Source organism: Staurois parvus, unplaced genomic scaffold (assembly GCF_062004578.1).
Source record: "Staurois parvus isolate SC_StPar_1 unplaced genomic scaffold, SC_StPar_1.0 ptg000077l, whole genome shotgun sequence".
NCBI classification, from domain to species: domain Eukaryota; kingdom Metazoa; phylum Chordata; class Amphibia; order Anura; family Ranidae; genus Staurois; species Staurois parvus.
Window position 1 is genome coordinate 5,003,168 of NW_028317873.1, and position 576,716 is coordinate 5,579,883.

The 576,716-nt window shown below is 41.9% G+C and overlaps 3 protein-coding genes across 3 annotated transcripts in view; 1 reads left to right on the forward strand and 2 right to left on the reverse strand.

The window, feature by feature from the left end:
- Positions 1 to 13,542: 13,542 nt before the first annotated feature.
- On the forward strand, positions 13,543 to 26,570 carry SNRPD1 (small nuclear ribonucleoprotein D1 polypeptide). Its single transcript, XM_089669480.1, has 4 exons — positions 13,543 to 13,702; positions 13,864 to 13,940; positions 23,237 to 23,428; positions 26,307 to 26,570. Exons 1-4 carry the CDS (start codon positions 13,689 to 13,691, stop codon positions 26,381 to 26,383), a joined length of 360 nt encoding a protein of 119 aa, XP_089525606.1. The 5' UTR covers positions 13,543 to 13,688; the 3' UTR covers positions 26,384 to 26,570.
- Positions 26,571 to 47,604: 21,034 nt separating this feature from the next.
- TNS3 (tensin 3) lies at positions 47,605 to 373,566 on the reverse strand. Its single transcript, XM_089669481.1, has 25 exons — positions 373,352 to 373,566; positions 310,241 to 310,409; positions 294,546 to 294,596; positions 292,559 to 292,681; positions 272,704 to 272,768; positions 266,255 to 266,338; positions 260,314 to 260,426; positions 248,751 to 248,811; positions 244,636 to 244,711; positions 236,964 to 237,093; positions 232,933 to 232,998; positions 160,716 to 161,900; positions 145,829 to 145,992; positions 145,096 to 145,222; positions 119,080 to 119,221; positions 117,404 to 118,005; positions 105,371 to 105,460; positions 101,051 to 101,182; positions 79,172 to 79,267; positions 72,752 to 72,829; positions 66,822 to 66,899; positions 63,692 to 63,860; positions 59,364 to 59,432; positions 59,256 to 59,282; positions 47,605 to 52,712 (listed from the first exon to the last, which is right to left on the reverse strand). The coding sequence occupies exons 2-25, from the start codon at positions 310,385 to 310,387 to the stop codon at positions 52,571 to 52,573; spliced, it is 4,017 nt and encodes a 1,338-aa protein (XP_089525607.1). The 5' UTR covers positions 310,388 to 310,409; positions 373,352 to 373,566; the 3' UTR covers positions 47,605 to 52,570.
- A 21,612-nt stretch (positions 373,567 to 395,178) lies between these two features.
- Positions 395,179 to 576,716, reverse strand: part of PKD1L1 (polycystin 1 like 1, transient receptor potential channel interacting) — a gene marked incomplete at its 5' end in the record, with an annotated part of 209,426 nt that continues 27,888 nt past the window's right edge. The window contains 41 exon segments of the mRNA XM_089669435.1: positions 395,179 to 396,058; positions 408,803 to 408,882; positions 417,883 to 418,062; positions 421,410 to 421,574; positions 423,870 to 424,109; positions 427,460 to 427,594; positions 428,450 to 428,590; positions 434,239 to 434,343; positions 437,260 to 437,494; positions 437,596 to 437,774; positions 440,000 to 440,083; positions 443,099 to 443,222; positions 446,428 to 446,538; positions 448,209 to 448,327; positions 448,577 to 448,747; positions 454,122 to 454,206; positions 455,636 to 455,768; positions 456,943 to 457,129; positions 459,019 to 459,198; positions 461,629 to 461,748; positions 465,431 to 465,604; positions 467,805 to 468,021; positions 473,627 to 473,733; positions 478,230 to 478,437; positions 484,362 to 484,445; positions 487,473 to 487,665; positions 508,394 to 508,494; positions 510,899 to 511,059; positions 512,354 to 512,467; positions 517,731 to 517,973; positions 522,716 to 522,910; positions 527,550 to 527,606; positions 529,263 to 529,458; positions 531,609 to 531,729; positions 535,858 to 535,978; positions 543,246 to 543,388; positions 550,229 to 550,306; positions 554,725 to 554,871; positions 554,947 to 555,012; positions 566,142 to 566,450; positions 574,662 to 574,822. Of these exon segments, the coding sequence (XP_089525561.1) occupies positions 395,398 to 396,058; positions 408,803 to 408,882; positions 417,883 to 418,062; positions 421,410 to 421,574; positions 423,870 to 424,109; positions 427,460 to 427,594; positions 428,450 to 428,590; positions 434,239 to 434,343; positions 437,260 to 437,494; positions 437,596 to 437,774; positions 440,000 to 440,083; positions 443,099 to 443,222; positions 446,428 to 446,538; positions 448,209 to 448,327; positions 448,577 to 448,747; positions 454,122 to 454,206; positions 455,636 to 455,768; positions 456,943 to 457,129; positions 459,019 to 459,198; positions 461,629 to 461,748; positions 465,431 to 465,604; positions 467,805 to 468,021; positions 473,627 to 473,733; positions 478,230 to 478,437; positions 484,362 to 484,445; positions 487,473 to 487,665; positions 508,394 to 508,494; positions 510,899 to 511,059; positions 512,354 to 512,467; positions 517,731 to 517,973; positions 522,716 to 522,910; positions 527,550 to 527,606; positions 529,263 to 529,458; positions 531,609 to 531,729; positions 535,858 to 535,978; positions 543,246 to 543,388; positions 550,229 to 550,306; positions 554,725 to 554,871; positions 554,947 to 555,012; positions 566,142 to 566,450; positions 574,662 to 574,822 (6,631 nt within the window).

Sequence of the window (576,716 nt, forward strand, 5' to 3'; positions counted from 1 at the left end):
TGCTGGCATCATTTCTTAAGGTTAATTTACCATTGACACCTGCTATAGATTGCAACTGCAGTGCGTTTGGAATGTGGTGCGGAAAATGCACATGAAACATGGGTTTCCCACACCGCGTTCTCGTTTGAATGGGCACTAAGATCACTAAGGCACTAAGGTGTGCCTCCTGATGACATCACTTCTGTTTTAACTAGTTTTGTCATTCGACTTCCTAAGTCTGTCATGAGGGGCCATAGGAATCTAATGAGCCTTTCATCTGTTTATATTAAACAGAGCGTTAAGATGGAAATATGGTGTGAAATTGAAGGCTAAGGATTTTTAATCACTGATGATAGTTCTGTGTTTTTTGACAGGAATTAGTGTTGCACTTTAAACATTTTTGTTAAGCTTGTGTGTTGATATGGTGCATATATACAGTACTGTGCAAAAGTTCGAGATAGATGTGAAAAAATACCAGGCTTGAATTCACTGCGCTCCTGAGAGCGAGCCATTCTTTCACAAATGTTTGTAGAAGCAGTCTACAAGCCTAGGTGCTTGATTTTATACACCAGTGGTCATGGAGGTGATTGGAACACCTGAATTCAAAGATTTGGGGGGTGTCCCAATACTTTTGGCAATATAGCGTGTGTTTTTATTATATATATATATATATATATATATATACACACACATAAATATATATATATACACACACACAGGTGAACCTCGATTTCCTTGGTTAACGTAATTTTCGGTTTACGAATGAAATCCATTGAAAATAATGCTTCGGTTTACTAAATGTTTTACAAATTTTTTTTCGCAATACGAAGTGTATGTTGCTCCGGATTTTTAAATGCAATTGCCAACTTTTTTTTTTTCTTCACTATAGCTCACAGAACTAGCTGTCACTTTCCCAGAGCTAAAGGATACTTTGTTTCTTTTAACTCATGGAAATAAACTAAAAGGAAACTTTCTTTCTTTTAGCTGGGGGAAAGTGACAGCTGATTCGCTGAGCTATAGTGAAGAAGAAAAAAAAAAAAAGCTGGTAAGTACATTTAAAAACCAGCACTGACCTATAGTGACAGCGACTTTTTCAAAACTTTTTTTCTGACCTTCAATGCATTCCTATGGGAAACCGAGTTTCGGTTTACGAATTTTTCACAATACGAAACGTCCCGGAGAATGCATTAATTTAGTAAACCGAGGTACACCTGTGTGTGTGTGTATATATATATAATATTATTATTATTATACAGTATTTATATAGCGCCAAAGAGTTTGCTCAGCGCTGTACATTAGCGAGGGGGACAGAACATGAGACAATACAGTAACAATACAATACAAGAGGGGTTCGAGGGCCCTGCGAGCTTACAATCTAGGAGGGAGGGGATAGTGGTACAGGAGGAAGTGGCTGTGGGGGATGGAGTGGTGGGAGGAGTGGAGGAGATCGGTTGTTAGGTGAGGGTGGGGTAGGCTTCCCTGAAGAGATGGGTTTTCAGGGTGCGCCTGAAGGTGAGGAGGGTAGGTGACAGTCTGATGGATTGGGGTAGGGAGTTCCAGAGGATGGGGGAAGTCCTGGAGAAGTCTTGGAGTCGGGCGTGGGAGAAGGAGACCAGGGAGCTAGAGAGTAGGAGGTCCTGTGAGAAGTGAAGGGCACGGGTAGGGTGGTATTTGGGTATCAGGTCAGTTAGGTAGTTTGGGGCGGCATTGTGAATGGCTTTGTAGGTCAGAGTTAGTAATTTGAATTTAATGCGTTGGGCAATCGGGAGACAGTGATGGGATTGGCAGAGGGGGGTGGCAGATGTGGAGCAGTTGGTGAGGTGGATGAGCCTAGCCGCTGAGTTCAGGATAGACTGGAGTGGGGATAGCATTTGTTTGGGTTGGCCAGTGAGGAGGGAGTTGCAGTAGTCCAGGCGTGAGATGATGAGGGAGTGTACGAGTTGTTTAGTAGTGTCTGGGGTGAGGAATGTACGTATCTTGGAGATGTTGCGGAGGTGGAGCCTGCATGATTTTGATAGTGATTGGACATGAGGTTGGAAGGAAAGGTTTGAGTCCAGGGTGACACCCAGGATTTTGGCGTGTGGGGTGGGATTGATGGTGGCGTTGCTAGTCGTGATAGAGAGGATGGTGTGGGGGGACACGGGCTGGGGGGAAAACCAGGAGCTCAGTTTTGGACAGGTTTAACTTGAGGAAATGGAGGGACATCCAGTCTGATATGTCGTTCAGGGGGTGGGCGATGCGGGCGGAGAGAGAGGGGGTGAGGTGAGGGGTGGAGAGGTAAATTTGAGTGTCGTCGGCATAGAGGTGATAGTTGAAGCCATGGGAGTGTATCAGTATGCCAAGGGAGGAGGTGTAGATGGAGAAGAGGAGGGGTCCAAGGACAGAGCCTTGGGGGACTCCAACAGAGAGGGGGAGAGAGGGGGAGGTGGCACTGTTATAGGTGACGCTGAAGGAGCGTTAGGATAGGTAGGAGGAGAACCAGGAGAGAGCAGCGTTCCTGATGCCAAAGGAGTGCAGTTTGGTAAGGAGGAGGGGGTGGACTGAGTAGTGGCCATTAGCTTTGGCGGTTAGCAGGTCATTAGTGATTTTGAGTAGGGCTGTTTCGGTGGAGTGTAGGGGACGGAAGCCAGACTGTAGTGGATCAAGGTGGGTGCTTAGGCGATTGTAGGCTAAGCGCTCAAGGGGCTTGGAAGTGAATGGTAGCAGGGAGATGGGTCTAAGGTTGTTTAGGTCAGTGGGGTCAAGGGAAGGTTTTTTGAGTATGGGGGTGATGTGTGCGTGCTTTAGGGGGGAGGGGAATGTGCCAGTAGAGAGGGAGAGATTGAAGATGTGGGTGAGGGAGCGAATGATGGAGGGGGGGGTGACTGGAGGAGTTGTGCGGGGATAGGGTCCAGGGGGCAAGTGGTGAGGCGGGCTTCAGTGGAGACCTTAGTGACCTCCTCAGTGGTAGCAGGGCTGAAGGAGCGGAGCGTTGGGGATGTGATAGTGTGCCGGGCGTTAGGTATGGTGGGGGCAGTGCCGTTACGAAGTCAGAGGAGGGGAGAGTTGAGGGGGTGATGGAGGGAGGGGAGCTATGTGGAGAGGTAGATTGTGAATTGACATTGTCCTTACGGATTGCGTCAATCTTGTTTTGGAAATGATTGGCAATCTCGTGGGCGGTGAGTGAGGTACTGAGTAGAGGTGGGGGGGGAGAGAGCAGGGATTTGAAAGTGGAGAAGAGCCGGCGAGGACAGGTGGAGAGGGTGTTGATGAGGGTTACGAAATAGGCTTGCTTGGTGGCGTGGAGGGAGGTGGTGTAGGTGAGGAAGGCGGATTTGTAGAGGGAGAACGCACGAGGGGATCTGGTTTTGCGCCATAATCGCTCCAGCGCGCGACTGCGTCATTTGAGACATTTTGTATGGTCATTCTGCCAGGGTTGAAGCGGTCGGGGTCTCATCTTACGCGTGGTCAGGGGTGCCAGGGAGTCGAAGGCAGCTGACAGTGAGTCGTTGTACGCAGTAGTGGCCAGGTCAGGGCATGACAGTGGAAGGATACTGTCGTACAGACGGTCAGCTGCCGGGTGGAGATGGGCCGTGTTCACGTTGCGGAGGTTACAGCTGGTGATGGTTTGACGCTTTGGGGGGGTGGGAGTTAGAGGAGGGGGAGATGGAAAACGTGAGGAGGTGGTGGTCAGAGAGAGGGAAGGGGGTGTTAGTGAAGTTGTGGAAGGTGCAGAGGTGGGAGAAAAGGAGGTCCAGGGTGTTCCCATCGGTGTGGGTGGATTACTGTGTGTGCTGTGTGAGCGCGAAAGAGGAGGTTAGGAGGAGGAGTTGGGAAGTAGCCAGGTTGTTGACGTTGATGGGGATGTTGAAATCCCCGAGGATGATGGTCGGTAGCTCGGAGGAGAGGAAGAAGGGAAGCCAGGCGGCAAAGTCGTCCAGGAAGAGGGATACGGATCCAGGAGGCTGATAGATTACTGCAATCCTCAGGGGGGTGGGAGAGAAGAGCCGGATGCAGTGGGCTTCGAAGGAGGAGAAGGATAGGGAGGGGGGGTTAGGGAGGACCTGGAAGGTTCTCAGCGGTGGCAGGAGCATGTCGACCCCACCGCCTCTGCGACCACTCGGTCTGGGTGAGAGGGTCCAGACGAGGCCTTCATAGGTGAGTGCTGCAGGGGAGGTGGAGTCAGTGGCTTGGATCCAGGTTTCGGTGACTGCCAGGAGGTTGAGGGAGTGGCAGACAAAGAGGTCATGGATGGCGGTGAGCTTTTTGCAAACCGAACGGGCGTTCAGGAGTGCAACTGAGAGAGGAGGGGTGGATGTGGGGAGGAAGGGGACGGGTATAAGGTTGAGGGGGTTGCGGCGGCTGGCAGGAGCAGGGGGGTGCCAAGAGGGGGAGGTGGGGGGCCAGGGTTCTGGGAGATGTTCCCGCGGTAAGGAGAAGGGTGAGGAAGGTGGCATGGGAACGGGATGTGCAGGAGCGTGTGGAACTGTTAGTGGTGGCGTGTGGGTCGGCGGGAGAGTGGAGTATCAGGAGGAGGTGGTGAGAGCTGTAGTGGTGAGAAGGAAGGAGTGAAGGAGCAATGTAGAGCTGTTTTGGGGGAGTAGGGGGGTAGAGGGAGGCGATTTTGGGAATGGAGGAGAGGAAAACGAGGAGGAGGAGTGGAGATGGCATGTTAGGGTGAGCGGAGAACTGGTCAGATCGGGGAGGTGAGAGGACGTGATGATGCGGAGAGTCTGTCATGTCGTGGCGGAGTTCATCTGTGTCCATCTGTAGGAGGAGAGTGGTGGGCTGCTGGGTCAGCAGCTGGCTAGTTGCAGTCTGTGGGTGCTGTAGACCGGTGCCCGAGGGTGCTGTGGCACGGCGTCGGTGGGTACAGTGGTTCGGCGACAGTATCCTTCCACTGTCATGCCCTGACTGGCTCATAAGGCGCGGTGATTGGAGGTGCTGTAGGCCCGGTGTCAGGAGGTGCTGAGGGCCTGGCGTCAGGAGGTGTTGAGGCCCGACGTCAGGAGGTGCTGAAGGCCCGACGTCGGGGGGTGCTTAAGGCCCGGCGGCAGGAGGTGGTGTAGGCCGATGTCTGGAGCTGGAGTGGGCTAGGCGTTGGTGGGCGCGATAGGGCCCAGCGTCAATGGGTGCTGTGGGCCAGTGCGTGTGGATGCTGCAGGCCAGCGAATGAGGGTGCTAAGGGGCCCAGCATCTGTGGGAGCGGTAGGGTCCAGCGATCGTAGGTGTTGTATGGCCCGGCGTCAGGGGGTGCTGGAGGCCGCGTGGCAGGCTCGTTTCCGCCGGATTGGACAGGGCTCAGGGCTGTGCGGTGGCAGGGGCACGGCTGTGTTGAACACGGTGGGGAGCAGGGCAGCAGATGTGGTAGCGGTGACTTACCCTCTCCGTGCCGGTGGCGGCTTACCCTCTCTGTGCCGGTGGGGGTGATTGCTGCTTCCCTTTCTGCGGCGGCTGTAGGTAGGGGAGGCGGTGATGGTTCCCCTCTCGTTGGCGCGGGCGGCGGCATCCTGGTTCAGGCGTTGGGGGGTAGGGAGGCTTAGGCCGCAGGGGACAGGGCGTCCAGTACCCCTCCTGGGCGATGGCAGGACCTCCGGAGCGGCTGGTGAGGTTACCGACGGGGTGGTTCACCGCGGCCGGAAGGAAAGGCCGTGGCTTCAGGGGCTGTGGTAGCCCGCAAGTCGCTGGGGCTCTGCCAGAGGGACAGAGCGCCCAGCACCCCTTCTGGGTGTTGGGAGGACCTCCAAGGGATGCTCCGGAGCCCAGAGCGGGGCGTCTCGGTTGGCAACGGTTCTCCGCGGTCCTCCGTGGTTCGCCGCGGCCCGTAGGAAAGGCCACGGCTTCAGGGGCCGTGGTAGGCCGCAAGTCACCGGGGCTCTGCCAGAGGGACAGAGCGCCCAGCACCCCTTCTGGTGGGTACACTGGACCCTTCTACCGCCCGGATGGCGGCGGATTCGGCGGGGGGCGCCGGACACCATCTTAGGCATCGAATGCCTATATATATATATATATATATATATATATATATATATATATATATATATACACACAGTTGCAAGAAAAAGTATGTGAACCCCTTGGGATTACGTGGAGTTTTGCATGAATTGGGCATAAAATGGGCTCTGAACGTCATCTAAGTCACAACAATAGAAGAACACAGTCTGCTGAACATAATACTACACAAACATTAGATGTTGCCATGGTTTCATTGCACATAACATGTAAACATTCACAGTGCAGGGAGGAAAAAGTATGTGAGGCCCTAGCTTAATGACTTCTCCCAGAGCTAATTGGAGTCAGGAGTGAGCCAACCTTGACTCCAATCAGTGTGATGATATTGGATGTGTTGCTGACAGCTGTCCTGCCCTTAAAAAACACACACCTGTTTTGGGTTTACTGGTTTCAAGAAGCAATGTCTGATGTGAACCATGCCTCACAGAAAAGAGCTCTCAGAAGACCTATGATCAAGAATTGTTGACTTGCATGAAGCTGGAAAGGGTTACAAAAGTATCTCCAAAAGCCTTGATGTTCGTGTGTCCACGGTAAGACAGACTGTCTACAAATGGAGAAAGTTTAGCACTGTTGCTACTCTCCCTAGGAGTGGTCGTCCTGTAAAAATGACTGCAAGAGCACAGCGCAGAATGCTGCATGAGGTAAAGAAGAATCCCAGAGTGTCAGCTAAAGACCTACAGAAATCTCTGGCACATGCTAACATTTTTGTTGACACATCTACAATAAGGAAAACATTAAACAAGAATCGAGTACATGGGAGGACACCACAGAGGAAGCCATTGCTGTCCAAAAAGAATATTGCAGCACGTTTGAAGTTTGCAAAAGAGCACCTGGATGTTCCACAGCACTACTGGCAAAATATACTGTGGACAGATGAAACCAAGATTGAGTTGTTTGGGAAGAACACACAACACTATGTGTGGAGAAAAAAAGGCACAGCACACCAACATCAAAACCTCATCCCCACTGTAGAACATGGCGGAGGGAGCATCATGGTTTGGGGCTGCTTTGCTGCCTCAGGGCCTGGACGGATTGTTGTCATTGATGGGAAAATGAATTCCAGAGTTTATCAAGACATTTTGCAGGAAAACATACGACCATCTGTCCGCCAAACGTTTGGTTGAGGTTATTGCTGCCAAAGGAGGGTCAACCAGTTATTAAGTTCAAAGGTTCACATACTTTTTCCTCCCTGCACTGTGAATGTTTACATGTTATGTGCAATGAAACCATGGCAACATCTAATGTTTGTGTAGTATTATGTTCAGCAGACTGTGTTCTTCTATTGTTGTGGCTTAGATGACGTTCAGAGCCCATTTTATGCCCAATTCATGCAAAACTCCACGTAATCCCAAGGGGTTCACATACTTTTTCTTGCAACTGTGTGTGTATATATATATATATATATATATATATATATGCTTATGTATATTTCAAAAAAATACTTTGAAAACACATCAGATCTCAATGGGAAATAAATATCATGCTAGATATCTATACTGATATGGACTGGGTAATGTGTTAGGAATATAAGAATGCCCCATCGTTTGATGGAAATTAAAATTATCAACCTACAGAGGTTTGAATTCAAAAACACCCCAAAAATTAAAGTGAAAAAATTATGCACCAGACTAGTCCATTTTGATGAAATTTCATTGCAGCAACTCAAAATGGTATTCAGTAGTGGCCCCCACGTGCTTGTATACATGCCTGACAACATCGGGGGAGGCTCCTAATGAGACGACGGATGGTGTCCTGGGGTATTTCCTCCCAGATCTGGACTAGGGCATCACTGAGCTCCTGGACAGTCTGAGGTGCAACCTGGCGGCGTCGGATAGACCGAAACATGATATCCCAGAGGTGTTCTATTGAATTTAGGTCAAGCGAGCGTGGGGGCAATTCAATGGTATCAATTTGTTCATCCTCCAGGAACTGCCTGCATACTCTCGCCACATATCCTATTGCCTCTCGGGGGATCAGGAAGGAGTTTTTTCCCCTGCAGGAGCAATTTGGATCATGCTTTGCTGGGTTTTTTTTTTTGCCTTCCTCTGGATCAACTGTGGGTGTAGGATTATAACGTTTTTCTTTTTTGATTGAAATGAATGAACTTTTGTCTTTTTTCAGCCAGACTAACTATGTAACATGAGTCTGGGTATTGTTGTGTACCAGGAGGAACCAAGGACCCACTGCACCAGCATGTAGGATCTGACAATGGATCCAATGATTTTATCTTGATACCTAATGGCAGTCAGAGTGCCATTGTCAAGCCTGTAGAGGTCTGTGCTTCCCTCCAGGATATGCCTCCCCAGACCATCACTGACCCACCACCAAAACAGTCATGCTGAACGATGTTACAGCCAGCATAACGTTGTCTATGGCTTCTCCAGACCCTTTCCTGTCTGTCACTTGTGCTCAGGTTGAACCTGCTTTCATCTGTGAAAATCACAGGGCGCAAGTGGCCACTTCTGGTGTTCAATGGAAAATACCAATTGATCTCTATGGTGCCGGGCAGTGAGCACAGGGCCCACTAGAGGACATGGGCCCTCAGGCCACCCTCATGAAGTCTGTTTCTGTTAGTTTGGTCAGAGACATTCACACCAGTGGCCTGCTGGAGGTCCTTTTGTAGGGCTCTGGCAGTGCTCAACCCGTCCTCCTTGAACAAAAGAGCAGATACCGGTCCTGCTGATGGGTTAAGGCCCTTCTACGGCCCTGTCCACCTCTCATAGAGTCTCCTGGAATCTCCTCCATGCTCTTGAGACTGTGCTGGGAGACACAGCAAACCTTCTGGCAATGGCACGTATTGTTGTGCCAAACTGGAGGAGTTGGACTGTCTGTGCAACCTCTGTAGGGTCCAGGTATCAGCTCATGCTACTAGTAGTGACACTGATCCTAGACAAATGCAAAACTAGTGAAAAACAGTCAGAAAAAATTAGTAGGGAAAAAAATGTCAGTGGCCTCCACCTGTAAAAGCATTCCTGTTTTGGGGGTCATCTCATTTCTGCCCATCTAGTGCACCTGTTGTTAACTTCACTAACACCAAGGCAGCTGAAACTGATTAACAACCCCTCTGCTACTTAACTGACTAAATCAATATCCCAGGAGTTTATTTGATTTGATGCTATACTCTGATTAAAAACACACACACATACATACATACTTTTAGTCCGTAAGGTTCAATATTGATTTGGCTCACCCTTTGCAACTAGAACATCTTCAACTCTTCTGGGAAGGCTGTCCACAAGGTTTAGGAGTGTGCCTATGGGAATATTTGACCATTCTTTCAGAAGCGCATTTGTGAGGTCACTGATGTCGGACGAGAAGGCCTGGCTCCCAGTCTCCACACTAATTCATCCCGAAGGTGTTCTATCGGGTTGAAGTCAGGACTCTGTGCAGGCCAGTCAAGTTCCTCCACCCAACTCACTCATCCATGTCTTTATGGTCCTTGCTTTGTGCACTGGTGTGCAGTCATGTTGGAACAGGAAGGAGCCATCCCCAAACTGTTCCAACAAAGTTGGGAGCATGAAAATGTCCAAAATGTCTTGGTATGCTGACACCTTAAGAGTTCCCTTAACTGGAACTAAGGGACCAGGCCCAACCCCTGAAATACAACAGTTTGTGAATTCTGTGCACTGGGCGCTTCAGCATGCGCTGACCCTGCTCTGTCATTTTACATGGCCTACCACTTCGTGGCTAAGCTTCTGTTTTTCCCAGGTGCTTCCACTTTGTTATAATACCTCTAACAGTTGAGCGTGGAATATTTAGTAGCAAGGAAATGTCACGGATGGACTTATTGCACAGGTGGCAACCTATCACGGTATCACGCTTGAATTCACTGAGCTCCTGAGAGCGACCCATTCTTTCACAAATGTTTGTAGAAGCAGTCTGCATGCCTAGGTGCTTGATTTTATACACCTGTGACCATGGAGGTGATTGGAACACATAAATCCAATGATTTGGAGGGTTGTCCCAATACTTTTGGCAATATACTGTGTGTGTGTATACAGTCAGGTCCATAAATATTGGGACATCGACACAATTCTAACATTTTTGGCTCTATACACCACCACAATGCATTTGAAATGAAACGAACAAGATGAGGTTTATCTGCAGACTGTCAGCTTTAATTTGAGGGTATTTACATCCAAATCAGATGAACGGTGTAGGAATTACAACAGTTTGCATATGTGCCTCCCACTTGTTAAGGGACCAAAAGTAATGGGACAATTGGCATCTCAGCTGTTCCATGGCTAGGTGTGTGTTATTCCCTCATTATCCCAATTAAAATGAGCAGATAAAAGGTCCAGAGTTCATGTCAAGTGTGCTATTTGCATCTGGAATCTGTTGCTGTCAACTCTCAAGATGAGATCCAAAGAGCTGTCACTATCAGTGAAGCAAGCCATCATTAGGCTGAAAAAACAAAACAAACCCATCAGAGAGATAGCAAAAACATTAGGCGTGGCCAAAACAACTGTTTGGAACATTCTTAAAAAGAAGGAACGCATCGGTGAGCTCAGCAACACCAAAAGACCCGGAAGACCACGGAAAACAACTGTGGTGGATGACCGAAGAATTCTTTCCCAGGTGAAGAAAACACCCTTCACAACAGTTGGCCAGATCAAGAACACTCTCCAGGAGGTAGGTGGATGTGTGTCAAAGTCAACAATCAAGAGAAGACTTCACCAGAGTGAATACAGAGGGTTCACCACAAGATGTAAACCATTGGTGAGCCTCAAAAACAGGAAGGCCAGATTAGAGTTTGCCAAACAACATCTAAAAAAGCCTTCACAGTTCTGGAACAACATCCTATGGACAGATGAGACCGAGATCAACTTGTACCAGAGTGATGGGAAGAGAAGAGTATGGAGAAGGAAAGGAACTGCTCATGATCCTAAGCATACCACCTCATCAGTGAAGCATGGTGGTGGTAGTGTCATGGCGTGGACATGTATGGCTGCCAATGGAACTGGTTCTCTTGTATTTATTGATGATGTGACTGCTGACAAAAGCAGCAGAATGAATTCTGAAGTGTTTCGGGCAATATTATCTGCTCATATTCAGCCAAATGCTTCAGAACTCATTGGACGCTTCACAGTGCAGATGGACAATGACCCAAAGCATACTGCAAAAGCAACCAAAGAGTTTTTTAAGGGAAAGAAGTGGAATGTTATGCAATGGCCAAGTCAATCACCTGACCTGAATCCGATTGAGCATGCATTTCACTTGCTGAAGACAAAACTGAAGGGAAAATGCCCCAAGAACAAGCAGGAACTGAAGACAGTTGCAGTAGAGGTCTGGCAGAGCATCGCAGGGATGAAACCCAGCGTCTGGTGATGTGTATGCGTTCCAGACTTCAGGCTGTAATTGACTGCAAAGGATTTGCAACCAAGTATTAAAAAGTGAAAGTTTGATTTATGATTATTATTCTGTCCCATTACTTTTGGTCCCTTAACAAGTGGGAGGCACATATGCAAACTGTTGTAATTCCTACACTGTTCACCTGATTTGGATGTAAATACCCTCAAATTAAAGCTGACAGTCTGCAGTTAAAGCACATCTTGTTCATTTCATTTCAAATCCATTGTGGTGGTGTATAGAGCCAAAAATGTTAGAATTGTGTCGCTGTCCCAATATTTATGGACCTGACTGTATGTATGTATATATATATATATATATATGTGTGTGTGTGTGTATATATATATATGTGTGTGTGCGCGCGCGCGTGTGTGCGTATATATACATATATTTGGACAAAAATATAGAAACACTACATGATTTGCAGATGTGAAAGTGACAGCATGTTTCACGTTAAAAGAGGAAGTGATGTAACTTTCTTTTGCTTCCGCTGTGTGATGAGACACCTAGCTAACAGGTGGGAAGTCTCACTTTCGTCATTCACTGGGTGCACTATGGTAATACAGAGTCAAGCTTACTGAGCTTCAAAGACAGCAAATTGTTGGTGCTGCTTAGCTGGATCTTGATTTTTCCAGGCATGTGCTCCCTGGATCTGGTCACAAAGAGACTTCTGTGGCTTAAATTGCTGGTTTTCCATGTTGGTTTTGTACCAACACTCTGTGATGTTGCTTTGTACTCTTTATTATTTAAGTGTGGTAGACAGTATATTCTATTTATATGTTGGATGGAATTTATATTTTCCAATAAAACAAATGAAAATTTAAAATTCTAATTAAAATAAGTGCACACAGGATACACAAACATACTATGCACTGTGTATGTGTGTGTGTGTATATATATATATATATAAATAACATTTTGTGAGTGCAGCATAAGGCTCTTTTCAGGGAAGACACTGTTTGGATCAGAAGGTGATCTGTCTGCTTATCTCTGCTGATCATAGCAGAGCAGGTGAATGACAGGTCCACGTCCACTCAGCAGGCCTGAACTGGCCATAGAGCACAACAGGTACTCGCTCAGTGGGTTGGGGCTGCTGGGCCTAAGAAGAGCAGCCTGTTGATGACCAGGCTGCGCAATGGGAGGTAAGCAGGCGACCGCTGTCTGGGCAGGTCCAACACAGACCGTGGCTGCCTCTTACCTCCCGCTATGCCAAAAGCAGGGCCGACAGGAGGAGAGACAGAGACGGCTCCAGCGACAAGCTGGAAGCGCCACAGGGGATACAGAAACACCTCCCAGGCCAGCTGCTGCACACACAGCGGCACTGATAGGATAATGGTGGCCTCTCTCTTTCTCTGGTCAGCACACTGTGACAGCCAAAAAATCCCGCTCTGTAGCGGCGGTGGATTGGACTCTCTTTGCTGGGTGGGCTGTCTTTTTGCTGGACGGGATGTCTCTTTGCTGGACGGGATGTCTCTTTGCTGCACGGGGATGTCTCTTTGCTGGACGGGGATTCCTCTTTGCTGTATGGGGATGCCTCTTTTTTGGATGGGAGGTATTTGCCGGTTCCCCATCCAGCAAAGAGACATCTGGTCTCTTTGCTGGATGGGAATGTCTTTGTTATATGGGGATGTCTCTTTGGTGGTTTGGGATATCTCTTTACTGGATTGGGTTATTTCTTTGCTATATGGGGCTGTCTCTTTGCTATACAGGGATATCGCTTCTGTATTGTGCTGTCTCTTTGCTGGATGTGGATGTATCTTTGCTGAATATATAGGGGGCACTGTGGTTAGATTTCTAGGGGCTCTGTAATATAAAGGGAACTGCACTGTAATCAATACAGTCCCCCTTTACAGTGCAGTCCCCTTTATATCACAGAGCCCCTTTACATTACAGCAGGGGGGCCCGACTCTGCGAAGATTAGATCCCCAAAGCCCTTGTATTTCTGTAGAAACTCGTAGGTTTTCTTCCAAGTATCTATTATTACAGCACACAGTAATGCTTGAAGATTTTTCTTCATTCAGATTATATACAGAACTGTAAACAACCTCGGCCGTTTTTCCATAATGCATTTTTTGTTGAGTTTTAAAAAGATAGCCGTGTATTGTTCGTTCTCTCCAGCCCACATTGCACTCAGTAAGTCCACACCATGATGGCCTCCGCTCCGGAAATGAAGACACGTATACTATGGTAGTTGTACACCTAGCAATGCAAAGCAACTTCCGCCCAAACCTATTTTAACTTCCGGTGCAGCTCGGCTTCCGTTTTGTGTTTCAGTTTATTTGAACGTCGGCTTTTGTCATCAATCTCTCAGTGTGGTGATAAAGGTGTGAGGTCCATCGGCCCGGGTGGTGTGCTGCGTGCGAGCCGTCATGAAGCTGGTCAGGTAGGTGAGGGAGGGGAGCCGGATGGACATGGATTGTGGACGGCGGGAAGGGAGATTTGGAGCTGCGCTGAGTGCTGCGATCTCGGCGGCGCCACAAAATGCCGGGGGTGGGCTGTCCGTCGCCTGGTAGCCGGAGTTCATTGTATTCGTCTGTGTTCCAGGTTCCTGATGAAACTCAGTCATGAGACGGTGACGGTGGAGCTGAAGAATGGCACTCAGGTGCATGGCACCATCACAGGTGGGATGAATGAATGAAACCTCACTTGTAGGGTATGGCGGGTCTCCGGGGCTCAGCTCTGACCATCGGCCTGTATAGAATACACCCCTGAGCTGAGGGAAGAACAATGGCAGCCCCTTCCTCACCCTGCACTGATCTCATCCCTGGGGACACCCCAGTCCTCTGCTCAGTGCAGGCCTGTGTACACCCGGGGACAGGACAGACTTGTGTCACCACTCTGCATGGATCCTCACATGGAAGGGCTAAAACCCCTGTCACATCCCCCCCCCCCCCATCCGTTTCCCATTTAGGAGATTTCCTTTTACTTCCTGTCCAATAACCTAAACAGGAAGTGAGAAAATCCTTTTCGACCCGGTTCACACTAATGCGGTGAGAGAAACGCAGCGAGTCCCGTGCGTTTTCCACACATTGCAATTGCATCACGTTCATGTGATCTGGTGCGGGTGTCAGTGATAAATGAATGACACCCCGAAATGTGATTGCCAGAAAAGCCCATGGAATGCGATTCGGATGCAGATTTAAAAAAAGGGTCCTGCACAGTTTTTGGTGCGGATGCAATGTGATTTGAGCCATCCAAAGTGTATGGCTCAGATCGCACCGCACGGATATTTGCATGTAATTTGCACTGGAATGCGGTGCGCTTCCTGCGGTGTCCCACACTTCATAGTGTCGACCGCGGCTTAAAGTGAGGGAACCCTGGTTGTCACCACACCTAGTTTCCCCGTTGAAAGATTTCCCTTCTCTGAGGGCTCATTCACAGCATGGTGCAGAACAGTCAGTTTTTCTGCCCGTTTTCTGCAAAGGCACAGCAAAATCAATTGTAAGCTCCAAGGGTCAGGGCCCTCCTAACCCTCTTGTATTGAACTGTATTGTAAAGCGCTGTATATGTATGTATATATTGTAAAGCACTGTATATATGTGTAATGTGTGTGTGTGTGTGTGTGTATATATATATATATATATATATATATACATACATACATACATACATACATACATACATACATACACACACACATATATACAGTGCTTTACAATATATACATATATATATATGTGTGTGTGTATATATATATATGTGTATATATTGTAAAGCACTGTATGTGTGTGTGTGTGTGTGTGTATATATATATATATATATATATATATATATATATATATAGTAAAGCGCTGTATAAATGTATATATTGTAAAGCGCTGTGTGTGTATGTATGTATGTATGTATGTATATATATATATATCACTATGACTCACATAAAAAGATATATATAATATATATATATATATATATACAGTGTAATATTCAGTGCAATATAAACACTCAGTGCTCTGATCCACTTGGATCTAATCAGGTGCCATTAAGGTGAAATACACAGGATAACCTGTTACAGATATAGTGGATCCCTTTTTCCTAATGGAAAACAATCAAACCTCCCCCTGTCCCTAGAGGGACTTGAAGTGGTTATTATGTGACCCCTTACGAGGGGTAAAAAAAACAATGCACAAGTGTATAGTGCCAATAATTGATGAACAAAAGTCCAGCAAACATTTATACACATATATGAATCTAAATAGTCCACCAACTTCCAGTGACGCACTTCTGGTTGGACGCCATATTGGTACACTATACAGACCCATGCAGTACCCCCATATTATGAGGTGTAAAAGCGCTTTCTGGAGGAGACAAATGTGAGTGGGCTAATTGACTTTCATTGTTATATATTGCCTAATAAACGTTATTGCACTATGAAGGATGTTCCTGCTTGTGTCTTAACAACATGGCCCTGATGGGAATGTGACCTGAGAGGGGTATTGAGAAAAGGACCCTAAGCGGTATCTCCACCTGGATGAGTTCAGTTTCCTCAGGATCGTGATGTGTGATCCTCTAAGACGAGTTGGCCCTTGTGGTCAAGGTTTGGAGGTGAGGGGGCATTTCTGCCATTTGGAGGATTTTGTCACCTGAGTGAAGACCACCTGATCACGTGCACCAGTGTTTGTTTAAAGACCACATCTATATGATATTGGACCATTTAGATTCATATATGTGTTTAAATGTTTGCTGGACTTTTGTTCATCAATTATTGGCGCTATACACTTGTGCATTGTTTTTTTACCCCTCGTAAGGGGTCACATAATAACCACTTCAAGTCCCTATAGGGACAGGGGGAGGTTTGATTTTTTTTCCATTAGGAAAAAGGGATCCACTATATCTGTAACAGGTTATCCTGTGTATTTCACCTTAGTGGCACCCGATTAGATCCAAGTGGATCAGAGCACTGAGTGTTTATATTGCACTGAATATTACACTGTATCTATCTTTTTATGTGAGTCATAGTATTGTTGTCATACTCCAGTAATATCTTTTATTTTAGTGTGTAACATGATTAGCGCTTCACCATTTATTTAATCATTGCTAACAAATCGCCTCCTAAATGATAGCATGCTGTAGTAACAGGTTGTCTTCATCAAGACTGAGACTAATGGTGTAGATGGCTGGGTGGAAAGTGGAAATTTCCCCTTATTTAAAAAAAACAAAAACAAAACAAACCACAATTTTTGGTAACTGACTGAAGAGGTAGATTTTTCTCCTGTGTATATCTGTCAGGGATTTCCAGTTATCCTCTATAGTTCACATTTAGGCACTTTAACCACCTCCCACCCGCCATATAAGGAAATGACTGGTGGGCGGTTCTGGGAGGACGTCATATGATGTCCTCCCATTTCAACTGCACGTGCGCGCCCCCGAGGGTCCGCTGTGTCCCTAGGACGCAGTGGTTCACCGATCAGAGTAAAGGGCTGATGACGTCGGCTCTGTCTTGATCAGCTATGTCCCAATCACAGCTGATCACATTTAAATAGGAAATGCCAGTTATTGGCAGATCTTTCCTCAAGCTGACAGTGCGTGAGGAGAGCCAATAATCGGCATTCCTCAGAGGGGACATCTACACTGATCATCAGGACACTGGTGATCAGTCACCCGATTATCAGCGTAGCCCCGTCAGTGCCACCTGTCAGTGCCCATCAATGCCACATACCAGTGCACATCAATCCCACATATCAGTGCCGCCTATAAATGCCCGTCAGTGCGGCCTAACAGTTGCAATCAGGGCCACCTTTCAGTACTCATCATTGATGCCTATCAGTGCCCATCACTGCAGCCTCATTAGCACACATCAGTGAAGGAGAAAAATTACTTATTTACAAGATTTTATAACAAACTTTTTTTTTTTTTCTCTCCAAATTTTTCAGTCTATTTTTGTGTTGCAAAAAATAAAAATCCCAGTAGTGATTAAATACCACCAAAAGAAAGCTCGATATATCTAAAAAAAAGTAAAAAAAATTGTTTGTGTACAGTGTTGCATGATCGTGCAATTGTCATTCAAAGTGCGACAGCGCTGAAAGTTGGAAATTGGCCTGGGCAGGAAGGGGGTAGAAGTGCCCTGTAGGCAGGAAGGGGGTAGAAGTGCCCGGTAGGCGAGGGGTTAAGTTTAAAGCTAAACAGAAGTAATGTCTAAATAAAGTCTGTAGGAGTTGATGAAATTGTAGGTACATGGAAAGGAAGCTGGTTATATGAACAAGCTTAGAAAGAATTGATAAATGACTGATTCTCTGAATGATCTAAAGTTGAGTGGGGTGCCCCTCAGTCCTTTCTTGGGGTCAGTGATGTTTGATTTGTTAACAATCTAGAGGTTGAAATCAAGAGCTTAACTCTAGTATTGGACAAATTATGCCAGGAAGTAACTTTGGCACAAAATGCAGCATCATTACAGGGAGGTCTAGGCAGCTACAAGGCAATAGTCCTAGCACCAGACGACCTCCATAACAGGAAACTGATAACCTATAAGGGATTTTAAGTGTCACCTATAGAAAGTATAGGGTACTAAAGTTTGTTGCCATTTCATGAGCGCACACAAATTTAAGGTTTGGCTTATTGGGTATCTATTTACTCGGTGCAACCTCATTTTGTTTTATATTTTACATAAAAAATGTGGGTAATTTATTGTGTTCTTGTGCCCTAAAATTAAATTGTGATGTTTTTTACTAAAAGTTTGTATTCCTTAGAGCTTTTTGGTAATATTGTTAGAGAATAAAATAGAGGTAGTTCCAATTTTTTATGTCAAAGGTTTCTGCTTTCAGAAAATTTATAATGTTTTGGGCGTTTACAGTAAAGGAAATAAGTATTTGATCCCCTGCAGATTTTGAATGTTTGCCACTCACAAAGAAATGATCAGTCTAAAAATCAAATGGTAGGTGTACTGTAACACTGCGAGACAGAATAGAAACAAACAATTCAAAAGAAATGCATGTCTAACATATTATGCACTGATTTGCATGTTCATGAGGGAAATAAGTATTTTGATCCCCTATCATTCAGCAGGATTTCTGGCTACCAGGTGTCTTTCATACAGATATCAAGCTGAGATTAGAAGCAGTCTCTTAAAGGGAGTGCTGCAAATCTCATTTTGTTACTTGTATAAAAGACCCCTGTCCACAGGAGCAATCAAACAATCAGCTTCTAAACTCTCCACCATGGCAAAGACCAAAGAGCTGTCCAAGGATGTCGGGGACAAGATTGTAGCCTAAACAAGGCTGGACTGGGCTACCAAACTATGGCCAAGCAGCTTGGTGAGAAGGTGACAACAGCTGGTGCAATCATTTGGAAATGGGAGAAATACAAAGCAACTGTCTGTCTCCCTAGGTCTGGTGCACCATGCAAGATCTCACCTCGTGGAGTGTCAATGATCATGAGAACAGTGAGGAATCATCCCAGAACTACATGTGAGGATCTTGTCAATGATCTCCAGGCAGCTGGGACCACAGTCACCAAGAAAACAATTGGTAACACACTACGCCGACAAGGACTGAAATCCTGCAGTGCCCGCAAGGCCCCTCTGCTCAAGAAAGCACATGTCCAGGCCCGTCCGAAATTTGCCACTGAACATCTGAATGATGCAGAGGAGGACTGGTTGAAAGTTGTGGTCAGATGAGACCAAAATCCAGCTCTTTGGCATCAACTCAACTCGCTGTATTTGGAGGAGGAGGAATGCTGCCTATGATCCCAAGAACACCATCCCAACTGTCAAACATGGTGGTGGAAACATTCTGCTTTAGGGGTGTTTTTCTGATAAGAGGACAGGACAACTGCACCGCATCAAAGGGACGATGGACGGGACAATGTACCGTCAAATCTTGGGTGAGAACCTTCTTCCCTCAGCCAGGGCATTGAAAATGGGTTGTGGATGGGTGTTCCAGCATGACAATGAGCCAAAACACACGGCGAAGGCAACAAAGGAATGGCTCAAGAAGACGCACATTAAGGTCCTGGAGTGGCCTAGCCAGTCTGATTGAAAATCTGTGGAGGGAGCTGAAAGTTCGAGTTGCCGAACATCAGCCACCAAACCTTAAAGACTGGGAGAGGATCTGCCAAGAGGAGTGGGCCAAAATCCCTCCTGAGATGTGTGCAAACCTGGGGGCTAACTCCAGGAAACGTATGACCTTTGTGATTGCCAACAAGGGATTTGCCACCAAGTACTAAGTCATGTTTTGTGAAGGGGATCAAATACTTATTTCCTTCGTGAACATGCAAATCGGGGCATAATCTATTAGACAAGCTTTTCTTTTGCATTTTTTGTTGTTTGATTTTTAGACTGGTCATTTCTTTGTGAGTGGGCAAACATTCAAAATCAGCAGGGGATCAATTACTTATTTCCTTCACTGTATGTAAGCTTCAGGCCTAAAGTAATTTTTAAAATGTGCAAAAAAACACAAAAAGGGCTCTGGCAGCGAAAGGGATAAAGGATAGGTTCACCTCTAGGAACATGTGACATGTTCCACTTGTTTTTACGGTTTAACCAATAACCTGTTCCTGCAGCAGCTCAGCGATCCTAGCCATCAGTGTGATAGCAGTGCAGGGAGAAGTTCCCCATACCAGCTATCCGTTTTTTGAAAAGAGTGCGGCTGTGTGGGTCTCCACTCTCGCAGCCCCGTCATCCATTCACAGAATTGTGTGAATGAATCATCTATGAGTATCGAAATCCTTTGCGGCTGTCGGCTTGTAGTTCTCAGTGAACTGCCACGGCACTGTCGAGCGCTCTGGTAGTTGATTCATTCTTCCTGTCTGTCTGCCTGTATGATGTACAAGATCTGCTGATCGCTGGTGCAACGCTTTATAGGCTTTTTTTTTACCTGCAAAAAAAAGTGCATTCTTTGTTTTGGTTTTAAAGGTGAACTTGTCCTTTAACCGCTTGCCCACTGCCCTATAGCAGATGTACTGCTAGAGGGAGGCATGGTTGCGCAAAATCACGTGTGTGTGTGTATATATATATGTGATTTGCAGTTCTGGGTAGGGGGCGTGTGCCGCTATTGGCTGCTGGGGATGTCAATCACTGGGTCCTGGCCAGCGATTCTCGTCTGGGATTCAGTGATCGTTGGCAGGGCTGAGAGGGGAGAGATCTGTGTATAAACACAGGTTTCTCTCCCAGTCAGCATGGACATGCTGCTTTGTATCTCTCTGCACAGCAAAGCAGCAGGTCTCCCAAGTAAAACCGCACACAATGTAAAACACAGCACACACTTAACCCTTTGATCGCCCCAGATGTTACAGTACAGTGTCAGACCTTTTTATTAGCACTGATCACTATATTAGTGTCACTGGGGATGTCAGTGGCAGTTAGCCAGCTCCCACCCAATGTCAGAATGCCCACTGCACTCCCGCTACAAGTCGCTGATTGCCATCATTACTAGTATTAAAGAAAAAAATTCCACTATATAAACCGCCATTTGTAGGCTGTAACATTCACGTAAACCAATTAATGTACACTCATTTCATTTATGTACAGCGTTGCATGACCGCACAATTGTCAGTTAAAGTAACGCAGCACCGTATCGCAAAAAATGGGCTGGTCAGGAAGGGGAGTAAATACTCTGGAGGGCAAATCATTAACCTCTTCCCTAAGAGACTGCTACAGCGCGGTTGTCTAGTTCTGGGAGGATGTCCATGGACGTCCTCCCAGAACACGCCCCCTGCGTGCTGCCAGTGATCGCTGTGTCCTATGGTAAACGGCCAATCACAGCGTCCTTTTACCACGTGATCAGCTGTGTCTAATGATCACAGGGTAAATACAGTTGCCGGTTATCGGCTGCAATTTTCTCATGCTGTCACAACGTGAGGAAAGTACTGCCGATAACTGGGCTCGTTCACACTTGACTGTTTTACCAACGCTTGCCAAACACCCCTATAGCGTTTGCAAGAGTTGGTCCGGCGTTTGCGGAGCGTTTTTTAATGCTCGGCAAACGCATGCGCGGTTCAGCGGCGTTTGCTAGGCGTTTGCTGAGTGTTAAAAATGCCCCACAAACGCCTGTAATGAAGTTTGAATGGTGTTACCGCTCCGCAAACGAGCGGCACTATAGGCTAGAATAGGAGGCTTCAACGCCTCCTGACTCAACCAGAGGCGTCCGTTTTGCCGTAACGCTCCCGTTAGAACAGCACCATGTGCTGCAATGTGCAGAATTGTCAGAGGTGTTTGGGAAGCAGTAAAAACGCTTCCCAAACGCCTCTCTGCCGCCTGCACACAACGCTAGTGTGAACGTAGCCTTAATCTTATGCCTCATACACACTATAAGAAAATCGTATGAAAATTTTCGTACGAGGACCGATCGTCCGATAATCGGATCGTTAGTACACAGCTTTTGAGAGCCGATCACGACAATTCATACGACAATATCCGAAGGGACACGCGCAAAACTTTTTATCGTACGATTTTCGTTTAATCGGTACAGTAATCGTCTGAAAATACAATACAAATACAACGCAATACATGACATCACTTTCGAAATTCTTTTCTTTCATAGGAGAATTTTCGTATCTTTAGTAACCTCTTCACTTTCGATGTGAGACTAGCAGACGAAAACAAAACGGCCGATCGTTCGTCTGATATTCTCATCGTGTGTACAGGGCATTCGATTGCAGAAAGAGTTCTTTACTTTTAGAGCAGTAAAAATGCGGAACTCCCTCTCTCAGGAAGTGATGCTAGCCGAGTGTCGACAACTTTCATATGTCTTCCTCAGGAAGCAGAATATACATGGCTATGGGAATTGTCAGAAAATAATCACATGTATATGCACACAGAGATTGAAATGGATTGACCTGTCTTTTTCAACCTTACAAACTTTGTAACTATGTAATACAAGAAGGGTTCCTATTTGTATCTTGGTCTCTGCTTTGTGTATTTCTTCCATATATGTGAGGTGAACAAGTGTGAAAAGGCTTCAGCACTTCGCCTCTGTGCAGGTAGCTCCAAGACATCAGCGGCATTGCAGTGATGGTATCAAATGTCGCAGAAAGTTGATCATTCGGCAGCTGTGCCCACACTATGGACATTGCACTAGTTACATATTGACAAACAGTAAAATGGCTATAATCAAGCCATCCCTGACCTCTCTACCTGCTTGCAATGTGAAGTTAGGCCTGGTTCACACCAATGCAATTTGTTTTTGCTTTTTGCAGAAACGCACTACAGTCCATTTAACATGGTTTCCTATGGGACACGTTCACATCTATGCTTTTTTGAGCTGCTGTGTTTTTGGAAAGGGTCAGGGTCTTTTTTTTTTTTTTAACATGCAAAACGTTGCGGTTTTCCTTCAATAGCCTTCAGTGCAGATGCTGCAGAAAACGAATGTAGTGCATTTTTGATGAGTTTTTAATCTGCCCAGCAACAAGTTGGCCCAAAAATAAAGAAACCTGCAAAACGCGTCACTCGTGTGAAAAAACGCACCACCAAAAAGCTTTGCAAAATGGACAAATCGCATACTGCATTGGTGTGAACCAGGCCTTATTCATTGTCAGAATCCCAGAAAAGACTGAAGCCTGGTTTCAGTTGGTTTCTAGTAGTTTAGCAACACCTGCTGATTTGGATGGCTGATAGGCTGCCTAGATTCTGTTCTAATACAAAAGAAAAAAAAAAAGTGTCTGTGTTATGAAATTTGAAAATTCATTTGTTCACGGTGCTTAAAGGTACAGAGGTGAATGAGGGTCTGTTTTTAAAATTCAAATGTGTAAACATTGTAGTGTGTATGGGCACATGTTCTCTAAATCCTTCCGTGGCAAGATACCCAGCTCAACCTTGTGGCCCTAGATTAAAGTGTGCTACACATTTCACCTGTTCTTCTATAAGTAGTGATCTGGAAAGAAGTGGCTTCTGAGAACTGACGGTTTATGGTGTATCTTAATGTCTTTGTGGTTACTTCCTATCCTTCCTACATCCTTCCTAGTGTAACATTTTCTCTTCTGTTTTCAGGGGTTGATGTAAGCATGAATACACATTTGAAAGCTGTCAAAATGACTGTAAAGAACAGAGAACCTGTCCAGCTGGAGACTTTGAGTATACGGGGCAATAACATCCGATACTTTATTCTACCAGACAGTTTGCCCCTTGATACCTTGCTTGTTGATGTTGAACCAAAAGTTAAGTCTAAGAAAAGAGAAGCTGGTAAGTACTGGTGTTACTTATTTTATGTTTCACTTTTATTTTTTTCATTCTTTTTTTTTTTTTATTTTTTTATTTATTCATTTCATAGTTTTCATAAGTTTTCATAATGTTTTTAAGTTTGTGGTACAGACACTCCATCAAAAATACAGTAGACCACTTCTGACAAATACAGCAAAATGTTAAATGTTGGGAATCTGGTGTCTAGGAGTGGGCTTGAGACTGAGCTCAGAGCTAAAACCGTTAAAGGGCCACAATGCAAGCCTAAAGATCAGATCTAATTCTACTCTTCACCGATGGCATAAGAGGGTCATCTACTAGTTATCAACATACAAAAGGAGAACCTTACATAAAATAGGGCATAGAACCCTTTTTTGTGAAATGAAAGCTGCAAAAATAGAAAGGAATAAAGGCAAAAGGAAGTAATCTGTCCTCTAAGTCAGGGACACGCTTCCCCAAACATAAGTAGGGAACTATCAATAAGGAAAATATATGCGAGCGCACACAAAGAAAATATAGCAGCTGTGCACCAGGTAACCATAAAACCTCTAAAAAAACAATATAAATCAGGAGTGCAGCGCTAGAAGAAAACACAATATGAATATAAATCATTAGGTAAACCGGTCATATAGTGACTTGAAGTGACGTCAGGTGCTTTCATGTAACTGTATCCTCCTGTTGGTAAGGTGCTGTGATATAAAGTGCGGAAAGAATGCGCACTCACCAGAACGCACAATTAAATGAGCGTTTATATATATATTTCTTTCTCCTGATGCCATCTGCCAGTCTGGGTAGTGTCTGGAATCCAGTATATTCCCTTCAATGATCCTGGATGCTTTTAATAGGACATCAGGGTGGTCCAGAGTTTCCCTCAGATGATAGCCTAGGGACTGCTCTATAGGGGTTGTAAAGGCTCCCTCTCCGGTGGTCAGCTGTGGATTAATACTCCCCAGGGGAGTCAAAGCAGAGACATCTCCATAGTGTAGTAAGGTATATGGATTTATTGAGGTATACGAAGATTCTTTAGCAAATGAATGGATAAAAACAACAACAACATGGACTAACCATCCAGTGCATAAGATGGCCGCCGGAGCTCCACGATGCTCTGGCGGCGTGACGTCACGGCGTTGCTGGCTCCTCCTACGCGTTTCGTGCGCACGCACGTCGTCTGGGGGGACTTGCCAAACTAGGGAAGTAGGGAACTGTATATAGTGCATCCACAGGTTCCTCTTAGATCTGTTTATCCTGTAAAATGCTTGCCAAGTTTTCACGTGGCATAATCCAGGAGATTTTATGTTTGGTCACCACAATATCCACCACTGCTAACAGACATGTAAAAGAAGAGTGCCTGGGAATATCTGATATTGATTGCACAGGGAGAGCTCCAGGAACTGTTTTGGGGATATTGATATTGGTGGAGTGGATCAGAGTATATATATTCTTTTCCAAAACTTCTTCGTTTTTGGACAGGTCCACCACATGTGGAAAACTGTACTTTTTTGTTTGCAGTCTATACAAAAAACTGGAAAGGCTTTGGAATAGATCTTATTTAACCTAGCAGAGATGGGGGATGAATTACTATATGGGGGATGAATTACTATATGGGGGATGAATTACTATATGGGGGATGAATTACTATATGGGGGATGAATTACTATGGGGGATGAATTACTATATGGGGGATGAATTACTATACGGGGAATGAATTACTATGGGGGATGAATTACTATATGGGGGATGAATTACTATATGGGGGATGAATTACTATATGGGGGATGAATTACTATATGGGGGATGAATTACTATAGGGGGGATGAATTACTATATGGGGGATGAATTACTATATGGGGGATGAATTACTATATGGGGGATGTATTTTCAGTTTTAAAAATAAATTTCAATTGTGGTTTTGGCGAGATTTGGCTCAGTTGAAAAAAAAGGTTGCCCACCACTGACCTAAGGCTATGATTGTGATTATGACGATACACTGTGGCCCTGATTAACCCTTTGCTTACTGGGCCCTTAAACCCCCTTCATGACCAGAGCGCTTTTTGCAATATATGCAGTGTCGGATTTGTTTTAAATGTTGCAATGGTTTTGCGGCTCCCAGTCTTTTTTTCCCTCTCGGAAACAGGTCCAAGTGGCTCTTTATGTCATAAAGGTTGCAGACCCCTGGCCTAGAGGAACCCCATTCTAAAATTTAAACAACTATTCTAATTGTTTTATATAATGAATCAACATCCACACAATGTAGGACACCCAACAATTCGAAAGGATTTATTCTTCCAAATCAAATGCACTTTTGCACACTGGTACTAACTAGACATAAGAGGGGTGGTAGACAAGATATAGGGGCTCTCTAGGGCAATGTGAGCAAGCGTGGATTAAGAGGCGGTACTGCCACAAACAGAAGACCAATGCTCCCCAGTCCAGGGAGGTCCTCATAGACAACTGCAGGGATGTGAGGAACATTTTTAGGGTACAAAGAAAATGCCCCAGTGATTGGATACCTCCAACAGTGTCTGTCTGATACGACATACTGTAAGTCTTTGTCCAACAACAATTTGATCCACTGAGTTTCCCTACTTGGCAGGAACACAGGGTTATTGAAGAATGGAGGCACTGGGGTGTATAGAGATTTGCAGAAGGTGTGATAAGATGCAAGGAGTGGGAAATGGTAGGGCACCCCATGAGCCTCAATAGTCGCCCAATTGGTACATAAGAAGTGAAATAGAACTTTGTTAGCTTGGTTAAAGTGGTAGTAAACGCTATTTTCTTATAATAATGTAATTTGCCATGATAGCATGTATAAACAGAGGGTCTTTGTTGTTCTTGTAATTGTGATTTGGACCAAATACCTAATTTAGATTTTCACCATCAGTTGCAGGCCGTGGCAGAGGAAGAGGTCGTGGGCGAGGAAGGGGCCGTGGTAGAGGAAGAGGAGGACCAAGGCGATAGGTTTGCTAAGAAGATTAGTTTCACAATAATGAGAAATATCATTTTGTACAGATTTTGTTAACTTTTAACAAAGGATTGTTGAACTTGTGCTCATCCAAGCTGAGGTTTACTTACAATTTTCTTCTCCCTGTATTTGTTTTTTGTTTTTGTTTTATTTTTTTGAATAAAACTGTTAAATTTTCAATAAGTCCCCTATGTTTTGAGTTTATTTTATACCTTCTATGTCAGTGGGATGTGTAATATACTCCCAAATGCTATAGCAGCCAGAAGCGTTTACATTTTGTTTTTTTCTTCTGGCTACCAGCTTTCTAGCAGAAGTTATTTGGGTGGCTTTATAGCCACCTGACCACTTCTGTATGCTCAGAATCGTGCACTTAGCTCTGAGCACATCCAGGTTCAGAGCTGTAATTTCATAGTTGCTTTGCTCAGCTAAGAAGGTAATGAAGTACAATATGCACAATGCAGGGGTGTCAGTAGGGGTCTAATAGACTCCTTCTGTGTTAATGTGCGTGTAAACGTTACATATATTGTGGCTTACCAATTCTCAAATGTAGCGCTTGTGTTCATTCCACACCCTTAGTTTTACCTGGTGATCCAGCCAGTATCATACTTCCTGTCTTGGGGTGGTTTCACCCTACGAAGGCGCAGTGGAGCCACCCTTGGACAGCAGCGTGTTCAACCTCTGGAGAGGGGAGTGTTAGTCATTTTCATCTAAACTTCCTCATGTACCTAAAAGCTGAACTCTGGCTAACACTTTTATGCAATTACAAGTTGTTTTTTTTTTTTTTTTTTTCCTTTTGGGATAAAGGTTTTGCATAAATAAAAGATAACCAACGTAAGCACCCCTGTCAGCTTTGAAGGCTGTTCACCTTTTACATGATACAGTAGTTAAAATAAACTCTGCAGTTTGTAATATGTATCATTTCATGCAAGTGCCACCTGTAGGCCTTTTCTGTCATCCTTTGAGACCCGGCAGAAATACCCTGTGTGTGTGCGTGCGTGTGTGTGCAAATTATATATCTACATGGCAAATAATCTCTTAGTAGTTGTAGAACAGGGGTCTCTAATCTATGGCCTTCAAGCTGTAGAGGTACTGCAAGTCCCGTTCTGCCTCTGGGAGTCTTGCCTGTGGCTGTCAATCTTGCAAAGCCTCATAGGACTTGCAGTTCCTCAGCAGCTGGAGGGCCATAGTTTGGAGACCCCTGTTATAGAGTAATAGAAAACCAACGGTCATGACATTCATACTGCTGATTCAGTGTAATTGAATCATTAATTGAAAGGGGTGTGTTAAATAATAACAGTGTGGTGTTCAATTGGTGAACTCATTCAGTCTGTGGAAAAAGGCAACGAATGTTGTACATGCTGGGTATAGTGCATTTCTCTCTGAAAATCTTGAGTAAAATGGGTCATTCCAGACATTGTTCAGAAGAACCGCATACTTTGATTAAAAAGTTTATTGGAGAGGTGAAAACACAGAAGTGCAGAAACTGATAGGATGCTCTGCTAAAATGATCTCAAATGCTTTAAAACGGCAACCAAAACCAGAAAGACATGGAAGAAAATTGAAAATTACCATTCAAACGGATCGAAGAATAGCCAAAATGGCAAAGACTAAGCCAATGATCATCTCCAGGGTGATCAAAGAAGGTCTAAAGTTACCTGTGAGTACTGTAACAATTCGAAGACTGTGAAGCCAAGCTAGATTGTAACCTCTTCAGCACATCGTTTTTTCAACAATTTGCCAAAGAACACATTGACTGGCCTAAAGACAAATGGTGCAAAATTTTGTGGACTGATGAAAGCAAAATTGTTCTTTTGGGCCTATTTATCACATACCAGGGATCATGGATCAGTTTGAATACATCAGAATACTTGAAGAGGTCATGTTGCCTTATTCCGAAGAGGAAATGCCCTTGAAATGGGTGTTCCAACAAGACAACGACCCCAAACACACTAGTAAGGAAGATGCCAACAAAATTAACATGGAGTGGCCAGTCCAATCCCCGAACCTTAATCCACTAGAAAACTTGTGGGATGACATAAAAAAATGCTGTTTCTGAGGTAAAACCAAGAAATGAAGAGGAATTGTGTAATGTGGTGCAATTGTCCTGGGTTGGAATAACTGTTCACAGGTGCCAGAAGTTCAACTCCATGCAACACATGTGAAGCAATTTTCAGAAACTGTGCTTATACAACTTTAGTTCAGTGATTCACAGGAAAGCTAAATCTTCAAATATTTTTCAGTTTATACAGTAAATGTTTGAGTTTGTAAAGAAAAATGCAGACACTTTTTTTTTTCCCAATAGCCTACTATTCCTTTTTCCTCACTTTTTGTAACGTAATAACAAATTTGAACCGTTTTTCTGCATGTTTTGATTTGGAATAGACTACAGCAGGCCTTGAAATTTCCGCTTGCCAATGGCGAGTGGAAATTATGTTGGGGGCGAGTTTGCCCCCCAGGGGCGTATTTGCCGCAAGGTAAACAAGGTGTTTGCCTAGGGTGGCACTTTTTAGGGGGGCGGCACAGCGGCAACGCCGCCCCCCTCTTTCCCACGGAAGGGTCACTTAGTGGTGGGCTGCTGTGTCTTACCTGGGTCCGCGACTCCCATGTCGATCCAGTCCACATTCGTTGCTGGAGGAGAGGGGTAGGGAGGTTGTCAGCAGGTCCGATGTCTTCATTTCCCTGGATTGCGATGTGTGCCACACCCCTGGGATCACTCAACAGCCTATGGCAGTTTGTCCCTCCCTCTGCAAGCTCCACCTCCTTGCCGATGATTGGCCGCCGGAACCGTAGCTCAGGAAAGGCACACACGCAGCCAATCAGCGGTGAGGAGGTAGAGCTTGGAGAGGAGGAGCCGAGCAGGAGAACGAAGATCAAAGAAGGGAGGGAGCAGCCGGCGCAAGTGAAGAGGAGAGCGGCCAGAGAAGGAAGACAGCTGACCGGTAAGTGTCTGTGCCGTGCAGATGGAGCTGCTGCTGCAGCCAGGTATGCTGGCTGTGGATGAGGGAGGGAGCGAGCCCAGGCTGGAGCAGGGGTCAGCAAGGTAAGCATCATTGGTGTCAGTGCGAGGAATAGTGTCCCATCATTGGTGTCACTGATAACAATGATGGGGCACTATTCCTCCCACTAACACCAATAATGGGGCATTATTTCCCCCCCACTGACACCAATGATGGGGCACTATTCCTGACACTAACGATGGGGAACTATTCCTCCCCGCACTGACACCAAGGATGGGGCACTACCCCCCCCCCCCCACTGACACCAATGAAGGGGCCCTATTTCCCCCCCCCCCCCCCCCCCCCCACTGACACCAGTGATGGGCCACTATTCCTGACACCAACGATGGGGCACTATTCCTCCCCGCACTGACACCAAGGATGGGGCACTATCCCCTCCCCCCCCACTGACACCAAGGATAGGGCACTATCTCCCCCCCCCCCCCCCCCCACTGACACCAATGATGTACATGTATCTGTGTATGCGTGTCTATGTGCGTGTACATGTGTCTCTGTGCATGTATGTGTGTATGTACATGTCTGTGTGTGTGTGTATAGGTGTCTCTGTTTGTGTGTGCTTGTTGGTGGTGAGTAACTCTTAAGGCCTGGCTAGTAGCTCAGGACTTGAAATTTTAAGCCCTTGACTATAGTGTTCACAATGCATTTCTGTGTATGGAAATAAAAGCTATTATAAGGATTTTGATCTTTATTCACTTTTTAAACACACTGCTCTTATTTTTGTATTTCAATAGTTTTTATTAGTAATTTTAAACGTTTTAGACAAGGAAAACTGCAGCAAAAGGCACGCTCCCGTAGGAGCTGTCAATGGCACATAAAACACAAAAGAAACAATGCTGTACCACCAGCAGTACAAAAGGCACGCCCACGCAGGGGCTATCAATGGATGAGAAAATACAAAAATACAGTGTTATAACAGCAAAGCAAAGGTAGATATCTACCGCCTCACAAAAATCAGACAAGGGGAAAAAAAAGAGTAAGGAAAGAAGAAGCCAAGACCAACAGCAGAGATCCGGGAACTCCAATACTGATCAAAAACCTGAACCCAGACTAGCCGGGGGGAGAGTGGAAAAAGTCTATGTCAACCACGGCTCCCAGATTTTCAAAAATTTGCGTTGGGAGTCATTACGGATACTCAACATTTGTTCATTAAGAATCAGAATGGTCATCCGGTCCTGCACCACCTGAAGAGGGACAGATGTACTTTTCCAAGCTTGGGCAATTGTTCCAGTTCCTGACAAGAACAAATAGGAGGCCAAATTCTGCTGGTGAGCCAACAAGCCTGGTATGGGGCAATGAAGCAAAGCATATCAGGCTTTGCAGCATATGGAAAGATGGAACAAGGTGTAAAGAAGGCCAAATACACGAGACCAAAACTAAATCAGTCTCGGGCATGACCACCATATATGTAACACATCTCCACAATGGCCACAACCCCGAAAGCAGCGATTGCTATAGGTAGAGTTCGCCTGGACTATACGAGCCGGGACCCATTACCAACGGAACAGTACTTTGTATGCCACCTCCAGCATGTTTGTGTTTAATGAACATTTAGCTATAAACGACCAGGCCTTATTCCAGTCCTCTGGATACATGACTACCCACAAATTGCGCTCCCATTGATCAACATACAATAGATAAGTACGTGTCGAGCGCCCATTCAAAGATGTATAGAGGAGGGAAACAAGACCCAGGGCGCTGCTGGAAAAGCTGTTCAAAGGCAGATTTCTGATATGGGAAAGTGGAAGTGCCACGCAGTGGTCAGCCAATGCTGCAATTGAAGATAACGGAAAAATTCCACCTGGGGAACATACAGTGATTCTCAAAGAGAATTCCAGGTGGGAAAAGACCAAGAAGTCTTGAAATGTAGCACCTGCGAAAAACCATTGGCCACCCCCCAAGAGAACGTCCCAGGTTGGTCTAAACCTGGTGGGAAGAGAAGATTATTAGCGATTGGAAGCAGGGGTAGAAAGGGTAACATCAAGCCACTAGAGCAGTGATGGCGAACCCGTGGCACGCGTGCCACAGCCGGCACGCCGAGCCTTATCTGTGGGCACGCCAGGAGAATACCGTATTTTTCGCTCCATAAGACGCACTTTTTTTTCCCCCAAAAAAGGGGGGAAAATGTCAGTGCGTCTTATGGAGCGAATATAGAGCGGCCGGTCCGGTATTTCCACCGCCGCCGTGTCAGAATACCGAGCCGGCCGCTCAGCTCTGCAGTGGGACCTTACCTGTCCCTCTATCCAGCGGCACGCTGTCTTCCCGGCTTCTGTAGTGTGCGTGACAGCCGGGTCCCAAGTGCGCATGCGCAAGAAGCAGTGCTCTTTGTGAATGGTAAGGCGGTACCTGGGACACATGACAGATCCCAGAAGCCGCCGGACCAATCACAAAGCGCAGCGCTTCTCGCGCATGCGCACTGGGCATCCGGCTGTCCGACGAGCGCCCACACTACAGAAGCCAGGAAGACAGCGCGCGGCTGGATAAAGGAACAGGTAAGATAAAAAAAAAACTCTGCGGAAGTAAGAGCGGGTACCTGTCAAATTCAGGTACCCGCTCCCCCTCCCTCCCCAAAGGTCAGCAGTCATCTGTACTGTCCGCAGTCTCTGGTCATCTCCTGTACTGTCCGCAGTCTCTGGTCATCTCCTGTACTGTCCGCAGTCTCTGGTCATCTCCTGTACTGTCCGCAGTCTCTGGTCATCTCCTGTACTGTCCGCAGTCTCTGGTCATCCCTGTGCTTTCCGCAGTCTCTGGTCATCCCTGTACTGTGTCCGCAGTCTCTGGTCATCCCTGTACTGTGTCCGCAGTCTCTTGTCATCCCTGTACTGTGTCCGCAGTCTCTGGTCATCTCCTGTACTGTGTCCGCAGTCTCCGGTCATCCCTGTACTGTCCGCAGTCTCCGGTCATCCCTGTACTGTCCGCAGTCTCCGGTCATCCCTGTACTGTCCGCAGTCTCCGGTCATCCCTGTACTGTCCGCAGTCTCCGGTCATCCCTGTACTGTCCGCAGTCTCCGGTCATCCCTGTACTGTCCGCAGTCTCCGGTCATCCCTGTACTGTCCGCAGTCTCCGGTCATCCCTGTACTGTCCGCAGTCTCCGGTCATCCCTGTACTGTCCGCAGTCTCCGGTCATCCCTGTACTGTCCGCAGTCTCCGGTCATCCCTGTACTGTCCGCAGTCTCCGGTCATCCCTGTACTGTCCGCAGTCTCCGGTCATCCCTGTACTGTCCGCAGTCTCCGGTCATCCCTGTACTGTCCGCAGTCTCCGGTCATCCCTGTACTGTCCGCAGTCTCCGGTCATCCCTGTACTGTCCGCAGTCTCCGGTCATCCCTGTACTGTCCGCAGTCTCCGGTCATCCCTGTACTGTCCGCAGTCTCCGGTCATCCCTGTACTGTCCGTAGTCTCCGGTCATCCCTGTACTGTCCGTAGTCTCCGGTCATCCCTGTACTGTGTCCGCAGTCTCTGGTCATCCCTGTACTGTGTCCGCAGTCTCTGGTCATCCCTGTGCTGTCCGCAGTCTCTGGTCATCCCTGTACTGTGTCCGCAGTCTCTGGTCATCCCTGTACTGTCCGCAGTCTCCGGTCATCCCTGTACTGTCCGCAGTCTCTGGTCATACCCTGTACTGTCCGCAGTCTCTGGTCATCCCTGTACTGTCCGCAGTCTCTGGTCATTCCTGTACTGTCCGTAGTCTCTGGTCATCCCTGTACTGTGTCCGCAGTCTCTGGTCATCCCTGTGCTGTCCGCAGTCTCTGGTCATCCCTGTACTGTGTCCGCAGTCTCTGGTCATCCCTGTGCTGTCCGCAGTCTCTGGTCATCCCTGTACTGTGTCCGCAGTCTCTGGTCATCCCTGTACTGTGTCCGCAGTCTCCGGTCATCTCCTGTACTGTGTCCGCAGTCTCCGGTCATCCCTGTACTGTCCGCAGTCTCCGGTCATCCCTGTACTGTCCGCAGTCTCTGGTCATCCCTGTACTGTCCGTAGTCTCTGGTCATCCCTGTACTGTGTCCGCAGTCTCTGGTCATCCCTGTACTGTGTCCGCAGTCTCTGGTCATCCCTGTGCTGTCCGCAGTCTCTGGTCATCCCTGTACTGTGTCCGCAGTCTCCGGTCATCCCTGTACTGTCCGCAGTCTCCGGTCATACCCTGTACTGTGTCCGCAGTCTCTGGTCATCCCTGTACTGTCCGTAGTCTCTGGTCATCCCTGTACTGTGTCCGCAGTCTCTGGTCATCCCTGTACTGTCCGCAGTCTCCGGTCATCCCTGTACTGTCCGCAGTCTCTGGTCATACCCTGTACTCTGTCCGCAGTCTCTGGTCATCCCTGTACTGTCCGCAGTCTCTGGTCATCCCTGTACTGTCCGCAGTCTCTGGTCATCCCTGTACTGTCCGTAGTCTCTGGTCATCCCTGTACTGTGTCCGCAGTCTCTGGTCATCCCTGTGCTGTCCGCAGTCTCTGGTCATCCCTGTACTGTGTCCGCAGTCTCCGGTCATCTCCTGTACTGTGTCCGCAGTCTCCGGTCATCCCTGTACTGTCCGCAGTCTCTGGTCATCCCTGTACTGTCCGCAGTCTCTGGTCATCCCTGTACTGTCCGCAGTCTCTGGTCATCCCTGTACTGTCCGTAGTCTCTGGTCATCCCTGTACTGTGTCCGCAGTCTCTGGTCATCCCTGTGCTGTCCGCAGTCTCTGGTCATCCCTGTACTGTGTCCGCAGTCTCCGGTCATCCCTGTACTGTCCGCAGTCTCTGGTCATACCCTGTACTGTGTCCGCAGTCTCTGGTCATCCCTGTACTGTCCGTAGTCTCTGGTCATCCCTGTACTGTGTCCGCAGTCTCTGGTCATCCCTGTACTGTCCGCAGTCTCTGGTCATCCCTGTACTGTGTCCGCAGTCTCTGGTCATCCCTGTACTGTCCGCAGTCTCTGGTCATCCCTGTACTGTCCGCAGTCTCTGGTCATCCCTGTACTGTCCGCAGTCTCTGGTTATCCCTGTACTGTCCGCAGTCTCTGGTCATCCCTGTACTGTGTCTGCAGTCTCTGGTCATCCCTGTACTGTCCGTAGTCTCCGGTCATCCCTGTACTGTGTCCGCAGTCTCCGGTCATCCCTGTACTGTCCGCAGTCTCTGGTCATACCCTGTACTGTGTCCGCAGTCTCTGGTCATCCCTGTACTGTCCGTAGTCTCTGGTCATCCCTGTACTGTGTCCGCAGTCTCTGGTCATCCCTGTACTGTCCGCAGTCTCTGGTCATCCCTGTACTGTCCGCAGTCTCTGGTCATCCCTGTACTGTGTCTGCAGTCTCTGGTCATCCCTGTACTGTTAATTAGTTTGCACTACTGTACGAGTTGTTTTTTCTAAACCAAAAGCTCGATATTCAGGTTTCATTGCAGTGTTGGCACTTTGAAAGAAATAAGTTGGTTTTGGGTTGCAGTTTGGGCACTCGGGCTCAAAAAGGTTCGCCATCACTGCACTAGAGTAATAAATGACACAGTGCAGCGCTGACAAAACGAAATAATAAATAAATGAATAGTGATCATATAAACCAACTTGGTGCATAATAATCAATCCCCTTGATATCCACATCAGGGAGATCCACATATAAATAAATATAAGTGTATATTAATATATAAATGATTGTGTAATATGTGAATCCCCTCTCACTGGGAATATACAGTGCACATAGTGAAATATTAACCATACACATAATACTGTGAAATGACACACAAAAAAATGTGCAGACCAACTGTGGACAAATGGTTATAAATGGTCCCAAAATTAACAACATTTATAGTGGTACTCCAACTTCACTCATGCAGTTGTAGTGCTGTGTGAAGTGAAGAGGAAGCCTATTTGTAGGGAAAGTGGAGACTGTAAGCATGTAACTAAATCCGAGGCCAAGGTGATATTAAGAGTGACAGTCTTTATCCAAATATATACGGAGACCTGAAATCAAAGAGAAACGTGCAAGAACCTGTTGCAAGTTTGGGAGCGTTATCAATGGATTAGTGAAAGTCAAGAGGGCATCGTCCACAACAATGTTCAACTTATATTCCTGACCCACGTAAGGGACCCCTGATATGTTACAATCAGCCTGGAGCGCCAAGGCCAACGGCTCAAGTGCCAGGACAAATAGCACCGGAGACGGGACATTCCTGTCTCGTCCCTCGCCAAATAGGAAAGAGGAAGAATACAGGGCCTGAATCCAAAAAAGGATGGAATCCCCAAAGCCCCAGTGGGACAACACGAACCGCAGGTATTTCCAGGATAAGGAATCAAAAGCTTTATATACAGTTGTGTTCAAAATAATAGCAGTGTGTTGAAAAAAGTGAATAAAGCTCAAAATCCTTCTAATAGCTTTTATTTCCATACACACAAATGCATTGGGAACACTATACATTCCCAGCCCTCTGCCTGCAGACCCCCAACAACCTCCGTCCAGGGTTGTGGGAAGAGGCCCTTGTCACCATCAACATGGAGACAAGGTGCTTTGAAGGGGAGCCCCCCCTGCCCCAAAGCACCCCCCTATGAGCTGCTTGCTCATCCCCCCTTTCCTGACCTGTCGGGCTGCATGCTTGGATAAGGGTTTGGTATGAATGGAGGGGGGGACCCCACGCTGTTTTTTTTTTATTATTTTTTAATTGCTGGCAATTTTATTTTCACATTAAGCTGTCTGCAGGGAACCCCACTGACAGCAGATGACTCATAGGTTGTTAAGAACTCCGTGGCCGCCCATTCCTTAACCCATGACACTACTGAAATATACCAGTATATACTGCATACTTGGACCACTGCTTAATTATTGCATACATTTAATTATTTATTTCCTTTTGTGAATTGACTTTAAGGTCTTATGTGGTATTTACTGAGTGTTTTTGCTATTTTCAGCAAATATCGCATACTAGCATTAATGAATTGACATTTTCAGTTGCACATGCGACATGTGGTCATGTGACTGACTTAACTCGTGCGATAAGCTTTAGTGAATTGCTCCCAGTGTACCGGTTGAGTCCAGTGCATAAGAGTTGCATATTAAGATATGTTAACTGCAAAACAGACTTGTAGAGAGAGAGCCTAAAGAGACTGGGTCAAAACAAAGGATTTGTACAAGTCTGAATTTGGAAAGTAGTCTGAAGCTAATTAATAGTAACCAAGGGTCTGGAAAGTGCCAAAATATACAATCTGGAGGTCACATAACAGGCTTATATCATAGTATTCAGAGGTTCTCTCAGAAGTGTTCAAAGACTGGTCTCCAGAAGTTCTGTTATGGATCTGGACTTGAGGAGTGCAATGTTGTAAAGTAGCTTAGCACACAGTGTGGAAAGTGCCACAATTCAGAGCTCAGTGTTCAAAAATGACAAATACCAGGATATTACTGTGTATTACTAGAGGCTTACATACAGAACACAGGCTATATGAGCGCTGGGTTGTGGTATAGATGGAGAGCTGCCAGCATAAAGAGGGAAACCTCAAGATCCTCCAATGGAAATATACAAGTAAAAATGTTATCGATAAATTTTATTATGGATCTACATTTTTCTTATCCCCTCTGACATTTTAGCTGTATAATCATTGTACACCTTAGCCCTGTACAATGCTACTTTGATTTATCACACATTCTACATCCACTTGCATATAGGTAAATTGGATTCTGGACGTTTATCCTGTGTTTATCTTATTTTATTGAATTGAATTTATATGTGTGTTTGATATCTATGTATTTTGTATTGATTTACTGATCTTATACACCTATTTTTATGACTTATCACGCATATATCATGTGGAATGGAGCCACCATATATCCGTTTAACAACCTCCGGTCAATAGGGGGCAATATTAATGTAGTGTGCATAGTGCCAGTGCACACTTCTTTTAACTTACTATGATCATTCAATATCTACTAATATGTCCCCATAATGTTCCTCCTATATTAAAGGAGTGCTATTTAGGCATTAAGAGATATTCTGGCCATGTAGATACACGGATTGTGGCATTGCTCCATCCCAGTACACATAATGTGTTTCTTCTTTTAGCCTGCATGTCTTTTTTCCCCACAACAAAATGGCCGCCGCCGACGCTCAGCGCGCATGCGCGATTGACGATCGGTGTCTAGTGACCGCAGTCAACAAAATGGCCACCGTTCGCATGCACTGCGCATGCGCGAAAATACCGCCATAACGCGGCAACAAATTAGGGCGCATATGCGCCGATCAGTATATATTTGGGGCTAGTATACTGAGCACTCTCCCTTTGATAAAGTGTTTGTTATACGAAACGCATTAGGGAGGTGCCCCTAACCATTACCAGCACACCGCACGGCCCCACACATGGCCGGTGCCCCTATTGGATCATTTTATGTAAGTGTCTGATTTTTTTGTTTTTTGATGTCACCTTTATCTGAAGCAATAAAACTACTACACTATTGGAGCTTCTCTTCTCTTGGGCTCGTTTCTTTCACCGGCGAGCCCCCCCTCTCCTAAGGTGCTTCTTCCAACCTCATCTATGCATATTTGCGTGATCCCCCTGATGGCTTGGATCTGTATTGCGTGAGACTGATAACCTATCCTGATGGCTGGGATCTGTACTGCTGGGGACTGGTGACCTGTCCTGGATGGATGACACCTGGTGGTTAGTTCCTGCCTTGACGACTTCATCCGTGTGCAAAGGTTCCGTTCCCCGAGTACCAAGGAGTAGGTCTTATATACTCCAACGCACAATCATTTGTGCTGTCTGGTTAGTGCATTGTACACCTATTTTCACAGCCACAGCAATCACGGAAATTCGCAATATTTATCATACTGACTAGAGCACAATTGTCACTATATGCACCTTATGGGATTTTACCTAAGTCTGTTCTTTTTAGCGTTGTTAAACGCCAGTTTGGATCACCATTATTTTATTTATTAACTTTTATATTTATATATACGCATATTTATTGCTCATCAATATCATTCTAGCGCTGCATATTTTTACTCTTTACACATTTTTTTCTTGCCACACTGGAGTTGTAAAGGGATAGTCTTCATAAAGGTAGATCAGAGCTTAGGAGTGTTACTGGGCTAACTGATTTGGATATGGTAGAGTTGATTTACTAAAGGCAAATTGGCTGTTCACTTTCCAAGGCAGTTTTCCTATAGCTAAATGCAGTGAAAACTTACTTTGCAAAGAATAACCAATAACATGCAAAAAAAAAAAAAAAAAAGGAAAGAAAAGACATAAAAACCCCACAGTATTTCCTTACACATGATTGGATGTTTGTAGTCTTCACCTCATGCTCTAAGCTAAAGGGAAAATGTACCTTTCAAAGTGAAAACTCCCTTGCATGGCGAGCCGCCTATCTTATCTGAAATCAGAACCATTTTGAAATGTTCTTATACCAGAGAAACAATGAAATTCAAAAGTTCATGAAATACAACTATTTTCTGTCACACTTGAGTGGTGAAGCTTGTAAATGCTCACATGCCCTTGTAACCACTTATAGGTGCTCTGCTGGTGAAGAATCTGGAGTCTCACAGCAATGGTAGGGTGCAGCCTGTCTTGTGTTTGATCCAGAAAGCAGTGATGCATGAGGGGATGAAAGACACTGCACGCCACTAGCTCAACAGGTGGAGATTAACGTGAACATCCTCATCCTTGAACTCCTCCTAAGCCACGCCCCTCTGATGCATTTCACCCTGCCCACCGGGGCTTAGTCATAGAGGACCTCTATGACAAAGCCCTGGTGGGCGAGGCGAAGAGCATCAGAGAGGCGAGGCTTAGGACAAGGTTGTAAATGGTTAGGATATATTGACAGTAATCATAGCTTATGAGCGTTATTGAGCAATATACCATTGCCTCTTCTAACCACTTGCCTACCAGGCACTTATACCCCCTTCCTTACCAGGCCAATTTTCAGCTTTCAGCGCTGTCGCACTTTGAATGACAATTGCGCGGTCATGCAACATTATACCCACATGAAATTTTTATAATTTGTTTCTCACAAATAGAGCTTTCTTTTGGTGGTTTGAGTGTTTTACTTTTTGCGCTATAAACAAAAACAGAGCAAAACATCTGAAAAAAGAAAAGTTTCTTTGTCTCTATTATAAAATTTTGCAAACGGGTAATTTTTCTCCTTCACTGATGTGCTTTGATGAGGCGGCACTGATAGGCGGCACTAATGAGGTGGCACGGATAGGTGGCACAGATGATGGGTACTGATAGTCGGCACTGCTGGGCACTGACTGGTGCAACTGCTAGGCACTGACTGGTGGCACTGCTGGGCACTGACTGGTGGCACTGCTGGATGGCAATACTGTGCACTTTTACCCCCTTCCTGCCCAGACCAATTTTCAGCTTTCAGCGCTCACACTTTAAATAATTACTCAGTCATGTAACATTGTACCCAAATTAAATTTTTGTCCTTTTTTTCACACAAATAGAGCTTTCTTTTTGTGGTATTTAATTAGCACTGGATTTTTTATTTTTTGGGCTGTAAATTAAAAAAGACCAAAAAATTAGAAAAATAAACACATTTTTCTTCGTTTCTGTTACAAAATTTTGCAAATAAGTAATTTTTCTTCATAAATTTGGGCCAAAATGTATACTGTTACATTGCTTTGGTAAAAATAATTCCAATCGGTGTGTATTATTTGGTCTCTGTGAAAGTTAAAGAGTCTACAAGGTATGGTACCAATCACTGTAAATTGTGTGAGGCTGAAGTATTGTGGGTGGAACTGCACATGGGGGTGCGTACTACAAAGGTAATCATTGGACTTTGTTATAGGCTTCCCAGTGTTAATGAGGAGGTGGAGACTCAGCTCCTTGCACAGATCGAAAGGGCCGGGACAGTGATAATAATGGGAGATTTTAACTACCCGGAAATTGACTGGAGTAATAGTACTGCAGGAACAGTTAAAGGGCAAACGTTTTTAAACCTACTACAGGACAATTTTATGGTACAGTTCATAGAGGCCCCAACTAGGAATGATGCTCTGCTGGACCTGGTAATCTCAAACCATACAGAGCTTATTACAAATGTCCATATAAAAGAACATCTGGGTAGCCGTGACCATAACATGATTTAATTTATTGTTAGCTGTAAACAGCAAGCACATACGGGAAAAAAAACGCTCAATTTCAAGAGAGGTAATTTTCCAAGACTGAGAGCTGCTCTCCAAGACTTAGACTGGGAGGGAATATTTGCATTGATGAACACAACACAGAAATGGGAGTTCTTCAAAAAGACTGTATGTGAACACACTGCAAAATATATTCCCATGGGCAACAAGTATAAAAGGCTAAAAATCAAACCGATGTGGCTTATGGCCAAAGTTAAAAAGGCTAATAGTAAAAAGGTCCAATCGAGCATGTAGACCCTTTATAAAATAATCTAGAGTGGGTGACTGGGGACAAAGAGAAGGCAAATTTATTTAATACCTTCTTCAGCTCTGTGTATACAAAGGAGCATGGGGGAGCTCTTGTCCATAATGGGCATGGTATTGACACGGCTCCAGATGATCCACATTGGCTCACAACTGATATGATCCAAAAATATTTAAATGAGTTCTTGCTGGAAAAAACAGACAGCATGGATTCATGAAAGACAGAAGTTGTCAAACAAATCTGATTTCTTTTTATGAGGAGGTGAGCAAAACCTTGGACAGAGGGGTGGCGGTGGACGTGGTATACTTGGATTTTGCAAAAGCGTTTGGCACAGTTTCCCACACATGGCTAATGTGTAAGGTAAAGTCTACAGGCTTGGAAAAATCCATATGTAAATGGATAGAAAACTGGCTAAAAGATTGTATTCAGAGAGTAGTGGTTAATGATTCATACTCTGAATGGTCTAGGGTCATCAGTGGTGTACCCCAAGGTTCAGTGTTGGGACCCTTACTCTTTAATATATTTATAAACGATATAGAGTCTGAGATTAGAAATCCCATTTCAGTCTTTGCAGATGACACCAAGCTGTGCAGTGGAATAACGTCCTTACAGGATGTCTTCAACTTACAAGCCAACCTCAATGCACTATTTAATTGGGCAACTATGTGGCAAATGACGTTTAATGTTGATAAATGTAAGGTTCTGCACTTGGAGGCTAAGAATATGCATGCATCATACATACTGGGGGAGTACAACTGGGGGAATCAATGGTGGAGAAGGATCTGGGAGTTCTGGTAGATCACAAGCTTAATAATGGCATGCAATGCCAAGCTGCGGTTTCTAAAGTGAGCAAAATCCTCTCTTATTAAAAGAGTTGTAGATTCCAGAGAGAGAGATATCATTTTACTTCTGTACAAATCATTAGGAAGACCTACGTCTGGAGGAAAAGAAATTCAATCTTTAAACTCAGGTTTCTTCACAGTGAGAGTGGTGAAAATGTGGAATAGACTCCCTCAAGAGTTGGTTCTGGCCAGCTCAGTGGATTGCTTCAAAAAAGGCCTGGATTCTTTCTTAGATACACAGAATATAACTGGATACTAACATTTATAAGTAATGTTGATCCAGAGAATATCTGATTGCCTCTTGGGGGATCAGGAAGGATTTTTTTGTCCCTGCAGGAGCAAATTGGATCAGGCTTTGCTGGGTTTTTTTTTGCCTTCCTCTGGATCAACTGTGGGTGTAGGATTATAACTTTTTTTTTTTTTTAATGGTTGAACTGGATGGACTTTTGTCTTTTTTCAGCCAGACTAACTATGGCTTAAAATTTGCACCGCCCTGGCCATTAAATAAATTTGAAACGCTCATGGACATTCATAAGTACATTAGGAAATTGAATATTAAGAGGTATTTCATTACTAACCCATCAAGGGCTGGCAGATGTGATATGGATCCCTTTAAAAGCTCATCTCTCTCTAACACTTCTCTCTTTAATCCCCCGGTTAACACTGCTGCTTCAATTTCAGTCTTTAGGGATTTGGAGAATCTCAAACTTAAAAAGCCCTATTCTAATTTTAATTCAAGCGGGGCATGGACTCTTTGAAGTCACGCAACGATATCAAGCGGGGCATGGACTCTTTGAAGTCACGCAACGATATATTAGTCTGTCTGGCCGAAAAGGGAGGGGGAATTGTTATTTTAGACCGCAAAGCTTAATATCAAGAATTGGAAAGACTACTAGGGGATAGAGACACTTATTCCCCACTTAATGGGAATCCTATGGGTAAATTTAAGAGAGAATTAGAGTATAGTTGTTACTGGTTTTGCCAAAAAGATTTTTACTAAAAAGAGAATTTGTTTCTAATTCCAGCAGCTCCCTGTGTCCCGGGGATTTATTACCTACCCAAAATACACAAAAGTCTATCCAACCCTCCAGGTAGACCGATGATCAGTGGAATAGACTAGGTCACCTCAAGGGTTGGCAAATATATTGATTCTTTTTTACCCTGTAGTGTGTACATCCCCCTCCTTTTTGAAAGACACTACCCAAGTGATTAACATATTGAATACTATTGAATGGAAGGAGACCTATATTCTGGCCACGGCTGAAGTAGCCTCCCTTTATACCATTATTTCACATGAACATTGAAGGAAACAATCCACAGCCTTCCTCCTAAGGAATGCCACGTTAAAAGTGCAACAGCAAGAGTTTATTCTTTCTTTATTAGACTTTGCCATAGGGCACAATTATTTTTGGTTTAAAGGTTCATACGTTTTACTACAGGGGGGGTTGGTATGGTGCAAAGTTTGCACCAAGCATGGACAATTTGTTTATGGCCAAATGGGAGGAGGATGTCATCTATCAGGATCGGAGGCCTGAGTTGGTGTTATGGAAAAGATACATAGATGACGTCCTCCTCCTATGGGAGGGGAGTGTTGATTCCCTTGACCAGTTTATGGCCCACTTGCATTCCAACAATAGGGGCATCAACCTCCAACATGAGGCCAGTCACACTGAGATCCACTTTTTGGATCTCACTAATAAAATTCAGAATGGTGACAGTGACCTCGATGTGTTTCAAAGAAACAGACCGTAATGGTTATATTGATGTAAAAAGCTGCCATCATGCATCGTGGCTTAGGTCAGTCCCTAATTGTCAATTCTATAGACTGAAGAGGAATTGTACCCACAATGATTTTTTGCGAGAGGCTAATTTTTTTAAAACACGGTTTTTGTATAGGGGTTATAAATCAGACGCTTTGGAGGAGGCTCTCCTTCAAGTTGATGCAATTTCACAGGAGGAGATGTTGAAACCGAAACAGCCAGTGGAGGTTAATTCCTTCTTCAACCATGTGTTTTCACGGCATTTTCTACACAACACTGTGCAGTGAAAAAAATTCTCCGTAAACGTATGTTATTGGAGAGGTAATCACGTTAGAAGAGAAATCTCTAATTTAGAGACCTTGTGGATTTACTCTCTCTAGACCTACGCCCCTTTCGACCTCAACATAGAATGGGATGTTAATGCTTTCATTAACAATAGCTGAGTACATTGTTTTTATTTTATTATTTTATATATTATTTCTTATTTATCATTGTTACTGTTTTTAGTAAGATTATAATGTAATTTGCTTTTGTACCACAAGATGGCTCTGTCCCTTCATTATTACTGTTATTCCCGTATGTTTTATAAGATGGTCTAGTTCTTAGTGATTGAACCATGGAGTTTTTCTATTATATTATTATTAAATTATGTTTTGTTTGGTAATTCCCTTGTATTGGATTTGTTTCCCATATAAGGCTGTTTTTTCCTTCAACTTGTGAATATATTGTGATGTATATCGACTCCCTGCCGCTGGATTGCGTTCCAGTGTGTGGGTGGGTCCTCATGTGGTCTGTTCCATCTTCACTTCCTGTTTCGGATATGCCTTCCACTAAGTGTAACGCATCCCGATTATGGGGAGTGTCCCTCCGAGCCCTATATAGAGGTAGTGGTGTGTGCGTCGCATTGCACGGGCAGCAGGAAGGAATACTGCCCATAGTCCCGCTACTCTCATCCGTTAGTATCTGGAAAGCCTCCTCGGTGGTGTATGATTTTCTAGACATTTTGATGTTCACTGGTACAGATGTTGATTTGACACTGGTACACTGGTACAGATATTGATCCCTGGTACTGATGTGGATTTTACACTAGTACTGTGTGACAGATAATGAGCACTGGTAAACTGTGACAGATGTGGATTTGACCCTGGTAGGCCATGACAGATGTTGATCACTGGTACGTATGTGGATCACTGGTGCAGATGTAAATTTTACACTGGTACACCGTGACAGATGTGGATCACTGGTACAGATATGGATGACCACTGGTACACTGTGACGGATGTGGATTATTATTATTTTACAGTATTTATAAAGCACCAATGGTTTGCCCAGCGCTGTACATTACAAAGGGGGACACTGATACTGTGTGACAGATGTGGATCACTGGTACGGTGACAGATGTGGATCACTGGTACAGTGACAGATGTGGATCACTGGTACTGTGACAGATGTGGCTCACTGGCGCTGTGACAGATGTAGATCACAGGTACGGTGACAGATGTGATCCACTGGCACAGTGACAGATGTAAATCACAGATGTGGATCACTGGTACTGTGACAGATGTGGATCACTGGTAGTGTTACAGATGTGGATCACAGATGTGGATCACGGGCACTGTGACAGATGTGGATCACGGGCACTGTGACAGACGTGGATCACAGATGTGGCTCACTGGTACAGATATGGATGACCACTGGTACACTGTGACGGATGTGGATTATTATTATACAGTATTTATAAAGCACCAATGGTTTGCCCAGCGCTGTACATTACAAAGGGGGACACTGATACTGTGTGACAGATGTGGATCACTGGTACTGTGACAGATGTGGATCACTGGTAGTGTTACAGATGTGGATCACTGGCACTGTAACAGATGTGGATCACTGGTAGTGTTACAGATGTGGATCACAGATGTGGATCACTGGTACTGTGACAGAAGTGGATCACTGGTACTGGCAGGGTGCTTTGTAACTCACAGATCGGCTCTACTTCTCACTAGCGGGCACTGTGTGGAGGCAGAGCCGTTCATCTAAATGGCGGCTTTGTTGACATCACATGACGGCTGTGATTGGACACAGACGTCATGTGATCAGAAGGGCCAATCATAGAGGCCTTCTGCCGAGCGGCGTTGCGCTGTATCCAAGGGACACAGGCACACTGAGAGCGCACAGCTGCGCAGCCACGAGGCCACGCATGCACCCATGTTCTGAAGGACAATCAGGAATGTCCACTCAGAACGGTGAAGCTCCCACCTGGCCATTTATGTGCAGTGGCCAGGTGGGAAGTGGTTAAAATATTGATGTTGATGTAAATGACCTGGTACTGGGCAGGCAGCTTTTACACCCTAGAGCAGTGGTCTTTAAACTGCGGCCCAGGGGCCAGATGTGGCATTTGCTTGCCTTTATCTGGCCCTTGGAGCACTATTCCACCAATTGACACCAATGATGGGGCACCATTCCTTCTACTGACACCATCATTGGGGCACTATACATCTTATTGATATCAACAATGGGATATCATTCCTCCCATTAAAACCAATGATAGGACACTGTATCAGGGTATTTTCTCCTTCCACTGGCTACAGTCTGGCCCTCTTAAAGCCTGAAGGTCAGTAAACCGGCACCTTGCTTGGAAAGTTTGGAGAGCCCTGCCCTATAGGATCTCCGCAGTCTGCTTGGCTTGTTGTGTAATGTAACAAAATTTGAAATAAGTTACAACTGAAGTGAACTGGACCTACAAAGGTATTTTCTTCAATGTGAATTACAAGCACACACCTTGTCAGCAGCTTGTATGGCCTGCGCTTGTAATTCACACTGGAAAAAAATATAATTGTAGGTCCAGTTCACTCTTCTGGTTTGTTCATATTGTTATCAATCAAGCCCTGATGAAGGGGGTACCCTTGGACCCCCAAAATTAGTTGGCTACTCCATTATGTGTGAACGCAGACATTGGCAGCCAGAAAATGAACAGCAATGTGTCCATATGTAGGTCAGATTGTGTTGCACACCTGCAATGCAGTCTGTAAGGAAAATGCACAAACCAAATTTCCTGGAAAACCTCTTTAACAAGGTAGTTGGGCAGTTTTTGAGTGATCAGTTCAGGAACCTGCACGTTGCTACCAAGGAAAACTATGTCTGCCTGCATGCAGATACTGTGGCTTCTATTAGTAAATTCATTTAAATGCATATGTTCAGTCAAACCTTTTTTCTTAGTTTAAGATGGAATGGAGAATGGTTAGATCCCCGGTCTAGTTTTTCGTGCGGAGAGAGATTTACCTTCACTTCTTGTCCTGCTGAACATTTTTACTAGACAGGAAGTGAGGAGAAATCTCAAACAGCAGACGGAAATACAAATACTTTTTTGTTAAGTACGAAAAAGTGGCCCGGCGACCATCTTTGATCTTGGAGGGTCAGTCATTCACTTGCATCTGGCACTATTGTGATTTTTAACCCACGCTTCTTTGATGAATAAAGTATCTATTTACATACTACACTATGAGTTTCTCCTTGTGTCTCCTGTGAGGAGCTTTTCAACCTTTACGGCCCCGTTGTGACCCTATACCAGTTCCAGAGAGAGGGAACGTTTTATTCCATACATCTCTGCAAGGATACTTCTGGCCTGTGGGATCTCATCTTTACCACACGAGGGCGCTTCATCTCTACATTTTCCAGTTCCTATCTACTCTCTGACCAGAAAGAGAGGGGAATCTTCAGGATATTTATATATGCGTATTACCAATACGCTTCTGGTTAGTGCGCATGTCTATCATTTGCACTGGAAAAACAGCGAGCACCATTACAGGACTGCATTTTATTTGTGACTTTTTACTTCTAGTTTGCAACTGTCATCTTTACTAATATTATACAGCGCTGCATTTACATATATGTACTTATATTAGGATTTTATATGCGTTTTCCTTGAATGTTCAGCTGCTGACACTTTGGAGCGCTCACTGTAGCATTTCTTTCTACAGGAAAAAGCTATAACCCCAGTCAGATTTGTATTTCTGTCTGTCAGACTTTCTATCATTTCTTGACTCATGAAATTGTTCTGAGCAGGACAGGAAGTGAGGTTAAATCTCACTAACAGAGCACTGGAGAGCAGTTAATGTCTGACAGGAGTTCTAATCCTTCCCCCACCCAGAAAATTTTTTTTGGGTTAACATACACTACAATTTTTACACAACAGACACAGCTTGGTATAGGAAAAGTGTTTAGAGCATCCAAGTTAGCCATATATAAATGACATTATAACAGAGATAAATATACAAACAATATTTTATTTAAACATAAATTGAGTAAATTTGTACTTAGTAATGCTGAGTAACAAAAGCATTACAGTCATAAAGCAATAGGTAATTTGTATAAAGCACTGCAGTACCTGTGTACATTCTTAGAATGGACATAGTAAATGAATCTACTGTATATTCACATTTAATAACTATGATTACTTCTCTAATATGTCATATTAAAAATATATAATTAAAATAAAGCATACACTACAAAAATATTTCAATATTTTAAAAAGATGTGTGATTTCCGATTGGTCCATAAGAAGTCTATCATTAAAACAATATATTTAGAGTGAGTTTATTTTGTTAACGTAGATGTAGTATATCCATAGGGAAAGAACAATATGCAAAAAGAAAAAAAAGGATGCAAGAATAAGCAACACAACAATAAACAATACAAAACAGACAAAAAACAAGTAATTTTGGAGATAGCAGTCCACATAAGTGCCAAGCTTTTAAAAAGATAGCACTAGGACGATGAATGCATGTACTGTTGTGGCGTAATATGCCTTTGCGAATTCACTGACCTGTCAGTCATGATTTTAAGAGAAACCCTCAACATAGAATATAGGATCTGGCCTGTTTTTGAAGGTGCATGGTAGAGGGCATTATCCTTCCTTCCTTATGAAGAAGTAGTTACATTTTGGACCGATTCACACCATGGAGTGTCGTTAACTTTTTTTTGACACCTGATGCAGATTGCAAATGTAGTGCATTTTGCAAGCAGTTTGAATCACACAGGAATGCATAGCGCGATCTTGTGCGATTCAGAGGTGGGCATGGCATGAACTGGGCTTTCAGGTGTCACAACACCTGATATACTCACTCTTGTTTGTTGGTCAGTGACTTACCAAATACTGAAGAGAGACAGCTGGAATGCATCTTTAAAATCGGGTCAGAAGATTTATAACTTCAAGGGTTCATTTTAAATATTTAAACATTTTAGGATAAAAGTCATTACACACAGAGAGACCTTAGAATCTTCCATCTTGGCACACAAAACTTACAAAACAAATATAAGAAACACACAAGCAATTCATTTGCATAGCATATAAAAATAAGGTTTTAATTTTCTTCTATATTTTGACTGCATCATGGACTAAAGTGTGCAATGGTTTGGAAACAATAGGTTAATTAGAAATGTATATAAAAATACTGTCAATTCCCCCGCTCCCAAAAATATCATGTTTTAAGAGCAACACTTGAAATAAGAATACTGGGGAAGTAAAAAAAAATCATAACTCAATTTCTTGTAATTAGTTAAATAACTTTATGGTTAGCAATTCAAAGGCACTTCTTAACATTTTTTACGTGGAGGTAAGGTACCACACCAAGGTACAATCTCCACTAATGAGGACTACTAACTTCATTACATGAATTAGAAAATCTGCTTACATGAAAATATTTCTGATTCATGGCTTGAATCTGTCAATGCTAATATGCAATTTCAGTAATTAGTATTTATTGCACATAGTTATGTTTATCCAGCCGTATGATAAATTATACTGCAACAGGTAATTTATCTCTATTGTAGACCACCAACCTTCAATGACAACTAGCCAGAGTTAGATAAATGCTGTGGTAGAAAACAGGGGCGGACTGACCTTTTGGAAACTCGAGCACTGCCCGAGGGCCTGGGATCAGTAGGGGGCCCTATGAGATGCCCCTGGTATCTTTTTCATAGGCTTTTTTTGAGTTTGGGCAAGGACACAGGGGCCCCATGATCCCCTATTGCCCGGGGGCCCCATGAGTTGTCAGTCTGCCCCTGGTAGAAAACAAGAAGCCTACAGGTGTGTTTTGTGATCATTGATATTATTCATACTTTGCAGTCAGACATCCCAAGTACTGCGTGATCCTATCACTGCTCTATTTCAGGCTGAATATCCTACTATTTTTAAAAAAGCACCCAGCACTAGAAGTCAACTAGAATTAGGCTGGACAATGCAGGAGTTAAAAAAAAAAAGGTTCCACGACTTCACAATGTCTGTGATATATTGTTATCTTTTGATAAGTTTCAAGCCCTTTTAAGCTAGGGTGCAAAAACAGATATATTGGAATATAGAAATATGGGAAACAGGTCTGTAATTTGCAATACAACCTATTGTAAGGAATGTCTACTAACGGTGCCATGTGTGAATCATTATAGGAAACCTGTATTGAGGAGGTATGCAGGTCGCAAATGCTAACTTTTTCTTCTGAATGTACTAGTTGGCTTTCACACTCATCCAACAGCTTCAACACTTTCCAAGGCAGGCCACAGACAATGCGATTTTCTTTTCTGTAACCACAGGTTGCAGGAAGGAAAATCACTCGATTCCCTCATCAACACAGTCAGTGTTGATAGGGGAATCCCTCCCATGGAGCTATTTACTGTGTACTTCCAGCAGGGGGGAGCAGTTTCTGCCAGGAGAACACAGTGATTAGTGGTAATGGCTATAGCCACCAGCAATAATTGCATGGAAACTCTGACAGACTGGTTGTATCCAAGTCGTACAACAATCAAATTGGGTACAATCAGCCTGCCCATAGACAGTTCAAATATAGGCAGGTCCCTGCTGAACCAGACAATATTCGAACCATCTATGGTTGGATTAAGTCACTGACATAGAACAAGTTATAAAGATTTGGGGCTCTTATAGCAATGCCAGCATCCATATTTCTGTCTGATTTACTTTAGAAATATTTGAAGTTTATGCAAGAATATGAACATTTCAGTGTAATTTACCTTTCACAGGCTTACTAACTCTTATTTATCATTTTATTTACATTTACTTAGGAGTTTACTTAAAATCCAGCAATACTTCCATAAGAAAATGCTCTGCACAATAATTAAGCACATTAGTGTACTTTAGAAGCATGCACTGCGCTCCTCTGGCTTGAAGAGTCTGAAGCTGGCAGAGTGCATTAAAAGTAAATAGCAATTTAAAAAAACAAAAACCTGTAAGCCGGGCTACATGACTTATCCACTACAAACATGTAACATGTATAACTTCATAGGTTACAGCAGGCTGCATATTGTTGCCTGCTTTTTGTGAATAGGTAAGCTATGGTATGCAGTAGTACTGCGAAATATAATAAAGCTGATAGGGATTTATGCTCTCCATAATAAATAGGTACATTAGTTTGTCTAAGGGATGACTGTTAGCGATAAGAGTCAGAAATGTGAAGCTCTACGGTCTGCAAGTTACTGCTCATCGTCTTCCAGCTCCCAAGTAACCCTACCATCATCAAAACAGATTTCTGTAGCTACCGCATATCTTTTAACTGTAGGGATTGGTTATGGTATACTTTTATGCTTGCTTGTATACATTTACACAAGACACTGGGTATTACCATGAGGTCAGGCAGTTGGCAGAGCAGCAACTGTGATATCTCACTTCTAACTCAGGAGGCCTACAGTCATCATCTCATAATGTAGGTTATGCTAAATAAGGTGGCAAATATGTCGTTTATGCTACTGATTGAGTGACTGATTTTATTCATTAATCAGTTATATTGGCTATCTCTGAGAGTTGAAAAGGCACATGGTAAACCACAACGTATTTGCACTGAAGACATATTGTACAAACAAAAATAAAGACAATTCTTAGAGTTGGCACATTACAGCAGCTATGGGTTGATTCTATGTTTACCTTTATCAATATAGAAGCCAGAATACAATTAATATCCCATCTCTGTAAAGTTATTTACAGTTGTGTGCCCGTGTGAGTTCCGTCCATTGCAGGGTGTAAAGGTGTTTACATAGCTCCGCTAGTAATGTGCATTTTCACTATGACGAACATATTGTACCTGACCTTTTAGAATCCATAAATAATTGAAAAGTACGGACATATCTTAATATTTCTATACATGTGCTAAACAGGTGTTAAAGAACCTTACGTGTTATTTGAATGAAATCTGCTCATAACAGACCACAACTGGAAGACAGCATACACAAACATTAACATTTAGCCAATGCACAGTTACCATTGATAAACAATACAAAATGAAATGATGAAGTAACCCATTTATCTTTATAGGCAATGACTTGCCTATAAAATGTCACTTACAAATGTGCCTTCAGCAGCTTACAGTAAACCTATAACTTCCAAATTATCAGTAATCCAAACTAAGCATATGATAAAAACAAAAAATCATAAAATACCACATCAAAACAATCAGAGGATTCAAAGAAATAGACAGTGGGGTTCTATACACGTTTCCTGTGACTGTTGAGTCCGGCCCTTCTTCTACCACCCTGTTTGATCATCAAGTATGATTAGTTTGACCAAATGGCGGTTTGAAGAAGACAAGGGGCTAAGCTCAACTTTTTCCAGAAAAAAAAAAAAAAAATCAAGCTTTGTATAGAATAACAGATGCCTATATCTGTGAAATGTACTCATCTTTTTGATATGCAGTTTTCAAAGGATAAGTGCTGCTTATGGATTTTTTCATAACACGCTCAGCTTGAATTGCCCAGTTTTGGGGCAGATTTTTGTTACGTTTTTCAACCAATCTACCACTGTACATTCTCAATTCTGTCAAAAACACTTGCACATTCATTTTCATTAACATTCCTTTAACTCCAACAGTTTTAAATTCTATTAGTTATTAAGGACAAATACAGAGCAAATATCGGACATAAAATTAGTACGCTAAAAGTGTATGCGCCCCACTATCTGTACATACTGGATACAATTAAAATTAATAAGGCATGATACACTTTCCTTACATGTACAAAACAATGTACAAGAATGGCTTTAATCTGTTAACTTCTTGTGTTCTGCAGAGATATAATATTTTCTTAACATTTTGCAAATTTCAAATCACTTCAAGATATGAATTGTATTCAACTCCCTCCCTTCTTGTAGGAATGCAATGGAAATGTGATTGTGTCATTATTATGAAAACCAAATTAAAAACGTAACCAACTTTTTTGTTTCCCCAAAGCACAACTACATTTTCTTCAGGGAACCAATCATGACTTTCGACACAAAATTCACTATAGCACTAGCCGGCTGTTCTGGATCATGTTCTGCAAAGAGGTGGCAGATGTTCTCATTTCCATTGCCTTTTCTGGCTACAAAGCCAAAGACTCTGCAGGGAAAAATAAAAAAAATTTATATTATACTACATAATGCTTATTGTGCAATATAAGTCTTTAATTCATTGTCTTTATTTATCATGGTGAGGAATAAAAAAAAATATACCTTTTTTTTAGTGAGGTACAGTGGGGCAAAAAAGTATTTAGTCAGCCACCAATTGTGCAAGTTCTCCCACTTAAAAAGATGAGAGAGGCCTGTAATTGGCATCATAGGTAGACCTCAACTATGAGAGACAAAATGAGAAAAAAAAATCCAATCACATTGGCTGATTTGGAAAGAATTTATTTGCAAATTATGGTGGAAAATAAGTATTTGGTCAATATCAAAAGTTCATCTCAATACTTTGTTATATATCCTTTGTTGGCAATGACAGAGGTCAAACGTTTCCTGTAAGTCTTCACAAGGTTGGCACACACTGTTGCTGGTATGTTGGCCCATTCCTCCATGCAGATCTCCTCTAGAGCAGTGATGTTTTGGGGCTGTCGCAACACGGACTTTCAACTCCCTCCAAAGGTTTTCTATGGGGTTGAGATCTGGAGACTGGCTAGGCCACTCCAGGACCTTGAAATGCTTCTTACGAAGCCATTCCTTCGTTGCCCGGGCGGTATGTTTGGGATCATTGTCATGTTGGAAGACCCAGCCACGTTTCATCTTCAAAGCCCTTGCTGATGGAAGGAGGTTTGCACTCAAATCTCACGATACTGGCCCCATTCATTCTGTCCTGTACATGGATCAGTCGTCCTGGTCCCTTTGCGGAGAAACAGCCCCAAAGCATGATGTTGCCACCCCCATGCTTCACAGTAGGTATGGTGTTCTTTGGATGCAACTCAGCATTCTCTCTCCTCCAAACACGACGAGTTGTGTTTCTTCCAAACAGTTCTATTTGGGTTTCATCTGACCATATGACATTCTCCCAATCCTCTTCTGGATCATCCAAATGCTCTCTAGCGAACTTCAGACGGGCCCGGACATGTACTGGCTTAAGCAGGGGGACATGTCTGGTACTGCAGGATCTGAGTCCCTGGCGGCGTAGTGTGTTACTGATGGTAGCCTTTGTTACGTTGGTCCCAGCTATCTGCAGGTCATTCACTAGGTCCCCCCGTGTGGTCCTGGGATTTTTGCTCACCGTTCTTGTGATCATTTTGACCCCACGGGGTGAGATCTTGCGTGGAGCCCCAGATCGAGGAAGATTATCAGTGGTCTTGTATGTCTTCCATTTTCTAATTATTGCTCCCACAGTTGATTTGTTCACACCAAGCTGCTTGCCTATTGCAGATTCAGTCTTCCCAGCCTGGTGCAGGTCTACAATTTTGTTTCTGGTGTCCTACGACAGCTCTTTGGTCTTCACCATAGTGGAGTTTGGAGTGTGACTGTTTGAACTTGTTATCAGTATAAAAGACACATGTCCACAACCTCAAACAGGTGCCATTGATACAGGTAATGAGTGCAGGACAGAGGAGCCTCTTAAAGAAGAAGGTACAGGTCTGTGAGAGCCAGAAATCTTGCTTGTTTGTAGGTGACCAAAAACTTATTTTCCACCATAATTTGCAAATAAATTCTTTCCAAATCAGCCAATGTGATTGTCTGGATTTTTTTCTCATTTTGTCTCTCATAGTTGAGGTCTACCTATGATGCCAATTACAGGCCTCTCTCATCTTTTTAAGTGGGAGAACTTGCACAATTGGTGGCTGACTAAATACTTTTTTGCCCCACTGTAAATAGAAATAATAGGGGTTTATTTACTAAAATTGGAGAGTGCAAAATCTGGTGCAGCTCTGTAAAGAAACCAATCAGATTCCAGGTTTTATTGTCAAAGCTTAATTGGACAAGCTGAAGTTAAAAGCTGATTGGGTACCATGTACAGCTACTCCAGATTCTGAGTAACCCCCCCCCCCCCACATGTTTTCAGTTGTAGCCAGCAAATGAAGCTCTAGGCTCCTTTTCTCATGTTTTCCAGGTTATCCTTACCAGCTTTCCTTTTAAAAAGACTGCTGCCGCTCACAGAGCTCAATAGCTGAAACTCTAATGTACATATAGAAATCAATGATCAGAGGAGATTCATCCCCCCTCCCTCTACTTGCCTTCCTGCTGTGTTCTGAAGAGACCCTATTAAGTTGCAATCAGAGGGGGGAGTCGGAAGAAAAATAGCTTGTATTAAATGTTTATTTGTAAAACAAAGCTTTTCTACAGATGAAAAAAAAAAAAAGATATAAACCAGTCAAGGTAGTATTGTCAGGTAACACCAGCATTTTATTGATTTTACCCATTTGAATGATAAGAGTTTTGAGTATGTTTTTAAAGGCAAAGTTCACCTTTTTTATTCTAAATTCCATATCCCCTATGTAGCAATATAGCATTAATGTTCTTCTTTTGCAGAAATAAAAAAGCTTTCCATTTATTCTACACACCCTTACCTGCCATGTCCACATGGCTGTATAAAAAAGCTTATCCATTATTTCTCCCTTAGTTCCTAGACAGACTTTAGGTCATGACCCAGGAAGGAGTTGACCAGCTGACCTCATTAGCACACCCCCTGCATCATCTACCTTTCTATCTACCACCCACTTCCAGGTGCACAGTTTTTTTTTAATGAAATGCAATAAATCGATCAGTAATCACTTGCATAGATCATTCATTTGGCAGAGTGTCCTGAGTGGACAGCCTATGTGGATAGCTGTAGTATTGAAACCAGGAGAAGTGTGTTCTAGGTTCTGTAAAGTTTACCATACACTATACAATTTGATTGTACAATCTCCTTTAGATCTACCATCAACTATGTAGTGCAAGGACCTGCCTGATTGGATAGAGTGATTGGATAGATGGTGTGTCCTCCTAATATATAATTTTGGTAAATCTAAAAGAGATCATACAGAGATTGTACATCATACATCAGATTGCATTGTGTATGGCCATCTTTAAACAAGTTCCCTCCTTTGTTCAGTGAGGGATAACTCATGCCAGACATGCTTTACAGCGGTTTAAATGTAAGGTTATGCACTTGGGGGCTAAGAATATGCATACATCATACATACTAGGGGGAGTACAACTGGGGGAATCAATGGTGGAGAAGGATCTGGGAGTTCTGGTATATCACAAGCTTAATAATGGCATGCAATGCCAAGCTGCGGGTTCTAAAGCGAGCAAAATCCTCTCTTGTATTAAAAGAGGTGTAGACTCCAGAGAGAGAGATATCATATTACCCCTGTACAAATCATTACACAAAAAGAACATTGGGGAACTGGAGAAAGTACAGAGAAGGTCAACGAGACTGACAAGAGGCATGGAGGAGCTCAGCTACGGGGAAAGATTAGAGGAACTGAATTTATTCTCTCTTGAGAAGAGGAGATTAAGGAAGGATATGATGAACATGTATAAATACATCAGTGGGTCATATAGTGAACTCGGTGTAGAGTTATTCACCCTGAGGTCATCACAGAGGACAAGGGGGCACTCTTTACGTCTGGAGAAAAAGAAAATTAATCTCCAAACACGGAAAGGTTTCTTCACAGTGAGAGCTGTGGAAATGTGGAATAGACTCCCTCAAGAGTTGGTTCTGGCCAGCTCAATGGATTGTTTTAAAAAAAGTCCTGGATTGTTGCTTAGATACACAGAATATAACTGGATACTAACATTTATAGAATATCCAATTGCCTCTCAGGGGATCAAGAAGGAATTTTTTCCCCTGCAGGAACAAATTGGATCATGCTTTGCTTCGTTTTTTTTTGCCTTCCTCTGGTTCAACGGTGGGTGTAGAATTATAACTTTTTTTTTTTTTGCTATGGTTGAACTGGATGGACTTTGGTCTTTTTTCAGCCAGACTAACTAAAAAGGAGTGGATGGAGACACTCAACTGTCGAGCCCTGTTCACACCACTGCATTGGGGCATTTTGGAGCATTTTTTCTTGTCATGCATAGGGCTGCCCATTCACTTGAATTGGCTTCCCTACATGCAAAGCAATTAGTCTAATTATTACAGAGTAATTCCATGCAACAAGTGAAACAAATAAATGAACTGTTAGTGCTATTCAGCCAACACTGTCATAACATAAGAAATATCACTCAATTTGCCTTAACCCTTTCTCTCCTGCCAACAACTTTTAGGTACTTAAACTACCAACCACTATAGCAGCCGGGAGTTTGTTTATAACTTTATCCCTGGCTAATGGCTTTTTTTTGCAGAAGTGAAGCCACCTGATTACTTCTTTATGTGGAAAAATGTGTCGTTACCCCTGCCTCAGCCCCCCAGTCAACGCGCCCTAGGCTTACCTGTAATAAGACACAGAGCAGTGTAAAATTAACAGGATTTCGAGCAACATCTTTTATATTTTACCAAACAATTTGGTGCTATAACATGTTTGTGTACAATAATTTGAGTTTTTTTAAATAAAATATAGATTTGATAAATAGTAGCACACTTTAGTATATACAGTGGTGTTCAAAATAATAGCAGTGTGTTGAAAAAAGTGTATAAAGCTCAAAACCCTTCTAATAGCTTTTATTTCCATCCACACAAATACATTGGGAACACGACACATTCTATTCCAAATCAAAACATGAAGAAAAATATATCAAATTTGTGTTGTTCCTCTAAAAAAAATTGAAGAAAAGTGAATATTAGACTGTTCAAAAAAATCGCAGTGTTTGTATTCTTCTTTACAAACTCAAACATTCACTATATAAACTGAAAAATGTTTGAAGATTTTGCTTTCCTTTGAATGACTTCATGAATATTTGGTTGTAGTCGCACTGTTTCTGAGAACTGCTGTACATCTGTGTTGCATGGAGTCACCCAACTTCTGGCCCCTGTGAACAGGTATTCCAGCCCAGGATGATTGGACTACATTCCACAGTTCTTCTCTATTTCTTGGTTTTGCCTCAGAAACGGCATTTTTGATGTCACCCCACAAGTTTTCTATTGGATTAAGATCCGGGGATTGGGCTGGCCACTCCATAACGTCAATCTTGTTGGTCTGGAACCAAGATGTTGCACATTTACTGGTGTGTTTGGGGTCATTGTCTTGTTGGAACACCCATTTCAAGGGCATTTCCTCTTCAGCATAAGGCAGCATGACCTCTTCAAGTATTCTGATGTATTCAAACTGATCCATGATCCCTGGTATGCGATAAATAGGCCCAACACCGTAGTATGAGAAACATCCCCATATCATGATGCTTGCACCACCATGCTTCACTGTCTTCACAGTGTACTGTGGCTTGAATTCAGTGTTTGGGGATCGTCTGACAAACTGTCTCCGGCCACTAGACCCAAAAAGAACAATCTTACTTTCATCAGTCCACAAAATGTTGCGCCATTTCTCTTTAGGCCAGTCAATGTGCTCTTTGACAAATTGTAACCTCTTCAGCACACGTCTTTTTTCAACAGTGGGACTTTGCGGGGGCTTCTTGCAGATAGCTTGGCTTCACATAGGTGTCTTCTAATTGTAACAGTACTCACAGGGAACGTCACACCTTCTTTCATCTTCCTGGAGCTGATTGTTGGCTGAGTCCGCGCCATTTTGGCTATTCTTCTATCCATTCGAATGGTAGTTTTTTGCTTTCTTCCACGTCTTTCAGGTTTTGGTTGCCATTTTAAAGCATTTGCGATCATTTTAGCTGAGCAGCCGATCATTTTCTGCACTTTTTTATATGTTTTCCCCTCTCCAATCAACTTTTTAATGAAGGTACGCTGTTCTTCTGAACAATGTCTGGAACGACCCATTTTCCTCAGAATTTCAGAGAGAAATGCATTGTAACCAGCATGTACAACATTTGCTGCCTTCCTTCCTTAAATAAGGGCAATAATTGCCACCTGTTTTTCAAAGAATGAATGACCTCACTAATAGAACTCCACACTGGTATTATTTTGAACACGCCCCTTTCAATTAGTGATTCAATAACACAGAATCAGCAGCATGCATGTCATGACTGTTGGGTCTGTTGGATTTCTATTACTCTACTACACCTGCTAGGAAATTATTTGCCATGTAGAAATATCATTTCTGCCAAAAACAGTGATTGATCCGGTTAGTTGATGTCTGACTGCTATTATTTTGAACACAACTGTATTACTGAGTCACATAAAAAATAGCAACTAAAAAAGGTATGAGCAGCAAAAATGTTAATCTGAGTTAGTGTAACTGTGGCCAAATTCCCAGAGGTTCACTGGGGGTATACTTTTAAATGTTTGTCCTGTGCGAGATCTAAGTTTGCTAATTGTATTACCAACTATAGTTGATATACATTTATAAGGCATAACCCATTCTAAATGGCAACAGTAAGAAATGGCTTAGTACTGAATTTCTTTCATATCAGAGATTTCATATGTTAGGACAGCAAGGAGCTTATAATAGGTACAGTATCTTTAGTATTAGCTCTCCCCTGTACACATTCCAAGGTTTATTTTTACATTTTGACTGAAGTGTACCTTTATACTCATCCTGTTTTTTAATTTATAGAATTTTTTTTAGACATTCTATCTGCACAAACTGCATTATCACTAAAACTGTACACATAATTCAATACAATCAATACTTACTTTGCAGAAAGTCCATCTCTCTTCCACCTAAACGGAAAAACAAAAATTAGCTGAAAACTTTGGATGGATATTCAATATTAGCTTCTGAGTGACAGAAATAGTTCTTACTTTCTGTCCTGTGGATCCAGGGCACAGAATATTACAGTATTAACTGGATAATGTCTTCGAAAGAAGAGCCTAGTAGAGAAAGTTGGGGGAAAAAAATAAACTTTTGTTTTAGGATATATTAATATTTTAGCTGCATAATATTATGTGTATGCTCAGGTGCTCAATGAAACAATTCTATACAACAATGCATGCCAGATATTTCTGCTGTTTGCCTGCATTATTAATTCAGAAACAACAGCACTGAGATTAGAGATAATTTGACAAATTATATTTTAGGTGGCATTGCAATATGCTACCTCTTTCCCAGCTAGGTGAACAGCAAAAATACATTCTAAATGAGTCATGTTTTTATTGAAAGCAGAAACAGCAATGTGCGCAATATCTTTGAGAACCATTTCTTTTATCACATTGCTGTTATCTTCAATTCCAGTGGTGCTTTCACATATCTTTGTGCCTCCATGAAAAAAAAAAAAAGACAGGTTGGTCACAGGGGTGGACTGACCATTTGGAAACTCAGGCACTGCCCGAGGGCCCGGGGACAGTAGGGGGCCCCATGAGATGCCCCTGGTACCTTTTTCATAGGCTTTTTTGAGTTTGGGCAAGGACACAGGGGCCCCATGATCTTCTATTGCCCGGGGGCCCCATGAGTTGTCAGTCCGCCCCTGGTTGGTCAGACTTCCTGGGTTACTGTAATACACATTCATAATGACAATTACTTTTAGGATTTAGAACATACCCAATATTCCAAATTTACTCTATTTTTCATAGAATCCTATTGGGAATTATTTGAGACTGACCACTGCACTTCAGTAATAATAGACCAATCAGTAAGTGGTAGGATATACAGGAACTCCAGCGTGCTGAAGGGTTTGTTTAACCCCTTGCCCTCCAGAGGATTTACCCCCCTTCCTGACCAGGCCATTTTTTGTGATACGATTCTGTGTTACAGTAACGGACAATTGCGTGGTCATGCAACGCTGTACATAAATTAAATTTATGTCCTTTTTTATCCACATATATATGTGATTTTACACAGTCCTGATGCCCTGTAGCAGTAGTTTTACTATAGGGCGGCAGGAAAGAGTTTAACCAGCGATGGGTTCCCGTGGCTTTTCTGCACAAAGTGGTCATACAAATGCTTGTTGCAAAGTTTTAACTAAATGTTGTTAAAGAAAGTGGCATAAAGTAAGGTGGTACCAAAGTTGCTGATGAATTAACAATTACCAGGATGGTTTTCCAATGCTGATCTAGAACAGTCTCTTTCAAGCAGGGTGCCTTCTGGGTTCTTCAGTGATGCCTTGGAAAAATGCTTAAAAATTGCCCCAAATTCCCCAAAAACTGTAAACAAGACAGCAAGTGGATCAAGCCTGACTTTTTGTTACACAAACCACAAGTTTGTATTATTCAGCATTACGACCTTGGGCACTGTGGGGGTCATCCGCTGACATCCTAACAACCAATGATGTAATTGGTTGATAAGGAGGACGTCAGTTGCCTGAATCCTTGTTTGCCTCTCTCCATCAGCACTGGGGTCACTTTAGCTGAGTGAGGGAGAAAAGGAACATTGGAATACATGTTGGTAGCAGTGTGCAAAGGTGCAATAGCTTTGAAAGAATAAACCACTTCTAATGTTGGGTGTCCTACGTGTGTGGATGTTACTGCATTACATAAAACTATTTGTTTAGTTCTTTACATTTTAGAATGGGGTGCCTCAAGACAGTGTGGAATTTTAGAGGGTGCTTTGACTGAAAAAAGGTTGAGAAACACTGATCTAGAACACCGGTTTGAAACTGCTGCAAATCCACAGTTATCAGTCAGGGCTCAAATCAATATTAATTTATAAAAATCATATAATAAACTTCTAGGAAAACGTTTTCTACAAGCAGGTATGCTGAATAGTTCCTAGCTTTTTTTTGTACAAATTCTTTTTACCTAATCCTATATGTTAGAGCAAAAGAAAACATATTCAGTACATCTCTGTAATACATGCAAATTTCCCTGTTTTATTCCTTTTAAATACCCTACAAGTACAAAACAGAAGTACCTGTTGATCTTCCAGAAATGCACTCAGCTATAATGAGCTGACAACACACAATCAGGGGAATTCAATAAAGCACTCATGACACTTTTCTGGCAGTATGACCCTTTAAAATGGCCTGAGGCAGACTGAAAATGCTGCCAGTTTTGTCAGCTTTACCAAAATATTTGGCAAAGTTGGGTAGTTGCTAAAAAGTGGTTGTAAAGTCTATTTTTTAAAATAAAATATTAAACAGGTTCATACATACCTGCTCTGTGCAATGGTATTGCACAGAACGGCCCATAACCTCATCATCTGGAGACCCCCGCTGGCACTATGGGCGCCTCCTCTTTTGTAGCCGCTTGCTATGGTGGCAGACATGCAGGTTCAATCATGGACTGATCTCTGTGTGTCTATTGACACACACAGCACGGCTCTGCCCGGTCCCTCTCTCTCTGCTCACTGCATTTGACTGACAGCAGCAGGAGCCAATGGTTCTCGCTGTTTTCAGCAAAACCTGTGAGACCAGGGAGAGAAGACCTGCAGCCGGGCAGAATGCTGGATCGAAACAGGAGTCTGCAAAGTGTTGGAGGGGCGGGGGTGGAGTGACACAATGGTAGGATTTTTACCTTAATGCAAAGAATGCATTAAAATAATAATAAAAAAAAACTTTAGACTAAATTAAAGAATTAATTCTTTTTCATAGATAACAAAGTTGGAGAAAATTGGGATTAATTCTAACTTGGTGTGCACTTGTCTTGTACACTACTATGTAGCAGAGCAGCATGGTTGCTGCTACTATCCTCTCCCATCACTGGCTGTCAAGGACATTGTTGGCTTCACAGTCTCTTAATCTGTGGCACTGACTGGTGGAGCATAACGCTTAGGCTAAGGGACTAGTTCTCCATCAGGTCCGCTCTTCTCTTCACAGCACGCAGTGGATGGATTTTGTAGCCAATAGCAAGTTGTCTTTTGGCTATGAAACGCACTCAATGCCTGCTGTTAATGACAAGGGGAGCAAATCTCCACCCACTCAGATACAGAACTCACTGCTGCTGCGCTGTCTCTGGGACACGGCTGAATATATACTAGCGATATCTAGAAAGCCCTGTTTGACCTTCCTATACAAGTGGGGGTTAAAGGGTCTGGTAAATAGTTTTGTGTGATCCCTGGTGGTGGTAGAGTCCCTGAGGAACTCTTAATTTTCCATCAAAGGTGGAGGCCTACCATACACTAGCAGAGGAATATTGCAGCCTGTTTCAAATTGTTCAGACTGCAGCCTTTACATGGACTTATAATTTAAACAAATTTTTATTAAATATCATCTACATAACTGTCTTGGAATATAAACTAGATTTACTATAGGAGTTTGTATCCTTCTATATATAGTCTTTTAAAAGTATATTTTTGTGTTTGTTTTTTTTTTTTTTTTTTTTTTATTAATAAGGGATCATGGTGAAAATTCTCTGGTTGCTTAAATGGGGATCCATTCTGGTTTGATGATGGTGGTCCATTCAAGGAGATAATTTTTTTTAGAAGGCTTTTGGGTGTTGTTCAGAAAAGCCATTGTCTTCTCCTATATTGTGTTGTCCAGGGGCGGACTGACCATTTGGAAACTCGGGCACTGCCCGAGGGCCCAGGGTCAGTAGGGGGCCCCATGAGATGCCCCTGGTACCTTTTTCTTAGGCTTTTTTGAGTTTGGGCAAGGACACAGGGGCCCCATGATCCCCTTTTGCCCGGGGGCCCCATGAGTTGTCAGTCCTTCCCTGGTGTTGTCCATTATATTGGTTGCATCCAGGCTTTCATGATTGTTTGTTCAGAAGCCCCCCCCGTTCACGAGTGCAAAGGCGAAAACACACATTGGTCCTGTATGCATTTGTAGACAGGTGATCACACCACACATGTGAAGTGTTGCTGCAAACGTCAGAGTGAGAGCAATAATTCTAGCACCAAACCTCCTCTGTAACTCTAAACTGGTAACCTGTACACACTTATAAAGTATTTGGTCTGTGTAAAGGTTGAGTCTACAAGCTATGGTAGCAGTCATTGAAAATATATCACAACTGATGTACTGACATCTCATTTCTTGAGGCCCTAACATGCCAGGACAGTACAAATACCTCACAAACTAAAATATCTAACTAATATGTAGGCCCAAAATGTCTGCTTAGATCCTTAGATCAACTTTTTTTTGGCACTTATCAAACAGATAAATATACTATTGAAAACAGTATGTTATATAACAGATAACAAGGGAGTAAATGGTTAGAATTTACACTTTAGCATAAAAATGAAGGTATAACATTCTTACTTCCGTTGATTGTCTGTTAGAGTGATTCCTTGAGCAGACACCTTGAAATGCACCACAGTGGACACGGGAGGTGGATCCTGATTTTGGGTTATGCTGAGAGCTTTCTGCACTGCTTGATACCCTGTAAGGGACTCCATTTCCACAGAATTCAGATACCAGACATTACATGCTGCAAGTGATAAATTAGATCAGAAAATTAATAATTAAAATAGAATATGATTGTAGTTTATTGGGCTAGGTTTATGTCCTTGTGATTCAACCTGTTTTGATGTGTGTTTTGCTGTGAGTTGTGTTAGGAAGCCCATTAAAAAAAAAACATACAGAAATTGTGCCAGAGAAGTGCACGTAAAAAGGATTAGTAAGACCTCATTTGGAATATGCAATTCAATTTTGGGCACCAGTTCACAAAACTGGTTGGAGAACTGGAGAAAATGCAAAGAAGGGCAACCAAACTAATAAGAGGCATGAAGGACCATGGCTATGAGGAGAGATTAGCTGAACTGAATTTATTCTCTCTTGAGAAGAGGTGATATGATCATCATGCATAAATACATAAGTGGTCCATATAGTGAGCTTGGTGTAGAGTTATTCAGTAGTCATTACAAAAAGACAAGGGGCACTTGGAGGTAAAGTAATTTAACCTCCACATACGGGAAGGCGTCTTTACCATAAGAGCTGAGAAAATGTGGAAAAGACTCCTTCAGGAACTAATCCTGGCCAGCTCAGTAGATTGTTTTAAAAGACAGCTAGATGCATTCTTAAATGCACAAAATATAATTAGGTATTAAATGCACAAAATATACCTGAACACTGAACATAAGTAATTGTGGATCAAGGGAATAGTCGATTGCCTTGTGGGGGGATCAGGAAGGAATTTATTTTTCCCCTGCTGCAGAAAACTGGATAATGCTTTATTGTTTTTATTTTTTTTCCCTCTGGTTCAATTGCGGATATAGGATTCTCTGTATGGAAGATTCCAATTTATTTTTATTGGTTGAACTAGATGGAATTGTGTCTTCTCAACCTACATACCTTTTTTTTAAAACAAGAAGCACCACAAAGGATGGTAAGTTAGCATGCGTTGTGGTCCACTGCAATACATGTGCCTTAGCAAGGTGAATTGGGGTGTCATTAAGAATAAATAGCACTGCAGTGTGCCTACAATAAACACTCATGCACAGATGTGAACGCAGCCTAAATGGACAAGCAAGACACCATAACTGCATATTTTTACATCTTATCATTATAACAAGTGCAATGAAAGTCATAAGCATCATTGTTTTCATTTTGGATAGAGTTGGAAAGGATTGAGGTGTCCGTTTATGAACCAGCAGTAATAGATCGCTGCTCAGTTCTCCGGCATTCTCGGAGAACACAGTTCTCCTGTGAATGCAGTTTATGAAGCAGTTCTCCGAACGAAGGGAGAACGGTCTCCAAACGCTGGAGAACGGTCTACAAACTCTGGAAAACGGCTGATTTTACAATAATCTCGCGAGATTACAGTAACAGATCAGTTTACTAAGCAGAGGTAAATTATCTCTGCTTAGTTTGCGGTCCCTCTGATTCTCCAGCTCTGGGCTGGAGAATCTGGAGGGAGAACACAGATCTCCAGTGAAGGGCTGACATGATCTCCTGAGTGTCATAAACTGTGAATGACCAGAGAATAGCTGAGATCTGTTGAATCGCAGCTATTCTCTGTGTCATAAACGGACACCTGAAACCCCTGTCTCTTTGCCAGAGAGAGAGAGAAAATCTATACAAAGTGAGGTAAGTCCCTTCTTCAGAACAGATGCCCTGATTGAAAGATTTCTCCTCTATTCCCATTCTCGTAACAACTCAAAGTGTTGGGTTTTCCATCATGTTTAGTCCCAGAGAATGGTTATCAGGACAAATAAGGAGAGCGAATCTCTTGGAGGGGCATAAACAGCAATATAATGCTGACAAGGTTCTAACCCCCACCACTCCATTCACAATTTTAAAAAGTTTAGCCTTGAGATAAACTTTAATCTTTGTAAACTTATATACCAGGAAAGGTAAAAATGACAGACAAAAAAAAAAAAAAGAAATAGAATAATATACATCAGATCATTTGCATGCATTCTGAAGCTAATTTGGGGCTATCTCCTTTCTTTGCAAATACAAATTGATGTGGTTTCAGAGTCTAAATGAATATTATAGGACCTCATATAGGACCTTATGGATGAAACATACAATCCCTTGCACATATAACAAAATATATAAGCAGCATTAAATATTTCTATGACCTCATGGACTGTCCACTGCCCTCTAATAAAGTCAAAGGCAAATCTTCTGAAAAAGTTACGCAGTGGTGCATAAAGTTTGTGAACTGGAAGGCCTTGAAAAAAGAGGGGGTTGAGCAGCTATATGGCAGATGAGGTTCAATATTGCGTACAGTTATGCACCTGGGTGTCAAAAATACATATAAAAAATGCACATTAGGAGAGGCTCCCCTGGGAGAAATCAGTGATGGAACAGGATCTGGGATTGCTTGTAGATCACAGACTTAGCAATAGCATTCAATGCCAAGCTGCAGCTAACCAAGCTAGCAAAATACTTTCATGCATTAAAAAGGACATACATTCCAGAGATAAATCATTATCTACCCCCTTACAAAACACTTGTTCAGCCTTATCTTGAATATGCAGTTCAGGGTTATCAGGAAAAAGCTGCTGAATTGGAAAGAATTGCATGACAGATCGTTAATTCCCCAATTAAATATTTGATTTATTTTATGAAACTCTGCAATATTCTTTTGTATTTGACGGATATAGTGCATATGTATTCTTATTCCTTTGTCCAAAATCTGGAAGAAACCAGTTTCCCGCTAGTCACTACTATGCTTAAAGCTAATTCCGAAAAATTCTCTGGAGAAGTTTTCAATCTGGACTAAAGTAAACAGCAATTTCTTGGGCTTGGAATCTCAATCACACCACGGTTAGAGCTGACATCATCTAACTGAGGAAATTTGCAAAAGTAAGCAGTCCACCTAGAAGTGGCCATCCTGACAGAATCTCTGTAAGCAAATATTATTATTTCAATAGTAATGTTTTTTTTTACATTTATGTGTCATAGATGTACAGTAGTTAGAATCCACAGTTATAGGACCAACCTGCTCCTTGTTTGAGTAATTCTGCAGCAGAATTGGCAGCAGTCTGAGGAACGGTCTCTGCAATCTCTTCCAAAGGATCTAAAACACGAAATTTACGTATAAAAACTGAACACTGATAAAAATATCCGAACTGTAAATATAGTTAAAACACACACAGTGGACAAAGAGGCACATTTATTATATACAGGTGAGTGGTCATAATGTTACGGCTGAGATATATATATATACATACACACACTATATTGCCAAAAGTATTGGGACAACCTTTTATGTATTTTTTAACTATTTGCTCTGTTAGAATTGACCAAGTTTATGATAAGATTAAACAAAGTACCGTATTTTTCGCTCCATAAGACGCACTTTTTTCCCTCCAAAAAAGGGGGGAAAATGTCAGTGCGTCTTATGGACCGAATGTAAAGCGGCCGGTCCGGTATTTCTGCCGCCACCATGTCAGAATATCGGGCCGGCCGCTGAGCTCTTCCCTCCTGCAGGACCTTACCTGTTCCTCCATCCGGCGCTGCAGTCTTCCCGCGGTGGCTTCTGTGACAGCCGGGTGCCCACTGCGCATGCGCGAGAAGCGCCGCGCTTTGTGAATGGTCCGGTGTCTTCTGGGACACATGACAGGTCCCAGAAGGCTCCGGGCCATTCAAAAAGCGCAGCGCTTCTCGCGCATGCGCAGTGGGCACCCGGCTGTCACAGAAGCCACCGCGGGAAGACTGCAGCGCCGGATGGAGGAACAGGTAAGGTCCTGCAGGAGGGAAGAGCTCAGCGGCCGGCCCGATATTCTGACATGGTGGCGGCAGAAATACCGGACCGGCCGCTTTACATCTCTGGTCATCTCCTGTACTGTGTCTGCAGTCTCTGGTCATCTCCTGTACTGTGTCTGCAGTCTCTGGTCATCTCCTGTACTATGTCCGCAGTCTCTGGTCATCCCCTGTACTGTGTCCACAGTCTCTGGTCATCTCCTGTACTATGTCCGCAGTCTCTGGTCATCCCCTGTCCTATGTCCGCAGTCTCTGGTCATCCCCTGTACTGTGTCCGCAGTCTCTGGTCATCTCCTGTCCTATGTCCACAGTCTCTGGTCATCCCCTGTACTGTGTCCGCAGTCTCTGGCCATCCCCTGTACTGTGTCCGCAGTCTCTGGTCATTCCCTTTACTGTGTCCACAGTCTCTGGTCATCTCCTGTACTATGTCAGCAGTCTCTGGTCCTCTCCTGTACTGTGTCCGCAGTCTCTGGTCATCTCCTGTACTATGTCAGCAGTCTCTGGTCCTCTCCTGTACTGTGTCTGCAGTCTCTAGTCATCCCCTGTACTATGTCCGCAGTCTCTGGTCACCCCTGTACTATGTCCGCAGTCTCTGGTCATTTCCAGTACTGTGTCCGCAGTCTCTGGTCATCCCCTGTACTGTGTCTGCAGTCCATTGGTTCAGAATATTTTTTTTCTTGTTTTTCTCCTCTAAAACCTAGGTGCGTCTTATGGAGCAAAAAATACGGTATATGTGAAGTTTACAGTGAACCTTTCTTGGTTTATTTTAATAGCTTGATTTTACATGTAGCTTGCTGTTATTATTTCAATGACTGATATGTTTACATACCTCGCATAGCTCAGAGGTTTCAGCTGCACAGTTTAACTTTGTTCATAAGCGTACTTACAGGTATATCACAGGTTGAAACATGTCATTCAACCATATAGCGTAAATCCTAGACAAGCTTTGTTAATCAGGATGAATAAACGTTACTGACAGCAGTCTCTTTCACTTCGGCTAGATATTATTATTATTCTAGTACATTATAGTTATAGTGCCAAGAGTTTGCACAGCAGTTTACAAAATAAAGTGAGAGTACAATTACAATACCATGCAGGATGAGAGGGTTAGGAAGGCTTTGCTGGTGAGCGCTTACATAGTAAAAATAATGAAAAACAGATCCACAGAACTACCTCCTGGTGCTTCAATATCAAAAACCCTTTCAGCCCCACTCCAGTACACTAAATACATGTATACAATTTAGGATGGGTGTGAAAAAAAGGCAGGCAAATAAGTCAAGAAATCAGGGTTACAAACCACTGTCTTACTGAAACTCCTCCATATTTCTGTACACAGTTATGAGTGTAACTTGAAGCAAATACTGACTAAATGCAAGAGGCATCCATAACAGCCCTGGGACTGATGAAATCGATTTGGAACTTTTGCAAATAGTACTAAAGATGCGAAGGGTTGGGTAAATTAAAGGGTTGGTCTTTGCTTCTTCAGGAGTATGGTGAACGTGCAACCAAGGCATAGAAGCAAGAGGCGTGCGTAAGAAAGAAGCCTCGAGAGAGACCCAGTCTTTAACAGTGTCATGAGTGTTGCAATCTACTATCCAGGAGAGATGGCACGCATGGAGATAATTCTGGATGTCGGGTAGGCCTATTCCCCCTTTGTGTCTCGGAAGCACCAGTCTAGCGTAACTAATTCGTGGTCTGTGATTGTTCCACAGGAAATTGGAGCAGAGGCTCCTGTAAGAGAATAAGAAATTGCGAGGTAGGTGGATGGGTATAGTTTGTAATAGGTAGAGGAATCGCGGGAGAGCATTCATTTTGAGAATAGCAGCTCTGCCAAACCAGGAAAGGATAGGTTTGTTCCATCGTTTGAAATCATTAACTCTCGCAGGATGGGTAGATAATTCTTACTGTAGAGGTCTCGTAGGTTCTTAGGGAGCTGAATGCCTAAATAAGTCCTGTTTCCATAAAAATGGAAAGTTTCTCTGACAGCGGATTACATCTGTAGAAGAGAGGGTCGTTGAGGGCATAAGACTTCGAAAAGTTGATTGAGGTTGGACAAGGATTGAAAGTGACAAAATTCTGCTAGGAGGACTGGAAGAGTAGTGTGGGGGGCTGCTAAAAAAGCAGAATGTCGGCAAATGCAGCTAATTTATACTCCTTACCAGCAGAGCTAAGACCTTTGATATCAAGGTTGTGTCTGAGACAGAGAAAAGGTTCCAGCATCAGGATAAAAAGGATAGGGGAGAGTGGGCATCCCTGTCTGGTACCATTACACATTTCTTTTGAATTTGTTGTTGCTATTCTGTCTCTCAGTGTTACAATACACCTACCATTCGATTTTTAAACTGATAATTTTTTTGTGAGTGGGCAAACATCCAAAATCAGCAGGGGATCAAATACTTATTTCCTTCACTGTGTTTATATATATATATATATATATATATATATACACACACACACACATACACACGTGATTTGCATTTCCGGGAAGGGGGCACCCTGGCGGCTAGGGATGTAAATCACGATCGTTGGGGAAAGCTGACAGGGGAGCGACCTGTGTGTAAACAACACAGGTCTCTCTCCTACCAGCAAGGATATACTGCTTTGTATTTCTCTGCACAGCAAAGAAACACAAAGCAACATGTTTCCTTAGTAAAAGACACACAGCGCATCATGTAAAACAGCACACAGTTAATCGTTTTATAGTCCCAGATGTTAACCCCTTCTTGCCCAGTGTCATTAGTACAGTGTCAGTGCTTTTTTTTTTAGCACGGATTACTGTATTAGTGTCATTGGGATGTCAGTGGCAGTTCGTCAGTTCCTACCCAGTGTCAGAATGCCCGCCACAGTCCCTATATAAGTCGTTGATCGCTGCTATTACTAGTTTAAAAAATTTTAAATAAAAAGTCCAGCATATATACCGCCATTTGTAGACCTTATAACTTTTACGTAAACTAATTAATTTACATGTATTTGGGATTTTTTTTAGCAAAGACATGTAGCAGAATAATTTTGGCCTAAATTTATGAAGAAATTTGATTTTTTAACGTTTTTTTACTGGATATGTTTTATAGCAAAAAGTAAAAAATATAGTTTTTTTTTTCTTTTCAAAATTGCCGATGCTTTTTGTTTGTAGCGCAAAAATACCACCAAATACCACCAAAAGAAAGCTCTATTTGTGGGGAAAAAAGGACATAAATTTAATTTATGTATAGCATTGCATGACTGCACAATTGTTAGTTAAAATAATGCAGTGCCATATCGCAAAAAATGGCCTGCTCAGGAAGGGGGGTAAATCCTCTGAAGGGCACTCTGGAGGGCAAGTGGTTAAAGTGTTACTAAACCCAGGATCCTGCATTCACTATATCTGGTCTCCCACAGTACACAGAACACGGAAATGCAATTATTTTAGTAAATATAAACTACTAAATATCTTTTCTCATCAGCAGTTCGAGCTGTCTTGTGACTTCTATCAGTGTTTTCATTCTCCCCTGATTATCTTATGAGGCTGCAGGACCCCAGACCCTCTGTCTGGACAGTTCTGATTGGTCCTGTGCTTATCACATACACCCCCCCCCCCCAAAAAAAAGCTCTAGCAATACACACCAAACTAAATGTGCAGCTTGCCCCAAGGTTCTGTTCTATCAGCAGATGGATTGGGGACTGTGGAAGAAGGGGAGGATTAGAGAAGCCAGGATTAAAGCTCCTTTTTAAACAATGCAGAGAATTAAAACCTTAGGTTGCACAGTGGGTATAACAAGCATGGTTTACTGCATATACAGACTGACTTTACTATTGTGGGTTTAGTAACACTTTAAAATATGCCTCTAAATGACCTAATGTGCATGGACACATAGGATAACATTAATTGCTTCTACAGGCAAAACACTAAACTTCTCTAGAAGCAGCATTTTTTTAAGCCAGTGTGCAACACTTATCGTTTTTGTAATTTTCTTGCCTACAAATTATTTTAGGCCTGAAGTTTAGTTAAAACCCTCAAAACATTATATATTTTCTGAAAGCCAACAACCTGGAGAATTAAACATTGGTAGCTCAGTTTTTTATGTCACATGATTTTGAGCAATGGATTATCAACCACAATATACACTAAAGCCCCCCACTGTACAGGGGCTTTAGTGTATATTTAAACTGCTTAAATTGTTAGGAAATTTTGGGAAGAAGACTCACAACAATCCTTCACTGGTGACCTGTGTCAGAAAATACGGCAATTCTCTCTTCAAGTGGTAGTGAAGGTCTTTTTATGATTTATCCCTTCAGGTAAGTCCAAAATGAGGCTTACCCGTAGTTACAGTAACTATCTCCTAAAAGACTGGAGTAGCAAACATTGGAATCCTGGAAGTGATTGCAGGGCTAGGAGATATTTACTTTAGCAGCACCGGTGACGTCACTGGCGCATGTGCACTGCGCTCTCCCTGGACGGCGTGCTGTCCTTTGAGAGAGCCATGCCAGGGCTGTGACTCTCTAGCGCACATGTGGTAGTGACATCATTGTGGCCCGACTAGTCAAATGCCCGCAACTTGTGAACCGGAAGGAAGACTGGGTGAAGATGGAAGTCCCGGAGAGCTGTGACAGTGCTCCACTGGAGGGCTTCATTTTCAGGCAAGTCTTTTATAATGTGCCAGTATGCGATGCATACCAGTACATTATGCTCTTAACTCCAGCCTGATCCAATGCCTGCTACTCTAGCCCAGCCTGCCTCCGATGGTCCTGAGCCTGCTGCCCAGAGTTCCTCAAATAGTCCTGAGCCTGCTGCCCAGAGTTCCTCAAATAGTCCTGAGCCTGCTGCCCAGAGTTCCTCAAATAGTCCTGAGCCTGCTGCCCAGAGTTCCTCAAATAGTCCTGAGCCTGCTGATCTGGTGCCTGCTACCCAGCCAGGCTCTGATACTCGGGTTAAGTTCTCACCAGCTGTTGGGTTTGATACCTGTGAGGCTCCACATTTTGTGCATATCTGGCATGAGTTATCCCTCACTGAACAAAGGAGAAATACACATTTTCCCTTAAGTTTAAGTAGATATACTCATGTTTACACAGATCCCCTTAAATCTGTTACTCTTTACATGGAACATTTTATGTGATCAAGATTTGAGGAAGATTACAACACAAAAACAAAACAAAAATGTGCTGTGAAAGTACATTTAACATGCATACCTTTGTCTGGGATGAGTAATTTACAAGGCAATGCCAGAGGTGTAATGGAATGTTGGTAAATCAAAGCTGTCAAACTCCCTAAGTCAAGAAAAAAAACATAGATAAAGATTTAAAAACAAAGCAAAACTGCTCTGGTTACCATTCAGACAGCAACATGGGTTTTCCTCAAACTGTATATCCACACAATTTCCATCTAATAAAAACAAAAATTGACATTCTTATTTCATTCATATCATTAAGAATCCTATTTATAACATTAAAACCAAAGTTTTATGGGATAAACTTTAGACTGAGAGTTAATTGAACACCAACACAAACAGGCTCGATTAATTATTAAAAGGAATATGTTGAAGATGCTGTGAATAATAGCAGCCAGTCATATTTCACATTTTATTTGTTTACAAAGTCAAAACAATGAGACTACAAATTTGTTGCTTGGTGTTACCTCTGTTTTCACATTGCCTTCTCCCTGTAAATGAGATATTTGCCAGCAATTGATAGGAGAAATTTTGTTTCGCTGCTATATTCACCTAAACTTATGATCCAAAGAGCCTTCTGCATGATTTCTCAGATTCCTCTGTCTATCCCCTAGATTGTAAGCTCGAAAGAGTAGGGCCCTCTAACCCCTCGTGTACTGTTGTTGTTGCTGTTCTGTTTCTTGTATTGTCCCCCCCCTCTATTGTACAGCGCTGAGTAAACCCTTTGGCGCTATATAAACTCGATATAATAATAATAATAATAATCTGCCTATACAATTCTAAAGCAATGTTAGGTTGGTTGTACAGAGCAGAAAGAACAAAGGTTTCTGTACTCACTGTAAAATCCTTTTATTGTAGTCAAACTAAGAGACATGGGAAATCAAATACTGTTGGGTTATACTTCTGGCTATAGGAGGATTGAACACTGGCAAATAAAAAAAAGTGTAAGCAGACTTAGGATAACCCTTTCTCTACCCAACATGCCTCAGTTTGTAGCAAGCAGTACCAAAAGCATGAACATAAAACACAGAGGGGTCAGACCTGTGTTCTTCAAAGGACAACATAAAAAGCATTTTATGGGGAGTACAAAAATCCTATTTTCTTCCTTGGCCACTAAGGGACAAATAAATTCAGATACTGTAAGTACATACAAAAAGCAGTCCAACTAAGAGTTGGACATCTCAGTAACAACTGCTATCAGGCCCAACAAAACAGAAAGAGGGCTGCCTGTACCCAAGAGCTGCCTGAAGGACCAACTCCTGAATTGGCTACCAGATGAGGCTGAGCCTCTCTACCTGAAAGGGGAACCTGTCAGCAGACCAAAGGGAGGACAAGAAGAAATCAACCTGATACTCGGGACCAAGATAGAGTGTCAACACTAGAGGGGAATGGCTCCGTGCAGAAGAGAGTCCTGGACCAAGTAATAAACCTGAACCCACCAAAAACAAGTAGAACAACAAATCACATGTAGGGAATAAAAGACACACCAACCTGAGGAAATCAGCCATGTGTTAAGTCCCTAGGAGGAACAGGTCCCTCAGAAGAACCTGAGAAAAACTAGGTATTTTCTAGGAAGGCCAAATTGTCTAAATAGGAAGGCCCAGAGCCTTAACATTCCTGACCCCCCAGGATCAAGGGACAAGAACACAGTGTTTATAGAAATTATCTGGCCAAACAACTAACCTCGCTAAACAAGACTTATCTATGGAAAACCTTGTATACAGCTATAACACAACAGCTTACAAGAGCTGGGAAATTACTCTGAGTCTGCCAGAGAACCTTGGACTCATTCCTGTGAAGTCTTAACTTAAGTGATAAGGTGCATGGAAGAACCCCCATAAGGGTAGGAAAGAGATGAAATTTAGCTAACACCAGAATGGTGATTTGGGAATGAGCTGAGGATGATGCTAATACAGGCTTACTAGTATGCAACCCCCTTCCTAAAGGGTCTGTGAATCAGTCTTGGAAAGAGGACTTTACTCCAGATGAACAGGACCCCAAAGTGATTAAGGCATTTGCCCTTCTTTTTAGAGGAAACCTCCAACAGGAGACTACAGTGACAGAGGAGGGAAACACAGAAGTCAATATTGAGAAGATCCATGTGTGCCTGGGTGACCATGAGGAATCAGATCCCCATCTGGGTAAGGAAGAGTCAAAACATGCCCCAGTTGAGGGCCTTCAAATATAAGGTAGAGTGTATTACCTCAATAAGTAATGACCTCTTGCAGTTGTGAGGTGACACAGGGGGACACTGTGGTGCCTCCAAAACAGTTTAATCAAAGACAGACTGTGAAGGAGGAGTTTGAATTAAAAATGGTCACCACGACTGGTGGCCCAGCTCTTGTTTCTAATGCCTCGGGAAGGCCTACAGCCTTTTGTTTGATAGTATCCAATCCTCCTGCAGGCAGCAGTATACCATAACAGTATCTGAATTGCTGGGTCCCACAAAAGTTGGAAAAGAAACTAATTAGTTATCTTGCCTAAAATTTCTGCTTGTGCAAGCTCCACTAGTTTTGATTTTCTATATCTTAAGTTTTTTGCATTGTTGGAAACAAGTAGAAAACTCCACTTTTTCATTTTGTTAGCCTCTGTATAAAGAAACTACTGACATTTTTATGCAAAATAATTCAGGAAGCTTTCCGGTAGAGATTCAGGCACACTCAACTCAGGCTATGGCTACTTGAGCATTTTTCAGGGTCTCAGCTGAGACTATTGGTACAAATCCCACTGTATGCTACCATGATGCACCAGGAAAATTTATATTCACCATTCTGAATGTTTTTATATTCCTGGTGTATCTAATGGCAGCATAATTTACCCTTTCCTAATTTTCTGCCAATGCTTGTTATGGTTCCAGAAATGGTATTTCTGGCAGAGGAAACTTTTATATAGGTACAGTCATGGCCGAAATTGTTGGCACCCTTGATATTTCTCCAGGAAATCATGTATTTCTCACGAAACGTATTGCATTAACACATGTTTTGCTATACACATGTTTATTCCCTTTGTGTGTATTGGGACAAAACAAAAAAAGGGAGGAAAGAAAGCAAATTCGACATAATGTCACACAAACCTCCAAAAATGGGCTGGACAAAAGTATTGGCACCCTTTCACAACTGCGGATAAATAAGAATGTTACAAGCATGTGATGCTCCTGTAAACTCACCTGGGGCAAGTAACAGGTGTGGGCAATATAGAAATCACACCTGAAAGCAGATAAAAAGGAGAGACGTTCACTTAACCTTTGCATTGTGTGTCTGTCTGTGCCACACTAAGCATGGACAACAGAAAGAGGAGACGAGAACTGTCTGAGGACCTGAGAACCAAAATTGTGGCAAAATATCAACAATCTCAAGGTTACAAGTCCATCTCCAGAGAACTAGATTTGCCTTTGTCCACAGTGCGCAACATTATCAAGAAGTTTGCAACCCATGGCACTGTAGCTAATCTCCCTGGTCGTGGACGGATGAGGAAAATTGATGAAAGATTGCAACGCAGAATAGTCCGGATGGTGGATAAGCAGCCCCAAACATGTTCCAAAGACATTCAAGCTGTCCTGCAGGCTCAGGGAGCATCAGTGTCAGCGCGAACTATCCGTCGACATTTAAATGAAATGAAACGCTATGGCAGGAGACCCAGGAGGACCCCACTGCTGACACAGAGACATAAAAAAGCAAGACTACAGTTTGCCAAAATGTACTTGAGTAAGCCAAAAGCCTTCTGGGAAAACGTCTTGTGGACAGATGAGACCAAGATAGAGCTTTTCGGTAAAGCACATCATTCTACTGTTTACCGAAAACGGAATGAGGCCTACAAAGAACAAAACACAGTACCTACGGTAAAATATGGTGGAGGTTCAATGATGTTTTGGGGTTGTTTTGCTGCCTCTGGCACTGGGTGCCTTGACTGTGTGCAAGGCATCATGAAATCTGAGGATTACCAAAGGATTTTGGGTCGCACTGTAGGGCCCAGTGTCAGAAAGCTGGGTTTGCGTCCAAGATCCTGGGTCTTCCAGCAGGACAATGACCCCAAACATACGTCAAAAAGCACTCAGAAATGGATGGCAAAGAAGCGCTGGAGAGTTCTGAAGTGGCCAGCAATGAGCCCAGATCTAAATCCCATTGAACACCTGTGGAGAGATCTTAAAATTGCTGTTGGGAAAAGGTGTCCTTCCAATAAGAGAGACCTGGAGCTGTTTGCAAAGGAAGAGTGGTCCAAAATTCCGGGTGAGAGGTGTCAGAAGCTTATTGATGGTTATAGGAAGCGACTGATTTCAGTTATGTTTTCCAAAGGGTGTGCAACCAAATATTAAGTTAAGGGTGCCAATACTTTTGTCCAGCCCATTTTTGGGGTTTTGTGTGACATTATGTTATATTTGCTTTTCTGCCTCTGTTTTATATTTGTTCCAATACATACAAAGGGAATAAACATGTGTATAGCAAAACATGTGTTAATGCAATACCTTTTTTGTGTGAAATACTTGATTTTCAGGAAAAATATCAAGGGTGCCAACAATTTCGGCCATGACTGTAACTGGTCCTATGAGGTTAAAAGGCAGAGCTTCAACCCACAGTATGCTTCTCTTACGTACACCAGGAAAGGAAATTATGCAAAGATGAGTATACAATTTTCCAATTTATATGTAAACACCTGCACCAATTACCTTCTAAAGATGCTAATTAAATCTAAGATGGTAGAAGGTATTTTGGTCCTTTCCAATGAACCAGTGTTTCTCGAATCCAGTTCTGAATTACCCACAAAATGACATATTTTCAGAAATTTCATTGGCTAAAACAGCTGTGGCAATTGCTAAATTGGAGACACTGATAGAATTACTTTTGAAAGAAAAAAAAAAAAAGAGATCATTCCCATGCATATTTATGAGCGGTTTGATGGATTGCCAAGGCATTTGCGCCAATCTGTTGTTGATTAATTATTGTGCTTTGAAACATTATTATGTTGCATAACACAACTTAAATTTAAATAATGGACAAATATCCCAGCTTCTTCTGCAGACTTTTCTGACACAACCTGCAATTAAATTGGATTCCCAGTGATCGTAGGCTGAATAAAAGAAATCTATGCGTGTATGGCCAATTGTCCCGTGTTATCATACCCACTGGCTTCACATGAAAGAGTATTTGCATGGCTGTCTTATTACTGATATAACGCTATACTTGTTTTAAAGTACAGTGACATTATTTTGTATATGTCTTGTATGTGTCTTCAGGAGGGTCCACCAAAAAAAGAGTGGTATCCTTCTGTTTAAGAACAGTTTGTGTTTTGGACCTATTGGCTGCTTTTATCTCTGGATCCATCAGTCATAGTGACATGAAATGTTCACTGAATGTATCATTCTCAGCTTTTTTTTGTGCTATTTTTGAATTTCCAGTTTGTCACAGGTTAATTTAACCACTGTAAAACTTCACCGCAGCACCTAAACAAAATTTTATAGTTCTCTATATTTCGTTCTCAAGAATGGAGGTTAAAAAACCCTGAATCTCAAACTAAATATGGAAACTCTAAAACTTGTCCCCAGTTTTAAATGTTTTTGTTCAAGAGCTGGACCCTAGGAATCAGATACCAATGAAGCCTGGAGGGGAAGTCTAGTAGACCACTGCTGTTCCATTTCAAGTGTCTAGAGCAGTGGTCTCCAAACTGTAGCCCTTTGCTACCTTTTATCTGGCCCATGGGCCATTATTCTCCCTACTGTCAGCGGGGCATAGTTCCTGCCACTGACACCGACAATGAGGCACTATTTCTCCCACTGACACCAAGGATGGGGCACTATTCCTCCAAGTGATACAAAGGATATGGCGCTATTCCTTCCACTAACACCAAGAATGAGGCACTATTCCTCCCACTGATACAAAGGATGGGGGACTATTCCTCCCACTGACACCAAGGATGGTGAACTATTCATCCCACTAGTACCAACGAAAAGGCACTATTCCTCACATTAACACCAACGATGGGAACATGTTTACTCCCACTGACACAAAACTTTTTCTACGTCTGCTGGCCACAGTCCAGTCCTCCTAAAGTTTGAAGGCCAGTAAACTGGCCCATTGTTTACAAAGTTTGGAGACCCCCGGTTTAGAGGAATTTGAAATTTTAATGTTTGGCTGTGAAACTGCTAAACACCTGCAAGAGCATTATGTCATTATTCTCAAAGTGGATTTAATCAAACACTTTAAACAAAGTGGATTTAAATCAAAGATATTATACAAAACTGTATATATATATATATATATATATATATATATATATATATATATATATTTCACAATGTACTACAGTGAAAACAGTTAACTATTGATATCAGTTATATACTGTACATCAACTGATTGAAAATTTTAGGCTTTTCCTTGAGACGAATTGTCTATACAAAGCTTCATTATTCTAAAAAAATAACACTACATCTGTGAGAAGTAATATTTACCAAAATATGGTTCATTTGGACATCCCTTCAGTCGAACTCCTTTCTGAACGCATTCAATAAGAAAGTGGCGTACCAACTCATTGGTCATATCGCCAACTAAAGAAAGAAAACACAAAAACATACAATTATAATTACCAAGCTAAGTTTCCAAGCAAATAGTTACATAGTCTGACTGAAAAAAGACAAAAGTTCATCCAGTTCAACCATTAAAAAAAAAAAAAAAAAGAAGTTATTATCCTACACCCACAGTTGATCCAGGGGAAGGCAAAAAAACCCAGCAAAGCATGATCTAATTTGCTCCTGCAGTGGAAAAAATTCCTTCCTGATCCCCCGAGAGGCAAATCGGATATTCCCTGGACCAATGTTACCTATAAATGTTAATAACCAGTTATATTCTGTGTATCCAAGAAAGAATCCAGGACTTTTTTTTAAAGCAATCCACTGAGCTTTCCAGAACCAACTCTTGAGGGAATCTATTCCACATTTTCACAGCTCTCACTGTGAAGAAACCTTTCCTTGTTTGGAGAATAAATTTCTGTTCCTCCAGATGTAAAAAGTGCTCCCTTGTCCTCTGTGATGACCTCAGGGTGAATAGCTCTACACCGAGTTCACTATATGAACCACTGATGTATTTATACATGTTGATCATATCCCCCCTTAATCTCCTCTTCTCAAGAGATAATAAATTCAGTTCCTCTAATCTTTCCTCATAGCTGATCTCCTCCATGCCTCTTATCAGTTTGGTTGCCCTTCTCTGTACTTTCTACAGTGACCCAATGTTCTTTTTGTGAATTGGTGCCCAAAACTGAACTGCATGTTCCAGATGAGATCTTACTAATGATCTGTACCGGGGTAATATGATATCTCTCTCTGGAGTCTACACCTCTTAATACAAGAGAGGATTTTGCTCGCTTCAGAAACAGCAGCTTGGCATTGCATGCCATTATTAAGCTTGTGATCTACCAGAACTCCCAAATCCTTCTTCACCATTGATTCCCCCAGTTGTACCCCCCCTAGTATGTATGATGCATGCATATTCTTAGCCCCCAAGTGCATAACCTTACATTTATCAATATTAAATCTCATTTGCCACATAGTTGCCCAATTAAAAAAGTGCATTGAGGTCGGCTTGTAAGTTGAAGATATCCTGTAAGGACGTTATTCCACTGCACAGCTTGGTGTCATCTGCAAAGACTGAAATTTTTTTTTTAATACCAGACCCTATATCGTTTATAAATACATTAAAGAGTAAGGGTCCCAACACTGAACCTTGGGGTACACCACTGACAACCCTAGACCATTCAGAGTATGAATCATTAACCACTACTCTCTGAATACGATCTTTTAGCCAGTTTTCTATCCATTTACATACAGATTTTTCCAAGCCTGTAGACTTTACCTTACATACTAGCCGTGTGTGGGGAACTGTGTCAAACGCTTTAGCAAAATCCAAGTATACCACGTCCACCACCACCACCCCTCTGTCCAAGGTTTTGCTCACCTCCTCATAAAAAGAAATCAGATTTGTTTGACAACTTCTGTCTTTCATGAATCAATGCTGTCTATAATTACTTGGTAAAGATTTTGACCCTTTTTTTAAACCTAGGCACTACATTGGTCTTACGCCAATCCAGTGGTACTATGCCAGTCATTAAAGAGTCCCTAAAAATTAGAAACAATGGCTTTGAAATGACAGAGCTCAATTCTTTAAGGACCCGTGGGTGTATGCCATCCGATCCAGGTGCTTTATTCAGTCTAAATACTTTTGGATCATATCAATTGTGAGCCAATGTGGATCATCTGGAGCTGTGTCAATACCATGCCCATTATGGACAAGAGTTCCCCCATACTCCTTTGTATACACAGAGCTGAAGAAGGTATTTAATAAATTTGCCTTCTCTTTGTCCCCAGTCACCCACTCTAGATTATTTTGTAAAGGGCCTACATGCTCGGACCGGACCTTTTTACTATTAATATATTGGAAAAAATTTTTGGGGGTTGGTCCTACTATCTTTTGCAATCTGTCGTTCGTATATTCTTTGTAACACTTAAATGAAGATAGCGTTCCTTCATTTTTATATTTAATAAAAGCTCTTTTCTTATGATTTATAGCTTTTATACTTTTGGCCGTAAGCCACATAAGTTTGATTTTTAGCCTTTTAAACTTGTTGCCCATGGGAATATATTTTGCAGCGTGTTCACATACAGTCTTTTTGAAGAACTCCCATTTCTGTGTTGTGTTCATTGATGCCAATATTCCCTCCCAGTCTAAGTCTTGGAGAGCAGCTCTCAGCCTTGGAAAATTAGCTCTCTTAAAATTGAGTGTTTTTATTTTTCCCATATGTGCTTTCTGTTTACAGCCAGCAATAAATGAAATCATGTTATGGTCATTGCTACCCAGATGTTCTTTTATATGGACATTCATAATAAGCTCTGCATGGTTTGAGATTACCAGGTCCAGCAGAGCATCATTCCTAGTTGGGGCTTCTATGAACTGTACCATAAAATTGTCCTGAAGTAGGTTTAAAATTTTTTTGCCCTTTAACTGTTCCCGCAGTACCATTACTCCAGTCAATTTCTAGATAATTAAAATCCCCCAATATTATCACTGTCCCAGCCCTTGCAGTCCTTTCAATCTGTGCAAGGAGCTGAGTCTCCACCTCCTCATTAACACTGGGAGGCCTATAACAAACTTCAATGATTACCTTTGTAGTATGCACCCCCATGTGTAGTTCCACTCATAATACTTCAGCCTCATTGCACACTCCATCAACTAGGTCCTCTTTTACACTCGCTCTGAGATCACTTCTCACATAGAAACAAACACCACCACCTTTCCTATTTACCCTGTCTCTCTGAAAGAGAACATAGCCAGGAATATTAATGGCCCAGTCATGTGAAAAATGAAGCCAAGAATAGGATGGAAATAATAATAATGATCGATTGATGAATTTGGGTACAACCAGCCTGTCGGATTTTTACATGCGATTATTGCTAGCAGCTATTATAATCGCTATCAGTAATCACTGTGTTCTCCCCGAAAAGATGGACCCCCCCCCCCGCCCCAAGGTTGCAGGAAAGAAAATCGCTCAGTCTATGGCCGGCTTTAGTGTCCTATTACTACGTTTTATACAATGGACAATGGGGATGTGACCAAACTTTATTTGTGTTTTTGGATGGGCAGTATAAATGATATTCAATTTACCTTGTTACCAAAGCTGGTCTACTATTTATGAGCATTTTCCATGAAATTACTGATTAAATCCAAAGCATTAAAATTCATCTGGGGCCAGAAAGGATGTAAACTCCTTACTGAATGCTATTTATGACAAAGCACCCTGGGGGACTGGACATACCCAACTTCCTTAACCTCCCTAGCGGTCTGATTATGTCCATATTTCTGTGCTCAAAGCGGTACATTTTTTTGCATATGTATTTTTTTTCATTGTAGGCCTGTAATTTTTAGGAATAACTCACTGAAATCTGTCCGAACAAGAGTCTAGTAAACATCCCGGGTAGGATAAAACTTGAAACACGAAATCATAAATTATAATTTAATAAATAATCGTAAAAAATATAATAATAATAAATTTAATTCAATAATATAATCAAACCAAAAACACTGAAATTTGAAATATAGCGCCAAGTTCGCACATCACTGAGCAAAGTCGCAAAATCGTTTTCAGTGTCTGATGACAAATTTCCCCACAGATCATTATCACTCAATTCTGCAAGTGGTTCTGATTTACTATCGCTGTTCTCTAGCCGGTCTAAAACTGCTTTTGACCTAAAGGGACGCTTTTTGGACGCCATGGACGTTTCTCAGTTTCCAGGCAGAAAGAACAGTAAAATGCAGGCAGGGCGCAGGACAAAGCACTCGGGACAAAATGTATGTGAAATGGTTTGATACAGGAATGTTATACTATGTGATTTTAGTGAATGTCACTTTTTGTTATTTTCAAATTTCCCGCCGTTCCCTCCCCTGTACGCCCCGACGCTCGCAGGGGACGGAACCCAAATGACAGATGCCGGCATCCGCCGGATTACATTACAGGGGACACTGCAGGAGGGATATCGCGGGAGCGCAGGACAAGGTAAGTGATTGCGGGATCGTGGAGCAGAGCTGCATGGTAAGCCCGAGTGTAGCTCGAGGTTACCGCTTGTGGTACTGAAACTTTACCCCGAGCTACACTCGGGAATACCGCCAGGGAGGTTACAGTGTATATTCAGGGCAAGAGAAAAAAAAAGAAAAGAAAAAAAAACAACATACTTATTTAATTCTGATGCTTTATTGTAAACAGTACAGATGGGGCTCTATTTACAAAACATTTGTTGCATGAATGTCAGAAACATTGCTGCAAGTTGACTAAAATGTCCAGTATTTTCCCTAGAAGATTAATGCTTATGTCTTCGGCTCCATCTCGTGGCCAAAATGCAATATAGTTTTTCGAATACCTCAGTGAGCAATTATACTGCATTTTGGCCAATGGGTATAGAGCACAATATAGAAATAATATGGAACATGTCGTTCAACTTGCATGTGAATGCTTCTGAACTTCATGCAGTGAATTGTTTATAAACAGACCCCTTAATGCTTTTTTAGAAATAAACAAAAACAATAAAACGCATAAAGCAGATAATAAATTGTATATAAAATAAACAGCCAAACCTCTACTTACCATTTTTTCTTTTGTTTTTTTTAACAGAAAGAAAAGTCTATAGTTCTGATTGTGATTTTGATTGCAATATTTCTGTTTAAATAGCTCCTAATATAGGATTTGCACTTTATTTAAGCCATAATAAAGACATAAAATGACAGGGACAAACAATTTTTCATTGCCTTATCTTTGTTTTAAAATGTATTAAAGAATCAAAGATGTGACTCTATACCAGCAATGGGCAAACTACGGCCCGGCGGACCTTTTAATCCGGCCCGCGGAGCGTGATACATTGGCTGTCAGGATGTGTGTAGGCGGGGCAGCGTGACAAACGTGAGGGGAGCTAGGCTCCTCTCACAGTCCGCCCTGAAGACCGGAACGGCGCGGGAACACGGCGAGAGGAACGCGCGGAGCAGAGGTAAGTAAATTGACACAGGGGGGACTTGGCTTACTACTTGGGGGGGAATGGTACTATGGGGGATGAATTAATATGGGGAATGAATTACTATAGGGGGGATGAATTACTATGGGGGATGAATTACTATATGGGGGATTAATTACTATGGGGGATGAATTACTATATGGGGGATGAATTACTATGGGGGATGAATTACTATATGGGGGGTGAATTAATATATGGGGGATGAATTACTATAGGGGGGATGAATTACTATGGGGGATGAATTACTATAGGGGGGATGAATTACTATATGGGGGATGAATTACTATGGGGGATGAATTACTATATGGGGGATTAATTACTATAGGGGGGATGAATTACTATGGGGGATGAATTACTATAGGGGGGATGAATTACTATATGGGGGATGAATTACTATGGGGGATGAATTACTATATGGGGGATTAATTACTATGCTTACTATGGGGGAATATTACTATACTTACTATGGATGACACATACACATCATTCATCTACTCTTGGTCCGGCCCCCGGGTCCAATATATGAACCCATTGCGGCCCTCAAGTCAAAAAGTCTGCCCACCCCTGCTCTATACCTTCACCAACTACAGTAACCTACTTTTCTATTCTTAGCCCCAATCAAATGCTTTTTGCAGCTGAACAACAACACTAAGAGGTATTTTGGTTCATTCTGTATACAAAATATTTAGTGCATTTAACTATCTTGGATATTGAGTTTGATTTACTGGCTACAGATTAACACAAGGCATTTCAGCTGGGCTATTCTTTATGGATCATTCTTCTCAATAAGTGCTGTGACTTGTGTTTTTCCACACTGGATAAAAGAAAGGCACTGCTAGAGCGCATTGTTTTCTATGGGCCTCGTTCATACCACAACACTGGTGTCTGCATTGTTCCACAGCGCGCTGATGGCATCACAGGTCTTCGTGCTGCTATGCAGTGACATGATTTAAGTGTGTGTAACAATTCAAACAAAGCTTTTTTTTTTTTTTAAAGTAATCAGGTCAGTGAAACGCATTGCACCACTCCCTGCTGGAGCCAACATGGATACTAGCCTGTGAACCAAACCTATCTTTTTCCACTAAAATAGGGTATCAAAAGTTCTGGAAGTGATGGAAGTTCTCCTTGAAGTGGACAGAAACAGCAACTAAAGCCTGTTTATTTAGTAGTGTGAGAAATAATTTGAACAGCTATCAGATTTTTATTACTCTCTGTGTCTTTCTGTTCCATTGACATCTGCAGCCTCTTGTCCTGTTGTCACCAAGATAGGCCGAAAGGAGAAATCTCCCCCAGCCTTACCACTCTATTAAAAAAATCTAAAAAAAAAAAAAAGTGCCTGGAGTTGAGCATTTTTAATGTTGGTATGCAATACACATTTTAATAAAATACTAGCTCAAGCAGAAATATACACAAGCAAGTGAATTAGTGACAGGAGTATTGAGAGCTCTGTTCAAAGTTTCCAAGGCAGAGGTCCTAGCTAAAAACAAAGAGTACCGTATTCTCATTTTAACTAACCCGCAGTACTCTGGGAATCCTGTGGCATACTTATTAGTAAAACAAAGATTTTGTGTATACAATATATATATAAGGGATGCAGCGATACCATTTTATTTTTTTAACACCGAGTACGGATTCTTTTTTTAAAGTACTCGCTGATACAGATTACTGATACCTATCGCCTTTGAAGAGTAGGTAGAGGGGTGGTGTGATATGTGAAAACATGTGATTTTGCGTGTTACTGCACTGCACTTGGTGTGAACAAACCCTAAAGTGTACTCTGTGAGGCAGACTTCAGTTATCTGTTGGTTGTAAAGCCCCCTTCCCCCCAAATCCCCCCTCTTAGCACAAATCCCCCCCATTCCCCCTCCAAGCACAACCCACATAAATCCCCCTTCCTAGCACAGAGAGCAGGGGAGGTGCGGGATCTCTGCATCTCAACAGGATTTTACAGTACTCTCTGCTTCGCTTAGGACAGGAGCTAACAGAGGATCAGAGGATTGAGAAAAACTAATGCCAGCATTCTTCTTTTTACATTTCAGCTGTCAGCAGGGGAATCCAGCTGACAGCTGAAATGTCATCAGTTGTTAAGGATGGGGAGGACCCCTCCTCAACGACACATAAATTGCCAGCATTCTATTGTTGACATTTCAGCTGTCAATGGGTGAATTCCGCTGACAGCTGAATGAACTGAACATAAAGGTATCGGTTTTTAGTATCGGAGCATTTGAACGAGTACTGATACTCGTATAAATGCTCAGTATCGACACCGATAATATATATATATATATATATATATATACATACACACACACACTCACCGGCCACTGGTTGGACCCCCTTTTGTCTTCAGAACTCCCTTAATTCTTCGTGGCATAGATTCAACAATGTGTTGGAAACATTCCTCACAGATTCTGGTCAATGTTAACATGAGTTACTGTTGCCTTTCTATCATCTCGAACCAGTCTGCCCATTCTTCTCTTACATCAACGAGGCATTTTCCTCCACACAACTGCCGCTCACTAGATATTTTCTCTTTTTCTGACCATTCTCTGTAAACCCTAGAAATGGTTGTGCATGAAAATCCCAGTAGATCAGCAGTTTTTGAAATACTCAGACCAGCCCATCTGGTACCAACAACCATGCCACGTTCAAAGTCACTTAAATCTGCTTTCTTCCCTATTCTGATGCTCAGTTTGAACTTTAGCAAGTTGTCTTCACCACATCTAGATGCCTAAAAGCACTGAGTTGCTGTCATGTGATTGGCTGATTAGCAATTTGTGTTACCAAGCAATTGAACAGGTGTGCCTAATAAAGTGGCTGGTGAATGTGTATATTATTATTATTATTATTATCATACAGATTTATATAGCGCCAACAGTTTGCTCAGCGCTTTACAATATATAGGGAGACAATACAGCAACAATACAGTTCAATACAAGAGGGATAGGAGGGCCCTGCTCATTGGAGCTTACAATCTAGGAAATTATATATATATATATATATATATCAGAAATAAAGAACCAAGTACAGCTCTTTATGAAAAATTTCTTAGCTTTAATTTAGAGTAACCACATGATAGCGACAAAGCACACAACAGTTTTGGCTATCAAAGCTCACCAGCTAGATCTGCAGCTGTTATGTGGTTACTGAAGAATGCATGAGCGCTTCAATGCCATAGACAACATTGTAAAAAAAATAAACATGAAAAACTGAATCACAATCAGATCCTCTTTGGGGATATTATTATTGGTATTATTATACAGTATTTATATAGCGCTAAAAGGTTTGCTCAGCGCTGTACATTATAGTGGGGGACAGAACATGAGACAGTACAGTAACAAAACAAAACACGAGGGGTTCGAGGGCCCTGCTCTTTCGAGCTTACAATCTAGGAGGGAGGGGATAGTGGTACAGGAGGAAGTGGCTGTGGGGGATGGAGTGGTAGGAGGAGATCGGCTGTTAGGTGAGGGTGGGGTAGGCTTCCCTGAAGAGATGGGTTTTCAGGGTGCGCCTAAAGGGGAGGAGGGTAGGTGACAGTCTGATGGATTGGGGTAGTGAGTTCCAGAGGATGGGGGAAGTCCTTAAGAAGTCCTGCAGTCGGGCGTGGGAGGTGGAGACCAGGGAGCTAGAAAGTAGGAGGTCTTGTGAGGAGCCAGGATTACGGGTAGGGTGGTATTTGGGTATCAGGTCGGTGAGGTAGTTTGGGGCAGCATTATGAATGGCTTTGTATGTCTGTGAATTTAATGCGTTGGGCAATCGGGAGTCAGTGGAGGGAATGACAGAGGGGGGTGGCAGAAGCGGAGAGGTTGGTAAGGTGGATGAGTCTGGCCGCTAAGTTCAGGATAGACTGAAGCGGGGATAGTCTGCGATGAGGTAGGCCAGTGAGAAGGGAGTTACATTAGTCCAGACGTGAGATAATAAGGGAGTGAACGAGTTGTTTAGTAGTGTCTGGGGTTAGGAATGGACGTATTTTGGAGATGTTGCGGAGGTGGAACCTGCATGAGTTTGCTAGCGATTGGACTTGGGGTTGAAAGGACAGGTCTGAGTCTAGAGTGACACCTAGGACTTTGGCTTGCAGGGTGGGACTGATGGTGGCGTTGTTGGTCGTGATGGAGAGGGTGGGTGGGGGGTCACGGGCTGGGGGGAAAATCAGGAGCTCGGTTTTGGAAAGGTTCAATTTGGGGAAATGGAGCAACATCCAGTCTGATATGTCGTTGAGTAGGTGGGTGATACAGGCGGAGACTGAAGGTGTGAGGCGAGGGGAGGAGAGGTAAATTTGCGTGTCATTGGTGTAGAGGTGATAGTTGAAGCCGTGGGAGTGTATCAGTTTGCCGAGGGAGGAGGTGTAGATGGAGAAGAGAAGGGGCCCGAGGACAGAGCCTTGGGGGACCCCAACAGAGAGGGGGAGGTGGTAGCGTTATAGGTAACGCTGAAGGAGCGTTGGGATAGATAGGATGAGAGTCAGGAGAGAGCGGAGTCTCTGCTGCCGAGGGAGTGTAGTTTGTTAAGGAGGAGGGGGTGGTCGACTGTGTCGAAAGCCCCGGAAAGGTTGAGGAGTAAGAGGACTGAGTAGTGGCCATTAGCTTTGGTGGTTAGCAGGTCATTAGTGATTTTGAGTAGGGATATACAGTGGGGCAAAAAAGTATTTAGTCAGCCACCAATTGTACAAGTTCTCCCACTTAAAAAGATGAGAGAGGCCTGTAATTGGCATCATAGGTAGACCTCAACTATGAGAGACAAAATGAGAAAAAAAATCCAGACAATCACATTGGCTGATTTGGAAAGAATTTATTTGCAAATTATGGTGGAAAATAATTATTTGGTCACCTACAAACAAGCAAGATTTCTGGCTCTCACAGACCTGTACCTTCTTCTTTAAGAGGCTCCTCTGTCCTGCACTCATTACCTGTATCAATGGCACCTGTTTGAACTTGTTATCAGTATAAAAGACACCTGTCCACAACCTCAAACAGTCACACTCCAAACTCCACTATGGTGAAGACCAAAGAGTTGTCGAAGGACACCAGAAACAAAATTGTAGACCTGCACCAGGCTGGGAAGACTGAATCTGCAATAGGCAAGCAGCTTGGTGTGAAGAAATCAACTGTGGGAGCAATAATTAGAAAATGGAAGACATACAAGACCACTGATAATCTCCCTCGATCTGGGGCTCCACGCAAGATCTCACCCCGTGGGGTCAAAATGATCACAAGAACGGTGAGCAAACATCTCAGGACCCCACGGGGGGACCTAGTGAATGACCTGCAGAGAGCTGGGACCAACGTAACAAAGGCTACCATCAGTAACACACTACATCGCCAGGGACTCAGATCCTGCAGTGCCAGACGTGTCCCCCTGCTTAAGCCAGTACACATCCGGGCCCATCTGAAGTTTTCTAGAGAGCATTTGGATGATCCAGAAGAGGACTGGGAGAATGTCATATGGTCAGATGAAACCAAAATAGAACTGTTTGGTAGAAACACAACTCGGCGTGTTTGGAGGAGAGAGAATGCCAAGTTGCATCCAAACAACACCGTACCTACTGTGAAGCATGGGGGTGGCAACATCATGCTTTGGGGCTGTTTCTCCGCAAAGGGACCAGGATGACTGATCCATGTACAGGACAGAATGAATGGGGCCATGTATCGTGAGATTTTAAGTGCAAACCTCCTTCCATCAGCAAGGGCATTGAAGATGAAACGTGGCTGGGTCTTCCAACATGACAATGATACCAAATATACCGCCCGGGCAACGAAGGAGTGGCTTCGTAAGAAGCATTTCAAGGTCCTGGAGTGGCCTAGCCAGTCTCCAGATCTCAACCCCATAGAAAACCTTTGGAGGGAGTTGAAAGTCCGTGTTGCCCAGCGACAGCCCCAAAACATCACTGCTCTAGAGGAGATCTGCATGGAGGAATGGGCCAACATACCAGCAACAGTGTGTGCCAATCTTGTGAAGACTTACAGGAAACGTTTGACCTCTGTCATTGCCAACAAAGGATATATAACAAAGTATTGAGATGAACTTTTCATATTGACCAAATACTTATTTTCCACCATAATTTGCAAATAAATTCTTTCCAAATCAGCCAATGTGATTGTCTGGATTTTTTTTCTCATTTTGCCTCTCATAGTTGAGGTCTACCTATGATGCCAATTACAGGCCTCTCTCATCTTTTTAAGTGGGAGAACTTGCACAATTGGTGGCTGACTAAATACTTTTTTGCCCCACTGTATGCAAGTTTATTTTTTTAAAAGAATATTGCAGACATTTCAAACTAAAAAGGCCAATTGCAGAAAACCTGTGCTGAGAAAGTTATATTGACACTGAATGTTGAGCTGTCTTTCTGAAAATTACCAGTTGCCTGCCTGTTGTGCTCATCCTTTTACATAGCTACATAATTAGTCTGGTTGAAAAAATAGATAGTCCATCTAGTTCAGCGGTTCTCAACCTGGGGGTCGAACGACCATTTCACAGGGGTCGCCTAAGACCATCAGAAAACACATATTTCCGATGGTCTTAGGAACCGAGACACCGCTCCTGTCTCAGGCGATCTGTGGGCGGGATGATATGCTGCCCCCGAAACCTGGCCACACCTCCGGGATCACTCAACAGGCCAGAGAGAGGCCAGAGAAGGACATAGCTGACACCCACAATTGGGCACTATTCCTCCCACTGACACCAATGATGGGGCACTATTCCTCCCACTGACACCAATGATGGGGCACTATTCCTCCCACTGATACCAATGATGGGGCACTATTCCTCCCACTGACACCAATGATGGGGCACTATTCCTCCCACTGACACCAATGATGAGGCACTATTCCTCCCAATGACACCCACAATGGGGCACTATTCCTCCCACTGACACCCACAATGGGGCACTATTCCTCCCACTGACACCCACGATGGGGCACTATTCCTCCCACTGACACCCACGATGGGGCACTATTCCTCCCACTGACACCCACGGTGGGGCACTATTCCTCCCACTGACACCCACGATGGGGCACTATTCCTCCCACTGACACCCACGATGGGGCACTATTCCTCCCACTGACGCCAATGATTGGGCACTATTCCTCCCACTGACGCCAATGATTGGGCACTATTCCTCTCACTGACGCCAATGATTGGGCACTATTCCTCCCACTGACGCCAATGATGGGGCACTATTCCTCCCACTGACGCCAATGATGGGGCACTATTCCTCCCACTGACGCCAATGATTGGGCACTATTCCTTCCACTGATGCCAATGATTGTACACTATTCCTCCCACTGACGCCAATGATGGGGCACTATTCCTCCCACTGACACCAATGATGGGGCACTATTCCTTCCACTGACACCAATGATGGGGCACTATTCCTCCCACTGATACCAATGATGGGGCACTATTCCTCCCACTGATACCAATGATGGGGCACTATTCCTCCCACTGATACCAATGATGGGACACTATTCCTCCCACTAATGCCAATGATGGGGCACTATTCCTCCCACTGATACCAATGATGGGGCACTATTCCTCCCACTGACACCAACGATGGGGCACTATTCCTCCCACTGACACCAACGATGGGACACTATTCCTCCCACTGACACCAATGATAGGGCACTATTCCTTCCACTGACACCAATGATGGGGCACTATTCCTCCCACTGATACCAATGATGGGGCACTATTCCTCCCACTGACACCAATGATGGGGCACTATTCCTTCCATTGACACCAATGATGAGGCACTATTCCTCCCACTGATACCAATGATGGGGCACTATTCCTCCCACTGATACCAATGATGGGGCACTATTCCTCCCACTGATACCAATGATGGGACACTATTCCTCCCACTAATGCCAATGATGGGACACTCTTCCTCCCACTGATACCAATGATGGGGCACTATTCCTCCCACTGACACCAACGATGGGGCACTATTCCTCCCACTGACACCAACGATGGGACACTATTCCTCCCACTGACACCAACGATGGGGCACTATTCATCCCACTGATACCAACGATGGGACACTATTCATCCCACTGACATCAATGATGGGGCACTAGTCCTCCCACTGCAAAATTACAGTTATGAGGTAGCAACGAAAATAATTTTATGGTTGGGGGTCACCACAACATGAGGAACTGTATTAAGGGGTCGCGACATTAGAAAGGTTGAGAACCACTGATCTAGTTCAACCAACAGAAAAAAAATATACACACTAATAGAACCCCCCCATATACACAATCCTTTAACCAGAGTTGATTCAGAGGAAGGCAAATAAAAAAACCACAATAAAGCATGATCCAATTTTAAAGGCCATATACACTGGGACATACAAGTCAGTACAGAATAATGATACACGAGTCGCTATTCCAGACTAACATGTTGGTATACATAACCATGAGGTTATAATCTCATTTGTACAGCTGTGTCAACATATGCACTGTGAATGGTACATCCAATAGACAATGAGAACCAGCAGCAGATTTTAATTTAAAGTGTTAGTTCACTGTAAAGGTTACCTAATACCAGACCCCTTTCCCACCTCCCCCCACCCCCTAGTCCCACTGTACTTACCTCCTGCGATACGGAGCTGTCAGGGCTCACACAAGCCACTCGGTTTGCAGATTTGAAATCCCTGTTGCTTTCTCTACTATGGAAAAGGACTACGCTGCAACCATGATCTGGATATCATTTGTTAGTGTCAGCGATGGAGTTTCTTTTAAAAGTGACCTGAGTGGCTCAGCTGCCCAATCACTTTTACAAGCAACAGAATAGGCCCCCCTCCTACCCTGCCATTTATGGACTAACCTATCCCACCAGAAAACTTTGTACTGCTGTGGGCAATTGCGCCAGTTGACCATAGTGCTGAAGGAGGAACTTACATAGTTAGTCTGGCTGAAAAAAAGACAAAAGTCCACCCAGTTATAATCCTATACCCACAGTTGATCCAGAGGAAGGCAAAAAAAAAACCCCCCAGCAAAGCATGATCCAATTTGCTCCTGCAGGGGAAAAAAAAAATTATTTCCTGATCACCCGAGAGGCGATCGGATATTCCCTGGATCAACTTTACCTATAAATGTTAGTATCCAGTTATATTCTGTGTATCTAAGAAAGAATCCAGGCCTTTTTTAAAGCAATCCACTGAGCTGGCCACAACCAACTCTTGAGGGAGTCTATTCCACATTTTCACAGCTCTCACTGTGAAGAAACCTTTCCGTGTTTGGAGATTAAATTTATTTTCCTCCAGACGTAAAGAGTGCCCCCTTGTCTTCTGTGATGACCTCAGGGTGAATAACTCTTCACCGAGTTCACTCTATGAACCACTGATGTATTTATACATGTTGATCATATCCCCCCTTAAAGTCTTCTCAAGAATAAATTCAGTTCCTCTAATCTTTCCTCATAGCTGAGCTCCTCCATGCCTCTTATCAGTTTGGTTGCTCTTCTCTGTACTTTCTCCAGTTCCCCAATGTTCTTTTTGTGAATTGGTGCCCAAAACTGAACTGCATATTCCAGATGAGGTCTTACTAATGATTTGTACCGGGGTAATATGATATCTCTCTCTCTGGAGTCTATACCTCTTTTAATACAAGAGAGGATTTTGCTCGCTTTAGAAACCGCAGCTTGGCATTGCATGCCATTATTAAGCTTGTGATCTACCAGAACTCCCAGATCCTTCTCCACCATTGATTCCCCAGTTGTACTCCCCCTAGTATGTATGATGCATGCATATTCTTAGCCCCCAAGGGCATAACCTTACATTTATCAGCATTAAACCTCATTTGCCACATAGTTGCCCAATTAAACAGTACATTGATGTTGGCTTGTAAATTGGAGACATCCTGTAAGGACGTTATTCCACTGCACAGCTTGGTGTCATCTGCAAAGACTGAAATGGGATTTTTAATCCCAGACCCTATATCATTTATAAATATATTAAAAAGTAAGGGTTCCAACACTGAACCTTGGGGTACACCGCTGACAACCCTAGACCAATCAGAGTATGAATCATTAACCACTTCCATTCCCTGATCATCTTTATGGTGCATGGAAAGGGAAGCAATGAGGATTTTATCACTTGTTTCAGTATTTATGTTTAACGGCAGTTACTGACTAATAAAGCATCTGATCAAACCAATCTCTTAGTAAAGAGTACCTGTCATTGCTGATGCCCTTGTGACAGAAATAAAGTTGATCCCAAAAAAAATTAAAGAAATTGTGTTAAAAATAAATTTAAATAAAACAAATAATAAAATTTTAAAAAACTTTAAATGGCTACATCCACCTGTGCTCACTGGCAAATGTGAACATGCACGTAAGTCCCACACGCTGATCGTACCACACATGTAAGGTATCATGGAGAATGTCAGAATGAGAGCAATAATTATAGCACCAGACCTCCGTGTTTAACACTAAATGGGTTACCTGCTAAGATTCTGTCACCTATGGATTTACTGTACTGTAGTTTGCTGCCATTCCACAGGCATGCCCAATTTTAAAGTGTGACATGTTAGGTATGAATTTCCTTGACACAACATTATCTTTTAAATGGTACATTTAAAAAATTGGTTATTATATTGTGTTTATGTGCGCTAACATTTATTAAAATATTTTTTTCCTTAATAATTAGCATTTCAAAAATGACTGTGCAAATATTGTGTGATGTAATAAAAATGCAACCATTTTATTCTCTAGACCCACTTAAAAAATATGTTTGGGGGTTCTAAGTAGGTTTCTAGCAAAAATATGCTGATTTTTTTTACATGTATGTGAGAACTGTCATAATTGGCCTGGGTAGCTAGTGGCTAATTAAACAATGGCAGGAGTGTCATTCCATCTAAGAAAAAGAATATAAGCAGATCTATTCTGGAAGAGTCCATGAGATGAGTAAATACCTATAAAGAAATATCACAATAGAACTAGAAAAACTACAATTTCTGGAGAAATTGTGTGAAGTGTTCTTGCCTCCACCAGTAGTCTACAATTGCAGTGGGCTTAGTAACTGGGTGGAGTGGGTGGAGTAACTGTGAAAAGGTTGGACTGGGCAGAGTAACTTTATGGAGTGGGCAGAGTAAGTGTGTGGAGTGTTTGGAGTGAGTAAATATAGTATACATTACACTAACCAATTGATTGATCAAATTTAAAAAGTGCACATGGCAAGCTTGATAGCGTGAGAAATGCATTTCAACTTTTAATTATTTATATAGCACATTTAATTGCAATGTTGTTGCCCAAAGTGCTTCACAGTTACATTAAAACATACATTTATAAAAACATTAGCAGCATTATCAAGCCTAGAGAATTGCAAGACCCAGACCTATATTTTGATGCATAGTATGTCTCTGAAATATTAAAAATGAAGGCACAGTCGCAGTTTAGAAATTGCCCTTCAAATTTGAGGTGGCTAGAGTGCAGTTTCAATGAATGTCAATGGGCGGCGTGAGTTGCAAACAAATGGTCATATTGTGAAACCTATCAGGACTATGGCTTAGCCGTGAACATTTTTAGTGGCAGCAGAGTTAGCTGAACGTTTTGATATAAGATTTGTGTAGGTGGGCTTGAAAATGAGGGAGTGATGGCAGTTTAGAAGTCATGTCCTGATTTTTCAGCTCACACTCTAGCTTTTGTCAGCTCCAACTCTAGTTTTGAACATTCCGCCATTCATTCCTATGGGACCAATTTCACCACAAAAATGCCAATATTTCGTGAACCATTCAGCGAAACGTTCCACAAAGTAATAGCACACCAATCGGGAACAATCCGCATGTTTCGGTATATTACGGTCTATGTAGTGTAAAAACTGTGGGAGGAGTTAGGGTGGTAAATTTGGCTATAATAATAAGAATATATATGTGAGATAACAGGAAGTGGTCGCCATGCAAGAACACTTAATTATTTGCAAATTGAAGGATCAGAAGTACCTCTACTGTCCAGTCTGTGACTTGCAACAAGGGGAATGTACTACATAACTGACACCAGATTAAAATCTCAAGCTCTTTTTCACATTCAGGAAACTTGCTTATTTTTTTTGCATCACAGCTGAGAAATCAGGGTAGATCGATATGTGGTCCTCATTATATAGAAGCTCTTGTGTAGGTCTTGCAGCTTTGAGGATACTTTATCTCTGAAATGTAATATGCAGACTACACTGGGGAGTGGAACTCTCATTAGAATGCGATGAGCTCTCTCAATGGCAAACAGGCATGAAAACACATTACTGTCTATGACCCCCTTTAGCTATTACTACAAAAATCTTCCAGTTGTTTAGTCTTTGCACCTTCTAGGAAACCTAGCAATCAGATTTATTCTACCTGAGGTGGCCTTGGCCCCCAACTTGTTCTTCTGCTCTGTTAGTTCTTTTTGGGTGTTTCTCATATCACCTCCAAAGGTTGTACTCTAAGTCATTAAGTCTTTTTCTCTTTCTGCAAATACAGTGGGGAAAATCATTATTTAACCCCCTGCAGATTTTGTAAGCCCACTTACAAAGAAATGAAGGGTCCATAATTTTATCATAGGAGTAATTTAAATGATAAATCCAGAAATAAACACGATACAAATGTTATAAACTGAGTTGTAGTTCAGTAAGTAAAATAAGTATTTGATCCCCTACTAACCAACAATAATTCTGGCTCCCACAGGCTGGCTATGTGCTCATGTGGTACACAGATTTGTCCCGTCTATTTAAGGTGCTCCTAATGACAACTAGTTATATATATAAAAGACACCCGTCCACAGAATCGCATTCTTCCTCACCAACATGGACAAGATCAAAGAGCTGTCAAAGGACTTCAGAGACAAGATTGTAGACCTGCACAAGGCTGGAATGGGCTAGAAGACCATCAGCAAGAAGTTTGAGGAGAAGGGGACAACTGTTGGAGTGATTATTTGCAAATGGAAGAAATACAAAATAACCATCAATTGCACTCCATGTGGAGCTCCATGCTAAATTTCACCTCATGGAGTAAGGATGATCACAAGAAAAGTGAGGGAACAGCCCAGAACTACACGGGAGGAGTTTATGAATGATCTCAAGGAAGTTGGGACCACAGTCACCAAACAAACCATTGCGAACACAATATGTCGCCATGGACTGAAATCCTGCAACACATGCAAGGTCCTCCTCCTCAAGAAGGCACATGTACAGGCCTGTATGAAGATTTCCAATGAACATCTAAATGATTCAGAGAAGGATTGAGAGTAAGTGTTGTAGTCAGATGAGACCAAAATTGAGCTTTTTACATGAACTCGACTTGCTGTGTTTGGAGGCAGAAAAATGCTTACTATGACCCTAAGAACACCATCCCTACAGTCAAGCACGGAGGTGGAAACATTATGCTTTAGGGCTGTTTCTCTGCTAAAGGTACTGGCCAACTTTGTCACATTGAAGGGCCAATGGATGGGGCCACGTATTGTAAAAACTTTGATGAGAACCTTCTTCCCTCAGCCAGAACACTGAAGATTCCAGCATGACAATGACCCAAAACATACCGCCAAGGCAACAAAGGAGTAGCTTAAGAATAAGCACATTAAGGTCATGGAGTGGCCTAGCCAGTCTCCAGACCTTAATCCTCTAAACATTTATGGAGGGAGCTGAAACTCTGAGTTCACAAGCAACATCCAAGAAACCTTAAGGATTTACAGAAGATCTGTAAAGAAGAGTGAACCAAAATCCCTCCTGTGATGTGTGTAAACCTGGACCAACTACAAGAAACGTCTTACCTCTGTGCATGCCAACAAAGGTTTCTCCACCCAGTACTAAGTCATGTTTTGCTTGGGAATCATATACTTATTTTACCCACTGAACTGCAACTCAATTTATAACATTTGTATCATGTGTTTGTTTTTGGATTTTTGGTTGATATTTTGTCTGTATCATTTAAAATACACCTATGATAAAAATCATAGACCCTTCATTTCTTTATAAGTGGGCAAACTTCCAAAATCTGCAGGGGGTTAAATATTTTCCCCACTGTATATGAATATTCTGCAAATCTTGTCTGCACAAAGAGCAATCCTATGTGTTCCATCAATGTACTTGGGCATTGATGTATAGCTACCATTATCTGCCTTATGAAGGTTGCCATATTATCAGCAGTTGAAAGCCCTAAAGGCTTTACCTCAAGGTAGTGGGCTTGAATGAAGAAAAAGCTTCTCCTTCCCTGTAGTCTGACTCTGCTGGGTTTCCTCGGCCACGCCTTGAGAATCTGAGTGATTTACGCAGGTCCCACCTTGCGGTGGACCCTAGCAAACTTAGCCCGGTGACAGCCCCAACTAGTCAGTAATGAGGAATGGTTTGGGAGCAGGGCTGAGCAAAGGCCCAACCAGGGCTCACTAGGATCTTTGCAGGATGATTCAGCTATGTTGAAGCTCTGGCTTTGTGCTGCTTATGTGCTGACTGCAATTAGCAAAAGTCTTGAATATGCTAGTCAGTACTGTTCCATGACTTATTAAGGAGTGAAAAAATTCGGGGATCTCTTGATGCCAAGCCAAGGTATTGAGAGACTAAGAAAAACTGCAGCCACAACTGCCTGAAGAATTGTTTTGGATACAAAGAAAAACCCACAGGTAAACTCAGGAGAGATACAGGCTGCTTAGGAAAAAGATGGTGTGGTTGCTTCAAGGAGCACAATACGATGAAAAGTGAACAAAAATTAGCTGTATAAAGATGCCAGAAATAGGCAAGTGACGAGACCAAAATAGAGCTTTATGGCCACAACTATAAGCGATATGTTTAGAGAGGGGTCAACAAGGCCTATAGCGACAAGAATACCATCTCCACTGTGAAGCATGGTGGTGGCTCACTGATGTTTTTTTTTGGGGAGGCGGGGTGAGCTCCAAAAGGCACAGGGTAAATTGATGGCAAGCATGTGACCGAAAAATGCTGCCAATTTGCATTCTTCTGCACGAAAGCTACGCATGGGACAGTCTTGGACTTTCCAGCATAACAGTGCCCTAAGGCCAAGTTGACTCTACAGTGATTACAGCAGAAAAAGGTGAACGTTCTGGAGAGGTTATCATAGTGTCAGGACCTTACTATCATCTAGCCTCTCTGGGGAGATCTCAAATGTGCGGTTCATGTAAGACAACCAAAGACTTCGCAAGACCTGGAGGAATTTTTCCAAAACGAATGGGCAGCTATACCACCTGAAAGAATTTGGGGCCTCATGCACACCTATTACAAAAGACTGCATGCTGTCATTGATGCTAAAGGGGGAAGTACACAGTATTAAGAAATAAGGGTATGCAGGCTTTTGAACAGGGGTCATTTCAGTTGTTTACTTGCTGCCATGTTATGTTTTATGATTTTGCCATTTTGTTATGACATACAGTTGAATATGAATACCATAAGAAATAAAAGGAATGTGTTTTGCTTGCGGATCATGTTTTCTTTAAAATAGTACATACAATATATTACCAATTCTCCAAGGGTTGAGCACAACTGTAATGTGAGGGAAAATGACATTGAGAAAAACCCTAAAACAGAAAATAGCTAAATAGATCTCAAAATACAGCTCAATGAAGCTTTGTCTTTGGCTGGGGAGACAGTAGAATATTAGACAAAGGTTTGCTGCATACTGCAAAAACATTCGATCATCAAACACAAAGTTAGAAAACTAATTTGACCAATATTTCATATTTGTATCAGTTGTTAGCTATCGTTTAGTACCTGTAAAGAAGTGATGTAATTTTGTTCATCAAATCATTATTCAAATATCTTCAATAAGTCTTCCTATTTTGAGACCAATTTGTGCTTTGTTTTCTTTGTCATACAAGTCAATATGTTGATGCCAGGCAAACATCACAAACCTTCAAATCCCTACAATACCTTTAATATGTCCTTTAGATTGTAAGCTCCATGAGCAGGGCCCTCCTATTCCTTTTGTACTGAAATGTATTGTAATTTTACTGTCTCCTTTATATTGTAAAGCTCTGCGCAAACTGTTGGTGCTATATAAATCCTGAATAATAATAATAACAATAATAATAATAATAATATGTCAAATCCTCAAAATGATGCCACTTTGATTTTGGAATCTAGCCACCATTTCTAACTGTACAAATGTAATGTAAAATAAATAATTCAAAAATAAGAGTAACTAATATTGCAGGTGTGGGAAAGGGTTCTGTAATTTGTGACCTTATCAGATAGGTAGGAAGATTGTTCATAGTCATATGAAATAATTTTGTACACATACAGAATGTAAAATAGTTTCTATGTACACAACACCTTAAAAGTGATTGTAAAAGCACAAGTTTTTTTTTTCTTTTACCTTCATGCATTCTATGCATGAAGGTAAAAAACCTTCTGTGTGCAGGAGCTCCTTCCCTAGCCTCCCATCAAAACTTACCTGAGTCCCATCTCATTCCAGCGATGTGTACGAGAGCCTCAGCTCCCCCCGGGTCTCTCCCTCCTCATTAGCTGATACAGCAGCGGGAGCCATTGGCTCCTGCTGCTATCAATCACAGCCAGTGAGCCAATGAGCACAGACAGGGAAGAGGGCCTGAGCTGCGCTCTGTGCGTGAATGGATACACAGAGCAGTGGCTAGGGACCGAGCTGGCTCAGGTGCCTCCATAGCAAGCTGCTTGCAATGGGGAGCACTAGGCAGGAGGGAGGGGCTAGGAGCACCAGAAGGGAACCCAAAAAGAGGAGTATCGAGGCTACTCTGTGCAAAACCACTGCACAGAGCATAGAAGTACAACATGTTTGTTATTTTAAAAATAAAAACTGCTTTTAATATCACTGTAAATATACTCATAAGCCATACCTTTCTTGTTCAGTTGCATTACAGATGGAGGTGGTGTAGCTACTTTCATAGCCAATCCATAGGCTCCTCTGAAGGAATGACTATCTCTAACAATAAAGGAACCAGGTTCTTTGTCCTTAAGAACTGCGATAGCTATAAAAACGGAAAAAATATGATTAACACCATCATGTCAAACAAGCACATCTTTCATGAGTCACATTTAGGTTTTAAAAACACAAGTATTAAGGACAATTATTTCTTGTATTTCTAACCATATCTAGCTAAGCAAAATATTTTTCAGAGAATATATTTTGTTCCCAGATATTTTTTACATTGATAGGCTGTTTTTGTTATATAGAAAATATTGCTAAAAGTAATACAAAATATTGGATGGATTCACATATAAATACTTTACACAGGAGTAACAGTGCAGTATTGTTTCTGAGAACCTAAAGTAGCAATAAATACTTACATAACCCCACAGATGTGATTACCCTTAGGTGATACCAGGGCCATCTTTAATACTGATTGGACCCTGGGCAAACATTTTCTTTTCATAGCCTTATGCTTGAAGATTGTTTCCAATATTTGGTCTGTTGTTTCCAATATCTAGCGATAAAGCTTTTTGCAGAATTTAAAATTAAAGGGGTGGGGAATTTTTTATTTGTCAATAGTTTAATACAGTGAAATTCAATTGCTCAAGGTTCTTATTTAATGCATGCAAGCAGTGGCTTGGGTAAGTATAATTTTCATGACACATCCCTAAACAAAAATGATGCGCCACATTGGGAGGAACTTAAAGAAGTATGGTTAATTAAAACCTGAGCCTACTCGCTGTATACAAAGCACGCAAAGTCCTTTTACCAGCAAAATATGAGTATTTATGGTATAGTATGGTATGATATCTATATATATATGGTATAGAGTAACTCCACTCTTGTTGAGAAAAGAAAACATTACCCTCTGGGTGATCTACAATATGAACATTGCAAGGATTTTTACAATCTTTGTTGCGGATTCTGACCTTTTGTTACTCAGAAGAAATAGCTGTTTGTCTGTGTCCATGGGCAGAGTGAATATGAGTGACTTTATAATCATCAATCAGTGGCTGCACTTGCAGGGTTCTAATGAGGAAAGTGGCAGGGTCTGAATCCCTTTAGACGTGATTTCCCTGTGAGAGTATCTCACTGAAAATGACATTTTTGTTGCAGGGGATGTCCAAAACCTGACGTCTATCTTAGTGCATACTTCTGGGAAAATCAGTAAGCCAATTCCCATGCTTGTTATTACTGTGCCACAAGAAAAAAACTTTTTCTTTTCTGTGCACAGCCTATATGAAGAACTTGCATAGAGTGCAGTGGTCAGCAGTATGAAATAGTGTCTATAGTGCAGTGTCCAGGAATATGAATGTACAACATAGTGTCTATATTGCAGGGATCAGGAGGGGTATGGAAGCAGTTGCCACACAAAAAAGGCAGAGGTCAGGAGGGGGTAATAACAATATATTATCAACATATTAATATAACGTTGATATGTACATAAAAATCATTTATATGCAAATCTGCAGCTAACCTTCTTAGCAATATATTTATAAAGCAGTGAATGTGATATTCACTAAAATGTCACTGCAAGTAAATATTTCTGGTGAAAGTGTTTTACTATACAGTAAATATTTGGGGAATGTCATCTATCCAGGGTTTTCAATATAGTGAAGTTTGTGAAAAGTTGCTACTATATGCAGACGAAATGCTGCTTTTGCTAGTGGACTCTTCTCCTCCTTAGAAGCTGTAATGGATATTATAGGGGAATTTGGCCTGTACTCATGTTTAAGTGGTTGTAAAGGCTGAAGGTTTTCTACCTTCATGCATTCTATGCATGAAGGTAAAAAACCTTCTGTGTGCAACAGCCCCCCTCCCCCCAATACCTACCTGAGTCTACCTGAGCCTCATTGCAATCCAGCGATGTGAATGACAGCCTCGGCTGTTCCGGTTCTTTGCCTCCTCCACCGTCACTCAGTGTCAGTCAGCCAATGAGGAGGGGGGGGGGCGTGCAAAAGCTGCAGCTCCGTGTGTGAATGGACACATGGAGCAACGGGAGCCCCCATAGCAAGTTGCTTGCTGTGGAGACACCTGGCAGACAGGAGGAGCCAGAAGAGCCTGTGGGGGGCCCAAGAAGATGAAGATTCAGGCTGCTCTGTGCAAAACCACTGCACACTGCAGGTAAGTACAGACATGTTTGTTATTTAAAAAAAAAAACATGAACCATTAGAATCGCTTTAACTATTAACTGGTCCAAGTCTGCTCTATTGGATCTAAACAGCCAAATGACTCCTATTCTTCCCCCAGCGTGTCCGGTACCTATTGTTTCTAACTTTAAATACCTGGGCATAGTAATTTACAGAACAATTACTTATTTGGGACTCAATATTAATCTGCAGCTTAAAAGCTACTGGTATGGCGGAAACTGTGGATCTCTCTAATAGACCGGGCCGACTTAAGTTAAAATGACACTTATACCCCAGTTACTGTACCTCCTACACAATTCCCCACTAGGATCTTTCATAGTTACATAGTCTACCTGAAAAAAGACAAAGGTTCATCCAGTTCAACCATAAAAAAAACAAATTTTTAATCCTATACCCACAGTTGATTCAGAGGAAGACAACCCCCCCCCCCCAGAAAAGCATGATCCAATTTGCTCCTGCAGGGAAAAAAATTCCTTCCTGATCCCCCGAGAGGCAAATCGGATATTCCCTGGATCAAATTTGCCTATAAATGTTAGTATCCAGTTATATTCTGTGTATCTAGGAAAGAATCCAGGCCTTTTTTGAAGCAATCCACTGAGCTGGCCAGAATCAACTCTTGAGGGAGTCTATTCCACATTTTCACAGCTCTCACTGTGAAGAAACCTTTCCGTGTTTGGAGATTACATTTCTTTTCCTGCAGACATAAAGAGTGCCCCCTTGTCCTCTGTGATGACCTCAGGGTGAAAAGCTCTACACCGAGTTCACTGAGGTCATGGGGACCTGATCCCTGTTGTGGTGGTGTCCCAAGCTCCATAGATACAGGGACAGTGTCCTAGGCATAATTAACGAGGCTTATCAATTTAATTTATCTTTGGATCCCTTGTCCTGCATATTGGGCGTTCCGGACCCTGTGATCTCTGATGCTTTTGTTAAAGAGGTGGTGTCTAGAGCCCTATTTCAGGCTTGCAAGGTGCTCTTATTGCGCTGGAAGAGCTCTTTGCCCTCATCCACTCAGGACTGAATTGCCATTAGGAATACCATTCTGCGCTTTGAAAAATTTATACAGAAACACAGGGGATGCCCGGATAAATTTGACAAAATATGGGCTGATTGGCTGTCGGTACCTGGCCTAGCACCAGTGGAGTGTTACCAAGTCTGTTAGGCTATGTTTGGGCCCCTCAAATTTTTTTTTCCTCCTGGGCACTACTTGTACTTTTATTGAGATGATGTTCTCCTCTCGCCTTGTCTGTAGGCCAGTGGAGGATGAAGCTGCTGACATGACATCTGTTTTTCACTCTGTACTATGTCTGCATAACTTGTAAGAATGTGCATCTTTAGGCTGACTGTTATTTTTGCTGAAGGCTGCTATTGTGACACAGATACTCTGGAACATGTCTTTGCTTTGTTCAATAAACTATATTTCTGATTTAAAAAATATATTTTTGGGAAATGCTGAATTTACCGCTTTAAAAACATGACCCTTTGCCCCTTATGTCTTGTTTAGGGTCACTAACAGACCACTGAAGCATAATTTTTCTTGAAATTTGCCATCAGTATCTGCTGTACACACCACATCTACTAATATCTGGTAAAACGTGTGCTGTTAAATTCACTGCATGTGAATAAGTCAGCCTGAAGCGGAACTTCACCCAAAAGGGTGAAGCCAAGCCGAAAGGCTTCGCTGCTGGTTTCCCTTACTGAAGAAGCCAGCACCTGGACCCGAAGCTGACGGAAGAAACGGCTCGGGTGACAACATCACTGGATTCCTGAACAGAAAAGTGTACTTATATTAAAAGTCAGCAGCTACAGTATATGTAGCTGCTGACTTTTAATTCTTTTGGGGGGGCCTGGAGCTCCGCTTTAATTATTTTCAGCTCCTAAAATTCAGTGTCCACTGTCAAGTCTATAGGAATGCTGTAGACAGGGTAATTAAAAAATTGCACGATTGTGTGATTATTTTTACATTTTATGTTATACAAAGGGATAATTATATAGTAATGGGAAAAAGAATTGTGAACAATTTGATCTAATCATTTAATATGAACCACTTTCATCTCCCGTCTAGAAACTGAAATAAAGTACTCAGTGACATATACCTTGTTCTCTTGAAATATCCGGCTTATACCAGAATTTGGAAGTGTCTTGCACAAACTTTACTGTCATGTGCTTATTATCTGTTGAGTTATCTGAAAAAAAAGTGACAATAAGTAAAAAGCAATCAATAGAACAATGTTTATATATGCTACTTTTGCTAGCCATAAAGTGTTATTTTTTTTTGCCTGGAATTGGTTGACAGTTGTTATTCCCAATCATTATCAGTCATAATTCCCAATTCAGTCTTAGTTAAAATGTTATTATATTGTAATTAAATACATGTAAACATAAATTATAAATAAGTTTAAAATGTTTTCTTTATTTATGAGCAGGAGAAGTTCATTCTGGGAACAGGAGGAATATTGATCATTTACCAGTCAGGCTTGCAGTGATTTAAACTGGGAAAAAGAAGAGAGCAGGGTTTATAATGTATAGTACAGTACACAAAAGCATTTAATGTACAAAGCAGTGATACAGAGGAGCATATAACACATAACACAGTGTATATGACAGATTAAAGTAGAATATACAACATACAATTTATAAATTGCTGCAGTGTGGAGTATATAACATATAATATTTTGCAAACAAAAAAAAAATAGTGCAGCGCAACCATACAATAAACTTGTAAGAACGTCATAAAAGTCTCAATATCCAGCCACCTAGTAGTGGTTGTTTTCAGTCTTCTTAACATAACACCTGTGTGTTAACCATCTCCACCAAAAAAAAAAAACAATTGGCCGCAAACCTTCAGAGAATGACCACTGAGCCAAAAGAAGGTCAAAAGCGCTTTCCCTTTAAGGGCATAAATAAATTCTTAATCCCAATGCTGCTCTTCTCTGCTCCCTTACAACTCAAACATCCATAATCATCATACAAGAATAAAGAGACGGCCCATAGTGCGCTCCGTATAAATAGATTTAATGCTGCTAAAAAGTGGAATATCACTTACAGGATAAGGCACTCCACCATGTGGGAATACAAGCATAAAATCACATTGCCAATAGTCAACAAGATGGCTGCGGGATAACGTCATGTGCGTGGCTCCGCCCCCTATACACATTATGTCCTGGGCAGCACTTCCTCAGTAGGCATGGAGCCAACGCTAGAACCTGCTACTAAAATACTATCCCTGCCTGTCCCATATCAATTAAATGAACTAATGGACACCAAGGGAGACTGGAACAAAGGCAACAGGAAGAGAACCCTCAGTGACCCAAAGGGTGACATACTACCTTCCTGAAACAGGGACAATAGACTGGTAAGTCAAACATAATCAACCAAAAAATCTAAAAATTGTACTACTGTGATCATGTGGCCATCTTATAGGTAATTCTATACATCAATCAGAACTTATAAATGCGATTCCGGATCATCCAGAAATCGGGGACTTCTACATGCTGCCCAAAGTCCACAAGCCAGGAAATCCAGGCAGACCCATCATAACAGGTATGAATACACTCACTGAACAAATCTCAGGCTTTGTAGAAAAATTTTTAAAACCAAGAATACTGCTAGTTTCCTGCAAGACACAACTGACTTTCTGAACAAGATCAACAACATACAGCAATTACCATCTAATACACTTCTAGTGACTATGGATGTAGTATCCCTGTATAGTAATATCCCTCACAAGGATGGATTAGCTGCATGTCACAGATCCTTATCATCCTCACTAAACCACAAATACACTGCTGAGGATGTTACACGGCTCATTGAATTCATACTTACACACAACTACTTTTTTTTCAATAAGGACATCTATCTTCAATGTATGGGCACTGCGATGGGAAGTAAAATGGCCCCCCAATATGCCAGTTTATTTATGGCTGACATGGAGGAACAATTCCTGAACAGCATGGAACAAAAACCATACAGATACTATCGCTATATTGATGTTATTTTCATCATATGGACAGAAGGTGAAGAAAACCTAAAACAATTTTACTCATTGATCAACACTTTTCATCCATCTATCAAACTAAAAATGGAATACTCAAACACACACGTCAACTTCCTAGACACCACAGTATACATCAGGGATGATACGCTTCACACCTCAATATACAGGAAACCCACTGACAGATGCAACTACCTCCACAGTTCCAGCTTCCACCCCCAACAAACGAAACGTGCCATCATACACAGTCAGGCCATTAGATACCACCGAATATGTTCTGACCCAAGAGACAGAGATAAACATCTCGGGACACTAGCAGACTCCTTCCATAAGAAAGGTTACAAGGACAAAACTATCAACACCGGCATAAACACAGCCTTGAGAACACAAAGGGAAAATCTACTTCAGTACAAAGAGAAAAAAACAAACAACCGTGTACCTCTAGTAACTACATACAACTCAGCACTAGAAGGAATAAGAAAAATAATCAAAGATTTACAAGCCATCATAACAGAGGATGGAACGCTGAAAGAAATATTCCAGCAACCACCAATACTGGCTTTCAGACAACCCCCCAACCTCAGAAATAAACTAATCAGTAGGAAACTTCCTTCTGATTATGATGTCACAAATAATGGAAGCAAACCCTGCAATAAAAAACGCTGCAAACTGTGCAACCAAATCAATCCAGACACTCAAAAGGGATCTTCAATATTTCCGGATCATACAGCTGCACCTCCAGTAATGTTGTGTACCTTATCCAGTGCAGAAAATGCAGCAAAGGATCTTATGTTGGCGAAACAGGACAGAAGTTGCAAACAAGGATGAATCTGCACAGACATACCATCAAGGAACATAAAGAAGGTGACCTCTGCACACCTGTAGGACACCATTTCACACAACCAGGCCACAATATGGAAGACCTCAATGTTTTAGTTCTGAAAGGAAAATTGAAATCTATCCAGGAAAGAAAAACATTTGAACTAAGAATGATAATTCTATTTCACACAAAAGATAACGGCCTTAACTTGGACATGGGATTCCTCAACCATTATCCAACAGTTTCATGACTATCTATTAGCTGAAGCTTGACCCCCTCTATGTGAGTGTAGTATCCCCCCCTCGCTTTTGATGTATCTTATCTGTAGCCTTTTTTTTTTTTTCTCAATCCCTTCTAACATTCTGCTTAAACTTTGTGATCTGTAATAGTACTTTTTGGACTTTGAAGAAGGGGACTTTCCCCGAAAGCTTGTCCTCAAAATTGTATGTTAGTGCAAATAAAAAAAGTATCACGGACAGTACTCAATTATATACCAATAAAACTATAAAAAACAAAACATATATATATAAAAACTGTTATATTAACATATTTAATTTCTAGAATATAACAATATTAGAATGTGTAAAACAGGATCCAGGTGAAGAATAAACAATTAACGGTCACTGATAAAACAATTCAAGTAAAAATCCATATTAAGACCTTTTGGAGATAATACTCTAGTCTCATAAGTACAAAAAGATTCTCTGTGACTCAGACTCCTCACATAATTACACCCCCTCTAGTTTCTTGTAACCTTTTTGATATACCAAAATTTCAAACAGCTGGGATCCTTCATATGGTGATCTCTAAAATGTTTAGAGACACTGATTTTTTTTCCCCTTTCTTAATATTATTCACATGCACTCTCATTCTAACTTGAAGCGGTCTAGATGTCCTGCCCACATACTGAATTTTACAGGGACATTCAATCATATATATTATTCCTTTAGATGTAGATGTAATAATGCGATCCCTTATTTTGTAATTTTTGCCTGTTGCTGTGGCTACAAAATCCTTAAGTCTCTTAATATTGATGTGGTATATCTACAAGCTACACATTTGTAATAAGCCATTTTTCTTCTTAATATTATTATTATTATACAGTATTTATATAGCGCCAAAGGGTATGCTCAGCGCTGTACAGTAGCCAGGGGGACATAACATGAGACAAGACAGTACCAATACACTACACGAGGGGTTCGAGGGCCCTGCTCTTTCGAGCTTACAATCTAGGAGGGAGGGGATAGTGGTACAGGAGGAGATGGCTGTGGGGGATGGAGTGGTGGGTGGAGTGGAGGAGGTTGTTAGGTGAGGTTGGGGTAGGCTTTCCTGAAGAGGAGGGTTTTCAGGGTGCGCCTGAAGGTGAGGAGGGTAGGTGACAGTCTGATGGATTGGGGTAGGGAGTTCCAGAGGATGGGGGAAGTCCTGGAGAAGTCCTGCAATCGGGCGTGGGAGGAGGAGACCAGGGAGCTAGAGAGCAGGAGGTCCTGTGAGGAGCGGAGGGCACGGGTAGGGTAGTATTTGGGTATCAGGTCAGTTATGTAGTTTGGGGCGGCATTGTGAATGGCCTTGTAGGTCAGGGTTAGCAGCTTGAACTTGATGCGTTGGGCAATTGGGAGCCAATGAAGGGATTGGCAGAGGGGGGAGGCAGATGTGGAGCGCTTGGTGAGGTGGATGAGTCTGGCCGCTGAGTTTAGGATCGACTGGAGTGGGGATAGCGTTCGTTTGGGTAGGCCAGTGAGAAGGGAGTTGCAATAGTCAAGGCGTGAGATGATGAGGGAGTGTACGAGTTGTTTGGTGGTGTCTGGGGTGAAGAATGTGCGTATCTTGGAGATGTTGCAGAGGTGGAGCCTGCAAGATCTAGATAGCAGTTGGATGTGGGGTAGGAAGGAGAGGTGGGAGTCCAGGGTGACACCCAGGACTTTGGCGTGTGGGGTGGGAGAGATGGTGGCGTTGCTAGTAGTGATGGAGAGGATGGGGGGGGCACGGGGTGGTAAGGTAAGAGTAAGGTGATCTAGTACGCCAGGAGCTATCCTGTCCCTCAATGTAGGTGTTTTCCTGTAGGCGAACTTAGGAAATAATGGTAATAACGGAACTAACACCTTATCAATTTGTAAATTATTCCAATATTTACTGATAATCTTTTCAATCTCCCTACACTGCATATTATAATCCAATAGAATACTAAAATCTTGCCTATCCCTTACTGCTCTTTGACTGGAATTACTGACCAACAGTGGTCTGTCTATTGCTTTTACTTGTTGAAGAAATTCAGAGGAGCAATTGCATTGCAATCTTATAAATTGCCCCCTAGGTACATTACACAGCCTATGATGGCAACTGTGTAATGTAATATAACTATAGTGGTCAGTGGGCTTAAAATGGTTTCTAATTCTAAAATGCCCATCTTCCTTATAAATTTCCAAGTCTAGAAATGTAATATTAGTAGATTCCTATTTCCATGTAATGTACCTGTCATTGCTATCCATAAATATGTGCAAGGATTCAATATACCCATCCTGTCATTATTCATAAATATTTGCAAGGATTCAATATCCCCATCCCAAACCATAAAAAGGTCATCAAAGAATCTTTTATAGTAAAGAAGTTTTCCAGGGAAATTCTTAAAATCTTTCTCCTCCTCTCAGTAGGCCATAAAAATGTTAGCCACACTGGGAAGAAAACGAGCGCCCAAGGCAACTCTGATTTCTGGTAGAAAATACCTATGATCATACCGGAAATAATTATGCAATAAACAAAAAACTCTAGACGTTGCAATAGATATTTTTTATGTTTCCCAGGGATCTCAGATCTATTGAGTGCCCACTTCACTAACATGATCGCATCTTCATGACTAATGATGGTATACAACGAGCTGAAATCAGCCGCAACTAATATACATGAATCTGAAAAAGGCAAACAATCTATTTGTAGGAGATGCTTGGTGTCTTTCAAGTATGCACTAGTAAATGCAGCCACAGATTACAAAAAATAATCAATATATTGTCCTAGTCTAGAGGTTACAGAGTCAAACCAATTAATGATGGGTCTACAGGGTGGATAAAAATCAATGATTTTTAAAAAATTTTTTTAAAAAATCTGATTTTTTTTATTTAAATCGGATTTTTTTTATTTAAATCGGATTATTTTTTTAAATAAAATGCTTTTTGAGGAAAATATATTACCATCCAAAGGTTATTCCATCATGAAATAAAGATTACTTTTTTAATTATGTAGAATAAGGCTGTATATGTTTAATTTTTTTGGTAAATAAATTCCATGAAGCCATTCACAATGTCATGCTCTTCCAGAGGTTTTTGTAAGATTATTGGGCAGTTTCTCTGCCTACAAGATATTATCACAGATGATCGGTTTACTTTTGCAGTTCTCAAAACTGAATTTGACTCAGCGGAGATCACATGCCTCTTCTTCACAGCAAAAATGTTATAACATGAACAGAGTTAAGAAAAAGACCTTCATCCTAACTTCTACAAACCTATGAATACAGAATCAACCCCTTCAGTGCCAAGTTTCAAGAAGTTCAGTGAATAGAATAGAAACAATATTTTTCTGATTGTTTGGAGTGGAATAGATCTGCACAAGAAGAAAGTGAAACTAAGTGTGAGGAGGAAGGGGCTGACAGTCTAAGTTTCTTAAAATATATATATTTTGTTTAGCCAAATTAGTTACCAAACATGGATGTTTAAGCCAATATCATATGCTGGAATGTTATTGTTTCAGTTGAATAAATCTATTTAAATTGTTATTATTAAGGTAATGATTATTTTTCTCCTTCCTAAGTACAACAGAAAAGTTGTCCAAATATGAATGATTAACCTATTAAATTGGGGATAAAAAAACTAATATGAAAAGTTGTTATTCTGAAAATCTTCATCTACTTGCATATTAAAGTTATACCAGCAAGAATTAGTCTTTATGTAGAAAACTAGGATTTAAATCAAGCCTTACTGACTAGTGATTTAAATTGTGATTTAAATCAGTTTGATTTAAATCAAATCCACCCTGTGGGTCTACCAGGCAGTTTTTCAGCGTTCCTATGCAAAAAATATATAATAGGTATATGGCAAGATATTGGATTCAAATATAAAGCTTCTTTTTTGTTAAGAATCCCTATTTTTTCTCCTTTCCTAACTAATTTATACATCTTTTCTTTATATTCATGGGCAGGTTTATTCGCAGGGTGTATAACCACATCTTTTTTTGTCTTTAAATCCTTGATCCCTTGTTTTATGAAATAGAGGTCGGGCACCCTTTTAACATTTAATTTCTCCAAATCATTCAAAACCATTTTATGAAAGACTTCTATGTGTTTGCTGTGTACATTCTGGGGATTCTGATCTATTTCTTAAATTGGAATGTGCTTCTTCTACCACTCTGCAGTTGGTGCTCACTGGGTTATCCAAAAACTACTTCTGAATATGAAAGGATAAGTTCACCTTTTAGTAAAATATAATAAATGCACATTTTTTGTAGGTAAAAAATGTGCATTTATTATTTTTGTCTGCAGGACCCTGTAAAGCATTGTACCAGTGATCAGCAGATCGCTGGTGCCATGCAGTCTCTGGCAGATCTGTCAGAATATCTGCTTAGTCGTACGGGATGTACAAGCAAGCAGATATACTGATAGGAATAATCAATGAACTACCACGGTGCTCCACAGCACTGTGGAAGGTCACTGAGGAATACTAGCTGACAGCCACTAAGGCTGCCGGAACTTATAGTCTCTCATTCACAGAATGCTGTGAATGAGTGACGCGGCCGGGAGGGCAGAGCCCTGTGTGGCCATGTTTTTTTTTTTAAATTTTGACAGCTAGTGAGAGGGGAGAAAATCCCCCGTTAGCTGTCAAAAGCGGGGATCAAGGGGGAGTGGGGGCCGGTCAGATTGTAAACTTGAAAAAGCAGGGCCCTCAATCCCCTCATGGTTTGCATTGTATTGGTATTGTTCTATCACATGTTCTGTCCCCCTTTGTAATGTACAGCGCTTAGCGAACTATCGGCGCTTTATAAATACTGTATAATAATAATAATGTTACACCCTGCATATGGATGTAACATGTTACAAAAGGTGAAATTATCCTTTAAGTGTCCTCACATATTTTTGTATATTAACCACTTTCAGACCGGACACTTTTACCCCCTTCCTGACCAGGGCAATTTTCAGCTTTCAGCGCTATCACACTTTGAATGACAATTGCGCAGTCATGCAACACTGTACCCAAATGAATTTTTTACCATTTTTTTGAGACAGATAAAGCTTTATTTTGGTGGTATTTATTCACCGCTGGGATTTAAATTTTTTTTGCTATGTAAATGAAAAAGTCCAAAAATTTTGAAAAAAAGTGTTTTTTTTAATAAAATTTTGCAAATAAATAATATTTCATCATAAATCTTTGACAAAATTTATTCCGTTATCTTTTTAGTAAAAAAAAAAAAATCCAAATTAGTTTATAACCAAAAATTATAATTTTTGAACATTTTTATTTTATTTTTTTATATTATTATTATTATTATTTTTTTTACATACTGTCACCCTAGCAGTACAGTGTCACCATGGTGACACTGTACTACTTGTGGGGGGTGATGAAGATTTTTTTTTTTTTTTTTTTTACACTGATTGCTTTTACACCCATATAGGATGTAAAAGCAATCATTTCTCTTTCTCTCTGTCTGCATTCTTGCACTCATTGAGAAGTACTGAGTGAGCTGTGATTGGTCACAGCTTGTCACATGGTGCAAGGCTGTTGTGAATAGCCTTGTACCATGTGACCTCTGTGATCATTCACAGATTTCACATGTAGTAAGCAATGATGTCACAAGTGACATCTTGCTTACTACTTTGCATGTGATCACTGATTGGCCAAGCAGTGATCACATGATCGGGACCTCGTACAGAGGTCCCGTCCGACGATTGGTGTTTCACTGTGTCCGGAGAACACAGCGGGCACCGGATCGCGGTGCTGCGCGGAGCGTGCACAAGCAGGGTGCGGGGAGGCCGTTTATAAACGGCCACCTGACCCTGCACTGCCACCGTCTGGCCGATTATATACAACGGCCGGTCGGGAAGTGGTAATAGACGCGTCGAATTTACTCGGGCACATATTTTAAACCCTTATCCAATACTTTAATTTCATTATGGCTCAAAGGGGTCCCACTGCTATTGAAAATTCATGTTCTTAATTGACACTTCTTCTTTTGTACCCTTCTAGCAGCTCTCTTTCCTCTCTGTCACTTTTCCCCCCATATGTGTTTCCAGCTGGTGTCTGGCTTCTCATGGTATCCTCTATTTGGAGGTTGAGTGTTGGGGGTATCTATTTCTTTTCCAATTTAAATTAGTGTGTCTGGGAGCTCTAGGCTCATAGTTCACCCTTTGAAAAAGATCCCCTATCACCTCCCTTGTTCCCTTCTTGCTGTATGCCTCCATTTAAATTGCAGCTGTAAGATGCAATATTACTATTATAAAAATCCCCATTTCTCCTTTGATGCTGTTGATAGTCATAAAAAGGTTGCCTCCACTCGGGAGGCCGAGCTGGCGGTGCAGTTTCCCTCTCTGGTGTGATTGCCTGGGAAGAAACAACACTAGCGTCTTCTACCACACCAAACTGCCATCTAAAAACTTCCTGATTGTTGTAATCACCTGTATCTCTTATAAAAATGTCTCTTCTCTCTTGTATGTTTATCCAACTTCTCAATTTTAGTTTTCAATTCACCTGATAATTTAATATATTTAGAATTATTTTTCTGTGATTCAATATGGTCCTTAAGCTCCTTAATTTGTGTCTCCAATATTTGCATTTTTTTTTGCTTTTGTTCCCACTTGGGCAAAAATTCCATGAGTTCATAAGGAGGAGAGGAGCTAACCCAAGGATCCCCGTAAAGGGAAACAATCACTTATGACCTGTAAGAGGACAGGTCTAAAAGTGGAGGTGAGCATAGGATTGAAAGGTGGTGGATACATGGTGTGCATGTCTATAGTAACACAGAAGGTGGTACATGGTTATTTTGCAACATAAACAGAAAGCACAATTTATGAACTGTGGACATTATGACACTTGGTTTTTATTTTTTATTGTAAAGATTTTCATATTGTTTTTTATTATTATCCATTCCATTGTTTATGTTGATGAGCTCTCTTGCACAGTATATATAACAGGGTGGCACAACATTACTCTTTTTGGATTACTAGATTTGTAGTTGAATTGTTAAGATGGTAAACACAGATCCACAGACACTGGACTTTAGAGAGACAACACGATGGAACACAACAATTTTAACTGGAGCGAGTTGCCAAAAGAAAAATATTTTGTAGGAATCCTCTAAAGTGACAATGCTTTTTGAGTGTCTAGCAGTTTGGCTTCATATGTCTCTCCCAAATCCTCCTTCTACCTGGGCAAGGATTGTAATTTTAATTTAAAGTGGTTATAAACCTCAAGTGCAAGCAACATAAAAGACCTGCACCATATTACTCATTCATGTTTTGCATTGTATTGTTGTTGTTCTGTCACATGTTCTGTCCCCCTTTGTAATGTACAGCGCTGAGCGAACTATTGGCGCTTTATAAATACTGTATAATAATAATAATAAGAATATTACACATTCATGCCCAAGGGTAAAACAAATCTAAACGCCTAAGCACATTTTTGCAACTTTGACATGTGTTAGTAAAACCGTATATATCATCACAAGTGCATCCAGGTGGATAATACCTTGTTTTTTTCAGGACAAATTGGGCTTTCATTTGGTGGTGAATGGTAATGGATATCTCCTGATTTTTTTTTTTTTTTAATCAAAGGAAATCTGGTCCAAAAGATTTTTTTTTTTAAATTTAGCTGTATATTTCTTGCTGCTGCCATAACCTACCACCAAAAACTCAAAATAGATTCTCCTGCTCTTGACGATCGCAGTGATACCACATTTGTATGTTAGGTGTTTGTACCCATAGTATGACCCAGAAACAATATAGTGAGCAATTTGCTTTTTTTTAAAATCTTTAAATACATAGACACTAATTTAAAAAAAAAAAAAAAAGAAAAAAAAAAAGCTGACCCTGACCCTTGACCCTTACACTATCCCTGGCAGTGACCTAGATCAAACCTTGATCTAGGTTTTTTTTTATATTTTTTTTTTTTCATCCATGTAAACTTAGCCTGTTATCGCATGAAGCAATGTCAGTGGATCTATTTGATTTACTTATTGAGATGAGACACCACCAACTCCTGCATGTTTTCCTTTTTAAACAGTAGATCTGTTAATTCAGAGCATGATGGTGCCCTAGAAAAAACTGAATATTTTGGATTGCAATATCTATTATAGTTTATAATTCTTTATAATTATGATCTCCTTATATTGTATCTCATATGAAGGGTTGTTAAAATACACACAGTATACAAGGTGAATGGTTCTGATCACTGGCAGGTTTTTATTGGTTCCAACAGGCTAACGTGTTTCGAGGACTCAGGCTCTGAGGAAGAGGCTGAGTCCTTGAAACGTGTTAGCCTGTTGGAAGTCCAGGGTTCCATTTATGGACTTATATGTAGTGTGGATTGGACACCGCTGTTTAGTGTGATGTGTTTTTGTCCTGTATGTCAATTGTGAGTACGATACTTACTGTCTGAGAGCAGCAAGAAGTGCATTTTCCAGGACATCTGAATTGTTACCATAGCCTTTGCTGAGTCCATCCCCAAGCTCAGTAGTACAGAGTTTGCTAGGTTTTTATTGGTGTCTGTGTCCTTGTTAGGGAGACTTATGCTCTGATTGTTCTGATCACCAATGTAACTGGGCATGAAAGTGAGGGTGAATCCACTATTCTGATTTGCCATTAAAAAAGGAATAGAGGGAAAATCTTCAAATGGGGACACTTGTTCTTGTGACAACTGGCTAAGAGGGGATTTCCCTCACATTGGAAAGATACATGCTCACTTCCCATTGAGTTTATAAGACAGGAAGTGAAGAGAAAAAACTATTGTGTATTCACACTAGAGGGCTGGCAGAGTGGCAAGTTTATTTTTCAATAAGGGAAAAAAGCTAAAATTTTCAGTGCCCAGGTAGTGAACTTTGAAGAGGAATTTCTCTACAATGTCTATAGCTTTAGAGGTGAATAGGGGTTTGTTTGAAGTGCTTTAATTAATTGTTTAAAACATGTAAATACTATAGTTTGCACATTCTGGGCACAGGTTCACTTTAAAGTTTTAAACATATAGAGAATATTTATAAAGCAGTAAATTCATCAAACAATAACTACAGGTGTATCTTCCTGGTACATGTTTAACCGAAGTAAAGTTAAAACCATTATCTTACCTGAGAGTGAAGAATCAGTTAAGGCCTTTGAAAAATCAGGAAGAAAATTAGGAAATGGAATACTGATTGTACTGCCACTGTGGGGACTTGAGAAGCCACTTGAAGAAGGAGAAATGGAGCCGAATGATCGTTCACTTTCAGAAATTCTTTTTTTCTCTGGAAGAGGTGGCTGTGAATGCTGGGTTTTTCCTACATGCTGTAATATTGGACTGCCTTGGTTATAGGAATTGTCATTGTCCACTGAAAACTGTGACCTTAACATTTTAGGAGAAGCATTTGTAGTAGAGAAAAATGACACCTGCTTCTCACTGAGCACAGGATTATTGTTAGAAAGAACAAAGCCGTCATAATTACAGTTGGCCTGAATAATTTTGCTTCCCGATCGCTCTTGGACATCTGCAGCTACACAGCCTGGATTACTTGTTTCGAGTGTCTGCAGCCCTGGTGCGAGGTCACTGTTCAGTATCGTTTGTACTGGGCTCAAGGACACAGTCAATTCCTGGTTAATCGCTGGCATCCTACTCCTCTCCTTTAATGAATATTGATAAGGCAATGTAGGCTTTAGCGGACTCTCCATCCATACCTGTTCAGCTTCTGAAGCACTGTTTAAAAGAAAAAAAAAACCTTCATATTACTATAGCTCAGTGGTTCTCAACCTTCCTAATGCCGCGACCCTTTAATACAGTTCCTCATGTTGTGGTGACCCCCAACCATAAAATTATTTACCCATTAATTATAATTCATGAAGTGTCGTTTTACCTCCAATACTGCTGCTTTCAACACAGTAGCTGCTTTCAACACAGTAGCTGCTTTCAGCACAGTAGCTGCTTTCTACACAGTAGCTGCTTTCTACACAGTAGCTGCTCTTTACACATTGGAAATATGTGTTTTCTGATGGTCTTAGGTGACCCCTGTGAAAGGGTTGTTCGACCCCCAAAAGGGTCGCGACCCACAGGTTGAGAACCACTGCTATAGCTGGTTTCTAAACAGATTCTACATCAGAGGAGGGCAAAGTCACCCTAAGGATAAGTATCTGTGCAACCAAAATCCCCATTTCTGTTTTCCATAGATGCCATTTATTTGTAGTCTTCCCATGTATCCTTTTGTTTCTCAGATATATCAGTGGTACAATCTCCCCTGCAAAGTTTCTGTCTCTGCACCCACACCACTAAAGAAACTCAGCACGGTTTCTGTGCTCTCTATGAAGATAAATAAACTAGGTCAAGTGAAATTCCCTCACAATTGCCACAGCAGGAAATAGGCATTGTTGGTTACAACCTTCATGCCAGAATTGAAAAATGCAGTGGGTACTTATGTTGCAGTCAAAGTTGACCTTAAAAGGAAATATAACAATATTATATTGTTAAAATATATATATTTTAACAATATAGAGAAATTAGGAAAAAAACGTATGTGAAATATTTTTTAATACAGTGTTGAGAGACTGAATATGTGCACTTTACTTGAGATCCATTTTACAGCTTAAACCCTCCTATCATTTTCAGCCAAGGAGGCCGCCATCTTAGCCTCTGATCTTCAACTGCCATGGTGCTGCACAAGTTATGACACCGATGGTTTGACAGTTTGGGTGAGAGCATAAGCAAATGTGTTTTTTAAAACTGTTAAATTGATGGGTTAAGTTTGGCTTTAATTGCTTTTTTTTTTATAAAACTCACCTTTCTTCTCTGTTTGCAAAATTAGCATTCCTGTGTGAGGAAGATCTTTGCAGCTCTGTCATGAAAAAAACAGAGCTTGTCCCATCAGTGCTGTCAGAGGGAAATTCTCTTTGTTGAAGGCCTTCACTGCAATTCTGCTTGTCTAAAGAAGGAACAAATATTGCAGAAATCATTATGTGTAGGCTTTAACTTTTTTTTTTTTACTGAGATAAAGTTAACAAACAATTTTCAACCGAGATAGTAGTGAGTTGTGTGATTAGTGGTGTGAAACCACTAGTTGCAGATGTGCTGGAAGTCTTCAAAGAAGGTTCAGATGAAGATGTGGAGGCAGGCAGGGGATTTTAAAGCATTGCACGTGGGGTTAATTTACTAAAACAGGAGAGTGCAAAATCTGGTGTTCTGTATAGGAACCAATCAGCTTCCTGGTTTTACTGTCAAAGCTTAACTGAACAATCTGAAGCTAGAAGCTGATTGGCTACTATGCACAGCTGCACCAAATTCTGAGTGCTCCGGTTTTAGTAAATCAACCCCATGAAGTCAGCCCGAGCGCAGTTGAACTCAAGACTACAACTAAGATATGCAGAAAAAAAACTGTGTAAATTAAATACTCACTGACAGCTTAAAGCTGTGTGCCACAATGTACTAATCTTGAGCTGTAGCAGAAATTAGGTACAGACTAAGTCATTGCAGGTTGTACCCAAAGGTAGCTGCACTGTGTCCCCAGCAGAGGAGAGGTCAAGTGGCCATTTGCAGCAGAATAAATTGTAGCAGGACTTCATAAACGTCACCAGGAGCAGTAGAAAAATGTAGTGTGCCTCCCTAGTCAACAATACTACAGTCTGACCATCCTTACCTACTCACTGTTTTAGGGGAGTCTGCAAAGCTATCCAGAAGTCATGTTACCGGTACTCTGAAGCTTATAAGTAACCTGTAATAACTATACAGATTCTCTGAACTGGCCTGTCATACGCAGATTCCCTAAGTGCAAACATTAACTAACAGGCCACTGTCCTGAGCAGGGCCATTACAGTGAAGCACCTTCTGTAATGTCAGGGAGGCACTGCACTCATTGGCTGACTAGAGAGACTAACAGGATCTATATTATCTGGCTATAACTACCAGCAGTTGATATTTGAAAAGTGGAGATTCGGCAGAGCTGGGGAAGAGACACCCTTCCTCTTTAGGACACTAGGATAAAAACTGAGGCTCTGTTGCAGTAATGGAATAAAACCAGAAGGTGGCGCTGTCCTATTTGATTTTTTGTTTTTTGCTAGTGTCCATTTCATCTGCAAGTGACAGCATACAGTATTTGAACACCTAAGAAACAGCAAGAATTCTGTCTCTCAAAGACCTGTTACTGTGCCTTTAAAAAGTCCACCTCTACTCCACTCATGAATCTAACTTAGTAGCACCTGTCCGAGCACTTTAAAGACACCTGTCCACCCCACAGTCAGTCAGACGCCAACTACTACCATGGGCATGACCAAAGAGCTGTCAAAAGACACCAGATACAAAATTGTGGACCTCCACAAGGCTGGAAAGGGCTACAGGGCAATTGCCAAGCAGCTTGGTAAAAATAGATCAACTGTTGGAGCAATTGTTAGAAAATGGAAGAGGCTAAAGACGACTGTCAGTCTCCCTCGGACTGGGGCTCCATGCAAGATCTCACCTCGTGGGGTATCACTGATGATAAGAAAGGTAAGGAATCAGCCCAGAACTACAAGGGAGGAGCTGGTCAATGACATGAAGAGAGCTGGGACCACAGTTTCAAAGGTAACTGTCGGTAGAACACTATGCCGTCATGGTTTCAAATCATGCATTGCACGGAAGGTTCCCCTGCTCAAGTCATCACATGTCCAGGCCCGTCTGAAGTTTGCCAATGACCATCTGGATGATCCAGAGGAGGCATGGGAGAAAGTCATGTGGTCAGATGAGACCAAAGTAGAACTTTGTGGTCTAAACTTCACTCGTCGTGTTTGGAGGAAAAAGAAGGATGAGTTGAATCCCAAGAACACCATCCCTACTGTGAAGCATGGGGGTAGTAACATCATGCTTTGGGGGTGCTTTTCTGCGAAGGGGACAGGACGACTGCACTGTATTAAGGAGAGGATGAATGGGGCCATTTATTGTGAGATTTTGAGCGACAACCTCCTTCCCTCAGTCAGAGCATTGAAGATGGGTCATGGCTGGGTCTTCCAACGTGACAACGGCCCGAAGTACACAGCCAGGATAACCAAGGAGTGGCTCCGTAAGAAGCATATCAAGGTTCTGGAGTGGCCTAGCCAGTCTCCAGACCTAAATCCAATAGAACATCTTTGGAGGGACCTGAAACTCCGTGTTGCTCAACAACAGCCCCGAAACCTGACAGATCTAGAGGAGATCTGTGTGGAGGAGTGGGCCAAAATCCCTGTTGCAGTGTGTGCAAACCTGGTCAGGAACTACAGGAAACGTTTGACCTCCGTAATTGCAAACAAAGGCTTCTGTACCAAATATTAACACTGATTTTCTCAGGTGTTCAAATACTTATGTTCAGCAGTGCAAGACAAATACATTCTTTAAAAATCATACAATGTGATTTCCTGAATTTTTTTCTAAATTCTGTCTCTCAGAGTGGGAATGCACCTACAATGTGAATTTCAGACCCCTCCATGATTTCTAAGTGGGAGAACTTGCAAAATCGCAGGGTGTTCAAATACTTCTGTTCCTCACTGTATACTCACAGGTCTGTATAACAGCACTGTGCCCTTTAAATGTTTTCAATGAATGATGGAGAAATTACTTTTATGCAAGTGTCAAAAAGTCCTTCCCACTAGTCCAAAAATTATCCCCTCTTCTAGTTCCAGCTTCTCACATTCCACAATATACAAGTATGTGTGTCTGTCCGTCACAGTGAATTTTTATTTCGTAGGGTACAGCTATCAGCATCATCACAAAAAGTGAGTTATTTCCTATTTTATGAGATAACCCAGCAATGAAAAATTAGACTCATCAAGGACTATTTCTCTTGGGAAAAAAAACATTTATTCTACAGGTATTGAACAACTCAGTAAATACTGTTACTATGATGTATATCAGGATTTATATTATTCCACACAATATATTAAAATATAACCGTGTATTATACAATTAAAGCTTGTAGTGGAATAAACACTGAGAGGTGCACAATGGTCTGCAGTACGCTATACGTACCACACTTCAGATGTATTCTTATAGAGTTAACAAACTATGGTAAGTTTTTGATATAAATAACAAATCATAACAGTAAACCCACTACCAGCTATTGTACCTTGACAGCAGTACAGGGAGGATTTCTAAAAAACTGGAAAAAAAACAGTAAATAGAAAAAAAAAAAATCACTAAAATAATTAACAGTAGCCCTGCACAATGCAAAGTATTAATTTCAAACATTTCTTCATCTACATATATCAAACATAATCCTAACGTTCCAAGATTTCTGGACTGTAGAATAGAAGACAGACAAACATTTACAATGCCTAGAGATTGTAGCCTAACCAAAATTCCACAGTGAAGCGTAAAAGAACAGACACCTACCAAAAGAAGCAGACATATCAAACATTCTTAGCAATTATGAGAGCTTCAGCTGCTAGGAAAAAGAAGAAAAAAAAAAGTTTCCCAAGTATTGTGCAGATCCGTTACTTTTTCCCAACTATAAAACTTCCTGCAGCCAGTGAACTCAACAAGCGGATGTGTATAGACAGAGGAGGCTCCGGCTGCTGCTGCTGGTGTGCTGCCTTTTCTTTGCACTCCTCCCCCTTCTAAATGTTCTGACACAGGCATTCAGGATAGGGATGTTGGTCTAATCGGCTAGCAAAAGCAAGAGTAAAACATTCTCTCTGAAGGTGGTGGCACACGGGACATTTGTCAGCCAGAACTTTTCTTAGTAAGCTAATTATAGGAAGGGGCGCATAACAGATACTCATGCCAGAGTTTATTTCTTAAAGTGACAGCAAGCAAATTCTTGTCTGAGCTGCAGCCACACTGCGGCATAAATACTATGAGATGGTTTCATTGGGTTTATTTCCTACTTAACCTCCTGAGGATTTACCCCCTTAATGACCAGGCCACTTTTTGCTACTCGGCGCTGCACTAATTCAACTGATAATTGCGCGGTCATGCAACGCTGCACCCAAACAAAATTTACGTCCTTTTTTTCAAACAAAATAGAGCTTTCTTTCGGTGGTATTTGATCACCTGTGCGCTTTTTATTTTTCACGCTATAAACAACAAAGGCCAAACATTTTGAAGAAAAACAATATTTTTTACTTTCAGCTATAAAAAATATATAGTAAACTCAAAGTTGGTTATAAATTTAGGCCAAAATGTATTCTGCTCCATGTTTTTGGTAAAAAAATCCCAATAATTGTATATTGATTGCTTTGTGTGAAAGTTATAGCGTCTACAAACTATGGTATAGATACTGCAATTTACGCCATTTTTTTTGCTATACAGCGCTGCGCTAGTTTAACGGACAATTGCGCGGTCATGCAATATGGTACATAAATTAAATTTACATCCTTTTTTTCCCCACAAATTGAGCTTTCTTTCGGTGGTATTTGATTGCCTGTGCGGTTTTTATTTTTTGCGCTATAAAAAAAAAAAGGCTGACAATTTTGAGGAAAAAAAAACAATATTTTGGACTTTTTGCTATAAAACATGTCCAGTAAAAAAAAATTTAAAAATCAAATTTAGTCATAAATTTCTGTCAAAATGCATTCTGCGACATGTCTTTGCTAAAAAAAACAAAAAAAAACAATACGTGTAAATTAATTGGTTTACGTAAAAGTTATAGCGTTTACAAATGGCGGGAAAGATACTGGGATTTTTAGTTTTTTTTATACTAATAATGGCGTCGATCAGTGACTTATGGCGGTGATCAGCGACTTATGGCGGGACTGCGGCGGACATTCTGACTGATTGGGGGGGGGTACTGACTTGGGGTCACTGACATCCCCAGTGACACCAATACAGTGATCAGTGCAAAAAAAAAAAAAACCACTGACACTGTACTAATGGCACTGGGGTGGAAGGGGTTAAGTTTATTATTCAGGGAAGGGTTAACTGTGTGAGGGGAGTGTTTTACTAGGGGGCGGGGTGTGTACTGCACTCTTCTTCTGTCCCGATCTGTGTGTCCTGCAGCTGTCAGGGAACTGACAGAAAGCACAGCTACTGCAGCTGTGCTCTCTGTCAGTGATTCCCGCCGATCGCCGGGACACAGCCGGTAACGACCGGCTGTGACCCGGCGACTGACATCCGCGGCTGTGATGGGCAGGACAGGTAGGGCGGCGCCCCCTACCTGTTTACAAAACACACGTTTTAAAACGTGCTTTTGCCCAGCCGTGCCGCCCTGCTGCCGTATTTCTACAGTGGCTGGGCGGCATGTGGTTAAGCTACAATTTCAAACCTTACTTCAGCCAAAACACATTTTATTTTGGATAGAGCAGGGAAGGGTCTCTTTCAGGTTTTTGTCGTCATCTGAGTCTTTATTTGGGTAGACAATAAGTGATGAGAAATATCTCCGAAGGAGACACAGTAAGATATTGTAAAGTGCTGAGCAAACTTGATATTATATAAATCCTATATAATAATAATAATAAAAGTGATTATTGCTGTCCCTGGCAATTTCTTTCTGTCCTGGTGCTAACTGAGATGCGATCTCAAACAAATAAACATTTTTTTAACTCGATCAAAAAAAAAAAAAAAAGGGGGGTTATGCTTTATAAGGAAACACTTTTAAAAGTAAGATGTGACTTGCTGTCCTGGAGCAAACTGAGATGAGATCCAAACAACAACAAAAAAAAGGGCTGGAGTCATGCTTTAACCGCTTGCCTACAGGGCACTTATACCCCCTTCCTGCCCAGGCCAATTTCCAGCTTTCAGTGCTGTCGCACTTTGAATGACAATTGCACGGTCATGCAACACTGTACCCATATGAAATTTTTATCATTTTTTTGTGACAGATAGAGCTTTATTTTGGTGGTATTTAATCACCTCTGGGTTTTTTATTTTTTCTTAAACAAACCAAAAACCACTGAAAATTTGAAAAAAAAATGTTTTTCTTAGTTTTTGTTGTAAAATTTTGTAAATAAGTGATTTTTCTCCTTCACTGATGTGCGCTAATGAGGCTGCAGTGATGGGCACTGATAGGCTGCACTGATGGACACTGATAGGTGGCACTGATGGGCACTGATGAGGAGGCACTGGTAGGTGGCACTGATGGGCATTGACAGGCATCACTGATGGCCACTGAAAAGCAGCACTGATATATGGCACTGATAGGCAGCACTGATAGGCGGCACTGACGGGCACTGATAGGCGGCACTGATTGGCAGCACTGATTGGCATTGATAGGTGGCACTGATGGGTGACACTGAAAGGCAGCTCAGATGGGCACTGATATGTGGCATTGATGTGCACTGGTAGGCACTGATATGTGGCATTGATGTGGCATTGATGGGCACTGGCACTGTTCAGCACTGACAGCTGGCACTTCTGGGGCCACACTGATCATCGGTGCCCTGATTATCAGTGTACATGTCCCCTCCGCGGAATGCCGATTACCGGCTCTCTTCTCCTCTTGAGCTGTCAACGTGACAGCTCGTGAGGAGAGAAATGCCGATAACCGGCATTTCCCTGTTTACATGTGATCAGCTGTGATTAGACACAGCTGATCACATGACCGAGCCGACATCTTTGGCTCTTTCCGTAGATCGGTGATCCGATCGCCGTGCTGTGCGCTTCCTGAACCGCGCGTGCGGTGAGAATGGGAGGACGTCATATGATGTCCTCCCAGAACGAGGGAACCACCTTGCGTCTGTCATTGGACTATATGGCGGGCAGGAGGTGGTTAAAAGAGAACACGTTAAACGATAAGTTCACCTTTGGTAACATGTTACACCCATTTCTAGGAAGGAACATGTAACATGTTTTCACTGATGCAGTGTCTGCCAGATCCAGTGCTTCCCTATGACAGCAAGCAGGGAAATCTTTTCCCTGACTTCGCTGTCACTATTTTAAAAAAAACACAGCCATGTGGTGCTCTGCCTACACGGCCACATCATTCATTCTCAAGAGTTCTGTGAATGGGAGAACTGCTTGTAGTTCTCAATGAACTACCAGGGCGCTGCTGAGCGCTCCGTTACTCATTAATGCTTGTGTCATTGTTTAACTGCCTGCTCATATAAGGTATTAGCAGACAGCTTACTGACAGTCTGCAAGAGCCCTGCATAGCACCTGCAATCTGCTGATCACAGATGCAATGCTTTACAGGCTCCTAAAAAAAAATGCACATTCTACCTGCAAAAGATGTCCATTTATTATTTCTTTTAAAGGTGAACTATTCCCAGCATCAACTACTCTTTCGGCATAATGGTATTTTCTAAGGCTAGTTTTGAACTTTCCTCCTGCTAGTATAAAGTCATGTCCCTGTGTTTTTGATATTGGCTTCATATTGAAAATACTGCCTGCCTGAACCTTATTCACCCCCTTGATGTCTCGCCTTTACCTTCTTGCCTCCAAACTATACATATTAAGTTCCTGTAGCCGCTTCTGATATGTTTTACCCCTAAAACCTTTGAACCCCAATCAGTTTATTTTTTTGTAGTTTTGGAAAGAGCGCAGAAAGAGAAGATCCTCACTCAGCTTTTTATTGCTGTCTGTATGAAAGTTTAGGAGGTTTCCCCTCAATAGGAAAGAACAGACCTTGACACCCCCCCCCCCCCCCCATTTTCCTTCTTGAAAGGTGTCAGGAAGTGTGGAAAGAAGAAAAATTTCTTCTCCATGAAAACAAAAAAACACTTAACCTTCCATCTTCTACTAGAAAATGTGTTTTTAAGACCCTATGTGTCCCCATTACAGAGATTTCCCATCAGTTTCTGTCCAGATGATGAGTGTCAGAAAGATCAGGAAATGAGGGGAAATCTCTTCAACAGTGATACAGACAGCATTTAAAACATGAAACAACAGGACATGTTTAGGCAAAACCTTTTTTTTTTAATTTGCTTTATTGTGGATAGAGTTGAAAAGAGTTAAGCTGGCCAACACGTAAAGACTCCGTGATCTAAAAGTGAAATCCATAAGATTCTCCCATCAATGCTAAACAGCATGGATGGACAAATCTCTCACTACCAGCTACTACTCTGTACTCTGACAGCCGCAATAACTGAACAGTGACTGCAGCTGATTGGCTGCAATTACTATTTGGCTAACCGTTTCCCGCCGGCTACTTCAATTTTTCAGTCGAAGTTTGTCAAGCCGGTTAGTGTCGGCAGGGCCAACCACGGCTCAAATTTTAGTCGATTCCTATGAACCTCAAAACTCAAGTTGTGTATCACCAAGCTTTAGATTTTTTTGTCTGGTTTTATTGCTGTTCATTGGGAAGACTTGCCCTCATCCTGGTATATGGATACAAGAAAAAAATCAGAAGAAGATATGTAACCATTTAAGAAGAGAGGTGTTGGCTACCAAGGTCTATTTTGTGAACAGCAGCTGGATAAAAATCCCTCGTAAAGCTTCACTTTCTGAATGCAAGTGGTCATTATGAAATATTAATGGGTAATATTTCATGTTTACTCAGCCAAAGTAACTTATTTAGTACTGAACATAATATAAAAAAATTAAATAAAGTCCTCTTTAGCTTTAAAGGTTAAAAAAATATATTTGTCATGGATAAAACTACACAATCATAACAATTTAAGATAGAATATTTTTTATATGAGCCGAGTATCTCTAAGTCAATAAGGCAAAAATGTTTTAGCTAAGCAGTAACACTTCAAGCTGAGTGAAAAAGCCAGTTTGCCATCCTCCTAAAGTGAACAAGAACCTAGGAAGGATTTCTAAAAAAAATGGAAGATAATTAAATGATTGTTCTGTATGTTATGAGGCTTTGTGTGCCTGCCGTCCTAACTCCACCTCCTCATTTTTTTCAATCACGTCTGCGACCCTTTCTCAATGTCAGTACACAAAGAGCATTGTTTATCACTGGTTTCCACCCAGTCACTACTCTGCTAACTGTGCGAACTAGTGTGCGTGTGTGTGTATATATATATATATATATATATACACACACACACATATATATATATATATACACACACACACATACACCCCTAAAAAAAAGGTTTCACACTACTGGTAATTTTTGTATTTTATTGTCATTACAAACGGAATCACATGGGAATTTACACAGATCAACTGAACGTAACACAGATTAACTCACATTTACTCTTCAAAGCCACATTTCAGATATTTTTTAAAAGGGCTCATAAAAAAAAAAAAAAAGCAGATAAGGCTGCAATAACTACCTTTCATTTGGAGTTGACCCCATATTACTTCTATTCTGCCCAAAATCTTCCGGTTTGAATGATGTAAGCAACACCTAACTTGCGCCTTTGGGACTGTTGTCATGCCACGATTATCTGCATCCAAAGCTTTGCATCCATCACTGTAGAGATGTAAACTCTGGAACCTGTGGGAGGACCTGTAAAGCTACTGCATCTTTCAGGCTGTCATTGATTTTTACAGACTGGCTGCATGGAACACCTGGCATTCCCTAGATGCATAAACATGACCCTCTTTAGAGGTATGGGCCTATGCATCCCTGCGAATGAAAACTAAAGCAGCGGCTCTGTCGATGACCTGGAGTTTCAGCTTCAGGAGAAGAGCAAAACACAGAAGCCACAGCCCAGCTGTGTCTCCATTGACTAACATGGGCAGCTTGTACAAAGCTTCACACTGCTCCAGACCCAAAAACAAATGGCTGCTGCGCCTGTGTGAATGAGCCCCAAGTGTGTGTGTGTGTGTATAGTGCACATTGTGTGTATATGTGTGTGTGTATAGTGCACATTGTGTGTGTATGTATAGTGCACATTGTGTGTATATATGTGTGTATATGTGTGTGTGTGTATAGTGCACATTGTGTGTATATGTGTGTGTGTATAGTGCACATTGTGTGTATATATGTGTGTATATGTGTGTGTGTGTATAGTGCACATTGTGTGTATATATGTGTGTATGTATAGTGCACATTGTGTGTATATATATGTGTGTATATATGTGTGTGTGTATAGTGCACATTGTGTGTATATGTGTGTGTGTGTGTGTATAGTGCACATTGTGTGTGTGTGTGTGTATATATGTGTGTGTGTATATATGTGTGTGTGTGCATAGTGCACATTGTGTGTATATGTGTGTGTGTATAGTGCACATTGTGTGTATATGTGTGTGTGTATAGTGCACATTGTGTGTATATGTGTGTGTGTATAGTGCACATTGTGTCTATGTTTGTCTGTACTGTAGAAATTGTGTGTACAGTGCAGGGCTGTGTGTTTATGTGTAAAATGCAGTAAAGTTAATATCTGAAACATTAAAAAAAAACATGATACATGTATTAAGTGAAAATCAAGTGCCAGTGCCCCCATCGATCACAATAATGTTATGGCCCCAAATGGCATGGAGGAAAGTAGAGGAACTATAGTGCATTAGCTTTTATAAAAACACATTATTTAATTAAAAAGATATTCACAAACATCCTGATAAAAGCAGGGTTTAAATATGAGAGCACATCATTCAACTGAGCGCGCATGCAAGATAACATCACACCCACCGCCTTGCTTGACTAGTTTACATACAGCGAATGTCTTCAGGGGACAATGATAGGTTGGTGGCACCAACAATCCCTTTATACACAGCTAAAGGTAGGCAATAGGTCGGGCTCCTCCCCTCAACAGCTGATCCAAAATTGTTATGTGTCAGCAATATTTGAGCTCAAAGGCATCAAATAGTAAATTCTATCTTACAAAAATTCAATATCAAAAGTAATTCTAAATATAATCCAGATAACAAAATTCCATATAAACTAAAATAATCAAGTTTCTAACAACCCCATCTTGGGGCCAAAAATGTATTACACCCAAAAAAAGAACACATACAGTACATAGATGAAAGCTCAGCAGAAGCTATGAGAAATGCAAAAATGAGGTTGTCAGGAGATCCACTAACTTTCGTAACCTTGTACTCCAAAAAAGCAAATGGCCAATACCATAGAACACATTTGGCAATATACAAAATGAAGTGATCTGCTGCTCCACAGCTGCCTGGGTGGGTCTGGATGTGATCTTCACTGACAAAAAAAAAAAAAAAAATCGGAAGAATATATTTAAAAAAACATTTTTAAAAAATATATTTTTTTACATATATTTTTTTAAAATATATTCTTCAGATTTTTTTTTACATATAAAAAAGTAATTTGAACATGTGTTTACATATATTTGTAAATGCATTCCAAAAATGTAGATTTGTATTTTTAAAGACATACAGGATATTTGAAATGTATTTTTAAAAATATTTTTCATATATTTTGTAATAAAAATGCATTTCAACATGCAGTATATATAGAAATATATATTGAAACATATTGAATATGGCCAAAATTGTACTATTTCAAATATATGTCAGTATATTTGGGAAGAATATTTTTAAAATATATTTCAAATATATTTTTCTTCCGTATGGGAGAGTCCACTATTTGGTTGAAGAATGGCTTTTTTCTGTTCAGTGCCCTGTGTGGTGGGAAGACAAATGTTATCAATGAGCCTGAAAATGATGAATGTTTAATGATGTGAAAAGCTGTTTATATACGAAGTCACTTAAGCATGTGCCCATATAAATGTTGTAAGGGCGACCACTGAAGTATGTGTGCAAATTTCCATAGCAAGTAAGTTAGGCGAAACAGAGGTGTCCCTAGTTACCTCCAATGAGCTTGGAGTGCCAATCTTAGACGTTTCTTAGGACAATTTTGATGCCCGCAGATGAAGGTATAGTCTCAAAAGGTAGAAGAGAAGATGCACTGGTTACATGAAGAGCCAAAGGTAGATAATGTTGAAAATAATCATGTGGGGGGCCTTCGAGAGCAATGAAAACAGATATAAATCTTGTTCCTCGCCACCCAAGTATAATCCAGCAGATCAGCAATTTGGAGATCCTTTTCTGGTCTTACACTTTATCTCTCAGGTCAGCATAGGCAAGAAAAAAGCAGGAAATGCAGCCCGTGCGCAAATCAGAATACAAGTTCAGTTTGAGGCATGGCTTATACTCCCAGCATTGTACCTGGAAAACTGGCAAAGAGAACATCACTCTCATGAAAAGTTTAAAATTATGCTGCATAAAGACCTTGAGACAGGTACAAACTAACTTCAGAAACATAGAAAAGTAGTATAAATCTACGCTTGTCCCAAGCATGTTTGAAGCCATTTACTGTTGACTTGCTCACTACCTTTGCTGGAAGTTTATTCCAAGCACTAACCATCTACCCTTTCATTAAAATAATATTTTCTAAGATTAGTTTTGAAGTTTCCTCCAGTTAATTTTAGATCATGTTCCTGTAAACTTTTCATCTCACTTGGGAGATAAGGAGTTTGTGCAGCCACACTAACAGCAATGAAGGTAATATGGACACTCAATATGGACAATGTCATTACTGTCATAGACAGCCAAGAACAGGACACCGAGACCCTTAGAAGTGAAGCGGACCAGGTTCTTCCACAACTACAGGGATTATGAGAACGAATCACGAGGGGAAACCTCAAGCTATGCGGTCTCGTGGAATCCATAACTAACCTGACATCCACAGCCACCGCTTTTTCAATAACTTGTTCTGCTGATCCCCATTGAGTGGCTAGAATTTGATCACATCCCCAGATCCCTGGGAGTTTTGTCAGGCCAGAAGGATTTGTGGCCATATTAGGCGATTATACTGGCCAGTGTTTACCTGGCAGAAATGCAGCACCAATACACGCTGCTTACCAATTGCCTTATCTGCAATACCCCCATGTGCTGGGCCTCAAAATGTTTCAGAGCTGCAGGGACTGCACCATCAGCAGCATGCCACCAATGAGTATCTGGGAAATTACACTACGAGGGCAGGATTTGGGAAGCTGGGGTTCTTTTCACTGAATCAGAGGCTCCCAAGCATGCTGTAAACTAGCTCATTTGGGTGCAAATTTGGCTTCTATTGCTTCTTAAATTCTTAATCCAGAAATATCTGTAAGCACTTTTAATTTCTCTTGCCTATACAAAACCTCTTTAAAACAAAATGTAGTGCTTCCATAAGGCTACTCGGAAATTAACTGAAATATTGTTTCTACAATAATGGAACCAAATACTTGGCTGCATTTAATGGGCGTAGCTGAACTTTCTTCCGGCTTCCAGCTTAATTGTGGGGGCATGAAAAAGACAGAGGAGCATCAGGTAGATTTAGGTCTATTTTTTTGTGATCTGCGATCTGATTTTAGAACATTCCCACCAAATCTGTATGAGGATTTTCTTTTGCCCGCATCCTCTCCAGGATACTGGAGATATAGAGGGGTAGATAGTGGTCATCCAGGAAGAGATCTGTTGCCATTGAGTCAGGAGCTTATAACAGGTTTCCTGTGTCTTAGAGTCCATACAAGATTTATGGGTCAATTGTAGTATATGTTTCAGGAAGCAGGTACCAAGATTCCTTTCCCAATCCTATACATAAGGCAGGTATACCTTCAAAATCAGGAATAGCAATATTTAATAGAGAGCAGATACAACTTTATCTGGTGGCTCAGAGACGGCACATAATTGCTCAAAAACAGCAAGAGACATCATCGGATGGATAGATACGAGATACACAGGTAATAAAAAAGTGTTGTACTGAACAATATCTCCAAGGATCCATAGGGAAACTCTTATACTGCTCCGTCAAGTTGCTTGGTGGCGTAAGCTTGCCTCCTGTTAGGAACGAACAGCAGCATGTGTCCATATCTGTAGCCCAGTTTTTAAAGAAAGCAATATTTACATCTGGACGAATCCACAAAAATCCTCCTGCCGTGTATAATATGGAGATTGGAGGGTTAGGGAGCCAACTCTATTCATTAAGTCTCACAATTTCAGGGTGTAGTGGGTCAAGAGAGAGAGAAAGTCCTGGATAGGCCTCCAAAGTCAATTAACAGCCAAGGAGCATGTGCTAAATTTCTACCAGCCATACATTTTTCCATGGGTAGCCTCAGTTTAGAGGAAACATGAAGTGCCATTTTAATATCCTCTAAAGCACACCTGCATTTTAATTAAGTTGTATAGAAGGTAACGCCAAACCGCCCATCTCCTAGCTCTCTGCAGAATAAGCATAAGCTAGTCATGAACTAGGTATTTTATGGAACCTAAACTCCAGGAGAAAGAAAGACTTGCAGCAATTTTTTGGACATGGAATGGTATTTTAACCTCATTTTTAACACTGACACACTCCACATTCTAACAGTAAAATCTAAATTTTTCAGGCGATTTCTGAAATAATTAACAAAAGTTGAAAATTCTCTGTATCAGGAGATGCCCCCCTGAGAAGGCCTTGTTTTTTTTTCTCTCGTCCCTTACTTCTTTTCGCATCAGACTCGCATAAGTGACTGGCAAAATTCCCCTTCCAAGGGATACAGACATGACAATCAACGCATTTTGTATCATTACATAGTTAATCTGGCTGAAAAAAGACAAAAAGTCCATCCAGTTCAACCATTAAAAAAAAAAAAAGTTATAATCCTACACCCACAGTAGATCCAGAGGAAGGCAAAAAAAACCCAGCAAAGCATGATCCAATTTGCTCCTGCAGGGGAAAAAATTCCTTCCTGATCCCCAGAGAGGCAATCGGATATTCCCTGGACCAACTTTACCTATAAATGTTAGTATCCAGTTATATTCTGTGTATCCAAGAAAGAATCCAGGAATTTTTTAAGCTATCCACTAAGCTGGCAAAAACCAACTCTTGAGGGAGTCTATTCCACATTTTCACAGCTCTAGCTGTGAAGAAACCTTTCCTTGTGTGGAGATTAAATTTCTTTTCCTGCAGACATAAAGAGTGCCCCCTTGTCCTCTGTGATGACCTCAGGGTGAATAACTCTACTCCTTTTGTATCCCAAACAATTCTGGCAGTTGTGGCTGCAATCCTGACCTTGGCTTGGTATCAAGAGATCCCCGAACTTTCCACTTCTTAATAGACGATTTAACAGTACTGATTGGCATATTCGAGGCTTTGGACATCTTTTCATGTCCTTTTCCGTCTTTATAAAGTTCCATTACCTTGTTACGCAGGACTTTTGACAGTTCTTTTCTGATCCCCATGGCTCAGTATCTAGCCTAGTCAGAGCTTCCACATAAGAGCTAACAAACTCATTGACTATTTATACACTGACACTAATTGCAATTTAAAAAGCCACAGATGTGGGACATTAACCTCTAATTAGCATTTTAACCCGTGTGTGTCACCTTGTGTGTCTGTACCAAGGCCAAACATTCCAGGGTATGTAAACTTTTGATCATGGCCATTTGGGTGATTTCTGTTATCATTATGATTTAAAAAGGAGCCAAACAACTATTTGATAATAAATGGCTTCATATGACCATCATCCTTCAATAAAAGAGCATTTTTTGGCATGATCAGTCATATTTTCAATATCAATGCCAAAATTTCACAGTTTCTGCTAGGGTATGCAAAGTTTTGAGCACAACTGTATAATCTCAGACCCTATACCGTTTATAAATATATTAAAAAGTAAGGGTCCCAACACTGAACCCTGGGGTACACCACTGACAACCCTAGACCATTCAGAGTATGAATCATTAACCACTACTCTCTGAATACGATCATTTAGCCAGTTTTTTATCGATTTACATACAGATTTTTCCAAACCTGTAGACTTTACCATATATGTTAGCCATGTGTGGGGAACTGTGTCAAACGCTTTTGCAAAATCCAAGTATACCACGTCCACCGCCACCCCTCTGTCCAAGGTTTTGCTCACCTCATCATAAAAAGAAATCAGATTTGTTTGACAACTTCTGTCTTTCATGAATCTATGCTGTCTGTTGCTTTAAAAAAAATTTTCCAGCAAGAACTCATCTATGTGGTCTTTTATTAAACTCTCCAGTATCTTCCCAACTATAGAAGTTAAACAAACAGGTCTATAATTACTTGGTAAATATTTTGACCCATTTTTAAATATTGGCACATTTTTAAATATTGGCACATACGCCAATCCAGTGGTACTATGCTAGTCATTAAAGAGTCCCTAAAAATGAGAAACAATGGCTTTGAAATGGCAGAGCTCAATTCTTTAAGGGCCCGTGGATGTATGCCATTCAGTCCAGGTGCTTTATTCACCTTTATTCTGTCTAAATATTGTTGGATCATATCACGTGAGCCAATCTGGAGCTGTGTCAATACCATGCCCATTATGGACAAGAGCTCCCCCATGCTCCTTTGTATACACAGAGCTAAGAAGGTATTTAATAAATTTGCCTTCTCTTTGTCCCCAGTCACCCACTCTAGATTATTTTGTAAAGGGCCTACATGCTCGGACCGGATTTTTTTACTATTAATATATTTGAAGAATTTTTTGGGGTCGGTCCTGCTATCTTTTGCAATTTGTTGTTCGTTTTCAATTTTTGTGGCCTTTATTTCCTTTTGCATATTATGTTATAGTCAGATGTTTAAACGAGGATAGCATTCCTTCATTTTTATATTTAAAAAAAGCTCTTTTCTTATCATCTATAGCTTTTTTTAAACTTTGGTCGTAAGCCACATAGGTTTTTAGCCTTTTAAACTTGTTGCCCATGGGAATATATTTTGCAGAGTGTTCACATACAGTCTTTTTGAAGAACTCCCATTTCTGTGTTGTGTTCATTTATGCCAATATTCCCTCCCAGTCTAAGTCTCGGAGAGCAGCTCTCAGCCTTGGAAAATTAGCTCTCTTAAAATGGAGCGTTTTTATTTCTCCCGCATGTGCTTGCTGTTTACAGCTAACAATAATTGAAATCATGTTATGGTCACTGCTACCCAGATGTTCTTTTATATGGACAGTCGTAATAAGCTCTACATGGTTTGAGATTACCAGGTCCAGCAGAGCATCATTCCTAGTTGGGGCCTCTGTGAACTGCACCATAAAATTGTCCTGTACTAGGTTTAAAATTTTTTGCCTTTTAACTGTTCGTGCAGTACCATTACTCCAGTCAATTTCCGGGTAGTTAAAATCAATAATGGAACAAATGCTATTCTCTGTTTATCAATACCAATTGTCACACGTAGAGCTTCTCATCACTGTGGCAAAACCGGATGTAAACCGATAAATGAATACATTTTTAAAAAAAGGTAGAAAGATGTACTCGTGGCGTTTTTGTTTTTGCCGTAAAGATTCTTGTTCTTATCATAAATGGACCCTATTCTGAATAGTTGGAAGTCATGGACATGCACAATGTCAACACTCTCTCTCCTTTCACACGTAAACTCACGGCTCTGCACTCTGAAGGTTATCTGACTTGACAGCTACGGAATGCAATCTTTCAGTTGGGATAAATGCTAAAGTAAGTGGCAAAGGGGAAGGAAAGGCAAGGTGGGGTCTGAGCTTCCAGGACAATGGACTGATGACAGCCGAAAAAGAAAACTTGCATATTATGCATATCACCCATTTTTGTGCAAGAGCAGTGTGAATGTATTCACAGTTATAAAAAGGAATGAAGAAATCGATACCTTGCAAATGTTTTTATGTGTTATTTATGGATAGCTTTGAGGTTCTAATCTCCTTAGACTGTGAAGTACCTCCGCTATGTGGTGACTGAAAATATATTTCCTCTTAAAGAATGTGCTTTTGTTAAGTAGCAGGAAGCCCAGCAAACAAGGAAATAGACCAATTATGTAAGGTAAGATTTATAGTTAGAAAGCACAAATATTAAAACTGTTTTGCTAAATGTAACATGAAACAAAATGTTTTAAAGTAACTGTCACTAAAAAAAAAAGAACAAAGAAAAACCAAAATCTGCAAAAGACCACCAACAATGCACTTGTACCCTTTAATTTACATGAACCTGGCAACATTTGCAAGATGTGGACCATTTTAAAGAGCGCTCAGACCAAACACATTTTTACTTTTAATGTAATGTACATTTAAAGAGTAACTTCACTTTCTTTAAGAAAAAAACAATCAAAGTTATCTAAGTACATTGCAAGGATTTTAACAAACTTTGTTGCAGAAATAGTTGTTTGTTTGTATTTGTACATGTGCAAAGTAAATCTGTTGACCATGTCTATAGGACAATAGTTTTACAATTATCAATCAGCTGCTGCACATGTGGGGCTCTAAAGAGGAAATTGGCAGGGTCTGCATCCATTTAGATGTGATTTCCCTTTGGAAGCATCTCATCAAAAATTTAATTTTTGCTGCAGGGGATGCCAAACATTTGAATGAGGAAAGAACAAAGAGAGGGCGCACAGGCCTAGTGCATTACCATAAAAAATGTTTAATAAGAAATAAAATAGGTGTTGTACTCACAAACGACAATAAAGTCAAGGCACATCATAAAAGAACAGCTGGGTCAACACCGCGCTGAGTAACAGTCCGCAATGGGGAGTGTAGACATCCAATAGCCTGACGCGTTTCGAGGACTTGCCTCTTCCTCAGGGCTCAGCGCGGTGTTGACCCAGCTGTTCGTTTATGATGTGCCTTGACTTTATTCTCGTTTGTGAGTACAACACCTATTTTATTTCTTATTAAACATTTTTTATGGTAATGCACTAGGCCTGTGCGCCTTCTCTTTGTTCTTTCCTCATTCAGTATATTTGGATTCCCCCGGTCCATTTGAGGGCAGCAAGGTGTGCATGTTTCAGGACATTCTTAATGTGGTTGTAGCCTGCATCAAGTCCATCCCCAAGCGCAGGAGCATTTGTGTTTGCTGGTTCATTGATGCAAAAAATTTGACTTGCATCTTAGTGCAGACTTCTGGGAAAATCAGTGAGCCAAACACATAAGTAGGAAATTACATTTCAGGATGCATTCTGTACACCATCTGTATACAGAACAACTCCAGGTAGCCATATTGCATTGCATTGAACAGAAAATTACAGCGCTGCAGATTAAAAAGGGAAGATCATTTTTAATAACATTCAATTACAATATCACTGGAGTCGCATTTGTATACGCTATATTATTTTTTTTTTGTATTTGCTAATTTTTTTTACCCCTTAACTATAGCATATTTATTAAACAAATCAAATCCAAGAAGGAAAATAATAAATGGTCCCGTTAAGTTGGCATACCTTTATTTCTTGATTTATTTCTTGATGTCATGTACTGTACTCCTTAGCATTCATGGTCTTTTGTGATCATTTTAAATGAGGCCCTTTATGTTCTCATATGGTAAAGCTACCAATTCTTCTTGGCAAAAGGCCTTTAGATCCTGGAAATTTTTGGTTGTCTAGCAAGGACTCCTCAAAGTGGCTCAATCATATTGCGATCAGGAGATAGTGATGGCCATTCTAGACCTAACAGTTCTTCTGCTGCAGACTAAAAAGGGTATATTTTGCCCTATATGAAGAGAGGGACGAGCGCTGGATATGATAGGATTCAAGCTGCTAGCATATAGGTAAACCTCGTATACCCCATTCATCAAAATTCAAATAAAAAAAATACTACACTATCAAGATTTCTTTCTTTTGGGTCTTATTGCTGAGCCCCTGAGATGATCTCCTGATAAGAAAGTACACCAATCCTGGCGATAGAGGATACAAAGTGATTTCGTGTTACTGTAAAGAGGCGCACCCCCCCTGGTGGTAGGAGACGGCAAGAGTGGTGCACTGGTGTCCTTGAGGGCTTCACGCTGAGGACCATCTGGCTGTGACCAGGAGTAGGTCATTATACTCCAATGCGCATGTACTTGCGCTATCTGGTTAGTGCATTATACAGTCATTCCCCTATCACGGAAGTCACGGATTTCTTTGGATACATCACAGAACTTATGATTTTAGCATCACCATCACTATATGCACCTTGATTAGACGGATAGATCTTCATTACTCATCTGATTATTGTTTTAACAATTTAAGAATGTGGAATCTGGTGCATGTTGAAATATGAACATTTAAATCTGTTATTCATGCTAATTCCCTGTATTATACACTCAAGCGCTGCATTTATTTATATTTTGCCCTATGGTTGGGATCATTGTCATATGCGGTGCATGTGCAACTTCTGGGCTGATGAGTGCAAATTTTCTGATTATATGCGGCAACAATCTTGCCATCAATTTTGACAAGGTATCCTGTGCCTCTGTGTCTCACCACCCCTCACCCCCCCAAAACAGCTGAGATTCATCTCTATGCTTTGCAGAAAAGGATGAGATGCTTCTCTTCATAGAACTTTTTCAGCTTCTCTCTAAACAGAGTTCATGGTTAGAGAGTTTAATTTTGGTCTCATCACTTCAAATGACTTTAGAGCAGATGTTTAGAGGATTCTCTAGGTGCTGTTTGCAATATTGTAAGCAAGCTGTTTTGGGGAACTTTTGCAGCACAAATAGCTAACATTTCACACATTCTGTCCTGGGTATGAAAACTTACGAGCATAACTGTAACTTCAATTTTTGGTACCCCCTACCCACACTTTTGGGTGTGCCAGACGCCTGCGTGTCTACGGCTGTTACGTCACTGCCATCCTGGGCTTTACTTGATACTGGTCTATACCGCACCAGTGTGTGGTACACCTTTACTAAAGGTTCAGTCTAGCTTGAGACACCTGTGAAGTATTAGACATGTACTGGTGCATCAAAAAATGCACTAATATGTAAGATTATAACATCAAGTGCAACTAACTTGTGTTTGCTTCATTAACCAAAAGTTACCTATTTTTTAAGGTTTTTTTTTTTATAGTTTTGGACAAGCTAGAAAAAATTACAAACTATGCCGTCCCTTTTGGGAAGACCACCCTCACTGGGGGAAGAAGTGTAAGGTAATCCTCCCAAATATGATAGAGACAACAACAACAAAAACAATAACAAGAGGTTACAACCTTTACCCATTTTTCTAAAAATGTTTTACTCTCTTTGTCCCTGTTGAGGATATTTCTCCTTACTTTCAGTCTTGTGGCCACTATAATTAAGATAGGAAATGATGAAAACTTCCCGGGAGTGCAAAAAAAAAAAAAAAAAAAAAAAACAAAATAAAAAAAAAACCCTAAGCACACTATCCAAAGCTATATGACAAATACTGGAAGAAGTTACAGATTTTATACATGAATTATTATAGCGCACTTCCATGTTTGTGACCAGGGACAGCAATTCCCTTTAACCACCTTCCACCCGCCCTATAGTACAATGACAGGCGCAAGGTGGTTCTCTCGTTCTGATAGGACGTCATATGACGTCCTTCCATTCTCACTGCACATGCGTGGCTCAGTGAGCACGCAGCGTGGTGATCGACAGTGCGTTGTGTCCCTCAGACACAGCGGATCACCGATCACGGAAAGAGCCGAAGATGTCGGCTCGGTCATGTGATCAGCTGTGTCCAATCACAGCTGATCACATGTAAACACGGAAATGCCGGTTATCGGCATTTCTCTCGTCTCGAGCTGTCATTCTGACAGCTCGAGAGGATAGGAGAGCCGGCAATCGGCTTTCCGCAGAGGGGACATGTGCACTGATCATCAGGGCACTGATGATCAGTGTGCCCTGATGATCAGTGTGGCCCCAGAAGTGCCACCTGTCAGTGCTCATCAGTGCCACGTGCCAGTGCCCATCAATGCCACATATCAGTGCATACCAGTGCACAGCAATGCCACATATCAGTGCCCATCTGAGCTGCCTTTCAATGTCACCCGTCAGTGCCACCTATCAATGCCAATCAGTGCCACCTATCAGTGCTGCCAATCAGTGCCACCTATCAGTGCCAGTCAATGTCACCTATCAGTGCGCATAAGTGCCAGTCAGTGACGCCTATCAGTGCCAGTTAGTGCTGCCTATCAGTGCCAGTCAGAGCCGCCTAACAGTGCCAGTCAGTGCCGCCTATCACTGCCAGTCAGTGCTGCCTATCAGTGCAATATATCAGTGCTGCCTTTCAGTGCCCATCAGTGATGCCTGTCAATACCCATCAGTGCCACCTACCAGTGCCTCCTCATCAGTGCCACCTATCAGTGTCCATCAGTGCAGCCTATCAGTGCCCATCACTGCAGCCTCATTAGCGCACATCAGTGAAGGAGAAAAATCACTTATTTACAAAATTGTATAACAACTAAGAAAAAACATTTTTTTTCCAAAATTTTCAGTGGTTTTTGGTTTGTTTAAGAAAAAATAAAAATCCCAGAGGTGATTAAATACCACCAAAAGAAAGCTCTATCTGTCTCAAAAAATGATAAAAATTTCATATGGGTACAGTGTTGCATGACCGCGCAACTGTCATTCAAAGTGTGACAGCGCTGAAAGCTGGAAATTGGCCTGGGCAGGAAGGGGGTATAAGTGCCCTGTAGGCGAGGGGTTAAATACTTTACTGTCATAACAATTAATTCGGTATAGGATAATTATATGATTTTCAGACAATTGCAGTATGTCAAAGCCCACTCCTAAACTTGGCCTTTTCAGTATCTGAAAATTTCACCCTCTTCCTGCCCAATTTTCAGCCTTCAGTGCTGTCGCACATTCAATGACAATTACTTGGTTCTTCAACACAGAAAACAAATGCAATTTTTATAATTTTTTGAAACACAGAGTTTTCTTTTGCTCTTCTTGGCCGCTGCTTTAGAATGGAAGCTTCCATTAGACGAACATAATGAGATCTTCAGTGTGTCACCGTACATGTCTAAGGAAGGTCAACACGTCTCTCTAGGGCAACATGCACAGGAGCACAGCGACTTATATATTTATATACCAGCTGTTGACATGTAATTTTCATTGAGTTTTAGTTACAACTTTCAGGTTGATGTGCATACCCCCCTGATGAAAGCTCATATACACGAGTATACACTCATTGTGATGAACAATGATGATTGCAGCAATTGATCCTCTATGGGTATCTTACCTGTATTTACATCACAATCCTGTTCCATATTACTGTCATCATGCACCTGTATGATGGAGGATCACACGGTTTAGATGATCACTCCTATAAGGTGGTTAATTTATGTGGTTCCACTGTTATACTTAAACTGATAACTTGTTGGACAGTGACTTATTTCATGAACTACTAATCTGATGATCCCCCATAATTTTAGCCCTAGTTATACCTATGCCTACTGGGTTTATTCAGCCAAATGGGTAGGTGACAAGGGAAAACCTGGAGGGTAAGACTGACAGACTAGATGGTAGTTTCATTTACAAAATTAGTATTATTGGGCAATTTGCTCTTTGTTGACCTATATATAGGGCAGCACAGTGGCTAAATGGTTAGCACTTCCGCCTGGCAGTTCTAGGGTCGTTGGTTTGAATCGAAACCATGGCACCACCTGCCTGGAGTTTGCATGTTCTCCCTGTGCCTGGTTTCCTCGCATACTCCAAGGACGTGCTGGTAGGTTAACTGAATCCAACTAAATTAGCCCTAATACAGTATGTAGGAAGTGAAGTGAGTTAGGGACATTAGATTGTACACCCCTTGAGGGTTAGGGACTGATGTGAATGTACAATACTGTATATATGTAAAGTGCTGCGCAAATTGATGACGCTATATAAGTACCTAAAATAAATAAATATATAAGGCACTCTTATACCTAAGGGTATACAAGTGCCCCCACAGAGTAGAGGGTTGTATACTCCTAGGGTTTCCTTTTTGCTTGAGGTTTAAGTGGGTCTATCCAGCCAACGACAAAGCACCTGCAAGATTGTTTTTGGTTTACATAAGTAATGGTGTACGTTATGGGGGGTTCCCCCAATCACTGTTAACTTCATACATCATATGACGGATCTATATCTTATGATCAGCGATGATGCAGCGGAGAGAGATTTATATATGGACGTCCGAACCTTGTTCTAACATTATTGTATTACTTTTTAATTTATGATCACCGAAAAGTGTTGTGTGTTATCCAATTTTTCTAATTATACTGTTTTTGATCTTTTTTTTTGTACTCAAATTTTCATTTTTATAACATATAATCTTCAAGCCACATTTGTCGCCTACAGTAAACACTTTTTCAAACTTCTGCACTTTTGCTGAAGTTTTCACTATTTTTTACAATTATTATGTTATTAAATGTTACTTCAGCTTTACCAAAAAAAACTGTATGCAGATAAGGGGTTGCCTGTAGATAAAAACAAACTGTGCAGCTTTGACTAAAGTCCTTGCTATAGGTATAGACCATTTACATACCTTGTGAAACCTGACTGGAAAACTCCCAGGATGCTGCTAAGAGAGGCCCAGCTGTTAGTGTTCATCTTCATCATCACAGGAGTGAGCTCTCAAATGCTGAGCTCAGAGCTACTGCATCAGGGGAGAGAAAGTACACATAGGGGGGTTGATATCAGAGATAAAGCTCACTCCTCTGATGGTGAACAGCAACAGCAAGCCTCTCTTAACAAGGCCCTGGGAGTTTTTCAGCAAGCTTTAGGAGGCAGGCTTATACCTATAGTAGGGCATTATTCAAATTTGGTCAGAGCTGCACAGCTTGCTTTCATCTACAGACATTCCTTATCTGAAAGGCAGATTTTCTGGTAAAGTATGCCTTTAAGGCTACGTTCACACTAGCCTTGTTTTCAAGCGGCAGAAAGGTGTTTGGGAAGCGTTTTTACCGCTTCCCAAACACCTCGGACAATTCTGCCCATTGCAGCACATGGTGCTGTTCTAACGGGAGCGGTAGCGTCGCGGCGTGCTGCGGCAAAACGGATGCCTCTGGTCGAGTCAGGAGGCGTTGAAGCCTCCTATTCTAGTCTATGGTGCCGCTCCGCAAACGCCGCGCAGTTGCGACGCGATTGCGGGGCGTTTGCGGAGCAGTAACACCATCCAAACCTCATTATAGGCGTTTGTGGGGCGTTTTTAACGCTAGGCAAATGCCTAGCAACCACCGCTGAACCGCGCATGCGGCGTTTGCCGAGCGTTAAAAAACGCTCCGCAAACGCCGGACCAATGCTTGCCAAACGCTATAGGGGCGTTTGGCAAGCGTTGGTAAAACAGTCAAGTGTGAACGAGCCCTAAAGCATATTTACTACTTGGTAGGATAAGTAACTACTTGGTTGTCTAAATCCTAGCTACCTTAACACCCACTGAACACGTACTTTGACTACAACAGTGCAACACAACTTATGGAGGGTGTCCATGGGTGGTCCACAACATCAACCCCAGAAGATAATGTAAAACAAATTAAGCCAATATTTTCTAGGCATTATAAGCATTAACCTCCTCGGCGGTATGATTCTTTCCGATTTTTTGTGCTGAAAGCGGTACCATTTTTTTGCATGGAAATATGTAGTTTTTTATTGTAAGCCTGTAATTTTTAGGAATAACTCCCTGAAATCTGTACGAACAAGAGTCTAGTAAACATCCCGGGTAGGATAAAACTTGAAACCCAAAATCATAAATTATAATTTAATAAATAATCATAAAAAATAATAATATAATAATAATAAATTTAATTCAATAATATAATCAAACCAAAAACACTGAAATTTGAAATACAGAGGCAAATTCGCACATCGCTGAGCAAAGTCGCAAAATCGTTTTCAGTGTCTGATGACGAATTTCCCCACAAATCATTATCACTCAATTCTGCAAGTGGTTCTGATTTACTATCGCTGTTCTCTAGCCGGTCTAAAACCGCTTTTGACGTAAAGGGGCGCTTTTTGGACGCCATGGACTTTTCTAAGTTTCCAGGCAGAAAGAACAGTCAAAATGCAGGCAGGGCACAGGACAAAGCAGTAGGGACAAAATGTATGTGAAATGCATTGAAACAGCAATGACAGCAAAAATTAAATTTTTTTAAAATTTCAAATTTCCCGTACGTCCCGACGTCACAGGGACTGGAACACGGAAGCCGGATGCCGGCATCGGCCGGAGTAGATGGCCGGGACGCTGCAGGGGACACATCGCGGGAGTGAAGGACAAGGTAGGTGCTGCAGGGACCCCCTGAGCAACGCCGCATGGTAAGCCCGAGTGTAGTTCGGGGTTACCACTTTTGGTATTGAAATTTTACCCCGAGCTACACTCAGGATTACCGCTAAGGAGGTTAATGTAAATGTACTTACCATAAAGTGTTTCTGGTGAGACAGGGAAAGCTGGTGTGGGTGGAACATCAATTTCATTCCTGTTTCTTGTGTAACTGAAGAGGTTGTCCGTTTCATCAGCATCTTCTTGGTAACCAGAAAATGATTCCTGAGAATTTGAAAAATAAACGCTTAAAAAAGTAGCATGAACATAATGAAAATAACATATGTTGATTTATCAACAATATTAATAATAATTGTAAAGCTAAGATCTAACTTATTTATGTGATCAAACTGGACCTTTCTGAGAGCCACAAAATCAAAAAATATTAAATTATTTAACAGGTAATTAATTCCTTCCTACAGTCTGTATATTAACGTTTCTTAGTATGATGCCCAGTACCAAGGACATGTTAATAAATGCCCTCCCCCCCAAAAACAAAAAATACACAAATCACTAAAACCTTTCAAAAATGCAAGCAGTGGATAAAAGCATGACTATGCAACAGCACTAATGTGAACCTAGGCTTATCTGTAAAGTTCTTTCTTGGGACTACAGTACTGGACACGGGGTCTTTAGTCTTTACCATGTGTTATATGCACAGGGACAGCCCCTATATATTCTCTCCCACTCCTAGCAATCCTCAATTTTGTAACAAATAATAGGGGGATCAAGGAACAGAGGGGATGCAAACACAACAAACAATGTGTTCCGTGGTGACGAGCATAGTGCAGTAGAGAGTAAACATGAACTAAACAGATTCAGGAAGGATACCTCTCTAGACTGTAAATGCTCCATCCTAGAAAAAGAACTGGATATGGTCTCTTCTTCAGGACTTCTCTTCCATTCAAATCTTTTATACGGAGAACTTGAGGTATTATCATACAGACCAACGCTATGCTTTCTGCTGCTAGCCAATGAAGTATTGGATTTTGAGCCTGTGAACATAAGCAAAATGAAGTTTTTATTAAGTTAAGAATGTCTAAAAGCAGTCACAACATTAAATAATGTAGAAATACTAATTGATTCTGTACTACCTTAACCACTTCCCGACCGGCCGTTGTATATAAACGGCCGGACGGTGGCACTGCAGGGTCGGGTGGCCGTTTATAAACGGCCTCCCCGCACCCTGCTTGTGCGTGCTCCCTGGGAGTGCGCAGCACCGCGATCCGGTGCCCACTGTGTCCTCCGGACACAGTGAAACACCGATCGTCATGTGATCACTGATTGGCCAATCAGTGATCACATGCAAATTAGTAAGCAAGATGTCACTCGTGACATCATTGCTTACTACGTGTGAAATCTGTGAATGATCACAGAGGTCACATGGTACAAGGCTATTCACAAAAGCCTTGTACCATGTGACAAGCTGTGACCAATCACAGCTCACTCAGTACTTCTCAATGAGTGCAAGAATGCAGACAGAGAGAAAGAGAAATGATTGCTTTTACATCCTATATGGGTGTAAAAGCAATCAGTGTAAAAAAAAAATCTTCATCACCCCCCACAAGTAGTACAGTGTCACCATGGTGACACTGTACTGCTAGGGTGACAGTATGTAAAAAAAAAAAAAAAAAAAAAATAAAAAAAATAATATAAAAAAAGTTTAAAAATTATAATTTTTGGTTATAAACTAATTTGGATTTTTTTTTTACTAAAAAGATAACGGAATAAATTTTGGCCAAGATTTATGATGAAATAATATTTATTTGCAAAATTTTATAAAAAAAAACACTTTTTTTCAAAATTTTTGGACATTTCATTTACATAGCAAAAAAAATACAACTCCCAGTGGTGAATAAATACACCAAGATAAAGCTTTATCTGTCTCAAAAAAATGGTAAAAAATTCATTTGGGTACAGTGTTGCATGACCGCGCAATTGTCATTCAAAGTGTGATAGCGCTAAAAGCTGAAAATTGCCCTGGTCAGGAAGGGGGTAAAAGTGTCCGGTCTGGAAGTGATTAAAGTGATATTAAACCCAAAAGCAGTTACTAGATGTGATGGCTGCATTAGTTTCATTTTTAGGCTTTCTTTCCTTTATTTTCATTTGGTGATCCAGCCAGTAAGTCTGCTGTTTTTCAAAAGAACCAGACCTCCTGCAAATGTGTCACTTAAGAATGTTGAGACAAACCATTTAACACTGACACGGGCCCTTACAATGATCAGCTTTTATTTCTACAAGTAAAAATGTTATCCCAAAAGAAAAACTGTTGCTGTAACTGCAGTGTTAGCTGGAGTTTGGCTTGAATTTGTTAGTGTTATCTAAATCTGCTAGTACGTCTAACACTCCGCTCGCCTCAGACTGAAAATGCTGCGGTTCAAAGGTGCATCAGAGTGGGGGCACTCTAATAAAGGTGGAGGTGTGTTACTAGCCAGATCACCAGGAGAAAACAGATTTTCCTTAAAAAAAAAAAAAAGAAAAAAAAGAAAATGAATGCAGCCACCATATCTAATGATTGGTAAGCTGCAATATATTACATTTTAGAGCCAAAAGAACAAAAGGAAACCAGCGCTCAAATCTTCATGCAGACTAAAGGAGATTCTGAATGGCAAACGCTGAGGTGCAGGCCTTCAGAGATCGGGAAATGTAGGTGATGGTGAACAAAAACAAACAAGGGCGCACTCCCATCGTGCATTAACGTGATACACCACGTATTTACTGAAAAATTATAGACAAAACCAAAAGGGATAAAAACAGAACAGGTGATCCGTAAAGACATTTTATACATTATGATACCATTATCATTATTCTTCTTTATTTTTGCCATTGCTGCATTTATTTTCAATATACTATTATTATTATTTTTTTCTCTCGTCTGTTTTGATTGGCTGTTCCTTGATTGGGCGGCCAGTTGTGTGTGTGCGAAGGGAGGTGTGTCCATTTCTTTACACCATTTATTGGACTACTTAAGTTGGACTAGCAGGTCTACCTTTTAGCTCTGAGGAAGGGGGTTCATCTGCTGAAACGCGTTAGCCTATCCCTTACAAAGTGTTTGAATCCATTGGACTGTCCTTACGGATCACCTGTTCTGTTTTTATCCCTTTTGGTTTGTGAGTATTTATCTATAATTTTTCAATAAATACGTGGTGTACCATGTTAATACACGATGGGAGTGCGCCCTTGTTTGTTTTTGTTCACATTTTAGAGCCAGTAAGAAGCTCACAGTGTGCAGTGAAACCTGAGTAACCACAGTACAACTATGCAGAGTAAAGGTAAGTCTGAAATTCAGCTTTAACCTCTATACCTCCTCTGAAAAACCTTGTGAAAGATCCGGCCCTTTATAATTTCCCAGATTTGAATGGGTGCAAAATGCATTATGGGGTGTACTTCAAAGACGCTTTCAAACACGTTTTATGGCTATGACCATAATTTTTTTTTTTTTTTCCAAAAACAAGGAAGGTTTATTGAGATATAGCAATGTACAAATCAACACAATAAAATCAGCATGCGAAGTATGAAGACATTGGGCAATACACATTACAAACTAGAAGTAAATGAAGTCTACTGCACAACTAAACAGTGTGGAGGAACTATGCCACGACAGAGTTGAGTCTGTATTACACGAAGATGCTTGTAGAACGAATTATATAATGAGGCACCGGACCTCCTATGGTAATGTCACTGATTGCGGAACCGTAGAGGGAAGAAGAGCATAAACGAAGTCAAGACCGAAGTATATGGTATAGATTTAATACAATGGAGGTATCCGAGTGCAGATGTGGGAGTGTATGATCAAGGACTGCCAATGAAAAAAAAGGGAAGTGCTGTTGGTATGCCAAACTGTCTTCTGGATAATTGATAAAAACTTACGGGAATGTATCAGGGAAAGAAGAGAGAAGAAAAGAAAGAATGATAAGACGAGAGGGAAGGAGGGAAAAGAGGAGAGAAGGGAGAAGAAAAAAAAAAAAGAAAGGGGGGGGGGGGAGCACGTAAAGTGGTTAGGATGAGACAGGGAGTATCAGAATGATTGTGATTAATATGGTGGTACTAACACGGATGCAATTTAAAGTTCAGACTATCATTAGGTTCAGACGGCTGGGGGTGAAGCATGGGGGGGTTCAGTCCCCCTAGCGTCAAATGAGACTGAATAATACCCTCAGGAATTTCAATTGAGTTCAGACGGAATGGTCCATGAGGGATCGGTATTCAGGGGTAGTCAGAAAATGTATCCAGCAGGCCCATATGTGGGAGACTTTCACAGGGGTATCGAGTGCAGTCGCAATCAGCTCCTCCATTTCCGCCACTTTGCCTACTTGAGTGAGCCAGTCACGCATAATTTTTTGTGATTTTGCTTTTATTTATGGAGATCAGTAATTACCATTTTTGTGAGTCAAAAAGAATAAACTGTTAGGCCTCATTAACACAGGCATACCTATCTCTACACTTGAGTGAAGGGCCATCCTTGCCCATATGGGAGGCACAGATTTTCTCTGCATCTGCTTGCAGGTACCGTATTTTTAGCCGTATAAGACGCACTTTTTCTTCCCCAAAACTGGGGGGGAAAAGTTGGTGCGTCTTATACGATGAATAGAGAGAGAATCCGTGAGGCGCGGCCACGGCCGTAGGAAAGGCCGCGGCTTTGGCCTATCTCTGGAGCGGTCGGCCATCTTGGTACACCCGACGGTGCGTGCTGACGTCATCACCCCCTCTGCTCGTGGATCAGCAATGGGCAAACTACGGGGCGGACAGGATGTAGGCGGGGCAGCGTGACGAACGCCTCTCCTCTCACAGTCCGCCCTGAAGACCGGCACGGAGCGGGAACACGGCGAGAGGAACGCGCGGAGCAAAGGTAAGTGAATTGACACAATATGGGGAATGAATTACTATAGGGGGGATGAATTACTATAGGGGGGATGAATTACTATATGGGGGCCGAATTACTATATGGGGGATGAATTACTATATGGGGGATGAATTACTATATGGGGGATGAATTACTATATGGGGGATGAATTACTATGGGGGATGAATTACTATTGGGTTCAGAATCTTTTTTTTCTAGATTTTCCTCCTTTAAAATTGGGTGTGTCTTATATTCCGAAGCGTCTTATATGGCGAAAAATACAGTAGTTGTAGTCATGTCTACTGAGACACAGCTGCTGGGCACAATTTTTTAGGCATGCAGTTGCGTGACCCTGAATGCAAGAGTGCGTTTTCAAGGACATGCACCCGCACTGCTGTCAAATCGGGTCTGTGCAGCTCTTGTGTCCCAACAGACACGATTATGACTGCCTGTGACAGATGTATGGACAGGTATTCCCTTGTGAATGAGGCTTTAGGCCTGTTTGTCAGTATGTTATACAATTTTTCTTTTAAAGAAGAAACTTCATTTAATGCAAAACTACAGCCAGTAAACTTACAATAAAGCGATTTGCTTGAAATTAAAGTAATTCTAAGGCATTTTTACAGCTGCTCCTAGGTGTGCCTAGCATTTTTTCTTTTCTGCCTCTAAACTCCCTTGCATGTCAGTTTATACAGTTGTGTTCAAAATAATAGCAGTGTGTTGAAAAAAGTGAATAAAGCTCAAAATCCTTCTAATAGCTTTTATTTCCATCCACACAAATGCATTGGGAACACGACACATTCTATTCCAAATCATAACATGAAGAAAAATATATCAAATTTGTGTTGTTCCTCTAAAAAAATTGAAGAAAAGTGAATATTAGACTGTTCAAAAAAATAGCAGTGTTTGTATTCTTCTTTACAAACTCAAACATTCACTATATAAACTGAAAAATGTTTGAAGATTTTGCTTTCCTTTGAATCACTTAATGAATATTTGGTTGTAGTCGCACTGTTTCTGAGAACTGCTGTACATCTGTGTTGCATGGAGTCAACCAACTTCTGGCCCCTGTGAACAGGTATTCCAGCCCAGGATGATTGGACCACATTCCACAGTTCTTCTCTATTTCTTGGCTTTGCCTCAGAAACTGCATTTTTTATGTCACCCCACAAGTTTTCTATTGGATTAAGATCCGGGGATTGGGCTGGCCACTCCATAACGGCAATCTTGTTGGTCTGGAACCAAGATGTTGCACGTTTACTGGTGTGTTTGGGGTCGTTGAGTTGTTGGAACACCCATTTCCAGGGCATTTCCTCTTCAGCATAAGGCAGCATGACCTCTTCAAGTATTCTGATGTATTCAAACTGATCCATGATCCCTGGTATGCGATAAATAGGCCCAACACCGTAGTATGAGAAACATCCCCATATCATGATGCTTGCACCACCATGCTTCACTGTCTTCCCAGTGTACTGTGGCTTGAATTCAGTGTTTGGGGGTCATCTGACAAACTGTCTCCGCCCACTAGACCCAAAAAGAACAATCTTACTTTCATCAGTCCACAAAATGTTGCGCCATTTCTCTTTAGACCAATCAATGTGCTCTTTGGCAAATTGTAACCTCTTCAGCACGTCTTTATTTCAACAGTGGGACTTTGCGGGGGCTTCTTGCAGATAGCTTGGCTTCACATAGGCGTCTTCTAATTGTAACAGTCCTCACAGGGAACGTCACACCTTCTTTCATCTTCCTGGAGCTGATTGTTGGCTGAGTCCGTGCCATTTTGGCTATTCTTCTATCCATTCGAATGGTAGTTTTTCGCTTTCTTCCACGTCTTTCAGGTTTTGGTTGCCATTTTAAAGCATTTGCGATCATTGTAGCTGAGCAGCCTATCATTTTCTGCACTTCTTTATATGTTTTCCCCTCTGCAATCAACTTTTTAATCAAGGTACGCTGTTCTTCTGAACAATGTCTGGAGCGACCCATTTTCCTCAGAATTTCAGAGAGAAATGCACTGTAACCAGCATGTACAACATTTGCTGCCTTCCTTCCTTAAATAAGGGCAATAATTGCCACCTGTTTTTCAAAGAATGAATGACCTCACTAATAGAACTCCACACTGCTATTATTTTGAACATGCCCCTTTCAATTAGTGATTCAATTACACAGAATCAGCAGCATGCATGTCATGACTGTTGGATTTCTATTACTCTACTACACCTGCTAGTAAATTATTTGCCATGTAGAAATATAATTTCTACCAAAAACAGTGATTGATCCGGTTAGTGATGTCTGCTATTATTTTGAACACAACTGTATGTGTCCATGCACACAAGCTTTTAGAGAAGTTTACATGCATATGCATTTAGAGGCAGGAAATAAAGCCACTGCCAACGTGTCAAGGAGCAGCAGAGTTTTGGCAGAAAAAAAGCTTGATGGTTCTAAACATGTGTAAACGCATCTAAATGCGCTTTAAAACTAGGCGTGTTTAGCACTTGAGCATTAATTCATCTTAATTGCCAGAATATTTAATTTCATGGGCCAGAATAAATTTACAACCAAACACTTACATGGCTAAACGCGTTACACATTTTTACAAACGTCAGCTGTTTCTTCTGCCAAAATGCTGCTGCCAGGAGGAAAGGCTTCTAGGAGGGTTTGGAAAATGTCCTGTGTGCATGTGGCCTAAATAATTTACCTGTTCTCCAAAAATAGTCAGTACTTTTCTACTACTTAACCGCTTCCATATCGGGCACTTTTACCCCCTTCCTGCCCAGACCATTTTTCAGGTCTCAGCGCTCTCACACTTTGAATGACAATTGCGCGGTCATACAGCATTGTACCCAAACTAAAATTTTATAATTTTCTTCACACAACTAGAGATTTCTTTTGGTGGTATTTAATCATCACTGGGGTTTTTTTTTTTTGCTAAATTAACAAAAAAAGACCAAAAATTTTGAAAAAAAAAACAAAACACGTTTTTCTTTGTTTCTGTTATAAAAGTTTGCAAATAAATAATTGTTCTTCATAAATTTAGGCCGAGATGTATTCTGCTACATGTCTTTGGTGAAAATAACCCAAATTAGGATGTATTTTTTAGTTTGTAGGAAAGTTACAGAGTTCACAAACTATGGTATAGATCTGAAAATTGATCAATCCTGAAGTACTGACAGCCAATCTAATTTCTTGAGGTCCAAGAATGTCAGAACAGTACAGATATCCCCCAAATGACCCCTTTTTGCAAAGTAGACAGTCCGACGTACTTCATAAGAGGCATGGCAAGTTTTTTGAAGTTGTAATTTTTTTATCATAATTTTTCGGAAAATGAAAAATTTTAAAAATTATTTTTACCTTGTTTTTTTACATACTGTCACCAGTGCAGTACACCGTCATCATATAACTGGCATGGCTGTGATCAGGGACACCAGGGGATATCAGGGACTGGTGACAGTATGAAAAAAAATATAATTGTTTTAATTTTTTTTTTAATTTTTATTAGTTTAAATTTTTTATTAAATTTTTTTCTCTTTTTTTAAGATTTTTTTTTTCATATTTCACTATGACCAAAGTAGTATAATGTTACCAGAGTAACATTGTACTACTTTGGGAAAGTGATCAGTATTTTTTTTGCACAATTTGCTTATAGCAAAGAATTACTTTGCTATAAGCAAGCATTTACCTGAATGACATCGAATAATTCAGGTTTTTTTTTTTTGTGCTTAGCTGTGATTTGGCCACGGCTAATCACATGACACAGCTGGGCTGTGATTGGCCCAGCTTGTGAATGTGATCGCTGTGACAATTCACAGCTAGACACACTTGTATACAATGGATAGCATGAAAGGAAGTCATCCATTGTATACAACTGTCATATGACCTGCTGTGATTGGTCACAGCAGGTCAAATGGTACTGGAAACTGTAGGTACACAGATCTGTCATCGGCCGTGTCCAAGGCACACGATCGTGCCGCAAAGCAGCCCTGCGGGCAGGCACACTGCGCATGCCTGAAAGGACAACATATGGCGTCCATCCGGAGGAACGAGCTGCATGCCCGGCCACCATCTGGCTATAGGCCAGGCGGCAACTGGTTAAAGTGACTTAGCTGCTCTGTGCAATGTTATAGCACAGAGCGGCCCCGAACCTCCTCTACTGCGGTTCCCTGTTGGCACTTGTCTCCTCCACTTCTATTTGCGCCACCATAGGAAGCTGCTTACTATGGAGGTGCATGTGTGGGCACACTCCCAAGCCGTGTGCATCGGTAGACATGCACAGCACAGCCCGTCCCCACCCCCTGCTCACAGGATTTGACTGACAGCAGCAGGAGGCAATAGCTATCCCTGCTGCCTTTCTGCTCAGTGAATGCAGAGAGAGAGCCGCTAAAGACAGGAACAGCACTGGATTGAGTGAGGACTCAGGTAAATATAAAGGAAAGTGAGGAGATGATACAAATACTGGGACATTTTTTACCTTAATGCAGGAGATACATTAAGTTAAAGAAATGACATGGCTTTAGAATCATGTTAATGGCCCTGTAATCTATTTTTCATGAAACCGTTTCTTCGTTTCTGTGTTTTTCTGCCTTCTTGTAAAGTCCTGTGTGAGCTCCTGAACGTCTCTTTTTCTCTCTCACTTCTGTTTGTTTGAAATGAGCAGTGCACATTAGTCGTTGTCATGTGCACCGCTCTATGCCCTCTACACATCTCATAGTCCACTCATCCTATTCCATTTCTGGAGCAATTTAAGTTTCATGCCTTTTTTTTATTGTTATAGTCCTGAATATAAATCATATATCACTACTAACTGACTTTTGCTTGAAAATGCCTTAAAATGTTTTTAATGTGCTCAATCTTCCTTTATTGAAGGGTGCAGCTCTTGAAGATCCATGACTTGTGGGATGTTGAAAAGCAGATCCAACATGAAGGACAGGCAAGAACATACACTTAGCCTTGGTTTACATATATGCGCAGGCATGAGAGCACATTCATTTGAATGGACTCCCGTTCCCCGTGACATGCAGAGAAGAAGTCCCTGCACGCACGATTGTGTTTTCCAGTGCGGGTGGCATGCCATTAGAACAGCACCCGTGGGTCTGCATTTCTCTGTGCGGGTTTTTGTGCGGATCCTCAGCGGCACCACCTGCACAGATGTGAACCTAGCCTTAAAAGGTGAGACCTTGCAACCAAGGGAAATAAGAGGTTGATCACACAGCTGCCTGCAAGACCTTGCAGCTAAGGCCAGAATCCCTTCAGGCAGCCATGTTCATCCTTTAGAACTTGATGTAGTTGTTGATGGCTGAACATGCACAGCCTTACAAACATGGAAATTGCAGCCTGGTGACCAAAAGCCCAGGATTAACTTGCTGCTTTAGTAGAGTGATCAGCGATAAGAAAAGGTGTCTCCGAATGTTTCTAGGTTTGAGAAAGGATTGGTGAATCTATCTAGAAATCGTCACACTGGAAGGTGCAGTATCCTTATGACCCCTAATTACCCATCTAAATGGGTGGAGCTTGAACTCTAGAAAAATACTACGCTGAGGCATCCCACTGACCTGAGAAAATTCAGCCTTCAGAAAAGTTCACTGCCCACCCACCAGTTCTTTGATAACTTGTACTGCAAAGCTAAACAAAAACGAGAAGCGCACCAACCTTGCGCATTACTTGAGGGCATAACCCAATAAAGCATTGTTAATCGGTGGCAAGGTCCAATCGCCTATACAGCTGTGACAAGTTATCAAAGAGGAACGAACTCTCCTGCGCTCTGAGACCCAGGTGGGTGGCAAATGGATGGAACCAGAACTGGAAGATTCGACCACCAGTGCACATAGGGTTGTGCAGCTCCAAACAAGGCAGGGGAAGCCCGACCAGTACTGCAAAGCGAAACAAAAACGAGAAGTGCACCAACCTTGCGCATTACCTCAGTAACCAAAATTTATTAAATACAAAATGATACAAACAGCAAAATAATTCAGGCATGTAAGTCCTCAGAAGAACTTGAAAGTTAGGAAGCATAGGGGTAGACAGCTGACGCGTTTCGAAGGGCATCCCTTCTTCATCAAAGCTTCCTAACTTTCAAGTTCCTCTGAGGACTTACATGCCTGAATTATTTAGCGGTTTGTGAGTATCATTGTGTATTTAATAAATTTTGGTTACTGAGGTAATGCGCAAGGTTGGTGCGCTTCTCGTTTTTGTTTCGCTTTGCAGTACTGGTCGGGCTTCCCCAGCCTTGTTTGGAGCTGCACAACCCTATGTGCACTGGTGGTCGAATCTTCCAGTTCTGGTTCCATCCATTTGCCACCCACCTGGATCTCAGAGCGCAGGAGAGTTTGTTCCTCTTTGATAACTTGTCACAGCTGTATTGGCAATTGGACCTTGCCACCGATTAACAATGCTTTATTGGGTTATGCCCTCAAGTTGAATTTTAGGTCTGTCTGAAGCCTGCCTGGCACTGATGGTAGGGACAGGCCTCTTAGACTATGTCAGGTTATTGTTTACACACGTCCACGGAAAAACCCCGATTGGCAATTATTTGTTATGTTTGAAAAATGTAATAAAGCTGTGGCCTTGCGCTTTTCCAACCTAATCAGCCTCAGTATAATTTTTGGGCAAAGTATGGTATTTAGTTAGTCGAGAATAAACCTATGCTTCTCAGTGGTCATGAAACTTACAGGTACAGGTGCTCCTTTACAATTCTTAAAAACTTCCCCTTTCATTTTATTTGTCTGCTATTCTAGAAATTTTTTAAAATACGTTGTGAATTTTGAATCTATTCATATACACAGTGCAGTGTCACTGTGCAATGCACATAAAATCAATATGTTTGTATACAATCACCATTTATGCTAGAAAATGAATGTGCCAGCATCTCTGTCACACTATGCAGCAAAAATGTCACGCTCACCTCATGCAATATCCGTGTCATGTATGTTATTACTATTAGCTTGTGTCTATCACTGCAGGAACTCTCTGCCCCATGCATTGTAAAAGTGCTAGTATGTAGTTCTTGTCATCCCATTAAGTGATTACTGTTGCTGTACACATACTCAACATGCCCACATGAAGTAACTGTCATCCTTACTCTGCCATATGCTGACATGAAGCACAGAACACGCAAAACATTATATATGTGTCTCCTTACAGATTCTAGTGTCCCCTGAATGAACACACATGGGAAAGGGAAGGACACAAGTCAAACAGTCATCAAGTATCTCTTCCACTGACATCTCTGTGGCATAGGACAAGAGATGCATATGTATGAGAAGGAATAATACGGTATAGTTTTCTGCTTCTCTCTGCAGCTGGGAGACAGGTGGAGGTCCATATGTGGGCCACCCAGTTAGACAGCAGTGATTTGTATTACAAACACATTTTTACCCATGATTTTCAGACATTAGAGAACCGTTCTAATATTTTACTTGTGTCAATATGTTACGGGGGCCTGCAGAGGATTAGTAACCACTTGAAGATCCTTGAATTTGTTCACGGACAACACTGCTCCTAAATCAAGCCCCATAATAGCTATGGGTGTGCGTGATGATTATAGTCCTTTAAAATGCTGAAAATGTGGTCAAATGTATACCTGTTATTTTACGAGGAAAAAGACAACTATGATATAGGTCCCCAAAGGCTGGAAACATTCATAGAACTCTTGCTACAGGTGAAACTCAAAAAATTAGAATATCGTGCAAAAGTTCATTTATTTCAGTAATGCAACTTAAAAGGTGAAACTAATATATGAGATAGACTCATTACATGCAAAGTAAGATAGTTCAAGCCGTGATTTGTCATAATTGTGATGATTATGGCTTACAGCTCATGAAAACCCCAAATCCACAATCTCAGCAAATTAGAATATTGTGAAAAGGTGGAATATTCTCGGCTCAAAGTGTCCCACTCTAATCAGATAATTAAGCCATAAACCTGCAAAGGGTTCCTGAGCCTTTAAATAGTCTCTCAGTCTGGTTCAGTAGGAATCACAATCATGGGAAAGACTGCTGACCTGACAGTTGTGCAGAAAACCATCATTGACACCCTCCATAACGAGGGAAAGCCTCAAAAGGTAATTGCAAAAGAAGTTGGATGTTCCCAAAGTGCTGTATCAAAGCACATTAATAGAAAGTTATGTGGAAGAGAAAAGTGTGGAAGAAAAAGGTGCACAAGCAGCAGGGATGACCGCAGCCTGGAGAGGATTGTCAGGAAAAGGCCATTCAAAAGTGTTGGGGACTTTCACAAGGAGTGGACTGAGGCTGGAGTCAGTGCATCAAGAGCCACCACACACAGACGGATCCTGGACATGGGCTTCAAATGTTGTATTCCTCTTGTCAATCCGCTCCTGAACAACAAACAACGTCAGAAGCGTCTTACCTGGGCTAAAGAAAAACAGACCTGGTCTTTTGCTCAGTGGTCCAAAGTCCTCTTTTCTGATGACAGCAACTTTTGCATCTCATTTGGAAACCAAGGACCCAGAGTATGGAGGAAGAATGGAGAGGCACAAGGACCCCAAGTATGGAGGAAGAATGGAGAGGCACACACTGCAAGATGCTTGAAGTCCAGTGTGAAGTTTCCACAGTCTGTGTTGATTTGGGGAGCCATGTCATCTGCTGGTGTTGGTCCACTGTGTCAATGCAGCCGTCTACCAGGAGATTTTGGAGCACTTCATGCTTCGTTCCGCAGACAAGCTTTATGGGGATGCTGACTTCATTTTCCAGCAGGACTTGTCACCTGCCCACACTGCCAAAAGCACCAAAACCTGGTTCAATGACCGTGGGATGACTGTGCTTGATTGGCCAGCAAACTCGCCTGACCTGAACCCCATAGAGAATCTATGGGGCATTGCCAAGAGAAAGATGAGAGACATGAGACCGAACAATGCAGAAGAGCTGAAGGCTGCTATTGAAGCATCCTGGTCTTCCATAACACCTCAGCAGTGCCACAGGCTGATAGCTTCCATGCCACGCCACACTGAGGCAGTAATAGCTGCAAAAGGGGCCCAAACGAAGTAATGCATGCTTATACTTTTCAGAGGTCCAATATTGTTCTATGTACAATCCTTGTTTTATTGATTGCATGTAATATTCTGAGATTGTGGATTTGGGGTTTTCATGAGCTGTAAGCCATAATCATCACAATGATGACAAATCACAGCTTGAACTATCTTGCTTTGCATGTAATGAGTCTATCTCCGTTTCACCTTTTAAGTTGCATTACGGAAATAAATTAACTTTTGCACGATATTCAAATTTTTTGAGTTTCACCTGTATATCTAGCGTTCTCTGAATAATGTTATCTTCTTTGTTCTCCTAATGCAACGGTTCAAAACCTTTTTTTCTCACTTGTATATTGTCTGGTAGGTCATTTTCATAAATTCCACCCCTCAATAGGGAGGGACACCAAATTGTGGTTTAACCCAACTGTACTTACTGTAAAAGTAGGAGGGTTTTAAACAATAGGTCATGATCACTGTACTGCTGTGGGTCCACGGATGGAGAGTAGAGTGCTACATAACTGGTCCCCTATACATTACCATAAAGGCAACAATGTGTTTCCTGATAACTAGGAGTAAAGTAGGAGTCACCTATCACTGATAAGGACCTCAACAAAACCAAACAAAAACAAAACCACAGTCATGATAACACATCAGAGTCATTCCACTGCATTGTGTCTAAGTGACTGATCTGCCAGGCACTTCCAGCGAATGTTTTCACAACAGGTCTTTAGCCTTGGTGGTGGAGCAGATTGTTTGCTTATCATTGTAAATCCCTCAGCCATATCCCTGCATTTTCCCTTCCGTTGGCGTGAGTAGAAAGTGTTCGGGTAGAAGGAGTGAGACTCCAGCAGTGTACTGGTGTGCACCCCTTAGGATAGGCATACCACAGCTTGGGAACAGCTGCCTTAATGAAATTAAACAATAAAATATTTCATACATGTTTTTTGTAATCAAGTTCTTATTTGTCTTGCAGATCTTCTGTCCTCAGAGGGAGCCAAACTTGGGCCTATGGACAGATACAGCCCTCTTTTAATTTCTTACTTCTCTGCAGATAAAATCACTTGTTCTGTTATGTTCTAAGAAGTAAATTTTTCTGCTGTTAATCTGCGAAGAAACATTTCAACTGCTTCCATTGCTACAGGTCCCAACTTTTGAAAAGTATATTTGGCATAAAAATACACACCTCTGCAGTGCACATTTCCCCATGTTTTGTTTTAAAAAACACTACAAGTACAGAAAAATACCTTTTGATCCTGGCAGAAACGCAGTGAACTCCTAACTTTTTGTCGATAGCTGCCAATACCTCTCAATCTCTGTAGCCCCTCACTGTTTATTCTCCTGCTATCACATACTGTAAATGGTTCATTGGGAGGTGTTCTGCAGTCAAGCTGAGGAGACCTCACACAGGGATGGCAGCACTGCTTAGATAATAGGTGCAGCAGACACAGCATTGTCAACTTATTACAGAAAGTTACAAGCTCACTGGAGTTATGGCAGGGCCAATAATTATTTTTCTGTAGGCGCAGTATTTTTTAAGCAGAGAAAACCATTGGGAAACGTGCATATATTGCAGTGATATAATGCTTGTTTTTTTTCTTTTCTTTTATTGGGTTCTTCCAGTACACAGATGCCAAGGTACACGGTTAGGTACAATAAATCTATTCAATCTTCAATAGTACATATATGAGTAAATAGACCCGCGCTATAATATACTGGAACAGGCATCCAAAAATATATGGTCATTGAAATGATGAAGAAATCACAAAACCGACCTTGGCAGACTGGACACAAATTATTTTTTTTCATGAACACAGCTTATTAATGTTGAATTTATAACATCATTCTTGTTTTTCATATATTTTTAGTAAAATGAAAATATGAAATACAGTTCTTACCTCCTTGAAAGAATTTTCTTTTCTTCTCTGCATCTAAAGGTGAAGAAAGGAGACTATAACTGGAAGCAAGTTTGCTTACACCTGCAGTATTAGAAACCATTTGAACTGGTGCTAGCTCAAAAGTTGGATCCAACTCTAGGATTAACTTATTAAGTTGATCAATTGACTGGTCAATATCCAGTGTTGGAGAGGAAGGCATGTCTTCATTCTTTTCTTCTATCCAATCTGATGATTTTGGTGCCAATAGTAAATTATGGAAAGTTCCAGGTCCATCATCTTGTGTAGACTTTGAGGTGCTCATCTGCACAAGATCTCTGTTGCCAAATCTAGTATTACATATAGGAGGAGGTATTGATGTTTTGGGCATATTGGAAGATGAATCTAATGTGTGAGATATACCAAAACGACTTTCATTACCAGGGGCATAACAGTATTGATGAGAGCTGATCATTTGTTGATGCACCCAAGTTTGAGTAGAATAGTTGCTTTGTATATCAGGAGGTACCTGAGATGCTGTTTGTTGAGTTTGCTTAGGTTCTCTGATATTATATGGCCTTTCATACATTTGATCAATGTTAATTCCCAGGTCAGGTGTGATGTTATAGTTACGTTCATCTGCAGTGTTACTGTAACAACTGTCAGAAAGCAATGAATTTTGACTACTTTTATGGCTGCTCAAATGCAAGGATAAAAGGTTGTTAGACTGTTGCCCTTCAGAGGATGACAAAGTGCCTATGCTGTCAACACTATGCAAATCATGATTTGGCATTTCGTCATCTAAAATATCAGTTTCTCTTTCGCTAAGCTTCATGTTTCCATTTCTGTGAATGTGGATTGGGACAGCATTGTTCGTTCTGCTATACTTGTTTTGCACATCAGTCATATCCTCTTGTGAGCATGAAGGTGTATACACTCCAAAACCACCTAATAACTGATCAAGTTCAGCCTTTTCTTTTGAACTCAGATCTCGCTTGATTTGGGATGTAATATTTTGCACAGTTTTTGTTCTAATGGAATCTGTAGAATGGCCAGAATCGCTGCCAGACAAATGGGGGTCAAGGTTATCAAGGTTGCTCTTCAATGGAACCCCATGATGAGACACTGCAGAAAGAGATCCATCTGGTAGTGTTTTCTTTCCTAGTCTGGCATAGATACTTCCATCAGTAAGGCTTTGGCTGTGAGGCACTGTGAAAGAACAAAAGTAAAAACATTTAAATATTTGTAGAGAGCCACATGAAACAGACATCCTAACCACCGATATCTAAAAAAAACAAAAAAAACAAAAAAAAATTCCTAGATCTTTTGTCTGTATACACAGAACTCTATATCGCTATACAAGTTGGATTCAAATTTATTTCACTTTATTTGGGCCAGTACATTTTTTTTCAAATAAAAGAAAAAAATAAGTAACGATGTTTGAAATTGACAGTATATGAAGTAAAATATGAAAACTACAGTAAAACCATCAATAGATTATTTTGAGACACCCCCGATATTCCAGAGGAAAGAGTGATTGGTCTTGTTGGACATCTTTGGTGAAGCCAGGGCTGAGAAGATAGAGAATTCTCACAACACACATTATTATTATTATTATACTGGACTTGCATAGCGCCAACAGTCTGCTCAGCGCTGTACATTATAATGGGAGACAGTACATGGAACAGTACAGTAACAATACAATTCAATAGACGAGGGGTTTGAGGGCCCTGCTCCTTGGAGCTTACAATCTAGGAGGGTGGTACAGTTGGAAATAGCTGTGGGGGATGGAGTGGTAGGAAGAGTGGAGGAGATCGGCAATTAGCTGAGGGCGGGTAGGCTTCCCTGAAGAGGTAGGTTTTCAGGGTGCACCTAAATGAGAGGAGAGTAGGCGATAGTCTGATGGATTGGGGTAGGGAGTTCCAGAGGATGGGGGAAGCCCTGGAGAAGTCCTCGAGACGGGCATGGGAGGAGACCAGGGAGCTAGAGAGTAGGAGGTCTTGTGAGGAGCGGAGAGTACGTTTTGGGTGGTATTTGGATACCAGATCGGTGATGTAGTTTGGGGCAGTATTATGAACAGCTTTGTACGTCAATGTTAGCATTTTGAATTTTATTTTTGGACAATCGGAAGCCAGTGGAGGGATTGGCAGAGGGCGTTGGCGGATACGGAGCGGGTAGTAAGGTGGATGAGTCTGGCCGCAGTATTCAGGATAGACTGAAGCGGGGATAGCTTGTGGTTATCACACATGTGTTTCCCTAAAAGACCCCCGCCCCCCATCCCCACCGTTTTACATAAGTTAGCATTCTTGCAGAGAATTGCATTTAGGTATAGTTTGTGTTGCATCATTTATCAGGCTCTGCTGAAATGCTGTCCTGTGTTGGGGGTGAGTACAGACAGTCCTGTTTTGTTAGCTGGACAATCGCTGGTGAGTTTATCATCAGTGGGTTGGGCCTAGCTTTGACAAAACAGGAATGCAATGCTCTGGCTTTTGTCAGTCTGCTCCTTCCACAAAGAGAGGCTCTGTTGGGAGAGGTCCCCTGAAAGTTGGCTGTATGCCTGGATAGAGGCCCCTTGGCTGGAGCTGGGGCCCAAAGGGTATCGCCCCTCTGTGTAAGCAGGCTGTGTGCCTGAAGACCATATGGGTCTAAGGGAGCCTGCCAGGCTGGAAAGGAGAAGACTCAAATCTCCCATTTTATGGCTATACTTCAGAGGAACTTGTGTAAGGTTCCTGTATGCTGACATCCAGTCAGAGACTGCTAGCTGAGTAGAAATCTCTGAGTGTTTTGGTTATCTCCTAGATTGTAAGTTCCATGGAGCAGGGCCCTCTAATCCCTCTTGTATTGAACTGTATTGTTACTGTACTGTCTCCCTCCATAATGTAAAGTGCTGAGCAAACTGTTGGCGCCATAAATCCTGTATAATAATAATTTCAGCTCCTCCTGTCCTACCTTCTTACTTCAAGTTTGTAATAAAGACTTAACCTGCATTTAAGTCTGAACCTGCATTCCTGCTACACGAGAATGTAAGTGGAAAATACCTGGCATAAGGTGTTCTTAAGGGGGAGTCCCTCTTGTAATCCTAACACAAGATTTAAGAACTCAGGAATTAAGTGAAACTTACAGTTCTGGTTTTAGTACAGCTCTGATAGTGGGTCACTCGCTCTCTACCTTATTAATTCATTTAAAAAATCTTGTATTCTTCTTGTCACATAATGTAAGGTGTTTTGGGATTAGATGAGGGGAGATTGAGACCTACATCTTCCTCATCTCCATTCACAGAATGCCTTGTGTTCAGTAAAAGGAATCCAAGCTATGTTTTTGAATGGACAAGGTGGAGAGTGAGTGACTCACTATCAGAGCTGTACTAAAGCTGGAACTGTAGGTTTTAGCACTGGGTGTTTGGCAATTGCAGTACTGTAGAGGAGGAATAAAAAGCTTTCCAGAACGCAGGAGCAGCCACACATGGGAAAGGCATCAATACGGTGTACTTTTACAGAGCAAATGTAAAAAAAGTTCAGCTCTTACTAAACCCAAAATAAAAAGTAAGTAAAACAACCAGTCTTACAATTCTGTTTAAATATACTAATTTATGCAACTTTTCTGTAATGGAAAACTAAGTCAACAATTATATAAAAACGATGACTTCTAAATTGTTAAATTGAAAATATTTTTCCCCACATGCTGTTACACATACACAACCTATTAGCTATACACAAACTACATATAAAATGAGGTGGAAATATATTCCAGAAAATGAAAGTCAGAAAACGTAGAATGTGATGTATACATGCAATATATTGTAGAGATTAGTATTATAACAGAGAGCTTGAGAGCCCATTCACACAATGGTGCAGAGACATCAGTTTTTCCTGCATGCGTTCTGCAGGGGCACAACAAAATCAATTGTTCTCTATGTGCCCTGTTCACACCACAACACTAGTATCTTGTGCAGATTTTTTCTGAGCAGGAATTTGCAACATGTATAAAACTCATTAAAGTGCGTATGAAAACTGATGATGTCTCTGCAAGTGAAATTTGCATGTCAGTTTCCATCAGTTTCTCTGCACCGTGGTTTGAACGAGGCTGAAAGCAGCCAGTCTGCACACCAGATCTCGTTTTAGGGCTGTTCGCCCACTTTAATTTACCTGTAGAGCAAAAAGTATCAAAGGTCCACCTTTGCAGGGGTACCGTATTTATCGCTCCATAAGACGCACTTTTTTTCCCCCCAAATATGGAGTGGCTGGTCCGGTATTCCCCCTGTCATCGCCGCTGCCATGTTAGAATACCAGGCAGGCCGCTCGGCTTTTCTGTGCAGCAGAACCTGCAGACCTCCAGGGGTGCTACCTGTTCCTCGGTCCAGCGGTGTCCTCACCGTCTTCTCTCCCCGGCGCCGACATCTTTAGTGTGCGCACCTGGCTGTGACAGCTTGCGGCTTCACGGCCAGGTACCCACTACGCAGGCATGAGAAGCGCTGCGCTTTGTGAATGGCCCTGTAGTCTTCTGGGACCTGTCACGTGTCCCAGAAGACTACGGGGAGGGAGGGGGAAGGACAACTCCACAGAGGTGGGAGCGGGTATCTGTCAAATTTGAGTACCCACTCACCCCCCTCGGCTCCCCAAAGGTCCGCAGTCTCTGGTCATTTCCTGTACTATGTGCACAGTCTCTGGTCATCTCCTGTACTGTGTCCACAGTCTCTGCTCATCTCCTGTAGTATGTCCGCAGTCTCTGGTCATCTCCTGTACTGTGTCCGCAGTCTCTGGTCATCTCCTGTACTGTGTCCGCAGTCTCTGGTCATCTCCTGTACTGTGCCCGCAGTCTCTGGTCATCTCCTGTACTGTGTCCGCAGTCTCTGGTCATCTCCTGTACTGTGCCCGCAGTCTCTGGTCATCTCCTGTACTGTGTCCGCAGTCTCTGGTCATCTCCTGTACTGTGTCTGCAGTCTCTGGTCATCTCCTGTACTGTGCCCGCAGTCTCTGGTCATCTCCTGGACTGTGTCCGCAGTCTCTGGTCATCTCCTGTACTGTGTCCGCAGTCTCTGGTCATCTCCTGTACTGTGTCCGCAGTCTCTGGTCATCTCCTGTACTGTGTCCGCAGTCTCTGGTCATCTCCTGTACTGTGTCCGCAGTCTCTGGTCATCTCCTGTACTATGCCCGCAGTCTCTGGTCATTTCCTGTACTGTATCTGCAGTCTCTGGTCATTTTCTGTACTATGTCTGCAGTCCATTGGTTCAGAATATTTTTTTTCTTGTTTTCCTCCTCTAAAACCTAGTTGCGTCTTATGGAGCAAAACATACGGTAATTTGAAATGGACACTGCAGTGTGTTGTTTCCCACAAAATTGCACTTGAAAAACCACTGCACAAGTACCATGTGATATACAAAATTGCAAAACCCACCAATTTATTCTCTAGAGCCTCTGCTTTAAAATATATGTTTGAGGGTTCTAAGAAATTTTCTAGCAAAAAAAAAAAAAAAAGATTGTTACATGTAAACAAAAGGTGCCAGAAAAGGCCTGGTCCTTAAGTGGTTAATCAGGTGTGAGCTAAAATATTCTTGCTTACTGCTACACAACCTAATTGCAAGGGAGCCAATGTATCTGATATGAGCAACCAACTGGATAACAGACACACCCCATCCTGGATGGTGCCATATCATCTGGGGCCATATATCAGGGTTCTTCAAAAAGTTTCTGTACTTTTTTTTTTTTTTAAATATACACTATATTTCCAAAACTATGACACCTGCCTTTACACACACGTAAAATGTAATGAAATCCCAGTCTTAGTCCGTAGTGTTCAATAGTGAGTTGGCCCACCCTTTGCAGTTATAACAGCTTTGACTCTCCAGGGAAGGCCGTCCACAATGTTTGACCATTCTTCCAGAAGTGCATTTGTGAGGTCGGGCACTGATGTCGGACGAGAAGGCTTGGCTTGCAGTCTCTGTTCTAATTCATCCCAAAGGTGTTCTGTCGGGTTGAGGTCAGGACTCTGTGCATGCCATCCCCAAACTGTTCCCACAAAGTCGGGAGCATGAAATTGTCCAAAATATCTTGGTATTCTGACGAATTAAGAGTTCCCTTCACTGGAACTAAAGGTCCAAGCCCAACCCCTGAAAAACAACCCTAAACCATATTCCCCCCTCCACCAAACTTTACACTTGGCACAATGCAGTCAGACAAGTACCATTCTCCTGGCAAATGCCAAACCCAGACATGTCTATTGGATTGCCAGAGAAGCGTGATTCATCTCTCCAGAGAACACACCTCTAGAGTCCAGTGGTGGCATGCTTTACACCACTGCATCCTACGCTTTGCATTGCACTTGATGATATAAGGCTTGGATGCAGCTGCTTGGCTATGGAAACCCATTCCATGAAGCTCTCTACGCACTGCTGTTGTGCTAATATGAAGGCCACACAAAGTTTGGAGGTCTTTAGCTATTGACTCTGCAGACAGTTGGCAACTCCTGCGCACTGTGTGCTTCAGCATGCACTGACCCCCCTCTTGTCATTTTACGTGGCTTACCACTATATGTATAAAAGTGCATAAACTTTTTGAACACCCCTTGTGTGTGTGTGTGTGTATATATATATATACATATATATATATATATATATATATATACACACACACACACACACACATACACACACACTGCTCAAAAAAATTAAAGGAACATTTTGAAAACACATCAGATCTCAATGGGGAAAAATATCATGCTGGATATCTATACTGATATGGACTGGGTAATGTGTTCAGAACGTAATGATGCCCCATTGTTTGATGGAAATTAAATTATCAACCTACAGAGGACTGAATTCAAAGATACCCTGAAAATCAAAGTGAAAAAATGATGCAGCAGGGTAAGTCCATTTTGCTGAAATTTCATTGCAACTCAAAATGGTACTCAGTAGTTTCTATGGCCCCCATGGAATTGTATGCAGTCTGACAACGTTAGGGCATGCTCTTAATGAGATAACAGATGTTGTCCTGGGGTATTTCCTTCCAGATCTAAACCAGGGCATCACTGAGCTCCTGGACAGTCTGAAGTGCAACCTGGCGGCATCGGATGGACCGAAACATGATATCCCAGAGGTATTCTATTGGATTTAGGTCAGGAGAGCATGGGGGCCATTCAATGTTATCAATTCCTTAATCCTCCAGGAACTGCCTGCATACTCTCCCCACATGAGGCCGGGCATTGTCATGTACCAGGAGGAACCCATGACCCACTGCACCAGCATAGGGTCTGACAATGGGTCTAATGATTTCATCCCAATAACTAATGGCAGTCAGGGTTCTATTGTCTAGCCTGTAGAGGTCTGTGCGTCCCTCCATGGATATGCCTCCCGAGACCATCACTGACCCACCACCAAAACAGTCATGCTGAACGATGTTACAAGCATCATAACATTCTCCATGGCTTCTCCAGACCCTTTCAAGTCTGTCACATGTGCTTAGGGTGAACCTGCTCACATCTGTGAAAAGCACAGAGCACCAGTGGCGGACCTGCTAATTGTACTTCTGCTTGTCCTATGCCATAAATGAGAACTCCGGCACCAGTTAGTTGTGAGGCCCAGTGGTTACAGGTATTTCAACTTCCCTCTCAATATCCCTATCAACATCAATAAGCCGGCTACATCCCAACTCCTCCACTTAACCTCTTCTTTTGCACTCACACAGTGTATACAGTCCACCACACACTCTGACGGGAACACCCTGGACCTTGTTTTCTCTCATCTTTGCAATCCCCATGACCTCACAAACACCCCCTTTCCTCTCTCCGATCACAATCTCATTACCGCCTCCGTCTCCTCGTCCTCAAACACCTATCCCTCCAAACGTCAAACTACCACTAGCAGAAACCTCTGCAACTTGAACCCTGCCCCTTTCCACTCTGCAGCTGACCAACTTTACGACCGTATCCTTCCCCTGTCCTGCCCTGACCACTACTGTTTATAACAACTCGCTATCAGGCGCTCTAGACTCGCTAGCACTCCCAACTACACTAAGCATTAGACCCCGACCGCTACAACCCTGGCAGACTGACCATACCAAAAATCTCAAACAACGCAGTCGTGCGCTGGAGCGACTATGGCGCAAATATTTCATATTATTTCATCATAAATCTTGGCCAAAATGTATTCAGTTATCTTTTTAGTAAAAAGAAAATAACCCAAATTAGTTTATAACTAAAAATTATAAATTAAAAAAAAAATGTTTTTACATTTTGGCCAATCAGTGATCACATGATCACACAGAGGACCTCGCACAGAGGTCCCGTCCGACGATCGGTGTTCCACTGTGTCAGAGGACACAGCGGGCACTGGATCGCGGTGCTGCACGCTCTCAGGGAGCGCACACAAGCAGGGGGCGGGGAGGCCGTTTATAAACAGCCACCTGCCCCTGCACTGCCACCGTCTGGCCGTTTACATACAACAGCCTGACGGAAAGTGGTTAAAGTATAACTAAAGGCAAAACTTTTTTTTTCAGTTTTGGATAGAGTGGAGAGGGATTAGAAAGCTTGTCGATTTTTACTGCTGTCTGTGGCCCGGTTAAGGAGATTCACCCTCTCTATTTGTCCTGTTCATCATTATCATTGAAAGTAAAAGAAAATTCCAAATTTTGGATTGACCTCTGAAATGGGGAAACTAGTTCGGATGACCTGGGGCCCTCAAGGAATTCCCTAAATTTGCAGGGATTTCCTTTCACTTCCTGTTTGGCTTTGGGACAGGAAGTGAAGATAAATCTTTGTAATGGGAGAAAGATGGTGAAAAAAAACCTGACAGGGGTTATAACCCTTCCTTACTCTATCGAAAATGAAAAAACAAAACAAAATTTGCCTATAGTTCTACTTTAAGCCTAGAAAATACAAGAATGAGTAACATATATATATATATACACACACACACACCGTCCACTTTATTAGGTTCAATTGCTTTGTAACACAAATTGCTAATCAGCCAATCACAATGCATTCAGGCACCTATATGTGGTGAAGATGACTTGCTAAAGTCCAAACCAAGCATCAGAATGGGGGAAGAAATGGGATTTAAGTGACCTTTCAATGTGACATGGTTGTTGGTGCAGGACGGGCTGGTCTGAGTATTTCAAAAACTGCTGATCTATTGGGATTTTCAACCTAGCAGGTAGATTGTTCCAAACAGCTTGGAGAACCAACCACGGATCTTCTGTGGATGTAGGCAATTTCTGTCTCTTCATGTAATCCCAGACAGACTCTATGATGTTGAGATCAGGGCTCTGTGAGGGCCAAGCCATCACTTCCAGGGCTCCTTGTTCTTCTTTACACTTAAGATAGTTCCTAAGGACACTGGCTGTATGTTTGGGGTTGTCCTGCTGCAGAACAAATTTGGGGCTGAGAACTATCTGCCTGCATTTCTCAGCATTGAGGACACCACTGATCTCCAATTCCATTTGCAGAAATGTAGCCCCAAACATAAATAAACACATTATATAAAGGGTTCTCTTCATGATTTGGCTGTTTGCAAAAAGGGAGGAACATCTCATTCTAAATTAAGACCCCCAGTCCTCCTAACTAAAGATCCAAAATACCTCAGTTTTGCACAGCAGCCAAAAAACATCACCCCTTCTCTTTGGGATTTTAACCCCTTCTAATTCTTGAATTTGTACTCTAGTAACATCACCACCATGGCATTCAATAAAGTGCTTGGCTGCATTAGTAGCATTGTTATTTTCAATATCTTCTTGTCCTCCTCACATACTGAATTGAGCAAATTCTACATGTAATTAACCACTTGCCCTCTGGAAGATTTAACCCCCTTTATGACCAGGCCATTTTTTGTTGTTCGGCACTGCAGTATTTCATCTGGTAATTACGCAGTCGTGCAACGCTGTACCAAAACAAAATTTAAGTTCTTTTTTGACACAAATAGTTTTCTTTTGATGGTATTTGTTCACCTCTGCGGTTTTTACTTTTTGCGCTATAAACAAAAAAAGACTGAAAAGTTTGAAAATTGTTTTATATTTTTCACTTTTGGTTTTAAAAAATATCCAATAAATTCAAAGTTAGTCATACATTAGGTCTAATGTATTCTGCTACATGTCTTTGGTAACAAAAAAATCCCAGTGCATATATATTAATTATTATACATGTATTGGGATTTTTTGTGGGAAAGTTGTAGCGTCTACAAACTATGGTATACAGTGCCTTGAAAAAAGTATTCATATCCGTGGAAATTTTCCACATTTGGTCATGTTACAACCAAAAACATAAATGTATTTTATTGGGATTTTATGTGATAGACCAACACAAAGCAGCACATAAAATTGTGAAGTGGAAGGAAAATGATAAATGGTTTTCAAATTTTTTTACAGATAAATATCTGAAAAGTGTGGTGTGCATTTTTATTCAGTCCATTCAATCATTTTTAGAACCACCTTTTGCTGAAATTACAGCTGCAAGTCTTTTTGGGTATGTCTCTACCAGCTCTGCACATCTAGAGAGCTAAATTTTTGCCCATTCTTCTTTGCAAAATAGCTCAAGCTCTGTCAGATTGGATGGAGAGCATCCGTGAACAGCAATTTTCAAGTCTTACCACAGATTCACAGTTGGATTTAGGTCTGGACTTTGACTGGGTCATTCTAACACATGAATATGCTTTGGTCAAAACCATTCCATTGTAGCTCTGGCTATATATTTATGGTTGTTGTCCTGCTGGAAGGTGAACCTGCACCCCAGTCTCAAGTCTTTTGCACTGCATATATTGGAATTTACACCACTTTTACTTTCTGACTGCCTATCACATTTCTTGAGGTGCTAAAATGCCAGGGCAGTACAACACTCCATCCCCCCCAAATGACTCCTTTTTGGAAAGTAGACAGCTCAAGGATTTTTCAGAGAGGCATTTTGAGTCCATGGAACATTTTATTTTTTGCCAGAATTTTTTTGAAAATGACTTTTTTTTGCACAAAGTTGTCACTTGAATATTGCTCATGCATGCCATGGGTATATGTGGAATAACACCCCAAAACACATTCTTCTACTTCTCCGGAGTATGGGGATACCACATGTGAGAGACTTTTTGGCAGCCTAGCTACATACAGACCCACAAAATCCAATGACCACTTCCAGGCTTTCAAAGGGCATATATCCTCATATCACTTCCTCACTACCTACCACAGTTTCAGAGGCCCTAAAATGCCAGGATAGTATAAACATCCCCCCCCAAATGACCCCTTTTTGAAGAGTAGACATCCCAAGGAATTTGATAAGAGGCATGGTGAGTATTTTTCAGATATAACTTTTGTCACAGGGTTTTGAAAAAGAAAAAAAAAAGAAAAGAAAAGTACATTCTTGTTTTCTTTCTTCATTTTCCAAAAACTTGTGGCAACAAATGAGATCTGCAATATACTTACCATGCCTCTTAGCAAATACCTTGCAGTGTCTATTTTCCAAAAGAGGAGTCATTTGGAGGGGTTGCTCCTACTATCCTGGCATTTCACTGCCAAAATTAGAAGCTTATACCACATACTACCCACTCTTGAAGACCAAGCCTTTTCTGAAACTTTTTGCTCACATGAAAAAAAACAGTTATTTTTGCTAGAAAATTACTATGAACCCCCAAACATTATATATTTTTTTTTAAAGCAGAGGCCCTAGAGAATATAAAAGTGGGTGTTGACCTTTTTTACATCACACAGTATTTGCTCAGCGATTTTTCAAATGCAAATCTTTTGGGAACAATAAATTTTTAGAATTTTGATGCACAAAAACACAATATATTGCCCAATTGTTTGGTAAATTATAAACCATATTACGGCGAGTAAATGGATACCAAACATGACATGCTTTAAAATTGCGCAAGCCTGTGCAATGGCGACACATACATTATTAATATCGATAGGCAACGCTTTAAAAGCCTTTACAGGTCACCAATTTATATTTACACAGTAGTGCTATAAATTACTGCCCTCTATCTGACATTCGCTGTGATACCTCACATGCATGGGGCAATCTCGGTTTACATACTGACACAGGACAAACGTTTGAGTTCGCCTTTGCACATGAGCAGGGGAAGGGTAAGGGGGTTTTTGTTTTTTTTTTGGGATCACTTTTATTGTTATCACAGGGAATGTAAATATCCCCTGTGATAGCAACAGGCAGTGACAGGTACTCTTTTCTGAGATATCTGGGGTCTATTAGACTCTAGATATCTCCGCTGCCCTTAAAGCATCTGATCACACCAAGATCGGTGTGATCAGATTCTTTCCCAATTTAAAAATGGCTCTGTTAAAGTCCAGCGAAACGGAAATGATGAAATGTTCGTAGTTTCCAGTCTCTTAGACCATAGAGATGATTGGAGCCATTCTGGTCTATGATCAGCTCTATGGTCAGCTGGCAGAACTGCTGGCTGCATTCTTGGATTCCCCTGTGGGAAAGGAGAGCCCAATAAAACTGTGAAAAGTGGCGGTGGGGGGAGGGGTGGATGTCCCTTCCCGCTGCTTGTAAAAATGAGACAACAGCTAACTGGCTTCTAGGATTGCTTTTACATGTAAGCCGACTGCCAGCTAAAATAAACAATACCAGGATGATGCCTGTAGCTGCAGGCCTCATTCCGGTATAACCACTCAAAATTCAGCAAAATAAACAGTCCAAGGTTTTTTGTAAAAGGCATGGTAGGTTTTGAAGTTTTTTTTGTCACTATTAAATAAAATCAGTTTTTTTTCACAATTGTTTACACTGTCAGTGTCATAATATGATTCATGTGGTGGTGATCAGGGACACTGACTGGTGACAATATTAAAAAATATATATTTTTTTCAATTTTTTAAAACTTTTTTTTTTTACATACTGTGACCAGGGCAGTGCAGTGTTACCATAGTGACACTGTACTACTCTGGGAAAGCGATTTTGGATTTGTTTTAGTTTTACACTATGATTGCTTATAACAGTAATGATCACGGTTAAAAGCAATCACTTTTTATGAATGGCATCCATTCAGCCTGACTGTATAATTTGTGTGTTTCTACTGAGGCTGGTCATGAGTCAAATTATAAAATGACTTACGGATTAGAGCATGTACCTAGTGATTTTGAAGCTTTTTTTTTCTGGCTTTTTGTTTATAAATTTGGCATGCATTTTTGCACATTAAGCTTCTGGTACTTGTTTTCTGAGCTGGGCAAGGGGGGGGTAGAGCAATTCTGAAGGAAATGCAGACCCTCTCATTGAAGAGTTTAGGGCCAAAAATGTCTGAAAATGCTTAAAAAAAAGCCTGTATACTTTTTTGAATGTAAAGCATAAAGTGTTATAACAGGGTAAACAGGGACTATAGGATTCTTGTTGAGCATGGCTAGAATGAAAGTCATTCATTGTGTACAACTGTCCTGTGATTGTAGTGATTAGTCATAACGATCACATGGTACTGGGGCCAGCCGGTACAAATATCTGTCATTTGCTGTGTCTGGGTGACAGATCGCGCTGCAGTGTGGCCCCTAGGGCAGTGCGAGGCGCATGACTGGGAGGACGTCATATTCATTGTGTACTATTGTGATGATTTCTGTCATTGGTTACAGTGATCACACGGTACAGACAGGGCTATTCACAGTTCATCCATACCATGTGATAGCTGTGGCCAATCATATCTAGCACAACAGTACACAATGAATGCACGCTCCACTTTTAGCTTAATGGCCCCCATGGTGTTGTGGCACATTGCAACTTTTTTAATGGAAAGTCTCAGTGACAGCCTAGTTTGACAGCACATATTTGACTGTGGATTTTATTTTTTTTTTCTTTTACAGTTAGCTTGGCTTACATACAACAATAGTGCTCCAATCTGTATTACTGCATGTTTTTTTTCAAGTAGTTTTGGCAGTGAAATTTTTTCAAATGAATATCTTTGAGCATAATTTATATGCACCAATGACTCATTTTATAGGAAAATATTTATCCCTAAAAAAAGATAATGTATCCTCTTGTTCACGTATGTTGTTTTTCATTAGTATTTCCATATTTACTTTTATGTATTGTTTGCTCATGTTACTGGATAGGTGAACGCCCTGTTATATGTTTTTTTAATTAAATCTAAAGTGTAAGTCAAGCAAAAAACTTTTTTTTCTAGTTTTGGATATGTTGAGGGCATGTGGCTTGGTATGGTTCAGGGGGCAGGGGGGGAGGGGGCGCTCACTCGCCCCCCCCTTTCCTGACCTGCCAGGCTGCATGCTCGGATAAGGGTCTGGTATGGATTTTGGGGGGGGGGGGACATCCACGCCATTTTTACTTTTATGTATTGTTTGCTCGTGTTACTGGATGATAAGTGAACGCCCTGTTTTATGTTTATTTAATTAAATCTAAAGTGTAAATCAAGCAAAAAACTTTTTTTTCTAGTTTTGGATATAGAGTGGAATGGGTTAGAACCTCTGTCAGGTGTAATTGCTATCCATTCATGGAAAAGTGATAGGATTTTTTTTTTTTTTTTTTTTTAAGTCCAACCCCCAGACTCACTTATTCACTAACCTTCTCAGTGCTCCCCCATACAACTCGTGCAGTTGCTGCAAAAAACACAGGGCTTCCATATACGGGGGAGCATGTGTCCTCTTCCCGTGATACCTTACTTGGGCCTAGAGGCCCAATTATTAACTTAATCTATACATTGCCAGTAAAATGACAGGAGCTTAAATAAAGAACTTTGTAGTGGTATCAATAGAGAAGTGAGCAGCAAAGGAAAGCTGTGAAGTTGAGCATAAGGTAGTTGGAAAGTGGGGATTTAGAGACTCTTTGCCCTTTGCATTTTGCCCTGAAAGGTTACAGGGCCTCTAAACTAAACACAACAATAAAATTTTTAAATATGAATTCCAAGAAATACAACATATTATTTCTTGATATAGCCCCTCTTTCACACTTGAGTGCTTTTCAGCTTGTTTCCCTACTACTTACTATGCTCAACATGCAGAATCCTATTGTGCCTGTTTACACTTGTATGTTCAGACATCCTATGCCTTACATTCAAAAAAGTATATATTTATATTTTTTTTTTTTCATTTTTTTTTTAGCATTTTTGGCCCTAATCAGAGGGCCTGCATTTACCTTCAAAATTGCTTTACTCCCCTTGCCCAGCTCATAAAACAAGTGCTAAAAGCTTAGTACATGTGCAATAATGCCTGTCAAACCTATAAAACGTATAAAATGGAAAAAAAGAAAGCTTCAAAATCACTAGGTACAGGCTCTAATCCCCAAGTCATTTTATAATTTGACTCATGACCAGCCTCAGTAGAAACACACAGATTTTACACAATCAGGATGTTATATTCAGTAATATGATGTTTACAGCTGTATCCCATTATGCACAAGCCCCTCTACTGTCCCTTGCACAATCAAGTCATTCAGAAATATGCAGTAATGTTTTCCATTTCCATATTGCTGTTTTAGCAGGCACATTAAGGCAGGCTGCTGCCTAACAAGAATACAAAAATCGTATGATTATATGGTCCAAATAAGTTGTGAAGCCTAAATAGGCTTGTAAAGCACTACCTAACTGAATTACAATTATCTTCAACACTACTTCATATACTATAGCTTGTAAATATAAAAAAAAGGAAAAAAATCAGAGAACAGAGCCGGTTTTTACTCCTCCAGCTATATGTCCAATAGGCATGAAACAATTGTTACATTTCTGCAGACTTTCTACATAGTCTCTGCTGATCAGCTAAAGTCTAATTTACAATATATGTAGTTGCAGGTAAACAGCATTCCTAGATGCGTAAAAGCGGCAGCAATCTGTTAACTTTTTGATTGCCCCTTGATGTTAATCCCTTCCCAGTGTCATTAGTACAGTGACAGTGTACAGTATTATATCTGATCATTGTAGTAGTGTCACTATTGATGCCAGTGTCAGTTAGTGTACCACCTATCCAGTGTCTGTTAGCGCCAGATTGCTTGCCACACTATAACAGACCAACTATAAGTCGTTGATCATCGCCATTACTTTTACAGTGTCTATCGCTGTGTAAATTCCAATATATATACTGTACCAAAGTTTGTAGACGCTATAACTTTCACACAAACCAATTAACATACACTTATTGTTTTTTTTTCCTTTTTGTACCAAAACATGTAGCAGAATACATTTTGGCATAAATGTATACATTTATGAAAATTGGTTTTATTTTTTTTTATTGGATAGGTTTTATAACAACTAAATCTGTATCACTGCATGCTTTTTTCAAGTAGTTTTGGCAGTGACACTTTTTTAAATGAATATCTTTGAGCATAATTTATATGCACCAATGACTAATTTTAGCGACCCATTATATAGGAAAATATTTATCCCTAAAAAAAGATAATGTATCCTCTTGTTCACGGATGTTGTTTTTCATTAGTATTTCCATATTTACTTTTATGTATTGTTTGCTCGTGTTACTGGATAGGTGAACGCCCTGTTATATGTTTTTTTAATTAAATCTAAAGTGTAAGTCAAGCAAAAAACTTTTTTTTCTAGTTTTGGATATATTGAGGGCATGTGGGCTGGTATGGTTCAGGGGGCAGGGTGGGAGGGGGCGCTCGCCCCCCCTTTCCTGACCTGCCAGGCTGCATGCTCGGATAAGGGTCTGGTATGGATTTTGGGGGGGGGGACATCCACGCCATTTTTTTTTAATTTTGGTGTGGCAGTTCCCCTCAAAATCCATACCAGACCCGAAGGGCCTGGTATGGATGGGAGGGGGGACCCCACGCCATTTTTTGAATAATTTTTTTAATTGCCGGCAATTCTTTTACATTCAGCTGTCAGTGGGGAACCCCTCTGACAGCTGAAACATTAACACATGACTGTCACTACTAAAATACTGCATGACTTCATAAAATAACTCTTTTTTTTTTACTTTGTTCTGATTTCCGGAAAAATGTCAAAATGTTCAGTGTTTTTTCATTTATATAGCAAAAAATTAATAACCCAGTGGTGATACATATACCACCAAAAGAAAGCTCTATGTGTCTCAAAAGAAGGATAACATTTACATGTAGGTACAGTGTTGCATGACTGAGTAATTGTCACTCAAAGTGTAATAGTGCTAAAAGCTGAAAATTGGCCTGGGCTGGAAGGGGGTTAAAGTGTCCGGACTTGAAGTGGTTAAAGTAGCGCAGTGATAAATAGCAAAACCATGCCCTGGGGTAAAACTTTCCAGAGGTCAAGTGGTCAAAGGCATAAGACATGTAAAGTGTGCATGTACTACAGACATGTACTACATACACTTTTTTTCTTTATTTTTACTAACATATACTTTAATTTTTCCAGATAAGCTTTCATGGGTGTAACCTCTTCCATGCTGTCTGGTAACAAAATATTCATTCAAACCTGCAATTAAGATAAGAGGGCAAGATCTCCATTTATACACTGATAACCTCTAGTTGTCCCTAAGCAGCTAAATCAACTGCCTTGTTTTCCAAGAAGACTGGCAAGAGATCTGGCTTAAACGCTAAACTCTGATCTTACTCACTCCCTATGGGATTTGTAGTGTGCATAGAGCAGTACACATGGCTGCCACTAATGTGCTCTGCTTGTTATAAACAAATGGAAGTGAGAGGAAAAGGAGAGGTTCAGGAGCTAATAGAGGACAGTACAAAAGGCAGAAAAAAATGTAATGAAAAATAGATTACAGGACCATTAAGTAGTGGATGTGAATGGATTATTTTGGAAATAAGGATATTGTTTACTGCCTCTTTAATACTGCAAAATGAAGTCATAGCTAGGCAAATCAATTATAAATTTCTCATGCGTTGGTACCTTGTCCCTGACTCTTGGATGCAGTCCCTGGCTGTTCTTCCCACTGTCTTAGGACTTGCAGTGCCGAAGGCACTTATCTGTCAGTTTGCGCCCTTTCAATCACATCCATTCAGAAGAATTCAGTATAAGCCCTTATGAACAAAAAAACGGTTGACTGCACCAAAAAAGAATTTAGTTTACTCACCCACGTCTTTACCGTTGCAAAGCAGATGATTGACAGGTACAGGAAAAAGCAAACTGTTCTTTAGAAGGAACTTAAATCTTGTATCAACTTTTGTATGACTTAAGAATATGGCTAATAAAAAACGGTCTGACCAAATTCTATGCAATCTGAGATCCTTGGATCACATATCTGAGCGGTCTTGGTCCAACCATCATGAACTTCCCTTTTCCTCCCCACGTCTAACTTTTCCCTTCCATTTTCTCCCCATCTATCCTCTCTCCCTAATTTCCTCTTCCTTTTCTTTAGCTACCCTCTAGGCCTGCCACCCTTACCCTTTATTGCTGGGACTGGAAGTTCCCAGAATTGTTATTCTGCCAGGACAGAATATTCGTATGTACTGTTGAGCTGGATATGCATGTTGGAAAGCCTGTTTTATACAAACTTCCTTGGTTACTCCTATGACACTTTATTACCTCTTTTTTTTTTTTTACACAAACACTACTTTTTTTTTTTAAATGGATAAACTGTAAAATTGGTTGGAAAACACCACAAAAATGTATCCAAAAGAAAGGTGAGAAAGATAAGAAATAGAGAAGTGAGCTATGTAATAGGATGGGAAGGGGGGGAAAGGCAACTTCAATGTGCTTCCTGGAAGTGTTGGAAACCAAGGGCAAAGTAAGTATTTTTTACATTTTTAAACATTTTTTTAAAAACATTTTTTCAGGCCATTTGTATTTAGGGTGGGGTAGTCAGTAAAGCAGACTTTCTATTTTCATGGAAGGTCTGCTTTAAGACCTGGTTCACATCTTTGTGGGTGTGCGGGCCGCGTGTACCGTTTACTAGGGCACAGCAGCCAATGCATCCACCTTTTTCAAAAGTGGCCTGCAGGGAAATCCCATGGTCCTTTTGACCATGTAATTTCCCTGTGGTTCCTGCACCTGCAAATGTGGGGTGGAATGGCAGCCTTGCGTATTTTCACTGCGGGTGGTTGCAGGTGCAGGAATCTCAGATGCATAGATGTGAATCAGGCCTAATTGCAGATGTATCTTAGCATTGTCCTTAACATGAACTGTTATTGAAAACAAAATAAAAGTATAAAACAGAGCACTCAACTGTGCTATTGTAAGCACACATATATTTACCTTTTGCTAGTACACAGAATGATATGCCTAGGAGATGACATGCACACAATGAATAGCTCTACTTTTCCCCAATGGTGACAGCATTTCTATTGAAATTATTGGGTCTCTACTGCACATACCCAGACTAGCCAGGTCACTTTTCATGAAGAGGCTACATGGCCAGGGCCGATGCTTCCACTAGGCATGTTAGGCGGCCGTCTAGGATGCACTGCCACCTAGGGGCACCTGAGCGCAGCACTGGTTGTCGTTCTCTCTGTAACGCCACCACGTCATGAATGATCCTCCAGCTGAGAGGAGGAGCGATAGAAATGAGAAAGAAACGACAGAGGAAGATGCCTGGAGTCTGGGGCCAGTGCAGCAGCTGAGTTGCAGCTCCTTCCAGTGTTCCTCTCAGATGCAGTCCGTTACTTACCGGCTGGCATCTGCTGATCACTGTGGAGTTCCAGACCTTCTCTTCCATTCAACAGCGGAGTCGCAGATACACATGCGGAGGAAGGTAATGTCTGACTCTGATGTCTCGTGTCTGTGTGAGTGTGACCTGGACAGCTGGCCATCCATCACATGTGCAATGTGTCAGTGAGTGATGACATCATCACAATCCCACAGCCTGCTCTTCTAGTGCCTGCTGATCTGTGTCAGTGTTGGTGGTGGTGTGTTGTGTTGGATATGTCACTGTGTGGGATCGCTCAGTTCAGGTGTTCTCTGTGTGTTTGTGGACTGGGCTGCCTGCTGTTACAGCGTTTTATCTCCCTCCATTGCCTGGGGAATTCCTGCCATCATCCTCCACTCACTGCAACTGTCACCCTGCCACTGCCAGCCACAGATACAGTCTGTCTGTGACAGTGATTTTGTCTTTAATATTGGTGCTGGGGGCATCTTATAGCACTTATTTTTGCTAATTAAAAGAAATTTAGCAGTTTCATGGCTTGTTGATTTCATATTTTCTACGGTTTTTAAAAAAATGTATTTATTCAATTTTTTTTGGGGGGAGGGGGTGGGCGCAAGTAGTTGGTCTTGCTTAAGGCGCAAAATAGTCTAGCACCGGCCCAGTACGTGGCTCTAAGTGGGATGCACAGTGAAGATGTACAAGGAGTATTTGGGATGCTGGTGTTAAAGGATAACTGTACAAAACATAAAGACAGCTTTAACCACATGCCGCCCAGCCACTGTAGAAATACGGTGGCAGGGCGGCACGGCTGGGCAAAAGCACGTTTTGAAACGTGTGTTTTGAAAACAGGTAGGGGGCGCACGAGAGGCGCTCCGCCACCCTACCTGTTCCGCCGATCACAGCCGCGGATGTCAGTCGCCAGGTCAGAGCCGGTCGTTACCGGCTATGTCCCGGCGATCGGCGGCAATCGCTGACAGAGAGCACAGCTGCAGTAGCTGTGCTTTCTGTCAGTTCCCTGACAGCTCCAGGACACGCTGATCGGGACAGAAGAGTTTCTCCCGCTCAGCGGTGTTCCCTGCAGTACACACCCCCGCCCCCTAGTAAAACACTCCCCTCACACAGTTAACCCTTTCCCTGAATAATAAACTTAACCCCTTCCTCCCCAGTGCCATTAGTACAGTGTCAGTGTTTTTTTTTTTTGCACTGATCACTGTATTGGTGTCACTGGGGATGTCAGTGACCCCAAGTCAGTACCCCCCTCAGTGTCAGAATGTCCGCCGCAGTCCCGCCATAAGTCGCTGATCGCCACCATTATTAGTATAAAAAAAACCTAAAAATCCCAGTATCTCTCCCGCCATTTGTAAACGCTATAACTTTCACGTAAACCAATTAATTTACACGTATTGTTTTTTTTTTTTTAGCAAAGACATGTTGCAGAATGCATTTTGGCAGAAATTTATGACTAAATTTGATTTTAAATTTTTTTTCTACTGGACATGTTTTATAGCAAAAAGTCCAAAACATTGTTTTTTTTCCTCAAAATTGTCAGCCTTTTTTTTTTATAGCGCAAAAAATAAAAACCGCACAGGCGATCAAATACCACCGAAAGAAAGCTCAATTTGTGGGGGAAAAAAAGGATGTAAATTTCATTTATGTACCGTTTTGCATGACCGCGCAATTGTCCGTTAAACTAGCGCTGTATAGCAAAAAAATGGCGTAAATTGCAGTATCTATACCATAGTTTGTAGACGCTATAACTTCACACAAAGCAATCAATATACACTTATTGGGATTTTTTTTTACCAATAACATGAAGCAGAATACATTTTGGCCTAAATTTATAACCAACTTTGAGTTTACTATATATTTTTTATAGCTGAAAGTAAAAAATATCGTTTTTCTTCAAAAGTTTGGGCCTTTTTTTGTTTATAGCGTGAAAAATAAAAAGCGCACAGGTGATCAAATACCACCGAAAGAAAGCTCTATTTGTGTGAAAAAAAGGACGTAAATTTCGTTTGGGTGCAGCATTGCATGACCGTGCAATTATCAGTTGAATTAGTGCGGCGCCGAGTAGCAAAAAGAGGCCTGGTCATTAAAGTGGGAAAATACTCTGGAGGTCAAGTGGGTAAACTCAGTACATATAGTATTCCATTCACTGCAAGCATACGGACATGATGTACAGGTGGGAAATATGTGATGATCTGCAGCATCATTGAATATTTATTTGTTCACTTGTTTTATTTTAGCGGGAGACTGTGGATGCATGCCTGCATTTTATTTTGTCTGGTTTTATTTTGTCTTTCAACTGATGTGCTCGTATATCTACCCAGAGAAATCACAAACAAGGCCAGACAGTATGAGGGCCCATACACATTAATGCATACATTTTAAAGGTTTAAAAAGCATACAAGCATGTCCTGTAGTACTTGATTTTTTTCATTCAGCCATTGCCGTAATGGACCAGTGCACTGCAGTTTGCTTTGTTAGTAATCTGGTGATTTCAGAACCGATTTCATTTTCCATCTTTTAAATAGATGGATATCCATAGTATGGTCCTTTCCCATATTGAAAGCCTAATGTATGAAGACAATTCTCCCTGTCACCAGTTAAAAACCTTCCTTGGAATACAATAAGCAGAGAGAAATTGCGCAGCACATTCTTCAGGAAGGACATTCGTGCTAAATATCCGCTCCCTTACCCACATCTTCAATCTCTCCCTCTCTACTGGCGTCTTCCCCTCCCCCCTAAAACATGCGCACATCACCCCCATACTCAAAAAGCCCTCCCTGGACCCCACTGACCTCAACAACCTCAGACCAATTTCCCTGCTGCCACTCACTTCCAAGCTCCTTTAGCGCTTGGTCTTCGATCGCCTAAGCGCCCACCTAACTGACAGCAACCTCCTTGACCCACTACAGTCCGGCTTCCGTCCCCTACACTCCACCGAAACTGCCCTCCTCAAAATCACCAACGATCTACTAACCGCCAAAGCCAAAGGCGACTACTCTGTCCTCCTCCTCCTAGACCTCTCCGCGGCCTTTGACACAGTCGACCACCCCCTCCTCCTTAATAAACTACTCTCCCTTGGCATCAGAGACACCGCTCTCTCTTGGTTCTCGTCCTATCTATCCCAACGCTCCTTCAGCGTTTCCTACAACGATGCCACCTCCTCTTCCCTCCCCCTCTCTGTTGGGGTCCCCCAGGGCTCTGTCCTTGGGCCCCTTCTCTTCTCCATCTACACCTCCTCCCTTGGCAAACTCATACACTCCCACGGCTTCAATTACCACCTCTACGCTGATGATACTCAAATCTACCTATCCACCCCTCACCTCACCCCCACATTCTCCGCCCGCATCACTCACCTCCTAAACGACATCTCTGACTGGATGTCGCTCCATTTCCTCAAGCTCAACCTCTCCAAAACCGAGCTTCTCGTCTTCCCCCCAGCCCGCGCCCCCCCCCATCCTTTCCATCACTACCAACAACACCACCATCAATCCCGCCCAGCAAGCCAAGGTCCTTGGCATCATTCTGGACTCAAACCTTTCCTTTCAACCTCATATCAAATCACTTACAAACACATGCAGGCTCCACCTCCGGAACATTGCCAAGATACGCTCCTTCCTTACCCCAGACACCACTAAACTACTCGTACACTCCCTGATTATCTCACGCCTTGACTACTGCAACTCCCTCCTCGCCGGCCTACCCCAGTGCAGGCTCTCCCCGCTTCGGACCATCCTGAACTCAGCGGCCAGACTCATCCACCTCACCAGCCGCTCCACCTCTGCCACCCCCCTCTGCCTCTCCCTCCACTGGCTCCCCATTGCCCAACGCATTAAATTCAAATTGCTCACCCTGACCTATAAGGCCATTCACAACACTGCCCCTAACTACCTCACCGACCTGATTCCCAGGTACCACCCTACCCGTACCCTTCGCTCTTCACAGGACCTCCTTCTATCTTGCTCCCTGGTCTCCTCCTCCCACGCACGACTGCAAGACTTCTCCAGGTCCTCCCCCATCCTCTGGAACTCACTACCCCAATCCATCAGACTGTCACCTTCCCTCCTCACCTTCAGGCGCTCCCTGAAAACCCACCTCTTCAGGGAAGCCTACCCCACCCTCACCTAACAGCCGCTGCCCTTCCCTCCTCCTACCACTCCATCCCCCACAGCCGTTTCCTCCTGTGCCTCTACCCCCTCCCTCCTAGATTGTAAGCTCGAAAGAGTAGGGCCCTCTAACCCCTCGTGTGCTGTTTGATGTTACTGTTCTGTTTCATGTATTGTCCCCCCCTCTATTGTACAGCGCTGAGCAAACCCTTTGGCGCTATATAAACTCGATAAATAAATAAATATATGAGAAGCTCTGTCAACTTTGGTTTCAGTGAATTATAAAGTTCTCAGAATAAGGTAAATTAGCTTTCTGATGTTAAACACAGCTAAAGTGCTTGCTGGTTGGCTTTAGCAGCTTCTAAATAAATGTACAGTATAGTGGGTTTCAAATATATCCTATTTCTATTATGCTGCTGAACATCTGCCAACTAAGCCATGGCGTGCCTAAAAGGAATTTGATTTGTTTTTAGCGGAACGAAGCCTAAGATTTAGAAAACTCCGAGCAGACACTTCTTTATTGCAGAACAGACAGGCTAGGTCTCTTCTGCAATACACACCTTCCTCCTAGCGGTTTTCTACTGCTGCATGCGCAGCTCGGTATGCATCCCCAGCACACTTCGGCTGTGCTAGAATGACTGACTCCCATGAGAAGCGGGATGGCGTTATTGTCATACCACATGTTCATAAACCCTAAGTGTACACAGCTATAGGAAACTGTAAAAACCTTAGCGCTGAATTCCAAGTAAGGCAATTTTTACATAGTTGCATTGGTCCAGCTTGGACCAAAGTAAGTACAGTGAGGAACAGAAGTATTTGAACACCCTGCAATTTTGCAAGTTCTCCCACTTAGAAATCATAGAGGGGTCTGAAATTCACATTGTAGGTGCATTCCCACTCTGAGAGACAGAATTAAAAAAAAAATTCAGGAAATCACATTGTATGATTTTTAAAGAATGTATTTGTCTTGCACTGCTGAACATAAGTATTTGAACACCTGAGAAAATCAGTGCTAATATTTGGTACAGAAGCCTTTGTTTGCAATTACAGAGGTCAAACGTTTCCTGTAGTTCTTGACCAGGTTTGCACACACTGCAACAGGGATTTTGACCCACTCCTCCACACAGATCTCCTCTAGATCTGTCAGGTTTCGGGGCTGTCGCTGAGCCACACGGAGTTTCAGCTCCCTCCAAAGATGTTCTATTGGATTTAGGTCTGGAGACTGGCTAGGCCACTCCAGAACCTTGATATGCTTCTTACGAAGGCACTCCTTGGTTATCCTGGCTGTGTGCTTCGGGTTGTTATCATGTTGGAAGACCCAGCCAAGACCCATCTTCAATGCTCTGACTGAAGGAAGGAGGTTGTTGTGTCACGGCAGGAGCTGTGGAATGGACAGGCAGGCCTAGAGGCAGCGTCACGCACTGACTGATGACAACCACCACCCACAGACCGGAGTCCCTCAGGGCGCGGAGTCTAAGTCCCAGGTTGCCTTTCACCAGGGTCCCTGATGGTGGGGATGGACTTGACGCAGCCAGGAACCAGGTCACAGCCCCCGAGACACCCCAGCTGCGGTAATGGCCGCCGTCAATGGCGTGTAGCTGGTAGGAATCAGATCAGACAATAGCGTAGTCAGGCAGGCCGGGTCGACAACAACGGGACAAACGGTACAGAACAGTAGACAAGAATCACAGGTCACAGGCCGGGTTCAGCAACGGGAGGTCAGATCAAAGGAAAACGCAGAGAATGGTCTAGTCACAAGCCGAGTCAGATTCCAGGAGAGTCACGAGAGTATACACAGAGCTGTTGCAACACTAACACGCAAGACACAAATGCAAAGGGCATGTGCGGACAACAGACTTATACGTAATCAACCACACCCCTCTGGGGGATGGACCTCAGAGGCCTGAAGGCATAAAAGACTCCCACCATGCTCTTTGCAGAAACCCAAGATGGATGCCAGCACATGGAGCAGCACAACCTCTGGGAAAAGGTAGGACCTTGACATGTTGCTCAAAATCTCACAATAAATGGCCCCATTCATCCTCTCCTTAATACAGTGCAGTCGTCCTGTCCCCTTCGCAGAAAAGCACCCCCAAAGCATGATGTTTCCACCCCCATGCTTCACAATAGGGATGGTGTTCTTGGGATGCACCTCATCCTTCTTTTTCCTCCAAACACGACGAGTGAAGTTTAGACCAAAAAGTTTTACTTTGGTCTCATCTGACCACATGACTTTCTCCCATGCCTCCTCTGGATCATCCAGATGGTCATTGGCAAACTTCAGACGGGCCTGGACATGTGATGACTTGAGCAGGGGAACCTTCCGTGCAATGCATGATTTGAAACCATGACGGCGTAGTGTTCTACCAACAGTGACCTTTGAAACTGTGGTCCCAGCTCTCTTCACATCATTGACCAGCTGATTCCTCACCTTTCTTATCAGTGATACCCCACGAGGTGAGATCTTGCATGGAGCCCCAGTCCGAGGGAGACTGACAGTCATCTTTAGCCTCTTCCATTTTTTAACAATTGCTCCAACAGTTGATCTATTTTCACCAAGCTGCTTGGCAACTGCCCTGTAGCCCTTTCCAGGCTTGTGGAGGTCCACAATTTTGTCTCTGGTGTCTTTTGACAGCTCTTTAGTCTTGCCCATGGTAGTAGTTGGCGTCTGACTGACTGTGGGTGGACAGGTGTCTCTAAAGAGCTCAGACAGGTGCTACTAAGTTAGATTGAGTGGAGTAGAGGTGGACTTTTTAAAGGCACAGTAACAGGTCTTTGAGAGCCAGAATTCTTGCTGTTTCTTAGGTGTTCAAATACTTATGTTCAGAAGTGCAAGACAAATAAATTCTTTATAAATCATACAATGTGATTTCCTGAATTTTATTTTTTTAATTCTGTCTCTCAGAGTGGGAATGCACCTACAATGTGAATTTCAGACCCTACATGATTTCTAGGTGGGAGAACTTGCAAAATTGCAGGGTGTTCAAATACTTCTGTTCCTCACTGTATGTATGTGTCATACCTGTGGGATCCCCATGGATGCTGGAAATCACTGTACTAGGTACCACTAAGACAGCATTCTCCACTAGCTTTTGGGTCCTGTGCCAAGCAGCTGTGAACAGGAGGTTGCTTGCTTGGCATGGCTCCATTCAGGGAGCACTGCATTTTCCTAATGAATGCAAAGTATTCTCTGATTAGGCTGTCAACCCAGCTGTTGACAAGGTCTGTGCTTGTAATCACTCTGGAAGAAACATTAAAATGTCCAGTTCAAGTCTACTCTGTTCACATTGTTTTCAAGCCCTGATTAAGGGGGCATATTTGGACCCCTGAAACGTGTTGGAATACTTTTTGGATTGTCCCCCGGACTTTTATTGGAATTAAGTTGTATCTGGACCTCTTAGCAGTGATGTGTTGCTGTGTTTCAATTTCCTTTTTTGTTACATTACTCTGATTAGATGAGGTAGAGATTGTGATGTCACTGCCTTTCCTCTCCTCTACATTCTTTGAGAAAATGCTTCCTGTGTTCATAATGCAGCAGGGCAGCTGCTTAGCAAAGGACCTAGGAGCTAGTAGGGATCACTGTAATAGCATTGTCTAGTACAGTGATTTAAAGCTTCCACAAGGATCCCTCCAGGTATGGTACAAAAACCTACACTGGTTCAAGATGGACCAATGTAACCATGTAAGAAGTGATATACCTGGAATTCAGATTCAGGCCTCCTTCACACAACATGCAGAGACATGCATTTTTCTGCACCTGTATCTGCAGGGGTACAAAGAACTGTTATTATGGGCCCTGTTCACACCACAACACTGATATCATCATGTGCATATTTTTTTTATGTAAAGAAAAATGAAACATGTAAAACTCACACGACAACAACATTGTGGTGTGAACATAGAATTAAAGTATAACCTAAGACTTTTTTAAAGACTAGGATAGAGCAGTGAGAGGTTAAAACCCTTGTCTGGTTTTAACTGCAGCCTGTCTCCCCCTTAGGGAGAATCACTTGCTCTAACTGTCCTGATTTATTTATTTATTTAAGGTACTTATATAGTGCTGTCAATTTAAGCAGCGCTTTACATATATATTATACATTCACATCAGTCCCTAACCCTCAAGGGGCGTACAATCTAAGGTCCCTAACTCACATCCATACATACACATACTAGGGACAATTTAGACAGGATCCAATTAACCTACCAGCATGTCTTTGGAGTGTGGGAGGAAACCGGAGTACCCGGAGGAAACCCACACAGTCACAAGAAGAACATGCAAACTCCAGGCAGGTGGTGCCGTGGCTGGGATTCGAACCAACGACCCGCGTACTGCCAGGCGGAAGTGCTAGCCACTGTGCTGCCCACCAATATCACAAAGAATAAAAGTGAGGGTAAATCCAAAATTTGGGAGTTACCACCAAATCAGGAATAGAGGGGAAATATTCCAATGGGAACACCAGTTCCCACGACAGCTGCCTAAGGGGAGTTTACATTCACATTAGTAAAATATCATCTCCTGGACAGGAAGTGAAGAGAAATCTTCCTAGTGGGACACATTTATTTGAAGCCAGCAAAAGATCACTACTGGAAGTCTGTGTGTGTATGGGGGGGTCTGAATCTGGTCAGTGGGAGCAAGGAGGAGATTTTTATGTTATCCACCCTCCTCTCTGCTTCATCCAATGAGAGAATGCCTTGTGTTTATTGAGAAACACTACAATACAGTCTCTGACTGGAGGTGCCAAGCTAGCAACCCCACATGTTCAGTATACAGAAGACAAGTTGCTCTAGCAGCACTTGGAAGAGCTAACTGTATGTAGAATGGACTATTACAGTGAATTTCTAAAGCTACCACACAAAGTGCAGCACAAGGACCTTGGGGTATATATAATGTCCTAATAAACAGCCCAGATGATGGCGTTGATGTCTTTATAAGTTACTTGGCTTTGAGTGCCAGCGTGAACTCCCACTGCTCGGGTTGTTTGTGAGAGTGCTTCAAACAAGAGCCCACCATATGCTTTTCATCCACTGCACACCACGGAAACCAGTGTAAGCACCATTTAGGATTGCTGCTTTTATGTGGATATCATTTACTCACTCTGGACTTTCTTTTTTCCACTCTTATTGACTCAATAAAGTGTCCGCTGGGTTTTAAAATGAGATTGGCATCTAGAAAAATTAATTCAACACCACCACAAGGTATTTATTGCTTGGACATGTAGTTGAGCATCATGTGTGGAATTGGAATTAGCCTGTAACTGGTATTCAAAGCCAAGTAATTTATAAAGACATCAGCACCATCTGGGCTGTTTATTAGGACACCATTTATACTCAGAAGGTCCTTGTGCTGTGTTTTGTGTGTTATCTTTTGACTTCTTCTACCCTCAAGTGGATTCTACAGCAGCAGGACCACTGGGACTACTTCAGTCACCACTAGCCAATAACATTTAAGGGTTTATTTACTAAAGCTGGAGAGTCCAAAATCAGACTCCCTTCTGCATAGAAACCAATCAGCTTCTAACCTCAGCTTGTTCAATGAAGCTTTGGCAATGAAACCTGGAAGCTGATTGGTTTCTATGCAGAAGGGAGTCTGATTTTGGACTCTTCAGCTTTAGTAAATAAACCCCTTAGTGTCTTGCTATATTGTTTGCACAATGAATTTCTGCATCTCTAGTGGCCCCCTGGGTGTGAGAATGTGTTATGAAGGATTATCTGTAACCAAGCTGGACCAATGCAAGTTAAAAAAAAAAAAGAAAAAAAAAAAAGAAGATCATTCCTTCAGTTTAGCTTTAAACACTGCAATGAAAAGCATTCCCTTTTTACTGAATAGCTACTTGTTACTACAGGTATACAGGATGAAAAAGAAATTCCTGTGCTCTTGCATTGTATGATCTCTGCAAATGATTTGAAATGTAGAGAATGTTACAAGAATGTTACAAAAGTAAACATTTGATCCTGAGTTGATAACAGCCGTGTCTGCAGTTTGCTTCATAGCAAAACACAGAGCCATTGGCCATGTTTTTCAGTCTCTATTTAAATTCCAACAGCAACATGTAAGTAGGACGGGAAGTACTGCCTTCATAAATGGTACAAGTCATTAAACCATCCACCACAAAATCTGTCAATGATTTACAGCGGTAGCTTATGCATATATTTATATCTGGAGTCATAGCTGCATAGCCAGCCTCTATCTACGCTGGCTACAACTTTACTGTTTTTGCCTTTACTATATAGCTATAAGCCCAGAGGCGGACTGACCATTTGGAAACTCGGGCACTGCCCGAGGGCCCGGGGTCAGTAGGGGACCCCATGAGATGCCCCTGGTACCTTTTTCATAGGCATTTTTGAGTTTGGGCAAGGACACAGGGGCCCCATGATCCCCTATTGCCCAGGGGCCAAGCTGCAAACAAGCAATATAAGCCATGTAGCTCAAAACTACTTTTTTTTTAAATTATTGTGAGAAAACCATTAACAAGAACAATGGCCACAACTTTTGACCAACAAGTCAAATCAAAAAAGACAAAGTACAGTATGTTATTATAACTGGGAGAGCTCTAACAGTGCTGGGTCTAATCTACTTGCTGTTTTTAAATCATTTTATTAACACAGAAGCACAGTGTTAATACACAAGAAAGCATTTCAGCCTGATTAGTAGTTATAAAGTACTTGGATGTCACTATACTTGGCTCTTGAAAATAAAATGAACACTTGCGTGCAGGGGCGGACTGACCATTTGGAAACTCGGGCGCTGCCCGAGGGCCTGGGGTCAGTAGGGGGCCCCATGAGATGCCCCTGGTACCTTTTTCATAGGCTTTTTTGAGTTTGGGCAAGGACACAGGGGCCCCATGATCCCCTATTGCCCAGGGGCCCCATGAGTTGTCAGTCCGCCCCTGTATAAGCCTATATTCTCAAAAGATAAACATATAATATATTTTAAAAAAACACACGCACACTAAAAAACAAAACCCTGCTACAAGTGTGGAGGTTTGGAAAGTTACAAATGTAAAAAAAAAAAAATCACTAATCTTTTAACTACAAATAATAATTATGAATTCAGTAAAAGAAAAAAAAATGGTATATGATATTTATCAGTAAATGCTGCAAATCTTGCACACAATTGTTTACAAACTTGCCTGCCAACTAAAATACCGCATACAGGCACATTCCTGATTAACTTCACTCCTCATCCACATGACTTTAACCCCTAGGAAATCAGAGGGAATTTTAATAAGGTATGACAAAATTCAAACATGATCGGTAAGAAAAATAAACAAAAGCAAAACTCACGGCAATAGGCTTCCAATTGGTTCCTGATGTTTCCTGTCTTGAAATGTGAATACCTGAAGCCAACTTTGAATGAAATCCTACCCTTTACACCACTATTGTTTTTTTTCAGCGGACGACTTACAACTATGCTTTTTTTCCCTTAGAAAAACAATGGCAACATAAGCGAATCCAGTAAACACATTCTAGGCTGAGACCAACACAAAGGCAAACTCTAAACCAGGACTCCAAGAAATCTCTGAAATGCATTGTGGACATTCCTATATGCATGCTCACAAACAACTTCTTCATACCACTCCCAGCAGATTCCAAAAGAATGGAGTCTGCAACAGGAAAAAAAAAGGCTCTTACCTTTCCAGAGGAATGTGGGAAATCACTAACAAATCCTCCTTTAAGATGCATTACAGTTTAAAACAATGCTAGCAAAAAAAACATTGCTGTGACCAGCTGGACAGAACTGATACACAGAAAGACTGGATTCAGAGGAAACATGACGATGAACAAGGGGAAGAAAACCCCCTAAACATCTGAAATATGAACTCCTGGAACACAAAAGTAAAAGGGGGAGGTGAGCGGAACCCAGGAGAAATGTGAAAGTGAGCATGTAAGCAATTTCATTCAGCAAGGCTCCACCTCTTCCAGATATGTCATTTAACCATATAATAGCCTCATCCTACGGCTGTGTTTAAAATCAGCAATACCCTCCAAGAGGTTCATTTGTTCACCAGCGCAAGATAAAACGGCACATGGAGTTAAGGCCTCATAGCATTCTGTCAAGTCACTAATATGCATTTAATTATGAAATTTACAACTACCATCTAACAAACAATTTTTACAAAAAGGAAGATGTACATAATCCAGGAGCCAATTATATAAAAGGATCCCCCTGCGCTCTTATGTATAAAATTACAATTCAATATAATAATTGAAAATGATTAAAAAGCAGCCAGCATCCTATCCCATACCATAAGATCCAGATATTATGTACAAATAATGATGCAGCGCTAAAATAACAAAATAATAAAGAATATAGAAAAAAAGAGAACTATAAAACAGGTCCAAAAAAAGTGATCATATAACACACGTGATCCCAATCCCTATGGGGATATAGTAAATAGTGACCCACAAGTTCCCAAGATGGGACACAAGGTATCAAACACTGATAAAGATCCCTAGCACGGGATCAAACAACACACTATGTGAAACACACATCTTAAATAAGGTGGTTATCCCTATCGTATTATTCATTTTGTAATTGTACTGCCTCCCTTTATATTGTAAAGTGTGCAAACTGTTGGCGCCATACAAATTATATTATTATTATACAGTATTTATAAAGCGCCAATAGTTTGCTCCAGCATAGTAATAATAATAGTATGAGCACATTTTATATCACAGATACTCAGGGACCATTCACAGCATTTCCAGCACCATGGTTTGAGTCCTGGTTCACACTGAGAACCTCATGTGATTCGCACAGGAATCGCACTGCATCCCTGTGCAAATCAGAGGCAATTCTGTGCGGTGCGATATGACGTTATTAATTTTGTATGGCTCAAATCACACCACATCTGCACAAAAAAGGTGCAGGCGCACTGGAATCAGATTGCATCAGTGTTTATACCCATGTGATATGATTCAGGCAAACGCACTGCCTTTGGGGACCTGCTTCTGGGATGTTGTTAACTTTTAATTGAGAAGCATAGCAGATCATATGAGCACAGTGCGATTGCTATGCAGTGTGGGAAATGGACAGGTATCATTGCATTTCCTGCACCACATCAGTGTGAACCCAAGCTAAAACGCGCTGCTCTTGCAATCTACAGTGGGTGAAGTAAAACAAGAAGAAGTGCACCAACCTTGCGCATTACCTCAGTAACCAAATTTATTTAGTAAAAGAATGGTACTCACAAACAGCGAATAAAAACAGGCATGTAAGTCCTCCCAGGGACTTCAAAGGCAAGAGGCCAGCGCGAATCCCATCATGGGGGTGGACACTCAGTACAGCTGATGCATTTCGAAGGTCATGCCTTCTTCCTCAGAAAGTGAGGAAGCTCTGAGGAAGAAGGCATGACTCCGAAACGCGTCAGCTGTACTGAGTGTCCACCCCCATGATGGGATTCGCGCTGGCCTCTTGCCTTTGAAGTCCCTGGGAGGACTTACATGCCTGTTTTTATTCGCTGTTTGTGAGTACCATTCTTTTACTAAATAAATTTGGTTACTGAGGTAATGCGCAAGGTTGGTGCGCTTCTTCTTGTTTTACTTCACAGTTCTGTTCGGGCTTCCCCAGCCTTGGTTTGGAGCTGCACGACCTTGTATGCCCCGGTGGTTGTTTTGTTGGGATTTGATCTACTCACCACCGGCCTGGGTCCCGGAGCGCAGGAGAAATTGCATTTAATCTACAGTGGGTGTCAATGCAATGCTAACGACAGCCCAAACACAGGTCACAAACGCAGTGTGTTTGCTTGCCCTGAATTGCATGGTACAGAAGTACCATGCGATCTGGTTGCGGTGCATTTTATTCAATTAGTACAAGCACTAGTTTCGGTGCGGATCAATGGGCTGAAGACCCACTGCACTCAAATCACAATGGAATTGCACAGCAACGCGAGTGTGAACCTGCCCTCGAGTTGATATCAGTTTACAGTGCCAATAAACAGGATGACAACTACTAGATTTCTGACAGCTTTCTAGTAAGCAGCTGTCAGTGTATGGGGACTTGAAGATACAGACAAGCAGATCACTAATAGTTTTCTCATCCTCAGTGCAGTGAATACCAATTAAAAGTGACATTACAATTTTTGAAATATTGCAGAGGAAAATAAACAGTGTATAATTCAGCCAACCCAGCACTTTGGATCACTCTGGGTATGCCCCAATAATCTGAAAAATTTACACAGTTGCTTAGTATTTAGTTTAGGCATCTCTAAACTCTCTAAACAAAGCGTCAGTTTACTGTTCAGACTTTGGGGGGGGGGGGGGCAGATTGTGGCCAGTGGGGGTAGAAATGTCCCAGCATCAACTGGGTGTAGACAATGATTCAGGGTTGGTGCTCAGTGGGGGTAAAAAAAAATAAAATAATTACACAGCGCCTGTTGTAAGTAGGAGGAGGAATAATGCCCCACCATTGGTATCAGTGAGAGGAAAAGTGTCACATCAGTGGTGTCAGTGGCAGGTATTATGCCCCACTGTTATCAGTGGGAGAGTTAGTGACCCAAGGGCTGGATAAAGGCTAGCAAAGGGCCACAGCTTGGAGACCACTGGAAAAGTCTATACCCACCAGTTCACTGTAAATAAACAAGAGGTGGCTAGCAGAAGTTAAAGTGATGTACAGTAATGAGAAAACAAACATAAAAAACCAAACATACATACTCACATATGTAGAAGGCTGCAGCATCGATTCGATGCTGCCCATCGCCGGCTCTGCAACATGAACTAAGCATTCAAAGATCGCTGATCGCTCACATTTCGGGTCTGCTCTGAGCGCAGTCACTGTCAGTCACCGCTCTCTGCTCTGCCCCCCCCCCCTAGTTTACTGGAGTGCCAGACTATAGAGGGGTGGAAACAGTTGGCTTAGCCTCTCAGTGGTGTGCTGAGAGGCTGAGCCAGCTGCTAGTCAGGCATCTGGGTGGATCCCAACATTACTGTTGGGACCCTGCAGAGCCTGGACCAGCTCTGTGACATCAATCAACAGTGGGTTTTAGCACTTCTGTAATCCACAGAAGTATGGCCAAAAGAGCTTTATCATACTTCTCCTTTAAAGTAGAACCAAAAGCAAAACGTTTTTTTTTTTTTAAGTTTAGATAGCAGTAGGATGTTATAACCTGTCAGTTTTTTTTTTGTCATCTCCATCCCATTAGGGAAATTTCTCTTCACTTCCTGTCTCATTCACCAAAACAAGAAGTGGGGGGAAATCCCTGCAAAGTGATGGAATCTCTGGTTGTTACCAGGTCCCCACTGTAAAATTTCTCCTTTACTCCCACTCTGATAACAATCCAAAATTTGGTTTTTTTTTTTTGCTATCACTCTCAGAAATAATTCTAACAGGGTCACAAACAGCAATAAAAACCTGACAGGTGTTCTAATCCCTCTCCACACTATCCAAAACAAAGAAAGGCTTTCCCTACAGTTATACTTTAACATCTGTCTCCTTACAGGAGAATGAATGTTGAAAGTTTAAAAAAAAGAGCACAAATAAGATCCAAATATTTCTTAGCAATATCTGGATACCTTGACATGAGGGGTGAAAAATGATTACCCGCCTAAACCAACTGTTTTGTATTTCTTAAATGCTACTTTCTGTTTCACAAAGTTAAAATGATACTAATGATAACCTTATATTCTCCCCAATGTAATTCAATTCTTTATGTAATAGTTTCTTACCGTGGATTTTATTTTACCTTCTTGTAATGTCCTCTGTGAGCTCCTGAACCTCTCCTTCCCCCCTCACTTCTGTTTGTGTGGAATGACCGGTGTAGGTTAGCGGGGGAACATGTGCAGTGCTCTATGCAAACTACAACTCCCATAGTGCATCTCAGGAGCAACCAAGGAGGGTGTCTAAGTTCCTATATACAGTGACAACATGGAGAATGTAACCCCCCTCTAACAGCAAGCTGGATCACAGCAGAAAGAAAGGAATTTAAAGAAGGCAGAGAGAAGTAGAGGGTAGTGTTTTGAATTATACAGAATACATACTTCAACATAATTTTCTTTTTTTAAAAGAAAAAAAAGTTTAGTGTTACTAAGTTTTGTGTCAGATGGGGAAGGGCTATAACTTTTAATTACTGGTGTCTGTGTCCCTACCATGAAGCTCCCTCTTCTACTCCTGTCCCAGAAACAACAAATAGTACATTGAAATATCCTCGTTTTGATACCAAAAGTATTTTTTTAATTTATTCTCCATTTCTATTCCTGTGACATTGTTTACCATGACAAATGCTGTAGGTTGATCTCCCCAGTGGGAATAAAGACAGCAGCGAAAATCTCAAAGATTTTTTGCACTTTAAACCACGCATGCCTAAAAACTAAAAGGATAAGTTCACCTTTGGGAATATGTCACACGTTCCACCCATTTTTAGGGTGGAACATGTAACATGCTCCCATAGCTGCAGCCGCAGATAGTACGGGGGAACTTCTCCCCGTACTATCTGTCAAATCTGAAAACAGCGTGACTGTGTGGGGCTCTGCCCACACAGCCGCGTCATTCAATCACGGACTTCTGTGAATGAATGAACTGCATGTCGCGATAGCCTTAGCGGCTGTCAGCTTGTAGTTTTCAATGAACTACCACGGCGCTGTGGTAGTTCATCGATTCTTCCTGTCAATATATCTGCTTGCTTATACATCCCGTATGGCAAAGCAGATATTCTGATAGGTCTGCAGGAGACCTGCATGGCATCAGCGATCTACTAATCGCTGGTGCAATGCTTTACAGGCTCCTGTAAAAAAAAATAATAAATAAATAATACCTGCAAAAAAATGTGCATTTATTATTTTTGTCTAAAAGGTAAACTTATCCTTTAAATCTCCTGAAAGACTCTGCCATCAAACGACACAACAGAAATTAGAAATGTTATGCTGAGTTTATATTCACAGACCATATTTTATTTTGCAATCATGAGGCAGCTTGGTGTGGCGGTAAAAGTAGCCACCACTGTGGCATGATAACACTCAGAAGAGGCTGACTTTGTCCAATAAAATTAATAACAGAACAAACAATGCCATGGCTTTGTAATTATGTGTCCATACTATTGAACTGGCCAAACGTGTCTAACAAGGCCTGGAGGACTTTGATCCATGCAATAACTAAAAATAATTACAAATGGATGATGCAGTTACTGCATTTAAGGCATTCTGAGCAACAGATAATGAAGGTTCAGAAATGGAGATCAAAATCTATGTTAGAAAGACTGAAATGATAGTTTCAATGTATATGACACTCATGCCATTTCAATGCAGCAGAATCACTTATATACAGAACGCTTTTCAGCTACAACTATCCTCTCAAGATGAAATTATTTCACATTTATAGACATTACAATAATGCACTTTGCATTGTAAAGCCAAACTGTGAAGGTTGAGAAGGTGTTCACAGACGTTGGATGTCGAAGTTTTTGAATGTGCATAAAAAAACTGAAGTAAATTCAGGTAAATATACAGTTATGTTAAAAAGTAAGTACATTTGAATTGTTGAAATATTCAAAATATTTGACCAAGCAAACACTAGATTCTTATTCAAGCAATAGCCATAAAGGTAATATACAGGAATAAAAATGCAAAGAAAATTTAACTTTTCAAGGTAATCTGCCTGCCAGTTTTCCATACCTGGGATGTAAACAATGGAAAGAGCTGGAATATGACAGTCTGCCCACCGAAGAATGTGAGAGGACTGCAGCGATGCCACAGAGCTTCTTGTTCCATCCTGGTGACTGACATAGGTCACTGCCGTGATTTTGTTTGACTGGATCCTGACTGATCTTGCCATAAGATGCTCTGTTCAGTGATCTAAGTCTGATCACACATTGATGCTCCAGAACACTGATGGATAGTAGAGAATCCTCCATTCTTCAATGGCCCTGGGTCAGCATTGGACCCATCGCCCGTCCTGAGCTGGACAGGCTGGCATCCATTATGACTACAGTCTAATGTATAGGGAGAAAAGGCTTCACGACCCAAAGAGGCAGAGACCCCCACCTTGGTGTAAACAGGTGGGGCAAACCTTCATGCCCTGGAAGGTTTGTCTGCGAGCTTATTGGGGTTGTATGGCCAGGTGTGCTTCGGGCCACCAGAAGGAACGTTGAAGGACTTGAAGCCCTTGTCAGAGGAATAAGCTGCTTATGCGCAGAGAAGATGGAACTTGCTTGTGCAGTGGCTCCTTGCCTTTCCTAGACTGCAGAATTTTTTTTTTTTACCTACCAAAAGGGTCATCCAGAGTGGCACCAAAGAACCGTTCACCCTGGAAAGGAAGATCCACCAGGGCCTTCTTAGAGGTCTGGTCTGCTGACCAACACTTAAGCGAGAGGACTCGACGAAGGACCATGGCTGAGACAGAGTTTTGAGAGCAATGGAGTCGCATTCAAGGATGGTTGGTCCATTAGCCCCACATAGACTGGGGAAACATGCTCATTACCTAGACCCTTGTGTAAGAGCTTTTTCCACTCAGTGACAGTCTGAAAAATGAGAGCCAAATCCAGAACCGGGCAAAGGACTGACCCCATGATTGTAAACATAAAACGTGCAACCGATTCTGCCTTCCTGTCTGCAGGATCCTTGAAGGAAGGAGAGTCCTCTACTGGAATCAAGGTTGCTTTGTTCAACCTAGAGAGCAGAGGATCCACGACAGGGGGAGAAATCCACATTTTTATTTTTAAAGAAGAGCTTCTTCATAGGGATAATGTAACGAAAACATTTTGGGGCTATGAGAGGTCTTTACAGAAGTTCCCATTCCTTGTATATAAACTTATCAAAAGTACAGATACTATAGTAGTTAGGGTAAGGAAAAACTTTAGTGTAAAGTGACAGATTATGAATGCAAAAGGGTGCACCCACCTACCTCGGCAACCTCAATTTATAGGGTTTCTTGCAAGGAAATTATGAGTTCAGCCACCAGCACCTTTTCCTGCACAGCACCAGTGACAGAGAAAGGCTTCAGGGGTGTGTCCTCTGGTTCCACAGGGAAAGCTGGACCTGCAGCATCAGGGACCGTTTCTATCTCAGAATTATCTGAGGAGTAAGGACTGGGCAGGGGATATCTAAGCGCCCAACGGTCCATCAGTATAGAAATGCCAGAGGTCCCCGTCACCTCCGTAGGGGCATCCGAAGAAGGTGCTTACCTGAGACTATAAGCATGCACAACTGCATGGCTGGAACCACTGGAGAAAAACCATGTTCGAGCAACCCCACACACAGCTGAGCACTGGAACATACAGGTACCCAGTGTCTGCCCCAGACATGAATGAGGGACGCTGGCCAAGAAAGGGAGGCGACCAAGCCAGTGAGTCTCCTAGAATGTGGGGAGAGAGCAGCCTGGAGACAGATATCCAGGGCCTAGAGGGATGGAGGAGATCCCACAGGGCTGACCACCCCAAGAAGTACTCGCAGCCTGCACCTGCACCTGGCAGAGAGGAGGGATACTTATTGCTCCAGCGTGATAGAGTGCATTTCTTCTGAGATAGACCTCCTCCTAACGAGATTGGGGGCTGTTGGCCAGGGGAACACTAACACAGACATCAGGTGTCTGGTCATACGTGTCCCAGCAAGACATTTAACCCTGCCACCTGGTCCCAGATGGTGCTGTCGCAGCTGATCCCACACACAGCTAGAGGCCTGCACGCGCTCACTGACCGAGCTTGGGTGACTATTGGATCTAGATTATCCAGCCTGTCTTCCAGCTCGGCTGCTGACTGAAGATCTTTACATAAAAAAATCCAGAGGAAAAAAGCAAAAAAAGAAAAAACTGTGGAACTAATAGTCACAGCAGAGAAACTAGGTCCTTACTCCTGACACTGCCCATTGACAGTTCTGTTCTTTTTTTTTTCTACCTAGCGTCCTACTCCTGAAGGTGAAGCTTTGACCATATAGCCAACAATCTTCCAGGCTGTGTCCTTTGATGAACTCATGGAAAGGGATTTTACAGGGAATATTTTAAAAAATCCATTTTTTTGGAAACACTTTATTTCCAAAGAATTGGGACACCCCTCCAAATTATTGGATTCAGATGTTCCAATCACCTCCATGGCCACAGGTGTATAAAATCAAGCACCTAGGCATGCAGACTGCTTTTTCAAACATTTGTGAAAGAATGGGTTGCTCTCAGGAGCTCAGTGAGTTCAAGCGTGGTACCATGATAGGTTGCCACCTGTGCGATAAATCCATCCGCGAAATTTCCTTTCCACTAAATATTCCACGGTCAACTGTTAGTGGTATTATGACAAAGACAACAGTAACTCAGCCATGAAGTGGTAGGCCACGAAAAATGACAGAGCGGGGCCAGCTTATGCTGAAGCGCACAGTGCGCAGAAGTTTCAACTGTCTGCAGAGTCAATAGCTAAATACCTGCAAACTTTGTGTGGCCTTCAGATTAGCACAACAACAGTGCGTAGAGAGCTTCATGGAATGGGTTTCCATGGCCGAGTAGCTGCATCCAAGCCTTACATCACCAAGTGCAATACAAAGTGTCAGATGCAGTGGTGTAAAGCACACCGCCACAGGACTCTAGAGCAGTGGAGATGTGTTCTCTAGAGTGACGAATCACGCTTCTCTGTCTGGCAATCTGATGGACAGGTCTGGGTTTGGGGGGGGGGGGGGGATTATGGTGTGGGGTTGTTTTTCAGGGGTTGGGGATGGCCCCCTAGTTTCAGTGAAGGGAACTCTTAAGGCGTCAGCATACCAAGACGTTTTGGACAATTTTATGCTCCCAGCTGGGAACAGTTGGGGGATGGCCCCTTCCTGTTCCAACACGACTGCGTACCAGTGCACAAAGCAAGGTCCATAAAGACATGGATTAACGAGTTTGGGGTGGAAGTACTTGACTGGCCTGCACAGAGTCCTGACCTCAACTCGATAGAACACCTTAGGGATGAATTAGAGCTGAGAATGTGAGCCAGGCCTTCTCGTCGGACATCAGTGCCTGACCTCACAAATGCGCTTCTGGAAGAATGGTCAAACATTCCCATAGACACCCTCCTAAACCTTGTGGACAGCCTTCCCAGAAGCTGAAGCTGTTATCGCTGCAAAGGGCAGGGCCAACTCCATATTGAATCTTACGGACTAAGACTGGGATGCCATTAATGTTCATGTGCGTGTAAAGGCAAGTGTCCCAGTACTTTCGGCAATATAGTGTATCTCCACTTGTATTTTAATTCATCATATATAACACAAATTCAAAATTAGTTACAGTGTCTTTGAAACAAATTAAGCAAAGCAGATTTTCTGTTGACCCTAGCAACTACTTTCTGTAAAATCCTTGTAGTACAGGAATATCTGGAAATTTTTTTTACACATGTAATGTCTGGCATCGATCCTATGGTCAAGAATAATCCATGTCCTTCAATAAACATAAGGGAAAAAATAATTGGGTGCTGTGAAGTTTGTGCAGATTTTTAAAGGACATAATCCATTGTACTTTGTACACTAATAACATGCACAAAATTGCTACTGGGGCTATATGTGCTCAAAAAAAATTACCAGAGATTCTTGAAGTCTGAAGAATTTATTTAAACTAGTCGCTATGGAGACCAGCAAATGTTTTTGCTCAAGTTGATCATAGACACAGTGACAAAGTGCTCCAGTCCCAGATATAATCTGCAATACTTTGAAATATACATAGCTGAATTGCTGACAGGCATGGCAAATGCTGTAAAGAAACTAGAGATTCCTAAAGTCCTAACTTTTATTTAAACAGGTCATTGGCATTCTGCACAGTTATATGGTTATATATACGTTTGCAAACAGGATGTATACATGTTGGTTACACATAAAATGTGTATATCACTGAAATACAATTTGCACTAAACAAACCACCGGTATCAGGGGATGAAATATTCGGGGAGCTAAAATATAAGATCAAATGCCAGAATAAGTTTACCAAATTGATCTTTAACCACTTGCTGACCGCCTGCAATATACTGCAGATGGGCGGTAGCTACAGGCAAAGCAACATACCCATACTTCGCTTCACTCTTCTGGGTTTAGAGCACGCATCTTCCCCCCCCTCCCCACTGTCAGTTGCTGTAGGAGATGCATGTCAGCAGGTCTCAGCCAGTGATTTTAGGCTGGGACTCTGCTGATCTCCTACAGCAAATGGAGAAGCAGTGTCAGGTACCTACCCACGGTAGCTCTAGCGCTCCACAGACCGGCTTTCCCCAGGGCGCGGAGTCTAAGCCCCAATCTGCTTGTTCACCAGAGCCCCTGATGGCGGGGATAGACTTGGAGCAGACTGAGACCCGGTCGCAGCCCCTGAGTACACCCACCTGTGGTAGAGCGAACCGCCAGTGGCACGTAGCAGGATGAGAGCCTGATGTGAAGAGGCAGAGCGGTCTGTGCAGGATGGATGGACGGAACACACTGGAACAATAGCGGAGTCAGACAGGCCGGGTCAGTAACGTTGGAGGCAGAGCGGTACAGAACAGCAGGCAGAGGGTTGTCAGGTCACAGGCCAGGTTCAGCAGCAGGAGATCAAACAATCGGGAACCGGCAGAAGAATGGTCAAACGAGCCAGAGATCAGGGCAGGAGAAGGTCAGCAATGGTCAGGATCAAGCAGGGTTCGGCAACAACAGGAAACTCTCACAGGAACAGGAACAACAAGGAACAAGACCATACGGCAATTTGAGCATTGCCAGAGCTGGTTTAAATAGTGCGCCCTGAGCGGTCATTGGTGCCAGGCGCGCGGCCGCAGTTGTTGCTGCGGGCGCCTATGTCCTAGCGCCCGCTTGCTTGTCCACACCAGGATTCCGCGCATGCGCAGACCCGTGCGCCGCGGCACAACTTGGAATCCCTGACAAGCAGAGTTGTGCCTATATTTGTAAATACAGGCATAGGATCTAGATGGATTTTCTCTCCTTGGAACAATTTTGTTCCAGGGAGAGAAGAAAGACAAAATACACGTGAGTAAAAGCAGCACACTGCACCCACACACCTTATATAGAGACATTTAATAACCTTGATTGCCACATTAACCCTCTGACTGCCCCATCACCCTGCCAATGCCATTAGTACAATGTCAGTGTACAGTATTTTACACTGATCACTGTATTACTGCCACTAGCGATGTCAGAGAATGTCAGGCTCAGTTAGCACCCCTCCCAGCCTGGGTCAGCTAGCGTTAGATTGCCTGCACACTATTGCACTCATGCTATAGGTCGCAGATCACCGTCATTACAAGTATAATTTTGTACAGATCAATATATTGATCACGAACAGAACTATACCAGTGCTCACTTAGTATTAGTGTCTCCAAAAATACAGTGTTAGAAAGATCAGCCCTGTTCGCTGCCAGCACTTGCGTTTAGCCCCAACGCCCCCCTCCCAACAAGAAGTGAAGTCAGTGTAATTTCTGATCACTGTCACCTGTGATACATTGCACACAAAACCGCAGCATTAGCAGAATCAGGCTTGATCTCTGCTAGCACTAGCAGGTAAATTTTAATGGTCGCAGTTCAAGTAGTTCCTGACAGCTATGCGCACTTTTTCCCGTGAGTCGTACTAGATACCTGTAAACTTAGAACCCAAAATGTCCCAAGAAAGGTACACTAGTGAGGATGCCTACAGGATTCTAAGCATGTCAGATGAGAGTGAAGGGGAAACCTCTCTGACAGAATCCACCTCAGAATACGAACCTGTAGAAGGCAGCGGCACCCTGTCAGGTAGCTCGGACGATGAAGAGGTCCTTGTTAAGCTCAGGCGTACCCGACCCCGTGAAGCTGAAGTGCTAGGAACACATTTTATTTATTTATTATAGGTACTTATATAGCACTGTCAATTTACGCAGCACTATATATTTTACATTCACATCAGTCCCTAACCCTCAAGGGGTGTACAATCTAAAACTTACATTCATACACATACTAGGGGCAATTTAGACAGGATCCAATTAACCTACCAGCATGTCTTTGAAGTGTGGGAGGAAACCGGAGTACCCGGAAGAAACCCACGCAGGCAAAGGGAGGACATGCAAACTCCAGGGTCAGTATTAGGGTCAGTATTAGTGCCGCACTATCTTTTGGCAAACTGGCGAGCACCAGCGGCCTAGTACATCCTGGTCTATTTCATACCAGCATTGCAGTATCACTTGGTGACGTAGCGAGTCCCATATGTGCAGTACAAGCTGGTGCGGTGGCGAGCACAAGTAGCATCCCGCAACCAACAAGAATTCACACAGGCCGGTAGAGGCCATAGTGTTCTTCCAGGCATGCTTGCAATTCCTGATTGGCAGCCCACAGATTCTGCAGCACCCGTACCTCCCCTGTTCACTGCCCAACCCAGAATTCAGGTTGAAACAGCAAATTTAACTATCCCCCTTGATTTTATGGAGCGGTTTTTCCCAGAAGATTTGTACAATTTGATTGTGGGCCAAAGCAATTTATATGCACAATATATCGCCGCCAACCCATATTCAGTTCTTGCCAGACATTTTGGATGGATATCCATTATGGTTTCCGAATTTAAAACTTTTTTGGGCCTAACTCTCAACATGGGCATTACAAAAAAGAATGAGTTGCGGTCGTATTGGGCCACAGACCCCCATTCATTGTATGCCCGTGTTCTCTGCTGCCATGGCCAGGTATAGATATGAAACAATAATGCGCTTTATGCATTTCAGTGATAACACACTCTGTTGTCCTCAGGGTGACCCTGAACATGACCGGCTCTACAAAATTCGGCCCCTCATAAACCACCTCACTGAGAAATTTGCAGATGTGTATACGCCCCAGAAAAATATCTGCGTTGATGAGTCCCTCGTTTACTTTACTGACCGCCTTGCATTCAAACAGTACCTCCCTAGCAAGCAAGACAGATCTGGGGTCAGACTATATAAGCTCTGTGAGAGGCCCACAGGCTATACATATAATTTTAGGGTTTATGGGGAAAGAGACAGCGAAGTAGAGCCTCCCCGACTGCCCCGACTACATGGGGAGCAGTGGCAAGATAGTTTGGGACTTGGTGACGTCTTTGTTCTGTAAGAGGTACCACTTATACGTGGACAATTTTTATACAAGCGTGCCACTATTTAGACATTTGTACAATCTTGAAATTAGCTCATGTGGCACTGCACGACCTAATCGCCATGGCTTCCCCCAACATCTTGTAAATACCCGACTAGAAAGGGGAAGAAAGCCTGCTTGAGAAATGAGGAATTGCTCGCAGTGAAGTGGAAGGACAAACGGGATGTTTTCGTCCTGTCTTCCATTCACACAGACGCGACAGTCCAAATTAGCATGGAATCTGGCATTGTTGAGAAACCCCTCTGTGTCCACGACTATATCCATAACAAGTGAGGGGTGGAATGATGATAAATGATGATGAAGCCATATTTAGTGCCCGGTAAACCAGACGCTGGTACAAAGTGATACAAGTGTCTGTATATTTATTTCAATTGGCTCTGTACAACGCTTTTGTACTTTACTCAGGCTGAACGAAAAAAAGAACATTATATGTATGCCCAACATTAGATTTGGGTGGATGGAGGGCAGTATATTCTAATGGTGGGCATACCACACACTTTTTTTGGCAGAGATTTCTTCATCCACATCAATCGATGTGAATGGAGAAATCCGTTAGGTTCTCTATTTTTCATTCAGCCCACAGGTTGCATGAAAAAAAAAAAAAGAAGAACATTACAATATATGCCCAACAAGATTGTGGATTTGGGGTTTTCATGAGTTGTAAGCCATAATCATCACAATTAGGACAAATCATGGCTTGAACTATTTTGCTTTGCATGTAATGAGTCTCTCTCATATATTAGTTTCACCTTTTAAGTTGCATTTTTCGAGTTTCACCTGTATGTGTTTGGGTCCATTAAGCCTCCTTAGCCCAAGATGGAATGCGGATAGATGAGTGATTCAGGGGTTAAACATAGAAGTTAGAGAACAGAAACAAGAGAAGGATAATTATGACCAAGAGGAGAATGAAAGAGGGAGTAACAGGGGAGTCAACAGAAAGAGAGGGGGAGGGGTGTAAAAGATTACCAAGTAGTGGATCCAAGCTACTTTATTACCTCGCACATGGGAGGCATATAGGATGGTCAAGTATGTTGAACCAACAGTGCGTAATTAAAATCAAAGGGGATTCCATCCAAATTGTCCAGATATGTACACATGGAATCACTGATTGCAAGTTTAAATTTTCTGTTCGTACACTGTGCAGGTTTCAAGTTCAAGAGGTCTTCTTTTGGGTCTCTGCCCAAAAGTGTATATACCAATATGGTATACGTTGGTCTAGCATCTGCGGATTCCCACCATATGTGTAGGAAAATGCCAAGGGAATGGAATTCCCTTAACATATACCTAAAGAAATGGGTACAAATCTCACCAAACATTGCACATACGTGGTTTAAATTTGGACTCCCCTACTAATACATGCATAGAACAGTCAGTCTTGGATTGCTAAATTGTCTCCAGTCCTCCTATTCTAAGCTGGCCCTGAGATCAGCATTCAACAAAAAGAAGGGCCCTAGGGGCCTGACCTTTGAAAAGCTCTTTATAAATTATACCTTGGATGTAGGGATAGTTTAAGCATATACTGTATGTTCCAAGGGAGCAAAAGATTTCAAGAAGGATGAGTGTTTAATAGTGCAGGTGACAAAAGGTTTTATTTGTAAGTAAAGGAAGATTTTAGGCGGATGAGCGCTGTTAGAGCTTCGTAAGAAAGCAAAGTTATTGATTCCCTTAATCTTTACTAGGTTATAGAATTTTTTAAGTCCTTATGACACCCATAAAATGGGCGTGATCTGGACCTGCTGTGTCCACTGGACATAGCAGAACTGTTGTACCAGGGTCACTGTGAGAGGCCCTGTTTCTATGTGATCGCTGTAGTCAATTACCGATCACATGGACAGTAGTAAACATTATGTAATTTTCTGGCATCATTGTTTACTACTGTGTGATCTCTGTGATCGGTCACAGAGATCACTTTGTAAAAGACCATTTACAGCAGCCCTGTACCACATGATCAGCAATCACATGACAGGTCTGTGTCCGCTCCGCTGCTGCTCCTCAATGGGCAGTCGGATGAAAACGGACTGTCTGTCCGTTTCCATCTGACCCGATCCAATGGATGGAAGGGGAATTGCATCCCCAATTGTCCCTTTTTTGTGGGTTGGATCGGATTGGATGTTGGCGGGTATAAACGGACACATGTCTGTTTACACCTGTTGCTCAATAGAGGAGAATAGAGGTCCTGATCAGGTCCGACTGAAAAACGGGGTATCCATGTGAAAGAGGCCAAACACTGATGCAAGGAGCAATAGCAGAGGTAAAACTTAAGTACCCTCCCAACAGGTGTGGCCAGGTGGAGCTGATTGCTGGAACCTGCTGGCTGCTGGGAGAAACCTGCTGGTGGACACTGAAACTACAGCTTTCTGCCCAGAGATCCACAGCGCCACCAATAGGTGAACCAGGTGATGACAAAATTGTTACTGTCTATCGCTCCCAAAAACTGAGAGCATCATCCTGGGTTATTAATGACTCCCCCCTCTCTCTCCCTAACATACTGGATAAAATGCTATCCATTACCACTGACAACTTCCAACACAATGTGGACTCAATCTCTTTGCTGACCACTTTCAGGGAGGTCAATAAAGCAGTTATGAGAGGTAATCTTATTAAAACTGCCTTGCACTGTCCTCGATTGAGATGTAGCCCGAGCCAGTCACTCCCTCCCCCTTCACAGGGGGAAAAAATAGAAGCCCATACTGCTTTCACCTTATTATGCTCTTAAATATTGACAAACATCCTAGCAAAAATTCTGGCTACTAGGCCTAACTGCTTTTTAGGCAAGCTGATCCATAAGGATCAGGTCAAGTTTGTCCCTCTACACTGCGCTGGTGATAACATTCAACGGGTTATACTACTTTTACACCTTATGTATTATTACAGGTACTTATATAGCATCGTACATTTATGCATCATACATATATTGTACATCCACATCAGTCCCTAACCCTTAAGGAGCCTTATTAAGTCTCCTTCAGCCCTGCCTCTCCTAATATCCATTGATGTTCGGAAAGTTTGGATGGGACTCCTGGGACAACATGTTTTTTGCACTTCGATGATGGGGCTTTAGCATTGTGTTCTTGTGGGTTTCTGCCCTTTATGCTCGACCCTCTGCCGTCCTGAAATACGCCGGTTTTATTTCTGACTTGTTTCTGATCCACTGGGGCACGAGACAAGGCCGTCCTTTTTCCACCATTCCGTTCATTTTAGCCATGGAACCTCTTGCTACAACAATCTGAGTGTCTGATGTCTGCAGTCCTGAGCTGGCAGACTAACACCATAAACAGATGCTGTTTGCGGGTGACATCTTGTTATACGTTTCCTCACCGCACATTTCTTTGCCAAATTTATTTGCCATCCTTTCAAAGTTTTCCCACTTGGCAGTTAATGAGGCCTAGTGTTACTTATTAAAAGGGCCCCAACTCTTAGGGACAAGATTGCCCCCAATATTGTACATAGACCTCCCAAAACATCTATGTTTGGTGACTTAAAAGGGTAATTCCCTTGCAAACGCTGTAATATATGTAAATGCTGCAGCACGGTACATACAAAAACCTTTCAGTCCACTAGTACCCAGAAAACATATACTATTGATATGATATGTTTATCATGTGTTCTACTCAGTATGTTGTGTACCTACTTCAGTCACCGTGTGGACCGCAAAGGCATTGAATATTAGGATTGGCGAACATATCACTAACATTAAAAAAGGTTTCATAGCATGTCTAAACATTTCTCCTGGTGCCACAACAAAGATCCTACACTTCTTCGCATGGTGAGAATTGATCATTATGGTGGATCTATAATATGAAAACACACACACACACACACACATATATATATATATATATATATATATATATATACCATCATAGTACCAAAGTGGGTCAAATCAAAGCCTTTGTGTTTAAGCCTCTGGGTGCCAAGCATTCTAACTCATGGATCCACCATGATCCACCATGATTCCCTCTTACTAAGTTCCCTGATGGTGTTATCTCCTCTCCAGTGGCTAATATGTTTTTCTATGCCCCAGCAATGTAATTTTGTTTATATTTGTGAAGTTGATAACTGAAGAATTTCTTTAAGTGGATATCGGACTGTTCTTTGGAATTATTTCCACACACTGATGTTTATGAACATTATACCTATGATGTTGATTATATAATGTACTAGTGTCATATTTTGAATTCTGGTATATAGCATTTATTAATTTAGTGAAGCGCAGCACTTTGATGGTTATATATATGTATTAATAACGCATTTATATGCGAGTGTGATTAGTGTGGGCGATTCACATAATTGTTCAGATTTATATATTGATAGCAGCTTCACTGATTTTTGATTTTATGAAAACATACAGCCCTCATGGCTTGAATATTGGGTTATCAATTGCTTCATTAGTAATCGTTTTTACTCCATTTTTTTTCTTTTTTATCAATTTCTGCTAAAGTCTTATTTTATCATTCTAATTATGTATGGATATTTTTACAATATTTTATTAGTAGTATACATTAGTTTTGTTTGTTTGACAGGAATACGGAGTCTCAATGCTTTTATTACACTTTTTGTAAACCTTTTTTTATTCATTTCTTGTATAACTATAGGCAAAACATTTTTTTTTTTTAGTTTTGGACAGCGTGGAGATGGATTAGAATACCTATTGGGTTTATTGCTGTCTATGCCCCTGTTAGGGAGATTCACCATCTCTATTTGTCCTGTTTACCATTGTCATTGAAACTGAAAGAAAACCTCCAATTTTAGGTTGTCCCCAGAAAAGACAGTGTCAGGGCTGGACTTGAACTTGGGACCTCTACTGTGTCAGGCAGTAACTCTTCTCACTGAGCTACCTGGGATGCTGGACAACACTCTGCTTGATCTATTGGACAATCCTGCCTTGTTTTCTGATGAACCTTGAACTCCTTGCTCCTCCCATGAACTTCCTGATTTAAGCCATGCCTCTGCACTTTCTGGTTGCCAGATTATTGTGCCTTCTCCAGCCAGTATCTCGCTTGTCTCTCCTGCTACCGTCTATACCTTCGCTACCGACCTTTGGCTTGTTCCTGGACTACGATTCTGCCTCATCCCATCTACTACCGCTTGTTACCGACCCTTGGCTTGTTGACTGACTCCGCTTCTGCTAGATCCCTACCTGCTCTATCTGCTATTGGATTCTGGCTTGCTCATTCCCTGGTGGGGTGATCCTGAGATCTGCGACCTGGTACTAACACGCAGCTAAATCCATCTCCACCATTAGGAGCTCTGGTGAAAACCGGTTAGTGCTTAGACCCCACCCCACACCTCAGGTGAGACTGCGTCATTTCCCAGGGTGACCTGCTGGTGTACCTATCCTGCTGGTTTCAGGTAAGCCTTACACTGGTATAGCAACTGGTCTCTGAACCTGACCTCACACCGTGACACATAGGGTGGAAACTTTCCAATGGGGACTCTAGTTCTGGTGACTGGGAGGTCCACTGAGAATCCACTACATTGTACAGTGAACTTCTTGGTTTTCGGGTGCATGCCCCCTGCTAACCTATGCTGAGATTGGGCACAGCACGAGTTTGTCAGCAGGCTGCAGCCATTGATTTTGGCTGCATACCATATGATCGGAAGTGGCCAATCACAGCACAGACCTATGCGCTGTTTGTAAAGAGAACACACAAGATCTAGCCAGTTCAGTTCAGCTCTCCCTGAGCTCTTTTCATTCAGGGAGAGAAGAAGTACATATCCTGTGGGCATAAAACCAGCACATACATTGTACATTTGCCTACACTTGTTAGGCACATTTAATCCTTTCATTGCCTTCTAGTTAATCCTTTGATTTCCCTGTCACTAGTGTCATTAACCACTTGCCTACTGGGCACTTATACCCCCTTCCTGCCCAGGCCAATTTTCAGCTTACAGCGCTGTCGCACTTTGAATGACAATTTCGCGGTCATTGATTTTTCAAAATCTTGTGGAGAAACTATTATCTAGGAGGTCTTTGCCACAGGACTGTTAAAGCTGTAAAAAGGTCAGAATCGGTTGTCTACACCCCTGGATTAAATTGTCCTTATTCACACAGGCATACTGGTTTGTACACCCATGCAGAGTCTTTACCTGCATGGGAGGCACAGGCAGCGTGTCAAAATAAATTACAGGTGGATAGTTGCATGTGTCTGCATGTGTCTCCAGGAATACCAAGTGTACATGTGTGTAGGACTGATGCAAGGATCAGAATGCAGACAAACTGCTCTTGGAACACTTGTGCCTCCTGTGTGCTAAGGAAACCAGTTTGCACAGGTGTACAAAACCATACACCCATGTTAATGAGGCCATAAACAAGAACTGCTGGAGTTTTTATTGTTTAGATTATTCCCCCCATAAAAGATACTGCAAATCTTCACCCTTTCTACATTCCAGCACTGTCCCCGACTTCACCCTCGGACTGAGGGCTGAGCAGCACTCATGTGTCATGGAAGAATGCCTGCTTCCTGTCATCAGAAGAAGAAAAGCAACCTTAGATTGTACGCCCCTTGAGGGTTAGAGACTGATGTGAATGTACAATATTTATGTAAAGTGCTGCGTAAATTGATGGCGCTATATAAGTACCTGAAATAAATAAATAACCTCCTGTAATGTCACCAGATCGGCTAAAAGACTTCATAAAAAAAAAAACTCCATACATATTTTTTTTTAAGAAATACTGAGAGAACGCTTTACAAGCCTGAACTTCAGCTTTAAGGTATTAGAACACAGGATTCAGTTAAAGTGGTTTTAAAGCCTAAACATTTTATACCTTAATGCATTCTCTGCAATGGGGTAAAAAATGTTTACATAGCATCATTCTCCCTCAAACCCTCCCCCTATCCCCTTATACTTACCTGTGTCCACTCGACCCAGCACTGTGCCCATTTATAGCAGCTCTCTCTGCTCCCACAGACTTTGCTAAGGTAGTGGGAGCTAGTGGCTTACACTGCTGTCAGTAAAATCCTGTGATGAGGGAGCGGGGGGTGGAGCAAGCTCATAGGAGTGCCCCCAAAGCAAGCATGTACAGTGCAAGGGTTTTAACAACATTGTTGCAAACCCCAACTTGATTCTAATCTAAAGATAAACCTGTCTGTGTTAATGTGCACAGTGAATCTGAATGAAAGTGACTTTTCCATTATTAATCAGCTGATGCACTTTTAAAGTTTCAATGAGGAAAGTGGCAGTGTCTGCATCCCTTTTAAAGGGATCCCAGAGCATTTACTGCATCCACCAGAGGATCTCTGCAGGTAGAGATTCACCTGCTCAGTCTCACATTGAACCTGGAGACCAAGGAGGTCCACATTTGGCATCCCTCACCTGTGACACAGGTCTTCAAACACTACTGGATGAGGTAGTCTGCCTGAAAATTGTCAATGCCTGAATTGTAAACTGCAGACAAGGCTGGAACAAGGTATCCAGCCCATGCTGGATTCCTTTCTACCTCTCTTGCAAGTGAAAAGGTTAGAGCAGAACCCGTGAAACTTTGCTCCACTGGTACAAGTGCAATAACTCCTTGTTGCAAAGGGTCTGGAAGTCCAGAATGGAGGTCTGATAACCTTTGTGGACACACAGGTAGCTTGGACAACATGAATCAAGAGAGAGACAAAGGGCTGAACAGGCACCTGAGATGCTTTCTGACCAGGCATCTGCAAAGTTCAACAGACATCCCCCACTTTGAGAACTGGGGGAATCCCTTTATGACAAAGACTTGTCTGCAGGCTTGGAAGATTTAAAACCAAAAGGTTTGTGGTGATACTGGGCTCCTCATTAAGGAAGGAGAAGATATGCCCAAATTGAGGCTTAGGCTTCCTCTGCTGGCATAAAGGAGTACTCTTACCATCAATGATTACAAAATGATTTAATGAAGCAAGCCCTGGTTCACACTGATGTGAATTGTCATGCAGTTTGACCGTTCAAATCGCATGACAAACTGCATGCGTTGATCGGCAATGGAACCAATCGGCTAATCAAGCCGAAGTCAGAGCCGCACCAATTAGAAAAGTAGTTTCTGCACTACTTTTTCAGATTTGGGGTGTGACTTGTATAGACATCTGTGAATGAAGACACACAGATGTCTATCAAGTTGCACTGCCATCCGACTTTGAAAGTTTACTTGAAGTCGCACGGTTTCGAAGTCAGATCCACTGTGAACCAGGGCTAAAGCACATATTCCAGACAGGCTCTGCAATCTTCAGCTCAGCTGGTTCCAGATACAGCTCCCAAGGCATTGCTGAGGATTAGCTGATCTGGATAGCTGCACATACAGTCTAGCTCAGCAGCATGTAGATGATGTCTTGATTGGGGGAAAAAAATATTGATAAGAAAAAATAAAGTAATAAAACTAAACGGTTAGTAAAAAAGAGGGTATATTTTTCTCAAAATGGAAAAGACATCTATCATCCTGTGTAGCATGTTGCAAGTGGGACCATTACCTGGCTAGCCAAAGGCTTTTTGATTGTCAGTACAGTCAGGTCCATAAATACTGGGACATCGACACAATTCTAAAATGGCTGTAATTGACTGCAAAGGATTTGCAACAAAGTATTAAAAAGTGAAAGTTTGATTTATGATTATTATTCTGTCCCATTACTTTTGGTCCCTTAACAAGTGGGAGGCACATAGGCAAACTGTTGTAATTCCTACACCGTTCACCTGATTTGGATGTAAATACCCTCAAATTAAAGCTGACAGTCTGCAGTTAAAGCACATCTTGTTCGTTTCATTTCAAATCCATGGTGGTGGTGTATAGAGCCAAAAATGTTAGAATTGTGTCGATGTCCCAATATTTATGGACCTGACTGTATCTAAATTATCCTATAGGTTGAAGTATTACCCAATCATCTCAGCTTAACTAAGTCCTGTGTCCCATATCACACTATAAATGGTGAAAGACGTTGTAATGCATTGTAAAACATCTATCACCGCAAGAACACACAGGAAACAATTGTTTTCTATGTACCGCATTCAAACTGCAACGCAGCCTAGTGCTGAGATAAAATGCAGACATGCTGCATTTAATCGCAGTGCAACGGTCTGAATCACACTGCAATGTCAGGCTGCGCAATGCGTCACGCTGCCCCGACATTGCAGTGAATATAGGGAGAAGTGTGACGTGCTGATTTGGGCATCACACTGCCCCCCAGCGCAGCTGGCAATGGAGAGCGGCCAGAGTGGTGAATCAATCTGGCTGCTTTGCAATTTACTGGATTTTATGTGTGAATTCGCCCCTAATGAAGAATATAAAGGGGGCTCGTCAACCAGCAGATCTTTTGGGACAAAAATAAATATTTTACAGCAAGCTAATATTTCGAAAATGTCATTACAGCAAACGAGTGCATTGCAGAAGGATATGAAAGTTGCTTTCCTAAAGAATGAGCCCTCAATAGGAGATAAAACAATGGTGGGAGGTGACTACTTTGAAAGAAAACTTGTTCATACACTGTATTTCTTGAGGCATCTTGAGTATTTAGTTATTAGTTAGTGACCTTAGATTGTAAGCTCCTTGAGGGCAGGGATCGATGTGAATGTACAAAATATATGTAAAGCTCTGTGTAAATTGACAGCACTATACAAGTAATAAACAATAAATACATTTACAGTTATGAGATGAAAAAAGTTTGGATCTCAATATGTTTTCACTTTCCCCCACATGGAGATTCCGGTGGTTAACAAAGAAAATGAATTGCAAAAATGATAAGACATTGCCAATTTTAATCTGAGGTGCAGATATACAGAGGGCATATCAAGTTTTAAAAGATTGGAAGCAGAAATTTGTAACAAATGGTCTTCAATTGCTAAGGAAATCCTCAACAAAAAAGGAAAAAACTCTAAAAGAGATAAAATGGACCATGAAATGGAAAAAGTATATGCTTGAAAAAATGAGAATTGCACAAGGAAAAGGTCTAAAATAAAGAGACATTTGTTTTATTTGGTAACAGACACAAAAAGAAACTATGTATGGAAATACTGATTTCTTTATGGATAAATCACACAGATCTGTAAAGTGAATGGGTACACACAGCTAGGTCCAGAGTAAGTTTTTTTTTTTTTGTTTAACCAGCAGGCTGAACAAAAAATAAAAAAAACAAACAATCGAATGCTGGTTTTCCAGCAGGACTGCTTGACAAAAGCTGGTCTAGCGATTGGCTTCTGCTGAACAGAGAGAGCTACACACGGATTGAATTTTGATCTGTGTGTGTCTAGCTCAAGTCAACTGATTGTAGCATTTTTCTGCACTGATGATGAATCCGAGACACAGAGAAAGAAGTAAGATTCCTCTAAGAAAGATCAGGGGGAATCAAATTCTCCCACATCAAAAGTCAAGTACAAATTAAGAAAACAAAATGTTAATCAAATATGACTATTGATCCTTAAGTGTATATGAAGTTAATATTCTATCCCGTTGGCCATACTTTGCCCCTAGGCAGAAATTCAGCCTCTGGTGGTGGTGAGCCATATCTTTGCTTTTGAGCCACAAATGTATGGCCTGTTTTCCATTTATGCTGAAGGAAGCTACTTTGTTTAATTTTTTTTTGGAAAATAAAGACTATTGCTTACACATAGGTATGTGATATGGATGAGTACAAACATTTTACATTGCAACTCACGCATTTATAACTCTTTTACCACTTAATGCTACCAATCTTGGACAAAAGTTGTTTTGTATTCCCAAATTAGCTAGTTAGTGTAATAACCAAGGAATTGTAATTGCAAGCAGTGTGTCAGGGAACGAGAAGATCGCCACGACGCACGAATCTGCACATGCGTAGGATCCCGACAAGACATATAGACAGGCGGGCACTAGGACCCAGGCACGCCTGTCGGCGACGGGAGGGCTATTTAATCCAGCTCTTGCAATGCTCACATTGTCGTATGGTCTTATTGCTGTGTTCCTGTTCCTAGTACCTGAGATTGCCTTTGTTGCCGAACCTGCCCGACCCGGATTATCGTGACTCTCTCCTGCCCTGATCCCTGGCTTGTCTGTTCATTCTTCTGCTTTCTCCTATTTACCTGACCTCCTGTTGCTGAACCTGGCCTGTGACCCGTTTATCCTTTTGCCTGCCAATCTGTACCGTCTGCCTCCATTGTTACCGACCTGGTCTGTCTGACTACGTTACACACTACCTCTTCACATCTGGCTCTCACTTGTTACCTACCTCTGGCAAATCCACCTCTACTGCAGCTGGTTGAACTCGGGGGTCGCGACCTGGTCTCAGGCTGCTTCAAGTCCATCCCCACCATCAGGGGCCCTGGTGAAACAGCAGAATGAGGCTTAGCCTCTGCGCCCTGAGGGATTCCAGCCTGTGGGTCGCTAGAGGCTACTGCCAGTCGGTCCTTAACAGAACCATACGGCCATGACTGAGCCGGGAAGAGGTCTCTCACCCTTGGATGAGATATGCCAACACCTGGTGGCACTCACCCAAGATGTCAAAACACTCCAAGAAGGCTACATCCACCTGGAGGGACGTATTCAGACCCTAACCACGCCAGCAACCATGCCATCAGCTCCAGTTGATCCTCCTCTGGCCAGGGGCCGCGCAGAACCTTCCGCTGGAGCAGTGTTTGCCATGCCTCCGCCAGAACCTCGAGTACCAACGCCCGAGCGGTTCAATGGGGATCGAGGAAAGTTCAGGGCCTTCCAGAATTCCTGTCTGTTGTACTTTGACCTACAGCCACAGACTTTTTCGCCAGAATCTGTAAAGGTGGGATTCATTATATCCTTACTGCAGAGGGAACCCCAAGGCTGGGCCCACCACCTGCTGGAGAGTCGCCATTTGCATCTGGACTCAGTTTCCTCATTTTTCAGAGCAATGGCAGAATTATACGATGACCCGCAACGAGCTGCTTCAATCAAACAGTGGATCATTCAAATCACATCATTCAAACAGTGCAAACGTATTGATAGTCATTCCATTCAAAAGTGTTCATTTCAATGGGCTGCCCTACAAGCAGAAATGCAGGGGAAGTCATCCCTGACCCCCTTTTTTTTTTTTTTTAATTGTACCACACCAAAAACATCCCGCGTTTGCCAATGTATGGGGTACTATTAAGAATGAATGGTACCCTTAAAGAGCAGAGCATTTGTCTGTGTCTCATGAATAAGCTCAAAGTTGCGTGCATTCCGCGACACACATTAACATGAAGCAAGCCTAGGACAAGGGTGCCTTGTGACTGAAAATACTTTTCAAGGGCACCCCGACTGGAAAAAGGTTGAGAAACACTGCTTTAGAGCACAGAAAATGTGTATTTACCATGAAACCATTTTCTTGGGAGGTTTTGAGGAACATAGAATTCAAAGAAAAGAAATTGAACACTGGCAAGCAAAAAAACATATATAGTGACCAGGCCTCCCCCTCCCAGCATGCCTCAGTTTTTCAAAAAAACAGCACCAAAAGCAAGACCATAAACCTAGAAGGATGGGATCTGTGTCCCTCAATAAAGTCCAAAGAAATTATTGTAGTTAGTAGAAAAATCCTATTTTTCATTGTTCATTGAGAGACAAATGATTCAGGTACATTTGGGCCATTGTTTGCTTTGTGTCTAGTAAAGGTTACTTTGTGTTACAAGCAAGGAAATTTACACCTCCATAGTGTGTATTATTGTGCTTTTATTAAATGAAATTGCTGTACATAGAAACAATTACAATTAGGAATACAACACAAGACTCACAGATATACCTATATCAAGCAAAAATTCTACCTACTACCTAGCAAATCTATGCCCTATATACAACAGTAATACACTGAAAAGGTTACTTAACTCAGGTTACAGTGGGTTCACGATCTCCATAGGCAATGCGAGGACCCAGGCTTAGTCTACAGCGTTGCCTATGGAGATCGTAAACCCACTCTAACCTGAGTTAAGTAACCTTTTCAGTGTAAAAGAGGGGGACACAGTTAGTGGGGAAACCTGTCAGGATTAGGAACAGTGAAGATAACCTCAAACTAAAATCAGAGGAAACAGACCCCTCCTGTTAGCCCCAAACCAATTCCCAAAACTGCACATGAACACAAACTCAAATTCCTTTATCCTGGGGAGAAGTTAGAGAGACTCAGAAAGGGGGATTGGGAAGTTCCTTATACTTTATGAAGGGAAGGTGAGTCTTCTGTGATAGCAGTGAGAACAGTGACAGCAGGAGACCAACGCCCGTATGCACCTGTCACTGTATGGTGGTGGTGGTGGTGGTGGTGGGGGGGGGGGGGGGGGAGTCATCTTCTCCTACGCATGTGATGGCTTTAGTTGATACTGGAGCTGAAGTTACAATCCTTCTCATCACAAAGGAGAAGTGATTCATGTAGAAGGTTTGGGAGGGCAAACCGTACCAACAGTTAGGACACGGGAGGGGGGGGGGGGGGGGCACGGGTGAAATTGGTTATTGGCAAGGGACCGGGATTTTGGACAAATGTTTTGGTATCAGAGTTACCCAAAAATATGGTTGGGATGAATGTACTTCAAGGTCAGTCAATTCAGACTGCATGGGGTACACTCACATTCAGGTATCCTGATAAAGCGTATCTGGTTAGGGTGGTGAAGGCTGTGGGACACATAGAATGACTGTGGATTACAGAGGATTAAACAAAATGGCACTTCCAAGTCAGCTGTACCTGATATGATCTCCATCGTTGAGCAAAATGCTAAAGAGGCAGGAGACTATCATGCAGTGATAGACCTAGACAATGTTTCTTTTCTCTTGATTTTGATCGACCTGGAGTGTCAGAACCAGTTTGCCTTTGTGTGGGATGGCCGCTAGCACATTTTCACCGTCCTTCCGCAATGGCTACCTTCATTCTCCAATGATTTATAATGGACTGATTGCCTGAGATTTAAGTTCACTGACTCTGAAAGTCGCTGTGTTCCACTACATCAATGACATCATGATCTCTGGGACAAAAGAAGATGCAACTGAATCACTGCACCTGCTGATACAGCACATGGAGAATAGGATGGGCTATCAACAGAGCCAAAGTGCAAGGACCTGCCACAGAGGTAAAATTCTTGGTAATGATGTGGACTGGGCAACAGAGGAAAATTCCAGAGACAGTTGTGCAAACTATCCAGGCACTGTTGGCCGCTGCTACCAAAAAGCAGGAACAGAAGTTCATTGGAGTTGTGGGATTCCGGAGATTGTTCATCCCACATCTTGAACTGATCTCAAGGCCTATATATAATGTTACCAGGAAAAAGACTGAGTTTTCATGGAGTTCAGAGCAGCAGACCGCATTCCTTGCTGCTAAAGAAGCCATTTTGCAGCATCAGGGATGGGGATCCGTGAAACAAGGAGTACTATTCCAGTTAGATGTAGTGGAGCAGGATGGAGCAGGCTTGAACAATAACCTGTCTGAGTTATTGAAAAGTGGCATGAAGAGCTGGTTCCCACTTTGCAGGGGCCATCTGGGATGACAAGGAGAGAATCTTCCTAATGAAAGCATTGCTCATGAGGTAGTTCTGAGGTGAAAAGCTGAAACCAGTTTAGGAAGGAAAGAGGCTCTCTGCCTCAACACTACCATGTCTCTATGTAAGACAAGAAAAGGTTCTTTACAAGACAAGGCCACCAGTTCAGACATACACCTAATAAAGGTGATGGTAACAGGGAAAAGATCCCTATGAGTAGGAATTTAATGGGGAATATACTTGATAGGTTTATTGGGCCTTTGAAGTGCTGGGAGAACCAAATTCCCACAAATCTCCCACAGAGAGATGAATAAACAGGGGCAGCCACTTGTGAGACACCCTGTACAAAAGTACTCATTAACCGCCTCCCACCCGCCATAGAAGGAAATGACGGGCGCAAGGTGGTTCTCTCGTTCTGGGAGGATGTCATATGATGTCCTCCCATTCTAACCGCGCATGCGCCCCCCCGGGGGCGAGCAGCGCGGCGATCTATAGTGCGCTGTGTCCCTGGGACACAGTGGATCACTGATCAGCAGAATGAGCTAATTACTTCGGCTCTGTCATGTGATTAGCTGTGTCCAATCACAGCTGCTCGCATGTAAATAAGGAAATGCCGGTTATCGGCATTTCTGTCCTCACGAGTTGTCACACTGACAGCTCGTGAGGATAGGAGAGCCGGTAATCGGCATTCCTCGAAGGGGACATCTACACTGATCATCAGGGCACTGATGATTAGTGCCCTGATGATCAGTGTAGCCCCATCAGTGCCACCTGTCATTGCCCATTAATGCCACTTGTCATTGCCCATTAATGCCACTTGTCATTGCCCATCAATGCCACCTGTCAGTGCCCATCAGTACACATCAATGCCAGATATCAGTGTCTACCAGTGCATATCAATGCCACATATCAGTGCCCATCTGAGCTGCCTTTCAGAGCCAACTATCAGTGTCAGTCAGTGCTGCCTATGAGTGCTGCCAATCAGTGCCACCTATCAGTGCCAGTCAGTGCTGCCTATCAGTGCCACCTAACAGTTCCAGTCAGTGCCACCTAATAGTGCCAATCAGTTCCGCCTATCAGTGCCATATGAGTACTGCCTTTCAGTGCCCATCAGTGATGTTTGTGAATGCCCACCAGTGATGCCTGTCAATGCCCATCAGTGCCACCTACCAGTGCCTCATCAGTGCCCATCACTGCAGCCTCATTAGCGCACATCAGTGAAGGAGAAAAAATTACTCATTTACTAAATTTTATAGCAGAAACTAAGAAAAAATGTTTTTTTTCCAAAATTTTCAGTTGTTTTTGGTTTATCAAAAAATAAAAAACCCAGTGGTGGTTAAATGCCACCAAAAGAAAGCTCTATCTGTCTCAAGAAAATGATAAAAATTTCATATGGGTGCAAGTGTTGCATGACTGCGCAATTGTCATTCAAAGTGCGACAGCGCTGAAAGCTGAAAATTGGCCTGGGCAGGAAGGTGGTGAAAGTGCCTGGTAGGCAAGGGGTTAAAGAATAAGAGGCTAGCAGTCTCTGGAACATCACAAGTGCCAACATTTACCCCTTAATAGTACTCCATTTGCTGATCCAGAGCTAATTGTGAAAAAGTCAGAATTTGTCCAACAGAATTTTCTATGGAATGAAACTTACTTTCTTCGTACCAACCAAAATAAGTCTTACAAATGAGACCTTCCAGAGAATGGAATTCCAAGCCTTTAAATAGTTCAACACTGGGCCTATTCTGACACATGTAAAAATCTACTTTTTTTGCAATAAAACTACTTAGAACCCCCAAACATTGTATATAATTATGCAGTGGCTCTAGAGAATAAAATGATGGGTGTTGCAATTATTTATGTCACACGGTATTTGCTTAGTGGTTTTTCAAATGCAATTTGTTTTTGAAAAAAAATACACTTTAGTTAATTTTAATGCGCAAAAACACAACATAATACCAAACTGTTTGGTAAAATATAAAGGGTGATGTTAGACCAAGTAAATTGATACCCAATATGTCATGCTTTATAACTGCGCACACTCATGGAATGGTGCCAAAGTACAGTACTGACAGGTATTTATTACTGAGAGATCTGGGGTCTATTGGACCCCAGATCTCTCCTCTGTCCTTCAAAGCATCAGATCAAACCAAGATCAGTTTGATCCGATGCTTTCACAGGCCGGTAACGACATGTTTACATTAGCCAAAATGAGAAGTGACAAAATACAAAGTATGGGCACATCCTTTTTTGGAAAGGGGTTAACACTGTAGTAATTACCAATTCAGAAAGACTTCTATCCCACAAGATCCGGGTTTCAACAGCCATGCTGTTAAAGCCAGCAACTCTGAAATAGGATGGTAACCTGATAACCTGGAAGGGTCCATGGAACGTATGCCAGGAGTCAGATCGGATCAGATTAACAAATCTGCCTGGGCCGGTCTGGAGCAATGAGGATCACATGAGTGCCCTCATCTTAATCCTGCAAAGCAGATGAGAAAGGAGGTTCAGGACACGAAAAGCGTAGATAATGCGGTACCGATTCCAAGGAGCCATTAGAGCATCAACTACTTCTGCCAGAGGATATATGTACCTGAAGACAAACCTGTCCAGCTTGTTGTTGAAACTATTGGGGTTTTCCACCTGTGACAAATGTCCTGGAACAACTCCAAGTGTAGGGCCAATTTCCCTGAATCCAAGTGTGGCCGGCTGAGGAAGTCTGCCTGCCAACTGTCAAGGCAGAAAGTGTGTTACTGGGTGGATCATAAAAAATTATGAAATTAAAGTTCTCCACATATTCTCTGACAGGAGACTCATTTGGGAAATAAGATGGACATCCACTAACCCATGTACTGTATGCAGTAACGTCCAGCCAACATGAGCTTTTAACACTCTACAAATAGGGGGCATGAATGAAAACTGGATCCTTGTATGAGTTTAATTAATTCCCCCAATGTTTAAAAGGCTAATAGCACAGCCATGGCAGGTTGGAATGCAGGGCCTGAAAGAGAAAATCTCCAATGATCTATCTGTGGGATCCTTAAACACTGGCTCATTCTCTACAGGAATCATCGGTGCTTTATTAAGACACTATGCTGCCCAACAGTGGGAATGACCCACTTCCTAATAAAGGCCTCCTCAAATGGATATTGAACAGCAAAACCTCAGAAGTTTCCCAGTCTCTGTACAGGATGCCATGCAGTAGGTTGTGCACTGTAAAAGTTCTTGAAGTCTTGGAGCTCTCTAGTAGAAACTACAGGATGTTTTCCCATTTTACGATGGTACACGTCACATGAATATGAGCCGAAATAATCTCTACAATTTAGCTATTGCAGATGCCTGCGACTGCTTAGGAACAATACCATCTGGCCAAGATTTTTGATACTTTTCCTCAGACAGATCCTTTGCAGTGGAATCTGTTAAAGCTGCAAGGAGCAAATAATAGATTTATGTTTTTAACGTTTATGGTTAGAGTCAGCAATCAAAGTTGCAATTTGGCCCAGGCAGTGGCATCCTTCCAGGAAAAGGCCAAGGAGGGGGTCACACCTCTTCTAAGAAATGAGGGAACTCAAGCAGGGAACAACAATCCAGGCTTCAGTATCAGGACCCTGAGGGAGACCACTGCAGGCAGCCCCAGAACTGTTAGTAGGTTGTCAGCTGGAGGGACCTGACACAGCGGAACTGCTCCCCTTGTGTTTGGGGACCGACATACTGCACTCAACTTCACTCAGCATGCCAGGTAAAACCTTTAGGACCTCAGAAACCAGCTTCTAAGAGCAGGAGTTGTTCAAATAGTTGAACTGCATGTCTCTTGCAAATAGGAGTTGTGGCAAAAAGCTGCTACCTTATGTTGAATGGTGGGAACAGAGAATGGTGCATGCACGCCCAATACTCCACCTAGTGATGTAGCACTCAATTCCTCAGCATTTTAACCCCTTCTGTGAAAACCAATAAAAAAAAGGGGGGGGGGAGATTTTTCATGCATCCCGTCACATAATGCAAGGTATGATAATTATACTACATTTAAGTGTATTTGCAGTGTTTGTCCACCAGAGGTCTCCCAATAACTATACACATCGAGCTTTTTTGCCATTATTTGTCCAGTAATTCAATGTAAAGTATCTTTAAGACAAATATGTATTGGTTTGTGTTGTTTTATCCTCAAAGTGGTATGCTATATTGATACTTTTCGGACATTTCTATATTTTGTTCAACTGCTTGTTATTAGTATTAGGCTCCATGCACCCTGGGCTTAAAAAAACGCCAGTTCCCTCGGCATAAATATAAATGCTCATATAAAGCATTTTTGTACAATGTTTAGGTGCCTTTAGGAGTGTTTAGTTTTTTCTGCCAGAAAACCCCAATTAAAAACGAAAACAAGAAAGGTTTTTCTGCCTCTAAAAGCTGAGCTTAAAATATGGCTCTAAATGTCCTATTGTGCACGGACACATAGGATAACATTGTGCTCCTTCCACAGGCAAAACACAAAACTCATGTAGAAGCAGAGTTTTTAAGCCAGTGTGCATGGAGCCTTAGGCTCCATTAACATTTGAGTGTCTCCAAAGTCATGTGACTTTGATATGACTTTACATTCTCTGGATTAAAAGTTGCACCAAAGTAGTGCAGGCACCTTTTCAAAGTCGCACCAATTTAAACAGATGCCAATAAAAAGTATGGAGTGCGACTTGTCTTGTGACTTTGATGTCCAAAGTCGTACGACCTGTCGCACAAGTGTGAATTGAGCCTCAAGGTCTACAAAGTTGAGGTTCGCATCTGCAGTGTGATTGAAAGGAGGTGAGGCTTTTTTTTTACACAGCTCCCTGTTTGGATTTTTAAGCTATATTGCAGCAAGGAATTTTCACTTTAACCCTAAAGTGGAAGTAAAGGCAGATCCTTACTAACTGTATCCTACTCTGAGCCACATTCTAAGCCTAATTTTCTAGCCCTGTAAAGAAAAAACAAAATCACTATACTTACCTGTTCTGCAGCTGCTCCGGTCCATGCCCAGGCTGAGCTGTCATCAGCGGTTTCAGTAAATAGGAGTGTGCAGGAGAGGCAGTCAACAACTGGAGCCCTATAGTAACTCTATGGGTGACGTCACTTGCCAAGGATTTTCCAGCCATGTTGGCTGTCTCCAGCACACAGAGGGTGCCCACTGCAGAACAGGTAAGCATGGTGATTTGTTCTTTACAAGGCTAGATAGGTTAGGCTTGGAATGTGGTTGAGAGTAAGTTTACAGTTAGTTAGGATTTGCCTTTACATCCACTTTAAACGCAAAGTTCACCATTAAGAAAAAAAATAACTGCATGTTATTGCAGGGGGAAAATGTGTATGTATTGCTTTTTCTACAGGAGCCTGCAAAGTATTGATGTGCAAAGTGTGCAATGTCAGGCTCCTGCACACCCTTCCCACAGCTCTGTGCCCGTACCTCTGTATAGCCTGTCAGATTCAGAGCTGTAGGAAGTGTCAATGAACTACGAGTGCACTGATCAGCAAGCTTGCAGTCCATCGATTCTACATGTAGTAGACGGGACTTGTAGGATATATGGGATGAATCTGCGCAATAGTAGTGGGCTGCTGCTAACACCTATCACACCCTAATAGAATGTGTAGGATCAATGAAAATGAAAATAAAGATGTTGCGCTGCTCCTACTTAAAGGGTGATATGAAAGTTATTTAACCTCCCTGGCGGTATGATTATTTCAGATTTTTGGTGCTGAAAGCGGTACCATTATTTTGCATGGAAATATGTAGTTTTTTTTATTGTAGGCTGTAATATTTAGGAATAACTCACTAAAATCTATCCGAAAAAGAGTCTAGTAAACATTCCGGATATGATAAAACTTGAAACACAAAATCATAAATTATAATTTAATAAATAATCATAAAAAATAATAATATAATAATAATAAATGTAATTCAATAATATAATCAAACCAAAAACACTGAAATTTGAAATATAGCGCCAAGTTCGCACATCACTGAGCAAAGTCGCAAAATCGTTTTCAGTGTCTGATGACGAATATTTCCACGAATCATTATCACTCAATTCTGCAAGTGGTTCTGATTTACTATCGCTGTTCTCTAGCTGATCTAAACCCGCTTTTGACCTAAAGGGAAACTTTTTGGACGCCATGGACTTTTCTAAGTTTCCAGGCAGAAAGAACTGTAAAAGTGCAGGCAGGGCGCCGGACAAAGCACTCGAGACAAAATGTATGTGAAATGGTTTGAAACAGCAATGTTTTACTATGTAAAATTCATTTTGAAAAAAATGAAATTTTTTTAAAATTTTCAAATTTCCCGCCGGTTCCGGCGCCCGTACGTCCCGATGTCACAGGGACCGGAACACAGAAGCCGGATGCCGGCATCGGCCGGAGGAGATGGCCGGGGACACTGCAGGGGACACATCGCGGGAGTGAAGGACAAGGTAAGCGCTGCAGGGACTCCCTATGCAGCGCCGCATGGTAAGCCCGAGTGTAGCTCAGGGTTACCGCTTTTGGTACTGACATTTTACCCCGAGCTACACTCGGGAATACCGCTAGGGAGGTTAAATGCTGGTGAGCGCTATGACGCACCTCCCCCCACTCATGAATAATTCATACGTGCAATAAGTGCTCCTAGTGTGAAGATGCGACATAGCTCCAATCTCCCATTGTGATGGATTTGGTAAAATGCCTATTCGGTCTCCTGTTGAATATATACAGTGGGGCAAAAAAGTATTTAGTCAGCCACCAACTGTGCAAGTTCTCCCACTTAAAAAGATGAGAGAGGCCTGTAATTGGCATCATAGGTAGACCTCAACTATGAGAGACAAAATGAGAAAAAAAATACAAACAATCACATTGGCTGATTTGGAAAGAATTTATTTGCAAATTATGGTGGAAAATAAGTATTTGGTCAATATGAAAAGTTCATCTCAATACTTTGTTATATATCCTATGTTGGCAATGACAGAGGTCAAACGTTTCCTGTAAGTCTTCACAAGATTGGCACACACTGTTGCTGGTATGTTGGCCCATCCTCCATGCAGATCTCCTCTAGAGCAGTGATGTTTTGGGGCTGTCGCTGGGCAACACAGACTTTCAACTCCCTCCAAAGGTTTTCTATGGGGTTGAGATCTGGAGACTGGCTAGGCCACTCCAGGACCTTGAAATGCTTCTTACTAAGCCATTCCGTTGCCCGGGCGGTATGTTTGGGATCATTGTCATGCTGGAAGACCCAGCAACGTTTCATCTTCAATGCCTTTGCTGATGGAAGGAGGTTTGCACTCAAAATCTCACGATACATGGCCCCATACATTCTGTCCTGTACATGGATCAGTCGTCCTGGTCCCTTTGCGGAGAAACAGCCCCAAAGCATGATGTTGCCACCCCCATGCTTCACAGTAGGTATGGTGTTCTTTGGATGCAACTCAGCATTCTCTCTCCTCCAAACACGACGAGTTGTGTTTCTACCAAACAGTTCTATTTTGGTTTCATCTGACCATATGACATTCTCCCAATCCTCTTCTGGATCATCCAAATGCTCTCTAGCAAACTTCAGACGGGCCGGACATGTACTGGCTTAAGCAGGGGGACACGTCTGGCACTGCAGGATCTGAGTCCCTGGCGGCGTAGTGTGTTACTGATGGTAGCCTTTGTTACGTTGGTCCCAGCTCTCTGCGGGTCATTCACTAGGTCCCCACCGTGTGGTCCTGGGATTTTTGCTCACCGTTCTTGTGATCATTTTGACCCCACGGGGTGAGATCTTGCATGGAGCCCCAGATTGAGGGAGATTATCGGTGGTCTTGTATGTCTTCCATTTTATAATTATTGCTCCCACAGTTGATTTCTTCACACCAAGCTGCTTGCCTATTGCAGATTCAGTCTTCCCAGCCTGGTGCAGGTCTACAATTTTGTTTCTGGTGTCCTTCGACAGCTCTTTAGTCTTCACCATAGTGGAGTTTGGAGTGTGACTGTTTGAGGTTGTGGACAGGTGTCTTTTATACCGATAACAAGTTCAAACAGGTGCCATTGATACAGGTAATGAGTGCAGGACAGAGGAGCCTCTTAAAGAAGAAGGTACAGGTCTGTGAGAGCCAGAAATCTTGCTTGTTTATAGGTGACCAAATACTTATTTTCCACCATAATTTGCAAATAAATTCTTTCCAAATCAGCCAATGTGATTGTCTGGATTTGTTTTCTCATTTTGTCTCTCATAGTTGAGGTCTACCTATGATGCCAATTACAGGCCTCTCTCATCTTTTTAAGTGGGAGAACTTGCACAATTGGTGGCTGACTAAATACTTTTTTGCCCCACTGTACATTTTATACATATCTACTTTTTCATATTTCTAAATATATGTGTTGTGCGTATATCTTTTGTCTGCTGGGCTTTGCAGTCCTCCTTAACTCAAAAATGTTTGTTCAGCGATGCTCTCATCCCCTCCCGTCGAGCTGTGAAGATCTTGTACCTAGGCCTTGAATATGTGAGGGAGTAAGAGATAACGAGAGACAAGCAAGCTTCAAGTTCCTGCCTTCTTTCTATATTTCAGCCAATCAAGATGTGCTTTTTAGACTATGACTACATTTACATAATAGTGAGGTATACTCTATTGTTCTCTGTGTATAAAAGGTTAAACACCGCCCTGCAATAAACAGAGATGAGGACCTGGTTTTACTGGACAGTTGTCAGTGTGATCATTCTCCGGCGTGCACGTGCCATTCATTTCTCAAAATTAGGAACAGCAGCAGAAATCCTACCCTGAACCCGATTGTGGTTCTCAGGACCATTTTACCATAAGAGAGACCAGCCAGTGCTACAAAACACCTTCCCCCTGTCTTTTAAACAAAGAGTGACATTAAGCAAAAAAATATCTGTGTGGCAAAGTAAATGTGCGGGGCAGGTGCTATAAAGCACCTCCCCTTGTTGGATGTGACAATGACTGTATGCTCAAAAATACTAGGCTGCTACTATAATGCACCTCCCCCTACAATGGTGACAATGCTGTGCACTCAAAACATGTAACATACATATGATGGCATAATAAATATTTTTCTTCAATCCAAATAGACAATACTGTGATACTCCAATCAGTGAACAATAAACAATAAAGTGTTTGTGCTTATAAAGAATATATGACCAGGAAGGTCAAAATTGTGATTGTCAAATGTAATCCAAAGAAACTTCTTGTGCTCCAATATACCGTGGGTGATGAAAACAATCAGTACCTCCACATGTGCTCCCCCATTTTCACTGCACTCACCACAATGTTTGACCCGTTTCCAGTGGGTCCAGCACCCTTTTGTAATGCTCTCCACTACACTATGTAAAGGACTCTGCGTACCCGTGTCCCTCCATTCTTAGAGGTAACTATCCTCCATCATACGGACCATAAGTAGATATATCAAAGAGAAGGAAGCTTCCCTACTGTAAAACCAACTTCCACGTTGAACCTTTTGAGAGGTGCCTTCGGGAAGGACATGGTTAATGGCACTCCGATCTACACACCGCACTAATCAATGCACAACAGGACTTGTAGTTTATTCCCAAATCGCTGTGTATGAATGATGCAGCGGTGTGGGGAGATTTTAGAATATGACAGCGGTTGTGAGGGAGAACCCCCGTCCACTGTCTCAAGGGGGTGGGTTGGAGTGCTGAAAATGTTACATGTTACACCCTAAATGCAGGTGTAACATGTAATGTGAACTCATACTTTAAATTAAAAATGTAAATGAGGACAGCCATCTTCAAGGTCCATGCGGATAAATTGTGGTCATCTATTTTAGCATAGGAGAACCCACCTCAGGTATATTTAGCCCCTTGCCTACCGGGCACTTATACCCCCTTCTTTACCAGGCCAATTTTCAGCTTTCAACGCTGTCGCACTTTGATTGACAATTGCACGGTCATGCAAGATTGTACCTATATGAAATTTTTAAAAAAAATTTCTCACAAATAGAGCTTTCTTTTGGTGGTATTTAATCGCCGCTGGGCGCTTTACTTTTTGCGCTATAAACAAAAAAATTGCAAAAAATTTGAAAAAAAAAAGTTTCTTTGTTTCTATTATAACATTTTTCAAACAGGTAATTTTTCACCTTCGCTGATGTGCGTTGATGAGGCAGCACTGATGGGCACTAATAGGCGGCACTGATAAGTGGCACTCATAGGTGGCACTGACTGGCACAACCGCAGGGCACTGACTGACAGCACTGCTGGGCTGCACTGATGGGCACAGGTGGGTGGAACTGCTGGGTGGCACTGCTGGGTGCACTGCTGGGCACAGGTAGGTGGCACTTCTGGGCACAGGTAGGTGGCACTGCTGGGTGACACAGGTGGGCGCAATGCTGGGCACAGGTGGGCGGAACTGGTGGGTGGCACTGCTGGGCACCGATCATCAGTGCCCTGATGATCGGTGCCCTGACGATCGGCGCCCTGATGATCGGCGCTCTGACAACTGACAGCGTGAGGAAAGTGCAGCCGAGAACCAGCAATAGCATTTCCCGGTGATCAGCGTGTCTTTGGACACGGCTGATCACGTGGTAAAAGGACCTTTTACCACATCACGTGATCATCTGTGTCCGTAGGACACAGCGATCACGGAGATCGCCGGGTGTGTGCCCCCGGGGGCGCGCAGGAGAGCGCGTTCTGGGAGGACGTCATATGACACCCTCCCAGAACTGGCCGGCCACAGTGTAGCCGTCATTTGGCTATCTGCGGTTGGCAAGTAGTTAAAATCCAGCACAGAAAAAAATAAAAAGAACTGGTCATTTCTACCTTTGCCTAACGGATATGCCTCCACCATTTAAAACACCATTGAACCATCAATAGTTGCATGCTGGAAATATATATCATTAGTTGGCTGATAAAAACTAAAGATAAAATTAACATCTGCAGTTTGGTATTGAATATAACAAGTATTTTAGAACTAGAATTATAAATAAAAATTGATCTACGTGACCCTAGATGCGATAATGGTTGTAGTTGAATCATATACAGTAGCCAGGTATTGACCCAGTACATAGAATTGCACAACTCTAGCACTGATAACAGAGTATGTTTAACCTCTTCAAACCCAGGTCAATTCTGACATTTTTCACATACTTGTAAAAAACTGCATTTTTGCTATAAAAGTACTTAGAACCCCCAAACATTATATATTTTCAGAAAGCAAAGGCCCAGGAGTATAAAATGAAGGTTGTTCCAATTTTCTATGCCACACAATGGTTTATCCATCGCACATTTTCCAGAAAGAATACACTTGGAGTTTAGTGCACAGAAACACAAAATAGTACCCATTTTTTGGCAAAATATATATTTTATGCCGAGTTAATAGATGCATGGCATGCGCATGCCTCTGGAATGGTACAATGAATTATCCATAGGAGACACTTTAAAACACTTTGCAGGTTACCAGTTTAGCGGTAAACAGAAGGTCCAATGCTAGAATTATTGCTCTCCCTCTGGTGATACATCACATGGGTGATGTAATCATCGTTTACATTTGTGCGCAATGCTTATGTGTAAATGCGCATTTGCACATGAACACAGGGGACAGGGACGTTTAAAATAACATTTTTTTTTACATTGTCCCTTTAATTTTTTTTTTTATCACCTTCATTGCCATCACAAGGGATAAATAACACTCACACACACAGTATATTCACAGGTACACTTTACTGAGACATTTTGGGTCTAATAGCCCTCCAATCTCACCTCTGCCTTCAAAAGCATCTGATCAAACTAAAATTGGTATGATCAGATGCTTTACAAGGCGGTAATGGCTTGTAAACAACAAACCCAAGTGACGAAATCCTAATCACTTCCAGTTTTTGACGCTACAGAGTTGAGATGAGTATGGATATACCTGCTGTTCCTCTGTAGCCCTATCTAGGGCAGAGAACACCCAGGCTTCTTGATCATACAGGAATGGCGGCAGGAGGATGGCCCCTTCCACTCCCTGTAGAGGTGATCGGGCAGCTGTAGACTCTGCACTCATATTACTTCTACATGAAACCCTATCGCTGGCTGAAAATTTTTAAACCAGGATCATGGATTCCAGGATCACCGTTTCCCTGAATCTCCTCAGCAGGGAAAAAGCAAGAATTTATATATATATATATATATATATATATATATATATATATATATATATATATATATATTTTATTTTTTTTATTTTTTTTTGTATTCCCCTTCAATTAATACTGTAGGGTCTTGCAACTTGTCTAGTTTTCCTTTCATTAATATTGCAAGGTCTTACAACTTGTTTAGTTATTATTCTAGTTTTTCCTTGTGATTATTATATTGACAACCGCACTGTTTTGTGAAACATTTGCCACTGTAACATATCCAATTGCTATTTAATTGATATTTTATAATTCCTACAACCACACGGTAAACATTATTAACATTATTACTACGATCTTTTTCAATTTGCAAATGATTGCTCTTTGTTCTATGATCCAGTACAAGGATGCGATGCTTGGTCTTCGTTAAAATGGTGCTCGTTCATTTGTGCCTGAAGACTATTTAAGATGTACATTGTGATGGCGTCAGCAGGAGGCGGGTCCCTTTGAGAACGTGCATGTGCACGAAACGCGTCAAGGGGAGCCTACGTGCTGCCGTCACACTGCCGAGTCCATACGATGGTCAAGCGGTCATATTTTTAAGTGTATTTACATTGTTTTTAGTGCTCCACGTGGATACTTTGGATTTTAATGGAATAAAAAATACACTATATGCTACGGTTTCTGGGCTCTGGTTCTTGAGCTCGTTTGTTTAGGAATCGTTATATCCGGATTGATTGTTGATTTATGTATGCGAGCAGAGGAATCCATCCTATAGGAATCCCCTACAAAGCCTAGTCGCATTGGGAGGTTGGCTGTTTATCCATTTCCTGCAATGGAAAGGTTACATCCCTTGAAGGGACCTCTGTACAGAGCCTATTTGTTCCTAACTTCTGGTGAGTGCATAGCGGTGGAGGATTGTCACAGATGCACCCATCACAGATGTCACCTCATTTTGCTAGTCACCATTGATTTTTATAACACTGATGGACACTGCACTTTGTGGACTTTATTTATATGTGTTATCTGATTTTAGTTTCTTTACACTAGTGTACACAGACATTATTTATATTATTTTTATTGTTTTTTATTATTTATTTACACTCAAGCGCTGCACCTTTTGTATATGAAAACAAGAAAGCTGACAGTGGTTCTAGCCCTTCCCACTCTAGCCAAAATATAAAAAACCGTTGACTGTAGATACACGTTAAGGAAAAAATAAAACATATAGAAATGGGAAACACCTACCAGAGAGTTTTTCTGGATTTCTTGAAAATACCAGTTCAATTTTTCCATAGTCCGGAAATCTATTATCTATATAAAAGAAAAAAATATGTTTTAGTTGGGAAAAAAAGAAGCAACAACATGAATGTTCTAAATACTACAAGCCTAGAATGAGGAATCCTAGGACGATATATGATGCATCAGTTATGTGGAATTTTGCTTTGGAACCATGTCGAAATCCACCACAAAAGAACGAGTTCATATCTTTCTTCACAGTTTGGTCTTCAGGATCAGAGCAATTTTTCACTGATAAAACTATTTATCAGCTATCAGTTAGATGGATTTGAACCTTGTCAAGGTTGGGAGGCTTTCATGTTGTAACCTAGGCGGCAATGCTGCATTAGACACAAACTGACAGTGATCTACCCAGTGAGTTAAGGGCAAGCTAGATTGACCATCTGCTGAACAACAGTACCTGAAAACACTAACTACTTGATAAAGTGAGGGCTGGGTTGTGTGCACTACCTCAAAGCAGTCTATGTAAACCAGAAATAAATGTGCCAAAACACTGATTTTGGAAGAATGGACTGAAGTTGGACTTCCAAACATAATTTGAGGACAAAGACTTTGCAGACAGTATATCTTTATGGTCACATGCTGGTTGCTACAGTATATGCAGAAGAAACCCTTTGTTATAGAGGTGGGATTAAAGAACAATGATTAAAAAACAGAGATTATGGGGTTGATGCTCCAGGATTATTGAAATGATAGTAAAGGATTATAAATGCCACAATCTTCTGGCTCATGATAATTGTAGGGTTTTAGGAGGCATCTTCATTATCTGTAAATGTATGTGATCTGTTAATGTTGTATTCCAGTAAGTGAGAAATGGAAATGGGTCTCTGCCTGTACTGTTCAACAAAAGGGGCTTCAAAACACAGTGCTAAAAGATCTTCCTGAAGCCCTGTATTGGCTGTCATTATGGTAAATTGCAAGTGATTGCAAATACAAAGCCTCGGCGCTCACAAGTAATACATACATTTCACAACACAATAATGCACAAGAAATATAAACACAACTTTACATGGGTGGCTACATATCATATTAGATACCACTGTATTGTACAATCACAAGTTTAGTCAAAGACAAACCAAAGTGCAGGTTATACAAACCAGAGGGCTAAATAAGTGAAGATAATGAAAATGTGTTTGAATGATTTATATGTGATATGAACAAAAATCTACCAGATAGTCCAAGAACTGCTTAAGAGGAAAAAACAATTGCGACTTACCTGCAAATCCCAAATCTTGAAGTACAGTACAAGACACAGGCAAAGTATTCACAGACCATGGGTTATAGACTTGTACCTTCAGATAATTGAACACTGGCAAAAATATTAAGGACATGCCCCCTGGGCACCTCCCCTTTAACCCTACTCCACTAGAGAATCCTCAGTGTTGTAGCAAGCAATGTGTAGTAACAAAGAAATGAAAGAGAGAGTGGTCTGTGTCCTGTATTGCACTTCAAGATAAGGAATTTACTAGTCAAACTCCTTAACGCAATTGAACAGTACATGACACAAAGTATTCATAGACATTGGAACATCCCCAAGTAATAAATGAAAAGGTGGTCAACATTAGGCAAGTAGAATTGTGCCAACAGACCCAACAACAAGGGTCAACAGGCCCAACTTCAGAGTGCCGCTAATAGTTTTAGCGAAACACAGCTGAGCTACATAGGCCTGATACCAAAATTCTCAGAAAACCCACCAATCTTATGGAAAATGAGGATAAAAGTGCAGGAGGAGATTTTCCCTTGAGGGAGTAAACTCTAGCGATCATATTTCTTATCCATTTTGTGAGTGTGGACTTGAAGCAGGGTGTACTGTGTGAGGTCCTGAGACCAGGACGAACAGTGAACATGTTGCTCTGACCTAAAGCTGTCCCTTGGAGGTAGACTCTAATGGCATTGACCATGTCCTGGCAATGAAAAGAAATTTCCTTTGGATGCTTTTGAGCAGGGCATAAGGATGATAGGACTATGTCTTCATCAAGGTAGAAGATTGATACCACCTTCAGAAAGAAGAGATGGTCTGGGGTGTAAGAAGACCTTGTCTGTGAGAAGCATGAGGAATGGTTCCTTACAGGAAAGGGCAGCCAACTCAGAGACATGCCTGATTGATGTGACAGCAATCAAAATGTTTACTTTGCAGGAGAGGTCATTATAGTTACACAGTTAGTGGGTGAGAGTGACGTGATGAAGAGGGCCTCTCTTACACCTCCAGCTCAGGGCCCTTGATAGAATGGACAGATGGCATGAGAGTGTGGAGTGGTACGAGTGCCTAATGGTCTTCGCCAGCAGCTGAAATGAGCAGGACATTCAAGCGGTAACAGAAGTAGGCCGACAATAGACCACGGCAGGATAGGTTGGCTGAGCTCTAGCAGATGACTGCCTGAACAGCAGGCAGGAATGAGCGAGCACTGGCTGGCAGCAGACAGCTGTGAGCAGGAACTGACTGGAAAGCAGACAGTTATAGGGCTGGCACTGGCTGGTAAGCAAAAAGGTGTAGACAGGAACTGGTTGGCAGCAGGTATGTCCTCTGGGTGGACTACTAGAAGCAGATGGAGGAGCAATGGAATCAGGCAAGCTTGATCGGTAGCGGATAATAAGATAGAGTACAGATTACAGGAGCTACTTTTGGGCAACAAGCTTCAGGCCAGATGTGAACCTAGCCTAACTTCTATCTTGCTCAGCCTAACAACAACCCTTAACAAATGCAAACAGAGCAAAACTGCACACACCTTGTTTTGGTGACAACTGCCATTTTCTTCAGCACTTTAAATCTATAATAAAATGGAACTGGTTTACTATAAGACTCTAGTTACACCCGCTTTTTTGGTGTATTGCAGCTGTTCAGCTTACTGCTTCTTTAATGCAGTTTGCAGGAAACAGCGGAATACATAGGAACGATAATAAAATGAACAATTGTAAAACATGCAACAGATGCATAAGACACTGCCAATGCATTCCGAGATGTAAACCCACGGAGTTTATCAGGGTGTTCAAGAAACAGCTGCAAAATAGGCATGGCTAATTTTAATAACAGGTGTGGTTTTCCAAGAAAATCACCACACAAACGTTTCAATTCCCACAGAAAGATTTCCTCAAGCAGAAAATACTTGTAATAGCCAACATTTCTAAAAGTACAGGACTTATCAAATCCTCTTCATTGGATAATTGCTCCAGGCTCCACCAACATCACCATGCAAAGTCACATTTCCTACATGTAGACAGAGAGCTCTGAAGTGAATCTTTTTCAGTCTCCTGCTCAGTGCTCAGAATTAGTGCTATACAATTGCATTGTCCGCTGCATGCTGCTGTCGTGAGGCTGGCGCGGTTTTAACAACTAGGTCCTAGGATACAGTCAAGAGAAAATGTAGGCAAGTTCCTTTATCAGTGTCCATGGGAGAAAAATACATTTCAATCATTGGTGTCAGTGGGATAAACTAAAGTCTCAATCATTGTTGAATAAAAAAAGCTCTAACTATTGATTTCAGTAGGATAAAATTATTACAAAATCCCTAGCAGGTAAAGCAGTATGCATCAAAAGCAGCCACAAATGACAGGTTTTGTGCCCTGCCTAATAACCAAGTTACATTGGTGTAGGTTGGGAGGATCCAGAGTCCTAAAAAACTGCTTAGAGCTAGCTCTATCCTGACATCAGGATGACAGCAGAGAAGGGATTTATGGATTTATTCCAGCATGCTGAGCAGGTGACACTGTGCGCAATGTTTTATCAGTATCACAGATGTCCAGATGAGGCCAGAAGGATACTAAAATTGCACATCACAAAAGGTATTTGCATCATTTTACATGCCGTTTTACCTCTTACGTACATTTTCTTATATATAGGCTGCCTAGCATTTTTCAGGTTGATTAGAATTGTGCTTTGAAGCACTGCTCATTATTCTCCAAAATATAGGGCAATTATATTATTTTATATACATAAAATGTAAATATAAGGCAATTATGTTACACACTGGTAAACCACTCACCATTATTTGCATGATCCAAGTCTTCTTTCCCAAAATATAGTCTCTGGCCATGAACAGCTCCTGTATGGAATTGCAGCCTGAAAATGATATCCTGGTTTTCAGTGTAATATGATTTATGGTAACATTTGATCTGCAAAAGAAGGGCAACATAAAACATAAGTGGAATGTGTCACACTGCTAGAGGTCTTGTTTTAGTTGGCATGTAGCGTGGACAGTGTTTTTTTTTGCTTGTTTGTTGTTACACTTTGGGCGCAAGACAACTTTATCTTTGTGAAGGTTTTTAGAATGGTACCTTACAAGAGACAGCTGTTAATTCAGAGATATGTCGGACAGACCTGATAGCCACAAAGAAGGCCACCTTGCAGGGAACATCATCCAAAGAGTGTTACCTGGTGAGTTCAAAGAATGCTTTCTGCAGGGCATAGAGAACCAAGTTGAGATCCCAAGGAAGCACAGGGTGCTCTATATGTTATCTAATCCAAGAAACACTTTGATACGATATTACATTTTTCTGGAATTGGATTTTTTGGCTTTTAGCAAAGTGGTAATGACAGTCAGAAATACCTCTGTCTCTCAAAACCTGGGTTTCATTCTGTCAAAGCCAGTGACTGAGAAGAAGGATGGAACATAGCGTCCTGAGACATACAATATGGCCTGTTGCAAGAGGCCAAAGATTGTCGCCTAGAAGTTTGAGCATGTTTGTGTACCAGGTTCTTCTGGGCCAGTTTGGTACAATGAGAATCACCAGTTTCTTCTCTTGTTTTATTTTGTGGAGCAGTCCAGGCAGAACCTGCAATGGAGAACAGGGATATATGAACTGGAACTGGAGACCAATGAATTAGCAGAACATCCGATGACAGTGCTAGAACATCCTCGGTACTGGCTACACACAGGGTTAACTTTTTTGAATCTGGAAGCGAGGATATCCACTATTTGGAATTCCCCTTTTAAGGTACTAAAGATGTTGGAATGGGGGGGGGGGGGGGGTTCCCTTAGTCCAATGAAAATTGAGATAACCCACCTTCCAATTGTCCACTACTGGGATTTGAAAGCAGAGAGGGCTGTAATGTGTTTCTTCACCAATAAGATGACCAGACTTTTTTTGGTTAAGGCTACCGAACGTCTGGTACTCCACAGGTGGCTTACATAGGCCACAGTTGTCTGCTCACTCCCTGATCGGGTGACTTTATATTGGTGTGTAGGAGGTTCAGTGATTCAGGACTAGATTTTTCTCTCTAACCTGCAGGATGTTGATGGGGAGCTTGAATTCCCTAGGTGACCATGTTCTCTGAACTGTGAGAAATTGGATCAGCCTTTGAGGCAAGAAGTTGTTGTTATCACCTTCTATGGTTATGGTAGAAATTATTTACTTATTGTCAAGGCTGGATTGAAAATCCACTAAACTGGAAAGTTTCTTGGTTGGCTAGAGAAAAGCATAGCGAGGTTGAGAGAAGGTGCACACTTGTTCCAGGCCAACAAGATGTTGCATTGGAGAGGTCTTGAACAAAACTGAGTGAAGGGGACTGCCTCAATTAAGTAAGTATGTGGCCCAGAACTCTCAGAGAATCTTATTGAGGAATGTATCTATCTGGAAGAAATACTTTTTGGCTTGGGCTGTGTCCAGAATCAGTACTCTAAGAGAAGGTTGTAGAGCAAACTTTTGGAAGTTGATAAACCAACCAAAATCCAGAAGCACACGAACAGTCCGTTGGATATTTGCAGATAGAGGAAGGGGAGAGGAGTACTCTGTTACCTGAATGCACAGAGTTCTTAAGCAGGCAAGAAGGGGTGCAAGTACTTTTGTGAATACTCTAGGTGCATAGGAAAGGCCAAACGGCAGTGTGCCAAATTAGAAGTGTTTGTCTCCTGTCGAAAAGTGCAAGAAGTGCTGGTGAGGCAGAATAAGGGAATAAGGCAGAAAGCATCTTAGATGTCTACTGATTCTAAGTATTCCTCCTGTCTCAGGGAGGCAATAACTGACCTCGCAGATTCCATGCAAAACCTTATGTGAAGGTACTCCTTTAGGGATTTAAGGTCAAGAATAGGACAATTACCCCCACTGGTTTTTGACACCATGAGTAGGTTTGAATTCTTTCAACCTGTCCTACAGAGGAAACTAAATGACCAGTCCCTGGGACAAGAGATGGTTCAGAGCGATCTGCAAATTATGAGGGGGTAAAGTTTTAAAATCAATTTTGTACCCCTGTGAATACATTGACTGAACTCACATGTCTTAGACATCTGTGACTCAAAGAAAAGTAAATTGTAGCACACGTCCCCCACTCTTGGGTATGAGGGTATTACTTCATTGTGAAGAGGGTTTAGGGGTGCACCAGGTAAGTTTTGTGTTCCAAGCACAGAACACAAAGCCTGTAAGATAAGCGCCACTGAAAACCATATATGGGGCTACCTTCCTCCTACTGAGCACCAATGATGGGGCATTTATTTCTGCTACTCATCTCTGATGTCTTGGAATTTTTTCTCCTAATGACCACCAGTAAGGGGCATTCATTACTTCCAATGCTCCATGATGCAGGGACTTTTATACCCCCACTGGTCAATGAAGATGGGGCATTTTTTTTACTTTTAATGGACAGAGTTTTGGTCTTTAAACTGTCAAGAGTGAACTGGCCCTTTGCTTGAAAAGTTTGGGGAAAGACATACGTATATACACACCTTTCTAAATCAATAGATGCCACAAATATCTATTTATCATTCATTAGATTAATTATATCCAGATGTGTCCTATAACGAAGTTCATTTTTTACACAATTGTAGTTCACTGTATAACTGAAAATTACACCTGGCTTTTTAATCCCAGTTTATTTGAAAAGCAGTCATAACAACTCTCTTGTATAGACTTTGACTGTGTTATTTCGACTTTTCTGGATGTGATTCATCAACAATAATCGCAAGTTTAAAGAATATGCTGCTGAACTGAAGTTCAACCTGAAACCTACTGACAGAAACTCTGATACCGCTAAGCAAGATATTTATTATAGTGTCACAGACTGACAAAGAACAGTTCCCTGTTACTTGGGGTCATTAACATTTTTCAAATGTATAGAGGTGAAAAAATACTCCTTTATAGTTTTCTTAGAAAAACTTTCTCAGTTGGCTTTGAATAGTTTTCTGAATGTCTACTATCAAAGCACCTTTTTGGTTCCATTAGGCTTTTTTACGGCAAGAGTTACATTCACTTTATCAAACTTTCTATATAAACTTTAAAGTGATAGTAAACCGCGAAAGACAAAATTCTAAAAAATCTTCTCCCTGCAAGTTAAGAGCATAATGTGCTAGTATGCAAAGACTTATCTGAAAGCAAAGCCTTCTAGCGGAGTGCTGTCACAGCTCTCTGAGGCTTCCATCTTCACCCTGCCTGTCTACCGTGTTTGCGAGCTGAAACCATCCGATTGGTGGAGTCACAACGTCGTCACTCCCGCGCATGCGCGAATGGAGTTTCAGCCATGACACAGCTCTTTCAATGGATGGCATGTCGTTCATTGAGAGCACAGTGCTCATGCGTTGATGATGTCACCGGCGTTTCTACAGTAAATATCTGCTAAATGGTGCATGTTTACGAGATATTTACAGTACCTACAGGTAGGTAAAAGGTGCAATATAGACAGGTATTTTCCTCACAGTAGATGTTTAACCAATTCAATACCGAAAATTTTGCAAAAAAAAAAAACACGTTTTTGTTTCTGTTATAAAAGTTTGCAAATAAATAATTGTTCTTCATAAATTTAGGCCGAGATGTATTCTACTACATGTCTTTGGTGAAAATAACCCAAATTAGGATGTATTTTTTAGTTTGTCTGAAAGTTATAGAGTTCACAAACTATGGTATAGATCTGAATATTGATCAATCCTGAAGTACTGACAGCCAATCTAATTTCTTGAGGTCCAAGAATGTCAGAATAGTACAGATATCCCCCAAATGACCCCTTTTTGCAAAGTAGGCAGTCCGACGTACTTCATAAGAGGCATGGCGAGTTTTTTGAAGTTGTATTTTTTTTGTCATAATTTTTCGGAAAATGAAAAAATAAAAAAAATTATTTTCCGTATTTTTTTTTTACATATTGTCACCAGTGCAGTCCAGCGTTATCATATAACTGGCATGGCGGTGATCAGGGACACTGACTGGTGACAGTGTGAAAAAAAAAATATATATATATATTTTATTTTTTTATTTTACATTTTTTATTACTTTTTGTTTCTTTTTTTAAGATTTTTTTTTCCTATTTCACTATGTCCAAAGTAGTACAATGTTACCATAGTAACATTGTACTACTTTGGGGAAGTGATCAGTATTTTTTTTTTTTACACATTTCGCTTATAGCAAAGAATTACTTTGCTATAAGCAAGCATTTACCTGAATGACATCGATTTGTTCAGGGTTTTTTTTTTTTTGTGCTTAGCTGTGATTTGGCCACAGCTAATCACATGACATGTGCATGTGATTAGCTGTGACCATTCACAGCTAGGCAGTAGTATACAATGGATGGCATGAATGAAGCCATCCATTGTATACAACTGTCATTTGACCTGCTGTGATTGGTCACAGCAGGTCACATGGTACCGGCAACGGGGGCCGTTACTCAGATCTGTCATCGGCCGTGTCGGAGGTACATGGCCGGTGACAGATCGCGCTGCTGCGCGGCTCTGCATATGGCGTCCTCCCGGAAAGGTAATGCATTTTTGCGGATGCCATTTGGCCATAGGCCGGGCGTCAAATGGTTAAGCATATGCCACTTCTTACCAAGTTTATGAAAGCTGTAGCACTTGTCACCATCCCAACCCATGAAGCTGAGAAACTACTGATAATGTTAACTGGTAACAGAGAATTTACTATACAATCGCTAGTGATTTGACTTTAACATAACACTAACCGTCCCTAGAAGGGCTGAACCAGATGTACACTTCCAGTGACACCAGGGAATAACAATCATACACTGCACTGTATCAAGTGCGGTTCCGGTGAGTGGGCATTTCTTACATTCCGTATTGAGGAACATCCACTGATCGGGAATAACTGAGGACTATTGATTTAAGCGCTGCACTATTTCTTTGATATTATTTATTGAGGTTTTACTGGTTGCCTTGAGTGTACAGCTGCTGCACTGATTAGCGCTCACTTTTTCACCCTGTTTACCTATTTGTATAATATAATATAACTTTGAATGCAGTTGCTATAATTGCTACAGGGTAATAGTGCTGACAGAGGCTAAACAGAGAGACTAATGGAACAAACTGAGAAAAATACAGTAAAAAAGTAGAGAAAACAACAGAGAACAGGAGGATTGACCGGGTGAAGAGGGCTGAAATGTTCAGTAAGTGAGGGCACAGCTGAATTAGGAATGCATTACAGTAAATAGCAATTTGGGATTTACAGAGGTAAAATTAACGTTTTCATAGCCAGTATAATCTTAGATACTTTAAACCTGAGAAACCTAAGAAGAAGAAAAAAAACACACAAGAAAAAAAAAATACCCCTGCAGTTCAGCCCCACCCCACTGCAAGGGATACATGCTTATTAACGCATATCCAAAACACAAAATGTAATATACTGCAGCTTACCAGCTCTTACATGTGTTGGCTGCATTAGTTTTGTTTTTCCAGCCATTATTTCCTTTATTTTTACCTGGTGGTCCTGCAAATAACACTTCCCAGCCTTGGGTGGCTATGCTTACAATATATTAAAGTAAGGATTTTTTGGAAAAAATTGGATCATGCTTTATTGGGGGTTTTTTTTGGTCTTCCTTTGGATCAACCGTGCGAAAAGAATTGTGTACATGGAGGTTTTCGATGTTTTTTTCTATTGGTTGAACAGACTGGACTTGTGTCTTTTTTCTCAGGCTCCATTCACATCTGGACAGTTTGTATCGTGGGCAGAATCGCGCTATAAATCACACTGCAATCGTGCAAACCACACAGCGCAAAGTTTGTCACCCCAAAAGAAGCTCCTGCTCCCTTTTTGGCCCACAAGCTTTATCACGCAACAGTCGCAGCAGAACTGCATCAGTGTTTAGGTGCCATTGAAAATGAATGTCACCTGAACAAGAGTGGTGTGATTTGTCAGTTTTGCAGAGCGTTTAGGGACTGCGGGAAGAATCTCAGCGATTCTGCCCATGATACAAAACGCCTAGATGTGAAAGGAGCCTCAGCTTCAACCTGACTGCATAAAATTTCTGTTCTTGGGTTAAGTTATGCTTTAGGTCCAGAAGTAGAGTAATGAGGTGCAGTTATTACTTACTCCTTGCTCCAGCAGGCTCCCTCCATTTGTCTGACTGGCCTCCCGCAGCCTTCTCTTTAAAGCAGGCCATTTACTTTCCTTCCACCATGGGTCAGTGTTGATGGGGGAATCCATTCCGCACCCATAGCATGTGGTAAAAGGCTGGACTATTTGTTTTTTTTTATGTGAGTGGAAATCTATTTTATCTATCTTTTGCTGAATAAAAACTGGTTGCACTATGGAGGGTCTCTGTTTGTGTTTCATTATGACCCTGGGAGGAGCTAGCTGCTGATCTGGTGGATGCTGAAGGTGGAAGGCGATACATAGAGAGGAATCTATACTGATAGGATCGTTTGATCCTTAAAGCGTGCTGGCCCTTTGGGGTCTAAGGAAGGAGGTGAGGGGGCATTTTGGCCGCTAAAGGATTGTCACGTGTGAATCACGTACACTGCACATTATTATTGCATGAAGAGTAGAGTGTGAAGATTATCACTTAGCATTGCATCATCATTAATATTTATTTGGACTTTTCTCGTAATTGAATTTTGTTTCATCTTTTTTGAGCACTGTATGTGTTTTTGTCACTTCATTATTTATGATTATATGTGTCACCCTTTGCACTAGATATTCCCTATGAGGGACACGCATGACACTTTATATTTATTGAGGACTTTAGATATATATTTTCTTAGGGGGTATTGAGTCTAATTTATTGTATCACGTATTCATTGGATATTTATATTTTATTATTTATTAGCGCTGCACTGTTTATTTTATTTTATTGACCATTCACTTATTTTGGGTATAAGTTTAGTGTCAGCAGCTTTTTTTAGGGTAGGATTCCATGTGAGCGCAGGAGGTTTTTTTGAAATAGCTATTGTGTTTTGCCAACAGGGAGCCCTCTCGGCAAGCAGAAAACGGTGATTACTGCTAGCAGCTATAGCCGCTGGCAGTAATCACATGTAAAAATCCAACAGGCTGGTTGTACCCAAGTTGAACGATGGATCAATTTCGGTACAACCAGCCTGCCTATAAATGGATCGAATCTCATCAGGTCCCTGCTGAACCAGCCAAGATTCAGTCCATCTATGGCCAGATTAAGGTGCTTTGGCCTGCGCTCATGTGCTTACCTTCTCATATATAACTGTAGGACTGATAATCCAGTATTGTATGGGATGAAGCAGAGGAACCACCCACAACCCCGAGTGACAGGGAGAGGAGAAAAGTGCCAGAAACTTAAAAAAAGTAAGGAATAAAGCTTCTTCCTCTACTCCCTAACAATAGCAAGCATTTAACCCTTGCACTGCAAGGTTTTTATTTTTTCATCCTATAGTTGGGCTTTAATGCACACAAAAATATGCAGAACAAATATGCAGAAATGAATGAAAGTTATGACAGTTGTTACTTTTTCATATTAAAACTCACAAGGTCACTTACCATAATGTCACCCTTGATAAGTTGAGCTGGTTCAATGGCTATATAAATCCTGTTCTGTGCTTCAGGGGTAATATTGCTAAAGAGATGAAATCATGAGAGCAATAAATGCATAACATTTCTAAAAATGAAAATAAATATAATATTGTTATAATTAATATAGTTAGATACACTCATAATGAATAAACTCACAACACAACATTGGAAATTCATTGTATTATGTGATAACAACAGTCCCAGAGCCTTATTCATATAATAACCTCCCCGTGAGTCCCAGGGCATGTGTTCTTCCATTGAGAAGCTATTCCATCTTTGCCTTCCAAGCTTTTGTAGCTTACACTAATGTCATAAAGCACTTTCTTGTCATTTTTACTAATGCAATTTTTATGCAATTTGTGAATCCCCAAATAATTATCTCATAATATAACATCAAAGTCTTCTTACTAAAAAAGATATTATGTGTGATATAGCAAAACGGTAAAAGTTTGTATTTTAATTTGGGAGAGCTTATTTTCCCCAGTCAACATTACTTGTGACAAAACAGAAAAATTTGTTTACACAAACTGTTAAGCAAGCCACACATACAGGTTGAAGGAAAGAAAATTGCTAGATTCCCCCATTAACACAGTCAGTATTGATAGGGGAATCCCTCCCACAGCACCATTGTGTTCTACCAGCAGGGATCCTTCCCTTCCCAGTGGGCAGAGCACAATGATCTCTGAAACTCTGCCAGAAGAAGAAAGTGGAAACTAAACTGGAGAGGTGGCGGTGGAGACATTTAGAGGAACCCATCCCCTGTGTTTCTGTCCTGCAGCTGCTGAATGCCGGCAGGAGGTAGAGCAGGGGAAGCAGGGTTTTGGATACTACAGGAGGAAAAAACAGGGGATTGGTTCCTATAAATGCCCCCTCTGCCCCTGTCAAGGTTTCCAGGGGTTGGCAAGGAAGGGACATGATCTACCTGTCACCTGCCTGCGATCAACTGGTATATCACGATCGAGAATTTGCCGAACCTCGGCTTAAAATATCTAAGCAAGAACAAAAACAAATATATTGCAACTTGCAAAAAATTAACTACTTACTTGGATGTGTTGACTGCTTTAGTTTTTTTTTAGTCTATATAGTGTACTGCTTGGACTTGAAGAAGGGGACATACCCCGAAAGCTTGTCCTCAAAACTGTATGTTAGTGCAAATAAAAAAAGTATCACGGACAGTACTCAATTTTTTTAGTCTATATAATTTTTTTTGTAAAAATGAAAACATAGGCGTTGATCCATTCAGAAATGCAGTGTCTTTGTAACTTCCTGTGCACTGGACTGAAATCTCAAACAATGTTACCAGCTATCTTCTACAAATTACAGAACATCCCCCATCCCATGTGATAGACAACAATGCTCCTCCATAGATTCAATAAAGTAAGCGTTGTCACCTCAGAACAGGAAGTTTGTTACTGACAAGATCAACAAGTAATAATACATGTAAAAAAGTCTGAAAAAAGAAACCTAAAGCAGCCACAACATCATAAGACCGGAAAAATTAACAAATTCTGCCAATATTGTGTAACACGGTATGGCATTTGAAACACAAAACCAAAAACAAAATGTTCATTTATAAATAGCTACTAAAAATTACACAATTAACTGATTCAATACCGGGCACTTTTACCCCCTTCCTGCCCAGGCCATTTTTCAGGTTTCAGCGCTCTCACACTTTGAATGACAATTGCGCGGTCATACAACACTGTACCCAAACTAAAATTTTATCATTTTCTTCACACAACTAGAGCTTTCTTTTGGTGGTATTTAATCAAAAGTGGGGTTTTTATTTTTTGCTAAATTAACAAAAAAAGACCAAAAATTTTGAAAAAAAAAACACGTTTTTCTTTGTTTCTGTTAAAAAAGTTTGCAAATAAATAATTGTTCTTCATAAATTTAGGCCGAGATGTATTCTGCTACATGTCTTTGGTGAAAATAACCCAAATTAGGATGTATTATTTAGTTTGTAGGAAGGTTATAGAGTTCACAAACTATGGTATAGATCTGAATATTGATCAATCCTGAAGTACTGGCAGCCAATCTAATTTCTTGAGGTCCAAGAATGTCAGAACAGTACAGATATCCCCCAAATGACCCCTTTCTGCAAAGTAGACAGTCCGACGTATTTCATAAGAGGCATGGCGAGTTTTTTAAAGTTGTAATTTCTTTGTCATAATTTTTCAGAAAATGAAAAAATTAAAAAAATTAATTTTCACTATTTTTTTTTTTTTACATACTGTCACCAGTGCAGTACAGCGTCATCATTAACTGGCATGGCGGTGATCAGGGACACTGACTGGTGACAGTTTTTTTATTAGTTTAAATTTTTTATTACATTTTTTTTTAAGATTTTTTTTTCATATTTCACTATGACCAAAGTAGTACAATGTTACCATAGTAACATTGTACATAGTAACATAACAGAACATAGTAACATTGTACTACTTTGGGAAAGTGATCAGTATTTTTTTTTACACAATATGCTTATAGCAAAGAATTACTTTGCTATAAGCAAGCATTTACCTGAATGACATCGATTCATTCAGGGGTTTTTTTTTTTTGTGCTTAGCTGTGATTTGGCCACGGCTAATCACATGACATAGCTGGGCTGTGATTGGCCCAGCTTGTGCATGTGATCGCTGTGACCATTCACAGCTAGACACACTAGTATACAATGGATGGCATGAAAGGAAACCATCCATTGTATACAACTGTCATGTGACCTGCTGTGATTGGTCACAGCAGGTCACATGGTACCAGCAACGGGGCGGTACTCAGATCTGTCATCGGCCGTGTCCGAGGTTCACGGCCGGTGACCGATCGCGGCTCTGTGGGCATGCAAACTGCGCATGCCCGAAAGGATGCCATATGGCGTCCACCCGGAGGGACGAGGGGTTTTGCAGGCCGCCATCTGGCTATAGGCCGGGTGGGAACCTGTTAACAATGCACAATAATCCCAACGCACACGTTCCTAGCAGTGGCTGTAAATGTAACTGGGTGCTGTAGCAACCACCGGCTGGAAACCGAAGACATTTAAAGCAAGAAGTATGTCTTCACCACTTGTTCTGGAAATCCTTGGTGTCCTGGTGACATACTTCGAGCCTTGATAAATTAATATGTAAAACACAGCATCTTTATGCATGTAACAACTTCACTCACATAGATCCCATCGACATAGGATATATAGTCTGTTAGGTATTAAATCAAATATATCAAATCACATTATTTTTTGCAATGGGATTTTGCAGATAGAAACGCGTAGAAAGTTGAACATCCCATTGCAAAGAGGAATGTAATTTGATACATATAATTGCATACCTTATGGACTGAGTATTATATCATAACGACGAAAATTAGTTCATTGAGTACCTTAAAAGTCCCTCCTTTTCTTTCTTTTTTTCCTGTCTCTTATATTGAATTAAAGGGATGTTGGTGCAGAAGATCATTACACGCTAGCTCAATATGCTATTTATTACTACTTTGAAATAGAAAATTAGTAGTATAAATGAATGAGCAATTTTCCAAAACAACTGTAAGTCCATAAGGACGTTTGTCCATACAAACAACACAATCAACTATATGAACTACAAGGATTTTAGCAGACCTCATTGTAGATCCTACCTGCTATCTATTGTCATGTGGGACATTTTGCCATTACTATAATCACATGACTAAGTCCAGGTGTTCTGAGAGTGGCAATACACCTAACATCCAGTTTAACTACCTTACCTAAATATGAGGACGCCAAGAACAATCTCTGTCATTTAACCCTCTGTTTCATGCAAACATTCATGGACATGCAGGAACATGGCAGCAACCCACTTTCATAAGCAGGGGGGTGAGGATTCTGGGAAACACTGATCTACAAACTGGATACTGCTGTCATAGTAACAAGGAAGAAATGTGATTCTTTAGAAGTTGTTAAAAAACAAAAAAAAACAAACATACATGTCTGCCAGCGGAAGTAGAAAGGAAAGTAATGTCACTAAAATAGCCAGAAACAAAGACAGATACAGTATTACTATGAATATATCATTTATCTTAGTCACTACTACTAAAAATCATGTGTGTAAATTTATACTTACTAAATTCCAGATGTGTAAATGTGCTGCATTGCTTGGAAAACATTTATAAACGGCTGGCATACTGTAAAACAAAATATTTTTATAGTTGTTTCAAAAGTATTGTAGCAATCAGTGCGTTATAGGTTACAGTATGTTTGCAAATATAACTTTTCTTCTCTGCTATTCTCTAGGAGCTCCACTTCAAGAATGCTGGGGGCAATGTTGCTGGGGTTCTTTCCATAAGTGATACATAAGTGATATGCATATCCACCTGAATGTCCCATCTGAACATACCTTTCTGTACCTCCATAGGTATGTTGCTGCTTACATCCACCCAAAACTGAAAATTGACTGTTTGCTTTTACTGTGTCTTTGTGCCGTTTGGTATGTTGCTGCTTTTGCCATCTGTAGCCCTGTCTGTAGCATTAGGATTTTTATGCTGCTCTGTAATGTCTTACCTAAGTTATGACTGATCTTATCTTTAAAACTCTGCCCTTTCGCAAGCCTGATTTAGTTGTGAAAAATTTGCTTTGATAGCCAGCCATCCATCTATTAATGCATGATTAGTTAAACAACCACCCCTATGCCTAACAGTAGAAAACTAGAGCTCATTATGGGGACAGCACTTTGCTGAGGGGAACACTGATGGGGTTCTTTCTAGAAATGATCCTTTATACAAGTGATGTGCACTTCAGGCTCTGCACTTTAGCGAATGCAAAAAGCAAAAATACATAGCAAACTGCATTAAAAAACAAAAAAACAGGCTTTAAGTGACCCTGTCTCTCTATTCAGCTCTCCTTCCTCTCTGCAACATGCACTTTCTACCACTCCTTCTGACAGTTGTGTCCCCTCTCCTTAAACTGTCTTTCCTTCACCCCTATTCTCCACCCCACGGCTTATTTACTGTAGATCACCCTTCCTTCTGTCCTCTCCTTATTACTACACTCATCAACTCCTACTAACTCTACACCCACATGCTGATAAAACCTCCAGAACACTGGGGCATGTCCCTTCTTATAAATCACACTCCCATATTACCTCCCTCACCCTTCTACTTCTCCTAATCTCTGGTGATATATCCCCGAACCCTGGGCCTCCATCATTTTACCTGTGCCCAACGGTCTCATCACTCCACTCCCTCTGGCAGCAGCCTCCATTCACAGAATGTAGTTTCTATTCTTCTTCATCCCAAATCAGCCTCCCAGTCTCATGTGCCCTCTAGAATGCCCCCCTCTGTCTGTAACAGGGGCGGACTGACCATTTGGAAACTCGGGCACTGCCCGAGGGCCCGGGGTCAGTAGGGGGCCCCATGAGATGCCCCTGGTACCTTTTTCATAGGCTTTTTTGAGTTTGGGCAAGGACACAGGGCCCATGAGTTGTCAGTCCGCCCCTGGTCTGTAACAAACTCACCTCCCTCCACAGCCTCTTTATCACAAACTCCTTTAACCTACTTGCAATACCAAAACCTGGCTTCATGATTCCGACACCGGTTCTGCTTCCCTCTCCTATGGTGGTCTTCTCTGGACTCACTCCACCAGACCCAGTGGACGGAAGGGAGGTGGAGTGGGAATCCTTCTAACCACACACAGCACCTATCCGGTACTTCATCCACCTCCCCCTCTGACACTCTCCTCTTTTAAAGCACATTGTGTTCATATTTTCTCCTGTTTCTCTAAGTGCTGTGATCTACCGACCCCTTGACAGGTATCAATCTTTCTTGATGACTTCCCTACGTTGCTACTATTACTTTCTTCTCTTCTCTCTGAAATCCCCACAATCATTCTCGGTGACTTCAACATCCCTGTTGAAGTGTTACTGAACCCAGGACCCTGCATTCACTATATTTGGTCTCCCTCAGTATACAGAACTTGGAAATGCAATTACTTTATTAAATATAAACTGCTGAATACCTTTTCTCATCAGCAGTTAGAGTAGTCTTGTGACTTCTATCAGTGTTCAGCAGTTCAGCAGAGCACTGGTTAAAGCTTGTAGGAGGAGTTTTCTTTCTGCTGTAGAAGGATGCAGAACCCCTGGACAGTGCTGATTGACTCTGTGCTGATCACATGCACTCACCCAAGAAAAAACCTCTCTAGCAATACACACCAAACCGAGCATGTGCAGAGTGTCTACCCATGATATGTCTTATAAGGAGATAAGGGGGAGACACTGGAAGAAGTCAGGATCAAATAGCATTTTTACACAATGCAGAGGAATAGCACATTAGGTTCCACAGTGAGTATAACAAGCATGCTTTACTGCATATACAGACTGACTTTACTATTGTGGGTTTAGTAACACTTTAATGCTAATACTCCTGCTACTTCTAAACTTCTCAGTCTAACCTCCTCTTTCGACCTGAAACAATGGATACATGCTTCTACTGACTCTGATGGCAACACCCTTGACCTTGTATTCTCCTACCTAAGCAGTTCGTGCAACCTCTCCAACATTCCTTTCCTACGCTAGGATCACCACTTTATTAGTTTCACTCTTTCCCTGTCTTTCCCTCCAAGGGCCTAACAGTTACCCGTAGACACCTTTGCCACCTCAATCATTCTCTGCTCTACTCTGCTACTGACCACCTCTATGACAAAATCTCAACCCTGTCCTGCCCCAATCTAGCCAATTCTGTCTACAACAGTTCACGTAGACAGGCTCACCGCCCTCACTACACACAGAATCAGGCCCTGCACCCTAAAACCTTGGCAAACAGACAACACCAGAAGTCTCAAAAAATGTAGCCGTGCTCTTGAGCGCCTGTAGCGTAAGTCTCAAAAAGACTTCAACCAATAAAAATCTGCCCTCCAAATATACCTCTCCTGCCTCCTTACTGCCAAGCAGACCTATCTTAACACTCTCATTAATACCTTCTCATCCAGTTCCCATCAACTCTTCTATACATTCAGCTCTCTTCTTCACCCTCCACCATCTCCACCCACTAACTCACTCGCTGCCCAGGAGATCGCCCATCACTTCAAATATAAGAGTAATACAATTCGTGAGGAGATCTCCAACGCGCAGATACCTTCGCCACTTAACATTCCATGTCAATCACTACTTTCCTCACTGACCCAGTTACTATAGACGAGGTTGATAAACTTTTTTTCTAATGCCCACCTAACCACTGTTTCCTCAAAAATGCTAGTCACTCTCTGGCTCTATCCTATGCTCTCTAACTCACATCTTCAATCTCTCCCTCTCTCCTGGTATCTTTCCCAACTCCCTGCTTGTGCACTAGTCACCCCCCATACTTAAAAAGGCCTCACTGGACCCCACCAATCTTAACAACCTACACCCCATCTCCTTACTCCCATTTTCCTCTAAACTCCTTGAACGTCTGGTTTACAACCGACCATCTCACCGAGAATTACCTTCTTGATCTCCTTCACTCCAGATTTCACCCTCAACACTCCACAGAAACTGCTCTCCTAAAACTCACAAATGATCTATTGGCTAAAACCAATGGACACTATTCTATACTCCCACTCCTGGACCTCTCTGCTGCCTTTGACAAAGGAGACGACTCTCCCCCCCACGCACAAAACTCTACTCCTTTGGTCTTCGTGACTCTAATCTGTACTTTTAACTGGTTCTCATCCTACCTATCCCACCGCACCTTCAGTGTCACTTACAGTTCTGCTTCCTCTCCTCTTCCTTTCTCCGTCGGGGTTCCCCAAGGCTCTGTTTTGGACCTCTCCTATTCTCGATCTACACCTCCTCCTTGGATCAGTTGATAGCCACCCATGTCTTTCAATACAATTTCTATGCTCATGACACCCAAATATATGTTTTTTTTAGCTTCTTTCAATAAATTATATCAAGTTACTTTGATACTGCACCATGAGATCTTTTTTGTTTTTTTACATTGATTTGGCTGGAGTCTTGCAGTCTTAAAGTGATACTTACCTATTACAAGTGAATTGGAGGAATATCGCCAGTTATGACACCCAACGTGTTGGGAAAGCGGGTTTGACCTTACTTTTGGTGTGGGTCAAACCTTGAGGTAAGCGGCAGCATTAGAAGGTGATGGTCCATTGTGGTGGAGCACATCAGCAAGTTTATATTAAGCATGCATGACATATGAATGTCACGAAACAATATTTTGAAAAATTAATTTCTCACTGTATATTTTGGGACTTAATGAATTCTGCATTTGTTTATATTAGTTTAATGTGTATATGTTTACATGTGGTTTTTTGTAGTATTTATGAAGTTTGTAGGGGAATATGATTTATTAAGCTTTGTATATACACGGGAAGTTGAGATTCTTTGCACTTTATTTATATAATCAGCTATATCACTAATTGTGTTTTATGCGTTTACATACGTTTGTCATTTTTCGATTAAAAATTTATTTTTTTGCACAGTTATTTTGGGTTATACACATTTTAGTTGTGCGGCACTTTTTCCACATTGATTGCTTAAAATATTGTGTTCTGGCAAAAACATCTTTTTTCAAACTCTAAAGTAACTCACCGACTACAGAAGTTAAATCAACATGTATTTAGTTAATTGGTGAAATCTTTGATCCCTTTTTAAATATAGGCACCACATTGGCTTTGCGTCAAACTAGTGGTATTATGACAGTAGGTAGTCTCTAAAAAATAGGAACAAGGGTTTCAAAATAACAAAGCTCAACTCTTTGAGGACACGTGGGTATGTGCCATCTGGAGCATTATTTACATTTATACTGGCTTCCGATTGCGCAGCGGATCAAATTCAAAATCCTAACACTGACGTACAAAGCCGTCCACCATACTGCCCCGAACTACATCACTGACCTAATATCCAAGTACCGCCCAACACGCACACTCCTCTCCTCACAAGACCTTCTCTCTAGTTCCCTGGTCTCCTCCTCCCATGCCCGCCTCCAGGACTTCTCCAGGGTGTCACCCATCCTCTGGAACTCCCTGCACCAACCCATCAGATTATCACCGACTCTCCTCTCCTTTAGGCGCACCCTGAAAACCCATCTCTTCAGGGAAGCCTACCCCACCCCCTGCTAACTTGCCGACCTCCTCCACTCTTCCTACCACTCCATCCCCCACAGCTATCTCCTCCTGTACCACCATCCCCTCCCTCCTAGATTGTAAGCTCGAAAGAGCCCTCAATCCCCTCATGTTTTGCATTGTATTGGTATTGTTCTGTCACATGTTCTGTCCCCCTTTGTAATGTACAGCGCTGAGTGAACTATTGGCGCTTTATAAATACTGTATAATAATAATATTGCCAAAATGTTTCTGGACCATACCAGTTGTGAGTCATAGGGGTGTTTTGGGGCCATGTGATTACTACTTCCATTATGTAGTTAAGATTCCCCATTTTCCTTTGTATACAGAAAGCTAAAGAAGGTATTAAACAAATTTGCCTTCTTTTGGTAGCCAGTCCCCAACTCTAAATTTTATTGTAAAGAACCTACTGTACATGCTCAGGCCTGACCTTTGTACTCTTACTACTGTATATTTTAAACTTTTTGCCCATGGAAATATATTTTGCACTGTGAGCAAGCAGTCAATTTGAAACATTACAGTTGATTTGACACACTTCATTTTCTATTCTGTGTTCTTCAAAGACATATTTCCTCCCAGTCTAAATCTTGGAAAGCAGCCTTGAACTTTTAAAAACATGCTCTCTTAAAATTTGGTGTTTTTATCTTTTGAGTGTGTACTTTGTTTGCAGCTTATATTAAATGAAATCATGTTATGGTCATTGCTACCCAGATGTTCTTTTATATGAACATTAGTAATAAGCTCTGCATGGTTTGAGATTACCTTGTCCAAAAGAACATAATTTCTAATTGGGGCTTCCACAAACTATACCACAAAATTGTCTTGTAAGAGGAGTATACATTTCAGTCCTTTTACTGTTCCAGTAGTGCCATTATTCCAGTCAACTTCAGGGTAGTTAAAATCCCCCATTATTAGCACTGTCCCAGCCCTTTCTATCTGTGCAAGGAGCTGAGTCTCCACCTCCTCATTAACACTTGGAGGCCTGTAACAAACTCCAGTCATTATCTTTAAAGTACACACATTCATATGCAGCTCCACCTATAATGCCTTAGCACCATCACACTCTCTAGCAACAAAGTCCTCTTTCTCCAGACTAAATCTTTACAGCATTGTGTGCTACAAATGAATCACTATATGACCCTAATGCAAAATACATAAACAATAACAAAATAAACAAAATGAAGAAACGTCCACCAAATTACATATTCCGTGCCACCGCGTGGTTACCATGAGAAAGTCTGTGAAAACGATTCACAAAAATTAAATGTGTAATCTTCAACAAACATCACTTTGAGATTTTCCAGTACTCCTCCACCACCAACACAGAGAACTCACCAGATAACTATGACCACCCACTACAGGTCAGTTATAAAGCGCTTGTTATATATGTATGGCATCATCCACCACTTCTTTGAGTAGGGTATTCCACTTATTCTACAGCCACGTGTTATGACATATAAGAGAGGTAAAGGGAGACCGCCATAGCGTAAAACCTTTAAAGGTGCTTTTTTTGTGTTAAAACAATAGTAAACTACACACAAATCTAGTGCTCGCTCAGCACTGAGGTAAAATCGTATTTAGATGTAGTCACATGGGAATTCCGGCTGTCCACCTCATGCCATAATAGACAGCTCCACTTTGGGTGTACTACGTTAGTTTTAGGTGCAGCATGCGGGATGACGTCACTCCCTAGCCCGCCCCGACGCAGCGTTTCATCATATGGACGTTATCAGGAGGCGTCAGGAAGATGTCATCCCTTTTCTTTTATTACTGTTAACCCTCCATATACCGCACTGGGCAGGAAAAGGTTAACATCTGGGGCAATCAAAGGGTTAACTGTGTGCTGCTGTGTTGTGTATTACAGAGGGGGATGCTGCTTTCTATCTCTCTGCTTTGTAGAGCGATAGAAAGAAGCACGTCCCTGCTGACAGGAGAGAGAACTGTGTTATTTACACACAGATCTCTCCCGTCAGCCTCTTCACTGGTCACCGAGTCCCAGCCATGAATCGATGTCCGGGACCCAGTTTTCTTCGGCAGACAGGGTGGGTAGGGTGGCATGCATGTGTTCCCTACCCGGAAATGCAAAATCATGTATTTATACGTGATTTTGCACAGCGCGGATGAGCTTTAGCAGTACATCTGCTGTGGGCCAGTTGTTGAATGGTTAATATGGCCTCTGCCGCCCAGCCCCAGCATGGCCAATGGAGCTTATCAAAGTAAGGTACACAGCCAGGTCAGACAGAACAGACGATCCCCATAGCAATAGTCAGACTGCTAGCTGTGCCTATCATGATGGTAGTGGCAGAAAGGGTCCGATGCTGCCCACATGTGGAGACACTACAGCTATACAACTACTGTAAATGCACCAAGCATCATGGAGGGTTGGACTGAAATAAGCTATTCATTGACTGCTGCAAGCCACCCTGGGAGGGCATGGGGCAGAACTGTGCGCCTACTTACCACATAAGAATGAAAGGTGGGTAACTTCTCTGTGACAGGACACGGTCTGTGAGAAGGGGGGGGGGGTGTCTACTGTAACAGAGCAACAAGTCACTTGGTCATATGACGTATTCTCAGGCTGCCATAGGATACAGGATAGGACTATCAGAACCTGCACGTAGCATGATCTGAATGCACTCATGGAGCTGGGGGAACCTTAAGGATCTACATCAGCCTTTCTCAGCCAGGGTGCCCAGTACAGCAGTCATCCTGGGGTGCCTTGAGGTCTCTTCAGGGCTGCTTTGGCAAAATGTCTAAAATTTGCCCAAAACATGTATACAAACCAGCAGGTGGAACAAGCCTGCCTTTTAGTTAAACAAAGCCACAAGTTTTCATTGTGCACCATTACAGCCTTCTAGCAGCCGGCATCCTGACAACCAATCACACCATCGGTTGATAAGTAGTATGTCAGTTGCTTGCACAACATCCTAGTTTGACCGCCCCCTTCCCCTTTCATTCAGCGCTGGGGTCACATTAGCTCAGTGATGGAGAAAAACTGAGAGTGCAAAAAGTGTATTTGCTTTGGAAGAATAAATCACCTTTAATGTTGGGTGTCCTACATGTGTGGATGTTGCTGCTTTATATAAAACTATTAGAATAGTTTTTCACATTTTAGAATGGGGTACCTCAAGACTGTCCCTAATTTTAAAGGGTGCCTTGACTAGAAAAGGTTGAGAAACACTGATCTAGATTATCTATCTCGTCACCCAGCTCAGCTGTTGAGTGAAGATCTTGAAGAAAACAAAATCCATGCAAAATAAAATGAAACTAAGATTTCCAGCAGGTCCTTTACTCCTGGACACAAATCAAAAAGCTGAGCAGATGGAGGGTTTGGCCCCTGTCAGGGGCCATCCCAATGTGTTTCTTTTTTTTTTTTTTTTTTTTTATATGTGTTTACAGCCCTACTCCTAAAGGGGCGTTATAACCCAATGGTCAGATTCAATACCTCCACTGTGTCCTTCAATGAACAAATGAGAAATGATTGTTGAGGTACCAGAAATTTTCAACCTCAATTCCAAAAACGTTGGGACACCGTGTAAAATCTACATAAAAATCGAAGGCAATGATTTTCAAATCTCATAAACCCAGATTTTATTCAAAATAGAAAACAAATCAAATGTTTAAACTTTGAAAACTGATGGCAACAACATGTTTCAAAGTTGGGAGAGGGATACAAAAGCTGGCAAAGTAAGTTGTTCTAACAAAAAAGAGCAGGAAGAACAATTTGCAACTAATTAACAACAGGTCAGTGACATGACAGGGTATAAAAAGAGCATCTTAGAGAGTCAACGTGTCTCAGAAGTAAAGATGAGCAGAGGTGAAAAGCTATATCTATTGTCGAACAATTTCAGAACAATGTGGCTCAAGGCTTTAAATATATCATCATCTACAATCAGGGGCGGACTGACAACTCATGGGGCCCCCGGGCAATAGGGGATCATGGGGCCCCTGTGTCCTTGCCTAAACTCAAAAAAGCCTATGAAAAAGGTACCAGGGGCATCTCATGGGGCCCCCTACTGACCCCGGGCTCTCGGGCAGTGCCCGAGTTTCCAAATGGTCAGTCCGCCCCTGTCTACAATACATATAATTGAAAGATTCTGACAATCTGGAAAAATCTATGTACGCAAGGGACAAGGCTGATATGAAATATTGGATGCCCATTATCTTCACATGACAACACAGAAGGAGAAGTCAATAAAATGTTTCTGAGAAAGACTGTCTGAACTGGAGTACAGCAGCTCATTTTCATTTTCTAAGCTGTGCGGAAAAAATGCAAGACAGAAACTGATTGCTTGCTGTGGGCAAAGGTGCCAGTTGAGATAGAACTCCCCTTTGCACAGACAGACAGTACAGGAGGTTATGAACTCACAAAACTTCTGTCAAAATCCACAGGTACTTTTTAACACTTATCAAACAGATATAACAGTCTTCAATGGTATTTTTAGCAGACCAAAGTTCTAAGAAGTCCGAAAAGTAAATAAGAGAAGCTCATTGTGAGGGTTTACATGCATTTTAAATGACAGTGGTACATTCTGGTACCTTCCACCAAACTTGCATTTGTTTCCTTTGGCCAGCTCAAATGGAATTTTAACTTATAATGACTCCTACAAATATTTGAATCACTACCATTGGATGTACAATTTAATCCACTTGAAATTTCACCAAAAAAAACAGGTGATGTTCAAATACCACTTGCTACAAACAGCAGCATGTAAGCCTTGCGAACAGACTCAGGCATTTTCAGCCAAATCTCTGCCACGGCGTTTTGCAGTGTAATAATCCTCTTGATGAGGGGTTCATCTTACTACATAATACAGCATAATGACCCAAACACACTTTCAGGCTCCATGTCAGAATTACCTTAAAGCGGAGTTCCAGTCACTCTGTAAAAAAATAAAAGTCAGCAGCTACAAAAACTGTAGCTGCTGACTTTTAAAAAAAACGCCGCTCACCTGTCCCATGATCCCGCGTTGCAGTTTCACCAGCCGTCCTGTATTCCAGGATCCAGCATCTTCAGTGTGGGCACCCGGCTGTGACAGCTTGCGGCTTCACAGCCGGGTGCCCACTGCGCATGCGTGAGTAGCCCCGTCGTCTTCTGGGACCTGTCATGTGTCCCACAAGACTACGGGGAGGGAGGGGGGAGGACAACTTCCACTTCCGATTGCCTAGGCAATCGCAGCGGAAGCGGGAGCGGGTACCTGTCAAATTTGGGTACCCTTCCGCCCCCTGCTCCCCAAAAGGTGCCAATCCTTAATGGGGAGCGGGGGACCAATCTTTAAAGCAGAATTTCCCCTTTTGGGTGGAACTAGAAAATAAAAAAAAAAGATGGTAAGTTGTGGATTAACTAGACCAGTGGGTGGGCAATAGCAACAAAATTTCACACCTGCACCCAAAAGTTTTGTTTCTGCTTCATATTTTGCACCGTATTGCAATGTACATTGAAGAAGGTGGAGTACATTAACCCACAGCATTAGTGTTAGTGAATGCAATAATAATCCCCGACATTGATGTCAGCAAATGCAAAAATAACCCCCAGCTATGGTGTCAGTGAGTGCAATATCCCTTCTCTCATGATTGGTGTTAGTGGATGCAACCATAACCTCCTACATTGGTGTTCATGGACACATTAACTCCCAGCATTGGTTTCAGTGAGTGCAGTAACAACCCCAAGCATTGGTGTCAGTGGATACAATATTAACCCCCCCAGCATCAGTGTCAGTGGAAGCAATTATAACCCCCAACATTGCTGTCAGTGGACGCAATAATATCCCCTGATATTGATGTTACTGGATGCAATAATAAACACCAGCATTGGTGTCAGTGTGTGCAAAAATACCCCCTGCATTGGTGTAAGTGGATGTAATAATAATCCCCAACACTGGTGTCAGTGGACGAAATAATAATGCCCAACATTGGTGCCAGCAAGAGCAATTAACAGCCCCCAGCATTGGTGTCTGTGGACTCAACAATAGCCCCTAGCAATGTTGTCAGTATTATTAGCCCCCCCCCCCTTTGGTGATCATACCAGTAAAATTACACAGAAGAGAGGGCAAGGAAAGCAGCCTACAATAGCAACACATTTGTGGAAACTTCTACAACAGCACTGGGAAGAGCTTTCCTGACAATCCTTTTTTTCTTTCTTTGCAGAAAGAATGCCATAAGTGTGGCCTCTTTGAGGAGTCAAAAATTAAATTTTTCGCAAAACAAAACAGTTCCATGATTTATTTTTATCTCTGAATTGTTATTTTTCATATGCACTACTTTCAGACAGACAATAAGCAGGACAGGTATAGATTAGTACATCTCAATAAATAATAAAAAAATTGGCTTTGGTGTAAAAATTGGTTTGTGTGTGTAATATATATATACATATATATATATATATACACAAACATACATATATACACACACACATGTATATGTTTGAGAGACAAAGTACTGTAAATTTTTTAAATATGCTTTTGCCCCTCAATCTGTGTTTGTATATGTTTTTGTTTTGGGAAGAACAAGCCCCTACAGTTTGTCAATAGAATAAATCATGTAACGGAAAAGTACCCATACCTTAAATTACTTACCACCAGTTGTATCAAAATTTGGAATGCCATGAAGAACAACATAATGCAAATATACTGGGACTGTGTTCATTTTCTGCACTCCAGAAAGTAGTTCATTCAGAAAATTGACATACCTATGTAAAAAAAGAGAAACCAAGAATATCTCTATTGTAATGCAAGATAATAAGTGAAGTAATGTATTATGTTACCGCCAAGCAGTATCTTTCATTATGCAAACACACAATAAGAATCTATTTGCAGCATAGCATGTAGCGAGCAAGTTAGCAGCAAACATGGCACTTTGAGTACAGGTGAAATTGATGGCAAAATAGAGTCTGATAAAAAAGATAACACATAACATCATTGTAAACTCCACTGAGAAGCAGATATCAGGAAATCAATCACATTTAGGAAATCATGCACGGTTTACCTATAAGACACTTCAAGGAAAGCTGAGAGTTCTAGCATGTGGTTTGTGGTGTACTGATTTGTTTTTTTTTTCATCAAAGTCAAGTGATTTGTGCTACAGCGGAAATGGACATTGGCAATAAAAAGGTCGTTGCCGGCATAGGGTAACCCTGTCGACAACCATCTTTTCGAAAGTTGACCATAGGCGAGTCCATTTTTAGTTGTTCAACCAGCAGGTTGAATTAAAATAAACTGACCCGATTCGCCCATTCACACATTCAAGGTGGATGAGGGATATCATCCCCGCTGTGCCTTTGTTTTCTGACAGCAGGAAGACTTCCCTGCCCTTCCAATACAATAATCGGTACTGCGGGCTATAGCCTGCGGCACGGCTTAAGTGGAAAATTTCCATTAGACAGACTGCACAGAAGTCGACTGGTAGATCATCTTCTATTCAAATACAGTGCCCATGCATCGATCGAAATTCAGCTGGTTCCTGCTGAACCAACCAAATTTGTTTCCATGTAGGGTCAGCTTATGTTCTGTAACAAAGTAGTACCAAGAGCATTTAAAAATACACTAAGAGGAGGGATATTTTCTCGCTCATTGAAGGAATGTATGGACATCCATAAGCAATCCAACAGAGGAATGAACAACTAAAAGGACAAAGGAAAACTGTGTCAGAGCAGCCTTAAGAAGCTGAAGCCTGAAACCGGCATATGAGGTCTGAATATTCACCAAATAAAACTTAAAGTGTTACTAAACCCAGGACCCTGCATTCACTATATCTGGTCTCCCACAGTACACAGAACATGGAAATGCAATTATTTTAGTAAATATAAACTGCTAAATACCTTTTCTCATCAGCAGTTAGAGCAGTCTTGTGACTTCAGCAGAGCACTGGTTAAAGCATGTAGGAGGAGTTTTTTTTTCTGCTCTAGGAGGATGTGAAACCCCTGACCTCTGTGTGGACAGTGCTGATTGGCCCTGTGCTGATCACATGCACTCTCCCAAGAAAAAAAAAAACCTCTCTAGCAATACACACTAAACTGAGCATGTGGCTAAAGGTTTAGTCTGTCTTATCAAGTGGACATTTGAACAAGCGGAGGGGTGGAGAAATCAGGATCAAACAGACTTTTTACACAATGCAGAGGATTAACCCCTTAGGTTCCATAGTGAGTATAACAAGCATGCTTTACTGCATACAGAGACTGATTTTACTGTTGTGGGTTTAGTAACACTTTAAAGTAGAACTAAAGGCAAAACTTTTTTTTACTTTTTGGATACAGTAAAGAAACTGTTATAACTCCATCAGGGTTTTTTTTTTTTTTTTGTAACATCTCTGTTCCACTGGGGAGATTTCCCCATCACTTCCTATCCCATAGCTAAAACAGGACATGAGTGGAAATTGCTCCATGTGAGTGAATCACTGGTTGTCACCAGGGTCACCAGAATTCGTGTCGCCATCGGAAGACTTCCAGCGTTTTCTGTGTGAATTCTGCACCGCATCAGAATTGCAGCCCATTCATGCGAACCGCTGCGGGTGTGTATGTTAACAACACCCCGAAATCGGTCCGCAAAATGCGGTGCGATGTGCAGAATCGGATCGCATAGGTGTGAATACTCATGCGATACGATTCTAGTGCGGACCCAAAAATGGGTCCTGCACTTTTTTGGTGCTGGGGCAGTGCAATTGGACCCATACAGAATGTATGGGTCCAATTGCACCGCTCACAAATCGCATGTGATTTGCACAGGTGCGGTTCCTGTGCAAATCACATGTGATGTACTGCGGTGCGGTTCCTGTGCATATCACATGCAATGTACTGCACCACATTAATGTGAACCTAGCCGTCCAATCACAGCTGATCACATGTAAACAGGGAAATGCCAGTTAATCTGCATTTCTCTCCCCACTAGCTGATAGCTCGTGAGGTGAGGAGAGCCGGTAATCGGCATTCCTCGGAGGGGATATGTACACAGATCATCAGAGTACTGATGATCAGTGTGCCCTGATGATCTGTGTAGCCCCAGCAGCGCCACCTGTCAGTGTCCATCAATGCCAGCTCTCAGTGCTCATCAATGCCACATACCAGTGCACATCTGAGCTGCCTTTCAGTGTCACCCATCAGTGCCAGTCAGTGCCACCTATCAGTGCTAGTCAGTGCCGCCAGTGCTAGTCAGTGCCGTCAGTGCTGCCTATCAGTGCCACCTAACAGTGCCAGTCAGTGCCACCTAACAGTGCCGCATATCAGTGCCATATATGAGTGCTGCCTTTCAGTGCCCATCATTGATGCCTGTCAATGCCAATTAGTGCCACCTACCAGTGCCTCCTATCAGTGTCCATCAATGCAGCCTATCAGTGCCCATCACTGCAGCCTCATTAGCGCACATCAGTGAAGGAGAAAAATCACTTATTTACAAAATGTTATAACAAAAACTAAGAAAAAACATTTTTTTTCAAAATTTTCAGTGGTTTTTGGTTTGTTTAAGAAAAAATAAAAAACCCAGAGGTGATTAAATACCACCAAAATAAAGCTCTACCTGTCACAAAAAAATGATAAACATTTCATATGGGTACAGTGTTGCATGACCGCGCAATTGTCATTCAAAGTGCAACAGCGCTGAAAGCTGGAAACTGGCCTGGGCAGGAAGGGGGTATAAGTGCCCTGTAGGCGAGGGGTTAAAATGACTGGAAACAACACTGTTCTATATAGTAATGGAAACAAAATCAATTTTTCCTTCCAAATTCACAAAAATTGATTAAAAATGGACAAAAAACGCCAGTGCTCTTGGCAGGAAGAAAAAAGAATAAAAAAAAAAAAATCATTTTTAGCATTTTTTTTGTACTATTGCTGAGCAGCATTGTAGTGTTTTTCTCCCAGAAAAATGCTCTCAAAAATGCAAAAGAGAAGGGTTGAGCTTAAAAACCACCTCTAGACTACCTAATGTGCATGGACACATAGGATAACATTGGTTGCTGCTACAGGCAAAGCACTAAACTTTTCCAGGAGCATTGTTTTTTTAAGCCAGTGGCCATGGAGCCTTAGGCCTCATTCACATCATATATGCAGAAAAACTGATGGAAACTGACATGCAGATTTCACTTGCAGAGACACAAGTTTACATCAGTTTTCATGTGCTGTGAGTTTTATACACGTTGCAGATTCCTGCGCAGAAAAAATCTGCACAATAGTAGCGTTGTGGTGCGAACAGGGCACATAGAGAACAATTGTTTTTTTTTTTTGTGCCCTTGCAGAACGCGTGCTGAAAAACTCACATCTCTGCACATGGTGTGAACGAGGCCTTAGGCTGCTGTTGAAATTGCCACCAATAACATGAAAGCACTTTAAATCCTTTATCAGGTAAGACGAACCGTAGACAAATAAATATATAACCTCCTCCACTACAATCCCCTCAAAAAGTTACATTTTCTCCATAGAAAGTTCACTAATAATATAACCTTTTTGTAATATACCATAAAATGTATGTTTTTCACGAATTTTCTAGCATGCCCGATAAACGAAATGGGGAGGAACCATGAAAATCGTCCAGTGCCATTGACCCACTAACAGAGCGAAAATCGACCGATTATTCTTAGGTCCGATTTTCGAACAAAAAATTGTTAAAAAATAGACCCATGTATGGCCGGCCTTATACAATTACCATGTTACACTTTCATTAGATGATGTGCAGTAACCCCCAAAAAAAGAGGCCCAAAGGGTTATTGCACACTTCAGAATGTACCACATTTGCAACAAACCACATTTATGCATTAAAAAAAGTTCACTTAAAACCCAAACTTTTTTAATTCAGATCAGTTTAGAGAATGGTTAAAATCACTGTCAAGTTTTTTGGGTTTTTCTTGCTTTCAGGAACTTCTCAATTCCTGTTTCCAAAACATAACAGGAAGTGAGACTAAAATTGTACAAAATAAGAGGAAATTCTCTCTTGGTTGTCCCTGAAACAGATGTCCTCACTGGAATGTATCCTCCTCTATTTGAACACCGGTAAAATGTTGGTTCTCTCATCACTTTTGTGTCCCAGGGACAGTTGGGGCTCATTCACACTTGACTGTTTTACCAACGCTTGCAAACGCCCCTATAGCATTTGGCAAGCGTTGGTCCGCAACCGCATTCGCGGTTTAGCGGCGGTGTTACCGCTCTGCAACCGCACCACAAACACCGGGCGTTTGCGGAGCGGCACCATAGACTAGAATAGGAGGCTTCAACGCCTCTTGACTCGACCAGAGGCGTCCGTTTTGCCGTGACGCTAACGCTCCCGCTAGAACAGCACCATGTGCTGCAACGTGCAGAATTGTCCCAGGCGTTTGGGAAGCGGTAAAAACGCTTCCCAAACGCCTCTTTGCCGCCTGCACACAGCGCTAGTGTGAACGTAGCCCTTACTGGATAAATGGAGAAGGAACCTGGCAGCAATTAAAACCTGACGGGTAGGGGGGATTCAACTCTTCCCCAAAATTATGTGTAGATACACTTTTTTACTAATTATGTGGCAACAGCTGATAACTTATTATGTTCAATGCCAAACTGTGTATCTCTTTTTACCACTTGCCCTGCAGAGGATTTACCCCCCTTCCTGACCAGCCAATTTTTTGCTACACGGCACTGCGTTACTTTAACTAACAATTGCGTGGTCATGCAACGATGCACCCAAATGATATTTATGTCCTTTTTTCCCACAAATGGAGCTTTCTTTCTGTGGTAATTGATCACCTCTGCGTTGTTTATTTTTTGCGCTATAAAAAAAAAAAAAAGACTGCCAATTTTGAAAAAGAAAAAAAAAAAACAATATTTTTGACATTTTGCTATAAAACATATCCAGCAAAAACGTTTTTAAAAAATCTAATTTCTTCATAAATTTAGGCCAAAATATATTCTGCTACATGTCTGTTAAAGGATTTCCCAATACATGTAAATTAATGGGTTTACGTTAAAGTTATAGCATCTACAAATGGCGATATATATACTGGAATTTTTATTTATTTTTTTTTATACTAGTAATGGCTGCGATCAGAAACTTATAGCTGGGACTGTGGGGGGCATTCTGACACTGGGTGGGAACTAACTGCCACTGACATCCCCAGTGGCACTAATACAGTGATCAGTGCTAATAAAAAGCACTGACACTGTACTAATGGCACTGAGCAAGAAGGGGTTAAGATCTGGAGCGATCAAAGGGTTAACTGTTTGCTGCAAAGTAATACAAAGCAGCATGTCGGTGCTGACAGGGGAGAGATCTGTGTTGTTTACATACAGACCTCTCCCCTTTCACTGTTCCTCTGCGATTGGCGGGTGCCAGCGGGGAATCTCCGGCTGGGACCCTGCGATCGACAGCTGTAGCCAGCAATGGCGGCATGGGTAGCACGGCGTGCACGTGCGCCCCCTACCCACAAGTGTAAACTAAGGTATATATACGTGATTTTGCACGGCCCTGCCACCCTGTAGCAGTATTTCTGCTTTAGGGCAGCGGGGAGCTGGTTAATTCAGTATAAATACAGGCTGAATTTTTATATCCTCATAAAAAAAGAACCTACCTTTTCTGGGAAGGTTGCATCAATACTGACACTTTATCATCAAAAAATTTCTTCATTGCAAAGCGATCAAGAGCTTGGTCAGCCCTGAGAAAAAGGAATAAATGATAACTACATAAGTTTATGAATAATAAATTCCGAATCAAACCAAAGAGTTACCAGAAAACTACATGTATGCAGCATGAGAGGGCAAATCTCCTGGTGTGCCTCTGTATTGTGACATATGGCCCCCTCAGTTGTAAGAATACCCAAACATCAGCTGTATCTGATTGAATGTAGTCGCTTTTCAGACAACAATGTTTTTACCTGATTCCATCCATTTTTCAATCTGAGGAACCAGCCAAGCGTCATACAGACTCCACCTCCGCAACATCGCCAAAATCCGCACGTTCCTAACCCCAGAAACCACTAAACAGCTCATCCGCTCCCTCATCATATCACGACTCGACTACTGCAACTCCCTCCTCACTGGCCTGCCTCGCCGCTGGCTATCCCCGCTTCAGTCGATCCTGAATACGGCTGCCAGACTCATTCACCTTTCCAACCGCTCCGTTTCCGCCACCCCCCTCTGCCAATCCCTCCACTGGCTTCCGGTTGCACAACGGATCAAATTCAAAATCCTAACACTGACGTACAAAGCCGCCCACCATACTGCCCCGAACTACATCACTGACCTAATATCCAAGTACCACCCAGCACGCACACTCCGCTCCTCACAAGACCTCCTCTCTAGTTCCCTGGTCTCCTCCTCCCATGCCCGCCTCCAGGACTTCTCCAGGGTGTCACCCATCCTCTGGAACTCCCTGCCCCTACCCATCAGATTATCACCTACTCTCCTCTCCTTTAGGCGCACCCTGAAAACCCATCTCTTCAGGGAAGCCTACCCCACCCCCTGCTAACTTGCCGACCTCCTCCACTCTTCCTACCACTCCATCCCCCACAGCTATCTCCTCCTGTGCCACCATCCCCTCCCTCCTAGATTGTAAGCTCCAAAGAGCAGGGCCCTCGATCTCCTCATGTTTTGCATTGTATTGGTATTGTTCTGTCACATGTTCTGTCCCCCTTTGTAATGTACAGCGCTGAGCGAACTATTGGCGCTTTATAAATACTGTATAATAATAATATAATAATAATACAGTGCAAGTTTACTTTTGCAACCAAACTGGGATAACACCTACTATATATTGTTATATATTCCTATTAAAATAGCATCGTTTAAAAATCTTTAGAAATTGCTCGTTACCTTTTTTAGCTGCTTTTTACTTGCTGAAAACCCTTACATGCTCCCTCCACTTTGAATGTTTAGAAGGGAGCTGTGGAGTAATGTTTAACATCATTAACCCTGTCTGTACCGTATTTGCAATTCACTATCTGCTGTAAACTAGGTTTGAACACTGTCTGTACTATCAAAAGGTACAAAGACACTTGAGACTGTCCAGAAATTATTAGAATCAGCCATGACACCTTCTCCTTAACCACTTCCCGACCGGCCGTTGTATATAAACGGCCAAACGGTGGCACTGCAGGGTCGGATGGCCGTTTATAAACAGCCTCCCCGCACCCTGCTTGTGCACGCGATCCGGTGCCCGCTGTGTCCTCCGGACACAGTAAAAACACCGATCGTCGGACGGGACCTCTGTACGAGGTCCCGATCATGTGATCACTGATTGGCCAATCAGTGATCACATGCAAAGTAGTAAGCAAGATGTCACTTGTGACATCATTGCTTACTACGTGTGAAATCTGTGAATGATCACAGAGGTCACATGGTACAAGGCTATTCACAAAAGCCTTGTACCATGTGACAAGCTGTGACCAATCACAGCTCACTCAGTACTTCTCAATGAGTGCAAGAATGCAGACAGAGAGAAAGAGAAATGATTGCTTTTACATCCTATATGGGTGTAAAAGCAATCAGTGTAAAAAAAAAAAAAATCTTCATCACCCCCCACAAGTAGTACAGTGTCACCATGGTGACACTGTACTGCTAGGGTGATAGTATGTAAAAAAAAAAATAAAAATAAAAAATAATATAAAAAAATAAAATAAAAATGTAAAAAAAAATGTTTAAAAATTATAATTTTTGGTTATATACTAATTTGGATTTTTTTTTTTTTTACTAAAAAGATAACGGAATAAATTTTGGCTAAGATTTATGATGAAATATTATTTATTTGCAACATTTTATAAAAAAAACCCTTTTTTTCAAAATTTTTGGACATTTCATTTACATAGCAAAAAAAATACACATCCCAGTGGTGAATAAATACCACCAAAATAAAGCTTTATCTGTCTCAAAAAAATGGTAAAAAATTCATTTGGGTACAGTGTTGCATGACCGCGCAATTGTCATTCAAAGTGTGATAGCGCTAAAAGCTGAAAATTGCCCTGGTCAGGAAGGGGGTAAAAGTGTCCGGACTGGAAGTGGTTAAAGTATATGAAAACCCCCACCTTGTAAAACAACCCATTCAGTTTAAACTAGAAATGAAAGGCAAAACATTGTTTTTGTTTTATATGTATACCACATTATATACATATCTAAAACATTATAAACACCTTTGTTTCCCTCTTCTTTTTAAAGTGATCACATAACCTCTATTCTCCGTTGAATAAGGATGCAGGGGAGGAGAAACAGCATTACACTGATCTTCCTAGTGAATGTCTGTGCAGGGAAGGGGGGTTGTCAGCACAAGTCTGTCAGTGGAGGTGAACACCCTGAGTTCCCAGCATACCTAGAGAACTGACCATGCTGTGCTCTCATGCCTAGTGTTGTCAGTTTTTAATAGGAAAGCAGAGGGACTGGCAGGAACACCAGGGATTTCACACAAAGGAAGCAATACAAAGAGAACAGGATACTTTTTCATACAAGCGCATGGGACAGCAGACACATATCAGGAATATGAAATGTTGGGTTTACATACTTTAAAAACATCTAAAAAGGTAAGATATAATTTTCTTTACTTTTTCAGGTATGCTGTGTTTTTTTGGCATAAAAAATGCATGGATAGTAGGTTATATGGTTTCCAATGGCATAGTTCACACCAGTGTGGTCAGTTCCAGTTCCAGAAAAAAAGTAGAACTGGCTGCATGTTTCTTCACTGAACTGTATTGGAACAGGTAAAATGCATCAAAAAAGCACCTAAACTCACCACAAATGTACTGGAATGCACATGTCCTTATTTAGGGTGAAGGAAAAAAAAGGGGAAGAAATGCACTGGAACACATCAAAAACACACCGGAATGCATCAAAGACGCAAACAAGAGACATGCAGAAACGCATCCAGACTCTATTTCTATGGTTTGAACCGGCCCTAAGCAGCGATTATTAGTCTATCATGAGGAAACAGAAGTAAACTGTCTAATCATAAAAAGGGAGCTTGTATTTATAATTTGTGTGTATTTAGCCTCCTCAGCGGTATGATTATTTCCGATTTTTTGTGCTGAAAGCGGTACCATTTTTTTGCATGGAAATATGTAGTTTTTTATTGTAGGCTGTAATTTTTAGGAATAACTCCCTGAAATCTGTCCGAACAAGAGTCTAGTAAACATCCCGGGTATGTTACAATTTGAAACACGAAATCATAAATTATAATTTAATAAATAATCATAAAAAATAATAATATAATAATAATACATTTAATTCAATAATATAATCAAACCAAAAACACTGAAATTTGAAATACAGAGGCAAATTCGCACATCGCTGAGCAAAGTCGCAAAATCGTTTTCAGTGTCTGATGACGAATTTCCCCACGAATCATTATCACTCAATTCGGCAAGTGGTTCTGATTTACTATCGCTGTTCTCTAGCTGATCTAAAACCACTTTTGACATAAAAGGACGCTTTTTGGACGCCATGGACTTTTCTAAGTTTCCAGGCAGAAAGAACAGACAAAATGCAGGCAGGGCACAGGACAAAGCAATCGGGACAAAATGTATGTGAAATGCATTGAAACAGCAATGTTTTACTATGTAATAATCGTTTTTAAAAAAATGACATTTTTTAAAAATTTCAAAATTTGTTGCCGACGTCACAGGGACCGGAACACTGAAGCCGGATGCTGGCATCGGCCGGAGGAGATGGCCGGGGACGCTGCAGGGGACACAGGACAAGGTAAGTGCTGCAGGGACTCCCTGAGCAACGCCGCATGGTAAGGCCGAGTGTAGCTCGGGCTTACCGCTCTTGGTACTCAAATTTTACCCCGAGCTACACTCGGGAATACCGCTAAGGAGGTTAAAGCAGAACTTCACTCTCTCAGTCAACACTGACTATTTTTAATCCTTATGCTGTTAGCATTAGTAAATAGATAGGAAAGTATATCATATTTGCTTGTTTTAAACTTTGTCACATTTTTTTCCAGTTACTTCCTGGTTTCCAGGCCTAGGAAAATTATGCCTCCTGCCTGCATGCCTGAGCTAAGGGCAAGTGAATTCCAGGAAGTAAATGCTACATGAATGCCCTTATTTAAGATGGACATGGCCAGAACTGCTGGGGGGGGGGGGTGTGTTCAAAGTGATTTCTCAGCAAAATAAAGCATGGAGACACGGACGGATGAGTGGGTTTGCTTTGACTATTAAAAATTAATAAACAGCGCTTTTGGTTTGTGGTGCTCAGATGCAGTAAAGTTCCACTTTAAGCCTAACAGATATAAAAGAGGAACTAAAGCTATCTATATATTGCAAAACTGAGCTGATGCCCCCCATTTACACAATCGAGGAGGATTGGGGAATTCTCCCCCCTGTGCCACTGCATTCTGATAGCAGGGAGGTGCATTCGCAGCTGCAGATCAAGTGGCTTTTTTCCCAACAGGTCCTTTCAACAGAAGACAATTGATAGGCCGAGAAGACCACAGAGCCACCCTGTCTGAGCTTCAACAGATCCTAGATGACCCCTGCCTTTGTATATATTGAATGGTTTAAATCTTACATTGGGGCAAAAGAATGCAGTAGTACGAGCCGATGTTCATTATACACAGTACAAGAGAATGCATTAAAGAGAAACTAAACTGTGTCTAAACAAAACTAGCCCACCCATCCATGCATGTCTCCATGGCTTACTTTGTTGAGAAATCACTCTGAAAAACTACCTCTAGCATTTCCAGCCACCGCCAACTTAACCACTTCCAGACCGGACACTTTTACCCCCTTCCTGTCCAGGGCAATTTTCAGCTTTCAGCGCTATCACACTTTGAATGACAATTGCGCGGTCATGCAACACTGTACCCATATGACTTTTTTACCATTTTTTTGAGACAGATAAAACTTTATTTTGGTGGTATTTATTCACCGCTGGGATTTTAATTTTTTTTTGCTCTGTAAATGAAAATGTCCAAAAATTTTGAAAAAAAAGTGTTTTTCTTGCAAATTTTGCAAATAAATAATATTTCATCATAAATCTTGGCCAAAATGTATTCCGTTATCTTTTTAGTAAAAAAAGAAAAATGAGCCAAATTAGTTTATAACCAAAAATTATAATTTTTTAACATTTTTTTTTTTTATTTTTTTTTTATTTTTTTTACATACTGTCACCCTAGCAGTACAGTGTCACCATGGTGACACTGTACTACTTTTGAGGGGGTGATGAAGATTTTTTTTTTTTTTTTATACCGCTTGCTTTTACACCCATATAGGATGTAAATGCAATCACTTCTCTTGATCTCTGTCTGCATTCTTGAAGCCATTGAGAAATACTGAGGGAGCTGTGATTGGTCACAGCTTGTCACATGGTACAAGGCTGTTGTGAATAGCCTTGTACCATGTGACCTCTGTGATCATTCACAGATTTCACACGTAGTAAGCAATGATGTCACGAATGACATCTTGCTTACTACTTTGCATGTGATCACTGATTGGCCAATCAGCGATCACATGATCGGGACCTCGTACAGAGGTCCTGTCTGATGATCGGTGTTTCACTGTGACACAGCGGGCACTGGATCGCGGTGCTGCGCGCTCCCAGGGACTGCGCACAAGCAGGGTGCGGGGAGGCCGTTTATAAATGGCCACCCAACCCTGCAGTGCCACCGTCTGGCCGTTTATATACAACGGCCGGTCGGGAAGTGGCTAAGGGCAGATGATTCATGTAGCATTTACTTCCTGGAATTCCCTAAACCCAGGCATGAGATGTGTTTAGCTGGGAAAGCCCCTCCTGCTGATATAAGAAAAAAAAAATACCCATAAAGAATCATGGGATGTATGACATCATTTTGGCTTAGGCTAGAAACCAGGAAGCGACTGAAGAAATTTAAGAAAAACATTTAAAACAAGTAAATCTAATATACCTTCCCATCTATTTACTAATGCTATCAACATAAGGATTGAAAATAGTTCATGTTGTTTCAGAGAGTTTATTTCTGTTTTAACGAGAAGACATAAAAAGGGAAGACAGGTAATTCCAGATTTTATATGTGTTTTAACTGTTCACATCAGTTATAAAAAATGTCTTAACTCACCCTAGGGAAACATCAGTAAAGTGCATATATGATGATATAACAACTCCAATTCTTCCTTTCCCACCCTAAAAAAAAAGATACAAAAATGTAATGGTCTTCCTAGTCCAAACACAGATTGAAAACACAGAAAAATCTCTATGGTACATGAAATAGTAAAATCTTAGACAGTAGGTTTGTTTTTTGTTTTGTTTTTTAACCACTTTCCCTCCTGAGGATTTACCTCCCTTCCTGATTAGGCCATTTTTTGCGTTACAGCGCTGCGTTAGTTTAACTGACAATTGCATGGTCATGCAACGCTGCACCCAGATTAAATGTATGTCCTTTTTTTCCCATGAATTGAGCTTTCTCTCGGTGGTATTTGATGTGCGTTTTTTATTTTTTGCGCTATAAAAAAAAAAAAGATCGACAACGTTTAGAAAAAAACAATATTTTTAAAATTTTGCTATTAAACATGTCCAGTAAAAAAAAAAAAAAATCAAATTTTGTCATAAATTTAGGCCAAAATGTATTCTGCCACGTCTTTACTAAAAAAAAAATCCCAATACGTGTAAATTCATTGGTTTACGTGAAAGCTATAGCGTTTACAAATGGCAGTATAGATACTGGGATTTTTTATTTAATTTTTTACTAATAATGGCTTCGATCAGCGAATTATAGCGGGACTGCGTCAGGCATTCCGACACCGGGGGGGAACTGACTTGGTGTCACTGACATCCCCAGTGACAACAATACAGCGATCAGTGCTAAAAAAAAAACACTGACACTGTACTAATGGCACTGGACAGGAAGGGGTTAACATGAGGGCGATCAAAGGGTTAACTGTGTGCTGGGAGAGTTTTACTGGGGGGCGGTGTGTTGGTGCTTCACTGTAAGCACACTGCTCTGGATGGCTGTGCTGTGCACAGCCATCCAGAGCAGTGTGTCTGAGCTGACCGGGAGGAGGACTGTTAGTAAACAAGGCAGCCCTCCTCCCCATCGGAGATTGACAACCAATTAATTAAATCACCAGGCACCGGTGGGGAATCACCGGCCAGGACTCGGTGATTGACAGCCGCGTCCGCGAATGGCCGCGCGGGTAGGGCGCGCACCCCCTACCCGGAAATGCAAAATCACGTGATTTTGCGCACCCCTGCCACCTTTGTAGCAGTATATCTGGGGGAGCGCTTAACTCAGAAGCTGTTGGAACCACTTGCAGCAGATCTGAACCTAGAAACAATGAGTTAATATTCTGCATCTTACTGGTCTTCAGGTGTGGTGGCTGCATCAGTTTTAATTTTTCAGGCTAAAAACATTTTTAGTAAGAACAGAAAATACCTGTTGAACCTGTCAGAAATGCAGTGTTTGGGCCCATTCATGCTAGAGCAGTTACTGGCATTTTTCTGCGGGGAATGCCAGTCACTGCCAGGTCACATAAACAACAATTGTATTCCCATTTCAACACAGCACGGATGTGCGATGAAGTGAGGTGCAATAAAATGAAGACATGCTGCATATCATCACACCTCACTGGATAGCGCCTCATGTCACCACATAGTAAGTGCAATGTAGCACTCTGCTGCTGTGTGGTGTATGAATGGTTCTGGTAGATCATAGCCTTAGTAACAGCATGCAATGCCAAGCTGCAGTTTCTAAAGATAACAAAATACATTCTTGTATTAGGACCGTTATAGACTACAGAGACTGCACTTGCTCCAGTTCTTTGATATCCTTTTTCTGAATTGGTGCCCAAAACTGAACTGCATATTCCAGATGAGGTACAGACGTGACCTCATCTGGAATATGCAGTTCAGTTTTGGGCACCAATTCAGAAAAAGGATATCAAAGAACTGAAGAAAGTGCACAGAAGGGCAACCAAACTAATAAGAGGCATGGAGGAGCTCAGCTATGAGGAAAGATTAGAGGAACTGAATGTATCCGCTCTTAAAAAGAGGAGATTAAGGGTGGATATGATCACCATGTGTAAGTACATAAGTGGTCCATATAGTGAACTTGGTGTAGTTATTATCTTTCTGGTCATTACACAGGAAAAGAGGGTACTCTTTACATCTAGAGGACAAGTGATTTAACCATCACAGAAAGGCTTCTTCACAGTAAGAGCTGTTGAAAAGGTGATTGGCATACGGAGGTTTTCTATAGTTTAATATTGGTTGAACTAGATGGACTTGTGTCTGTTTTCAACCTCACCAACTATGTAATAATGGGCATGCTGAATAGTGGGAACAATAGTGTGGAGTGTGTGCGCACAACACTCCACCTAGTGATGCAGAAATCTGTTCCCCAACATAACAACTCTTTCAGTTGAAAAGCAATGAAACAGAGGGATAATAATGACGACTTGTTCTAAAAAAACAAAGTAGTTCCCGATGCTCGACCCACACATAAATGAGCTTTCAGAGACTGGGTTACATCAGAGGCTGTGCCATGGCTCTGGACCTGGAAAGTGTTCTGCACAGTACAGGAAATCACCACAATGAGGAATCCAAAAACTGAAGATCACATTTAAGGCAAGCCCCGCAGTCATCCAATCTGGAGGGGTCCAGGTACAGCCTACAAAACTACTCCAGAGGATCCATTGATCTGGATAGCTGCAGAAAGAGACCAACTCAAGCAAAAAAAATCTTCAAAAATGCAATAATGGCAAGTAAAAATGTTTAAACTTTTCTTAGTCTTGTCTGTTTGCCAGTGACTAAATCTTCCTGTAGACGGCAATCTAACCCCAGCAGTCACTGAATCCTGTGTCCCTTGTTATATACAATTAGTATGTTTCCTTTAAATCTGTCCGGATAATAGCCTTATGTAATAGCTGCACAATTGCAATAATAGAGGGAGGGGCAGCACTTTCAATCAAGACTATCAATTTGTGAACAAGTAATATATCTTGTCCTAGAAAGAAACAAATAAATCCCCCACAAATCAGTGAAAATAGTGACTGCCGCAGTCACTGATGTCTACACATAAATACCAAAAGCATCAATTCAAAAATAGTGTTGCACTGTCAAACAAAATCAATAAGTGAAATAAATAATCTCAAAGTGCAAATAAATCAATCAATAATAAAGTCCAATGTTAAACCAATTCATAAAGTCCACAGTGAGTGAGAAAAAAAAAGAAACTTCATATATCCATTGTACACCAGCCAACATGTGCTTATACAGCTGTTTACCAGATATTTACACCCCACATTATAAAATGTCTAAATCAGCATTTAGATAAGATATATAGGATGGATGGAAGCTCGCTTTCTCTCATAGACAACTAAAGTGGGGATCGAAAATTTGGGCACCCCAGCTAAAAATTTGTATTAATGCACATAAAGAAGCCAAGGAAAGATGGAAAAATCTCCAAAAGGCATCAAATTACAGATTAGACATTCTTATAATATGTCAACAAAAGTTAGATTTTATTTCCATCATTTACACTTTCAAAATAACAGAAAACAAAAAAATGGCGTCTGCAAAAGTTTGGGCACCCTGCACAGTTAATATCTTGTACTGCCCCCTTTGGCAAGTATCACAGCTTGTAAACGCTTTTTGTAGCCAGCCAAGAGTCTTTCAATTCTTGTTTGAAGTATCTTTGCCCATTCTTCCTTACAAAAGTCTTCCAGTTCTTTGAGATTTCTGGGCTGTCTGTCACGCACTGTTCTTTTAAGGTCTATCCATAGATTTTCAATTATGTTGAGGTCAGGAGATTGTGAAGGCCATGGCAAAACCTTCGGTTTACGCCTCTTGATGTAATCCCCCGTGGATTTCGAGGTGTGTTTAGGATCATTATCCATTTGTAGAAGCCATCCTCTCTTCAACTTCAGCTTTTTCACAGATGGCATCAAGTTACCATCCAAAATTTGCTGAAATTTTATTGAATCCATTTTTCCTTCTACTCGTGAGATGTTCCCTGTGCCACTGGCTGCAACACAACCCCAAAGCATGATTGATCCAACCCCATGCTTAACAGTTGGACAGAGGTTCTTTTCATTAAATTCTGTGCCCCTTCTCCAAACGTACCTTTGCTCATTCCGGCCAAAAAGTTCAATTTTAACCTCATCGGTCCACAGAACTTGTTTCCAAAATGCATCAGGCTTGTCTATATGTTCATTTGCAAAGTTCAAACGATGATTTTTGTGGCGAGGACGTAGAAGAGGTCTTCTTCTGATGATTCTTCCATGAAGACCATATTTGTACAAGTATCTCTTTATAGTGGAATAGTATACCACAACTCCAGTGTCTGACAGATCTTTCTGGAGTGATCGTGCAGTCAAACGTGGGGTTTGAATTGTTTTTCTCACAATCCTGCGAGCTGTTCTGTCTGATAGTTTTCTTGGTCTTCCAGATCTTGCTTTAACTTCCACTGTTCCTGATGACTGCCATTTCTTAATTACATTCCGAACAGAGGATATTGACATCTGAAAACGCTTTGCTATCTTCTTATAGCCTTCTCCAGCTTCGTGAGCGTCAACTATTTTCAGTTTCAGTTTTCTAGACAACTGCTTAGAAGAACCCATGGTGCTGATTGTTGGGGCAAGGTCAGATGAGTCTGGGCATTTAAAACCTTTGAGATTGACATCACCTGGTCTTCCCAGACGATGATTGAGAACAATCCATGACACTGGCAGGTCTCAGCTTTGCAAAGGGGGCAGTGCATGCTATAAATTCTGCAGGGTGCCCAAACTTTTGCAGACGCCATTTTTTTCTTTTCTGTTATTTTGAAAGTGTAAATGATGGAAATAAAATCTAACTTTTGTTGACATATTATAAGAATGTCTAATCTGTAATTTGATGCCTTTTGGAGATTTTTCCATCTTTCCTTGGCTTCTTTATGCACATTAATACAAATTTTTAGCTGGGGTGCCCAAACTTTCGATCCCCACTGTATGCCTCAAGCCTCTCTCATAAATATGGCATGCCCCAGAATGGGCACTGGATCGCTTCTTGTATACTGGTCTCACCACCACAAATACACACCTAAGAACAGGGATATCCCATAGTGAAGTACTACATAAAATATATTAGTAAAACCAGATAAAATGCTCACAAACAAAGAAGTACTGAGAGAATAACACACAGCACTGTCAGAGCTCTAGGCGGGCATGATGATGTCACCACTAAACTTGGCCCTATGTACATATTACATCTGTCGAGATGTCTTCCAGGGGCTAGCGCTGATCAGATGCTGGTTTTCCAGCATGCCCATTCAACAAAAGCCAGTAGTAAGACGGACAGCTGTACACACAGGCTGAAAGTCGTCTGGTTCCGGTGTACAAAGCCTAATCGCTTCCCGTCCGCCCTATAGTGTAAATAATGCTACAGGGCGGCACAGGTGCACAAAATCAGGTATATATGTTATTTTGCATTTCCGGGTAGGGAGCACACGCGAGCCGCGCCCTAGCCACGCCACCATTCGCGGCTGTCAATCACCGGGTCCTGGCCGGTGATTACCTGCCGGCGCCCAGTTGTTACTGATCATTATCAATGGGGAGGAGGGCTGTTTTTTATACTGTCGGCTCGGACACACTGCTCTGGGTGGCTGTTCACAGCCATCCAGAGCAGTGTGCTTACAGTGAAACACACAGCCCCCGCCCCCCAGTAAAACACTCCCAGCACACAGTTAACCCTTTGATCACCCCTCATGTTAACCCCTTCCTGCCATTAGTACAGTGGCAGTGCTTTTTTTTATTAGCACTGATCACTGTATTGGTGTCACTGGGGATGTCAGTGACATCAAGTCAGTTCCCCCCAGTGTCAGAATGCCCGCTGCAGTCCCACTATAATTTGTTGATCGCCGCCATTATTAGTAAAAAAAAAAAAAATTCCAGTATCTATACTGCCATTTGTAAATGCTATAACTTTCACGTAAACCAATTCATTTACACGGATTGGGATTTTTTTTTTTTAGCAAAGACATAACTGAATACATAGGAAATCAGATTTTTACATTTTTTTTTACTGGACATTTTTAACCGCTTCTGCGCTGCCCTATAGTAGAGATACTGCTACAGGGCGCACGAGTGCGCAAAAATCACGTATATATACGTAATTCGTGCTCCCGCGGTTTTTGTGCCCTTCCCAGATAGCATCAGATTGCCTGTCAGTACACCAGTAATCATATTTAACCCCTTGATTGCCAGGAACACGCTCACATACACAATAAACCTCCATTGCTAGTATAGTGTCAGTGTTCACATTAGTATAGTGTCCTCAAAAATGCAGCGTTAGCAGGGTCAGCCCCGGCACCTGCATTTAGCCCCTATGCTTACCCCACCCCCCTTCTGGCAGCCCATAAATTCTTCAGCACCCATACTTCCCCCATTCACTGCCCAACCCGGAATTCAGGTGGAAACAGCTAATTTACATACTCACCTTGATTTTTTTGGAGCGGTTTTTCACAGAAGATCTGTATGCATTGATTGTGGATCAAAGCAATTTATATGCACCACAGTTTATTGCTGCCAACCCAAATTCAAACCTTGCCAGACCAGACCATTCGCATGGAAACCCATTACGGTTTCCGAATTGAAGGTTTTTTGGGCCTAATCCTCAACATGGGAATTACTAAAAAAATGAATTGCGGTTGTATTGGTCCATGGACCTAATTCATCATATGCCGTGTTCTCTGCTGCCATGGCCAAGCATAGATATGAGAGTATAATGTGTTTTATGCATTTCAATGACAATACACTCTGTCATCCTCAGGGTGACCCTGAATTTGACAGGCTCCCCAAAATTCGGCCCCACGTAAGTCACCGAAAATTTGCAGAGGTCTATACTCCCCAGCAAAACATCTGTGTTGATGAGTCCCTCATGTATTTTTCTGGCTGCCTTGCATTCAAACTTTTTTTCCCCAGCAAGCGTGCCAGATATGGGGTCAAGATATATAAGACCTGTGAGAGGGCAACAGGCTATACATATATGTTTTGGATTTTCCGAGGGAAAAGATAGTCAGGTGGAGCCCCCGGATGCCCAGACTACATGAGGAGCAGTGGCAAGATAGTTTGAGACTTGGTGTTATCTTTTTTCCATATGGGGTACCACTTATAAGTGGACAATTTTTATTCAAGTGTGCCACTATTTAGATATTTGTACAATCTTGGAACTGTTGCATGTGGCACCATGCGACCTAATCGCCGGGGCTTCCCCCAAAGGCTTGCAAATACTCGTCTTAGAAAGGGGAAAAAGCCTGCTTGAGAAATGAGGATGTCATTCAGCTGCAGCACCGACTTGTTTATTCTGACAGCAACAGGGTCTTACTCTAAGAATATACATAAGTAGGTATGTGCAGTGCTGTTGGATGAGATTTTTCATCCGCAGTTAAAAAAAGAACATATATGCCGAAGCATGGGGATCTGGGATAGCCAGTGGGTGGATGGCCCTATGCTTCGGCATATATATTTTATAATATTTTTTGGCACATTTCATGTGTGCCCACCATTAGAACTGGGTGGATGCAGGGAGGTATATTCGAATGGTGGGCATAACATACACTTTTTCTGGCAGAAATTTCTTCTCTTTTTTTAATTCAGGCAATGGGCTGCATACAAAAAAATGAAAAGAGCATAGCATATATGCCCAACAAGGACCAGCGACGTACTGGTACATCACTGTACTTTGAGTGGGTATACAGCTGCAGGCATCATTATGGTATAATTTTTTTCAGCAGGCGATCGGCTTTCATGTAAAAGCAATCCTAGTGGTTAATTAGCTGCAGGATTGCTTTTACAGGCAGCGGGAGAAGATGCCCCCCCCCCTTCCACAGCCTTCTTGGGCAGTCCCGTGCAATCGGGGGAACCTGAGAATGCAACCGAAGTCTCTGCTAGCTGACTATAGAGCTGATTGGATACCGGAATGGTGCCAATCATCTCTATAGTCTAAGAAATCGGAAGCTACGAGCAAGATATAAACAGCGCCATTTGTAAATTGAGAAAGCATCTGATTACAGCGATCTTGGTGAGATTAGATAATGTAAGGGCAGAGGAGATATCTAGAGTCTGATAGACCCAAGATATCTCAAAAAAGAATATATGACATTCCCTGTGATAGCAAGTGATAAAAAAAAAAAATTAAAGCGACAGTGTAAAAATAATGTAAAAAATCAAAATAACTTAAAAATAAAATTACAAAAAAGCACCTTCAACCCCCCCCAAAAAAGTAGACACCCCTAACTATTTGCTGAGAGGCATGTTGAGTCAATAGAAGAATTTATTTTTTTACCACAAGTTTTTGGAAAATGCCAAAAAAAAAAAAAAAAAAAAAAGTCTTGCACATGGTATCCCCATACTCGGCAAAAGTATCAGAATGTATTTTGGTGGGGTTCAATTCCACATATACCCATGGCTTGTGTGAGCAATATATCATTTAAGTGACAACTTTTGTGTCAAAAAAAAAAAAATATATATGTTTTTGTCATTTTCCAAAAACTTGTGAAAAAAAAAAATCTTCCATGGACTCAATATGCCTCTCAACAGATAGCTTAGGGCAGCGGTTCTCAACCTGGGGGTCGAACGACACTTTCCCAGGGGTCGCCTAAGACCATCGGAAAACACATATTTCCGATGGCCTTAGGAACCGAGACACCGCTCCTTGATCCGTCTGCAGGTGTGGGCGGGATGACATGCCGTCCCTGTCATCTGGACACACCCCCGGCATCAATCCTTCCTCGTCGGTGATTGGCCGCCGGAACTGTAGCTCAAGAGAGGCACACAGGCGGCCAATCACCGGCGAGGAGGTGGAGCTTGGAAAAGAGGAGCCGAGCGGCACCGCGAAGCACGAGCGAGTGAAGAGGAGGAAAGCGGTCGGAGAAGGAACCCATCTGACCGGTAAGTGTTTGTACCATGGGAGAGGGAGGGAGCGAGCGAGCCCAGGCTGGAGCAGGGCTCAGCAAGGTAAGTATCATTGGTGTCAGTGGGAGGAATAGTGCCCAATCATTGGTGTCACTATTACCAACGATGGGGCACTATTCCTCCCCCCACTGACACCAACGATGGGGCACTATTCCTCCCACTGACACCAACGATGGGGCACTATTCCTCCCACTGACACCAACGATGGGGCACTATTCCTCCCACTGACACCAACGATGGGGCACTATTCCTCCCACTGACACCAACGATGGGGCACTATACTTCCCTCTGATACCAACGATGGGGCACTATTCCTCCCACTGACACCAATGTTGGGGCACTATTGCTCCCCCTGATGCCAACGATGGGGCACTATTCCTCCCACTGACACCAATGATGGGGGCACTATTCCTCCCACTGATACCAATGATGGGGCACTATTCCTCCCACTGACACCAATGATGGGGCACTATTCCTCCCACTGACACCAATGATGGGGCACTATTCCTCCCACTGACACCAATAATGGGGCCGTATTCCCCCCACTGACACCAATGATGGGGCACTATTCCTCCCACTGACACCAGTGATGGGGCACTATTCCTCCCACTGACACCAATGATGGGGCACTATTCCCCCCACTGACACCAATGATGGGGCACTATTCCCCCCACTGACACCAATGATGGGGCACTATTCTCCCCACTGACACCAATGATGGGGCACTATTCCCCCCACTGACACCAATGATGGGGCACTATTCCCCCCACTGACACCTATGATGGGGCACTATTCCCCCCACTGACACCTATGATGGGGCACTATTCCTCCCCCCACTGATACCAATGATGGGGCACTATTCCTCCCCCCACTGACACCAATGATGGGGCACTATTCCTCCCACTGACACCAATGATGGGGCACTATTCCTCCCACTGACACCAATGATGGGGCACTATTCCTCCCACTGACACCAATGATGGGGCACTATTCCCCCCACTGACACCAATGATGGGGCACTATTCCTCCCACTGACACCAATGATGGGGCACTATTCCTACCACTGACACCAATGATGGGGGCACTATTCCTACCACTGATACCAATGATGGGGCACTATTCCTCCCATTGACATCAGTGATGGGGCACTATTCCTCCCACTGATATCAATGATGGGACACTATTCCTCCCACTGATACCAATGATGGGGCACTATTCCTCCCACTGATACCAATGATGGGGCACTATTCCTCCCATTGACATCAGTGATGGGGCACTATTCCTCCCACTGATATCAATGATGGGACACTATTCCTCCCACTGATATCAATGATGGGGCACTATTCCTCCCACTGATATCAATGATGGGACACTATTCCTCCCATTGACACCAATGACGTGGCACTATTCCTCCCACTGATACCAATGATGGGGCACTATTCCTCCCACTGACACCAATGATGAGGCACTATTCCTCCCTGTATTCCTCCCCTACTTCATAACTGTATAATTACAGTTATGAAGTAGCAACGAAAATAATTTTATGGTTGGGGGTCACCACAACATGAGGAACTGTATTAAGGGGTCGCGGCATTAGAAAGGTTGAGAACCACTGGCTTAGGGTGTCTACTTTCCGAAAAAGGGGTCATTTGAGGGTGCTTCTACTGTCCTGGTATTTTAGCACCTTAAGAAATGTGATGGGCTGTCAGTAAGTAAAAGCTGTGTAAATTCCATTATCTATACCATAGTTTGTAGATGCTATAACTTTCACACAAAGCAATCAATATACACTTATTGGGATTTTTTTTTTAACCAAAAACATGTAGCAGAATACATTTTGGCCTAAATTTATGATGAAATTTGAGTTTTTTTGGATATTTTTCATGACAGAAATGAGAAAATAGTCTTTTTTTTGTTTTTGTTTTTAGCGTGAAAAATAAAAAGCATACAGGTGATCAAATACCACCGAAAGAAAGCTCTATTTGTGTGAAAAAAAAATTGACATAAATTTAATTTATGTACAGTATTGCCTGACTGTGCAATTGTCAGTTAAACTAGAGCAGCGCTGTATAGCAAAAAATGGAGTAAATTGCAGTATGCTATGACTTTCACACAAAGCAATCAATATACACTTATTGGGATTTTATTTTACCAAAAACATGTAGCAGAATACATTTTGGCCTAAATTTATAGCTAACTTTGAGTTTACTATATATTTTTTATAGCCAAAAGTAAAAATTATCGTTTATTTCAAAATTTTCGATCTTTTTTTGTTTATAGCGCAAAAAATAAAAAGCACACAGGTGATTAAATACCACCAAAAGAAAGCTCTATTTGTGTGAAAAAAGGACATAAATTTCGTTGGGGTACAGCATTGCATGACCACGCGATTACCAGTTGAAATAGCGCAGCGCCGAATAGCAAATCCTCAGGTGGGGCAAGTGGTTAAAGAAGATCATAAAATCAGATTGCAATACTAAACATATTTACAGAAGAACAGAAATAGAAGTAAAAGGAGAAGTGATAAGCAGAAATCCAGCAACTGCTTTCCTATAGTTATTTGTCAAATGGCTGAGGCCAATAACGATGAGGGAGAAGGAAGTTGAAAAGGAACACAGAGAATGTTAGCAATTATAATCCTGGATCACACCTATTCAGTTTTAGGTGCGTTATGCAGTGCAGAGAAAAATGAAAACATATCAAGTCTTATGAGGCTGTTCACATCTATGCACTGTATTGTAAAAAGTAAGACATGTCCAGTTGTACATGCATTTATCTGTGTTTTCTGGCTCATTCACTCAAGTACACTGCTCAAAAAAATTCAAGGAACACTTTTTAATCAGAGTATAGCATCAAGTCAATTAAACTCCTGGGATATTGATCTGGACAGTTAAGTAGCAGAGGGGGCTGTTAATCATTTTTAGCTGCCTTGGTGTTAATTAACAACAGGTGCACTAGATGGGCAACAATGAGATGACAACCAAAACAGGAATGGTTTTACAAGTGGAGGCCACTGACATTTTTTCCCTACTCATCTTTGATGATTGTTTTTCACTAGTTTTGCATTTGGCTAGGGTCAGTGTACTACTGGTACCATGAGACGATTCCTGAACCCTAGACAGGTTGCACAGGCAGTCCAATTCCTCCAGAATGGCACATCAATACGTGCCATTGCCAGAAGGTTTGCTGTGACTCCTAGCACAGCTCTCAAGAGCATGGAGGAGATTCCAGGAGACAGGCAGTTACTCTAGGAGAGCTGGACATGGCCGGTGAAGGTCCTTAACCCATCAGCAGCACCCGTATCTATTCCTTTGTAGGAGGAACAGGATGAGCACTGCCAGAGCCCTACAAAATGACCTCCAGCAGGCCACTGGTGAAAATGTATCTGGCCAAACAATCAGAAACAAAGTTCTCGAGGGTGGCATGAGGGCCCGACGTCCTCTTGTGGGCCCTGTGCTCACTGTCCAGCACCATAGAGCTTGATCAGCATTTGCCATTGAACAACGGATTTGGCAGGTCCGCCACTGGCGCCCTGTGCTTTTCACAGATGAGAGCAGATTCACCCTGAGCACATGTGACAAATGTGAAAGGGTCTGGAGAAGTCTTGGAGAATGTTATGCTGCCTGTAACATCGTTCAGCATGACTGTTTTGGTGGTGGGTCAGTGTTGGTCAGGGGAGGCATATCCATGGAGGGACATACAGACCTCTACAGGCTAGACAATGGTATCCTGACTTCCATTCCATTGCACCTGAGACTGTCCAGGAGCTCAGTGATGCCCTGGTCTAGATCTGGGAGGAAATACCCCAGGACACCATCTGCCATCTCATTAGGAGCATGCTCTGATGTTGTCAGTCACGCATACAAGCATGTGGGGGGCCATACAAACTACTGAGTACCATTCTGAGTTGCTGCAATAAAATTTCAGCAAAATGGACTAGCCTGCTGCATCATTTTTTCATTTTGATTTTCGGGGGGTGTCTTTGAATTCAGTCCTCTCTAGGTTGATAATTTTTATTCCTAACACATTACCAAGTCCATATCAGTATAGATATCCAGCATAATATTTTTCCCTGTTGAGATCTGATGTGTTTTCAAAATGTTCCTTTAATTTTTGTGCAGTGTATATGGAAATATAGGACAATGTACAGGTTGTGCATTTTCATCTTTTTTTCTATGTATTTTTGAGTTGTTGTAGGTGAGCACATAGCAACTTGGTATCCCATGGTAACAAGCACCTTCCCTGTTTATCTGGAATGTGCTCAACCACAATGGTTTGGCTGCGTATATGGATGTAAAATCAGTCATACACTAAAAGCCAGGAAGCACTTTCACATGTCACTATAACACCCTCATTGAATAATAAAAATGCATGTAAAACACACTAAAAGGCAAAAAAACTGAGCACTTAATGCCATACATGTATATGAAAGAGAAATCTCAGCGGACCTAAGAGTAAGGTAGCATACAAGTATGGTTATAGAACAGAGAGAAATTATGACTTTTAAGATTTGAAACTTCATAAATTGTGAAAATAGCTTGTCATGTACTTATTCACTAACAGCTCACAAATACTTGATGCCAGATGTAGTTAAATACTGACAATTTTCACTCTGAGTAGAAAAATTTGCTATGAGGGAAGTGCATTTTGGGACTGAAGGTAACCCTAGACATTAGATGACAACTAAGAGATCCGGCTATTCTCAGATTGGGAGACACCAATGAGGTACCAAAGACACAGACAGCTAACACTCTTCAGGAGATTACAATGTATGTAAACCCTACCAATTAAATTCTTTAATTGCTCCCTTTTTATCTGTGTAAATGTATCAATGACAGCACTGTGTTATATCTGTTGGATAAAAGCAAAAAGTGACCTAATGATCTTGTCAGAAATTAGAAGCTGCCTTGTGCCCTGTGCACTCTATGTCTGTTATCTCAAGAATAAATCAGCCTGCCCAGTTCTTAATTATCTGGTAGTCTTGTGGATGCGAGGAAAGGAGGAAATCCGTAGCTTAGCAAACAATAACGGGAGCTGAGAGTATTTCAGGTATAAGCTTCCTTTAAAAAAAAAAAAATAATAAATGCACATTTTTTTTGCAGGTAACAAAAATGTGCATATTTTTCTTAGGAGCCTGGAAAGCATTGCACCAGCAAACAGCAGATCAACGGTGCCATGCTGGACTCCTGCAGACTGTCAGTGTAAGCGGTCATACGGGCAGGCAGTTTCACACTGACAGGAAGAATCAATTAACTACCAATGTGCTCAACAGTGCTGTGGTAGATCATTGAGAACTACAAGCAAACAGCTGCAAAGGACGTCAGTGCTTGTAGTTTTCACATTCACAGAACTCTGAATAAATGAGCAAGCCGTGTGGGCGGAGCCCCGCACAGCAGCTTTCTTTCCAAAAAGTGACAGCTGGTACGGGGAACTTCTCCCTATACTGCTATCACAGGAAGAGAGGGGATTGGCAAGTGTCTGCAAGAGCGGGAACATGTTACATGTTCCACCCTAAAAATGGGTGGAACATGTAACATGTTCCTGAAGGTGAGGAAATGGGCATGTACTGCAGATATAAACTTTGTGCTTTCTTTTTGTTCTTTTAATTTAACTTTACAGAAAAAACCTTATCCTTTTAAAAAAGAAATACCCGTTACACTTACAGGTAATGGTGTTTCTGGGAAATCTTCCAGAATGGCACACCTGAGAGATGACTAGCTCCATCTGACAGGAAACACAATAAAACAACAGTTTAAATTCCCCACCCTTTCCCTCCACTCCTCAGCTATGCAAGAGTATTCCAGCACCCTGGTGCACAAAAGGAATTTTGCCTCCACCTGATCAAACACCAAACACGTGTGGGAAGTAGGCCTGCCGTCCTGGAAGATTTCCCAGAAACACCATTACCGGTAAGTGTAACTGGTATTTTTCTCTAGTCGCCTTCCAGGATGGCACACCTGAGACGAAAGGCAAGGAACACAGGCCTACCTGAGGGCCTACCTTAGGGCGAGACCACTGCTTGTAATACTTGCTGAATACCAGGTCCTGAGGTGACAACAACTCTACCCTGTACTGTCTCACTAAGGTGTCCTGGCTTGCCCATGTGGGCGCTCGTCAGATCTGTTCAATCAAACGCTCAAGCCCTCTCTGCCCAAGAGGTGATCCCTCAAGTGTAAGGGAACTGAAACCCCTGACTGTTCATAAGCTACGGAGATGTCTGCTCCATCTAGCTATTGTTGGCTTAGATGCTTGCTGTCCCTTCCTCGGACCACTTAACAAAATCAAAAGGTGACTTAACTTTCTAAAGTCACTTACTCTATTCAAATACGTCAGCAAACACTGCCTGACATCTACAAAATGAAAAAACTCTTTTCCCTCTCATTCTTAGGGTTCTAACAGAAAGACAGTAGGACCATCTCTTGTGCCCTATGAAAACATGAGGCCACTTTTGGCAAATAAAGAGGATCCTGTCTAAGTACTACCAGGAAGGGTTCCTTGATTGATAGGCTCTGTAGATCGCCTATCCTCCTCGCCGTTTTGAGGACTAAAAGGAAGGCTAAATAAAAAGATAAAACAGAAATCTGTGCCACTGGTTCAAAAGGTGGCTCGGTTAAAGCCTCTAACACTAAGGCCAAATTTCAATCTGGAAAACAAAGTATCTTAATGGGGGTCACCCTGTCCCTGGCCCCCAGAAATCTTTGAATCAAGGACTGCGACACAAGTCTCTGGTCCAGAAACACAGATAAGGCAGCCACTTGCACCTTTAGGGTGTTCACTGCTATCCCCTTATCCATCCCAGCTTGCAGAAAGTCTAGAATCATAGGGACCATGGGAAAGGAGACCCCTTTCTCCTGACACCAGCTAGAAAACACTCTCCACACCTTGGGGTATATTTTTTTAGTGACAGGCTTCCTACTGAGAAGAAGAATTTCGATCACCTTCTCAGAGCACCCCCTTCTCCTAAGAATCTCCCTTTCAAGAGCTGTTAACTGAAAAAATTCCAGATTGGGGTGCAAAGTTGGCCCCTGCAAGAGAAGATCCCTCCTGACTGGGAGACGATGTGGGGGAGCCACAGATCAACTCTTCAAAGTGGCGAACCAGGCTCTTCTTGGCCACCACGGGGCCAGCAAGATCAGTCTGCAGCTTGACCAGCTCAGCTTCTGTAGTACCCGTGGGATCAATGCCAGAGGGGGGAATGTATATGCCAGCCCGAAATCCCATTCCTGTGATAGTGCACCCAGCCCCTCGGATCCGGGAAATATACCACCTCACCTTCCTGTTTTTCTTGCAGGCAAAAGATGTATTTCTGGGCTGCCAAAAACCTGACTTAGCTGTAAAAACTCCTCGGGATTGACTTCCCACTCTCCTTGGCGGATTAACTGTCTGTGACAAAATCTGCTTTCATGTTGGCCGACCCCTTTATGTGGACTGTCAACACCAAAAGGACTCTGCTCTCTGCCCATCCCAGAATATCCTGGGCTAGGTCCAGGAGCCTCCGGGATCTGGTACCCTGCTGATGACATATCGTCTGACAGGACCTGGACTTCCTTTCCCCGGATCCTGCCTTCAAAGGACTTCAAGGCCTGACCAATGGCCAGAAGCTCCCTGTAATTGGAGGCGGTCCCCCTTACACATGTCTCCCAACGGCCCTGGGCTTGTCTGTCATCTAGATGGGCCCCACTCGCTTGTGTCCATGGTTACCCTGACTGGGTCACACTGAGCCCACAGTTGACCTTCCCCCCCCAGATTCTGGAGCCTGAGCCACCACCTCAGCAAGGTTCTTACTGCACAAGCGGGTTTCCTTCTCGGAAGATGTGATTCCCTTTTCCTGTCCCAAGAGGATAGCAGGAAAAATTGAAGTTCCCTGGAATGCAGCTGTGCCCACTCCATAGCCGGTATACAGGCTGTCATGAGTTCTAAGACTCTCATGATGTGCCTCCAGGAACAATCTGGAGCCTTATCAACCCAGAAACCGCTCCCACTACCTTTCTGGTCTTCTCTTGAGGTAATAAAAGCCTCTGGACTGTGGAGTCGACTACGTACCCCCGGGACAACATGATTTGGGAGGGAGTCAATGAGGACTTCTCCCAACTGACAATCCACCCCAACGATTCCAAGGCGAGGATCACTTTTTCCAAGTCTCTGAAGACTTGATGCTGTGAGAAGCCGTCGATCATTAGATCATCTAGATGTGGGATTAGGGGAACCTGGAGGTGCAGATAAGCAACCACTTCGGCTAAAACCTTGGTGAATATTCTCATACTGGCCATCAGCTCAAAAGAAAGGGCTCGGAACTGCCAATGACTGACCCCAAGTTCTGTGAGAATGGCGAACCGTAAAAAGGCTTGGTACTCCAGGGAGATGGGAACATGGAGGTAGGGGTCCCTGAGGTCCACAGTGGACATAAAAACTCCCTTGAACAGATGTTTCCATACACTGTAAATACTGTACATATGGAACTTCTTGTACCACAGGAAACTGTTTAACCCTCTTAGGTTTATGATCAAGCGGAATTTCCCTGAGGGTTTGGGGACCACAAAAATGTGGAAATAAAACCCCCGGAAATGATCCACTGGCACTGGGACAATAACCTTTTGTTCCGCTAGCTCCCTGACTCATCCTCTCAGAGAGACGATGAAGGCAGAGGGTCTCTTGGGAAGTGTCAACATAAAAGTATGAGTGGGGGGGGGGGAGTGAAGTGAATTTCAACTGATACCCCTCTTATCAACAGGATGTACGGACTCTCCATAATCGTCCCTCATTGCTGGAGGAACCTGGACAGCCTTCCACTCACCCCGAGTTCTATGTGATTTGGTGTCTTTACTGGTGGGTTTGGTGTCGGAAAAAAGGAAGCTCCTTCTCTGCCTACCCTTGTTAGTCCATATCTTGGACAAGTCCTTCCTGGGTCTCTGCTGGCCCTAATTAAGGGGGGCTCGAAAAACTTCCCCTTATCATTTTTGGCCTTGACAGGGAACTTTTTCCCCTTTTGGGCGGACCTCGACAACACCTGGTCCAGTCCTGACCCAAGCAACAGTGAACCCTAAAAAGGGTAGACCACAGAGTCGGGCTCTTGATGTCTGATTGTGCGTCCCAGGTCTTAACCCACACTGCCTTCTGGGCTTAGTTCAGAAACGCAGCCGTTTTAGCAGATGTCCTAACACCGCATCATCTGCTAAGTTGGCAAATGCCTTACTGACCATCTCCAGGGATTCTAACACCTCTTCTGTCTGGGCTTCCTCCTTTTTTTGGTACCCCGAGAGATGTGGTCAATTACTCTATGCATCCAAGCATCAGTATTTCTAGTGATGCAGGCGGATGCCAGGACTATGGCCATAGAAGCGGCATTGGCATCCCAGGCTATACACACGGTCTCTGACCTACGGTCCATCTGATCCCTGATGTTACCTGAATTCTCAAGAACAGGTCAGACTTTTTAGACACTTGCGATAATGCAGCATCTAGTTTGGGAGTCTTGAAGACTGTATCTTCCTCCTCTTCCCCAAAGGGAATCCTTCCATTCTCTCAAAACAATATCCTTGAGAGTCTGATGCCTGTGTAGTACCCTAGCCTGAGCTCTCACCAACCCCCTTGTACAGCTGATCTTGGGCTGAGGCCTGTGTTGGTGGTTCTGGGATGTCCTCCGAGGTACAAATAGCCCTTAGGAGTCCTTCTATGTCCTCCGTGGCGAATAGGTGTCTACCCAGCCTGGATTCACTAGCCTGGCTAGCGCCTTCCAAATCCTCCCCCTCTTCCAGGGAGTTTAGGTCAGAGACCTTGTCTTCCTCTACGTTTTCGTCCTCCGTGACCTCAGAAGATGAGGGTCCTAGACCCCCCCCCCCCCCCCCACTGCTTCCACGTCCAACTCCCCTTCTGGGAAGATGAACCTTCCCTAGAGGACCATGTATCCACCTGCCTGGATGTCTGAGCTGTCTTTTAGGATTGCAGGGTAGCTTACATCTCCGTTTGTGCCAACAAAAAATCCTTCACAACTGCAGAGGTAATTTTCCCTGACAACTTGTGGATATACTTAGAACAAAAGGGTCTGTTATGGTCTTGTGGAACCTTATTACAATATCCACACCGTTTGGAGCGGGGGGGGGGGGATGGGACGGCTTTAGACTTAGGTGTCTTGTGGGTGCTCTCTTGGGCAGCTCTGCTAGACTCTGGGAAAATACAAGGGAACAATGGGCCCTCAGCTGTATCCCCATTGCTACACCTGCAGGAGTATGGGCGAGGTCCCTACCTCCCCTATTTTCCCTGCCAGCCGAGTCAGACTTACCACTCGTGGTCTTCTCATTGGCTGGCCCCTGCTACTTTCTGCCCTGTGCAGTAGCACTGGGCATGCGTGGTCTCAGTACTGGCTGTCTCTCCCCTGCTGCCCACACACACACACACACGAGATGCACCCTGACGCCTTGACGCCCGATCCTTTCTAGGCCCAGCCTCCCTGTTGTCTGGACAGAAGGGTTGAAGAGCTCTGGTCTGTGAAGTGCCGGGCACACTTTCCCTTTCGGGAAACTCCGAACCTCGGGAAGCCCTGGAGTAGGTAAGTCACCCAGGCTAACTAGCATGCCCTTCCTGGCTTTTACTGATTAACCCCCCAGGGGGGACCTTACAGCCCCAGGCTTTTAGGTCTCCAGAAAAAAAACAAATGTTTCGCTGCTGGGAAACACAATCAAAAATTGAGGAGTGGAGGGAAGGGCGGGGAATTCAAACTCTGTTGTTTTGATTGTGTTTGCCGTCAGGTGGAGCTAGTCATCTCTCAGGTGTGCCGTCCTGCAAGATGACTAGATGAAAAAAAAAGCTATAATTTACCCCAGTGATAAACCAGCATCAGAATGGTCTCCTCTTCCTTAACGGTAACACCATGGTTTACGTATTGTAAGTATTACCAAAAATAAGAACATAGTACAGAATATGCAAACTTCTCAGCCAGACAAAACATTCTACCAACATCTTTTTTGACAAAAAAAACAAAACAACGCTGTAGCACTTTGAATTTCCACACACTTCACATGCACTTACCCTGCAGTGAATTACCACTACATGCAGTGGGTCACTGTTCATCCAAGATTCCATTGCCTTACAGATGGAACACATTTTATCCAGAGGGGGAGCATGTAGCTCAGGCCAACCCATATCCATTACCTATGTACAAAAGAAATGCGTTTAATCATTTGGAACAGTCATGTCACCTTTTCAAAGCCCAATGACAGTCAAAAATGTTATCTTGCTTTAGATAGACAGGGAAAAATGTAGAGCCTCTGTTATATTTTATTGCTGTGTCCCTATTTGGAAGATTTTCTAGGCTAGTACTAGGCTTTAGAGATGGTCTTATTTTAACATTCTGCTAAAACATTTAGTGCAAATAAAAAAAGTATCATGGACAGTACTCAATTGTTTTCTAGCATGAAATGCTGTTTTGAGATCTCCCCAAAGTGGCTCAACAATGCTGAGGTCAGGAAACTGTGATTTGTTTCTGCTGTAGCCAGTAAAAGGTCAACTTGGCCATGTGCTTCAGAACACTGTTATGCTGGAAAGTTTAAGTGTCCCCACACACAACTTCTGTACAAATATTCCTCTGATGTTTTCTAATATGATGCATTAATCCCAGCATCACACACCTACAGAGATCCCCCACGTTCCCAGTAGGGATGATTTGGTTTAGTAGACCTTGTTCACTCCATTACAAACACACAGTATTTATGGTTGTGATCACAGAGTCCATTATGATCTTATCACTCCAAAAATATTTTGTTTCAGAGGTTTTGAGGCTTTTCTAGATGCTGTTTGGCTTACTGAAACCAGGCTGTATTGTGGGATTGCTGCAGCAGACATGGCTAACATTTAAAAAAAAAAGCCAATTCTAGACATGTTGGTCACATTAGTTTCCTTTATTTCAGCTTTTTTTTTTAAGTTTGTCTGGAGATCCAGCCAGGATGTTGTTTTTGTTTTCAACATCCTGTATTAGACCAAGCTCTCCAGCAAAAGTAGCAGTTTAGGGTTTTCAGACAAACCATTTAACATTAACATAGGTGCTTATAATGGTCAGCTTCCATTCATTGTGAAACACTTATGCCAAAAGGAGAAAAAAACTGCTGCCGTATCTGCTCAAAAAGTGTTAGCTGGAGTATGGCTTTAATTTATTAGAAAAGGTTATGCAAATCTGTCTAACATTACCCTCTCCCCAGATTGACAATGCCGCTGTCAAAAGGTATCTCTGTTCCTCCTCCAGTGGAGTGCAGACCCCCCAAGACAGGAAATGTGTAACTGGCCAGATCACCAGGCAAAATAAAAATAAAGGAAAAAAAACATATAAAAGAAGACAAAGGCAGCCAATAAATTTAAAACAGTTCTAAAGGATATTTTTTTATTAAAATAAACATGTTATATTTACCCCGCTCTGTGCCCAGAGACGCTCTGAACCTCCTCTTCTGGTGTCCCCCGATGGTGTTCTTGGCTCTTCCTCTTCTCTCTGTGCCCCCATAGCAAGCCGCTTGCTATGGGAGCACACCTTTGGTTTGCCCCTGAACCGGGCTGTGTGCATCCATAGACACACTCAGCATGGCTCGGCCCCACCCCCTCACAGGACTTCATTGACAGCAGCAGGAGCCAATGGCTTCCGCTGCTGTCTCTGTGTCCTGTGATGAGAGAAACACAGACCAGCACTGCTACAGATGGGCACAGCGCTGGATAAAGATAGGCAAGTATAGGTGAGGGGACAATACCATTACCGGGACATTTTTTACCTTAATGCAGGGAATGTATGAAGATAAAAAGATGTCCTGGCCTTGGAACCACTTTAAGGACTGATACTATGCAATATATTAGATTTTAGTTTTTGGGTTTTGTATCACTTTAACATAATTCTTTCTATTCATACGAGATTCTTGATTTCACAAAATACTAGCAGTATGAATACAGATGATAAAATAGGATTGTTAATGTATGTAAATACGAAAAAAACATACAACTTCTAAAAATGCAAAAAAATGTAATTAATTTTACATACCTTTGTGTTAAGTCTGGAAAGCTCATAACAGTTTTCTGATAGATTTAGTACCTGTAAAACAATGAGAAAACAATTTTGCGGTAGCAGTTATATAGGTCAATATAGGTCATAAAATGACTATCATGATGTACAGCCATCTACTATATGATCTCTTCACTTATCTATGACACGTCCCAAAACAACCTGATTACATTTGTTTTTACCTACTGTGCGATAATTCCATTGTATGCATTTATTGACTGCAGCAATCAATGATCTTCTCAGAGGCCCTTAAGCTAAGAGCCATGTGGGTTCTCAAGGGTTCCATTAAAAAAAGTATGATGAGGTGAGATGTCTTCAAACAGTTCATTGAAGCATCAGGCCGCTCACTCAGCAATCTCATATGGCAAGGTAAGCACCGCATGTACAGTACTCTCCTGAGTGTTTAAATGTTTCACTCTCTGAGAATCTGTAAGGGCCCATATAAGCTAAAGGCAGGGAAGGGGTGTGAGCTATAACTCATTCGACTTGAGCATGTTGTAGATAGCGCTGAATAGGAGATTAAGGCAGGCCATAAGTGTTACTAAACCCACAACAGTAAAATCAGTCTGTATATGCAGTCAAGCATGCTTGTTATACTCACTGCGGAACCTAAGGGGTTAATTCTCCGCATTGTGTAAAAAGGCTGTTTGATCCTGTCTTCTCTGATCCTCCCCCTCTTCTCTGTCCCCAATCCATCTGTTGATAGTACAGAGCTCTAGGATTCACTCTGCACATGTTCATTGTAGTGTATATTGCTAGGGAGTTTTTTTTTTTTCTTTGGGAGGGTACATGTGATCAGCACAGGGCCAATCAGCACTGTCCAGACAGAGGGTCAGGAGTCATTCAGCCTCATGTACAGTCAGAAGAGAATGAAAACTCCTCCTATAAGCTTTAACCAGTGCTCAGCTGGACACCAATAGAAGTGCTATATACTGCTAATGAAAAAAAGGTATTTAGCAGTTTATATTCTAATAATTGCATTTCCATGTTCTGTGTACTGTGGGAGACCAGATACAGTGAATGCAGAGTCCTGGGTTTAGTAACACTTTCATCATTTTTGACCCAGGTTCCACAACCACATATTTGATGTGGATGGCGGAATCATTCCTGCTGTGTTATTGTGTTCAGGCAGCAGGGAGGCTTCCCCGCTTTCAGAACACATCGATCAGTGTTGCTGGCTTTAGGGCTTATTCACACTTGGCTGTTTTGCCAACGCTTGCCAAACGCCCCTATAGCGTTTGGCAAGCGTTGGTCCGGCGTTTGCGGAGCGTTTTTTTAAGCTCGGCAAACGCTGCATGCGCGGTTTAGCGGCGGTTGCTAGGCGTTTGCCGAGCGTTAATAACGCCCCACAAATGCCTATAATGCAGTTTGAGTGGTGTTACCGCTCCACAAACGCCCCGCAAACCGCGTCACAACCGCACCGCAAACGCCGGCCGGGCGTTTGCGGAGCGGCACCATGGACGAGAATAGGAGGCTTCAACGCCTCCTGACTCGTCCAGAGGCGTCCGTTTTGCCGCGACGCGACGCAAACACTCCCGTTAGAACAGCACCATGTGCTGTAATGTGCAGAATTGGCAGAGGCGTTTGGGAAGCGGTAAAAATGCTTCCCAAACGCCTCTCTGCCGCCTGCACACAACGCTAGTGTGAACGTAGCCTTACTCGGCGGCACTGACCATTTGGGAAAAACCTGACAGGCCGACTGTACAGAAATCGATTGGTAGATCAGTAGATTTGACTTCGGTACAACCAGCCTGTTCATACACAGATTGAAATTTGACCAGTCCCCCCTGAACAAGCTGAATTTTGATCCATGTGTCCTCTTAACTTACAGGCTACTCATACCATAATAGAAAAATATTTTCAAATATGAAAAATGAGTAAGACAAAGAAAATCTACATATAAAACTATTTGCTCCTCCTAGGGATAGGTTGTTCGACGTAAAAATTGTGACCTCCGAAAATATATTGACTTTCCAAAGCAGAAGCAGCTGTATTCTGCACCGCAGCCAGTGATCAGGTTTCAACAGATATATGCATGCTGTGATGTTCTCTTCAGCTTGGCACATGTGCCCTGCAGCCATATAGATTGTGATTGATTCCTGCGTCTCCTCTCAAATTAAAGGTTCATGGTATCCATTTACAGCTTTTATGCCTACAGAGCGAATGGTCCAAGTTGAAGAGGGCAGTTTCCCACATGTATTTTCTTAGTGCTTTCCCATGTACTCCCAAAAAAAAAAAAAAATACAGAAATTAGTGAGAGGCAGGAAGGAGTTTTTTTTGTGTCCAATCATGCAAGTATCCTTTAGGCAAATCTGCTAAATTGAAAGCGGTCCTCCTCATCCTGGCTTTAGTACTTGACCACTGACTCAAGTAACCACATTCATATTAGGTATTCTGATGCCTAATACGCCACTGACAGCCAGATCATTCCGGTTGTCATGTGAGTCACCAACTTGTGACTGGTCAACGTCACATTGTGCTGTCACGTACGCAAAGATGGCGCTCTCCGCCCCACACTGCACAAAGATTTTCCAGCTTTTCCACAATCTAGGTGCCAACAGACTGAGAGCAATTGTTACGGAGTTTAGTTAACTAAGCATTTAGCTCTTTAACCTCCTTAGTGGTATTCCCGAGTGTAGCTCGGGGTAAAATTTCAATACCAAGAGCGGTAACCCCGAGCTGCACTCGGGCTTACCATGCGGCGTTGCTCTGGGGGTCCCTGCAGCACTTACCTTGTCCTTCGCTCCCGCGATGTGTCCCCTGCAGCGTCCCCAGCCATCTCCTCCGGCCGATGCCGGCATCCGGCTTCCGTGTTCCGCTCCCTGTGACGTCGGGACGTACGGGCGCCGGAACCGGCGGGAAATTTGAAATTTTTTAAAAATTTAATTTTTGCTGTCTTTGCTGTTTCAATGCATTTCACATACATTTTGTCCCGAGTGCTTTCTCCTGTGCCCTGCCTGCATTTTGACTGTTCTTTCTACCTGGAAACTTAGAAAAGTCCATGGCGTCCAAAAAGCGTCCCTTTACGTCAAAAGCGGTTTTAGACCGGCTAGAGAACAGCGATAGTAAATCAGAACAACTTGCAGAATTGAGCGATAATGATTCGTGGGGAAATTCATCATCAGACACTGAAAACGATTTTGCGACTTTGCTCAGTGATGTGCGAATTTGCCTCTGTATTTCAAATTTCAGTGTTTTTGGTTTGATTATATTATTGAATTAAATTTATTATATTATTTTTTATGATTATTTATTAAATTATAATTTATGATTTCGTGTTTCAAGTTTTATCATATCCAGAATGTTTACTAGACTCTTGTCCGGACAGATTTCAGTGAGTTATTCCTAAAAATTACAGCCTACAATAAAAAACTACATATTTCCATGCAAAAAAATGGTACCGCTTTCAGCACAAAAAATCAGAAAGAATCATACCGCCGAGGAGGTTAAACTGCCACCACTGACTTTTACTGAAGAGTTGTAAACTTTTACAAGATTAGCAATACAATTATGATTTTAGAATAAATGTCTGTATACACAGCCACTACAGCAAAGCGAAAAAAAAACAAAAAAAAAAACTAAGCGCACCAACCTTGCGCATTACCTCAGTAACCAAATTTTATTAAATGCAAAATGATACTCACAAACAGCAAAGTAATTCAAGCATGTAAGTCCTCAAAGGAACTTGAAAGTTAGGAAGCCTGCACGAGTCCCATCATAGGGGTAGACACTCAAAGAATAACTGACGCGTTTCGAAGGGCATCCCGTCTTCATCATCGCTTTGCAGTACTGGTCGGGCTTCCCCAGCCTTGTTTGGAGCTGCACAACCCTATGTGCACTGGTGGTCGTATCTTCCAGTTCTGGTTCCATCTATTCACCACCCACCTGGGTCTCAGAGCGCAGGAGAGTTTGTTTCTGGTTTATTGACACAGCCACTACAGACAGGTATATTCAGAGATTTATCATATACCAGTAGTGCTCTTCAAGAAACAGGGATTCCAATGAATAAGCAAAGATGGTACAGTGGCTCTCTCAGCTCCTGTGTGGCGTTCTTTGGTTTGATGTTAAACGAGAGCGGTTATAATGTGGTTGCACTGAACATCAAGGGTGGTGTTAACATCTGACTAATCATCTGGTCCAAGGGGTGGTCCTGGGATGTCACCACTTTTATTATCAAGTCTCAGATACAGTTTTCTATAAGTATTAATATCTATGAATATTTGCAGGGTACGGTTGGCTACCCTGCATATCATTGTCCAGCATGAAATTAGCTTTGAAATGGATATAAAATGAAAGAGATCTTGGATATCTAGTTCTCATAGGAGGGGTGTGGAAGCCTAATCCACTCTCGTACCTCCTAGCATAGGGGTGTTTGGGTTCAAAATGCTACTCAATAACTGGAGAAGGTGAATATGACTTTATTCTGGCTATACTGTCATAAATTAAGAAGTTATGAAACATAGTGGGATGATGATGGCTTTTACCGAGTGTAAGGTGTTTGTGTCTAGCAGATATTTCTCCCTAATCTTCATTTTGGCGAAGAGAAGTTTGATCACAGTCTGGCTTTAATAATTGCAAAGATTCTTGTTTGCACATGTTGTAAAAATGTGAGCAGTGTACCTAAATCTGCATACGCTCACAGGTTATGTAGAAAGCAGGTGTTTGTTCAGAGGAGAAATCAAACAAAGTTTACCACAGCACAGTAATTCCAACAGCAGAGATAATTCACATCAATAGAAACCAGGGGCGGACTGACCATTTGGATACTCGGGCACTGCCCGAGGGCCCGGGGTCAGTAGGGGGCCCCATGAGATGCCCCTGGTACCCTTTTCATAGGCTTTTTTGTGTTTGGGTAAGGACACAGGGGCCCCATGATCCCTTATTGCCTGGAGGCCCCATGAGTTGTCAGTCCGCCCCTGATAGAAACTGTCCTTATAATTCCAAAAGCAAATTCAATACACAGAAAACTCCTGCACAGCTTCCCAAACTACAGAAAGATTTTCCTATGATTAGTGAGAGCCAATGCATAAGAATGTTGTAACAGACTATAATCCAGCTGCTTTTGAGATCTCAGGGAACCAGCAGTCGATGTCAGCGCACATCACACCAAGGGGAGGGAGATGGTGGGGCACATCTGCCGCAGAGACCTTCAGGTGTGGAGGATGACAGCTAGAAGAGGGCACCAGAGCAGCACTTCCAAGAATTGAACAAGAGGGAAGCAAGAAGGCGCTTCGAAGTGCAGTATTTCCAAATGTTTGCATGCAAAGCAAAGGACCACATATAGACAATATCTGTAAAAAATAATAATTACTCTTATCTATGGATTACTCACTTGTCAATAATATATATGGACAGAGAAAGATCCCCCCCAATGTTATATTAGTATACTGATCAAATGTACAAAACCTAAAAGTGAAACCTATAGAGGGGGAAATCCGAAGGATAATGTAAAGTAAACTATATAATACAACAACCATCATTATCTATATTATGGTACTAATCTCGAGCTCCTCGTTTAAGCCACCTGGGGGTGGTTCAACCAAGACATAGATCCAATATGTCTCTCTCTGAAATAGACGCTGGTATCTTTCAGCTGTAGGAAGGTTATCACGTATGACCTTAAGTCCATCAGTAGATTTGGCTTGATGTTCGATAAAGTGTCTGGGAGCACTGTGTATATCCTTACCATCCTCGATGAACCAACGGTGCTCACCGAAGCGCTTCATCATTAGCCACTGATTGAGCAGGGATCCTGTCACCGTTGTTCCATCCCACGATCTCTGCTTGGCTTTACTATGTTTGAAATATAGGGGCGTGACCACTCCCCTTTGGCGCCGCCTTGCCCCCGCCCTCTCCCTCTATATAACTTGGCTCTCTTCACCGTGGGTCACAGTCTTGGTGAAGGAGCGATCTGCGCATGCTCCAAAACGTCACCGCCCACTACTGACATCACTTCCAGGCCGTGCATTCCATGCGGACGGAGTGTGCTCCACGGCAGTCCAGGAAGAGTGGCAGCCATCTTGACACTGCTACCTGAGCTCCCCCTGCAGCTGCTGGTTGGCACAGCAAGATCCAGGACATAATGACAGGAGCCCTGCACTGACGTTATTTACATGCTTGAGCCTTACATCCTTCTTGTAAGTGGTTTTAACCGTTACTTGTAATAAACATTTGGAAATACTGCACTTAGAAGCGCCTTCTTGCTTCCCTCTACATCACACCAAGGCAGCTTGATGCAGTCCCCGTCCCTAAACACGTACCTGACTCTTCTCACCACTCCCAGTTGCAGCACTGCTCCTCTCACTTCTCTCACCTAGTCTAACCAGAGTCAAACTCCTGTAAGGAGAGAGCAGGGGCGTGGCTTACCAGCACGTTGTGCATCTACTGACACACACAGCCCAACTAAGAAGCATGTGTGCACAAGTGCCCCTTTAGCACCTGGCTTGCTAAGGAGGCAACCAGGGCAGGGAGAAGTAAATAGCACTGGCGGGGGACTGCCAAAGAGAGGGTGTGGGATCATTATTTGCAATATAATTGCACAGAGCAGATAAGTAGAACATCTTTTTTTTATTTTAAGACTAAAACCGTATCATTTAAAGTCACTTTAAATAAAAATGTTAAATTGTTTCTCTCATTTTACTTTCTTTTTCTGAAGACTCAAAAACTGAAGTTTTCCTCTGCTATGCAGATGGGTAAATGTTTACCAGAATTAGTCCTAGCTGTGCTGTGCTAGCAGATCTCATTATCAGTTGAAAAATAAATTTGAACACGGCCAGTCCAAAACAAAAAATGTACAAATCTAGAAGCTGGACTTCTAAATTATATGTTAATGAGGGGAAACTTGCAACCCTCTTTGTGAGTGGGGACAGATTGAGTTCATTACATTTTAAATTATTCAGAGTAGCTGTCAATTTATATTTGGGGGGGGGAGTGCAAGGAAGTGGATCTGGGAAGTGAGAATCTGCTTTAAAAATCAGTTTACAGCACGTACACAAAACATTTACAGGGTGCAGCAGTCCCTGAGAATTTTGTGCCTGTGTCAATAACACTTTTACAGTCTGGAGGACTTTCATGTACAATGCATTTACCAAACATAGCAGTGTACTGTTTATAATTTCCAGATGCTAGACATAAAGGCCACCCCCAGCACTACAAATAATTCAACTCTAGTGCCATTTAAAATCTGCAGATGTCTGCCCCAGACCAGGGCTAGAAAAAAAAAAAAACTTTTCTGGCAGACAAGTATTAGTTCATACAGTGCGTATGTCTAACGCTTTCAGCAATCAATGAAGTGAGGAACAGTTCCTATAAATATCGCATTGCGGCAAATCTGACATAACATATACTGTATCATTGATATAGGACATTTTATGATTTGCAAATTACCGTACATTACATTCCTCCATTTAATTTTCAATAATATATCATGTTAACTCAGTAAGATTCATTCAGAGTTTTGCTTGTAAAATGAAAATAAAAGTGAAAAATGAGGTATACTGTCATACGTTTTGAGAATGCTCAACTCCTTGCTTCTGTATTTGGCTCACGACTCATTGTGCACAGAGTCAGATATCAAACTATATGTAGTTAAAGAGAACCAAAAAAGTTCACAAAGGTGGGGATTTCTAAATACCACAGAAATAAAACATTTTTTTTTTGATAATTACATAAAATGTGCTAAATATAGGGCTGATTAGAAAACTGGAGAATAATGTCTATAGACACTGGAGTTTTTGGTTGCATGTGATATATTGGGGACATGGCACCCTGGCTTAAATCAGACTTTATTTTGATTATATGTATTTAAAGTAGAACTATGGGGGGGTTAAAAAAGAAAAAAAAAGCAGTCTGTCACTAGTATTAATACAGTAGTTTTGGTTTTTGGAGTCTCCCTTGAGACTTACTTTTATTGCCTGTTATTGCTGCAATATACAGGTGAAACTCGAAAAATTAGAATATCGTGCAAAAGTTCACTTATTTCAGTAATGCAACTTAAAAGGTGAAACTAATATATAAGATAGACTCATTACATGCAAAGCAAGACAGTTCAAGCCGTGGTTTGTCATAATTGTGATGATTATGGCTTACAGCTCATGAAAACCCCAAATCCACAATCTCAGAAAATTAGAATATTGCATGCAATCAATAAAACAAGGATTGTACATAGAACAATATCGGACCTCTGAAAAGTAGAAGCATGCATATGTACTCAGTACTTGGTTTGGGCCCCTTTTGCAGCAATTACTGCCTCAATGCGGCGTGGCATGGAAGCTATCAGCCTGTGGCACTGCTGAGGTGTTATGGAAGACCAGGATGCTTCAATAGCGGCCTTCAGCTCTTCTGCATTCTTCGGTCTCATGTCTCTCATCTTTCTCTTGGCACTGCCCCATAGATTCTCTATGGGGTTCAGGTCACGCGAGTTTGCTGGCCAATCAAGCACAGTAATCCCACGGTCATTGAACCAGGTTTTGGTGCTTTTGGCAGTGTGGGCAGGTGCCAAGTCCTGCTGGAAAATGAAGTCAGCATCCCCATAAAGCTAGTCTGCGGAAGGAAGCATGAAGTGCTCCAAAATCTCCTGGTAGACGGCTGCGTTGACCCTGGACTTAATGAAGCACAGTGGACCAACACCAGCAGATGACATGGCTCCCCAAATCAACACAGACTGTGGAAACTTCACACTGGACTTCAAGCATCTTGCAGTGTGTGCCTCTCCATTCTTCCTTCATACTCTGGGTCCTTGGTTTCCAAATGAGATGCAAAAGTTTCTCTCATCAGAAAAGAGGACTTTGGACCACTGAGCAGCAGACCAGGTCTGTTTTTCTTTAGCCCAGGTAAGACACTTGACGTTTGTTGTTCAGGAGCGGCTTGACAAGAGGAATACGACATTTGAAGCCCATGTCCAGGATCCGTCTGTGTGTGGTGGCTCTTGATGCACTGACTCCAGCCTCAGTCCACTCCTTGTGAAAGTCCCCAACACTTTTGAATGGCCTTTTCCTGACAATCCTCTCCAGGCTGCGGTCATCCCTGCTGCTTGTGCACATTTTTCTTCCACACTTTTCCCTTTCATGTAACTTTCTATTAATGTGCTTTGATACAGCACTTTGGGAACATCCAACTTCTTTTGCAATTACCTTTTGAGGCTTTCCCTCCTTATGGAGGGTGTCAATGATGGTTTTCTGTACAACTGTCAGGTCAGCAGTCTTTCCCATGATTGTGATTCCTACTGAACCAGACTGAGAGACCATTTAAAGGCTCAGGAACCCTTTGCAGGTGTTATGGCTTAATTAGCTGATTAGAGTGGGACACTATAAGCCAAGAATATTGCACCTTTTCACAATATTCTAATTTTCTGAGATTGTGGATTTGGGATTTTCATGAGCTGTAAGCCATAATCATCACAATGATGACAAATCACAGCTTGAACTATCTTGCTTTGCATGTAATGAGTCTATATCATATATTAGTTTCACCTTTTAAGTTGCATTACTGAAATAAATGAACTTTTGCACGATATTCTAAGTTTTCGAGTTTCACCTGTATACAACATTTTTTAACTTCCCTTAATGGAGTAAAAACGCTATTCATTCTGCAGTGAAACTGCACAGCACTGTCACCCTGTGGACAGGGTAGTCAGAGATGGACATGCAGTTTTAAACTGACTTGAATTAAAAGACAAAATAAAGCCCAACTTCAAACAGGTACAACATTGTTTTCTTTTGCAAAAGGGTGGCAGGCTGCGAGTTTATTTGAAGTTCACAAAGTTCATTCATGCAGTTCTCTCTCTCATCCATACTTTTCCTAGTATGACTACGTGCCCAGCCAGTTGGAATGGGATAGAACAGAGGTAGGCAACCTCCAGCACTACTGCCGGAGGTGGCATGCGACAGCAACAAAGACAGCACACAAGGGGAGTCCTAGGAGATCCACCTCCCAAACAATAAAGCTGTCCAGCTGCTGAATACAGAAACAGCGCGGCTGGTGCCCACCCCCCTCTGTTCCCGCTGGTGTCAGTTCCTGTATTGCTCTCTCGATTCGGATTCCCAGAGTTGCTTGTTCCCACTTTGAAAGGGTAATTAGGTTCATTATTTTTCCTCCTGTGCGGTGCGGCACTCTTTTTGCTTGAGCTGACTCATGGCCAGGCTTTTACTATCGGTGTACCTGCCCTTCCTACGAACCTTTCTCTCCCCCACCATCCATGCGTCTGGCTCAGCTTGGAGGGGCTATAGCTAGAGAGATTTATCTTCAAATGGCATTAAGTGGTCAGTGGTGTGTAGGTGTAGGAATGGAGGTGATCTGAGCTGTGAAAGTGCTGTATTTGGGGTGAGTTGAAGTGTGAAGGTGCAGTAATTGGGGTGATATAAGCTGTAAGGGTGCAGGAACTGGAGATGATCAGAGGTGTAAAAGTGCAGGTATTTAGGTGATCGGAGGTGGGAAAATGCAGGAATCTGGACTAATCTGAGGCCTGAAGGAACAGGAATTGGGGCTGATCTAGGTTGTAAAAATGCAGTAATTGGGGTGATCTGAGGTGTGTGAAGGTGCAGGAATTGGGGCTGATCTGAGTCTTGGAGATGCAGGAATTGGGGCTGATCTTAGGTCTGGGGGTGCAGGAATTGGGGCTGATCTGAAATGTAAATGTGCAGGAATTGGAGGTGAGCTGAAGGGTGAAGCTGCAGGAATTGGGGTGATATGAGCTGTAAGGGTGCATGAATTGGAGGCATAAAGATGCAGGTTGATCTGAGGTGTGAAAATGCTGGAATTGGGGTCTGCAGGAACAGAAATTGGGGCTGATCTGGTTTGTAAAAATGTAGGAATTGGGGTAAACTGAAGTCCCGAGGTGCACAAATTGGAGTAACCTGAGTTGTGAAGTTGCAGATATTGGGACTGACCTGAGGTGTGAAGGTGCAGAAATTGGGACTGACCTAAGGTGTGAAGGTGCAGAAATTGGGACTGACCTAAGGTGTGAAGGTGCAGAAATTGGGACTGACCTAAGGTGTGAAGGTGCAGAAATTGTGATCAGAGTTCTAGGGGTTCAGGAATTGGGGCTGTTCTGAGGACTGAAGGCACAAGAATTGTCGCTGTGGACTGGGGTGTGAAGTTGCAGTAGTGCTTAATCCTTTTAAACTTTGATTCATCAATTAAACATAAGAAATACACTCACGTTCTGGAGGTGTATTTTGCATCAGGTATGATGAACATCCAGTGATGTACTGATTAAACACAAGATGGCAGTATCATCTCAGCAGCAGAGTCCTGTACAAGCTCAAAACAGACACCATCCATATTGTAATGCAAGGGAAAGCAGGAGCCCAATTAATGAATGCTATTACCAGCTGTAATGTCGTTCCAAGAGCCGTTTGAAGAATACTACAACCGCTATCCTGATGAATGGTAACGTCATGACGTCATCCGCACACTCCTCTCCGACGCGTTTTGTCACTAGTCACGTGACTAGTGATGAAGAGCGTCGGGGAGAAGTGCGCTAATGACATCACGACATTACCATTCATCAGGATAGTGGTTGTAGTACTCTAAAAATGGCTCTATATTGAGTTCTTTTTAATGAGGAATACAGCTGATGCAAAGACACTCATCAGCAGGGAGCTTACTTTGGAGTCTTCATTCAGCAAGCTGATCTTCTGAATCCATATGGGACCAAGGTGTCCTTTTATGAAACAGAGATCAGCGGCGATCCTGAGGATCGTTGCTGATCTCCGATCATTTGTGGTTTAGGAAACAGAGATGATCAGCGGAGAACATATTCTCCGCTGATCATCTCAGCACACAGATGGCCAGTATATGAAGGAGTGATGTCAGCCCTTCACTGGCGATCTGTGTTCTCCCTGCAGATTCTCCAGCCCAAGCTGAAGAATCGGAGGAACCGCAAACAAAGCAGCGATAATTTACCTCTGCTTAGTAAACGGTGTTTGACTGATCTCTTACTGTAATCTCGCGAGATTATAGTAAAAGCAGCCGGTGTCCAGCGTTTGTAGATCGTTCTCCCTTCGTTTGGAGAACTGATCTACACCGCTTCATAAAAGGCATTCACAGGAGAACTGTCTTCTCTGAGAATGCCGGAGAACTGAGCAGCGGTAATTTACCACTGCTTGATAAGAGGACACCCAAAAGTGCAGTTAGACCGTAACAATGTATAATGTGAGGTCACACTGTGTGAGGTGAGCAGATATATGGTGGAGGATGTCTTTGCATGGGAATTGATGACAGATGCACATATTTTTCGCTATCCAAACGAGGGTTCACTGAATGAACACTATTGATTGAACTTGAGTGTTTGAATTACTTTTGTTTGATTCATACTTTAACATATTTTTATTTTTTGTGTCGTTTTTGTTTTATATATATATATATTTTTTTTTTTTCTTTTAATATTTTTTCTTCTATATATATTTTTTATCACTTGGTTTTTTGGTTATATAAGGATTGTGCTATTGTTTCATGTAGCGCAGCATTTTTTCACTTCACAATATAATTTGCCCCACTGAGACATGGGTTGTGTGCACTAGCGGCTACAGTACTTATACATTTAATTTTAATTTTTTTGTTTTAATTTCACCATAGTTAGCGCTTGAGTTATTCAATTTATTTTAGATAACCATAGTAATAATGATGATGTTTCACTGGTTGACAGAAAGCGAGGTAAAAAAAAGAGAACAGAGAAATTTAACAAGAACAGATCACCAGGTCCTGATTGCTCACACCCTTGAGTCCTTAGGGGAACTTAGCTCAGTTATAGCCAAGTGTTTTTTTCTAATTTTTAGAGACACCTTACTGACTGGACTGGTACCAACTGATTGTTGTACAGCAAATGTGGAATCAATTTAAAAAAAAAAAAAGAAGATCAAGATGCATACCCAGACATTACAGATCAGTCAGCCTAACATCAATAGTATTCAAGGCATGAGTGTATGGTAAGAGACTTTATACAGAAATTTGTCTGTGATAAAGGTATCATAAGTGACATCCAGCATGGACTGATGGAAGACCGTCCTTTTAGACCAACCTGTTATCAAATTGTATGGTGGATGTCCAGTTGATCTAGATTAGGGCAGACAACCTTTTTGAGGTGAAGATCTACCATGCCAACATGGAAGAGAGAAAAGATCACCAGCTTGCTGCTAGTTTAGTTCACTAGTAAGCCCCCAGAGGTCAGTAGTGGGTAGGGCAGTGTTCAGCGGTCAGTAGGATGTAGGGAAGTACAAATGTAAATAGCACGAAGGGCACTGTACAGAGGTCAGTAGTGGGCAGGGCAGTGTACAGAGGTCAGTAGTGGGCAGGGCAGTGTACAGAGGTCAGTAGTTCGTAGGGCAGTGCACAGAGGTCAGTAGTAGGTAGGGAAGTATATAGAGGTCAGTAGTAGGTAGGGCAATATACAGAAGTCAGTAGTAGGTAGGAAAGTATACAGACGTCAGTAAGATGTATTGTAGCACACAAAAGGTCAGTAAGATGTAGGGCATTGTACAGAGGTCAGTAGTATGAAGAGCACTGTACAGAGATCAGTAAGGCTGACGACACGGGTAAGCAGGACAGGGATTAGCAGGGCAGAGAACAGGGAAAAAGACTAAGGCAAGGACAAGGGGTCAACAAGGCAGTGTAAAGGGAGGGGGTCAGGAAGGCCTGTTACATGGGGATCAGAAGAGCCTGGTAAGGGGGTCTGGAGGGTATGGAACTGGGGGTTCAGGAGGGAATGGTACTGGGTAGTCGGGAGGGTTGGGGGGTTGGAAGGGCACACTACAGTGGTCTCAGGAGGGCATGGTACTGAGCATTAGGAGGGCATGGTACTGACTGGTACTCATTTGAATGAACTGGAGAGGACAACCAGCAGGGATTAGTGCACTGCACTCACAGGGACAAAAACCCAAAAAACTATGGATAGTGAATCTTGGGAGTTATTACCCTTCCCGCAGCCGCACATGAATGGGGTGTGCTGTAGGGTGGGGAATGCCTCTGCCTCTTGGCTTTGGCTGCTTCCCAGCTTGAGAACTCAGGTGACAAGACACTTGAGCTTATACCTTTTCTGCACTGCTCTGCCAAGTGGTGGGGGAAAGGAGCACTTACCAGTCAGCAGGGCAGGGACTCGACTGCAATCGGTCACCTGCCCATGTTCGACAGGTGGATCATGATCGACGGGCTGCAGATCCCTGATCTATATTTTGCTAAGGTATTTGATACCGTACCTCATAAACCTCTCTTCTATAGAATAAGGTCTGTTGGAATTGAGGAAATTGTCTGTACATGGAGAGGAAACTGGATACATGAACAGTTTCAGAAAGCAGTGACTCATTCTCTGAATATTCTAAAGTTGTGAGTGGTGTGCCCGGGTTCTGTCTTCGGCCCAATTCTGTTCAATTTGATTATTAAACAGAATTGGGCCGAAGTTAGAATCAAGAGCTCAGTTTCAGTGTTTGTAGACGATACCAAATTATGCAGGGAAAGAACTTTGACACAGGATGCACCATTACAGGAAGACCTTAATAACATAAGGTGTTGGGCAGCTACCTGGCAGATGAGGTTCAGTATTGAGAAATGTAAAGTTATGCACTTGGGTGCCAAAAATACACATGCAAAATTACACATTGGGGGAGCACCCCTTAGGGTTAGAAGAAATGAGGATTCATTTAAATTAAAATAACAAACATGTTATACTCACCTGCTCTGTGCAATGGTATTGCACACAGTGGCCCCGATCCTGCTCTTCTCCGGTCCCCCACTGGCAATCTTGGCTCCTCTTCTTCATGTGTCCCCATAGCAAGCCATTTGCTATGGGGGCACATGCTGTGTGCTTGCTCTGGAACTGTGTGCCTACAGAGCCATGCTCCATAGACACACAAAGCAGGACTTATCCTCTTCGCTACATTTGATTTACTGCAGCAAGAGCCAAAGGCTCCTGCTACTGTTTGAGTCCCTGTGTGAAGAGGAAGAGAGGGAGGAAGAGATGCAGATGTGCAGTGCTGATCTCTTCTTCCCTCTCTTCACCTTCACACAGGTAAGGGGGAGCACAGACAAATAGAAACATTTTTTTACCCTAATACAAGCAATGCATTAAGGTAAAAAAATGTTTTTAGGTTTAGTATCACTTTAACCTTAGATTGTGGAAAGAGTTCTTAACTCTTACAGCAGTAAAATCTTGAAACTTCCTCCCTAAAGAAGTGGTACTAGCTGAGAGTATCGACAACGTCTAAAAACTTTAACCTGTCTCCCTCAGGACGCAACATACTTTGTTTTTGACATTCAATTACAGAATGAATGTAATTTCCCAAATGAAAACAAAATTCAAAGTTCATTCATTTGGGAAAACTTTCCATCCTGATCCTTCAAATCTTCTCCTGACCACGGTTGAAAATGAACATTGATTTGATCCCATCAACTATTTGAAAACTGAACAAAGGTTTCAAAAACAAAATTTTTTTAACAAAATCCTTCTAGTGCATGGCCAGCTTTACTCATCCTTTATCTACTCCCAGCTCAGTCATTCACTGAAAACATCCAAATGAAGAAATGCTTTCATGTTTATAAAAGCAGGTACTGTTTAATATCCACACAGTATGTTAATTCCCTAGTAATTATGGTTATAAAAACATTTCCTTACAGATTATACTTCACTGTAGATTATACTTTTTATTATTAACACAATCCAATTTTACATATCATATGTTTACCAGATAATTCTCTCCATGTTTTAATTTCAGCATCTGAGTCACTTCTCGCAGGTTGTGGAGGTACGTTTCATTGGAGCAGTTACTTGAGAACGACATGGAGATAATCCGCTCTGTGATAAAGGTGAGGTCAAGTTCTCCTTCCTCCATGTTGCAATTAAAGTCCACGTTTCTGCAATTGAAAAATTAAGTACATTAATATTTTTTCTTTAACCCCTCGCCTACAGGGCACTTATACCCCCTTCCTGCCCAGGCCAATTTCCAGCGCTGTCACACTTTGAATGACAATTGCGCGGTCATGCAACACTGTACCCATATGAAACTTTTATCATTTTTTGAGACAGAGATAGAGCTTTATTTTGGTGGTATTTAATCACCTCTGGGATTTTTATTTTTTCTTAAACAAACCAAAAACCACAGAAAATTTTGAAAAAAACAATGTTTTTTCTTAGTTTTTGTTATACAATTTTGTAAATAAGTGATTTTTCTCCTTCACTGATGTGTGCTAATGAGGCTGCAGCGATGGGCACTGATGGACACTGATAGGTGGCACTAATGATGAGGCACTGGTAGGTTGCACTGATGGGCATTGATAGGCATCACTGATGGGCACTGAAAGGCAGCACTGATACATGACACTGATATATGGCACTGTTAGGCAGCACTGACTGGCACTGTTAGGCAGCACTGATAGGCAGTGTCGCCTGATACTGGCACTGATAGGTGGCACTGATTGGCAGCACTGATAGGTGGCACTGATAGGCATTGATAGGTGGCATTGACTGGCACTGATGGGTGACATTGAAAGGCAGCTCAGATGGGCACTGATACGTGGCATTGATGTGCACTGGTATGCACTGATATGTGGCACTGATGGGCACTGGCACGTGGCACTGATGAGCACTGACTGCTGGCACTGATGGACATGTCCCCTCCGCGGAAAGCAGATTACCGGCTCTCCTCTCAAGCTGTCAGCGTGACAGCTCATGAGGAGAGAAATGCCGATAACCGACATTTCCCTGTTTACATGTGATCAGCTGTGATTGGACACAGCTGATCACATGACCGAGCCGACATCTTCGGCTCTTTCCGTGATCCGCTGTGTTCAAGGGACACAGCGTACCGGCGATCACCGCGCTGCGCTCCCTGAACCGCACATGCGCGGTGAGAATGGAAGGACGTCATATGAAGTCCTATCCGAACGAGAGAACCATCTTGTGCCCGTCATTGTGCTATAAGGTGGTTAAATTCACTTTAGAATCATTACAATATAAATACAATACAAATAAACTGTTGTTTAACCAGACTTTTTGAAGAAAAAAATCTTGAAGAATAAAAGCATAAGCATTACCAAAAGTTGCAATAAGAATGTAATACTATAATCAATAGAAAGACACCCGAGCCCAACAAATGTGAGCTAAAATAATGTTTAATAAGGTTTAGCAGCTAAAGTATGTTAAAACAAGCTCAAGGCCTGTGATGACTGACAAAATTGTATAAATAAGATGCTGCTAAGAAAGCAGCAAAGAAAGTATGTAAATTATAATTATTATACATAAGGAGTTGTTATATAATTTACAAACTCCCTTTGTTATGGAAGAGCACAAGAGCACATTTTACTTTGGACATTTAATTTGCTTATATATGATTTATTAGCACTATTTTATTTATACATATTTTGTCAAGAATGTAATACTGATTTGGTGAAGCCTGTCTTTTTCTGGTAATTTCTATTGGGTTTAACAGTCAGTGTAAACAAACGTGGCAAAAAGACTTGTAGATAAAAAATGGGTGGAAAACGGTCTTACATAGAATCATTGTTGTATAGGTCCTGTGCTGCTTGATTTGGTAAGAGTTGCTTCCTACAAAAGGTATTACATAGTCATTTAAATGCATTTACATTTATGTTGAGAGCAGCCTTTTATCAAACTGCACAGTTTTAACCGTAAACCGATATGTTTATAACTGAAACAGAGAAAGTAAAGGTAGGGGATGTGAGGGAGGGATAGAGGAAATTGGGAACATGGGGAGAGGGTATGACTGGGTGAAGCAGCAAACAGACTTAAGAGAATCAGGGTTTATCTCCTTTCTCCAAAGGCTGAGGAAAAGGATGAGTTATATAGTTTCAAGAGACAGCTACAAATTGGGTGGTAAGCAACATTGTAACCACGGGTTTCATAATTTTGGAAATTTGGAGGTACATCCATAAGTTTGGTTTATAAAAGTCTGTAATCTTTTAATTGATCACTGTCCAGGCCATCCAGTTTTTAGATTAAGCAAAATTCAGGATTTGTGTCACCACACTTTGAATCTCATCTGTTTGGTTGCTGTTAATATGTGGGCCTGAAATTTAAAGTGTTACTAAACCCAGGACCCTGCATTCACTATATCTGGTCTCCCACAGTACACAGAACATGGAAATGCAATTATTTTAGTAAATATAAACTGCTAAATACCTTTTCTCATCAGCAGTTATAGCAGTCTTGTGACTTCAGCTGAGCACTGGTTAAAGCCTGTAGGAAGAGTTTTCTTTCTGCTCTAGGAGGATGTGAAACCCCTGACCCTCTGTCTGGACAATGCTGATTAGCCCTGTGCTGATCACATGCACTCTCCGAAGAAAAAAAAAAAACACCTCTCTAGCAATACACACCAAACTGAGCATGTGCATGTGACTATGGATTCATTCTGTAAAAGGTGACATTTCAACAAGAGGAGGGGCAGAGAAGTCAGAATCAAACAGCCTTTTTACACAATGCAGAGTATTCACCCCTTAGGTTCCACAGTGAGTATAACAAGCATGCTTTACTGCATCTACAGACTGATTTTACTGTTATGGGTTTAGTAACACTTTAAGATCAAACTAAAGCTGGCCATACACTGCTAGCCAGCAGGCTTAGCCAAGGAAAAATAAACAGATTTCTCCATCTACACAAAAGAGGTGGATAGTAGGGCGCATAGTATACGGAAAGGTAGACCCACAGCTGTCAGAATACATTGATCAGTGGCTGATCCGAGAAGTTTTTCCAGCATGTCCCTTCAACAGACTTCTGCTTTGACTTCTGCTGAGCATGGATAGCCATACACCAATCAAAATTCATCTGATCCCTGCTGAAATGGCTGAACTTTGAGCAGGTGTATGGCCAGCCTTACTCTGGAGCAAATTTGACTCTGCACAGGAACCAAAGACCAGGCAAACTTTGCTAAGTATCTTGCATTTTAATTCTCCTCACTGAAAAAATATTAATTGAACCCTTTACATTCGTGACTGGGTATGGCGGCGAGTGTCATACATTTCTTGAAGTTCAGAACAGTTACAGCCGGTGTTGCATCAAAAAACAGAGTGACAGCTATGGCTGTAAATAAAGAGTTAACTGCAGAGTTAACGAACTCCAACAACAATCACTCACAGTCTGTTGGTACTTTAGATTGTTTTCCTGCAAGCTGGAAAATCTGTGTGTAGGTTGAGGCTGAGAGTCTAATCATCACATTCTGACAGCAGCCGCGAGCATGAAACTGCTGTGGTCACAACGAACAGACTGAAACGTAAAGGTTGTTTATTAAAAAAATAGCTTGTATAGCTAATGCATATATCAGTGGGTTTTCCTTTAACCACTTCAATACCGGACACTTTTACCCCCTTCCTGCCCAGACTAAATTTCCAGCTTTCACTGCTCTCACAATTTGAATGACAATTACTCAGTCATGCTACACTGTACCTCAACAAAACTTTTATCATTTTTTTCACAGAGACAGAGCTTTATTTAGGTGGTACTTAATCACCACTGGGTTTTTTATTTTTTGCGAAATAAGCAAGAAAAAAAAAAAAGCAAAAATTTAAAAAAAAACAAACACTTTTTTTTTAGATTCTATTAAAGATTTTTGCAAATAAGTACATTTTCTTCATAAATTTAGGCCAACATTTCTTTGGTACAAATAACCCAAATCAGAGTATATTATTTAGTCCAGGGCTTGAAAAAGCCGCTCGCCCACTCGCCAAATGCGAGCAAGCGGTGAGCACAGATGAAGCATGGAGCGACTGCACCTGCGCTCCAAGCCTCATTGTGAAGCAGAGTTCCGGTTTACAACTTCCGGTTTCCGGCTTCTGCACCACCGCCGAGGGGACAGGTGCAGGAGAGGTCCGCTCTCTTCCGCTGAGAGGACAGTAAGTACAGTATACATGTCCTATCACTATAATGGAGTACAGGGGAGCTGGGATATACATTACTGTGTACATGTCATATCACTATAATGGAGTACAGGGGAGCTGGGATATACATTACTGTGTACAGTTTTATATTTTGGACTATTTATTCTAAAGAAAAATGTAATTTCATAAGCTTTAAGGGGGCGTGGTTGGGGGTGGGCCGGGGTGGGGTTTGGGGCGGACCTGGGCAAGGTTGGGTGGGGCAACTGGTGGAGATTAAGTTTTGTGACCGGCTAGTAGGTCTGGACTCGAAATTTTAACCCCTGATTTAGTCTGTGTGAAAGTTTAAAAGCTATGGTACCAATCATTGAAAATTGATCACACCTGATGTACTGATTACCTCATTTCTTGAGGCCCTAACATGCCAGGAAAGTACAAATACCCCCTCAAATTGCCCGTTTGGAAAGTAGACAGTCCATTTTTTCCATAAATTCTTGGGAAAATGAAGAAATTAATTTTTTTTTTTTAAAACAAAACTGGCATATTAAGTTATTTCTCACACAGGACATAGGCATACTTGCAATTACACCCCAAAATACATTCTGCTACTCTTTCTGAGTATGGCGATACCACATATGTGAGACTTTCACAACATGGACACATACAGAGGCCCAACATCCAAGTAGCACCATCAGGCGTTCTAGAGGTATACATGACACTTAATTTCCTGATTACCTATCACATTTTTGAAGGCTCTGGAGCATTTGGACAATGAAATTATCCGCAAAATGACCCCATTTTGGAAAGAAAAAACACCTCACGTATATTCTATGAGGCATATTGAGTCTTTTGAACATGTCATTTTTTTCCACAAGTTTTTGAAAAATTTGGAAAGAAAGTGAAAATTTTAATTTTTTTTTTTTTTTTTTTTTACACAAAAGTTGACAATTTATAAGATATTTATAACATATAGCATGTACATACCAAGAATTACACCCCAAAATATATTCTGCTACTTGTCCTGAGTTTGGTGATACCACGTCCGGCCACATAACGAGGCCCAACATCCAATTAGCACCATCAGGCGTTCTACAGGCATAAATTACACATCTAATTTCCTGACTACCAATCAAATTTTTGAAGGCCCTGGAGCACCAGGACAATGGAATTACCCACAAAATTACCCCATTTTGGAAAGCAAACATCCCAACATATATTCTATGAGGCATAATGAGTCTTTTGAACTTGTCATTTTTTTCCCACGAGTTATTGAAAAATGTGGAAAAATTTTATTTTTTTATTTTTTTACACAAAGTTGTGAATGTAGAAGATATTTCTAAAAGCACAGCATGGACATACCAAGAATTACACCCCAAATTACATTCTGCTACTCCTCCTGAGTATGGTGATACCGCATGCATGAGACTTTTTCATAGCCTAGCTAAAACAAAGGGTAAACAGAAGATTGCCTGTGGTTATAGTAGAGAAGTTGTCTGCAGAGGAGAGCAGTGGTCCAGCAAGCAGGCAGAGATGTGGTCAGCAATAGCCAAATGAATAGTCCAGGCAGCAGACAGGAACATAGTCCAAAAAAAGTCCTGGATCATTACAGGCAGCAGGCAGAGCTATGGTCAGCACAGCCAAAGTACTGGTTCAGGTAGCAGGCAAGAACATGGTCCATAAAAAGTCCTGGGTCATTACAGGCAGCAGACAGGGATATGGTCAGCACAGTATTGGTCCAAACAGCAGGAAGGAACATCAGGCTTAGTTCCTTGGTCAGGTAAGACCTGGCCACAGGGGTAGAGGCTTCGTCCCACCCAATCTCTTCGAAGCCTCTGGACTAACAGACCCTGATCCGGGAATTACAAAACCCAGTGAAAACCAAAAACTGTTTTTCTCTACTCTGAAGCCCCTCAACATATGAGAGGTCCCTGTGTTATCCTGCATCCCAATACTACAGTAGCAGGGCAAAAGATCAGATCAAGCGGCAGGCAAAAACATGGTCGATTAACAGGCCGAGGTCAGTGCAGGTGGAAGGCAGAAACGTGGCTTGGAAACAATTCAGACGGCAGGCAAAAGCATTGCCAGTAAACAGGCCAGGGTCAGTTCAGGTGGAGGGCAGAAAAAAGGTTTAGAAACAATCCAGACGGCTGGCAGTCGATAAACAGGTCAGGGTCAGTTAACGTGGAAGGCAAAGGCATGGTCAATGATCAGCACGGATTTTAGAAGCTGGGAAATGGCAGGCTGGTAAAAATAAGGGGAAATAATATTTTAGTGACGTGTGATAACGTCGGAAGCAGTCTCTGGTACATAGGCCAGGTTGGGAGGGACATTGGGGACAATGAACACTGGTGTCTCTCCTAACTCATCTTCTGCCGCAAGGCCAACATTTTTTTTGGCATCTTCTTCTTGATTCTGTGGGTGGAATGTTTTCTGGAAAATGTTGCTCGTGAAGTCTGCTCACAAAATCCAAGCAAATGTTTTCTGGGGGGGATCCTTGCTGGTAGATCGGGGCAGTGATAATTTCTTCTATATATTTGAGGTAGGTGGTGGGCCTTTCTGTTGACTTTTGTTAGATGACAAACGCATTGTAAATGGCCAAATGGAAAAAATAAATTGCAACTTTTTTATACCAGAAGAGGGCTGTACTGACAGATCCACTGATGATGGCACTGACAGATCCACTGATGGGCTGTGTACTGATGGGCGGCACTGACAGATACACTGATAGGTCCACTAATGGCTCCACTGACAGATCCACTGATGGGCTGTGCACTGATGGGCTGCACTGATTGCGGCACTGACAGATCCACTGATAGGTCCACTAATGGCTCCACTGATGGGCTGAATGTCAGGGCAGGGCTGTGGAACGGACAGGTAGGCCTAGTGGCAGGGTAACGCACTGGCTGACGACAACCACCACCAACAGACTGAAGTCCCTCAGGGCGCGGAGTCTAAGTCCCAGGCTGCCCTTCACCAGGGCCCCTGATGGTGGGGATGGACTTGACGCAACCAGGGACCAGGTCGCGGCCCCCGAGACACCCCAGCTGCGGTAATGGCCGCCGCCAATGGCGTGTAGTTGGTGAGAATGACAATAGCGTAGTCAGACAAGCCGGGTCAATAACAACGGGACAAAACAGTACAGAACAGTAGACAGAGAATCACAGGTCACGGGCCGGGTTCAGCAACAGAAGGTCAGATCAAAGGGAAACGCAGAGAATGGTCTTAGTCACAAGCCGAGTCAGAATACCAGAAGAGTCACGAGCGTATACACAGAGCTGTAGCAAGACAAAGACACAAGACACAAGTGCAAAGAGCATGTGCAGATCCCAGGCTTATATGTACTCAGCCACACCCCTCTGGGGGATGGACCTCAGAGACCTGAAGGCATAAAAGATTTCCATCATGCTCAGCAGAAATCCAAGATGGATGCTAGCACATGGAGTAACATAACCTCTGGGAAAAGGTAGGACCTTGACACTGATCTGACAGATCCACTGATTGGATCTGTCAGATCAGCCTATCAGTGGATCTGTCAGATCAGCCCATCAGTGGAGCCATTAGTGGACCTATCAGTGGATCTGTCAGATCAGCCTATGGTGGCACTGACAGGGAATCTTTTTATTAGGGGCAGTGTGGTGCACAGTAGTGAAAGGGTTTTAAAAATTCACTGTTCCTAGGTTATCCTCTTCACACAAGATCGGTATGTGAGGAGAAGATAGCAACAGTGAGTAACCATTGTGTGTTTATATTTATGATCAGCTGTGACAGGTCACAGCCAATCACGTGGTAAAAAGCCAATTTCATTGGCTCTTTACCTTCAGCAGGGAAACGCTGTGTCCAAGGGACACAGCCTGACAACAACGGCCGCGCTGTGCGTCTCCCCGGGGGCGCGCATGCGCAGTGCGATGCACAGAACGCCATATGACGCCCAGTCAAAGGGAGAAAAGGACCACCCGGCTGTCAATCTGCTATAGGCCGGTCGGGAAAGTGTCAAATATATTTTATAAAATCTGCTAAAAATTTACCTTAACTCCTTGGCACCGACAGTATGCACATATGCAGCCTCTCGTGGGTGGGCCTTTACGCTGAGACGCTGCATATATACGTACCAGAATGTTAACATAGCTGTTCCGAAAGTGCACAACCAGACTGCTCCCAGCACAGTTACCGGCAGCTTACAGAAATCTCCCAATCTCTTCTTGCAATCGGGAGATTTCCGATCATGGGACCACTGTGACAGCAGATAACGGCAGTCATATGATCAGAAACCCCGCCCCGCTTCCCAGCATCTGAAATCCCTTAAAGAGCCTGGAGGCACCGGCGCCAAGGGGTTAAAATCAAGTCATTGTTATTTTTTGCACAATAAAATGCAGGAGCAATGGAAGCATCAGGATGTTTCCACGGCATTGTACAGGGCTGTTATTTTAACAAGTTTAAAACACTATTAAACCAAGATGTAATAAATTGTAGCTCACCAATTCCTAAAGGTGGGGGCAGCATTAATTATTTTTTTCGCCTGCTGATCCAGCCAGTAAGTCAGTTGTTTTTCAAAATACTTTAACAGGCCCAGCTGTCCAGACAAAGTAGCAGTTAGAGGGTTGAGACAAACCATTTAAGACAGACAGGAGTGCATACAATGATCAGCTTTTATTCATATATGTAAAACCTTCACCCCAAAAGTAAATAAAAACGGTTTGCTCTAAGTGCCATTAAAAGTGGATCTGTAGTTCAGCTTCAATTTGTTAGTCAAGTCCATCAAAATCTGCTAGTCTAACACTACAGACCCCAGACTGACAATACTGCTGTCTAAAGGACTCTGCTTTACTACTTCACCCGGAATGTCGGCACCCTAAGACAGGGTTGGTAACATTTTCTTTCTGCATAGGTCTGAATCTCATCATCCGTCTGTGACTCAGATCCTTCACATTACAGCCACCTTTACATTAGTGTCCGCAGTCCCCCCTTTCTCATCACAGCCCCTCTTACATCACAACCTCCTTGTACATCAGAGCCCCCCAACATTACAGCCCCTCTTACATCACAACCTCCTTGTACAGCAGAGCCCCCCAACATTACAGCCCCTCTTACATCACAACCTCCTTGTACATCAGAGCCCCCCAACATTACAGCCCCGCTTACATCACAACTCCCCTTGTACATCAGAGCCCCCCAACATTACAGCCCTGCTTACGTCACAACCCCCCTTGCAATCACAACCCCCTCCGTATCACATCCACACCCCCCTGCGACATCACAGCCCCCTTTCAATTACAGCCCTCCTCCTCACATCACAGACCCTTCATATCACAGTTCCCTCCCCTCACATCACAGCCCCCCTCTCACACCACAGTCCCCCCATATCACAATTCCCTCTCTCACACATCACTGCCTCCCAAATCACAGCTCCTCCTTCTCACATCACAGCCCCCCCATATCGCAACTCCACGTCACAGCCCCCCCCCCCCCAATATCACAACTCCAACTTTTCACATCACAGCCCCCCATAACACATCACAACTTCCCCCTTCTCACAGCTCCCCCCTCTCAAATCACTGCTCCCCTTTTTCACCATACAGCCCCCCCCCCCCACATCACAGCTCCCCCTCTCACATCACAGCTACCCCATATCACAGCTCCCCTTTCTTACATCACAGCCCCCCCACAGTTCCCCCCCTCACATCACAACTCCTACTTACATCACAACCCACACATCACAGCTCCCCCCCCCCCTCACATTACAACTACCCCTCTCACATCACAGCCCCCCTTCTCACATTACAGCTCCCCATTATTACAGCTCCCACCTCTTACAGCCACCCCATAATCTTCCCCCTTCACAGTAATACCTTAGCTCAGCATTGCAGAGGGCAGGAGGAATGGCAGGGTGGACTCCACTTTTGAATGTACTCGCCTGCCGCCGCCGCTGAACTCACTGCAGGGAAGAGGGTGGGAGGCACAGAAGGTCTGCACTGAGGGTGGGAGCTGCCAAATTTCTTGATATAAAGCAAGTGACCCAATTGGGCAGCTCCCACTCCCCCTGTAGACCTGCAGTATCTCTCAGGATATCATATGTACTCTCCAGCGCCTCAGGATATGCACAGCCAAAAGGGAAGCCAAGGGTACCAGGACAGCGACAACCAAAGGAAATGCTTCAGGGGTGCAGCCCTCCTCAGACAGGGAAATCAGCCACTGGATAGAGAGAAAACAGGTGGCGCACACACCTAGTGCATTATCCAAGGTTTATTGTAGGAGTGAAAGAATAATAAAAACATACTCACAGACGAAGCATGTATCTAAAAAGCATAGAAAAATGACAATGGCCACAACGGCAGGCAAGGTGTTCTCACTGTCAGTGCAGTCAAATGGCTGACGCGTTTCGGGGACGAATCCCTTTCCTCAGAGCTGATGACCAACCTCTGATGAATGGTATGATGAATGGAAAGTAAGAGCCTCGCTGTTGATGCCTGAGTGGGATGGTGTGGGAGTGTGCTTTATGCCTGTGGGGAAATGGCTGCAGTATCTCTCACCCTCCTACCTGCTGCGAAGTCAGCGGTGGAAAGAGAGTACATTCAGAAGAGGAGTCCACCCTGCCATTCCTCCCAAACTCTACAATGCTGTGATTTGTTTACAGCTGCAGCGGCGGGAGGAGAGGAGTCCACTAAGGCTGCTAAGTAATGCGGACCGCAGTCTGCCATTTAGTGACGCCTGCCCTGCCCTAAGACATGAAGTGTGTTACTGGCTGGATCACCTGGTGAAATAAAAAGGTAAAAAGACTACAAGAAAAAAAAAATAAATGCTGCCATCACATCTAAGGATTGGTAAGCTGCAATATATTACACTTTTGTTTGTTGGTTTAATACAGCTTTAAGGAACTAAGAGTCAGAGGGAAAGCATCCGGAAAATCTCTTGCATGGACAAGCACTCCTTTCGGCCTTAGGGAACTATTCTGTGCAGATATTATTTTACCAGGAATGTTCCTACATCGATTCAGAGTTCTAGGCAAAAAAAATCTTTTATCTCTTAAAAGGTCATATATTAATGCCTCTGAAGTCCATCACCAATGCTAGGTGGCTTTCCATTTCCTCTACAAGCACCCGTGTACACAGAAAGCCTGCACCCCTTCCCTTACCACGGCCCAATTATGCTGCCTACAAGGATACAAATGCTTAATCAGATGTGATTGACAGTACACACAGAGAAGAGGGAGAGGGGACACACATATCGCTAGTACAGGAGAGGGGGGGGGGGTAAGCAACAGGCACACGAACACATACACAAGCCAGAGATACAGGGATGATCCTATATGAAATAGATGCACTTACACAGTACAAGGTTTCCTTCACAACACATTTAGTACTGGAGGAGAGGGGGGCAGTGGATGCAGTGCTGTGACTACTTTAAAGGAGTGCCCATAAATGGGGCTTCAGTCTGGGAAGGAACTAGCTTGAAAAAAACAAAACAAAAAAACAAACATATTCGGAAGTATTTTGCTGCAAAATTATATAACGCAAGTCTAACTTCTCAACTTTTTTTTTTTTATAAATATTTATTAGTTTGTCAATTCAAATACAGATCACATTCACATTTCTATTAAAAAAATATTCAAACAATATCTTCCTATTTACATAAATTATTTAAATCCCTCACCTCTACCCTCCCTTTTTCCCCTCCCCCCTCCCTCAGCCACCCACTCCCCTCCCACCCTCCCTCCCTCTCCCACTTTGCGTTTTCTCTCTTCTCCTTTACATCATACATTTCTATTATTTCTAAATTCATTTCTAGGGGTATTATATCCTCATATATTTCACTTTTTCTTTATACTCTTCCCATTTTTCCCTTTTATATTATACATCTCCATCTTATCTATATGCATGTAATATAGTTTTTTTGTCCCACAGATCTGATTCATTCTGCCCATCCAATCCTCCTCAGTTGGCACCTCTTTTTTTTTTTCCAAAACCTAGGTATCAAGCTCTTCGCTGCACTCACATAATGCCATATCCCCGAGGCCTTATATAATTTCACTGGGAACTCTGTAACTTCTCAACTTAATATCACTTTTTTTTTATCTTTAGAGTCCCATTCACACCGGAGTGTTTTTGTTGTGCGTATGCCCAAGTACAAATCCATTTATTTAAATTGCATCTGTTCTCATCAGTATGATCTGTCGTTTGTAGAGTGTCAAGGGAAGAAGTACTGGAGAGCAGCACAGTGGCTAAATGGTTAGCACTTCCGCCTGGCAGTACTCGGGTCGTTGGTTTGAATCCTGACCACGGCACCACCTGCCTGGAGTTTGCATGTTCTCCCTCTGCCTGCGTGGGTTTCCTCCGGGTACTCCGGTTTCCTCCCACACTCCAAAGACTGCTGGTAGGTTAATTGGATCCTGTCTAAATTGGCCCTAATATGTGTATGTATGAATGTGAGTTAGGGACCTTAGATTGTACACCCCTTGAGGGTTAGGGACTGATGTGAATGTACAATATATATATATATGTGTGTGTGTGTGTGTGTAAAGCGCTGCATAATGCGCTATATAAGTACCTGAAATAAAATAAATAAAAAATAAAATAAATTCTATTCTAGCAGAATTGCGTGTGTTTCGCCCCATAAGAGTTCAATGTGTGCGTCTGAAAATGCGTGACACATGCGTTTATGTGCTTTTTATGCATGTTTTTCAAGCTTTCTCTGCAACAAAACGCACACAAAAGCTAAAGGATACAAGAACAATTGATGACGTCACAGATTCTAAGTTTACTGCACAATTGAAAAACTCTTGACAATTACAAAACACATGTATAAACGCGGGAAAAACACTTCAAAAACACGTATACGTGCAAGAAAACGCACTAATAACGCCGGCAAATCACTTGAAATTAGCTCTGCCTAGGTGTGAATGCAGCCTAACCCATAAGGGTGGCAGAGAAGAAGCATGAAGGACGCATGTCGCAAGAAGACAGTAGTTTATCATGCCCGAGTTAGAACCTCTATGATGTTCTTATTTCTGCCCGTGTCTCAACCTCCTTCCATCCGTTTTCTATGTGACATTAGAATAATAAAGCAAGTGAACATCTGTCCAGTGATATCACAGACAGAAATAAAACAGAGAAATTCTAAACTTTCCTAAACAAAAATAAGGTTTTGGCAGGATTTTGGTTTTAGAGTATGCAAGTTAAAAAAAACAAAAAGTGGTACAAATCTGCAATACATGCATATTTCCATCCATTTAATGTTTTTTTGAGTACAGAAAAATACGTGATCTGCCAGAGATACACTTGGCAGCAACATTTTTCCAAAAACTATTCAACCCCCCCCCCACTCTTTCCAAATCCCCAACATAGACACCAACTATTCTGTAGTCCACAATTAGTACTAAGAATGCTAACTGGACTCGGAATTCAGATAACAACACAGGATGTACCTACAGGACAGCTCTCAATTTTTGACATGATAAACTGATTTATTTTTTTTTGCGCTTATCAATAAGATATAAGCCCAAGTTCACACTTTGAATAAGATATGAATTACACTGGCATCGCACACATACAGTCAGGTCCATAAATATTGGGACATCGACACAATTCTAACATTTTTGGCTCTATACACCACCACAATGGATTTGAAATGAAACAAACAAGATGTGCTTTAACTGCAGACTGTCAGTTTTAATTTGAGGGTATTTACATCCAAATCAGGTGAACAATGTAGGAATTACAACAGTTTGCATATGTACCTCCCACTTGTTAAGGGACCCGAAGTAATGGGACAATTGGCTTCTCAGCTGTTCCATGGCCAGGTGTGTGTTATTCCCTCATCATCCCAATTACAATGAGCAGATAAAAGGTCCAGAGTTCATTTCAAGTGTGCTATTTGCATTTGGAATCTGTTGCTGTCAACTCCCAAGTTGAGATCCAAAGAGCTGTCCGTATCAGTGAAGCAAGCCATCATTAGGCTGAAAAAACAAAACAAACCCATCAGAGATAGCAAAAACATTAGGCGTGACCAAAACAACTGTTTGGAACATTCTAAAAAGGAAGGAACGCACCGGTGAGCCCAGCAACACCAAAAGACCCGGAAGACCACGGAAAACAACTGTGGTGGATGACCGAAGAAAACACCCTTCACAACAGTTGGCCAGATCAAGAACACTCTCCAGGAGGTAGGTGTATGTGTGTCAAAGTCAACAATCAAGAGAAGACTTCACCAGAGTGAATACAGAGGGTTCACCACAAGATGTAAACCATTGGTGAGCCTCAAAAACATGAAGGCCAGATTAGAGTTTGCCAAACAACATCTAAAAAAGCCTTCACAGTTCTGGAACAACATCCTATGGACAGATGAGACCAAGATCAACTTGTACCAGAGTGATGGGAAGAGAAGAGTATGGAGAAGGAAAGGAACTGCTCATGATCCTAAGCATACCACCTCATCAGTGAAGCATGGTGGTGGTAGTGTCATGGCGTGGGCATGTATGGCTGCCAATGGAACTGGTTCTCTTGTATTTATTGATGATATGACTGCTGACAAAAGCAGCAGGATGAATTGTGAAGTGTTTGGGGCAATATTATCTGCTCATATTCAGCCAAATGCTTCACAACTCATTGGACGCCGCTTCACAGTGCAGATGGACAATGACCCAAAGCATACTGCAAAAGCAACCAAAGAGTTTTTTAAGGGAAAGAAGTGGAATGTTATGCAATGGCCAAGTCAATCACCTGACCTGAATCCGATTGAGCATTTCACTTGCTGAAGACAAAACTGAAGGGAAAATGCCCCAAGAACAAGCAGGAACTGAAGACCGTTGCAGTAGAGGTCTGGCAGAGCATCACCAGGGATGAAACCCAGCGTCTGGTGATGTCTATGCGTTCCAGACTTCAGGCTGTAATTGACTGCAAAGGATTTGCAACCAAGTATTAAAAAGTGAAAGTTTGATTTATTATTATTCTGTCCCATTACTTTTGGTCCCTTAACAAGTGAGAGGCACATATGCAAACTGTTGTAATTCCTACACCGTTCACCTGATTTGGATGTAAATACCCTCAAATTAAAGCTGACAGTCTGCAGTTGAAGCGCATCTTGTTTGTTTAATTTCAAATACATTGTGGTGGTGTATAGAGCCAAAAATGTTAGAATTGTGTCGATGTCCCAATATTTATGGACCTGACTGTATATGCAGCCTCACTGTGGGGTGTGTTAGCGGAACAAACTACCCAAAACTGGCATGCTGAGTGTCTGTACAGTGTCCTGTAACTCTGAATGGCCAACCAAAGGATAAAAACTGACTGTACTAACACAAATCAGCTTCTGTACTTTGTGTGGTCAGTTTAGAACAAGGAAGAAATGTGGTTGGCAGGAACAATCACATACTTCAGATGGAAAAAAGTACATGAAAATGAAAGAGACTATAAATTACACATAGAAATTTTTTTTTAGGGTAACATACACTTTAAAAAATATATAGAAGTTGTTCTAGCTAGCAAAAGATTTGTATTTCTGCCGTTCCAGTCCTGTGATCCAGCCTGGCAGTCAAGATGACCTGATTTTTTTTTCTACTGCAGTTAAGTAAGGCATACAGGTCTTATCACCAACCAAGCCTGTGAATGGACTTTGAAAGGAAGAGCAGCAAACTGATAAGCTCATCTCTCTGTCACTTTGCATCTCTTTCAACACAACTGGCTTATGCTGCTTTACATTCTCACAGTCTGAGCTCTGTTGTAGAGTGGATTGCAAGACAGCGATGCTAGACAGAATTCATTTACTCGCATTGCTTCCCTTTTTTTTTTTTTAAAGTACATTTAATGATGTATTAATGAATACATTCAGTTGGGTCTTTTATACCTGCCTGGAGTTTAGCTTTACAATGAAAATAAATTTCCATTAACAAGAAAAACCCCCTACAGTCAACAGTAATAGCGTGCCTCATGGGTGTGTACTTTCTGCTGTCAATATTTATTCACTATTTTTACACATATTAGGACTCAACAGATAAAAGGAATTATGTAACCGACACACTGAACACAGTGTTTTTGTCCTTTCATTCAATGTTGAACTTGATCCAGAGAGCAATTATAGGTGCACTTTGGAGAACTCTAGTACAATAAAAGCAGAGAAGAAAATAAAAGTGAAAGCTTTGCGTTTATATGTTAAATATAGAACATTGGCCAACTATACTTACATTAAACTATTTTTCTTCTTCACACAGAAGTAAACTCTGCATTGTGGTGGGCGAGCTTTTGCCAAGGTGTGCAAGCACGGCTTGCATATTTGCAGATAACAGCATACTTATGCAGGACATAGGCGGGGTGAAAAGTGGCCGATTTTTGCTCCGTTAATGGGTTAAATTGGTCGGCCGTTTTTCAGGGTTTTGGAAGAAGAAGACAGAAGAAGAAGACGACGACAGAAGAAGACAGAAGAAGATGAAAGAAGAAAAAAGAAAGAAGAAGAAGAAAGAAGGAAGAAGAAGAATTCCAGTCCACTGTTATATTTGACATGAAAAAGTCTTGCGGTTTCAACAATGTATCTATAGTGGGGATCGAAAGTTTGGGCACCCCAGCTAAAAATTTGTATTAATGTGCATAAAGAAGCCAAGGAAAGATGGAAAAATCTCCAAAAGGCATCAAATTACAGATTAGACATTCTTATAATATGTCAACAAAAGTTAGATTTTATTTCCATCATTTACACTTTCAAAATAACAGAAAACAAAAAAATGGCGTCTGCAAAAGTTTGGGCACCCTGCAGAGTTAATATCTTGTACTGCCCCCTTTGGCAAGTATCACAGCTTGTAAACGCTTTTTGTAGCCAGCCAAGAGTCTTTCCATTCTTGTTTGAGGTATCTTTGCCCATTCTTCCTTACAAAAGTCTTCCAGTTCTTTGAGATTTCTGAGCTGTCTGTCACGCACTGCTCTTTTAAGGTCTATCCATAGATTTTCAATTATGTTGAGGTCAGGAGATTGTGAAGGCCATGGCAAAACCTTCAGTTTATGCCTCTTGATGTAATCCCCCGTGGATTTCCAGGTGTGTTTAGGATCATTATCCATTTGTAGAAGCCATCCTCTCTTTAACTTCAGCTTTTTCACAGATGGCATCAAGTTACCATCCAAAATTTGCTGAAATTTTATTGAATCCATTTTTCCTTCTACTCGTGAGATGTTCCCTGTGCCACTGGCTGCAACACAACCCCAAAGCATGATTGATCCAACCCCATGCTTAACAGTTGGACAGAGGTTCTTTTCATTAAATTCTGTGCCGCTTCTTCTCCAAACGTACCTTTGCTCATTCCGGCCAAAAAGTTCAATTTTAACCTCATCGGTCCACAGAACTTGTTTCCAAAATGCATCAGGCTTGTCTATATGTTCATTTGCAAAGTTCAAACGATGATTTTTGTGGCGAGGACGTAGAAGAGGTTTTCTTCTGAGGACTCTTCCATGAAGATCATATTTGTACAAGTATCTCTTTATAGTGGAATAGTGTACCACAACTCCAGGGTCTGCCAGATCTTTCTGGAGGGATCGTGCAGTCAAACGTGGGTTTTGAATTGTTTTTCTCACAATCCTGCGAGCTGTTCTGTCTGATATTTTTCTTGGTCTTCCAGATCTTGCTTTAACTTCCACTGTTCCTGATGACTGCCATTTCTTAATTACATTCCGAACAGAGGATATTGACATCTGAAAACGCTTTGCTATCTTCTTATAGCCTTCTTGAGAACAATTGAGAACAATCCATGACACTGGCAGGTCTCAGCTTTGCAAAGTGGGCAGTACAAGATATTAACTCTGCAGGGTGCCCAAACTTTTGCAAACGCCATTTTTTTGTTTTCTGTTATTTTGAAAGTGTAAATGATGGAAATAAAATCTAACTTTTGTTGACATATTATAAGAATGTCTAATCTGTAATTTGATGCCTTTTGGAGATTTTTCCATCTTTCCTTGGCTTCTTTATGCACATTAATACAAATTTTTAGCTGGAGTGCCCAAACTTTCGATACCCCCTGTATTTGTATCCAAATAAAAACATCTTTATCTGAAATGGATACAAATAGATACATTGTTGCAACCACAAGACTTTTTCATGTCAAATATAATAGCGGAGCTCTCTGCAAGGGACAGAAGTAATTAAATGCTGGCCGTAGACGGGACAAACATCGGCCGATTTTTTTTACCGTTGGTGGTAACGTCGGCCTATTGAACGACCGATTTTTCTTTTTTTTTTTTTTTAAAAACGGACAGTTTTTGACCCGTCTATGGCCTGCATTACAAAATGCCCCCTTCCAGCAATGTAACGACTGCAATCTCTCTCACCTCCACTGGTATACTTACCTGGTCTTCTCTGACTCACAGTTACATAGTTAGATAGAAAAATATAGAAGTTCATCAAATTGAACCATTAGGGGAAAAAATCAAATAAATAAATATAAAACCACCATATACAGAATCCTATACCCACAGCTGATCCAGAGAAAGGCAACAAACCCTATAAAGCATGGTCCAATTTGCTCCAGCAAGGAAAATCAAATTCCTTCATGATCCCCCAGAAGGAATTCAGATATTCCCTGGATCAAACATTCTGTGGTGCTATTACCTATACATTTTGAATGAATCCAGCCCTTTTTTTAAAACAATCTACTGAACTGGCCAAAACTAGTTCCACATTTTTACAGCTCTTATTGTAAAGAAGCCTTTTCATATGTGGAAGATAAATCTCATCTGATCTAAAAAAAAATGCCTATCCACAAACAAAATGGGTTAATTTAGGCTAAATGGTTTTCGGCATCTGAGTGAAGTAACACAATGGTAGACATTACTGTGCAATCAAGCAATATTTTACTTAGGAACATTATGTGATCTGGTCTGCCAAGTTCCTAAGCAGGGAAACTGGAGATAGTCCAAGAGCTATCAAAAGGCTAAAGTTCACCTTTATAAAATAATAAATGCATATGTTTTTGCAGGAAAGCTGTGCAACTGAATGACAATTGTACAGTCATGCAACACTGCCCAAACTATATTTACTATCATTTTTGAGACAGACAGAGCTTCTTTTGGTGGTATTTAATCACCACTGGGGTTTTTATTTTTTGCTAAACAAATGAAAAAAGACGAAAAAATTTTGAACAAAAAAAAAAAACGTTTTTCTTAGTTTCTGCTATAACGTTTTGTAAAAAAGGGATTTTTCTCCACTGATGTGCGCTGATGGGCACTAAGAGTCTGCACTGCTGGGCACTGATGAGGCTGCACCGATATGCAGCACTGATGGGCGTTGATGGGCACTGAGAGTCTACACTGCTGGGCACTGATGAGGCTGCACCAATATGCAGCGTTGATGGGCACTGAGAGTCTGCACTGCTGGGCACTGATGAGGCTGCACCAATATGCAGCGTTGATGGGCACTGAGAGTCTGCACTGCTGGGCACTGATGAGGCTGCACCGATATGCAGCGTTGATGGGCACTGAGAGTCTGCACCGATATGCAGCACTGATGGGCGTTGATGGACATTGATAGGCAGCACTGATGGGAACTATTAACCACACTGATGTGCACTGATAGGGCTACACTGCTGATCAGTGTAGAAGTCCACTCTGAGAAATGCTGCTTACTGGCTCTCCTCCCAGCATCAGCGTGAGAAGACTACCGATAACCGGCATTTCCTATTTACGCTGTGATTGGGCACAGCTGATCACATGGTGAAAGGTGGCTTTGATTGGCCCTTTACCTGTACACATGATCAGCTGTGTCCAAAGGACACAGAGATCATAGCTCAAGCATGGTGCGCGCCCCAAGGGGTGCGTAGTTCTGGGAGGACATCAATGGATGCCCTCCCAGAACTAGTCAATCGCGCTGTAGATGTCTTTCATCCACAGTTCGGTTGGGAACTGCTTAACCCCTCGCCTACAGGGCACTTATACCCCCTTCCTGCCCAGGCCAATTTACAGCTTTCAGCGCTGTCGCACTTTGAATGACAATTGCGCGGTCATGCAAAATTGTACCCATATGAAATTTTTATCATTTTTTTGTGACAGATAGAGCTTTATTTTGGTGGTATTTAATCACCTCTGGGTTTTTTTTTCTTAAACAAACCAAAAACCACTGAAAATTTTGAAAAAAAAAGTTTTTTTCTTAGTTTTTGTTCTAAAATTGTGTAAATAAGTGATTTTTATCCTTCACTGATGTGCGCTAATGAGGCTGCAGTGATGGGCACTGATGGACACTGATAGGTGGCACTGATGAGGAGGCACTGATGGGCATTGACAGGCAACACTGATACATGGCACTGATATATGGCACTGACTGGCACTGTTAGGCGGCACTGACTGGCACTGATTGGCATTGATAGGTGGCACTGACTGGCACTGATCAGTGACACTGAAAGGCAGCTCAGATGGGCACTGATATGTGGATTGATGTGCACTGGTAGGCACTGATATGGCACTGGCACGAGGCACTGATGACCACTGACAGGTGGCGCTGCTGGGGCTACACTGATCATCAGGACACACTGATCAGTGCCCTGATGATCAGTGTACATGTCCCCTCCACAGAAAGCCGATTACCGTCTCTCCTCTCCTCTCGAGCTGTCAGCGTGACAGCTCCAGAGGAGAGAAATGCAGATAACCGGCATTTCCGTGTTTACATGTGATCAGCTGTGATTGGACACAGCTGATCACATGACCGAGCCGACATCGCCGGCTCTTTCCATGATCAGTGATCCGCTGTGTCCGAGAGACACAGCGCACAGCCGATCGCCGTGCTGCACACTCCCTGAGCTGTGCATGCGCGGTGAGAATGGCAGGACGTCATATCAGAACGAAAGAACCATCTTGCGTCCGTCATATTACTATATGGCGTGCGGGAGGTGGTTAAGGACCATGACGGAAGAAAGAGTAGGAAAAGTGGCCAACCATGGACAAAAGAACAAACATCATGTTTTTGTATTATAGTGGGTATGACAAAAAAGTGATACTGTAAGGCAGAAAAGAGATTTAAGAACCACTGAGAGCACCCCCTACTAAAATATTTTGATTATCAGAAATATTGAAAAGTACAGAAAGTAGCAGATGAAAGCACAGTCCAAAAAAAACATTTGTCCTCGCACTTTAAAAACTGGACAACACCGCTCAATACAGTGTAAATGCACTATCCTGCACATTATCACAAGTTTTAGTTACAATTTCCTATCTCAGATTATAAATGAAGACAAAACTATTTTTGGAATTGTACAGAGTGGAGAGGGATTAGAACACCTGTCAGTTTTTATTGCGGTCTGTACTCTCTTACCCTAGGTTCACACCTAAGCGTTTTCTGCAGTGTTTTGCAGAAATGCAGTACAGTCCATGATTTCCTATGGGACAAGTTCACATCTCTGCGTTTTTTGGAAAGCGTCAGTGACTTTTTTTTTTTAAACACAAAATGTTGCGTTTTTTGTTCTAAAGACTTCAATAGGAACGCTGCAGAAAAGCATGTATTGTGTTTTTGCTGCATTTTGCGTTTAAAATCTGCCTAGCAACAAGAAAAATTAAAAAACAATTTAAAAAAAAAAAACGCAAAACACAATGCAGAAACGCACCAAACACAACTTGCATAGGTGTGAACCTAGACGTAGGGAGACTCACCCTCTCATATTTGTCCTTTTTACCCTTACCACTGAAAGTGAAAGAAAATCCCAAATTTGTAGTCACCAGAACAAGAACAGAGGGGAAATCTTGCAATGGGGACTAGGTCTGGTGACAACCAAGGATTCCGTCACTTTGGAGGGATTTCCTCTCATTTTTTGTTTTGGCTATGGGACAGGACATGAAAAGAGAGACCTCTCGTATACAGAGGCAAAAGTTATACTTTAACCACTTGATCTCCTGACGATTTACCCCCCTTAATGACCACGCCTCTTTTTGCTACTCGACGCTGCACTATTTCAACTGATAATTGCGCGGTCATGCAATGCTGCACCCAAACGAAATTTCCGTCCTTTTTTTCACACAAATAGAGCTTTCTTTCGGTGGTATTTGATCATCTGTGCGCTTTTTATTTTTCACGCTATAAACAAAAAAAGGCCAAAAATTTTGAAGAAAAACAATATTTTTTACTTTCAGCTATAAAAAATATATAGTAAACTCAAAGTTGGTTATAAATTTAGGCCAAAATGTATTCTGCTACATGTTTTTGGTAAAAAAAAATCCCAATAAGTGTATTTTGATTGCTTTGTGTGAAAGTTATAGCATCTACAATCTATGGTATAGATACTGCAATTTACGCCATTTGTTTGCTATACAGCGCTGCGCTAGTTTAACGGACAATTGCGCGGTCATGCAATACGGTACATACATGAAATTTACATCCTTTTTTTCTCACAAATTGAGCTTTCTTTCGGTGGTATTTGAACGCCTGTGCGGTTTTTATTTTTTGCGCTATAAAAAAAAAGGCTGACAATTTTGAGGAAAAAAAACAATATTTTGGACTTTTTGCTATAAAACATGTCCAGTAAAAAAAAAAATTTAAAAATCAAATTTAGTCATAAATTTCTGCCAAAATGTATTCTGCGACGTCTTTGCTAAAAAAAAAAACCCAATACGTGTAAATTAATTGGTTTACGTGAAAGTTATAGCGTTTTACAAATGGCGGGAAAGACACTGGGGAGGAAGGGGTTAACTTTATTTTGCAGGGAAGGGTTATCTGAGTGAGGGGGAGTGTTTTACTAGGGGGCGGGGGGGTGTACTGAAGGGAACACCGCTGATCCAGAGAGAGAAACTCTTCTGTGCCGGTCAGCGTGTTCTCGAGCTGTCAGGGAAGTGACAGATAGCACAGCTACTGCAGCTGTGCTCTCTGTCACTGATTGCCGCTGATCGCCGGGTCATAGCCGGTAAGGACCGGCTGTGACCCAGCGGCTGTGATCGGTGAGACAAGCAGGGCGGCGGCGTGCCTCACGCGCCCCCTACCTGTTTACAAAACACATGTTTTAAAACGTGGTTTTGCCTGCCCGTGCCGCCCTGCCGCCGTATTTCTACAGTGGCAGGGCGGCAAGTGGTTAAACCAGGAAGGATGTCAGTCCTGGAGCCTATGCCTTTAAAAACAAGTCAGCATTGATATTTAACATATCTACCGTATTTTCCGGCGTATAAGACGACCCCCTACTTTTCCTGTTTAAAATGTAGTGTTTGGGCTATACTCACCGTATAAGACTACCCCTCTTCCAGTGCACACCAGTGGGAAGCATTGTGCCCCATCATTGGTGTCAGTGGGAGGAATAGTGCCCCATCATTGGTATTAGTGGGACGAATAGTGCCCTATCATTGGTATCAGTGGGAGGAATAGTGCCCCATCATTGGTATCAGTGGGAGGAATAGTGCCCTATCATTGGTATCAGTGGGAGGAATAGTGCCCCACCATTGGTATCAGTGGCAGGAATAGTGCCCCATCATTAGTATCAGTGGCAGGAATAGTGCCCCATCATTGGTGTCAGTGGGAGGAATAGCACCCCATCATTAGTATCAGTGGCAGGAATAGTGCCCCATCATTGGTGTCAGGGGGAGGAATAGTGCCCCATCATTGGTGTCAGGGGGAGGAATAGTGCCCCATCATTGGTGTCAGTGGAAGGAATAGTGCCCCATCATTGGTATCAGTGGGAGGAATAGTGCCCCATCATTGGTATCAGTGGGAGGAATAGTGTCCCATCATTGGTGTCAGTGGGAGGAATAGTGCCCCATCATTGGTATCAGTGGCAGGAATAGTGCCCCATCATTAGTATCATTGGGGGGGAATAGCACCCCATCATTGGTGTCAGTGGAATAGTGCCCCATCTTTGGTGTCAGTGGGAGGAATAGTATCCCATCATTGGTGTCAGTGGGGGGGAATAGTGCCCCATCGTTGGTGTCAGTGGGGGGGGAGGAATAGTGCCCAATCGTTGGTGTCAGTGGGGGGGGGGAATAATGTCCCATCGTTGGTGTCAGTGGGGGGGAGGAAAAGCGCCCCATCGTTGGTGTCAGTGGGAGGAATAATGCCCCATCATTGGTATCAGTGACACCAACGATAGGGCACTATTCCTCCCACTGACACTTGCTGACCCCTGTTCCAGTACGGTGCTGCTGCAGCCAGCATATGTGGTTGCAGCAGCACCTAAGCACGGCACACTTACCTGCATCTCCACTCGATTTTCGCGGGGGCCGCTCAGCTCCGCCTCCTCGCCGGTGATTGGCCGCCTGTGTGCCTTTCCTGAGCTACAGTTCTGGCGGCCAATCACCGGTGAGGAGGCGAAGCCGAGCAGCCGCGCGAACATCCAGTGGACGAACCGAAGGAAGGAGCAGCCACGCTTCCTGGACCGGATCGTCGTGGGACCGGAGCCAGGTAAGAGACAGCAGCCCCTGCCCACCCCTGTACTTAGTTTCCCTTCTGTTGGAAGGGGGGGGGGGGCGGCGGCACCGCGCCGCCCCCTTAAAAAGTGTCAGCATGCCGTTACCGGCGTATAAGACGACCCCCAACTTTTGAGAAGATTTTCAAGGGGTAAAAAGTCGTCTTATACGCCGGAAAATACGGTATATATCCTTACAGGTTTAATTTAAGGCCATGCAGCCAGCCTGGTTAAAGGAAAAGTTCACCTTTTGGAACATGTTACGTGTTCCGCCCGTTATTAGGGTGGAACATGTAAGATGTTCCCGATCCTGCAGCCGCTCTCCTATTCCCGCACTCCATGTGACAGCAGCAAGAGGAGAAGTTCCCCGTACCAGATGTCACTTTTTATAAAAAGCGAGGCCCTTGCAGAGCTCCACCCACATGGCCATGTCATTTATTCACAGAGTTCTGTGGATAAATGAACTACAAGTCCCAACATCCTTTGTGGCTGTCGGCTTGTAGTTCTCAATGAACTACCAGGGCGCTGTGGTAGTTCATTTGAGTTTCCTGACAGACTGTATCTGCTTGCCTGTACGGGACATATGGGAACACAGATACACTGACCCATTTGCAGGTGTTCTGCATGGCACCAGTGCTCTGATGGTCGCTGGTGCAGCGCTTTCCAGGCTTCAAAAAATAAATAAATTATATATATATATAAATAAATACCTGTAAAAAAAAAAAATATATTAAATGCACATTTTTTTGAAGTGAACTTATTCTTTAAATAAATGACAGGCAGATGGTTGCACAGGTCTTCAGGAGCATCCCTGCTTGTGCATCCATGCCCGCCTCAGAACACAGTCAGATTGCATTTGGAGCCGTGCATCAGTGCTGCGCATGATGATTCACGAAGATCCATGTAGCTGTCAGCCTTTCATTGATTTAAACAGGCTGGCTGCACAGACTGCCTGTGCCTCCCATAAAGGCAAACACAGTCCTTTGCATGGGTGTACTCATCAGCGCTCCCTAGTGAATGAGGCCTAAATTGTATCAAAACCTAAAAATAAAAATATTATATATTATGGCTTATGTGCCCTTAGATGTGATGACTGCATTGGTTTTCACTGTTCAGGCGAAGAACATTTTTAGCAAGTACAAAAATACCTGATGACTTGCCAGAAATGCAATGTTCTTGTCGATTATTGTGAGCTTAAAGAAAACACAAAGATCCTAACCTTTATTGTGTAAACTACTAGTCGCATCACTCCACCATTTAAGAGAGATACTCAAAAGCATACATGTTTAACCTCTCTCTTCAGGTTTTTGGACAAAACTAGTAGGGGCAGAGTATGCAGCGGTTAAAGCAAGCTCATAGCTGCAGGACTTCACCGCAAATTTGGTCTGGGCAGATATAGAGCGGTCTGATCATTTTTACATGATTTGCAGGCCCCCGCCCTCCCTTCCTTCATGGTTCCCAGGAGCACAAAAAATGTCAGGATTGGGAGTGTAAAATGAGATTTTGAACACAGAAGCTCTCAGCTCTGAGCATTTCCATGTTCAGAGCTGTCAAAATCCCAGCTAAAAAGCTGACTGCACAGTGGTGCAAGCTCTCCTAAAGTAAAAATACTCAAGTTCATTTTAAGCATTAGTGCTGATTCACACATGTACGGTGCAGATTGAAGCTCAGGTTTCACAGCTAATTGACCTCAACCTGTTCACAGGTTGAGGTCAGGTTCAGGGGCAGACTCACAACTCATGGGGCCCCCGGGCAATAGGGGATATGGGGTCCCTGTGTCCTTGCCCAAACTCAAAAAAGCCTATGAAAAAGGTACCAGGGGCATCTCATGGGGCCCCCTACTAACCCCGGGCCCTCGGGCAGTGCCCGAGTTTCCAAATGGTCAGTCCGCCCCTGGTCAGGTTTACATCAGGTTCAGGACAGGATCAGCTCAGGATTTTATCCTGTTCACAAGTCAGGTTTAGAAATGGTTCCCATTGAAGTCAATAGCCTGTAATTCGCACCTGAACCAGACTGCACTGCTCAGGAATCAAACATGACTCTTTTTTAAACCACACTGGATCTGCACCGCCAGTGCTCCGGAACAGGCACCATAGGAAACAATGTTATTTCACATATCATGCGGATTGGATGCGGTTCAAACCACATCCAATCTGCATAAATGTGAACAGGCACTCACCATTCCGCTATGTTACATAATTGTAGGAGATATTTCCACCAGCAGACTTTGTTGATTACATTTTGGGATAAATTATATGGGTGTCTGCAAATTATGTAAATGTTACATTTGGAAAAATTACAGGAAAAACACATTTTTCATTTCTTTTTACAATTTATTTCCAATAAAATCCAAAATTATTATCAACAATGCCCCATCTGTTCCCCCCAAAAATACGTTATTGTAGTCTATAAACACTAAAACGAAAAAAAAAAAAAGGAAAAAAAGGACCCAGGGTCTTAAAGTGATACTAAACACACACTGTAAAATGTCTGTATGTGGAGGATTGTCCTGTAATTATTACAAAAAAAAAAAAAAAACATCAAAAGTACTTTTTTCTCAATTGATATTTAGCGGTCATGTGACCTAGCTCTTTCCCAGCCTGTCTGCAGGGAAACATGAGCAGGAAGAGCTGCTAGTCCTCTGCTGCAAGTCACAAGTACAAAATAGGAAAAAAAAAAACAGCCTTTGGGATACAGAGTAAAAATAATCAATAAACAGTTTTAAATCATCATACAAATGTATATTTGAAATTAAATCTTTATTATTTTTTGGCAATAACTTAGTGTAGGCGAATTTCTATCACACTCCTCCTGTATGTGTCTTAGAAAAACAGGGAGGTGAAGCCTCCATCAATCAAGATGTAACATCCCACCCCTATTGTGAATAGCTGGTTAGTGGGCATGGAGAAGGAGGGAAGGACTGGGCTGTCATTTACCACGATGTATATACCCACATGTGTAACTCTATAGTCACTTGGGCTGCTGAAATGTGATAGGGAGGAATTGCTCAGCATAGAAACATACTAAAAATTGAGCATGTGTAGTATGTCTAAACTGCTCTGCAAAATCTCTAACTTCGGTGGGGATGTGGACAAGAGGGGGAGATAGAAAACACAAGGATCAACCAAGTTTTTTATTTTACAGAAAACAGAAAACGAATCCCATAGTGAATGGAGTATGAACAGCATGTAATACGGTATTTTTGATTATTTTTTTTTTATGTGGGTTTAGTGACACTTTAAGCCCCAGTTCAGCCCGATGCAATTTGTCATGTGACTTGACAGATCAAAGTAGTATGACAAGTCGAACCCTATTTGCCGCTATGAAACCGTTCATATCAGTGCGACTCAGATAAATGCTCCTGCACTATTTTTGTGTGATTTAATTTGTGGCTTGCATTGACATCTGTGTCAATGAAGTCGCACTGATTGGTGTCTTTGAAATCACGCTGCAGTAAAGTGCCTTCAAAGCCTCACCAGTGTGAACCGGGGCTAAGTTGTTAGCCGACAGAGCAGGGAGGAGAAGACACAATGCAGACCTTCCCAGAACTAGGTTATCAGGAGGAAAGAACAGCAAATAGGCTTTTCCATCCTACAAGATCACTTTCCTGACAAATGTCCACAAGCATTGTCTGCTGGTACCCCATGAATATTAACTGCTTGATCTCCTGAGGATTTACCCCCCTTAATGACCACGCCTCTTTTTGCTACTCAGTGCTGCGCTAATTCAACTGATAATTGCGCGGTCATGCAATGCTGCACCCAAACGAAATGTACGTCCTTTTTTTCACACAAATAGAGCTTTCTTTCGGTGGTATTTGATCATCTGTGCGCTTTTTATTTTTCACGCTATAAACAAAAAAACATTTTGGAGAAAAACTATATTTTTTACTTTCAGCTATGAAAAATATATAGTAAACTCAAAATTAGTTATAAATTTAGGCCAAAATGTATTCTGCTCCATGTTTTTGGTAAAAAAAATCCCAATAAGTGTATATTGATTGCTTTGTGTGACAGTTATAGCGTCTACAAACTATGGTATAGATACTGCAATTTACGCCATTTGTTTGCTATACAGCACTGCGCTAGTTTAACGGACAATTGCGCGGTCATGCAATACAGTACATAAATGAAATTTACATACTTTTTTTTCCCACAAATTGAGATTTCTTTCGGTGGTATTTGATCGCCTGTGCGTTTTTTATTTTTTGCGCTATAGAAAAAAAAGGATGACAATTTTGAGGAAAAAAAAAACAATATTTTGGACTTTTTGCTATAAATATATATATATATATGTCCAGTAAAAAAAAATGTAAAAATCAAATTTCATCATAAATTTCTGCCAAAATGCATTCTGCGACATGTCTTTGCTACAAAAAACCCCAATACGTGTAAATTAATTGGTTTACGTGAAAGTTATAGCGTTTACAAATGGCAGGAAAGATACTGGGATTTTTTAATTTTTTTTTTATACTAATAATGGCGGCGATCAGCGACTTATGGTGGGACTGCGGTGGACATTCTGACACTGGGGGTAGCTGACTTGGGGTCACTGACATCCCCAGTGACACCAATACAGTGATCAGTGCAAAAAAAAAAAAAAAAACACTGACACTGTACTAATGGCACTGGGGAGGAAGGGGTTAATTTTATTATTCAGTGAAAGAGTTAACTGTGTGAGGGGAGTGTTTTACTAGGGGGCGGGGGTGTGTACTGCAGGGAACACCACTGATCGGGACAGATAAACTCTTCTGTCCCGATCAGCGTGTCAGGAGCTGTCAGGGAACGGACAGAAAGCACAGCTACTGCAGCTGTGCTCTCTGTCACTGATTGCCGCTAATCGGCGGGACATAGCCGGTAACGACCGGCTGTGACCCGGCGACTGACATCCGCGGCCGTGATCGGCGGGACAGGTAGGGCAGCGGCGCGCCTCGCGAGGGCCCCCCCTACCTGTTTTAAAAACACACTTTTTAAACCGTGGTTTTGCTCAGCCGTGCCGCCCTGCCACCGTATTTCTACAGTGGCTGGGCGACATGTGGTTAAACAATCAAAAATATTAGTTTGACCAGATCAGAAGATGGCCATTTAACCTCTATAGCTGGCCACACACTAGTAGAATTTTGTTTGCAAATTTTCATTTTATGAACGTTTATTTGATTTTTTTTAATCATTAATGAGGTCAAATTGATGTTAGTTTTGACTGCAGTGGTGAGAAAAGGAAGGAGCAGGATGGAATAATTTTTTTCAAATGGACGAATTTCTAACAGTGTATGTGGTTTTTGTTCAGCATTCACTCCAAAATCGAATGCTGAAAGCAAACTTAAAAGTAATTTTAAGCCACATTTGTCATGTCTTTGAATGTACTGATGAGAATTTTCATACAAATTAAAATCTATCAAAGTATTTCCAGCTTAAAGTGTTAGTAAATCCATAAACCTGCATTCACTATATCTGGTGTCCCACAGTACACAGATCATGGAAATGCAATTAGTTTAGTAAGTAAAAACTGCAAATAACATTTCAGCAGTATATAGCAGTCTTGTGACTCTATCAGTGTCCAGCTCAGCACTGGTTAATCTTGTAGGAGTTTTCATTCTCTTCTGACTATCCTATGAGGCTGCATGGCCCCTGACCCTTTGTCTGGACAGAACTGATTGGCCCTGTGCTGATTACATGCACCCTCATTTAAAAACAAAAAATCTCTCTAGTAAATTATGCAAAACTGAGCATGTGCAGAGAATCTCCTAGAGCTCTGTGCTATCAGCAGATGGATTGGGGACTGTGGAAGAAGGGAAGGATCAGAGAAGACAGGATAAAACTGCCTTTTTATACAATGTGGAGGATTAACCCCTTAGGTTCCACAGCGAGTATAACAAGCATGCTTTACTGCATATGCAGGCTGATTTTACGATTGTGGGTTCAATAACATTTTAAATCTCCAAATCTTCAAAAATGTAACTAAAAAATTCTAAAAAAAAAAAAAAAAAAAAAAAACTGTGAGCAAGCAGTTCTTTATTGCAAAAGAGACATGCAATGGTTCTTCCACAATAGTTCACACTTACCTGCCTGCTCACAGTTTGTACAATGAGCTGCGCAGCTCAGCATGCATTCCCAGCACATTCCAGCTGTGCTGGAATCACTGTCTTCTATTCGTACGATGACGTCATCCCATCCCCAGCCAATCAAGAGGCCTAAACCTAACATCCAGGGAGAAGAAAAGAGTGTCTGGCATGGGATGCGACCACCACAATCCTGGAAGGTGGAGGATTTCATATTAGGGAGTTTAGTTCTGCTTTAAATTAACTCAAATAAATAATTCAGTAAGTACCATTTACAATGTTTTTATCGTTGCCTGCACCTTCCTGTCCCAGTGACTACTGCAATCTTAAAAGCACAAGTTCATATTTAGTAACAAATTACACCCATTTTTAGGCTCCATGCACACTGGGCGTTTTAAGAACGCTGGTAACGTTACATTAAAACGTTAGATTTTCAGCGTTTTGCTGCATTTGCAGTTTTTAGTGTTTTTTATTTTGCAAAAAAAAAATATTTTTTTGCTCAAAAAAAGTCCAAGAAAGCCAGTTTGTTGTGATGTACCGCGTTTTGATGCATTTTTCAGCGTTAGAGCGTTTTTACAGCTAAAACTCCTCTAGAAACCCACTAGTTCTGGGTTTTTTTCCAGCCAAAAAATGCCCCTGCCAAAAAAAAGTTGATTACAGTCTGTGTGTGCATGGACATATACAGGTGAAACGCAAAAAATTAGAATATCGAGCAAAAGTTAATTTATTTCAGTAACGCAACTTAAAAGGTGAAACTAATATATGAGATAGACTCATTACATGCAAAACAAGATAGTTCAAGTCGTGATTTGTCATCATTGTGATGATTATGGCTTACAGCTCATGAAAACCCCAAATCCACAATCTCAGAAAATGAGAATATTGTGAAAAGGTGCAATATTCTAGGCTCAAAGTGTCCCACTCTAATCAGATAATTAAGCCATAAACCTGCAAAGGGTTCCTGAGTCTTTAAATAGTCTCTCAGTCTGGTTAAGTAGGAATCACAATCATGGGAAAGACTGCTGACCTGACAGTTGTGTAGAAAACCATCATTGACACCCTCCATAAGGAGGGAAAGCCTCAAAAGGTAATTGCAAAAGAAGTTGGATGTTCCCAAAGTGCTGTATCAAAGCACATTAATAGAAAGTTATGTGGAAGGGAAAAGTGTGGAAGAAAAAGGTGCACAAGCAGCAGGGATGACCGCAGCCTGGAGAGGATTGTCAGGAAAAGGCCATTCAAAAGTGTTGGGGACTTTCACAAGGAGTGGACTGAGGCTGGAGTCAGTGCATCAAGAGCCACCACACACATATGATCCTGGACATGGGCTTCAAATGCCGTATTCCTCTTGTCAAGCTGCTCCTGAACAACAAACAACGTCAGAAGCGTCTTACCTGGGCTAAAGAAAAACAGACCTGGTCTGTTGCTCAGTGGTCCAAAGTCCTCTTTTCTGATGAGAGCAACTTTTGCATCTCATTTGGAAACCAAGGACTCAGAGTATGGAGGAAGAATGGAGAGGCACACACTGCAAGATGTTTGAAGTCCAGTGTGAAGTTTCCACAGTTTGTGTTGATTTGGGGAGCCATGTCATCTGCTGGTGTTGGTCCACTGTGCTTCATTAAGTCCAGGGTCAACGCAGCCATCTACCAGGAGATTTTGGAGCACTTCAGGCTTCCTTCCACAGACGAGCTTTATGGGGATGCTGACTTCATTTTCCAGCAGGATTTGGCACCTGCCCACACTGCCAAAAGCACCAAAACCTGGTTCAATAACCGTGGGATTACTGTGCTTGATTGGCCAGCAAACTTGCGTGACCTGAACCCCATAGAGAATCTATGGGGCATTGCCAAGAGAAAGATGAGAGACATGAGACTGAACAATGCAGAAGAGCTGAAGGCCGCTATTGAAGCATCCTGGTCTTCCATAACACCACAGCAGTGCCACAGGCTGATAGCTTCCATACCACGCCGCATTGAGGCAGTAATTGCTGCAAAAGGGGCCCAAACCAAGTACTGAGTACATATGCATGCTTATACTTTTCAGAGGTCTGATATTGTTCTATGTACAATCCTTGTTTTATTGATTGCATGTAATATTCTCATTTTCTGAGATTGTGGATTTGGGGTTTTCATGAGCTGTAAGCCATAATCATCACAATTATGACAAATCACGGCTTGAACTACCTTGCTTTGCATGTAATGAGTCTATCTCATATATTAGTTTCACCTTATAAGTTGCATTACTGAAATAACTGAACACTTGCACGATATTCTAATTTTTCGAGTTTCACCTGTAGGATAACATGCTGGGGAGTTTACTGGCTGTAGAAAAAACAACGTCAAAAGCCAAAAACAGCAGCTGTAAAAGCGTCAAGTGTGCATGAGGACTTAAGAGTTTATTAAAATACTGTCGCCACCCCGACCTGATCCACCATTGTGACAGAGAGCGGGGGATAATCTCCCTGCATCCACTGTCGCAATTCAAAAACAGTAAAGCTGTGTGAGGCTCCACCCACATGGCTGCATTATTCCTTCACAGAGTTTTATGAATAAATGAACTATTATTATTATTATTATTATACAGTATTTATATAGCGCCAAAGGGTATGCTCAGCGCTGTACAGTAGCAAGGGGGACAGAACAGGAGACAAGACAGTAACAATACACAAGGGGTTCGAGGTGCTCTTTCGAGCTTACAATCTACAACTATAGTCAACAAAATGGTGACCATCTGACCGCAAACACTGACCCCTTGTTGCATAAATATGAATGAGGTGGAGAACAGGAGCTGAAGCCATCTTTTACCCATCTCATGAATATTTCTGCAACAGGGAGTTGGTGTCTGTGTGCAAATGGTCACCATTTTACTGAAGTCTACTAGAGCATGACAAGCCGATCCTGCCTGTCCGTCTATTCACATGCTGATCTGACCAACACAGGTTTCATTGTTTTCTACAACTGTCATGAGCCATTGCGTCCTAGGGCTTTTAGTTCTCGATGCCCTACAAGGGCGCTGCTGAGCGCTCTCATATTATTTATTTCAGGTACTTATATAGGGCCGGCAAATCTACACAGCGCTTTACATATATATTGTACATTCACACCCGTCCCTAACCCTCAAGGGGCGTACAATCTAAGGTCACCAACTCACAGCCATACATACACATACTAGGGCCAATTTAGACAGGATCCAATTAACCTCCCAGCAAGTCTTTGGAGTGTGGGAGGAAACCGGAGTACCCGGAGGAAACCCATGCAGGCTCAGGGAGAACATTCAAACTCCAGGCAGGTGGTGCCTTGGTTGGGATTCGAACCAACAACCCTAGTGCTGCCAGGCAGAAGTGCTAACCATTTAGCCACCGTGCTGCCCATAGTTCATTAATCTTCCTGGACTTCAGTAACTGCCTGCCCATATTGGAGGTACAGGCAGCCAGCTACACTGACAGCCCGCAGGAGCCTGGCATTGCACCCATGATCTGCTCATTGAAGGCGTAATGCTTTACAGGCTCCTAAGAAAAAATAAATACACTTTTCTTTTTTTTTTAGCCTGCAAAAAAAATATGAATTTATTTATTTAAAGGAGAGTTTAGCCTTTCATTTTGCATAGTGGTACAACGTATAACTAATAGATGAACAATGTATAAACGAGCATGGAATTCTGAACACACAAAGCATTTGTTCTGTATCAAAGCATGACGGACAACTCTGCCAGATTTCCATTTTTTGATTATGATTTGTGTGCCTAGAAATGTTCAAAAAGAAAAGAACCGTATAAAACCCTCTTTCCATCAGTATGTTAACTGGATTCTTACCTTCCAAGCTGCACTGAATGAGTGATTTGCCTCTCAGCAGACATGCTCTTTGTCATGCACATTCCTCCAGTGTTGTTATTTCCTTGTTTTTCCCCATCTACAAATGCCTTGTACATGTGGTCTACATTATGCAAGAATGAATGCTCCAAGTGATAACCAGCACAATCAATCATTTCCTTGGAAAGGTTTTTGCAATCCATGCTTGTTTTCACACAGCAAGTCATAAATGAACACAGGAAAGTTTCTGAGTCTCTTTGAGAAAGAAGAGTCGTGGAGCAAAATGTATTAAAGTAGAACAGCAGAATTGTGATATTTCGTTTTGGATAGAGTGCAAAGGGAATGAAACACCCGTCAGGGTTTTATTGCTGTCTATGGATATTCACCTTCTCTATTTGTCGTGTTTACTTTTATCATTGAAAAAGAAAGGAAATCCAAAATTTTGGGTTGCCTCAGAACAATAAATAATTTTCCAGTGGGGACACTAGTTTTGGTGACAACCAGGAATTCTCCCACTTTGGAGGGATTTCGTCTCACTTCCTGTTTTGGCTATGAGGCAGGAAGTGAAGGGAAATCACCATAATGGGTGACAAGAGCTATAACCTTCCCTTACTTTGTTTAAAATGAAAACAAAAATGTGCCTTTAGTTCTACTATAAGAGCTGTATTGCTGCTGCCATTCTTAAAGTGTTACTAAACCCACAACAGTAAATCAGTCTGTATATGCCGTAAAGCATGCTTGTTATCCTCACTGTGGAACCTAAGGGGTTAATCCTCTGCATTGTGTAAAAAGGCCCTTTGATCCTGTTTTCTCAGTTCTTCCCATTCTTCTACTGTCCCCAATCTATCTGCTGATAGTACAGAGCTCTAGGATTCCCGCTGCACATGCTCAGTTTAGTGTGTATTGCTAGGAAGTTTGTGTTTTTGCTTTGGGAGGGTACATGTGATCTGAACAGGGCCAATCAGCACTGTCCAGACAGAGGGTCAGGGGTTATGCAGCCTCATAGGATAGTCAGAGTAGAATGAAAACTCCTCCAACACGCTTTAACCAGTGCTCAGCTAGACATTGACAGAAGTCACAAGGCGGCTGTATACTGCTGATGAGAGAAGGTATTTAGCAGTTTATATTTACTAAAATAATTTAATTTCCATGTTGTGTGTACTGTGGGAGACCAGATATAGTGAATGCAGGGTCCGGGGAGACCAGATAGAGTGAATGCAGGGTCCGGGGAGACCAGATAGAGTGAATGCAGGGTCCGGGGAGACCAGATAGAGTGAATGCAGGGTCCGGGGAGACCAGATAGAGTGAATGCAGGGTCCTGGGTTTAATAACACTTTAAGCTCGAAGTGCAGTAATCCTTTTTTCTAGTAATTTCCCTGCATCTGTAAGATGAAGAGGACTGGAGCTGGGTGCTGGGGCAATGTAAGTCCAGCATGCATGGGCAGGAGTTACATCATCAATGGCCTTCCGATGGCCAAGGAGAGGATATGCCAGGCCTGGAAGAAGAATGGGAGATGTCAGCAGCCATAGACCAAGCATCAGGGATGAGTGCAGACCATGCATCGCTGGTGGATGGAACACCATAGGGTAAATGTGTCAAAATGTGCAGGTAGATGATGCTTACTTACACATTGTGGCAACAGCTCTTAGGACCTGCAGTGAATTTATTTCCTCTTTATTGGATGTCAAACAGAACAGAAGTGAGGGAAATCCCTTAATGGCCACATACAGAAATACATTTTTTTCGTGGACTGTGAAAAGGAGAAGAACCTATGTTGGCATTTTATTGCTATCTTGTCCATGAGAGAGATCTCCCTCTACTTTCTGGCTAGAAAAATCGGTGTCAGAACAGGAAGTGAGGGAAATCTCCTCCATAGGGAGACAGACAATAACACCTGACATAAAATCTCATCAGCTCGGACAAAGACAACAAACAGGGTTCATGCACATGGGATTTTATATGCCTAGAGTCATTTCCCAGTGCTTTCCTGCCCCGGAGAGCCACACATGGGATGTTCAGCCTGCTATACAAGTGAATGGTTGTACACGGTAGTACTCTTGCCAATGCAAAGAAGCATCATTCCTAACAAGAGCATGACTGCAGCACGTACAGCTCTCCGGGCATGAGACGGCGTTGAGAAAATACACTAGACATATAAACTGCTTGTTAAATCCCCACGTATCCCTGAACCCTAAGGCTCAGTTCACATTGCTGCAACTTGGATCCGACTTGTGAAACCCCAAGTTGCATGACATGTGAAACCCCATGTTAGTCAATGAGAGCTGCCTTAGTTAGCACTGGTGAAGTTGCTCCAACTTTAGAAACGGTTTCTGTACTAATTCAAGGCGACTTCTATCCGATTTGTACCCATAGAACAGGGGTCCTCAAACTTTTTAAACGGGGCCAGTTTACTGTCCCTCAGACCGTTGGAGGGCCGGACTATAGTTTTAAAAAACAAAACTATGGTCATCTCCTGTACTGTGTCCGCATTTGTTCAGAGACTGCGGACATACAACGGCGGTGGGAATACTGGGCCGGCCGCTCTATAAGACGCACAGACATTTCTCCCCAAGTGTGTCTTAAGGAGCGAAATAGTGTCCCATCATTGGTGTCAGTGGGAAGAATAGTGCCCCACCATTGGAGTCAGTGGGAAGAATAGTGCCACATCATTGGTGTCAGTGGGAAGAATAGTGCCACATCATTGGTGTCAATGGGGGGGGGGGTGGAATAGTGCCCCATCGGTGGTGTCAGTGGGGGGAGGAATAGTGCCCCATCATTGGTGTCAGTGGGAGGAATAATGCCCCATTATTATTATCAGTGACACCAATGATGGGGCACTATTCCTCCCCCCACTGACAGCAATGACACTTAACTAACCGACCCCTGTTCCAGCATGGTGCTGCTGTAGCCAGCATACCTGGTTGCAGCAGTACCATCTGCACAGCACACTTACCGGGCAGTCAGCTGTCCTCCTTCCTTCACTTCGGCCTCTCCCTCCCTTGATTTTCGTGGGGCCGCTCGGCTCCGCCTCCTCGCCGGTGATTGGCCGCCTGTGTGCCTTTCCTGAGCTACAATACTGGCGCCCAATCACCGGTGAGGAGGCGGAGTTGAGCGGCAGCGCAGACATCGAGTGAGGGAGCGGCCGGAGTGAAGGAGCTGCGCATCCTGAACTGGATCGTCGTGGCACTAGGACCGGTGCCAGGTAAGAGACGGCACCCTACTGCCCACCCCTGTCGACGGTCCGGATGAATGTGCTCGGCGGGCCGCATGTGGCCCGCGGGCCGTAGTTTGATGACCCCTGCCATAGAATGTAATGGAATTTGTCTACAAGTCGGATCCTCATCTATATTGATGTGATTTGGATACAACATTACAAGAAGATTACAAAGTCGCATGGCATGAAAGTCGTGAATCAAGTCACATCGAAGTCATACTCAGGTCGCCAGCAAATCACCAGAACGTTGCCTGGCAAAGTCGCAGTAGCATGAACCGTGTCTAACACTTCAGTCAGGATTTCCAAAATTTAACCATTCAACAGTTTTTACTATTGTAACCCAACTGACACTGAAATATAAAAGTGCATGTATACATGTCCAGCATAGCGACCGGTTATGTACAAAAAGAAAAGTTGGAGCTACACTGTTGGAGCCTAAATGACTGCAATGGGCAAGGAAGACACTATCTGAATGGAGCTTGTATGGGTCATCAAAATTCCACTTTCTGCCACAATCCGAATTAGTAGCTTGCTCAGAAGTGTCTGTGAGTTTGGTGGGTACCAACGTTTGTGCATCTACAGAGGACAGAGACGGATCTAAAAAGATCTAAATATTCTGTAAAGCGCTACAAGATTTATCAGTACTATATACCGTATTTTTCGCTCCATAAGACGCACTTTTTTCCCCCAAAAAAGGGGGGGAAATGTCAGTGCGTCTTATGGAGAGAATATGGAGCGGCCGGTCCGGTATTTCCACCACCGCCGTGTCAGAATATCGGTCCGGCCACTCAGCTCTGCAGTGGGACCTCATGGAGATGACTGCTGACCTTTGGGGAGGTGGGGAGCGGGTACCTGAATTTGACAGGTACCCGCTCTTACTTCCGCGGAGTTGTTCTTTGATCTTACCTGTTCCTCTATCCAGCGGCACGCTGCCTTCCCGGCTTCTGTAGTGTGGGCGCTGGGCTTGACAGCCGGGTGCCAAGTGCGCATGTGCAAGAAGCGGTGCTTTTTGTGAATGGTAAGGCGGTACCTGGGACACATGAACAGATCCCAGAAGCCGGCGGACCAATCACAAAGCGCAAGTGCTTCTCGCTCATGCGCACTGGGCACCCAGCTGTCATGCCCAGCACCCACACTACAGAAGCCGGGAAGACAGCGTGTGGCTGGATAGAGGAACAGGTAAGATCAAAGAACAACTCCGCGGAAGTAAGAGCGGGTACCCGCTCCCCCCCCCTCCCCAAAGGTCTGCAGTCATCTCCTGTGCTGTCCGCAGTCTCTGGTCATCCCTGTGCTGTCCGCAGTCTCTGGTCATCCCTGTGCTGTCCGCAGTCTCTGGTCATCCCTGTGCTGTCCGCAGTCTCTGGTCATCCCTGTGCTGTCCGCAGTCTCTGGTCATCCCTGTGCTGTCCGCAGTCTCTGGTCATCCCTGTGCTGTCCGCAGTCTCTGGTCATCCCTGTGCTGTCCGCAGTCTCTGGTCATCCCTGTGCTGTCCGCAGTCTCTGGTCATCCCTGTGCTGTCCGCAGTCTCTGGTCATCCCTGTGCTGTCCGCAGTCTCTGGTCATCTCCTGTACTATGTCTGCAGTCCATTAGTTCAGAATTTTTTTTTCCTGTTTTCTGCCTCTAAAACCTAGGTGCGTCTTATGGTCAGGTGCGTCTTATGGAGTGAAAAATACGGTAAATACAAGTAAAAACATTTTACTTTTAGCATGCTTTTATTTGATCAGGCTATAAAAAATTGGAGAATAATTTGATTTATTAAGAGACAATTCATACTCTTGTGCAACGTACAAAACAGTACTGTGTGTTGCAGTGCCATTTGTTTTTAATGGTACCCCCAGGCATCTGAGCAGAGACACGTCGCACTTACCCTTTAGTGCGCCATAATGCATAGACATGTTTTACCTTTATATAAACAATGCATTAAAAATGTTTAGGCTTTAGAACCACTTGAACATGTTGCATCAAGATATTTCATCAAGAATGGACTGCTACAGCATGGTAAAAACAGACCTGCTCCTTTTATAAGTCAGGCCCCACAACGCAGTACATGTGCGTTCTGGATATGCACTTCATTGTGTGTCCATTGGCACCTATTTCACTTGTGCAATGAGGTGCCGCCCAAAATGAACGGCGCCACAACACACCACTTGTGTCACCATTATAAAATGGGTGGAACATGTAAGGCCGCTTTCACACAGGCGTTGTGTTTTTTTCATCAGTTCAGTCACGTTTTTTCCAAGAAAAAACAGATCAGTTTACATCCGTTTTTCGTCCGTTCCATTTTTTTTTTTAATGGAAGAAAAATGGGGATTTCTTCTGTTCAAAAAAACAGATCTTAACATATTGGGACATTAACAGTTGTAAACAGATGATCATCTGTTTACATCTGTTAGGGCTCCGGGTATGACCAGAAATGTGTGGGAACACAGGTGTAGTCAGGGCTGGAGAGGTGGAATGGTCAGGCAGGCCGTTTGGTACTGTTAAGCACCGCCTGGCAGCGTCTCTAGCAGCCCACAGCACGGGGTCCCTCAGGGCGCGGGTCTAAGTCCCAATCTGCTTATTCACCAGGGCCCCTGATGGTGGGGATGGACTTGGAGCAGACTGAGACCAGGTCATGACCCCTGAGTACGTTCGGCAATGGTAGAGAGCGTAGTCAGAGGTGTGCGGGGAAAGGAGCCTGACGTGAAGAGGCTGGCAGACCTGGTAACAGGAACAGATCCATGCGGGATGGATGGATCGTCTGGTTAGCGTAAGGCGCAGTCAGGCAGGCCAGCAACGTGAGGGCAGCGAGGTACCGAAGGAGCAGGCAGAGAATGGTCAGGGTCACAAGCCGGGTTCAGTAACTCACGGGCAACGCGGTACAGAGGATCAGGCAGAAGGATGGTCAGGCAAGCCAGGGGTTAAACAGGAGATGGTCAGCAGGGTCAGGAACAATGCAGAGGTCAGCAACAAAAGATTCACAGGATACCAGGTACAGGGGCTCATGGGAAACAAACACCAAGGCACTGATTGCAGGCCTGGTCCTGCTTAAATAGACCTCCTGCAATCAGCCTCAGGTGATGGCTTGATTGCAGGAGTGAGACCCTGGCTGCTGAAAGCACCCTCTGGTAGGAGCTGGTACTGCAGCCCACAGAGCAAGTGAGCCACAGCACCACCAGTGGTGAGTCCATTCCTGACAACATCCGCAAGTCCACAGAAATACATGGGTGTCCATTTTTCATCCATAAATATCCCTTAATCCTACTGAACCCTACACCTTTTCCCTTGCACTCAGCAGATGATGTGGTCCAGGATCCCACACCGTATTGGGTGCCTCTCAGTAGAGGGGAATCTAGGGGTACACTCATACCGGTAGTTTTAAATGTGCCGGGCAAAGTTCGCCCCCTTGGTCTGGGTCATTTGTGAAGTATGAGTGTTCCAAACTGTGGAGCGCTCCAGTCTTCACTTGTGGTCTGGTTCTGCTTCACTTCATTGAGTGCAAACCGTACCCGAGGGCAGATCTCTCCATAGATCACACAGCACAGAAGTGGGATGGTTGGCAAAAGTGATGATATACTGCTTATAGCCCAGTGGGGGAGAGGGGAATGGGAGCAAGAGAACTCAGTTCAGTGCCTAGTGTGAGTGCAGACCAGTGGAGGAGAGAGGAATGGGAGCAAGAGAACTCAGTTCAGTGCCTAGTGTGAGTGCAGACCAGTGGAGGAGAGAGGAATGGGAGCAAGAGAACTCAGTTCAGTGCCTAGAGTGAGTGCAGACCAGTGGGGGAGAGGGGAATGGGAGCAAGAGAACTCAGTTCAGTCCCTAGTGTGAGTGCAGACCAGTGGGGGAGAGGGGAATGGGAGCAAGAGAACTCAGTGCCTAGTGAGTGCAGACCAGTGGGGGAGAGGGGAATGGGAGCAAGAGAACTCAGTTCAGTCCCTAGTGTGAGTGCAGACCAGTGGGGGAGAGGGGAATGGGAGAAGGGGAGAACTCAGTTCAGTGCCTAGTGAGTGCACATGAACTCCACTTTACACACTGTATTCTTCCTTTACTAGAAAAATGGGATTATCAGTTATTTGTGGTGATGCTACCAGATTATTCTGCATAGTTCTATCCACTAATGATTTTTAATTGCGGGCATCAGTATAAAAAAGGGGTAGAACTACTGACAAACCACAAGCAAAACAGAATTTAAAAATATCACCCCTCACTACTTCTCTCCCAACTCCCCCCCAACCTAATAAGAAGCAGATTTTTTTATTTGGGGAACTTTTATTTATGCTTTTTTTTTTGGGGGGGGGGGGGTAGAGTGGTACTTATTCTCACTTATTCTTTGAATAGATGAGGCTAAAAGCATTTGTCAGACCCCACACATATTTCCAGCATATATTACAATAATGTATGGACTCTGTAAATAGTGTGATCCAATTCTAACCCTCATAGGGTGAATAGTACAGCCTACATTCTGTATTTTTAAGCAGTCTATCATGTATTATATTGTAAAGCGCTGAGCAAACTGTTGGCGCTTTATAAATCCTGTATAATAATAATAATAATGCAACACAAAAATGTTATTTATAATTCATATACTGTTTAAGTGGAACTTTAGTCAGAAAATTAAAGTGTTACTAAACCCACAACAGTAAAATCAGTCTGCAGATGCAGTAAAGCATGCTTGTTATACTCACTGTGGAACCTAAGGGGTTAATCCTCTGCATTGTGCAAAAAAGCTGTTTGATCCTTACTCCTTTGATCCTCCCCCTTCTTTCAGGGTCTCCCTCTTATCTCCTGAAAAGACATATGGTGTAGAGACACTCTGCACATGCTCAGTTTGGTGCGTATTGCTATTGAGGCTTTTTTTTTTTTCTTGGTAGAGGGCATGTGTCAGCACAATGCCAAGCATCACGGTCCACACAGAGGTCAGGGGTTCTACATCTTCCTAAAGCAGAATGAAAACTCCTCCTACAAGCTTTAACATGTGGTCTCCTAGACACTGATAGAAGTCACCAGACTGCTCTAACTGCTGATGAGAAACGGTATTTAAAAGTTTATGATTAAACTAATTGCATGTCTGTGTACTGTGGGAGACCAGATACAGTGAATGCAGGGTCTTGGGTTTAATAGCACTTTAAGTCTTGCTAGATCTCTTCATGCTGGCCCCTTTTGCAGGTATAGCTATGTAAAACATTAAAAATAAGTGCCTATGCTGTTTAAAATCCCATAATACGTGGTCTCACCCTGCTCTGCAAATGCTCAGCTACTCTCTATTATTAGGCACTGCGCTGAATTTGTAGAGGCCGATCTGCTGACAGACTAAAGATTTACTGCTGCTTAGGGGCTCTGGGCTTCAGCTAAATGGCAGTCAAGAAGAAGCAGGAGCAATGCTGCAGGCAATTTACAGCACATACTAATTTTGGCAGCATAATTATTAATGTAGAATGTATGTTCCTTGCTAAAAGGACATATTGTTTATCAAGCTGTTATGGTAAAAGTTATTGGAAAGTAACAACTGGCTCCCAAAACCAAGATGGCAGTTTAGAGGAACTGGAACCGTGAGAAGAGTTGGCTGTGTGGAATACAGTGGTGGACTGGGGCTGGCAAGTAGGTATCTTAAGGGCTCGTTCACACTTGACTGTTTTACCAACGCTTGCCAAACGCCCCTATAAACGCTCGGCAAATGCCGCATGCGCGGTTTAGCGGCGGTTGCTAGGCGTTTGCCGAGCATTAAAAACGCCCCACAAACGCCTATAATGAAGTTTAAATGGTGTTACCACTCAGCGAACGCCCCGCAAACGCAAAATCCCAATAAGTGTATATTGATTGCTTTGTGTGGAAGTTATAGCGTCTACAAACTATGGCATAAATACTGCAATTTACGCCATTTTTCTGCTATACAGCGCTGCGCTACTTTAACGGACAATTGCACGGTCATGCAATACGGTACATAAATGAAATTTACATCCTTTTTTTTCCCACAAATTGAGCTTTCTTTCGGTGATATTTGATCGCCTGTGCGGTTTTTATTTTTTGCGCTATAAAAAAAAAGTCTGACAATTTTGAGGAAAAAAAACAATATTTTGGACTTTTTGCTATAAAACATGTCCAGTAAAAAAAAATTTAAAAATCTAATTTAGTCATAAATTTCTGCCAAAATGCATTCTGTGACATGTCTTTGCTAAAAAAAAAACCCAATACGTGTAAATTAATTGGTTTACGTGAAAGTTACAGCGTTTACAAATGGCGGGAAAGATACTAGGATTTTTAGGGTTTTTTTATACTAATAATGGCGGCGATCAGCGACTTATGGCGGCAATCAGCGACTTATGGCGGGACTGCGGCGGACATTCTGACACTGGGGGGGGAACTGACATCCCCAGTGACACCAATACAGTGATCAGTGCAAAAAAAAAAAAAAAACACTGACACTGTACTAATGGCACTGGGGAGGAAGGGGTTAAGTTTATTATTCAGGGAAAGGGTTAACTGTGTGAGGGGAGTGTTTTACTAGGGGGCGGGGGTGTGTACTGCAGGGAACACCACTGATTGGGAGAGAGAAACTCTTCTGTCCCGATCAGCGTGTCCTGGAGCTGTCAGTGAACTGACAGAAAGCACAGCTACTGCAGCTGTGCTCTCTGTCAGCGATTGCCGCCGATCGCCGGGACATAGCCGGTAACGACCGGCTGTGACCCGGCGACTGACATCCGTGGCTGTGATCGGTGGGACAGGTAGGGCGGCGGCGAGCCTCGCGTGCGCCCCCTACCTGTTTTAAAACGTGCTTTTGCCCAGCCGTGCTGCCCTGCCGCCGTATTTATACAGTGGCTGGGCGGCACGTGGTTAAAGTGATTGTAAAGGCTGACGTTTTTTTTCTATGCATGAAGGTAAAAAACATTCTGTGTCAAGCAAACCCAGTGAGCCAATGAAGTGAGAGGGGGGCGGGGCTGAGTTGTAGCTCTACATGTCATATAGATGCATAGAGCAGGGCTTGGGAGTGAGCCCACACCAGTGCCCCCCATAGCAAGCGGCTTTCTATAGGGGCCACTGGTTAAGGGGAAGGAGCTAGGAGCACGAGCAGGGGATGCAAGAAGAAGAGGGATTGGGGCTGCCCTGTGCAAAACCACTGCACAGAGCAGGTAAGTATGACATCTTTGGAAATTTTTTTAAAGTTTCCTATCGCTTTAACACTGGCCACCCCTTCCAAAACCACAGAAAATATGTGTCTTGAGTTCCACTGGATGAAGTTTACAAAAATATGTAATGACATTTATCTTCAAATAGTCAACTTTGTGATTAAAGTGGATCTACTTGAAAACTTCACTTCTCAATCTTTCCTCACTACACAACCTCAAAAAGCACACCAAATAAATATTTTTTTTTTTATCAATCATGGTCGGCCTGCTCCTACCACCATTCCTGCCTAGGCTGCCTTGAACTTTCCTGCATTCTCCTGGAATACTGACACCACATATCATACCAGGAGACTTCCCCAACAATACCAGAAAAATCATCTTTCATCTGACGCCACGTCATCAGGGGCTCACTGCAAGATCCTTGAAAAGAAAGCCAGCTCTCAATGAAGAATTAAAAACAAAGAAGGCAGCACAGAAAGTAAAAATAGCAGGGGAGAAATTGTCAGTGCAGGATTTGCTGGCCATGTGAGTATGTTTTTCCAAGATGAAAGACCATCAAAGATAAATGGCATTAAGCCCTTGATGCCGACCTCACACAAATATGCGGACTCAAGGCACTTGGCTTCATGCTGTGGGGCCGCATATTTGCATATCTGCCTTTATGCTGGGAGCGCGCTGGGTCACCTGATCTCTGTGATAGCCTCTGATTGGCTCAGTGAATAGTCACTGTGAAGCCCGCCCCTGTGTTTTCTCTCTTTGAATTGAGGAGACAGATACATTGCACGATTAATATATAAATATAAAAAGAAAGAAAAGAAAAATAAAGAAAAAAATACCTAGATCAAGGTTTGATCTAGGTCAGTTCAAGGGTTAGTGTTTGGGTCAAGTAAAGACCAAGGGCAGTATATTTTGGGCAGGATTTTTTTTTTAATTAGTATCAGTGTTGGTTAGGGTCAGTGTGTTTTAGGTAGGAAAAAAAAAAACAAAACAAAAAACAAAAAGTGTGCACTGGGCTGTAAACTGGGTACAAACACCAAATGACATACACATATGTGGTATCACTGCAATTGTCAGGAGCAGGAGAATTTATTTTGGGTTGTTCTTTGGTGGTAGGTTATGGTAATAACAAGAAATATACAGCGAATTAAAAAAAAGGATTTTTTTTACCATTTTGGGCCAGTTTGATAATTAAAAAAAAAAAAAATCCAGGAGATATTTATTATCATTCACCGCCAAATGAAATCCCAATTCGTCATGAAAAAAACAAAGTATAATTCACCTGGATGCACAAAGTAGGTGTGATGATTTGTGCAATTTTATGAACACATCAAAGTTGCAAAATTGTGCATAGGCATTAGGATTTGTTCTACCCTTAGGCGTAAAAGGGGTTAATTTCATGGGAATTGGTGAAGTTCCTGCTTAACACATAGCAACAATTAAAGGCCAACTCCAGTCAAAATACACTGCTAAAAAAATTTAAAGGAACACTTTTTAACCATTAGCCGCCCGGCCAATGGCCGTTTGGCGGCTTCAGATGTGCCTCTTCATTCCGGGTGCACGCCATTTGGCGTGCTCCCGCACATGTGCCGTTTGCGGTAATGCAGAGCGGCGCAGCAGCGGGATCTGTCACGGGCCGTGCACCTCGGACACGGCCGATGACAGATCCGAGTACCGGCTCCCGTTGCCGGTACCATGTGACCTGCTGTGACCAATCACAGCAGGTCACATGACAGTTGTATACAATGGATGGCTTCATTCATGATGCCATCCATTGTATACTAGTGCCTAGCTGTGAATGGTCACAGCTAATCACATGCACATGTCATGTGATTAGCTGTGACCAAATCACAGCTAAGCACAAAAAAAAAAAAAAAAAAAAAGCTGAATGAATCGATTTCATTCAGGTAAATGCTTGCTTATAGCAAAGTAATTCTTTGCTATAAGCAAATTGTGTAAAAAAAAAAAAAAAAATACTGATCACTTCCCCAAAGTAGTACAGTGTTACTATGGTAACATTGTACTACTTTGGTCATAGTAAAATATGAAAAAAAATCTTAAAAAAATAAAAAAAAATGTAATAAAAAATTAAATATAATAAAAAAATTAAAAAAATATATATTTTTTTTTTTCATACTGTCACCAGTCAGTGTCCCTGTTAACCGCCATGCCAGTTATATGATGACGCTGTACTGCACTGGTGACAGTATGTAAAAAAAAAAATAGTGAAAATAATTTTTTAAATTTTTTCATTTTCCGAAAAATTATGACATAAAAATACAACTTCAAAAAACTCGCCATGCCTCTTATGAAGTACGTCGGACTGTCTACTCTGCAAAAAGGGGTCATTTGGGGGATATCTGTACTGTTCTGACATTCTTGGACCTCAAGATATTAGATTGGCTGTCAGTACTTCAGGATTGATCAATTTTCAGATCTATACCATAGTTTGTGAACTCTATAACTTTTCTACAAACTAAAAAATACATCCTAATTTGGGTTATTTTCACCAAAGACATGTAGCAGAATACATCTCGGCCTAAATTTATGAAGAACAATTATTTATTTGTAAACTTTTATAACAGAAACAAAGAAAAATGTGGGTTTTTTTCAAAATTATTGGTCTTTTTTTGTTAATTTAGCAAAAAATAAAAACCCCAGCGGTGATTAAATACCACCAAAAGAAAGCTCTAGTTATGTGAAGAAAATGATAAAATTTTAGTTTGGGTACAGTGTTGTATGACCGCGCAATTGTCATTCAAAGTGTGAGAGCGCTGAAACCTGAAAAATGGCCTGGGCAGGAAGGTGGAAAATTGCCCGGTATTGAAATGGTTAATGAGAGTATAGCATCAACTCAATTAAACTCCTGGGAAATTGAACTGGTCAGTTAAAGGATAAGTTCACCTTTCGGAACATGTAACATGTTCCCATAGCCACAGACACCGCCCCCCCCCCCCCCCCCTCTGACAGATAGTTCAGAGAAAACTTCCACCATACTATCTGTCAGATTTAAAAACAGTGTGGCAGTGTCATTCATTCACCGACTTCAGTGAATGAATGAACTGCAAGTCCTGACATCCTTAGCGGCTGTCAGCATGTAGTTTTCAATGAACTACCACTGCGCCGTGGAGCGCCGTGATAGTTCATGGATTGTTCCTGTCAGTATATCAGCTTGATCGTACATCCCAATATTCTGACAGGTCTGATCGCTGGTGCGATGCTTTCCAGGCTCCTGTAGACAAATATAATAAATGCACATTTTTTTACCTGCAAAAAAAATGTGCATTTATTATTTTTGTCTAAAAGGTGAACTTATCCTTTAAGTAGCAGAGGGGGTTGTTAATCAGTTTCAGCTGCTTTGGGGTTAATGAAATTAACAACAGGTGCACTAGATGGGCAACAATGAGACGACCCCCAAAACAGAAATGCTTTTACAGGTGGAGGCCACTGACATTTTTTTCCCTACTCATCTTTTCTGACTGTTTTTCACTAGTTTTGCATTTGGCTAGGGTCAGTGTCACTACTGGTAGTATGAGGCGATACCTGGACCCTACAGAGGTTGCACATGGAACATCAATATGTGCCATTGCCAGAAGGTTTGCTGTGTCTCCTAGCACAGTTTCAAGGGCATGGAGGAGATTCCAGGAGACAGGTACTCTAGGAGAGCTGGACAGGGCCGTAGAAGGTCCTTAACCCATCAGCAAGACCGGCATCTGCTCCTTTGTGCAAGGAGGAATAGGATGAGCCCTGCCAGAGCCCTACATAATTACCTCCAGCAGGCCACTGGTGTGAATGTCTCTGACCAAACAATCGGGAACAAACTTCATGAGGGTGGTCTGAGGGCCCGACATCCTCTATGGGGCCTTGTGCTCACTGCCCGGCACCATAGAGCTCGATTGGCATTTGCCATTGAACACCAGATTTGGCAGGATCACACTGGCATCCTGTGCTTTTCACAGATGAGAGCAGGTTCACCCTGAGCACATGTGGCAGATGTGAAAGAGTCTGGAGAAGCCATGGAGAATGTTATGCTGCCTGTAACATGGTTCAACATGACTGTTTTGGTGGTGGATCAGTGATGGTCTGGGGAGGCATATCCATAGAGGGATGCACAGACCTCTACAGGCTAGACAATGGCACCCTGACTGCCATTAGGTATTGAGATAAAATCCTTGGACCCATTATCAGACCCTACACTGGTGCAGTGGGTCCTGGGTTCCTCCTGGTGCACGGCAATGCGCGGCCTCATGGCGAGAGTATGCAGGTAGTTCCTGGAGGATGAAGGAATTGATACCATTGAATGGCCCCCACGCTCTCCTGACCTAAATTCAAGAGAACTCCTTTGGGATATCATGTTTCGGTCCATATGACGCAGTCAGGTTTCACCTCAAACTGTCCAGGAGCTCAGTGATGCCCTGGTCCAGATCTGGGAGGAAATACCCCAGGAAACCATCCGTTGTCTCATTAGGAGCATGTCCCGACATTGTCAGGCATGCATACAAGCACGTGGGGGCCATACAAACTACTGAGGACCATTTTGAGTTGATGCAATGAAATTTCAGCAAAATGGACTCGCCTGCTGCATAATTTTTTCACTTTGATTTTCGGGGTGTCTTTGAATTCAGTCCTCTGTAGGTTGATAATTTTAATTTCCATCAAACGATGGGGCATCCTTACATTCCTAACACATTACCCCGTCCATATCAGTATAGATATCCAGCATGATATTTTTCCCCATTGAGATCTGATGTGTTCTCAAAGTGTTCCTTTAATTTTTTTGTGCAGTTTATATTTTTACTTTCGGACAGAGGTAAAAGGATAGAACTTTTGTCAGTTTTTTTATTTGCAGTCACCGACTAGGAATATTGTCAGAAGCGGTGAGGTCACAGACAGCAATACATCCATGGCTGGAGTTGATCTCTATTGAAAAGGAAATCTATGATTTATAAAAGTGTTTTTTTCTAAACTGCATGCAGAGTTCTATCACAATAACACCCACCTACCCCAGTCCTTGCACCTGAACAAGCTGGAAAGTACAGACAACCACAAAGAAATCATTATTGTGTTCAAAATGTACAAATATCTACAAAAGAATTAAAGGACTTAGAGAAGCACCCATTTATACTAGTGTAGTGCGACATTGGGCATTGCACTGTGCTGTCATGCTTCATACATTGGATATACAAAGTCTACACAACCCTGTTAACATGTCAGGTTTCTAAGAAAATGAAACAAATAATTTGAGAACTTTTTCCACCTTTAATGTAACCTATAAACTGTACAACTCAGTTGACCAACAAGCTTAACCACTTCCAGACCGGACACTTTTACCCCCTTCCTGTCCAGGGCAATTTTCAGCTTTCAGCACTATCACACTTTGAATGACAATTGCACGGTCATGCAACACTGTACCCATATGAATTTTTTACCATTTTTTTGAGACAGATAAAGCTTTATTTTGGTGGTATTTATTCACCGCTGGGATTTTTTTTTTTTTGCTATGTAAATGAAAAAGTCTAAACATTTTGGAAAAAGTGTTTTTCTTATAAAATTTTGCAAATAAATAATATTTCTTCATAAATCTTGGCCACGATTTATTCCGTTATCTTTTTAGTAAAAAAAAAAAATACGCCAAATTAGATTATAACCAAAAATTATAATTTTTAAACTTTTTTTTACATTTTTATTTTCTATTTTTTCTATTATTATTTATGTTTTTTTTGTTTTTTTTACATACTGTCACCCTAGCAGTACAGTGTTGACACTGTACTACTTGTGGGGGGTGATGAAGATTTTTTTTTTTTTTTTCTTTTACAGCGATTGCTTTTACACCCATATAGGATGTAAAAGCAATCATTTCTCTCTCTCTGTCGGCATTCTTGCAGCTATTGAGAAATACTATGTGAGCTGTGATTGGTCAGAGCTTGTCACATGGTACAAGGCTGTTGTGAATAGCCTTGTACCATGTGACCTCTCTGATCATTCACAGATTTCACACGTATTAAGCAATGATGTCACAAGTGACATCTTGCTTACTACTTTGCATGTGATCACTGATTGGCCAATCAGTGATCACATGATCGGGACCTTGTACAGAGGTCCCGTCCGACGATCGGTGTTTCACTGTGTCCGGAGGACACAGCGGGCACCGGATCGCGGTGCTGCGTGCTCCCAGGGAGCGCGCACAGCTAGAAATAGCGGGTGCCGTTTATGAACGGCAAACCACCCCTAGAGTGCCACCGCCCTGCCGTTTAAAAACAGTAGGCAAACGGCAAATGGTTAAATCTTTTAGGTGGAGGGAAGTAAAAATAAAAAACTAAAATAATATGGTTGCATAAGTGTGCACACCCTTAAACCAATACTTTGTTGAAGCACCTTTTGTTTTATTACAGCACTCAGTCTTTTTGGGTATGAGTCTATCAGCATGGCACATCTTGGCTCGGCAATATTTGCCCACTCTTCCTTGCAAAAACACTCCAAATCTGTCAGATTGCGAGGGCATCTTCTGTGCACAGCCCTCTTCAGATCGCCCCACAGATTTTCGATTGGATTCAGGTCTGGGCTCTGGTTGGGCCATTCCAAAACTTTAATCTTCTTCTGGTGAAGCCATTCCTTTGTTGATTTGGATGTATGCTTTGGGTCATTGTTGTGCTGAAAGATGAAGTTCCTCTTCATGTTCAACTTTCTAGCAGAAGCCTGAAGATTTCATGCCAATATTGACTGGTATTTGGAACTGTTCATAATTCCCTCTACCTTGACTAAGGCCCCAGTTCCAGCTGAAGAAAAACAGCCCCAAAGCATGATGCTGCCACCACCATGCTTCACTGTAGGTATGGTGTTCTTTTGGTGACGTACAGTGTTGTTTTTGCACCAAACATTTTTTGGAATTATGGCCAAAAAGTTCAACCTTGGTTTCATCAGATTATAACACATTTTCCCACATGCTTTTGGGAGACTTCAGATGTGCTTTTGCAAAGTTTAGCCGGGACACAGCTACATCCCCAGTTATAAGAGGGTGTGCACACTTATGCAACCACATTATTTTCGTTTTTTATGTTTACTTTCCCATCTAAAAGATTTCAGTTTGTTTTTCAATTGAGTTTTACAGTTTATAGATCACATTAAAAGGTGGAAAAAGTTCTGAAGTGATTTATCTTTGCCTCATTTTTTTTACATCACCTGACATCCACTGTATGTAGGACAGTCCGTTCACATCAATGCACTGCTCTATGTGCAATAAACATGGCAAAGAGGCTCATGCACCTTTTTGCACTCTCAACTTTGATTTTTTATTTTTTTTTGTGTGTATGCAAGACTACACTTCTTATTGAACACATTTGGGGAACTGTGAACATTTCCCCATGGTTTTTGTGAGTTTCATGAATGCGCACAAAATTTGTGTGATTTTACATGCTACCTAGTGTGAACGGGGACTAGGTTCAACTGACACCTGAGAAATTTGAAGCCAGAAGCACTTTAACAAATGTCAATGCAGGCAACAGATTAATTTATGTGTTGAAAGATGAATTTGGGGCAAGAACTAGTACTGAGGCCAAAGTGTCCATACAGACCCTCAATCCTTAATCCCTTTTGGACCTCCCGCCCACAGTGTACTGTGGATGTGCCACTCGTACAGGCACAGCAATGTACCTATATGTTTCTGGCCTCTTCTGGGTACAGGGCGTGTGCCCCCACCTGCCACCTCTAACTGTGATTGTACACAGCAGGTGTTTGTCAGCAGGTCATGGCCAGGCCCTGCTGATCGGCTATGTCCAATCACAGCCCAGAGCCCTGTGTTGACAATCAACACAGGACTCTGTACACTCCAGTCAACACAGTGACTCTGTTTCTGCTCCCTGCAAAGCAAGATTTTTAGTAAAAAGCAGCACACATTACACAAATTAACACTTGACAAACACACACTTAACCCCTTGATTACCCCAGATGTTAACCCCTTCCCAGCCAGTGACATTTGTACAGTAACAGTGTATGGTATTATCACTGTATAAGTGTCTCTGGGGATGTCAGTGTCAGTCAGTTCCCACCCAGTGTCAGATTGACCACCGCACTATCACAGTCCCAATTTAAGTTGCTGATCTCCACCATTAGTAGTATAACAAATAAAAATTCCAGTATATATACCGTAGCATTTAGACATTATACCTTTCACACAAAGCAATCAATATATACTTATCTGAACTTTTTTGTCAAAGATATGTAGCAGAATTAATTTTGGCCGAAATTTCTGAAGAAATTTGATTTTTGATTTTTGATTGGATAAGTTTTATAGCAAAAATAAAAAATAAATAAATAAATAAATAAATAAAAAACTCAGTGGTGATCAAATACCATCAAAAAAAGCTCTATTTGTGTGAAAAAAATTATATAAATTTTGTTTGGATGCAGCGTTGAATGACCACTCAGTTACCAGTTACAACAAGTAGTGCAGTGCCAAATAGCAAAACATGGCCTGGTCAGGAAGGGAGTAAAACCTTACGGATCTGAAGTTGTCAAGCAGTAAGTATTTTGGACTTTAGTGTCACTTGAATTATCTCCAGTTTGTATATACTTAAATAATCTGAATTTGGTGCAGTAACAGTACCATTTCAAAAAAGTGACGCTATTAAGTGTTACTAAACCCAAGACCCTGTATTCACTATATCTGGTCTCCCACAGTACACACAACATGGAAATGCAATTATTTTAGTAAATATAAACTGCTAAATACCTTTTTTCATCAGCAGTTAGAGCAGTCTTGTGACTTCAGCAGGGCACTGGTTAAAGCTTGTAGGAGGAGTTTTCTTTCTACTCTAGGAGGATGTGTAAGTTCTGACCCTCTGTCTGGAGAGTGCCGATTGGCCCTGTGCTGATCACATGCACTCTCCCAAGAAAAAAGAAAATAACCTCTATAGCGATACACACCAAAATGAGCATGTGTATGGGACTACAGACCAGATCAGGTAGTCATTTCAACAAAAGGAGAGGCAGAGAAGACAGGATCAAACAGCCTTTTTACACAATGTGGAGGATTAACCCCTTAGGTTCCACAGTGAGTATAACAAGCATGCTTTACTACGCATACAGACTGATTTTACTGTTGTGGGTTTAGTAACACTTTAACCTCCTTAGCGGTATTCCCGAGTGTAGCTCGGGGTAAAATTTGAGTACCAAGAACGGTAACCTACACTCAGGCTTACCATGCGGCGTTGCTCTGGGGGTCCCTGCAGCACTTACCTTGTCCTTCGCTCCCGCGATGCGTCTCCTGCAGCGTCCCGGCCATCTCCTCCGGCCGATGCCGGCATCCGGCTTCCGTGTTCCGGTCCCTGTGACGTCGGGACGTACGGGCGCCGGAAATTTGAAATTTTTAAAAAATTTCATTTTTGCTGTTTCAATGCATTTCACATATATTTTGTCCCGAGTGCTTTTTCCTGTGCCCTGCCTGCATTTTGACTGTTCTTTCTGCCTGGAAACTGAGAAAAGTCCATGGCGTCCAAAAAGCGCCCCTTTATGTCAAAAGCGGTTTTAGACCGGCTAGAGAACAGCGATAGTAAATCAGAACCACTTGCAGAATTGAGTGATAATGATTCGTGGAGAAATTCGTCATCAGACACTGAAAACGATTTTGCGACTTTGCTCAGCGATGTGCCAATTTGCCTCTGTATTTCAAATTTCAGTGTTTTTGGTTTGATTATATTATTGAATTAAATTTATTATTATATTTTTATTTTTTATGATTATTTATTAAATTATAATTTATGATTTCGTGTTTCAAGTTTTATCCTACCCGGGATGTTTACTAGACTCTTGTTCGGACAGTCAGTGAGTTATTCCTAAAAATTACAGCCTACAATAAAAAACTACATATTTCCATGCAAAAAAAATGGTATCGCTTTCAGCACAAAAAAAAAATCGGAAAGAATCATACCGCCGAGGAGGTTAAGAACTACCTGAATCTGACACTTATATCGGTAAAGACCCTGAACTGAGCAGCAGGGATTTCTAAATCTTGTGCAGGCCAATTTAAAGGGCTGCACTGCCAGAAAAATGTTGCTAGGGCTTGATTTAATGCCCACACTTTTCTTGCCACCAGCCTTGGCATGCCTTGTATGACTATGGTGCCTGATCTTACAAGTGTGATGCCTCCTGGTAACTAGCTGTCCATTGGCTAAAACTAAAATGCTCGACCCATAAAGTGCTCGACCCATAAAATGCTTGTACAATTGCATATAAAAAAAACACTCCAAAGATGCTTGCAGAAACTCAAGTATGAATCAACATACAGTATACAAATCAGAGGACGGGTCTGATTACCCATCTGAATGAGCCCTAGAAGGTACGAAAACCAACGAAGTGCTTGGAAATGACCGGTGAAAGAGCCTTAACTGCACAGATATGGGCTGATCAATGACATGTAAATACATTAAAGCTGAACCCCAGGATTGGATGTTATTGTTTAGAACCTTTTCACGCTGGTGTGCTTAACTACTTGCCCTCCTGAGGATTTACCCCCCTTCCTGACCAGACCAGTTGTTTGCGTTACGGAGCTGCGTTACTTTAACTGACAATTGCGCGGTCATGCAACGCTGCACTCAAATGAAATTTTCTTCCTTTTTTCCCCACAAATTGAGCTTTCTTTTGGTGGTATTTGATCACCTGTGCGTTGGTTTTTTTTTTTTGCGCTATAAAAAAAAAAAACTATATTTTTTACTTTTTGCTATTAAACATGTCCAGTAAAGACATTTTAAAAAATCAAATTTCACCATAAATTTTGGCCAAAATGTATTCTGCTACATGTCTTTGCTAAAAAAAAAAAAATCCCAATACGTGTAAATTAATTGGTTTGCGTGAAAGTTATAGCGTTTACAAATGGCGGTGTACTGGGATTTTTTCCTTTTCTTTCATTTTTACTAGTAATGGTGGTGATCAGCGACTTATAGCGGGACTGCGGCAGACATTCTGACACTGGGGGGAAACTGACTTGGTGTCACTGACATCCCCAGTGACACCAATACAGTGATCAGTGCTAAAAAAAACCCACAACACTGACACTGTACTAATGGCACTGGGCAGGAAGGGGTTAACATGAGGGTCGATCAAAGGGTTAACTGTGTGCTGGGAATGTTTTACTAGGGGGCGGGATGTGTGCAATTCACTGTAACCACACTGCTGTGGATGGCTGTGCTGACAAGGAGGAGGACTGTTAGTAAACAAAACAGTCCTCCTCCCCGTAGGAGATCCTCGGAAATCACCGGGCGCCGGCGAGTATTTACCGGCCGTGGCCCAGTGATTGACAGCCGTGGCCGTGAATGGCGGCGCGGGTAGGGCGCGCGTGCTCCTCCTACCCGTAAATGGAAAATCACGTATATATACACATGATTTTGCGCACTGATGACGCTCTGTAGCAGAATTTCTGCTATAGGGCGGTTGTCAAGCATGGTAAGCATTGTTCAAAAAGGCATATTTTGTTTTTAACGCATTTTTGGTGCGCTTTCTGATTTCTCGACTTCCAGCATGCACCTGTGAAACATGGACATGTGACTCAGAAAACACAACAAAAACGCAGGTGCAGTGCAATGCAATCCCATTGATTTACAATGGAAGGTGCGTTTTTTTAAAAACTGTCTCAAAGTTGCAGCATGCAGGACTTTTCAATCTGCAGTTCACCCCCAAGCACAGTGATGTTCACATTTAAGCCGGCCATAGATGGAACGTAATTCAGCTGCTTCAGCAGGGACCAGACAAATTTCCTTCCATCTATGAGCAGGCTGGTTTTATAGAGGTCTAGCTCTCAATCAACTTCTGGACTACTAGCCTGTTTGTTTTGTTTTTTTTCTTTTTTTGTCGGACTAGTGCTGCCAGCTATAGCCAATAACAATGATCTTTGTATTCAGACAGCAGGAATTCTCCCTGCTGTCAGAATACAATAGCTCCATAGGAAGGATTCCCCCATCGCCACTGAGGGGTTTATTTACTAAAGCTGGAGAGTGCAAATTCAGGCTCACATCTGCATAGGAACCAATCAGCTTCCAGGTTTTGTTGCAAAAGCTTAATTGAAGGTTAGAAGCTGAATGTTTTCTATGCAGAAATGAGACTGATTTTGCACTCTCCGGCATTAGTAAATAAACCCCGGAGTGTGTTGGTGGGGGAATCAAGTCAACCCGCTGGCAGAACAGAAAAAAAACAAACAAAAAAAAAAATGGATCATCAATGGCCTGCCGCCTTATATAGGATTTAAAAGGGAAGAGCTTCCATTCACTTTTGCTGCCCTGGAAAAGTAGATTTTAGCACAGCAAAGGTACACTGGTGTGAAACAGGGCCTATCCAGCTGGATGGATGTAACTATACATATGCCATACCTGGGGGATCCCTGTGGAAGTGGAGGCGATGGCGGTCGCGGCAGAAGTTGCCCATAACACTACAGCGATCGCGGCAGATATTGCCGAAATATACTACAGCAATCACAGCAGAAGTTGCTGATATCTACTACAGCGATCGCGGCAGAAGTTGGCGATATATACTACAGCGATCGCGGCAGAAATTGGCATTACTACAGCGATCGTGGCAGAAGTTGCCGATAATACAGCAATCGCGCCAGAAGTAGCTGATAACACTACAGCGATCGCGGCAGAAGTTGACAATAATACAGTGACATCGACAGAAATTGCCAATACTACAGCGATCGTGGCAGAAGTTGCCGATATACTACAGCGATCGCGGCAGAAGTTGCCGATATACTACAGCGATCGCGGCAGAAGTTGCCGATATACTACAGCGATCGCGGCAGAAGTTGCCGATATACTACAGCGATCGCGGCAGAAGTTGGCGATATATACTACAGCGATCGCGGCAGAAGTTGGCGATATACAGTCATGGCCGAAATTGTTGGCACCCTTGATATTTTTCCTGAAAATCAAGTATTTCACACAAAAAAGGTATTGCATTAACACATGTTTTGCTATACACATGTTTATTCCCTTTGTATGTATTGGAACAAATATAAAACAGAGGCAGAAAAGCAAATATGACATAATGTCACACAAAACCCCAAAAATGGGCTGGACAAAAGTATTGGCACCCTTAACTTAATATTTGGTTGCACACCCTTTGGAAAACATAACTGAAATCAGTCGCTTCCTATAACCATCAATAAGCTTCTGACACCTCTCACCCGGAATTTTGGACCACTCTTCCTTTGCAAACAGCTCCAGGTCTCTCTTATTGGAAGGACACCTTTTCCCAACAGCAATTTTAAGATCTCTCCACAGGTGTTCAATGGGATTTAGATCTGGGCTCATTGCTGGCCACTTCAGAACTCTCCAGCGCTTCTTTGCCATCCATTTCTGAGTGCTTTTTGACGTATGTTTGGGGTCATTGTCCTGCTGGAAGACCCAGGATCTTGGACGCAAACCCAGCTTTCTGACACTGGGCCCTACAGTGCGACCCAAAATCCTTTGGTAATCCTCAGATTTCATGATGCCTTGCACACAGTCAAGGCACCCAGTGCCAGAGGCAGCAAAACAACCCCAAAACATCATTGAACCTCCACCATATTTTACCGTAGGTACTGTGTTTTGTTCTTTGTAGGCCTCATTCCGTTTTCGGTAAACAGTAGAATGATGTGCTTTACCGAAAAGCTCTATCTTGGTCTCATCTGTCCACAAGACGTTTTCCCAGAAGGCTTTTGGCTTACTCAAGTACATTTTGGCAAACTGTAGTCTTGCTTTTTTATGTCTCTGTGTCAGCAGTGGGGTCCTCCTGGGTCTCCTGCCATAGCGTTTCATTTCATTTAAATGTCGACGGATAGTTCGCGCTGACACTGATGCTCCCTGAGCCTGCAGGACAGCTTGAATGTCTTTGGAACATGTTTGGGGCTGCTTATCCACCATCCGGACTATTCTGCGTTGCAATCTTTCATCAATTTTCCTCATCCGTCCACGACCAGGGAGATTAGCTACAGTGCCATGGGTTGCAAACTTCTTGATAATGTTGCGCACTGTGGACAAAGGCAAATCTAGTTCTCTGGAGATGGACTTGTAACCTTGAGATTGTTGATATTTTGCCACAATTTTGGTTCTCAGGTCCTCAGACAGTTCTCGTCTCCTCTTTCTGTTGTCCATGCTTAGTGTGGCACAGACAGACACACAATGCAAAGGTTAAGTGAACGTCTCTCCTTTTTATCTGCTTTCAGGTGTGATTTCTATATTGCCCACACCTGTTACTTGCCCCAGGTGAGTTTACAGGAGCATCACATGCTTGTAACATTCTTATTTATCCGCAGTTGTGAAAGGGTGCCAATACTTTTGTCCAGCCCATTTTTGGAGGTTTGTGTGACATTATGTCGAATTTGCTTTCTTTCCTCCCTTTTTTTGTTTTGTCCCAATACACACAAAGGGAATAAACATGTGTATAGCAAAACATGTGTTAATGCAATACGTTTCGTGAGAAATACATGATTTCCTGGAGAAATATCAAGGGTGCCAACAATTTCGGCCATGACTGTATACTACAGCGATCGTGGCAGAAGTTGGCGATATATACTACAGCGATCGCAGCAGAAGTTGGCGATATATACTACAGCGATCGTGGCAGAAGTTGGCGATATATACTACAGCGATCGCAGCAGAAGTTGGCGATATATACTACAGCGATCGCGGCAGAAGTTGGCGATATACTGTATACTACAGCGATCGCGGCAGAAGTTGCCCATAATGCTACAGCGATCGCAGCAGAAATTGGCATTACTACAGCGATCGTGGCAGAAGTTGCCGATAATACAGCAATCGCGCCAGAAGTAGCTGATAACACTACAGCGATCGCGGCAGAAGTTGACAATAATACAGCGACATCGACAGAAATTGCCAATACTACAGCGATCGCGGCAGAAGTCGCCGATATACTACAGCGATCGTGGCAGAAGTTGCTGATATACTACAGCGATCGTGGCAGAAGTCGCCGATATACTACAGCGATCGCGGCAGAAGTTGCTGATATACTGCAGCGATCGCGGCAGAAGTTGCCAATAACACAGCAATCGCAACAGAAGTTGCCGATAATACAACGAACGCGCCAGACATTGCTGATAATACTACAGCGAACGCGGAAGAAGTTGCCCAGAACACTACAGCGATCACGGCAGAAGTCGCCGATATTCCACAGCGGTCGCGGCAGAAGTCGCCGATATTCCACAGCGGTCGCGGCAGAAGTCGCTGATATTCCACAGCGGTCGCGGCAGAAGTCGCCGATATACTACAGCGATCGCGGCAGAAGTCGCCGATATTCTGCAGCGGTCGCGGCAGAAGTCGCCGATATTCTGCAGCGGTCGCAGCAGAAGTCGCCGATATTCTGCAGCGGTCGCAGCAGAAGTCGCCGATATTCTGCAGCGGTCGCAGCAGAAGTCGCCGATATTCTGCAGCGGTCACGGCAGAAGTCGCCGATATTCTGCAGCGGTCGCGGCAGAAGTCGCCGATATTCTGCAGCGGTCGCGGCAGAAGTCCCGATATACTACAGCGGTCACGGCAGAAGTCGCCGATATACTACAGCGATCGCGGCAGAAGTTGCTGATATACTACAGCGATCGCGGCAGAAGTTGCCGATAACACAGCGATCGCAACAGAAGTTGCCGATAATACAACGATCGTGCCACAATTTGTCGATAATACAGCGAACACGCCAGACGTTGCTGATAATACTACAGCGAACACGGCAGCAGTCGCCGATATTCCACAGCGGTCGCGGCAGAAGTCGCCGATATTCTACAGCGGTCGCGGCAGAAGTTGCCGATATACTGCAGCGGTCGCGGCAGATTTTGCCGATACTACATCGATCGCGCCAAAAGTTGCAGTATCAATTTATTCTTCCTAATGAATGCAAGACGTTCTCTGATTTGATGAGGTGGAGAAGAACTGATGTCACAATCTCCTCCTCATCCACTCAGGGAATGGTTTGTGTTCTGTGAATGGCACCTGTGCTGATGGAGCACCCCCTATACTCAATACACAGAAGGGCACAGGACCTGAGTGATCAGGGTAGTATAGGGAACTACAGCAGTGAGTCTCTGCTTCTACAGGGACCCCTCAGGTATGACATGTGTACCCCTCCAAGCTGGAACTAGGATATAGAATGCATACCTGGAGCTCAGCTTTATATGACATTAACCGCTTTCCTGCCGCCCTATAGCAGATATACTGCTACAGGGTGTCAGGGGTGCGCAAAATCACATATATATACAGGATTTCGTATTTCCGGGTAGGGGGTGCGCAAAAGCCACGCACACGCCCTACCTGCGTTGCCATTAGCAGCTGCAGCTGTTAATCACCGGGTCCAGGCCGGTGATTACTGAGCATCTCTGACGGGGAGGACTGTTTTGTTTACCAAGAGTCCTCCTCCCTGTCAGCTTGGGCACACTGCCCTGCACAGCACAGCCATCCAGAGCAGTGTGATTACAGTGAAACACACACCCCGCCCCCTAGTAAAACCCTCCCCTTTTTTTTAGCACTGATCACTGTATTGGTGTCACTGGGGATGTCAGTGACACCAAGTCAGTTCCCCTCCAAATGTCAGAATGCCCGCCGCAGTCCCGCTATAAGTCGCTGATCGCCGCCCTTACTAGTCAAAAATAAAAAAATTACAGTTTCTATACCGCCTTTTGTAGACGCTATAACTTTCACGCAAACCAATTTGTTTACACGTATTGGGATTTTTGTTAGCAAACACGTTGCAGAATACATTTTGGCTGAAATTTATGTTGAAATTTGATTTTTTTTACTGGACATGTTTAATAGCAAAAAGTTCGAAATGTTGTTTTTTCTGAAAATTGGCCGTTTTTTTTCTTTACAGCACAAAAAATTCAAAACGCACAGACGATCAAATACCACCAAAAGAAAGTTCAACTCGTGGGGAAAAAAAAGGAGGTAAATTTCATTTGGGTGCAACATCGCATGAATGCGCAATTGGCCTTTAACCACTCGTCGACCGCAGATAGCCGACTGACGGCTACACTGCGGCCGGCTAGTTCTGGGAGGGCGTCATATGACGTCCTCCCAGAACGTGCTCTCCTGCGCTCCCCCGGGGGCGAGGACCCCGCGATCTCCGTGATCGTTGTGTCCTACAGACAAAGCTGATCACGTGATGTGGTAAAAGGCCAATCACAACGTCCTTTTACCACGTGATCAGCCGTGTCCAATGACACAGAAGATCACCAGGAAATGCAACTGCCGGTTCTCAGCTGCACTTTCCTCACGCTGTCAGAGCAGGGATCGGCACCGATCATCAGGGGACTGATGATCGGTGCCCTGATGATTGGTGCCCAGCAGTGCCTCACACCAGTTCCACCCACCTGTGCCCACCAGTGCCACCCACCAGTGCCCATCAGTGCAGCCCAGCAGGGCTGTCAGTCAGTGCCCAGTGGTTGTGTCAGTGCCCAGCAGTGATGCCAGTCAGTGCCACCTATCAGTGCTGTCTATGAGTGCCACCTATCCGTACCAGCTCATTAGTGCTGCCTATCAATGCCCATCAGTGCTGCCTATCAGTGCCACCTCATCAGTGCCCACCAGTGCCACCTCATCAGTGCCCACCAGTGCTGCCTATCAATGCCCACCAGTGCCGCCTCATCAGTGCCCATCAGTGCCACCTCATCAGTGCCCATCAGTGCTGCCTATCAATGCCCACCAGTGCCACCTCATCAGTGCCCATCAGTGACACCTCATCAGTGCCCATCAGTGCTGCCTATCAATGCCCACCAGTGCCACCTCATCAGTGCCCATCAGTGCTGCCTATCAATGCCCACCAGTGCCAACTCATCAGTGCCACCTCATCAGTGCCCATCAGTGCTGCCTATCAATGCCCACCAGTGCCGCCTCATCAGTGCTGCCTATCAGTGCCCATCAGTGCTGCCTCGTCAACGCACATCAGTGGAGAAAAATTACCTGTTTGAAAAATTTTATAATAGAAACAAAGAAACTTTTTTTTTTTCAAAATTTTTTGCACTTTTTTTGTTTATAGCGCAAAAAGTAAAGCGCCCAGCGACGATTAAATACCACCAAAAGAAAGCTCTATTTGTGAGAAAAAAATGATAAAAATTTCATGAGTACAATGTTGCATGACCGCGCAATTGTCAAAGTGCGACAGCGCTGAAAGCTGAACATTGGCCTGGTAAGGAAGGGGGTATAAGTGCCTGATAGGCGAGGGGTTAAAGTATCGCAAGAAATGTCCTGGGCGGGGAGGGGGGGTACATCCTCTGGAGGGCGAGGGGTTAAAGAGACAAAGAATCACCTCCAGCACCATAACAGGTAACGGACCGGCCCCTCCCCCCCGGATTCCATCAGTACGAAGTGTAGGATGGACTTTAACCTGCTTGTTCCTTGTTTACTTCCTCATCCAATCAGTGAGCCGCACTAGACCGGGGGTGGCGGGGCACACAGACTGGAGCGCTCCTTGAAGGGAATGCGGCCACAACCTACCTGACTAGGTCTGCGGGGGGCGGGGCTCTGTCCGATCAATCACTTCAGGAGGGAGCTGGGAAATCCGCCGCCGAGCCCAGGGACCGCCGCACTCTCCCATCCACAGTCATTTGTAGGCGAGGTGTGAGAGGAACGTCTCCCTCCGCTATCGCTCCGCTCGGAGAACTTCCCAAAACACCAACGTGACAGTCAGCAAAAGTAGTTGTAGAATCGTCCCCTCCCTGCCTCCACCTCTCCCTGCCGCCCTCCCTCCACCTCCGTGCTCTGAGCAGGCGCCTCCGACACAAGGCACCACCCCATCCTGTGCGAGGCCGGCCACCCCGCTCCCTCCCCACCTCCATTGTCTGGGGCTCCAGGAGGGAGGGGCCTGGCTGCCTGTGTGCCCGGTACCTGCTTATTGATTAGCAATACACGATACAGTGTCTACTCCCCTCTCTGCCGGATCGATACACGTGTCACCACACTGCTGGCACCGTCCATAATACCGAATACTAGGAATCATGGATCAATGTAGAGATCTACACCGAGAATTACCGGGGAAATGTGATCTTGGCTTTTCCGGTCATAATTCTCTTGCATGTCACAGCAATTCACTTCTGATCTCCTGTGACCCAGAACCTGCGGACAGCCGATGTCACCGAGCTGCTCCAGGCTAAGCAAGGATCCCGATCATATTGTCTGGATCCACCCAGATGCCTGACTGACAGCTGACTATGGCTCTCAGCACAAAACACAAAAGCCAGCTGCACCCTCCTCAATTTCACCACAAAAACGGCGATATTTCGTGAACCATTCGGCGAAACGTTCCACAAAGTCATAGCACACCAATCGGGAACAATCCGCACGTTTCCGTATATTACTGTCTATGTAGTGTAAGAACTGTGGGAGGAGTTAGGGGGGTAAATGTGGCTATAATAATAAGAATATATATGTGAGATAACAGGAAGTGGTCGCCATGCAACAACACTTAATAATACCAAAGTATCAAATACTAGGAATAATGGGTCAATGTAGAGAGTTCTACACCGAGAATTAGAGGGGAAATGTGACCAAAGCTTTTTCGGTCATAATTCTCTTGCATGTCACAGCAATGCACTTCTGCTCTCCTGTGACCCAGAATCTGCGGACAGCTGATGTCACCGAGCTGCTCCAGGCTAAGCAAGGATCCCGACCATATTGTCTGGATCCACCCAGATGCCTGACTGACAGCTGACTATGGCTCTCAGCACAAAAGCCAGCTGCACCCTCCTCCTCCACAGCCTGGACTTCCACTGAGCACTGGAGGAGAAGAGAGGAGAGCAGTGACTGACAATCACCACTTGGCTTTAGGACTGAGAACTGAGGCGACATGCAGGGCCGGTTCAAGACTATGTTGCACCCTAGGCAAGACCAGCTATTTGCACCCCCCCCCCCCAAAAAAAAACCCCAACAAAATTTAACAGTATAAAATATTAAATAAAACATGAAACTTCTACATTTCTTTTAACCACTTGCCCTCCAGAGGATTTACCCCCCTTCCTGACCAGGCCTTTTTTTGCGATACGGCGCTGCTTTAATTTAACTGACAATTGCGCAGTCATGCAACGCTACACCCAAATGAAATGTATGTCCTTTTTTCCCCACAAATGGAGCTTTCTTTCAGTGGTATTTGATTGTCTTTTTTATTTTTTTGCGTTATAAACAAAAAAAAGAACAACAATTTTGAAAAACGAAAATAATATTTTTGACATTTTGCTGTTAACCACTTCCCAACTGAGCTATAGCTGAAGGACGGCTACAGCGCGGTTGTCTAGTTCTGGGAGGACGTCCATGGATGTCCTCCCAGAACATGCCCCCAGCGGCGCACACCCGGCGCTGCCAGTGATCGCTGTGTCCTACAGACACAGCTGATCACATGATACAGTAAAATGCCAATCACAGCGGCCTTTTACCACATGATCAGCTGTGTCCAATGACACAGAAGATCACCGGGTAAATACAGTGGACGATTATCGGCTGCACTTTCTTCACGCTGTCACAGGGTGAGGAAAGTACTGCCGAGAACCGGCAATTGTCAGTGAAGGGATCGCCCAGCTGTGCCCATCAGTGTTGCCCAGCTGTACCCATTAATACCACCCACTTGTGCCTAGCAGTGCCACCCACCTGTACCCAGCAGTGCCACCCATCAGTGCTGCCAGTCAGTGCCCAGCAGTACTGTCAGTGCCACCTATCAGTGCTGTCTATCCATGCCACCTCATCAGTGCCCATCAGCGCTGCCAATCTGTGCCACCTCATCAGTGCTGCCAATCCGTGCCACCTCATCAGTGCCCATCAGTGCTGCCTATCCATGCCACCTCATCAGTGCCCATCAGTGCTGCCTATCCATGCCACCTAATCAGTGCCTATCATTGCTGCCTATCAGTTCCCATCCGTGCTGCCTATCCATGCCACCTAATCAGTGCCTATCATTGCTGTCTATCAGTGCCCATCAGTGCTGCCTATCCGTGCCACCTCATCAGTGCCTATCATTGCTGCCTATCAGTGCCCATCAGTGCAGCCTCATCAACGCTCATCAGTGAAGGAGAAAAATTACCTGTTTGCAACACTTTATAATAGAAACAAAGAAAAACTTTTTTAAAAAAATGTTTTGCTTTTTTTTGTTTATATAGCAAAAAATACCAGAAAAAAACACCCAGGGGCGATTAAATATCACCAAAAGAAAGCCGCACAGTATAAAGACCGCGGCTATCACAGTGATCAGTCATTTTTTTTTCTCTCTACGAATGGAGGAGAGAGATACGTTGTATCTCTCTAACCCCTGGCATAGAGGGGAAAAAATGTTTGTAAAAAAACCCCCATTAATAGATAGATAAATATAAAAAATAATAGAAAAAAATAAAGACAAAATACCTAGATCAAGATTTGATCTAGTTCAGTGCCGGGGTAAGTGTTTGGGTCAAGGTCAGGGTCAAATGTCAAGGGCAAAAGGTCAGGATTAAAACAAATTTGGTGTTAGTGTGTTTTAGGGAAAAAAAAACGAAATGTTCACTATTGTTTCTGGGCTGTACTACAAGTACAAACAACAAATAACATACACATATATGGTATCAAATTAAAAAAGAAAAAAGCGCCACTTACAAAAAACACCAAAATGTCAGCAGCATATCCCACCCAAAATAAATTTTTACTGCCCCTTGATGACGTCGGTGTGACGAAACCGGTTGGGCGTGGCCTACTCGATGTGGACATTAGAGAGCCTTGCTGTTCTGTGCTGTATGGGAGAGATCCGCGGTGTCTGTTGGACACCTTGTTAGTGAGTTTCCTTGTACCTTTTTTATTAAAGAGATAAATGAAAAAAACGTATTGCACCATTATGTTCTCTTTTTTGTCCCTGAGTGTACTGCATGCTCTCATGGAGGTCTGAGAAAGCGTGGAGAAGCTCATCATAAGAGCTTGGGCTGCAAAGTTGTTTGTCTGTGATTATTATTATCTGGAAGTATCTGAAACATCACCATATCTATTTGGACATCGGGTTCATTGCTCCCAGAGCACAAGCGCTGTTGCTGGTTTATAATCTGACCAGCCATTAGCTCTGGTGAGTTCATTTAATCTCCTTTGATGGTGGATTTTTCACAATTGGTTCAAGTCACTGAAGATATATATATATATATATATTTTTTTTTGGACACTAATTTATGTTTGGACACTATAATTATTTATTTAAAACACTAATGTTTTTTGGATGATGACATACACCTTTGTATAAGTTTGTTATTAGCGCATACCTTTTAATTAGGATTAGACATATATGGTATCGCTGCGATCGACAAGAGCTGGAAAATCAGGAGATATCCATTACCATTTACCACCAAATTAAAGCCCAATTTGTCCTGAAAAAAAAACAAGACATAATTCACCTGGATGTACAAAGTAGTTGTGATGATGTGTACGGTTTTACTAACACATGTCAACGTTGCAAATTTGTGGTCTGGCATTTAGATTTGTTGTACCCTTAGGCGTGAAGGGGTTAACATCACTTGACCTTCAGAAGGTTTTAGCACCTTCATGACCAAGCCATTTTTTGCTATTTAACAATGCGCTAATTTAACTTGCTTTTGCGTCGTCATGCAATGCTGTACCAAAATTAAATTGACAAAGTTTTTCTCACAAATAGAGCTTTCTTTAGGTGGTATTAGATCAACTCTGGGTTTTTCATTTTTTTTATATAAACAAAAAAGACCAAAAACCTTAAAAATTCTGCTACACGTCCATGGTTAACAAAAAAAATCCTAATAAATGTTTATTAATTGGTTTGTTTGAAAGTTTTGAAAGTTATAGCGTCTACAAACAATGGTATATATACACTAGTCATTTTTCTTTATTTTTATACTAGTGATCAGAGACTTCACTATAAGGACTGTGATAGAGCGGCAATCTGACATTAACTGACACTTTGTGGGAACTGACTAAATTACACTGACGTCACCAGTCACACTAACACAGTGATCAGTGCTAATAATATGCATTGTCACTGTACTAATGACACTGGCTGGAAGGGGTTAACAATCAAAGGGTTAACTGAGTGCCTAACAATATTTACTGTCTGTATTGTGTACTGCTTTTACTGAGCGACGTGCATGTTTTAACTCCCTGCTTTGCAGGGAGAAAAAATCTGACACATCGCTGCTGTCTGTCGAGAGCCCTGTGCTGTTTAGCAACACAGGGCTCTTTTCTTTCTTTCGCTCAGCGGGTCCAGGCCATAAATCATCGGCCCGAGACCTGCTGACCGGCTTGTGCTGTAGCGAATGACAGGACAGCCGGGGCGGCATGCCCGCCCCCTACCAGACAATGTATATATATATATATATATATATATATCCTAGAGCAGTAATGCTCCGTTCACATACAGGCGTTTTAAATTGCGGGTGAAATCGCCACGATTCTGCCCATTATTTGAAAACGTGATGTGATATCGTGCAACAGCATGTTCAGGTGCCATTCATTTCCATGGCTCTTGAAAACATGGGACGTTTTTGCTACAATTGTCGCACGATTTTTCATGCAACAATACGCCGTGATCGCACAAACAACATGACATGACGCATGACACATATCGTGCAAAAAAGTTACAGAACTTCTTTTGCGCAATGCACATTGCACAATTTTGTTTGTGCGAACGCTGCGCATTGGACACGTGAAAAATCGCGCGGCAATCACAGCAAAAACCATTGAAATTAATGGCACCTGAAAACACTGATGTGCGATTTCACATTTTAACTGCGCATTTTCAAATCAGGAGTAGAATTGCAGGAATTCCACCCGTCATTTAAAATGCCTTCATGTGAACAGAGCCTAAAGCTACAGTGCGCGGACCGCAAGCGGTTAAGTTCACATCAGAGGTTCCCCTATACATGAGAACCCCATCACAAAAGAGTCACCCCTATACATTAGAGGCCCCCTATACATGAGTCCCTCAATCACATCAGAGTTCCCCCATCACATCTCCCAGTCACAGAGCCATCTGTTACATCAAAGACACTGATTCATATCAGAGGCTACTTCATCATGTCAGAGGTCCCCCCTATCACATAGAGTCTCCCCTTCACATCATTACTTCCCTAATACATGGAAGCCCCTGCATCACATTAAAGTCACCCCTATACATAAAAATATATATATTTTAAAATATATTCTTTAAAGTTTTTTTAACATATAAAAAAGTCATTTTAACATATATTTTTACATATGTTTGTAAATGTGGGCGGCACAGTGGCTTAGGGGTTAGCACTTCTGCCTTGCAGTAAGTGGGTCATGGGTTCGATTCCCAAGCATGGTGCCTCCTGCATTGAGTTTGCATGTTCTCCCTGTGTTCGTGAGGGTTACCTCCCACACTCCAAAGACATGCTGGTAGGTTAATTGGCTCCTGTCTAAATTGTCCTAGTTTCATCCCTGGCCATGTGGGATCTCCTGCATGGTAGGGGTTGGGGAAAGACCTGGCAACCTACCCTGTAAAATAATTGCTAAGAGAATTCATGGAAAAAGTCTCTTTTGAGTGACGGTCCATGCAATCGCCAAGGGTCAGATACGACTGAATGGATAGATATTTGTAAATGCATTCCAAAAATTTAGATTTGTATTTAAGGACATACATTATATCTGAAATGTATTTTAAAAAATATTTTTTCATATTTTGTAATAAAAATGCATTTCAACATACTGTATATATATATATATATATATATTTATTTATTTTTTATTGAAATATATTGAATATGGACAAAATTGGAGCATTTCAAATATATGTCAATATATTTGGGAAGAATATTTTTAAAATATATTTCAAATATATATTTCTTCCATGTGGGCATTTTGTAGCCTTCACCTTTCTTGTGTAAAGAAATAATTTTCTTTCTCAGACCTTGTGACATTTCTCTTCCATGTGGTGACTGCTAACAGCATGCAATGGGAAGGGGTTTTTATTGTTAAGTAACACCCTTTTATGATCAACTGTCTGCTGGACACCTGTTTAATAAATAATTACTCACTTGTAGTAGAATTCTTGTTAATTTAGGATTTTGTGGTCTAAAATTAGCTTTGCTCCTTATGCAGGCCATAGACGGTTCGTTTATCGGCTGATTTTTCGGCCGAAAAACGAAACATCAGTTGTTCTGTTGCCACCAATGATTGCGAATATTGGCCGTTTTTCACAAATTTTCCAGCATGAACGAAAAATGAAATGAGTAGGAACCGCAAAAATTGACAGATGACATTGCCCCACTAATGGTGCGAAAATCGGCCGATTATTCTTTTGGACAAAAGATTGGCCGATAAACGAACCATCTATGGCCTGTATAAGACTTTCATTGGGGTGTATTCATTTTCACAATATGGTCTTGAATTCATTTGTTAGAAAAAATACTTTGTGTGTGCAAATGAACAAATCTTGTTTGCAATCAATGGCCGGCATTTGTGGGAGTATTTTGTAGTATAGTGTCCCATAGAAAATGTTGATTTTTTTTATTTTTTCCCAGCAGAATCCCTAGAGAATAAGATGAAATGCAAATTTTTTCATGTCACATGGTATTTCTGCAGTGGTTTTTCAAACACAATTTTGTGGGAAAAAATGTACTTTTTTTAATTTTATTGCACACGGACACTATATAATACCTATTTTTTTGTTAAAATCTAAAAGATGATGTTACACCAAGTAAATAGATGCCTAACATGTCACACTGTAAAACTGCATACACACATGGAATGCCACCAAACAACAAAAAACCTCCATAGCCGATGCTTTAAAAGCCTTTACAGGTTACCAGTATAGAGTTAAACAGGAAGACTGGAGCCAAAATGACGTGCACAAAGGTACCTCTCAAGTGTGGTGTGATCCCCGTTTACATATGCATGCAAGACTTACGTATGCGTTCGCATTTGCACGTAAGCATGGGGGTAGGGGGTGCTTTAGATTTTTTAAAAATTTTACTATTTATTTTATTTGAAACTTTCTTTTTTACACTGCCTCTTTAATTTTTTTTAATAATTTTTTTCACAAGGGATGAACAACATCCCTTGTGAAAGCATGGGCTTTGACAGGTCCTTCTCTCCTTTGGCCTCCAATGCAGCCGATCAGACACAGATAAACAAAGAGCAGAAACCGGAAGTGACTAAATCTTCGTCGCTTCCAATTTCTGGGTTCACAGAGACAACGTCAGTCCCTCTCTCTGTGTAGTGCCGTTGCACTGGTCCCGGGCTGCAATCGGATGGGAGAGCCTAGGAAAGGCAGTGTTGGGGGGAACCCCCTTGTGTCGCCCGCAGAGGTGATCAAGTGGCTGTTCTGTGAAGTGACTTCTGCCTTACAGGGAATCGCCTCCTGCAAATTTTGGTACAAGGATGATGATCATCCTGGTATAACTACTTAATATGATGACCTACAGGCTACAAATATTAGGGGGTAAGGATGAGAAGACCATGGGGTGGTTGATCCCACAATGCCATGTTTGAAAAAATTATCCAGTCTATCTTACATTTTATCAATCAGGTTTTCCCTTATCCTAATTTCCAGAACCATGACATTTAGGGGTTTATTTACTAAAGCTGGAGAGTCCAAAATCAGACTCCCTTCTGCATAGAAACCAATCTAACCTCAGCTTGTTCAATGAAGCTTTGGCAATGAAACCTGGAAGCTGATTGGTTTCTATGCAGAAGGGAGTCTGATTTTGGACTCTCCAGCTTTAGTAAATAAACCCCTTAATGTCCAAATAGGCAAAGGCTTCTTCACAGTAAGAGCGGTGAAAATGTGGAATAGCCTCCTTCAAGAGCTGGTTCTGGCCAGCCCAGTAGATTGTTTTAAAATAAGTCCTGGATTCTTTCCTAAATGTGCATAATATAACTGGATACTAATATTTATAGGTAAAGTTAATCCAGGGAATATCCGATTGCCTATTGGAGAATCGGGAATAATTTTTTCCTCTGCTGGAGTAAATTGGATCAAGCTTTATTGAGTTTTTTGCCTTCCTTTGGATCAATAGTGGGTATAAGATTGTGTATATAAGATTGTATAATTTTTTTTTCTCCCTAGTAATGGTTGAACTAGATGGACTGTGTGTCTTTTTTTCAACTGGCCCAACTATGTAATTATATACTGCAACTCCCTCCTCACTGGCCTGCCTCGCCGCTGGCTATCCCCGCTTCAGTCGATCCTGAATACAGCTGCCAGACTCATTCACCTTTCTAACTGCTCCGTTTCCGCCACCCCCCTCTGCCAATCCCTCCACTGGCTTCCGATCGCGCAACAGATCAAATTCAAAATCCTAACACTGACGTACAAAGCTGTCCACCATACTGCCCCGAACTACATCACTGACCTAATATCCAAGTACCGCCCAGCACGCACACTCCGCTCCTCACAAGACCTCCTTCTCTCTAGTTCCCTGGTCTCCTCCTCCTATGCCCGCCTCCAGGACTTCTCCAGGGTGTCACCCATCCTCTGGAACTCCCTGCCCCAACTCATCAGATTATCACCTACTCTCCTCTCCTTTAGGCGCACCCTGAAAACCCATCTCTTCAGGGAAGCCTACCCCACCCCCTGCTAACTTGCCGACCTCCTCCACTCTTCCTACCACTCCATCCCCCACAGCTATCTCCTCCTGTACCACCATCCCCTCCCTCATAGATTGTAAGCTCCAAGGAGCAGGGCCCTCGATCCCCTCATGTTTTGCATTGTATTGGTATTGTTCTGTCACATGTTCTGTCCCCGTTTGTAATGTACAGCGCTGAGCAAACTATTGCCGCTTTATAAATACTGTATAATAATAATAATAATATGTACAGTATGTAACAAAAATGTGTACTACATTTAGCAGCGCACAAAAAGTAGGATATAGCTGCAGCCTTTATGCATGTAGATCTGCAGACTTTATGAATGTAGATCTGCAGATTTTATGCATACATGCATAAACACGTATAAACGGCATAGCTGCCTGTACTTTAGCAACATATATTTTTACAGGATCATGTAGCTCTCCCAAAAAGAACATTTCTTTCATGTAGAAAATATGCAGCTAAACATATAATTTTTTCTGCCCGTGTGAATGAGCCCTAATTGGGTAGCTTTGTGGCAAATGAGGTTCAATAAATGTTTATCAGAATACCTAAGTGGATGGAGAACAGCAGCACCCTCATCTTGGACCTAGCCACGGGTAGTAAGTATACAAATTGAATTGTGCCAAGTAACTGCAGGGACTTGTCCAGGGAACAACTAATTGAAGTGATAGAGGAAGCAGACCTTCCAGATGCAGACAGTCTGGACTCCCAAACTCCTTAGTAACTGAGACCCTGTGTCAGACAGCCTGAGTCCCTGCACCACCTGATACGAGAAAGAGATGGCCATCCTTGATCCCAGAGCCATCTTAAAGGGCAAGCAGGCAGCTATCTGAAGGGCTCATGAGAGAGAAACCCTGAGGACCTCCACAGTACAAGACCCTTCCCAAGCCTTGAGGGTTAGCTGTAAAGACTACAAACCATTTTGTGAAGCAACTACAGATCTGGAAGGATTATTCCAATATTTTGAACACTTGTATCGACTAATGGAGATGTTCTGAGTGGAGTCGGTGCATCACGTTTGGGCCTGCTAGAATGCAGTGCAGCTGCCACATACTGCGCTGTGGAACCCCAATGGAATTGTGACTATGATATGACTAAACAGACTGCTGAACACTAAGCCATGACTCAGCTCCTTTCACAGATATAAAGGGCTGCAAGAGCTGGAATTGGATGATGGCACTGCACTTGCAGTTCCCGTGCGGGCTGCGATTCCATAAGTACTACTGGGACCTTTTCCCTGTGCTTCAGGAGGTACATCAGTCCATTCAACAGAATATGCTACCGTGCCCATTCAAACCGTGGCTTGCAGAGTCGCACAGATGTGGGCCTGGCCTAGAAGGCTAAACGTAAAACATACAGTATTTGGCTCACATCCAAAGTTAAAAAAAGGCATAACAATTAAGAAAAGGGCATTCAAAAATACAAAAATTAAGGAATACTGTCATCATTTTAAGTACAACAAAATAGGCCATAAAAATTTAAAACAAATGACAGATTGTACAAGAGAATAGGACAAATCTCCAAAAGTTCTTTAAATATATTAATAGTAAAAAGATCAGGTCCGGGCACATAAGCCCTTTACAAGATAACTCTGAGTTGGTGACTGGGTACAAAGAGAAGGCCAATTGAATACATAGCTTCTTCAGCTCTATGTATACAAAGGAGCATGGGGGAACTCATGTCCATAATAGGGATAATATTGACACAGCCCCAAAAGAACCATAATGACTCAAAATTTATATGGCTTGTTTAAACAAAATAAGGGGGAATAAAGCACCTCGACCAGATGGCTTCAAAGAATTGAGCTCTATTATTTTGAATCCATTGTTTCTAACATTTAGAGACTCTTTCATGACTGGCTCGGTACCACTTGATTGGCGCAAGGCCAATGTGGTGCTTTATTTAAAAAGGGATCAAAGTCTTTACCAAGTAACTACAGATCAGTTATATTTTAAAATTACCGTACCTACACATTAACGGTTAAAGTACAAATATTCACAATGAAAGCAAATATGCTATGAACTGGGTAGCTGCTGCCCTAATGATATATATTCCTTGTATACCATACACAGGATATTCATAAAATAAAAGGCTGCACTCACCTTATACACCTCCTAAATAAGTTATAGTGCAAATCTCAATAACAACATATTCATCATCGTGCATTCAAAGAATAAAATGTCGTTTACATTGTCTTTGTAAATCCAAAAAAGTGCCAGTGCAATAAAGTGCCACATTAAAGTGCAAACACATGTGCCATATATATTCTTAAGAATCAAGTGATTCATGTTCCATACAAATGTACTCCACTCCTCCAATCTTTGTGCAATCACCCGTGTCCCCTGCAGGGACCAAACTTACCAGAGGTCGTTGACCCCCTAAGTATACACTAAGGAAAGGTCAATATGTGTTTTCACACAGTCCCACTGTGAATAGCATCGTTCTCCTGACTAGAGTTGACCAAATTGATAAAAATATACTGCATCCGCAATTGATCCTTGATTCGGTTCATCGGGTTCAGAAACACTGATACTCAGATGGTTCACAACTACAGGTACACTGATAAAAATTGAATGCATGATGATGAATATGTTATTATTGAGATTTGCACTATAGCTTATTTAGAAGATGTATAGGGTGAGAGCAGTTAGTTGGGGAGATAGTCAAGAGTTTGATTAAAAAACATAGAAGAGTTTTTGCTAGAAACAATATTATAAGCAATTATAAGCATGGATTCAACAAAAGATAGAAGTTGTTTGACAAAAGCTTTCATTTTATGAGGAAGTAATAAAGCCTTTGACACAATTCCCTAGACAGGACTAACGGGTAAGTTAACATCTACAGGCTTAGAAAATTCAGTTTATAAATAGAAAACTCTCTAGAAGACAGTATACAGAGAATTGCGATTAATTATTCATACACTGAATGGCCTAAGGTTATTAGTGGTGCACCCCAAGGTTCAGTTTTGGGATCCTTACTTTTTCATATATAGAGTTTGGGATTAAACATACAATTTCTGTGTGTGCAGATGACAACAAGCTTTGTAGTGGAATGATGTCCTTATAGGACGTCTTCAACTTAAAATTAGACTTTTATGCTCTGACTAACCATGTAGCAAATTAAGTTTAATGTTGATAAATGTAAAGTTATGCACTTGGGGGATAAAAACATGCATGTATCATACATTTTATTAGAAGTACAACTGGGGGAGTCAATGATGGAGAAGAATCAAGGTGTTCTGGTAGATCAGAGATCTAATAATAGCATGCAATGCCAAGCTGCAGTTTCTAATGCAAGCAAAATACAGTACTTTAATCTATTAAAAGACTCCAGAGAGACATCATTTTGTCCCTGTACAAATCATTAGTAATACCTCATCTAGAATATGACATTCAGTTTGGGAACCAGTTGACAAAAAAGATATTGGGGAACTGGAGGAAGTGCATTGAAGGGAAACCAAACTGATAAGAGGCATGGAGGAGCTCTGAGGAAAGATTAGCTGAACTGGTCATTGCAAAGGAGAAGGGGGAACTCATTATGCCTGGGGGGAAAACAAATTTACTTCCACATAAGGAACAAAAACGTTTCTTCACAGTAGGAGTTTTGAAAATGTAGAATAGGCTCCCTCAAGAAAGTTCTTGCCAACTTAAAAGATTAACATTTACAGCTAATAGCACCAGAGACTGTTGATCCAGGCTCCTTGCTGAAGCCAATTGGACCATGCTTTAAGAGCATCCCCACCGCCCTACAGCAGAAATACTGCTACAGGGCGGCAGGGGTGTGCAAAATCACATACAGTGAGGCAAAAAAGTATTTAGTCAGCCACCAAGTTCTCCCACTTAAAAAGATGAGAGAGGCCTGTAATTGGCATCATAGGTAGACCTCAACTATGAGAGACAAAATGAGAAAAAAAATCCAGACAATCACATTGGCTGATTTGGAAAGAATTATTTGCAAATTATGGTGGAAAATAAGTATTTGGTCAATATCAAAAGTTCATCTCAATACTTTGTTATATATCCTTTGTTGGCAATGACAGAGGTCAAACGTTTCCTGTAAGTCTTCACAAGGTTGGCACACACTGTTGCTGGTATGTTGGCCCATTGACCATATGACATTCTCCCAATCCTCTTCTGGATCATCCAAATGCTCTCTAGCAAACTTCAGACGGGCCCGCACATGTACTGGCTTAAGCAGAGGGAGACGTCTGGCACTGCAGGATCTGAGTCCCTGGCGGCGTAGTAAGTTACTGATGGTAGCCTTTGTTACGTTGGTCCCAGCTCTCTGCAGGTCATTCACTAGGTCCCCCCATGTGGTCCTGGTATTTTTGCTCACTGTTCTTGTGATCATTTTGACCCCACGGGGTGAGATCTTGCATGGAGCCCCAGATCGAGGGAGATTATCAGTGGTCTTGTATGTCTTCCATTTTCTAATTATTGCTCCCACAGTTGATTTGTTCACACCAAGCTGCTTGCCTATTGCAGATTCAGTCTTCCAGCCTGGTGCAGGTCTACAATTTTGTTTCTGGTGTCCTTCGACAGCTCTTTGGTCTTCACCATAGTGGAGTTTGGAGTGTGACTGTTTGAAGTTGTGGACAGGTGTCTTTTATACTGATAACAAGTTCAAACAGGTGCCATTGATACAGGTAATGAGTGCAGGACAGAGGAGCCTCTTAAAGAAGAAGGTACAGGTCTGTGAGAGCCAGAAATCTTGCTTGTTTGTAAGTGACCAAATACTTATTTTCCACCATAATTTGCAAATAAATTGTGATTGGATTTTTTTTCTCATTTTGTCTCTCATAGTTGAGGTCTACCTATGATGCCAATTACAGGCCTCTCTCATCTTTTTAAGTGGGAGAACTTGCACAATTGGTGGCTGACTAAATACTTTTTTTCCCCACTGTATATATACATAATTGTACATTCCTGGGTAGGGGGCGCACGCGTGCCCCACCCGTGCCGCCGTTCCCAGCTGCGGCTGTCAATCACCAGGTCCTGGCCGGTAATTACTCGCCGGTGCCCAGTGATTTCCGATGATCACCTACGGGGAGGAGGACTGTTTCGTTTACTAACAGTCCTCCTACCTGTCAGCTCGGGCGCACTGCTCTGGATGGCTGTGCACAGCACGCTGATCGTCGTCATTACTAGTAAAAATTAAAAAAAAAAAAACAGTATATATACCGCCATTTGTAAACACTATAACTTTCACGAAAACCAATTCATTTAGACGTATTTGGAGTTTTTTTTTAGCAAAGATATGTCGCAAAATACATTTTGGCCTAAATTTAATTTAAAAATTGAAAAAATCAGTTTTGCCTTTTATGCCAGCGGCTTTTTATCATTATCACTTTTATCCAGCGCTCGTTTATCCCATTCTATTTATGAATAAACATCTATTTCCCTCTCCATAACAATAATTAGTAGGGAGATATCTGCTTGTCTTTGCTCTAGTGGACTGAGTGATGAGACATGTTGTGATATTCTCCCATTGCTAATACAGTGAAGGAAATAAGTATTTGATCCCCTGCTGATTTTTAATGTTTGCCCACTCACAAAGAAATGATCAGTCCAAAAATCGAATGTTCGGTGTATTGTAACACTGAGAGACAGAATAGCAACAAAACATTCAAAGGAAATGCATGTCTAACAAATTATGCACTGGTTTGCATGTTCATGAGGGAAATAAGTATTTGATCCTCAATCATTCAGCAGGATTTCTGGCTACCAGGTGTCTTTCATACAGGTAACAAGCTGAGATTAGAAGCAGTCTCTTAAAATGGAGTGCTGCTAATCTCATTTTGTTACTTGTATAAAAGACACCTGTCCACAGGAGCAATCAAACAATCAGATTCCAAACTCTCCACCATGGCAAAGACCAAAGAGCTGTCCAAGGATGTCAGGGACAAGAGTGTAGACCTACACAAGACTGGACTGGGCTACAAAACTATCGCCAAGCAGCTTGGTGAGAAGGTGACAACAGTTGGTGCAATCATTCGCAAATGGAAGAAACACAAAACAAGTGTCAGTTTCCCTAGGTCTGGTGCACCATGCAAGATCTCATTTCGTGGAGTGTCAATGATCATGACAGCAGTCTCCAGACAGCTGGGACCACAGTCACCAAGAAAACAATTGGGAACACACTACGCCGACAAGGATTGATATCCCGCTGTCAGAAGCTGTGGTAGTGAGCTCTTAATCCACAGCTTGGGGTTCCCCAAGGCGCGGAGTCTAAGCCCCAGCCTGCTTGTTCACCAGAGCCCCTGATGGTGGGGATGGACTTGCAGCAGGCTGGGACCAGGTCACGGCCCCCAGGTACACCCAGATGAGGTAGAAGAGACCGCCAGCAGGAGCAGAGTACAATGGGAGTAGACTCAGGAGATCCAGTAGGCAAGCCAAGGTCAGGGCAGGCGGAAGACAGGCAATGTCAGGAATGAAGCCGAGGTCGGTACATGGATAGACAATATAGGAGGAATGTCAATGACAAGCCGGGGTCGGTACACAGATATACTTGAACGGATTCTCAGAGGAACACGGGAGCTCAGACAACAAATGTTGCTCAGGCAAAGTGAGACAGACTGAGCATGTCTTAAATAGACAGGCCAGCTAGGAGGTGGCCCAGGAAGTGAAGAAAGGTAAGCACATAAAACCCAGGGAATAGCAGACGACGCCCATAGGTGAGCACAGAGAAACACACATGTGAAGGAAACATAACAGCAAGGAGGTAAGACAAAACAACAGGAGGCTGCAGGCTAACTTGTGACACCCGCAGTGCCAGCAAGGTCCCTCTGTTCAAGAAAGCACATGTCCAGGCCTGTCTGAAGTTTGCCACTGAACATCTGAATGATGCAGAGGAGGACTGGTTGAAAGTGTTGTGGTCAGATGAGACCAAAATTGAGCTCTTTGGCTTCAACTCAACTCGCCGTGTTTGGAGGAGGAGGAATGCTGCCTATGACCCCAAGAACACCATCCCAACTGTCAAACATGGTGGTGGAAACATTCTGCTTTGGGGGTCTTTTTCTGCTAAGGGGACAGAAAAACTGCACCGCATTAAAGGGACGATGTACCATCAAATCTTGAGTGAGAACCTTCTTCCCTCAGCCAGGGCATTGAAAATGGGTCGTGGATGAGTGTTCCAGCATGACAATGACCCAAAACACACGGCCAAGACAACAAAGGAGGGGCTCAAGAAGAAGCGCATTTAGGTCCTGGAGTGGCCTACCTAATCCTATTGAAAATCTGTGGAGGGAGCTGAAAGTTCGAGTTGCCAAACGTCAGCCACCAAACCTTAATGACTTGGAGAGGATCTGCCAAGAGGAGTGGGCCAAAATCCCTCCTGAGATGTGTGCAAACCTGGTGGCCAACTACAGGAAAAGTCTGACCTCTGTGATTGCCAACGAGGGATTTGCTACCAAGTACTAAGTCATGTTTTGTGAAGGGGATCAAATACTTATTTCCTTCATGAACATGCAAATCAGTGCATAATTTGTTAGACATGCATTTCTTTTACATTTTTTGTTGCTATTCTGTCTCTCAGAGTTACAATACACCTACCATTCGATTTTTAGACTGATCATTCCTTTGGAAGTGGGCAAACATTTAAGATCAGCAGGGGATCAGATACTCATTTCCTTCACTGTATTTATGCAGAATTGCTTCTTAGACAAGCATAGAGGACTGGTCTCTGTTTCAAGGGAGATTTTTCCATCATAACGATTTGAGGGACATCAACCTCTTTAAGGTAAAAAATGGCCCAGCTAAAGGCAAAAAATACTCAAAATGTTAAATATAAAGTGCTGCACTTTATATTTACCATTTGAAGGCCGTAAGGTGGTTGTGATTTCCTCTAGTGCTTTAGCTGCTTATTTTATTGCTTTACTACTTAAACATTTAAAGAGCGCTCGCTGCACCATATATTTTAATTACTCAAAATGTGGAACAACATTTATTTTTATCTGGTGTAAGGCATTAACTTCCAGGATTGTTGATAGTGTTTATGTGTCATCTAGGTTTTTCATCTACACATGGTGAGGGGCTCTATGATTTGTGTCTGATATGGAGAAAACAAAACTTTTGTTTGCTCAAAATCTTAAGTCCTGTCCTGAAGCCCAGAGGCTTTTTAGATCTTAGGGTGGAAAAAGCTTCCATTCCTAGGTCCACATTTTACCTGGTAGCCAGGCATCATTAATTAGTCTCACCTGTCCAGCTGTCTCAGCCTTTTTATATGTGAGCTTACTTGTGCTCAGGGCTGACTACCACAATCTCTCTGCTGTCAAAGCTTGCTCCTGGGTGAAAAGCTGACTGCTGATAGAACACTTAATAGGTACAAAAGCTACTTCATCGATAGCATTCAGTCATATACCTGAAATTTCCTCTTTGCATTTATATCATAGGATGAATTGCTTGATACACTTAAATAGCCTTGCATTGCCCCCCCCCCCCCCCCACACTGCAAGGATTAAAAGCTCATTAAGTCCAGGGGGTTGCAGAATAGACTGCATTACCTACCTTGTTACTTACTCCAGCAGTGCAACCAGTCCCCTGCAGTCTTTTTCTTTAAGAAACTCTCTGACATAGTGGCATGCTCACCCCCACCACATACAATACAGGGATTAAAGCCTTGCTTTGTACATGATGATGATGATGGGTGATTACTCAGAGACCAGAGATTTGGGGAGAAGACAATAGTACTTAAGCTGGACAGAGAAGGGAATCAAGTAAATAATGCAGTCTCTTCCTGTACCCCCTAGGTTTAAAGGAAAAATGTGGGATATAAAAAACTCACTCTGATGGGAATACATTAGACCTTGTTTTCTCCCATCGTTGCACTCCCTACAACCTTACAAACACCCCATTTCCTCTCTCTGATCATAATCTCATCACCTTCACAATGTCCTCATCTTACCCACAGAAACCTTCACAACTTGAACCCTGCTCCTTTCCACTCTGCAACTGACCGCCTCTATGACAGAATCTCTCACCTGTCTTGCCCTGGCCGGGCCACTGATGTCTACAACAGTTCACTTTCATCCTCACTAGACTCACTTGCTTCTCTAACAATACGAAGCATCAGGCCCCGACCATTACAACCTTGGCAGACTGACAACACCAGAAATCTTAAACAACGTAGTCGTGCGCTGGAGCGATTGTGGCGTAAAACCAAATCTCACCAAGCTTTCACCCTATATAAATCTGCTTTCTTAACATACAAGTCCTCCCTCCATGCTGCCAAACAAGCCTACTATGTCACTCTCATCAATAGCTTATTATCCAGTCCTCGTCGTCTCTTCTCCACTTTTAACTCTCTACTTTCTCCACCTCCACCCAGCCCCTCACTCACTGCTTACGAGATTGCAAATCATTTTAAAAACAAGATTGATGCAATTCGTAGGGGCATCTCCTCTACACAGACATCCATCCCACTTAGCATACCTTCTACTAAACCTCCCTCAACACTTTCCTCTTTTGACCTTTCTACTACTGAAGAGGTCACTAAGGTTTTCTCAGAAGCCTGTCTCACTACCTGCCCCCTGGATCCTGTCCCCTCAAAACTACTACGGTCACCCTCTTCTTCTATCCTACGCTCCCTCACTCACATCTTTAATCTCTCCCACTCTAACGGTGCCTTCCCCTCCCTGCTAAAGCATGAACTCATCACTCCCATACTTAAAAAGCCCTTCCTGGACCCCACCAACCTGAAAAACTTAAGACCCATCTCCCTGCTCCCGTTAACATCTAAACTCTTAGAAAGCTTAATCTAAAATCGCCTGAGCTCCTACCTCACTGACAACAACCTTCTTGACCCTTTACAGTCTGGCTTTCGCTCACTACACTCCACTGAAACTGCCCTACTAAAACTCACTAATGCTCTACTAACTGCCAAAACCAATGGCCACTACTTCGTACTCTTACTACTTGACCTCTCTGCGGCTTTTGATACTGTTGACCATCCCCTCCTCCTCAAAAAACTCCACTCTCTTGGTCTCAGAGACTCTGCTCTCTCCTGGTTCTCCTCCTACCTATCGCAGTGCTCTTTCAGTGTTACCTATAACTCTGGCTCCTCCTCTTCACTCCCTCTTTCTGTAGGGGTCCCTCAAGGTTCTGTCCTTGGACCCCTTCTCTTCTCCATCTACACCTCCTCCCTTGATTACTTGATAAACTCCCATGGCTTTAAGTACCATCTCTATGCTGATGACACACAAATCTATCTTTCTACTCCTCACCTCACCCCTTCAGTCTCCTCTCACATTACTAACCTACTAAGTGACATATCGGCATGGATGTCACTCCACTTCCTCAAACTCAATCTTTACAAAACTGAGCTCTTAGAATTGCCTCCAGCCCGTGCCCCCTCCCCTGACTTCTCCATCAAGATCAATAACACAACCATTAGTTCCTCCCCTCATGCCAGGGTGCTAGGTGTAATCCTAGACTCCCATCTGTCCTTTCAGCCCCAAATCCAATCGCTGTGCAAATCTTGTAGACTTCACCTCTGCAACATCTCCAAGATACGCCCGTTCTTAACCTTGGAAACTACTAAGCAACTTATTGACTCCCTTGTTATCTCTCCCCTTGACTATTGTAACTCCCTCCTCATTGGCCTACCTCATTGCAGGCTATCCCCTCTTCAGTCTATCATGAATGCTGCTGCCAGACTCATCCACCTTACTAACCATTCTGTATCTGCCAACCCTCTCTGCCAATCCCTCCAATGGCTTCCCATTGCCCAACGTATAAAATTCAAAACATTAACAATAACATATAAAGCCATTTATAACTCTGCCCCAAATTACATCACCAATCTTGTCTCCAAATATCACCCAAACTGTACTCTCTGCTTCTCGCACGACCTCCTTCTCTCTAGCTGCCTTGTCTCCTCCTCCCATGCTCGTCTCCAGGACTTCTCCAGAGCTTACCCCATCCTCTGGAACTCTCTATCCCAATTTATCAGACTATTGCCTACTCTGCTCACTTTTAGGCGATCTCTGAAACCTATCTCTTCAGGGAAGCCTATCAGCTAATAATGGAATCTTCTACTCCTCCTACCAGTCCATCCCCCACAGTTATTACCTTTTGTACCACTAGCCCCTCCCTCCTAGATTGTAAGCTCCAAGGAGCAGGGCCCTCCTAACCCTCTTGTATTGAACTGTATTGTTGCTGTATTGTCTCCCGTTATTTTGTAAAGCGTTGAGCAAACTGCTGGCGCTATATAAATCAGCGGTTTAGACATTAATGGCTGTGTGTTGAGTTATTTTGATGGGACAGAAAATTTACACTGTTATACAAGCTGTACACTCACTACTTTACATTGTAGCAAAGTGTCATTTCTTCAGTGTTGTCACATGAAAAGATATAATAAAAAAGATATAATAAAAAATTTACAAAAATCTGAGGGGTGTACTCACTTCTGGGAGATACTGTATTTTCCTATCTATTTACTAATGCTAACAGCATAAGAACTAAAATAGTCATTGTTGATTGAGAGAGTTTAGTTCCGCTTTAAAGAGAATTTTAAACAGCGTTTATTTCCAAATACTAATGAGCAACAGATGAAAGTGTTACAAAACCCATAACAGTACAATCAGTCTGTATATACAGTAATGCATGCTTGTTATACTCACTGTGGAACCTAAGGGGTTTATCCTCTGCATTGTGTAAAAAGTATATTTGATCCTTTCTGCTCTGTTCCTCCCCTTTTTCAAGCAACCACCTCTTATCTTCTGATAAGATAGACTGAACCGTAGGCATTTTGCACATGCTTAGTTTGGTGTGTATTGCTAGAGAGGTTTTTTTGTTCTTGGGAAAGTGCATGTGATCAGCACAGGGCCAATCAGCACTGGTCAGACAAAGGTCAGGGGTTTTGCATCCTCCTAGAGCAGAAAGAAAACTCCTTCTACAAGCTTTAGCTAGTGCTGGGCTGGACACTGATAGAAGCCACAAGACTGCTCTAACTTTTGATGAGAAAAGGTATTTAGCAGTTTATATCTACTAAAATAATTGCATTTCCATGTTCTGTGTACTGTGGGAGACCAGATATAGTGAATGTAGAGTCCTGGGTTTAGTAACACTTTAATCAGCTACTGCAAGAGGCAAAGCACTTTACTGCCTGACAAATGCAACAACTGACAGAAGCCCACCAGGCCTCCTTGGAGGGACGACAGCAAGTGAACCTGTCTCTAAAGCAGCAGATACAGACCCTGCCATAGGGCATATGGTGGCACAGGGATAAACTTCTACACCTCGACAGCTGGTGCAGAGCACTTTTCAAAAATTGCTCTTGGAGGATGATGTAGAAGCCAGAATCAGACGATAACTTGCCATTTCTTTTTCATCTTATCCCTCTATAAATAAAGCAATATTAACTCAGTGTCACTTCTCAATTATTACCACAGAGGGGTTAATCCTTCTCTACTGGAGACAGGATCAGTCACCATCGATCCCTGAATGGATTGAAAAAGTGAACAACTTAAAGGAAGTAGATGGATAAGTTCATTTTAGTAAAGGCCAATATGACAAATTCTACAACATTTGGGTAATATGGATCTTTTAATTCCTGCGTTTTTTCTATAAGCCATACAATGTTTGGTTGATCATGTACACCCATACTCCTTTACCTACCCATTTCACTTTCCAATATCTCATTACCATCTTCATTGTCTACCCTTATTGCCTTCTGCAATAATTTTTTTGGTCAAGATTAAGTTAAAAAAGAAAAGTTGGGTTAAAAGAAAAAATGACATGTAGACATGCTAGTTGTACAAAAATGCTTTATTTCCTAATTATGGAATTAGTATTAAGACCTTTATTTGTGATATTGTACTCTATACATTAACCCAACTTGTTTATTAAATAAAGATTATAAAACAAAAATTACTAATTTCCATTTTCATTAGATTTTGCACTTAATTTAGTGCCTGTAACTTCGCTTCTATTATATTACTAGCACTATGTATATGTCAAAAGAATAAACTACCAACATTGTCTAATGCAATGTGGCTTACTGGTCCCACCAGAATGTGAGTCATTTACTGTAAGTGCCATGTTTTTATTCTCCATAGAACTGTGTAGATTCCTTTCAGCATAGACATTTCCAGTTTCCTTTTCCATCTTAATTTCAGAATAGCTTGCTTGAAAAATGGAGTGCCACTGTTGTGCAGCATCTTCATCTTGTAATTTTACTGACTTTGTAGTTTTTTTATCTACACCCAAGGAAGCCATAGTACCATTTTCCAAAGGCTCAAAATCTTTGCTATGTGAATATTTCAAACGTTTCCAGTCTTTATGTAATATGTTGTCTGAAGTGCAAAGGGATTCATTTCTTACTCGATTTTCTGTCTGATCACACTGAAGGTCAAAAGCATGACTGCAGCGGTCCACTGACCCCTGATTTCTTAAAAAAATATCCTTTGTCTGTTCAGCGTGGACCTCTTGAGCTAATCCTAAAATGGATGCATGATTGGCAATTTCCAGTCCATTTTCCTGTTCAGTCTTGACTAGGCATTTACTGTTTATTTCAGTATTGTTAGTGTGCCTTTTCTGAATATCCTCTAGATTAGTACACACACTTCCAAGTTCATCATCTTCCACATTTTGTTGTTGATTTCTTTTTCCACCAGATTCACATGAAACACTACAAAAAAAAAAAAAAAGGTAAAAAAACTTTAAATGTGTCAATATACACTAACACATATAGCATATTAGAATATCTCTGCAAGCACAATACTGCCATATTGGCAGATGATGGTGTGACCAGATGGGATACGTGCAGTATTAAAACAAGATATGTACTGCCTTAAGAAAAAAAACAAATGCAAATACTGATAAATCTGATAATATTCCAATCAGCTGCATCAAAATAATGTCAGAATAGTTAGAGTTCAGGAGGGAACTGAAGGGGGACATGTAACATAGTATATTAAGACATGGCTTCTGTGTTTGTGAAAGACAAATTTTCTGTTGTGGTTGCCACAGAGAGGGTCCATCCTGTTCTGACCCACCCAGGGGCGGACTGACCATTTGGAAACCCGGGCACTGCCCGAGGACCTGGGGTCAGTAGGGGGCCCCATGAGATTCCCCTGGTACCTTTTTCATAAGCTTTTTTGAGTTTGGGCAAGGACACAGGGGCCCCATGGTCCCCTATTACCCGGGGTCCCATGAGTTGTCAGTCCGCCCCTGGACTCACCCCTCTCCACCTGAAAGAATGCCAAGATCAGTCCTAGCCAGAAAAATTCATTAGCCAAATTAATCAGGATAGAGATATCAATCTGTGGAGTGCACTCTGCAAATATGGAAAGATTATCTTTGTATGATTTATTTTAACATCCTCGAGGCAAAGAAATATGGCTAAGTTCCAGAAAATTAAAAACGTGTTTAGCAGAAGTTAAAAGTGCTGTATGCCATTTTTGATCCTGCATGGCTAAGAATTATTGCTAGAGGAGAAATTTTTACTGATACACCAGCTGTTGCAGCTTCGTGGATTGATGGGAATGAAATCAACTATAGTAATTTTGACTGGAATACTGCATCTGGCATTTACAGACAATATTGATTTTTCTTCTATGCAGGACTTATGAATATGATATGTGTAGAGTAAAGATAGGTTATGAATAAGGTTTACCGAAACGCGTAAGATGCTGTAACGTGCACACTGTACCCTTTGTGAATAAAGTACTTTGGCCGACTCTTCATCTTATACTCCTATGCTTTTTAAAGTGCCAGGAAGACACTGTGAGCTTCGGAGCACCGTTGGTCTACCTCCAGGGAAAATCAACCTAGACGTACATTTTTGTTAGTAGAGATAGGTTGTCTCTTGTGATTTGATTGCTTATTCAGGTTTTTCCCCCCTTATGTCGCCTATTATGCCAGATACAGTGAAGTATCTACAAAGGTTTAACTACACTCAGGGTATGCACTCTTGCTACTTTTCATTTTCACGTAATGTTAGTATGCTTATACATACTGTAGGTTGGTTCATTTCCCTTGCATTTAAAAAGAGGTAGATTCTAAAGGACGATACATTCCCCCAACTTATTCTAATTCCAAATGTATTTCAGATAAGCATACCTCCACCTCTCCACTGGGGTACAGTACTCTAGTTATCCCTTTTCTTTTGGCCAGCTACTACAGGAACTTGGATTAATTGATATATGGCTCATAATACATCCTAGAGAGAAAAAAAATCCTTCTTTCTTACAATTTTGTCTAGAATAGATTTTGACATCTTGACATCACTTTTAGATACTACTAATACATCTTTTGCACACAATACAGTATATTTCCAGCCTCTACATATGATACAATACTGGTAGCTATATTGGATCAGGCTTCATGCATAATAAAGCTACAGCCCTTATTATTCAACGCACCTTTTTAAATGTACAAATACTTTCAGATAAGCAATACTATCTCCAGACACAACTAAAGTGGTTTTTACTATTAAATGGTCTTATACTGTATAAGGTCTGTGATGGAAAAAATTAACTCTTTATGCACATGTTATTTTAGGTTTTGATGATACAGGCCACTCTTTAGAGTCCAAGAGCTTTCGTCAATAAAATTTAATTCCATCAGTGGTCCACATCTCATGGCTGTGCTGTGATTTACTGTACATCTGAGTATACATGTAGTAATGTATCAAAGTGTCCCCATCCGAATGCCCCCTTACATCAGGTATTCCCATCAGAGTGTCCCCTTACATCAGTTGTACTCATCAGAGTGCCCCCCTACCTTTAATGCAAGTCAGGCAGAGGACAGGAGCTGAGGATGGAGCACGCTGCAGATCTGGACTAGAGATGTAAAATTTCTGGAACGTCTACAAACAACTAGCCTACCCCACAATACTATGATACCAATTACAGCCTACCTCTTCTTCACCAAACCTCAATACCCAGGTAAGGGTATATCCACCTTCTATACATACCTCATAAACTTACAATTCATTCTACTACTTCCCTAACCAATTGGGAAAAAATCCTATCAGACAAATAACTTTAAAATGTTGGGAAAATACCTTCAACGTTACCTATAAAGCTACATGATGCAGCTCCCATTGGGAATCATATCTAAAAATACTCCACCAATGGTACCTGACCCCAGTCAAACTCTCCATCTACTACCCGAAACAATATCCTACATGCTGGAGACAATGTGGTGAGCCAGGCTCAACACTACATATTCTGTGGTCATGCAAGTCACTTCGATCCTTTTGGAATACCACTTTTCAATTAATATCCGAAATAAACAAAATTTCGATAGCCCCGAACCCCTCATTAGCACTCCTACACATCGGAATCGAGAAACTCCCTCCCCACTCCCGAACAATTATCACCCACATACCACTTTGCCGCCAAAATTAATATCACTAGATTATGGAACACAAACAATACCCCTTCAATCACTTCACTAATTACAGACCTTAACACTCGATGTCAAATGGAAAAATTATCTACAATTAACACTTCTTCCTATCACAAATTCAATATCCAATGAGATGAAATCACACCCCATACCAAGTCTAATATCTCCTCAAATACCCAGTTACATCCCTCCTCTCTTCAATCCTATCCTCCCCTACCTCTCCACCAAAAACCCCTTAACACCATAAACTCATCACCAAGGTTCATCAACTGCACATGAATACCTCTGATGATATTGCTAAACAAGACCAACGCCTCATCCGTCCAACGGGCGGAACTACAACAAAAATAATCATCTATAATTTGTCTATTGCAATATTGTATGCATGAATGAACCATATCTCTTGTTCGTTTCTTTTTTTTTTTCCTTTTTATCTCTGAAAAACTTAATAAAAGATTGAAACATAAAATTTCTGAAACGTTTGACGCCATGGGAAAAAAAAAAGTTTTTTCCCTGTTTTTTTTCCCGGAAAAAAATGTAAATTCTCAGAACAATTGCAAAAAATTCAATGTGCAGTAGTTTTACAAATTGAAAGTCATTTTGTTACACTGAGAAGGTGTATATAAAAGTATTCTGCTTGAAAAAAAGTACAGCTTATTCAGTGAGTAAACTAAATTTGCTTTATTTATTTATTTTAGTTTATTTAGTTATTTTTTTCAAATTACAAATAGAATAACAAGGACTATATACAGTATTACGAGCAGTTCAACTATGCATGAGAACAGTTAACCACCCCCTTTTCCTCGTAAGACTTTTAAAAGCTTCCTGACAATATGCATTTTCAGTTAATGACAATGCTGATCCAGAAGCATATATTGCTCTTTGGAGAGCTTGATCAATGTTCTCCCGATTTTCAGGTGCCATTTTATCTATAGATAAAGGTATTGTGTATTTTTGTGAGGAAGGGGCTTCCAACACTTCCTTATTGAAAATGCTGCTGTTGAAGAAACACTTTGTGATGATCCAGAAGCAGCAGAAAGAGTGTTTCTGGAATGAGAACTCTGAAGGGAAAAGCTACTTGCACTTTCATTATGGTCCTCATCAGTTAATTCCATAAAGCATTTTTAATGTTTTTAGGACACCTCTGGCAGGCCAGGATGTGTTTTGTCATGCTTGTAGCATTTGGAAAAAAATATTTATTCTCACAATATTTGTAAACTGCAGCTTTTCTCTCAGCAGAAATTGCACTTTGGAAATGTTTCCAAACTCTAGGTCTCAGTATTTTACTGAGAGGAGCAAAAGCAAAAACAATTTACTGAGCAGACTATAGGTAAACATTATGTGATGGTGGAAAACATTATAGGAATCATTTAAAGGTTAAAAAAGAGATAAACTAATTTGTCAGACAAATATACCCTCTTATCTGTCAATTAAGGCCTGAGAGGGCAGAAACTATCATTTAATGTATCCCAGCAATCACCCAACTGTAGAAGGTACAAAATAGAGCCCATAAGAAAACTAAACTGGAGCTTTTCCCCTGCAGTGGCCACTAGCGGCAGAAATGCATATTTCTCTTGTTTGAGAACTGCATTGTGAAGTACAGTGTTACTTGAACCATTTTCCGTTACTTGCTTGTCTTCAGCTAAGAGAACTTGCAATAATTTAAGACTTTATATAAAGTCTCATGCTTATGCTATATAGCATGCAGGTTTTCATGCTACATAGTTTGAATATTAGGTCATAGATATACAGTGAAGGAAATAAGTATTTGATCTCCTGTCGATTTTGAATGTTTGCCCACTCACAAAGGAATGATCAGTCTAAAGATCGAATGGTAGGTGTATTGTAACACTGAGAGACCGAATAGCAACAAAAAATTCAAAAGAAATGCATGTCTAACAAATTATGCACTGATTTGCATGTTCATGAGGGAAATAAGTATTTGATCCCCTTCACAGAACATGACTTAGTACTTAGTGGCAAATCCCTTGTTGGCAATCACAGAGGTCAGACGTTTCCTGTAATTGGCCAGCAGGTTTGCACACATCTCAGGAGGGATTTTGGCCCACTCCTCTTGGCAGATCCTCTCCAAGTCATTAAGGTTTGGTGGCTGATGTTTGGCAACTCGAACTTTCAGCTCCCTCCACAGATTTTCAATCAGATTAAGGTCTGAAGACTGGCTAGGCCACTCCAGTACCTAAATGTGCTTCTTCTTGAGCCACTCCTTTGTTGCCTTGGCCGTGTGTTTTGGGCCATTGTCATGCTGCAACACCCATCCACGACCCATTTTCAATGCCCTGACTGAGAGAAGAAGGTTCTCACCCAAGATTGGACGGTACATTGCCCCGTCCATCGTCCCTTTGATGCGGTGCAGTTGTCCTGTCCCCTTAACGGAAAAACACTCCCAAAGCAGAATGTTTCCACCACCATGTTTGACAGTTGGGATGGTGTTCTTGGGGTCATAGGCAGCATTCCTCCTCCTCCAAACACGGCGAGTTGAGCTGATGCCAAAGAGCTCGAATTTGGTCTCATCTGACCACAATACTTTCAACCAGTCCTCCTCTGCATCATTCAGATGTTCAGTGGCAAACTTCAGACGGGCCTGGACATGTACTTTCTTGCGCAGAGGGACCTCGCGGTCACTGCAGGATTTCAATCCTTGTCAGCGTAGTGTGTTACCAATTGTTTTCTTGGTGACTGTGGTCCCAGCTGCCTGGCGATCGTTGACAAGATCCTCATGTGTAGTTCTGGGATGATTCCTCACTGTGATCATTGACACTCCACGAGGTGAGATCTTGCACGGTGCACCAGACCTAGGGAGACTGACAGTTGTTTTGTGTTCCTTCCATTTACGAATGATTGCACCAACTGCTGTCACCTTCTCACCAAGCTGCTTGGCGATAGTTTTGTAGCCCAGTCCAGCCTTGCGTAGGTCTACAATCTTGTCCCTGACATCCTTGGACAGCTCTTTGGTCTTTGCCATGTTGGAGAGTTTGTTTTATACAGGTAAATAAAATGAGATTAGCAGCACTCCTTTTAAGTGACTACTTTTAATCTCAGCTTGTTACCTGTATGAAAGACACCTGGTAGCCAGAAATCCTGCTGAATGATAGAGGATCAAAATACTTATTTCCCTCATGAACATGCAAATCAGTGCATAATTTGTTAGACATGCATTTCTTTTGAATTTTTTTGTTGCTATTCTGTCTCTCAGTGTTACAATACACCTACCATTCGATTTTTAGACTGATCATTTCTTTGTGAGTGGGCAAACATTCAAAATCAGCAGGGGATCAAATACTTATTTCCTTCACTGTATTATTTATCATTGTAAAATAACATATTCCACATTTCTTTTTTTTCCAATTTTGCCAAGAAAAAAAAAACGGCATTGAAAAACAAATGTTTGTTTTTTTCCAGGCCTTCCTAATTCTAGTCTGGACAGAGGAAGTTCCACTTCATCCTCATGGGATGCTGGGGGCAGGGAACACATGTGATGTCATTGGTTGTTAGTCATGTGGTATGTACCTTTTGCACACCATACTGGTATTGACCATGAGATTAAACGGTTGCTGCAATGATTCCTGACTGGTCACTGTGTACAACATGGATGAAATATATGTCACTGGCGCAGCAATAAGCTTGTTTCAAGTGATCATATGCCTAAGGAAGGGTCCTGGTGTGGTCCAGAAATGTTGCTTTTCTATATAATAATACAAGAATGAAGAGTTTTATACTCTGAAACAAAGTTGTCAGGGAGCTGGCGACATATTTTATCTCCATTATTGGATGAAATGAGCAATTTTAATAATAGGAAGCAGCAATTTTAATAATGTTTAAAGTGAAACATTAAAAAAGCTAAATTATATTAAATAGCATGCCTGGAAGATCCTCCTAACCTGCTGGTGAAATGCTGCATCTGTACGATGTGTACAACTAACTGGAGCTTTACTTCTATTTGCAAACAAACACTAGGGGATTATGTTCATTTATACCAGACCCTTATCTTAGTTAAGGGTCTGGTATAGATGTTAATTGGGGACCCCATACAAAACAAATGGCATGGTTTCTCCCCATAGTTCATGAAAAAACTGAAGGGTCTGGTATGAATTCTAAGGGGTACTCCATGCAAAATAAAAGATGGTGTGGGGTCTCTCCCAAATTTCATACCAGACCCTCTAGGTCTGCTACGAATCTTAAGGGGGGACTCAATGAAAAAATCAAGAAAATAGTAAGTGTGGGGTTCGCCCAAAAATCCACACCAGGTCCAAGAATGCAGCCTGACAGGAAAGGTGGAGGATGAGTGTGCACCCTCTCTGAATCATGCCAAGCCACATTCCCTTAAACATGGGGGAACTTCGACAGGGGGGACCCTTCTGGCAAATCCCCTTGTCCCTCACAACCATGACCTGGTGGTTGTGGGGATCTGCAGGCAAGGGAATTATCATTATCTGGAAGTCCCCTTTAACGACAAGGTGGCACTCAGATACTGCCCCATATGAATGAGTAAGGAGATCATAGTACCCGAACACCCGAAGTTCAGTCCGAACCGGGAGGTCTAATAGTTACCTTGTTGTAATATTTAGGATTGATAACCTCTACAAATCCTAAAATGGAAGCCAAGGCTAGTATAACTAACTTTTCATCCCCAACCTCACCTCCATGCTGCATACTGTTTGTAAAATAGCTCTGTTTGTTGTGCTTCCATTGCTCCCTCTTTGTTAGTGCTTCCATCAGCAATATTTTATTAACCTTTATTTCTTTTTAAATGTGGATCCACTTATTGTTAAATTTTGAGCACAGTATAATTTGTGGTGTAAACTTCTATAGCTGGCAGATCTAACCTTATAAAGATGACCTGGGTGTCTCATTTATTACACATAGTTCATAATTCATCAGTGTGCATTGTAAAAAAAAATAGGAATTTTGACTTACCTTTTGTCTTCCTTATCTTGAATATAGTACCAGATACTGGACTTCTATTTATAGACAATGGGTTATATGCAGGCTACCTTCAGGTGATTGAACAATGGAAAAAACATTCTATAGCCACCCTAGAGCATACTCATATAATCCCAGTCACTCCATGAGACTCCAGTTTTAAAGGAAGCAATAAGGACACAGTGGGGAAGGGCCTGTCCTAAACTGTACGTCAAGATCCGAAATTTACAGACAAGTCAAAATTCCTATTATTTTTAACAATACAGGAAACAGGACTAAAAAAAACTATTCAAAACTATGGGACTTACCAAAGCAATCAACTGAGGGATGGCCAAAAACATAACTGCCAACAAGCTCACAAAAAAACAGTATGTCAGGATCCTATCCACGGCAGAAGTCCTGGAAGACCGGGCATTTCCGCCAGTACCCTACATGGCCGCAGAAATACACGCATCAGTCCCAGTTTTGGTGCCAAACGGCCTTTATAAGGAGGCTCTTCACTCCCTCAAGTTGCTGGATGATCTCTAGCTCTCCGTACTGAAGAAAGCCCAAAACACTATTGACAGAGTATTCCCTGGGTCTTCCTATCCTCACACTAGAAAAATTAAACCTTCCATGTGCGATGGTAAAACTTGTAGGAGTTGAATTTTCTTGCTCTGAGTGAGTTGGGAATGACAGAAGTACCCCTATCCTTTAAGACTTGGGTTTCAACAACCATGTTGTAAAAACCAGCAATTGAGAAGCAGGAAAAAGGGGACCTTGGGTCAGTAAAACTACTTTGTTTAGAAGAGACCAAGGGTTGTTTGTCAGAAGTCTGAGTATGCCTGCCTACTTCGTTCTTCTGGGCCAAATTGATGAGATGGGAATCTCCAGAATCCCTTTCCTCTTCTATTTTTTGCAGCAGTTAAGGGAGGATTTTCATCTAAGGGAATGTGTAAATCAGTTTGAATTGAGTCCAAGGAATCACCAGAGCATCTACTGTGAGGGCTAGGGACTACTTGGCCTTGGCCACAAATTTGTTCAGCTTGTTGTTGAACCTGGAGGCTAGGATGTCCACATCTCATTTTCTCCACATCTGACAGAGATTTTGAAAGATCTTTGGGTTCAGGAGACCCCTCTCCTGGGTCTAGGTATTGATTAGGAGGTCCACCTGCTAATTGTCCACTTCAGGTATGTAGACAGCTGGAATTTAGGTTTCTGCCCAGGAGAGTACCAGACTTGACTTCTGGTTCCCTGATAGATTATATAGGCCACTGCTGTGGCACTGTCTGACTGCACCAAGACTGGGTAACCTTGCAGAAGTGAGGTCCATTGTTTTACAGATAATCTGATGGCTCTCATTTCCAGAATGTTGATGGGAAGTTTTGACTCCTGTGGAGACCATGTCCACTGGACAATCAGGGAATTATAAACTCTTCCCCAGCCTATAAGGCTGGCATCCATTGTCATGACCTTCCTGAGCATGTGAAAGAATGGAGGGAACCCCTTCATTGAGAGGAGAGCTTCTGGGCAGGCCCAGTGGACTTGATAGTCCAGAGCTTGCAATGAAAGGAGATGTTAAGCCTTGGTTTTGAGGTCAATGGCTGGGTAGAGTAAAAGGTCTTTTGTTGACTAGAAGTAGCAGCCATAGGAGAAGGAGACTTAGGCTTTTGTGTGGGGTAGGGGATCCCCGAGTGACTTCTTTGATTAATTTATTAAGGGACTCCTCAAATAGGCATTCGCCCTCAAAAGGCATGACTAGAAGCTGCTTTTAATAAGCAGGTTCAGTAGACTAAGGGAGGCCATAGATTATGCAATTTTCTTTCCTTCCACTTTGTTGATGGGAGAATCCCTCCTGCAGCTCTATTGTGTTCTGCCAGTGGGGAGCCTTCTGGATATTGCTGGCGACACTAATAGTTTGGGAAAAACCTGACAGGCTGGTTGTAAGCAAGTTGATATATCAACTCATGTACAACCAGGGTGCCTATACAAGGATAAAAAAATCATCTGGTCCTTGCTGAACTGGCCAAATTGTAAACTGTGTATACCAGCTTAAGTCTTAGCCACAAAATCCTGTGCATATGCACAGAGATAAGGGTATTCTAGAGACTTGGTGAATTGTATTCTCTAGAGCAACAACACAAACGATAAGGATGAGGATATCAGCTGCAATTGTTCTAAGACAGCAGGGTCTTCAGAGACAGGTTTCTGGTCTTTGCTTACTTGTTTCATCCAGTTAGCAATAGTCTGTGAAATAGAGATGGCAGCTATCATGTGCTGCAGAGCTGGACATGCAAGGGCACAGAAATCCTTTAAGAGGGCTTTCAGACACCTATCGTCAGAAACCTTAAAAAAGGTAACATCCGCAATAGGAACTATTTATCGAGTACTAAAATGACAGGATCCACTACTTGTACAGCCCATTTCTTCTTAAATTCCATTGATAGAATAAATGTAAGCAAAAAGCTTAGGAGGAGTAAATACCCTTTCTGGAATGGGCCAGTCCTGTGATCTGTGCTTGCATGATTAAGGTCTTTATTGACTTAGCCAGCCACTTAGTGCCTTGTTTTCATTGTGGAGAGCAATGTGCTGCTAGGCAAAAGACAATTCGTGTATTCACAGTGGAGAGCAACTGCTGCAAAGTCATAGTTTGTGGTTCATAATATGCAGGTGAAGGAAAAGGAAATGTTTAAAGCCACCCTGAGCCTGTGATTGCACAATGAAAGAGGCGTAAAACATTATGAATATCATCCTTGTACCCCTGGTAAAGAGGTTAGTCTGCAGCACTGTTCAAAGCATTGGAGCCTGGTTCAGAGTGCTGCTTTTGCCTTCTCAAGTCTGAATGTTTCTATTCAAACATATAGAAGGACTATTAAAAGTAATAATAGTTGTCCACCATTGTGCTACAGCTGCTAAGAAATATGTCTGAGAAATTCTCACAGCAGGATTAGCTCCAGAGTGCAAAATAGGCATTAGCAACATGGTGCTGTGAAAAACACCATAAAATAGTAACCTACCAAAAAAGTGTAAGGTAGAGTGGGTCATATAGAAACTGCCTTCTTACCGTTCCACCACTGAGTTGTAACTGGCAGACTGGCACAGTATTCCTAATCTACTCTAATCATTTTAATGTTCTAATAAAGTATAATAGATGTACCTGTATCTGGATAGATGCCACAAATACGACACTTACCAGTGGAGATAGTGCTGGAACATGGTTGATGGGACCTAATTCACTGAAACAGTAGAACAATTTCTGCACCTTATTCTCAAGAGATATCCTCATATTTTGCAGTGGAATCACCGAAGCCTAGCTAAATAGGCTGTAAGCCAAGATCTAAGGTAAATGTCAACAGCTTTTCTTTGCACGATGTGTGCTGAAATGCTGCTTTTTCTTTTACTTTTTTGTGCTAATGTTTTTTTTTTCTTTTAAATCTAAAAGTTTTGCGTTTGGGATACTATATACAGTAGTTTATGTGGACTGCAAAGTCTTTCAGCAAATATTAAAGTGACACGAAACAATATCCTTAGTCTCTAAAAATAATCCATATACATCCACTACATAATGGCAACATAATCTATTTTTCATGAAAATTTTTCTTAGGCTCCATGCACACGAGCCTACCCTGACCGCTGGCAACGGGAAAATGCAAATCACAGCAAAACTGCAGCAAAATGTAGCAACCACGGTACCCACGGTACGGTTATTGTGTTTTCCCACGGTCGGCGGTGAAGACGTCCCTATCCTGAACGCGATTCTTCCGTGTTCAGGAGAGGGATGTTTAACCGCACCTAAACGCGGCAGCTCCTAAACTCTGCTAAAATCCTATGTGTACATGGACACATAGGCTTTTAAGGAGTTGAGTTCAGGAGCTTTGGCAAAAAAATGCCAAAAGCTCCTAAACTTGAGTTTAGGAGCTGCTTGTGTACATGAAGCCTTACTGTGTTTTCTGCCTCTTTGTAACATCCTCCTTGAGCTCCTTGATCTTTCTTTTTCCCTTTGACTTCCATTTGTTTGGAACGAGCAGTACATGTTAGTTGTGGAAATATGCACGGCTCTATGCACACTACAGATCCCATAGTTCACAGTTCATAGTACCTAGCCCATCTCAGGAGTGAGCAATAGGAAGCACATGGTCTCCTACATACAGTGAGACCATGGAGAACAAATGTAATCACATGCTGACAGGAAAGTCAGATTGCAACAGCGAAAAAAAAAATTCATTTGGAGATTGGAGGAGGCTGAGAGCATTAGAAGGCACTTTGAGTTAAAGCGGAGCTTCAGTCCCCCTCATAAATTTTTGGTAAAAGCAGATCCACGATGACCTTTCAAATAGCATTAACAATTGGAATAATTCAATAGTAAAAGCATTGTAATTACTTAGTAATTCATAAAAATTTACCATGATCTCAGAAGCAGGCGGGCGCCATGATGGCTTGGGCAACTGAAGCCCGCAGGTATTTATTTCCGTGAATCGGTGCTGCCGGCTATCCCAGCATGCACCACTCGTTCTCACGCCTGCACAGTACAGACACTGCTTGGCGCAATGTACACACTCTGCAATTCAAGTATAGAGCACAGCGTAGGACGCAGCAGGATACGGCATCCACGTCTTCCTGTAATCTGGATTCTGGTAAAATGGCGCAAAGCACCTCCTATTCGCATCATTTCCGGTTTACAAATCCCGCAATTACAGGAAACCAAACGACTCCTGGAATAGAGGAAACGACATCCGAGGAGACCTTGCAAATCGCCTTACGACGTCATCGCCTAGGCGGCTGGGATCGGAGGTATGTATTTAAAAAAATAAATAAATATATATATATATATATATATATATATATATATATATATATACACACAACTTGTTCTTTATTTCACAGGGACAACATAATCAGGTAAAGTAGGAAAAATGGGTGGAACTCCGCTTTAAGAATACACACTTTTTAAACCAGAGTTTTGTGTCAACTTTAACTCCACATCACCACCTAGTGGCAGAACCACCAAGCACAGCATACCATATGAGACTGGTTGTTAAACCTTTATCTGTATCAACAGCATGCTATCAGTAACTCAGTGAAAATGACAATGTATTACCAGCACATTCCTCTTCTCAAAGTGACAGTGTCCATCTCCAACAGTTCATGTTGCATGACATCTTCATACTGGAAACAAGTCTATTAATAAAAAAATACATTTGACACAAACTTTTCTTAAAATCATGTATGCTAAATGGCAATAATCACAATGTATATCTATGAAACTAAAGTAATTACCATAGAATAGTTTCCTATTACCTTTTGTGACGAATGTATTTGAGCTTTTTTTAGAGTTTGTACAATACCCCAATAAATTAACATAATAATAAGTAAACTAAATGAACTGAATGAGTGTAAATTAATCTATACTAGTTAACTGGCTCTATTAATGATTAATCTATACTAGTTAACTGGCTCTATTAATAAGCTCTGCCTATTTTACAGTGATTTGGAGGTGGGGGTGAGTGAGAGTAAAGGGGTAAATTCCTAAAGCAGTGAATCTGACATTCACCAAACATTCACTGCAAAAGAATCTTCCCGGTGCATGTGTTTTAAATGGTAGTGATTGGTTCACCCCCAGTGAATTTTTTATATAAGTCACATTTACTGCTTTATAAATATACCCATATTGTATGTAATCTCAAAACTTTTTTTTTTTTTGGTTGGGGCTAGATTAGGGAGGGGCAGGGGCGGACTGACCATTTGGAAACTCGGGCCCGGGGTCAGTAGGGGGCCCCATGAGATGCCCCTGGTACCTTTTTCATAGGCTTTTTTGAGTTTGGGCAAGGACACAGGGGCCCCATGATCCCCTATTGCCCGGGGGCCCCATGAGTTGTCAGTCTGCCCCTGGGGAGGGGTAAAAACTAGGGAGATCTTGCTTTCTGTCTTGTAGACACAACAGGACGTGAGGGAAATCTCTCCAAGGTGAGAGGAATTTTCATCTTAGGTGGTTGTCACCACAACATTTGTCCCCATTGAACGATTTCCCCTCACCTCTTTCTCTCATGACAACTTTAAAATGTGTGATTTCCTTTGGTGACAATGCTCAGCAGAACAAATGTAGAGGGTGGAACTCCCTAGTGGAGTCACAGACCATAATAAAAACTTTGAATAGAGTGAGGAAGGGTTAGGACACCTGTCAAGTTTTACTGCTATCCGGAACTGCACTAGAGAAATTTCCCCTTATTCCTGTTCTGCTGACAGCGGTTTCACCAGGCACGAAAATAGAGTGAATCACCAACGGCAACAAAGACAGAAATAGTTTTTTTTCTTAGATAAGGGGAGGAGAGTCTTTAACCACATGCCGCCCAGCCACTGTAGAAATACGGCGGCAGGGCGGCACGGCTGGGCAAAACTACGTTTTAAAATGCGCGTTTTCAAAACAGGTAGGGGGCACGCCGCCCTACCTGTCCCACCGATCACGCCCGCGGATGTCAGTCACCGGGTCACAGCCAGTCGTTACCGGCTGTGTCCCGGCAATTAGCGGTAATCACTGACAGAGAGCACAGCTGCAGTAGCTCTGCTTTCTGTCAGTCCCCTGACAGCTCCTGACACGCTGATTGGGACAGAAGAGTTTATCCGTCTGGATCAGTGTGTCTCTGTGCAGTACACACCCCCGCCCCCTAGTAAAACACTCCCCTCACACAGTTAACCCTTTCACTGAATAATAAAGTTAACCCCTTCCTCCCCAGTGCCATTAGTACAGTGTCAGTGTTTTTTTTTTTGCACTGATCACTGTATTGGTCTCACTGGGGATGTCAGTGACCCCAAGTCAGTTCCCCCCAGTGTCAGAATGTCTGCTGTAGTCCCGCAGTCCCACCATAAGTCGCTGATCACCGTCATTATTAGTATAAAAATTTTTTTTAAATCCCAGTATCTTTCCCGCCATTTGTAAACGCTATAACTTTCACGTAAACCAATTAATTTACACGTATTGGGTTTTTTTTTAGCAAAGACGTTGCAGAATGCATTTTGGCAGAAAGTTATGACTAAATTTGATTTTTAAATTTTTTTTTACTGGACATGTTTTATAGCAAAAAGTCCAAAATATTGTTTTTTTTCCTCAAAATTGTCAGCCTTTTTTTTTTTAAAGCGCAAAAAATAAAAAACGCACAGGCGATCAAATACCACCGAAAGAAAGCACAATTTGTGGGGGAAAAAGGAGGTAAATTTCATTTATGTACCGTATTGCATGACTGTGCAATTATCCATTAAACTAGCGCAGTGCTGTATAGCAAAAAAATGGCGTAAATTTCAGTATCTATACCATAGTTTGTAGACGCTATAACTTTCACACAAAGCAATCAATATACACTTATTGGGATTTTTTTTACCACAAACATGTAGCAGAATACATTTTGGCCTAAATTTATAACTAACTTTGAGTTTGCTATATATTTTTTATAGCTGAAAGTAAAAAATATTGTTTTTCTTCAAAATGTTCAGTCTTTTTTTGTTTATAGCGTGAAAAATAAAAAGCGCACAGGTGATCAAATACCACCGAAATAAAGCTCTATTTGTGTGAAAAAAAGGACGTAAATTTCGTATGGGTGCAGCATTGCATGACTGCGCAATTATCAGTTGAATTAGTGCAGCGTCGAGTAGCAAATAGAGGCCTGGTCATTAAGGGGGGTAAATCCTCAGGAGGGCAAGTGGTTAATTGTTAGAAGTGAAGAAAAGCTTGAGGGGCTGGATCTCTTAAAATGGTAGATTTTCTCAGCTAGGTCTTAAGCAGTATAGAGAGAAGGATTCACTTTAGGCAGGTCTCCAAGGAGTGGTGGACAAAGGTCAGCTCTTCACTTGAGTGGGGACTGGGTGTGCAAGGTGAAAAGTACCATCCGGTAAAAAACAGTATCTAGAGTGATCGTTAGACTAATTACCCCTCAGAATCCCTTGAACTACAAAGTTCAGACTTTATTCAACAGTACCGAGGCCCGATTAAGGGCCACCCTATAAACCTCTGAAATGTGTTGGTTTTGGATGACATAAGTAGCTGCAAAAAATATGAGTTCATATGTTCTGCTTTTGGTGATTTCTTCCTTGCACATCCAGGTTTGTATTGCTGTCTATGTCCATGTTGCAGACTTTCCATCACTTCAACCATCATCAGCAAAACAAGAAGTTAGGGGAAACTGCTATGCTGGAGTCCTAGATAGCCATTAAAACTGAAAGTATTCTAACCCTTTTCCACATTATCCAAACCTAATATAATTACATACAACAAATATTCAATAATTATAATACTCAAGAAATATAAATTAAATACTTTATACATTTATACTACAAATCTACAAATTTTGTATGAACAGTTTGAGAATATTTACATGTGGAAGATAAAGACTTTGGTATGATGTGTAAGAGGTATATGAGGGGAAGCCAAACCTAAAATTCCTTAGCCTACAGAGTCTAAAGTGGCTAGAACCTGGGTGAAACTACAGCATAACAAGAATGGTTGAAAGCTGATGGCAAGGCTCCTTCTGTGTAGCCCTGGTCCACAGTGTTGACATGATAGGAGTGTCTGTATGGACCAGGCTGTCGGTCTTCACTGTCTACTGATGTTCCTGCCTGAGCTGACAGAGGGACAGACACAGCTGTGAAAGGACACTTATTACAGAGCTTTGGGTAGCCTGTCCAATATATAGAGCCGTGGTCTCCAAACTGTGGCCCGGGAGCCAGATGCGGTCCTTTTCCTGCTTCTATCCTGCCCTTGGGGCACTATTTCATTTACTGACACCAATATTGGGGAACAGTTCCTCCCAGTGACCCCAATGATGGGCCATAGTTCTTCCCAATGACACCAACAATGGGACCCAACAACACTAATTATGGGGCACAATTCCTTCCAATGACACCAGTGATGGGGCACAATTCCTCCCAATGACACCAACAATGGGGCACAGTTCCTCCCAATGACACCAACAATGGGGCCCAACGACACCAATTATGGGGCACAATTCCTCCTAATGAAGACAGTGATGGGGCACAGTTCCTCCCAATTACATCAACGATGGGGCACAATTCCTCCAAATGAAATCAATGATGGGGCACTATTCCTACCAATGACACCAATGATGGGGCACTATTCCTACCAATGACACCAACAATGGGGCACAATTAAACCAATGATGGGCACAATTCCTCCCAATGACATCAAGGATAGGGCATTGTTTACACCAAATGATGCTGGGACATTTTCTATTCCTGATGGTCACAGTGCGGCCCCTCTAAAGTCTTAAGGACCATAAACTGGCCCTTTGTTTAAAACAATTGGAGGCCACTGATATAGAGGAACATGATGTGGACTACTTGAACTGCTGTGAAGGAGGAACTGTTTAATTGGGCAACTATGTGGCAAATGAGGTTTAACGTTGATAAATGTAAGGTTATACACTTGGGGGCGCAGAATATGCATGCATCATACATACTAGGGGGAGTACAACTGAGGGAATCAATGGTGGAGAAGGATCTGGGAGTTCTGGTAGATCACAAGCTTAATAATGACATGCAATGCCAAGCTGCGGTTTCTAAAGCGAGCAAAATCTTCTCTTGTATTAAGAGGTATAGACTCCAGAGAGAGAGATATCATATTACCCCGGTACAAATCATTAACACCTCATCTGGAATATGCAGCTCAGTTTTGGGCACTAATTCACAAAAATAACATTGGGGAAGTGGGAAAAGTACAGAGAAGGGCAACCAAACTGATAAGAGGCATGGAGGAGCTCAGCTATGAGGAAAGATTAGAGGAACTGAATTTATTCTCTCTTGAGAAGAGGAGATTAAGGTGGGATATGATCAACATGTATAAATACATCAGTGGTTTATATAGTGAACTCGGTGTAGAGTTATTCACCCTGAGGTCATCACAGAGGACAAGGGGGCACTCTTTACGTCTGGAGGAAAATAAATTTTATCTCCAAACATGGAAAGGTTTCTTCACAGTAAGAGCTGTGAAAATGTGGAATAGACTTCCTTCAAGAGTTGGTTCTGGCCAGCTCGGAGGATTGCTTTAAAAGAGATTCTTTCTTGGATACACGGAATATAACTGGTTACTAACATTTATAGGTAAAGTTGATCCAGGGAATATCCGATTACCTCTCAGGGTTCAGGAAGGAATTTATTCCCCTGCAGGAGCAAATTGGATCATGCTTTGCTGGGTTTTTTGCCTTCCTCTGGATCAACTGTGGGTGTATTATAACTTATAATTATAACTTTTTTTTTATGGTTGAACTGGATGAACTTTTGTCTTTTTTCAGCCAGACTAACTATGTAACTGAGGATTGTGGGAGAAGTAGTTCCATACAGACTAAGCCCGCTTTGTGCGCTGCGCTGAGGATGTACATTTTACAGGTTCACTGGAGCACTGTAAGGAGGAAAAAAGTGAAGGCTTGTTCCTGAGCTCAGAGAAATGCAAAGAGGACATTAAAGGAGCCAGTGCTTGTGTGTGTGTGTGTTTTCTGGAAAAATACTTACCACCCCATCTGCGACAAAAAGAGGAACTGCAGGAAACACTCCCTGGCATCTGAGATCGTCACTGACTGAGCCCACTGTCCAGTTATTGGGGAGAATGCTGCAGTCACTGACTTTGTTATACTGCTATCAGGGAACAGAAAGAGGTCAGCTGCCACCACAGGAGTTGGTGAGAGACCACTGGTCAACCTCCACTACACCTTGATAAAGTGTTGCCTGCGTTGGGTCACAGTGCAGGTACTTTTACCAGTGTTTAGAGGAACTTTATCTTGAGTGCTCCAACATCAGATCAGGGCTGCAACATGTCAACTGGGAGGAAGGGGTTTGATATAGACTACCGGTCTGTCATTGCAGCATAACTCCCTATAGATAGGTAAACCCTATACTAGAGGTAATCCTATCTGTTGTGCAATTACTGCATTTCCTATTCCTCTGGCTTTTGGTGTACAGGTGAAACTCGAAAAATTAGAATATTGTGCAAAAGTTCATTTATTTCACTAATGCAACTTAAAAGGTGAAACTAATATATGAGATAGACTCATTACATGCAAAGCAAGATTGTTCAAGCCGTGATTTGTCATAATTGTGATGATTATGGCTTACAGATCATGAAAACCCCAAATCCACAATCTCAGAAAATGAGAATATTACATGCAATCAATAAAACAAGGATTGTACATAGAACAATATCGGACCTCTGAAAAGTATAAGCATGCATATGTACTCAGTACTTGGTTTGGGCCCCTTTTGCAGCAATTACTGCCTCAATGCGGCGTGGCATGGAAGCTATCAGCCTGTGGCACTGCTGAGGTGTTATGGAAGACCAGGATGCTTCAATAGCGGCCTTCAGCTCTTCTGCATTGTTCGGTCTCATGTCGCTCATCTTTCTCTTGGCTATGCCCCATAGATTCTCTATGGGGTTCAGGTCAGGCGAGTTTGCTGGCCAATCAAGCACAGTAATCCCATGGTCATTGAACCAGGTTTTGGTGCTTTTTGGCAGTGTGGGCAAGTGCCACGTCCTGCTGGAAAATGAAGTCAGCATCCCCATAAAGCTCGTCTGCGGAAGGAAGCATGAAGTGCTAGAAAATCTCCTGGTAGATGGCTGCGTTGACCCTGGACCTAATGAAGCACAGTGGACCAACACCAGCAGATGACATGGCTCCCCAAATCAACTCACTGTGGAAACTTCACACTGGACTTCAAGCATCTTGCAGTGTGTGCCTCTCCATTCTTCCTCCATACTCTGGATCCTTGGTTTCCAAATGAGATGCAAAAGTTGCTCTCATCAGAAAAGAGGACTTTGGACCACTGAGCAACAGACCAGGTCTGTTCTTCTTTAGCCCAGGTAAGACGCTTCTGACGTTGTTTGTTGTTCAGGAGCGGCTTGACAAGAGGAATAGGACATTTGAAGCCCATGTCCAGGATCTGTCTGCCTCTTGATGTACTGACTCCAGCCTCAGTCCACTGCTTGTGAAAGTCCCCAACACTTTTGAATGGCCTTTTCCTGACAATCCTCTCCAGGCTGCGGTCATCCCTGCTGCTTGTGCACCTTTTTCTTCCACACTTTTCCCTTCCACATAACTTTCTATTAATGTGCTTTGATACAGCACTTTGGGAACATCCAACTTCTTTTGCAATTACCTTTTGAAGCTTTCCCTCCTTATGGAGGGTGTCAATGATGGTTTTTTGCACAACTGTGAGGTCAGCAGTCTTTCCCATGATTGTGATTCCTACTGAACCAGACTGAGAGACCATTTAAAGGGTCAGGAACCCTTTGCAGGTGTTATGGCTTAATTAGCTGATTAGAGTGGGACACTTTGAGCCGAGAATATTGCACCTTTTCACAATATTCTAATTTTCTGAGCTTGTGGATTTGGGGTTTTCATGAGCTGTAAGCCATAATCATCACTATTATGACAAATCACGGCTTGAACTATCTTACTTTGCATGTAATGAGTCTATCTCATATATTAGTTTCACCTTTTAAGTTGCGTTACTGAAATAAATGAATTTTTGCACGATATTCTAATTTTTCAAGTTTCACTTGTATGTGTGTGTGTATGCGTAGATATATATATATATATATATATGTATATTGGGAAAGGAAAGGAGGAGAGGTGATTGATGGATGCTGTGTGTCACCTCACATGTGTTCGTATGTTGGAAACTAAGGAGGAATCTGCTCTGGGTTTTCCAGGCCACCTTGGCAGGGGTGATTCCAACCCAGATTTTGCTTTCCACTGGTAAAAACAGGACTGGAGTGTAACTCAGGGCAGCTAATACCTGAGAGAGCTGCATGTGACAATTGCTCTGGCAGAGAAAGTAAAAGGTTTGCCAAAGGTTTGTTTTTGGTTGGTGATTGGGAGAAGCCCTTCACTTGTGATGTAGGAACCTGTACTGTTTATTTAGTGCCTGGATGGCAAAGATCTACTTTCTGTTTTGTTTTCTATGCGACCTTTTAACCACTCCAGAGGATTTACCCCCCTTCCTGACCAGGCCTCTTTTTGCTACTTGGCGCTGCACTAATTCAACTGATAATTGCGCGGTCATGCAATGCTGCACCCAAACAAAATGTACGTCCTTTTTTTCACACAAATAGAGCTTTCTTTTGGTGGTATTTGATCACCTGTGTGCTTTTTATTTTTCATGCTATAAACAAAGAAAAACTGAAACTTTTGAAGAAAAACTATACTTTTTACTTTCAGCTATAAAAAATATATAGTAAACTCAAAGTTAGTTATAAATTTAGGACAAAATGTATTCTGCTACATGTTTTTGGTAAAAAAATCCCAATAAGTGTATATTGATTGCTTTGTGTGGAAGTTATAGCGTCTACAAACTATGGTATAGATACTGCAATTTACACCATATTTTTGCTATACAGCGCTGTGCTAGTTTAACGGACAATTGCGCAGTCATGCAATACGGTACATAAATAAAATTTATGTCTTTTTTTCACACAATTAGAGCTTTGTTTTGATGGTATTTGATCACCTGTGCACTTTTTATTTTTGGCGCTATAAACAAAAACATTTTTGAAGAAAATTAAAAAAAAAAAAACAAAACTATTTTCTCATTTCGGTCATAAAAAATATCCTAAAAAACTAAAATTTCATCATAAATTTAGGCCAAAATGTATTCTGCTACACGTTTTTGGTTAAAAAAATCCCAATAAGTGTATATTTATTGCTTTGTGTGAAAGTTATAGCATCTACAAACTATGGTAAAGATAATGGGATTTACACAGCATTTACTTTCTGACTGCCCATCACATTTCATGAGGTGCTAAAATACCAGGATAGTACAAACACCCTAAAATGACCCCTTTCTGGAAAGTAGACATCCTAAGCTATCTGCTGAGAGGCATATTGAGTCAATGTAAGATTTTTTTTTTTTCCACAAGTTTCTGGAAAATGACAAAAATATTTTTTTTTTACACAAAGTTGTCATTTAAATGATTTATTTCTCGCACAAGCCATGGGTATATGTGGAATTACACCGCAAAATACATAGCGCTACACAACAACAAAATAATGTGCTGCTCCACAGTGAAATGCTTTTCTGTGTGATTTCATGAACAAGTTCTACAGTGGCCTGCTTGGTCATTAGGTTAATGTTTATATAGTACATAAATCTTTACACACACATATATATCCTGTTATATTTTACCTCTGTGGCTGTTTGTTTAAATGAGAAATTGGAGCACGTGTCGAGGTTATTGTGATCATCCTCCTCTTCAGTGAAACTATGTGATTTTGCAGGGAGTGAATGATGGAGGCTGTCTGATATGGCATTTAGTCGAAACAGAAGCTCATCTATCAGGTCCTCAAATTCATCAAAATAGAAATTCTTTGAAAAAAACAAAACAAAACTAGTGAGTATGTTTGGTTGAGGCTACATTTGAAATCTGTTTTACAAATCACAACACTGGAAATTAGTCTTTGTTGTAACATAATTCTGAATATAATTTAAGTATATAGGTAAATTCAAAATATACAATACACTTGAGCCATGTTCTTTATATTGTATATATTCCATTTGTTCAATAACTTTTAGCCCTGGTTTACACTAGTGTGACTTATCATGTGATTTGACAGTTCCAAATCACATGACAAGTCTATTTGTGCCTATGGAACCATTGAAACCAGTGTGACTCCAATTTTGCGGTGCTGCACTGATTTGGAAAAAAGGTTCCTGCACTATTTTTTGCAATTTCATGTGCAACTTGCATAGACATCTGTGCATGAAGTCACACAGATGTCAGAAAAGTCACACAGAAATCGCACTGAAGTAGCACGATTTCCAAGTCACATTCAGTGTGAACCAGGGCTTACACATAAATATAAAAAGGTGTGGCCTGACCAGTGGTGTATTTAGGTTTTGTGCTGCCCTAGGCAACACAAAAATTTGTGCCCCCCGCAGAGAGAGCCTGATATTGACCAACAACACCCCTGCCTCCCACCCAAGAGAGCCTTCCACTACCACTGCCCCCCATACACCAGTCACAATCCTCCATGGCGAGAGAGAGAGAGACACTCACCTTAACAGCTCCAGACATCCCTGGGAACGAGAGTTGGGATGTGCATACATTGTCATGAAACTTGCAGCCTCTCTTTGAATCCACCAGGTCCCCATGTCACATGTGTCCCTTCTTCCGAGGGGCAGTGCTGCCCCTCCTGAAAAATGATGCCCTAGGCAAATGCCTTGTTTGCCTTGTGGTAAATACACCCCTGGGCCTGACTACCACTCCTGCAGAAACAGAACCTGCTCACACCTACTAGCTGCTTGTGAATAACCTATGTCTCTCTCTGTAGACCTCCTAGACATGTTGAATACAAGGGATATACACCCTGTTCCAAATTATTATGCAAATTCTATTTAAGTGTCACAAAGATTAAATATTTTGTTTTTCAGTTTAACTTATGGATGGCATTGTGTCTCGGGGCTCTTTTGATCACTGAAAACAATCTCGGATACCTTTGATAATTAGATTGGCAGGTGAGCCCAATTTATGGAAAAACTACTAAAGGACGGTGTTCCACATCCACATTATTAAGCAGAGCACCATTTTCAAGCAATGTGGGGAATAAAAAGGATCTCTCTGTTGCCGAAAAGAGTGAAATAGTTCAATGCCTTGGACGAGGTATGAAGACATTAGATATTTCACAAAAACTTAAGCGTGATCATCGCACTATTAAGAGATTTGTGGCCGATTCAGAGCACAGACAGGTTTGTGCAGATAAAGGCACATTGAGGAAGATTTCTGCCAGATCCATGCATCGGATCAAGAGAGCAGCTTCTAAAATACCATTACATAGCAACAAACAGATAATGGAAGCTGCTGGTGCCTCTGGAGTCTCATGGACATCAAGGTGTAGAGTCCTCCAGAGTCTTGCTACTGTGCATAAACCTTCTACTCGGCCACCACTAACCAATGCTCACAAGCAGAAATGGCTGCATTGGGCAGAAAAATACATGAAGACTAATTTTCAAACAGTCCTGTTCACTGATGAATGCTGTGCAAACCTGGATAGTCCAGGTGGATAGAGTAGTGGATGGTTGGTGGGCGGCCACCCTGTTCCCATAAGGCTGCGATGTCAGCAAGGCGGTGTTGGAGTCATGTTTTGGGCTGGAATCATGGGAACAGAGCTGGTCGGCCCCTTTAGGGTCCCCGAAGGTGTAAAGATGACCTCTGCAAAGTATGTGGAGTCTATGACTGACCACTTTCTTCCCTGGTACAGAAGGAAGAACTATGCTTTCCATAATAAAATCATCTTCATGCATGACAATGCACCATCTCATGCTGCAAAGAATACCTCTGCATCAATGGCTGTTATGGGGATAAAAGGAGAGAAAGTCATGGTGTGGCCTCCATCCTCCCCTGACCTCAATCCTATTGAGCACATTTGGAGCATCCTCAAGCAAAAGATATATGAGGGTGGGAGGCAGTTTACATCCAAACAGCAGCTCTGGGAGGCTATTCTGACATCTTGCAAACAAATTCAAGCAGAAACTGTCCAAAAACTCACAAGTTCAATGGATGCAAGACTTGTGAAGCTGCTATCAAATAAGGGGTCCTATGTTACAATGTAACGTGACCTGTTAAAATGTTTAAAGGGGGTAAAATGTTGTTAAAAGTTTAATTGAAATAGCTTTTGATTTCAGTAAATATGCTGCAAACACAACAAATGACAATTTTCAGTTCTTTACAACCTATAAAGTATTTTGAAACTTACTGTGCGTAATAATTTGGAACAGTGCATTGGAAGTGTTTTATGTTTAACAAAAATCCTGTTATCATTAGAAGGATTGTTCAATAAAATGTGAATTGTACTCTTAATAGTTGATAACATGAGAATTATGCTGACTGTTATTTACAGCAATTATTTAGGTAAATGAGAAAAATATCATTTGCATAATATTTTTGGAACAGGTTGTAGTTGTTTTTTTTAAACTAATATATATATATATTTTAATGAAAAAAATAAAACAACAATATAAACCACTCCCAAAAAAGTGCAAGAAGTGGCAGCAGCTAAACAGAAAGACAGTGGTTTTGGATAAATGTACTTTGATGGCTAAAACAGTTTATCACATTCCCCTGATTCACGGGTCTCCAAACTTTCTAAACAAAGGGCCAGTTTACTGGCTTTCAGACTTTAGGGGGTCCGGACTATGGCCATTGAGAGTAGAAATTGTCCTGCGTCACTGGGAGTAAACAATGCATCTTTTGCATTAGAGGAGGAATAACGCCCTATTCTTGGTGTAAGTTGGAGAAATAGTGTTCTATCGTTGGTGTCAGTGGGAAGAACAGTGCCCCGTTGTTGGTGTCAGTGGGAGGAATAGTGCCCCATGGTTTGTTTCAGTGAGAGGAATAGTGACTGTTGTTAATGTCAGTAGCAGGAATTATGCCCCCTTGTTGGTGTCAGTGGGAGGAATAGTGTTTTGTATCAGTGGGAGAAAAAGTGCCCCAAGGGCCGGATAAGGGCAAGCAAAGGGCCGCAGTTTGGAGATCACTGCCCTAATTCATCACTATCCCCTAAATAGGTGGCACTTCCTGAGAGAGGAATTGCAATCCCATATCATTGGAATAAACCATACAACAAATCAAGCATAACTGCCAATGAAACAAATGATTCCAAATTTAGAGGGATTATTTCTGCCCTAAAAGTCACTTGGAGTATTCAGTCACTTACATTTCCAGCTATAGAAATGCTGTCTGTGCTCTTCTGTCTGTGTCGATCAACAACTGAAAGGATCAATTCTCTTGCATGAGCTACAACTTCTTTAAATGTCACAAAGTGCTTGCTGCGATGAACTTTTTTAGAATATTTTGTTACTGAACTGAGGACTCCTTTTAACTATAAAAATAATGTGAGTAAAAAAAATATAATAGTGCAGAATATCAACATAGGCAAAAATCATCAGTGATTACAGTTTTTTAAAACATTTTTATGCTTTCAATTGAAAACAATGTGGGAAAGCAGTTAAACCAGGTTCTGTATTAATTGTATATCATTAGGTGCAAATCAGGGCAGCAAAAAAAAGTATTATTTCTGCAATCAGTACACCAGAAGGTTCTGTCCTGTTCCTGATGATTACCAGTATCCTGCATCATAATTACAGCCTTTTATTGCCATCCACTACCTATATGACCCACTGAACAGTATCTGCATCAGGGAACCCAAGATAGTCAGTGGCAAGCCACCTAGAGCAAATTGTACTGCTGCCTCTCACTCTACCCAGTGTATGATAACTGCCAAGAGGCAACTGTGCCAGGGAATCTACCATGGAACCTACATCCTGAACTGGATTGTACTGTTATCCTACACTAAACTTGCAATGCTCTTTTACATACATATGTTTTAACAGCTACCAAGCAAGGTGAAATGATTCTTGTAGCTACCTCTATATATTGTATCTGCTCTTTGAGGGCCCCCCTCTTTTTACATCTTTCTAGATACCATTCATTATATACCACTAATATTCTTCTTACATGTAATGCAATGATGAGATTTCTGTGGGGGAGTGTAGTAAAAATCCCATTGTGGTCCCCCCCAGACACCACCAGGTGCCACTACCGTAAGTGCAACTTGTACAACTAACTTCAGCTTACACTCTTTGAGCACTTTTTTTTTCCTTTTGGGATAAAGATTTTACATATGTACCGTATTTTTCGCTCCATAAGACGCACCTGACCATAAGATGCACCTAGGTTTTAGAGGCAGAAAACAGGAAAAAAAAAATTCTGAAGTAATGTACTGCAGAGATAGTACAGGAGATGACCAGAGACTGCGGACAGTGCAGGGGATGACCAGAGACAGCGGACAGTGCAGGGGATGACCAGAGACTGCGGACAGTACAGGAGATGACTGCTGACCTTTGGGGAGGGAGGGAGCGGGTACCTGAATTTGACAGGTACCCGCTCTTACTTCCGCGGAGTTGTTCTTTGATCTTACCTGTTCCTCTATCCAGCCGTGCGCTGTCTACCCGGCTTCTGTAGTGTCGGCGCTCGGCATGACAGCCGGGTGCCCAGTGCGCATGAGCGAGAAGCATTTGCGCTTTGTGATTGGTCCGGCGACCTCTGGGATCTGTCATGTGTCCCAGGTACCGCCTTACCATTCACAAAAAGCACCGCTTCTTGCGCATGCGCACTTGGCACCCGGCTGTCAAGCCCAGCGCCCACACTACAGAAGCCAGGAAGACAGCGCACCGCTGGACAAAGGAACAGGTAAGGTCAAAGAACAACTCCGCGGAAGTAAGAGCGGGTAACTATCAAATTCAGGTACCCTCTCCCCACCTCCCGAAAGGTCAGCAGTCATCTCCATAAGGTCCCACTGCAGAGCTGAGTGGCCGGCCCGGTATTCTGACACTGCGGCCGTGGAAATACCGGACCGGCCGCTCCATATTCACTCCATAAGACGCACTGACATTTCCCCCCTTTTTTGGGGGGAAAAAAGTGCGTCTTATGGAGCGAAAAATACGGTAAATAAATAAAAGCTGATCATTGTAGGCACCCCTGTCTGTGTTAAATGATTTGTCTCAACCCTCTGCTGCATCTGCAGGACAGCTTGTTCTGTTGAAAACAACAGGCTTACTGGCCAGACAACCAAGTGAAAATAAAGGAAAGAAAGCCTAAAAATTAGAAAATGAATGCTGCCATCACATCTAAGAATTGATAAGCTGTGAAATTATAAATATTTGCTTTTTGGGTTGAATGCTGCTTTAAAGCGTCTGTCACTATTTTTTAAAAATGAAAAGCTTCCTGGAAATCAAAGCAGATGTGTCAATTGCAGAACATCTTTCAGAAGGCTATCTCTTCTCTTTCAGGGAATATCCAATTGCCTCTCGTGGGATCAGGAAGGAAGTTTTTCCCCAGCAGGAGCAAGTTGGATCATGCTTTGTTGGGGTTTTTTTTGCCTTCCTCTGGATCAACTGTGGGTGTAGGATTATAACTTTTTTTTTTTTTTATGGTTGAACTGGATGGACCTTTGTCTTTTTTCAGCCAGTCTAGCTATGTATGTATGTAACGCAGCAGTTTGGTGGAGCAGGCAGCGAGATAGGTAGGTATTGTTTGTTTGTTTCTTTCTTTTCATCACCTAAAAATTTTGAGTAGCTTTAAAAAATTTTTTTTTAACTTTGGCTTCTGAACTTACCATTCCAGTCCATAAAAGTATTAAAACAGCGAACAGTATTCCATATAATCCAGCCACCCAGGCTTGGTTACATTTGACCGGCACGTTAAAAAAATGTATATATTTTGATCTGTGGATTCTGAGGAACTGTGCAAAAGTGGTCTGGATGCATTGTAGCACACTAGTGAAAGGATAGTGATCAGAGGAAATGATTATATGCCCCAGAGATGAATAGCATAGTATGAACACAATCCCTATGAGCTGCAAAGAAAAATAAAAGTAAGTTTACCATTCTAAAACACTCAATATGGTTCCTTATATACTTGGTACAGAAGTTTAGCATGCAAAGATTAAAATACATAGGTTAAAAACTGTTTAAAAGACAGAAGACACAGATAGGTTAATAGCAGAACATGTTCTAAAAGGTCTAAGGTTAGCAGCAGTGTACTGCTGGAATCAGTTCTATGTCCAGTTCTTTCCATTCTGTTCATTATTGATCTGGGGTGACATAGATAAAAATATTGCCATTTTTGCTGAAGACACCTTTTGTAGAATTATCAAAAGATCATCAGAATCGTGATTTGGTATAGAAGGATTTTGATAAAATGGCAACACAATGGCCAGGAGAATAGCACCACACAATAAATGGAATACAAGTGGAGGAAACGGAGATTTGAGAATATAAAAGTTTAATAAACACACATGATGCTGATATAGTATTGTCTGTATAAATAGCAGCAGCACAGTGGCTAAATGGTTAGCACTTCTGCCTGGCAGTACTAGGATTGTTGGTTTGAATACCAACCATGTCACCACCTGCCTGGCGTTTGAAAGTTCTCCCTGTACCTGTCTGGGATTCCTCCCACACTCCAAAAACATGCTGGTTGGGTAATTGGATCCTGTCTAAATTGGCCCTAGTGTGTGTATGTACACTGCTCAAAAAAATTTAAGGAACACTTTTTAATCAGAGTATAGCATCAATTCAATTAAGCTCCTGGGATATTGATCTGGTCAGTTAAGTAGCAGAGGGGGTTGTTAATCAGTTTCAGCTGCTTTGGTGTTAATGAAATTAACAACAGGTGCACTAGATGGGCAACAATGAGATGACCCCTAAAACAGGAATGGTTTTCCAGGTGGAGGCCACTAACATTTTTTTCCCCTACTCATCTTTTCTGTTCTTCACTAGTTTTGCATTTGGCTAGGGCCAGTGTCACTACTGGTAGCATGAGGCGATACCTGGACCCTACAGAGGTTGCACAGGCAGTCCAAATCCTCCAGGATGGCACATCAATATGTGCCATTGCAAGAAGGTTTGCTGTGTCTCCCAGCACAGTCTCAAGAGCATGGAGGAGAATCCAGGAGACAGGCAGTTACTCTAGGAGAGCTGGACAGGGCTGTAGAAGGTCTTTAACCCATCAGCAGGACTGGTATCTGCTCCTTTGTGCAAGGAGGAACAGGATGAGCACTGCCAGAGCCCTACAAAATGACCTCCAGCAAGCCACTGGTGTGAATGTCTCTGACCAAACAATGAGAAACAGACTTCATGAGGGTGGCCTGAGGGCCCAATGTCCTCTGGTGGGCCCTGTGCTCACTGCCCAGCACCATAGAGCTCAATTGGCTTTTGCCATTGAAAACCAGAATTAGCAGGTCCACCACTGGCGCCCTGTGCTTTTCACAGATGAGAGCAGGTTCACCCTGAGCACATGTGACAGACATGAAAGGGTCTGGAGAAGCCGTGGAGAATGTTATGCTGCCTTTAACATCGTCCAGCATGACCGTGTTGGTGGTGGGTCAGTGATGGTCTGGGGAGGCATATCCATGGAGGGATGCACAGACCTCTACAGGCTAGACCATGCACCCTGACTACCATTAGGTATCGGGATGAAATCCTTGGCCCCATTGTCCGACCCTACATTGGTACAGTGGGTCATGGGTTCCTCCTGGTGCTCGGCAATGCCCGGCTTCATGTGGCGAGAGTATGCAGGTAGTTCTTGGAGGATGAAGGAATTGATACCATTGAATGGCCCCACTCTCGTCTGACCAAATCCAATAGAACACCTCTGGGATATCATGTTTTGGTTCATCTGACGCCACCAGGTTGCACCTCAGACTGTCCAGGAGCTCAGTGATGCCCTGGTCCAGATATGGGAGGAAATACCCCAGGACACCATCCGTCATCTCATTAGGAGCATGTCCCGACATTGTCAGGCATGCATACAAACACAAGGGGGCCATACAAACTACTGAGTACCATTTTGAGTTGCTGCAATGAGTTTTATGACTATTAGCTAGCTTGACTCCCTCTGTGTGAGTGTAGTATCCCCCCCCCCCTCGCTTTTGCTGTATCTTATCTGTAGCCTTTTCTTTTTTTTTTTTCATCCCTTCTAACATTCTGCTTAAACTTTGTGATTTGTAATAGTACTGCTTGGATCTTAAAGAAGGGGACATACCCCGAAAGCTTGTCCTCAAAATTGTATGTTAGTGCAAGTAAAAAAAGTATCACGGACAGTACTCCATTGTTTGAGTTGCTGCAATGAAAGTTCAGCACAATTGACTAGCCTGCTGCACCATGTTTTCACTTTGATTTTCAGGGTGTCTTTAAATTCAGTCCTCTGTAGGTTGATCATTTTCATTTCCATCAAATGATAGGGCATCCTTACATTTCTAACACATTACCCCGTCCATATCAGTATAGATATCCAGCATGATATTTTTCCCCATTGAGATCTGATGTGTTTTCAAAGTGTTCCTTTAATATTTTTGAGCAGTGTATAATGGTAATTTATTTGTAACTTTAACAAGTTGTTTCATACCTGTATTTAAACACACACATCCGTTTGACTTATTGAGATTTTACTAAAGGCAAATAAACTGTTGTCTGTTAAATTTGCCCCAGAGATTAGTGAATGCGTTCAAGTTTGTTTTGCAAAGAATACCCAGTCACCATGCTGGAAAATAAAAACACAGCATTTTTGCTTGCACATGATTGGATGTTGGAAGTCAGCAGATTTTCACTTCTGGGGAATATTCCCATGCAAAGTACAACTTCCCTGGCAAAATGAACAGCCAATTTGTGTTGCTAAATTAACCCCTTTGAGGTAACCAAGCTGTTTTTCAATATGGTGACAAGAATACAAAATATTTACAGTATAAGCATATTCAACTTTGTGGGAAATAAGATTTTTTAGTCACTGTAATGATATGACTGTAATGATAGGGCTAAAAAGGGGAAAAAGGACAGCACTCCAAAGACAAAAGTGAATTTAAAAAAAATTGGGCGTCAGTTTAAAGGGGGAGGAGCTTAAGTAGCTGAACACAAAGTAAAAGTCCTTTAGATTTTAAGCTCCACGAGCCGGGCCCTCACATTCCTTCTGTACTGAAATGTATTGTAATTGTACTGTCTCCCTTATACTGTAAAGCGCTGCGCAGACTGTTGGCGCTATATAAATTCTGTATAATAATAATAATAATAATAATAATAAAAGTCAAGCCTGAAAATTTGCTAGCCCTACTTTTAAATATAAATAATTTATGTTATCCATCCTAAAAGAGAAGTTTAGGGACCTAACAGAGTGATCATTACAAGAATAATGATTCAAGAATCTACTTACCATGGTAAATGCTGAGCTAGAACATGAAAGGTGAAATTTAGCTATACAAGGAGCCATCATTCTATAATAATGGAGCATCTTTAATAACTTAATTATCATGAAAAATAAAATGATCCCATGCAAACGTCGAAACCACTATAGGAACACAAAAAAAAAAACTTTGTAAGTTAAATTAATTACAATTTACATGTATTTTACTAAAATATTTAAGCACTTTAATGCTGAGCGCTTTCACACCCTTCCTGCCCAGTGCTGTTGTTTGAATGACAATGGCACGGTCATGCCGCACTTTACCCATCTTAAATTTCTATCATGTTTTTGAGACAGATATAGCTTTCTTTTGGTGGTATTTAATCATCACTGGGTTTATAATTTTTTGTTAAACAAATGAAAAAAGTAAAACATTTTGAAAAGTTTTTTTCTTAGTTTCTCTTATACAATTTTGTAAAAAAGTAAGTTTTCTCCTTCACTGATGTGTGCTGCTGAGGCTGCACTGATGGGCACTGATAGGTAGGACTGATGGGGCTGTACTGATAATCCGTTCATTGATAATCAGTACCTTGATTATCAGTGTAAATATCCCCTGTCAGAATTGTCAGTTGCCAGCTCTCCTCTCCTCATGCTGTGACAACACATAAGGAAAGGACTGAAAGGAAAGGAAAAGAAATAACCATCAAGTTTGTTTACATTGTGATTAGCTGGGAGAAGTCATTAAGCTAGGGCCTCACATACTTTTTCCTCCCTGCACTGTGAATGTTTACATGTTATGTGCAATTAAACCATGGCAACATCTAATGTTTGTGTAGTATTATGTTCAGCAGATGACTGTGTTCTTCTATTGTTGTGACTTAGATGACGTTCAGAGCACATTTTATGCAAAACTCCACGTAATCCCAAGGGGTTCACATACTTTTTCTTGCAACTGTAGCTATCCACTATTTTTGTTAGTCAGCATAACAAAAGGCTAAATATGAAGCAAAAATATCTTACCTTTTCATAATCAGCTATCAAGCTGAAATTTATGAATAGTCTGAAAAATCCTCTCTGAAGATGATCAATAAGGTCCACAACAAACATGAAATAGTAGAACCGGCTGATGAAATAACACAGGCTGAACACAATTATTGAGACCTGCATAACATAAATATTTTTTGAATGTTACATAGTCAGATTGAAAAAAGTCCATCTAGTTCAATGCAAAAACAAATCTTGGAGTAATGGTAGAAGGTATTCAGCTTCTTAAGATGTTAATTTTTTTTTTTACTTATCCAGCACCAACAGATTTCACAGCACATAGAGCAGGGGTAGGCAACCTTAAAGAGGTGAAGATCTACTGGAACATGGGAGAAGTCAAAGCTCACTGGGCACAGTGTCACCTCCTCACACCAGGTTCTAACCTCTAATTGCTCTACTACCGTGCGCATTGCATGGCAATCATGGGTTTAAATTGGGTGGTGAGGAGGCAACATATCGCCTCTTCACCACCTGTTAAGCACACTCGGATCACTTTTCAGAGGAGCAACAGTGCCTGCTGCACTTTTGAATCAGCCCTGACCTCTAATTACTCTACTACCATGTGCATTGCATGGCAATCATGGATTTAAATTGGGTGGTGAGGAGGCAACATATGGCCTTTTCACCACCTGTTAAGCACATTTATATCACTTTTCAGAGAAGCAACAGTGCCTGCTGCACTTTTGAATCAGCCTTGAGTTGCATCTGGCACTCTTAGGGCTTGTTCACGTAAAGTTGGGGGGTGGTAAAACCCTGTGGTTAAGTCAAAGGTGTACACATGCCTCAACAGAAATTACACCTCCTGTTGCTTTTTGTGGGTGATACCATCTGTCAGTCGAGACCCATTCAAGTAAATGAGGCTACTCTGCAAGTGCCCCATAGCTGCATGCTTCTGTGGGGTCCAAGGGGTTAAAGCAGGTGGTGAAAAACCAACACACTGCTGCCTGTTTAACCCCTTATTTGCTGTACTGCATAAGGTTGCAGGGCACTTGCAGAGCGACTTCATTCACTTGAATGGGTCAAGCTGGCAGGTGGTACACCCAACAACCATTACAGGGCATAGGATCTAGCACTACAGGGGAGGCATCAGCCTATGCGGTTCTTGCTCTGTACTACAGCTCCAACTTTACAAGTACTCCCTCTGCATTGCAGTCTGTTTGATGCTCTGGGATGGCGGGCCAGCAAGCCCTGACCGTGATCGCCTAGCCGAGATCTACTGGTTTCTGACCCCGGATATAGAGTATATAGAATAACGTACGTCTGTCATTGAGCTTGAAAACAGCATAGACTTTAAAGTGCACATGAACCCAAAACATTTTAGCTTTGGATATAGTGAGGAGTGGTTGAGGCCATGGCTTTTGCTTGTTCTTTGATTTAGACCTGAGCGCAAGTTTATGCAAGTTATACGCACGAGAACAGCCATTCATCATCATGGGCAGCTTTATATTGCAGCTGTCTCTCTGGGGTGTGGAAATTGTCAGGGCAGGAGCTGAGGAACGAACAGGCAGGCCTAATAACAATGTAATGCACTGGCTGAGGACAACCACCACCCACAGACCGAAGTCCCTCAGGACGCGGAGTCTAAGTCCCAGGCTGCCCTTCACCAGGGCCCCTGATGGTGGGGATGGACTTGACGCAGCCAAGAACCAGGTCGCGGCCCCCGAGACACCCCAGTTGCGGTAATGGCCACCGCCAATGGCATGTAGTTGGTGGAAAGGACAATAGAGTAGTCGGGCAGGCCGGGTCGACAACAACGGGACAAAACGGTACAGGACAGCAGACGAGAATCACAGGTCACGGGCCGGGTTCAGCAACGGAGGGTCAGATCAAAGGAGAACACAAAGAATGGTCAAGTCACAAGCCGAGTCAGATTCCAGGAGAGTCACGAGAGTCAGAACAGAGCTGTAGCGACACAAAGACACAAGTGCAAAGAGCATGTGTGGACCACAGGCTTATATGTCATCAGCCACACCCCTCTGGGGGGTGGACCTCAGAGACCTGAAGGCATAAAAGATTGCCACCATGCTCTGCAGAAATCCAAGATGGATGCCAGCACATGGAGTAACATAACCTCTGGGAAAAGGTAGGACCTTGACAGAAATACACCCACAATGTACATTAGAAACACAAAAGTGTCTGTGTGCAAAAGACCTTACAATAATAAAATTCTGACAGGAAATCTACCCCCCCATGCACTTTTCAAAACTAAGAAGATTTTTTTTGTATTTACACACAGTGCACTTTAAATGGTAGTGTCACTACCATTTTCCATATCCCTGTACATTGTATCCGCTAAGAAACACATCTGAAAGATTTTTATATTATCTACACTCTCCGTTAAAATAATTTTCCTCCCAATGCTAGAGTCACCATTTAAAAATTTGTATATCACTATCATATCTCTTCTTAAAGTGGTAGTAAATCACACCTAAAAAAAATAAAAATCCCCTGCAAGGTAATGTCATAATGTACTAGTATGCCCTCCAGCGGTACGCTGTCACCGTTGCAGAGGCTTCCATCTGCACCTGGTCTTCCTTCTGTGTTCGCGAGCTTCGGCCATCTGAGTGGCTGAGCCATGATGACGTCACTCCCGAGCATGCACGCTGGAGTCCCGGGCCACAGCACAGTGCTCTGAAGGAAGGGCATGGGTATGTCGTTCCTTCAGAGTGCATGCGCCGGCTGTCAAAAAAGAGCAAAAATCTCCTAAACTGTGCATGTTTAGGAGATATTCATTTTACCTACAGGTAAGGTTTATTATGAGCTTATCTGTAACTAAAAGTAATAAGTACAATAAGAGTTTACTACCACTTTAAGCATATCTTTTCCAGGCAGGAACTCTGTTGCCCTTCTCTGGACTCTTTTCAGTTCAAGCACATTCTTCCTGAGGATTTATGACCACAACTGGATGGCATACTCAAAATGTGGCGAAACCAAAGATTTGTAAAGTAGTAGAATTATATTTTTATCTCTTGAGTAAATACCCTTTTTAATGTATGCTAATAGTCTCCTGGCCTTGCTTACTGTAGCTGAGCATTGTAGGCTATTGCTGAGTCTTTCATTTACTAGTACCCCCAGATCCTTTTCCTTCTTTGATTTCTCCAGAGGTCCCCCCCCCCCCCCCAGAGTGTAGCTTCCATACATATTTGGCTTCCAAGTGCATTTATTTACATTTTTTATTATTAAACTTAATCAGTCATATAGCTGACAACTCCTCTATTTTACCTTGGTCTTCTTGTAAAGCTGCTATATCTTGTCAAGCTATTGTCCTGCTTAGCTTTGTATCCTCAGCAAACACTGAGATTGAACTATTTACTCCCACCTCAATATCATGTATGAACAAGTTAAACAAATTTGGTCCCAGGACAATGCCCTGGTGCACCCAGCTCAACACTCTAGACCAGGGGTCTCCAAACTATGGACCTCCAGCTGTTGAAGTACTACAAGTCCCATCATGCCTCTGCCTCTGGGAGTCTTGCCTGTGGCTGTCAGAGTCTTGCAAGGCCTCATGGGACTTGCAGCTTCTTAACACCTGGAGGGCCATAGTTTGGAAACCCCTGCTTTAGACCATTCAGAGAATACTTAATCACAACTACTACATTTATGTTCCTGCAAGCAGTTTTCTATCAAGGTACATACCATGATATCATCAATGCCAAGACAATACTTTAATTAAGCATTTGTGAGGTATATACAGACTTGGAAAATCTGATTTAAGTCAATTACCCTACAGGTCTAAAGCCTGGTACCAGGGGCAGACTGTCCATTCGGGCATTGCCCGAGGGCCTGGGGTCTGTAGGGGGCCCGGTGAGAGGTTCACTGGGCAGAATTCACTAAACGGTATCTTACCACTTCTGTGTATGCGGTAGGATACTGCATAGCATTTTAAAAAAAAAGTTTGAATTCACCAAAAAATGCTACTAAAATACCGTATGAGTTATTTTATCAAGTCATGCGGTATTTTAGTAGTGAAAACCATGCGTTAATGTTTCAGGCGTCAGCGGAGTTCCCCACTGACAGCTGAATGTAAAAGAAATAATTGCCGGCAATTAAAAAACTAATTTAAAAAATGGCGTGGGGTCCCCCCTCCATCCATACCAAGCCCTTCGGATTGTGATTGACGTTGGATCTACTTCGGGCGACATTCTTTTTTTTTTTTTCTTCTTTTAATAAAGGACTTGTCAAAGACTGTTTCCTGTCTTTTTTCACACTACCCTTTTTTTTGTGAATGGGTAGCGGTACCATGTACCCCATAATCAAAGCACCCCTCCCATGTTAAGGGCATGTGGCCTGGTATGGTTCAGGAGGAGGGGCCCCCCTTTCCTGACCTGCTTGGCTGCATGCTCGGATAAGGGTCTGGTATGGATCTTGGGGGGGGTCCACACCATTTTGTTTTTTTTAATTTTGCCATGGGGATTCCCCTCAAAACATATACCAGACCCGAAGGGCTTGGTATGAATGGAGAGGGGACCCCATGACGTTTTATTATTTTGAATGTCCTTTCTATGCAGCTGGGCTGCAATATGTAGGTGGGGTGTTGTGTGGGTGTGGCTTGAGTGTAGGCAGAGACACAGGGGGCCCCATTATCTCTTATTGCCCAGGGGCTCCATGAGTTGTCAGTCCACCCCTGCCTGGTACACATGAGCCGAACATCAGTTGGCATCTGCTGGTTCAACAGAAACTGGCTGACATTTGGCCCATGCGTACAACAGTCTGTCTGACAGAAACCAGCCAAACGTCCGGCTTCTGTCGAAAGGGCATACTGGAAAAACAGTAGCCAATCAACAGCCAATGCCTGCAAGCACTGACCTGTGTGTTCCAGAGGGGGGCAGTCCCCCTGTCAGAACACAATAGCTTAGAAGGGAGATTGCTGTACTAACATGAAATAGTACAGTGAGCTCCTTTTTTTTTTGTTCAGCCCACTGGGTCGAACTAAACAAAACTGCCTATGTGTACCAGGCTTTAGTTTTGGTGTTGGGAGTGCCCAGAAGAAGAGTACACATACATGTCGAGAATACATATGTTCTATACGTATAAGGCCTTTAGTGAACACTGAAACCAGAATTTGACCAACAATGCAAGAGTCCTAATTCCTTAGGCCCCATGCTGCCATTGTTTTTGACTTATGCGATTAGTACGATGATAAAAGGAGTAATAATGGAGGGGCCAAGCTGCAAACAAGCAATATAAGCCATGTAGCTCAAAACTACTTTTTTTTTTTAATTATTGTGAGAAAACCATTAACAAGAACAATGGCCACAACTTTTGACCAACAAGTCAAATCAAAAAAGACAAAGTACAGTATGTTATTATAACTGGGAGAGCTCTAACAGTGCTGGGTCTAATCTACTGTTTTTAAATCATTTTATTAACACAGAAGCACAGTGTTAATACACAAAGCATTTCAGCCTGATTAGTAGTTATAAAGTACTTGGATGTCACTATACTTGGCTCTTGAATATAAAATGATGAACACTTCCGTGCAGGGGCGGACTGACCATTTGGAAACTCAGGCACTGCCCGAGGGCCCGGGGTCAGTAGGGGGCCCCATGAGATGCCCCTGGTACCTTTTTCAAAGGCTTTTTTGAGTTTTGGCAAGGACACAGGGGCCCCATGATCCCCTATTGTCCGAGGGCCCCATGAGTTGTCAGTCCGCCCCTGTTTGCGTGTTATTTACTGTATACTGTCCCACTAACATTTTTAAAAGCCAAAGGATTTTAGATGAACTTGTCTATAGGTACAGAAACAATTACCAGTGCATGGCATACCTCCAAACAGTTCCATATGTCTTGAAAGTAGGTTTTGATGCTTTTCTGAATAACAGTACTCAGTTGTATGCAGAAAGAGACAAGTATCATAGCAAGGAATACCATCTGTCAATAGAAAAAAGTTTTTTATTTTTGTTTTTTTTAGGGGGGGGGTTTACTATCTATAGGTTTTCTTTTGAACAAATTACATTTGACTCCAGTTTTGTGCACACATATTTATATGAATGGTTGTGTCTCTTTAGAACATCATGTAATAATTGCAACAGTGCAAAATGTCAGAAAGGTGATTTGGGGTTTAGTGTTTCAGGGTTCCAGGATTATATTTTTTTAACTTTCTGCTTCTAGGATTTTTTATTTTGGGTGCACAACCTATACTTGTTGTTGTCCTTGCTTGCAGCATGTCATACGTGTGCAGTTAAATAGTATGCAACAAAGCACTGTATATTTATCTCCCCGTTTCCAAAAATGTGATGTACTCCTAGAACAAGAAGCAGGGGTTCTGCAGTAAGAGTTGTAGAGGTAGTAGGGAGTGAGCAGGTTTTCTAGAAATCAACCTTCGTGAGACCAGGACCTGGTAAATTCTTCCAAAATGGTTTAGGTCTCATTCACACATTTCGCAGTTTGTATCTCGAAGCTCAAAAATGCTCAACAAGCAAAAATATATTGTTTTTCCCCCTACCCCCCCCCCCCCATCCTATCCATCATCACCAACAACACCACTATCATTCCCGCCCCGCAAGCCAAAGTCCTTGGCGTCATTCTTGACTTGAACCTCTCCTTCCAACCTCATGTCAAATCACTTACAAACACATGCAGGCTCCACCTCCGCAACATTGCCAAGATACATACCTTCCTTACCCCAGACACCACTAAACTACTTGTACACTCCCTGATTATCTCACGCCTTGACTACTGCAACTCCCTCCTCACCGGCCTACCCCAGTGCAAGCTCTCCCCACTTCAGACCATCCTGAACTCAGCGGCTAGACTCATCCACCGCACCAACCGCTTCACCTCTGCCACCCCCCCTCTGCCTCTCCCTCAACTGGCTCCCGATTGCCCAACGCATCAAATTTAAACTTCTAGCCCTGACCTACAAAGCCGTTCACAACACTGCCCCTGACTACCTCACCAACCTGATCCCCAAGCACCGCCCTACCCGTACCCTTCGCTCCTCACAGGACCTCCTTCTATCCTGCTCCCTGGTCTCCTCCTCCCATGCACGACTGCAAGACTTCTCCAGGTCCTCCCCCATCCTCTGGAACTCACTGCCCCAATCCATCAGACTGTCGCCTTCCCTCCTCACATTCAGGCGCTCCCTCAAAACCCATCTCTTCAGGGAAGCCTACCCCACCCTCACCTAACGGCCATTCTCCCTCATTCCTCCCACCACTTCATTCCCCTCAGCCACTTCCTACTGTACCACTACCCCCTCCCTCCTAGATTGTAAGCTCGAAAGAGTGGGGCCCTCTTACCCCTCGTGTGCTGTTTGTTATTGTTGTACTGTGCCATGTATTTTCCCCCCTATATTGTACAGTGCTGAGCAAACCCTTTGGCGCTATATAAACTCGATGTAATAATAATAATAATAATGGCCCTTGTCCACATCTGAGCATTCTGTCGCTTGTAGCTATACGACTGTCGCTCACACACAAGCTACTTTTCAGGCAGAACTGAGCGTTTTTGTCCTTATAGACTTCAATGGAAACGCCTGAAAAGCGTGATATGAATGTTTTTGAGCATTTTTCAAGCTTTTTGTCACACATTTTCTTCTGAAACAGCAGCTCTTCTCCACTTTTTTGGCAGCACTACAAACGCCTACTTGAAAAATGCCTAAAATAGAGCACGTGACAAAAACTGCAAACGTGCAATTCTGCTCCAAAAAATGCCCAAAAATGCTTGGATGGGAGTACCCCTGAGAACGTGCTGTCGCACAAAACACGTCGGGTGGAGCCACAATGCTGACGTCATGCCGTCGTCTCCTGGGCAAGGAGCGGTGGCCATTTTGGTACCTGTTATTATTTTCCACATGGATTACTTTGATTTATGCATACCTACTTTTTAACAAATAAATACTACACTATAGGAGTACCTTTTGGCTCCTGTGGTTGAGCAATCTTCCCCAGATTTAAAGAGGCACGCAGCACCGGTACTGTGAGGATGCTGGATTAACCCTTAAGCCGTTCTACTACCCCTGCACCCAGATGTGACAAATTGTAACCAAAGCCTGTATACATCAACGTTCTGGTGAGTGCACAACCATCAGAAGTGGTGAATTACCTTTAAAGACACATGCACTACTGCACCTTGGTCACAGGATTATATCGCAGTTAAATTGTAGAAAGACTTCTTTTGAATTATCCTTTTTATTTATTTACTGAAATCAGAATGAATATTATGAACATTTATTGATTTATTTCACTTTTTGCACATGTTGCACGAATTAGCGCTTTATATATTGTGCACTTATTACTTTATCATTTGAATATATTGCCATATCTATATTCATCACAGCGCTGCACTTTTAGATATTTTGAAAATGTCAATTGGTATTGTTGCCTATGCCCCTTAGTGCTAGCATAATAATCTAGAATAATTGCTTTATATTTGCTTTTTATATGTATGCGCTCGCTTGTATATTTCTTTGAAAAATACTGCTTGGAAAAAATGTGTGATGCTTAGGTGTGAATGTAGACTCATGCAGTTGTTGATCGAGAAAACATTTCCAACAAGCTTAGTGAAGTGGAAGTGACCACACATGGATTAAAATTTGTGCCTTCCCTGCTGGACTATCTATGGCCAGCTTTACAGACACACATACACCTTGGCACCAAAAGTCATTAAAAAAAAAATCATTTATATATGCTTTTCTGGACACAGAAGATACACATTGTCTGGTCCTATCTTTGCATCTATCTATGTGTAAACAGAAAATACAAATACATTTGGTGGTTTATCTCATTGTAAATTAGAAGTCATTTTAGTTAAACATAACTAAAAACAAAAAAGTGTATACTGTACCTCAAATGCCATAATGAAATAATCCATTAGGCTGGTAATGCGGTAAATTCTTAGAGAGTCTATAGCTGAAGTGGTAACAATACCCCCTGAAGCAGGCAACTCTATTAGTAGTGATATCATTGTAAATAGATTAGCTGGAGAGTTATAAAGGACAAACTGTACAGCAAGAGCATTTGTTCCTCTCTCTATCCACCTCTGATTTCTCATTTTCAGTAATGTTGAATGGGCTTCAGTTCTAATGAGTCAAGAGATAAGAAAATATTCCAAAATGTAAGTATTGTTGATGTACTCTAGAAGTATTTCTAAAGCAATGTTTTATAAGCTTTTTAGGCTTACCTTAATCTGCCGAGGCTGATTACTGATCCTTGCTCTCTATAGCATTGAATTTTGCCACATTGATAATATCTTTGATCTAGAGTCTCTTTGGTTCTCTGTGTATGTGGCCTATAGTTTATTTCTTTTGACAGTTCATAAGAGGAAGTAAAAAATGGATTTCCATGTATGAAATAAGACATCTGCAAGAACAAAATAGTTTTAGTAAATTAATATTCAAAAGTCAAATGCCCTATGTGTAATCAGTGTTGGTCAGTGTATTTACTATTTATTCTATTTTCCTGAAAAAGAATACTGGATCAAATCAGGAAAGGATTTGAGGACTTCAATAGGGGATACTGCTACTTCAGGCTGCTTCCAAAAACTTTAACAATAAGGAGGTTAATCTTGCAGCTAGATTGACCTCCTACCCCAAGGGCATTCAACAGAGCCAGCAGTGTGCGGTCAGCAACATATCTCTTCTCATAAGGGGGTGGTGACTAAAATAATCATAGAGAGTGCTGGCCTGTTTACATTTTTTTTTACCCCTGCACTGTGTATATTGCATACAGCTCACCTCTGTACTCTTGTGTTTTCAGGCAGGAAATTGTCCTCTTGGAAGTGGAAGTTGTCCTCCCTCTCCCTCCCGATAGTCTTCTGGGACATATGATAAGTCCCAGAAGACTACGAGAGCATTCACAAAGTGCAGCGCTACTCGTGCATGCGCAGTGGGCATCCGGCTGTGAAGCTGCAAGCTGGAGGCCCCATATGGAGCTACATATGACTACATATATACCAACAACAACTATGCATTACAGATTGATTGCCTAGTTTAGCACTATTTTGCCTCCCTGGCTCGTTATGTTCTGAGCCATCCAAGGTGGAGGAGTCCCAGGAGTCTGGACAGCGTTGGACCCTTCTGGTGAGCCTGTGATGACCCCCATGAGTGAGTGACACCATCCCTGGGAGTCTGCTGCGGCCCTAGATGACGCCATTCTGCTGTCCATGTGGAGTATTTACATACAACACTCAGTTTGTATGTACTTCTGGTAAGTGCATTATTGTACTATCACCTCACGGAACAGCCAGAAGTTTACCACATCATTGTGAATTCTACAGTTTTGAAGTACCCTTTGATTACAGGACTTCTTATATTTATTTACACTATGAACTGACAAGCTTTATGAATATGCACTGTTTATGGTCATTTTCACTATTATAATTCCAGCGCTGCATTTTTGATTTTTATTTAAAACAAAGCTATTGCTCATGTGGGTGGGGCAACTGTGTTTCCATAATTTAAACGGATTTGACAAGACAATGTCCTCTAGGAATTTACTTGTTTATGCAATGGATAGTAAACAGCATAGCAATGTATTTGTTATCACAAAGTATGGACAGTAAAGTACAGTTATGTAACAAGGCAGTTAAATTATGACAAAACTTACAAGTGGCAATATGCTCAAGGATTGCGCCTTTAAACTGGTTTCCATAGGATTACACTGTCCCAGATAGAGTGCTGTGCTGGAGATGTAGGCTGCAAGGATGTGGCAGTCCAGGTGCAGGGTGGACAACAGGGTCCTGCCAAACTCCAGTAGAAAACAGGGCTACTCTGGACTGTTCCCATTCTGTCCCTGCTTGTCAGTAACCTTTTTCTGTGCTAAGTCTGTGTGATTCGACAGCTAATCTCTTCCTAACCAGTGTGTACCTGTCCTTATCTAAATATTCCCCACACTGCAGGCCACGCCGAAACTCATCATGACTTCTCTGGGTCCAAAATGGCTGGCCAAATCTCAGGAGCTCATTGGGCCCAATCAGACACAGGCTCCCCCAAGTCCTCTGCAAGGTTCCCCTAGAGCAGTGTTTCTCAACTCCAGTCCTCATGGACCCCCAACAGGTCATGTTTTCAGGATTTCCATTATTTTGCACAGGTGATTTGATCAGTTTCACTGCCTTAGTAATTACCACAGCTGTTTCATCTGAGGGAAATCCTGAAAACATGACCTGTTGGGGGTCCATGAGGACTGGAGTTGAGAAACACTGCCCTAGAGCCAGAGGTAGGCATCAATCATGTGATCGCTGTGGTTAGGTCCAGCAGATAACCAGGAAGAGAGTAATCTGTGGATCACCAGCTCACTCTCTGTGCTGACACTTAAATGACAATACTACTCAGTGGGGCAATGCTGGCTGCACCTTCCCCTTCCACAATCATACCATCAGTCAGGTACAGTATATATTTTCTTTATTCAGTTACAACTAGGAAATATTATGTGGCTCTTAGTAGGCAACAGCTCAGCATCTTAACATTTTAAATCATCTGCTATACATCTTCTGCTGTGGGGAAACTCATTCAATGGTCTCAACCAAAATATTGCAATTCTACAAGCAGTTCACAGCTGTGTGTAATGCTTCAATTTTTTGTTCTTACCATTTGGGTAGATCTATGTGTAGATTTAAATTTTCTAATAATAGGGGCTCCTGTAAGAAAAAAGTTCCCTTCTACTGGTCCAGCCTGCAAAAGACAAACAAATACATTTTAAAAATCCAGCAGACACAAAACAAGATGATTGGGCATAATACATTTAGTTATTTCTATGTATAGTGTTCAATTTTCTAATAATAAAAACTCCTGTATGAAAAAAGTTTATAAAAAAATAAGGTCGCTGAGTGCTGCTGAAACCTCAACCTAAACCCCAGATCCACTATGTGATGTGCTGTCCTAAGGACTGTACTATGGGCACAGTGGAAAGGATTTACCAAAGGCAAATAGACTGTTCACTTTGCAAGGGAAGTTGCAATGCACATGGGAATTTTCCCAAGAGCTTAATGAATGAGATAAAACTCTGCAGAAATCCATCATCAAATCATGTGCAAGCAAAAAAAGCTGTGTTTTTTTTTAAATTTTCCTTGCATGTCATTGGATATTCCTTGCAAAGTAAAATTTTATCTCATTCACCAAGCTCTGTGGAAATTTCCCTTGCAAAGTCAACATTCTGTTTGCCTTTAGTAAATCAACCGCTACCTTTTGACAAGTACCAATGGAACAACCATATGCAATATTAATTCCCACACTTGCCCTTTTCAAGTAGGGCTACAGATTTCTTAAGCCTCATTCTGAGCATGAGAAGTTGCTAGTACGTGCTTGGTGTTGCCAGGATAAAATCTAGTATATGTATGGTACTGAACTGGTTTTATTAAAAGGATAGTGAACTTGCTCATCAGGCAAATTGTAGAAAGATAAAATAGCAACAAACATTTTAGAGTTTTTACAAACGTAGTTGCTTGCAGTGAATTTTTTTTTGGGCATAGAGAACCTTTTCGCTATGTTCATATGAGGAGAGATTTTCTCTCTTCCTGTTGTGTCTCAAGGTCAGGAAGTGAAAGTCTACCCCCAAAAATACTGACAGGAGTTTTAACCATTCCCTATGCTGTTCATAGCTAACAAAAATTGTGTATAGATATATTTTAACTCTGAAACTCCAACTGCCTGCTTCTTAACCTCCCTAGTGGTCTGATTATGTACATATTTCTGTGCTCAAAGCGGTACATTTTTTTGCATGGAAATATGTATTTTTTTTATTGTAGGCCTGTAATTTTTAGGAATAACTCACTGAAATCTGTCCGAACAAGAGTCTAGTAAACATCCCGGGTAGGATAAAACTTGAAACACGAAATCATAAATTATAATTTAATAAATAATCATAAAAAATAATAATAATACATTTAATTCAATAATATAATCAAACCAAAAACACTGAAATTTGAAATATAGCGCCAAGTTCGCACATCACTGAGCAAAGTCGCAAAATCGTTTTTAGTGTCTGACGAATTTCCCCCACAAATCATTATCACTCAATTCAATTATCACTCAATTTACTATTGATGTTGTCTAGCCGGTCTAAAACCGCTTTTGACCTAAAGGGACGCTTTTTGGACGCCATGGATGTTCCTCAGTTTCCAGGCAGAAAGAACGGTAAAAATGCAGGCAGGGCACAGGACAAAGCACTCGGGACAAAATGTATGTGAAATGGTTTGATACAGTAATGTTTTACTATGTGATTTTAGTGATTTTAGTTAATGTCACTTTTTGTCATTTTCAAATTTACCGCCGTTCCGTCCCCCGTACGTCCCGACGCTCGCAGGGGACGGAACCCAGAAGACAGATGCCGGCATCCGCCGGAGGACATTACAGGGGACACTGCAAGAGGGACATCGCGGGAGCGCAGGACAAGGTAAGTGAAGAACAGATCCCGGAGCAGCGCCGCTAGGTAAGCCCGAGTGTAGCTCGGGGTTACCGCTTGTGGTACTGAAACTTTACCCCGAGCTACACTCGGGAATACCGCCAGGGAGGTAGGTACTCCGGTTTCTTCCCACACTCCAAAGACATGCTGGTAGGTTAAAGTGTTACTAAACCCAGGACCCTCAATTTACTCTATCTGGATTCCCACAGTACACACAACATAGAAATGCAATTATTTTAGTAAATATAAACTGCTAAATGCCTTTTTTCAACAGCAGTATATAGTAGTCTTGTGACTTCTATCAGTGCCCAGCAGAGCACTGGTTAAAGCTTGTAGGAGGAGTTTTCATTCTCCTGTAGGAAGCTGTAGGACCCCTGACCTTTGTCTGGAGAGTGCTGATTGGCTCTGTGCTGATCACATGCACTCTCCCAAGAAAAAAAAAAATCTCTAGCAATACACACCACATTGAGTATGTGCAGCTTGCCCCCGAGCCTCTGTTCTATCAGGAGATATTTAGGAGACACTGGAAGAAGGGGAGGATCAGAGAAGTCAGGATTAAACATCCTTTTTACACAATGTGGAGGATTAACCCCTTAGGTTCCACAGTGAGTATAACAAGCATGCTTTACTACATATACAGGCTGATTTTTGTGCCATGTATTGTCCCCCCTATTGTACAGCGCTGAGCAAACCCTTTGGCGCTATATAAACTCGATGTAATAATAATAATTTTTACTGCTGTGGGTTTATTAACACTTTATTTTGCCCTAGTATGTGTATGTATGAATGTATGCACTGCGTAAATTGATGGCGCTATAGAATACTTTTAGAAATAGTTTTATTATTTCTGTCTGTGTTACTGTTCATGAGTTCCCATCACTTCCTTTCTGGTAAAATACTGTCGGCAAGGCAAGAAGTAGGGTTACATTTTTCTAAAGAAGCCCTAGATAAAGGAAGAAACCTAACAGAAGTTCTAACCCTTTCCCACTCTAACTAAAATCACATTTTTGGCTGGAAATACACTTTAACATAAGTCAGTTTTCTATCACAAGAAATTGCAGAAGTGGGAAACATCTCATCTGTGTTAAACCAATGTAATCCATTCTGTCTAGCAGACGCTATTGCAGTAAATGCCTAACATCCCTTTATCACAAACATGATAAAACCAGGCAGAAAAGATATACCCCTTTTATAATTATATTTGATCACCTATTTAGTTTGACGCATTTGTGTACAATTATATGGATAAACCTTGCAAGACTGTTGAAGGCTAATGACTATTTTACCTCTCTTTTTGAATATATTTCATTCTGTGAACTATTCCAATATAGACGGTCAAATAATACATTAAAGCTCCAGTTCCACCACTGATCTTCTGTTTTGATTTCATTAAATAATTGTACAGGATTTCTGAGTTGAAACAAAAGTCAAAATCTTTATGAGTAAGTCAACAAATAAATATATTAAATCCTAACCCTTTTTTTTTATAAAGCACAACAAAAATTATTTCAGCCAGTCAGATTCAAACTTTCATTAGTTACCGGACATTATTATTAACCTTACACAAGATGGGGTGTATGAAATAACAAGTAGACTGGCTCCGAAACCTGGGATAGCATCATTTGTTTTTATTATTATATTCAAGCACATAACAGATTAGTTATATTAAAATGTCAGGATTGCTTTTAGATTTAGCCTGATCTTTTTGTAAAGGACCAGCAAGACTATCTTTACTACTTTTTTAATCAAATAATTTACAATTAATTCATGGTAATGGATTATTGGGCCAAGTGAGCCAGAAGATACAAAGGGAAAGGAAAATGACCAGTCTTATCATCTCTATAGATCCGTAAAATAAGTACTATTTAAATTATTAAATTAAAAAAAAAAAAACTTTTTTTAAATTTAATAATTTAAATTTAGGAAAATCATACACATTTTACAATTTTTTTTTATACTTGATATTCTTATCAACATTTTTATCTAGTATCCTATAGCATTACTAGTATAAGTAAAACATTTGTATGAACACAGTTATTACCTTTTGTACCACTAGCCCCTGCCTCTTAGATTGTAAGCTCCTAGGAGCAGGGCCCTCCTAACCCTCTTGTATTGAACTGTATTGTTGCTGTAATGTCTCCTTTTATATTGTAAAGCGCTGAGCAAACTGTTAGCGCTATTTAAATCCTGTATAATAATAATAACATCTGTGTGAGAATTTTCATCAGTACATTCCATGACAATCTAAATGTCATTTGAAAATATTTTAAAAAGTTTTCTTTTAACATATGATTGTGGCATGAATGGACTTTCCCTAACGAAAAATACACTCACTCTTAGATATTTGCTCGTGAAAGAAAAATTTTCCATCCTGTTTCTTCAAATTTTTTTTGTTACTGGGGAGGCGAAAATGACCATTAATGTGGCCCCACTAATGATTATAAAATCTAACTCTTAAAGCGAAAGTTTTCAAATTAAATTCTACCAATGTATTGCCAGCTTAACTCCTGACAGTACAAAATGACATCAGCATGACAATTCTCATGCCTTATATTACAATAACTGCCAGGAATTGGGATTCCATTCTATTACACAGTTCCATATCACACACCAAATTTGTCTCTACAATGATTGCCATTCCTATTTTTACAGCTGGATTGTAAAAACATGGTACCCAAATATCACTGTTTTGTTTTTACATATCTATATATCTTTTTTAGCACCCAAACCCTACCCTATCCTACACATGTTTTTTATAAGAAGAATACAGGCAGTAAAATGGAGTTTTGGTTTTCCCTTTACTTCAACCTAGATATAGATATGTTCAAATTACGAATACAGATTGTTTCATTTTAAAGAAAGGAGGAGTGGTAAATAGTGTTGTATTTCAAATAAAACACTTGACATGAAAGTGAAATGGAAAATCAATTTTGGATGTTGGACTTTTTAACCAATTCAATATCGGGCAATTTTACATCTTCCTGCCCAGGCCATTTTTCAGGTTTCAGCGCTCTCACACTTTGAATGACAATTGCGCGGTCATACAACATTGTACCCAAACTAAAATTTTATCATTTTCTTCACACAACTAGAGCTTTCTTTTGGTGGTATTTAATCATCGCTGGGGTTTTTATTTTTTGCTAAATAACAAAAAAATACCGAATATTTTATAAAAAAAACACGTTTTTTTTGTTTCTGTTATAAAAGTTTGCAAATAAATAATTGTTCTTCATAAATTTAGGCCGAGATGTATTCTGCTACATGTCTTTGGTGAAAATAACCCAAATTAGGATGTATTTTTTAGTTTGTAGGAAAGTTATAGAGTTCATAAACTATGGTATAGATCTGAATATTGATCAATCCTGAAGTACTGACAGCCAATCTAATTTCTTGAGGTCCAAGAATGTCAGAATAGTACAGATATCCCCAAATGACCCCTTTTTGCAAAGTAGACAGTCTGACGAACTTCATAAGAGGCAAGACGAGTTTTTTGAAGTTGTATTTTTTTTGTCATGATTTTTCGGAAAATGAAAAAATTAAAAAAATTATTTTCACTATTTTTTTTTTACATACAGTCACCAGTGCAGTACAGCGTCATCATATAACTGGCATGGCGGTGATCAGGGACACTGACTGGTGACAGTATGAAAAAAAAAAATATATATATATTTATTTTTTAATATTTTAAATTTTTTATTACTTTTTTTTCTTTTTTTTAAGATTTTGTTTTCATATTTCACTATGTCCAAAGTAGTACAATGTTACCATAGTAACATTGTACTACTTTGGGGAAGTGATCATTATTTTTTTCTTTTACACAATTTGCTTTTAGCAAAGAATTACTTTGCATTAAGCAAGCATTTACCTGAATGACATCGATTCATTCAGGGTTTTTTTTTTTTTTTTGTGCTTGGCTGTGGTTTGGCCACAGCTAATCACATGACATGTGCATGTGATTAGCTGTGACCATTCACAGCTAGACACTAGTATACAATGGATGGCATGAATGAAGCCATCCATTGTATACAACTGTCATGTGACCTGCTGTGATTGGTCATAGCAGGTCACATGGTACCAGCAACGGGGGCCGGTACTCAGATCTGTCATCGGCCGTGTCCGAGGTACACGGCCGGTGACAGATCGCGCCGCTGTGCGGCTCTGCAAGAGCTTGAACTGCGCATGTGCGGGAGGACGCCATATGGCGGCCTCCCGGAAAGCTAGTATATTTTTCAGGACGCCATATGGCTATTGGCTGGGCGTCAAATGGTTAAAGATGGCTGCCACTAGGATTCCATAGTAATGGAAGTAGTGGTTGGATTTATAGCATCATCTCAGTATTTGGCCTAACTCTTCCTCTATGCACAGTAGCCCTAGAGGACAGAGATTTGAGTGCCTAACCATAGCTGAATAGTTACCAAATGCATAGCTGTCGTTCACCCAGGAAACTTGGGAGACACGCAATTTTAAAAGGTCTTCTCCCAGGTCCCCAAGAAAATATTTACAAGAACATGGTTTCTTATTTCTAAGTAACTATTTACTGAAATAGGTGCTATGCATATTATGCTGTTATGTAATTGTTCAACATTTTCTAGGTCTACAATTTACATTTACTTACCTTATAAATTCATTTCTTACTGCTTGGTTTGAAAGATATTCATTGTTTGAATACTTCCCAAATGTTATGAACACAAATACAGAAGTCATAACGATGTATGCTGTAAGCTCCCTAAAAGACATAAACCATAAAGAACATGAAAGTAGTCTTACATTTTTTACAATGTAACATACACAATTAAAACATTTTAATCAATGTACAGGTACTTTTTATGCTGGCATATTTTTAATCCAGGATACAGTAGGTTATCTGTAATGCATAATATGCTCACAGGGTTTTCACTCTTTTAATAATACTTGTTAGGAGAGATCTACTCTAACTGACTAGTGTCATTAATGTATGTTTTTTATTAGTTGATCCATCAACAACATTTATGCTGTATTATAATTTTTCATTAGGCTGCCAAGAATACCAGTACCAGGGAGGAGCCTAGCTGTGTACCTCGCGCCGTCAAGGCTGTCAGGAAGGCCGGTGGCCATCTTGGATTTCTTGGATTTCCTTAGATTGCCAGATGTGAGTGCATTTCTGTATCTACCTACTATTCAACTATATTTTAATAAAACACTGCACAATCAAGTATCTTTTCTGGCTTGTCATTCAATGAGCCCTTTAAGGTTGATTTCTGCAAACGCCTTCTGTGTCCCCATCCATTGGTCACTTATATCTGAGGAGATGTCCCTGGAGAGTGTGCGAGAGTTCTGCTAATCACCCTGTATGCTGACGTGTGTCAGATGATTGCCTTTGGTCCTATCCACATCCAGATGACCATGACGGGATAACCTTTTACACAAATGCGCATTAAGATTGCGCTTCTGGTTAGTGCATTCAAATTACCAATTTCCAGTTATCTAGTCACGGAACTCACGCAAATAAATTACTGCCTTCTTGGACTCTTAGTTACCACCCAAGTCACATGACTATATTTGTATTTATTATTGTTGCCACTATTTATTCCTCATATCTGGACGATTCACTTTGTTTACACATCTACGCCTACTGGCGCTTGCACATATTTCACTTTATTAGTTATTTTAGCGCTGCATCTTTGTTTACATATGTACTATGTTACCTAGAAAATCTTTTGAGTGGGATATAATATAAAAAAATTAGATGTGTTAATTAAAGTGGACCAAAAGTAAACATGCTATGTCCCATAGATGGCTCCATGGCAAAGCACAAATACAATACAAGATAAAGATAAAATTGGATAATAACACTTCCTGTTTAGAAGCATCCTAAGAAACTTTTTGCATTCCAGATGCATGTTGGGAGAATAATTTAGCTAATTAATTTTACAGCCCATTTCCTTAGGTTTCCAGTAAACAAGCTTCATAAAACTTTGTATGCCCTAAGCCCCCATTTTTTCCTCTGCATGCATAATTCAGCAGAAAGGATTTGAATTTTGCTGATAATTTTAGGCAAAGCACCAGAAAAGTACTGTATCTACTTATGTACCATGAATGTGTTATAATGGTGTATCCCTCCATGTTTTCATATTGAAAATGCTGTACAAGTTGTAGAATTCCAGCTTCATAATTTGTGTATTTTGGTATAAAAACACAAAAAAATTAATCAATTGTTTACAAAAATAGATAACAGAAACCTGGAAATCTTTTGTGAGCACTTAAAATACTAGTGTGACAAATGTTATTGTGCAATCACTATTATGTATGGAAAGGAGAGAATTTGTACTTTTTCCTTCCTATTTTTCTTGCTTCGCAATATTTAAAAAAAAAAAAAATTGTTACATATATGGAGCAGCTTTGACACGGTATTTTTACCTAAATATTTTTTTTATAACTGTCTTCCTTCTGACCTTGTCTCTGACTATTCTTAGCTGAGGCCGAGTGGGTGGCCGTGCCAACCTTAGGTACCGAGCTCTCTTCCGGGCAGCAAGGATCTGTTTAAAGTATACAATTAAATTTAAATTACTGTTCAAAATGTTAGGTTATTTACATCAATCATTTATACATTTGTTAAAGTTTACACCTAGTCCCCCCATTTACAACTTTTATATATTGAATAACTATAAATGAATGTTCTAAAATGTTCTCTGAATTTAGAATTTAATATACATTTAACAGAGGTGAAATATATTACTTTTCTTACCATCACTTAACAATAGATTCCCACTATTTTATTTCCATACCTTTTCAAAGTTTGATGTATCATGACTAGTCTGAGAAGATGGAGTTGTTAGATGTGGTAACTGCAAGTACTGTTCGCCAGCAATATACTTTACATCTTCACTTAATGCTTCAACAAAAAAGTCAGGTCTTTCTTTCTTCCTCCATGCTACAAAGACTGCTATAAGTAAAATCTGAAAAAAAAAACCTAGTGTTTAGGAACTAAAGTAAAAAATATTTATATTCACGCATTAACGTTTTAGCCCTGCAATCCTAATCAATGGAAAAGAAGGCTGAGCGGCTCCTTCGCTAGTCCATGAACCCCAAGTATTCCTGGAAAATTCCAGGGTATTTTCTGGTCACTTGGGCAATATGACACTTTAAGCTTGTTCTGATCCTGATCATCTCTCCACTTGTAAAAGCTCCCAAGTTAGTTTATCAGGTTACCCTGGAAGTCCAAATGTCACATTTACACCTCCAGGTATACTTTTCTGATTCAGACACTCTTTAAACTAACACATAATCTAATATCTAATCCAGAAACTTAGAGTGGTATTAAACCCAAAAACACACATGGATTTGATTGCAGCTCACCAAAGCCAGTATGTCTGTTATTTTTCAATTTGCTTTAAAAGAAAAGTATGGTTCTACTTCTCTTCTGGGCCACAAGAGTGCACATATTTCTGCACTCCTTTAACCCAGATTCAGCCAACAGCAGGCTAAAGCCTGATGTTGGCTGACATCACAGAGCCAATCCAGGCTCTGGAAGGTCTGGACATTAAGGTCAGGATGCACCCAGATGTCTGACCGGCAGCTGGTTCAGCCTCTCAGTGCACTGATGAGAGACTGAGCCAGCAACTCCCACCCCCTTAACAGCCTGGAGCTCCAGTGAGTGCTGGAGAGGCAGAGCAGAGAGCTGATGACTGACAATCACCGCTCTCTTCTCACTGAAGCTCAAGAACTGAGCAATCAACGGTCATGTGATCACTCAGTTCTTGGTCTTAGAGCCAGCAGGGGACAACTGCTGCATCAGACCAATGCTGCAGCCATATAGGTGAGTATGTATGTTTTGTTTTTTTTTATGTCCCACACTTCTGTTTAACAGACACACAAAGTTTCTGCTTGGTTAAGTTAATCAAGCTGAATATGCGTGCAGCCATATACTGCAATAAAATTCATCAAGCCCTTATATGTACAGTTATATCATAAGGGTATGCGCTACTAATAAATTATATAAATATATCTATCACCATATATAAAGTGACCAAAAAAATAAATAAATAAAATATCCAAAATCCATATAGTGTGTAAAATAAATATAGTGTCCAAAAACAATATATAAATATATCTATTAGTGTCCAAAAATAATTATCTTCAGTGACTTCATAACACTGTGAAACATCCACCACCTAAAATGATTGAATGAACTCACCAGAGCTATTTGCTGGTCAAATTATAAACTAGCAATAGCGCTTGTGCTATGGGAGCGATGAATAATGATGTCCAATTAGTAGATGTGGTAATACTAATTTATTAGTAGCGCATACCCTTATGATATAATTGTTCAATTTGCCAAATTAATTTTTTTGGTGGGAATTGCGGCTGACACATAGTTTGTTGTTAAAGTGGCGCTTTCTTCCTTTTATTATTTTGTATACCTTATATGTACAGTGTATGAGCAGAAATGAATTGTAAATACTCGTATATGCTGCCATTGTTATTTTAGCCTGTTAAAGTAGCAACAATTGTGAAAATTGCTGATATTACTGTAATTCAATGCTATATAGTATACTAAGCTTACAAAGTGAACATCTCACAGCTTGATAGTACTGAAAGTGTATTTTCACTTTTGCAGCCAACAAGGAATAATACCTACTTTATATTTGTTACATGTTCCAACTCACATAGCTTAACTTTAAAAAATATTTAAAATTACTGAAGACCTCAGTAAAATAAAGGGGTGGGCAACTACATGGCAAATGAAATTTAATGTTGTAAAATGTAAAGTAATGCACTTAAGGGCTAAAAATATGAACACAAGTTACTTGATAGGGGGAGAACCTCTGGGGGAATCCAGGATGGAAAAAGATCTGGGGGTCCAAGTAAATGACAGACTCAGCAATGGCATGCAATGCCAAGCTGCAGCAAGCAAAGCTAGCAGACTATTGCCATGCATAAAAAAGGGTATTTACTCAAGAGATAAAACTATAATCCTGCCATTTTATAAAACTTTGGTTTGGCCACATTTGGAGTATGCCATCCAGTTCTGGTCACCTCAGGGAGGATGTGCTGGAACTGGAGAGAGTCCAGAGAAGAGCAACAAAACTAATGAGGGGACTGGAGGACCTCAGTTATAAGATTGACTACAAACATTAAACTTATTCTCCCTGGGAAAGAGACGCTTACGAGGAGATATGATAGCCATATGCAAATATCTTAATGGTGATTCTAGTATAAAGAATATACTCAGGAAGTATAACAAGACAAGGGGCCACTCAATGAAATTGGAGGAGAAACAGTATAACCTTAAACTACGTAGGGGGTTTGTCACTGTCAGGGTGGTAAGGATGTGGAACTCACTTCCACAATCAGTGGTGTCAGCGAGAAGTATTGATAGTTTAAAAAAACACTTGGATGGGCTTTTTTGTGAACACAGTGTACAGAGATATTATTTTTTTAATATGAACACCCACCCACCCGCATACACGGTTGAGCTGGATGGACTGGTGTCTTTATTCAACCTTACCAAATATGTAACTATGTACCTTTTTACTTGCAGTTCTGCTTAACAATTATACCTAACATTCCACCTCTGTTTAATGTTAGGGAGGAGGCTGTTGAGTTATGTTCATCATAATGAATCCTGTCTGCACTGTGCTGTCAGATCTCATTATCAGTTGTAAACTAAATGTGCACAATGTCTGTTCTAACAAACAGCTAAAGATCTCAAGGCTTGGGTGGTACATTGTATGACAATGCATTTAAAATAACTCTCCCTCAGTCTGTCCCTTTACTGTTGTCACTATCAGGGAACCAGGCCTGAGGTTGATGGTGTGGACCATTGCTTGAGAGCATGCATAAAGACAGAGAATGAACTGTTTATGATAGAGCAAATGAAATGTTATGCATTTAGGGTTTACATGTACTAAAATACACTAAAAAGAACAAGGTGTAACAGCATAATTAATTAACTTTAATTGGAATAAAATAAAATACAGTTCAACCTAGTTTATGTCCATGTCCTTCCCCAACTATCATTAACCACCTCCCGCCCGCCATATAGTAATATGACGGGTGCAAGGTGGTTCTCTCATTCTGGGAGGACATCATATAACGTCCTCCCATTCTCACTGCGCATGCACTGCGAGTGGCGGTTGCGCTGTGTCCCTCGGATCACCGATCACGGAAAGAGCCAAAGATGTCAGCTCGGTCATGTGATCAGCTGTGTCCAATCACAGCTGATCACATGTAAACAGGGAAATGCCGGTTATCGGCATTTCTCTCCTCTCGAGCTGTCACACTGACAGAGGAGAGGAGAGCCGAGCCGTTAATCAGCTTTCCGCGGAGGGGACATGTACACTGATCATCAGGGCACTGATGATCAGTGTAGCCCCAGCAGTGCCAACTATCAGTGCCTCGTGCCAGTGCCCATCAGTGCCACATATCAGTGCCTACCAGTGCACATCAATGCCACATATCAGTGCCCACCTGAGCTGCCTTTCAGTGTCACCCATCAGTGCCAGTCAGTGCCACCTATCAATGCCAATTACTGCCACCTATCAGTGCTGCCAATCGGTGCCACCTATCAGTGCCAGTCAGTGCTGCCTATCAGTGCTGCCTATCAGTGTGCATCAGTGCTGCCTAACAGTGCCAGTCAGTGCTGCCTATTAGTGCCAGTCAGTGCTGCCTATTAGTGCCAGTCAGTGCTGCCTATCAGTGCCATGTATCAGTGCTGCCTTTCAGTGCCCATCAGTGATGCCTGTCAATGCCCATCAGTGCCACCTACCAGTGCTTCCTCATCAGTGGCCATCACTGCCACCTATCAGTGTCCATCAGTGCAGCCTATCAGTGCCCATCAGTGCAGCCTCATTAGCGTACATCAGTGAAGGAGAAAAATCACTTATTTACAAAATTTTATAACAAAAACTAAGAAAAAAATTTTTTTTTTCAAACTTTTCAGTGGTTTTTGGTTTGTTTAAGAAAAAATAAAAAATCCCAGTTGATCCCAGAGGTGATTAAATACCACCAAAATAAAGCTCTGTCACAAAAAATGATAAAAATTTCATTTGGGTACAATGTTGTATGACCGCGCAATTTTCATTCAAACTGCGACAGCGCTGAAAGCTGGAAACTGGCCAGGGCAGGAAGGAGGTATAAGTGCCCTGTAGGCTAGTGGTTAAACTAATACATACTGTATATACCCTTCATATGTTAAACCTTGTCTGGTGTGAGCTTCTCATTTATTCTCCAATACCCTTGTGGGATTTAGTAAACATGTCTTGTGAATGTTTATAGATTAAACTTCAGAAAAACCTTTGTTTAATAATGGAAAAGCCAAAATGGTGGATTTACTAAATGAAAACAGACTCTGCACTCTGCAAGTGCAGTTGCATTATTTTTCCTCAGTAAATGTAAAGGTGGTAAAGCATAATTTTGTAAATCATATCAAATCAGGTGCAAGGAAAATAAAAAAACAGCATTTTGCTTTCACATGATTGGATAGTGGAAATCAACAGAGCTTTGCAACATTCACTAAACTCTGTGGAAAATGAGTGCAACTGCACTTGCAGAATGCACAGTCTATTTGCCTTGAGTAAATCAACCCCATAAAATCTCTTTCATGATTTTATTGCTGTCCCTGAAAAGTGGTCATCAGAACAAGAAATGAGGGCAAATCTCAGTACTCACACAGTAATAAAATCATAAGAGGTTTTCATCTTTGCTCATGCTATCCAAATTAAAACATGGTCCGTCTGTTATTAGATTTGGGTACAGTGTGATACATATCAACAGGGTTGTCTTCCCTATGTGGCAATGATGGAGAGAGGTGAAAGTTATGGTCCTAACTCAATACAGAAAAGTGTTGGTCGGGGCGGACTGACCATTTGGAAACTCGGGCACTGCCCGAGGGCCCGGGGTTAGTAGGGGGCCCCATGAGATGCCCCTGGTACCTTTTTCATAGGCTTTTTTGAGTTTGGGCAAGGACACAGGGGCCCCATGATCCCCTATTGCCCGGGGGCCCCATGATCCCCTATTGCCCGGGGGCCCCATGAGTTGTCAGTCCACCCCTGGTGTTGGTCCATTTGAGGTACTGTTCTTCCCACTGACTTTTCACCCATAGAGACATGCTCCCAGGCTCATTTTAAGACCCATTTTTGCTCTCTTATAAGGCTGCCACTGGCTAGTGGCAACTATTTATCTTGTGAACAGCCATGCAGTAAATCAATAAATGAGGATGAACTGTAAATTTTGTTTACAAAGTGGTTTCCACTATAAATAATAAAGTTAAGTATATGATATTCCTTTGCTATTTCTATAAAAATATAAAAGGCATCTTAAACATCTTACCAAAAAGGGTTGCAAAATAAAAATGCAGTAGATCATAGAGAAAAAAACTGCATGCAGCCAGAGAACACACTTAGTAATGCTGAATCTGAAAATAAAAAATACATTTATAATTAGAGTTTTATTTTTTGTTGATAATTCAATATATTCTGATGCAGAGCTTGCCTTGTTTGTAGTTAGTTAGTAATGTGAAACAAAAAATGTTAAAGCTGTGAGAATGGGCTTGGTGCCATTTAAAAGCTGGGCATACACTAGTAGGATCTTGAATGAAAATTCTCAGAAAATTTTGTACAAAATTCTTGGAACATTCGAATTTCACTCAGATTTTATTTGCTTTTAATATTTGATATTGGAATGATTGGACTTTACCAAACGAAAACCACATATACTATTAGGAAAGTGTACATGCTCAAAAAAGTTTCCATCTTGTTCCTTAAAATTCTCTTGTCACTGTTGTCAAATTATTAATATAATACAGGATTTATATAGCACCAACAGTTTATGCAGCGGATCAGAGGGCCCTGCTCCTTAGAAAAGTGGTTCTCAACCTGTGAGTTGCGACCCCTTTGGGGGTCGAATAACCCTTTCACAGGGGTCCCCTAAGACCATCAGAAAACACATATTTCCGATGTGTAAAGAGCAGCTACTGTGTAGAAAGCAGCTGCTGTGTTGAAAGCAGCAGTATTGGAGGTAAAACGACACTCATGAATTATAATTACTGGGTAAATAATTTTATGGTTGGGGGTCACCACAACATGAGGAACTGTATTAAAGGGTCACGGCATTAGGAAGGTTGAGAACCACTGCCTTAGAGCTTACAAATGATAATGATCAAAAATTCTACTAGTGTATACCCAGCTTTTACCTAATGACAGGCTGGAGAGATAACATAAGAATGTGTGAAGAGCTACAGCTTTCAATAGTGGTGTCACATGCCTTTGATTATAAAGCCAATACAGCTGCCATGGAAGGATCAAAATATGACTGGTTCAGCAGTCAACCTATGGCCATTCCAGCTAGAGAGAAGTCAGTCTAACAATCTGCTTTTCTCGAAAAGGAAAGTTGGAAATTTTCCATTTGAACAGTGCATGTAGCCTAAACAATGCTGAGGAGTCCCCTTTATCAGAAGACAACAACACAGCGGGAAGGATTCCTTTATACTTTGTGTGGATAGAGGAATTTGTTTGTTTTTTTGATCAGCTCCCTGGATAATCAGTAAAAAAAAGAAAAAAAATGTTCCATCTGTGGCCAGCTTAACAAGAATTTGATTCACAAAACTGGCAGTTCAGTGATAAAATTAGAAATATTTTTGCAAATAAATTAGTGCATATACAGTATGTATTTAAGTCTGTATTTGCATATTGTGTTTTAATATTGAAAGCTGTTGCAAATGTACAATATTTATTGATTATTTTCAGGAATTGGTATCGGCTGTCAGTTTTAAAAATGAACAAAATCACTGGGACAACAAAATCTGCTGTTAAATGAATTATTCACAAGAAGGTGTAGCAATGTACCTGATTCCAATCACCACTGTTACTATTCCAAATCCCACGCTAAACACAGCACAAAGTGACCAGGCTAGATAGACACACCATGGGGGCAGGACCTTGTTCTCATTTAGAAAGGAAATGTCAAACAGTCTAAGATCTACGAAACATAAGATACAAAGAAAAACACACTAGTACAATATGCAAGCAGAAGAAATTTACTTATTGTTGGTTCCTAACAGGGGTGGACTGACAACTCCTGGTGCCCCCGGGCAGTAGGGGATCATGGGGCCCCTGTGTCCTCTCTCACACTCAAACCACACCCAAAAAAGCCTATGAAAAGTACCAGGGGCATCTCATGTTGCCCCCTACTGACCCCGGGCCCTCAGTCAGTGCCCGAGTTCCCAAATGGTCAGCCCGCCCCTGGTTCCTAAGAGCATTACACAGATAAGCATCAAGTTTTGTTTACATCTTCTTAAAAAAAATCCTCAGATATCCATATGTATTGTTGTAGATATTATTTACGTTACACTTCAGACTATTTTGAGACATTCCTAGCTAATTGATCCCATGTTTAGTATTTGTATGCTATGTCAAAATGTATCAGCTAGGGGGTGCGGGATTGTATGACTACTATGATGCTCAACGAACAGATGTCAAGTATATGCAACGACTCTCAACGTAAATTTTTTAAAATATGGGAGCCGTGGTTGCAATATGCCTTTCCCACACTCCCCCCGGCCAGTATGGGGAGGTAATGGAGTTTGGTATTGGCGTTCGGTATTGGCGCTCATAGACCCCTGCTCTTTGGTGTGTGGTTTTTTTTTTTTTTTTTTCCTTCTTCTCTTCTTCTCTCTTTTTCTGTTTGTTTTGGTGTGACAGTGGACAGCTGTCTTTAGTTGCGATAGTCAGAGTTTCACTGATGTTATTGTAACTTATGTGCCATTGATAGCCTCTGCGTGGGCATACGTTTTGCCTTGTTGGAGTTAGAGCGTTGTTTTCCCTATTATGCCTTTTTTTATCGGTGCAATTGATAGCCCCTGCGTGGGTGTGTTTTGTTGCCTCTGTTTTCTACTGTTTAAAATTAATAAAAACCATTGAAATACAAAATGTATCAGCTATGTTTTCTTGAATTTTAGGAATGTGTGGTCAAGTTTGCATCATGATTATGTTTTGATACCATTAGATTTGCTATGTAGATTGTAAACTTACGATGTTTTAACCACAAAAAGATTTGTGAAAATGTAAAATCTTCAAAACGTCTAGTGTCTGGCCAGCATAAAAGTGTTAGATTTTAAATCACTGACATCTACTTTATTTGTGTTACATTTTACCTGATGATTGTTGCACACAAGTGCCGTTTGAGCAATCCCTGATGTTTTTCAATCCAGGTGTATGACAATGACTAATATTACAACTGCAGTCATCAATTCCAGTAGAGTTCTGAGTAGGTGAGGGGCAACCACTTTTGTGTTTTCTTCTGCCATCTGTAGAGTGAATGCTTGAAGTGGAAATATCTCTCTAAAACAAACAAAAAAGGATAAGAGAATATTTCTCTGCAGTAGTGTTCAACATACAGCCACATCCACTTCCCTGTAGACAAATCACTTTAAAAGAAAGAAGATAACCAAAGCTTCTTGTAACCGTTACCACCTCTGCAACCCTTGCGGTTATGTTGTAGACTGCAGAAGTTGCTACTTTCATGGATGGATGAGATTATGTCCCAGGAGATAGCAACGTTGGTGCTTGGAAGCATTATTAATCTGTACACAGGCAAAAGCAGCAATATTAAACAAATAAACATTTTGGCTATTATGAGTGTAGGGGACATACCCTGGCTAATTGGTGGCATCCACAGCAAGTTTGTAGACGTTCTTTGTGATCCAAGCTTGATTACTTTTAATAAAAGTGAGCTGGTTTAAGCTATCTGGGAACAAACAGATGCCCTTGTGAAGTACAAATACTGCTATGCCATGTCTGACAAGGCTCTTCACTTCACATGTACAGTATATATAGTAACACCTTGCTACTATGTAATTATTCAGTGCATACAAATACCTCAAATATGTGCTGCAAACTATAAACAAAAGATACAACAAACAAATATTATTAGGTAGTGAACATAACAAAATGAGTAAATCAAGCAAAATAACACATGGAACAATAATCTGTATCCAGGGGCGGACTGACCATTCAAGCACTCGGGCAGTGCCCAAGGGTCCGGGGTCAGTAGTGGGCCCCATGAAATTCCCCTGGTACCTTTTATAGGCTTTTTTGGGTGTGCTTTGAGTGTGGGCAAGGACACAGGGGCCCCATGATCCCCTATTGCCTGGGGACCCCATGAGTTGTCAGTCCGCCCCTGTCCTTATCACTATGTGAAGTATTCAGATGTAAATAAATCCACCAATGTGTATAACTCAGTACTCCACGTGCAATCCAGCCTTCTACTGAACTAGACCTCACTGCATCAGAATGACCATCAATATAAATGTAAGTCAAAAAAGCAGTTCATAATCTCCTTCACAGAATTAATCCTGCTCCCCTCTATGGTATTGAACTCAGTATAGATGGATATCACACAGCATGCTCTTGCACCAACATATACGTGTGCAATGTTCAAAAGAGAAGATAGAGTCCAATGGTCCATCCTAAACATGCAGTAGTCATTGGGGTGTCCCCTTCTCAGATTTTCTATTTCAACCTTAAATCCTACTCACTGTCCAATAGATTAATGTGCTTTGTGTGACTGGTGCCTGTTGTCAAGCCTGTTGCAGCCTTAAAAAAGCTGTGAAATACCTTGACGAGAGGTACTGCTGTTTATCAGGCAGAAGCTAAAAGAGACTTGACTGGCAGTGGTGGAATTTCCTCCACCATAATGGATATTCCACAACTAGGCATTTTCAATGGAGACACCGCCAAAGTAATGCATTTTGAAATCCCTCTTGGATGGTGAGGGAAGATCTGCCACTTTTCCTAGAAAGCATGGATCTAAGGGGGTGGTCACCCAATAAGTATCTTTTTCTGTGACAGCATGTATGCAAGGGTCCTAACATAGGCACTGTAGCATGAAGGACATCATGTGCCATAAATGGGCTGTGGCTAAGAAAATATGTTGCCTTTGTCAATGATAGTCCATGCTTAGTGATATAGCACAAACCATTAACACCACTGTAGTAATGCTAATGAAGGATCCACGTGTTGTTTTGGCTTACTTGCAAAAACCAAGTCTGATTAGTACAGTCTTCTCATTTATTCGATAGGTGCAACTGAACATAGTCATTATATTTTATTGTGCCTATGGAAAGCCTATTGTTTCTGGCAGAATTTTAAACAAATGTTTAAAACTATGGTTTAATAACATGTAGAAAATTATTCATATTTGGATTATCATGTCTCTCACATGCCAATACCTGATATTTCTTCTTCCACGTATCATATGCCCAGTACTGGAAATGTTGCCATGCCAAACTAGATTGAAGAACAGTGTCTGCTTCTTGTATATAATGTTGATGACCTGCAGTTTGCAAAGACAGAGTAATTCAACTGTATATATCGATATACTTATTGCAATCATCATTTTCTGTTGATTCCTGTACAATGAACAATCCAAGCATTTTAGTTATTTAATCCATTGTTGTCCATTATTATTTAAAAGTGGCAACAAGCATACCAATACGTTGTATATGTGTATTATTTTTATAAATTATGGAATAAGGATCTAGGCTCTTGGTCTTGGAGACACCAGTGGTGTGCAGGAGTCACAAAACTACAAACAGAGGTTTAGTTAATTGCACCTTCCTTTAAAGTTGAGAGCTTTGAAAATCCTTTCATTGCCATGAGGATAATGGATACTCCATGGCTGTCCATCACTTTTTTAGCCAAAGATTCATCCATTACATCATGGGTGTGAAATGGTGTTTTTCTCTGACATTTGTGCTCAAGAGCATGACTGTGGATTGAGTAGAGAGACATTTGCTCTTACTGATTTCTTGAACAGTCAATGAACCTGGAAGTGTTCATGCCTTTTCCTCAGTAGTTAAAATAAATAAGTGACACAGACTTATACTGTGTGTATGCACACATAACATATACAGTATGTAGATGCAACAGATATGTACAAGTAGCAGTTGCTAATTAATGCTCCAGAACTGCACTGTTTATATCAAGTAGGAAATGTGTAGTTTATATTGTGTTTTTGTATGGTAATTAATATATTAAACCTGACCATTAGGAATGAGCCAATGGATTGGTCTGACTCCGAACCTACTTTAGCCTATTCAGTCTCCTGTTCAGTGGGAGCCATGCATCATACATAGAAGTAGTATCCATTCTTTTTTGCTTCTATCTATGGTAGCTTTCCATGGTGCACGTCTGTTGTCCTTAGGAATGACTGAAGTCATGGGGAATCCCAGCTATTTTTAAGCAAAGGGGCGGGGATAACAGTGACATCACTGACATTGGCCATGGCCATATTTTGTCAGTGATGACACCACTATCCCCTTTGTTCCTCTATATAGCGGAGGAAAGCTCGGGGAGCTGTCATTAGGCTATGTGTACAAGTTGGCGGCAATGGACATCATGATTAACAGAGGATTTACAATTAGGGGCATTTTTGGGGGATTTTTATTTTATAAAGGACGTGTCATCAACCTTGGGTAAGCTACTTTGCTGGGGGGGGGGGGGTTTGAGGGCATGTAGCCTGGTTTGGTTCAGGAATGAGGGCACACACTCACCCCACCCCCCTTCCTTACCTGGCCAGCCAGACTGCATGCTTAAATTTGAATGAAGGGTCTGGTATGGATTTTTGGAGGACCTTTTTTATTAATTGTTTTGTGTGAAGTCCCCCTTAGAATCCATACCAGATTCTAGGATTTTCTGGGAGACCTCACACATTTTTTCTTTTTTTGCACAAGATATTCCCTTAAAATCCATGTTAGAGTCAAGGGGTTTGGTATATATTTTGCGGGGGGGGGGGGTTCTACACAATTTTTTTCATTCTTACTGTAGGATGTGCTACAGCAAAAATAAAATTTGCAAAGAAAAAAAAGATACAATTTAAATTGTTCGCGAATTACATTCTTTGCCATTCTTCTTAAAAAAAACCCAACATAAACCCCCCCAAAGGTCCCCCAAATGCGCCCCTTCACAGACAGGATTAGGACAACCTCCAGGCATATTATTTATATAGAGGAAGTAGACATTTTTAGTTTTTCACTTTAAGTATGGTGGCTGTCAGAATACAATAGCTGTAGCATAAGATTTGTCCATCTGTGCTGAATAGTGTGAATAAAGGAATCCTTTAGATTTTTTTCATTCAGTCTACAGCCTGAATGAAAAAATCTATGGGGTTGATTTACTAAAGGCAAATGGGCTGTGCACTTCAAGTGCACTTGGAATTGTACTGCAAATGCACTGAAAGTACAGTTAATCTAGATCTTAGGGGAACATGAAAGGAAAATAAAAAAACAACTTTTTTGTTTGCACATGATTGGATAAAAGAAATCAGCAGAGCTTCACCTCATTTCAGAGCTTCCCCTTGGATTTAAAGCAACTGCACTTGCAGTGCACAGTATATTTATCTTTAGTACATCAACCCTAATGTGTTTATGAGCAGCCTTAGGCACATTTGTAGGTGTACAATGGGATATACAAAATAAGATTATCATTTTGTAATCCTTATTCTTTCTATTCTGACAAAATATTGTATATGTCTTCAGTGAGATATCTTTAAGTATGTCAATTTTATTGATACATGTGCCAAAAGTAAAAACTGGTAAAGCCATATGTGGTGTGCAATAATAGAGTTTTCCTATGGCATTAAAATGGTTTTATTATTCTCACCTTCATGGCAGTTCATATTAAAAACCTTAATCTTAGAATGGTCTTCTCTGAGATATTTATTCACCTTCTACAAGGGAAAGAAGAAGAAACATTTGTGAATGTGAGTCTGCTACAGCAAAAGATGTTAGATTGTGGAATAAAAGATATGAAGGTTGGGACTTACTGGAATTTCAACTTACCTTACTATACCTAAACAGAAGAGATAATAACAATGCAATTGGATACACAACCATTGTAGACTGAAATCCGGATATCAGGGAAGTGATAGAAATGTCAATAAGGCCATTTTCAGCAGTATACTTAAAAATCAATTAAATAAAAAAACAAGGTTAGGACATGATCTGATTGGTCTCATGCTTCTAGATGTAAACATTACATTTGCATGTGCATGTTGAATACATAAGATGCTTTTTTACAGCTTTCACTGTTGTTAAACAATATGTAACATGGAATCATTCAACTACCCTTGTAAGACATATAATATATAAAATCTTGTGCTTAAATATTAAATAAATAAGTTTATGACTTACAGTATAATATAGCAAAAAAACTGGTTATGGTGATGATAATAGAACACATTATAGTAAAATTAAGCTTTATATTTTAAAATCTGGAGAGCAAAAAAAGGAAAAGGTACAGGTATATGGTGTGTATTTCCATTATGTTTTTATATCCCTGATCTTTAATTCTTAATTCATATTGGAATATATAGATGAGTTATTCGATCTATTCAGCCACAAGGCATGGACAATGGAAATCCTTTGGAGTGGAAAAGTTGCCAGCCAAGATTCTAAATACTCTGTCAAACACCACTACAAATTTCTATACTAACAGAACAAGCCCAGGCTTCCTGGCTTCCTACTTTCCGAAATCTCCGGAGAGCTACTAAATATCAGCAAGTTGCTCCTGCTGTCAGCCTCAGCATTGCAAGTATCAGCATGAGGCTTTGCAGGGAGTCATGGACACTACTGCACACAATTCAGGTTCTGATTCTCTCTGCTTGCAGACAGCTCTGAAGAAACGTACTCCAGAAAAGCAAAGAAACTTAGAAACTGAATTATATGCGCAGTAGTGGCTTTTGGATGGTCTCTTAGAGTTGTCAGGGCCATAGGATGGAAAAATGTTAAAGAAAAGAATGAGAACAATCTATCTGTACAGTTAGAGATGACATGGCAAGGGAGGCAAGGCAATGTTATAATCATGGGGGACTTCAATTATCCGATATTGAGAGGGCAGATGGAGCTATGCACTCAATCAAAGCTCATAGTTTCTTGAATGTGATGCAGGACAATTTCAAGAGTCAAATGGTAGAAGCCCCAACTAAAAATAATGCTTGGCTGGACATACTAATAACAAAACACAGAAACGATTGCAGATGTGGAAGTAAAGGATAACTTGGGAAGGAGTGATCTCAGAGTAATTACGTTTGCCATAAATGATAGGAAAAGAAGATACAAATGTCGGACAAGAACACTAAATTTCAAAAGAACCAGCTTTACTAAGGTCTGCTCCATACCACATGATACAAATGTGATCAAATTCTTGAAACAAAGAACGCTTAAGAAAAGTGGGAGTACTTCAAGGATATGCTGTTAGTCAGTGCATTCCAATAGGCAAAAAATATGAAAGAACAAATGTTAAACCTGTCCTTTAAAAAATATAAGGCAGAAGGGTCACCAGCGGCATTCCAAAATTACAAAGAATAATATAGGAAAGACAAGAGCACAATCAGTGCAGCTAAAATAGATTACAAGAGACACATTGCTGAGGAGAGTAAAAAAAAATCCCAAAATGTTTTTAAAATATATTAATAGTAAGAACATATTATTCCCATGAAGGATGATCAGAAGCTGGTTGCAAGTGATAAGGAGAAGGCAACTGTATTAAATACATTCTTCTCCTCCGCTTATATAAAGGAAAATGTTGGGCATAAAAAACAAGACAGTAATGTTAATAACAGTATATTAAATGTACCCTTGTGACTGACAGAGACCAGGGTTCAAAAAAGACTAGAAAAACAGGGTGGATGGCTTACAAGTGAGAGCTCTCAAAGACCTTAGCAGTATTGTAGCCAGCCCCATTTTACAGTATCTCACAGAAGTGAGTACACCCCTCAGATTTTTGTAAATATTTTATTATATCTTTCATGTGACAAAACTGAAGAAATGACACTTTGCTACAATGTAAAGTAGTGAGTGTACAGCTTGTATAACAGTGTAAATTTGCTGTCTCCTCAAAATAACTCAACACACAGCCATTAATGTCTAAACCGCTGGCAACAAAAGTGAGTACACCCCTAATTGAAAATGTCCAAATTGGGCCCAATTAGCCATTTTCACTCCCCTGTGTCATGTGACTCGTTAGTGTTACAAGGTCTCAGGTGTGCATGAGGAGCAGGTGTGTTAAATTTGGTGTTATTGCTCTCACTCTCTCATACTGGTCACTGGAAGTTCAACATATGTATATACCCAGGAACTACAGTTTAATCAGCCTAACATCAATAGTGTTTAAACTATTGAAAGGAATTGTAAGGGACCATATCCAAAAATGGCCAAAAATGTGCTGAAGAGAATAGTATCATTAGTAGTATTCATCACGGATTTATGAAAGGCCACTCTTGCTGGCCTTTAAACATTCCCATAAGGAGGTGAGCTGTAATTTGGGTAGTGGAAGGCCCATGGATGTGGTGTATCCGGATTTTGCTAAGACATTTGATACAATACCCCACAAATGCTTAATTCACAAGTCAAGGTATTTTGGCATTGATGAAATCATCTATACCTGGATAGAAAACTGGTTACAGTAGCGTATTCAGAAAGTGGCAATTAATGGCATATTTTTTAATTGGTCTAGAGCAGCAATGGGCAAACTACGGCCCGGCGGACCTTTTAATCCGGCCCGCGGAGCGCGATACAAAAAAAAAAAACAGCCAGGGCAGCGCGCTCAAATGCAATGATTGGCCAGTCTCGCTGCCACTCACATCCTGATAGCCAGTGATTGGCTGTCAGGATGTGTGTAGGCGGGGCAGCGTGATGAACGTGAGGGGAGCTAGGCTCCACTCACAGTCCGCCCTGAAGACCGGAACGGCGCGGGAACACGGCGAGAAGAATGCGCGGAGCAAAGGTAAGTAAATTGACACAGGGGGGACTTGGCTTACTACTTGCTACTTACTTACTACTACTATATGAGGGATGAATTAATATGGGGGATGAATTAATATGGGGAATGAATTACTATAGGGGGGATGAATTACTATAGGGGGGATGAATTACTATATGGGGGATGAATTACTATGCTTACTATGGGGGAATATTACTATACTTACTATGGATGGCATGGTAGTGGCTGGGCCGGCCAGCAGCTAGTCCGGCCCCCGGGTCCAATATGTGAACCCATTGCGGCCCTCAAGTCAAAAAGTTTGCCCACCCCTGGTCTAGAGTTACCCCAGGGATCTGCCTTAGGACATATTCTGTCTAGCTTGTTCATAAATGATATAGAGGTTGAAATAACGAGGTTCAATCTAAGTGTTTGTTGATGATGCAAAGCTAAGTAGTATGATAACTTCACAATAGAATAAAGCCACTTTACAAGTAGACCAAGTGAATGGGATGGACAGCTACATGACACACAAAGATAAAAATATGAATGAAAGTTACTAGCTAGGAGGTGAAACTCTGAGGGAATCAAGGATGGAAAAAGATTCGGGGTCATTGGAGATCTTGGCAAGCAATAGCATGCAATGCCAAGCTACAGCAAGCAAGACCAGCAGGCTATTAGCATGCATTTAAAAGGGTATTTAATCAAGAGATAAAACTAGAATTCTAACACTTTACAAAACTATGGTTCTGCCACATCTTGAGTATGCTGTCCAGGTATGGTCACAAGAATAGTTCTTTTATGATTTTAACTCATATGTCCACACATTTTGTTAGCTATGTTATAATTAAATGACTGTTCTTGGTAAATCAGAAGGAAGCCTACCTGATCTTCTTTCCAGTGAAGGAGGATAACGTTGAAACACATATACCCCAAGCACATGACAAAACATGTGGTTATTCGTTGAGTATGACTGAACCAACTGTAAGATGGCCGGCTAAAGATTGAACCCCAAGAATGGAAATCTTCCAGAAATTGTGTGAATTTGCAGTAGAAGAGCTGGGAATAAAGACACAGAAAAATATTGTACAACATGATGGATAAATAGGTCAATTTTACCCACAATAAAGGTACCAACAAACACAAGACAGGTGTTATAGTATAGGACCACTGCATAAATGTTTTAAGGAATGGTATGAACATGCATAATTGTATGGCTAAATCTGGCCATAGATGGACTGTTTAAAAACAAACAAACAAAAAAACAGATTCCCCCATTTACACAATCGAGGTGTATGGGGGAATCCTCTCTGCTTCGCTATTTATTCTGATAGCAGGACTTCTCTGCTGTCAGAATACACTGACCAGAGCTGCAGCCAATTGGTCGAACAAGAATTTTCCAATATGCAACAGAAGTTATCATTAGACTGATTGATGGCTTCTCTCTAGCCTGAAAGGCCATAGATGGATCAAAATTGGGCCAGTCTCTGCTGAAGTGCCTGAATTTCAATCCATCTATGGCCAACTTAAGGGAACATCCCTTGCACCAGCCCTATTCAAGGCTACAATAGCAATCATTTAGGAAAATCTTTCAGCTAAGCAATGGCTGCACAGATCTAAGGTAGACATAAGATCATTTCCTGATCTAGCTATTATCTTCGGCAGGAAAAACAAATGTGAATTAGGTATAAACACCCTAGGAGGATTTCTAGTCTTTTCAATTTTCATTTACATAAACAAGTAAACACAATCAGCTTAATACAGACATTATCAGCATGTTAAAGTATAAATAAAGGCAACTTGTTTGTTGTTTTGGATAGATTGTAGAGGGATTAGAACACCTATTTTTAGTACTGTCTGTGCTCCCATTAGGAAATTATCTCTCTCTATTTGCCTTGTTTACTGTTATCATCAATAGTGAAAATGAAAGAAAATCCAAAATTTTGAGTTGTCACTAAAACAGGAAGAGAGGGGAAATCTTCCACTGGGGACTGGGAAAGTTCTGGTCACTTCCTGTTCTGGCTATGGGACAGGGGGTGAAGATAAATCTCCCCAGTGGGGCACAGATGGCAAAAAAAATGACATGGGTTATAACGGCTTTACTGCGGTTGGCCAGTTCTGGGAGGGCGTCATATGATGCCCTCCGTGACCACGTGATGTGGTAAAAAGCCAATCACAGCGGCCTTCTACCACGTGATCAGCCGTGTCCAATGACACAGCAGATCACCAGTAAATGCAGTTGCCGGTTATCGGCTGCACATTTCTCACGCTGTCACAGAGTGAGGAAAGTACTGCCTATAACCGGCAATTGTCAGAGGAGGGATCGGCACTGATCATCAGGGCACTGATAATCAGTGCCCTGAGGATCAGTGCCCAGCAGTGCCACCCACCAGTTCCGGGCATCTGTGCCCAGCAGTGTCGCCCACAAGTGCTCAGCAGTGCCACCCACCTGTGCCCAGCAGTGCCACCCATCGGTGCCCAGCAGTGCCACCAGTCAGTGCCACCCATCAGTGCCCATCATTGTTGCATATCAATGCCGCATATCAGTGCCACATATCACTGCTGCCTATCAGTGGCCATCAGTGCCGCCTATCAGTGCCCACCATTGTTGCATATCAGTGCCAGCTCATCAGTGCCACCCATCGGTGCCACCAGTGCTGCCTATCAGTGCATCCTCATCAACGCACATCAGTGAAGGAGAAAAATTATCTGTTTGCAAAATTTTATAAAAGAAACAAAGAAAAACTTTTTTTTTAAAAATGTTTGTTCTTTTTTTTGTTTATTGTGCAAAAAATAAAAAACCCAGTGTGAGTACATACCACCAAAAGAAAGCTCTATTTGTGTGAAAAAAATGATAAAAATTTCATATTTTTTTTCAAATGTTTTGCTCTTTTTTTGTTTATAGCGCACACAATAAAACACTCAGTGGTGATTAAATACCTCCAAAAGAAAGCTCAATTTGTGTGAAAAAAATTATACAAATTTTATATGGGTACAATGTTGCGTGGCGGCACAATTGTCATTCAAAGTGCGACAGCACTGAAAGCTGAAAATTGGCCTGGGCAGAAAGGGGGTATAAGTGCCTGGTAGGCAAGTGGTTAATTAAAGCATTTTATATGTCACATTGAAGTGCTTTGTTTGCGTGAAAAGGTTTATACATGGTAACATAATAGTATAGTGAATCTATTCCATCACATCAGGTTTACACGCACTGAATTCAATTTAGTGGCTTTGTGTCTCAGGTACAAAAGTTTTTTACCCGCCTGAAGCCTAATCCATGTCCTGCACATGTCAATTCACGTTCAACATTTCCATCTCCTTCATCAACTGCTAGCCAGCACTCCGCATAGAAAAAGAAGCTGGTCCTACTCTTCAGGTCTTTGATAATCACATGGCTGAGGTACAAGCTTGGAGACTGACCACTGTTGTTATGCCAAATATGAATCTTCCATAATGGACCCAGACTATCAGGTACACTGAAAAACACAAAAAAAACACAGTAGCTAAATTTCAGATCATACATTGAATAATGAGTTATGCAGGAAAACAAGTAAACACTACTGCTAGATCAATTTTATGTTCAAAAGAAGACCCTATATATTGCTAGATTTATATCTAATCTTCAGATTAAGTTACTTTGGATTGCATTAAAACCAGGAATAGAATTTACAGAGCAACAGTCTTGATTACTACAGAGCAAGGAAGTTAGCAACTTGCTCAGTGTTTTATAAAGCTGCAGAAGTGTTACTAAACCCAGGACCCTGCATTTACTATATCCAGTCTTCCACAATACACAGAACATGGAAATGCAATTATTTTAGTAAATATAAACTGCAACTGTAAATACCTTTTCTAATCAGCAGTATATAGCAGTCTTGCGACTTCTATCAGTGTCCGGCCAAGCACTGGTTGATCTTGTAGGAGGAGTTTTCATTCTCCTCTGACTGTCCTATAAGGCTGCATGACCCCTGACCCTCTGTTCAGACAGCACTAATTGTCCCTGTGCCAATCTCATGCACCCTCCCAAAAAAAAAAAAAAACTCTCTAGCAATACACACCAAACAGAGCATGTGCAGACTTGCCACTGCTGCTCTGTACTATAGCAGATGGATTGGGGACATTAAAAGAATGGGAGGATCATAGATGACAGGATCAAACTGCCTATTTACACAAAGGTTAATTACGCAAAAAACCTTTCACACTGCCACCACCTCCTTTTTGTACAGAGAAAGAGGAAACTCGGCAATATCAGCAATAACACTAGGATGATTGGATAATCGTCTGTATACCACTGTCACCGCAGACAGGTTATACAGAGGGTTAAACACACATAGTAGCGCTCTTCGGCGGCAGGAATTCGTAAGTTGCATTAAAGAACTTTGGAAACAGTTCAACACTTTCAGAAAGAAAGATTTATTACTAAAAGGTCAAAAGGGTGCAATAAAAATATTTACAGAAAAAATATGTAACCAATATATATATAAATATACAGAGAACAATAACACAGCAAAAAGATAACAGAAAGAAGTTTAGGTAGATAAGTACTTGCCAAAAAGCCTTGGGTTAAGCAGCTTCAAGTCTCATGAGCCAAAAAGGATTTCTTGTCTCTACTGCTAGTTTCGATGTTAAACGCAGGAGACTCTGCTTTCTCTCACACCCCCAACTCTAAGCATAACAGCCCTTTTTATAGAGTCTCAGCAGGGTGTCTCTTTTTAGTAGTAACCAATGGTCTCCTTTTGGCGAGGGAGGTGTAGGTGGAGCCCGAAGTTATGACTAGAAGCTCTCATAGCTGCTATTATGATCCATAACTTGTCCTAGGTACACATAAACTTCCACCCGCGGGTAGATTAATATGCAGACGCATCTGTGGAACGGTTAGATATGAAATATGAAATATACACTTGAATGGTTCAAGGGATATACTTTTCTGCTTTTCTATGTATGCCAGCTAAGGAGTGTGACATATCAAACGGTTTGTCTTATCGTGACCAATCTGAAGATATACCTGGTTTTTATGTAAGTCTCTCATATTCCAAGATATGAGTCATAGGGGGAAAATGGATTTTGAATGTGGTATCTAGTTTATTACTCCTCTGGAATGTCTTTGAACTCAGGGAAAGGCTTGGGTTATACTTTTACGATATGCCAGATTGCACAGTTTCTTAGACAGCTAGGCACCCAGCTTGTGAGGTTTTATAGCTCGGAACCCCCTGCTGTGCTTTGGCTGCCTGTGATCCTTCTCATCACTCAGGGCACATGTCACTGTGGATGAACAGAGAGGGAGGGGGGATGATGGGACAACATGGAGAATTCCTAACAAAATGGAGGGCCGCGTCTGGCTCTGTGTGCACAATTGCTACAGTGGGTAATAGGTTCCTCCGGGTGCATGGCAATGCCCGGCCTCATGTTGCGAGAGTATGCAGGCAGTTCCTGAAGGATGAAGGAATTGATGCCATTGAATGGCCTCCAAGCTCGCCTGACCTAAATCCAATAGAACACCTCAGGGATATCATGTTTTGGTCTATCCAATACTGCCAAGTTGCACCTCAGACTGTCCAGGAGCTCAGTGATGCCCTGATGATGCCCTGGTCCAGATCTGGGAGAAAATACTCCAGAACACCATCCGTCGTCTCATTAGGAGCATGCCCCGACATTGTCAGGCATGCATACAAGCACGTGCGGGCCATACAAAATACTGAGTACCATTTTGAGTTGCTGCAATGAAATTTCAGCAAAATGGACCAGCTTGCTGCATAATTTTTTCACTTTGATTTTCGAGGTGTGTTTGAGTTCAGTCCTCTGTAGGTTGATATTTTTCATTATCCTATGTTCCTTTAATTTTTTTAAGTGAAGCAGTGAAGAAGCAGGGTAGGGCAGTATGTTGGCAGTTTAGGGCAATATTGTGGCAGGTTAGGACAGTAGAGTGGAAGATTAGGGCAGTATAGTGGTAAGTTAGGACAGTATAGTGGCAAGTTAGGACAGTATAGTGGCAAGTTAGGACAGTATAGTGGCAGGTTGGACCAGTATTGTGGCAGGTTGGACCAGTATTGTGGCATGCTGTTTGTGACAGTGTTCTCAGTCACATACAGCATGGTTGGTGATTGAAGACTCCCCAGTCTGCTGTGTCCATTTCTCTTTTACCTTCCTCAACTGTGGGATCAGCCTGAGTGAAGGAGTCTGTGGGAGGAGTGGAGGGGGCATTCACACCCCTGGCCTTGGCCACCAACTCTGGCTGCCTTGGGAGGTACAGAAGATCTCTGAGGGAAAACCTCATGTGATTAGAGGATAGGGAAGTGTTACAGGCCGCTCCCGATAATTGACTTAACGTAACAGTATATTTACTACCTCTACAAAGCCGCAAGGACAGGGAAAGTACACTATGGTTCAGCAGGCAGGCATTGTCCGGGGTGGCAGTTGTCTTTGTGGGGAGGTGGGGAGTAGGTGCAGCTGAAATCTGGGAGGCATAGCCAACCCTAGCACCCTCCCCCCAGATTCGGCCATGGTTGTCACCCTATTGCAGGAAGTGGAAAAATAACGGATCTACGGACAGTATCAACTGGTGATAAAACAGGAGGAACTGCTGGGTGCTAGTGACAGACTGAATAATAAATGTTCTTTTTTTATTTTGCCTATAGTTACACTTTAACTAAACCTTTATTAAGGGAAAACTCCACTTTCATTCAAAAAAATATAGCATCTAATATTCCTACACAAGCCATTTTGTAACATTGTTTAAAATTACTTTTTCAGTTCAGTTTACAGCCATTGTAACGATGCTAAAAATATAAACAACATTTCAATGCAATATGGCAACCTGGGGGCATTGTGTATAAAGTAGGAATGCTCCCAGAAATGTAAATTCCTGCTTTTGTGATTGCTTTTTCCATAAGTCTGCACAAAGATACAAGTCACATTTTCGGCACCCCTCATTAGAACACTGAGATTTGCTTGGGTGAGTATAAGGAATGAAGACCCTCCCATTCAGGAATCAACTTAGAATAAACATGTTGAAACAAACAGCTATTTCCTCAGAACAGAATAGGTAGAGATTAGAAACAGTTTGTTAAAACCCTTTCAATGTACTATATGTAGATCACCCAGATAGGATTATTTCTTCTTATTAAAAAAAAGTGAAATTTCACCTTAAAGCGGAACTTTACCCTACAGGGGAAGTTCCACTTTATGTCCGTCTCCTGCCTCCAACCACATAAAAAATATTCTTGGGGAGCTGGTACATAATAAGTACGCACTCCCAGTAAGTGATCTAAGAAGTTTGCCCCCACCTCTTGTTTGCCCACAACCTTCTGGAACATATCACAGGCACAGGTCTGTGAGACCATTCACAAATTGTAGCCCGCCTTGCATATGCACAGAGGGAAGCTGGCTGTGAAGCCGCAAGGAGTCAAAGCTGCCTAGCACAGTAAACATGGCAGTGCCGGGGATACGAAGACCAGTGAAGAATGGCCTGGGTGAAGATGGCGCTGGATCCTGGGACAGGAGATATCCTTTTATTAAAAGTCAGCAACTACAGGATTTGTATTGTTATGTTCAGCTTTTAAAAAATCTGAAATATTGTATGTCCATCCAGCACTGTCAGGTTAGTGATTTTTCATTATAATACATGATAATTTAGCCAAACCCCAACATTTAAATGTACACTATATTGGCAAAAGTATTGGGACATCCCTCCAAATCATTGGATTCAGGTGTTCCAATCACCTCCATGGCCACAGGTGTATAAAATCAAGCACCTAGGCATGCAGACTGCTTCTACAAACATTTGTGAAAGAATGGGTCGCTCTGAGGAGCTCAGGGAATTCAAGCGTGGTACTGTGATAGGTTGCCATCTGTGCAATAAGTTCATCCGTGACATTTCCTTGCTACTAAATATTCCATGGTCAACTGTTAGTGGTATTATAACAAAGTGGAAGCAACTGAGAACAACAGCAACTCAGCCATGAAGAGGCAGGCCATGTAAAATGACAGAGTGGGGTCAGCGCATGCTGAAGAGAAAATTGTGCAGAAGTCGCCAACTGTCTGCAGAGTCAATAGCTAAAGACCTCCAAACTTCAGTTGGCCTTCAGATTAGCACAACAACAGTGCATAGAGAGTTTCATGACATGGGTTTCCATGGCCGAGCAGCTGCATCCAAGCTTTACATGAGCAAGTGCAATACAAATCGTCAGATGCAGTGGTGTAAAGCACACCGCCACTGGACTCTAGAGCAGTGGAGACATGTTCTCTGGAGTGACCAATCATGCTTCTCTGTCTGGCAATCCAATGGATGTGTCTGGGTTTGGAAGTTGCCAGGAGAATGGCACTTGCCTGACTGCATTGTGCCAAGTGTAAAGTTTGGTGGAGGGGAAATTATGGTGTGGGCTTGTTTTTCAGGGGTCAGGCTTGGCCCCTTAGTTCCAGTGAAGGGAACTCTTAAGGTGTCAGCATACCAAGACCTTTTGGACAATTTCATGCTCCCAACTTTGTGGGAACAGTTTGGGGATGGCCCCTTTATGTTCCAACATAACTGTGCACCAATTCACAAAACAAGGTCCATAAAGACATGGATGAGCAAGTGTAGGGTGGAGGAACTTGCCTGGCCTGCACAGAGTCCTGACCTCAACCCGACAGAACACCTTTGGGATGAATTAGAGCAGAGACTGTGATCCAGGCCTTCTCATCTGACATCAATGCCTGACCTCACAAATGCACTTCTGGAAGAATGGTCAAACATTCCCATAGACACACTCCTAAACCTTGTGGACGGCCTTCCTAGAAGAGTTGAAGCTGTTATAGCTGAAAAGGGCGGGGCCAACTCAATATTGAACCCTACGGACTAAGACTGGGATGCCAATAAAGCTTATGCGTGTGTAAAGGCAGGCGTCCCAATACTTTTGGCAATATAATGTATCTCTATCCCAAACTTTTTTAGTTTTTTAATTTTGTATTGTGTGAGGAAGGGAAAACATATCCCATATCCATATGTATTGCTGTCTGAAGATTCATCCTCCTTTTTGTAATGGTGACCACTGTTCAGCAGTTCACTGGAAACTTATTTTATAAGAGTATGCAATTCCACATTACCTCATTATAAATACATTCCTTGAATTTCTCTCAAACAGAGGTCTGTCAGGACAATATAGCTCTCGGGTTTCAGATACACCATCTTCACCATGTAAAATGATATAAACCTAAAAAAACAAAAAAGGGTTTTAATATAATATTGTGGCTTTATGATTAATTATTTTATTTTGCTATGTTTAGTAATTTTTTTTTGGATTTCATAAGCAAGACAACAGAGGAGAAGAATCCTTTCTAGACCCTCTATAGGGGGTATACAGGGGGAGTCAGGACCCCACTGCAATCATTTTTCTTCATCCTGTATTAGGACTTCTATTACCCCAGAATCAGAACCAGGTTTACTGATATACACAGTATGACATGTCTGTAATCAGCTGAATCAAAGAAGCAGCCCTCCCCTGTATAGTTAACATTCCACACATTTTCCCTATCATCAGCAGGACATCAGTCATGTCATATACATTTATTTACACAATGAGGTTGATATACTAAAGGCAAATAGGCTCCTCACTTTGCAAGGGAACGTTTCCCATAGCTTAGTAAATGTGGTGAAAATGTACTTTTTTCAAAGAATACACACTCACCTGCAAGGAAATAAAACAAATGACACAGTGTTTCACATGATTGGATGATGTAAGTCAGAAACGCTTCACCTCATTCACTAACCTAAGGGAAAATTCCCTTGCAAATTTAACAGCATTAACAGCAAGCCCATTGTCAGAATATTTTAGCAGAGATTAGTAAAACAATGACTTCCCGTTATTGCAGTGCACTTGGATTTTTATCTCCCTGAATAAAAGTTAAAGTATTACTAAACCCACAACAGTAAAATCAGTCTGTATATGCAGTAAAGCATGCTTGTTATACTCACTGTGGAACCTAAGGGGCAGGGGCGGACTGACCATTTGGAAACTCGGGCACTGCCCGAGGGCCCGGGGTCAGTAGGGGGCCCCATGAGATGCCCCTGGTACCTTTTTCATAGGCTTTTTTGAGTATGGGCAAGGACACAGGGGCCCCATGATCCCTATTGCCTGGGGGCCCCATGAGTTGTCAGTCCGCCCCTGCTAAGGGGTTAATAATTCTGCATTGTGTAAAAAGGCTGTTTAGTCCTGTTTTTTATTCTGCCCTTCCTCTTGTTCAAATGTCCACCTGATAAGACAGACTGAACCCGTGCCCACATGCACACGCTCAGTTTGGTGTGTATTGCTAGAGATGTTTGTTTTCCCCTTGGGAGAGTGCATGTGATCAGCACAGGGCCAATCAGTGCTGTCCAGACAGAAGTTTTGCTTCCTCCTAGAGCAGAAAGAAAACTCCTACAAGCTTCAACCAGTGCTTTGCTGAAGTCACAAAACGGTTCTAACTGCTGATGAGAAAAGGTATTTAGCAGTTTATATTTACTAAAATAATTGCATTCCCATGTTGTGTGTACTGTGGGAGACCAGATATAGTGAATGCAGGGTCCTGGGAGACCAGATATAGTGAATGCAGGGTCCTGGGTTGAGTAACACTTTTAACTTCTCTGAATACATACTTCATGCATCTCTTAGAAAATAAAACAAGCAGAAAAGAAAAAAAGCTGCACTACTAGAAAGTTTTTTTTTCTTAACAGGAAGACGTGTTTGCAACATTGTCTTCCTTTTCTCTTGGGGCTTTCAAAGTATCTGTTGAGTGGGAAAAATGTACAGTATCTTGTTCTATACTGTATATAGTATTATATCACAATACATGTATGGGCTCATTCACAGTTGCAGCAGCCCTTGCCGCCCCTCTGAAAAGCGATCTGCCTGGAGCCCAGTCACATCTGCAACAGGTGTGATCATTATTTCTACACCCTTAGGATAGAAGAGACAGCAGGGCTGATTTACTATGGGAAAATAAGCAATTAACTTTGCATGCGTACGTGTTTAGTGAATGTGGTGAAGTTTCGCTTTGCAAAGGATACCAAATCACATGCAAGGAAAAGAAAAACACAGCATTTTGCTTGTACATGATTGGATGATGGAAGTCAGAAGAGCTTCACCTCATTCATTCAATGAATTTGCCTTTAGTCAGGGCTTTTTTTCAGTGGGAACACGGGGGAACGCAGTTCCGGCACCTACAGCACTGAATGTATATAATGGAAAGGGGTGGCTGGGTGTGCAGGAGGGTCTGTTGTTGCTGGCTACTGGGGGATCTATTGTTGCTGGGGAGGTCAATTGTTACTGTTGGGGGATCTATTGCGTCTTGGGGTCTGATATCATTGGGAGGGATCTTCTATTGAGAGAGGGGTCTATTTTTGGTGGATACTGGAGGGTATATTGATGCGTGCTGCTGGGTGATCTATTGCTACTGATGAGGGTCTATTGTTGGTGGTGTAGATCTATCATTACTGGGGGGTGTATTTTGTTGTTTTGGGGGGTCTATTTTTGCTGCAGGATCTATTGTTGCTGGGGAAATCTATTGTTGCTGGCTGCAGGAAGATCTATTTTACTGCTTTTCTTGTTGTTATTATTAACAAATTCAATACAAATAACTTGATACAAAATGAATGGTGGTTCTGTATTCTCTAAAAGGTGCAGTATTGGGATGTAGGTAGGGGGTGGATGGTGCACAGAGGTGGGTAAGGGCACAGAGACAAGGGTGACTCAAATGGGAAAACGACCTGCACCTATTCTCTGAGAAAAAAAGGCCTGCCATTAGTAAATCAGCCCCAGTCTCTTTTGTCCTAGTTAAGCTATGGTTCACACCAGTGCGGCTTTGAAGTCACATTACTCAGGGACCAAGGGACGTATTTGTCCCATGTTTTTAATTGCCTGTATCATCTGATTAAGAACTTAAAATACTTTTTTTTTTTTGGTTTGAGTCAAAATATTAGTTCTTATCAACAAATGGATCTAGCTTTTTGCCAATTATTTCATGAAATGGCTTAGTTACAGCAACTGAAGTGTACTAACTTTAAAAACAAAAAATTGATTCTTTTGGCGTTCCGTAATCTTATGGTCCTCAAAGGGTTAAAGCTGACTATTCAGTTTCGATTTCATTGCAGCCTGCTGGCATTCTGTGCAGGAACCTTTCTTAAAGTGGCAGCAACTTGAGTCGCACCAGTTTGAACAGTTCCATTACCACAAATGGGGTGCGACTTGTCATATGACTTTGATCTGTCAAGTCACATGACAAGTCGCACTGGTGTGAAAAAGAGCTTAGTCTCACCGATCAGTGTTGCATCACAGTGCCTCAAAAACAGAAAGTTATTTGAAAATGGTTTTCATTTATTTATGCTGAGAATATGAAAATACTTTAAGAGCATCTTTTGTGACTGAAGCTGCATGTTTTATTTAAAAAAAAAAAAAAAAAAATCGCTGTGAAATTTTACTACTGCTAATCATAAGCTGTTCGCCTGCCGAACGCCCCACAATGCACTGCACTCTCACAGTGCGTTGTGAGAGCCATGATTGGCCAAAGCAATGCACCTGATCAGAGGTCAGGTGCAATGCTTTGGCCAATTACAGCACAATGCAGAGAGCCATGATTGGCCAAAATCACAGCAGCCTTGTGTAGTGTGTTGATAGACACTGTTGAAGACAGAGCGGAAAATGCTCTTCTCGAAAAAAATAAATAAATTAAAAACAAATAATAATAATAATTAATTAAAAAAATACATTAAAAAAAAAAACAAAACAGCCCCCCCATCCTTACCAGGCCTCGTAGGAAGGTTAGGAGGAACCCCATATTCATTTTTTTTTAAAGTGCGTGGGGTTCCCATTAAAAGCCCTTTAGGCCTGGTAGAACTTTTAAGGGGAACCCCATCCCCAAAAAATGGGTGAAAAAAGTGTGGGTCCCCCCTAAATTCCTACGAGACCCTTGATCCGGGCACAGACCTCCACCAGCCCGCCCGCACCCGTTGAGCACTCGCCGCATAATGGCAGGTCTGACAGTTGCCAGTCAGATGTAAACAATTCGGCCTGGTATGGCTTTTAGGAGAATCCCCACAAACCTTTCCCCCTCATTTTTGGGAGGTGGGGTTCCCCTTAAAAGTCCCACCAGGCCTAAAAGACCTGGTAATGCTATTGGAGGGAACCTCACACACTTTTTTTTATGATTTGAGGGAGATCCCACGCTGTTTTTTTCTATATAAAATTGTCAGTCCTGCTGCAGCAGGTTCTGTACACATACAGATGTGCAACTTTGCAGGTAGTTTAAGGGGAACCCCAGGCATGACATTTAAAGGATTTTTTTTCTACTTTAATCAATGAAAAATGACTGCCCCTTTAAAAATGGTACTCTTTGAATTTTTTTTTTCACTGATTCTTGTCCCTCAGGGAAGTACCCAGGTCCCTATACCCCTTTTATGGCCAATACCTTGCATATAAGCCTTCAAAATGGACACTTTTGATTTTACAAGTTCAAGTCTCATAGACTTACATTGAGTTCAGAGTTTGCGGTCGAGCTTTCATTAGGTTCAAATGTTCAACCACGAACCGAACACGGGGGTGTTCAGCCCATCACTACCGCTAATACATTTCAACATGCATACACAAAGGAAATCATGCTTTTTTATTTGCCGGTCTGCTGTTATTTGAGTTAAAATGTTCTTAATTAATATGTACCTTACTGAATATTAAATTACCTTAGCTGTTGACTTTGGTCTAGATCGAAATCCTACATCAGCCATAATGGCATATCTTTGCTGATCATTTGGAGAATTATCCTGGAGAAACACAAATGCATTTTTCTGATCCTCATGCTGGTCCTTGATTTTACCAAAGATCATCAACAAAATGTAGAAGATAACGGCAATCACAACTATAATGCCAGGAATGGGATTGTTTGTGGTGCTGAAAAAAGAAATGTTTTTGTTATGATAATTTATATACATGAATTCTGCATTTGCACATATACTTGTAAATCAAAAAATGCGACCGTGTTCATAATAGTATGATGTACTGAGGATTAGCAATGAAGTTGCAATGAGCAAGTACTGAAACTTTCTGTGTAATACTAGGCTGTTTTTCTTTTTTTTTTTTGTAAACTTGTAGTTTTGCACCCCCTTTGGCCTTTATGTCACCACATTGTTTTTAGTAGAGCATCCAAGGAGATACTCCCCTTCCCTTTTTCTCCATCAGTGACCATAATGTCTTTCTAGCCACTTAGAACATATAGTCAGAATCTCTAGATAATGCTCTTGATATGGGCCTTACCTAGATTGTTGTAAAAGATGCATTAGATTGTTAAACATATGCAGCAGTTTGGCTGACCTCTGGAGCCCTAATATAGGTAGACATTAAATCATCCACATACTCGTGTGGTGCCACTGCTTTGACAATGCCTAAGCAGGGGCAGACTGACAACTCATGGGGCCCCCGGGCAATAGGAGATCATGGGGCCCCTGTGTCCTTTTCCAAACTCAAAAAAGCCTATGAAAAAGGTACCAGGGGCATCTCATGGGGCCCCCTACTGACCCTGGGCCCTCAGGCAATGCCCGAGTCTCCAAATGGTCAGTCCGCCCCTGCTCCTGAGACTTCACCCTATCCCCCTTCTTCCTTTCCCTATTTTTCTCTTTTTTCTCTCTTTACTGTATATTCTCTGGTGTTTAGCTGTCCATACTAAAACCCTAAGCTATGGCTGGAGAGGGTCATCTGGTCACCATAATTTAAAGCGTGAGTAAACTCCTTTTTTTCATATTTTACCTACAGGTAAGACTTTATAAGGCTTACCTGTAGGTACTGTAAATATCTCCTAAATGTGCACCATTTAGGAGACATTTACTCTAGATGCGCTGATGATGTCACTGACGCATGCACACTGCACTCTCAATGGACGGCGTGCCGCAGCTGCTACTCTCTTCGCGCATGCGCAGGAGTGATGACATCGCGGCCTGGCCAATCGGATGGCCGCAACTCGCGAACCCTGAAGGAAGACCAGGTGCAGATGGAAGCCTCGGGGAGCCATGACAGTGCTCAAGTGGAAGGCTTTGTTTTCAGGTAAGTCATTCATAATGTGCTAGTATGCGATGCATGATAGCAACTTCAAAATTGTTGACGAAGCCACGTGTCCCTGTGGCTCAACGCGTTGGGGGGGGGCTTTGACGTCACCACAGCAACCCGACTTCGAGTAGAGGCCTGGCAGAGCATCACCAGGGATGAAACCCAGCGTCTGGTGATGTCTATGCGTTCCAGACTTCAGGCTGTAATTGACTGCAAAGGACTTGCATCCAAGTATTAAAAAGTGAAAGTTTGATTTATGATTATTATTCTGTCCCATTACTTTTGGTCCCTTAACAAGTGGGAGGCACATATGCAAATTGTTGTAATTCCTACACCGTTCACCTGATTTGGATGTAAATACCCTCAAATTAAAGCTGACAGTCTGCAGTTAAAGCACATCTTGTTCGTTTAATTTCAAATCCATTGTGGTGGTGTATAGAGCCAAACATGTTAGAATTGTGTCGATGTCCCAATATTTATGGACCTGCCTGTAAGTATCTATATCCAGCAAGAATCCATCTGCAATATTGTTTGACTAATCAACTTTAATAGAATTTATATAGACTTTTTTTGGACACTATTCATTTCTTATTTAAATTACCAATATTATGATTTTTTTTTACCGTTTTTTTTTTCCCCACATTTTATTATTTATTTATTTTGAAGTTGTAATAACTTGATTTGGAAGGTTCATTATTTCTGGAAGTATTCATATCTCACATTTAGGGCGCAGCAATAAGCAATCAATTTCTTGTACAATACTACAAAACACATTTATATGAGGATGTGAATAGATGCATGCTGACCTATATATTTATTTATTATACCTCAGTGGCTCGGAAGTAATTATAATATATATTATTTATACTAGCAAATTGTACTCTTGGCTTGAAGGGAGAAGATATTTTAGTATTTTGTTTGCGTTTTACCATCGTTTTAAACTTTAACATTTTATAGTTTTTTATATTCATTATTTTCACATTCCATTATGACTTGAGCACCTCTGTGCATCACCTACACCATGACTTACAACTGATATTGTCATATTTCTATTCAACATATACTTCTCCCTGCATGGAGCTCTTTTTACCATATGGCTATGGTATGCTTTTCCCAGAGATATAAAGGTTATTTCTTCAATAAAATCTTTTTTTACCAAGGAACATATGTAGTAAAACAAAAATATTATCCTGCATTAGGTGTCTGTGCAAAATTCATAAACTAATTAATCAAATGTACAGCTGCACTCACTGTGTCCTCTCACCAAACTACATACACACTGATAAATAAACCAAAAGTATTGCGCTGCTAAATAAATGCAATTTAATAAAGTGCATGAATCAAAATTAAACAAAGTGTTGTGCTATTTAAATAAATAATACAATTCATTAAAGTGCATAAATCTATCAATAATTCATTATAGTAAAAAAGTCCACATTAACTCAGCCATGTAAAAAAATAAATATATAAAAAATTATATATATTAGTCCATCCACCAAACTCATGTGCAAAAAATCCTGCTCAATCTGTGCATCAGATAAGCAAAAAAAGGTTTTGTGCTTCCAATTCACACCGCTGTGCGTGCCATCCAGAGAAATGAAAGCCTCTTACCAGAAGCTAAGACTTCTCAAGTCTGAGCACTCTGAGGAAATTACAATCAGAGGTGGATGGATCAGCCCTCAGATTCCAAGGGCAGGCAGCCCCTGTTGTAAATCGAATAGCCCCACTCACAACACCGCCGTCAGGCTCCCCCCACAGCTTAAGGGCAGATGGATCAGCGTAACAGCATATGAAAAGGAAGGGGATCGCTCATGATGCTGTATTAATAACTTGCTGAGCGACATATCAGACTGGATGTCGCTCCACTTCCTTAAACTGAACCTCTCTCTATCACATCCAACAACGCCACCATCAAACCTGCCCCGCAGGCCAGAGTACTTGGTGTCATTCTGGACTCCAACCTATCCTTCCAGCCCCAAGTCCAATCTTTAACAAACTCATGCAGACTCCACCTCCGCAACATCGCCAAAATCCGCACGTTCCTAACTCCAGAAACCACTAAACAGCTCATCCACTCCCTCATCATATCACGACTCGACTACTGCAACTCCCTCCTCACTGGCCTGCCTCTCCGCTGGCTATCCCCGCTTCAGTCCATCCTGAATACGGCTGCCAGACTCATTCACCTTTCCAACCGCTCCGTTTCTGCCACCCCCTTCTGCCAATCCCTCCACTGGCTTCCGATTGCGCAACGGATCAAATTCAAAATCCTAACGCTGACGTACAAAGCTGTCCACCATACTGCCCCGAACTACATCACCGACCTAATATCCAAGTACCACCCAACACGCACACTCCGCTCCTCACAAGACCTCCTTCTCTCTAGTTCCCTGGTCTCCTCCTCCCATGCCCGCCTCCAGGACTTCTCCAGGGTGTCACCCATCCTCTGGAACTCCCTGCCCCAACCCATCAGATTATCACCTACTCTCCTCTCCTTTAGGCGCACCCTGAAAACCCATCTCTTCAAGGAAGCCTACCCCACCCCCTGCTAACTTGCCGACCTCCTCCACTCTTCCTACCACTCCATCCCCCACAGCTATCTCCTCCTGTACCACCATCCCCTCCCTCCTAGATTGTAAGCTCGAAAGAGCAGGGCCCTCGATCCCCTCATGTTTTGCATTGTATTGGTATTGTTCTGTCACATGTTCTGTCCCCCTTTGTAATGTACAGCGCTGAGCGAACTATTGGCGCTTTATAAATACTGTATAATAATAATAATAATTTATTTAAAATATAGACTTATGCTGACAAACAAGTAAAATCACAAGGCACATCAATTGTAAAGCGTCCAGTGCCCTGGTGGGCGTGATGATGTCACCGCTAAGTCTTCACCCAACAATATTTTGCACATGAGTTTGGTGGATGGACTATTATATATATTTTTTTTTCTATATTTATTTTTTTACACGATTGAGTTAATGTGGACTTTTTTATTATAAATAAATTATTGATAGATTTATTCACTTTAATGAATTGTATTATTTATTTATTTAAACAGCACAACATTTGTTTAATTTTGATTCATGCACTTTATTGAATTGCATTTATTTAACAGCGCACCACTTTTGAACATTTGTAGTAGTTTTAGCTTTATAACATGCAGAAGGTAGACAAATTAATTGTTAGTAAGTTGTAGAGTACGGTATAACTACACTGTATAAGTACAGTAATTATAAAATCTACATTTAGGTTTAGAGATTGATATTCTCCTAGATTGTAAACTCTAAAAAGCAGGGCCCTCTGTTTCCTTTTGTACCAAATTGTATTGTAACTGTAATGTCTACCTTCATTTTGTAAAGCGCTGCGCAAACTGTTGGCGCTATCTAAATCCTGTATATTAATAATAATAATAATAATAATATGCTATATAGCTACATAGGGCACAATTCACTAAGCGATATCTTACCACATCCGAGTGTGCGGTAGGATACTGCATAATTCACTAAAAAAAGCTACTAAAATACAGCATGAGTTATTTTATCGCTACTATTTTAGTAGTGAAAACCATGCATTAATGTTTCAGCTGTCAGCGGGATTCCCCAATGACAGCTGAATGTAAAAGAAAGAATTAAAAAGTAATTTAAAAAATGGTGTGGGGTTCTCCTTTCCATCCATACCAAGCCCTGCAGGTCTGATATGGGTTTTTAGGGGAACCCCTCACGCAAATCTATAAAAAAAGGCGAGCGAGCGCCCCCCTTCAACATGGGGGATGCTTTGGGGCAGGGTGGTTCCCCCCCCAAAGGACCTTGTGGGGACAAGGGCCTCTTCCCCACAACCCTGGCTGGTGGTTGTGGGGGTCTGCGGGCAGGGGGCTTATTGGAATCTGGAAGCCCCTTTTAGCAACGGGGCCCCCAGATCCCACCTCCCCCTAAGTGAATGAGTATTCGATACATGGTACCGATACCCATTCACACACAATAAAAAAGACAGGAAACAGTCTTTGACAAGCCCTTTATTAACAGAAGTAAAATTTTAAAAAGTCCTCTGAAGTCCAACATCAATCACGATGCCCACTACTGCCGACCCAAAAAAAAAAAAAGGCTCCGTCCTGCCGTCTGACTGTTTCGCTAGCTTGACAGTTCTGAAATATGTAAGGGGTGGGGCCACCCGGTTACATCACGTGTGTGTGACCCTGCCCCCTTGTGACATTATCGACCCATACCAGACCCGAAGGGCTTGGAATGGATGGAGAGGGGGACCCTACACAGTTTTTTAAAATATTTTTTTCATTGCCGGCAATTCTTTTTTTTACATTCAGTTGTCAGTGGGGATCCCTGCTGACAGCTGACGACTCATAGGTTGTTAAGGACTCGGTGACCACCCATTCCTTAACAACCCGTGACAGTAGGGATTGGCCGCAGCACAATATTCATGCTGCCCATTTAACTTGCCCAACCTTCTATGTTCTAGAATCCTCTAAAAGGCAGGGCAGAGCAATCCTGCAGCCTGTGAAATCCAGAACAGCCAAAAGAAATCAAAAGCTGCTCCAAAGAATACAGAGGAGCCAAAAAGAGCTACGTTTGCATAACATCCTAGCATCCCATCAAGGAGGGTGCTACAGAACTGAGAATGCTTTCTTTTTAAATAAAAAGTTCTGAGAGTGTTTAGAAAACATATGCAGAATCACTGGGTACAGTATATGCTATATGCATACATGTCAAAAGGTACTTGAAATAGACAAATATAGATACAAAAAGAACTACTTATATCCTTACCTTATAAACTGTGAGACATCTTCCTTGTCAAAATAAGACAACACATATCTACTGGCAGTAGTATACAGTCCCAGACGTGTACAGCTAAAAGCAGAAAATTCGACAGTTGTCATTACAGTTTTGTGAAATTGCTTTCCTTGCAGTTTTTCACAGATTTGTGATCCTCTGCCCATCTTTAGTTCTGAGACATTCTTTAAGATGCCTTCTTTATACACAGTCATCTTACGGACTTGCTGCCAATTTACCTAATTGGATGCAAAAAATATTCCCCCAGCTCTTCCATTTTAGTACCATGTACTTTGCCAGCTCTTTCTTGCCCTGTTCTAACATTTTTTTAGATGTTTTGCTGCCATCAATTTCAAAATTACTCTATTTTTACATTTTCTCAGTTTAAACGTTTGATATGCTTTCTATTTTCTATTGTGAATAACATTTGGGTTTATGAGATTTGCAAATCATTACATTCTGTTTTTATGTAGATTTTATACAGCGTCCCAACTTTTTTGGAATTGGTGTTGCATTTGCACTAAAAACCAAGGTAACTGAAGAAATGATTTGGTGTGTAGAAGCCACTAGTCCAGAACACAGCACAACATGCCTGATATGATGATTGCTCTGATTCTGATGCAACTATGGTAAAGTAATTTTCCTTCAAATGATCCAATCCGTGATTGAAGTCTAGCATTGGTGGAACCTGTTCTGCTACCTTTCTGATAGCAACACAAGGAAGCGCTCTCCAGATGCTAGATTTTTGAATAAGTATGGAGGAGTGTAGCTGGCCAGCTAAGCCCCGGCCTAGGTTGCTAATATGGTTCACATATAAAAAGTGTTCCTTTAATGTTTTTGACCAGTGTACCTAGACTGTATATACATATATATATATATATATATATATAATGATTGTTTTCAATATTTTGTTGACATTTGTTGCATTTCCTGCAGCTGTCTTCGGTCACTACTTGATCATTGGTCTTTCTGTCTTCAGTCTTGTGTTCAGCAAGTGAAATCGAAGTTCAGTTAGGTTGAGCTCAGATGACTGATTTGACCATTGAAGAAGATTTCACTTTTTTTACTTCAAAAGTTGCTTTTGCAGGTTGTTTTGTGTTGCTTTGACAATGACCCAAAACATACTGCAATTCTGTACTGTGAAACACAACCCAATCCGTTTTGCTGCATTTGGCGGACTCTGGGCAGAGTAGCCCTATACACTTCAGAATTCTTGATTTTGCGTCTGTCAGAGGTCATATCAACTATAAACACTTGTGACCCAGTTCCAGTGGCAGCCATAGATGCCATGACATAATGTTGTCTTCACCATGGTTCACAAATGATACAACATGCTTTATGTCATTAGCCATTCCTTCTGTTATCTCTGTTCTTCTTATCCTACCATTCTGCTTTATGGCAAGCTTTTTCATTGGTCTTTTTTAGATTTTTCTGGCAAACGTCTAATCTATCCTTCCTTTTTTAACCTTACCAGTGGTTTGCACCTTGTGGTATATCTCTGTATTTACCTTTGTAAAGTATTCTCTTGAATATAGACTTTATCAACAATACACCCACTGTAGCTGGCCAGTTAAGACCAGTCCTAGGTTGCTAATATGGTTCACATATATGTGTATACCAAACCTGCCAATAACCTCAGTACAGTATATATGTGCATATGTTAAAGCCAAAAGCAGAATCATTGCTGTGATTTATGTCTTTGAATGTTATATGACATTTATATATTCATTGTGTTAGCAGAAGCAGAAAAGGAAAATATGCCTTTAAGAGTTAGTTAAAGGTGAGCCAATCATAGACAGCCTCACACTGTACAGAGCCTTAACCAATCCCAGTCAGTTTCACATTTATGCCTGTGTAAAACTCCCTGCTAGGATTTTCTAGAGACACATGCTCACCAGACAGAAGAGGAAACAGACAAAGTTCCAGTCAGAGAAGCTTTATGGAAACAGAGAAGGCCAAATAGGTATTTAATGCACTTGTGTGTTCCTCTGTTGTTTAGTAATGCAGGTAGATCTGTGTGTAAAATCTGTTGTGTGTGTTTACTTGTAGTTCCACCGAACGTACGAATCAAGTCACTGTAGAGTAATCCTAATCCAATTGAATCTATTGAACCTATCGAGATAAGCTATCGAATCAACCCAATGTAATACAAATTAAACCATTGTAATATGAAAGAAATAAGCCATTGTAAGCAGCTATATGAAGAAGATTGAAGTTATTAAAGAAGTTAACTAAAGTATTCGGTGTGCTCTTTAAACCTACTGCATCCATAGAGCGGCATTGGAGGAATTACAGAGTAAAGCCAGTCTAATCAAAGAAAGAAACAGCAATTGCATAATTTTTCTAATGCCACAGCGCACTAGGCACCAAAGGGTGCTGCGCATCTCACTCAAAGGACTTTTTGAAACATTTCATGGTTAACAGCATCAGATACAGCCATTAAGTTTCAGGGGGAAAAAGCCTCCCCCTTCTTCAGGGCTTGAGCAATCGATGTTTATAAAATCACAACAAAATGCTCAAAGCTGGCTGCCTACAGTGCCATCTGAAGATGCAAGTCTTCATCAAGCCTTAACCAGGGGCGGACTGAACATTTGGAAACTCGGGCACTGCCCGAGGGCCCGGGGTCAGTAGGGGGCCCCATAAGATGCCCCTGGTACCTTTTTCATAGGCTTTTTTGAGTTTGGGCAAGGACACAGGGGCCCCATGATCCCCTATTGCCCGGGGGCCCCATGAGTTGTCAGTCCACCCCTGGCCTTAACACAGGTCCCTTTGTGCATTCTGTTGTGATTTTCTAAATATCAACTCCTCAAGCCCTGAAGAAGGTGGAGGTATTTTACCCCTGAAATGCATTGGCTGAATCTGATTCTCTCAACTTCTAAATGTTTTAAAAAGTCCGCAGATTAATTTTTGTACTGGCTGAGCCTTCACAAAGAGGTACAACAGAAAGTTCCCAAAGGGAAATTTCCCTCTTAGATAGTTGCCCCCACAACAGGTGTTCCCATTGAAAGATTTCCCCTTATTTTGTGGACCATTGCACCAGTACACTAGTAAGTTGATACTTCACAAAAGTTACTATTTAGAGCAATTACTTGCAGACTACCTCACCTGCAAACAAACAATGCTGTTGTAGTACCCTTCTGAGTAGAACAGTCTTCGGAATTCCACTGCTTGTTATGCCAGGACAAGCACTGTGTCCACTGAATGTCAAGAGTATACTGTAATATTTTGGATATGTAATTGTTTTTTGGGTGTCTTTTGTAGTCTGCATCCATCAAGGCCAGGTAGACACAGCCTGAATCTGTTTAAGAAAGAATATATACATGAATTACTAAATAAAAGCTTAGTTTTTCATGAATGCTATCTAAAGAAAAATTTCAGTCCCCCCCCCCCAATAAACTTGCACACATTATTATATGAATTTATGTAATACCATATTTGTTGCTCCATAAGACGATTCTGACCATAAGATGCACCTAGGTTTTAGAGGAGGAAAACAAGAAAAAAAATATTCTGAACCAAGACTACAGACATAGTACAGGAGATGACCAGAGACTGCGGGCATAGTACAGGAGATGACCAGAGACTGCGGACATAGTAGAGGAGATGACCAGAGACTGCGGACATAGTACAGGAGATGACCAGAGACTGCGGACATAGTACAGGAGATGACCAGAGGCTGCGGACATAGTACAGGAGATGACTAGAGACTGCAAACATAGTACAGGAGATGACCAGAGACTGCAAACATAGTACAGGATGTGACGATCGCGTGTCAGACCCCAGCCCTTCTCACCAAACTCGTGACCTAAGGACTAGCCAATCTAAAACTGCGATGGCACGTGCGTAACAATGCCACGCCCAGCTGCACCCTGTACAACGATTTTCCAGCTGATGGACCACAAATCGAAGTACCGGCAGCCTGGGTGCGATTGTTACTGGGTCAGGTTAATTATGCAATTAACCCTTCACACTTCCACCACCTCCTTTTTGTACAGAGAAAGAGGAAACTTGGCAATATCAGCAATAACACTATGATGGTTGAGATAATCGTCTGTATAGCACTGTCACCGCAGACAGGTTATACAGAGGGTTAAACACACACAGTAGCGCTCTTTTAGAGGCAGGAATTCGTAGTTTGCAATAAAGAGCTGTAGAAACAGTTCAACACTTTCAGAAAGTAGGATTTATTACTAAAAGGTCAAAAGGGTGCAATAAAAATATTTACAGAAAAAAGATGTAACCCATATATATATAAATATACAGACAACAATAGCACAGCAAAGAGGTAACAGAAAGGAGGTTAAAGGGTTAAAGAACTTGCCAATCAGCCTTGGGTTAAGCAGATCAAGTTTCAGAGCAAAAGGGCACCGTCTCCCAAGTTGATTCTGATGTTAAACGGGAGAATTCTTCAACTTCCACTCTTAGGCCTGACAGCCTATTTTGTAGTCCCCCAGCAGGGGGTGTCTCTGAAGCCAAGGACCAATGCCTCATTTGGGGAGGGGTTGTCTGGGCAGAGACCCAACCTAGAACCAAAATCCCTCATAGCTTATATTTTGGCTCATAACTTTTCCTAGGCACAAGTAACATTCCACCCGCAGGTAGATTAATATGCAGACACATCTGCGGAACGGTTAGATATGAAATATGAAATACAGACTTGAATGGTTCAAGAGATGTAATTTTCTTCTTTCCTATATATTCCAGCCAAGGAGAGTGACATATCAAACTGTTTGTCTTCTCGTGGCCAATCTGAAGATATGCCTGTTTTTTTATGTAAGTCTCTCATATTCCAAGATATGAGACATAGGGGGAAAATGGATTTTAAAAGTGGTATCTAGTTTATGACTCCCCTGGAATGTCTTTGAACTCAGGGGAAGGCTTGGGTTGCTCTTTTGCGAGGTGCCAGATTGCTCAGTTTCTTAGACCGCCCGGCACCCAGCTCAGAGATGTTTTATAGCTCGGAGCTCCCTGCTGTGCTCTGGCCTGCCTGTGACACTTCCAACACACATACCGACCAAATGTCACTGTGGATCTACGAGAGGGAGGGGGATGATCCAAGAGGGGGAGAAGGATCTACAAGATGGAGGGTTTGGAGCAAAATGGTTGAACCGTGTCCATCTCTGTGGGCAGGATTGCTACACAGGAGATGACCAGAGACTTCAGACATAGTACAGGAGATGACCAGAGACTGCAAACATAGTACAGGAGATGACCAGAGACTGCAAACATAGTACAGGAGATGACCAGAGACTACAGACATAGTACAGGAGATGACCAGAGACTGCAGACGTAGTACAGGAGATGACCAGAGACTGCAGACGTAGTACAGGAGATGACCAGAGACTGCGAACATAGTACAGGAGATGACTAGAGACTGCGGACATAGTACAGGAAATGACCAGAGACTGCGGACACAGTACAGGAGATGACTAGAGACTGCGGACACAGTACAGGAGATGACTAGAGACTGCGGACATAGTACAGGAGATGACCAGAGACTGCGGACACAGTACAGGAGATGACCAGAGACTGCGGACACAGTACAGGAGATGACCAGAGACTGCGGACATAGTACAGGAGACGACCAGAGACTGCGGACATAGTACAGGAGACGACCAGAGACTGCGGACATAGTACAGGAGATGACCAGAGACTGCGGACATAGCACAGACATTTCCCCCCATTTTTTCGGGGGAAAAAAGTGCGCCTTATGGAGCGAAAAATACGGTATATAGTATACACGCAGCATGTCTATGAATATTTAGGCATTAATAGAGTGTTATTATTCTAGCATTTTACCAAAAGATATTAGAGATAAAATGATAGGATGGCTGTGGACTGAAAGTGCCAGCCAAGGCTGTTTTGCCAGTGAGGTCAGTTTAGGTGGCACTCACGGAGACACAATGGGGGGTCATCCTCAGTGCAGCTCAATAATGCTAAGCCTGATAAAATCACAGGCTCAGTGTTACTGAGCTCCCTTCTGGCAACTGCTCCTGTCACCCAGGCAGGGGCAGCAGCCAAGCCTCTTTAGTGAAGTGGAGCATGTTAAGAGTGCAGTCTCAGTGTCATTGAACACGGTGCTACCAGCCACTGCTCATACCGGTGTGACAGGTTCAATGACTGGGCAGGGACTCAGTGACACTATGCCTCAGGGGCAGACTGACAACTCATGGGGCCCCCGGGCAATAGGGGATCATGGGGCCCCTGTGTCCTTGCCCAAACTCAAAAAAGCCTATGAAAAAGGTACCAGGGGCATCTCATGGGGCCCCCTACTGACCCCGGGCCCTCGGGCAGTGCCCAAGTTTCCAAATGGTCAGTCCGCCCCTGGCCTGTACATAACAGTCTCTGTGTCACTGAGATGACTGCCTGTGCCAGTGTGAGCAGGCGAACACATGCACAAACAAGAAGTGCTATTCAGCCACCTAAGACAGTTATCTTTGCCATAGGGAGGCAGCAAAAATGGGCAGTTCAGGTGGCATCTGCCCCCCCGGTATGGCCCTGTTGCCATTACGATAATTTACATCTCAATTGGGTGAATGGTTTATGTAGTCCACTGCTTCTTAAAAGTAAATGGACAGTTGACCGACAAGTTATTCCATGGTCACGATTAAGCAGTTCGAATATTATTTAATTAACAATTAATCAGAAATATGTTTGCAGTTGACTCCAAGATTTGCATTTACATTTGGAAGCTGTTGCCATGAACCATCCATATGATTTGCTAAGAATCTATTCATGCAAGTATAGCAGGTCATCATTAACGTAGTTAAACAAGAAAAACCCATCAGAGAGATTACAGAAACCTTAGAGCGGCCAAATCAATAATTATTACATTACTGAAAAGAAGGAATGTGCTGGTGAGCTCAACAAGATACAAAAATGGCAAGGACAACCACAGAAGGCAACAGGGGCAGACTGACCATTTGGAAACTCGGGCACTGCCCGAGGGCCCAGGGTCAGTATGGGGCCCCATGAGATGCCCCTGGCACATTTTTCATAGGCTTTTTTGAGTTTGGGCAAGGACACAGGGGCCCCATGATCCCCTATTGCCCGGGGGCCCCATGAGTTGTCAGTCCGCCCCTGGAAGGCAACTTGCTACATTCCCGTACATTTCTTTTTTTGGTGAAAATAAAACACCTTCACGCCTAGCCAAGTCAAGTACACTCTCCAGGAGAGTGTACTTGGCTTGGCTAGGGCCCCCATTGCCCGGGGGCCCCATGAGTTGTCAGTCCGCCCCTGGAAGGCAACTTGCTACATTCCCGTACATTTCTTTTTTTGGTGAAAATAAAACACCTTCACACCTAGCCAAGTCAAGTACACTCTCCAGGAGGTGGGTGTGGCAGGCGCAGCACCCTTTGGTGCCTAGTGCGCTGTGGCATTAGAAAAATTATGCAATTGCTGTTTCTTTGTTTGATTAGACTGACTTTACTCTGTAATTCCTCCAATGCCGCTCTATGGATGCAGTAGGTTTAAAGAGCACACCGAATACTTTAGTTAACTTCTTTAATAACTTCAATCTTCTTCATATAACTGCTTACAATGGCTTATTTCTTTCATATTACAATGGTTTAATTCGTATTACATTGGGTTGATTCGATAGCTTGATAAATTCGTTAGATTCGGTAAATTCGTTAGATTACTCTACAGTGACTTGATTCGTAAGTTCGTAAATTCGTAAATTCGGTGGAACTATTTGGCCTTCTCTGTTTCCATAAAGCTTCTCTGACTGGAACTTTGTCTGTTTTCCTCTTCTGTCTGGTGAGCATGTGTCTCTAGAAAATCCTAGCAGGGAGTTTTACACAGGCATAAATGTGAAACTGGCTGGGATTGGTTAAGGCTCTGTACAGTGTGAGGCTGTCTGTGATTGGCTCACCTTATACTAACTCTTAAAGGCATATTTTCCTTTTCTGCTTCTGCTAACACAATGAATATATAAATGTCATATAACAATCAAAGACATAAATTACAGCAATGATTCTGCTTTTGGCTTTAACATATGCACATATATACTGTACTGAGATTATTGGCAGGTTTGGTATACACATATATGTGAACCATATTAGCAACCTAGGACTGGTCTTAGCTGGCCAGCTACACTCACACCAAAATTATCTATAATTCTATGTTCTCAGTAATAGGATTCGAACATGAATTTGAGGAATTTTCAATCAGTTTCTCAACTCTCAAGTGTCTTTGTTACTCTCAAGCAGAACAACTAACTTTTGTATTGGACGTTCCAACTTGAGTGGAGTTGTGAGACGTTTTCCCTTTTTCTCGAGTTTTGAGTCTCCCATTTGTAACAATACTTTTCTTACTAGTCCTTCTTTGTCCTTTCGAGCTTCTAGGACTTTGGCCAATTTCCATTGACTTCTAGGTAAGTCGTCTTCCTTTACTAACACTATGTCATCAACATGAACATTTCTTCTAGGCGTTTGCCATTTACTTCTTAGTATGAGATGAGCTAAGTACTCCTTGCTCCATCTATCCCAAAACTGCTCTGATAGGTATTGAACTCTTCGCCATCTTTTCCTTGCGTATAAATCCTCTTTGGTGAAGTTGCCAGGTGGTGGCTGTATGTAATCAGACTTAAGGTGAAGTAGATGGTTGGGAGTTAGAGGTTCCAAGCTTGTTGGGTCGTTGATGTTGTTGACTGTAAGTGGACGACTGTTAACAATAGACATTACTTCATAGAATAGTGTCCTAAGTGAATCATCATCTAATCTTCCGGCGTTCTTTTTCAAAACTGAACTTAGTATGTTTCTTACAGTTCTGATTTGCCTCTCCCAGACTCCGCCTGTATGGCTTGCATGTGGAGCATTCATGTGAAAATCACACTGTTGTCTAATAAGTACTCAGTAACTTTTTCTTTATCAATCTCTTTTAGAGCCTTGTTCAATTCATTCTTTGCTCCAACAAAATTAGATCCTTGGTCAGATCTAAGTTCTCTGACAGTACCTCTAATGGCTATGAAACATCTTAAGGCGTTGATAAAGGCGTCGGTTGACATATCTTCCAACATTTCCAGGTGAATTGCTCTGGAGCTTAGACATGTAAATATCAGTCCATATCTCTTGTACTCCTTGCGGTTTTGTTTGGTGATAAATGGGCCGAAGCAATCCATTCCGCTATAAAGAAATGGTGGTGATGGGTTTACACGATCAGCTGGTAGATCAGCCATTCTTTGTTCTTCTGTAGGTCTACGTGTCTTTCTACAGATTACACATTTACTTATGTACTTCACTATAACTTTGCTTCCTTTCACTATCCAGTAACCACCTTCTCTCAAACAGCTTTGAGTAAAGCTTCTTCCTTGATGAAAGGATTTGTTGTGGTAGTGATTGATAATCAATCTTGTGAAGGTAGAATTTTTGGGTAGAATTGCTGAATGCTTAACTCTGTTAGGTAGCGACGCATTTTCCAGCCTCCCTCCCACCTTCAGTATACCATCCTGCAGAATAAGATTAAGCTTGTACAATGGGTGGTTGTTTGGAAGTCTCTTAGGTTCTTGACTAAGTCTCTTCAATTCTTCACTGTAGAATCTTTGATGAATGAGTCTTATAACCGTTTCTTCAGCTTTCACTCTTTCCTCTACATTCAACGATTCTTTCTTTCTGATTCCTTTTACTAAGCGTTGAATTCAAGCTACAATGTTTATGACTGGATTCCACTTTGAACATTTGGCTAGTCATTCAAGTATGTCATCTTGACACTTGGCAGCAGTGCTCAATGTTTGAACTACCTTTACTTCTGGATCACCCATAGACAGTTCTGTATAACCTTCACTGGGTATGATCTCCTTTTCCCAAAGGAACTCTGGACCGGAGAACCAGTTTGAATTCTTCAATTCTGTTACATTTAATCCTCTTGAAGCATGATCTGCCGGGTTTTGCTTTGTGTCAACATAGTGCCAATGTTCTGGATTCGTTGCTTTTCGAATTTTTTGAACTCTGTTAGCGACAAAAGTGTGGAATCTTCGAGCTTCATTGTTTATGTAACCTAGGACAACTTGTGAGTCTGTCCAAAAATGTTCTTCATCCATTTTCAGTTCCAATTCTTCTCTCAGAAACTGACTTACTGATGCTGAAACGACGGCTGCCGTTAGTTTGAGTCTTGGTATTGTCTGAATATTGTTGGGTGCTACTCTGGCCTTTCCCATAACTAGGGCACAGTGTATCTTTTCTTCTCCTATTACTCTGATGTAGGAGCACTGACCATAACCATGACTACTGGCATCTGAAAAGTGATGAAGTTCTATTTTCTTGTACTTTCCGAAATCAGGAGGTACAAAACATCTGGGTATCCGAATTTCTTTCAAATTTTGCAAGTCTCTTATCCAACTCTCCCACCTTGGCCTCAAGCCTGCAGGTATGGGTTCGTCCCATCCCAACTTCTGTCTGCATAATTCTTGCAGTATTTCTTTTGCTCTGAGGATTACTGGTGCCAAGAATCCCAATGGATCATATATTGAGGCTACTGTGGAAAGAATGATACGTCTAGTTGGAACTTTCTCTTCCATGGATATTTCAAAGAAAAAATTGTCGTTTTCTACATTCCATCCCAATCCAAGTACATTCTGAACTGGAAGAGGATCATAGTTAAGATCCACATTCTTTATTGTTGATGCACGTTCGGAGTCACTGATGGATTCTAGTACCTCTCTGTCGTTTGAGATAAATTTGTGAAGACGCAGGTTTGCCTTTGCGCATAACTCTTGGCTCTCTCTCACCAACTGAATTGCCGATTCTGAGGATTCTAGACTTATAAGACCATCATCTACATAAAAGTTTTTCTTCAAAAAATTTGCTGCTGATGGACAATCCTTTTCATTCTGATTGGCCAGATACTTCATACCATAATTAGCACAACCTGGGGATGATGCTGCTCCAAACAAGTGTACTTTCATCCTGTATTCTGCTGGCTCTGTATCTGTATCTCCGTCTTCCCACCATAGGAACCTCAGGAAGTCTCTATCTTCTTCCTTCACATGAAATTGGTGGAACATCTTTTCAATGTCGCACATGACTGCTATGGGATACTTTCTGAATCTACAGAGTACTCCAGGTACAGTGTTTGTAAGATCTGGTCCCTTAAGTAGATGATCGTTCAATGCAACATCATTGTACCTTGCTGAGCAATCAAAAACTACTCTGATCTTATCTGGTTTCTTTGGGTGATAGACACCTTGATGTGGGATGTACCACACTTCTCCATTTTTAGGCTGACCATCAACTTTCTCTGCGTGCCCTTCTTTGAGGATTTCTTTCATGAATTTCAAATAATCGTCTTTGAGTTTGGGATCCCTTCCCATCCTTTTCTTTAAGCTTTTCAATCTTGCCAGGGCAAGATCTCTGTTATTTGGCAGACGAGGTCATTCTCTAAAAGGTAGGGGCATTTCAAGATAACCTTGTTGATTTTGCTGAATATTATCTTCTAGAACTTGTACAAACTTTATGTCCTCTTGGGATACACTCTTTTCATTACAACTTACGTCTGCAAAGTCGGATTCTAGGATTTTGAGTACTTTCGCTGGACTTACAGTTGGTAACTCTTGGACAGATATTCTATGACACAATCCTGTCACCTGTCCTGAATCTGCAATCTGTCGTTTTCCTCCAACAACACCCCATCCTAGATCAGTCTGGACTGCGTAGGGTTCACCCTTTCCTCCTGCGATTATCTTTCGTGGCACCAAGGCCTCGGGACAGTCGTAGCCTATCAACAGTCCAACACCAAATTCCTTCAGCGGGGACATTTCATGAGATATGACAGATAGGTGTTCCCATTTGTTGGCTGTTTCACAGGTAGGTATGCGATCTCGATCCAGAGGTATGTCGTCTTTTGTATAAGCTGGAGGTAGATCTAATATGCAGTTTGAGTGGAGTCCTCTAACTCTCAGTCCTTTGACTCTTTGACTGTTCACCAATGTGTCTCTTCCTGTCATTGTGGTGAGTTTGAGTTTCACTGTTTCTGTGGCCACTTGTAATTTCTTGCAGATTTCTTGATCAATGAAGGTGACGTCACTCTGGGCATCCAGTAGCGCATAGGCGTATACCTTCTTGTTCTTCCTTTTGGGATTTGAAATACACACTGGTACAACCATTGACGTGCCATTGATTTCTCTTTCTCTCACTCTGCAAGAGAATACTGTTGCTTTATTTTCTTCCTCAGTGTCCTTGGGCATTAAGGATTTCTCTTTCTTTGGACGTTCTTCATGTAGTGGGGTAGGATGACGTCTTTTACAAACGCTGCAAGTGGCCTTTTTCTTGCAATCTTTAGTAATATGGCCTTTTCTTAAACATCCAAAACACAGCTGATTATCAAACACAAACTTCTTCTTTTCGTCTGGAGACCTTTCCTTCAATCGTTGGCACTTATATATGGAGTGATTCTCTTCACAGAACATACACTTGAAGGTAGTCTGAAGACTTGTCAGTTCTTTTCTGACAACTCTTTACTGATCCCAGTAATAACGTTGAACTTGCTCTCATGGGCATCTGGACCTTTAGTAGCTGTGTTGGTTGCAAAGCTAGTTGCTCTTGCACGTCTTATCTCTCTTGTAGGCCTTTCTTCTAAGGATTTTAAGACATGAGATGCTGTTACTGGATTACACGCTATTCGTGCTTCCTCATTGACAAATTCAGAGAACTCTTTGAAACTTGGGAAGTTTTTGCCTTGATCTAACTGTTTAGTCACATAGCGATTCCATCCAGAAGCCACTTGTTCTGGTAGCTTGGCTAGCATCCTGTGGTTTTCTAGATAGTCGTTCAATACTTCTAGTCCTTGAACATGTGGGATAGCATTGCTGCATGCTTGCAGGAAGTCGCCATACTCTTGGAGCTTGAAGTGTTCTTTAGGAACTATTTTAGGCCAGTTTATCAACTTCTCTCTGAAAGCTCTTTGTACTAAGAAGGGATGACCATATCTTGCATTTAATTTTTCCCAAGCTTGCTTGTAGGCTTCTTCATCTTTCCTATAGAAGTTACCTTCAAGAACCTTTTTTGCTTCTCCGCCAGTATACCGCTGGAGGTAGAATAACTTGTCCACTGGACGGGAGCAATTATGTTCAATGATCATTTCAAAACTTGCCTTCCATTCTATAAACTTCAGTACGTCTCCGGAGAATATAGTAGGTTCCGGAACAGGAAGTCTAGTGAGAAATATTCTCTGAGGTTTTGCCGGGTCAACAGTTGTAACATCCTCGTGACCACTGCCATGACATAAGGGAGTTGAATTATCTGGTTCTCTTTTTCCACTTTGTTCTGAATCAGGTGAGTCTCTCTTCATTTCTCTCTGAGCAGGGATGGAAGGACTATGACTTATTTCTTTACTACATGCTGGAGATTTCCTTTAATTTTCCTGGGCGTAAGGAAGAACGTAGCAGTCAGCTTCTCCACTTAGTACTGATTTGGATCTATGACTACCCTGATTCGTATCCTCTTCGTGCACTCTGAGTCTGGCTTCTATAATCTTAACTTCCTTCTGCCTTTCCAGACTTTTCATTTCAGCTTCCATTTTATGACGCTGAGCCTCCATTTCGGCTTCCATTTTATGGCGCTGAGCATCCATTTTATGGTGCTGAGCTTCCATTTCCTGGCGCTGAGCCTCCATTTCGGCTTCCATTTTATGGTGCTGAGCTTCCATTTCCTGGCGCTGAGCCTCAATGGCAGATTCCATCTCTACTTCTGCTCTTTTGGCAGAGAGTTGTTCAGCTAATTCCTTTCTTTTGGCTGACGTACTTGAGAAGTCTGTTATGTGTCTGGCGCTTCTGCTAGTGATGGAAGTCAGACTTGAGATTGTGGTTCCTCCTAAGGACCTAGCATAGTCTTTCATGAAGAGCTCATTCATTCTGTTTCGTGCCTTGACTTCATCATAATTTGCTGCAGATGATAGTTCTCTCATAAGCATCACTAAATCTGTGAGGGACCGCCGAGCGGCACCACTAGCACTCCACTGGTCAGGCGTGCCCAGAGCGCGGAGTCTAAGCCCCAGGGTACTTGTTCACCAGGGCCCCTGATGGTGGGGATGGACTTGTAGTACCCCGAGACCAGGTCGCCTCTACTGAGCACACCTGTCAGTGGTAGGGGTGTTCGCCAGGGGTTCCAACCAGGGAGAGCCAGATGTGAGGAGGTCGGGTGAGCCCGATGGGATGGATGGATGGATGGCTGAGCAAGTGCGTAGTCAGACAGGCCGAGTCGGTAATGTAGAGGACGGTAAGGTACAAGGGAGCAGGCAGAGAATCGTCGGGTCACACGCCAGGTCAGCAACAGGAGGTCAGATCTAATAAGGGGCATCCAGGGAGAGAGGTCAGGCAAGCAGGGGTCTGGGCAGGAGAAATCAGCAAGGTCAAGAGCAATCCGGGTCAATAACTTACTAGGCACAGGTACAGGATCACAGGAAGCAGGTAAGACCAGAAGGCAACGAAATGACAGCTCAGGGACCTTTAAATATCCCGCCCTGCGCTGCCATTGGTGCCCAGCGGGCGGCGGCTTCTACTGCGCATGCGCGAACTCGAACGCCGCGGCCAGCCCGGACCTAGTGCCCGTGTACTGGGTGGAGCAGTGCGCCTGCGCCGGGACCATCGCGGCAGGGATCGAGGAGATCCCTGACAAAATCCCTAGTGACTGCGGAATATGTATCCATGTTTCTTACAGTATCCTGGGAGGGTGTCAAGGACGACCGCAAGTTGACATATGCTGTCAAAAGCTCTGACTCAGAATCTTCTACTGTCTCTATTATTTCACTCAAATTCTCCTTTATGCTTTCTTGTTTTAGCTTACTGCGAATGCCTATAATGTATACTTTCCACCTCTCATACATTCGGGCGAACTTTTTTCCTTTCAGTGCTGCCTCTTGCTCCAAATTTTTCTAGCACCCTTTGGGTCGGTTTTCTGTCCCGTGATGAACGTCTTAGTTCACCTGTTTCAGCTATATTTGTTTGGGGCGAGACTACCGTTACATTGCACCTTTCAGATTCAGACAGGTTCTCTTGCTCTTCACCTTCTACCATATCTATCATTGCATCCGCTAACAGTGGGGTGGCAATGCTAGGCTCAGCCATTTCTGAATGCTATAACAATTAATATGAATAATAAGGACCTGTCACTTTAAATGCAATACTAACAAATGCAAGAATAAATGACTTTCGCTTTACATGTAATAGCACCAAAACACAGGCAATAAATTACTTTCACTTTAAATACTTCAGAGTCATATACTATAACTGTCTCTCTTTTATTAAAAGTCTGTATTCTCTTGAGCACAAAAATGTCTCTTGCAGAAACCTATGTGCATAAGTGAGTAATAAAGGAAAGCTCTGACCTTAATTGGAAAGCAGGATACCGTGATCTGAAGGTTGCAGAAACAAATGTCACTCTTAAAAGGAGACTTTTCTTGATGCGGTGACTTGCGATGCTCTGCGGTGACTTTGCGATGCTCTGCGGTAACTTTGTGATGCTCTGCGGTGACTTTGCGATACTCTGCAGTGACTTTGCGATGCTCTGCGGTGACTTTGTGATGCTCTGCGTGAACTCTCTGGATGCAACACGTGGTCTCTTGATGGATAGCGGTGCGGGCACTCTAGCTCTGGACTCTGGCCCTCCCCCCATGCATCTCTTTCTCTCTCTAGGGGTGCAGGAGGTTTGGCGCTCTTTCTCTGACTGTCTTGCCTTTGCCGTTATGCCACTTTAAGAGTTGGCTGCAGCCTGACTAATGCGCACGTGCTATGGCCTGTACTGTTGTTCCGCTGAGGTGTCTCCGCGTGGCGGTATATGCTGGCGCTCTGTTTCTCTAGTGTACTCTTTACTGTGCAAGTTGAGGAGCGCTGTTGCTTGACCTCTGAGGGTAATAGTTCCACTGTGGCAGGCGCAGCACCCTTTGGTGCCTAGTGCGCTATGGCATTAGAAAAATTATGCAATTACTGTTTCTTTGTTTGATTAGACTGACTTTACTCTGTAATTCCTCCAATGCCGCTCTATGGATGCAGTAGGTTTAAAGAGCACACCGAATACTTTAGTTAACTTCTTTCATAACTTCAATCTTCTTCATATAACTGCTTACAATGGTTTATTTCTTTCATATTACAATGGTTTAATTCGTATTACATTGGGTTGATTCGATAGCTTGATAAATTCGTTAGATTCGGTAAATTCGTTAGATTACTCTACATTGACTTGATTCGTAAGTTTGTAAATTCGTAAATTCGGTGGAACTATTTGGCCTTCTCTGTTTCCATAAAGCTTCTCTGACTGGAACTTTGTCTGTTTTCCTCTTCTGTCTGGTGAGCATGTGTCTCTAGAAAATCCTAGCAGGGAGTTTTACACAGACATAAATGTGAAACTGGCTGGGATTGGTTAAGGCTCTGTACAGTGTGAGGCTGTCTGTGATTGGCTCACCTTATACTAACTCTTAACCTCCCTGGCGGTATGATTATGTCAGGAATTTTGTACCAAAAGCGGTACCATTTTTTTGCATGGAAATTTGGTGTTATGTATTGTAGGCCTGCAATTCTTAGTAATTACTTACTTAACCTCCTTGGCGGTATGATTCTTTCCGATTTTTTGTGCTGAAAGCGGTACCATTTTTTTGCATGGAAATATGTAGTTTTTTATTGTAGGCTGTAATTTTTAGGAATAACTCACTGAAATCTATCCGAAAAAGAGTCTATTAAACATTCCGGATATGATAAAACTTGAAACACGAAATCATAAATTATAATTTAATAAATAATCATAAAAAATAATAATATAATAATAATAAATTTAATTCAATAATATAATCAAACCAAAAACACTGAAATTTGAAATACAGAGGCAAATTCGCACCTCGCTGAGCAAAGTCGCAAAATCGTTTTCAGTGTCTGATAACGAATTTCCCCACAAATCATTATCACTCAATTCTGCAAGTGGTTCTGATTTACTATCGCTGTTCTAAAACCGCTTTTGACGTAAAGGGATGCTTTTTGGCCGCCATGGACTTTTCTAAGTTTCCAGGCAGAAAGAACAGTCAAAATGCAGGCAGGGCACAGGACAAAGCAGTATGGACAAAATGTATGTGAAATGCAGTGAAAAAGCAATGACAGCAAAAATGTCATTTTTTAAAAATTTCAAATTTCCCGCCGGTTCCGCCGCCCGAACGTTCCGACGTCACAGGGACCGGAACACGGAAGCCAGATGCCGGCATCCGCCGGAGGAGATGGACGGGGACGCTGCAGGGGACCCATCGTGGGAGCGAAGGACAAGGTAAGTGCTGCAGGGACCCCCAGAGAACGCTGCATGGTAAGCCCGAGTGTAGCTCGGGGTTCCCGTTCTTGGTATAGAAATTCTACCCCGAGCTACACTCGGGAATACCGCCAAGGAGGTTAAAGGCATATTTTCCTTTTCTGCTTCTGCTAACACAATGAATATATAAATGTCATATAACAATCAAAGACATACATTACAGCAATGATTCTGCTTTTGGCTTTAACATATGCACATATATACTGTACTGAGGTTATTGGCAGGTTTGGTATACACATATATGTGAACCATATTAGCAACCTAGGACTGGTCTTAGCTGGCCAGCTACAGTGGGTGTATTGTTGATAAAGTCTATATTCAAGAGAATACTTTACAAAGGTAAATACAGAGATATACCACAAGGTGCAAACCACTGGTAAGGTTAAAAAAGGAAGGATAGATTAGACGTTTGCCAGAAAAATCTAAAAAAGACCAATGAAAAAGCTTGCCATAAAGCAGAATGGTAGGATAAGAAGAACAGAGATAACAGAAGGAATGGCTAATGACATAAAGCATGTTGTATCATTTGTGAACCATGGTGAAGACAACATTATGTCATGGCATCTATGGCTGCCACTGGAACTGGGTCACAAGTGTTTATAGTTGATATGACCTCTGACAGACGCAAAATCAAGAATTCTGAAGTGTATAGGGCTACTCTGCCCAGAGTCCGCCAAATGCAGCAAAACGGATTGGGTTGTGTTTCACAGTACAGAATTGCAGTATGTTTTGGGTCATTGTCAAAGCAACACAAAACAACCTGCAAAAGCAACTTTTGAAGTAAAAAAAGTGAAATCTTCTTCAATGGTCAAATCAGTCATCTGAGCTCAACCTAACTGAACTTCGATTTCACTTGCTGAACACAAGACTGAAGACAGAAAGACCAATGATCAAGTAGTGACCGAAGACAGCTGCAGGAAATGCAACAAATGTCAACAAAATATTGAAAACAATCATTATATATATATATATATATATATATATATATATATATGTATATACAGTCTAGGTACACTGGTCAAAAACATTAAAGGAACACTTTTTTAATCAATGTATAGCATCAAGTCAATTAAACTTCTGGGATATTGATCTGATCAGTTAAGTAGCAGAGGGGGTTAGGACAGTATATAGGGGCAGGTTAGGGCAGTATTGTGGCAGGCTAGGAGAGTACAGTGTCAGGCTAGGACAGTATAGGGGCAGGTTAGAGCAATATATTAGGGTAGTATAGTGGCAGGTTAGAGCAATATATTAGCAGGTTAAGGCAGCATATTGGCAGGTTAGGGGATTATATACAACTCTCAAAAACATTAAAGGAACACTTTTTAATTAGAGTATAGCATCAAGTCAGTTAAACTCCTGGGATATTGATCTGGTCAGTTAAGTAGCAGAGGGGGTTGTTAATCAGTTTCAGCTGCTTTGGTGTTAATGAAATTGACAACAGCTGCACTAGATGGGCAACAATGAGATGACCCCCAAAACAGGAATGGTTTTACAGGTGGAGGCCACTGACATTTTTTTCCCTACTCAACTTTTCTGACTGTTTTTCACAAGTTTTGCATTTGGCTAGGTGTCACTACTGGTAGCATGAGGTGATACCTGGACCCTACAGAGGTTGCACAGGCAGTCCAACTCCTCCAGGATGGCACATCAATATGTGCCATTGCCAGAAGGTTTGCTGTGTCTCCCAGCACAGTCTCAAGAGCATGGAGGAGATTCCAAGAGACAGGCAGTTACTCTAGGAGAGCTGAACAGGGCTGTAGAAGGTCTTTAACCCATCAGGAGGACTGATATCTGCTCTTTTGTGCAAGGAGGAACAGGATGAGCACTGCCAGAGCTCTACAAAATGACCTCTAGCAGTAGACTGTTTCTGATTGTTTGGTTAGAGACATTCATACCAGACTTAATGAGGGTGGCCTGAGGGCCCGATGTCCTCTAGTGGGCCCTTTGCTCACTGCCTGGCACCATAGAGCTCGATTGGCATTTCCCATTGAACACAAGAATTGGCAGGTCCACCCTGTGCTTTTCACAGATGAGAGCAGGTTCACCCTGAGCACATGTGAGAGACATGAAAGGGTCTGGAAAAGCCGTGGAGAACGTTATTCTGCTTGCAACATCGTTCAGCATGACCATTTTAGTGGTGGGTCAGTGATGGTCTGGGGAGGCATATCCATGGAGGGATGCACAGACCTATACAGGCTAGACAATGGCACTCTGACTGTCATTAGGTATTGGGATGAAATCCTTGGACCCATTGTCAGACCCTGGTGCAGTGGGTCCTGGGTTCCTCCTGGTGCACGACAATGCCCGGCCTCATGTGGCGAAAGTGACCTAAATCCAATAGAACACCTCTAGGATATCATGTTTAGGTCCATCCGACACTGTCAGGTTGCACCTCAGACTGTCCAGGAGCTCAGTGATGCCCTGGTCCAGATCTGGGAGGAAATACCCTAGGATGCCTTATTAGGAGCATGCCCTGACGTTGTCAGGCATGCATACAAGCACGTGGGTTCCATTCAAACTACCATTTTGAGTTGCTGCAATGAAATTTCAGCAAAATGGACTAGCCTGCTGCATGTCTTTGGATTCAGTCCTCTGTAGGTTGATAATTTTCATTTCCATAAAACGCCGGGGCATCCTTATGTTCCTAACACATTACCCAGTCCATATCAGTATACATATCCAACATGATACTTTTCCCCATTGAGATCTGATGTGTTTTCAAATTGTTCCTTTAATTGTTTTGAGCAGTGTATTTAATATTATATTTACTTTTGAGTCCATAACAATGAGGGGTTGGATTAGAGTATTTATAAAAATGGATGTAATTTGCAAGGACACCCGACATGCACTCCTTCATTGCCCTTTCCCAAGACTCTTCTCCCATCAACAGAAGTTGGCCACATACCTTTCATAGCTTCAAAGAGTGAGATTGCTAGGGCCTGGAAGAAACCCTTGGTTGGGTTTGCGGAGGTGAACTACCCTCATTGTTCATGAGAAAATGACCAGTATAATCCATTACTCCCACTCCAAATTCCTCAAAGTATGGAGCCCATGGTGGTCTTATGCTCTCCCCACTCTGCTCCCGATGAATCTGGGTATTCTGGACCGCTACAGAGTGCTATCCAGCCACAGGTACCTTCTTCTTACCTCACTTAGCCCTGTCTATCTCTTTCCTCTCTTTCTCATGACTATTTATCTTCCTTCTCTCCTCTTACTCTCTTCTTCCTCCACTTGACCCCACCCTCACGCCTGTTTTTTTCCTTTTTTTTTCCCACCTCCCCCTTACCCCTCCCCGATTCAGGCCCATACCTGGGCTGTACCTCCCCCTTTTTAATTTTTTTTTTTTACCAAGGGAAGGGAAATTCCACTCCACTGCTCCACTCAGCCATTGGCCACCATGCCCAGACACTCATTGCCACTTCTGGCATCAGATGCTACTGCACTTTTGCTTTGAATATCGCAAAAAGTGTGCTACTTTTGTAATCACATGTTTTTCCATTTGTATTGATTCCCTGCATGGGACTTATTTGCTCAGTTTGTACTCAGTTATGCTGCTATTTCCAATAAAGACTATTGTACCAGAAAAATGGATGTAATTCATAAACACCCTATATAATATTTTTGTTAAACCTCATGAAATAAAGCCTACACTTCAATCACATATTGAATATTTCATTGTAGATTTATACTGGTGGCATACTCAACAAACATTATGAAAGTTGTGTCCCTGTCCAAATATCTGTGAACTTAAGTATATATGTGTGTGCCCAAACAAACACAGACACAATTAAAGCTGTATTAAACCCAACACCAAAGATATAACATATTGCAATCATTATATGTGGTTGCTGCATTAGTTTTATTTTTTTAGGCTTCTTTTCCTCTGTTTTCACCTGGTGATCTGGTAAGTAACGCTCCTTCTGCATTAGGGTACATATACACTATCCTACCGTGGACATGGGAAAATGCAGCAAAAACACATGTAAACGTGGTACCGCGTTTACACACGGTTTTTACTGCATTTTCCTGCGGCAGTCGGTCAAAATATTCCTATTCTGAACATGATTGTTCCGAGTTCAGGACAGGGAGGTTTAACCGCACCTAAATGTGGCAGCTCTTAAACTCTGCTGAAAGCCTATGTGTACATGGACACAAAGGCTTTTACGGAGTTGAGTTTAGGAGCTTTAGCAAAAAAATGGCAAAAGCACCCAAACTCATTTTCAAAGGGTTGATAAAGTCAAGTGACGAAAAACACGTGTCAGGGTCGGGCCGCACGATGTACTCTGAAATGAGACATCCACCTTGCATCCCCCGCCGGAAGTGACATATTGCTCGCGAGGAGGATCGAGTGAGACGCTTGCTCCATGTGAAATGCAGATACCCATAACGATTATTGTAGACATTTTGGCATACTTTCATTTATTTTATGTGAATGCAATACTTTCTACCCAGTAAATGGTTTTTAATGGTTTACGCTATGAGTTTCCTTTCACATCTTTCTCTGATTACGGAGTGTAATAGTTTGGAGGATGTCCTGCCATCATATCAGTCTCTAATTGATGAAGGACTTTTTGATTGATGATCTGTACTACGCTGACACTCACCACAAGCGCTATTGCCGATCAGGTTTGGATGGGCCACGATATCTGGTGAGTGCCACTGAACTGGGGGAGGTTTTCCTCCAGAGCACGTGGTGATATCTGAGTGCACTTTATTCAATAAATGATCGTTATGTTGTTCACATGGTGATCTCGGTGGATCAATAAGGACTTTGCACTTCATCACAATTTTCAATTTTCAGTTGGTGGACTTATGTCAAATGATTTAAATATTTGTTTATATTTTCTGAAGTGTTATATTTTGTATCATATTCCCACTTTGCTATTGTGTTTCACTTTTTTTTTTTTTCGCACTGCTTTTATTTGTCATTGTTTCATGAGGTGATTATCGGATTATTCACTAATGCGTGGTGAATATACAGTTTATATATTGATTTTCAGTGTTCTGTAAACTACTAGTTTATAGAAGAACCTCAGAAGTGTCTTGAAAAGTCAATCTCCATATCAAAATGAAGCACATTAGAGTTTTTTTTGTACACAAGTGAGGTCATGACTGGAACTTGGAAAAGTATTTTGTAACCAATACACGCCCGGCCAATAGCCAAAAGGCGGCCGGAAAAATGTATTGGATTTCCGGGTTGGACGCCAAATGGCGTCCTCCCGCACATGCGCCCTTTTCGCGCTTGCAGAGCCATCTGTCACCGGCCGTGTACCTCGGACACGGCCGATGACAGATCTGAGTATCGACCCCGATGCCGGTACCATGTGACCTGCTGTGACCAATCACTATGTCATGTCATGTGATTAGCTGTGGCCAAATCACAGCTAAGCACAAAAAAAAAAAAACCCTGAATGAATCGATGTCATTCAGGTAAATGCTTGCTTATAGCAAAGTAATTCTTTGCTATAAGCAAATTGTGTAAAAAAAAAAAAATACTGATCACTTCCCCAAAGTAGTACAATGTTACTATGGTAACATTGTACTACTTTGGACATAGTGAAATATAAAAAAAAAATTTAAAAAAAGAAAAAAAGGATAATAAAAAATTAAAAATAATAATAAAAAAATATATATATATATTTTATTTTTCATACTGTCACCAGTCAGTGTCCCGCCATGCCAGTTATATGATGACGCTGTACTGCACTGGTGACAGTATGTAAAAAAAAAAAAATAGTGAAAATAATTTTTTGCATTTTTTCATTTTCCGAAATATTATGACAAAAAAATTACAACTTCAAAAAACTCGCCATGCCTCTTATGAAGTACGTCGGACTGTCTACTCTGCAAAAAGGGGTCATTTGGGGGATATCTGTACTGTTCTGACATTCTTGGACCTCAAGAAATTAGATTGGCTGTCAGTACTTCAGGATTGATCAATATTCAGATCTATACCATAGTTTGTGAACTCTATAACTTTCCTACAAACTAAAAAATACATCCTAATTTGGGTTGCTTTCACCAAAGACATGTAGCAGAATACATCTCGGCCTAAATTTATGAAGAACAATTATTTATTTGCAAACTTTTATAACAGAAACAAAGAAAAACGTGTTTTTTTTTCAAAATTTTCGGCCTTTTTTTGATAATTTAGCAAAAAATAAAACCCTGGCGGTGATTAAATACCACCAAAAGAAAGCTCTAGTTGTGTGAAGAAAATGATAAAATTTTAGTTTGGGTACAATGTTGTATGACCGCGCAATTGTCATTCAAAGTGTGAGAGCGCTGAAACCTGAAAACTGGCCTGGGCAGGAAGGGGGAAAATTGCCCGATATTGAATTGGTTAAAGAAACTGCATCATTTCTCAGTAACTTTTCTTTGCCAATCCCTTTCTCTGCAATATATTTAAAGAAATTACATTTATGTATTATCTCCAACAAAGTAAATAGTTATTCAGGCCCCAGCTTAACCTTTTACTACTTCTTTTAAGTACTGTACCTTATTTGTTATAATTCTTTATTACATTTCTTCTTTTAAGTACCTGTAAAAATATAAAACCGTTCCCTGGTCGAGCAGGTTTTTGCTTTTTTGCTTAGATATGTAGGTAGGGTGGATATCCCCAGTGCAGAAAAATAGTAGTAACAAAGAGGTTGTATAAAGACGTTTGTTTCTAAAGCAGACATGCTGAACAGTGTGCTTCTTGTTTCATTCAACATTTGCAATTCAAGTAATTCTGAGACTAAAAGCTACCTTTTAAAGAGTCTGCAGGAATAAATATCTGCGTGGAATTTTCTTCCAAAGAATGAACTTGCTTTAAATTGAAATTCAGAGGAGTGGGTTTTTTTGAGTATCTGTTAAAAAAAGAGATAACAACAAAATGTGTCAATTTTTTATTCAGCTATGTACAAAAAAGACTAAGCCCCGGTCACATTAAAGCCGATTTTGAAATCGTAAGACTTACAGTGAAGTTGCACGATTTCAAAATCGGGTGACCTGCTGATTTCAGTTGTGATTTGCAAGACATCTGACACAGATGTCTATGCAAATCGCAACAAAATTAGTGCATGCACTACTTTAGAAATCGGCGCGGCTCCGACCAAGTGGGAACCGCATCAATATGACCGCTCTAATAACGGACAATAGGGTGCGACATGGCATACTATTTGCAAGTCGCCTGGCATGCAAAGGCGCAGCCAATGTGACCAGGGTGTAAAAGTTATACAGAGGTACTAAGTTTCTAAGGCTCCGTTCACACCAATGCGTTTTTTTAGTGCTTTTTGCAGAAACACACTACAGTCCATTTAACATGATTTCCTATGGAATATGTTCATATCTATGCTTTTTTGAGCTGCTATGTTTTTGGAAAGGGTCAGGGACTTTTTTCAAAGCAAAGAGAAGCATTTTTGCTACAATAGAGTTCAAAGGAGAATCTGCTGAAATGCACGGTAGTACCTTTTTGCTGTGATTTTGCTGCGTTTTGCATTTTTATTCTGCCCAGCAAAAAAACTTTGCTCTTTAACAAAAAAAAAAGAGCTGAACAAAAAGCAAAATGCAGCAAAATCACATAAAAAAAATATGCAGATAAATGCAAAATGAACTGCAAAAAGCACTGCAAAACGGACAAAAAGCACACTGCATAGGTGTGAATGGAGCCTGAGTGTCAGATGTAATTAAATTGACAAGAATTCATTTAATCAATAATTTTTGTCAGCAACTTTTAAACCTGAGCTCTTGTGCTCAATATAGAATATTTAGATGTTTCACAGCAAGTCAAACCCAAAGGATGGTACTAATTATATGAAAATTCTCGAACGACAAAGGCTTTTTTATTTGTTTGACGTAGAAACGTTGTAGCGTAGATTATTTTTGTTTATGGTTTCTGATCATGCACAGTCTTTCGTATCTGAAGGTACACATTAAACAAAAATCGTTAGTTCTGTTCACTTATGAGAAAAAGTATGGAGTCTGTCCTTTCAGAAATTTCGAAATGTTGAAAGTTGTGTACACACTATATGAAAATCTAACGATCGCTCCTCGTACGGAATTTATTTTTCCAATATTCTCAAAGCATATACCCCACTTTAGGGGTCTACTGAGAAGTGTTTAGGAATGCAGGAATGTGCCTAGAGACAATTTCCAATAGGTAGTAGCACTATACTGTAGAACACAGGTTGTGATCTAGTTTAAAAGCCCCATAGCTGGGGAACTGAGCTAAAGATCTGACAGGCCAAGATAAATGAATGCAAGAGTCCTTGAAGAAAACCTTTGTTCCTTTCAGTACAAATTCAATAAAACTAATTTAATGGAAGCAGTTTATTAAGTGTTCTTGCATGGTGACCACTTACTGTTATCTCACATATATATTCTTATTATTATAGCCAGATTTACCACCCTAACTCCTCCCACAGTTTTTACACTACATAGACAGTAATATACCGAAACATGCGGATTGTTCCCGATTGGTGTGCTATTATTTTGTGGAACGTTTCGCCGAATGGTTCATGAAATATCGGCGTTTTTGTGGTGAAATTGGTTTCATAGGAATGAATGGCGGAAATGTTCAAAACTAGAGTGGGAGCTGACAAAAGCTAGAGTGTGAGATGAAAAATCAGGACACGATTTCTAAACTGCCATCACTCCCTCATTTTCAAGCCCAACTACACAAATCTTATATCAAAACGTTCATCTATCCCTGCTGCCACTAAAAATGTCCACGGCTAAGCCATAGTCTTGATAGTTTTCACAATATGACCATTTGTTTGCAACTCACTCAACTCAATTTCTAAACTGCGACTATGCCTTCATTTTTAATATTTCAGAGGCATACTGTGCATCAAAATGTAGGTCTGGGTCTTGTGATTCTCTCAATATAAAGCTCTTTGGTGTAGGATTTATAATTTTTAAACTACAACCATTTGAAGATGGCAACCGCCTCTGAAGTGAGCAAGTTGGAGCAGTTTGTTTTTAACCGCTCTTCTCTGCCCTTGCTGTAGAGTGAGTTGCCATAGGAACCCAGGTGTGTGAGCGTAATGTTTACGATCTTTACTCACTCCAAACACACCATAAAGTTACTCTGCCCAGTCCAACCTTTTCACAGTTACTCCAGCCACTCCACCCAGTTACTCCGCCCACTCCAGTTGTAGACTACTGGTGGAGGCAAGAACACTTCACACAATTTCCCCAGAAATTGTAGCTTTTCTAGTTTTATTGTACTGTATTTAGCACTTAATAAGAGTTAAACATAATGCTCCTTACCTTATCAAAAGTAAGACAGGAAAGGTCCTAGATCCAGGATCATCATGAAATGTAATCATTATTCTTAAAGCTGAATGTTTAGCATCAGTAGTTGTGTTAAAATGATGAAAATTGATCTTGTCCCGCAGTAATGAAAAATAGGTTTTGTTCAGCACTGTATTCTAAATATTTCAATAAAAACGTAACAGTTTCTATATGCGTGTCTCTGCAGTAAGATACATTTTTCAATTTTAAAAATGCGGCCAAGGTTAAAAATGTCCATGTAGTAACATACTTTGCACTGGTGACATACAAGTACACATTGAGAATATGTTCCCTTCAGGGGCGGACTGACAACTCATGGGGCCCCTTATATACTGTACTGTAGGTGATTGTAAAACTGAAGATCATAGTGAATGTTTCATGGAAAAAGCATAAAAGTTGAATAGTTCAGGGCCTACAAGGGAAATCATCATGTCATTATGTAGTACCCCCCTTCCATTGCGGTATTAGAGTCTTACAATCAATTCCCACCAGGGAAGTAATCTACGTGAAGTTTGTATGTTTTCTTGTGATTGTGTGAGTCCCCTATAGGTGATTCAGCTTCTCTAGAAAACCCAAAAACATACTTGTAGACTAACTATCACTACCACTTGGCAGGGTATACCACTTATGGTTGGCTTAGATTAAGACCCCTAGTGCACAGTGATTGGTATGTGCACTTTTGTTAAGTGCAGCACAATTGGTCAGACCCAATAATAAAACGAATAAAATGAATAACAAAGACTGTATAATTACCAATACATTCTATGTAGTAATCAGTGCTTGTCAAAATTATCTTATCAAATATCAAAGCAAGAGTGATCACAGCTACCCATTCACCCCCCCCCCCCCCCCCCACCCTTCAATTTTAGATGAAGCTCTCCACCAGGATGTAAAAATCAGGGCAGTCCTAAGTAAGCTTGTGCTATTGGCAAATATTCACATTCCTTTTACTTTTGTCTCACTCCACTGTAGTAATATTATAAATAAATTCTTCATCTACAATTCTTTGTAGCTGCTGACAATTTGAAATAAGTCGCACATAAACATAGCTAGGACTACAGGAACAAAACTTTAACTAGATCCTGTGTAGCTGGATCCTGCTAAAACCCCAGCTCCAAGTAAGATATATGCAGAGGCAGAGGCAACAATTCCTTGTATACTTATTGAACACACGTTTTGTTTTTCCTTCCACCACAAGAAATACTGCTATCTCATGTAAACTTATTAGTTACGTACTTCTTAGCTGCGTAAGGACCCGTAAAACAAGAGATGTAAAAGAGGTGATCTTTGGTTGTGTGCCTTCAGACTTCAGTGATGAAAATCCATCCTTAAACATATGTTAAATATTTTCATCTAGTCGGACCACTGACTGGAAGGTACTATCCTACAAAACAAAGTGCCCAAGGTATATTGAGTAAAGTATTCACTTACTTGGGTTTTTCTGTTGTTAATCTCCATTGTCACTGGTGCTACAATGTTCCTGTTGTTCAGTTTTCTTTTACTGCGGCAGTCAAATAGATTAAGGCTTGTAACACCATTATCCAGCTAAAAAAATGTCAAATTAGTCAATGTCCAACAGAAACAATTCCAACTGCAAATGTATACACAACTGTATCAGCTCACCAACCTCACCAACTGCTCCACCTCTGCCACCCCCCTCTGCCTATCCCTCCACTGGCTCCCTATTGCCCAACGCATCAAATTCAAACTACTCACTCTGACCTACAAAGCCATTCACAACACTGCTCCTAACTACCTCACCAACCTGATTCCCAGGTACCACCCTATCCGTACCCTTCGCTCTTCACAGGACCGCCTATCTTGCTCCCTGGTCTCCTCCTCCCACACACGACTGCAAGACTTCTCCAGGTCCTCCCCCATCCTCTGGAACTCACTACCCCAATCCATCAGACTGTCACCTTCCCTCCTCACCTTCAGGCGCTCCCTGAAAACCCACCTCTTCAGGGAAGCCTACCCCATGCTCACCTAACAGCCGTTCTCCTTCATTCCTCCTACCACTCCATCCCCCACAGCCATTTCCTCCTGTACCACTACCCCCTCCCTTCTAGATTGTAAACTCGAAAGAGTAGGGCCCTCTAACCCCTCGTGTGCTGTTTGTAGCTGCTGTACTGTTTCATGTATTGTCCCCCCCCCTCTATTGTACAGCGCTGAGCAAACCCTTTGGCGCTATATAAACTCGATGTAATAATAATAATAATAATAATATCAGAAGATGTACCGTATGTTTTATTACTTTTTGTATTTTTTATTGCATTGAAAGTTGTATAATCTATGTTTGCTGTATACTGTATCTTGTATACTTCTTTCTAGGATATTCATTTTATACATGTGGGGTTTAATATTTTTTTTAAAGTTAGAATGCCTATTCATAGAATCACTTACCTATATTTTGACGGTTTTTCTGCCTAACTTGGTCAAAAGATCTCACAGTGAAGACAGGTGTTTATAGCTAGAATGGCTGGTTGGCTTCCTAGCAGGTTATAACACTCTCATGTCTACCATTATACACATCAAATATGTCACCTAAATATAAGTTACCTCTTATATGCTAATAAGTAAGGTCTATCAGATATGGAGAACAGAACTCTTAAAAACGTTACAGCTAGTAAAATTAATTTATTTTGTGTCACCAGCAACTGGATACTAACATTTATAGCTAAAGTTGATCCAGGGAATATCCAAATGCCTCTGGGGGGATCAGGAAGATTTTTTTTTCCAGCAGGAGCAAATTGGATCATGCTTTGCTGGGTTTTTGCCTTCCTCTGGATCAACTGTGGGTACAGGATTATAACTTTTTTTTTTTTTTTTGGTTGAACTGGATGGACTTTTGTCTTTTTTCAGTCAGACTAACTATGTAACTATGTAACCAGCAGTTTATCTATTGTTTTCCTCAACTATACGTTGAAGTTATCTTCTTGGTTTCCAGCCAATGACAACTCATACACAATTTGCACCACATGGTTCTGTGAAATTATGAGGAGATAGAAAAAGCATGCAGGGAGTAATATGTGGGAAACATACTACAAATAAAGGTTGGGTGATGCATACTGTAAAAATGCCCGGCTGGTACAAAGACACCTGTGCATACACTGGCAAGCCACCCTCCAAAACCGGGCTTTGCCAGGGCATATGCCTCTTTGTATGAGTGTGCATGAACATATGCGTACTTCACAGCAAATGCATTTTTGCACGCCTAGTAACCACAGGCGCAGAACCAGTACTAAGCTATTTTAAAGTGGAATTCCTGCCTAACACTAACTATTCTTAAAAATACTTAATACTTAAAAATTCTTAATATCTGCATACTACCTTTTTTTAGTATGCTCTGGCATGGTCATCTGATCCCCTGTGTCAGTGACAGTGGCTGTAGGAGCGAAGAGGGTGCGCTCGACAATGGCTGGTGCATCCTCCTCTCCCCAGCACCGGTCTCTCACTGGCACAGGGGAGGCAGAACTGCAGGATCACATGACAGGACTGGAGCAGATTAAAACAAGTATACACCAGGGGCGGACTGACAACTCATGGGGCCCCCAGGCAATAGGGGATCATGGGGCCCCTGTGTCCTTGCCCAAACTCAAAAAAGCCTATGAAAAAGGTACCAGGGGCATCTCATGGGGCCCCCTACTGACCCCGGGCCCTCGGGCAGTGCCCAAGTTTCCAAATGGTCAGGCTGCCCCTGGTATACACATTTTTACACAGATTAGGCAGGATAGGTAGGAGGAGGGGGACATTTTAAAGCATAGTTAGTGTTAGGCAGGAATTCCAATTTAAGCCATTCTTCTCCTAACCTTTTTTGCTGAGTGATCATCAGCTGTACCTGTCCTGACCTGACCTGTGCATTGTGTTGACCCAGCTCTACTTTGCTGGATTACCCCTGCCTCTATTTTGATCTCCTCCTGCTGACTTTGGCATTTTCCTTGGACGATGCTTCTACCTGCTACGTTTGCACCATCCCACAGCATACCTCCCAACTGTCAGAGATGGGAAAGAGGGACATAGGTGCAGAGATGAACATTTTTGGGGCAAACGAAACGGTCATTTTAAATGTATGATAATAGATTTAAAATAACCCTAAGGATCAATTACCCTTAACTCAGGCCATCAAACGCATCTTATTCCTTGCTGTCAGCCATCAAAAGAGAAGACAGAAAAATGTTTGCAGTGATCCCTCTTCGATTGTAAGCTCCAAGGAGCAGGGTCCTCCTAACCCTCTTGTATTGAACTGTATTGTTGCTGTATTCAAAAAATAGGTGTAGCGCTCTCTAACCAAACAGTGACTGAAATCCCCAACAGGGAACATTGATGTGGTTAATAGTGAAAAAACAACCAACTTAAAGTGTTCCAATACTGGATAAATTAACGGCGTGGACGCAATCCACACCGACTAGGAACTGGATGATCGGTTGGGCACGCGTGAGCCGTGCTTGTATTCTGTGTTATAAACTCCACTCTTCTAATCAGATACCATGGGTGATTGTCTGACCCCTGAGGGGAAGGCACAACTCATTACACGCAACTTGCAGTGGGAGCTGGTCATATTGATTAGAGCCATTTAAAGGGGAATATCGAGCTGATCTTGGTCTGGATGGCATATGCTGTTACTTCTGTTGTGAAATTGTTTGGAGGATATGATTTGATCTGGGAGGATCCAGGAGTGATCCAAAAGGCTTGTAGGCCCTTTTAGGGTCACAGTAAGGAGGTGAGGAGCCAATCTAGCTGTGTGTGGAATCATCACCAGAGGCTGCAACGCACAAGAATCACCTGCATGTTTTTACATATTTTTGTGGACACCGGTGTCACGTATTGTCAGATTGGATTTGTGTTTATATATTTTGCAGAAGATTTATATGTTTTCTATTCACAATATTGTTACTGGTTCATTACCGGATCAATCATATTTTTATAGGGGTTTATATATTCATTATATGATGTGAGTGTTTGGACACAGAGCACTTTTTTGTCACTTTTTTTGCAGGAATTATCCCCCAGTGTTGGGATCACATGTGTGGTTTTTCACTATATATCAATACATTGTGTTAATTTATCCAATATTGGAACACTTTAAGTTGGTTGTTTTTTCACTATTAACCACATCAATATTCCCTATTGGGGATTTCAGTCACTGTTTGGTTAGAGACCGCTACACCTATTTTTTTAATTTTTGTTTTCCTTCACTTTTAGGTAATAAGGTGCAGGTGTTAGCAGCCTTTTATAGCTATATTAGGTTCTGAGCGCAGGAGGTCCTCTTTATTATATAATTGTTGCTGTATTGTCTCCAGTTATATTGTAAAGCACTGAGCAAACTGTTGCCGCTATATAAATTCTGTATAATAATAATAATAATATTAATAATTTTCTACAGACACTAACTGGCCAGAACTAGAACTTTGCTCTGTAGCTCAAAACAAGAATTTCCTAAACTAACTTTCCAGAGAAGCAGTAGAGAGTTTGCATGTCTTACGATACGGCTATCTTTTCTGCTGACAACTACATTCATATTTTTACCAAAACTGTAGGTTACATTTAAATACTAAAATACATTGATTGTTATTCCTCTAAGAGTATAATACTGTATATCCTTCTCTTCTCCATCTATACCTCCTCCCTTGGCCAACTCATACACTCTCACGGCTTCAACTACCACCTATATGCCGACGACACACAAATCTATCTCTCAACCCCCCACCTCACCCCCTCAGCCTCCGCCCGGATCACACACCTACTGAGCGACATATCAGACTGGATGTCGCTCCACTTCCTTAAATTGAACCTCTCCAAAACCGAGTTTCTTGTCTTCCCCCCATCCCGGACCCCACCCCCCATTGACTTCTCCATCATGTCCAACAACACCACCATCAAACCCGCCCCGCAGGCCAGAGTACTTGGTGTCATTCTGGACTCCAACCTATCCTTCCAGCCCCAAGTCCAATCTTTAACAAACTCATGCAGACTCCACCTCCGCAACATCGCCAAAATACGCACGTTCCTAACCCCAGAAACCACTAAACAGCTCATCCTCTCCCTCATCATATCACGACTCGACTACTGCAACTCCCTTCTTACTGGCCTGCCTCGCCGCTGGCTATCCCCGCTTCAGTCCATCCTGAATACGGCTGCCAGACTCATTCACCTTTCCAACTGCTCCATTTCCGCCACCCCCCTCTGCCAATCCCTCCACTGGCTTCCGATTGCGCAACGGATCAAATTCAAAATCCTAACACTGATGTACAAAGCCGTCCAGCATACTGCTCCGAACTACATCACCGACCAAATATCCAAGTACCACCCAGCACGCACACTCCGCTCCTCACAAGACCTCCTTCTCTCTAGTTCCCTGGTCTCCTCCCCCCATGCCCGCCTCCAGGACTTCTCCAGGGTGTCACCCATCCCCTGGAACTCCCTGCCCCAACCCATCAGATTATCACCTACTCTCCTCTCCTTTAGGCGCACCCTGAAAACCCACCTCTTCAGGGAAGCCTACCCCACCCCCTGCTAACTTGCCGACCTCCTCCACTCTTCCTACCACTCCATCCCCCACAGCTTTCTCCTCCTGTACCACTATCCCCTCCCTCCTAGATTGTAAGCTCAAAAGAGCAGGGCCCTCGATCCCCTCATGTTTTGCATTGTATTGTTATTGTTCTGTCACATGTTCTGTCCCCCTTTGTAATGTACAGCGCTGAGCGAACTATTGGCGCTTTATAAATACTGTATTATAATAATAATAATAATATCCAAAAGGATCATATAACACTGTATATCATTTTCATACCTAGCAATATGTACCTACCTCAAATGGCAATGTTGCCCAGAAATAATCTTTTCCTTTGAAATGCATCAGCTGACTTATGTAACATGTTAAAGCTGAATTATTATGTACTCTGCATGACGTATCAAGTAGTTTTGGTAAATGAACAGTTGAAGGACCAATTGTCTGAATGTAAGTCTGACAATGTACATGTATGCTAGTCTGAAGTTCCAAGAAATGTGTACTTAGATTGAACTGCTGCTCATGATTTAAAGAAATGTGCTTCTGTGAAAACAAAAAGCAAAATACAGAAAAAAGTTATACAATATTATTATATATTAGGTTAAATAATATTTCATAAATAATATTAAAAAATCAAACAATAGTTCTATACATAAAAATAATGCTAATGCTTTACAAGCTTCAACAAAGATTGACCAAATTACATAGCATAATAAAACAGTATAAACAAAGTACAGTAGTTAGTAAGTTGATTTAAATTATCCTTGTCCACTGAATTCTCTAGATCATCTCCAAATATAATTACAAATATCTGCAAATGTAACCGTAAGCTTAACATTGGGACAAAATCAATGTAGTGCATGAGATGTAAACTGTTACATACAGTATATGCTAATGAAAAAAAAAACCTTTTTTATACTTGGTATGAGTCTGCTCAGCTGTGGAACAATGTGCTTTCTGTGCTGCTGGGCTGTGTGCTTCGTGTTGCTTCAAGCTCAGTTGTAGTACTTGGGGTGGGGGTTGTATGTATCAGAGAGCTTTATGTTGGATAAGGGTTGGGAAAGTGAAAAGAGGTTATATGTAGAGCTGGCGGCAGACAGATGCATCATCATACCACTGCTGCATTCACCTAGTTAGGGATGATTTCTTAAAAAAAAAAAAAAAAAAAAAAAAAAAAACAACTAAAAAAACCACCTCAGCTTCTCTTTTAAAGCATTCTCTGCATAAAGGCAAAACAAGCCTTCAGTGTGCTGCCCCCCCCCCCCCATGCTTACTTGAGCTTGATTGCGACCCAGTGATATGCACAAGAGCAGCTGCTCTCTCAGCTCTCTCTCCTCATTTGACAGAGAGGCAGCAGTGGGAGCCATTGGCACTTGCTGTTGTCAGTCACATTTTATACTACACATAATAAAATGAACGCATCCTGTTTTTAAATTTTAAATAGCAATTGTGCTTTTGCATTTCCATATATATGTATACATGTTTATTCTATGGATTCTCTCTATATATAAAAAAGTTTTTTGTTTTTTTTAATTTTATGTATTTATTTATTATAAAATTGTTTTTTTTTTTGTACGTTTTCTATATATACACCTTTTCTGTATGTGATTTTTTTACATTATTATTATTATTACTATACGTATTGCCATGAGTATTTTCATGTGTATTGCTACGCTCATCTAACAGTATCACCACCTGTTATACCATCATGATTCATGTAATTAGTTTGAGGGGAATTTGTATTTGTATATGCATTTGTTTTTTTATCAGCTCTGATGAAGAAGGGAGCACCCTTCGAAACGCGTTAGCCTTCAACCCCCCTTTTCGATTTACCTGTAACCCTGTTTGGATTATGGTTACTTATGCCTGTTATACAATCATTTTGTGAGTATATTTCCTTATTAATAAAATCAGTCACTATTTATTGAGGTAATGCGCAAGGTTTGTGCGCTCTTTCTTTCATCTTCCTCTACAGTTTTATTAAGCTTCCCCAGCTTCATGATAGAGCTGCACAACCTCTGATCACCAGCGGATGAACACACAACACGCTGCTTGTCACTAACGCCTGTTTGATCTGAGTCTTTGAGTGCAGGAGATAATGGATCTTTGGTGACTGTTGTCAGTCAGAGCCAGTGAGAAGGGAGCAAGGGGCAGGGCTGAGCTTTTTGCCCATTCTTCTTTACAAAATAGCTCGAGCTCTGTCAGATTGGATGGAGAGCGTCTGTGAACAGCAATTTTCAAGTCTTGCCACAGATTCTCAATTGGATTAAGGTCTGGACTTTGACTAGGCCATTCTAACACATGAATATGCTTTGATCTGAACCATTCCATTGTAGCTCTGGATGTGTGTTTAGGGTCTTTGTCCTGCTGGAAGGTGAACCTCCACCCCATTCTTAAGTCTTTTGCAGACTAATAGGTTTTCTTCTAAAATTGCCCTGTATCTGGCTCCATCCATCTTCCCATCAGCTCTGACCAGATTCCCTGTCCCCGCTGAAGAAAAGCATCCCAACAACATGATGCTGCCACCATGTTTCACGGTGGGGATGGTGTGTTCAAGGTGATGTATAGTGTTAGTTTTTTGCTTTCAGGCCAAATTTTGGTCTCATCTGACCAGAGCACCTTCTTCCTCATGCTTGCTGTGTCCCCCACATGGCTTCTTGCAAACAGGACTTCTTTTGGCTTTCTTTCAACAATGGCTTTCTTCTTGCCACTTTTCCATAAAGGCCAGATTTGTTGAGTGCACGACTAATAGTTGTCCTGTTGACAGATTCTCCCACCTGAGCTGTGGATCTCTGCAGATCCTCCAGAGTTACCATGGGCCTCTTTGCTGCTTCTCTGATTAATGCTCTCCTTGCCCAGCCTGTCAGGGCCTGGACGGCCCTGTAGATTTGCAGTTGTGCCATACTCTTTCCATTTTCAGATGATGGATTGAACAGTGCTCCATGAGATGTTCAAAGCTTGGGATATTTTTTTACAACCTAACCCTGCTTTAAACTCCTCCACGACTTTATCCCTGACCTGCCTGGTGTATTCCTTGGCCTTCATGATGCTGTTTCTTCACTAATGTTCTCTAACAAACCTGAGGGCTTCACAGAACAGCTGTATTTATGCTGAGATTACATGACACACAGGTGGACTCTATTTACTATTTACTGAAAATGTTGGAAAAAAACCCCCTATATTTTCTACTTTCTGCTATAAAACATATCAAATAAAAAAAAGATTTCTTCATAAATTTAAGCCAAAATGTATTCTGCTTCATGTCTTTGATAAAAAAAAATCCCAATAAGTGTATATTGATTGGTCTATGTTATAGCGTCTACTAACTATGGGATAAATACTGGAATATATGCGGCTACAGACACTACACTAGTAATGGCAGTGATCAGCAACTTACAGTGGGACAGGCGCTCTTTAATGCTTTTGTAACATGCTGTTCAGAGCTTTTTATTTTTAATTTTTTGTTTATTTTTTATTAAAATCTTCAGCTAAGAATAGATTTGTTGCACCAGTTATATTGTGTTTATTAATTAAAACCTTCTTTGTTGAGCTCTCTTTAACTCCCCTGTTTGTATTCCCAAGTGTAGCTCGGGGTTAACTATCAGTACCAGAAACAGTAACCCCGAGCTACACTTGGGATTACCCTGCAGTGTTGCTCAGGGATCCCTCCAGCACTTACCTTCGCTCCCGCGATGTCCCTCCTGCAGCATCCCCGGCCATCTCCTCCAGCCGATGCCGGCATCCGTCTTCCGGGTTCCGTTCCCTGCAAGCGTCGGGACGTATGGGGACGGAACCGGCGGGAAATTCAAAAATTTTAAAATGTGACATTCACTCAATACACTAAAATCTTATAGTATAACATTACTGTATCAAACCCTGCCTGCATTTTTACTGTTCTTTCTGCCTTGAAACTGAGAAACGTCCATGGTGTCCGAAAAGCGTCCCTTTAGGTCCAAAGCAGTTTTAGACCGGCTAGAGAACAGCGATAGTAAATTAGAATCACTTGCAGAATTGAGTGATAATGATTTGTGGGGGAAATTCGTCATCAGACACTGAAAGATTTTGCGACTTTGCTCAGTGATGTGCGAACTTGACGCTATATTTCAAATTTCAGTGTTTTTGGTTTGATTATATTATTGAATTAAATTTAATATTATATTATTATTTTTAATGATTATTATATTATAATTTATGATTTCGTGTTTCAAATTTTATCATACCCGGGATATTTACTAGACTCTTGTTCGGACAGATTTCAGTAAGTTATTCCTAAGAATTACAGGCCTACAATAAAAAAACCAACATATTTCCATGCAAAAAAATATACAGCTTTGAGCACAGAAATACTGACATAATCAGACCACTAGGGAGGTTAATGAGAGTTTTTTCCCTTTATTTTCTATAATAAACATTTATTGTGAACATAGTGTAGAGAAATTCTGTGACAAACGCATGTAATGCAGGCAGTGCAATATGTAGGTGGGGCTTTGTGTGGGTGTGGCTTGAGTGTGGGCAGGGACACAAGGGACCCCTTGATCTCTTATTGCCCGGGGACCCCATGAGTTGTCAGTCCGCCCCTGGCTGGATAACACATGGTTCTTCTAATGTAAAAGAGGTATGAATAAAATATATTTAGCATTTTACCATAAAGCCCAATTAGCAGTTTGAATAGGCTAAATACATCTCAGGTACATCGCAATAAAAGGCGTTTAAATTATTACAGATTATTTTCTTTATAAAAAGCAACCATGGCCTTAGTAGCGTGGCATATTTCCCTTAATGGAATGCTGCAGAGAAGTACAATTATTGCTCTGTGTTTGGAAGCAGTGGTTCCCTCTGCAGAGGGAATACATACCTTCCACTGTGTCTGTACTCTCTCAAGGTCACAGACATGAGGACTAAGCTGCATTGAAGGTGTGTGTGGTGGTAGTGCTACTGATTGTCTACCTGTGCTTGAACAGCAAATAATTACAATCCTTTACACCACTTCTGTGACCTGGTGGATAATGGGAGTCAGTGAACGTAAGCCAGTGTGTTTTATCCCATTTTTAAGAGCATCATAACAGATTACTTTGTTTTTAGAATTTAGTCCCATTTAACTTCTTTGTAACTATGACTTTACAGTCTATCCAACAATCATCTAATCTTGAGGGAACAAAATAAAAAAATCTAGAGAAAATGCAAAATATACCACATACAAAAATCCTGTTTAAATCTTAATTTGTTAAATAAAAAAAGATAAGGAATTGTGAATATGATATTCATTTTAACATTATTGACCTTACCAGCATCAAATCACTAATAGTATCCATCCCATCTATGAATATATTTTTCATGCCTGGCCATTTGGATGACACCTCCATGACAGTGGATAACAAAATAATTAAGCTCTTAGCGAATGTTCCCTTTAATGGGATTTCTCTTTCTTTAAGAAATGTTTTGACAAAATTAAAGACAAGCATCACACTTTCAGGCATTACCTAGGTAAAAGGAAGAAAACAAAATTCAATGTTTGATCAAATTAATACATTATTTACATAAGACTGTTGCATTTTATATAAATATATGTCTGTTTTATGATTTTTTTTCTCAAACTTACATGAAAGGATCTGTTTGTTCTTTTGTCTTAGAAACAGAAATCAGGTTACTTTTGAATGTTTGATTATACTTCTCAAACAAATGCCTTGATAACAATTACACAAGATATCTTCTACAACAATGAGAACTTAGATAACATTGTTGTATGTTGGGCTATTCTATTGTTCTTCATTTAACCACTTGCCCTCTGAAGATTTACCCCCCTTCATGACCAGGAAATTTTTTGAGATATGGCACTGCGTTACTTTAACTGACAATTATGTGGTCATACAAAGCTGTACATAAATTAAATTTATGTAATTATTTTCCACAAATATAGCTTTCTTTTGGTATTTGATCACCTCTGCATATTTTCTTTTTTTGCACTATAAACAAAAAAAAACGGCAATTTTGGAAAAAAAATCCCAATATTTTTGACTTTTTACTATAAAACATATCCAATTAAAAAAAATAAAATTCTTCAAATATTTAGGCCAAAATGTATTTTGCTGCATGTCTTTGGTAAAACAATCCCAATAAGTGTACAGTAAATGGTTTACATGAACGTTATAGAGTCTTCAAATGATGGTTTATATACTGTAATTTTTATTTATTTATATAGTAATGTCAGCAATCAGTGACTTATAGCGGGACTGCTTCGGGCATTCTGACACTAACTGACACTGGGTGGGAACTGACTAACTGCCATTGACATCTCCAGTGACACTAATACAGTGATCAGTGCTAATAAATAGCACTAACACTGTACTGATGGCACTAGGCAGGAAGGGGTTAACATATGGGGTAATCAAAGGGTTACAAATGGCAATCAAGGGGTTAATATGTATCTAACTATTGTGTGGGTGCAAATGTGCTGCTTTTATTCACGTGTGGTGTGTCTTTCCTCTTTCCCTGGAACAAAAAGTTTCCTGGAAGAGAAGAACCAGCTAGATACTGTGCCTATATTTACAAATACAGGTACAGCCCTGCTTCTCCATTTTTATCAAGAGATCAGCAGAGTCCAAGCCACAAATCATAGGCCGGGACCTGCTGACAAACATGTCTTGAAGCCAATGAGGGTGGGAGTCAGCGGGGGGTGCGTGTGTGCATGCATGCTCCAAACCTGGAAAAACACAGCAGGGTACATCACTGTTCCTGTAGCTGCTGCCCGTCTGCAGTACATTGTGGGTGGGCCAGGGCCGAGGATAAGGGGGATACTACCAGTCCTCATGTACGGGGCCCAGGACAGCAAGGGGGGCCCAGACAGCTAGGTGAATCAGATGTGGGCAGGGAGGGTGATTGGCATGGTTGGGGGGGAGGGGCAATTACTGGAACCGATCCCCTGTATGGCTCTCTGCAGCAGCTGAAATCTGGCTCCTCTCCATCCCGCTGGCTTTCAGCTGCTGCAGAGAGAGCCATACAGGGGATCAATTCCAGTAATTGCCCCACCTCCACTACACCCATCACCCTCCCTCTGCACTATACGTCCCCCCCCCTGCTGCCCAGGCTCCCCGTGTACCCGCACCCCCACAGTGCTGCCAGCTTCCCTCCTCTCCTTCCCACTGACAGCTGCAAGTACATAATAGGATTCTTCAGGATGGAGAGTGGGGGAAGGGTCCATTAAATATGTCACATTTACCGTCCTTCCTTTCCTGGATGAACACAATGAGTGATCGGTACCAATCACTCACTGTGTTCATTCATAACTGAAGCATAGCAGACTGTATTTTTTTTTGGGGGGGGGGAGGATGTCAGATTGTTTGCATGGGGCCCCGTGGTTTCTAATAGCAGCCCTGGGGCAGGCAGATGGGAGGTGGTTAATTATATAAGTGATATCAACAAGTCAGGTTAATCAATGGGTAACAATAGCTTGACCTTCTGAGTGTATGACCTATGGCATGTATAATACAACATTTTCATCTAGAGATCAAATTGGAGAATGTTTCTCCCTACTGAACTACAGTATTACGAAAGGAGACACGCCCATGTGGGATGGTAAAACCTTCCAAATATAAAGGCCAACAACAGAAACTGAAGGAGGACTCTAAGATGACTTAACATCAAGGGAGATCAATGACAGAAGACATTTTTGCCCGATCTCCTGCAACTGCTGTAGAGTAAGCCTAGGTCCTCGCTGCCTACGGAGATCGTGAACCCGCTCTAACCTGAGTTAAGTAACCTTTCAGCAAGTTTCCATTGTATACAGACTTGCTTTTTTGCTAGGAAGTAGGTAGCATTTTGCATGTTGTATGTATATATGCCAGTCTTGTATTGTGTTTACTACAATTGTAATAGTTTCTTCGTATGGCATTTTCATTTAGTAAAAACACATTAATACACTACAGAGGTCTAAGTTTCCTTGACTCATACTGCAAAGTAACCTTAATTAGACACGAAGAAAAACAAAGACTGGCAAAACTAATAGCAATTCCCAATAATTGTGTTTTGTACATTTTTTAAAGTTAACGTGAACCTGTGCCGACATCATGCACACTGAAGTATTTATGAAATAGTTTGCTGTAAAACCTTTTTACTGCTTGCTAAGACCATGTAAATAGCTTAACGTCTATAGTCTGGGCACAGATGTCCTTTTTAATGTAGAAATTCATTTAGGAGACCACCCTAACCTCTCTTGACCTCTCCTTTTTCCAGTTATAGGATTATTTGAACTCTTCTAGCAGTGCCCACAAAGCTGGAAATGCAGTGCATGGCCCTAGGCCAATTAGCTATGATTTAGATCTCACTGAAGATTTTTTGTGATTAGGGTTCTATGAATCCTATAAACATTGGTTGGAATAGACCATTGGAGCTGCAGAAAGCAGGTACAATACAGATGGACTTCAGACAACCTCTTTAGGAACCCTTATAGGTCTATTTGTTATGCTTTGATGTATATTAAATTATACCAGTGCTCTTAGGCCTTAGGTGGCATCTAGCTTGTATTGCTGTAGATCTTATTTTACCTTATGCAACACTGATCACCAAAATTAATGGATGACTTGCAGTGATAGCCAGGGCTGAGACAAAGGGTGGGCAGGAGAGGCAGCCGCCCCAGGTGCATGCATGTTCCAGATCAGTTCCTGGCAACCAGCTACTCACAGTTTCATGTCTGACAGTTAATACTTTCCTACTGTGCTCCAAATAATTTATTTTTTTTGCCTTATAGCTGCTAGGAAGCAAGTGATTGGCTGTGCAGTGCACTCTCTTTGTACCAAACATGGGCAGCTAAAGCCAGGGGGCAAAGAATGGGGGCAGGGGGGCGATACACCTAATCTGCAACATGCATTAGCAGTATGGCTGGGGGTGGGGGCAATTTCGAATACTTGCCCTGGGCGCTGGATGAACCTGTCCCGGTACTGGTACTCATGACTTTACCATTAAGATCAACAGCACAACCATTGGTCCTTCCCCTCATGCCAGGGTGCTAGACGTAATCCTAGACTCTGACCTCTCCTTTGGGCCCCACATCCACTCACTGGCTAAATCCTGCCGCCTCAACCTCCGGAACATTTCCAAAATCCGCCCCTTCCTGACCAATGACACCACAAAACAACTTATCCACACCTTGGTTATATCCCGCCTTGATTACTGCAATTCCCTCCTCACTGGTCTACCATTACACAGGCTATCCCCCTTCAGTCTATTATGAATGCTGCTGCTAGACTCATACACCTTACCAACCGATCAGCGACTGCTGCCCCTCTCTGCCAATCCTTTCATTGGCTTCCACTTTTACGTATAAAATTCAAAATACTAACCACAGCTTACAAAGCCATCCACAACACTGCCCCTAGCTACATCACCAACCTCTTCCACAGATACTGCTCAAATCGCCCACTCCGCTCCTCCCATGATATCCTCCTCTCTAGCCCCCTCATCACCTCCTCCCACGCTCACCTCCAGAACTTCTCCAGAGCCTCTCCCATCCTCTGGAACTCCCTACCACAGCATGTCCGGTCAGCCCCCACCCTGTCTGCCTTTAGGCGATCTTTGAAAACTCACTTCTTCAGGGAAGCCTACCCCACCTCCACCTAAAAACTGTACTTGAATCACCTCCGCCAGATCATCCTCCGCAGTTATCACCTTTTGTATCACCTCCCCCTTCCTTTAGATTGTAAGCTCCACGAGCAGGGCCCTCATATTCCTTCTGTACTGAAATGTATTGTAATTGTACTGTCTCCCTTATATTGTAAAGCACTGGGCAAACTGTTGGCGCTATATAAATCCTGTATAATAATAATAATAATACTGGTCATAGCAGTTTTTGTAAACTAACCATGGCTTAATACATTTAAGCTCAACTCCAGGTCAAACGTTTTAAGATATATAATGATTAGCCTGACTTTCCTTTTGTTTTAACTGGTCACATCAAAAAAAGAATATGACTTGTTTGCATACCTGTTCCTATTCTTCTGGATGACTGTCTGCACTCAGAACTCCAGAAAACCAATTTGTGTAAATTATTAAACATATAAAAGTGAAAGAATTACTACATTAATACTTTTTGATTATTCTTAGGTTTTTATTTTTAACATACCATACCTGGTTAGTGGAGTTAAACAGATCTTTTAGCATTAACACAATATCAGTAAGCTCGTCCTGTAATGAAACATGAAAACATAAGTACAGCTGACTCATAGGTCATTTTAAAAATGATTGATAATTTTAATTGTGCATTATTGGTTAATAAAGCATCCAGCACATAGAATTTTTTTTTAACAAATAGCATGTCATGATTTCAAAATTTTGTTTTATATCACTTTATTCCAGTTAATTTGCAGGCTCTCCATAAATATAAATTCTCAGCACAGAGGCAGAGGGAAGTGGGGAGAAGTGGCCATTTTCTGCTGGTACCATTTATCTCAGGAGAATTTGGAAATAGTGATTGGAATAGGCTTTATAACCTGTAAATCAATGGGGCTTAGCAGGGGCGGACTGACAACTCATGGGGCCTCTGGGCAATAGGGGATCATGAGGCCCCTGTGTCCTTGCCCAAACTCAAAAAAGCCTATGAAAAAGGTACCAGGGGCATCTCATGGGGCCCCCTAAGGACCCCAGGCCCTCGGGCAGTGCCCAAGTTTCCAAATGGTCAGTCCGCCCCTGGGGCTTAGTAAAATTGGGCTCTAGAGAGGGTTTAGACCAGTCCTATCTTCTACAAACAAAATCCCATCCCACTTCATGGAGGAGAAGTGATATTCTGGAGGAAATGTGGAGTTGTGTCCATAGGATATCACACTTTCTAAAATGCTTAATATTTATCGTCAAGGAAATAACATGTGCAAAGTAACATTCCACACTGAACCTGCCAACATGGTTTGCCAACGGTTCATAGATCAGTTGAAAATTTGTGAAAACTCAATAATAAATTGTACTGAGCATGTGCAAACAGCCAGGATTGAATTTTCCAGCTTTTAGGTACAGTGATTGATGGCAAGCTTCATACTCCCCTCCCTCCAGAGTCCAGTCCACCCATGGCATCACATGGGATCTGAGAGTGTATGTCAGCTGTTCTTTCCCAGGATAAAGCAGTCTTACCAATATCTCCTCTCTCAAACAAGCATCAAAGTGCCTTGCTGCTCTCAATATTTTAGTGTAAGGAACTACAGGCAGCTTGTGAATGTCTAAAGGCAAAATGTAATTTTTATCTTGGACAGAGTGGAGAGGGAATAGAACACCTATCAGGTTTTTATTTTTGTCTGTGTACCTGTTCACCCTCTATTTGTCTTTACAGTTATCATCAAAAGTGATAGTAAAAGAAAATCAAATGTTGGGGTGTCTCCAGAACAGTAATAGAGGGAAATCTTCCCATGGGGACACTAGTTCTGGTGACCCTGGTAACAATCAGGGATTCCATCACTTTGGAGGGCTTTTCTTTTCACTTCTTGTTTTGGCTATGGAACAATAAGCAAATGTAAATCTCCCCAATGTGACACAGATGGCAAAGAAAACCTGACAAGGGGTTAAAGCCCTCCACTACCTCAAAATGAACAAAAGTTATTCCTTTAGTTAAGTTTACTTTAAGTTTTAAGGCTCTCTTGTTACCCATCTGGTGCAGGGGCACAGGGGTTATCTGACATAAAACAGATTTCCACATCCTCAGTATACCTGCATGAATTCTTTTTTTTTTAAATCCTGGTAATGAATATTCATTAAATCAAAATGATAGTTCTTCCAAACAGTTAAACAGTCCTGGCACTTTTCTAGAACATTCTCTATTTCTACAAACAAACTTTAAGATATTAAGGTTTCGGTTACCTGATTATTGAATGCTAAGCTCTGAACAATGGAAATCAATTTATTTCTGATTTGTAACTGCTGTTCGAAAGTTGCATTGTTGTCCTCAGTATATAATCGATTGAGGATTGTGGTTAATAAGACAACGTAGTTTCGAATCTCAATGTGATTTCCCATTAACACAAACATGGAAAGATTTCTCAAGCCTTCTTGAAACCTAGGTAAAAGATAAATAAAATATTCAGATGTATTGCCAAAAATGAAGGTTAAGTTGTTAAACTGGAAAATTAAGTCTGGCTAGATCACTTCTTGCTAGCCCTTTTTTCAGGTATAGTTATGTAAAACATTAAAAATAAGTGTCTATACTGTTTTAAATTCAGTAATACACAGTCTGCCCTTGATTTGCAAATGCTCAGTTGCTCTCTATTGTTGTGGCACTGTGCTGAAAATGTAGAGATAGATCTGCTGACAGCCTAAAGATTTATTGCTGCTTAGGAGCTCTAGGCTTCAGCCTCCAGCAAGAAGAAGCAGGAACAATGTTGGAGGCAATTTACAGAACTCAGAACAGTAATTTTGGTAGCATAAGTATTAATGTGGAATGTACAGTATGTTCCTTGCTAAACAACATTACCTTTTATCAAGTTGTTATGGCTAAAGTTCAGCTTTAAGTATTCCCCAAATTTTATATGTAATGGAAGATTTTCACTTTCTAAGATATGATTCTTTGTCCTCAGACTGGTTTGTGGCTATAAGACTTTTGCCTGTGGCTCAGTAATCAGGGCATATCATCTAAGGACCGGGACCTCTGAATATTTGGGCTTTGTATAACACAAGCAGACTCGTACTCCATATAACCACACCCTACAACTGAGGCACTGGGGCTAAGGGCACAATGGGATGCATGGCAAGCTGAAAATGTTGTCTCTTTAGTGCATTCAAGGATGTCTCAAATTTTTTACTTTTGTGAAAAGCAAAGTTGGATTCGTTAGTCTGTGGTACATCTAAGTTCCTCTGTAGGCAACCATTGTACCACCTTCTAAGTCTCATTTCCTAAATCCTCTCCTCCCATCACAATACTTCTATTAACTTGCAGGTTGCTGGTTCTACAGAGTGTGAGTGAATGGATAGGATGGAAATGGAATATTAAAAATGACCTCAGTGAGTGGATCAAAATGCAAAGTATTGTAGCAGTCTATGAGAGTCTTTTTTAGGCTTTGTTATCTATGCTGCTACTGAAAAACTCAATGAAATTTGAAAAGTATTCACTTCCTTCATAATATTTTTTCTTATTATTATTATTATACAGTATTTATATAGCGCTAAAAGGTTTGCTCAGCGCTGTACATTAGCGAGGGGGACAGAACATGAGACAATACAGTAACAATACAATACACGAGGGGTTCGATGGCCCTGCTCTTTCGAGCTTACAATCTAGGAGGGAGGGGATAGTGGTACAGGAGGAAGTGGCTGTGGGGGATGGAGTGGTAGGAGGAGATCGGCTGTTAGGTGAGGGCGGGGTAGGCTTCCCTGAAGAGAAGGGTTTTCAGGGTGCGCCTAAAGGTGAGGAGGGTAGGTGACAGTCTGATGGATTAGGGTAGTGAGTTCCAGAGGATGGGGGAAGTCCTGGAGAAGTCCTGCAGTCGGGCGTGGGAGGTGGAGACCAGGGAGCTAGAAAGTAGGAGGTCTTGTGAGGAGCAAAGATTACGGGTATTGTGGTATTTGTGTATCAGGTCGGTGAGGTAGTTTGGGGCAGCATTATGAATGGCTTTGTACATCAGTGTTAGTAGTTTGAATTTAATGCGTTGGGCAATCGGGAGCCAGTGGAGGTAATGACAGAGGGGGGTGGCAGATGCGGAGCGGTTGGTAAGGTGGATGAGTCTGGCCGCTGAGTTCAGGATAGACTGAAGCGGGGATAGTCTGTGATGAGGTAGGCCGGTGAGAAGGGAGTTGCAGTAGTCCAGACGTGAGAGAATAAGGGAGTGAATGAGTTGTTTAGTAATGTCTGGGATTAGGAACGAACATATTTTGGAGATGTTGCAGAGGTGGAGCCTGCATGAGTTTGCTAACGATTGGACATGGGGTTGGAAGGACAGGTTTGAGTCTAGAGTGACACCTAGGACTTTGGCTTGTGGGGTGGGACTGATGGTGGCGTTGTTGGTTGTGATGGAGAGGGTGGGGGGGAGGGGGGCATGGACTGGGGGGGAAATCAGGAGCTCGGTTTTGGAAAGGTTCAATTTGAGGAAGTTTTACTAGTAGTAATAAATACTTATAACACTGGTGTAATATTCTGTATACAATTTAATCTGACTAAAAATCATTAATGACATGCAAAACTTAAACAAATAATGTAAAAACATAAAGACTTACAGTTCAATCTCCGGTAAAGCATTAGATATATTTCTGGAGATGACTGGATGTACAGTCACATTCAGTGGACATGGCTGAGTTTGTGAACCAAATGCATTTGTTATTTGAGTAAAAACCGTGACTGTAAAGATAAAACATGTATTATTTTATTATCTATTATCTCATAGACGTATTTTCTAGTTTATCCTTAGGGCCTGCTTAAATAAGTGCATTTGAATACATTTGAAAACTACATATCATAACTATGTACTGGACCTGCAGCCGCTCTGTGGAACAGAAGTAGGAATGCACCATCTGTGATTCTCAACTGACCCAGCTAAACAAAAGACTATTTTTCAGGAAACCTCCAATCAGGACCAGGGGCGGACTGACCATTTGGAAACTCGGACACTACTCGAGGGCCCGGGGTCAGTAGGGGGCCCCATGAGATTCCCCTGGTACCTTTTTCATAGGCTTTTTTTAGTTTGGGCAAAGACACAGGGGCCCCATGATCCCCTATTGCCCGGGGGGCCTCATGAGTTGTCAGTCCGACCCTGATCAGGACTAGCATGCTGCAACCAATCAGATCTTATTGAGTGACTAGGAGGCACTACAACCGCTCTTGACATCCTTGATCTGTACTTTGGGGAGCTGCAGCAGGACAGGTCAGCAGGTTAGCCCTCCATCTCAGGAATGCGAGCAGAGATTGGCTGAATTACAGCTTTCATAAGAATGTAGGGAGTCCAGATGATCATAGTTGAGTGGAGCATCAGCTTTAACCCTTGCCAGGCTGAGCAATATTTTGTGTAATGTCTCAGCACCTAGATGTCTCAGATTTCCAGGATAAAGTACAAGCGAAAGAAGGGCAATGTGTACAGGGAGGAGGGTAATATGACCAGGAGGGGCGGTGTCTACAACAAATTCCAGCATCCCATGAATCCAGGCTGGAGTCCCGGAGCCCAGTTCCGGAACATGTTCTGGCACTGTCAAGGTCCTACCTTTTCCCTGAGGTTATGTTACTCCATGTGCTGGCGTCCATCTTGGATTCTGCTGTGCATGATGGGAGTCCTTTTTATGCCTTCAGGTCTCTGAGGTCCACCCCCCAGAGGGGCGTGGCTGATGACATATAAGCCTGTGGCCCGCACATGCTCTTTGCACTTGTGTCTTGTGTCTTTGTGTTACTATTACTGTGTTCTGACTCTCGTGACTCTCCTGGTATTCTGATTCCGCTTGTGACTTGACTATTCTTTGTATTCTCCTTTGATCTGACCCTCTGTTGCTGAACCCGGCTTGTGACCTGTGATTCTCGTCTGCTGTCCTGTACTGTTTTGTCCTATTGTTGTTGACCCCGGCTTGTCTGACTACTCTTTTGTTTCTTCCACCAGCTACACGCTATTGGCGGCGGCCATTACCGCAGCTGAGGTGTCTCGGGGGCCGCGACCTGGTTCCTGGCTGCGTCAAGTCCATCCCCACCATCAGGGGCCCTGGTGAAGGGCAGCCTGGGACTTAGACTCCGCGCCCTGAGGGACTCCGGTCTGTGGGTGGTGGTTGTCGTCAGCCAGTGCTTTACATTGTTAGGCCTGCCTGTCCGTTCCTCGGCTCCTGCCCTGACATTACACAAGTGCCTTATGTAGCGGCATGTTCGATCTGTGCCCAGAATAAGTCTCCACGGCATCTCCCTTTGGGTCTTCTGCAACCCATTCCCAATGGGGAGCGTCCTTGGTCACATCTAGGGATGGACTTTATTGTAGACCTCCCGGGGTCTCGGGGTCATACGGTCATCCTCATGATCGTCGATCGGTTTTCCAAGATGTGCCATTGCATTCCACTCAGGAAATTACCCACAGCACAAGAACTGGCCACGGTCTTTTCCAGGGAGATTTTTCGCCTGCATGGGTTGCCTAAGGTGATTGTCTCGGACCGCGGGAGTCAGTTCGTGTCCAGATTCTGGCGCGCCTTCTGCTCCCAGTTGGGTATTAGTCTCTCCTTTTCCTCAGCCTACCACCCGCAGTCCAATGGGGCTGCGGAGCGTTCCAATCAGGCCTTAGAACAATTCCTTCGATGTTATATTTCAGACCATCAGGATGATTGGGCCGATCTCCTGCCTTGGGCAGAGTTTGCCAGGAACTCGGCGGTCAACTCCTCCTCCGGGATGTCCCCCTTCATGGCCAACTATGGGTTCCAACCCGCAGTATTACCTGAGAGGTTCTCACCACAGGACATTCCGGCTGTGGAGAACCATCTTGCTGCCCTGCGTTCTTCATGGGGGCAGATCCAGAGGGCCTTGAGGGACTCAGCTCAGCGCCAAAAGTTCCAGGCTGATCGCAGACGGTTGCCCGCTCCTTCATACCAGGTCGGCGATCGGGTGTGGTTGTCTACTCGCAACCTCAATCTTCGGGTGCCCACACCCAAACTAGCTCCCCGTTTTGTTGGTCCTTTCCGCATTCTCCGCAAAGTGAATCCGGTGGCCTATGCCCTTGCCCTTCCGTCTGGGATGCGGATCTCCAATATCTTTCATGTTTCCCTGTTGAAACCTCTGATCTGCAATCGCTTCACTACCTCTCTGCCTCGGCCCCGTCCTGTCCGGGTTGACGGTCATGAGGAGTATGAGGTGAGCCGGATCCTGGACTCTCGATTGGTGCGCGGTCGATTACAGTTCCTGGTTCATTGGCGCGGTTATGGTCCTGAGGAGCGTTCCTGGGTTCCTTCCGCGGATGTCCATGCTCCTGCCCTCCTCCGCGCTTTTCATACCCGCTTTCCTCAGAAACCTTTTGTTGAGCCGCGGAGGGGGAGGGGCCCTTGAGGAGGAGGTAATGTCAAGGTCCTACCTTTTCCCTGAGGTTATGTTACTCCATGTGCTGGCGTCCATCTTGGATTCTGCTGTGCATGATGGGAGTCCTTTTTATGCCTTCAGGTCTCTGAGGTCCACCCCCCAGAGGGGCGTGGCTGATGACATATAAGCCTGTGGCCCGCACATGCTCTTTGCACTTGTGTCTTGTGTCTTTGTGTTACTATTACTCTGTTCTGACTCTCGTGACTCTCCTGGTATTCTGATTCGGCTTGTGACTTGACTATTCTTTGTATTCTCCTTTGATCTGACCCTCTGTTGCTGAACCCGGCTTGTGACCTGTGATTCTCGTCTGCTGTCCTGTACTGTTTTGTCCTATTGTTGTTGACCCCGGCTTGTCTGACTACTCTTTTGTTTCTTCCACCAGCTACACGCCATTGGCGGCGGCCATTACCGCAGCTGAGGTGTCTCGGGGGCCGCGACCTGGTTCCTGGCTGCGTCAAGTCCATCCCCACCATCAGGGCCCTGGTGAAGGGCTGCCTGGGACTTAGACTCCGCGCCCTGAGGGACTCCGGTCTGTGGGTGGTGGTTGTCGTCAGCCAGTGCATTACATTGTTAGGCCTGCCTGTCCGTTCCTCGGCTCCTGCCCTGACAGGCACTTGGCTCCACTAATTTGCCTGGCAAGGGAGAGCTAATGAAGGCACCCAGAACACCTACCCTGTCCCAAGGATTTTACTGAAGTTTGTCATTAAGGCAGGCCCAGACAAAGTGTTAGCTCTCTGTCTATTTTCACACAAAATCATCTGTAATGGGAGCATTTTTTCTATGTGATTGTGTTGAGTTTTATATGTGTCTGTTAGACTCTTGCCTGTGGCAATCAAAGCATATTTTATGGGCACAAGGAAGCCAAGGTTTTGTTTACGCTTGCCATTTAAGCACCTCCCACTCTGATCAGTTTGGTCACACCCACTTTTTACCATTCCCTCTGAAGTATCCCTCATTCTCAAGTTCTAAAGTTGGGAAGTATAAAATATACGAGTGCGAAGCAGATAAGCTCATTCATGATCTCATGAGATCCCAGGCTCTCACCTGACATCTGTGCAGCTGTTTGCTGTGTTTGACATTCTCTTCTCCATCAGAGAAGTACCATCCTAATGAACATGCTCACCCCAGAGATGTTTAAATGCAGTGAAAAGCCACAATGTGTTCAGGCCAGGGGCGGACTGACAACTCATGGGGCCCCCGGGCAATAGGGGATCGTGGGGCCCCTGTGTCCTTGCCCAAACTCAAAAAAGCCTATGGAAAAGGTACCAGGGCATCACATGGGGCCCCCTACTGACCCCGGGCCCTCGGGCAGTGCCCGAGTTTCCAAATGGTCAGTCCGCCCCTGGTTCAGGCATGCTAACACTTACCCTAAAAATCGTATATCTAAATCTATTAGCATCTTATCTCTTCATATTCTTTAATCAAAACACAACTTACCTTGATATCCACTGTCTGCATCCCCCGATGGCAAATTAAAGTAGTATTGAATATCTCTTCCTTTATACAACACTTTCCTTGATAAATTCCCCACTTGGTAGCTGAACTCATAGGAAAGGTCCTGAAACCATAAATATATTTACGTATACAATATGTATATGAAATACCATTTTGATGTATTAAAGCAGAACTCCAGCCAAAAATAACAAAATAAAAATCAAGGAGAAGGGCCCTCCTAACCCTCTTGTATTGAACTGTATTGTTGCTGTATTGTCTCCCGTTATATTGTAAAGCGCTGAGCAAACTGTTGGCGCTATATAAATCCTGTATAATCATAATAATAATAGCCCATCAAAAGAGAAAATAACAAACCAGCTTTTTCTGCAACACCCACCTCCACTCCAAAGATTGTTGGTACTTTTTTCGGTGAGCTGATCTGCTTAGTCTGATGGCCAGCATTGTTCAACCCACTTTCCCTGAGCCCGTTCTGGACCTGCCCTTGCCTGTGGCTGGAGAGTGAAAGGAAAAGCAGTACAGCGATGAGCCCATCTCTCTGTCTGCATTCTCTTCCTATCGGCATGCTTCATGTCACAAACTAATTGGCTCCTTGTACTGCTTATTTCTATTAAACTCAGTCCAGCCTTTCTGTACAGGAAGAGCAAGAGGCTGATGCCAGGTCAAGTTCAGATACTTACAGTACTTGCATTTGGAAATATATTTAATGATGTAATAATAAATACTGAGATACTTTACTTTGTGTCCTATATCACAACTGTAATGTCAGACTATTCTTTTTTTTTTTTTTTTTTTTTATAGGTTGAAATATTTATTATTATTTATTATTTCAGGTACTTGTATAGCGCCGTCAATTTACGCAGCGCTTTACATATATATATATATATCTTGTATATTCATATCAGTCCCTAACCCTCAAGGGGCGTACAATCTAAGGTCCCTAACTCACATTCATACATACACATACTAGGGCGAATTTAGACAGGAGCCAATTAACCTACCAGCATGTCTTTGGAGTGTGGGAGGAAACCGGAGTACTCGGAGGAAACCCACACAGGCACAGGGAGAACATGAAAACTCCAGGCAGATAATGCTGTTGTTGGGATTTGAACCAACAACCCTAGTACTGCCAGGTGGAAGTGCTAACCATTCAGCCACTGTGCAAAATTTTTTATGTCTAGTTTGATAAAGAAACAATTACACTTCGTTACCTTTGACCATATTAGCTGAGGGTCTAATAGGGCTGTTTCTCTTGAGAAGCGAGGGATAAATATGACAAAGTCATACACTTAATTAAGAAGATTCCATTTTCATTCAAAAGCAGCTATTTACATACAAACAGGGGCGGACTGACCGTTGGAAACTCGGGCACTTCCCGAGGGCCCGGGGTCAGTAGGGGGCCCCATGAGATGCCCCTGGTACCTTTTTCATAGACATTTTTGAGTTTGGGCAAGGACACAGGGGCCTCATGATCCCCTATTGCCCGGGGGCCCCATGAGTTGTCAGTCCGCCCCTGCTTACAAAGGACAGGATTTGTGGAGCAGAGACAGGGCTTGCATTCACAAGGTTGCATAACAACCTTAACCACTTCATTACCGGAAACGTTTACCCCCTTCCTGTCCAGGCCAATTTTCTGCCTTCAGTGCTGTCCCACTTTGAATGACAATTGCACGGCCATGCAACACTGTACCCATATGAAATCTTTATCTTTTTTCACACAAATAGAGCTTTCTTTCGATGGTATTTTAATCACCATTGGGTTTTTTATATTTTGCTAAATAAAAAAAAAAGATCAAAAATGTAAAAAAAAAAAAAAAGCATGTTTTTCTTTGTTTCTGTTATAACATTTTACAAATATATTATCTTTCTTCATAAATGCAGGCCAAAATGTATACTGCTACATTTCTTTGGTGAAAATAACCCAAATCAGTGTATATTATTTAGTCTGTAGGAAAGTTATAGATATATATATCGAATGATCTCATTTCTTGAGACCCAAAATTGCCAGGATAGTGCAAATGACCCTTTTTTGGAAAGTAGACAGTCCAGGGTGTTTAGTAAGAGGCATTGCAAGCTTTTTGCATTTGTAATTTATTTTTTAGTCACAATTTTTTGGAAAATGCAGAAATTAAAAAAACATTTTTCACAATTTTTTATATATTGTCACCAGCAGGGACATATCTGCCGCGAGGCAAACAAGGCATCTGCCTTGGGCGCCATTTTTCAGGGGGCGGCATCGCCCCCATGCAGAAGGGACCAGTGCCGTTGGGTGCTTGTGTGTGCTAGGGCGGGGGAGGGGGGGTGTTCGTGTGTTCGGGCGGGCTCGGGTGGTGAGGACGGGTGAGGAGACAGGGCAAACCTGTCAGCCATGGGGCCACCTGGATAGGAGAGGGGGCCGGGCAGCACAAAGAGGACCGGTCATTTTTCGGTTCCTCTCTGTGCCACCCAGCCACCTCTTCTATCCATCTCCTGCATGCGGTTAGCTCCTGTATGCTCCCCCGCGGCCCCCTTAGCCCCCCCTCCCTTCCTCTTCTCCAGTGCTGTGGAGGATCTGTCAGCATATGCAGTTCCCAATGCTGACAGTCCCCCCCCCCCCCCCGACACAGACAGGAGAGGAGAGATAAAGCTGCCCCTCCTCCTCCCGCCCTCTCCTCCTGTGTCTGCCCCGTATCCTGTATCCTGTCTACAGTCTCTGACCATCTCCTGTAGCATGTCAGCAGACTCTGATCATCTCCTGAATCCCGTCTACAGTCTCTGACCGTCTCTTGTATCCTGTCCGCAGTCTCTGACCGTCTCTTGTATCCTGTCCGCAGTCTCTGACCGTCTCCTTTATCCCATCCGCAGTCTCTGACTGTCTCCTGTACTATATCCACAGTCTTTGACCGTCTCGTGTACTATGTCCTAAGTCTCTGACCATCTCCTGTCCGCATACAGTCTCTGATCTTCTCCTGTATCCGGTCCGCAGTCTTTGACCATCCCCTGTATCCTGTCCACAGTCTCTGATCATCTCCTGTAGTATGTCAGCCGACTCTGATCATCTCCTATATCCTGTCTGCAGTCTCTGACCTTCTCCTGTATCCTGTCCTCAGTCTCTGACCTTCTCCTGTATCCTGTCTGCAGTATACTGACCTTTTCCTGTATCCTGTCCTCAGTCTCTGACCTTCTCCTGTATCCTGTCTGCAGTATACTGACCATCTCCTGTATGCTCTCTGCCGTCTCTGAACGTCTCCTGTATCATGTCCACAGTCTCTGACCATCTCCTATAGTATGTCAGCAGACTCTGATCATCTCCTGTATCCTGTCCACAATCTCTGACCATCTCCTGTATCCTGTCCGCAGTTTCTGACCGTCTCCTGTATCCTGTCCGCAGTCTCTGACAAACTCCTGGAGGTGGAGCTCTAATAGGAAGAGGTGGAGCCTAAAGCAGAAGGGGCAGAGTTTACAGATGAAGAGGTGGATCCTAAACAGGAAGAGGTAGGACAAATTTAGATTGGGGGGGGCGCAATTTTAGTCTTGCCTAGGGCAGCACAAAACCAAAATACACCACTGGCCACCAGTGCCGAACAGTGTCATCATATAACTGGTGTGGCGGTGATCAGGGAAACTGACTTGTGACAGTATGTAAATATTTTTTTTTCAATTACATTTTTTTCCTTTTATACATTTTTTTTTTACATACAGTGACCAGAGCAGTAGAGTGTTGCCATAATAACACTACTACTTTAGGGAGGTGATCAGTATTTTTTCTTTTTTTTTTTACAAACAATCAGTTCAATGGCTAGCTCTGGGACACAGTCAAATGATAAGTATCATTATTAGTGATCTCTATTGCTGACAGACAATGGACAATAGAGATCACTAATAATAAATTTACAGTTGATGTTGTATGTTATCAGTTGATCTGTGTCTACTTTTAAACAGTTTTTTTATATATTTACCGCCTTTCCCTCTTTTTTCTTTGCTTTTAATACTGTTATAATGTGCAATAGCAAAGTGTGTGCAGACGATGCAACATGACATCCTCCCAGGGTTACAAGGCTCCCGCCCAGCCATCAATTTACAAGAAGCCGGGTGAGAAGGGGATAAAGACACCCTGTATCCAGACCATTAATTTCAATAAAAGAATATAGAGATTATATGTGTCTTATTTACCTGTAAAAGTTAAAGCAGAAGTGAATAAAAAAAGTATTTATGGAAAAGAAAAACATTGCAATAAACAAAATACTTGTTTTTTCTGTGTTTTCACCTGCAATTTTTTAAGTTGGCGACAGGGTCCCTTTAAACAAGGAGGTTGATCACCATGAAAAAGAAGATATTTCCCGATAACCATTTTGGTGCTGTACAAAGTAATATTATATGGGAAAAGGAGTTGATTACAGTTTAGAATAAACGTATTCACATGCACTAATTATTTAGGTAATTTAACCGCTTGTCCTCCGCCCTATAGCAGAAGTACTGCTACAGGGTGGCAGGGCTGAGCAATATCATGTATATATACGTGATTTGCATTTCAGCGTAGGGGGCGCTTGTGCGCTCAGTTATACCTGCGCCACTATTTGCGGCTAGAGATGTCAATCACTGGGTCCTGGCCGTCTTTCGCTGTTCATCAGGGAAAACTGACAGGGGAGAAACCTGTGTGTAAACAACACAGGTCTCTCTCCTGTCAACATGGACATGCTGTTCTGTATCTCTCTGCACAGCAGAGAGATACAAAACAGCATTTCTCCCTAGTAAAACACAGCACACAGTAAAACACACCGCACACAGTTAACCCGTTGATCGCCCAAATGTTAACGCCTTCCTTTCCAGTGTCATTAGTACAGTGTCAGTGCTTTTTATTAGCACTGATCACTGTATTAGTGTCACTGGGGATGTCAGTGGCAGTTAGTCAGTTCCCCCCAGTTTCAGAATACCCAGTCCCGCTATAAGTTGCTGATAGCCGCCATTACTAGTATTAAAAAAATAAAAATTCCAGTATATATACCGCCATTTGTAGAAACTATAACTTTCACGTAAACCAATTAATTTACATGTATTAGGATTTTTTTTTAGCAAAGACAGCAGAATACATTTTGACCTAAATTTATGAAGAAATTTGATTCTTACATTTTTTTTTAATTGGATATGTTTTATTGCAGAAAGTAAAAAATATTGTTTTTTTTTTTTTCAAAATTGTCAGCTTTTTTTGTTTATAGCACAAAAACGAAAAACCGCAGAGGTGATAAAATACCTTCGAAAGAAAGCTCTATTTGTGGGGAAAAAAAGAACATACATTTCATTTATGTACAGCATTGAATGACCGCGCAATTGTCAGTTAATGTAATGCAGTACCGTATCGCAAAAAATGGCCTGTTTAGGAAGGGGGGTAAATCCTCTGGAGGGCAAGTGGATAAGAAATTTACATGGAATTCAATTTTAAATTTTTTTACTTTAACTAGGATGAACTTATGTCACATAAATCAAAGGTGCTTACACCTGGGGAGCTCTATCATTAACTTTTTGACTCGAGATGATGTTCAGAAGTCATGCATCTTCCCATCTTCTCTTATCGTGCTCAGTAATGCAGGCCATAGATGGGGAGAAAACCAGGCGATTTTTCTTTAAAAAAAAAACTACAAATCAGTCGTTCAATCGGCCAACGTTACCAGGAACGGTAAAAAAAAAAAAAAAAAAAAAAAAAAAATCGGCCGATTTTCATCCCGTCTACAGCCAGCAAAAAGTGTCTCCGCAGAGAGCTCCGCTATTTCTTTGACAGTGCTTTTACATTTATAGCAGCTGCAACAATGTATCTATTTGTATCCATTTCGGATACAGATGTTTTTATTTGGAAACAAATAGATACATTGTTGCAGCCGCTATAAATGTCAAAGAACTGTCAAAGAAATAGCGGAGCTCTCTGCAAGGACACTTTTTGTCGAACTGGAATTCTTCTTCTTCATCCTCTTCTTCTTCTTCTTCTTCATCCTCCTCTTCTTCTTCATCCTCCTCTTCTTCATCCTCCTCTTCTTCTTCATCCTCTTCTTCTTCATCCTCTTCTTCATCCTCTTCTTCATCCTCTTCTTCATCCTCTTCTTCATCCTCTTCTTTTTCTACTTCTTTTTGTCTTCCTCTTGCAGGTCACTGCTCATGCGCAGATTTTTTTATCGGTAAAAAGATCGGCCGATTTGCCCATCATTGCCGCGAAAATCGGCCGATTGGCAAAATCATCTGACCTTTTTCAAACTTTACTGATTAAAAAAATCTGCCAAAATACCGAAAAACGGCAGACCTATTAACCCACTAACGATCTGAAAATCGGCCGATTTTTGACCCATCTATGGCCTGCATAAGGGTACCATCATTGTTAAAGACCAGCAGATAAGTGGGGGGAAGGGGACAGTCCGACTGACCTTCCATGCAGGCATCTTTTAGTGCCTGTTATACATACCCTACAATACTGCCAAATGAAGCCCTATCTGTTCCTAAAGAAACCTTATGCAATTTATTAGGACAGTTTAAAAACACAAAATATGATTTTGGGTTAAATCTTGGGTGCTTATACTTTTTTGTTTCATATAATAATTTATTAAGTAAAGAAAGTGGGTTACAGTGCAGAATATTACACAATGCAGAATACAGGTGATTACAGGAGTAGTTCTGTCTGCATAGCTACAGAATCACCACATTATCACAGCTGAACATATAAGGTGGGAGATTGGGAAATGTGTTGACAAAGCCAGGGGTGCAGCTGCAACCCTATCAAATTGGCACACTAAACAAATGCAGCAAGTGAGAAAAGCAAACAAAAAGGGGAAGAGGGGCCCCATGCACACCTTATCCTAGTACATCAAAAAGTAACCAGGGATTCCAAATTTTCTCGTATCAATTAGGGCAACCCCCATGAGAGTAAAATTATTTTTTTTAACTGGCACAGGCTAGAACAATTGAGGACTGATAGAGATAAAAGATCTCTTTTTTACGTGCTGCAAAGAGAAGCTTATAGACAAAGTAAGATTCTAGATCCTGCAAAATTCTCAGTACACACAATCTGGTGAGAAGTGAGATTGGGAATCCCATCAAGCTTAGCATAAATTTAAGGATCTGCACTTAAAATGTGTTCATGAAGGTGCAAACCAAAATCAAATGAAAAAAGGAATGTTGTGACAGCTGGCATTTAGGGCAGTTAGTAAGGAGTACAGAATACATGAGCACACCTTGGCAGGGAATTCCAGACAGCCCTCAACAGTCCTTCTCCCCTAAGTCAGCCAAATCTTGAAGTCAGGTCTCGTAGGATTTGAGTGCACATACTTAATGTACAAATATGCTGATTATTGCACGTATAATGGTTAGTTTATAAAGTTCTGTGCTTCTAAAACTACTGTTTCTGTTTCTACCTCTTTGCCTGATGTGCAGAAAATGCTGAAAATTGTAAAAACCTCAGTGCCATATCTGGGTTGAACTTGGCATGTAATTTTCTGAGACATTTCATTGACACTAAGGTACAGTTGTGATCGCCCAACTTTTTTTCCATTAGATTCTAAAATGAGAGAAAAAAGAACTAGAAAGTAATTGCAGCATAAATGGAAATCTCTCAGCCTAATACAAAATATTGCTTTGTCCAGTTTGCAAAACAGTAATTAAAGCAAAAAAACATTATAATTGTTGCAAAGACACCCAGTAACAGCATTAAAAATATGCATTTATTCTAAAAATGTAACTATTTATTTCACTTTGTAATGAATTTTAAGAATATTCTGTATTTGTTTGCAGGTTTAATAACAGTAATGTACAAATACGGCTCTGGTAGAATTACCTCCTGACTTAGAGTGGTCATTAGCATTATTTGATAAACCAGTGTTTTGGGCCTTTGTATGGAATGATAATACGTACCTGCAACCATCAGAAGTACTTTTAGAGACAGTTTGCCAGAGTTCCCTGTGCGTATATAGCAACCCTGGTGCCAAGATCCCCCTTATGTATCAACTACAGTTGCAAGAAAAAGTATGTGAACCCCTTGGGATTACGTGGAGTTTTGCATGAATTGGGCATAAAATGTGCTCTGAACGTCATCTAAGCCACAACAATAGAAGAACACAGTCTGCTGAACATAATACTACACAAACATTAGATGTTGCCATGGTTTAATTGCACATAGCATGTAAACATTCACAGTGCAGGGAGGAAAAAGTATGTGAACCTTTGGATTTAACTGGTTGACCCTCCTTTGGCAGCAATGACCTCAACCAAACGTTTCCTGTAGTTGCAGATCAGACCTGCACAACGATCTGGAGTAATTTTGGACCACTCCTCTTCACAAAACTGTTTCAGTGTAGCAATATTCTTGGGATGTCTGGTGTGAATCGCTCTCTTAAGGTCATGCCACAGCATTTCAATCGGGTTGAGGTCAGGACTCTGACTGGGCCACTCCAGAAGGCGTATTCTGTGCTGTTGCAGCCATTGTTTTGTTGAATTACTTGTATGCTTTGGGTCATTGTCCTGTTGCATCACCCATCCTCTGCGGAGCTTCAGTTGGCGGACAGATGGTCGTACGTTTTCCTGCAAAATGTCTTGATAAACTCTGGAATTCTTTTTCCCATCAATGACAACAATCCGTCCAGGCCCTGAGACAGCAAAGCAGCCCCAAACCATGATGCTCCCTCTGCCATGTTTTACAGTGGGGATGAGTTTTTGATGTTGGTGTGCTGTGCCTTTTTTTCTCCACACATAGTGTTGTGTGTTCTTCCCAAACAACTCAATCTTGGTTTCATCTGTCCACAGTATATTTTGCCAGTAGTGCTGTGGAACATCCAGGTGCTCTTTTGCAAACTTCAAACGTGCTGCAATATTCTTTTTGGACAGCAATGGCTTCCTCTGTGATGTCCTCCCATGTACTCCATTCTTGTTTAATGTTTTCCCTATTGTAGATGTGTCAACAAAAATATTAGCATGTGCCAGAGATTTCTGTAGGTCTTTAGCTGACACTCTGGGATTCTTCTTTACCTCATGCAGCATTCTGCGCTGTGCTCTTGCAGTCATTTTTACAGGACGACCACGCCTAGGGAGAGTAGCAACAGTGCTAAACTTTCTCCATTTGTAGACAGTCTGTCTTACCGTGGACACATGAACATCAAGGCTTTTGGAGATACTTTTGTAACCCTTTCCAGCTTCATGCAAGTCAACAATTCTTGATAGTAGGTCTTCTGAGAGCTCTTTTCTGCGAGGCATGGTTCACATCAGACAGTGCTTCTTGAAACCAGTAAACCCAAAAGAGGTGTGTTTTTTAAGGGCAAGACAGCTGTCAGCAACACATCCAATATCATCACACTGATTGGAGTCAAGGTTGGCTCACTCCTGGCTCCAATTAGCTCTGGGAGAAGTCATTAAGCTAGGGCGTCACATACTTTTTTCTCCCTGCACTGTGAATGTTTACATGTTATGTACAATTAAACCATGGTAACATCTAATGTTTGTGTAGTATTATGTTCAGCAGACTGTGTTCTTCTATTGTTGTGACTTAGATGATGTTCAGAGCACATTTTATGCCCAATTCATGCAAAACTCCATGTAATCCCAAGGGGTTCACATACTTTTTCTTGCAACTGTAGAAGTTGATAAGTGTGAAAGAAAGAAGGAAGCATGTGCACCCTCTTTCGGGATTCTAAAGGAGACCTGCCAGAGGGCAGTGCTGGATCATATAAAGTATACAAAATTATTGGAAAAATTAAACAATTTTTCACTGTTAGAAAAAAATCACACTCCTGCACCACAGAATAGTCTATAACCACAGGTATGAAATGCTGCTGTGCATTAGTGTAACACACCAAATTATAAAAACAGCGCAAAACAATACCTAAAACAGATACCTTACATGTCATACATAATATAGATCATACAACAGATAAAATTATTAATTGGATAAAAGTGTAAAAAAAAAAACAAAAAAAAAAACTTAGTGTCCAAAACAATTAAAAAAACGTAAAGTCCTTTCTCCCAAACTCTAGAGTGCTTCAACAAAAAATTTTGATTATCGTTCTGTGATATGTGCTTCCACCATCCACCAGTGCAACACCAACACAAACCGCACTCACCAGATTTTGGTGAATAGCAGGCCTTTTAGGAATCCTACACCCTCTCTACAGCCTCCAGACCTCTAGACTTCCCCCATGCAAGACTCGGATGATCCTTCCACTCCCTCCTTGATAAGGACCTCCAAACCCGCTCCACAGTTGTACCAAGGGAGAAGAATTTCATATAGTGTGATATTGCTAATGACCATATAGCTTATATATAATAATACCAGGCCACTCACATCTTACAAGATCCATATTAGCATTGTTTATTAGCCTCCACCGGCCGGACAAAATATGCACAGCATCCAGGACCAGCTCCAGAAATCTCCCAGCTTGATTAGCAGAGGATGACAGTATGTGAGACAGATAAAATCCAAAAATGGCCACTTGGAACGCACCACTCAGCATGCATTCCACTCACCGGAAGTTGCGCAAGACGTTCAGACGGCAGACCGGAAATGCGTCAATGCGTTTTGCCCCTCTTACTGGGCGTTCTCAAGACTCACACCTCCAGTCTCCAACCTCTTAAATAGCCGTACAAGGACCCTCCCCTCCACTCCCATAGGTCGATTTCTCTTGTTATGTGTAAAGCCCCACTGTCATCCTATGCTTCACACCGAGGGATTCCTTTACATCAATAATACCAGACATGTAATGTGACACATCTGTACACATATCTTCATATTCTATGAGCCACAAACAACCCAAATTCTGTCCTTATATACTTCTTAAATGCCATATAATATGTTTAGACCGATGAAAGCCAATACATAAAAAACCCCAATAATCTTTATTAAAATCTCAAAAATGAATATAAAATACAAATATAAAAATATAGAAATCAAAAGAAAAAAAAAAAGAACATTTTTTCACTGTGTCTATGTTTTTTCCACTACTTTTTTAAAATAGTGCTGACCTGCATGTAAAACTTCAGATGACCAGCGGGTGACAACATACAACTCTCCTATGGGGGAGGAGGTAGGTGGCACATAAGCCCCCCTGCTGGCAAACTTTCTTGGGCACCAAAGATGCCAAAGGGCCCACTGGCTATTTACTGGGATCCTGCTCACTTCTTAACCTGAGGTTCAGAAGTGTGAAAGGAAGGAGCCTGTGCTCTCTCTTTTGGAAATCTCCCACTAAAGGAGATCCTGCACGACACGTATTAGTAAAATTGACACATTTGACAATTTTTCACTGTTTATGTTTGTTATTACTTTTTAAAAAATATTATTGACTCCTAAAATGAGATGACCAGGGGTGACAACCTACAAGTCTTCCATGGGGTGCAAGTAGGTGTCACATACCCCCTCCCTGCTGGCGCACTCTCTTGGGCACCAGAAGTGCCAAAAAGCCCAGTGCTCATCTACATCAGGCACAAGGGGGGACTTTTCTTGGTAAACCTCTCTTATAGCACCTTCCCCTCAAGTGCTGATATCAGGATGGCAGGTGGCCAAATGCTCACTGTGCTCTTAGCATGAGGATATCAACTGAAATTGCTTGTGTACCTTTTGTTTTAGGCTTTTTTTTTTATTTGGGAACATGTAGTTTATTTGTTTTTATTAAAAAATAACAAAACTACAAGTGCTGAACTTGTAATAAAAGAACAGGAGAAAAGGTTCAGAATTCTGCAAGAAGTCATTGCACCTTTATTATAAATTGCAATGATTCGATATCACAGCCTTTTCTAAAAAGGACGAACAGTACAGTAAGCACCCTTTCACATGCCATTGTTGAATGTCAGGAACGTTGGGAAAATATACATGGAAATTGTTTTTATGACTATGGTGAATGCTATCCAGGTAATTTCGGTTAAAATGTTGGTTAATGTACAGCTAATGTCCCAATGAATCCTTTACAAATAGTTTTTTGTTTTGTTTTCAGAACAAGACCGTCCAGTGCCATTAAGCTTAGAGTTCAATTTATGTTTATGAAGACAAGGGGGAAGTGTTAGGTTAAATGCATGAACAGGTATAGAAACTACAAAAAGCTCCATTCATTTTCACAAGTAAGGGTAAAAGCATTAAAAGTACAGGGGTGTGGACATTTCTGAAAAAACTACTTGTCCAGGAACTAAATCTGTGCCCCAATCTACTTGTCCCTCATGACAATCTACTTGTCCTGATAAAAAGAAATACATTTTAACCAAAGCCGTATTTAAATCTGAGGTGCTTTAAGTAATGTCTGGGGCTTTTAAAACAAAAGGGGCTTTATGGTGACTTAAACATTTAATATTTTAAACATTGCACTGTGTATCTCCTCCTCCCCTCCCTGCCTGTCTCCAGCACCGCACCCGGGGACTAGCAGGGAGGTGAGAATCCTTGCAGTGTAATGAGCACCGATTGCGTGCTCCTCTGCAAAGGGCAGTGTCAGGCTTATCCTTTATCCCTTTCACTGCCAGAGCTGTTTTTGTGTTTTTTGCACATATTTAAAAATTCATTTTAGGCCTGAAAATTACACAAAACCCCCACCCATGATATATTTTCTGAAATAAGAGACCCTAGAGAATAAAATAGCAGTAGTTCCAATTTTTTATATCACACAATATTATCACAAAGGTCTAGGAAACACAAAATTTCAGTAAAAAATACACTTAAGCTAATTTTAGGGCACAAAAAGCAATAAACTATCCAATTTTTTTGTAAAATATAAAAGCCGAGGTTGACTCGAGTAAATAGATATCCAACATATTAAACCTTAAATTGGGCTTGTGAAATAGCAACAAACTTTAGTACCCTATATTTTCTATAGGTGACACATTTAAAGCCCCTTATTGGTCATCAGTTTAGTGTTACAGAGGAGGTCTGGTGCTAGAATTATTGCTCTCATTCTGGTATGCGCGGCAATATGTAAAATGTGTATAGCAATGGTCGTTTTCATGTGTAGGCGCCCCAGCGCATGCTTTTACGTTTGTACGTCCATACATATGTGAGGGGGGGAATTTTCTTTGGGGGCGGGGATATATGCTTGGGTGTAACTTTAATTTTTTAAAACTAAAAAAACAATTTTTTTTACTTAACTTTTTTATCATTAAAAAGTCCCCTATGTGATGATTTTTGGTGACAGGTTCTCTTTTTTGAGACATACAGGGTCTAAAAGACCCTGCATGTCTTCCCTGTTCTCCCCTGAATGTATTGCAGTGCACATCGCACTGCATTACATTCTTTCCCAGCCTCTATGGCCGGGAATCTGTCACTGGGGATCCGGACGTGACATCACATCACTTCCTGGTCAGGACAAGAAGGGTGTGTCCCCCCTCCTCCCTCCCCTATACCCGCTGGCACCCATTGAACTGGTCCCGGGCCCACAGATGGGCAAGCGGAGCCCAGGAGACATAGTGGGCAGAGGGGGTGGAGGCTGGCAACATAGTGGGCTGTGTGGAAGCAATCAGGTGGCACCGCCCGAATCCTTCCACCTGACAGATGAGCCCTGCTGCTAGCTAAAAAAAATATTACCTGCCCGGCACCCGGAATACATGTCCCGAGCAGGGGCGGACTGACCATTTGGAAACTTGGGCACTGCCCGAGGGCCCGGGGTCAGTAGGGGGCCCCATGAGATGCCCCTGGTACCTTTTTTATAGGCTTTTTGGAGTTTGGGCAAGGACACAGGGGCCCCATGATCCCCTATTGCCCGGGGGCCCCATAAGTTGTCAGTCTGCCCCTGGTCCTGAGCGTCAGGCAATATGAATTGAACATCCCTGCAGTACTACCTTTGTGGTTATTTAGAGCATTTTTATTTTTTCTTGGTTTTGGTTTAGTATAATTCATGGTCATAATGTATTAATACTGACTTGGTGGCTTTATGGTTGATTTACACCTACACTGTACTACAGTAATGGGCTTTTTTAAATTAATAGACATGTGTTGTGTTAAGGCAGCCCAAACAAATGCATGGGCTGGCGATACACCAAAACATTTTGGAAAAATAGACACGCAGTGCATTACAGTGTGTTGCAATGTACTGCAACTTATAACTATGTACTGCACTTGGGGTGCCATTGCAAAAGAGTGAATGGTACTGCAATAGACCAAATCGTGTAATGTACATTAAAGTGCATTGCATTTGTGGGCATTACGACAACATAACATTGTACATGGGCTCTTAAGCATAAACAGGTTTTCTCGATTCTAACATATTATGATTATTTTTTTACTAAAATTAGACATCAGAACAGAACAAATAAGCAAAGCAATAACAAATTTCTTTTCCTGTTTGATATGCAGGAAAAGATAAACCTTTTACCTTTTCAAAAATGATCAATGTAGAATATGTAACAGGAGTATCACTTTACACATTATAATAGGACTTACCTAAAGTGACATCAAGCATGTACATCTTGCTAGGTTTCAAAACAAATGGCTTGAATGAAACAGGGTTAGAAGAAATACCTGATAAATAATTTAAAAAGAAAGAAATATAAATTATCCCATAGTTGTCTTAGATGGGATACTGGAACTCTAAAGAAGTACAGCTTGTAGTATAAAACAAGTAGAAATAGTAGAACTAAATGAAACATTCATGTCTTATCAGGTGATAAAGGAACAGCAAAGGATAGCCAAGGATGCTGTCGCAAAAACTGCGCAAAACACAGTGACGTACGCAGTTCAACCATTTTGTAGGCACCTCCATCTTGGTACGGAGTGTCTCTCATTTCTCATTCTCCTTCCCCCTCCCTTCCTGAGAGGCACAGTGACAGATGTGTGTGTGTTAAAAGTGTCATTGGCAGGTAGAACAGCAGGGGGCCCAGAGCTACAAAGCCCCCCAAGAGAGACAGAGCCTGGCTGCCCCAGAACATGTGTAATCTCTCACCTCGTAACAGAGATAAGGCAGCTTTTCCCAGGAATTGAAAGAGATTGTAACCTCATAAAACCTAGCAGCTTAGGTGACAGAATTAAATAAACATTCCTTACGTCAGTTTGTCCCCTATGTTTCATATCATGGATTATGAAGATGCTGGTTCTAATTCAGAGTCCGCCCGATGATCCCTCCCTGAACAGAGTATTGGTCAGTTACTCAGAGCCACCCCCCTGCTGGGGGACTTTAAAACACAGGTTAGAGGCCTAAAAAGTTAAGTTGAAGACATCTCCCAATTGTAACATCAATATACCACCTGGGGAGACCCTTTGCTCTGAAACTTGGATCTGCTTATGGCTAAGGCTTAAATGGCAAGTAACTTAACCCTTTAACTTCCTTCTTATTATCTCTTTGCTGTGCTATGGTTCTTTGTGTGTTTATATATATATATATATATATATATATATATATATCTTAGTTACATCTTTTTCTGTAAATATTTTATTGCACCTGTTTGACTCTTTTAGTAATAAATCTTTCTTTCTGAAAGTGTTAAACTGTTTCTAAAGCGCTTAATTGCAATTTACGAATTCCTGCCTCTAAAGAGACGCTACTGTGTTTTTTTAATCCTCTGCCCAATCGGCCTGCAGTGACCGTATTGGACAGACGACTTTTCAACCATTACATTGTATATTTGATAAAGAGAGTTTCCCCTTTCTCTGTACAAAAAGGGGTTGTGGCAGTGTAAGGGTCAGTTGCGTAATTAACTTGACCCAGTAACAAGCGCATCCAGGCTGCAGGCACAGATTGAAATCCATTAGCTGGAAAATCTCTGTGTAGGGTGCAGCTGGGTGTGGCATTGTTACGCACGTCACATCGCGGTCTGGATCGGCCGGTCCTTCAGTCACGAGTTTGGTGAGAAGGTCTGGGGTCTGACGTTGCGATCGTGCCATATTGGTGGCAGCGGTCAAGGGATTGTCGCATGTTGGCGGTGGTGATCTTGCACCCGTGACATATTGATGGCAGCAGTGGGATTGTCGCATGTTGATGGCGGCGATCTTGCGCCCATGACAGGTGCCTCTAAAGCTATCAGTAGGTGATTTATTTTAAGGACATGGGCTAGATCCACCACTGCTGGCGTAACAGGTGCCATCCAATCAGTCAAGTGGCAAAGTTGCCCAGCTAGATAATAAAGATATATATTTGGAAGTGCCACTCCAGCTTCAGATTTTGGTCACTGCGGGGTGGAGAATTTTAACTTTCATCTGTTATTTGCCCAGACAAAAGTAACAAACAGTGCATCTAAATTTTCAAAGAAGGATTTAGGCACCGAGACTGGCATGTGAGAGGTAACATAGAGACATTTGGGTAGAAGAATCATCTTTATCAAGTTGATTCTGCCTGCTACTGACAGAGGGAGCTTGGCCCAAATGTTAAGTTTAGTTTTGATTTGGCATTTTTTTTTGGACAAAACCTGCCTTGTCGCTTTCAATTTCATGCCTAGTAAAGATCTTGCATACTGTCCTGATACTAGCCAATTTCTATCAAACATATAATTGAAGTCTATATTTTTAACATTTTGAGAATAATTGAGGATATGGAAATAGGAGGGGGTTCTGAGAATTTGGGGATGTGGTTTTTGGTGTTCTTGTGAGCTCTGTTTAGACATTTTATAAAAATTTTTACAATACAGCGCAGTACATGAAAAGAGAGGTTCATGAACTATAAAATGAAACTGTTTTGGCACTTGCCAGTTTTAAGTTGAGGAAATTAGCTTTTTTTTTTTTTTTAAGTTCGCTTTCCTATAGCGCAGTTGTTCTCAACCTGTGGGTCGCGTCCCCTTTGGGGGTCGAACGACCCTTTCACAGGGGTCCCCTAAGACCATCGGAAAACACATATTTCCGATGTGTAAAGAGCAGCTACTGTGTAGAAAGCAGCTGCTGTGTTGAAAGCAGCTACTCTGTTTAAAGCAGCTACTGTGTTGAAAGCAGCAGCAGTATTGGAGGAAAAACGACACTCATGAATTATAATTACTGGGTAAATAATTTTATGGTTGGGGGTCACCACAACATGAGGAACTGTATTAAAGGGTCGCGGCATTAGGAAGGTTGAGAACCACTGCTATAGCGGTTAGATTTGTTGTGGCTAGTACTGCAACTGGTCAGTTTAGGCCTATTGCACTGGGATTAAAAAAAATGACATGTTGCAAACAAAACTATTTAAAAAAGTTATCATGAATAAAATTTTAGTGCTGCTGTATTCAAGCCAAATAATATCCTAAAAGCTACAATAAATCAACACACCAAAAATACGTGATGCCAGAATACAGTGTTGCTGATGCTGTCCATGAGAATTGTACTGTTCCGCAACACCACTAACCACTTAAAGGCATCTCCCAATAATGTAATTGAAAGGATTTTCCCATGTCATCCTTGAAATTACGGTAAAAAGTGGACCTTCTCCCAGCTGTATAGTATTTTTTATTTTTATTTTTTTTGCATTGGTACATGTTGCCTATGGCACAGCCCAGGGCCATTTTGACAATTTCCTGCCTATTAGCCTTGAACATTTCCTGAGCAGTTTTTCAAGGTTCGGCCCCTGTATATTTCAGTGAAGTTCAGTTTTAGGTTTGCAATTTTTGGACTTCACAATAGGTTCAGTAAATGCAATGCAAACCGAACCATGACACCCCTATGCTCATCCCTAATTTCTATCCTTGGTTAGGTCTAAAATCTTTTCATATTTTTCCTGACTAATACAAAATGGTTATAGCCACTTATACTGTGGACAAGTAATGTGGGGAGGACTTAAAGGGCAGAAGAGTGGAGACTGCCTGTGTTCCATATGGTGACTGCCTGTAAGATTTTGTCCAGAAGCAGGGAAGGTTTGTTGTAAAAACTGTCTGTCAAAGAGTTACTTTAGATCAGTGTTTCTCAACTCCAGTCCTCATGGACCCCCAACAGGTCATGTTTTCAGGATTTCCATTATTTTGCACAGGTGATTTGATCAGTTTCACTGCCTTAGTAATTACCACAGCTGTTTCATCTGAGGGAAATCCTGAAAACATGACCTGTTGGGGGTCCATGAGGACTGGAGTTGAGAAACACTGCTTTAGATGGACATATTTGGCCCAGTTGCACCCAGCAATTGTACTGTTCTTAAAAGTTGCTAAGTAAAGTTCAGCTTATGTTTGCCCATTGACACACCTAATAAAATTCTTGTTTGAACTCCACCCATCCATCAAAAGTCATATGAAGTACACATAATATAAGAGTAGAGGATGTATATAGTGATAAAGAGTACCCTATTCTAAAACTATCAGAATATCAGGATTAAGCCAAGGAATTCAGTAGCCCCAGGAACACACATGGCTGCAGACCAAGTACATTTGTAAAATTCAGCCCAAAGATTCATCTAAATATAAGCATACACGCTAAAGGGAATATACTGACAGATTTTACTGGATTTATAGTGTGCTCATTAGCAAAGACCAGGCAGACATCTTAAGTGAGAGATGAAAACACATTTGCTTCAAGAATTGGAACAATTCTTGGAAATTAAACATGAAAACATGATATAGCCTTCTAATTAAAAAAATTAAATGAGGATCCTTCTATTACTGCATAAATCATGAGAGAAAGAATAATTTTACATCATTATTGCACATGTGTATTCAAGACTCATGGGCGTAGCAGTAGGTTATACCGCTACTATTCTTGTACCTCTGACACCAAATTTATGAGATAAGATGGTATACCGAGTAGTGCCCCACAGTACAATCAGTTTTATTAAGCATGCATAAATAACTGGATATATGGTAAACAGAAATATCATATATCATATACTTCAGCAGTCCCCAATTACACATGCTTTGACCACGCTTCACTGGATGCACCATAGTGGATGTTAGCTAAGATTTAAAGTAGATATAGTGTACTTTAAGGCAGTTTGTTATATAGCATTATTATTTTTATTATGCTATTCTGTATGCTTATATTTGTTTTAGACATACCTGAAGTATAACTGTTGAATACATCAATACTAATGGGAAGTTTTAACCAATGTATCATAGGTAAAACCTGAGGTGCTATATTTGGCAGATCAACAAGGTTATAACCCGAATCTTCAGTGATACCACCCACGTCAAGATCTATTTCACCTTTAAAAAGATTAAAAATGTATGTTTATTACATAGAATTTCATTGCTTTAAATAAATGTATATTTTCAACTTACCTTCAGTCCTTGTTCCAGAACCTCCAATACCTTCTTTAATAACATTAAATAAATGTGTGTCAAAATCTGCCATAAAAAAGAAAGGTTATATTTACTTTTCATGGCATATTGTATAATCAATATATGAAGACTGTCCAGTACATAAAGCTCAGTCATTATATCAGTTCCTGACTAACAGGGTTACCCTTAACGGTTTCCCCAAAACAAATAGCCCATATATATTTTTGACATTCTGTCAGTAGTTTTCACCCAGTATCAGGTTTAATACACACTAAGCAGGGAGTGGGAGCCATTAAAGGGTTACTAAACCCACAACAGTAAAATTAGTGTGTATATGCAGTAAAGCATGCTTGTTATGCTCACTGTGGAACCTAAGAGGTTAATCCTCCACATTGTGTAAAAAGGCTGTTTGAACCTGTCATCTCTGATCCTCCCCTTCCTCTACTGTCCCCAATCCATCTGCTGATAGTACAGAGCTCTAGGAGTCGCTCTGCACATGTCCAGTTTAATGTGTATTGCTAGAGAGAGTTTTTTTCTTTGGAAGGGAGCATGTGATCAGCGCAGGGCCAATCAGCACTGTCCAGACAGAGGGTCAGGAGTCCTAAGACAATCAGAGGGGAATGAAAATTCCGCCTACAAGCTTTAACCAGTGCTCAGCTGGACACTGATAGAAGTCACATGACTACAATATACTGCTGATGAGAACAGGTATTTAGCATTTTATATTTACTAAAAAGATAGCATTTCCATGTTGGGTGTAGTGTGGGAGACCAGATAGAGTGAATGCAGGGTCCGGGGAGACCAGATATAGTGAATGCAGGGTCCTGGGTTTTGTAACACTTTATGCCTCAGTCATCTCACTCATTATTGAGGCCTGGTGAACAGGTAACATGTGGACATACTAATGAAGGCTTAATCACATCCAAAACTGACTTACTGCCCTGTCCTATCTAGCAATTTCTGGATTGGTTATGCTCAGTGTGTCCCTTGGAATCTCACTATGTGTGGCCAGCCTGTAATGTTTGCTTCAGGCGGTGAATCCTGCATTAGGCCCAGCGCCATGGATAAAGTAAGAAAGGGGTTCCCTGTATATCAGCTGCTTTTATTACCACAATCTATTGTGCGAAACACGCTATGTGGTATTGTAGGCAAAGACTACAGTTGTGATTCGCTTTATTGTGGTAACCCCACCATTTTGTCTCTTTTCTTCATGCAAGCATTTAAAATTGGTGGTTTCTCTCCTTCAATCTCTACTTTCCTTAGACATGCACCATGTGACCTGTCTGACAAAGGCTAGAGGCACACTGCTGCAATCTGATTTTGATCTGATTTTCAGAGTGGTTTTGTAGTGCAATAGATGCAACCTGGATGAGGTTTGTATATTCTATGGGGCTAAAATCAGACTGGAATTGGACTACAAAGTAGTACAGGAACCTTTTCCAAAATCATGTCATGATGAGTTGCATTGATGTGAACGAGCACCATTTAAAACAATGTGATTTCCATTTTCATGCGATTCTGTGCAACTCAAGTCGCCACTGAAATCGCACTAGTGTGAATGGAGCCAAGAACACATTTCTCTGCTACTATGTCTGAATTCTTTGGAGAACTTTTGTCACTTCTAAAACCTTTGGTTTCCAGATGCAGGAAACACTACAGTTCACTTATGCCCTCTATTCAGGAATCAACAGCTTTATTTGAGCATACTATTGAGGAAAGTATTGAAGACCCAGATTTTATAGTGGAGACCATACAGGATTCTCCTTTCACTGCATTATTTTGAAGTACAAGCTAGGGCTTTGCGGCAAATATTCTGTACTGTTGACACACTAATTGATACAGTATGCACCTGATTCTCCATAGCCTAAACAAGTCCCTATGGGCACTAAAAAACTGCCTCAAATAAGAAAGACTTTTCCAATACACACACAGATTCATTGTGCACACTGTGAGGACTGTTCAAGTCCTAAAAAGACATTCACACCTCCTAAGCTATTTGCTAAAATAAATTCAATGGAAAATGAATTTAAGGACAAGTATTTTGTGCTGGTAATGGGCCTGCCATTTCAGTTCTCTATAAAAACCTTAAAGTTGCTATCGAGGGTGTTACTTCTTTTAAGGATTCTGTTGTTGGCTGTCTGGAAGCCCTCTTAAAGGCCTTCTTTCCACTCACAGATCTTGCAATGCAGCCAGATATTGCTACCATGAATATTCGTCACATTGAACAGAGACTAGGAACCTGTCTTTAAGGAATCCATTCTTTTAGAACAATCACTGCTGATGCCCTTAGCATTATTGTTTTGTGTTGATGCTCCAGAGAACGTAATTCGCCAAGTCTCTAGAGTGCCCCTTATCTCTGTGCATATGCAGGGAATTTTGTGGCCTAGTCTGGCAAACCTGCTTGGAAAAAGTGTGTTCTGTGCAATGCTATCTGATGGTGAATGTCTTTTTAGGAAATCCCTTGATAAATTCATCAAGGAAGTTGCTGGGTATAAGGTACTCCTACTCCACAAGAAAAAGTCTAAATCTCCTACAGCAACTACCTCTGCTCAGGGAAAAGGTTCTTTTTGCTCTACCCAGGCATCAACTTCCAAATCAAAGTTTAACACCTCCTTTCATTTCAAGCCCTGGACTTCCAAGTTCACTAAGTCTGCCAAGAAGCCCTGCTCACAATGAAGGGTTACCCCCCTCCCTTCACATAGGGGGGACAACTGTTGGCGTTTGCACCAGTCAGCCCCCCCCCCTTGCTTTTTGCAATCCGCCACCTTCAGGCAAAAAAAATGCAGATTTAACAACCGCATTGCACCAACTTCAGGCACAAGGAAAGTTGTACAAATTTCATTGTCATGATTTCTATTCAAACCTATTCACAGTCCTAAATCCAAATGGGGGCATCCATCTATGCTGTACCAAAATTCCAGATGGAATCAAGGAGATTGTTGTGATTGTTTCTCTCAGACATGGGGAATTTATGTATTTAGTAGACATGCTTTCCTACACATCCTCATCTTCTCCTCGCAACAACACTTTCTGCATTTTGCTGTGGGAGACAAATGCTTTCCATTTGTATCACTACCATTGGGGAAATCCTTCGCACCCCAAGTGCTCATAAAAGTTCTTGCCCTGCTTTTGGTTCTTCTACAAACTCAGGGCATTCAGGTCATAGACACCCTGGATAACAACCTCCTTAAGGATTCTTCAGCCCCAATCTGGGCAAATACAATTGTTTATGTCCAGCCAGCGAATCGCTCCCTGACATGATGGATCTTCAATCCTGTCCTGGAAATAGGAAAGTTGCTCCTTCCTATGCCTGAGAAGGGGGTGACAATGGATGCCAGCCTTACAGGCTTGGATGGAGTTTACAACTGGCTGACGGTTCACAGGACTCCCACAGGAATGAAACTTGCTATTCTAAAACTGAAAAAAATCAGACTATCTCTACAACACTAGATCTCCCTTCTGCAAGGTCATCCAGTCAGGGTACAGTTGGATAATGCCATAGCAGTGGCCTACATAAACCACCAAGGGGGCACAAGAAGTCAAGCTGCTCTAAAAGAAAGAATTCTGATATTTTCCCAGGAAATTACCCACATTTCAACTCTTTTTTCCATACGCATCCCTTGTAAGTTTGTTCATGTTAGGTAAAGCCCTTCCATGTGCATCTTTCTTTAAGGCTGCTTTCACTCTGAGGGGTTTTTAAAAACCGTCTGAAAAGCTCAAGAAAACTGCTTCCCTGTGTTTGTGAATGTATATCTATGTGTGTTTTCATGCTGAGGTGTTGCCCTTGCGATGCGGTGTAAAAACTCCTGCTTGCAGCATCGTTGAGTCATGTTTGGAGAGTTAAAAAAAGGCTAAAAAACGCCTCTTCCCATTGAAATGAATGGTAACCGCCTCAAAAAAATGCTTAAAACTGCTCCAAAAATGCACCGCACATGTGGGAAGGTCTGGCTGTTTCAGCTGTCAGCAGGGTTCCCCACTGACAGCTGAATGTAAGAGAAAGTTAAAAAAATTTAAAAATGTCATGGGATCCCCCCAAAAATCCATACCAGACCCTTATCTGAGCATGCAGCCCAGCAGTTCAGGAAAGGAGGGGGGCGAGCGAGCGTCAGCCCTCCTGAACCATACCAGGCCACATGCACTCAACATGGGGGTTGCTTTGGGGCGGAGGTGGCTCCCCCCCAAAGCACCTTGTTCCCATGTTGATGGGGACAAGGGCCTCTTCCCCACAACCCTGGGCTGTGGTTGTGGGGGTCTGCGGGCAGGGGACTCATCAGAATCTAGAAGCCCCCTTTAATAAGGGGGCCCCCAGATCATGGCCCCCATCATGTGAATGAGTATGGGTTACATGGTACTGTTACCCATTCACAAAAAAAACTGTAGTGTGAAAAAAGACAGGAGACAGTCTTTGACAAGTCCTTTATTAAAAGAAGGAAAATAAAAGAATGTCCCCCGAAGTAGATACAATGTCAATCACGATGCACGCCACCGCGGACGAACGGAAAAAAAAAAAGAAGGCTCTGCTCACGACGCTGGCTCCCGGCCGTCTGACTGCTCTGCTGGCTTGACAGTTCTTAAATATGTAAGGGGCAGGGCCACCCAGTGACATCACAGGCGTGACCCTGCCCCTGTGCAACATCATCAACCAGGGCATGCTGGGTCAATGATGTCACATACGTGATGGTCCCGCTCTTTACAAATTTAAGAACTTTCAAGCCAGCTGAGCAGTCAGACGGCCGGGATCCAGCGTCGGGAGCGGAGCCTTTTTTTTTTTTCTTTTTTCCAGTCATTGGTGGCAGCGGGCATCATCGTTGACATTGGATCTACTTCAGGAGACATTCTTTTATTTTCCTTCTTTTAATAAAGGACTTGTCAAAGCCTGTCTCCTGTCTTTTTTCACACTACAGGTTTTCTTGAGAATGGGTAGCAGTACCATGTACTCCATACTCAATAACATGGGGTGGCGGGATCTGAGGGCCCCCTTCCTAAAGGGGGGCTTCCAGATTCCGATAAGCCCCCCTGCCCACAGACCCCCAAAACCACAGCCCAGGGTTGTGGGGAAGAGGCCCTTGTCCCCATGAACATGGGGACAAGGTGCTTTGGGGGGGAGCACCCCCCCCATGTTGAGGGCATGTGGCCTGGTATGGTTCAGGAGAGGGGACACTCGCTCGTCCCCCCCCCTTTCCTGACCTGCCGGACTGTATGCTCGGATAAAGGTCTGGTATATATTTGGGGGGGGACCCACTCCATTTTTTTTTTGGCGTGGGGGTTCCCCTCAAAATCCATACCAGGCCCAAAGGGCTTGGTATGGATGGAGTGGGGGACACCATGCCATTTTTTAATTGTCGGCAATTCTTTCTTTTACATTCAGCTGTCAGACATTACCGCATGGTTTTCACTACTAAAATACCACATGACTTGATAAAATAACTTGTGGTATTTTAGTAGCATTTTTTTAGTAAATTTAAACGTGCAAATCTGCCCAATTTGAGCTACAAAAGTAAGTCACATGTCCAGGATGTTCTGCCTGAAAAATGCTTCAAAAATGCCTCAAAAACTTTCCAAAAACGCTAGTCATTTTTCAAGCGTTTTTAAGGCGAACCAGTGTGAAAGCAGCCTAAAAGCTAGATATAAATTGGACTGCTTGTCATTTTTATTTAGTTTTCCTCTTCCAAGCAGATCAGAATTACTAGCCCAAGGTTCTCCATTCCATCCTATTTCTTAGTTGCTGGCTTTAATATCATGACTGTTTTGCACAAGGACAAAGTGGTTTTGAGATCAAAACCTTCCTTCCTACTTAAGGCGGCTTCTTCTTTCTACCTTCATGAGGACATTTTTCTTCTTTCATTTTGTCCTACCCCCAAAAAGTACCTACATTGCCTGCATGAGGTCCGGGCTAGTGTCTCTTGGGCTTTTCAACATCAGGCATCTGCTTCACAGATATGCATGCCCTCCAACTGGCCTCTACCTGGTTCACACATCCTACAAGTTCTACAAGGTGGACGTTCAGGCCCCAGCTAATGTGAGCTTTGGCTGCAAGGTGCTTCAAGCTGTCATCTGAGAGTTTTCTTGTTCTATTTTTTAACCACATGCCGCCCAGCCACTGTAGAAATACGACGTCAGGGCGGCACGGCTGGGCAAAACCACGTTTTAAAACGTGTGTTTTTAAAACAGGTAGGGGGCGCGCGAGAGGCGCGCCGCCGCCCTACCTGTCCCGCCGCTCACAGCCTCGGATGTCAGTCGCCGGGTCACAGACGGTCGTTACTGGCTATGTCTTGGCAATCGGCAGCAATCGCTGACAGAGAGCACAGCTGCAGTAGCTGTGCTTTCTGTCAGTTCCCTGACAGCTCCAGGACACGCTGATCGGGACAGAAGAGTTTCTCTCTCCCGATCAGCGGTGTTCCCTGCAGTACACACCCCGCCCCCTAGTAAAACACTCCCCTCACACAGTTAACCCTTTCCCTGAAAAATAAACTTAACCCCTTCCTCCCCAGTGCCATTAGTACAGTGTCAGTGTTTTTTTTCTTTGCACTGATCACTGTATTGGTGTCACTGGGGATGTCAGTGACCCCAAGTCAGTACCCCCCAATGTCAGAATGTCCGCTGCAGTCCCGCAGTCCCACCATAAGTCACTGATCGTCGCCATTATTAGTATACAAAAAAATACTAAAAATCCCAGTATCTTTCCCACCATTTGTAAACGCTATAACTGTCACGTAAACCAATTAATTTACACGAATTGTTTTTTCTGTAGCAGAGACATGTCGCAGAATGCATTTTGGCAGAAATTTATGACTAAATTTGATTTTTACATTTTTTTTTTTACTGGACGTGTTTTATAGCAAAAAGTCCAAAATATTGTTTTTTTTTCCTCAAAATTGTCAGCCTTTTTTTTTATAGCGCAAAAAATAAAAACCGCACAGGCGATCAAATACCACCGAAAGAAAGCTAAATTTGTGGGGAAAAAAAGGATGTAAATTTCATTTATGTACCATTTTGCATGACTGCGCAATTGTCCGTTAAACTAGCGCAGCGCTGTATAGCAAAAATATGGCGTAAATTGCAGTATCTATACCATAGTTTGTAGACGCTATAACTTTCGCACAAAGCAATCAATATACACTTATTGGGATTTTTTTTACCAAAAACATGTAGCAGAATACATTTTGGCCTAAATTTTTATAACCAACTTTGAGTTTACTAAATATTTTTTATAGCTGAAAGTAAAAAATATAATTTTTCTTCAAAATTTTTGGCCTTTTTTTGTTTATAGCGTGAAAAATAAAAAGTGCACAGGTGATCAAACACCACCGAAAGAAAGCTCTATTTGTGTGAAAAAAAGGATGTAAATTTCGTTTGGGTGCAGCATTGCATGACCGCGCAATTATTAGTTGAATTAGTGCAGCGCCAAGTAGCAAAAAGAGGCCTGGTCATTAAGGGGGGTAAATCCTCTGGAGGTCAAGTGGTTAACCCTTGTTTGCTTGTGGGGTTGTTGTCAGTTCTGTTGGCTATGCCATTGTCCACTCCTCAGTTTATTGCTTGGGGACATTAGAAATATAAATAGGGCTACCCTGTTCAACTTGCCAGCCAGCTAACCAACAACATTGGTCAGCAGCCCCAGTCTAAAAATGGCTTTTATCAGCAAGGAACATGGATAGGTATTGCTTATCAAAAAGGGGGGTGAGAAAGCCAGTTCAATCTGCCAGCCAGTTAGCCAAAAATCAAAAACCAAATTAACCTGTCTAACAACATGCGTTTAAAAACAGGGGTTTAGTTAGCACACATTTGTAAATACATACGTAAGCCACATCACAGCACCCTGATCTTCTGTGGTCCTAACTCTATAAATCTTGAGAGTCCTCATAGTAGAGGAACATGCATTTAATGGATAGACCAAGGGCAGGTGGACCTGAGGGAGCCCACCCCTCGTTAAAGGTACAGGAGCGCACTGACACCCAGCATATAGCACAACGGCAGCCAGGGTACATTTCATTTTCTATAAATACAAGTTCGGTACTGATTGATTAGGATAATAAGTAATTTGACTTACCTGTAAGTTCCTTATCTTGGAGTACAGTGCAGGACACTGCTCCCTCCACTCCCTCTTGATCACTCTTTGCAGAGTGGGTGGGGTTATAATGAGTATGTTTTAGAGGTGACCTGAGCAAATTTTTTGCCAGTGGTCAATCACTTTAAAGCGGAGCTCCACCCAAAAGGAGAAGTTCCGCTTTAAGACTTTGTCCCCCACTCCCCATTAAGGATTGACACCTTTTGGGAACGGGGGGGAGGGGGTACCCGAATTTGACAGGTACCCTCTCCCATTTCCGCTGTGATCGCGTAGGCAATCAGAAGTGGAAGTTGTCCTTCCCCTCCCTCCCTGTAGTCTTCTGGGACATGTGATAGGCTGCGCTACTCAAGCATGCGCAGTGGGCACCCAACTGTGAAGCCGCAAGCTGTCACAGTCGGGTGCCCACATTGAAGATGCCGACGCCGAGGAGACAGGACAATCGGTCAACCTGGCCAGTGTGAGAACACTGCGGGATCGAGGGACAGGTGAGTGGCCGTTTTTAATTCTGACTGGACCTCCGCTTTAATACAGCCTGCACAAAACCCATGGTCTATGAATACAAGTCTCATGTTTTTTACTGTGCTCCAGGATGAAGGATTTACAGGGAAGTCAAAATTCCTATTAAATGTATGTGTATATAAAATTATATTTATAAATTTTCCGATGTTTGTATTATATATATTATATATAGGAATGCAATAGTTTCATTTGAAGATGTAAGATAAGCAGCTGGTTTAGCCAACAGCACCTCAAAGACACACCCCAGAGGTTCAAATGGGTCATAGACAAAAGACGTCCAGGAAGTGGAATATGGTTGCAGCAATATGCCATAACCGCAGTATTTTTTTTTTTTATTCTCTTACCGATAAAAGTAGTCCAAGAGGCGGATTCATCACTGGATCACTTTTAGAGAGAGGTCCCGCCATTTCCCCATGGTTCTTGGGCTTACCTAGATGATCGATAGCACACAGAACCGATGTGGTGGTTGTGGCTACTTGTCAGAGAGATGAGTAGAGGAAAGATGGCCTCTGCTCATCTCTTTAGCCTAGGAAGACCCAAGCGACCTCATGATGTAACTTCCGGTTTCGGCCTAATGTACACAAGGCCATTTTGTTTTGTTTTTTAAAGAAATAAATCAATGGGTTTTTTTAATGCTTTACATTGTAGAGGAGACATGTGGGGTCTTATTGACCCAAGATCTCTCCATAGAGGACTTGTCACTGCTTATTTCTATCAAAAGGGATGTTTACATTCCTTGTGATAGGAATAAAAGTGATCAAAAATGTTTTTTTTAAAGGGACAGTGTAAAAATAAAAAAAAAGTAATAAAATAAATAATATATTTTTTAAAAGTGCTCCTGTCCCCCCGTGCTTGTGTAGGTCATGCGCACATATGTAAACGGTGTTCAAATCACACATGTGAGGTATTGCTGCGAACATTTGAGTGAGAGCAATAATTATAGCACTACATCTCCTCTATAAGTCTAAACTGGTAACCTGCAGAAATTTTCAAAGCGTTGACTATGGAGATTTTTAAGTACCGTAGTTTGGCACTATTCCACGAGCGTGAACAATCTTTAAAGCATGAAAAATTATGTTACTTGGCGTAACATCATCTTTTATATTTTACTAAAAAATTTGTTTATATATTGTGTGGTTTTTTTTTCCATTTCATTAAAGCAGGGGTCAACAACCAGTAGATCATGATCTGTCAGTAGATCTTGGACAGGTAACTGGTAGATCACAGTCAGGGCTTACTGACCTGACATCACAAAGCATCAAACAGAATGCAATGCAAAGAGACTACTTGCAAAGTTGAAGCTGTAGTAGGGAGAAAAAGTCACAAAAGGTGATGTATCCTCTGTAGTGCTGGCTCCTACACCCTGTCATGGTTGGTGGGTGTAGCACCTGCCAAGCATGACCCATTCAAATGAATGAGGCCGCTCTGCAAGTTCCCTGAAACCTTGTGCAGTACAGCAAACAAGGGGTTAAACAGGAAGCGTTGTGTTGCTTTATCACCAGCTTTAACCCCTTGGACCCCGCAGAAGCATGCAGTTGCATGGTACTTACAGAGTGGCCCCATTTACTTGAATGGGTCTTGATTGGCAGGCGGTAGCACCCACCAAAAGCTACAGGGGGTGTAATTCCTGCTGCAGCATGTGAACACATTTGGCTGCTGCCTCAGCAGCTAAAGGAGGTAGGGACAGGGCAGTAAAACCGTGACACAACCGCAGGGTTTTACCACACCCCAAATTTACCTAAGGGTGCTGCTGCCGAATAATTGCTGTGCAATGCACACGATTGTGACACAGTAGTACAGCAATTAGAGGTTTAAATCAGGTGTGAGGAGGGGACACTGGATGACACTGTGCCAGGTGATCTTTGACTTCACCCATGTTGTTCAGGTAGATCATCACCTCTTTAAGATTGCCTACCCCTGCATTAAAGTATATTAGTTCCAAACAAAAATCACTGCACAAATACCGTGTGAAGTAAAAAAAAATAAAAAAAAAAAATATATATATATATATATATTTTATATATATATATAATGTTTGAAAGTTTTAAGTAATTTTCTAGCAAAAAAACCACTGGTTTTTACATATATGAAAGAAGTGTTAGAATTGGCCCAATAAGCAAGTGGTTAAGACACTACCCTGCTGTACATGCATGATCTGATAATTAATTCCTACAAACAATCATTGAACATACCCCAAGAATATACATATGCATAATGATTCAGAAAGGAATAATTCAACCCCTTATTGTCAGGCAACGAGTCAAAAGGAGCATAAAGGTTAAATCCAAATAAATTGAGTGACTTTCTAATCTTGCACAACACTGTTTTCTGAATAGAATTTTCTCTGAACTAAGGTTACATTGAAAATTGAGGCATGCTCTTTCCAAAATTGTCTATGCAATTATTTTCTATACTGTGGGGATAGAGTTTACATACTATCTGTAAACTTCCCTGAAATGGGTTCCCTGATCCCCAAATATCTCAGTGCTTTGCGATTTTTTTTGTAAGCCATCAAATATCATCTCATACTTCACTAAAGAAAATTTAGAATTCTAGGTAGCGTGAAAACTACATAACATACAGTAGATACAGCAAGCTATTCAGTGCTTACCCATAGAATCTTCTTCTCTTAATCCATCCACTCCTTCTTCCATCAGATTCAGGTTCAATTCAGGTGATTCAAACAAGTATACATCACTTGTTAATTCTGTGTTCTCACTGTTTTTATGAAAAACATCTGGCGACACAATTAATTTAGATAGATCTTCAGTGTAGTCATGTTCTATAGAGATTGGTGTAGGCTGAATTTGGTTTGATGTAATTTGCACATTAGAGACGTCAAAAGATGTTTCATTGGCAGAATGAATTGCACGCAATGAGCTTGCAGCTCCCATGCTTTCTTTTATCCTGCAAAATGGAACTGTAAAGTACAATGATAAATCAATAAAAATGTCTAATTTATTTAATATTCTGTATTCTTGCTGTAAACATTGCTGTCTTTCTGAGAGATTCACCCTCTATATTTGTCCTGTATACTATTATAATTGAAAGTGAAAGTAAAAGAAATCCACAGAAAGTAAAAGAGGGGATTTCCTTAATTTGCAGGAATTTCCTCTCACTTCCTGTTTTGGCAATGAGACAGGAAGAGTAGGTAAATCTCCCCAATGGAACACATATGGCAAAAAAACTGACAGGGTTTATAACCCTTCATTACTCTTTCAAGCAGCCTTTTTCAACCTTTTCAACAGAGAGAAACCCTTGAAATATTTTTCCATTCTCAATGCTAAAAATTTAAATACATTAGTATCATGAGGTAGTATGGTCAGTGGGAGGAATGCTCTTTACACTTGTGGTCAATGGGAAGAATTTTCCCCCTATATATAGCTGAAAAGGTCATTGATGTCAGTAGAAGGATATCTAAAAAAATAATTGTGAAAAAGTGAAGTATCCCACTACTTATGACATATGTTCTAACAAAGGATTAGACCATTGTGATATGCATGTACATTGCATTATATTTTGAGCCCTGAGGAAGTCACATGATACTGTGACGCAACGCGTCGGCCCAACGTAGTGACGTATTTCCGGCGTGGTGGCCATCTTGGTACACCTTTGTATACCCTTCTACACCCATGCAGATTGGATCCAAAAGCGTGGGATTGGAGCCCTGAACTGTTAACACGATTTTTTATGTAAGTGCGCTTTCTATTTGCTTATGACTCTTTATAATAAACATATTACACAATTGAGGCTTGTGTTCTATGTTTTATATGAGTGACTGGCGCAGCATTTGATTCTACTTGGAGAAAGGAGCCAGTGTTGAAGTGCGGACCCCTGGAGGGAGTTTTCAGATACAATGTGAGCAGTGTTTGGAGAGATACTTACCTGGAGGATCTGTGAGAGGGATCCTAATAAGCGTTTTGACTCGCAAGGGTCGAATTCTTAAGGTGAGAGGCTGATTCAGCCGGTGTTCGGATGTGTTCAACTATCAACTCACTTCTATACACAAATATCAGCACGAGTGTTTTGTGTTCACCTGAGTGTGATCATCTTTAGTTTGGACTTTATATACACGGAAATATTATTATATATCATTTTTTATGTTTAGGTGCATGTACCGAGTTCACATATATGCACGTTTTTGAGTCTTTTCACTTTATGGGGTTTATATATATGTGTTAATACCTATTGGTGTTTTATGTGTGATGTATATATATATATACATTAATAATAAGCACGTAGTAATTTTTATATGATTAGTTCACTATATTTATTTAGGTTTTTTCACTTATATGCTTTATGTGCATAATTTCACATAGGTGGATATATATATAAATATTTTATTTATTATTAGGTATTTTTGGTTCACATGTGTTTTAAGTGAGTAGCGCTACATTGGTTCCATGTGATTATATTTGGAGTGATTGGGAGTTTTTTTTGCAGCAAATGATGTATATACTTGTATATATACTAAAAAGTCTCTATAAATCTGGCAAAATGACAGGAGTAAGTAGATATATTTTACTACATATAATTGGGGTGGATTTACTAAAGGCACATTGACTGAGCACTTTGCAAGTGAAATTGCTCCAGAGATTAGTAAATGGGGGGGGGGGAGGGGGCTGTGCTGACTTTCATCCAATCCCGTGCAAGCAAAAATTTTGGTTTTTTTTCTTGCATGTGATTGTAAAGTGCTGCATTGCTTCATTTACTAAGCTCTGCAGGATCTTGAAAAGTGTGCAGTCTATTTGCTCTAAAATAGAGTTATACGCAAAACATTTTTTTGGGGAGGATAGAATAAGAAAGGGTTATATTTATATGTTTTTCCATCTGTGTCCCATTGGGGAGATTTACCTTCATTTACTGTCCCATAGCCAAAACAGAAAGAGAGAGGAAATCCCTACAAATTAAAGGAATCCCTTGGGGCACCCCCTTCTATTTCCCCTCCATTACTGGTCTGGGAAAATTTGGTAGTTTCTTTTACTTTCAATGACAATGGTAAACAGGACAAACAGAGAGGGCAAATCTCCCTAATGGGGACACAGGCAACAATAAAAACCTGACAGGTGTTCTAATCCCCCTCCACTCTATCCAAAACGAAAAAAAAAAAGTTTCCTTTAGTTATACTTTAGTAAATCAACCCCAATGATTTCCATATTTGGGTTTTCTGAAGGCTCCATGTCAGCACAGCTGGGTATGCCCCTCCCCCATGTTTCCAGGACCGAACTCATAAATTTGAGCCCACCTGCAGCCTCATCATTCCTTTTTTTTCCTCCTTTGTGCAGTACCTAAGTGTGCTCCTCTACCTGATTGGTCTAAAGGGCTGGCTGTCCATCCATGTGTGTGGGTTTCAGCTGAACGCGGTCCCTGGTGTACCAGCTAAATGACCCATAATCCAGGGTGCCCGGCTGCTGGTCCTCAGGGTGACTTTTATCATGGCTAACAGCCTTGTCTGGGGTCCACTGGGTCCAGGGAAATGGGCAGCGGCATTAGGGCTGTAGTTGGAAGCTGCAGTATAAGCCTCCTGCTAACAGTAGTTAACCATTTAAGGTTTGTTATTAAGCAAGCTATTTTCTACTGCATTAAATTATTTTTTGAGCTGCTTTGATAAGCGGCAGGCAAAACCCTGTGAAAGGATTATCTATTCTGACAATGAACAGTCTCAGGGCTTTCCAAAGCAAAGCATCCCTTTTAAGGCTCTTCAAAAAAAAAGATGTGAATGAACATGACTGTATGAATCTTGCTTTGTTCAAGCAACCAGAGATGAAGATGATGACCCCCAACAGGTTGTAACATTTATTAAACAAGTGGCCAGTACACTCAAAAGAAGTGTTTCCACTCACCCTGTGAAGGGTTATATGTTCTGGCAATGAGCAGTCTCATAGCCTTCCCAGGCAAAACAGCATCTACAGACTCTCCAAACAGGAAGACGCTGATGAACATGACTGTATGAATCTTGCTTTGTTGAAGTAACCAGAAATGAGGATGATAACACCTAACAGGTTGTCATATTCATTAAACAAGTGGCCAAAGCACTCAAAAGGAGTGATTTCCACTTACCCTGTGAAAAAGTTATATGTTCTGGCGATGAGCAGTTGTATAGCTTTCCTAAGCAAAACAGCCCTCTTCAGATTCTATAAAAAGGAAGACGTGGATGAGCATGTATGTATCCTGCTGGTTTAAGCAGCCAGGGATAGAAATTATGACCTAACACGATGTCACATTAAATAAACACATTGTCAATACACTCTAAAGGAGCGGCTTTCACTTACCCCTTGAAAGGGTTATCTGCTCTGGCAATGAGAAGCCACCTAGCCTTCCCAAGTGAAACAACCTTCTTCAGAGTTTCCAAAGAGAATGATGTGGATGGACATGACAGCATGAATACTGCTTTGTTCAAGCAACCAAGGATAAAGATGACGACACCTAACAGGTTGTCACATGAAGTGAATACACTCTGAAGGAGTGTCTCCACTCACCCTGTGAAAGGGTTATCTATTCTATCAATGAGCAGTCTCCTAGCCTTCCAGACAAACAATCCTCTTCAGACTCTTCCAAAAAGAAGATACGAATGAGCATGACTGTATGAGCCCTGCTGGTTCAAGCAGCCAGGGATAAAGAAGTTGACACCTAACAGGCTATCACATTCATTGAACTTGTGGTCAATACATTCTAAAGGAGTTGCTTCCATTCACCATGTGAAAGGGTCATATATTCTGCCAATGAGCAGTCTCAGAACCTTCTCAGGCCAATCAACCCTTGTCAGATTCTTCCAAGGAAGATTTAGATGAATATGACTGTATGAGTCCTGCTTTGTTCAAGTAGACAGTGATTAGGATGATGGTGACCACATTGACACAATTAATTAAGCATGTGGTCAAGACACAAGGAAATGCTGAATTCCCCTTTTGCAAGGGCCATCTATTCTGGCAATGCCAGTATTCCTTTCAGGACCATTAAAACTGGTCTCAGAGCCTTCTCAAGCCATTCAAGCCTATCAATCCTCTTCAGTCTCTTTTGAACAAGAAGATGAGGTTGGCCTTTGTCCAGGTTTTTGATTCCTCCTTTTGTAAGGTTGATGAAATGCCTTTAAATAGAAGCAAAGCTGTGGACGTATTTCAAGTGCCTCCAGAGGACGGCTTGACAATTCCCTTATGGTGATTGAATCAAGTGCTAGTTCTACAAGATTGGAGCATGTTGTTACAGCGGGATGTCACAATTATGCCCTTTTGAACAGGAAGATGTCCAGGGTTTGTAATCACCGCTTTGATCCATGTGTCCCCTATGGGATTGACCAGATGTATGACCTTACCATTAGAAGATGCTGTGGCCTTCAAGGACATACTCAATCACTGCATTGTTCTTGATCTTAGAAGTTGAAGCCTAAATTAATAGTGGTCAGTTTGGCTTCTTGCCTCAAGACAAACATCTGTTGAGTTAAAGGAGACCAAAGTTCAAGAGTCAGTTTCCATACTCATTCCAGTGAGCGTAGCTTCTGCATTTCTGGCTGGGAGTCCAGGAAACACTGGAAAGCCAGTATTTAATTCAATTGGCCTGCAAATAACTCCATATCAGGATGCTTTCTGGTATTTTGGGGATTGTGTCACCCATACATATCTTAAGGGGAGTTGGTGACTCCTCTTTGGACATACGTACATCTTTGTTCAATCAAGGCAAGCATTTCAGGCCATATTTGGGAGATTTTTCATCCATTACATCTCAAATTGGGCTGCATAAATTGCCTCACTCTAGCAGGTCGGTCAGGTAGGCTCAGTTGAACTCTCGTCCCCTTTCAAGTCAGGTTTCTGGACCAGTGGCAGTCAGAGAATCTAGGTCAGAAGATATAGATTACGCTCTGTATGAAAGCAAGCCTAAACTTGTGCTTGGAGAAGTGTAATCTTCTGCAATGTCATTCCTGTCTGACAACTTAGCGGTTCGTGGTGTCTCAGACATCGGCAAAGTAGTTTGGGAGCTCTAATTCAAGAGCAATGGGCTCCGGACAAATGGCATTTTTTTGAAGGGTCCAAGATGGGGTTGAACATCCTGGATTTGAGAACAGCATTCTAGCCTTCAGTCACCTCATCTAGGGAAGACCTGTCCTGGTGAAGTTAGACAACATGACTATGGCCTACATCCAGAAACAAGGGGGTACTCACAGGCTCTCACTCCTGAAGAAGTTTTCTTCCAAGTTACCATTCTGCAGCTATCTGTGGCCTATGTGCCTGGTCGGAAGAATCTTCAGGTGAACTATTTGTCCAGGACAATCCTAAACGACAATGAATGGTCCAGACTGCCGCAAGTTTTTCGAGAACTAACAAACTTGGTACTTTCTTCCAGAGGTAGACCTGTTCACATCCCCAGTAAACACCAGGCTACCAAAGTTCTGTTTCAGGGTCCAGCATCCACAAGCAATAGGGGTGGAGATGCTGATCACAGAGTGCATTTCCAAGACAGCTTATGCCTTTCTGCTGCTACGTCTGATTCTCAGCTTCCTGCTGAGGCTGTGGCAGGGGAAGGTGACAGTATGGTGGTCATCCCAGATTGGTTGAAGGGGCCTTGGCACCCTCTGCTCCTCCTAATGAGTATCAAGGATCCACTCCCTCTGCCAGTAAGATCAGATCTTCTCCAAAGACCCATTTGTCCAGCACCCGACAGGCTCAAGTTGATGACTTGGGTCTTGAGAAGCAGAGGCTAATAGATCTCGGGTGCTCTGTAAAGGTTGTGAATACTCTTATGAAAGCAAGGAAGGACAGCACTAACAGTGCCTATAGTGGAATATGGCATAAATTCACAGGACTGTTGCTGATCAAGGTTTTACACTGAGCTCTTCACAAGTTTATCACGTTCTGAAATTTCTGCAAGCAGGGCTTGATATAGGTTTATGCGTACGTATGCTATAGGCCGAATATTTCTGCTATCTCTGCCTTCCCCAGCATACAGTGAGGATCTGAAGCTTAATTATACTGCTATTCAAGATGGAAACCCCCATAAGGGAGTGTTGTTCCCGAAGTGGGATCTCCCATTGCTGTTGGACATATTTGCATCAGATTCCTTCAATCAAAGTGGCCCCCCCCATGGCTGCTTTGGGGTTTAAAGAACTTGTATTCTTCCCAGACAAGGTGGTACTCATGCCTATGTTTGAATTTGTGCCTAAAGTGGCCTGCAGAGTCCATATCACACAAGATGGTGTCCTTTCTACATTCCTCTTGGGGAGTACCCAAGAAGTTAGCCCATCGGATGTGGGCCAAGCTTTAAAATGTTACATCTAGACAACATATGGCATCAGGAAGTTGGAGCACTTGTTTGTCATTCCAGGTGGAGCGTTTAATGATTTCACAGCTTCCAACAAGATTATTGCCTCTTGGTTGGCCTACAAGTTGAAAGGGTTGGCTGTGCTAGGAGGACCACGTCACTCTCCACTAGAAGGGTCTTGACCTTGTGAGCGGCAGCAGGCTGAGTGTTTGTAGACACTATCTGCAAGGCAGCTACGAGGGTGTCAATATATACGTTCATGACTCATTAATTTATAGAAGCAGTCTTAATGACAGTTGAGTTTGGAAAAGGCTTCCAGCTTCTGCTTTTAGCCAGATTTAAGGGGTGTGTAGCATTATCCCTCCCCTGTGTGGCTAGTTAGTTCCCAGCTCTGCTGACATGGAGCCACCAGGAAAACAGAAATTTGAATGACAGATACTTATAATTTTCCTTTCCTGATAAGCTCCATGTCAGCACAATTCTCACCCAGCTTGGTAGGACTAGTTACAGAACGCTGAGGATGCAGGTGGGCTCAGATTTATGAGTTAGGTCCTGGAAGCATGGAGAGGCCCATACCCAGCTGTGCTGACAGAGCTCGTGAGGAAGGAAAAATTACGGTAAGTATCTCTTATTAAATTTTTGTTTTCTATATATTACTGTTGGCTATTATATTTTTACATTTCTTAAATCCTGCATGCCTGGACCACTGCCTAATTACTGCATACATTTAATTATGTATTTCCTTCTGTGATTTGACTTTAACCCTTTTTCATGTGGTATTTGAGCATTTTGCAGTAAATACCACAAAACGGCATAGTGAATTGACAATTTCAGGATCGTATGCGATATTTAGGGTAAAAATGTGTCCAGACACCTATATACCGCAAACTATCTACTTTAATGAATGAAGAAATTTTTTTACAAAAAATTATTTTTTTATCCAAGAAAAGCTTTATTGGAAAAAAAAATAGACAGCCATTGCAATCCACATACAATTAGAATATTATTTGCCATGTCAAGGCTTTGAAACCAAGAAGTATCAGCAAGTTCCATTTCAAGAAAAGATAGTACATACATGTGTTTAAATAATATAGTCCAAACAGCATGCTTATCCCCTCATGCAGCATTAACACGTAAAAGCCTGTCCATCGTTAATTCCATTGGGAAATCTAATCAATTTGCCCATACCTTCTCAAATTTGCCCGGACACCCCCTATGCAAATAGATATAGCGTTCCAACCTCAAGGTATCCCCAACAATTCTAATCCATTCCCTTAGGAAGGGCGGGTCTTCAGATTTCCAATGAAATAGTATTAACTTGCATGCCTGAAACAGGGATCTCACTATCACCTCTCTAGTAAGTTCTTGATTGTCCACTTTATGCTGGTTGCTCAAAATACAACAGTCGGGATACACACAAAAATAATTTTATTTTCTATTTAATCTATAGAGAAAACAACAGAAAAGCTGTATGAAAGATAGGTTGCTGGCCCTGTCAAAATCATGTAACCCACCTCTCCTATAATTATAGCGCTTTCTTCAAACATTCCTTAAGACCCTGCAGGCTCCACACCACAGCCTGAATTTTATAAATGGGTTGAAAAATGTAGGCCATGGTGTGGAGTATTTTTTGTGGTCAAGGATCATTATCCAGGCCTAACATTGCCAGGGGTGGTTGCAACAATCATCCAACTCATAAGACCTCTGAGCAACTTGAACATCTTAGCAGTGTTATAATTTATATTAAAATTTATCCAATCCTTGTCATGGTCACGTTTGCTGACAGCTGCATATAGTTGTGAAAAAATATTAGATAAAGGAATGCAAAATACAATCATTTTTGTGACAATGGTTCTTTATCATACAGATAATAGCTCACCATCAGTAGTGCTCTCCTCAGTTGCATTAATCCAAAAGAGCTCCCATCGAAATGTCAAGTTATCTGTTTCACTACAATTAGTACAAACAGCCTGTACAGAAAATGGTTTGTTCCAGTTGACTGACCTCCCTGTGCATTCAACACAAGTCATTTCAAGTAACCTGTAAATGGTAACAATATGAGGACAAGTAATATTTAGCTATACAATATGAGAAAAATGACACTATGATAAAAAAAGGGTTTGCTGGCTCAGTCAATATAAACTGTAGAAGAATATTCAAGAAAACTAAGAAAAAAACTGCGGGCACAGAGCAATGTGATGATGATGTAACCCCAGCTAGCAATCTGCTGGGTGCACAATACACCACCTTATGGGGAAAATAATTATTTCATTTTGTAAGTTTTCCCACTTACAAAGAAATGAAGGGCCTATAATGTTTATCATACTGTAGGTGTAGTTTAAATAATAGAGACAGAATATCAACCAAAAATCCAGAAAAAAAACACATGATACAAATGTTATAAATTGAGTTGCAGTTCAGTGAGTTAAATAAGTATTTGATCCCCTACCAACCAACAATAATTCTGGCTCCCACAGACTGGCTATGTGCTCATGTGGTACACAGATTAGTCCTGTCAATTTAAGAAGGTGCTCCTAACTCCAACTCCTTATGTGTATAAAAGAAACCTGTCCACAGAATCTCTTTCTTGGGCACCACCATGGGCAAAACCAAATAGCTGTCAAAGGACATCAGGGACAAGATTGTAGACCTGCACAAGGCTGGAATGGGCTACAAGACCATCAGCAAGAAGCTTGGTGAGAAGGAGACAACTGTTGCAGCGATTATTCGTAAGTGGAGGAAATACAAAATAACCATCAATCCATATTTATTTTAATGAAAATGTGAGTGTGACAGACAGAGTTTGGCAATAAAAGGAGTTTATAAGGATAAAGCACTGTCTTCTGTTTTTCTTTGCAATTTTATATGTGGAGTTTGCTGGAGTAATTCTGGAGGATTGTTCCCCTGGAGGGAAGAAGGAGGGAAGATTCATCCAACCATCCACAAACCCATAGATCCATACAGGATAATGAGGAGAGGAGTGACACCAGGTTAACCAGGAAAACTGAGGTTTGGAGAGATTGTTTGAAGGTGATAAGCAGCCAAGCATACCTCATCCTTTTATAGGATAAACTGCGTGATTTTAGCCTGTTGAGGCTGGAGATGGAGGTGAGCGCATTATAGAGCTGTATTTATGCTGCAAAAGTTTTTGGAACCTGGAGTGTATTCATCTAATTAGCACAGATTTCTCCAAAGGAAAGAGGACTCTTATGTATCAGTCTCTGGATATACATTGATACATTTATTTCCTTAGTATAAAGGGATTGTTTAACCATTAGCCGCCCGGCCAATGGCCGTTTGGCGGCTTCAGATGTGCTCCTCCATTCCGGGTGCACGCCATTTGGCGTGCTCCCGCACATGCGCCGTTTGCGCTAGTGCAGAGCAGCGCAGCAGTGCGATCTGTCGGCGGCCGTGCACCTCGGACACGGCCGATGACAGATCCGAGTACCGTCTCCCGTTGCTGGTACCATGTGACCTGCTGTGACCAATCACAGCAGGTCACATGACAGTTGTATACATGGATGGCTTCATTCATGATGCCATCCATTGTATACTAGTGCCTAGCTGTGAATGGTCACAGCTAATCACATGCACATGTCATGTGATTAGCTGTGACCAAATCACAGCTAAGCACAAAAAAAAAAAAAAAAAGCTGAATGAATGGATTTCATTCAGGTAAATGCTTGCTTATAGCAAAGTAATTCTTTGCTATAAGCAAATTGTGTAAAAAAAAAAAAAAAAAAAAAAATACTGATCACTTCCCCAAAGTAGTACAATGTTACTATGGTAACATTGTACTATTTTGGTCATAGTAAAATATGAAAAAAAATCTTAAAAAAAATAAAAAAAAATTTAATAAAAAATTAAATATAATAAAAAAATTAAAAAAAATTTAAAAAAAAATATATATATATTTTTTTTCATACTGTCACCA

What these genes read in the sequence shown, in the direction of transcription:
- TNS3 (XM_089669481.1), bottom strand. Translation starts at nt 310,387, where the DNA reads ATGGAGGAAGGAGAACTTGACCTCACCTTTATCACAGAGCGGATTATC. An exon ending in AAATCCAGAAAAACTCTCTG is followed by an intron (nt 161,901 to 232,932) that starts GTAGGTGTTTCC and finishes GTTCTTTCACAG; the next exon opens with TGCCTCACAGCCAAAGCCTT. An exon ending in AACTGATTCTTCACTCTCAG is followed by an intron (nt 105,461 to 117,403) that starts GTAAGATAATGG and finishes CTTTTTTTTCAG; the next exon opens with ATAACTCAACAGATAATAAG.
- SNRPD1 (XM_089669480.1), top strand. An exon ending in GGTGCATGGCACCATCACAG is followed by an intron (nt 13,941 to 23,236) that starts GTGGGATGAATG and finishes TTCTGTTTTCAG; the next exon opens with GGGTTGATGTAAGCATGAAT. An exon ending in GTCTAAGAAAAGAGAAGCTG is followed by an intron (nt 23,429 to 26,306) that starts GTAAGTACTGGT and finishes TTTCACCATCAG; the next exon opens with TTGCAGGCCGTGGCAGAGGA.